The sequence below is a fragment of the Dermacentor albipictus genome, chromosome 1 (assembly GCF_038994185.2).
Source record: "Dermacentor albipictus isolate Rhodes 1998 colony chromosome 1, USDA_Dalb.pri_finalv2, whole genome shotgun sequence".
In the NCBI taxonomy this organism is placed as follows: domain Eukaryota; kingdom Metazoa; phylum Arthropoda; class Arachnida; order Ixodida; family Ixodidae; genus Dermacentor; species Dermacentor albipictus.
Window position 1 is genome coordinate 122275374 of NC_091821.1, and position 519927 is coordinate 122795300.

The 519927-nt window shown below is 45.6% G+C and overlaps 6 protein-coding genes, 2 long non-coding RNA genes and 2 pseudogenes across 14 annotated transcripts; 3 read left to right on the forward strand and 7 right to left on the reverse strand.

Moving 5' to 3' along the window:
• The first annotated feature begins 1639 nt into the window (after window positions 1–1639).
• Window positions 1640–92990, forward strand: LOC135904818 (calcium-activated chloride channel regulator 1-like). 3 transcript variants are annotated; one of them, XM_065435799.1, is made up of 14 exons: window positions 1640–1928; window positions 5825–6264; window positions 12106–12373; window positions 14958–15108; window positions 19199–19319; window positions 20448–20575; window positions 21422–21539; window positions 26093–26332; window positions 27070–27357; window positions 74936–75142; window positions 75710–75844; window positions 88830–88980; window positions 90563–90865; window positions 91657–92990. In XM_065435799.1, exons 2-14 carry the CDS (start codon window positions 6070–6072, stop codon window positions 92784–92786), a joined length of 3435 nt encoding a protein of 1144 aa, XP_065291871.1. In that variant the 5' UTR covers window positions 1640–1928; window positions 5825–6069; the 3' UTR covers window positions 92787–92990. The 3 variants fall into 3 exon arrangements, with proteins under 3 accessions (XP_065291871.1, XP_065291872.1, XP_070381416.1); XM_065435800.2 differs by lacking the exon at window positions 91657–92990 and having other exon boundaries at window positions 88830–88994; window positions 90563–90710; XM_070525315.1 differs by lacking the exons at window positions 26093–26332; window positions 27070–27357.
• On the reverse strand, window positions 55022–56585 carry LOC135904817 (speckle-type POZ protein pseudogene; annotated as a pseudogene).
• Window positions 69778–73810, reverse strand: LOC135904844 (uncharacterized). Of its 2 annotated transcripts, none has more exons than XR_010565233.2 (3): window positions 73607–73810; window positions 72290–72455; window positions 69778–69906 (listed from the first exon to the last, which is right to left on the reverse strand). It is a non-coding gene; the product is annotated as an uncharacterized lncRNA (long non-coding RNA). The 2 variants fall into 2 exon arrangements; XR_010565234.2 differs by having other exon boundaries at window positions 69780–69903.
• Window positions 92991–114919: 21929 nt separating the features above from the next.
• Window positions 114920–184377, reverse strand: NELF-B (negative elongation factor B). Of its 2 annotated transcripts, XR_010565219.2 has the most exons (13): window positions 183930–184377; window positions 182352–182468; window positions 179309–179647; window positions 173180–173328; window positions 156309–156411; window positions 156152–156247; window positions 152337–152396; window positions 151040–151193; window positions 145316–145551; window positions 136433–136543; window positions 124357–124519; window positions 116884–116922; window positions 114920–115215 (listed from the first exon to the last, which is right to left on the reverse strand). XR_010565219.2 is itself a non-coding variant. In XM_065435797.2 (12 exons), the coding sequence occupies exons 1-11, from the start codon at window positions 184236–184238 to the stop codon at window positions 124391–124393; spliced, it is 1803 nt and encodes a 600-aa protein (XP_065291869.1). In that variant the 5' UTR covers window positions 184239–184377; the 3' UTR covers window positions 114920–115215; window positions 124357–124390. The 2 variants fall into 2 exon arrangements, 1 of the variants encoding a protein (XP_065291869.1); XM_065435797.2 differs by lacking the exon at window positions 116884–116922.
• Window positions 133776–135377, reverse strand: LOC135904855 (uncharacterized; annotated as a pseudogene).
• Window positions 184378–185683: 1306 nt separating the features above from the next.
• LOC135904815 (uncharacterized) lies at window positions 185684–366408 on the reverse strand. The gene is made up of 3 exons (XR_010565218.1): window positions 365374–366408; window positions 202957–203193; window positions 185684–185758 (listed from the first exon to the last, which is right to left on the reverse strand). It is a non-coding gene; the product is annotated as an uncharacterized lncRNA (long non-coding RNA).
• LOC135904813 (neprilysin-like) lies at window positions 221681–301533 on the forward strand. Of its 2 annotated transcripts, XM_065435793.1 has the most exons (10): window positions 221681–221849; window positions 222199–222309; window positions 226355–226522; window positions 227433–227756; window positions 252294–252462; window positions 261065–261175; window positions 268275–268550; window positions 280159–280589; window positions 285279–285428; window positions 300860–301533. In XM_065435793.1, the coding sequence occupies exons 1-10, from the start codon at window positions 221745–221747 to the stop codon at window positions 301211–301213; spliced, it is 2199 nt and encodes a 732-aa protein (XP_065291865.1). In that variant the 5' UTR covers window positions 221681–221744; the 3' UTR covers window positions 301214–301533. The 2 variants fall into 2 exon arrangements, with proteins under 2 accessions (XP_065291865.1, XP_065291866.1); XM_065435794.1 differs by lacking the exons at window positions 261065–261175; window positions 268275–268550.
• Window positions 302766–338065, forward strand: LOC135904814 (uncharacterized). The gene is made up of 5 exons (XM_065435795.1): window positions 302766–302923; window positions 335431–335492; window positions 336430–336519; window positions 337004–337039; window positions 337855–338065. The coding sequence occupies exons 1-5, from the start codon at window positions 302851–302853 to the stop codon at window positions 337924–337926; spliced, it is 333 nt and encodes a 110-aa protein (XP_065291867.1). The 5' UTR covers window positions 302766–302850; the 3' UTR covers window positions 337927–338065.
• Window positions 366409–417445: 51037 nt separating the features above from the next.
• Window positions 417446–423811, reverse strand: LOC135904841 (uncharacterized). 2 transcript variants are annotated; one of them, XM_065435826.2, is made up of 3 exons: window positions 423743–423811; window positions 420501–420579; window positions 417446–418474 (listed from the first exon to the last, which is right to left on the reverse strand). In XM_065435826.2, the coding sequence occupies exon 3, from the start codon at window positions 418373–418375 to the stop codon at window positions 417854–417856; it is 522 nt and encodes a 173-aa protein (XP_065291898.1). In that variant the 5' UTR covers window positions 418376–418474; window positions 420501–420579; window positions 423743–423811; the 3' UTR covers window positions 417446–417853. The 2 variants fall into 2 exon arrangements, with proteins under 2 accessions (XP_065291898.1, XP_065291899.1); XM_065435827.2 differs by having other exon boundaries at window positions 420489–420579; window positions 423743–423808.
• A 43733-nt stretch (window positions 423812–467544) lies between these two features.
• LOC135904861 (ornithine decarboxylase 1-like) lies at window positions 467545–504984 on the reverse strand. Its single transcript, XM_065435844.2, has 10 exons — window positions 504913–504984; window positions 504733–504822; window positions 500320–500419; window positions 498239–498315; window positions 496301–496467; window positions 492409–492543; window positions 486411–486576; window positions 470665–470818; window positions 470306–470409; window positions 467545–469583 (listed from the first exon to the last, which is right to left on the reverse strand). The coding sequence occupies exons 1-10, from the start codon at window positions 504982–504984 to the stop codon at window positions 469269–469271; spliced, it is 1380 nt and encodes a 459-aa protein (XP_065291916.1). The 3' UTR covers window positions 467545–469268.
• Between the last annotated feature and the right edge of the window lie 14943 nt (window positions 504985–519927).

A 519927-nucleotide genomic window follows, 5' to 3' on the forward strand; every position in this document is an offset into this window, starting at 1 on the left:
CTGAAATCATGGGTTTGCGACACTGAAATATTTCTATCTCCGCTATCAAGGAGCCGATTTGAAAAATTATTGCGGCAGAATGCTGCCTAGAGGACACGTAACAACCTCCAGCGTCTAACCAAAATTGGCTATGGGGCCTGGGAAGGAGCCCTTTAAAGCTCGTTTATTTTTCGTGTACACACTCACTTCTCGTTCATTATATATATATATATATATATATATATATATATATATATATATATATATATATATATATATATATATATATATATATATGAACGTGCACAAATTCGTGAGTATATGTTGGAGTCCCGCCGCGATTTCCCACTGGCTATGGCGTTGCGGTGTGCTGAACTCGAGGTCGAGGGTTCAATCCCGGCCTTGGCGCTGCATTTGAATGGGGACGAAATGTAAAAACGCTCGTGTACTTAGGTTCAAGTGCACGTTACAAATTAAATTATGGGGTTTTACGTGCCAGAACCACTTTCTGATTATGAGGCACGCCGTAGTGGAGGACTCTGGAAATTTCGACCACCTGGGGTTCTTTAACGTGCACCTAAATCTAAGTACACGGGTGTTTTCGCATTTCGCCCCCATCGAAATGCGGCCGCCGTGACCGGGATTCGACACCGCGACCTCATGCTTAGCAGCCCAACACCATAGCCACTAAGCAACCACGGCGGATAAACATGATTTGAATGCCCTCTATATGTGCTCTGATGGGACTGCACATAAAAAGGCCGCCTGCAACGTGATCTAGAAATGTGAGATGATTCGGTTTTCTACTCGTGGGCGCCCTACAACGCGTCACGATATCTAAGGAGGACAACTGTCTCCACTGTACGGCTTGAAATCAACCCCGTACCAGTAAGTCTCTCCTGTCGTAAACGTTATTCGCCATGCATTTCAATGCGAGAGCGACGCGACTGCTCCACCACGCAAAAATCGGTGAAGGAAAGGACGAAGTTTCATCGGCATTGAGCTACTGATAAAGAAGTGATAGAAAGCCTCGCCAATTCACAAAATTCACATCTCATCTTCGCGTTGTGACGGAATCTCTCGAAAGATAAATTATTATTTTTTGTCTCTTTGACACGTCAGCAGTTCAACTTTCTACAAAAATGACGTAAGTTGTGTTAAAGATTTTAACAGAAAGTTAGTGATAAAGCTACCCATACAATGCTTATGCTTTAAAAAAAGAATAAGCGCACATGTAGACGCCTTTACCATATGTCGCTATGAATGGGTACAGCATTTAATCAATTTGAATTTGAACCAGAACTCATCTGTAAGAGATCCTTTGTACTCGTGCCTAACATTAAGTCTGATCTGCTGCAGTTGCCTAACTCAATTGAGCCAGTGTCTTTTCCTTCGCTGCCGTCGGTGTTGCTAACGAAACTCGTTTGATCGTGGCCGTACCCATGTTGCACAAGCTGTCGGACGAGCCTTCAATGCTAAAAACTTCTTCACGGGGTCGCAACGATATCGTGTAGTGCGAGAACGCGAAAAAAGTACAGCTGCCGTCAGCACGGTTTACCGGATGAAGCGCTCTGAGTGAGCAGCTTTCTTTTTTTTTCGCAAGGCGCTGCTTCGCCTAAATCTGATATGCAAAACGACTTCGGAAGCGTGTGCCAGCAGACTGCATTTTATACTCGCCGCATGCAGCAACTACGGAAAGCCGTCGAGTACTGTGCTCATGGAGTGTAGCCGGTTACCCGCTACCCTGTGATTTGAATTTACTTCAACGCTTCAAGATATCCTACAAACTTTTGTGCCGGCGAAATTTTGTATAAAAGCCCGCATATGTCGTCTTCGTACATTTGTATAACGTAAGATCACCTACATCAGTGTTGTCTACCGAAGTGGTGCCAGTGAGTGCACATATTCGACATACTCATGTGACACTTCTGTGACAGTCGGCAGAGCAGGTGAGATTGATTTGAAACTTCCTCCTTTCAGCCCTAGCATTCGGCATCTGGAAATTTGGTGAACTTGGTGCCACTGTTCCTCTGGACATTTACAGTCCGTGGACTGCAAATGTTTACGATTCAATTTTTTTCTCGTTATTTTTCATGGTGTGGCCTATACACTGTTTCATAGTTCTATGTAATTTCTTATAGTAAATATATGCCTTGAACGGTCCCTAAAAGCATGCACCTTTTTGTGTGCGCAACAAAAACAAAAATCAACCGAATTTACGGCTTTTTAGCGTCCCTAATCACACCGAGAAATCAACTATACACAGGGTGCGCCCTAAAATTCGGAAAATGCGATACTTACCAATATATAGATAGGTACAAGGTAGCGACACAGCGAAATAGTCCACAGGCATTTTCAAATGCGAAGTCCAACTTTAAACAATAACGAAGTTACGCGTTCGCCACTAGAAGCTGACTGCCCGCCGTTTTCGGTTTCGATAAAGCGGGTTCTCACTGCACACTAGCTCCTCTTTTCTCTGGGAAGCGTATTGTACTGGGCCATTTGTTTTCTTCTTTTTTTGCACGTTATTGCAGTGTGAAGGGAATAAGTAAACGAACGGGATAAAATCTAGAGACGACACAGCGTTGTGTTTGACCCGCCGTGGTTGGTGTTGGGTTGTTAAGCGCGAGTTCGCGTGATGGAATCCCGGACGTGGCGGCCGCATTTCGATGGAGGCGAAATGCGAAAACACCCGTGTACTTAGATTTAGGTGCACGTAAAAGAACCCCAGGTGGTCCATATTATTGCGGAGTCCCCCACTACGACGTGCCTGATAATCAGATGGTGATTTTGGCACGTAAAACCCCATAATTAAAGCAAAATAATTCTCCACAAGAAAAACGGGAAAATACTGTTCAAGAAAGGGGTCAGGTAGGGAGACGCAATCTCTCCAATGCTATCCAGCGCACGCATAGAAGAACTATGTAAACTAGCTATTACTCTGGGAAGGATTACGGGTGAGGATGAACGGCAGATATCTCAGCAAGCTATACTTTGCAGATGACATTGTCCTGTTTAGCAATGCTGATGGTGACTTGTAACAAATGATTGATGATATTATGGGACAAAATGTAATACGTACAGGGTTGAAGATTAATCTGCAGATGACAAAGGTGCTGCTCAATAGCCTCGCCAGAGTACGAGAGCTCGTGATAAGCAGTCACTCTCTAAAATCTGTGCAAGAGTACATTTATCAAGGCAAATTATTCACAGGCATTCACGATCACAGGAAGAAAATTTGCAAAACAATAAAAAATGGTTGGAGCGCATACGCCAGCCATTGCCAAATCATGACAGGTAGCTTACCGCTATCCAAGAAAAGAAAGTGTACAACACTTGCATTCTACTCGTGCTAACATATGGACAAAAACTTCGAGGTTAACAAAGAAGCTTGAGAAGTTAACGATAGTGCAAAGAGCGGTGGAACGAAAAATGTTAGACGTAACGTTAAGAGAACATAGCATCTTCAATTTAAAGCAAACGGGGGTAGCCAATATAAATTGACAATAAAATTTTTAAAAAATGGAGATGGACAGGCCATGCAATGCGTAACGCACATGACCAGTGGTCTATTAGAGATACAGAATGCGTGTCAAGGGAAGGGAAGCACAATCGAGGATGGCGTATAATTAGATTGTGGGATGAAATTAGGAACTTTACAGGCATAAGATGGAATCAGCCGGCGCAAGACAGGGGTGATTGGAGATCGGTGGAAGAGGTCTTTGTCCTGCAGCGGACATAAATATCATGATGTTGATTATTATAATGAGGATGACCTAGAATCTGCTGTCGGTCTACGGTAGTTTCAAAGTTTGCATACCTCGAGAATTTGCGAACTTCGATTCCGCATTTGTAACATATAGCCCAAATTAATTGAAAAAACTTCTCCACCTCCACTAAAGATGTTACGTTGAAGTAGGCAGGAAGCTGTTTACATGATATATTTAGAAGTATAGCAAGCGTTGATCAAGATGGAAGCCAGTCCACGTAACGCATGGCACGCCGATGTCTTCGGTTCAAGCTGCGGCCGCTATCTTCTTCGGGTGTCATTTGGCAAGATTGATTTGCTTAATAGTTACATAGTAAATAGGTAATTGTCGCACAATTTTTTATGGCTGGCGGCGCGAACGTTTTGCTACTGCAAATCTCATAAGGGTGGAGGAAGCATTATCGAGAAAATTGGGGATCGGGCAGCATTCAGTCTTGCGGTAACCTGGAAGCTTATTTTATACAGAGGTCCCTGCACCTGCCCCAACTCTAGAAACTTGGCACAACCTGAACCTGCAGGCGGGTATTCACTGCGTAATGTGGAGTTACCCTGGCCTCGCAACATATCTACGCGAGGCCTTGCTGAGGGGTCCTGTCCGCAGCCACATGATCAGCATGCTATTACAAGTGGAATAAGCAACAATACTGAATAGCCTTCATTGTGCCCGGTTGACTCAATTTCTGTATCCTTTATATATATATATATATATATATATATATATATATATATATATATATATATATATATATATATATATATATATATATATATATATATATATATATATATATATATATATATATATATGGATCAATTCGAATGAAATTTGTTGCATTTCAGAAAGAAAGGTAAATTCTACTGACTGTTGGAAGCGAAATTTAGATTTAGGGCCTGCATTTTGTTGCAACAAATTTCAAAACTGCTAAAGTTTGAAAAAATAAGAAGCACGAAGTTTACAAATTAATAGCTCTCCGCCAAGAACAGATATCGCGGTTCTGTAAACGGCATCCATTAGATAATTCAAAGCGGACAAATTCGATATGTCGATTTATATTTTACGTGAATTCGTTACCTTTTGTAGAAGGGTTCTGCAAAAGCTGTATTTCCATATTACAAATTTTTTTGAGATTCATGTGTAACATATCAATTTTGCCCGCTTTAAATGTACTATTAGATGCAATTCATAGAATTGTGGTATCATCTTCATTGCTGCGTTGCAGAGCTGTAAACTTGATCATTTCGTTTACTGAAAATTTTAGATTTTTGCCTATATTTATTAAAAGTTCGACCACCTAAATCAAATAATTCCAAACCAACAGTCATTACATTTGAAGTTTTTCTTTTAAATGTAACAAACCTCGCCAAATTTGGTGCAGTGGTTGCCGAGAAAAACGAATTTCTATTTGCATGTACTTAGATATCAGCACCCGAGCTAAAGCTCCTTAATCTTCGCTGAGGCACCGGAAGCCGTTTGCATGAAGCATTTAACCCCTGGGTACTTGCATACACTTAAGAATACACTTAAGCGCAAGTGGCAGGAAACTTCAGTGCAGGATTTCACCGATTGAAGAGAAAGGCAACGAAGATTTGCGTAATTATTACTCATTTGTCACTCGACAACTTATTGTCCGGCAACTTACCGTTATTTTCGCGATGTTGTTTAACTCTGGCAAAAATAACCCCGTGGGAATTGCTTCGCGCGAGCATTCTCTGGGTGGAGACTATCCTGTACGCGCGCCTCTATTTTGCCCATTTGAAACTAGGAGAAGTGAAGGAGGAATGGTGTTCTGCAAGGAATGTCTTCCTGTATATTGTTTCATTCCTGCTTCCTTCTCCCTTTTGTTTACAAGCAGCTCGTTTGGGCTTCAGGGTGGACTCAAGGTGCTCCTTTCTGTTCGCTTCTTATTTCCAAGGTGTGCACCACAACCGTTTATTCCGTTTCTCTCGCACCGACGCGCCTGCAATCTCGTACTCACAAATACGGCGACAAACGTAGCCGGCCGCAGATAAAGGCGGAAGCGCACGTCGTACACATACGCCATCGGGTGAAGAGCGAGAAAGTGACATGCTTCGCAGGTTGCGCGACACGAGACGACTGTCCCGGCTCTCGGTTACCCCGGCAACCGAAGTACGCCCGATAAGGCGATAAGCGCATCGTTATGCGTGGAGCCAAGTGAGGGGAGCACACGTACGGCGGACGTGCACGGTGGCTAGGAAGACCGCAGCATCATGCAGCGCAGTCGGTCCTCGCCCGGAGCGCCCATGCACGTCCTCTCGCCGGAGTTTTGACCAAACCTACGCACGTGCCGTATGGGTGCAATATGTGGGACATGAACGCAAGGGCAGCTATCGGCGTCGTGGTGTTTGCCACGCTGTGTTTTCCACGGGGAAGCGGCGTTGGTGCCTTTCGGGACCAGGTGCCTCGCCTGGAGGGGCACGGGTACACGGATATCATTGTGCGCCTGCCCCACGGCCTGAAGCAGCGGGATCCAGGAGAATTCATCGGTCAGCTCGAGGTAAGTTTAGTATTCAACTTTGCAGTGGGGCGTTCCTCTCGCACACATCCGCTTTGTGTCTGTTTTGTGCCTGCAAATTACCTGCTCCTCCTCCTCCTACAACAACAACTACTACTAAAGCTACTATAATAATAATAATAATAATAATAATAATAATAATAATAATAATAATAATAATAATAATAATAATTAACGTTGTAGCAAATTTATAGTGGTCTGCTTTCTCGCTCGTTAAAATTCATATATTACGCATCATCATTTCTAGTTTAAGTTCGTATAAGAGAGCGCTGCCAGAGTAATTACAATATCTTGCTTGGCTATATAAGCCGCTAAGACTGCTTACATGAAGTTTTTCTCCCGTGATTGTCGTTTGTCTAAGTTCTAAAGAGCGCACTAACGCATTCTATATATTTCGCTTCTGAAGAGTTGTGGACTAGCCGTTAGGACCTTCAACTGCTTCAAAACAAATGGCTTCAGACAAAAGCGAATGCCGGCTGAAATCTTTCTGTCGACTAAATAAGACAAAAGATGAAGATGTTCGAGTTCCAGAAATATTTCAGAAGAATGGTCATGCTATCTGGTCGGCTTCTTGACAGATTGCTGTCGGTTTTTTCAATGCTTCTGCCGTCTTGTTAGGCCGGCATGCCAGCAACGTTCGCTAGACACTTATCAATACACCGATTAATCAAATACGCGTCGTACATTGCAAATTATGCATGAATTGATTGTGTCCATTTTACTGCGATAGCAGTTAAAAAGTCATAACACGGTTTGCTCTGTCTGTCCAACGAGCCCGTTCTGTGGCGCAGCGGCAACCATCGCTGTGCCGTGATCCATTCATCATTTATTTGCTACACGATGCAAATACCACATAGAAAATTTTACTGCTATAGCATTTCAAGTCGTCTGGCCGCTGTCGTCGTGCCGTCATGCCATACGGGCTACAATAAGTTGGGTCACAGATTTGTGTTGTTGAGTAGTTTCCTGAGAAAAGCGCCGATCAACATTCCCGGCATCCAGAGCAGTTGCTTACATCGCCACGTACAGTCAATGCTTGTGATTCGTTTCACATTTAGTGTAAACCACGCAGTATTCGGACATAAAAGAATGCTGAAAACTAGTTAAGTGGCACTCATTTTTCCATACTTATTGTGCGACGTCCCACGCTGAGCAGCGTAGGTATAAATGCTTGGACCTTTCGACAACGGAGACAGGAAGGTCCTCGCACAGGGAGTTGCAACTAGCGGTTTTGTTAGCCGGTGTTGGCGCTTCGCCAAGCAAGTGTTCTCTAACACTCTGAGCACATCAGCAATAATTTCAATAGTGGTTTTTTTTTTAAAGCGCCGATGCTGTCACTGGCACTTGAGCAGAGCAGTTGTTTACATTGGACCGATAGAACACTCACACACTCACCGCTGGTTGTTTGCTTGACAAAATTACGCAAGCAATGTTTCTCTGAAGTTAATCAGTATAGGTCAGCTTAGCAATGCGTTAAAAATTCAGATTTCAACAAAATTCAAAACAATTCCCTCATCTGTGCGATCTCATATACAACGCAGAGAAGCAGCGGTGAATGCGACTGGCCTTTCACAATGGTGGCAGACCACTCTCCCGCTTACGTCTTAACCTGCCCTTAGAGACACGCCCGCAGCGTGTACACAAATTGGGCGGCTTAGGCCGTATACTATACATATCTGACCTTCGCTAAACGACACCGGTGACGACTGCAGCGTGGTATGAGCGTGCTACAGCTTGTATGTATACATCTGAACTATGGCAGCTCGCTGCGAATAATTTTTGGGCTTTCTATTACATACACATGCAGTGTCCCAGTAGTGGCGCAGTCAGTGCGAAAATTTTTGCCCAGCGGCCGATCTTCCGGGTACTGTTTGAATGACGGCGCCAAGGGGCGTCGCTCCATAAGGGACCGTTTACAATACAGACCCATTAAAGGCCGACTACAATATCATCCGTAGTGTGCATGCTAGCAGTGCAGACCATTAAGTTGAAGTTTCAAACCTAGATAGAATAGAATGAAATACTGGAAGAACTGCAGAATGGTTTTGCAATCGTCAGATGATCGGTGATACTCTCTTTGTAATCGCCCAGTGTGGAGGAACAGCCAAGGACGAGAACATGAAAATATGTAGCCTTTTTAGATGTTAGTGGTGCACATGACAACGTAAACAGGAAGACCTTGTGGAGCATCCTTAGACAGGAAGGCATTGTGGCAGGTACTATAGTGTTTCTAAAGAAAATAGCCCGGAACAGTACTGCTAAGCTAACGTGCGAAGGGGGAATTAATAACGTGACATAGACAACCGGAAGGGTCTGCGCCAGGGCTCCCATTGTCATCACTGTCCTAAATTTACGATATATACATGATAAGCATGGGAAAGAAAATAAATGCAGGTAAATTATAGATTATGTACAACACATTCTATAAGTCGCTGTTGCAGTATGTCTACGAAACGGGCCTGCATGCTTACATTTAGCTCCATTATGACGTTACGGCACGTGGCAACCCAACCGAGAAAAAAAATTACGAGTAGGTTATAATTTTTCGTGTAACGAGCTGCTATGGTGATTGAGCAGTGTATTTCGGGTTTGATGCACGCGGGTGAGATTGCTTGCGAGCCGGTAGTCGGAGAGACGGGGTGCTGATCGAGCCGGGCTACTTAAAGGGCCGCAGAAATTAGTACCCCTTCATCTCTGCAATTACTCTATCTCTCTCTCAGTCCGAGAGATATAGAACTTCCTGCAGATATCTGGGGAAATGAGGGCAACGTAATCAAAGCAAGAAGGCAAGAGAAAGAGCGTTATGGCAGAACAACAAATATTAATCATAGTACGAGGTAATGGTTCCCGAGATTATGTTTGCTAACTCCGTGCTGTGCTTAAAATCTAATGTGCAAGGGAAACTGAAGATTAATCAGAGGGCTATCAGAAGGCTAGTACTGCGAGTGCGTGGAGGAAAATACACACACACACACCCGCGCACAAAGCAGTATGAAGCAGCACATTAAGACATGGGGCGGGCGTCGTTCGAAGTGCGGGAGGGCTCAGAGACAAATCTGCTTCGAAAGACGACTGCAAGAAATGAAGAAATGCGAGTATAAACGGGCAGCTAGATTAGGCACCTGTATAGGAAAAATGCTCACTCAAAGTGGAGAAATATGACCAGGAAACTAAACAGGAAGTATTAAATCGGTGGGACAGCGTCAGAGGAAAGGCTGTTAAATGTAAATGCAGAGATGCAGAAATAATGTACCGGATGGGAGCAACGAAAAGAAAGCTAGCCGTGGAACAATGTCGAACAGCACAAAATTACATCAGAAAATATTTATGGTTATTCAAGGGACAGTGCCCTGGTGCTCGAAACGAGATCGGCATGTCGGAGAATGCGTAGTTATAGGGATAATTTTAAAAAAGAAAGACTACTTGTGCATAGCGTGTGGAAATGGTGCTGAAACTATTGAGCACAATCAGTTAGAATGTCTGGGTATCCACCCAGTGATCAGTGTTTGCTTTTATAAGGACAGTAAGGGAAACGTAAATCAAACTGCTAGGGAGACTAGTAAAAGACAAATGGCAGTCTGGCGGCGCAGGGGAACACGTCAGGATGGGAAATAAAGTTGTATTGTGACTAATGTAGCTCACTGACTACAAATATATTCAAATATTTCATTGTACCAGAGCCTTTTAAAGAACGCACTTGGCGCCATGCAGCACTTTCCCATTTCAATAAGCATGATGATATTATCATGATCAGAAACCATCATCATCATCATGATCATCATCATCATCATCATAAGGCGCGAAAGACTGACCCATTTAAACGGCTTTCGGTCGCCGCTTGTGCCGTCAGCGTTGTCACAACGAGCTTCCAGCGGCGACGCGTTCGCTCATCGGTCGATCGCGTCGGCGTTGTCACCGTGTGTGGCTGCGAATGAGCCAGGATTATATGTCGTTGGCACAGAAATTTATGGCTCACTGTGGAAGTGGAACGGCGATCCAGCGCTAAATATGCGGTGATCCGTGGTGATCGCTGCGGCTGCCACACCGGTGGGGAACCATAAGAAACGCAGGCTGCACGCTTACTTATGGGTGACGCAATTATAACTACTAGCGTTATTTTTTTTAACATCTACACGACACAAAATCATTCTGCGCAATGACGTCATGGTGATATCAATATTATTAGGTTCAGTATTTAGAAACCAAAGTTGATCTCGAATTAAAATGCCGTATGCTTTCCAACCTTTCTACTTACTGAGTGCCACCTTTTTAGACCGGGATACTTGCGGCAGAGTTTACGCAATTCCGAAACTATGAGTTTAATAAACGCGCTTATAGACACTGCTGCGTCCCGCTATATGCCTCGACATTCCAGCTAAGATCGTTCTAAACTGGTAGAAGCACGCTCTTGGGAAACTTTTAACTGGAACGCCACTGTATTTCGTAACAAATTTTAAGGTCGCATATCTCGGAAGTGGTGCTAGTCTTGGGATTTCTGCCAAGCCGACATAACTTCACTACTTCTCCGCTTGAATTTCTCAATTACAACATGTGCCCTACAGTTAGGAATTGAAAAGTTCATTAGCATTAGTTAATTCAAAACATTATCGGTAACGTCCTCTCTTTTTATTTTATTTTTTTGCTGCTACTATCCGCCTAGCCACGTAGTCTATGAGCAAGTGGCAGGGGCCTAGATATGACATTTTTTTAGTGTTCCACATAAAAAGAAACATCTAGTAGATACAGTTCTCTTACGAACAATTCCAGTGTAAGACGTTTTTGTGATAAGAACGCAGACCTCCATAACTTTCAAATGAAATTCAACATTACTCGAAATTAACGGAAAGAGAATGAAAATGAAATGAAAGGAAGAAGAAAAGAGAACTTGAGCTACCAGTTTCTTGGCTAAATAGGTATGTGCCACCTGTTGCTTCGGATTTTATAGCACGGACTTTGGACCGACAATTAAAGTGGCGCCAGCGAGCGCACCCCTGTTCTGCCTAATCGAACGACATATCACGACATAAGACCTCTTCATGTGTGGGCTCATTAGTATCGCTAAAGCGCACAGACATCTTAATTCAAGAGGTCACGATATTCAACGACTTCTTTTATTTTTTTTTATCTCTCTTAATTGGTCGACCCCGTTTTTTGCCTATTGAGTGTCTTACCATGGTGTACGTGGCCAATCCCACAGAATCGGCATGTGACATTGTGACACACGAGGTATAAGATGCTTAAATGTATTTGTATATCTGTCGCACTTCGCTGTGCCATACACCTGTCATCAACATTATTCCCTCGGCAAACATCATACATCGCCTTTGTCCTCGTGACAGCAGTTACGGGCTACGACACCGTGCGCGTGTGAACGGATTCTGCTGCTACCACGCTAACTCAAACAAGCTTTGCTTCATTAATATTACAACACTGCGCGTGAGCTGTGCGTCTTTTTTTTTGTATAATAAAGAACTATTGGAGCATTACTTTAAATAAAGACTAGTTGTTTTTCAGTGCTTTGATGTTGCAGTTAGTCTTTCTGACTGTGTCCGCTGCTTGTAAGGCTTTCAAGTCGTTGATGGTGATGAAACGGTCACATGCGAACGAACCAACTTTAACTTCAAACGAATTCAAGAGGGCAAGTCAAAAAATGAAGCGCGCTATTTTCTTATACAAACAAAAAACAGCTTTTATATTGACATGATTCGCAATATGGGGATATGACTCTTGACACAAATTGCTTGGATTTACCATCCTCACTTTCTCTGCCTCTCTCGTTCTAAACATTTCTTTTCTTCCCCTTTTGTGCCGTGGATTCCGCAGAGGCTGCTACGCCGTGCGTCAGGCAAGCTTCTGCAAGCATCTGACGGCCTATGGTACTTCAAAGGCATACGCGTGGTCGTGCCTCCCGAGATGGAGACTCCTCGGAACCTGTTGCTGCAGGACGCCACCTGGGAGCTTTTCAACGACGCCCACATCGTTCTCACCAAGCAAGGCAGCAAGTGCAAGGCTCGACAAAGTAGGGGCTGCGGTGAACGGGGAGACCTCGTGGCGCTGCCCGTGAGCACGCTTGACGCGTCCGTGGACATTGGTGAGAAAACGCACTAACGAGCATGGCGCTTCGAGGATTCGCCAGTAGCACTCCACACATACATGATAGCGCCCGACGTGGATTGTCCTGCAACATGTACACCATTGCTAGCAATAACTTGGAGAGTGCGGCATCAGCAAATTTTGCTTTTCTTTTTTCTGGCCGGGCCGAGCCAGACTGTGACATGCAGTCATTGCTCGACCACGTGTACGTGTGTAATTTTACCACTCGGTTTTATGTTTGACGACTGGGCTGAAAAAAAAAACTGTTTTGGTGGCACCTGTGGTCTTTAAGCTATTTTAAAGCTCACCTTTGTACATGTTACAGAAACAAAATTACATGCAGTATTTTGTGGAAATTCTTTTCCTTTTCCATTCTTTTGGCTTTCATCATTGTGTCGCATGAAGCAGCGCCCCAGCTGGTACCGGGATGTGCTAACGAGCGGGACCGATAGAAAATGAATAGAAGTGGAGGAAGAGAATTTTAGCAAAATATTGCCCAAGGACCGGAACAGTGCAGCGATTCTATTGCAACTCTGAGGCGTAATTCATGAAGTCTTTGGTTTTCAAATGCTGTTTGCCGTTGAATTAGTATATCCAACATAATCATTATCTGGCACGTGCTCTTACAAACAGCCTCTATCGTGAGAACTTTTGCGAATACGGACACCTTCGTGCGTCTTCAGAGGCCTGAGAGATGCAGCGCCTACACAATGTCACCATAACAGGCAGGTCCAGGGTGGTGCATATGAGTGGACCCGAATCTGCCGAAGATAATTCTTGCGTCTGACCTAGTTGAGCGAATTGTATATATAGTTACAAAAGTCAGTACGGCAGGCTCGCTATAACGTAAAACTATTCCAAACTTTTCTATTCCAATTCAGCAATCAGCTCTCTGCGATTGGTCAAATATATTTTGGACCACCCCCACTTCACCTGTCTGTCACGCGACGTCACGAAAACCGCGATGGTTCCCCATCTGATACGGCGTGTACACACTGATTATGCATGGTTTGACCGAACAAAAGAAAAATTCTTATTTGTGATTCGACGCCTTTTCGCCATTACCCCTCGGGTACTGGTCAAACGTTTTCGGGCTGCACCCGCAACGGATAGAGGTGCCCTTTACACTTTAGCCGAGAAAATCCACTAACTCGTCATTATATAGTTACGGGCCAGTTCGTGTAAGTTATAGCCGAGGGAAAGCAGTGGTGGTAAGAATTTGTAGAGGTGAGAGAAACTACTCAATGTTTGTTTCAAAGGCTCACCAAGAGCCACACTTTGTCCACTGAAGTGGATAACCCTTGAATGACACTGTGCAGCCGGGTTCCTAACATTTAGTTGAATATCAATTTGGCATTTGTTTTCCATTAGGCGTCATCTCGCGTAAGACGAATAAATACTATATCGTTCCATATATCTCCAGATTATGCAAGGACAACATCGTACTTCCTCTCCCCTGAATTAAGTATAAAGGCTTACAACTATAAATAATGTAACTGCACACCATTTTCGATTCATACATATCTATAGAGTGTCACTCACTGGCACACCGGACTATGTGGTTGAAGTCATTGTGATGCCTGCGGTTCAATTTCTTACAGCTTAATTCACATTTAGCTGTGGGAGAGATGGCGAATTTCCCAGGGCTGAGCTTCTGGTGCACCCTAAAGGAAGAACAAAAAAGTCAAAATCAATCGGGAATGCTCCACAGTCACCTACGGCCTATCCCCGTTGTTAGTTTGGGTCACTCCGTCCTGCGACGACGGCGGCAACAACAAGGACAAGACCGACGACAGGAACACTACGGCATCCCCCATGATTAGCTTTGAAACGGCATAAGTTATCATCATCCTTCTGCACATCTTGCACAGTAACCGGCTAACCACCACGCTACACGTGACTATATGGACCATGGGTCCAATGTTCTGTGCTACATGTGGTTAAGGGAGTATAGGCTGATGAAATATTAAAATAGCAAAGCACAAGGAAGTGAACATTGCGTTCATTTGTTTATGCACTCATGTGGCGAGGAACGATGGGAGTATGTGATACAAAATACATTTCATAGGAACCGTTTGCATTAGTTAAAGGGAATAAAAATAGTCAAATATTCTTCGGCAACCAGTTTTTACTTAAGATCAGTCTAACTTCCCAACTTGGCCGGTCATTATTGAGTGTGGTGTGGATTTACAGTGCCAATTCAGTGTCATGCGTCACAGAAATGCTTGCCGCCTCTCATTCATTTCCGAAAGCTGTTTCCCTGCGTAATAAAAGTCAACATGTTTGTGCTGCACTCGGTATGCAAATACCTGTGTAAGAGTGCCAGTACCGCCAATGACATATTCAAGTTTGCTTGCTACGCTTCTTGAGCCCTTGAAAGTGTGTGCACGTTTCAGGGACAACAGCAAAATGGAGTCAAAAAAGATTAAAATGTCTGTTCCTCAATTTATTCGCATATTACTTTGTAGCCTTCGTACAAATTGGTATGGCAACAGGCCTTGAGAATAGACGCAGCTGCAGCCTTAAACATGCGCATGCATGTTTGACGCCAAAGTTTTCTTTCTGTTTGAAACTTTCTCTAGATGCAGCAGCGTCCTCAGTCGTTCGTAGCTGGGCCCAGTTTCGCTACGGGGTGTTTGAAGAGACGGCGTTCGGTTCCAGGCCGCAGTGGTGCTTCTACGACGGACATTTCTGGCGTCCCACCGGCTGCTACACGACGAATGTCACTGCACGGTAATTAATTCGCGGGAAGAGTAGCAGCAAATGGGGTTGTCGTTAAACTACGAAAGAGGTCATCAGTCACTGAAACGAAGAATAAATACGAGAACTCCCCCATAGTATCTCTCGCTTGCAGTGGTTGTTGACCCACCTCGCAGCTCCTTTCACAGTGCTAAACAGGTCATTGGTCCATGCATTATTTCGCATTATTGTCATTATTTCCAGTCGCCCATCTTGCACTCATGCAACGAATGATTGCAGTTCATTGCAGTGATTGCAGTGATTGATTGAGTGGTCTAGTTACGTACCCCGCGGCTCACTGTGTCGAGGATGACGCAATGTGCTGCAAATACCACAATGACCTGTTGCAGTTACCTAATTGGTGAACCTAATTAGCAGGAATTATTCTTATTAGGGGCATAAATGTAATTTTAATTAACCTGAATTAGAGTTAAGTAATGTAAGATCAAGGAATTTTCATTATACTTATTATTGTTTATTAGAGAAACAATATAATAGTAATTATTCTTGATTAGGCCTAAGGAAGCCTAATGACCTTTAATTAATCCTGATTAGACTCAATATAATTTTAATCAAAACGATGTTTAATTAATCTTAAGTACGTTTATCAATCTTGAGTAGGTTTAATTATGTAACCATATTTACTACTGAATAGGTTAATTAGGTTAACCTGGACTAATTCAATTAACCCCACCATTCGTAATTACCCTAAATTAATCATCGTTACGTTCAAGTAATTGCATAATAATTAATCTACATTATGTCTCCTTACGTTTCATTAGTCTTAAGGAGCTTCATTTAGGCTTAATTAATTTCATCATACTTATCTTATTAGTATTTTATTAGGTAGTGACTACAGTGATGGGGCCCGGTACTTTAACATCTGCACTACAGTGACGGGGCCTTGTACATTAACATCTACACTCCAGTGATGGGGCCCGGTACTTTGACATCTGCAGTACAGTGACAGGGCCCGGCACTTTAACATCTACACTACAGAGACGGGGTCCGGCTCTTTAACCACATTGACATATGAGAAAAATACGAACATATATATGGACATGTTGATATAAGGACGGTAATCGAGGTCCCATGACCATGATCGTATACGACAAAAGGTGGAGAATAGCGTTTTTGTGATTTCGCTAAGTTCCATGTTTGGGGCCCTCCTGCATACACGATACATTTTTGTTGCGCATGAATATTTTCTCAGCGATCAGTGATCAAATCTCGATACATCTTGCATGAAGGTTAGGCTGAAAAGTGGCTTCTTCGTAGCACGTAGCTCGTGGAGAAATGTTTAGGAATTTTTCCCAGAATAAGAAAACAACGAAAAAAATATTACTTAGTGTTTGAAAGAATACAAATTGTTAGGCTTACATGAGAAAATACTCAAGCATGACAAAATAAATTGTGCATGCAGGAGGGCCCCAGACTTGGAACTTAGAGAAATCGCAAAAATAGCATGCTCCATTTCTTGTCATATAAAACGTTTTCCTAAGAAAACTAGATTGTTTTTTTGCAGAGCTAAGGGTTATTCCTTTGTATCAACATATTCGCCCCATCACACATAAAATTCTATAGAAAACAACAAAATAGCAATGGCACTTTCATTAGCGTAATCTGAACACGCCCATATTGAGAAAACCTTGCATAATTTCGAAAATTTCACACAATTCCGACAAAACCACATTTTACTTTTTGGCGTAGATGTGACAGACACACATTAAAGTGCAGCCACTTCAGGCACGCGTCACATCCAATGGCGTTATCATGAATCCTTTGCCCACATGCACTAGATGTTCACAAACTATGATTACGCTTCTGAGTAATTGTTGCAGTGAGCGCGGCCCACCCATCGTCGGTGAAATAGTTCTGGATTTCACCTATCTCAACTCTGTCATCCAGAACTGCTGAAGGAACTTTCTCAGGGACGACTTAATTTCTTTTTCACCAATCTTGTGTCCCCTTATAGCTTTTGGAAACATGAAACAACATACCCTCAAAAAAAAAGCACACAATTTCGGCAAAGCACAGTCCAATTATATTTATTAGCTATAAACCACTGATTTGGTGCCTGTATTCTTGCTTGGCGTTCTTTTCTTTTCAGTTTGATAATTTATGTAACTGGTGATAATTTTTATGCATGCTGTAAAAAAATGATTTTTTTCTGTTTTTAATGTGCTAACGTGTTGCATTCATCCTCTGCATTGATCCCCCTACGCTTGTACCGAATGTGCATTATATTTCGCATCCGGATCCATCCACTAGCCTGCGGCTATTGGGTCCAACAGTCTTTTGCGTATGCACTGTAACACCTATGATGATGATAATAAAAAAAGAAAGTTTACTGGAATGGAAAGGGAACGGTACAAAGCGCATTAAATAAAAGGCATGGCATATGTTGATGCTTGTGTAGCACCAGACAATGAATACTGTACTGGATTAAGAAAAAGAAGCAGCGGGTAATTGCTCGCTTAGAAGACCAATAAGCATCCAGTGTGATGCTACTTGAGAAATAATGATATTGAAGCTTCGAAGACTTTAGAAGAAAAGAAAAAGAAAACACTGAATCATCGCGACGGCACAGCACAGGTCGCCGTATACACGTCGAAGTCCCTAGCTATAACGAAATTATTTTTGAACAGCTCTGATAGTGTATATGCAATAATGGTTACTTGCGTACGGTCAAATGCTCATATACTGCGGCATAAAGCTCACGGCACGGTGGGAAAACGCTCTCGCAGCGAAAGCGAAACATTGTGCGCGGACATGCATGCAGACGCGCAGTCGGTCACCGCGAACCCGTGCGATCGCTGCATTGAAGCTTCATTCTGTGATGCTCCATTTGGTTACACAGATGGGCCACTATAAGAACATATTTCACATAGTTTTTTCTCAGCGATTGCCTACCTTTAACGCAAGAAACCGGTTCGGGGGAATCGATCGCGGTGACCTCGCGCAGTGTCCCAGCTTACCGTACGTAGTAGGTAAAGAGATAGCGTCTGTAAACCATTCTGTGCCTTCTGTTTGTCCAAGGTTAGTATGTTAAAGGTAAGATGCTTCTGTCATTTCGAGAGTACTTGCAAAAATGTCCAGGAGAGCTCCCGCGTAGTATGTTTATTTAGCGCCGATAGCCAAACCTATGCAGAGCGCGCCGCGTTATCCCTCAGACTACACACAAGTGAGGCGCTTCCAACAGATGGCAACTCCGCAAGTCCTCGCCCCCAATACCGACATCGTTATAGGGACTGCCCCGTAACTACAGTGACGGGGCCGTCACTGTAGCTTCGTTCCGAAAGGAATAAAATATGGCTGCCGCTGATTGCTCAGGCACTGGCTACTCGCACCTGCCGGAGAGCATGGTTTATTTGCGTATGATAAAACTTTTTGCGTGGCCGTGTAACATTTTCGAGCACTTTTGGTAGGTTTACGACCTCGCTCTGCCAACTCTTGTTTGCTGAGGATCCGTTTTAGCGACATTCTTAACCTTCCTTGCACGCCACCGCGATTTTCTACCAGCCACCGCAAGCTAAGTTAGGGAAAGCGGACCAATCGCACACGTCGGCATGCCACCCTCTTCATCCGGTTATCTATTTTCAGCGCGCTGGCTCGTTCCCATCGAAACCCTGTCCACTTGAGCTTGCTCCTCGCCTCCTGGTTGCCATTTACAAACGAAAAATCGTGCAATGTAGGTGATGTTATTTATTATGAAAGCAAGGAAAAGTGACCTCATATATATAGCAGAGCGTTTGATTGGGCTGTTCAGGCAGCGCTGCAGGTCACCGCCCAATGCTTGCGTCCATGGTTACGCAAATTTGACGTCAGGAGATTGGAATAAAAACATATTTGAATAGTTTTACGCTATAGGACCCAAAGTCGAGGAATCAATACCCAGCCGGGCCGCTGCATTATAACATAAACGGAACGCAGCAACGACCGTGTGCCGGCATGTTGGTGCAGGTTAAATTACGTCACGTGTTCGAAGTTATGGCGCCATCCACTGTAGTGTACTTCACAGTCAGAATACGGCTCTGAAACGTAAAGGCTAATCTAACTAAACAGCATCTTCTCCATCTTCCAGACCTTATATGAATACGGAGGGGACTTGGGAATGTTCGAGAAAGGACGTGGGCGTCAAGCAAATTTTTCAGTCTGCAAGTGAGCCGGCGTCATCGTTGATGTTCACGTCGAGCATACAAAAGGTACGTGCCTCTCCATTTTGCTGCTTTTCATCACTTAAGGCTTGAAAAGTTATTATAAGGGCGTACTGACACCGGGCATATGACATTATAAGATAACCCTTTCGGTAGCACTTTCATGGGAATTGTCACATCCCTGAGATTGCTTGGTTTGCTCGCAAGTAAACACCTTATTGATTTTATAAATGCAATTGCGTCGAGTGCACGTGGGACGCCAGGTGTCCAGTATTGAAGCAGTACTAGGTGGAAAGGTTGTTATTCTGTTCAAGTGATGAATACTGCACTCCATTATTTATTAAGCTACCATAGCTATTTGCCACAAGCAGCACGCAACCACTAAACAATCTCTCCTCGCAGAAAGCGATGCGGGATCACATATCTTGTTCTCGCTCTACAGCATGATACCTATAAAGGTGTACATGGTCATGTTACGCAGTGCATGGGTATGAAATAAGAACTAAATGATTTCACGCCTATTTCCGTACGGTCAGCCAGTTATGCCACGTAAATAAAATGACCCCCCATAAAACGCACTTTCGAAGTACAACTCACTAAGGAAGAGTGGTGGCGACAATAAGCCTAAACGTTAAACCAAAAGCAAGTGGGCCGCAATGATGGACCGAAAGGACTTGATATTGTGGGGCATCTACAAAATAGTGATCATACGTGGTGGCAGCAATGTGCTTACATTTGTCAGTAACATCAGTGATGCAACAGTCGAGGTGAGTGAGTGAGTGAAAAACTTTAGTAGCTCTACGTTGGTCTCCTGCGGTCTCCAGATGGCTTCGTCCATCTTCTAGCACAACAGTCGGTTGGCCTTAGTCCAGGGCTCCGCTGGATGCTGCTGCCAGTTGTGCTCGCCGAATCAGACCTTCCTGGTGGACCCGGCGATCGCTGGAGAGCACTCCCTCCTATTGCTCCGCACACGGGTTTGGTATAACGGGCACCACGTCTATCTTCTGGCATGCCCACGTTATGTGACACAGCGTGGGTGTTTCGCGGCACCAGGGGCATTTGTCATTGTATTGTGTCGGATCTGTGCGCTGCGTGCGTGGAGTTCTACGCTCACCAGGAGACTGGCCGGACCGTGCACTTAACCAGCTTTTGTTTTGTGCGTGCTCTGTATTGCAGGTGCAGAAGTTCTGCGATACCCGTGGCAACCACAGCCACCTGCATTGGGCGCCCACAAAGCATAACGCGTTGTGCAAGGCACGCAGCGTATGGGAAGTTATCAGGGATTCTCCCGACTATTCACCAAGGTACGCGTAAGATTTTAACGCAGCTGCATGTGCTGATTTATAACAATGCGATTAGCAATTTTAGCCTACTGTAACCCCATTTTGTTGAGCTACTGTCTGACCGCTATCGCATGACTCTCTTCAAAGAACATAACCGTTGGTTGGTTTCGCATCCGCATCCTTCACAGCAGCCCAATGCCCCAATTCTACAGTGCCAGTAGGACAAAAGTGGCTGCGGTTGGGAGGCCACATTTATCGAAGCTTACTTTATGGGCGTCCAAAGGCCGCACAAGGTCACCCGATACCAACTGCAACAGCGACACCTTGCCCGCGCTATGACTGTCAACACGACTATATATATATATATATATATATATATACATATAACCAGGCACAGAGCCTCCCCTTCAGTTATGACATGCCACCCATGAAGGCCTTTTCAGCTGCCGACCTAGAAAAACAAACCCCTCATATGTGTAATTCATAACGAACCCGAAGCAATGGAAGTCTCAGAATGACCACTACAGGTTGAAAATAAAGGCGCCTTCAGCAAGACGGTGTGTCCTTACACTGATTGAATGCTATTCGCATTAACATCGACAATCATCATGAGATAAATTCTACCGGAACTTCTTTTGTCAAGCCATCATCTTCGTAATCATTTCAAAAACAAAAACTGGTTTATTTGAATGAACTATATAACCCGAGAGGCCACAAGCTGCTCACGCTCGGCAGCTTCCGAATGGCTTAAGTGGGATGACGAAGATTACTATTATTATCATGGCTGCGACTATGTAAGATCAAGTGCGTGATAAACCGCTAAGCTAAATAAGGCAGCGGTAAATGAAAAATCGTTTTTTTTTGCAGCATTCAGCCTTTATCCATGCAACCGGCTACTCTATTCGACTACGTCAAGCCACGGACACACCGCTACTTCTACGTAGTGCAGGCGTGTGCACCTGATCCAGCGGATGCAGTGTACAGTGTAAGTGGAAGCACCCAACGTAAAAAGTTCTGGAAGGTTTTGCTTAGTTACGACAATGTACTGGTGCAGAATGATGCTTACTTGTTAGCTGGCAGGCTGATTTGAATGAATTTTCAAATTCTCACAACTATATTTCGCCGGTGTCCCAAGGCTATCAATGGTTGACCCATTTAAAGAATGATTTAGTGAAATGAAAGGATTGCAGCAATAATCCACTTTCACTTGTATGAGCGCGGCAACACAATTGCATACGGCGTGAGGACGCTTCGTTGGGCTAGCCCACGAAAGGCTCCATATCCGACTTCGGAGTAAAGATGGAAAATTTCCGGAAACCTTCCTATAATTCGAAGGGAAAAAAAGGAAGGTTTTTGTTTCGTTTCCACAAAGAATTATAAATAAACTAGGTGTCACACTCTTCGCTACAAATATTTGCAGTAGAGCGATTCTGTACGCTATACACGTAAAAAAATATAAACAGACTGTCAATATATATTTATTCGCTTGACTACAAATAGAAGATCAAGCGGATATTCCCACATTAAACGTGCCATAAAAACATCAATTTCCTGAAAAGATAGTGTATGGGTTTCGAAACTCGAAAGCATAAAAAAAAAGCTAAGCCACTATATATTCGGTGTTGGTATCACTGGTCTTGCTTGGTAAATTCCCGTGCAGAAAGAGTGCCAAAAGGGTCCCCAATTTCCACACAATATGCTTGTTAAATTTTACATTGTTATTTTTGGGGACTGAAAATTTGCCCAATTTTTCAGGTCCTCGGAGAAAGAAAAATACAGAAAATAATTTTTTTGCGGTAGCTGTTTTTTTTTTACCCAATTATTCACATCTTCCGAGCGCGGCACCGGCATGGGCGAACACGATCGCTCGGATGCGTCTCCATTCGCAGCACTAACCCGCGAACGACATACATAGGCGTTGGTGTCCGGCGTGTGCTGTCGTTGTTACCTTTGCGTGGTGAGTCGAACTTTCTCAATACCTCAGCGTGTTCCCATCATCATATTCCACTCCTTGCATGTATTTTGGTGCGCTGGTTTATGGTATAGAAGGTGCCCTTCTGTGTTTACAATTCTGTGTTGTCCTTTTCTTTGTTAGCAAAAGCATTTTAAACCAGGGTGTCGAACCGAAACTTTATCGGGTTCAGTTCGGGTTCGGGTTCATGCTTTTTGGTTCGATGCAGGTTCAGCTCCGCAGCGAACATTACAACGATTCCAGTCAGTTTGGAGCTTTCTGAACCGCTTAATTTGGGTTCAACCGGGTTCGAATAAAAAAAAAGTATTGGCGTGCCGCCGGTTTTTGTGAGAACACGCGGTATGCCTGAAGAGACAAGTTCGTTTGGGTATTATACACAACTACTGCGAACCGTTTTTTTTTTCATGGTAATTAATTTGATGAGAAAAATAACTCAGAAACTTTGGGGCACCCTGTGCGGCTATCCAGTGCGTTACCACTCCACCCTCCCCCAAATTTCATGCTTGATTATTTTCGCAAACGGGCACTAACGAGAAACACAAAATCAAGTTAGGCTGACAAAGTATTCTTTCTTAATTATTTTCGCAAATTCCGCGGTAAACGGTTGAATAGAATCATAAAAGAAGCAATGAAGATTAAAGTTTCACTGATAGAATTTCGCGCGGTGACTCCAGCGCACGCAAATCAGCATGACGTCATGTATTTCAAAAACCTTTTGCGCATTTGTGACGTTGTGCCTCTGTAAAAGAATTTTGAAGCTTGCCAAGTTCACTGTTTGGTTCTTTCAGTACGCATTGTATTCCATCTCTACCGATAAAAAAGTTGACTAGGCTCAAGCAGACGCCATTAAAATCAATGACGTCCCAGCGAGCTGGTGCGGTAACTTCAAGACGGCGTCGCCAACCGCCTTTTGTTTTTGCGTGTTTTCTACATAAGCAAATCCCTCCTATGGTCATAGTGGGTTGTTTTTGGTATTGTAAAATGATGTTTGACTAATGCAGCCTAAATCTCTGTAGGGCACATTTAAAGGAGTAACTGACAAAAAATTTTTGTACCACTATCCATGTTTACTCTTTTTTCTTTGTTAGCTGCCGGCTCCGTAATCACGGTATGAGATTTCAATTCCTCGTATGTTGAAGCAATCATAGAATTTCAAAATGCGCCAAATGGAGTGCGGCTTCTTTACCCTACGGTTTGCCGGCAAGGTTCCTCCAGACGTCAGGAAAATCTGGGTATGGCGGTCACGTCGTACCACTGATGCACGGGTTGGTGTGGCCGAAGCCGCACTGAAAGCTTTAGATGACATCATATAGGGGACAAAAGGTGCGAAGGGCGCTGCGCGTTCTGAAAGAACGGAGTGAAACAGGAAGCAATTGCCTATGCGGCATGCGTCCAGCCTTCGGCGATACATTCATTATATGGCTTGCAGCCACGACACCAAGATTACGGATGCATGTTCCAGTGGTTTCTAATACCACGTGACCACTGCCTGCGATTTCCGTGGTGTGTAGAGAAGCCCTTGTAAAAGTCCCTACACTAAGATGCCACGCACCATTTGTCGCGAGTTTTGAACAGGTCGCGTTAAAAGAGGATATAATGAGTGATTTCTTGCGCGTTCGAGGAATTCTGGCACCTTACTGTAGTTGCGGAGTTGACAGATATCTAATGGAGCAAAATAAGCCAGACACAAAAATTTTGTGTCAATACTCAGCTAAAGTTGCTCGCGCTCGTTGGCCACACTGCCCTGCAGGAAATGAAGTAATCTACCTCATCAATGCTTAACTTCCCATGAATTCCTTGTTCTTTTCATAAAAATGAAACAAGGCGCCTGGTTCTAAGAGAACACGTTAGATCATTTCGTAAAAGTGAGCACTCGTAACACAACTTTAAGATACTTCCTGTTTCATTATCATATTTACCGTAGGTACACAGCGATCGCATAAATGCAAACAATAGACAACGATTTGTGCAAAAATCACTTCCAGTTCTTAGTATCGACTAAAAACAGTACGTAGTACAGACACTGAGCAAATCACGGTAGATGTCGTGTGACATTTGTTTTAGCGCCCGTGAGTGGAGATCTCAGACTAATACAGCTATTTTTCGGCATTCCATAAGGAGTCATGTTCTATCCTGGCTTTCTTCAAAACGCTTGCACAAGTGCTGCCTCATAGACAGACAGGAATATCACCTAAACCCTATACAAAGCGCCTACAATTACACAAATTCGAGAAATCTCCTGTTAATAGCTGAGCACATAAAAACAAAGCCCACACTCCCTCTTACTTCACTGAGCTGTCGCCGTCTGCCCTTTTGGCTGGAAAACTTTCGCGAAGCCCCAATCGAGCTGCAGGAGCAACAGCAGTCACTGAAAGTACAGTGGAGTTAAACTGAATTAAACTGCAGCACGCATGTGGGACAGCGCAACCAGTACGCCGCTGTGCCTGAGCTATGCCTGAGCTGCACCTCGAGCGGCCACTCGCGCCGCAGTTTTGCGCGTATTCGCGGGCACTCTCAGAAAAACACTTTTATGTAGCACGTATTAAGCAACGGAAAGCAGTATCGGGAGTTTTAATCTAACTATAATATTTGGGAAGTTTATAATTAATTAAGACTAATTATGCAATTTGGCGGAATGAAATAATATAATCTGAGTATCTCCAAGCGACGGCAAACAACATTACCTTGATCTGCCCAGATAAGTGGCATTTGCATATTTTAATATCTTGGTGCATGATAGTTGGAACACCGTGTATGTGTGTTCATACCTAGACACGTTATCTTCATTTAGGTAACAAGAGCTGCCACGATTCAGAGCAGATCGCGAGGTTGGAGTGCTAGTCCATAGTTAAAGCCTTTCTTCCTCTTGTTTTCTTTCGCTTTTCTTTTCTTCACAGGAAAAGGGCAGTCATCATGTCTATTAACCGCTGACCTCAAAGCTGTTTCACACGGCGGACAGCTTTGAGGAGATTTTCCTATGAATGGCCTGCGCAATGTACGCTATGAAAGATGCGCGATGTACGCTATGACAGACCTGCCAGCATATGGACCACTTCCTATCAAAGACGATGGCTCAGGCAGTCCATGTTATCGCCACCACCGGTGACTATGATCGTCAAGTATTACGCTATGATCGTCAAGTATTACGACTGAAACAGCATTACTAATCGCACGGTGTTTGTAGAGGTTCCACTAAAGGTGCTGCGGACCGCTTTCTTATACGGGACATTTTCTGATCCTCGTCGAATGTTGCTTTCGATAAGCGTAAAAAGCTTAAACGGGTAATGGTTTCAGTAGAACTGACAAGAGATATATAGAAAGCTGGCGAACGTATGGCGATCACAGAAAGAAGTCACACCGAGTATACTTACGACAGAAGAAAGGACGTAGCTATATGAATCCACGTGTAATGTTGCCATGGTACTGCTTTCTTTATACAGTCCCTGGGCTGTATAGCATATCGCTCTACGAAAAATATCAGCTTCTAGCATACTGCATAAATGAGCTCAACGCTGCTATCAAACACTTTCCGTGCTTGCGTTTTACTTGCGTGTTTCCCAACGCAGAAAATCATGGCATCTATGAACGAGGGGTTGCGGCGGTTTCTTTACGCGGCACCGCGTGGTTCACACTGGAACGTAGTGCTTCTGGACGGTGGTAACATCACCGCGCCCACCGAAACCGACTTTGACAGCGGGAACACTACGTGGCAAGCAAGGTGGGAGTACCTAAGGAAGTTGGACCGAAGTGTCAAGTACAACTGCACGAGCCCGGACGTTGACAGCTTTGTTAAAATCATTCCGAAGGTATGTAGCCGACCATCGGCTATATTATTTAGCGTATCATTCATCAGAGAGTTGCATGTGCACACCACTTGCATTTTCTATCGTTATGTTATGTTATCGTTATTGCGCATTTGCAGACGGATTTCTGGAAGAGGGGAAATGACATGCATAAGAAATCGTAATGTTCACCTAGTTAATAAAAAAAATCACAAGATGCCTTTTTAATTATTAACATTAGGGCGCATGTTGCAATTACGAAATTGAAGCCGAGCCGTAGGGAAGTCATGTCTTTGAAAGAGAAATCCTAAATCTAACGCCAAATGTTTAACACAAGTTATAATGCCCAAAAATAGCACCCTTATTTCGTGTAATATTTTTTTTAATACCTTGCTATCGCTATCAATGTTTCGCCCTTCAAGCGAAGATGCGAACTTTCTTAAAACAAAACGCGATTGTTGCACAATGTAACCGTCATTAGTTGCAATGGTTCCTCCTACTTGCATCGACACCTGCCCTCCCTCCCCCCTTCGTTCCTTCACCTCGAATGCTTAAAATGAGTTAACACATATACATTCATTTGAAACTTTTCTGCAACAAACAGACCTATCTCGCTTTGGGCGTCTCTTGCGGGTCAGGCAGCCAGCGACTGGAAAGCGACAAGCTTAGTCCGTTAGACTATGTGCCCAGCGTGCACGCGCATTAGGTGGCCGTCGACGTCTAACGAGATCACTGCAATAATATTCTCTCGTGGAACACAGGTGGCGCAAAACGAGGCTACGACGGTTATCGCGCTGCTGCACAGCAACTCGGTCACGGCAGCAGTCGTCGAGGCGCTAGCCGCGATCGACACGGTGCGGCTCGTCCTTATCCTGTTCGACACGGCTGCGACGCCCCAGCAGTCGGCCTGGAGATCAACTGTGCTGCGGGCCAATCTTCTCTTCATGGTGCCGGCAGCTGCCAGTCAGGAGTCCATGGCGGCACTGGTCGACCTGGCCCTACACACGACGCACCACGCGACGGCAGATCTTGACGGAGACGTGGTCAAGGCAAGAATATGGGCTGCCCGCGTGTTGTTCACACTGTCGTGCTCTCTCTTAAAACCGCAGGATAGCATAGCACCTCTTATAAACAGTACAGTACTAAAGTACCGTGTACTGTTCCGTCCTTTGTCAGTGTTGAGCTTGTCTGGTAAAAAACAAAGCCCCAAGCCAGATATTATGAAGTTTGGTATATATCTGATTTTGTAAAATGGTCAGTTAAGCATTCATTGCAATAGCAATAATACAGACGCTCGAGGCATGTCTTCGCCGTCGCCGTCACCACTACCGTGCCGTCCCAAGTGCGAGGCACGGCCCGCGCGGCCTGCAGCCTGTCGAGCCCTATTGGCCCGCGCGCCGCGTGTTAGGGTCACGTGATCTGCGGAGGATGCCAGGGCAAGCATGCGAGGGCAAGCCTAGAAGACCGATGGTTTAATGTGCGGCGTCTTCCTGCGCGCCATATGTTGGATGCCCCGTAATCAAGCACGCGCACCGTGTGCCTGGATACATTTATTCGTATTTGCCTGAGCGTCGTGCGCATGCGTGAGCTGCGACAAAGACATCTGGGGACTTTCGATTCTCGGAATCTGCGTTTCTCTAGGTACTACAGCACTACAGAGGAGAACGCGCTTTGCTCCGTTTGCCCCTAGCTAAGTTTTAGTACGCGAAAGCGCATAAGTACTCCGTACTAAGCCTGCTCTCCGTCCGTATTTCGTGGCGTAGCTATCACCTAGATAGTTTTTTTTATGCATTATTCTATCATTTTCCCCACTGACTACTGCAGTAGTTGTTCTTTACTTATGCTTCACCATCAGGCCCGACACGGAGAGTACCTGTCAAGGGGAACGAAGCGACCCGGCGTGAAGCGCGCCAGAGTTGGTGGTCAGGTAGAAGCCGCTTTAGCGGCCGCAGACCAATGCATAATGACACGTTGTTAGTGCACATTCATTTTATCGTAAAATAATTCTTTGCAAGTTGCACTGAACTTCTTGTTCATGGCTGGCTGGTGCATAGGCAGAGCATGCCCATGTGGCACGTATTCCTCCCGTCGCCGACGACCGTGGCACTAGCAAAGCGCCGAACACGCATTGCGAAGTGGCAAACCTGATGTTACGTACGCCCCAGTGACACGGTCAACCTCTGACGACAAAAAAAAAACGGATGCTTCGCCATTACAGACTATGTATCGGCCACTGTGATCCCGCTTGGACGGAAGTTTAGGCTGCCGACGAAGCAAAGCGCGTCGTCCTCCTCTGAATATACGCAAAGCCACATTTTGAGGCGCAAAGGAGCAAGATTTCCCAGCAAGAAGTCCCCACAGAGGCAAGGTTCCCCAGCAAAAAGTCCCCACATTTGTGTCTGGGAACTATTTGGGTCGTGCAAATACGATAAAAAAACACCCGTCCGTGTGCTATGAGGTCACATGATTTGCTGCGAGTGCCAGGCGAGTATGCAAGGACGGGCCGAGAAGGCTGACGGCTTCATGCTCGCTGTCTTCCCGCGCCCCCAGTATTGGAGATGACGTAATCTGCCGAGTTTTGGAGACACGGCACAGTTGGAAGACTGACGGGAGCGAGCGGCAACGCGGAACGCTTACTTTGGAACAAGCACGCACGCTCCCCGCTGCATGCCCTGATCACGCCCGTGTGTGACGGCGAGTTCTCGCGGTCATCGAGTGAACTCTGTACAATCTGTGTCTTTGGGCGCGTTATTTCAAGCTTGTTTAATTATGTGAATATTGACTACAGCTTACACTGCCCGTGTTACTGTACGAGTTTTACTTTGTGTAATAGACTGATACTTTGCTATCGCTATAAATATTTCGGGTGAAACTGCGAATTTGTTCATATATACTTAAAGAAAGCGATGCTTATTCAAGGACCCCGACCGCCACGTTGAGTGTTTATGCCACGCCGATACTCAAACGCTTAACTTCAGCTTTGAGTTTGCATTTATTGAGTTCTTCCTTTTTCTCAAGAGAAACAGCCACGCTATGTAGCTGCAACGTTTTCACTGCCAATTATCCATTTTCCTCTCCCAGAATGTCTCCTATACTACTACGAAGGCACAAGAAAAACAGAAATTGTGTTCTTCTTTTTCTTTGCCGTAGTCGGGCTTGGCTCGCGTTTTTCTTCGCCAGAAAAGTAAGGCGTACCAAATCGCCAAAGTTTCTGTCCTTAAGCGCTAACCACACGTACACGCCGCCATCAGCATCAGATCGCGTTTGATTTGGGAGAAGTGACAAGTATTTGTGGACAAAAAGCTTCTGGAAGCGAACGAGTTCGTAAAATAAAGTTTTCCCCACTGTCGTCTGCCTGCAGGCCCCGCGAGGGGAGACGCGCAGAGGCGCCCATGTCTGTCCCTGCCAGATATCAGCGTACGCGACTGGGTGGTTGGGAAAGGCGATGTGAAGTTGTGTATCCATTTCAACAACGCCTCTACACTGGCCCTTGATCAAGTTTCTAGTATCTCACGCTATGCACGATGGCTCGCGGGCCCTTCTTTATTTTTATACCTGCAATTTGCATTCCCTTTTAGTCGCACGCCCCTTCAAGCCCTTCTTCACCTGTAAGCCGTCCCGGGTACAGCCAGCAGAATAATCCCCTTTCCTTTCTTTCTTAAAACAATCATAAAAATAGCCACACTTTACTTAATCAGTCACGAACTGACGCCGATGCCGGCATGTACGTCTGGTGAGCGCTTAATGTAAATGTCTCTCAACTTAACCATCAGTCGTCTACCACAGTGCTCGCGATTAAGAAAGCATGAAACTCGCTGCTGTGTCGTTCCGCTTCTGACCACAATCTGATCGCGACGGTCGCATCTAGTAGCAGGCCGAATGCAAAAGAAGCTTACAGCGAAAAAATAGTTGCGAGTTAAAAAAATAGGCCGATCGTGTTCGTTCGTCACGCTTTTCGTCCCAGTACGCCACGACGTTAAGCACATATGTTTTCAACGAGTGTATATCACCAGTATATATGAAGAAGTATACGGAGTGATTATTTTTAAGTTTTTCGAATTTTTACAAATCTCCTGTAGCAGGTAGCATAATCCTTGTCCTTGGGCGTGATTATTCAGAGGCGGACACTACTAGCACGAGAAATCAAAATTCAAGATTCAAGATTTTTATTATCGAAGTACATATAGTACATTGCATATGGCATAAATACAGAAGAAGATCTCAAAGTCGCAAGACTCAGAGTGAGACCTCCTATAAGACCATACATCAGGCAGCAACATTCGGGTAAACAGTGGTATCCCTAGATACGAAACACATATTCGAAACACATATTCAAGTAATTAACAAAAATTAAACAATTTCCTTCTCAATCGTTTATTTAATTTGCAATTGCATTTCGCAATTGCATTTTGCAATTGCAATTTGCATTTTGCAATTTACGAATTGTAGCCGGTGAGCTTGCAAGACGAATGCATTTGAATTGAAATTAATTTCAGGGATGACACCAGTTTTGAGATATTATTTCCCAAAGTGTGCGACGAAATACATGGGCGTTCCAATTACTTTTGTGCTTCAATGCATAAAAGAGCATTGTGTTAAAAAAAGTAAGTGGAACAATACTGCATTTTCACAGCGAATTTGATGGAGCATATCTCAAACCTGGTATGGTATGGTATGAATAAGTTTATTTAGGTCCTGAGGGATTAGTCTGGGACTGATGCGGGCCCCTCCCACGTCGGCACAGACAGGCCGAGCCCCTCTGCCCTCACACGGGCCCTCTGGACAGCCCTGAGTTTGTCCGCCAGCACTTCACTGTGCAGCATCCGCTGCCACCACTGTTCACCTCGAGAACCATCACCGGACAACGCCAAGCAGCGCCAAAGCATGTGTTCTAAATTGAACAAACCGCCACACTTACTACAATACAATGGAACCCCGCAGTTCGGATTAATTTTATTCATGATGACCGGGTTAGGGAACGTTCGTGTCTGCAGAAGCCTTAATGTAACCGCTTGTGTCCTATTTAATTTAGAATGTGGCAGGGGGAATGCCCTGCGCCATAAGTAATAGTGCTTGGTGATCTCGTTGTAGGTTAACAGTTGGTCCATGTACTCAGGAGCGGGAGATCCAGCCCCTTTAGGAAGTACACGGCACACTAATCCTCGTGCCTCCCTGTGCGCCACCTCGTTGAGGTTATGCGGGGCTCCCTCCACTGTCCCCATGAGCACCGGGAGCAAAGTAACTGTATGCGAAGTGATATCCCTACCCTGCAGTATAGTCTAGCTGTTAGCCGGTTCCGCAACAAGTCCACTCGAGAAGGCTTTAATCGCAGATCGTGAGTCACTAAACACCTAAACTCTTATTGAATCAATTAGTGCTAGAGCAACAGCCACCTGTTCGGCGACCCCCGGACCTTTGGTATAAATGGAAGCGGCATTTTAACGCTCCCTTTTCCATCTGCTACCACCGTATAAGCCTTTTTCTCATTAATCCATGCGGCGTCAACAAACGCAGACTCGTCCTCCTGATCCTTTGCCTCTCGCAACAAAGCCCTAGCTCTTGCGACCCGCCTCCCTACATTGTGCACGGGGTGCACATTCCGCTGAAACGGACGAACCATGATATTTGCCCTAAGGTTCACGTTCAACTCGTGTAGGGGCGCCCTATCGTGCGACACAGCCACTGATTCTTCAATTGACTCTAAAATATACCTACCCGCTGGTGCACCTAGCAACCGTTCCCTCTGTGCCGTACCCTGAGCCTCAGCAATTTCATCGAAATTATTATTCAAACCCAGTCGTAACAACATATCGTTTGACGTAGTCACAGGCAGATCAAGCGCAGCCTTGACGGCTTTTCTAATTAATGCTTCCAATTTATTTTTAATTAATTAATGCTTCCAATTTATATAAAACTATATATCGAGGCCTCCTTTCGTGCGCTCCCGGCGCGCTCGGTTGCCTGGATGGAGCTTTGAAAGTTCGTTATGAATATCTCAAATAAGATACGATTTTTAACATTAAAAAATAGCTTTACATAAAATATGACTGCCTCTAAATCTGCAATATACATAACTGCCCTGAAGATTAGTAAAGGAACCTCTCGAATATTATTAAATTAGTCTCGTGAAACTCACGTTATTAGTGCCCAAGTATGCCCGCCTCGCCATACAACTCCATAGCAATAACGCCACGTTCGCTACGCTCATAGCCGTTATATTAAAAAATCTGAACAGACAAAAAAACACCATGTATACAGGCTGTCCCAGCCAACTTTAGCCAGAAGAACTTCAGTTTGGCCTAGTTGGTATTTACTGCTGTCAGGATTGGGGGCTCAATCCCATCGTCCGTGGTCCTTTGCCAAGATTGGAGTACGGCATGAATTCGGAGGTAGCTGGCCCATGCCGTCGTCCAACTTATTTACGCTGAGATCGTTGATGAAGTGAAGAACTGTTTCTCATCGAGAACGAGGAAAAGGGGTTTATTTACAGAAATTAAATCAGTCTAACATGACTGCTTGAGAAAAAAAGTATTAGTCCAACAGGACTGCATGAGAGAAGTGACTCAGTCTAACATGACTGCTCAAGAGAAGTGACTCAGTCTAGCATGACTGCTCAAGAGAAGTGTCCTCAGCATTCGCACAACCACAGTTTTTATACACTCGATCCGCCGGTCCTACGACGCGGCGACTGTTCGTTTACTCATCACCAACGCGCCGCTGCTCTGCAGAACAGTTTACGTACACAAAGGCAACCGCGCTCTGATGCCCGACGACGGCGTTGGCGGGTGCCGTTCCGGGAACTATCGTTGCCGATCGAGGATCGCTCGTTGTTCCGTGCCACTCCGAACCGTGAGAAGCACAAAAATACGTCGTTCCCGCGGCAGCTTGTCCATGCGTGTCAAATCAGCTCCGCGTTGGGGAACTCCGGAATCATTGTTCACGCACCGAACTAGTTCCGTCACAATGTCGAAGGGGCTGGAGGAAGGCGGCGGATTCCAGCGCAAAGGTCGCTTCTTTGAACGCCTCCCAGCTGCAGCGACGGAGAGGGAGAGGTGCGCGTCGTGTCGCCCTGTCGTAACTGTGTGGCAATCTTGTTTCACAGCCCGCCATTCTTGACAGCGCCTCCATGGCCCGGAAAGTCTCGACTGTCTAGCGCTGACAACCGCTAGGCAGGAAGAGAACGGCTGCTGGTCAGGGGGGGATTGATGTCTTGGCTCGCAGCGACCACTTGTGCATTGATGTCACCGCCCCAAAACATCCAACAAGGACAGGCAACTGCAAAATGAACCCCACAACACGGCTCTGCGCCGAGATGACGTGCATTGGCTCTCACTTTAGACTCGCTAGGCTTCAAAAAAAAAACAACAACAACATAAGTGCAGAAACAAAAAAAATGCTACGTTTCACTATGCCAATTTCTGAAGCAAATTCCTGCTGACAAATTCAGCAATTAATGGAGGGACTTCTGCTGAATGAGAGGGGATTTTCTTCGCCTAAAGAAAAGCTAACACTAATAACCCTAAAATTTAGGCGGGACCCTCAAACGCAGAATTCAAATAAGCCTGCTCAAACCATCCGCATTGCTATGCAACTTTCCCTTCTTATATCTAACGGAGAAGTTGTACTCTTGGAGAGTGAGGCTCCATCGGAGCAAGCGGCCGTTTTTGTGTGACATTTGATTGAGCCACGTCAGAGGACAGTGGTCGGTCTCGAAGATGAACTTCGCTCCGTACAAGTAACACGACAACTTCTGGGCGGCCCAAACCAAACAAGCGCATTCCTTCTCTGAAGCGCTGTAGGCTTCCTCTCTTACATTTAGTTTACGGCTGGCGTAGAGGATAGGATGCTCCTCCTCGTTATCGTCGCCGACCTGACTAAGTACCACGCCCATACCTCTGTCGCTTGCGTCGCATTGAACTATGAATTCCTTTGTGTAGTCTGGCGCGCGAAGCACAGGGCGAGAAACCAATAGCGTTTTCAAACTTTGAAAAGCGTTCTCTTTGTCCTTATCCCAGTGTACGTTACTCGGTGCTCCCTTTCGGAGGGCGTCTGTTAATGGACTTGCCAATTGCGAGTAATTCGGAATGTACCGTTGATAGTACCCCACAAGTCCCAAAAATGAACGAAGGTCCGTTTTCGTGCGCGGCTGAGAAAAATCTCCAATCGTCGCTATTTTCAGCTCAGCCGGCCGTCTCATGCCCTGACCGACAACATGGCCCAGATAAGTAACCTGCGAACAACCAAACCTACACTTTTCCGCTTTCATCGTTAAGCCGGCTTCCCTCAACCGTGAGAACACCTGTTTGAGGTGCGATACGTGTTGTTCCCAGCTGTCGGAAAAAATGGCCACATCATCAAGATAAGGTAAGGCGAACTCCTGCAAGTCCTTTAGGACAATATCCATTAACTTAGAGAAGCTAAACGGCGCGTTCTTCAGCCCGAAGCTGAGTGCGAGAGGGCGAAAAGTGCCTACAGGCGAGATGAATGCGGCATAGCGGCTGGCACTTTCTGAAAGGGGAACTTGCCAGTACCCCCGCACGAGATCTATAGTTGAAATGTATTTAGCAGCGCTAACTATTTCAATTCGTTCCTCAATGTTGGGTATCGGGTACAGCTGATCCCTAGTGATGCCATTTAACTTCCTGTAGTCAACACACGGACGAGGGTCCTTGTTAGGGGTTTCTACGAGTATTAGCGGTGACGTGTAGTCACTCTCAGTGGGCTCAATAACTCCCAACTCTAGCATGCGCTGTATCTCTGCCTCCATAATCTCTCTCTGTCTTGGAGACACCCTGTAAGGTTTTGATCTTACTGGTTCGGTAGAGGTCAGCTCAATTTCATGCGTTATCAGTTCGGTTCTACCCGGCCGATCGCTGAATCTGTCGAGATATTCCCCTAACACCCCTTTTAGCTCATCTAGCTGCTCGGGTTTTAGAGCGTGCGAGCTTACCGAGTGCTCTACTACTTCTTCTAGGCCGATTTCAGAGTTGGAGGTCGCCCTATATTCGTCAAACTTGGTACTAGTGCCATCCGGCTCTTTGACGGTATAGTTAACGACTCCGCTCCGCTCTACATACGGCTTCATCAAATTACAGTGATATATCCTCACTTCCTTCCTGCGACCGGGCATTCTCAAAGCATAGTTAGTATCTGAAAGTTTGTGCAACACTCCAACGGGCCCGTCCCAGTGAACTTCAAGCTTGTTCTTTCTTGAAGGTTTGAGGATCATTACCTGGTCTCCGGCGTTAAACGTACGAAGCCTCGCATTCTTGTCATAATAGAATTTGGCGTTCTTTTGAGCTAGTGCCATGTTCTTTCCGACTAGTTCTTGGGTTGCGCTTAGCCGCTCCAGTAAATTTAGCACGTATTCAACCACGGTTGGACTCTCCCCTCTTTCCTCCCACATCTCTCTTAACATTCTCAGTGGAGACCGGAGTGTCCTCCCATACACTAGTTCTGCTGGTGAGAACCCTGTCGCCTCATGTGGAACCGTTCGCAAAGCAAACAAAGTTGCCGGCAGACAGTTCTCCCAGTCCTCCTTGTGCTCGTAACAGAGCGCACGCAAAACTCGCTTAAGCACCGAATGCCACCTCTCTACACTGTTTGACTGAGGGTGATAGACAGAACTGTGTATTAACTTTACCCCGCACTTTTGCAAGAATGTGGAAGTCAGTGCGCTCGTGAATACTGACCCTTGATCTGCCTGAATTTCGGCTGGAAACCCAACTCGTGCAAACACTGTCAAAAGCGCGTCTACTACTTCGGTGGAGCTGAGCTCTTTCAAAGGGATTGCTTCTGGAAACTTGGTAGCCGGACACAGCATGGTAAACAAGTACTTGTAGCCTGATTTTGTTTTTGGAAGAGGCCCTACCGTGTCTATTACAAGCCGTCTGAAAGGCTCTGTTATTAAGGGCACTACCTTCAGTGGAGCTTTCCAAGTCTCTCCTGGTTTACCAGAACGCTGGCAGGCGTCGCATGATCTTACAAAGTTTTCTACGTCTTTGAAACAGCCAGGCCAGTAGTATTCCATAAGCAATCTTTCCTTTGATTTGTTTATGCCTAGGTGGCCGGACCACCCATTTCCATGACAAAGACTCAAAAGGTCTTGCCTATACTTAGTAGGTATGACTAACTGATCTAAAATCCTACCCTTTCGATCTCTGTAATGCCGATACAACAATCCTCCTCTCTCATGTATCGTTACGTTGCGCCTAGCAATGCCTTCTTTAGCTGTGTCATGTAATTTTGCTAAGCTCTCATCATTATTTTGCTCAGCTGCCAGTGACTCTCTATCCACGCGTAAGAGTTGATCAAAGTTCTTTGAGGCCGGTGATAATAACGACCCTGTCTCGCTTGTGAGCGCGTCTGCTTGCTCTTCCTGCAGGCTAGAACTCTGACACTCTAGTGCTACGCTCTCATTGAGCTGGTCAGCTGGCAGGCTCTCCTCAACTGTTCTTTTGTCCCTCGGGCCTAGCTCGGATTCGGGTATTGAAGTTATCCCCTTTTCTGCTTCCGCTGGAGGAGCTTGAGCATTTTCAGCCGAAAGCGCCGCGATCTTACGAGCTTGGCCTCGGGTCAATGCCTGTACTATGCCCTCTCCCAGTTTGAGCCCTCTGTCACGCAGTAACTGATTCGAGCGATTTGAAAAGATGTAGGGATACTGCAGTGACAAAAATTTGGAAACTGCAGCCTCAGTCTCTAGCTCCCCGAATGGTCCACTGATTTTGACTTTGGCCATGGGCAGACACACGCTGTGTTCTTCTACAACCTGTTTTATCCATGCTACTTCTCCGGTGAAGTCATCTACCATCACGTAAGACGGATGGACAATGTCCAGCGTGGCGGCACTGTCTCTTAGCACTCGGCATGGTTTTCCATTAACTTGCAGGTCGTGGAGATATGGACTTAAAAGTTCCATATTCTCATCTTTTTCCTCCACGTAGGAAAAAACTACGCTAGACTTCTCGCAGTTTACAGCTATATGTCCCAGTTTGTGGCATTTGTAACAGCGAATTGGTCTAACAGATTCGAATTTTCTTTTCTGTTCTTTTTGTGCGGTTTCTCCGTTAAGTTTCTCCTCGCTCTTTTCTGCGGGCTTTTCCGCCATGTCTACAGGCTCTGATCGTCTAGTTTGCGCACCCTTTTTGAACGGAAATGGTTTCCGCGGTCCATTTCGACCGTCCCAGTTTCCCTCCTCGGCGTTCAACTTTCTACGGGTTGCGTACTCTTCGGCTAATTCAGCCGCCCTTTCCACAGTGTTTACATTACCTCTGTCTTGCACCCACAGTTTCACAGCTTGGGGGATGGTTTTGTAAAACTGCTCTAGACACATGCATTCAATGATCATGTCTCTGCTGTCGTACGCTTCCGCGCTTTTAAGCCACTCGACTAGGTTGGCCTTTAAGCTATACGCAAACTCCGGATAGCCCTCGCTATCTTTCTTGCCTGTGCTCCTAAACCTTTGCTGAAAAGCTTCGGCTGAAAGGCGGTATTTCTTCAGGAGACTAGCCTTAACTTTTGCATAATCATATGCATCCTGCACACTCAGTCTGGCGATTACTTCCGCCGCCTCACACGGCAACATAGACAGCAACCGCTGTGGCCATGTACTCGGGCCGAAGTTCATCTTCTCGCAAGTCCTTTCAAAATTGCTTAGGAACAAGCCTATGTCGGTCCCGACCTCAAATGGCTTTAATAGCCTGTCCATGCGGTACGATTCTGCCTCACTTGATCGACCCAGAGCGCCTTCACTTCCTTGAGGCAACTCCAAACGTTTGCTTTCAAGTTCAAGTTGCATTTTCCTTAACTGAAACTCGCGATCTTTATCGCGTTCCTCTCTCTCTCGCTTTTCTCTTTCTCTTTCCCGTTCTTCTCTTTCTCTTTCCCGTTTCTCTCTCTTTTTGAGAAGTTCCATTCCCATTTCAATATCTTCCTCACTGGCCTGATTGGAAATTAGCTCCAATAATTCCGATTTGAGCATTTCCTTGCGTACATCTAGGCCCAGTTCCTCACCAACAATCAACAACTCGTCTCTCAGCAGTGTCCTTAACTCCATGACTGCTGCTTTACTGCCTTGATTCTGCTCTGTAAATCTAGCTAGGAAAACACAACCTAGCTAACACACAACAATCTAGCTTCCCTACTGTTCTAAACAGAACAACCACAAAATGAAGCCTAGAGAGTCAAAGCAAAAACCAAGCACTCACCGCAGATACAGCACCATGTCGCAAAGTCCATCTCACCGCTGTCAGCCAGTTGTCAGGATTGGGGGCTCAATCCCATCGTCCGTGGTCCTTTGCCAAGATTGGAGTACGGCATGAATTCGGAGGTAGCTGGCCCATGCCGTCGTCCAACTTATTTACGCTGAGATCGTTGATGAAGTGAAGAACTGTTTCTCATCGAGAACGAGGAAAAGGGGTTTATTTACAGAAATTAAATCAGTCTAACATGACTGCTTGAGAAAAAAAGTATTAGTCCAACAGGACTGCATGAGAGAAGTGACTCAGTCTAACATGACTGCTCAAGAGAAGTGACTCAGTCTAACATGACTGCTCAAGAGAAGTGTCCTCAGCATTCGCACAACCACAGTTTTTATACACTCGATCCGCCGGTCCTACGACGCGGCGACTGTTCGTTTACTCATCACCAACGCGCCGCTGCTCTGCAGAACAGTTTACGTACACAAAGGCAACCGCGCTCTGATGCCCGACGACGGCGTTGGCGGGTGCCGTTCCGGGAACTATCGTTGCCGATCGAGGGTCGCTCGTTGTTCCGTGCCACTCCGAACCGTGAGAAGCACAAAAATACGCCGTTCCCGCGGCAGCTTGTCCATGCGTGTCAAATCAGCTCCGCGTTGGGGAACTCCGGAATCATTGTTCACGCACCGAACTAGTTCCGTCACAATGTCGAAGGGGCTGGAGGAAGGCGGCGGATTCCAGCGCAAAGGTCGCTTCTTTGAACGCCTCCCAGCTGCAGCGACGGAGAGGGAGAGGTGCGCGTCGTGTCGCCCTGTCGTAACTGTGTGGCAATCTTGTTTCACAGCCCGCCATTCTTGACACTGCAAATCATATTGACCGCAAAAAAGACGGGGACATAGGAAGAAAACACATAAACAGCACGGGCGGTAACCTTAAGATTCTGGGCAGAAGCCATGACCAGACTGCACGTGAACTGATGGAGGCTTACCATATAAATAAGAAAGGCGAAGATTGTGTTAGCGATACCTCCATTAGGTTGTTTCAAGCGGAAATAGATTTCTTTGATAATTGGTTGCCACGATAAGCTGATGTGCATTCTTGTTTGCCATGATCTGCGCATGTTCCTTTTGCCTATATATGCCCACTGGCTGCTATGAATAAATCAGTTGAAAGTTACCGCCCGTGCTGTTTATGTGTTTTCTTCCTATGTCCCCGTCTTTTTCGCGGTCAATATGATTTGCAACTTTAGCCAGAGCTTTAAAATATGCTGATGCACTCTAAGACGACGTGACAAAAGGCATGTTGCTTACTATTGTATGGAGTAAGTCACCCTATCTTTTGTATTCTGTTTTATTGCATAATTAGTCGACTAATTAACCAACTTCTGAAGCAACGAAGTTAGGCAAGAAATTCCAATTAGAAAGTTATAGAGTGGTTTGCAAAACGTCCGATTAAACAGTTTATAACATTCGATCTACGCATTAGTTTTTTTTCCGCTTACTGCAGATGCCGGCGAAATAAAAAAAAAGCATACCACGTGACATGCCCGCTTGCATGCAAAATACAAAAAAAAACATACCACGTCACATGCCCGCTTGCACGCCGTGGTTGCAGTGCTCCCAAACGTTCCGCGCACAAACAACCATAGCATTTAGCAGGGTGTGCTCCCGCTTGAAAGGCGACAGTGCAACCGTTATCAAAAATCAATCATATATTGATTTGTGTTTTGTCTGCCATGGAATTGTGCATGACGAATATGTACCTGAAGGGTCAAAGTGTCAATGCAGCTTTCCACGTGGAGGTCCTGAAGCGTCTGTAAGATCGTGGGCGCCGTGGGCGACCGAATTTGTCGAAAGAGGGGCACTGTATTCTGCACCACGGTAATGCCGCTGCGCACTCTGCATCAATAGTGCGTGAGTCTTTGGCACGCAGTTTCATCACTTTGCCAGAACATCTTCCCTACTCGCCGGATTTAGCGCCATGCGACTTGTTTAAAGACAATGTATTCTTAGCGGATTTCAAATGGATTTGGCGTATCTGTGATCTAGGTACCTGGTAAACACTTCTAGAACGTAGAGGTCGGTTAGATTTCCTGTAGTTGTATGAACATGGCCATGGTATTAAATGATACCTCGTTATGCCGAGAATACGTAGCAATAGTCAGCAACTGGTGATATAATAAGAAAAAGTATGCAAGTAGCCGTAAACGGGGTGGAATGTGAGTCTCTGTATCGCTATAGCCTTATGCCATGCCACCGCCAAGTGCCATCTAACTTCCGTGTCCTCCGCCAGATGGCATGGAGGGCTTGAGTTCGATTATGTTTCGATGAGTTCCACGACGTTTGGGGATGTTTGTGGCGGACGGACGTGCTTTTTCAGGGCTTCGTAGCGGCAACGAAAACAAGTTTTTTGCGCATGATTTGAGCGTGCTTCTGTGTTTGATTTGCTGATTTTTAGCCTTTAAATAGTAATTGGATAGTTTTGTTTTTCGTGTGCGTGGGTGTGTTTCGTGTATATTTGGTTTTGCAGGATAGTCAGAGCGTCCTCTCGCGCCACGTGTTTCAGCGCGTGCAACCGTGCGGGTCGTTAAGTCTTTATAGCCTTTAAATAGTTGTTTCGAAATCGCAAGACTATTCGCTATGAGTGCGTGTAGTGTGTGTGCATTAGTATTAGGAATATTGCGTTGGTAGGACAGTGAGAGCGGGGCCGCGTGTTTGAACACGTGTGAACACGTGTCATATACCTTAAGTCTGTGCGGCATTTATTGCTTCTAAAACATTGGTAATAATTACTTTCCAGCATTTTAAGGATTTAGATTCTGTGCGTATCAGCCTTTGCTAGAAGGCACGTGCTCAGAAAGGTGCGGTGTTTGTATTAGAAAAAGCCAATTGCAACACATCGTAAGAAACACGGTAAAGCGTGCAGTGTGCGGGGGTCCCTCAAGGCAGACGAGGGAACGGATGAGGATGGAGAGGAAATGGAGTCAATCAGCAGACACTGTGACGTTGATGCTAAGCTTTCCGGGATGAGCTCGTCAAACAGGTCGAAGAGCTCAAAAATGTGCTAGATATGGAGCGTGATGAACGGAAGGCGGCGGAAAAAATACTTCAAGCAGCCGAGGAAAAGCTGAACAGGGACTCCATCGTGAACGAGAATGGTCGTGACAATGGAACGCAGTCTCCCGACGTGACAGGCCAGGGAGTGTCAGCAAAGTTCGTGGAAAGCGTGCAACGTGGGGAGGATGTAGTTGGAAAGAGCTGCACCTACCTTGAGGCTGCCACAAAGGAAACGCAGGGTTCAATGCCCCTTGTCAAGTCTAAATCACACAGAAAAGGATCGATGACAAAGGGAACCAGTGAGAGACTTCGGCAGTAGGAGAGAATGAAAAGGTGATTATCGCCGGCTACTCAAACTTGATTAGGTGCTCAGACGCAATTGTGGAGAGGGTGAAAGGTGACAAAAGAATGGCGGTAGGGATATTTCCAGGATAGACATTGGCCGATGTCATGGAGCGAGCAAAAGCAACGCTCGCGGAAAACGCCCACGGATGCAGCCTTGTCATAGTAGCAGGTGGGCTAAATGACGTCCTAAGCAGAAACGGGACAGGACTAGCCCAGCGCTTCACGAAGGGGGTAGATGACTTGCGCGACCTGTTTCCACAGGTGCAGATCGTGGTGTGCACGGTGCCTGTACGTGGCAGTAACGTACAAATAGCCGTAGCGGCTGCTAATGAGGCTATACGGACAATACGGACGGCTATACGGAAGTGAGAAGGTGGGGTGTTTTCCAACGAGACGGCATCCACTTCAATCACAGGCTTGAACGAAAAGTGGGCTGGCGACTGGTTGATCTCGTGGTTGCTTCTTTTGGGGGGCCCACGGGCAATCAGGAGGCCAGTATAGGTAGTAATGAAGAAGGTCTTCTAGGGGAACCTCGGTATAGCACCGCCATCAATAAGAGAAAAAGGAGGAAAATAAGAAAGAGAGCTCGCCATGCAATAGGCTACATAAATATGCAGCGCGGCAGAAGAAAGAAAAAGTGGGTGGAGATTGGAGGAGCAGTTAAATAGAGAATGAATAGGGGCGTATGCAGTTACAGAAACGCACCTTAGAGGCACGGAAGAGCCGCGAGTGATTGAGAATTTTCTTTGGGAAAGGTGCAACAGAACTAAATCGGAAAGAAAGGGAGGGGGAGTTGGAATGCTCATCGATCAGGGAGCCAAATGGAAAAGAGTAAATTTAAAATGTCAAAAGCACCTTTCGTTATAATGTAAAATGAGTGGAAAGAAAACTTGGCTGGGCGTAGCGTATTTGTGGACTGGAACTAATTGCAAATAATCAACAGTTATTGGACTGTCTAAGTGCCGATGTTAAGGGTCTGAAATTCTGCCAAAATTATCCTGTTATGTGACATGAATGCCCACATACAGGATCTAGGAGGCTATACCAACAACAAAGGGTAGTCATTGCTAGATCTTTGTGAGCAACATAATCTCGTTATCGTGAATACAGTGCACAAGTGGGACGGGCAGACCACGTGGGAAGTGGGGAACCGGCAATCGACCATTGATTACTGTCTGATGACAAAAGCAATTCATGATAAGTTGAGAAATGGTGATTGACGAGGAAGGGTATCATCATTTCGCATCATTTCATCATCATCATCATCAACGCATCATTTCCAAAATGGGATATGCAGTTGGGAAAGACAGCAAGGAGCACTAAATGGCCAGTCCAAATTTGAACGCTGAGCAAATAACAAATATAGTCACAAGATTCGAGGAAGAACTTGGTAAATGGCCGAGCAATGAGTAGGAATATACTGAGCTTCTAAGCGTAACAACGGCAGAAATACCGAAAGAGAAGCAACATTCTCGTTGGAAAAGAAAAAAGAAGCCGAAAAGCTGGTAGAACAGGGAGGTATGAGAAGTGACTGCCGAACGACAGAACGCATCCCGAGAGCACAGGCAGGCAGAAAAGTGCAGTTACCGCAGGATGAAGTAGCCAGAAAATGGGAAATATACCGGGAGAAAAATCTATGGTACAAATACTGGTTCATGCAAAGACAAAAGGTGAAAGTGAACGTTGGTGGTCAGAAATACGTGAGAAGAAGAAGGACGCACCTAGAATATTCTGGAACCACATAAACTCAAGAAGGAAGCCTGGAACAATACAACAACATATCTTAGACAAAGACGGAAGCGAACTGGAGGAGTCGCGGCATTAAATTACGTCCGAAGCATAACAGCCGAATTTTTCGAAGGCAATGACGAGGTTGTACTTCAGGGGAAAAAAAAGAGCATGAAAGAGAACCAGATGGAAAAGGAGCTGGTGCTGACAAACTTCAAGTGGAAGAAATCCGAAGAGAAAATTCCGAAGCGCACAGCCACAAGGCTAGACGAGGTTCCTTTTAGGCTAGGTCCAAAAAGTAAGGAAGCACTGTTGAAAGCAGTAGAAAAAAAGCTTAAAAGGTAGTCGAACACCAGACATTTGGCGACAAAGTAGAAAGAATATAATTTATAAAGGTAAGGCGCAGAAAGACAGAATTCACTCATATAGACCACTGACCATTACATGGGTAATATACAGGTTAGCAATGCAGGCAATTAAATTAAAGCTGCAAGCATGTGCGGAGAAGAATGGCATTTTGGGAGAACTTCAGAATGGTTTCAGAATAGGTAGGTGTCTGGACGATAACTTATATGTCCTTACTCAGTGTATTGAAATATCCAGAGTAGAAATGAGGCCGTTATATGTGGCCTTTTTGGACATTAGAGGAGCGTATTACAACGTAGACCGCAACATATTGTGGGATATTCTGCAAGGGGAAGGCTTTGACGACGACTGTATGCAGCTTTTGATAGAGATTTACCTAGAAAATACCGTTTCCGTTGAATGGTAAGGGATGAGGAGCGAGGAGAAAGTTGATATCAACAAGCAACTGAGGCAGGTATGCACTTTATCCCCACTGCTGTTTATGATGTACATGGTGAGGATGGAGAGGGCGCTGGAAGGAAGTAAGAGCGGGTTTAATTTTTCATACAAACATGCGGGTACAGTAGTAGAGCAGCAGCTTCCTGGTTTATCTTATGCGGACGATATTGTGTCGCTAGCTAATAAGCAAAGTGATTTGAAACGTCTGGCGAATATCTGTGGACAGGAAGGCAACAATATAGATTTGAAATTTATTGTTCGAAAATCAGGTGTTATGGTATTCAGTGAAAAGAGTGAACAGACAGTGCCACTACAAGGCCAGGAAATACCTCGGGTAAAATAATATAAATACCTTCGTATAAGGGTAAACAAAGGCAATAGATATATGGAAACGCAGGAAAACACAATAACATTAAAGGGGAAGAGAAATGCAGCCATAATGAATCACAGAGTGCTATGGGGATACAATAGGTACGAGGTGCTCCGGGGTATGTGGGAAGGTGTAATGGTTCCAGGACTTACTTTTGGAAATACGGTTGTTTGCTTGAAGTCAGGGGTACAATCAGGACTCCATGGAAACCAAAGGTCAGTGGAACACCTCGCATTGGGCGCTCACGGGAAGACTACAAATAAAGCTTTGCACGGTGATATGGGCTGGACTAGTTTTGAAGTGAGTGAAGCGCACAGTAAGATTGATTATGAAGAACGACTGAGGAATATAGAAGAAAGTAAATGGGCTGGGAGAGTGTTGAGGTATCTGTACAGGAAAAAACATTAATTCACAGTGGAGGAAAAGAACTAGGAAGCTACCAGCAGGTACGCGGCATGTAGGGTGAGCAACACAGCAACAAAGAACGTCGAGCGGAAAGTCAGAGAGGCTGAAATAATATCATGGGTGGCGGCAATGGAAAGGAAACCTGCCATGAGTAACTACTTAAGAAGAAAGAACGAAATCAGGAAAGAAACAATTTATGATAACTTGAAGGGAAGCTCATTACTTTTCGAAGCGAGATCAGGATGCCTTAGAACACGCACCTATAAGGCGAGATATAAGAAGGAAGAAGAAGAATGTACTTGGTGCGACAAAGCTAGGGAAATGATGTAGCATGTCTTGATGGAACGGTCGATTGAGGCGCCACTGGCCTCCTTGAAGCCCTTGGGTTCAGCGAGAGCAGGGGGAAAGTAAACATGTCCGCAATGGAGATTATTAAGAGGCGATTGGAAGACTGGTGGGAAAAAAGTAGGGAAACGACAAACGAAGGCGTGCAAAAACGAAGTTCCCAATAGGGGTTCAGGAAGTTCGGTTATGGGAATTCATCGTGGTTTTTTTTTTCTTCCTTTCCTTTTCTTTTCTTTTTAACATGGGTTTTTTCTTTTAACATAGGTTTTTCTTTTAACATAGATTTTAACCTATGTTTCGACATTGGGCAATATAACAGCAAGAGCTTGGTGGGGCAACCACCCGCCCGGTTCCGAAGGACGCTCATAGCACCCATCCATCGATAGGGCGCTTCGCTGCGCACGTGCCACCGCGCACGGCGGGTGGGTAGGCGCGCACATCGAGGCACCCTAGAATTCGAGAGGAAAGAGAACTGGGTCGGAGAAGCGCGTCTAATTTAATATGCAGGCTTTCATTCGTGAACGCGTGCAGAGGCGGAAGCGGCTTGCCCGCCTCCCGGATCTCGACTTAGTGGCCGGCTTTGACGAAGCCCTGCGCGGTGTGGTATCTCGGAGTGTGTGAACGGCTGCGGCAACAGCTGAATGTCAACGCGCCAAACTGTAAAGGGGGCAAATCTTCGGCGGTTCTGCCGTTACTGGCGTGACTTATGAAAACGCGAAAGTGTGTTTGATTTGGCTGCATCTTCTGCACTGGTTCATTTGCAGCACCGTGCGAGTGCAACAGAGTGCAGTGCCTGTTCAGACAGCTTAAGTGGGAGTCTTCTAGAATATGGTTCTAGTACACTCTAGTTTAAGTGTAGTACCTGCACTAGCGCTGCACGTTTATTTCGAAAAGTATTACAAAATTGCAAGCCTAGCTGTCTGCTCGGCGCATTCCGCGTGTTTTGTGCATTGTGTTGTAGCGTCTTGTCTTGTGAGGATGGGGAAGACATGCAAAAACGCCCATGTCCCGTGCATTGGGGGCACGTTAAAAATCCCCTGGCGGTCAAAATTAATCCTAAGTGCCCCACTACGGCGTGTCTCATAATCAAATCGTGTTTTTGGCACGTAAAACCCCAGAATACAATTCAATTATCTTGTGAGGTGCCAGAGCGTGCATCGAGGAGTTGCTGCTGTTGTCGCGACATCGTTTGACGGGTGCTTGCTGACTTGGTGCTGCTCCCCGTTGTTCGCGAAATGCTTTGGTCTCAAGTGTGCTGTGCTCAACGTTTGGCTCCTGTGCGTACTTGCTTCTCCGATCTGGCGGAACCTCCCATCAACTGAATGCCGGTCTGTTTTGAAGCTTTTCGACAATTGTGGGCGTCGTAAAAGGTTGGGTAGTTTCTTTTCGTTATCGCAACAATCGCTATCGTGATATAATACGTCAGGGGAACGGAATGGGAGGCGTATAGTTGCTGTTCTATCTTTCTTTTTTGCGAACACAGCTCTAAATATTCACCGATGATTACGATACTACTTAACACGAAATTTGAGCACAGCTCTGTACGTGTTCCCATTTCGCGATATATTAAGGCAAATAATTTGGGAGAGACGTGTAGCAGAGTCGGAAATCGTCAAAAATTTGATCTGTGGATCAAGCGCGCGTCGGCTTTTATACGTGACTCGTCGAAAGTTGCAGTGTATTCGCTCGTGCCGCGTGGCTTCCAGAGAGTACTACGCAATTCGCGTCGTGCATACAATCAGCTTACAAAACAATCGAAAACCATGGCAATCGAAACAAGCGCGAACGAGACCAAACCAAGCAAACCAAACAAGCGAGAGAGACACGTACACACAGAGGGAGAGCTGACGCGAACAGACGATAGCACAAAGCGAGCGGTCTGGCTCAGACCAGATACGAGTGCGCATCGAGCGGTCGGGCGGATCTGCATGACACCAGTTTCCGACGTGCACGTTACTGAAGGGGCCACTCTCATTGTTCTCTGCCGATCGTCGCTCACGGCTTTCATCGCAGGCTCCGCGTTCACTCTTTCATCTTTCGCTGTGCTCGTTGGCTTGGTTACGCCACCGACGCTCGCCGCAGGAACGGGCGCCTAGGATTTGCGCTCTAAAAAAACTCTAAAAAAGATTCCTGCGTCGAGCGTCGGTGGTGTCCCTCGACATAACCGAGCGAACGAGCACAGCGAAGGATGAAAGAGCGAACGCGGAGAGCAGCGGGGGATGAAAGACGGCGATAGCGAAGACGGTGCGAGGAGGAAAGCGGAGGAGGAGAGTATGGCTAAATGGTCAGGAAGAAAGCGAAGTGCCGCAGGAGACGTGCTTCACGGCGACAACCAGGCATGCGGCGAGCGCGTCTACCGATACCGTATATGGAAACAAAGCGATGGCGTGGGCTTCGGACCCACTGTGCATGCGCTACTTCGCCTGCGCCGCCGCCGCCGCCGCTAAAGAATGCACTCCACGCAAACCACGCGTTCCTGTGTTCACGCTTTCTTACTGATCAATGAACGACGCAACCGGTGGAAATGCTTCGTGTGCCGCTGCTGCTAAGCGTGCCGCCCGAGCAGAGGCTCAGCGACGTCACTGAGAGGATCCTGTCGTTCAGAATCAAATTCTTCGCCACAATGTATCACGAATTCAAAACAGCTAAACTACTGCCCTGAAAACTAGCATTGGGGAGTATCGTAATCGCAGGTGATTTTTTTTTTTGTCAGAGAACGCATTTCAACAGATACGCCTACGATCCACACCAATTTAACGCGCCACAGGACTTTACTAACTGCCCTCACCACTCAAGCATCGAACTTCTGCTTCGCATTCTTATACCAGCTATTGGATCTTTGGTTATTTATGTGCGCGTACCTGCATACGCGAAATTTTGCCATATAGAGAGGTTCGTTGTACTCCGCAGATTTCTCCGTTATCTGATTTTGTGGCATGTATTTGATCCATAATGTTGAATACCTCTTTGAAACCAATCTGTTCTCTGGGTTGACTGAACTCGAGTGTTGCTCTGATTCTATTGTTCATTAGCTTGGTAAAGATTTTGTACAATACCAGAACCAAATTAATGGTCGTATAATTATGCAATTCTTCAGTGCCTGTCTTGTTATAGATTAATATGATGTCGGAATACTTCAAAGTCCCTCGCACATTTGAAGTCATGAGGCTTTGCAGATAAAAGGTCGCAAGCTTTTCAGTATAATATCCCATCAGTTTTTATCAAATCCACGGTTATTACATCTTCTCCTACCGTTTTTCTACTAGATATATCTTACAGTCATTCTAACTTCATCGCTAGTTATACATGGAACTTCTGTGTCCTGTTGGTCACAACTTCCAATGAAGGTTGTTTGGCTGCTCTAGTTACTGTAAAGTTCAGTATAGCATACGTTGCTGCCTATACTATATCGTCGAAATTGGGGATGACATTGCCCTGCTTATCTTCACTGCTTACATCTTGTTATTCCCAATGCAATTTTTCCCTCTTATTCCTTTCATGCTGCCCTAATTTGTTACTGTCCCTCAACCTTTTCAATGTTATAATGTCGAATATTACTTCCTTCCTTCGTATTCAACCAGTTCTATCTGATCTCTCGATTTACATACTTTCTTGTTTTGTCGTTTCTTTATTGGGTCTTTTGCTGCTTCGGAGAGCTTTTCTATTTGCTGTCTCGGTGCCTTACCTCCAACTTCAGTTGCGGCTTCTGAAATTCTTTTGTGAAGGTTCCATTCAGTAGAGATACCAGCCGTCAGAAAGACACTGCATAGTCAAAGAGTAAAGAAATCAAAGGTGAATATTTTAGCCAATATCTATAAAGATTTCACCACTACCTTATTTACTTCACGAGCAGGAAAATATCAATCAAGAAAGAAGTCAGGCAAGGAGGCGATCTCTCTAATGCTGTTCATTACATGCCTAGAATAAGTATTCAAGTTATTAGAGTGGGAAGGATTAGGAGTGATGATCATCGGCGAATATTTCAGGAACCTGCGGTTCGAAGATGGCATTGGCCTACTTAACAACGCTGGAGATGAAACTAAACCCGCCGCGGTGGCTTAGCGGCTATGGTGCCGCACTGCTAAGCACGAGGTCTCCGGGATCAGATCCCGACCGCGGCGGCTGCATTTCGATGGGGGTGAAATGCAAGAACGCCCGTGTCTCGTGCTTGAGGGGCACGTTAAGGACTCCTGGAGGCCGAAATTAATCCGCAGTCCCTCACTACGGAGCGCCTCATAAAAAATGTGGTTTTGGCACGTAAAACCCCAGAATTCATTCATTGAAAACAAAAAAAAAAACATTTGAGAACCTCAGCCGACAAATTCTAAGAGTAGGGTTGAATATTATTCAATTATGCAGAAGACAAAGCTAATGTTTTGACAAAGGTACTTTCATGATTGGCAGTCAGCCTCATGAATATGTGCTACAGTATGTTTATCCAGGGCCAATTACTCACAGGGCATCCTGATCATGAAAAGGAAATTTGCAAAAGAGTAAAAATGGGTTTGAGATCATAGGGCAGGGATTGCTAAAATACGGCTGGCAGCTTATCGCTATCCTTAACAAAAAGTGTACAATCATTGCCTCCTATTAATACTAAAAAAAATGGAACAGAAACTTTGAGGTTAACAAAGAATCTTGATAAGAAGTTGAGCATCGTACTGTGAGCGATGGAAAGAAAAATTATTAGGCGTAACCGTAAGAGACAAGAAGACGGCGGTGTGGATTATAGAACAAAAACAAAAGCGGGGTAGCCGGTGCTCTAGTTGAAATTAAATTGAAAAAAAAAATGGAGCTGGGCAGGATGCCTAATGCGTAGGGCAGATAAGTGGGGGTCTTTTTTAGAGTTACAGAATAGGTGCCAGGGGAAGGGAATCTCTGTCTAGGATCACAGAAAATTAGGTGGTGGGATGAAATGAGAAAATTCGCAGACATAAGATAGGGGCAAAAAATATTATTATTATTATTATTATTATTATTATTATTATTATTATTATTATTATTATTATTATTATTATTATTATTATTATTATTATTATTATTATTATTATTATTATTATTATTATTATTACGACAACGACGACGACGACAATGTTGTGATGATGACGGGAATATGTTGATTCACAGTGGTAGAAAAGAACCAGAGAACTAGCCAGAAATGTTTCGCGAGTGGTGGTATAAAGGCGGTATAGAAATGAGAGACGCAGAAACAGTGTACAGCACAGAAACAATGGATAGCATGCGAGCTGTAGCGCAATATCAAACTGCAATAAAATGAAATCAGAAGGAAAATTTTATATGATAATTCGAAGGGCACTGCCCTATTGTTCGAAACCAGATCAGGGTGTCTGAAACGCGTAGCTATAGTAGAAAGTAATGTGGTTGTTCGGGCATGCTGATAAGACATGCCTAAATTTTGAAGCACATAACCAGACAAGAACAGTGAAAGAAGACGGGAGACACACAAGCGCTCATGTGTCTCCCGTCTTCTTTCACCATCCTCATCGGGTTGTGCGCTTTAAGTTTTTAGCTATAGTAGAAAACTTTCAGATAAAGACGACTCGTGCATAGCGTATGGGAATGGTGTAGAAGTCATTGAACATATTCTGTTAAAATGACAGAGTATCTATCCAACGACAAACACGGGAGCATTCGGCTCGACCGAGGACAGAGTCGTTAGGATTTAAAATCACTAGGGAAGACGTAATTTATACTCGAGCTAGGGAGACTGGTAAAAGATAGATGGAAGGATGGTGGTGCAAAAGAAGGGATAATACGCAACAAAGAAAACGTTGGACTGCGAATAATTTAGCTTAGAGTGTAATGATAGCGTAAGATTTAAATGCACCAGAAAGTTTTAACGAACGAGATTGGCCGCATGGGCCACCATCCCGTTTCAAATGAGATGTTAATATCATCATCATTACATCAGAAGATGGCACTAGCTCACATAGACTAGGTGACTATTTGTCGCCACCACGGATTCAAAGTGAATGCTCAATTCATCGTCACATTGGAGATGACACTGGCACCCAAAGGTTAGATGACTATTTGTCGCCACACAGCTGAGTCATAGCAGATCTTATATCATCATCATCACACGGGGAGCTGGCACTGGCTCATAAAGGCTAGGCCAACCTCGATTCGCCAACCTCGATTCAAAGAGGATACCCTTAACGATCGTGATCATCAGGATCAGGATCGGGCGCTGGGTATCTAGAAATTTGCAGACATAGGATAGAACTAGCTGACGCAAGATAGGTGTAGTTGGAGATCGCCAGAAGAGTCCATCCTGCAGTACTCATAGACTGGTGAGGTTCATGAGAAAAACTCACGGTGGAGAAAAAGAACCAAGTGAACAGTACGCTCACGACGCGGACAGGGGCAAAGAAAATTATGTTCAACGTAAAGTCAGAGATGCAGATACAAAATACCGAATACGCACGATTGAGGGGAAGCCACATAAGAAAACATATATCGAAAACCGAAGAATGCAATCAAAAGATAAATTTGCCATGACAATTCATGACCTATACTGTTCGGTTCCGTATGAGGGTGTCTAAAATGCTGGAGTTATAGGAGCAAATTTAGAGATCATGAGTATAATGTCTGTCCACTGCCATGCTTGCTTGCTATTGTCTTTGTGCCCATGGGGTGAATTCAGAAAGCGGCTAAGCGTTCGTAAGCGTTGTCATTGGCCGGCTGCCTTCTCTAATATGTCCGATACAATTGACTGACATCTGCTTTTAAGAACAGTTATAGCGCAAGAGCGTATATGTGAATATGGGTTCATATGTCCAACGATTACAAAACTCCCTAACGCGAAATTTCAGCGCAGCTCGATACGTGTTTTCCTTTCGCGATATATTGAGGCAAATAATTTGAGACTGAAATCACTACTACGACTGGCGATGGGCCAGTGCTGTCAGCGCGTGTGCAAAGGGAATGGCAGTATTGGAACGCTGGCATGACGAGCGACATCGGAGTCAGCTGTGGTAGAAGATGGCGACGAACGCATGAGCAGTGGCACGAGCGCGAGGGGCAGTATGGGAACGCTGGCATGACGAGCGACATCGGAGTCAGCTGTGGTAGAAGATGGCGACGAACGCACGAGCAGTGGCACGAGCGCGAGGGGCAGTATGGGAATGCTGGCATGACCAGCGGCATCAGAGTCAGCTGTGGTAGAAGATGACGACGAACGCACGAGCAGTGGCACGAGCGCGAGGGGCAGTATGGGAATGCTGGCATGACCAGCGGCATCAGAGTCAGCTGTGGTAGAAGATGACGACGAACGCACGAGCAGTGGCACGAGCGCGAGGGGCAGTATGGGAACGGTGGCATGACGAGCGGCATCGGAGTCAGCTGTGGTAGAAGACGACGACGAAGGCGCGAGCACTGGCACGAGCGCGAGGGGCAGTATGGGAATGCTGGCATGACGAGCGGCATCGGAGTCAGCTGTGGTAGAAGACGACGACGAAGGCGCGAGCACTGGCACGAGCTCGAGGGGCAGTATGGGAATGCTGGCAAGTCGATCGGCATCGGAGTCAGCTGTAGTATAGAAGACGACGACGAAGGCGCGAGCAGTGCCACGAGCGCGAGGGGCAGTATGGGAATGCTGGCATGACGAGCGGCATCGGAGTCAGCTGTGGTAGAAGACGACGACGAAGGCGCGAGCACTGGCACGAGCGCGAGGGGCAGTATGGGAATGCTGGCATGACGAGCGGCATCGGAGTCAGCTGTGGTAGAAGACGACGACGAAGGCGCGAGCAGTGGCACGAGCGCGAGGGGCAGTATGGGAACGCTGGCAAGTCGATCGGCATCGGAGTCAGCTGTAGTATAGAAGACGACGACGAAGGCGCGAGCAGTGCCACGAGCGCGAGGGGCAGTATGGGAATGCTGGCATGACCAGCGGCATCAGAGTCAGCTGTGGTAGAAGATGACGACGAACGCACGAGCAGTGGCACGAGCGCGAGGGGCAGTATGGGAACGGTGGCATGACGAGCGGCATCGGAGTCAGCTGTGGTAGAAGACGACGACGAAGGCGCGAGCACTGGCACGAGCGCGAGGGGCAGTATGGGAATGCTGGCATGACGAGCGGCATCGGAGTCAGCTGTGGTAGAAGACGACGACGAAGGCGCGAGCAGTGGCACGAGCGCGAGGGGCAGTATGGGAACGCTGGCATGACGAGCGGCATTGGAGTCAGCTGGGGTATTGAAGACGACGACGAAGGCGCGAGCAATTTTATCGCTTCGGAAACTCCTTTCGAACTCAAAAAGTGCGGTTATTATAACAGATTCCCTTTCGGTCTGTACTTCGCTTACAGCTTCATGCAATTCGCCACCTCTAAAGACATTTCTAAGATTAGTTCCTCCACAGTTGAATTCTCTAAAAGTATTATGGGTACCTGGTCACTGTGGCTTACATTCAAATGAAATGGCAGACTCATTAGCGCGAGCATCCCTGAGTGCATGGACCTATAATGCCGGTTCTTCCATTAGTGGTGCACATAACAGCAATTAGATATAGGAAATATTCAATTCATAGAAGTGTCAATGGATCAATAACAACATGGACAGAATATCAACACCTCAAATTTCCGTGGAAAATCCAGTGGTGTCCATCAAGACATTCAGAAGTAGCGATCACGAGATTACACTGCCGCGTCCCTCCATTAAATCTATATTTACACAGGATTGGTCTGACGCTATCGCCTCTGTGTCCATACTGCGAAGAAACAGAATCACTAGATCACTATATTTTGGTATGTCGACGATACAAATTGTTAAGAAAAAGACATCTAGAACTTCCGCTTGCTAAATTAGGATTAATGTTATCATCAGAAATCATACTATCTTTCAGTGCGTCAGTTATAGGGGTCAGCCACAGGGACGTGTTTGATGCCTTTTGAGGTTACATACAGTCAGCAAAACGAATAACTTTCTTGATTTTTGCCTTGTAATTTGTTTCTTTTGTATGTTTCCCTTTCTTTCTTTTTTCTCATCGAATTTGCAACACTTCAAAAGAAAAGGTAATCGTTTCAGCACGCAATTCTTGGCCAATTCCCCTGTGTGGGTATGAGTCATGACCTGAGGCCTACATCATCATCATCATCATCAGTGGCACGAGCGCGAGGCGCAGTATGGGAACGCTTGCATGACGAGCCGCATCGGAGTCAGCTGTGGTAGAAGACGACGACGTACGCGGCAGCAATGGCACAAGCGCGTTCGTGCGGTTACGAGGAGGGACGCCGACGCTCAACCCAGGAACGGGTGCCTAAGAGCTGCGCTCTTAAATGTAATTGCCAAGTAATCAGGCTAACCACTCGGCGCCCACTCAGTCCGCTATTTGTGTGGCGCAGCCCCTCGCGCCTGCACTCGGGGCAACCTTAACAAGGTTTCAAGCCGAGCATTCTAACTGCTGTGCCACAGCTTTTTTTGTTTATGCGAAATGATATATGACAGCGTTGAGAAGAAGAAGAATTTTATATCACCCCCACCCCCCTTCCAAGACAGTTTACAAGGTGACCATGTGGGTCCTTACGACGACCAGGCTATCAAATGGGCCTGTGCGAAAAAAAAAAGTCAGTAAGAATGCTAAATAGCATTTTGCTCCAGCACACGCAACAGTTTCTGTAGTTTGTGCCTAGGACTGCTTGAAGCGCTTGTGGGGTGGCTCTATGGGCGGGACCTGCTGGGTGGCCAGCGCCTGGAAGGCCTCTGCGACCAAGTGCGGCTGCCGGTGGATAATGTTCTTCCAGCCCATAGTCTCTGCAACACGCGTGGCATGTCTGGCGTTGATGAAATCAATGGCACGTGCTTTGAGCTTGTCCGCACAGTGCATGTCAGCCAGACTGAGCACGTGCGCAGCTGTATCAACAGACAGATTCGACCATAGGGCCTCCTCACACATGACCTTTAACCGTTCTAGGGCGTACTTGTCAGCGGCAACCAGGAGGTCATCAGCCATGCTGTCAAGGTTGGGTGCTTGGCCAGTGTAAATGAACCGCAGCATTTCACGTAGCACCTCATGGTCCATGTCTGTGATCTCCACTCGACCCTGCTTCTTCTCTTCCATCTCGTGCTCAAACATGGCCGCAAATACCGGAGAGCGAGCCGCGAGGATGGCTTTGTGTGCATAGAATTCCCGGCCATTGACGCTCATGATGACATCGCTAAACTTGCGGCTCTCAAAGAGGTGCCCAAAGTCGTTGGACAATCGGCATTCTGGGACCTTGAACTGGATGGCGCTGTTCTGTCCGGAGATGTTCACAGAATTAGCAAGAACGCATACCTCGCAGGAGATGGTAAGCTTGTCGTTTGGAAGGAGTCCAGTGGCCTCGTTGAGCAATTCTCTTCGAACAAATTCCTTGAAGCCCCAGTCCTTGCCAGGAACAAAGGCGAACGCCTTTTTACTCTCCACAGCCTCGGCCTCTTCCTGCTTTGCGTTCACGATGGAAAACTTGAACTTGGCACGAACTTCACTCTTGTTACTAGATACAAGCAACAGGAACAGGGACAGGTAGTCCTTGCTCGCCTCGTCCAGGCCTTTGGGATTCAGCTTTAGGCACCACTTCAGCTTGTCGTTGGCTTCCGCAGAAAATGTCGAGCTCTTCAGCACTTCCCCTGTCTCTTCCCGGCAAAAACTGAAGTTCTTGATGGTCCACATGTAGGAAAACTTAATCACTCTCACGTGAGTGTAGCACCAGCTCTCGGCCACGGGTGCGTCGACCTCGATCTGCGGAGGCGGATTCGGCAGGTGGGGAAGTGCCATGGGGCTGGATAACTCCGGCCGTACCTCATCGGACGCGGCAGCGGCAAGGCGGCCCCTTCCTCTGTCCATGGCTGCGGCCGGTAGGTGCTTGCAGGGAGTAGCCTTGCTGACGGCAACACTGCTGAAGGCGGTGACAACGCTGCGGCTGCGGCTCAGCGTCCACCACGGGTCGACTGACCGAACGGCCACATCAGCGGCGGGATCGCTGTCACCAGACGTTCGCTCTGTTCACGTGCAGCACGAGCGAGCTTCTGCTTTTTTTTTTCAACCATGGATGTTACCCACTGTAGAGGACTGGCCAAGAAGCAGGTGGTTTTACAATTGTTTTAATAAGATTATTAGATTATAAAAATAATAATAACATAATAAGGATAAGATTATAATAAGAGTATTAGAGCGTGTGCTCGTGGTCGTGACACTGTCGTGGCCGTTCCGTGGTTGTGATTCCAGCTTCGTTGTCCGACTTTCGTCATGCCGTCGTCCTCACACAGTCGTCATGTATTCGTTGTCATATCTTCGTCATGAGGCCGTCGTGGTCGTTAAGTCGTCCTCACTCCAGCCTCGTTATTAGACTCTCATCATGCTGTCATCGCCACGCCATCGTCGTCGTGCAGACTTCGTGATACAGTTGTCGGCACATCGTACTCGCAATACACTCGTCGTCCTCGCGCTATCCTCATACCGTCGTCATGTCATCGTCATACAGTCTTCTTGCCGTCGTGGTCATTCCATCGTCGTTATTCTATCTTCGTCATCCAATTCTCGCCATGCCGTCGACGCACAGTTGTCGTTTACCAGTGTCAGCATGTCGTCGTCGTCACGCTGCCATTTTAACATAGTCACCATTTCAGAAACGTAATCCCATTGTCGTCATGCCGTTGTCACACCGCCTTCAGCCTGTTTCGCATGATGCGATTTCCGTCGTTTGCGACGAAAATCGCAGTCGCAGTACGGACCCCCGATTTTCGGCCGCCACCAACCGGTTGGTCGCACAGTCGCAGCGATCGCTGCGCTTTTCCGTCGAAACTGCGCGGAGAGCTATCGTAGAGCTATTTCGCCGGTTTATTTTGGAAAATGTCGTCTCGCACTACAAGTGCAATGTGCGGATACGTGGATTGCCGAATTCGGTACGTACGCGAAGGGAGAATAAAAAAAAAACTTGTACTGCAGATTCCATTCTCCGATTTCTATGCGTTTGTTGACACGCTACACAGCAAATCAAGTGCATTTTCACGTTTGCTTCCTACTCTTTGCGAGTTGTCAGTACTAGGAGGTGCTCGATCCCCACCTGACGACGAGGTCGTCACAATTTTCTTTTGTTGAGTAGCATGCGAAAATCGCGCTTACGGAGCAGTTTGAGTTATTTCAGCCTCGGCAAGGGCAAATCACAACACAGCAAAGTACCCGAAGTTTCAACGTCGTGCTGAACGCGGTACCGTTCAGTTGCATTTTCTTGTCGGTTTTCAAGTGTGAATTTCCCGATGCATCTTGAAAGGTTATCTTACCTCACTTTTAAATTTGACAGAACAAAAGTGTAGGCTATCGTAATGAACTTTCTACGATAGCATTAAATCCGTGGCTTGAATTAACAGCGTCGTTAATTTGTTTTCGAATATTACATGCACGTTAAGTTGCACCTGTTCTCTGGAGAATTTTTTCTTGCACAGAAATAAATAAACATTGACTATGTTGCGGACTTCGTATCCTTACTCCACCTGTATTAAAATTTGCTTTGAAAGATAATTAACTCCACAGCTAGTAAATTAAATAAATTATTCGCTTGCTGTAGTGGCACTGTGACAACGTACCCTCCTGCACCGTCATGTAAAACTCGCGCAACAATGCGAAAACCAGGCAAACAGCCTGTTCTTGTGGGAATAAAACAGTAGAAAATGACACGTTAATGAAAAGTAAATCGAAATTGTGCAGTGAAGTCAGCCATTTGCATCCCTTCCTGTGAAACTTTGAATCTTTTAAGTACAAGCAGTTCTTGCACGTTCACAGCTGATCAAGTGTGCAGAAACACTCATGCCTTACATGTTTTTAATAAGTTTGTAATCACATATATTAGTGTTTAAACCCATATAACGATATCCTCTTTGATTACTATATAAGTAATGAAATACCATGCTACTTGCAAGAACATATCACCCGAGGATTTCGGAACAAATTTCTGCATTTCAACTATACACAATATGTGGTTTATTCAATAAAGGACCACAAACTGCTTTTTTGCAATGACAAAATTATTCAAAATTTTACTTACATATAGGAAATAAAAGAATCTGTAGACAAAAATATTGTTCAATTTATTCACCTGACCAGCAGCGACTCCCGGCGTCTCCGCACGATTATGAAACTTCAACAACCTTTCCGAACCGCCGGAACTGTACGTGCGGCCCACGTGACGTCGGTGCACAAGCTGCCACTTCCGTCGCGTACGCTCAAAATGACGCCCAAGATCAAGACCTCCTTGACGCACGCGTTTTCTGCGCGTCTGCCCTCTCTAGACGCGTAGGACAGGCGCGTATACGGCCTCGCAGACGCGTGACGCGTAGCCAGGCGCGCACGATTCACCGCGTGTGGTTGGGCCTTGATTGTGTTCGATGCGGCAACATTATTTCCAAGAGCGCACTATGTCCATAGTGCGCTCTGCTGCTAGAGAGAAACAACGTTACTATCGGTCTTAATGTCCCTTACGCCTTTGCTGCGAGTTAATTATTACATCATGATCTTGTCTTAACCCGATGCCCCTCTGTGTCCCTTCCTTGCAATAATACGTAGATAAATGTATTGGCGGTGAGGAGTTACGGAGTCGCCATCTGCCGGAAGCGCCTCGCTGGCGTATACTATGAGGGATCACGCGGCGCGCTCTTCATAGGTTTCGCTGTCAGCGCTCACTGAAAACACCCCGCGCGAGCTCTCCAGGACATTTCTGTAAGTAGTTCCGAAACAAGAGAAGTTCTTTACTGTCTAAATAATAATCTTGGGTAAACTGAAAGCACGCAAACGTTTACAGACGCTATCTCTTTACCGAAAACGTACAGTGAACGCCACTACGCGCGGTCGCCACGATGGAGTCTCCCGAACCGGCTTCTTGCGTGAAAGGTAGGTAAACGCCGAGAGCAAACTATGTGAAATATGTTTTTATAGTGTTTGTAATACTAAATGGAGCTTTATAGAACGAAGCCTCGATGCAGCGATCGCACAGATTCGCAGCGACCGACTGCGCGTCTGCATGCTTGTCCGCGCACTGTTTCGCTTTCGCCGCGTGCGCGTTTTCGCACCGTGCCATGAGCTTTAGCCCGCAGACTATGGACATCTGACAGTATACAAGCAACCATTGTTGCGTGGGTGCTGTCAGAGCTGTTCAAAAATAATTTCATTTTAGAGACTTCGACGCCTACGGGGACTGTGATGTGCCGTCGCGTCGATTCAATCTTTTCTTTTTCTTCTAAATTCTTTGATCTTTCAATATTATTTGTCAGTTGCGTCGCACTGTATGTTTATCGGTGTTCTCAACGTGCGATTTCCCGCTGCTCCTTTCTTGTAATCCAGTGCATTAATTCATAACATAAACATGACCATATGTTGTATTTATATAATGTGCCTCTTACCGCTCCCTTTCCACTCCAGTGAACTTTCCAGTATCTATAGCATCGACAAGTTCATAGACCAAACCGTCATGACATTAGTCGGGCAGCGGACTCGGGCGAGCGTCTCAGTGCGCGTTTTCCTAAGATCGCAGACCTGGCGCCGTCGCAGACCTGGCGCCGTCGCAGACATCTTCCTCGCGTCTGTGCTTGCTGCATACCCGAGTTGTAGCCGATGTTTGCCGGTTTTATGTTTCGCGAGCCAAGCTTCACGCAGCTTGTCCTGCGGCTACGTGTGAATAAGGCTGACTCCGGGCTCCGTTGCGTACATCCGGCATTGCGGCACCGAGCAGTAGCCTACCATGTTGCGCGCCTTCAAAGGCAGCCACTACCTATTGTAGTGCTTTGGAGCGTTGTAAAGGAGACACTCGAAGGGGGAAAATTTCGCCACCAAATGAGGACCGCAGCGTACGAGGGAATTGAAACTCACGTTTTCAGCTCGCTTCGGCGCTCCCAAAGCAGCCGACGCGGCCGCTATGTCCACGTGATCCCTCCTAGCACGTCACGCCGACGGTGGCGCCAGCTTTTCCAGTGTTGGAGCTCGAGGCCAATATGTTTTAAATCCATAAGAGAGAGAGAGAGGGCTCTTTATTGGAACAACAGAGAATTTTGCCGGCGCGTATACAACCGCTGGCATGCTACTCTGTATAGGGATGGGGAATGGGATTAAAAGATTCCAGAAGAGAGTGGGAGAAAAAAAAAAGATAAAAATAAATATGAAATGTCCGAGTGGACCTGATACTAATTTTTACACGTGACATGGCGGGTTAATTTAGGCTTTTGTTTAGGAAGGATGCAATTTTTAAAGTTTTCCTATTTGACCAATTTCTCTCAGGTATTTGAACAATAAATCCAAAACCCGTCGCTGTTTTGAAGGGCCGGGCATTGGACCTAAGATGCTCGGTAACGTTAACGGTTCGTGGCGAATCATGTCCATTTGGTGCTCAAAAAATTGTCTCTCGTCGCGGTACGCGGGGCATTCTAGTAATATGTGCTCAATTGTCTCTAAGTTGCGACAGTTATCACAGTATGGGTTAGTGGTAAGTCCTATGCGGTACAGATAATTGTTCGTATATGCCACGTTCAGTCGAAGACGATGGTACAATGTCTCTAAGTGTCGAGGAAGTGGTCGTGGAATTTTCGGTCTCATTTCTGGGTCAATGTAACGTAGGAAGTTATCTTGGTGAAGCGGCAGATTCAAGATGCGGTTTTTTTCTTGATAGGCATATTTTTTTGCCATGGTTGAAGCGTCGGCTTTTGTAAAATATGTTCTTCTGAACTTGCGGTATTGGAGTCCATTTCTGGCAGCTTCGTCCGCTCTTTCATTTCCCGAAATGCCGGCATGGCCAGGTATCCACTGGAACTTTATGCAATGCCCAGCAATCTTAGCCCTGTGGTGAAGATAAGCAATGTCAAATTCTGCTGGTTGATTATTGCAACGCTTGTGCCTGTTCCATATACTTTGTAGGGCTGCTTTTGAGTCTGTGAATATCACCCATGTCTTTGGCGGCTGCTGTCGAAGTATATACACAAGGGCCTCCTTAATGCCATATAGCTCCGCTGAGGTAGATGATGTCGCTCGCTCAAGACGAAACGAGAATCGTTGTCCTGTAGAGGGAACAAAAAGTCCGCATGATGAACGATGTGGAGTTGTAGAGCCATCTGTGAAAATGTGCGCTGCGGCTGCGTATTCGTTGTGCATATATTCTAAAGCTATCTGATAAGTCGCTGCTTGAGGCATTTTCTTTTTCGCACTGATTCCAGGTATGTATGGCACGATTTCCAGTGGGGACAGTGTCCATGGTGAAATGTTTCGCGGCATAATTTGTGACGCCTGAGCAGGAATCGAAGTAGGTATGCTTCCGACGGCCTGCCCAAAGCTAGATGTAGCACGGGTTCTGGAAATATCCTTTAAAAAGTGAGTCTTCGTATGAATGACGTGGCGGAGGTGTATCCGAAGTGTCTCCTGCGAACATAGCACTTCCAGAGGCAGGCATCCAGCTTCTGCTACAGTCCCTGAGCGGGACGACCCCTTCGGAAGGCCAAGACATACGCGAAGGCAGTTGTTTCGTGCTGCCTCGAGTTTTCTCTTGCTTGTGGGAGATATTTTGTGCAGGACCGGGAGGTAATATCGGAGTGTTCCATCGACGTAGGCCTTATGGAGGAGCACCATTGATCGACAGGTGCTGCCCCACTGTGATCCGGCTAGAAATCGGAATACGTGCGACGCCGAGGAAATCTTCTCACTCAGTTTTTTCACTTGTGGCGACCATGTGAGGTTCCTGTCGATCGTCACTCCAAGAAACCTTTGCGTCTTGACGTATGGAAGGGCGCGACCACCCAACACTAGTGGGTATTTTTCCATACACCTCCGCGTGAAAGCCATGGCAACACTTTTGTCGGGGGACAATTTCAGACCCCTTGGATTTAGGTAGGCCGATATATTTGCTAGCGCTCTCTGGAGGCGTTGTTGGGTGGTACTGCGGGAACGCGCCGCACTCCAAATGCAGATGTTGTCCGCATACAGTGTGATTTTGACGCCAGGGGGCAGGTTTCTTTTCAGATGGATGAGGACTAAATTAAATAATACCGGGCTTAACACAGCTCCTTGTGGCACTCCCTTCTCGACGGCATAAAGCGTCGTGGGGCCATCCGGGGTACACATGAAAAGTTGGCGTCCTTGAAGATAGTCTGCAATCCATGCGTAGAGCCGTCCTCCAAGACCAAGGGTTTCCAAAGCGTCAAGTATTGCTGTATGATAGACCGAATCATATGCTGCCTTAATGTCTAAAAATAATGCAGTAGGTATGTTGCCAGAGACCAATTCCTCTTCAATTGATGAGACCAAGGCAATGACATTATCAACTGCGGATCTATTTTGCCGGAAGCCATTCATTTCCTCCGGGTAAACTTTTGCAGTTTCCAGGAACCAATTTAGTCGTTTGTAGATCATTTTTTCGAATAGCTTCCCTACGCAGCTAAGCAGAGATATGGGTCTGAAGGAGGCGTAATTTGTTGGCTGCTTCGATGGTTTCAATATAGGAATGACTTTCGCAAGCTTCCATTCCGTAGGAACCTCCCCAGTTATCCATGAGGCGTTGTAGTACTCCAGAAGGCGTAGGCGAGATGTGTGACATAAATTTGCGAGTGCTTCATAACTCACGCCGTCATGGCCAGGTGATGATCGCTTGTTTACGTCGCTGATTGCTGCCTTGAGCTCTTCGATGGTGAATGGTAATTCTAAGTCAGGAAGGGTAGCTCGAGGTGGACTAGGCTGACGACTTGCAATTTGCCGCAAAGGTTGTGCCCCGTTGGAAAGGAGCCTGCAGTACTGCCCTGCCACCTCGTTTAGGGATGCGCGCTCATGTAATGAGAGGGCGATAAAAGGATAAAGCTGTTGCGGCTCTTTGCGAATGCCTCTGACGACTCTCCAGATTTTGCTCAGCGGTTGTCGTATGTCCAGTGTCCCACAAAAGTCCCTCCACCTTTTTCGGTCCAGTTTGGTGAGGTAACGTCGTATATGTCTTTGTGCCCGTCGACAAGTTCTGAGGTCTTCGATATTCTTAGTACGTAGAGCCTTCCTTTCGGCACGCCTTCGAACTGCTCATAACCTTTCAAATTCCTCGTCGTTTGTTGGTACATTACAATGCTTAGTGGCAGAGCGGGTACTCTGTTTGAGGCAATAAGCTATTGTCGGTATTATTTCTGTATTCGTAGTCGAGGCTGTGATTCCTTTGTCTACGGCTGCTGTGTAAGCTTCCCAGTCTACCGACTTCAGTTTCACTTTTCTGGGCGACGTCCGAAAATGAAGGGCAGAGATTAGGATCGGGTAGTGATCACTACCTCGAGTCTCGAAATCTGTACACCATCCGAACATAGGGGCCACTTGACTTGATACGAATGTGACGTCAATGCAGCTAACAGTCGTCGGATTTTTCAGGTATGTTATGCTGCCATCGTTCAAGGGCTCTATATTGTATTTTGCAAAAAGCTTCGCCAGCTTGGCACCCCGAGCACATGTGTGTGAACTGCCCCAGATCTCGTTATGTGCGTTGAAATCGCCACAAATAATATGTGGAGACTGAGTGTTTGTCAATAAGTTTTCCAATCTGGTCACGTCGAAAGGTGATCCTGGTTCCAAGTAGACGCCGATCAGGGTAAACACTTTGGATGCAATCACTGTGGTTGCGCAAATATATTCGTTCTTGTCATGTGGAGTTACGTCAATCGCAGAGGCAGGTATGTCGTTGCGAAATCCAACGAGCAGTCGGCTAATTCCATTTTGTCGCCTTGAATGATGAAAATAATACCCCTTTATCCTGAAGTGCTCGTCGACGCGAGACTCGGAAATGACTAAAAAGGGGAATCGGTACACTCGCGTAAGATGCTTAAAGTCTGCTAACTTCGAGCGCAATCCGCGAGCGTTCCACTGGAATATAGTACTTGTGCGGAAGTGTCTGTTGGTGGACACCGCTTGTGAGATGATTGTTGGCGAAGCCATCGTTGCTACTGCGAAGAATCACGGCTTTGCGCCGTGAAAGAAGACGACACTAGCGGTTCCAAAGCCAGGACGGCCTCTACTTCAGGGATGCTCTTAAACGATGGGCTGGCACGGAGAATAGCCTTGATTGCGGCGAACATCATGGGAATCAGCATACTTGATATCTCATTTGCAGTGCTACCATCTAACAACCTTTCTTGGTTCTTCCTGTTCTTCTGCTGCGACCTTGAGGACACTTGTTGCTGTCGTAGGGTTGAGGTTATATCACTTGAGGGCTTTGATGGATTCGTTGCAGTTGAAGGCCTTTGCTGGTTTTCTGTCACGACTGAGGCGTAGGTCTTTTTCAAAGCCGTGTCGCTGCGCTGCACCGTGTCGTGTTGATTTTGGTTTGTAGATGTATACATCACATCCGGATTCGGTGGTGGTTCTCGGCGTTTCCGTACTTTTCCTTGGATTTGCTCCATCGTCCGTGCAAGAGTGGCTGATTTCTTTTTAGGACACCCTCCGTATGACGCAGCATGCTCAGCTCCACAGTTGGCACACCGAGGCTGGGAACGTGACGTACACTCCTTATGCGTATGTGGACCAGCGCATATCTTGCAGCGGATGGGGCCTTTACAATATTTCGCTATATGTCCGTGTGTTTGACATCTGAAACATTGAGTAGCAGACCCCATGTATTCCGTCACGGGATAACTGCAGAATCCAAGCGACACTCGGTTTGGTAAAGGGGCGTCCTTAGAGAATTCCAGGATGACCGAGCGTCTTCGGATTTCCGTTACTACGCCATCTTCGTTAGGGACGTAGAAAACTTGCCTTTTAGCAGATATGACTCCTTGTTCGCTCAAATACTCCTTGAGGTCGTCATCTGAGTATTCGACAGGAACGTCCTGTATCCTCCCGTACGTGGCAGAGTAGGAGTATGGAACTCGAGCTTCTACAGGAATACCCGATAGATCTGTCACTGTGAGGAGACGATTGGCTGCGGGAAGTGTAGACACTGTCACCAAGAGGCTTCCATCCTTGTTGAGACGATGGCTGAGTATCTTTTCTTGGGCTGTTGTCACGACCGCTGAAGCCAGAAGATTTGGGTTTACTCTCCATAAGCTGCTGTCAGGCTGAGTTGGCTTGAATATAACAGGAACACCTGCGGCTCTTTTCTTTTTGTAAGAGACAACAGTGAAGGCTGTCTGATCCATCTCTTCGTTGTCTCCTGCAGACTCTCTTGTGTCGATGTCATCTTCACGTAGCCTTTTCCTTGCTTGCTCTTCTTCTCCGTGGTCTACAGAAGCAACGTGCTGACCTGATTGCTGATTGCTTGCGACGGACGCCATCAGAGAATCACGAAGGGCGGCCGACGGCGGAGGCTCGCCTCGCTGCTTCGGTCCGGGGCGCTTCGGGAGCCGCTTGCTGTGCTTCTCTCGCAGGACGGTGATCCCCAGACCGGCATTCGGTGACAGAGAGGCACAAAGAGTAAAAATGAGCTCTACACTGGCTAAAAAAGACTTAAAATTACAGACGGGCGTTCGGAAGCGAGCCTATCACTCGTCGTCTTCCTTAAATCCATAAGCATTTCTATGTCTACCCAACAAGGAATTTATCCATCAATCTTGCAAGATGATTGCAATGGCTCACACCCCCCTAAACAATGGCTCATACCCCTACACTAGGATTTTTGGAATCGGACCATGAGTGTTTTGCCTAGGCATATACAGCTTCACTGTAAAAAGAATGAACACCTTTCTGCTAGAGACCAAGACGATCATGAGGTGTGCTAACAAATGAAAGATTACTGAACATGCTGAGTAAACGCTGGTTAACAAGCAATAAATCGAAGTTACACAAAAAACAGAAGCAAAAAGTGATGTGTGTCCATACAGATCCGAACAGAAAATGCATCCGTCTCTGAAAATTTAACAGAGGCCATGCTGATAAGATTCTCCCAGTGTCTTTGCATCTACAGCTTCCATAATTTCTCTGGGCAGCTGATCTTCACAGAATGCTAGCTTCTTCCTCTATAATGTACTCTCGACATCTGAGCCTACATTGTAGACGAAGAAGCTTGCATTCTGTGCAGATCGGCTGCCTAGAGAAATTACGGAAGCTGTAGATCTAAAAATGCTGGGAGAATCTTGTCAGCACGGCCTCCATTAGAAATGGATGCAAAGGTTGTCTTTGTGCTATATGTGCGACGTGCGTAGTATGAGCATTGATGTCTCGACATTTATACATCTGTTGAACCAGTTTCCTGACAGAGTACTTGCTATACCTGATTATGCTTATTTGTGCAGCGCTGTTGAACAATACATATTGATGCAATGAATGTTTACACACTCGAATTATCACGAAAGATGGTTGTTTTACAATTGTGCCCTTTGCTTTCGATTGGTGTCAGATTTTGCATAAACATGCCTCCCTATGCAATAGTATTGGAAGTTTAAGGGTTCAATAAAATGTGATGAACTAAATATAAGTGCAAGAGCTTTTTTTTTTTTACCTGTGACTCCCATCGAAATGCAACTTACATGGCTTACAAATCAACCCCTTGCCTTGTGCTAAACAACGAAGCGCTGATCGCCTGCGTTTAGGCTCGACCTGCGCTTTGGTAGCAGGCGAAACACAAGCGCCACAAGAACAAGCACATGACGAGGTGGTCGTGGATCGTCATGCCCAACGCTGCCGAACAGGTGAGTGCTCGGAATTTTATACGAGTGTCATACCGGAGCAGTTTCAATCGCGATCGAGCCCAATCGGGATCGGATTTTGTGATCACGATTGCCTGTACTGCGCAATCTGCGTAGAACCGATCGTGATCGAGAAATTTGATCGCGCTCGATCGCGATCGAAAGCCTGTGTGGCACTGGTATAAGCTGCCTCTCTCATCAGCCGACTCGCAGATGTCGAAAACGCGTTTCATCTGTGCAGATGACGTTATCACAGCGCTGCAGAAGTGATAGAAGACCCTGGGGAATAAATTTCGGCGCCTGGGAAGACGTTTCAGAAAGAAAAGAGCCGCGCCGTGCCAGACGACGTTCAGGACGACGTCATCTGGCTGTTTTTCGACCAGATGATGTTCCTGCGCTACATAATGGAGTGTAGACCGTAAGTGATCTTGAAGTTTCCATCTTAACCGGTGTGTTAAAAATGAAACACGGGATTCTAGTGCTTTCCCTTTACTACGTTGACCGGCGATGCCGTATGTTTGTATTATAGCTGGAAATGCACCGCACTTATGGGAATCGACTCAAAATTGTGCTTACACAAGTAAATCGATGCACAGTATGCATTATATTCAGCTTAGTCTAATTGGCGATAAAATATTTGTGCGGAATCGCTGCTCCGATTGTCGCATATTTCGTTAAATGTGATCCGGTAAGGGGGCATACAAGCAGTACAAGGATAACTTTGTATATTTATTTATTTAGGTACCCACAAATCCACTTTGGCTTTGCAGTGGGGAGCAGAGAAAGCAGAAATACAGGTACAAAATAACAAGTAAAATAGCACATAAATACCTAACAATAAAGCATAAGACAGAAATACAGAGAATATCAGACACAAATTAGCAGGACGAATAAAAAGAAAAGGGCTTGCATGATGCACACACAAAAACAAAACGCAAAAGATGCAAGTAGTTTCTTTTGATTCTGTGCACTGATCCTAGAAGGTAGCATGCAAGTCAATGGCCAGTATTTAACCGAGTATTGAATGTTGCTATATTCACGTGTGTCTTGGTCACTGCAATGAACAGCTTTAATTTTGCATTTTGTTGCTTGCCAGCAGTGTGCAAATCGGTGCTTCATCACAGACCCTCAAATATTACCTAGCTTGCTTAGGGATTCATTCAGTGTCATCACACTGTAGGAATAAATGCACCATAGTACTGACGACATTGTCAGCTGTGTAATTGATAATTCTTTTTGTGTCTACTCAGCACTGTCCTTACCTAATTATCAGCCTGTGGTTATTCTGCAGATCCCAGGTGCTGTAGTTACTGGTTTAAGCGAAGCTTTCACAATGTTTGTGGAGAACGCTGTTCCTGCTTAGCAAAATTTCCAAGGAAAGATTAGATGATCCAGTTAAACACATTCACACTGTGCACAAAATTATTATTGAAATTTTACATGCCAAAACCACGATCTGGTTACATTATTATAATTGGTATTTGCATTACGTCCGGTACTGGTCACTCGTGCAAGACAGTAGCCAGTAGTCAGCTGGGATGACAATGGTTCAATGACTACATTAACATCAGTATGAGGCATTCAATAAGAGCTATTTGGCAAGACAGTGGGAGCAGCGGTGGGAAAGTCCAGAGAAGAGGCAAAAAAAGCTTGGCTTTAGGAAACCTTCTGGAAGGGTTTGCTAGCTAAGATCACCTTTACTGGGCCAAAACACCTTTAACAAGCCAGATGGCAAGATGACAAACATTATTTTATGTAACTTCCTAAATACAAACAACAAATGCGCTGACTGCTACGTACACAGCTTCACAGAGTGTTTAGACGTACATTCAGTTAAAAAAACAGTTTAGAATGAGAATAAGTTCACAAACAAGTGAAAGGAAAACAAAGTTACTAGCCAAGAATGTTTCAAGTAGAAAAACTAGAACAGGAGAGAGCCTTGTGCTATAGCAAGACCTAACAATGGTACTACTCTATGTTTAGAAAGTGCAAGCGTAGGTCGTTCAACATGAAATTTATTAGGTGGTTCAACTGATTAAATGTAGTAGAATGCTTGCTGCTAATTATTTCAAAACTGAAACATTCCAAATATCATGCACTGTATTGAGTAGAAGTTATCACTAGGCTTTAGGCATGCAGATCTCATAAGAACTACTTAAATGCATCACAAGCAAAAACAGAAAAAGATACAAAAGCTACACTTTAGCGCATGCAGAACCTGTTCATTCTGGTTGTGTAGGCAAGCCACTTTTGTCCCTACAAAACTCACTCAGAGCTTCGGTGTTCTCTAATAAAATCACACATTAAAACAAATGTGGACGGATTTGAGCCTTCATATATTTTTGCATTCAGACTGGCACATTATTTATACATTGGCAATGTGTGCAAACTTTATTACGCTCACATGCAGGGTGTCCACCAACCTTCCACCAGTGCCCCCATCGAGTGAGGAGGGAAGTGCTGCAGACATCTTAACGAAAAATGTGCCAGTTTTTCGATCTGGCAACACTTGAAGTGCCATCACCGTCAAGTGAAGAGTCAGAAGCGCCAGCATCGACTGTGTCTTCGGCGTCGCATGAGTCTGTGGAGTCTCAGGACATTTTGGAATCTCTTGAATCACCGATATTTCAAGAAGTTCTGGTTCCTGAGACTTCTGAGGCACACCACAGCAGGCTGCAGTCACAAGCATCGCTGGCTTCAGCAGGCAGTCGCAGGCTGGATACGTTGGGAAGCATTGCTTCTGAAGCAACGTCAAGAGGGAGGAAAAGGAAAAAGAAAGATGAGAGTCAGTTAATATTAGAGGAGTTAGGCAATGTTTCAAGTGCAATCAAAAGATGCAAACCACAGGACGACCTCAAACTTTTGCCGTCTCTCTGCTCAAACACATGAGAAAGGTCAGTGAGGATAAGCATCTTGATATGAAAATGAGATTGATGCAAGTAGTAAAGTAATTCAAAGATTAATGTTTTTAATGTATACTTTTGTATAATAAAGCCAAGAGATAGCGAAACAAAAGGAAATCATTGATGAATTTAATTACATTATATCGAAATGGAGAAATAAGGAGGAAAATGAAAGTATATGAAAAGGTAACTTCCCATTGATGGGAGACGAACCCACAACCTTTGAATTCTGCTTGCATTGCTTTACCAGTAGAGCTGCAGCAATGGCTACCCTCTGCAAACCTTTTTGAGCATGTATGGGCTAGATCTCACCCTGGTAGTGTTAAGCCAGTGTTACTCGTGCGAGAACACTCCAAGAGCCTAATCTAATACACATAAACATTCTAAGAAATTGATGGCAGAATAGCCTCCAGCCCAATTGGTTTGGGTTTTAGCTCACCAGTGGCAAGTTATATTTTGTCCACTTTCATTTCCCTTCTCCTTGTGATGTCGACATTACAAATAAAACGAAAGTTATTTTCCTTTATGCTTTCTCTACGTTTCCTTGTCTGTTGTCCTATCAAAGCCCCTCAGCTCTTCTCTTTTGTTCATTTTACATTGTGTTGTATCCATATTTTTGTGCGGTATTTTTCAAGAATTTCATAAAGTTGATATCTGTGGGCCTGGTTGGTTGGCCATTGCTGCTGTAGAGATGTGTGAACATGTTCTAGCAACACACCTACGATAGAGAAAGAAGCACTGACTTGCAACTACAGGTTTGTTGTTGCAAGACAGGTGTTTATCGATTCCATCTGTCTTTACTCATTCAGCCTGTCTTGCACCAATTAACCTTTTTGAGTTCAGCACCTGTGCATGTAGAGTTTGTGCATGCATCTAGAGTTGCCTGTACATGCCTATAAATAAAAAGAAATGTAATGAACCTTCAACCAGTGCCCATTGAAAATTCTGGTTATATGCTGCAAGTTGTAAAGCCTGTCGGGGCGTTCTAGCAGCGTAAGTATTTTTCAAATTGTTTTATTATTATAAGAAGAGGTAGCAGAAAGGGAAAAGTCTTGCCACCACATAGCCAGGAGGCAAGGTTCACTACCAACATAGACAACCTCTACCTCTCCCACAATTATCATCCACAAGCCACATTCCTTGAATTTTTTTTTTTGGGTGTTCCATGGCTCAGTTCCAGAGTTGGTTTTGCATGTTCTGCATTGGATGTTTGGCCAAAGTCTTTGTACGTAATCAGTGACATTGAAGGCAGTGTGTAAATGAGACATGTATACGTATGACCCTGCTTCTCTGGCAGGAAGCAGGGCTACCTGACGGGTGCCATGAACAGCATGTGAGCTTTAAAAACATTCTTAAGGTGAAAAAATTGTAAGGAATTTCAGCGGCTGTCGGGCTGTTCTGCAGTTGTTTATTACTTTGTAGGCACGATCGCCACTATACGACTTACACACCACTGCAGAGTCTAGCCGCCTCAATCCCCACACAGTAAGCCAAGACAACGTCTTTTGTGTCTTGCCCGTATGCCAAGTAGCTTGAATGCAAGTTGAAAAAAAAATTAGTACCCGTTTCAATTGTTTGCATACTAATTATGATGACATGACCATTCTTGACAATGATCTCTACGACTGTGGGGGCCCTTTTTGGGTGTCATACAATCAAAATTCATTTGTGTAGGTTAGCTACTACCTTTGTTTAATACTACATCTACAAGCATTCCTCAGTGCATGTTTCACAGGTTGCGCAAGGTCAAAAGCACTGAGGTAGCTTTTGTGCGATGCCATTCGATGGCAGTTTTTAAAGTTAGCCATAACTGCTACAGTGGTGATGCACTAACTTGAATTTGTCTCTGTGATCATGTGACCATTTTTTTTTCTGGTATTTCTTTTCACGCACACTGTCAGTACCTTCATTACTATTTTTTTGTTTGTATCAACATCTTGTGTCCCATTTTTGATTTGTTTATGAGTTAATAAATATTTAGTTGTGTATAATGAACTAGATTATGTATTAGTATTTTTTATGCACGCTCATTATCAGTCGTTTCATTCTTTCTTTTGTTTTGCTTCAATGTTTTGTGACCCCTTCCTGATTTGGCTACTAAAAGGCGGTGGGCAGTATTATGTAAATAAAATAAATAATACATTAAATGACAAAGAAACAGTGTTTTGTATTCCTTATTCTAGCACATTATTACTCTAGGGGCAACTATCCTTTACAAACCTCAATGCTGCAGCAAGTCGTTCTCCAGGCTCCAGGGGTTTCTCGAATGTGGTGCTGCCATGTGAGGCCCTCTGCGACAAAGCTCAATAGCTTGGTCAAAGAGCTGTGGCGTCTTGCGAAAGAACTTGTAGAAAAATCTGTGGTCATCCTGACGTATCCGTTGCATCTGTAAAAATTTGTGCATTATTACCTGGCAGAAGGACCGTGCCCTGCCCGCATACACGCGCAGGTACCGGGAGCTGTACACTTTTCACTGACACACGCATAGCCACTAGCCATGATTAACTTTACCCCCTGCTTTGTTTATATGCTTGAATACAAACAGTGTGTCGGCAAAACAGTAGAGCCAGTCAACGGTATATTAAAGAAATATCGTGCGGCCACTGCCAAGAAACTTCCGAAATCAGTTGCACAGCATTTTAACCTGCCAGGTCAAAATTTAGTTACATTACACTTCATATACTACAGTCACACTTCTGAGAGACGGAAAATATAGAAAATTGTATCTCATCAACAAGCTTCATATAAGACAACCAACACGTGTAAAAAGGTGTTCTTGAATCTATGTGCTATAATAATGACACAAATATAACTAGCAGTCCTTAACTTTTTGTAGGGGTGTGCTAATACCGAAAAGTAGATTTAGAATAGAATATCAAATGAAATGAAGAAAAAATAAGCTGGATATCAAATAAAATATCGAATAGCAGGAAATGTATTACAAAACTTAATCCTTAGAAATTCTGTGCAAGAGGGTGCTACCCAAGATCTGTATAAACAATATGGTCTACTGTTGATGATAGGAAGCTCCTAATTAGTATTACAGATCGTCTGTTAAATAGAATCAAGTGCTTCTTCCCCTCTGAAGCTGAATAATTAGTGACGGTATATTGTACTGCATACACGGGTTGGACAGACGGCTGTTGAAACGTCGTGAGGTGTCGTCACCACGTATCCAATATACAATCTGTGTACTTCCGGCGGCTAATCAGCCAGATCTTCGCCTATGCTTTGGCGCTTTCCGAACTACACCCTGCTCATGCCGTTCCCTCTGTTCGCGTACGTCACGTTATCGTTTCGATCGGTGCTGTCAACCTGGACGAACCTTGCACCGACGACGCGATGCTGTTCTGCGAATTGGGCGTTCGCGCGCTGCGAGTACGATCCCCACGTTATTACTTTAACCATTTCACTTATGCGCGCACTTAAAAACGCTGATAAGTGATTGCTGTCCCGACGAAGTTAAGTCCCCATGTCCAAACACTGGCTCCTATAGTTCTACCACTGTGGATCATCGAAAGGAAAGAAGTTACTCACAGCCGTAAAGTCCTTCTTCTTTACGCAGTTGAAAGACTGGCCAGACCCTCCAACGTCGCCGCAGACGCTTTCTGCGCTCCCGCCACCTTTGCAAGAGCAGCCGCAGCAAAAGCTTCTTTCCCATGTGGTACATTGCGGGACGAGAACGCTGATACCGGCGAAGCAAGCTGCTAAGCAAAAGGTCGACAGCAACGTTGTGTGTGGTCGCGCGCAATGTCAGCTACAGTCGTGGGCAAGCAGACGCTATCGCGCGTGATGTTGATCATTGATGTAGTTTTTCTTGTCATAAGGATGTGTAGATAAAAACGGCTTGCATTTATCAACTTAAAACCAATGTACTAGCTCTAACATTGATAAATTAAATAAAAATGGCTGGCCATAATGAAATTAAGGATAAACTTTTCTCAAGGCCAAAGACGAACGTTTCCGCCATCACTGGTCTGTCAGCCCTGTGCTACGCGCAGCGAAGCGCGCAATGGCGCGCACGTGTGCGCGTATCGTGTGGCTGGCCGCCCTTCAAATTCGTACTGAGTAAACACGGCAAAGGGCCTTCCAGGTTCCTACAATATTATAATGATGATCATGCTTTTTTCTCACCTCATGAAGAAGGCAGAAGTGCCAGAGGAGGATTATTTTGTCACGTGATAAACTAAACATATGTCAAAAGTGCTCCCCAATGTGTGAATGTGAGACTCATAACAAACAACAACAAAAACACATGCGGCGGCGTGTGTCGGCAGCGGCATGCGGCGGCAACGAGATAGCTTTCTGCAGGACACATGTAGGGCCTGTGAAAAGCGCTAATTGTATATACTATTTGCTCAGTCGGTGATTGTACTTCTGGCAACAATCGTCATTATTCTTGCAGAACATTCTTTTCCCGCGGGCCGGACTACTTCCGATATGCGACTGCCAGCTCAATGAGTAATTTGCTCTGAGGCAAAATTTGCGACTGAACATCCGTACACGTGCTTATCAAGTGGATCAGCCATGTGTGCACGCAGGTAACTTATCCTGGGCTTTGTTAATGTGTAAATTGCGAACTTCCACTCCGTATATAATGTCTCCGTGGGGTCTTGGTTAAAGCGTCCAGCGTGCCTTGCAGACCTGGGCAGTGGTCTTGCAGGTCACTTCAATGCACAGGACACTTCTAAATATAGGGTTTATTTATTTATTTATTTATTTATTTATTTATTTATTTATTTATTTATTTATTTATTCATTTATTTATTCATTCATTCATTTATTTATTTATACCACCATTTAGCTCATGTGTGTATTCCATAAAGAAATATGTGCACTACATTACTCTCTGTAAACCAAATGCAGGTCTACCAGAATACAGACGTGACTCTAGGAGATGGCGTCAATGGAAATTTTAGCTTCAAGTCGTTTGATTCCAACGTGCTCTCATTCATCGTCGCCTGCCCAGACGTGTACAACATTGAAGAAGGTGACGTCACGTTCAACGGGACGCTGGTACCATCTCACCGGGTCAAGATGTCTATGTTCGCCACGGAACAGAAGCTCACTGAGGTTCGAGACACTGCCACAGCATAACGGCTTTCCCTTCTGAGCCCCGCAATTTAGAACTGTTCGTAGAGACGCTCTCGTCAACGCTTTCTCCAGTTTCAATCATTCAGTCCCTGCTCGGTATTGTTGCGCCTGGATGGTTTCTGATACGTCGCTGGTGCTGAAGTGCCTCCGTCGAACGGCTGTCTCGTGTGGGATTAACAGAGCGCGTTTGCATTAGTGCAAAAACGGAAATGAAAAAAAAAAGGCGCGCGACACCGTTATTTAACAGTGAACACGCAACGCGGACGTTGCATGTATATACTACGCTGTTTGCGTCTCTGCCACACCCAGAACGCGTGTGATGCCGCAGGCGGGAAAGCCTACAACACAGGGAAACTACGGCTAAGACCAGAGGCTCCTAGACTTTTTAGCGTTCGCAGCCCACTAATACTCCAACGAATTCGCATGTCGGAGATAACCTGCCTAATCTACTCCGACTTGTCATTTGAGGCAATGCATGTGCAACTTTCCTTCGCCGTTGTGGAAATAATAATGTTTCATTTTTTCTTTTTTCTGGCCAATCTGCAGGACCCAGACATCGTGAACGTTGATTATGCGGTTAGGGCACGGAAAAGCAGCCAGCGCTGCTCATTCATGGCGAGCATTCGCGGTTCAGTGCAAGAACCAAGAGTTCGCCTACGTGGATGGTTCCGCAGGAAGAAAGTACGTGATCGTTCTCTTTCCTTTTGTCTTTTCTTTTCTCTATCAGCTTGTATAGAGAGAAAAAACTTTGAACACACTGGAACACTTCGTCATCATCATGCATTTCATGGCATATGGTCGGTCTGGCAAAAGCAAGCCTTTCGCGCCTTTGTTGAATCGACCCAGAATACGATGAAAATGTACTTAAAACTTGCTATATGACCCTTCCGAATATAGAACGAACCTACGTATTTGCTCTTACCATGGTCGAACATATAAAGCTTTTCGATTTATCGCAGAACCTTCATGTGAGCTCCTCAAAAATAAAGCAAGTCTACCTCTGAGCAGCGCTTGAACAGAAACGACATGCAACAAACCTAAATATCATTTCAATTTGTCGCTATCCAACGTTTTTCCACGCACACTGCATTGATTCTCAAATTTCCACAAACTACGGCGTTGTTTGGTGGTATATTTGGGTGGCCTGATGAGCCAGCCATATACAAGGTGTCCCAGCTAACTTTAGCCAGAGCTTAAATATATGCAAATACCACATAGCTGGACAGAACCAAGATAATGTTATTTGCCATCGTTTGGAGATACGCAAATTTTGTTTCATTCCGCCTAATTAGATTATTAGTCTTAATTAATTAATCAACTTCTTAAGTGTTATAATTCGATTAAAAGTGTCAATGGGAAATTGTAGAGCGACATAAAAAACTCCCGATACAGCTTTCTGTTGCTCAGTACGTGCTACATAAAAGTGTTTTTCCGAGCGTGAAAAAACCTCTCGAATGCACGCAAAATTGCTGTGCGACTGCCCGCTCGAGGCACTTTGTGTATATTCGCGTGCTACTTTTACGCTTGGAAAAACACTTTTATGTAGCACGTATTCAGCAAGGAAGTGCAGCGGAAGTGCAGCGGTGGCGTAGAGGTAGAATACCCGCCTCGCATGCAAGAGGTCCGTGGTTCGAATCCCGGTACCGGCAATTTTCCACCGGATTAAAAAAAAATAATCCGCGTGTTGATAAAGTTGCACAAACAGGCCTGGAGTGTGGCCTGATCCCGGTGACCAGAATCGGCAACGCACTCCCTCACCAGAGCAGGATTGGCCACCCTGGTGCAGTACTTGGCCACAACCTCCTATATGAACACAACAATCAAACCCCGGCCCTGTCCCCAGCAGCTGCGCAGCAACTGACCACGGCGGCGGTCAGACCTGCGACGCATCAGAGGGTGCTAAGAATCACTGGCTCCGGACAGGCCGCCATTGGAATATGAACCTGGCAAAGTTTAACGCTAGAACGTTATCTAGTGAAGCGAGTCTAGCAGTGCTATTGGAGGAATTAGAGGGCAGTAAATGGGATATAATAGGGCTCAGTGAAGTTAGGAGGCCAAAAGAAGCATAGACAGTGCTAAAAAGCGGGCACGTCCTGTGCTACCGGGGCTTAGCGGAGAGAAGAGAACTAGGAGTCGGATTCCTGATTAATAAGAATATGAAGACGTGGAATCGGCGATGGGTAGAGTGAAAACCAAATACACTATACCAATGGGCGACTTTAATGCCAAGGTAGGCAAGAAGCAGGCTGGAGACAAAGCGGTGGGGGAATATGGCATAGGCACTAGGAATAGCAGGGGAGAGTTATTAGTAGAGTTTGCGGAACAGAACAATATGAGGATAATGAATACCTTCTTTCGCAAGCGGGATAGCCGAAAGTGGACGTGGAGGAGCCCGAACGGCGAGACTAGAAATGAAATAGACTTCATACTCTGCGCTAACCCTGGCATCATACAAGATGTGGACGTGCTCGGCAAGGTGCGCTGCAGTGACCACAGGATGGTAAGAACTCGAATTAGCCTAGACTTGACGAGGGAACGGAAGAAACTGGTACACAAGAAGCCAATCAATGAGTTAGCGGTAAGAGGGAAACTAGAGGAATTCCGGATCAAGCTACAGAACAGGTATTCGGCTTTAACTCAGTAAGAGGACCTTAGTGTTGAAGCAATGAACGACAATCTTGTGCGCATCATTAAGGAGTGTGCAGTGGAAGTCGGTGGGAACTCCGTTAGGCAGGATACCAGTAAACTATCACAGGAGACGAAAGATCTGATCAAGAAACGCCAATGTATGAAAGCCTCTAAACCTACAGCTAGAATAGAACTGGCAGAACTTTCGAAGTTAATCAACAAGCGTAAGACAGCTGACATCAGGAAGTATAATATGGATAGAATTGAACATGCTCTCAGGAACGGAGGAAGCCTAAAAACAGTGAACGAGAAGCTAGGAATTGGCAAGAATCAGATGTATGCGCTAAGAGACAAAGCCGGCAATATCATAACTAATATGGATGAGATAGTTCAAGTGGCTGAGGAGTTCTATAGAGATTTGTACAGTACCAGTGGCACCCACAACGATAATGGAAGAGAAAATAGTCTAGAAGAATTCGAAATCCCAAAGGTAACTCCGGAAGAAGTAAAGAAAGCCTTAGGAGATATGCAAAGGGGGAAGGCAGCTGGGGAGGATCAGGTAGCATCAGATTTGTTGAAGGATGGTGGGCAGATTGTTCTAGACAAACTGGCCACCCTGTATACGCAATGCCTCATGACCTCGAGCGTACCGGAATCTTGGAAGAACGCTAACATAATCCTAATCCATAAGAAAGGGGACGCCAAAGACTTGAAAAATTATAGACCGATCAGCTTACTGTCCGTTGCCTACAAACTATTCACCAAGGTAATCGCAAATAGAATCAGGAACACCTTGGACTTCTGTCAAGCAAAGGACCAGGCAGGATTCCGTAAAGGCTACTCAACAATAGATCATATTCACACTATCAATCAGGTGATAGAGAAATGTGCGGAATATAACCAACCCTTATATATAGCTTTCATTGATTACGAGAAAGCGTTTGATTCTGTCGAAACCTCAGCAGTCATGGAGGCATTACGGAATCAGGGTGTAGACGAGCCTTATGTAAAAATACTGAAAGATATCTATAGCGCCTCCACAGCCACCGTAGTCCTCCATAAAGAAAGCAACAAAATCCCAATAAAGAAAGGCGTCAGACAGGGAGATACGATCTCTCCAATGCTATTCACAGCGTGTTTACAGGAGGTATTCAGAGACCTGGATTGGGAAGAATTGGGGATAAAAGTTAATGGAGAATACCTTAGTAACTTGCGATTCGCTGATGATATTGCCTTGCTTAGTAACTCAGGGGACTAATTGCAATGCATGCTCACTGACCTGGAGAGGCAAAACAGAAGAGTGGGTTTAAAAATTAATCTGCAGAAAACTAAAGTAATGTTTAACAGTCTCGGAAGAGAACAGCAATTTACAATAGGCAGCGAGGCACTGGAAGTAGTAACGGAATACATCTACTTAGGGCAGGTAGTGACGGCAGATCCGGATCATGAGACAGAAATAATCAGAAGAATAAGAATGGGCTGGGGTGCGTTTGGCAGGCATTCTCAGATCATGAACAGCAGGTTGCCATTATCCCTCAAGAGGAAAGTGTATAATAGCTGTGTCTTACCAGTACTCACGTACGGGGCAGAAACTTGGAGGCTTACGAAAAGGGTTCTACTTAAATTGAGGACGACGCAACGAGCTATGGAAAGAAGAATGGTAGGTGTAACGTTAAGGGATAAGAAAAGAGCGGATTGGGTGAGGGAACAAACGCGAGTTAATGATATCTTAGTTGAAATCAAGAAAAAGAAATGGGCATGGGCAGGACACGTAATAAGGAGGGAGGATAACCGATGGTCATTAAGGGTTACGGACTGGATCCCAAGGGAAGGGAAGCGTAGCAGGGGGCGGCAGAAAGTTAGGTGGGCGGATGAGATTAAGAAGTTTGCAGGGACAGCATGGCCACAATTAGTACATGACCGGGGTTGTTGGAGAAGTATGGGAGAGGCCTTTGCCCTGCAGTGGGCGTAACCAGGCTGATGATGATGATGATGATGATGATTCAGCAACAGAAAGCTGTATCGGGAGTTTTTCGTGTCGCTCTACAATTTTCCCATTCACACTTTTCATCGAATTATAATACTTAAGAATTTGATTATATTAATTAAGACTAATTATATAATTAGGCGAAATGAAAGAAAGCTACTCTGAGTATCCCCAAGCAACGGCAAACAACATTAATTTTGTTCCATCCAGCTACGCGGCGTTTGCACATTTTTAATCTACGGCTAAAGTTAGCTGGGATATATATATATATATATATATATATATATATATATATATATATATATATATATATATATATATATATATATATATGTTCCCAGAGCCTTTCCGGTGCAGCGTCGGCTCCGCCGCGCCGCAGCATTCTCGTGCCGTACAAAGGATGGATCTCGCCCTCCTTTTTTTTTTTTTGTTATCTCTGTCTCTCTCTCTCACTATTTTTTTTTTTTTTTGCAGCGTGCCGCGCGCCGCAGATTGAGAACAGCGATGAGAGGCAGCCTATTCATTAACACGGGCTAGCCGTATATCGAGGAATTAGCGCTAATAAGAGACGGACGGCTAAGAGAGCACTCGACACATGCGCTTACTTCCACAAATTGTTTTGTTCGAAATAGATGGCGCAGTGTTAAACACACACACACACAAACACAGATGACGCTCGAGCAAATGGCACATGTACAGAGTGATCATCTTTAACTTGTACGGAATTTTGAAAAATCACCTGTGACAGATAGCTTAATTGTTGTCCCTGAGCTGGATTATTCAGAGAGGCGGATATACTCACACGAAAGAACGAAAGACATATCCAAGTAATTAACAAAAAACCCACTAATATATATATATATATATATATATATATATATATATATATATATATACATATATATTGAATTAATTACTTTATGCCACATATTGCAATTTACTAATTGTAGCCGGTGAGTTTGCAAGGCGTATCAACTAGTAATGAACTTCCAGAATGAATGACGCCAGTTTGGAGTTATGCGCCATCAAACGTGCCCTAAAAATGCACTGTTCCTCCACTTACTTTTTTAACAAAACGCTCTTTCATGCACTGAGCCACAAAAGTAACTGGAACGCCCATGTATTTCGTCCCACACTTTGGGAAATAATATCTCGAAACCGGTGTCATCCTGGAAATTAATTACAAAAATCTGCGACGCAATAGCCAATTAGCCCAATCTCTTACCAGAGAATCGCCGATGGAGGGCCTGGGACGTTTCGCGTGGAGTGACCCTGCACTGAATGTCGCGGCGGGGATATTTTTATTGTAGAGCCCCTCTCCACAGTACCTGACTATACGACCTGTTTTTGCCTTTTCTTTAGTTGGAATATACTTTTTCAAAAAATCCTGTGAGAGATAGCGTTGTTCCGCTTTTCAGACTGATATCTGGAAAATGCGGAAACTGGGTGCATGTTCAGGTACAGGTAACAAAAAAATTGGTGCATGGTGCAATTGCAGAATTGAATTGAAGCAAATGAAGCAGAAATATCTTTCGTAGCTCATTCGGGGGACGGATACCACGAAAGTTGTGCTAGTGCTATACAATTTCTGTTAAGCAGGCATGACTTCACTGCTATACTCGACTTCAATTTGGCAGTTTTATATGTGCCCTAGAGTTGATAATTAAACATTTAATCATTTTGTAGCTTGGCAATGTGCATGGCCGCTGAAAAAAACAAGTTTATGTAGAACTGCTCAATATTTATTGTCTCAGAGGTTCCCCCGTGCACTAAACGAACACACAGCGTTATAGGAATACTGGAGACTGCAGCCGCACCTGCTGTGATAGCTACGGATACCGGACGACATGAACAAGTATACGCGCCGCTGTGTTGCGGGTGTGACTTATAGATAATGGCTGATTCAGTGATTATTCGAATAAAAAAGATGAGTTACGCAAGGTGACTGCGCACGATAGAGTATCAAGGGAGTACTGATATGACATTTTCGACTTTCCTTTTTTTTTGCGTTGAATAAAGGTCCTAGAATTCGAAGTCCTAGAAAAAATGCTGCCCAAGCCTCGGAACGCCCTAAATAATTTACCGCAGTATTTCTATGGACCACTTTCCGTTTCGTTCCCCATGAGGTGTATATGTCATGACGCCGTGACGTGGAAGGTGATCGCTACGCTGCTACATCAGGCCGTACAACCAGCATGCATAGCGGACGACCGAAGTTTCAGGACGGGTATTTCGAAACTTGTGCGAGTATTAAATTCCTACTATAGGTGCGCACGGCTGGAACGCCTTCTATTCACCAATTGCGCTAATGTATTCAATAAATAGTTGATTCATGAAATTACATTATTAGTGATTTATGCCGCACAAATTGTGATGTCAGCTCTCTTGGCCAGAAAAAAAAGAAGATCACTTGACTGGAAATCCCCTGTTTTTAGACACATGCAAAAATAGTTGCTGAAACAACCTGCATACCTTGCACCGCCTGGCCTACTTGCTGAATTGCGACCTCCGCCTCTTATGAGCCAGAATCTGTTGGCAACGAAGTGAGGCGAGTACGCGAGTTGAACTTGGCCGCAATGGCGGGCGCATGCAAGTTGTAGCATATTTATATCCATAAAACATCAGCAGCCGAGTAGCTAGGCATTCCTTATTCGGCAGGGTGTTTGGCCTTGCTGGCGCCGGCTATAGAGAAAAGAAAAAGAGAAATATGACGTACCGACCGGATCTGGTTATTTCTACACACATATGAAGGCAGATACACAGTTTATTTGCAATATGTTAAGTGAGAGAAAAAAACGTGACACAAGAGCCATAGTCAACTCCGGAACAAAGTTCACGTGAACTGTTCGAGACCACCATCGCCATGGCGCTCAGTCCACCACTGGTCTCGCTCTTGCATGCTGCTGCCGATCTTCAAAGTATGGTAAATGGATGGGAAGAAAGGCACAGGAACCCGTGAGGAAGTGTTCGCTGTGATCCACGGAAGCAGCAATAAAAACGGTACGTTGAACGTGCGACACAAAGTTCAGACGCAACGTTTGGCAGCACGGCGCGGTCTGTAAATGATCTGCAGAAATAGGCACGGATCTTCTAGGTCGTTTGCTGGGCGCAACATGAAGGCGCGGCCGACGGCGTCAAACTGCGCGGAGGCCGTATGAAATTCTGGCCCTGGCACAGCACCAGCCGAAGCCCCCGCGTAAATTTCGTATCAAGTTGTCACTCGTCACACTGGTGGCGTCTGAGGAAGCCAGCTGTTCACCCGGCGCTCGTCGCCCACTCATATTGCGGCAGCTGGAGTCACAGCGTCGTCTGTTCGTCGTGTCTGGCAGTGTAGGTATCCAGTCTCGCTTTGCAGCCGCAGTATGGTTCGTGAGAATGGAACGTGCAGTGTACGGAAGCAACGTGGCTGCGCGTGGCGCAGAGAGCGTGCTTTCCGTGCCAGCTCCGGATTCCCTGTGCCACCTGGTGCTGCGTGTATACGATTCTCTTTCGCCGCTCAACGTGGATGCTATGGTTTCTGAACGTACATCGATTTCCTTTATGTTCTCGCCACTCTCTAGGGCCTGCCATGCTCTGGGACGCTCTATACCCTCAAGTATCTCACGTATACATAGGTCGGAAAAATAAACCGAACTTAATCAGACTTACTCACAATATATATATATTTTTTCTTAAGGCCCCTCACTCGAACTCAGTCTCACCAAAATTCTATTTAGCCGGACTCTCCGACTTACTGACGGGCCAGTCCGAGCCTGAGTGAGTCGACTCGTGAGCGAGCTTGCCGAGACAACATGCTCTTGAAGCCGGATGATCGCATATCGATTAATAGTGTCCCGTGCAGGCGCGTAGCCAGGATTTTTTTTTTTTTTCGGGAAGGGTGGGGGGCTAAGGTGCCGTGAATATCTGTCAAGTTTCCCATGCTTGGTGCATAATAAAACTAGTACCTTGAGCAGGCTCTTGGTCTGACTGAAGGCGTGTGCCACCCTGTCCTTGTCTGGGGCGGGCGTTCGCAGGATATGTGCCTTTGTTCACAGGCGACGTGCCTGGCATAAAGTGGAGCAGGGCGCCGGCCGGGACAATTCTGGGGGGGGGGGGGGGGGGGGGTGCTGAATCTCGGTGAGCACCTTCCTCCCCCCTGGCTACGCTAGTGGACTTCCGTCATGTGCTCTCCAACGTCTGCGCTCTTTTCACATTGGCCCCCAAAGAAGCTCATGCCAGAGTATTGAAGACGCATATTACAATACGCCAGCGTTTCTATAGGCGTGAAATATACAGCGCAGTAGGCAAAGTACATTCACACATGCGTCACAAGGGAAAGCTCCTCCTCAACGCGCGGCCGCCATGTTTCGTCATGCACTTTACAGCACGTCTTTTAGCCTCCATCGGCGTAGAACTTCAAGGCACGCTTACGTGCTCTGTATCTATAGAGCCTATAGGCCGCCGCTATAGCGTTGACGTCCGTATACTCGATATGCTGACACTTCTTCCCCAACAACAGAGCACACGAAATTGTTTTCAGATCAGCACAGTGAATTTCGACAATTATTCAATGTCGTGTCACTCATGTCACTTTGAAGCCTATAGGCATATAGCCTCGATATGAATACTACTTCGAGCGTGACCGTGAAGTGCACTCGTCAACTTTGATGGCTGTGGTGCTGGTTAAGGTACGAAGAGATTCAGTTCTTTCACAGGCGTCCCATATGATACACGGGTTTGATGTAACAGTTCTGCGGAAACCTGCAAGGTGGAGAGAAGTAATTAATGAAGGAAAAATTAATATCGACCTATTCGTATCGACCCATTCGTAAAACACAAGTGTTTCATTTTTGTTTTTCCGCTCCCCAAAGCAACGTTTGCAAGACTTTCACAGAAGTAGCTCGTCATGCTCTCTCCTTGAAACAGGTATACTCGAATGGCGTATGCAGGGGCGCCTAGTTTTCGGGTAAAACAATTTTTAATACTTCCGCAGCCCGCGCAGTTATTCAATAAATGGGGCTAAACCCCATATATCTCTAGTAAACCGCTTTACAGAAAACGTAAACGCCATTTTTAACAGCGTCACACAAAGACGCACGCGCGTGCGCGCACGCACATATACAAAGAAGCTTTAAAACAGACAGTTAGGAAATGCGCGTCACATTTTCAGATGTGCGGTCGACAATGAATTGGTAAAGCTATAGTGCTACATTTCCATCTCGTTGTTGTTACTGAGCCCCTAAAAACTATCCACAATCTTTCGAGAAAGCGATGCGTTATCACAGCTGTCGAAGAGCGCACCGAGATCGGCAAAGGTTGCTTTTGAGTTTTGATCGAATGTGTACTTCGAACTAGGGAGTACGGTGACATTGTACATATTTAACCAAATGAAATCAGCTTGCTTCGAAAATTAGCGTCTATCCTTTATGTACTCCAGAAATGCCCAGTAGGCCTTGTATGATTTATTTATTTGTTTTTCTTACTGGTTTGCCTACTTATACGAAATACTTCTGTCATTTTCTGACCAGCGAACACGTGTGTATACGACAGCAAAATTAGTAGAGAATCAGAAACAATTCCACTATTATTATGAGTTATTTATTTGATTCTTCATATAATGTAAATTTGAAAGCACTCTCCATGGCATAACCTTTTACCAATTGTTCATAAAAATCAAGCCCTTACACCGCGCAAAAAGCGAGGGCCCGTATTCGAAAAAAGCTCTTACGCTAGAATTTTTCGTAAGAGCAAATTCCAGCCAATCCTGATGCTGCACATTTCATCAGCGAAGATCGGCCGGCCAACGACAAGTATCCTTTGCAAACAAAAGGCTTTGTGAATTTGACGCGAGTTTCCTACATTGGTAATTATGTCATCTTTCTTTTTTTCCCCAGTTTTTCTCACAGGAATTATTATACGTCAATAAATGCGTGCAGACATTGGTGAAGAAACTACAGAAGGGCCTTGTGGAACTTACTGTCGGTGATTAAGCACTGCATAGGCTGGTCTATCCATATCCCGACACCTCTCACCAATTTCTAAAAAAAAAGAAAAAAGAATTAAATTATGGGGTTTTACGTGCCAAAACCACTTTCTGATTATGAGGCACGCCGTAGTGGGGGACTCCGGAAATTTCGACCACCCCCATCGAAATGCGGCCGCCGTGGCCCGGATTCGATCCCGCGACCTCGCGCTCAGCAGCCTAACACCATAGCCACTGAGCAACCACGGCGGGTCACCAATTTCTAGAGGCAAGTGAAAGTGATATGCAGAGTGCTGGACCAATTGGACAATCATCCACTGTCGGAACAGAACGGTCTAGTCCGGTGCTCCCAAAGAAACTCCGCGCAGAAGGCTTTACTCGCGCTAATGAGGTTCCTGTATATAGCCTATGATCCTTCATGATAGACTTTAAGAGCCACTCGCTGCCTAATTCGCGTACTATAATGTCATACATTAGAAACACAATTGACAGAACGCCGACTAAAATAGTGTTGTTGAAGGGGTCAGGCGTTTCGGCTTCCACACGGGAGCCTTGTTCACTGAAGTGAATGGTTGTTCACTCGAGTAATCTGTTCAGGCATCTTGCGTAGACCGGCGGCAGATTACTGTCGTTCCGTTCTAGCTCGTTTACCGTTGTCTGGGTGGACAGGGATTCCAGCTATTGCCTCTGTGTCCGGTTCCTCCCCCTGACGACAACCGAAGCATGCTCCCAGATAATATTGTGTTGTGTGGCATGTGCGTGCTCGGCGAGGGCATTAGAAGCAACCGTTTTGCGTTTTGACGTCATACCATCGAGGGCGCATCAGAAAGTCTTTGCCCTTATTTTTTTTATTAGCCAAAACAAGGTACATACACGTAATAACAAATATACGCACCTTACACTATTTTTACACATAGTCCCCACACCGGTTCAGATATTTGTCCCATCGCAGCACTAAACTTGAGATGCTGCTTTGGTAGGATTCTTCCGGCTCACAGTGGACTGCTGTCTTGGCTTCATCGTTGCACGTGAATCGCTGTCCTGCTGGGAGTTTCGACAAGCTTCTCAAAAAGAGACACCTTTCTCCGTACGTGGGCTGCATTTTCCTGTGCAATTCGATGGGCGTCCGTCCCTTGCTCCATAGAAAACGAATCACACTTCGTTGCTCGTACGCCGTGGACGTGTGAAGCACAACCGCCGTCTTCAACAGCTGACAGCAGCGCCGTGCCGCGGAGCTACCGGTAGATAAGGCCGGGCCCGTCCAGGAAAAGTCCACCGCTGGGAATGAATATGTTGACTTCGCATTTACAGCCGTAACTCGGCTAAAAAAATAGGGGCAAAGACTTTCTTGTTCGCCCTCGTACATGTGCTCTTTTAAGCGCCTCTCGAAATTTCCGCTCTCAGCAATGAAATGCAATCCCAGTCCATGCAGAGTATCTTGTATACCACGCCCGGGATTTTTTTTTTTCAGTTTGTCCTGGACGTTCATCAGCTCGTGGCGCAACTTGTTTGAAGAAACATGGACCTTCAACAACACAATTTTAGTCGGCGTTCTGTTTATTGTATTTCTAATACGCATCTACTTAACTACCTGACGAGATGTCGGCCAATTATTGATTTCGTACTCTAATGTACGCGATTTGCTTGTGCTCGTCTGTCTCTTTTTTTCTCTCTCCTCCTCCACTGTCTTTCTCTTTTTCTCCCCCTGCCTGTTACCCCGTGCAAGGTAGCCAAACGGAACAAACTTGGGCTAACCTCCCTGCCTTTCTATGCGTACTCTCTCTCTCTCTCTCCCCCTCTATCTCCTGTATGGATTTGGGCCTTGGACACAGCCACAGCCGTTGGCGAGCATCCGCTGCAGACAGAATGCAGAGCTGTTTAGGCAATTTTCATACGTAAATAAGACCCAAAAAAAAAAGATATGGCAAACCTCACTGAACAGACCTAGAACCTAATTCACAAAGTTTTTCGTTCTTAAGAGTTGCTTGGCATTGGCCGGCCGCTTCGCAATAATCTGTCCAACACCATGCCCAGAAATGCAAGACATGTAGTCCCGACACGTGCGGACATGTGGACATGTTATTGATGTCACAATGGAATAATAAAAATGGCTGTGGCTTGGGTAAGGTTAAGCCCAGGATGCGAAGCATACTAGCCTTTATTTTAGTTGTTGAACCACTGTTTAGCCTGGTGAACTGCTGTTGCTTGGCTATATTTGGTTCGGCTAGACGAAGAAACAACTCATGCATTACTGCTTCGCCTTCAAGAGTGGAACGCGACAGCGTTCCCGTCGACCCGCCAAGTGGTGTAAGACAATGGGCTACAGGGCAGCGACTACGCGCCCCGCATTGGACGCGGTGAGCGTCGAGCAAAGCAGCGTTCGGCGCGGCAACGAAATGTGCGCCTGAGCAAGAGACGCACGCCTTAGAAACAGCTCGTTTCTAAGGCAACACCGCATTCACTAGAGGCGCTTTTGTACCGCTTTGAAGCATCGTACTCGTGGCTCAGTGGTAGCGTCTCCGTCCCACACTCCGGAGACCCTGGTTCGATTCCCACCCAGCCCGTCTTGCAAGAGTTGAGCCAAAGCCACTTCTCCTCTGTCGTGACGTCACGGTGTCACGTGGTTTCAAGGCGACACCGCCGCGCCTGAGGAGCTGGGTTGAGCTCTCGTAATATGCTTCGCATAAAAACTGCGCAGGAAGGTGGAGCTTTATTAACGCAGTGCTCAATATTTCCGAATGTGCTTCCAAATTAGTCTTTTTCAGTCAAACCCTAATTGATACCTGCATTTTTTCGTGAGCTTCAATTTTTTAATTGCTATGTCCATTCAGTAACGAACCGCCTAGCGGAATGCCCACCGAGAGAAAATGCTAGGCGTCTCACACGCCTGATGTCCCGCATTTCTCGACATATGCACGTTTGACTTGCACCTACTCTTACGACCAGTTCTACAGTAAGAATAATTTGCGCGGGCTCTGATTTCTCCACGGTTACTAACTTCAAAGATATCGTCTTATTATTGCTCACCGAAAACTGAGCAATATAAAAACTTGATTAAATATATGTCATTCCACGCATTCTCTACGCAGGTAGACACGCCGTTTCCGCAAGTGCTGTACGCCGAACTCCTGTACGGCGAGCAAGCTGTTAAGGGAGCCACTATCGAAGCAGTCGTCTACTACGTAGCGCAGAACATTGTCACCACTACAATCATCCAGCTTCGGGACAATGGACTGCTGGGTACGTCGCATGGGGTACGTCATTTCGTAGCCACATTTAGAACACCGTGGCACCAAGTTCGTTGCTTTACTGGATCCTAGATTTGTGTTCTGGTGCGCAAGGGATACTGAGGCCAAAGTGCACCATGGAAGGGCAGGTAGAAGGAAAAGAGTGAAGAGCACATACGCACATGCACGGCCTTCAAAAGGAGTTAACATCGTTAAATGTTAAAACAGTGTGATTGCCATCAAAAGCCCCTATTTTCTGCTCGCGATTTCGACACATTGACTACTCTCTACTCTCGGAAACGCTTCGAGTACGGCTGGCATGGCCCCGCAATTAGCTGTGTAGAAGATGCCATCTTTTTGTGTCGACCTGCACAGGTAATGTATACATAGGCGCCCAATGTACATAGGCATCTAAGCATATAATCTATATAGGCGGTACTGCAAAATATTAACATCATCTAACACATTACGTATTAAACAGCCAAATATTCTGCTGGTCTGCACTCGAACTAATTCACATGCGAATTCCTCATACATGCTCCCACGTACATGACTGTAACATAGAATGGGTTTCATATCTGGTCTTTTCGGAGGGCTCTAGTGAGCCTACCAAGGCGAGAACTGTCGCATACTTTTTTGCAAGCACAAAAGTATGCGACACTTCCCGCCTTGATAAAATGCTTGCACTAGGGTCAGAGGCACACGGGCGGCCAATGGTCAGCACCCATCAGCAGAGCTAGGTTGACCCATAAAGTAAAAACTCTTTTGCTGCCGGTGCAGAAGCCGCATATGTGTATACGCGTTTTCGTAGCGTTCTTTTCTTCAAGTATGCAAAACCAACTCGCCCACATCAAGATTCTACTGCATCTAACTATACCATTTGAGAAGCTGATTAGTTAATTAAGACTAATTATCGAATTAGATGGAATGTGTGTGTGTGGCATCACTGCGGTGAGCAGTACCTTTCGAAACACTCATCCAGTCCAATTCTTTCTACGAGATCTTAAAAGTGCCTTTCTACGAAATTGCTACCGAAGAGCGCTCTAGAACCACATTTATCGCTACAGTCTAGACGCAACGCTGTCTTTCAGGCGGTGGAGCACATGAGGAGCTTCGAGGATAGGTGGGCAACACTAAAGAGATATGTAAGAGTCTGGGGAGTGCGGAACACTCGTCTTCCGCTTCCACAGGTTTATAGCGCCAACTGTGCAGCAGGAGCCCGACCACATGTCCCTGCAGCAGCTCTAGTCACTTGTGCAGGTACCACGAAACCACTGGCAAAGATCGTGCACCAAACTGTATAATGTGCTGGACGAATGATCCCCACACGGGAAAATTCATGGCGAAATCCGAAGGCTGTGCTTGAGGTAGCTATAAGGTGTAAGCGTGGTTGTTTTCAACTTTGCCGTGGGATACGCCACACTTTTCTGCGGAAAACAAGCAGCATCTTTGTCTGGAACACTCGACTGAAACTCTTGTAGTTTTTTTTTTATTTCACTGGGCCATATTGGAGCTTTATTTGCCCATGGCTGTACCTGTATAAGGCACGTATATACGACCTTACATAGAAAGCGTACTTTTGCTTGGCGACGCAGAGCCGGACGTGAGCAAGGGCGACGGCGTGTACAGCGGCTACTTTTTGGCTGCGTCGCGGCGAGGTGGCTGGTACAGCGTCTTGTTGAGGGCCACAGGCAACCATGCGACGTCCGTCGGTTCCGACGCACGCCCCGGCGCCTTCTTTCAGAGGGAGGAGTTCATCGGCTCCTTCTGGGCCTCTGGGCAGAACAAGGCTCAATTCCCACCTGGCACGGTGCGCGACCTGAGCATCAAACGCACCGAGCTGCCAAACGTCACCTTGGAATGGTCAGCGCCCGGAAGCGAGTACGACAGCGGAGACGGTGAGAGGCGAATGGCCGGAAACTATATTGGCGGTTTATCAGGGACCGTTTTCGAAAAAGGTATACTTCGTATTAGCGCAGTGCCGCCGCGCTTCAGTATATATAGTTTGGTCATATGCTCGTTAGCTATCTTCTCTGGCTGACGCTTCTTGCACCGATAAATCACATAGCGCTCTAAATAGTACAAGTTGTGTTAATCTTAACTTATGACATGGTAGCGCAGGAGCCTTCTGTATTGCCGGTCCAATACGATATTACTCATTTCTTCGACAGTCGTGCGGGAGTTTATTAGCTTTAGAGCACGCAGACATGGGGTTGCCGTGAAAATATACCGGACAGGGAATCACATCAAGCAGAAGAATATCAGCAGTAATTTCATAAAATGTTTAGTTAAGGCAACTTTCGATTCAAAGATCATGAACTTTATCGGAATTAAGTGCGCAAAGGGCTTATCTTTCTGCGTCATATATGAAGCACACTGCTAAGTTACAGCTTTCAAATAGTTATGCGCCCTATGTCACAAATGTTGTTTACACTTTCGTCTATTCCTCAATAATACAGGCTTAAAGAGTATATATGACGACTCGGCGTAACTGACTGAAGTAACTGACGACTCGGCGCGGCCTAAGCCATTCGCATGAGACGAAACTGAACGCAAACTGAACGCGCGTTTCTAACATCGATCTCCGATCGCGTCCCTGCAGAATGAATGCTTGCCTTTCTTAGTTCGTATATTACGCACAGTTGAGCATAAGAAGCTTCGCCAACATGTTTATCTGGTTTTCCTGCAGGCGTGGGCTCCACCTACGAACTCCGTTACTCCTTGGACCAACGACGTCTGCTGAACGATTTCGCTAATCAACCGAGCGTTGAATTCGAGCAACAGCAACAACCCGGAGACTATGAGTCGGCCACCTTGTCACTTCCAGAGATGAAAGACGATAACACGGTGGTTTATTATATCGGTCTGCGAACGAAGAACAAGGAACGCCGTCACAGCGACATCTCGAACATTGTGGCTGTTGTTGTAGAAGGCCGCTTTGGAATGAACATAGTGAATCCCGACAGTAACAATACCCGCGAGAATACCTCCGCCATCATCAACGCCACCGCAACAGACGCTGTAAGCCATGCTGTGCCAAATAGCACAGCAAGGACTATGTTGATGACGACTCCTGATGATATCACGTCATCTTCAGACCTTTTGTACTTGAACCACTTCACTGAGCATCAGTTCTACTATTTAGTTGCCGGCGTAGCTGGCGGGTTTGTTCTGCTCGTTCTCCTCGTCAACTGTCTGATATGCTTGATCTGCCTGCGGCATCGAAGGTCTGATGGCAAATGCCGGGACACCGAGTGCGTCGTTATTGAGAACGCAGTTGGTCCTGATAAGCCTATCAATGCATACGAAGAGCGCACTAGATTCGATGCACCAGGGACCGTTGGGGCACTGCGCCAAAAACTATCCAACTTATCCCAGCGTCGGGATCGCGCCAACAATACCACGCTCGAAAACTCTCCAGGCGAGGCTGTGAGTGCGGCTCCTTCGTCGACTAAGCATTTCGATCCCGATCCTCCCATCGCTCTCGCATCCTTCAAAGGACAGGCGCAGCCTGATTCCGGTGGTCCCAGCGCCATGGCTCGGAGCGCAACGAAGGAAAAGCCGCGAAGCGTTGACACGGTGGCCGCCAAGTCAAGGGCGAACAACATCGGAGAGAAGGCACCAGCCACGTCAGGGCCTGAGCCCATGCTGCAGCGCCGGGCATCCGGTTCAATACGCTCTTCCAAGAGGTCGAACGCCTCTTCGCGTGTAACAAGGGTGTCGGACAGGTCGAGACGTACGGACAGAAGCAGAGCACCGGTAATCGGCGACCATGCGAGAAAGCGCAGTGGCGACTATTACGACCTAGGAATTGTCTAACACGCGCCATTCCTTATAATGCAAATAACATATAGTGCAGTAAGGACGAGGGACAAGTCGAGACAGGACAGACGCTAACTTTCAACAAAGATTTTATTGTAGATCCTGAGAATATAGATATACACGTCCGAATCGTCAGAGAAGACGAAGGTATACTGCCACGTGCAGACTACGTGAAGAATTCAAGCTCTTTTTTTTGATAAAGCCACTGGCGGTCAACTGACGCAATCATCACTTGCCCATGCGATCTCGGTAGCTTCCACGATTTTCCTGGTTAAGCTATCAGTGCAGGTGCAGCGGTGGCGTAGAGGTAGAACACCCGCCTCGCGTGCAAGAGGTCCGTGGTTCGAATCCCGGTGCCGCGCAATTTTCCACCAGATTGAAATAAAAATCCGCGTGTTCATAAACAGGCCTGGAGTGTGGCCTGATCCCGGTGACCCGAACCGGTCAGGGTTTCTGGCATGGTGAATGGGAAAGTGTGCCAGTCACGTACGCCAACATTCAGTGGACGACTACTCCAAGTAAATACCTAGGAGTAACACTACAAGGATACACAAGAAAACACAAAAATGGGGAGGACGAGACATATCAATTTTTTCCCGTGCCACAGTGTGTAACATTTTTATTATTGCTCGAGTATTGTATGTTTTGCAAGCGTTACACATGTCGCGCATGAGTATTCAACGACTGCACAGAGTGATGGCTGTTTTTGTATGGAACTCATCATGGGAAGGGGTGAGCCGCACAAATTTGTTCCTTCCAGTGCGATCGGGAGGACTGGGTTTGATTCATTTGTTCGTGAGACAAATTGTCTCTAGGTTCGTATATTATCGCAATCAAAGAAATCCTCTTTTAAGAAGTGTTATGCAAGTGAGATTGGCGAACGCATTGCCAGATGTCATTGTGTCATCACGCGCCCATATGCAACGCAATGTCCGCGGATATATGCATGAAATTGTTGCGGCTGTCCAGTTTCTAAAAGTAAGATTTTCAATGGAATACCTCAGCGAGGTCAAGAGAAAACGCCTCTACAAAGACCTAATTGATGTGATGATGCCTGTTCCCTTGTATCGAAGGATGTTCAATCCTGGGCCAGGCAGCAATGTGTTAAAAAGGGTTAAAAGTATGACTATCCGATCGTCAGTCAAAACTTTCTTTTTCATGCTCCATAGTGGCACACTTTCTACAATACCGTGGCTAAAGGAAAAAGGGTTGTTGGTACCATGGTCGGTTGACTGTGTAATATGCAAAAGGCTTGAAACAATCGAGCACATGTTTCTCGATTGTTGGGATGCCGTATTCTTATGGGACATCTTGCAAAGAACCCTGAAAAAGGAACTGCCGCTTACACCATACGGCATTCGATTTCTTCCCGTCGAAAGCGAAGGTGTGCCGTACGATATGCTAATGATTCTAGTAATGCACAGTGTTTGGAAAACCAGAATGTCAGTGCGTAATGCGGACGTCAACGCGAGGTCAGCCCGGGACAACTTCAACGAAAGCATCGCATATTTACGAGATGTGTACAAACAGAAGGAAGAAAAGCCAGATTGGTGTGTTTATCTGGACGAACTCCTGACCGTAAAGCGTTTTTTACCCACTTATGCTAGCCAGACAGAAGCTAGCATTCTTAATGTGATGTTATAATGGTGTTTTTCACTGTATTGTGCCAAGTTGGCAATAAAGAAAAAAAAAGCGGCGTGGTGAAGTGGTTAGAGTACCTGACTTGTGAGCGCGAGGACGTGAGTTCGAATCCTGCCCTCGGCACGTACTTTTTTTTCAGCTCGTTAATTTTTTTATTAGGATATAAATGCCTAATTTAATTAATTCCACCTTTGCGGAGCATCGGAACGAATTACCGTTACTCCCTTGAGGACCATCGGGCAGGGGCAACTGTTAGTCCCCGAAGGAGTAAGCGCATGGGGAGTAACAGTTCATCCCATGTCAGTTCATCCCCAAAAGGGCTAATGGTTGTGGCGAATCAGTTAGTCCCCAAAAAGACTAAACTCGTTACCCCTTTTAGTCCTTTTTTTCTTAGAGTGTACTTCTACTTAAGACAGGTAGTGACTGCGGATCCGGATCATGAGACTGAAATAATCAGAAGAATAAGAATGGGCTGGGGTGCGTTTGGCAGGCACTCTCAGATCATGAACAGCAGGTTGCCATTATCCCGCAAGAGAAAAGTTTACAACAGCTGTGTCTTACCAGTACTCACGTACGGGGCAGAAACTTGGAGGCTTACGAAAAGGGTTCTACTTAAATTGAGGACGACGCAACGAGCTATGGAAAGAAGAATGGTAGGTGTAACGTTAAGGGATAAGAAAAGAGCGGATTGGGTGAGGGAACAAACGCGAGTGAATGATATCTTAGTTGAAATCAAGAAAAAGAAATGGGCATGGGCAGGACACGTAATAAGGAGGGAAGATAACCGATGGTCATCAAGAGTTACGGAATGGATTCCAATGGAAATGAACACTGTGGTATAAACTTTTTTAAACAGGGTTGAAGTACCTCAGACAGGCTGGCCAACGTTTCGATAGGTGGACCTATCTTCGTCAAAGGCGGCCTCGTCATCCTCGGCGTGTTAGTTTTAAAGGGTTAGTGCAGTGACGTCACGTGCGGGTGTTGTCGCTGGCGGCTGGTTTTAAAGAGAGAGATTACAAGAGGGAACAGGCGCTGTCGTCCGACGTCTGTGAGCCTCATTCTCAAGACGAAGGGACAAGAGCGTGAGAGTGGGCACGCGGGGAGGAAAGAAAAGAAATAGAAGCAGAAAAAAGGGGAAAAGAAGGAAAAAAAAAGCAGGGGGGTGCCAGGGCCGTACCAAGACACAACAAAGGGGGGGGGTGAAAGAAAAAGAAAGAGAAAAATGAAATCTTTAAGAAATACGGGGGCTTGGGAGCGTGTTGGGGATGCGAAAGGTTAGGAGGTAATCCGGGGGAGTCGTTGGCGGCATGTTTTTGAGGCATTAGAACGGCCGGTCAAGCAATAGGTCGAGTAATTTTGAAATAGTTAAGGTGGCGACGGGGAGTCTGCGGTGCAATGTGTGGGGTGACTAAAAGGCAGCGGCATGGTCTTTCAAGGGGCACTGCCCCACGCGCTTAACGTAGGTGTCGTTACGGCGGCATCCAGAAGGCGATGGTTGAGGCGCCGAAAAAGGCATATTGACTTCGGAATGTGTTGTCGAGGGGGTTTCAAAAAAAAAAGACTAAAAAAGGGGTAAGGGGGAAGGGGGGGGCGAAATCGGTATAGCAAACAGGAGGGCGACGCGTGCAGAAGCGGGCGCGGGCAAGTGTACATGGAAGAAGGGGATCGTACACTTGGTATAGACGTAAAATCCTGAAAGAGTACATTAAATTAAGTAGTAGGTCAGTCAGTCAGTCAAGAACTTTATTGAGGTCCTGAGGGGTCTAAGCCGTTGGAGATCGCACGCGGCGAGCTCCTTGGGCCGAAACCGTAGGCGACGCCCAAGTCGGGACGGGAACGTGGTGACGCTCCGCCAGTTCTTGGGCCCTCTGGACGGCCTTGAATTGCAGTTTGAGGTCCGGGCTTTTGAGGGCTTCTTCCCATTCGGGCTCACTGGAGAGAGGGCCCTCTGGTAACGCGGTACATTGCCAAAGCATGTGCGAGAGTGAGCAGTAGGGTTCTGGGCAGTCTGGGCAATTTGCCGGGATTTCTGAATTGTAGTGGCTTAATAGGCCTCGTGACGGATACGAGTCCGTTTGCAGCATTCGAAACGCGGCCGCCTGCGCGCGCTCGAGTTTGGCGTGCGGGAGCGGGTATTTCATTCTGCCTTTCCGATAGTGTGAGGTGATTTCTTGGTATGTGAGTAGCGGGTCATTAAACTGAATGTCCAGCCCCTCGGAGGCCGTGGGACCGTCGCGGCGGGCAAGTTCTCGCGCACGGTCATGGGCCGTTTCATTGAGGTTGGGTTTTTGCGGGTGGATGTCTTTCCCCATGTGAGCGGGGAACCAGGAGAGGCACCGTTTGCACTCGTTTGAGCTCGCTAGTAATATATGCGCTACCTCTTTCGGTACATTGCCGCTTTCGTAAGCCCGAATTGCAGCACGCGAATCCGTGAGGACATGGGTAAATGTGGGGTCTGCCATGGCGATGGCTACGGCTATCTGTTCGGCTTTAGCGCTGGTGGTCGATTTAACCGATGCCGATGACCGTAACGTTCCGTTGCCGTCCACAACTGCTATCGCGAAAGTTGATGTATTGCCGTACTGGGCCGCGTCAACAAATGCGGTGGCTTCACGATCCGCGTCTGTGCGGTCGAGAATCGCGCGGGCGCGGGCCCGACGCCTACCCACGTTGTATAGTGGGTGGACGTTTCTGGGAAACGGTGAGACTCTGTAGTTGTCTCTAATTTCACTCGGTAGGGTAACAGCGTGCCCGAGATAGGGAGATGGGGAGACATTAGCTTCGCTTAGAATTAGTCTACAGGCTTTGGACGAGGATAGGCGGAGTATTTGCGCCATAGTCTGAGCCTCGATCACTTCGTCGATGTTGTTGTGCATACCTAGCTGATCAACCTTTTCTGTACTTGCTCTTTGTGGAATGCCCAAGACCTGTTTGATGCTCTTGCGCATGAGTGTGTTTAGTTTCGTCTTTTCTGTTTTCGTCCAGTTGTGGGCAGAGGCGACGTAATTAATATGGCTCATAAGGAATGCGTGGTATACGCGCAGAAGGTTATCTTCGCAGAGACCCTTCCTGCGCCCTGAGACTCTGTGGATGAGTCTGATCATATTTTCGGTTTTGGCGGTTAAGTGTTTGATCGAGTGTGCGTGGCATCCGGTGGCTTCGATTAGGAGCCCAAGAATGCGTATGTGGTCGACTTGTGGAATCTGTTGGCCGTCTCTTGTATGTAGTGCGATCGGAAGTTCGTCTAGAGGAGTTAGGTATCGGACTCCTTGGCAAGACTTGCGATATAGTAAGAGTTCCGATTTCTTGGAAGATAGCTTCATTCCTGTCTCTAGTAGGTACTCCTCCGTGGCATCTAGGGCAGACTGTAATGCCTGCTCCATGTCTGCCAGGGAGCCTCCCGGGCTCCAGATGGTGATGTCATCTGCATATAGAGCGCAATTTACGTTCGGGATGTCTCGTAGTTTGTCTGCGAGTCCCTTCATCACTATGTTAAAGAGTAATGGAGAGATGACTGAGCCTTGCGGTGTTCCGACGGAACCCAGCGTGTAGCAGTCCGACTTAAGTTGTGAGACTCGCAGTCGGGCTTCTCTGTCCTTAAGGAAGGAGCGCACGTACTCCTGAAATCTCTGGCCGAGGCCGAGGCCTGCCACAGACTCCAATATGAAGCGGTGCGAGACGGTGTCGAATGCTCTCGTGATATCGAGGGCGAGGATGCCTCGAACGTCTCTTGTTTTAACGTCAAAGACCTGTCTTTTTAGGAGCAACATGACATCTTGCGTGGAAAGGTGGGGTCGAAACCCTACCATGTTGTGTGGGAGGAGTTCGTGTTCCTCAATGTAGCGTGACACTCGGTTTTGAATGACGTGCTCGGCTACTTTACCCACGCATGAGGTAAGAGAGATAGGGCGTAAATTGTCGAGGTTAAGTGGTTTGCCGGGTTTTGGGATAAGGACCACCGTGGCCGTGCGCCATTGCGTTGGTACCTCTCCTGTTTCCCACACGTGGTTGATGTCTTTATTGAGTAGTGTAATGGCCTGGTCGTCTAAGTTACGTAACATTCGGTTGGTTACCCCGTCGGGTCCTGAGGCCGACCTGCTGTTGAGGTTGTGTAGCGCCTCTCGAACTTCTGCTTCCGTGAAGGCAGCGTCTAGTTCGGGAGTGGTGTCGCACTTTATGCTCGGGTAATCGTTGGGGTGAGCGTCGCCTAATGGAAGGTAACGTTTGGCGATTTCTGCCAGGAAGGACTCTTCCGTTCCCCCTTTCGCTTTATGTAAGTGTAAAAGTCGGTCTAGCGCGTGGCTGTGATTGTCCTTTGTTTGGGTGTCGTCTAACATGCGTTTCAGGAGGTTCCACTTACCTCCGGTTCGCATGCGGCCGTCGACCGCCGAACATAGTTCCTGCCATTGGAGTCTTGTGAGCTCCGTACAGTATTGTTCGATATCTCGGTTGAGTATCGCGATGCGTTTGCGCAGACGTCTGTTGAGACGTTGTTTTCTCCATCGCGCAAGTATCGAGGCTTTGGCCTCGAGTAAGTGTGCGAGGTGAGGGTCAACCCTTGGGACCTCCAATTCCGTTTGTATGGTTTTCGTGGCTCTAGCTACGTCGCCCTTTATCGCAGAGAGGAGCTCTGCGAAGGAATCGTACGTGTTCGTGTCTTCCTTCCGTAACTGGCGGAAGCTATCCCAGTCTGTAAGGGTGAAAGACCGGGGTGGGGCCGCCGTGTTTGGTATTTCTGTAAGTAAGTAGTAGGCAGGAAATTTTTTTTTCTTTTTTTTTTCTTCCCCTCTCCCCCTCTCCCCTTTTTTTTCCTCCGAAATGAAAGAGTAGGTGAGGTTAAGAATTAAAGTTGGCTGGTGGCCTAATCTGTTTTGTGTATTGGTTGATGATATGAGAGTTTCAGATTTAAGTTACAGCTTTTAAAGATTCTAAGTTGCCGCGTGCCAAATTAATTCCTGTCGGGTGTAGGCAATTAAACTTGTGTATGAGGTATGATTCCGTGTACTTCCTTTCGCGAGGGGAACGGAAATTTGTTTGTAGTATATAGAGCCTTGCTTTGTCAAACATATGTCCTTGTTCATTAAAGTGGCTGGCTACTGCTTTGGGTAAATTGTGTTTTGTGTCCGCGCGGTGACCATTGAGTCTTGTATTGATTTGTTGTCCGGTCTCACCTATGTATTGTTTGCTACAAGCGGCGCATTCTAGACAGTAGACTACATTGCTTGATGTGCAGGTGAAAGCCGAAGTTACTTTGTGTGTGTAATTCGACGCTGTACTTTTTACTGTAGTAGTGGATTGAATGTGTTTGCATGTAGAGCACCTGGGGCGACCACAGGGATTGGTTCCCAACTTCTTCTTTTTCTGTAGTTTGGCGTGCACAAGAACATCTTTAAAATTAGTGTTGCGTCTGTAGGCTACTCTGGGAGGGTCGGGAAAAATCTTCTTAAGTTTCTGGTTGCTGGTGAGAATCGGGTAGTATTTACTTAGGATGTTATTCACGTTTGGGAGTGCGTTTGAGAATTTAGTAGTAAGAAGAGGCGTTGTTGTTGTGATCTTCGGGCGGGGTTTGAGGACCTCGGCTCGATCAAGTTTGGTTGCAGCGATGTAAGCTGTTTGAAGGTCACTGTTTGGGTGGTTCCTGTTTGATAGCGTTTCTTTAAGGTGATCGAGTCTATCTATGTAGTCTTGGTTTTCAACGCAAATGCGACGTAGTCGTGTGGCTTGGCCTTTAAAGATGCCTTGTTTGCAATGTCTGGGATGGTGGCTGGTATATTCTAGGTACTGTTGTTTGTCGAAAGGTTTCCTATACAGCGTTGTCTTTAGTTCACCATTGTCAATGTATATTGTTGTGTCCAGAAAGTTTATGCGCTCAGTTGAGGATTCTGATGTGAATTTTATTGTTGGGTGAACAGAATTTAGAAAGGATACATATTTATCTAGACTGTCTTGGCCCTGTCCCCAGATTATGAGTATGTCGTCTATGTATCGTAGGTATGTGTGGGGCTTGGTAGTGCAGCGCGATAGGAAATCTGTTTCTAGAATCCCCATAAATATGTTCGCGTAGGTTGGTGCAAAAGGCGTACCCATGCTTGTACCATGTATCTGTAGGTAGTAACTCTCTTCAAATTCGAAGTAGTTATGGGCCGCCTTTGACGAAGATAGGTCCACCTATCGAAACGTTGGCCAGCCTGTCTGAGGTACTTCAACCCTGTTTAAAAAAGTTTATACCACAGTGTGCCATTCCATCTGCCAGCCCCTTTCTTGTTTATGGAAAGGAAGTGTAGCAGAGGGCGGCAGAAAGTTAGGTGGTCGGATGAGATTAAGAAGTTTGCAGGGACAACATGGCCACAGTTAGTACATGACCGGGGTAGTTGGAGAAGTATGGGAGAGGCCTTTGCGCTGCAGTGGGCGTAACCAGGCTGATGATGATGATGATGAAGCTGTCGTGATGGCGATACACAACAGTCAAAAAGAGGACGGCAAGGTGACTGCGCGTCACTTTTTTTTTTTTTTTTACAAAGGACTGCCAGTTGGCCGTCTAGCAACATTGCTGACTTTTTGTTGTAGTCTTGCAGACGCACATTCAAGCGCCTGCCGGTCTGACCAATGTAGTGTCATTCACAAGAGAGTGGAATTCTGTAAACAACTCCCTTTTTGCAGGTGACGTAGGTATCGTTGTGCTTGATGGCAGTCTGGTTTGCGCATTCTCGTACAACAGCTCAACTTGCTCAAACACAAAAGCTTATTTGGCACCGTGAACAACACTTTGACGCAGGAACGTTGCCCTACCTTTTTAAGATTGTGGGAAACTTTATGCAGGTAGGGAATCACTGCTACCTTTGTATCTTTCTTCTTTTTTATCTCTGCTGTCTTCCGCTCTCTGTTCGTCACTCATGCGCGATTCAACCTTTCTTCTGCGATGCAGGCCTTCAGCAACTGAGACTATATAACGTGCCTCCGATACTCCGACGTCTCCAAACGTGCCATTTGCCTTTGAAGGCTTGCTGCTATGGAATGATTGCATGACTTACAGAGAGCGCCAGACAAGAAAGAAAGCACTATTTTTCTTTTTACAAGCTTAGAGTGTGCTGTTCGAGCTGTACGGTAAAGGGGCTTATTGGCTCGTGGGGCCCATACATATAGCACTTGTCCTGTCTCGACTCGTCCCTCGTCCTTAGTGCGCTATGTTACTTGCATTACGATGAATAACCAGCAAGCCCAAACCTATTCCCTTCGGCGGCCATTCCTTAGCAGCGCCTTTAGGTAAGGGTCATTTCAATATGTTCACACAGCCGTTGATCGCTGTCAGCGCTCTATTGCATCTACCGGCGTGACGCTATCGCAATTGACTAAGAGAGATCACGTGCTTTCCACGCCGCTAAAAAGGGAATAGCTGAAAAGCTGAAGATATACAAAATTACCGCCCGCGATTTGCTCAAGACATTGAGAAAAAGCATAGTATGGCGTTTAGTTACGTTCGTCGCGTTTATTATATTGTGGTCGATTAAGCCATGGAAATTAAGTCATGGTCGATTAAGCACAGGAAATAACTTTGTTTGCGCAAAGAGAGACCGCGAGGGATAGAAGCCGAAGCTTATGACCAAAGAACTATACCACCCTGCCCATCGCACACCGGGGATTCGTTTTCGGAGGAAAGCGATTGCTGCGGCTACGACAGCGCGGGCGCGCTCAAAGCTGGTTCGCAATTGGAACATCTTTCTGATATATGAAAGAGGCGACGTTAACATTTCACTGACTACTTTTCATTGCTCGGTACAGTTACAGTATCATGAATTTCTTTCTTTCAATAAAGTGACGTGACATGTAGTACCATGAAGTTCTCCGGTCACCCAATCCAGGCGGAATTTTAAGAAAAGCTATGTACCATCCATTTGGCGGTTCACAAATTTAATCCAGAATTTAGTTAGTTTTCTTTCTTGGTAATGAAACGCAACAAACTTCGGAAAAAAAAAGATGTATAGGCTGCGAGAAACCTAAAAGAAGCGCGGTACAGATGTTGTGTAGAAATGTGCAGACAGATAATTGTTAACGGAACACAATGGAGGAGATTGCGTCTAGATTGCTTCTTGAATTATATTTTTCGCCGCTCTTGTGAAGGAACATGGTATCCAGTGCCAACAATATTAATATTTTCTAACGTATTTACGCACCTCAGGAATATTAGTCGCATATTCGCGCCCTCGATATCAGAAACCGATGCCTTAAGGCTGTTTCACATGACGCGATTGGGGTGAAAAAAATCGTTCTGCCGCGCATGTCGCAGAGCGATTATCGCTGACAGGTTTCACATCCGTTTGCGGCAGCGCGATTTCCGTCGCAGCGATGCGCAAGGTTGCTGCCTGCATCGTTAAATAAAAACAACATGGAAACAAGTGAAATATTTGAATTTTCCTATTATTATTCGATAATAGAATAAGTACACCATTTTTTAACGTTTAAAAGCGTGGAGACTTTACGACAGCTTGCAGATGCGGTGAGTGAGACGCTGCAGAACGCCGCAAGTATAAGCGTGCAGCTTCTGCGGCGTCGGTGGGGTGGTTCCGTTTAGTACACTCTAGTTTCCTTGTTACTATGGAAGCCACAACTTTTTCCTAGATGAGTATTTGCTTTTGCAGAAGAACAAGCTACTGTCGAGTGTACATGTATAAGCAGCTGGCACAATTTGTAGCGATAAAGAGATTGACGACGGTGGCGATCGAGTGGGTACGTGCCTTATGTCGAAGCGGCGTCCTTCTCCCGACCTGGATAGCGTGCAGCTTTTTTTAAACGAATGGTGTAAGCGGAAGAAAAACAAAATGTTTATGAAGCTCCTAAGCCGCAGGCACTGGTGGGTACGCCCTATTAAAACATTACTAAAACTGGCGCGCGACAATGCTCTACAGAGCTACCAACGCGCGGTAAAACAGGAAAGCGTCTATTTTCACAGCGCTTTGTTTCGTCACACATTGCCCCTCCCACATCGCGCCGATCACTGCGACTTAGTGACGGCGCGACCAACTAGTTGGAATGCAGTCGCGGTGGTCGCTGAGCGACGGAATTCGCTGTGTCGCTGACTAAAAATCGCGCCATGTGAAACAGGCTTTAGCGTTGTTGCTCCCGACCACACGATAATAATAATCTTCATCATCATTGTCCACTGACGATTTGACAATGTCTCTTTCGCGTGTTTTCATTTCGTAAGCATGCAACCAGTTTCACGGATAACAGTGCTGTAATGTTTAAAGCTAAAAAACAACTTGATGAAATGTAAGCTCTCTAAACAAGAGGCTAATCGCTCCTCGCGTCCATCAGTGTCGTCTGTTCGCATGCCATGGACGAAACTTTCGACATTGATGGCGCTGTTCACTGCGCCGTCCGGCGCCATCACCAGCGGTAGACGCAAGAAAGCGCGAGTTGTGCGAACTTGGCAGATTATTTACAACGAGGGAAATCATAGATATCCTGAAAAAAAGAAAAGATCTGGCGTATACTGTTTCTGCATCTGCATGCTCGTATGGCTTGTATTAATTCCTTGACACATAAGCAATTACTAACTTGTGTGGTAGAGTACATTGACGATCGACTACGATCAGCGCAGTTGCGTTTCAGAAATCAGCTGGTTTATCCGTAGACTTCTTATATTTGCTCCGCTTTTCTATGAACTTTTATACAACTTACATGTCCAGAATGGAATAATGATATATTCAAAAACGAGGAATGCGTATTAGCTCAAGCTTAATGGATATATTTTCAGTGCCCCATGATATTCTTGTCAGACGCATTGATAGGGTTTAGTGGTTTTAAAGAGTTCAGATATGTCGATGACCTTTTGTTTTTTAATCTGGACGTACCCACTACAGCGGATAATTTGTTAAAAAATTCTACTGAAGCTCTGAACTTTTTCGCTTAGAAATCGATGAGTTTTATCGATAGTTTTTCTACGCGTTGTTAAAGGGCCGTTCACCGGACCCCATAGCAAATTTTGGTTATACGCTGGAAGTTGTTACGTGTGTCCTCTAGGGAGCATTCTGCCGCAAAATATAAGTCAGATCGGCTCATTAATAGCCGAGATAAATATTTGAGTGCCGCGAACCCATGATTTCAGGAGCTAGACGAGCTCCACCGCAAACATAGACCCTCTCTCCGCTTGCCCTGTCTAGACTCCGCAAGCGAAATTCCTTCCCTGCGTTATGGTCCCTAGAATATTATATTCTAGGGACCACACCAGCTCTATTCAAGGATCGCGTGACGCATACGTCACAGACCCCGCCTTCATTTTTTTTCTCCTCGCCTTTTTTGCGGCACGGCGCATTTCCGCTGACGGTGTCGCGCGCGATCTGTTGTGATTGTCTCGTTTCGCGCAGCGCACGATTTCGTGCGCTGTGAACGAGGACACCTGACTAGCGGTATAAAATTAGTGCTACGTGAATACTGAGGCAGACACAAACGGATCAAAAAGCATGATCCCGTGCTGGAGCACAGTAGAAAATGACGCAGTTTCGGTGTCTGCGCGCGCAACTGCAAGACGTGGGAACAAGCAGACGAAACGGAAATACATCTCTTGCTGCGGTGGGAAGTAAAACAAAAAACAAGCAAACATTCGGTTTGTGTGTTTTATTATTTCTCTAAGCTTTGTCTATTCAAGCAACCTATTACACAAATAACTGATGTTGCCTTGAATAATTCGCGAAGTCACGTGCACCCACGAGCGACGTCACAGCACGAACACGTGCACGTCATCCTCCGGCTTGGAGCGCGGCGGGAGCGATGAGAAGGGAAAGCGGCGTTCGGTTTGAAATGTCAGACCTTTCCGCGGCGCGTAGCGATGTAACACTTTGCAGACACTATCGTTATCGCGCGTTGTATGTTCTGCGCCTGTCAGCTCAAAATGGCCGGACCTGGTGAGGGGCACTTTAAGTGGCGTGGACCGTTCGGGCATGCAGGAAGGAAAACAAAAACAAGGAGGGGGCGTTACTTGACAATCTTGAAGCCTAGTCATAAAAAATTCTGAGGAGTGGGATGATGGGAAATAGGCGCTCACGTGATAGGCAAGCGATAGATTTAGTTGGCTCGCTTTGGCTGCGTCAGCTGCGGGGGTTTCACAATATGCGCACATAGTAGCCGTGGCAAACGCACGCCGATGTTAGTGAAGGAATTCAAGCGTGTGAAGCGGTCGAGTCTGTGCTATGTAAGTCAGGTAACGCACCGAACCATCCCACATTACGTTGACGCGGCTCGCCGCAGACAGGCGCCAAGGCTGTAGCGAACGAAGGCGTCGGGTAACCGGCATTATGCCTAATAAACCACGAGGACCACCTCAAGGACGACTGGTCGCGTTTCGGGGCGGTTTCAGGGAAACCAGGAAACCTTTCGCACTGAGAACGTGTGCAGGCAACCAAGCCAACCTTTTGACGGTGATTCGTCGCGTTTGGGGACGTACTCTGGGAGACAATGACGCCTTTCGCCCCCGCAAACATGTACGGGAAATCAAGCGAACGTCCACGGTCCGCAGGGACTGCCTTCCCGTGGGGAAAAAAATCCGTCCTTTCCTGCGTCCAAGGATGGATTAGCGAGCTGGGGACCCCAAACATATTTACGGTCGTGCCGGCCCATTTTTAAGGCAGACGGTCCCAGTCAACGCTGTCGTTCTGCTCAAGGTGTTCGGCCTCTCAGCAGACCGGCGAGAACTCAATATGCGCGTAACGACGCCGCACCGCACAATATTCCAAGATATTGGCCATTGTCCGTGCAGGTGATACATGAAAACCGTCCCTATCGCTCGTCAGCCCACAAAGCTGTGAAGGCATTTTTGTCTTTCTTGAGGGCGACTGGCCTATCTGAACGCCTCTAACTTGCTCAGGCCCTCCGCGTGCGTGCGTGGGCTCACCCAACACCCTCTAGAGAACTTAAGGCCTTCTGGCTTACCCTCTCCCCTTGAGCGACGTCACGCACAAGAGGCCAACATAGAAGTTCCGTGCAGCGTGCTACGAAGCTACGAGCGGCGCACCAGTTTTGAAAATGAAGCGCGGAAGATATACAATGGTGAACGCCGGCTATTCGGAGAAGACAGAGGGTACGAAAGCGGCGACAACAATTCAATTAGTTCCAGGAGCCCTGCCGCTCCTTGAATAGCTTCGGGGTTAAACAAGTCCCGGCATGCTCGGCCATGCTATTGCATGCTTCCGAACGCACATTTTTTTCGAGACGTGACCAGTGCATGTAGTCTCAACACTTGTGCTGTGCTTGCGATTGTGTGTACCGCGAGTCTTCATTGCCCCGGAATGTGGAGTGCCATGCCAAGATATGCCTATTAAGTGCTGCGTGCCCAATTGCCGGAGCAATTACATGTACAAATCAAGGCAGAAAAATAATGTCTTCAAGTTTCCGCAAGATGAAGAAGCCCAGAGTGCCTGGATTAGGGCGCTACCACGTGCAGAGTTCATTGTATTAGCGCACTCAAGGGTAAGATGTTCAGAACATCTTTAAATAGTTACTTTTGAAAAATACGGGAAGGTTAATTGCTCAATTACAGCAAGTGCATTTACAGAAAGTGATGATTCCTCAGAGTTCGACGCCTTCGAGGATAGACATAAATCTGAATTTGTGTTAAGGCACCTTTTGTGGTGTAGGACGAATATTTTATTGAAGAACTACTGCTGCAAAATGAATGACAAAATATTGTATGCCAATGCTAAGGCAAGGAAGAGAAAAGCTGAAACTCTGCCCAATAAGGCAGCTGTTTTCGTGTAAATAGCTGCACAAATGTTTATATCCCATTTCTAAACTCATTTGAGTTGTTGTAAATTAGTGGACTGCGGTAATTAGTGCGTCGAAAGCGAAATTATTCGTTTGACCATAATATAGATTGTAATAAATACATGTGTCCCCAATAAGATTGTTCACACGCAATTGTGAAGCTAATCGAGTGCATTACATTCGTCATTGCCGTGCCGTAAAAACCACAAGTACAAAATACGGAAGGAGAGGTTTTTGTGGATTCAATTTACTTGAAGTAATGGGTATGAAGTTTGGGGTACGATAAATAATAATAATAATTCACAAAAAACGTACATTACAAAGACGACAAAGCGTGATGCTATAAAAGCTTCTGGCATCAACACATGCACAAGCTTTACAAAGCTGTTTTGTATCTGTGCCTCTAAATAAATGCTTTGTAAGGTGCCTGCTGCTCATCCCGCAGTTTCGACTGAAGAAAACGTGTGGAGTGGTCAATAAAAGCATACGGCTGCTAGGTGAACCAAGCCGCGATCCCTTCACTGAACCCGTATCCCCGAGCGTGCCGATGGCCTCTTGCCCGTGACGTCACTCACCGAGCACTCCGGCCTTCTAGTCTAGGAGGTGTTGGCTCACCGCGGCCTTTCCTCCTCCTCCTCCGCTACCTCTCTCATCTATTCCCTCTTTCCCGTCCCCCATAGTAGGGTAGCCAAGCAGACGCATTTCTGGTTAACGTCCCTGCCTTCTCTCTTTATTTCCTCCTCCTTTTACACCTGATATTGGCAAGCGTGATTATGCGAGCTGCGGCACCGCCACAAGGTTGGGAACGGTACAGGGCACGCTTGGCGTCGATTCCTGGCGTCATCACGCGAAAAAAGAGAAGGCCGCGATGAAGCCCATGCCAGCGAAAGCTTGCGCTGCTGTTGGCCTGCACTTGCAATGGAGGGGATAGAGATATTCACTATTGCACTTTTCCATATTTATTTGGGTGCTGCCATACTGGGCCGCCCGCAGTGCCAAAGTACTGCAGTCCGTTCGCGTCTGTCGACGGCCGCACCTGTGAACTTTGCACCGTCGGTTTCTAGGCACGCTTCGTCGTAAACGCGAATGCTGGGCGCGCTCGTTCACCGCCAACAGGAGAGGATCTTCTATTGCTGCTGTTTTTGTTCTTCACAGCGCGGACTGAACAGAATATATGGACTTACAGGCCACATCGCCGGACTGTATGTTTAACCAATGGTTTAGCCACGCCCGATCCGAGCATTGGAGCACCACACAAGCGGACCGCTCATGGAACATTCCGCTGAGGCAAGTATACTTTAGCGACCACTTGGTGAATAATTTTTTCTAGCCCGCACATTCGTGCAATTACATAGGATGTTGATAAGCTACAGCCGACAATCCTACGGCACTACACGTAGGGTACACACACACACACACACACACACACACACACACAATATATATATATATATATATATATATATATGGCGCCCCTGTGGCTGCAGCGTCGCCTCACTCAGGGGGTGTTGCGCTGCTTCACTATAACTAAGCCGATTCCCCGGCGGCGAGCCGACGACAGATTGTTCTGCCTCCCTGCCTCCCACTTCGCCTGTAGGGTCTACTCTACTTTCTGGGCTTTTGTCACTGGCTTGATGTCCCGACCCGCCATCCTCCGCTGCCCCCGTCTCAAGCGCATCGAGCCGCCTTTCCAGGTCGGCGCTCCTTTCCCTCTCTTCCCTAAGCTCGGCCACGGTCCTTACTAATTGCGCGACCTGGACCACTTCCACATTGACCAAATCGTCGACTTTCGCCTGCAGTGCTACCCGCTTCTCCCTCAGGTCTGCTTTAAGCTCTTCGAACTTGGCTGCCCAAGTTCCTTCTAGTTTTTGGACTGCTTCCCTGACACCCTCGCACAGCCTGCACGTGAAGCTAGGCCCCTCCGCGTCTGCTAAACTCTGGAAACTAGTCTCGTCGAGGAAGTACCAGCGCAGGCACTCGTCGCACTGCACTTGCTCCCCGTCCCCTGCGGCCTTCTCTTTCTTCGGTTTCATCGCTAGGCCTACGTCTCTAGGCTCAACGAGCAAGTCCGCCAAATCACTCGAGCAAAGCCGACCTCGACCGCTACCTCAAACAAAAATAAAAAATTTGCACTCTCTACCCCATGTAAGAATCACTTCGAAGAGCTAGCTGAGAGCATAAGCCTATCAAATAGGTCCCGCCTACCACCTAGGCCTAACGGGGGAGCCGTCAGACCTACACAAAGCCGGTACGTTTACTACTCTTACGAAGAATTCAAAATACACGCCCCTACTCAATGCAAAAGAAAACTTCGAAAACACTAGCTAATAAAAATTTCCTGGGGCTTAGTTCTGGTTAACCCTAGTTGAATTGCGAAAGCGAGCTGCATGGCTACGCTTGTGGTTAAGCGTGTGGTTTAGCTCTATTGTATAGAAACGACAAGACACACTGTTCAGGTAACGACTAGGCTAGGTAACGTCTATGCAACGTCTACGCAGCATCTCATTCCGATGCTCTCGAGAACTCAACGCGCTCTCTTCCGCAGTTGAAGAGTCACTCCGGGACGTGGCACGACTTCTAGCCACATCTTCGTTACACTTCTCGAGTCGTGCGGCGCCTTCTTCTGGCGTCTCTTGAGCGCGTTGTCTCTTTCTCACTTCGTTCTGTCGCGTCTCTTTCGCGCTCTCCTTAACGACTACATAGACGACAATACACCGAGGCGAAGCGCATGTATATATACCACCCGCGAGGCGACACCTCCTCTCCCTCTACCACAGCGGAGCACATCTTCTGGTGAAGCGAGCGGCGTTTAGAGCGGCGACAGCAGCGGCGGCATCTGTTGGAGCGCGGCTGCGGCGTTGCTAGGCAACGGCGGATCAAGGTCGTTCGTCATATGGCCTCGAGCTCCACCACTGGAAAAGCTGGCGCCACCGTCGGCGTGACGTGCTATTAGGGATCACGTGGACATACCGGCCGCGTCGGCTGCTTCGGGAGCGCCGAAGCGAGCTGAAAACGAGAGTTCAAATTCCCTCGTACGCTGCGGTCCTCATTTAATGGCGAGATTTTCCCGCTTCGAGTGTCTCCTTCACAACGCTTGAAAGCACTACAATAGGTTGTGGATGACTTTGAAGGCGCGCAACATGGTAGGCTACTGTTCGGTGCCGCAGTGCCGGACGTACGCAACGGAGCCCGGTGTCAGCCTTATTCACACGTAGCCGCAAGACAAGCTGCGTGAACCTTGGCTCGCGAAACATAAAACCGGCAAACAGTCATTGGCTACAACTCGGGTATGCAGCAAGCACGGACGCGAGGAAGATTTCTGTTACGGCGCCGGGTCTGCGATGTTCGGAAAACGCGCACTGAGACGCTCGCCCGAGTCCGCTACCCGACTAATGTCATGACGGTTTGGTCTATGAACTTGTCGATGCTATAGATACTGGAAAGCTCACTGGAGTGGAAAGGGAGCGGTAAGAAGCACATTAAAGAAAGCATGGCATATGGTCATGTTTGTGTTATGAATTAATGCACTGGATTGCAAAAAACATAAGCAGCGGGAAATCGCACACTGAGAACACCGATAAACACACAGCGCGACGCAACTCGAGGAATAATATTGAAACGTCTAAGAATTTAGAAGACAAAAAAGATTGAATCGTCGTGACGGCACATCACAGTCCCCGTAGGCGTCGAAGTCTCTACAATGAAATTATTTTTTGAACAGCTCTGTTAGCGCCCACGCAACAATGGTTGCTTGTATACTGTAAAATGCTCATATTCTGCGGCCTAAAGCTCATGGCACGGCGCGAAAACGCGCACGCGGCGAAAGCTAAACAGTGCGCGGACAAGCATGCAGACGCGCAGTCCGTCGCTGCGAATCTGTGCGATCGCTGCATTGAGGCTTCATTATATTACGCTCCGTTTAGTTATACAAACACTATAAGAACATATTTCACATAGTTTGCTCTCAGCGTTTTTTACCTACCTTTCACGCAAGAAGCCGGTTCGGGAGACTCCATCGCGGCGACCGCGCGCAGCAGCGTTCACTGTACGTATTCGGTAAAGAGATAGCGTCTGTAAACGATTCTGTGCTTTCAGTTTGCCCAAGATTTTTATTTAGACAGTAAAAAAACTTCTCGTTTCGAAAGTACTGACAGAAATGTCCGGGAGAGCTCGCACGTGGCGTTTTCAGTGAGCGCCGACAGCAAAACCTATGAGGTGCGCGCCGCGTGATCCCTCATACTACGCCAGTGAGTCGCTTCCGATAGATGGCGACTCCGTAACTCCTCGCCGCCAATATGACATACGGCGCAACGAGCCGAAATGGCTCGCTGGCTGGCGTAGTTCTCTACTCTGGCCTCCTGAGCGCCCGCGGGCACCCTAAAAATGCTACAGCGCGACCACCAAGTCGCCAGCCCACTTCTCGTGCCAGCCTGTAATTGAAGTGGATCCCGTCTTGTTTAAAACCAACACATATATAAAGTGAGATATAAGAAGGAAGAAGAAGCATGTGCTTGCTGCGGTAAAGCTAGGGAAACGACGGAGCATGTTTTATTAGAATGTGAACACATCTACCCAGCGGTCGATTTAGGCAGCACTGGCCTCCTTGAAGCCCTTGGGTTCAGCAGGAGCAGTGGTAAAGCAAACATGTCCGCAATAGGCATTAGTAAGAGGCGATTGGAGGATTGGTGGAAGAAAAGTAGGGAAATGACAAAAGACGGAGACGTACAAAAGCACAGTTCGCAATAGTGGATCAGAAAATTTGGCTGTGGTAGTTTATAGTGTTTTTTTTTCTTTTTTCATTGTTTAACCTAGGTAGGACATTAGGCAGTATAATAGCAAGAGCTTGGTGGTGCAACCCACCACCCTGTTCCGAAGGGGACGCTCATAACATCCATTCATCCATCCATCCATCTGCAGTGCCGCCTGGGCAGAGTCTGAGGTCTATGGCTATCCGCGTGCCGCATCTTGGAGGTAATCAGCGGCGTGTGCAAAGATTTGAGCGAGCCGAGATGGCTTCATGTGCGGTCTTCCCGGGCACCTATACTCCTGTTGATACATAGCGGACAACGCTGTGGAAGCTACGCAAGAAGCTCGGTAATCAAAAATGTATCGCTACACGCGTTTCATTGTTGCACAGGTTCGTGTGAAACTGCCGCAACAGGCAGGAAAAGAAAAACCCAAGAACGAAAACGATGAAAAGCACAATGCTCATAACAATGCACCACAGCCTTATAACAGTGTATTAAACAGAAACTGAATGCAATTTTCATATTTTTGTTTACATAGAGAAAGAACTATATATATTATCACTTTTTTCCCCCATATTTGTCCTACACAGCAATGCACTTTTGGTATTATGCAATCAGCTTTTGTATCCTGTCCACGAAGAAATGTTTGGTTGCTCACGAAGTCATGTCTGCTCTACTTGCTGGACCTCATTAACTGACCCGAAGACCACACAGTGCCTCTTTTGAAAGGCCGAACATGTGGCAATTTGACGGTGCCACATCAGAGCTATATGGAGTACGGGCAAGTGCTAACAGCCTTCGCTGCATACCTGCCGATTGGACTTCATCTGAACACAGAAAGTGTGCAATGGCACAATGTTCCTCGATGGTGCAATCTGGGAGTGGTGCATTCATACATTTGACCGCTTTTCTGAATGAGTAGGGCAAGGATGGATAATCCTACTTCGTCACTCCAAGTATGCATGTGGCGACTTAAGACATGCACCCTTCGTCTATTTCCGCCAAAACACAAAATTGTCTTTACTTCTTTATTTACCCTGGTATTTAGCATTAAAAGCATCTGTTCATTCATTACCAAGTCTAAATAAATAACAATTTCATATAATTGCTGGTAAAAAATACGAAACTTTCTTGGTGTACTTGCAGCAACTGCATGAAGTGCTGCTAGCCCTCAGAGCATAACACTACATATGAAATGGAGTATATTGTTGGAGGTCACATAATAAAAATTTCGGAGACATGGTGAAGTGAACAGCAAAATGACGCATTGACCCCTGGCTATGGCGCGGCGCTATGGCAGCTTTGCGGTCATCAAGTGGTCTGTTCGTGTCTGAGTGTACAGCACCAGGTTTACTGCAACTTGCATGGCCGATAAAAGAAATCACCTTAATTAGTGTAATTGTTGCTACGGCTGCCACCAGTTGGTATGGGGATAGGGTTTCAGTGACCTTCAACAGCGTGCTTGGAGCTCTAACCAGATTGACCATTGGAAAGAGTTTGGCGTGAAGACGAGATGATGTAAAAACAAATAAAAAAGTTTAATACATCGTTATGGGTCAGCAGCGCGCTCCAAGACAAGAAGTACAGAAATGTTCAGTGTGCATGCTTCTGCACCAGGGCAGAGATGTGTCCACGTGGCGTCCCACTGGCCCTTCTTATACGCTATACGATCCGGGCAACCTCACTCTCTCTTGCTCCCTGGTAGAGGGCCTTGTCAGCACACTGGTCAGCTCACACAGAGGAATACGGAGAAAAAACACACCCTGGCAAGCCACACTGAAGAATTTGGAGAGAAACCACTCCCTGGCGTAGAGGTGAACGGAAGACCGAGGAGAGTAGGATTTGCAGTGGCACTTAATCCCATTGCATACACCCGACAGACAAGTCTTTTCACGTTGACGAGTGTGACGATTAGGCACATCGTGTCTTAGGCATTAGGCATCCGTTCCATTCATGGCTGCACAAAGTGAACCGTAACATTGCCATCGCTGTCACTGCTTTGCTTTTTGGGTGAAACTGCGACTATTTTGCATACCGTTATCACATATCATGCTGGAACGCAGAAGTAAATCAATGATGCATTGAATAATTGCTTTCTTAGAGCACTCCACATCGCCAATGCCAAATTGTGTGGCACCACCACCTGGTATTGATCTCAACAATAAAGACAAACATAACTTTCTTGCCATCGCAACAGCAAGTAGCGAGGGTGAATTTGGATCGAAGAAAACAGCCTTGGCGTTGCCCTCCTCTTACATAATCACAATAGCCACTCTACAAGTTGACGTCACACGACCTTCCCTTGACCAGATCTCCAAGCCAATCAAGTGGTAACAGCCTTAAACGCCTCCAATCACTCTCGAGGTCACGCAGGTGGAATCTGCCAAAACAATCGCGAGTGCTTTTTCAATCAGCCCAAGATGGGACCACCTTTCAGTGCGCTCTGGACTGCTTGAAAATGACCAGCCGAAAGACAAAATTCAAAAGTTATTCAGCTTTCTACACAAACGCCGTCAAATGTGCCTAAATTCTGTTGTTAAGCCACCAATGCACACACCAGGTGTGCTGCAGCAATTTTTACCATTTTCTCAATTTCTGGCACATGTAATCACTTCCTATCAGTTATGCTGTCAATGGCACCACATTGCATTCACATGTAAAAAAAGAAATGCTACTTCTTTTTTTGCATTCCTCCAGGGGATGGCGAGTTATTGTCATCTTTCTCACCTAGTTAAAGCCATCACCCACTTAAAAATAAAATTGCATTTCCTATCATAGGTTTTAAACCTGGATTCCCTACCACAGCAGCCCAAAGCTATATTTTATCTGCCTGGACTTAAAAATTTTTAGATGAGAGACACAGCCGTCATATACTACACAGTTAGGCAAGCAGGCACCAAGAAAAAGCAAGAATACATAAAATTAGGGCATAAAAAAATGCACACAATGGAATGTCATGTGCAACTGATGGAGGTGGGCAGCAAGTCAGGTGAGATAGAAAAACTGTTTATTGGATGAATTCGTGCTGGTGAAAGAAGCATGAACTGCTGTGGAAATGGCGATGCTGTCAGAATGGCCGGCATTTAAAGGTTGAATGCATTGTGAGAAAATAGAGTTGAAGTAACTTGTGCATTTATTTAGCTGCATGCAAGAGTAAAAAAAAGGACATGTATGATCTGACGTGCACGATAAATGTCATAACAGTCTCAAACTTATCCGTCCAGTGCAAAATGGAAAACAAAGCTGCATCCCCCAACAGTCAACAAATGGCATGAAGCAACCTGCAAAAGATAAGGTTAAAATATCATTTGTACTCAACCAGTGACAATACAAAATATGGTGCAACACTATACCTTGCAATAAAACACAGTGCAGTAGAACCTAGTTAATTTGGATTTCACATGGCAAAAAAAACAAAAAAAAACATGAATTTGCTGAATATCGAATTATTGAGGGTATCAAGAAAGCACTAAACAAATGCTGGCTATCTGAACGAGCTCTTAGTTACTGAATGAATCGGAAAAACCTGTTTCTATTTTGCACAAATGTAGTGAGAAATCTGCAATATTTTGTCATCTTGTAACTAATTAGCGCTCGCAGTTACAAAAGCGTTGCAACTTCCTTTGCAGCGTATCTCTTCATCCGAGACATGCTTCTCACTACCACGCACATATGCCAATTATTTTTTCGCCAGTGATCTAACAGACAGTTCGTCTATTGCTATGTAGCCAGCGGTCTTCATCCTCGATTGTTTCCGCCATGTTTGACATTGCATCTCCAGCCATTGCTCTCAGTCAAGATGAAACTGTTTGTTGCAACCGATGTGGACGAAACCGTGGTTACTATCAAAATGATCATGAATGACGACTATGCAGTTATGAAGTAACACGAGCGACGCGGGCACCGAGCCACAACTACACTACTGTTTTCCGCAAGCGCTGTAGGCAAAACAGCGGTCACTTTCAATGTGATCATAGATTGCGACTAAGCGGTTCTGCAGCACGCTGTCGATGCGTGCACCAAGTCAAAACAAGACTACTGTTTGCTGCAAACGAAACCGTGGCCACTATTGATGCTATCATGGATGATGACTATGCAGTTATGAAACATGCGGCCAATGAGATGTTATGTGTGGCGGTAAACACAAGACTAAAGGCCTATAAAGACACAAATTGGCACGAAGAGCTTCGACATTCCTGTCATTCAGATACGATTTCCACTGATCACTATGGCGATGCAGATTCCACTGCTTCATTTTGGTTGGAAGCTACCGCCACTTTCATTATTTTGCCTCACACATTAGTGGTGCTCTGCACTCACCGAGTTCAGTGAGTTGTCCGAATTAGTCAATGTGTGGCCAAATACGTCTGAATTAATGAGAATTTCATTCATTAAATAATGCATGCACATGGCGAGACCAGAGGACGAGTCCAATACTCCGAATCAATGAGGTTCAAATTAACAAGGTTTCATTGTATATGCTATTTCCCGTACCCAAATGAAAATCTCTCCATCCATATGTACTCGCAAGCCTAAAGACAACTTACATTGCCACTACATAGGCGCCGCCATCTTAGAGCACGTGACCACGTTGCCATAATTCGTCTCTGTTCCTGATAGTAGAAGAAAGGCTAAGTTACTTTTGAAAAGTGCTGTTCTCGTTTCCTCGGCAAATTGTGGGACCGCCAGTGACCTAACTGTTTTCAATTAAAGCTTAAAAGAAATATGCCACTGTTTGATGTTGCTCACAATGAAGAATCCCATTTGAAATACACAAGAAATTTCAATGCTTTTCCTTTTCACAATGGAAATTTCAAGGCTTTTTATTTTCACAATGGCAAGAGAGAGAGTCAAAGAATACAGTAAGGCATTGAGGTTAACCAAGGCCGTGCCTGGCTGGCTACCCTACACTTAGGAAAGGGGTAATGTGACCACATGGGAGCACTCACGATGGTAAGCATAGTCTACGTCTTGTACGCAGATATCCTCTGACAGGAAAATACATATGAAAAAGAAAGAAAGAGAGAATAACTGTATAGTATTGATCTGCAACACAAGAGGTCCATGGCAGCACGTAAAAGCTGTTCCCCTTTATAATTATATATATATATATTGAAATACCACGGTTGAGACGACGCTTTATTCCAAGAGGGAAAAATGGCGCCGACGCAAAAACGAACACGAGCCGATGATTGATGATGACTTTGTACAGATGAAGATGAAGTCCGCATAAATGCTTACACTAATTTCCCCCGTGGACGGAAGCGGCCAGCCTGGCCGCACATTATACAGTGGAACGGATATGAAAGGGCTTCAGGCGAGAAACGTGCACGATCTCTGTTCCGCGGCAGCGTCGGTCGGTTGGGGACTCAACAGGTGTAACGCGATAGTTCACCGGCGAGGTCTGCTCGATAACTTTGTAGGGGCCAAGATATCGAGACTCAAGCTTCTCACATAAACCGGGTGTTCGCGCAGGGGTCCATAGGAGCACATCGTCACCAGGACGGTAGGAAACGGCGCGATGAGAGGCATCGTACCGATGTTTGCGATCGTCTTGGCTGGCTGCAGTGTTCATACGGGCGCGACGACGACATTGGGCAAGACGAGACACAAACTGGTCGCAAATGAATGGTGAAGCGTTGACGGGGCCAGAGAAGAAAGAAACGTCGAGTGATGAGGTTGGGTGGCGGCCGTATACTAAGAAAAACGGAGAGTATCCGGTGGTCCGTTGAACAGACGTGTTGTACGCAAATGTTACAAATGGGAGAATCGCATCCCAGTTACGATGATCAGGTTGAATATACATGGATAGCATGTCACACAGCGTGCGATGAAATCGCTCTGTTAGGCCGTTGGTTTGAGGGTGGTAGCTAGACGTTGTCTTGTGCACGGTGTTGGACGCGTGCAGAACTTGATTAAGAGTGCTTGAAAGGAATGCCTTGCCTCGGTCGCTCAAAAGAACGTGAGGCGCCCCGTGACGTAAGTAGACAGCCTGCAAGAAGAAGGCCGCTACTTCTGAGGCAGCTCCTGAGCGTATTGAGGCTGTTTCAGCGTACCGGGTCAAATGGTCAACAGCAGTGACGATCCATCGGTTGCCGTCTGGAGTAGGTGGGAGTGGCCCGAAAAGGTCAATGCCGACGACAGAGAAGGGTTGTGCTGGACAAGGAAGTGGTTGTAGGGTCCCCACCGGAGCAGTAGTAGGTCGCTTACGGTGTTGGCAAAGCGTGCACGAGGCAACATATCTAGCTATGCTCGTGGAAAGGCCTGGCCAATAGAATCGGCTGCGTATGCGCTCGTGTGTTTTGTTGTAACCCAAGTGGCCTGACGTCGGGTCATCGTGCGAGGCCTGCAGAACTGCAGCGCGAAGAGAGCGCGGTAGAACGGGAACCCATCGATGGCCTTCTGGGTGAAAAATGTACCGGTAGAGCACGTCGTCTTCAAACTTGAACAGTTTGAGTTGTTTCCGTAGCCTGGCATTGGGAGGAGATGAAACACCGCTAAGGCGATTGATGATACTATGGCAATAGGAATCGGCGCGCTGGTGAGTGGAAAGCACTGAAAGGCGGTTTGGTGAAGTCAAGGAAGAAATCGGTGTAAGAGACGAAGCGTCCTCCGTGCGGCCAATTTGACAAGGTGATGTGATGTGCCCCGATGATGGTGGTAATGGGCATCGTGAAAGAGCATCGGCATCTTGGTGCTTCCGTCCGGACTTATATATGACATTGAAATCATATGCTTGCAATCGGAGTATCCAGCGGCCAAGGCGCCCGGACAAGTTTTTGATCGTCGACAACCAACATAGGGCATGGTGGTCGGTCACAACCGTGAAATGTCGACCGTGGAGGTATGGACGAAATTTCTGAATGGACCAGACAACAGCCAAACACTCTTGTTCGGTTATCGAGTACTTCTTTTCCGCGGAAGTGAGAGTGCGGCTTGCATATGCAACAACCTTTTCGCAAAATTCGTGGTCGCGCTGCAGCAGTACGGCACCAATTCCGTGACCACTGGCGTCAGTATGCACTAATGTGGGCGCCTTGTCATCAAAATGACAAAGAACAGGTGGGGATGTTAGTGCGCGCTTGAGTTCTTGGAACGCGGCTTCACACTGATCGTTCCAATCGAAGGAACTGGAACTAGCAAGGAGCTTGTGGAGGGGCGAGGCAATGCAGGCAAAGTTCCGGATAAAACGTCGAAAGTATGAGGCGAGTCCAATGAAGCTGCGCAGTTCTTTTGCACGAAGTGGACGTGGAAAGTTGAGCACCGCGGAAATTTTATCCGGATCGGGCTGGATGCCGTCTTTGCTAACGAGATGACCCAGGACTTTAATCGTTGTGCTAGCGAAACGGCACTTCCTCGTGTTTAGTTGAAGTCCGGCATTAGAAAGGCATGTGAGCACTTCATCTAAGCGTTGCAGATGGTCAGTGAAAGTCGAGGAAAACACGACGATGTCGTCGAGGTAACATAGACAAGTTTTCCACTTGAGGCCGCGAAGGACCGTGTCGATCATTCTTTCAAATGTGGCGGGAGCATTGCATAGACCGAAAGGCATTACATTAAACTCACAAAGACCATCCGGAGTAGAAAAGGCGGTCTTTTCTTTGTCCGCTTCGTGCATTGGGATTTGCCAATATCCGGAGCGAAGATCAAGGCTGGAGAAATATTGCGCGCCTTGCAACGAATCAAGGGCGTCATCGATACGGGGCATCGGATATACATCCTTACGGGTGATCTTGTTTAGCGCACGGTAGTCAACACAAAATCGTACCGATCCATCCTTCTTCTGCACCAAAACGACGGGTGATGACCAAGCACTGGCGGAGGGACGTATGACGTTTCTTTTCAGCATATCGGCGACGTTCTCCTCGATGATTTTGCGTTCGGCCAAAGAGACTCGGTAGGGACGACGGCGTACAATAGTCTGGCCATCGGTGTCGATACGATACGATATATATATATATATATATATATATATATATATATATATATATATATATATATATATATATATATATATATATATATATATATATATATATATATTAGGGGTGTGTGGATATTCAAAAATGTCAAATATTATCAAATATCATATCTTTAATATTCGTATTCGATTAGAAAAGTAGGTATTAGAAAATTTTCAGATATTCGATTGGATACGAATATTCAATACAAATAGAATATATTACTGGCTGTGCAGGAGTAGACATGGCTCTAAGTGTTTATTTCTATCTAATTTAGGAAGTGTGTCTGCTTTCGTGCTGAATTTTACAATAATTTCATGCTACTGGCGAAATTGGCATGCTTCACCGCAATACACTGCGCATGGTTGTGCGTGTAACATCGCTGTATTTCCGGGAAGTCTACTTTCGGAAGCCAGCATTTTGCAACACATGCCCCCTGCCGTACTTTGCGCACTTCGAAGCTGTTGGTGAGGACAACAATAGCAAAGTCGCCACAATTTGCTGACAGTGGCAAATTCTTTCAACGAAAAACATGGCACTGACCAGCACATAGCTTGGTAGCGAACATAGAAACAGCTAGGCCTAGTGTTGCTGCTGTGGCTGCAGCTGCTAGCCGGTCAGCATACGAGAGCGCTGCTTCAATGCTGTGAGACAATCAAAATGGCGGAAGTGGTGGCTTTGATTATTGCTGTTTCGGACCTGGAGTCACGGCAAGAAGTCCAGAAAACTAGAGGGCATAGGGTTTTCTTCATCCAAAATTTCATATGTCCCAATGCATTGGCTATAAGGGTACGTGGCGGTACCACAAAAGCGTCCAAAAAATCGGTTGACTGCAATTTGGTCAAAGGGGCCTTCCAACAGAGTTCTGTCTTGAAGGTAGCGTACTATACATAAGATATGACAATCAGGCAGTGTAAATTCCACATAATGCCTTTGTTCGTGCATTCATTATAATTTGAGTACAGTGAAACCTTATTAAACCGTAGTTGGCCGGAGCTCGGAAAAAGTATGTACTAAAGGGTAGTACTGCCTAACCGGAATAGCGTGAGATCGCCCATTTAGTACCTGTCAAAAATGGGACTCAGAGAGGGAGATGAAAGGGGAAAAAGAAATGCAGTATTTATTCACTTCACACAGCAAATGTTATTTTCGTTTGATGCTGTGGCGGCCTAGCAGCGATGACAGTGGCCTCAAACTTACTGAAGCTGCGAGCCAGCTTTTCAGCCAGCCCCCTCTTCTCGGCAAACACTTGCATGGCAGATTCCTCGTTGGCGTTGCATGCTCTCCATGCACGTGGCCGGTAGCGCTGCAGAAGTCGCGGGGTGCCTTTTTCATTGTGGGGTGCTACTCTCGTCGCGACGATTGCATTCATGAGGCTGACGTAATGTGCAGCTTCTGCCACCGTCGGGCCTGAATCGCCTGTGCTGTCGATTTCCGTGCCGTCATTATCACTGTCGCTAGTCGACACTTCGGCAACAACAGAGGCAACGATGGCGAAAAGTCGAACCTCGTAGCCAACATCTCTTCACGGTTGCAGTGGCGCTGCCAAGCAACTTCTTCGCATTTCAAATGCCACACACCGTAGTCAACAGTAGATCCCTGTCGCATGCCAACGCCGACTCCTTCGTGTCACGTTCGATAGCACGAACGATGTCTAATTTTTCTTCTATGCTGAGCACCCGGTGTCTTTTTTTTATCTGAGCTTCAGCATGACGCGAGTCTTTGTTTGCACGACGCCACACTGCTCTCTGGCACGGCTCCGAAATGATGTTGATATGGCTTCACGCGCAAATGCACAGGGCACTTGGATGCCATTGTTCTGACCTTTGAGGCTTGTTGTTCTGCTGGGCCGCCCGATGGAGACGACACACCGCCGTGTTTGCACGACGAAAAGTGAAAACACTACGTGTTAACCGATACCTATGCAATAAACTGGTATGGTTTATGTGGATACAAAACACATTATCTTCAATGGCCACTGAGTTGGGGATCTGACTTTACTACTTTTAAAACAAAACTATAGTTTAAGCGGGTACGGTTTAACAAGGTTTTACTGTACTCTGAATTTCGTTTTTCCTTTGTAACTGCTTGTGGTGGTGGTCTGGCCAGTTTAGGATTTGGAGCAATTTTTGGAGCAGGAAAAATGTCGTTCTGAAGCAGTTTAGAAGCAGCCACACCAGCATTTTGGTGCAGTTTTGGAGCAGAAAAATTTTTCTTTTTGGAACACTTGGAGTAGTACAGCAGTAATCTAGCGATTTGGCGAAGCTTGTTATTATTGTGCAATCAGCAAGTGCTGCTCAAGAGTGAGGCAAGAAACAAAGTTAACAGCGACCAATTAAGCTTACCTTCCTACGGATCCTATACCATGCACAACATGTTGCACAATTTTTTATATGGGTAGGACAGGAACTTGACTTTGTAAACAATGAAATAAAATTTTGCAGCCTAACGAGAACAAAAATATGTGCCTGGGTGCAGGACAGACATAAAATTTCAAATGAGCTAGAACAATTTGCACTCTCTGACACAAAACAAAAAGTGATGGCAAATGCCTTATGTGCCTTCCAAATGACAGATGTGCTTTGATATACTTTACACACTTGATCACACTCAGTAACCATGCTAGAAGCTTGACAAGAAACTGCGTTTATGCACGGTGCCAAGATGAGATGCCTCTGTACGGTGTGCCATAAAGATGATGATGGCGTCGGAGAAGAATGTTTTTAATAGCATCTCATACACTTGCTTTCATTCTGAGGCGGTTTGTCGGCTTCCCGTGTGTCGTGTGGCCTCCGTGAATAGATATGAGCCAATTCAGCGTAAAACTAACTTTTGCTGCCGATACCTGACCAACCTTTCGAAGCGTTACTGATCAGGTCTAACGGCCATGGCAGTGTGCCACTGTGAAAATCGGCTATTGGCTGATGTGACCGGGCAAACTTTCCACAATCCGTCGCAGAAAGCTTGCCGCTAATATGTTCGTATGGGTGGATAACCAGTGATCAGTTCTGAGATCATACATGTTTTTGACAACTGTCGAACTAGGCAACTACTGCAATTGTGCATAGAAGTTCGCAGATTGACTGCACATGCAAACGCATGAATCTATGTGTATGAACGCGTGCACGTGAAATGATCTGCATGCCTTCCAGTGGCTAATCAGTCCTATATTTTCATATATAAGTGCAGCTTTCATTGCTGCTCCCTTTGTTGGCGCCGAGCGTAGGAATTGTTTCAAATGGAGTTGATGACCGGGATGACCCTTGTACCAAGACAGGCATGCCTCATATTTAGATTGGTTTCGCCATGTAGAAACTCCAGAATTAAATTTTCTTTTGTCCCGAAACTAATTGAGCGTCTTGGTAAGGCTGCGTGCAATGCAGCCTCACCAATTGACCTCAGCCGAGTATTTCACCAAACATACAGAAAATAGAGCAGTACTACATAATCAAGTTGTGAACTGAATTATTTGTATGTTTACAAATTGATTCGTATAGTTTAGTAAAGTCAACATCTGATTATTCGGACTCCCTAGGGACCTCGAAAACAACTGAAAAAACGAATGCATGCCTTTTACTGCCCTCAAGGGTTCAAATCACTACAGGCATGTTTGAAATGCCTCTGAAAGCCTGCCCCTGCACTTATTAGGCGTATTGGTGCTCTTACTGTGACAGGAGATGGCAGGTGCACGTGTATAATTAAGGAATACATACTACGTCCAGTGACAATTGCATCTGCCCAATCCTGGTATGCTTCACCGCAATACTTTGCATAAACTTCACTGCGTAACAGAGCTGTGTTGAGGCGAAGTTGACTTTCACGAACTGGCATTATGCAACGCGTCGTGCTTCCCGAGCTCCGAAGCCATTATTGAGGATTATGAAGATGGAGTCGGTGCCATTGTTAACAGTGGCCAATTGTTTTAATGAAAAATACGGCACTGAACAGCAAGAAGCTTGGTAATGAACGTCGAAGCAGCTAGGCCTAGTGTTGCCATGAGGTGGCTATGGCTGCCAGAGGATCTGTGTACGAGAGCACCTGTTCGAGGCGGCGAGATAACCAAAATGGCGGCGATGGTGGCTTCGATCAATGCAGTTTTGGAACTGCAGTCATGGTAAAAAGTTCAGAAAATTGGACGGTGAAGGGTTTTTGAGCCCAAAATTTCACACGGTTTTATACATTGACTATATGGGGTACTGTGGCGGTGCCGCGAAGGAGTCCAAATTATCGGGCATCCAGAAAATTGGTCGACTGTAGCTGCATAACCCCACTGAAAACATTGCACTGCTGTAAAAAAGCGAAAATACTGCAATTTTGCACAGTTGGCGCATCTTGAGTGGGTGGAGCCAGGGGCAGGCAAGTGGAATTGTAGCAAAACGGCACAAATGGTGCAATTTGACCACCACTGTGCTTGTAGGTGTTAGGAGAGATAAACAGTATATGACAAATTGTGTTACTCACCAACCAATGCGCTATATTTCTGATTTAGGCTTTGTCACATGGGTGTGGGCACAGGTACACTTAGTAGAGGAGAATCTGACGACTCCGGTTCTGCTGCTGGTGGAGTCAAATCTTTCACTTTGTCTTGTAAGGCTTGTACTGCTGGTTTCAAACCTTCATTGGCCTGTAACAATCCACCAAAAGGCCATTAGTGGAGGCACACAAACACATATTCCAGATTTGGAACATGAACAGGATATCTCTTGATATGTAAATTGCACGATTTAAAGTGTAGTAAGACTTTGTTTGCTCCAAAATACTACTGATTTTCTGATTTTGTGTTCCTTTGACAGTGCATTACTTTAGCTTAAAAAGAAAATATAGAACACTTGGCTATAACAGACTTCTAAAATACCTATTTAAATCATTTTAGTTGTCACGTCAACCGTAAAGAGGCCATGCTCAGTCATCGAGTCTCGATTTCATACTAAGTTTTCATAAAATAAACAACTTGTATTCGACAGAAGTTTTCGTTTTGGTTTTGCATTCTTATATTTGTATGTAGCACATCTTAGTGATTAGGGACGTCTTTGTAGCTCTTGTGCACTCCTCTTTTATTTCTTTATGGTGGCGCGGACTTTTTGTAGAGCAGGTCACATTTGTAAAGGATCTACTTCGTGACTTTTTGGTGTAGATGATGAAGCGAATGCACACTGACAAAAAAACACAAATTTTATGGCAACCCTACAGTGCAAGCAAGCTAAAGCACTTGGACATTTGCGTATTCCATGTGCACGTAACTGATGGACCCGCTGCAGGCAGGAAAAAAAAAAAGAAGCAACACCAAACTAAAAGCAGAAGCAAAACAGCAATTTTCATTACAAAAGAAGACTGTAATCCTGGGATGTCTTGATAAATCGAGCAGTTTGTCCCCAATTTGTATTTGCATTTTTTTCAGAAGGCGATTTTAGGCCAATTTTATACCCTTAAAGAAAAAAGAACACTGGGCATATGTGCATTAAATTTTGTGAATATGTCAGTTAGTGCCTCGTACAACATTGAAATTAGAATGAATATCCCCACACTAATGGCAGTTCAGTAAACAAATAAAAAGCATGTCATAGTGGCAGATGCACTATGTAAATAGAGAAAAAAAATTTCCACCCCAATTATTTTTTCACTTATCTACATAGTTCTAGTTCCACTTGTGTAGCATGCCATTTACCTGCCTTCTGCAAAATTCCAAAGCTCTGTGTCTAATAGCTATGAGAAGATACATTCGTGAAAAATCAAGCATAAAAATAATCAGTAATTAACTACATATTTTTAAAGATAATGCTCAGAAGTAAATATTCTTGTGGTTTATACACTAGAAATAAAGTAGATATTTGCTAATTGACTTTGGTTAATCCAATTCTTCAATTAATTCGATCCCAACATAAGGTGCCCATACATTTCTGTAGACCAAAGCTTTCGTTACTTCGATCTCAAAATTGGCCTTCACGGAATAATTTGAACTTGACTTGTCAGCACCGACACAATACAGTGATATTATGAGGTAAAGCATATGCAATTTAGTGCAGTGAAGCCTACCAAGAATGAAAAGCGGCCACTGTCACAGGACATAGTACACATTCCTTAATTATACAGGCGTGCATGTGTTCTCTTGTCACAGTACAAAGCACCAAGACGCCTAATAAGCATACTGGCAGCCAGAGCAGTTTCTGACGCTGCAGTGGCGATTCGAACCCTCGTTTCACCCGCCATGTGCGGGTTGTATATGAGATGGTCAACGGGGCCTAGTACACATTCTTCAATTATACGCATGTGCACACGCCGTGCACTGAGAAGCGAAGAAAAACCATTCATGTTTTGGGAAAGCTAGCAAAAAGGAACGCAGTAAGATGAAAAAGATCTTAATGTCTAGAGTAAGTTTAAAGCTAACAAAAGAGCAGGGGTCTATCTAAAGCTTTGAAGCCCTGCCAATAAACTTATTAGTCGTCTCGGTGCTCGTACTGCAAACGGAGATGGCGTATGTGCGAGTGCAAATTAGGGGTCCTGAACACTACCCCTAGGGCTTGGTGAAAAACACAATCCGTGAATAGCATACACTGCTGTGAAACAGAGAAATATTGCAGTTGTGCGTGGGGTGTGCAGCTTGCAAGTGGAGTGCAAAGTCACCTTTTTTCCTAACGTTTTCTTTTCAACAGAAGCATTCTCCTCATTCTTTTCTGGACTCTTCATTTCGCAATATACTAGTAGATTCCCATACATGGCTGCTATTGGTAAATAGCTGACGTCTCCCAAAAAGGGTGTTTGCATCAGTGCACTTCTTCCTATTGTTACTGTGTATATATTAAGATGCTGTTTTATAAACAGGCTGAAGATCGCAAAAATATACTTGCGAATTTCGATAAGAATTACATATTTCTGAAGAAATTAAATATCGTCCGCTCATGCTCGGCCACGGCCGCCTGCGTACGAAGTGAACTGTGGCCATCCTGCTTATCAAGGTCATAGCTGTTGGATCTTGCTAATTCCGACTAGTCTTGAGCGAAGCAAAGTCAGACTATACGCAAGCTTGCCAGTGCATGCTCACTCCTGGCTGGTTCTACACAGACACCTTGGCAGACTTAACTTTGTATTGAGCTATTGATAGCGCATCAAAATGCACACGTTAGATGTGGCTACTATCTGTCGGTCAAGCTGGTGCAGGACAAAGCCGGTTTGCACCACATAGCATGCCTAGACCAGAGCATATGATCACGAGCATGCACTCAAGCGCTGTTGTAGATAGTGCAAATGTTGCGCATATACACTACAGCTGGATGTAGCTGCGGTCTGCTACGGAGCATAGATACTGCGGCCACCAAGGGGTACTGCATTGAGTCGGCTGGCTAAGCGCGCGGCGAATCGCTGAGCACAACCGCTTTTGGCTACGTTTGGCACATCGTAGGGACCAAAATTCTAAGTAGTGGCATCTATGTGAATGCCCAAAATCAAACTTGAACAATGCCCCACAGTGATGTTCAGTATGCAGAGCGTTGTATGCACACCCCGTTCTGCCGTAGCCTTCGCAGTGCAAGCCATTGAAGAAGGAAGGAACAGCAGCACGGCGAACAGGATCATATGCTACCTTTGATTTCCAGTAGCTCCTCTTGTTCTGAACGCACTGAAGTACTTTTAGCGGCAAAGTATTTCTGAAATGGTCTATTTCAACTTCAAATGCATTTCTTGACTTCGATAAAAAGTGGTTCAAGGCCCCTTCAAAGGGCCCCCCCACCAGGCCACTTGCAAATTCTGGTTATACAGTCAAACCCACTTATAACAATATTCAAATGCCATGAAAATTCCATTGTTATAACCGACAATTGTTAAAACCGGGTTGCGTGAAAAAATCAAAACAGGGGGATGGCAGAGCTGATCTTAGCAAACTATAATGGTGGGGAGGCCAGTGCTCCTCCCCACCCCCTTTCTCCATCTGGCTGCTAATTGCGCTCACTCGTTTAACTGCTTCCTGGGCGCTCTGATCACGTGGCGCAGCTGTCGTGTTAAAGAATGGCACTGCTATGGCACTGCTAAGGCACTCCTATGGCACTGTTAAAGAATGGCACTGCTATAACTAAAGAGGGGTAACAGGTGGCAAGTGATATGCGAGCACCGCCGAGCAACGCTGTAGTGGGCCCAAAAGGGGCCTTTTAAAAAAATGCGAGGAGGTTGCCGCGACAGCCTGTCAGCTTGAGAAACCCAGAAGAAATGCTGAGGCGAGATCGCCACAAGCGTCTTGCCACGTACGTCACACTGAATTGCATGAGAAAACCCTATGTCCGTCAGCCTTGCCGACATCCTTCTCCAAGGTATCCAGGTGCTCCACGTAGTACAGCGGGAGGTTCCTCGCGAAAACAAAGCCCCGGAGGGACTGAATCATCTACCGGGCCTCCTGTGAGGACAATGTTGAGGCAGCCTGCCCTACCGCGTCATTGCTGCTGTCGCCGCCGTTGCTATCTGATGCAAGCATGTTCGTGACGATCGTCTCATCGGTTAGAAGCACTTAAGTTTCCAAATCTATAGCCGTGCACTTTCTTTTCACCGGCAACGCCGTGTATTGCCGATTATCAGCGGGCAGGTCAGTCATCTTCCGTTTCGGCCGCAAGTCAAAAGAGGCTGAGAAACCACATGGCCAAGAATAATTTCGACGCAATCAACAAAGACGAACACCGGCGATTACGCTGTTTGCAGAACTGCGCTGAATGAGAAGCCAGCGAGCAAGATGCAAGCATGCGAGGAGCGCAGTTGGTGCGGTCCATTCGTGTTTTGGAGAGTGGCGCGGCATAGAGGCATGGGTGCAGCCCATTCGTGTTCAGAGGGGTGGAAGGGCGATGGGAGAGAGGCGCGCGGCTGGAAAATGAGTGTGCGGCGGCCGTTGGAGCAGCGGGCCATTGTGCTGTGGCTCGAATTTCTCGTTTTCTTTATTTCTTCTCGGACACCGAGCTGCCAGACTTCATCATTATAACCGATAATGCAGCACCGAGTTATTTCACCATGCAAAACATACAAAAGTTGAAGGTACAGCAGCTTTTCATTGTTATAATCGGTATCATTATAAGTGGGTTCGACTGTACGCTGGAAGTTGTTACGTGTCCTCTAGGGAGCGTTCTACCACAATAATTTTTCAAAGTGGTTCCTAATTAGCTGAGATGGAAATATTTCAGTGCCACAATTTGAACCCATGATTTCAGGAGGCGAGCAACACTGCCAACATAGATACTCTCTCCACTTGCCTCTATCTAGCCTCTGCAAGCGAAATTATTTGCCTGCGTTCTCATATACCAGAGCTGGAGGATCGCGTGATGCATTTGTCACATGCCCTGCCTTCTCTTTTCTTTTCCCTATGGCTACCTTGCTGCGTGGCGCACTTCCTATGACACTCTCGCACATGAGCTGTAGCGTGGTGCTTGAGAACAACTGACTACTGTAATATTCCGAGCAAGCGCTTCCACCCATGCAAGCCACCCCCAACTTCACTGCTAATTTTAAGTTTCCGCTCCATTTTCGTAGCTTTTTTATTTAATCTTCTTTTTCTTTTTTCTGAAGGCACGTCCCTGTTAGCGACACGGCAACTTGCTGCACGTCATTTGGAGTTCGCCGACCGCCGGCCGACAGCGGCCTTGCTGGCAAAAGGCAATCTCTGCCTGTCACACAGTACAGAGGATCTGCCTGCGGCACAGCGACGTGGGCACTCAGCGACAGAGGAGTGGTCGAGGCTACGCCATCAATATCGTCGCTAGGCCTTTTCCGGCTCACTTTGAATCTGTAGCAAACGGCACTTCAGAACAAACCCCCGGCGCTCCCAAGCAGCAATGTTTTGTTACTGTTGTTGCCGCTTTACCCTCTCCTTGCAGCAACTTCACACGAAAAAGAAAACAGGTTGATATTTGTGGCGCTGCCAGCTGCGATGCAAGCATGGCCAAGCCGCGATTCGCTGTCCGCCATCGGTAGCCATGCACTGCTGCTGAGTTTGACTTGTTTTGAGTGATGAACAGCACTAACAAATCTTTCGCTTAATAAAGTTCATGTTAAATAAAATATTAAATCCATGCCCACTGCATTTTTTTTCTTGCGGGAAAATTTGGCTGTTGTCATCTTGAAGTTTGGTGCCGTTCCGAGATAGCCCCCCACATACTTTGCCGGTAATTTTGACTTGTTTGAGGGGGGGGGGGGGGGGGGGTTTGCTCGGAAGTGGCGGTAGTGGTATAAGTCAGTGCTACATGAACTTGTTTGAATTGCTTTCCTCCAAGCAGATGCCCTTCATGTGTCCTTTCGCCATTGGAAGACTTCTAATGGAAGGTTTGAAGACCAATGAGCAAACCGTTTTAGCGAACAAAATTATTTTTTCGGAAAGCTTGGTGCAACATTAGTAAAATGAAAAATGAGCCCAAATTCGTAAATTTTATGGGAAATTTGGGATCATTGGCTGGGATGCCATGGTGACCTCACCATCTTTTCTTTTAAGTAAATTTCAGAACTAGAACAGTATTCAGTATCAGATTTGATATTAAAGCCAGTTATCAGATTTGATATTAAAGCCAGTAAGCTCCCAAGAATTTAATTCAACCTGAGATTTAGCTATTCATACAGCCCTAGTAAGAGAATTGCATGACAGATTTCAGTTGTCTCGTACTGTAAATGCCACACTTCCATTTATGAGCACTACGTTTTTAACAAAATGTAGCAAATCAAGCAGCATGGTTACAACCTGTATCCAGGGTGTCTACCAAGTTGACATTTCCAAATTCCCTGAGTTTTCCAGGTTTTCCCTGATTGGTTTTGCTAAATTCCCTGAGTGACACTGAACTTTGTTTTATGTCGAGACGGGCTGACACCACGTCGCCCGATGCAGTCACTCTCTAATAAGCATGTTACAAAAAAGTTGCAGCTTCGCCCGAAAGGCGAAGCATCGATCGCGATAGCAAACTAGTAGACAGCTATACGAAGTAAGGCTAGTAGTTTTATTGGCCATATAAGTTTGTAACATTTAGTTACTAACTAAATTAACAAGCATGGTGTCACGCATGCAGAAGCAACTGTGAGCACATCTCACTTGATGACCACGGAAAATCGCTGTCACAACGGTGGAGTGAGGAAGCGCGGCAGCAGCAATGAGCGAATTGACTTTCGTGCTGCCTCTCGCTTCAACGTGAACTAAGCGTGGCAAACAGCGCACGGCGGACCCTGTCCCCGTCGCAGATGGCTTTCAAGATACAGCGGCCCGGTCATGCGCGCGCGGCCGCCCGAAGTAGAACGCCCCCTTCCCCTCACCGCCACCACCGTTACCCACGAGACTGAGGGGATCGCCATCCGTTTGTGCGCAGGCGCGAGTAACAGCGGGCGTGAGAGAGACAATCTGGGGGTTTTTGCTCCTTGAAAAATACGACTCTGCCCAGGCACTACGGATGAGGTTTCTTGGCGCGTGTTGTATTCGTTTGTCCCCAGACATGCCGGCTTTGCAGAGTGCGGAGTCCGCGGGCTGCCCGCGCGGTGAAGCAGTGGGCACGGACGCCCCATACCAATGGTGATCGCTGTTTCTGAAGGGGCAAGGTTGTATAAGTCGCGGGTCGCTTTTTTCGTCGCGACGATAGATGGGATTTTTTGACAAGCACTTCTCCAGGAGCGCACATGTAACCGGCAAACGGAGGACTCAGGAGAGCTCCTTAGGTGATAATAAAGCAGACAGCGCAGGATCTCCAGGGCACCCAACGGGTAACTGGGGGATCCAAGCTGGAAGCAAGGCGCCCCGTGGGTTGGTGCCGCGGAGGCCGAAGCGTACCAAGGGGTGTTCGCATAAAAAAGTGGCTGTCCGCGATAGCGGACATCCCATGTTATACACCCCAGGTACGCGCAGGCCTCAGCGAGCCCCAACCCACGGACCAGTCCGGGTTCTAGCTTTGGTGTCCTGGAAGTGCCGCCAATAATGTGAAATAATGACACGCTGTTACAATTAGTAAAGCAGACGATTGAATAAACATAATTACGTCCAGCCGTCAACTTGCGACGCTAAGCCCGAGCACACCCGCGCCCCACGTACGACTTTTGCAACACCAGTCAGAACTTTGCCTCTGAAGGTACATCGGACAGACATTCTTGCGCCTGCGGCGCTGGTGCTGAGTCAGTCATCGTCACCGGCGGCCTTTCAGCCACTTGCGCTCAACTGACTGAGCACGAGCGCCGCAGCCGCGAGACAGCATGCCCGAGACAGCGGTCGCCACATCATGCGTCAGTGCCTGCTGCTACACCTATTTTACCGCGCCGGCAGCCAGCGTACGTGCGTAAACAAACTCGACTCCACTCCGCAATGCCGGCACGCCTAGGGACAAACACCTACACATATGCGCTAAGAAACCTCCTCCGTAGTGCCTAGGCAGAGTCATATATTCAAGGAGCAGAAGCACCCAGACCTTCTCTCTCGCGCCCGCTCTTACTGGCACCTGAACACAAACGGAAGTCGATCCCTCAAATGAGCGTCTCGTCCGTTCCCCTGGTGCCTTGCCCGTGACAGTGCACTTCCTCGCCGCTTTCCTCCGTCGAGTGCGCGAGATTGAACCGCTGTCGACGGCTCACCCGCGTAGGCTTTCACCCGCACATACAGCATGCGGGGCACGCCGACGATTTTATCGCCCTTGGACTTTATACGGAGACTCACGGCGATGGCGACGGTAAAAGCGCACCTGGAGTGTCCATATAATTGCTACTGCAATTATAAAAACACTTAATCTAGTTTGAATAGTAAGGTGTAATGTTTACTTCATTCAAAAAGAAAAGAGAAGGGTTAGTAAAATGCAGAGCAAGTAAAATATTCTTGATAAAAAAATGGTAAAGCCCTTTGCAAATTGAGTCGAATATTGTCAAATACGAATAAAAAGGAGGCGCACACAGAAGCAAATATTTTTCAAAGTGAGCTATTTTTATTAAGTGATAGCAACCATCTTGGTTGGAGGCCCGAACTTTCTCACAAGTGATTCTCTCTCACCAGCTACAAAGTCAACGTCAACCGTCCTGATATACGCTCAGCTCGCGCACAACGCTCCAGTGTTGTGTTTCACTGATTTAGAGAGTTTATTTCAGTTTGAATGAGGGACACCTGCATCTCGGCGTCAGCCAACACTTTCTGTTTTTTTAGCTCGAGCTGCTTCAAAGATGCGGCGACACGCTTCGTTTCTCGTTCGTTCTTGAGTGCGTCGGCCCTTTCTGTTTTCGTCCTTCCTAGCTCCTCCTTCCACCGTGTGTTCGCCCCATGGACCATTTGACGCATTCTCTTAGTCACTTCTACGCTGGCAACTCCTCCAGCTGATGACACGGAGTCAAAGACGATTCGTTGGGCGACCAGAGATTGTTCCTTCTGATTTTCGACAAGACAGCCCTTGTTAACATTGTTAACAGAAAATCCCCGCTCCACAGACGCATTTCCGTGCGAAAGAGATAGAATCATCTTGGCAAAAGTGAGTAGTTCCTTGTGTGAACCACAGATGCCTGCCCAAAGGGTATCCAGCCGATCCGTGCTCCTGTTAAAATTTTTCAACGCTGCTTGCGCCGAGGCTAAGGAGCACACATGCTTGTAGGACCGCATTGCCCGATCAGCTTCTGCTCCGGTCATCCATTGGTGTTCCGTCGCAACTTTGAGTGCATCAGTGAAACGCCTTTCCCCAAGCTCCGGAATCAGGGCGCACGCGGGATTCAGAGAGGACGATCCCCTCGTCAGCTTAAATTTCAACGGCGACCTTTCCGCAATTTTTTTGGCGCAGTTCTTTATGAAAGCGGTGCAGTCCCTTCTGAACTCAAAAATAGTACCATCTGAAAGTTTTGGGGCCTTTCGGAGCGCATTCTTCGTAGCAAAGCCAAGGTGGATCTTGGGCGTCGCAAGAACATTCGCATGCTGGTCCATGTCAACCTTTATCAACTTCAACGGACTGTCCGCTGCCATCATCACTTCTTTCTTCACTATTCATTAGTGATCGCAGAAGATTTTCCAATGCTGTACCAAGAAATGGAAGCATAGGCGAATCCGTCTGAAACTGAGCCAGGAACGGCTGCAATTCTTCCGCGATACAAAGCATAAAAGTTAGCTTTGCAGACAACAGAGGATCTTGGATGGATGTTTCGACGACGCCGTAACTGGCGCTGGTCGGTCGCTTGTTCTCGTTTCGACACGACTCAACGTACACCTTTAGGTAAGGCAGGACCTCAAGAGCCCTCGAAATTACTCGAACATTTTCAAGCCATCGCACAGAGCAAAACTTCAAAGGGTAAATGTTGCTCCCGGTAATGCGTGCGTATTCAGCACGTCGGGCAGGTACGCATTTAAATAAATTGTACATAGCCCGGAGAAATCCCACAAGTTGCCATCCTGTTGCCGCGTGTCCGGTTTTGAACGCGCCGTTCACCACATGAAGGCCACAGCTTCCAACATCGAGAATTTGGCGGCCGTCATTGGATTCACATAGTTCTTGCTTGATCTCACGGAGAAACTTCATGTTGACGTTTGGCCCGTCCATTGATATCTGAAGAATTTTCGAACGTGAGAGTCCATCAGTGGCACTTTTAAATGCGGACACCAATTCTTCAGCTCGCGTGCGCCCAAGAAAGCATGACGTCAGGTAGCGTGTTTTCACACTTCCCTATGCATCCGGCCAAAAGCGAACCAACACGTCCATTTGCTCCTTCTGTGCAACTTTGTTTAACGATTCGTCAAACGCTAAGACGAGGTAGGAGGCTTGGTTCAATTCCGACACGAGGCTCTCTCTAAAGAAAGGTGCGAGGCCATAGACAATAGTATATCCCACCTTATCTTTGCCAAGCTGCACTTTCTTGGCAGTAGCTGATGATAGGAACATCAACGGGAACTAAGAAGCCGATGCCGCGGCAGCACGGAATGATGTGTGCGTCATGACAGCATTGAGACACCACATCACCTCAGCATTTATCACTTCTGTGTCACGTTGAAAAATATCCTTTGCCGCACGCTCGGGTTGAATGTCCGTAGCTGTGGTTGAAGAAGATGAAGGCGGCGCAGAACCTGACGCCACTGGCCCAGCTTTGGTCACAACAGCGCCCGACGGTTCACTAGCTGGCGGCGTAAGAAACGAAGCTACAGAAGGTGTCCTGGCTCCGTTTGCAGCAAGTCGGTGCTTCTTACTTACAGCGTGACTTGTCAGCGCTCTTCTTCCCATGTTGCTCAGCGAAAGCTGCTTTCTGCATAGCGTACAGTACGCCGCGTTCGCGTTATTTTCAACGGGCCTAACCCAGGTGGCAAACTCACAATGTTTCGGATTCGTCCAGTCCTGGACGAAAGTACACTTGGACGCGCTCATACTTGACACCGAACAAAGCTTGCCTGCTGCACCACTGCTGTAACTAAACCAAGTCGGATCAGAACGGGGTCACTAAAACTTAAAAAATGCGACACGATTCCATAGTTTGTATCTCTGCCAGCGTCGGCAGCTCGCGGCAGCGTTATGGCAGGGCGCGAAGCTATAGTCGCCCTCTGCTTTGCCGCCTGCGTCCCGCGCGTGCCACCCCTCAAGGTAGAAATGGACGCTTCCATCGAAGCATTGCGCAGGAAAAGTTCGTTTAAGACTCGTACTGGAAAGCGGAAGCGTAGCGACAACTTTCTGTGGCTCTGCAGGGGAAGCTACGGAGGCAAAGCGCGCGCAAGTGAGCCCTTCTGAAGAGTCCCGCGTTTTCATCCACGTTAGTTTAAGCTGGGGAAGAGAAAACACACATCTTATTAGAAACAGTTAAATAAAACAAAACACACCACTGAACGTAAAAGGTTACTTATTTTGCGGCTTTTCCCTTCCCCGTCTGGACAAAAGGGAACCGCCGCTCGTGGAAGCAGCGTCGATTCAGCGTCTTCTCCGAGCAACCGAAAGCACTGTCAAGCGCTGACGGACTAGTTGGCGCGGTAACACATGGGCAGAAGCTCCGCCCCCGTAGAAAGTTGTCCGCGAGTTTATAGTCTCGCTCGCAACGCTTTCTGCCGCCTCGCTGGAGCTTTCTCGGCTGGGAAACAACAAGTGGGGGGGGGGGGGGGGGGGACGCCGGCGACCGTAGAAAAACTTGACTGCGAGCCTTACGAAGCCCGTTCTCTGCAGTACGTGGCGCCGGGAAGTGTCCGCATAATTTCGACTCGCTTAGAACTTTGAAGCGCTGCGCTTTTTGCCGCTTTCCTGGCACGTTCTCTAGAAGTACAGTGCGGGAGCCCGGCGATGGCTGTGGAGAAAACGCGCTTCGTACGAATCGTATAAAATGCATCCTGTCTGTTACTCGAGCCAGCATTACTGCGACTTTTCCCTGAGAAAGGCACAAATTCCCTGAGTTTTTCCAGACTATACAAATTCCCTGAGAATTCCCGGTTTTCCCGGTTGGTAGACACCCTGTGTATCACAAACTTTTGTAAATGATACACAGTATCTGATTGAGGCCTACAAGAGCTAACGGATTCGTGCACACAAAACCTAAGACTGGCACAAAGTTCTAAGACCAGTCACAAGCTTTTCAACACTTCTCTATATGTTTCCATCATCTGTGCATCTCAACTTACCTGGACAAGTGGCTGGAGTGTCTTCATGAGGCCTTGAAGTCTGGCAGGAGGAAGCTTTGCATGCACATGCCACAACAGGCGCAGCAAATGCCTTGCAGCACTGCTGGCACCCTGCACAGAGCAACATATAAGCCACAATGAAACTGCTGTGCGAAGAGCTGGAGCACATTCCATTTCAAAGAAGAAAAAAAGGGGGGACGAAGAAGAAAAAAAAAATATGAGGACACCTAAGCACCCCTTTGAGTTGTGAATGCAAAAGCATTAACGTCCAATTGAAAGCTGCTGAGCGGTGCTTCGAGTTATGAACTCCTCATGGGCAAGCGAGTGCATTTTGATTTGGCCTTCCCGAGGCACAGTAAGAACGCAGGCGAGAGCTTGCACGGACAAGGAAAGCGCAAATAATATGGGCTTTTCAAAATGAGAGTGAAGGTGATTTGGTGTCAAGGTGATGCCCTCTCCCCTCAAGCAACACCTGACACGCTACTGTGGAAACAGGTGCCTCCTTTCATGCGCTCTGCTCTGTTAAGGCACGCTCATGCTGTGGCATCGCTGCCAATGGGGCTTTTCAAAATGAGAGCGAAGGTGATCTGGCGTCAAGGTGATGCCCTCTCCCCTCAAGCAACACCTGACATGCTACTGCGGAAACAGGTGTTCCCTTTCATGCGCTCTGCTCTGTTAGGGCACGCTCATGCTGTGGCATCGCTGCCAATGGGGCTTTTCAAAATGAGAGCGAAGGTGATTTGGCGTCAAGGTGATGCCCTCTCCCCTCAAGCAACACCTGACACGCTACTGCGGAAACAGGTGTCCCCTTTCATGTGCTCTGCTCTGTTGAGGCATCGCTGCCAATGGGAGCTCCATCGAGGCATGCTTGTGACGTGGTGTCGCAGTCAATGGGAATTTAGGTGCTGCAACAGATGTGGGACACCGGCTTTTTCTCTCAATGAGCCATTTGACACTTTTGTATCAAAAAGACTGGAGCAAAGCCTCCAGCAATCTATGTACTGAAAACCTTCCCTCTCATAACTGCACAGTAATACCCCGCACAAAAAGAGATTGCTTCAAACAAAAGCTGCACACAAGTCTCTGAAGTAGGGGTGTGTGAATATAACATCAATTTTTCTAAAAATACGAAATCAAATCTGAATACTACCCATCTTCAAATATTGATTATTCATGCAAGTAAATACATTTATTCATCCCATTTTCTTTCTTTGACATGCTGAAACATCACAATTATTTAGGGAAACCTAAAAGAGCCTAGGCTATTACTGTTAATGCTCACTCAACTCACTCTCGTGAATTCGAGAAGTAATATTCACTATCGCTATCTGGTCTCGCTGACAGGCACCATATTGCTTCACCACGAGCTGCAACGCATGAACCATGGCGTTCTCCCGGTTGAGCTTGTGGTACAACAAGCGATGCTTTCGAGAAAAATGTGGTAAGGGTTTCCTCATTCTACACATGTGCATAGCTCCATGCTTTCCATTGTGTGCTTTCTTCACGGAGTGACAATACACTGAACCACCGAACAGTACGATGTCATCTGCTCTTAGCGCACCATGCTTCATCATAGCACATCACTATGGCTTTGCAACCATTCTTTTTTTGTTTGTAATGAATATTGTTCAGCCTGCCACTAAAGTGCCACCAGTCGGGACAGTGCTCCCGCTCTCACATGTGCGCACTAGCACCACACGATGGGCTACACCCCGTGCGTTTTGATCGAGCAGCTTTGCATACGTTACAATGCTACTCAGACAAATGAAGTGCTAAAAACAGTACTTCACAGTGAAAACTGATACAGTAAAACCTCGTTACCTTGACACTCGTTAATTTGAAAAAGTGGATAATTCAGACTCGTCCTTTGATCCTGCCAGACATATGCATTAATTAATGCAATCAAACTCTCGTTAATTCGGATGTATTTGGCTGCACATTGGTTAATTCGGACAATTCTCGGTGCTTGGAATGCGTAGAGCACCACAAATGTGCGACACAAAAGAGCAGAAACGGCACTAGCGTCCAACTGAAACGAAGTGGCGGAGTCCGCATTGCCAGTCATCAGCGGAAATCGTATGTGAACGACAGCGATGCCGGAATGCTTAGTGCCTATTTGTAAAGCCTTTCTTCCTGCATTTATCGCTGCGCACCTTCATAACTATGTAGTCGTCATCCATGATCCTGTCGACAGCCACAACTGTTTCGTCCACAGAGGTCGCGGCAAACAGTACCCTAGTTTAATTTTGAATTGGTGCGTGCATCAGCCGTGTGGGCTTTCAGAACTGCAAGATTGCCGCCCATGATCGTGACGATAGCGGCCGTGATTTCTTCGAAAACAGTTGCGGCAAACAGTTGTTTCATTTTGACTTGGTGCACGTGTTGGCCACAGGCCTTCATAACTGCGTAGTCACCATTCAAGATCGTGTCATTAGCATCCGCGGTTTTGTCCGCAGCGGTTGCTATTTGTTTATTGTTTTTTTGAAAGCCTCAATAACTGCACATTCAGTTAATTTAGATTTTTTTTTTTGGTCCCGTGAAATCCGAACTAACAAGGTTTTACTTTAATACAGAACCATGTTGATATATTTTTAATTGCTTTTACGTTGTGTTTGGTGTCTTGACTGAAAGCCGTTTGACGCTCATATCCCCATTTGGCATGCCTTCATTCTGTCATGTTCCTGCATCTTAGGTTGCATTGAAACAAAGCAGTCACGATTTAGACATGCAGAGGAAACGTGAAATGCTTTGTAATAGTATTTACCAGCAAAGAGGTCTCATGTCTAGAAACACACAAGCCTAACAGCAGGGTGCATACTTCCACTGCTGGCAGTTGGCCACTAGCAGCAAGGTATCATCATCATCACAGTTAAGCCAGAACAGCTGATAGGTCTGAAACTAGGCAATGCATCAGTCCCGATAAATGCGTCTCTCTGTGCAATTGCTGTGATTGTAGTTTTTGTGCATTTCGAGTAACTTCTTGCACTTTTTATTCAAGAAAAACTCAATGTACTGTGCACAACAGACAATTTAGAGAAAAAAAAGTCCTTTTTTTTTTTGCAAAGAAGCTGAACTATCACTTCCAATGCTGAACAATGTTGTTTAAAAATGGGACGTGATTGAAGTAAATGCCATGCTCTTTAGCACAAAAGGTACTTTTGTGGCACTAAATATGTATTCCACAAATGTAAGTTGACCCTCAAGGAAAGAAACATGGCTCTTCCAATCGCTTGAGAAACATGTGGCACTGACCAACGATGAAAAAAATTCTTGACTTTCAAGGCTTGGAGGGTAAGTTCAAGGAAATAAACATTTTCAAGTAAAACAGCACTTCCTCATTTATTTTGGTGGTATCCTCACTGTTAGATTTTCCTAGCTTGCTTAGGACTGAATTACACAAAGTTCACCACAAGCCATTTATTTAATGATTGATTTTGGTATGTAAAACTGTTACTGATAGATTACAATGAACTGTGCAATATAAGTATGCCAACTTACAGTCAAATCTTGTTACTATGAAGCCCACATTAACAAATTTCTCAAATTTACGATCATTTTAAATATCCCCGCCAGACTGCCTACATTTTCAACGTGAAAATATTTCAGAACTACGAATTTCAATACAGCGCATATTTCAGTGTAACGCATAGTTTATTTTCATCTTTATAACTGAGGAACATCAGTATTACGAATTTGGCTAAAAGTAACAGCGCCGCAACTCTCACGTGAAACAGAAACCGAGTGCAGTAGTTATCATCATCCCCATGTCACAGTAACTATCATCATCACCATGTCAAGTGCCAACTGCTTAACCACAAACTTTACCAAGAACTTCACGACAAAGGTTTGGTGATGTTCGCACGAGATCTTACGATGAATGTAGCTAGCGACGACGCAAAGGAACGAAAGCAGTTTTCACTGCAGGACAAATTGGACGTATTGCAGGAAATCGACACAGGGAAAAAGCAAATCGATGTATGCAGACAGCGTGGCATTGCCCCATCAACCGTCGCGACCATTTTGAAAGAGCAAGATTGAGATTGTCAAGCTTCACCGGGAATCGCAACTCGCTCCTATGAGGAATAGGCTGCGACTGGGAAACTTTCAAAATGTGGACCAAGCTGTTCTCATGTGGTTCAAAGATGCCAGACTGCAAAATGTTCCCGTGTCTGGCCCAATGCTCCAAGAAAAAGCTTGCGAATTCGCCGATGCACTTGAAATAAGCAGTTTCGATGCCAGTGCGGGTTGGCATTTTTGTTTCCGCCAAAGGAACGGATTAACTTGGCAGGTAGCCTCGGGCGAGGAAAAGGCTGCTGACAAAGAAGGCGCGGATTCGTGGCGCATTGATTGTTTTCTAGAGGTGGCTGAGTCATACTCTGAAGACAATATTTTCAACGCGGATGAGATTTCATGTTTTTATCAGCTCCTGCCAGACCGGACGATGCGCTTCAAAGGGCAGCAGTGCAAAGGAGGGAAGAAATTGTATCTTTGCATGAAAGTCCTGCTCTGCTGCAATGCAACAGGCACAAAGAAAACTAAACCACTCGTGATTAGCAAGTACCCGAAGCCTCACTGCATGAAAAACATCATGTTGTTACCATACGACTACCGCGACAACAAACGAACCTGTATGACCAGAGAACTCTTTTCCAAGTGGCTCATCAAACTCGACAACCAAATAAGGAGGGATGACCGAAGAATTCTACTGGTTGTCGACAACTGCTCTGCTCACATTGTGAATATTCGCTTCATGCACGTTCACTTGGAGTTTCTGCAGCCAAATAATACATCCCTGCTGCAATCCCTAGGCCAGGGAATTATAAAGAGAGTGAAAGCGAATTTCGTAAGCGCCTTGTGCAGAGGTTTATTAACAACCTCCCCCTAAAGCAGCCAACTGCAATCAATATTCGTTAGGCAGTGGAAATGCTCACAAGAGCTTGGTGGAAATTGAAGGCGTCCAGCATTAGCAACTGCTGGTGAAAATCAGGGCTTGTCAAAGCACCTGTGCAGCTTGAAGATGACCTATAGGTGACTGACAACAACCCATGAGAACTGTGGACTGAGGTTTTGGAACCCACCGTCTCTTTCTTCGATGACTACGTGGAGAGCGACAGCACAGCACTAACAGCGGTGGACCTGACAACCGAAGAGATTGTTAACTGTGTTCGCGACATCTCCAGTGACGATGACGGCCCGAAGGAAGAAGACTGTGGGACACCGAACACAGAAGATGTGATCATGTCGAGCACTCATGTTTTAGTGCACATGAACAAAGTCTGCACTTTCATTACTCGGTGGAATGACATACCTGATGAGGTATTGCGCAAAGTGGAAGATGTAGACGCATTCCTAATTGGTTGTGCGTGCTGCATGCGCCAGAAGAAAATAGCCGATTTCTTCAAATAAAGCAGCTTTGAAGTGAGAGGAACATTTTTATTTGAGAGTACGCTTGTTTGCAAATGTGTCTACTGGCAAGGTATGTCATTTTCATTCCTAGGTTTGTCCACTGGCTTACAACTGTGAGTTTTTCATTACAACAATATTTCAAAATAATGAACAATTTTTGGCGGTCCCGCGTGATTCATTATATCAAGATTTGACTGTATACAGTTCTTACATTCTTTTTTCTTACTCCCACAATTGGAGACTGAAGAGGTCACCAACACATAGTGGCAGCAAACACAATTGTGTCCGCAAGCGTTGGGCACTAAAGCTGCACAGTGACCAAGCTCAGTGTGAAACATTTGTGCACATGCTTCAAATGGACTACTAATGCCATCTTGTTCTTTGGTCTGCCTATATTATTAATGCAATAAATTCAGCTTTTAATGGACCCGGCTATAACAAACTATCGGGTACAACGGACAAATTTTTGTTAATCTGTTAACTCTATGCAGCGGTGAAGCTATCTCGTATCATGGGATCTGAAGGGTGCGAAGGCAGAAGTCTCGGAATTGTCATCGGGCGCTGAAGGCAAGGGAAGGTGTGGAATACAATATAAAGCTACCCATGGAAGCAAATATTGCCACTCTTGCTAATGCAGCAGGAGTGGGTCACATCTGATTGCTGGCTCCTGATAAGTTACAAGGTGTTTGAAAATGGCCGACAAGTTGCCCAATACGCACAAAGCCAAAGCTTTTTGCTTTTTTCTTAACGAGGCCATGATGTATTTGTCCAACAGTTCTCTGTTGAGAGTAGAGGGTCCGATATGGTTATACACACAAGAAAATTGGGCTCCCAGTGCATATTTTAACCATAAATTTCAATTTGAAATCACTGCCTCTTAACTCCTCCCACTGACACCAACTGCCATTTTTGCAAGGCTGTGTGACGTCACGAACTGCAGGGGCCACCTCTGTGTCGTGTGCTTTGAAACAGTTCGAGACCACATTGGACGTCTTTCTCCACATGCTCTAGGACCCAGCAGGGTAGAAACGGCGTTGCCGCTGTATTGTGCACACAATTTCTTCACTTGGACAATAAAATATCAGTAGGAAACCACAGAGATGCGCCAAAATGCACATGCAAGAACTAAGTGATGCATGGTGGCCATGGCGTATTTTGAGCTCCTGCAGTCGCTTCCGGTTTGTGCAGTACACAAAAGTATGGCTTTTTGAGAGCGGCTTCTGTTACCCGAGGGAGCCATTTCTGGGGGTGCCCATTTATTTAGTCACTATTCAGTGTCACCAGAATGCTTTACGGTTCGACTGCGACATTTAAAATTCAAATACAAATTATTTACGGCACTGAATGCACTCAAATTTTGCCAGCTTGCTGTGGGACCCATAAGGTTTGACATATGTACATGCATTAATTCAAGCTAGAAAATTTGGTGTCATGGTCCCTTTAGAGAGGGGGGGGCGTGCATGGAATCATGGTGGAGTTACATAAGTCACCCTGGAAACAAGAATGTGAACAGCACCAGACAACACCCAGTGTCTCGATCACTACCAGTGTGCCGGCTCTGCCAAGGATTGCGTGGCTGCTCCATTGTTCGCATCATTTATCAAGGTGTGAAAAGCAGCTCGTAACGTTCTAAATTTAGCACATTATAAGCTAATGAACTTGGGCAAAGACTTTTGAAAAATGTGTATCATCCAGAAATTCGTATCAGGTGTGATCGTATCCCCGAGATTCTACTGCAGCATAACAAGCCTGAGCCACCCAGATTGGGGCATCCTAGCTCTACCGCTCCATTACTTGTGCGGCAGGTGCACAGCTCAAAGCTGATGCCAACCAACTCTACAAGGCATGGGGGTAACACATGGACATAAGTTTTCACTGGCGTCCAAGTTGCATCCACTGCATCCTGAAGTCGCATCTGGGTTTTTGGCACCCTTAGAGATGCAAAAAACCCAGATGCAACTTCAGGATGCAGATTAATTGGAAAGGACACTGGCCTCAGTTCAGCAAGATATTTCTATTTCCATTTCCATCATGATAGCAGCACACTGCAGCTCTAGGCATGTGAAATCATACCTTCAGAACCTAAAAAGTACAAAAGCAATGTATAAGAAGCTGTTTGCTACCACAACAAGCTCCCATTACACATGCTGAAATTAAAGTGCTTCATGCACATCTGTGTATGCAACCAAACATTTCTTACAAATAATAAACATGTTTTTTAAAAAGCGCTTTACTTTAGGCTGAATTTTACATCATTATCAAGATACAATAGACTTTCATTAACTTGACTTCAGTTAATTATAGTTTTCAGATAATTCAATCCTGATTTAAGCCCGGACTGGCACTTATGGGCCAAGACTTTCGTTATTTCAATCCTGAAATTGGCCCTTGCAGCATAATTAAAACTTGATTTGTCAGCAAGCATATGCCTGACTTCAGTGTTGACTTCAATGTGTATAGCATCTGCCTTGGCAGCGTTAGATGGCAGTGAACGAGTCAGACACAATATTTGATCCCAAAAATAGTGATTTTCGGTCTGCCTTTTCAAGTGATAACGGCAGCCCACAATGAGTGGTTACTGTATGTACCTGATTTTATTGCACACCTTTTTTCCAAAGAAAAGGGGTCGGTAAAATGTCTCCATCACAATCGGATATGAAACACATACAACATTCACAGTGTCGGTAACAGGCTATTGTCGGAGCAAGTATCACTGCCATTGTGGTCACAAGATGGTGACAGAACGAGTTTTCGCATAGGTCGGCAACAACATGCTGGTTTCATTACAAGAACCAATTTAAAAGAGAAACTATCTACGTGTAAAAGTTGGCAGCAACAGAGCTGCGTAACATGTTTTCGGTGTGTTGGGAGTTTTGTATGCATCGCAGGGCAAACAGGTGAAGTGGTTACTTTGGGCATAGGCCTTGTGGAGGTCCTCATCTCATTTGTGATCATTGTGCAGTTGCTCAAGATTAAATGCAGTGGAATGCATGGAGGATGACCAATGTGACACATGGCAACAGAGTTGTCAGAGAGTGACGATGATGGACATAAGGCGTAAATAAATTTAAATCCTGCAAAGGTATACTTTGTTGGTTTTATAGTTTTCTGATTGCCAGAATGAAAGGCATGCTACATTTTCTTCGTCAAGAAAACTGTGTGTGCATTAGACATGGATGCGCAAATTTCTAGTTTCAACCCATAAAACAGGATGTGTTTAGTATACAGGGCAAGTTAAAATCGACTAAATGTGGCCAAATAAATTAATGGCGTCCTTGGATTTCATTACTGCCCCCTCTTTTAATTAGATCCACCAAATCGTTTGATCACGGTCAAGCTAGTGAAATTTGACAGTATTGAAATTTTCTCTGCTGTTTTTCTTAATTCATGCCTGACAAGGATGCAGACTACAAATTTAGCCAAAGTTCACAGTCATGGCAGCTTGGCAATCAGCAGGCAGAGAGAGGGTGACCTTACTTCTGTGGTGGGAAGTGCAGCAGGCGTGCTGCCTCCAGAAGCGTTGCCACTCAGGCCACTGAGGAAGAACTCGTCAAAAACAACGGTGCAGAAATCCTCTTGGGCAAAATCATCAGCCATGAGAGCCAAGTGGCCAACCAGAGTGTGCAGGAATGGATCCTGGTAGGCGCGTTGGCCCTCCGCTCCCGCCAAGGTGCCCAGAACTCTCATTACGCCAGTTCGATCACGTTGGCGAGCTGTACATGAACAAAAAGAAGAGAAAGATATTTCACCAAACCCAACACCCAGTTCAGTCGAACTTCTGTGCTTCGGCACTTCACATGTGCTGTCCTTTTGCAGCAACCGAGTTTGAGTGAATTGTTCACTATAAATGTATGGCGCTTATGAAAATGTTAAATGTAATTGGAAGCAGTTTCAATAGGCAGGGTCCGAAAATTGCAAATGCCGTGAAATGTGGTCGTTACAACCAACAGATCGTTATAGCTGGGGTCATTAGAAGTGGGTTCAACTGTAGGAAACTTTGTTGCAGTTAGGTGTGCAATATTACGAATACCACAGAAGCTATTGGTAAATTGGTAAATTATGACTAAAGGCGCTTCAAGTGTGGCCACAAGCTATCCTCCAATTAATACATAGCAGACAACGCTACGAAGGCAGAGAGACTTTTCTCACTGCCTACATATGCGACCAAGAAATAATGCCCCACATATGAAACATAGTTATGGAGATACGTGCCATGTAATTTGATGTAAAATGAAGTACCATACTTTTATGTTGCAAAATTTTAAGTATTTGCTACTTGAAAGGCGTCAGAGATACGAACTTATCTACCACCAAATGGGAGTCACACATTTCTGTGACCAGCAGCCACAGCACATCACCTGCACTCACAACCAAAATATAGCATGTCACCAATATTGGAAGCACAAATGTGCAGAAGTAGAGTAGACCAATGTTGATAAGTTTTTCATGGGACAGTGGAAAAAAATGTAACAGCCAGGAAATCTTTACAGTGACAAGGAAGGTCCCACATCGCCACAGCTTCATCAGAAGCAACTCTGGATGGCTGCCAGTACACGACTGGATTTGGTACATGTATAATTAAGGGACACATACTATGCTCAGTGACAGTGGGCCCTTTCCACTTTTAACATGCTTCACCACCATGGAGGAAGAAAAAACTGAAGAGACCCACTACCCAGTCTGCGCACTAGGAGAAAAGTGTGGAGGAAGTCACGCACTATTTTTCACTGTGGCAGCCATGTTGCCAGGGCACAATGGTGGTTTTGTTATGGTGGTGTGCACTTGTGTGTGCTGCTCCATAGATGTTGTAATGTGGTAAAGGTATCCTAGGTATAGGTGTGCGCTAGCCTCAACGTTTTGTGCCGCCATGTTAGCTAAACTGTGCACTTCCAGCTGTTGTTGTGGCCAGGTGGGACTACAATAAGTAAAAGCATAAAACGAGCACACATACATCGCTGTAGACCATGTACTGCACCACAGTTGTAAGATGACCTGGGAGCATTGTTGTCATCTTCAAGGGATTCATGCTAATGTGCCATTACAGATTGAAACTGCTGTGCTTCAGTATGCACAATGAACGCCATACAGGCCAGTGAGTTTTGCAGTGCTCCTGCTTTTGACAGCGGACGATGCATTGGTGGCACACAAAATAGCCATGTGGAAGGAGGAGAAAGAAGCAGCTGCTGTGAGTAATAAAGGGACGAAGCCTGCTTACCGCAGACATCCTATCTGTGCGCCCGTGAGGCGCAGGGAAGTGAAGGTTGGCAGATGCAGTGATAGAGTGAACAAGGCTCGACATAATAATGTACGTCTGCGTGCACATCAAATGGCTGATTGTCGCACGTAGTGAGCCCAGTCAACATGCTAGCCGCATGCATCCGTGCATACTGTTTTGCACCACATGGCAGCTACCACAGAACTTTGTTTCCATGAAGCTTCACATACCATGAGAAGAATACACCTCAATACACTGTCAGGTATATAAACATGTTCTCTTCTGCTGGCTTCAGCGTTGGTGCACTGTGGCTCTTCCCATTGTCGCAGTGTGCAGCCACTTGAAACTTGTTCAATAAAGCAAAATGATGCCTCAAACCACGACTGGCATACATGTTTGTTCTCCTAAACTGCAGATGGGCTAGCCATGGGTCGATGCGTCAGGATGTATGTACTGTGCTGCCAGTCATCGCCTGAGTATTGTTGCAGTACTGTGAGAATGAGCAGATTTATTTTCACACAGTGAAAATAATGAAATATTAATAGTGTGAAATTTACACAAAGAGGCTTCACAAAGCGACGTCAGAGCCTCTCCTCAGTTGTTCCTTCCTTCATGTTTACCGCAATACAGTGAAAGCTCGTTAATTCGAACTTCAATAATTCGAATTTATGGATAATTCGAACTGTACGATTTGGTCCGGCCAAGCTCCACAGAAGTCTATGTATAAAAAAGTCCGTTAATTCGAACGCGAGAAGGTTCCCTCACGGATAATTCGAACTACGCTCGCCTGGCACACGGCCAGAGAAACACGCCTACTGCCTACACTCAAGGCTGTATTGCCTCCGAAACGGAGAGAACGGCGAGAAAAGGCGAAATCGGAAAAAAATCTAACCTGCGCGGGATCAGCCAGAAGCCAGCGGCGGCTGCCGCCTTTCCGTTCTACGTAACCTCCGAGACTTCTTGCCCGTTGCGAATCTCGGAGGCTTTACTAATCTTGTACAGCTGCTAATGTTGTGTGGATATGGCACGGCAAGCGCCAAAACACAGCGAATCAAGTACGTCGCAGCTGCGCTTGCAATCAAGAACCAACGAATCAGGCCCTTCGCCACCTTCACATGTTCAGCGTCTTTGTCTCGACAGTCTTCATCGGTTGTGCACCTCTGTTTTCAGATTAGGAGGCATCGGCCATCGCGATTCATTGTGATGGTGTTAAGCCTTGGCTAACGTTCGTTTCGGTGGACATCGGTGGTGGGGCACAGTCGGACCCAGAGCTTCAACTTGAAGATGGCGTGTGCCCGCGGCAAACGCCATCACTTTCTGACATGCCCTACTGCTTCCAAATCGCAGTGTACTGTTGCTCTCCTTCACTTTCGTTAGTTCGAACTTTCGTTAACTCGAACTGAAGCGGATTCCCCTTGCGGTTCGAATTAACGAGCTTTTACTGTATATAGCAATGCTTCACCCCATAACACGGCTGTATGGCGGCGCAGCTAACTTTACGGAACCAACAGAAACCACAACTGTGCCGAGACACTCTTACTGGAACTAACGAAAGTGTACTTCCGGAATTTCAGGGTGAAGCTTGACAGGCTTGACCATGAGTAACCCTTTATCATATTCGTAGCAACGTGCGAGAGCGAATTTGCCTCTGCACTGCTAAATTTGCTTGACCGCCGCATTCGAACGCAACACAAGATACAAGAACATTACAGAATGGCGGTGTATCAAATGGGAACATAACACATAAAAGTCAATTGGCTTTAGGTTGAGACCACAAAAACGCGTGAGACAATTTTGCATTATGGCCAGCACGAAGAAGCAGAATCTGCCATTCACAGTGAAGTTTGAAATTATTGAGTCAAGTGTGGATAGAAACGAAACCTGACATCACCACAACATCTGGACTCACATTACAAAGAAAACGATGCAAAACTGCTCCAGTCCTGGCAGTTTCTTCGGACCCAGTGATTTCTTAAAAAGTGCTCTGACGAGTGCAACAAAGCCATCGCCGGCTTCCACGAAGTTTGGAGTGAGTTGTCAGCATTTCCAGAAGCCATTGCTGGGTCAATGGTAAACAATTGTATGCTCGTGGACAAAGAACAAGGACTTCATCGCTGACATTGTGAATCAAGACACGAGTGAAAGGACAAATCTAAGACAATCTAAGGCTAAGACAAATCAGATCTTGCGCTTCTGCACACACACATGATAGGCCTCATCTGCTCTGTCCTTGGAAAATGTGCAAAAATGCACTCTTCCATGCAACGAAGTTATTTAAGCAGAAAATTCAGGTTGTTTGGTGCTACATCAATACAGGTGTTACACAGTGCACATTTGATTGCTATTAAGCCCGATCCAGATCAACTTTCTATGCTGCGATTGGCTCCTTTGCCCAAGCAGCAGAAGGGAGCCAATCGCGGTTGAGAATTTTGATCCGGATTGGTCTTGATCGCGATCGAAGGCGGCTGTGTGACCCCGGTAGTAGCCCGTTTCGTCAATAAAGTGCCATTACAAATTGTATGTGCTTTCATGTTGTCCAATTCTTTAGAAAGTTTATATCGAATTATGCCCTATATTGAGCTGGTACATGTTTTTTTGCAAAACCTATATAGCCGGGTTTGAAGGTATATTAAATATTAAACAGACTGTAAGGTCTGCTACATATTCGCTTATCTCGGCCATGCCTAAAAGAGGGAATGCTGGATAGGTTCACACGAGGCCTATGGTGAATAGCCTCAGGAATCAGATGCCTTTTGTGTGCCCAACCCAAGTGAGCATGGAGCGTCATTACAAAGCGCCTTTTCTGGAACTTGTACAGAAAGGTTGCTAGACCTCTGGTGGCTTCTCCAACCAGATGGGTTTGCTTCAGTATGTTTTTTTGAGTTGAGGGTTGGCTTGACCAAGAGAGAGGGATGCAGACGCACCATGCAGTAGGGGTCGGGCAGACGCCAGGCGTCGTGTCGTCGAAACAAGCTGGCCCCCACATAATGGCTACATTTTCCCCCCTGATGTCTTGCAGTTACTTGTTCTAAATAATGTTGCAAATATATTTTACAAAGAAGAAGTGCTCATTACTTTGGCACTGGCAAAGATCCGCCATCTGCGAAGAGCAGCAACCACCAGAAGCAACCTGAGAATATTAAATAAGATTGTCTGTTGAAAACGTATAAAGTTAACTGCCCTGTGAAAGGCGTGGAGTGAGGCCTCTATAACCATTGCCTGCCATGCATGAAACGGAGTATAATCGAAGTTGCCGTCCAGTACCTCGTGATGAACAATAAGCTGCTGGCCATCTCATTAGTAATGAAATAGTCAGGAGATACACTCAATAGTAAAAAGTGCACCCATGTGGGTGTGGATGTGCTTGTCGTGTTATTGCTGCTGCCAAAGTGCAAAGGAAGTGGTCAGGATCACAGTGTTCTACAGAAATTCAGTGAGCTCTTCAGACAAGTTGTGAGAACACATAATTTGCACAAGATTATGAAAATTGCCCTTTTTGTGGAGATTTCTTGCAACATAGAAACAAGGTTAACCGATAAATAATAATAATATTTGGGATTTTACGTGCCAAAACCACTTTCTGATTATGAGGCACGCCGTAGTGGAGGACTCCGGAAATTTTGACCACCTGGGGTTCTTTAACGTGCACCTAAATCTAAGTACACGGGTGTTTTCGCATTTCGCCCCCATCGAAATGCGGCCGCCGTGGCCGGGATTCGATCCCGCGACCTCGTGCTCAGCAGCCCAACACCATAGCCACTGAGCAACCACGGCGGGTCGAGGTTAACCGAGTTCTTCACTGAATAAAGACATTCTGATGCAGCAACCATGTATTTATTGTTCTGATGATTCAACATTCAAATTAATGTTTTTCAGGCCAATGAAGTCTAAACTAACGGAAATTTCCTATACTTTTGGCAAAATGTGACAGGGAAGATCAAGCGCACAAAGCAGACACAGAGTAACGAGACACAAATAATGCTGACCAGTGTGAAAAGTGTAATAGAGTGCCAGCACGCTGGCCACTGCATTCTCCTGAACATAAGCCTGATATGCATCGGGAGGTGGTCCTGAGTGCTCAATAGTTGTGATGGCTGACTCTCGGTCGTCCTGGGGCAGTCGGGAACTCAGGCTTCGTACCTAGAAAATAGAATAAGTAAGGCAATGAATAAAATGAAAGTTCAGCAAGAGTTCATGAAGTTTTAAATGAGGTACCTGTACAGCTTAGCAGGGGCGCAGGAAAGGGCATATATCTCCTTAGAAATTTCTGGCATAAAACATGCACCAGCACATGCCCCCCCCCCCCCCTCCAAATTCCTGGCTACACCACTGCAGCCAAGTTACAAACATAAAAAAAAGCAAACATTGATTGACATTTTGACTCTATACATCAGGTTTCAAATGCAAAAGTAGGTGCAACATGGCACTCCCACATCCTTGAGCACATTCACAGTCAAGAGAGAAACAGGCTACCTGTTTATCAGTGATAATCTGGTTAGTCAGAATTCTGAAGCAATTACTGCATCAGAAAAAGCCAGTTTAGGAGTACATTGCATAAGAGCCAGGAGCATTTTAGAACAACATGGCGTACCACAAAGGCAATCTTGCAGCAATTAATTGACAATGATCTTCCTGCTGGGCCAGTCTATGCTTAAAGAAATGATATGGTACATTATGAGCTGCTAACATTAAACATGCTATCACACACAGGTGTGAAAATGTGCACGCTCTACAGCTTGTTACAGAAGCACCACTTTCATCTGGCACTCGAGTGCCTCCTGACCCACATCATGCAAGCAGAATTTTTTTCCACAGCGGCATGTGAATAAAGCCACCATAGTCGGCAACCACTTGTTTATTTCTGCATCTTTTGGAATGAAAGGTGCCCTGACTCAAAACATATTAATTTGTAAAACTTGTTACATTACTTTAATGCTTTCTATGCACTTGGTGTTTCCAGGCTCAAGTTCCATAAGAATTAAATTCTGGGGTTATACATGCCAAATTCACAACCTGATAATAAGGCACACAACAGTGGGGAACTCTAAATAAATTTTGACCTCATGGCGTTCTTAAACATGCCCCTGATGCATAGTATACGAGCATTTTTGCATTCCCCCTCATTGGAATGTGGCCAGTGCGGCCAGGACTAAACCCACTTTTAGGAGATTATGGGCACCTTGCCAATCAGTGAAAGAAAGAGGTTTCATAAATGCTAAAGATGCATTGTATATCAGATTTCTTTGTGTAACGAGAAAGTTCAAAGCTCGCAGCATTTCTTACCTGGTCATCAACCATGAGAGACATAAGAGCTGGTAAAAACTTGGTGATAAGCTGCACATCCTGCACAAAAACAACATGATTGAAATGTATATGCATTATTGTGTACTACTAATGCAATTTTTTCAGCACAGCTGCTATGATGTATATATTTAAGATAAGATTTCCTTTGTGCCATGGGCAGGCAGATTTAGGCTGTGATTTTTGAATACAGTGGGAATGAAAACACAAGAATGGATTTCGACATTCATACACCATAACTGTTAGGATGTGAATGTGCAATGAAGTGGTAGCAACGATGTGACTGGTACAAGCCATCTTGGAGCATATTCTGGAGCAGCGAAACAGCTTTTGGAGCAGACAAGTAGCTTTTGTAGGAGACAGCTGGCACATGCTTTGGATGTAGCCACCACAAAAGTACCATGCTCTTATGAGGAAGCTATAACTTGGGCTCAACTCCAATGCAGTCTATTGAAATGCATATAAAATGCAGTAATGCTTTTCTGAGATAACCTATGGGCCAATAGTAATGAAATTTGTTGCATTTGAAAGAGAAAGTTGAATTCTAGTGACTGTAGGAAGCAAAATTTGGATTAAGGTCTGAATTTTTTAACAAAAGCTGCTGAAAATCGGCAAGTTCCAAAAAAGTAGAAGCACGAAGTTTACAAATTCGTAACCTCTACACAAAAAACATATATCGCAGTTCCGTCAATAGCAATTAGGACATCCAATGTGGACAAATTAGATGTATTAATTGATACCTTACATGAATTTGTTACAATGCTTACAAGGGTCTTGCAAAAGTCCTACTCACATATTAGTGGTGTACTAGTTGAGAGACATGTATAATACATCAATTTTGTCTGCTTTAGATGTACTATTATATGTAATTTACAGAATTGTGATACCATTTTTGCATTGCTGAGTTATGGTTAACTTGATAGTTTTATTTTCTGGAAAATAATGATTTCCAACAATTATTTATTGAAATGTCGATGGTCTAAATAAAAAGTCCGCTTTCAATAGCCACTACATTTGAACTTTTTCTGTTAAATGCAACAAACATCAAATTTAGTGCAGTGGTTGCTGAGAAAAACGATTTCTCCTTTCCCATGTATTTAGACAGGAGCCCTCGCACTTGAAGCTGACAATGTGCAGTTGCCTTACTCAGCGCACAGCTGTGTGCCTGGCTGCACGAGTGTATGCTTAGAAAGCCGGTAAGTTCGAGCATAGGATAGGAGTGTAGTAATTTAAATGAGAAGGCTATAAAACATCCTTTACACCAAAATGTCATGGAGAAAGTAGGACCTCTCTACCCGCAAGCAATTTGGAAAGCTCAAGATCGGGAGTGAAAATGCCTAGCCCGCACAACAGCTAATGTTTAAAACATTCATTTTGCACACTCATAACCATCTTCTGAGTTTTTTTAATTGATGCTATTCATGCATCTTCAAAGAGGATGGGCCAGTCCTTATCAAATTGTGTACACATGACAATGATTGCAGCATGTTTATGTATTGTCGTCATCCCTGCAAGACAATATATTCACGCTTTATGATAAAGGATGTAGTAGTACAAGTCTTTATTGCTTCACAAGGTGGTCGCAAGTTTTGACAGATATGAAATATAGAAGGAAGTGCAATAGTAAAAGACTGTGCAAGTTGTGCAATTTGATACTACGAACAAAGCCCACTAAAATAGCTTCCAGTCGGCAAATCCCGCTATTGTTTTAAAGGAAAGTACACAACAGTACAGGCATTTACTGTAGGGAGATAATATGGCTATATATAAAATTTCAACAAGTACCTAGACACTAGAGAAAGGTACAATATGTACTGAACAAAAACATTTTATAACTATCGCCAAGATAGCAAATTAAATTAATATATTTTACGAGTATTATGCTATAGCCTTTCAACCCTTTGGGGCTCAAAGACAAATATACCGCAGCGCGGAAAAGCCTCAAATATATTTACAGTGCCATCTGTATGTTTTAAAAACGCGCCAATTTTTAAACTGTTGCACAGCAAGTGCTGCCACCCTGTGTGGATACAAGAATTTTTTTTTTCTTTTTTCGCTCCATAGTCTCTTGATTTCAATTTCACGGCTTCTTTATGCTGGTGTTACAGCGACCACTTGCGCATCTGCACTTGCGTGGGTGTGCAAGTGTGGATGTGCAAGCGGTCGCTGTGCATGCATCGAATCTATGGGCGTTCACTGGGGATATGAAAATATTTCGTTGTCGTTGGACTTCAATATCGCGAGTTGCGACTGTACGTACGATACTTCAAGTGCAAAATGATGACAGAGCAATTGAAATAGGAATGTCACCCAGTAAGCTTGAAAAGAAGAGAAGAATCTCCAACAGGTGAGCTGGAGCAACCTTGATTTTTACCTGCATCTCGGCTTCTGAATTGCTACTGTTCGCAGAGTTGCCATGGGAACAACTGAACTGTTGGTCACCTGTATAATCTTCGCACCAAACTGAAAGAGATGCTATGCTTTTCTTGTATTTAAAATGACCTTACAACAGGCCATTTACTTTTCTTTGGGGTTCTCGTGAAGTATGCAGCTAGGGAAATGGGTTGGTGTGAAATGCTTTGACAAAATCACCTGGCATGGACATCTCATTTGAAACTGTTTAGGTACTGTGCCGTCTATCTTTGTGCACTCATTAGGGCTCAAAATGACTTTCACAAACATAATCTGTCGACTGAAGAGCACAACCACTTTTGGGTATTACACACCTCCACCCTTTCAGGTAATCCTTGTCTTTCGGCACAGAAAACAGTGAGAACTTCATGCAAGACTTGTACCCTGTATTACAAAGATGGACAAAATATTTTTTGATCATTACTTTTACTTTACTTCTATTCAAGACACCAATGATCGGACATGTGAATGTCAGACTTGCGAAGCGCTATGTGTATACGCGCGTTGAAATCTTAGATACAGTTGAAGCTCTGTTTAATAAAGTGATGATACGGGTAAAATTATTTCGTTAAATCGGGAAGTTCACAAAATTGAGAAAGAAATTTTTCAGACCTTCGAAATATAATATTGTAACGTAGCGACCTGCAAAGGCCACTGCAGCACTGTATTTGCCACTAATCCAGCCATCTGTCACATAAACCATGAAATAATGAAAGCAACCACAGTCGCCCTTCTTAGGTAGTGTTAAGTCGGCTGTTTCGTGCATCGGCGCGGTGTGCAGCCTCGCCAAAATAAAAGCTAGGGAAATGACCATGGCGCCAAGATGTTTTAATGCGATAGCTTTAGAGCCCACGCTCGAAGAACCAGTCTTTATCAAAATTAGAAAGAAATCACTGCCTTTTTTACTCATTTATTTCAGGAAAAACTTCGTTAAATTGAGTTCGACCAAGTTTCTTTCATTAATTTGGGTTGATGGTAACACTGAACCCTATGGGTACCTGTCGGGGAATGCAAATTTTTTCGTTAGATCAGGAACTTCGTGAAGTCGGGTTTCGTTAGAGATTTAACTGTACTACATCTTGAAATAAGATGTTAAAACATACATGCAACGAAAATGAGCATGTTTCTAGCGGTAACGAAAGAGTTAATACACCTTTCATATTCTTCCACTCTGGTTCGCATGTACTAACATGTGCAACTAGAACTGTAAGAGACACCAGTTTGTCAGAACGTGTACCACTGCTACGTAACAATTTCATTACACATGTTCAAGAACCGCATAGTTCTGTAATGTGTCTATATGCAAAGCAAAATACTGGTCTCTCTTATCCTAACAATGCGTATATATCATGGATGTTGGGACAGCAAATTGTACCTCAACTTACCAGCTTTGGCTCCTTGTACTGCTGGGTACTTATCATGTCCCATGCCTGAAGCCCAAGAGCCAACATACGCAACAGCAACACCAGTACCTGGTTGTCCTGCAAGTGCCAAAATGTCTGTTACCTCTGCACTTTATGAGTGGCAATATAAATGCCTCACCCTTGGAAGTCCTTCGATGTTAATAAGATGGTTGATGATCTTCAAAGCTGACTGTGCAAGGAAGTTGATGGCATATGGATCACAAAGTGTCATGGATAGGTCACTGCAATGAGAAATAGTTCCATGAAGCGAAACTACCTACAGCAGCAGTGTGATGCCACATTTGTGAAGCTTATACTTGAACTTTATACACTGAACAATAGAAACAGGTGACAGTTTTTCAACAGAGCACAGCAGATTCTATTTAAGGGGCTCCTGAACCGATTCTTGTCATACCTAAAAGAATGATTTAGACACCGAGGGTACCTGCCAACCAAAGCTTTCTCACAGAAATAAACTGCTTTTCCCAGTGATCTCCTGTTCCCCGTCTTGTCCCCGCTGATTAAATCCTGCACTTTCAAATTTCCCTAACACAATTTCACCCAACCCTCTGTCACCCTTGATTATGTTTCCTTCCCTTGGTCCCTCCATTCGGTTACTATAACATGCCCAAAATTACCTGCTCTATACATCACCTGCCCAATTCTACTCTGGATCAGTTACCCACGCCTGCTCTCTAATCCCCAACTGCCGCCTTCCAGTCTCTTAACATTGCACCTCCGATTTCACTTCTTCAGTGTTTTCCCTGCATCGGATGCATGACAAGTGCATTCGTGGCATTGCACCAAAGCAGCCAACCAATTCTTTTTCGACTCATTCTCAATTATTCACACTTTATTGCAGCATCACTTTGGGCTCCACAGAACCAACGCGAGTACAATGAGTGAGCTAAAATTTGGGTGCCAGGCTATTGTTTGTTGAATTTTCCAGACAAATCATATCATACATATCATATCACAAAATTTGCTGCTTTAACTAATGAGACTACCTTCATTAATTTCTCCTTGTACAGTGATTTGTCAGCTTTCCTAGTGCCATATGGCCACTAAGCCCAATGGGCATCAACTTTCATCTTCAGGATCAAAATACAGTAGACTTCCCTTAATTGAACTCCGGCTAATTCTACTTTTCAGTTAACTTGAAACCAAACGACGGCCACAGCCAGTGCCCATACATTTCTATGGGCCTAAACTTTTGTTACTGTGGTCACGAAATTGGCTTTTGCTGGTCAGTGCGCACATGCCTGACCCCAATGATGACCCCGATAGCACCTGTGTCTGTCTTGCTGAAGCTTAAGGAAAAATGAATGTGTCCAGTACACATCATCTCCCAGTGAAAACGCTTATTTTCGGCCTGTCTCAGGAAGACGTCCAAGTGGAAACGGTATCACACAATGAGTGATTACTGTACTCGCCTGATTCTAACATGTGTCCTTTTTTTCCAATAAAATTAGTTTGAAAATTGCCTGTGCAGTGCAATCAGATACAGAACCAAAACCATATTCCCAAAAGCCTACACATCATAGCTAGCATAGTCAGTGTCATCACAAGATGGTCACCGTGGATGGCGGCAGAATACGTTCTCATGTAGCACGACAATGATGCACTGCTTGTAGTCTTTGATTACGAAAGCTCATTCAAAAGATAAGTTACTTTACGTGCTAAGCAGGTAGCAACAAGTCGTGTGCAGTAAAACCTTGTTAATTCAGATTACATGGGACCTGAAAAAAACATCTGAATTGACCGAATGTCGAATTATTGAGGGTATCAAGAAAACAAACAAGTGCGTACTATGTCAACAAACTTTGAATTAAATGCTGTTAAATTAAATTTTTAATTAAATCATGTTTCTATTTTGCAAAAAAGCACTGCGGAAGCTGCAACTCTCATCATCTCGTGACTGATTGGCTCTCGCAGCGGCAAATGCCTCGCGACTTCCTTTGTAGCGCGGCCGCGGCACACACCTTCCATGTGAGACACACTTTTCATTGTTGCGTGCACATCCCGATTGTTTTTTTGCCAGTGAGCTGGTCGCCAACAGATCATCTATCCATCGCGATGTAGCTGGTTCTCTTCATCCTTGCTTTGCAACAGGCTTTGCACCGAGTTTTGACAGATATGCACTAAGTCAATATGATAACTGTTTGCTGCATCTGCTACGAACAAAACCGCGGCTGCTGTCAACGCAACCATGGACGGCGACCTTGCACTTTCGAAGACACATGGCTGATGCACACACGAGTCAAAACAATACTAACGTCTGCTGCAACAACAGCAGATGAAACCGCGACTGCTATCGGCACAATCATGGACGGCAATCTTGCAGTTCTGAAGGCGGTCTACGCGTGCACAGAGCCAAAATGAAACTACTGCTGCTGTTGCCACTACGGATGAAACAGCAGTAGCTATCAACACAATCACAGATGGTGACTACACAGTTATGAAGGCATGTGGCAGACATGTGTATTGAGTAAAAACGAAACTACTGTTTGCTGCAATCACCACTGGAGACTACGCAGTTATGAAGGCACGCGGCCAACGGAGTGTTATGTGCGGCGGTAAATGCAAGAATAAAGGCTTTAAAGGCATAAAGCTTTCCAGCGTTGATGTCATCCTTAAGCGATTTCCTGTGATGACTACGGCGATGCAGACTCCAGCACTCAATTTTGGTTGGACGCTAGAATTGTTTTTGCTCTTTTGCGTCGCTAACACTTCGCTCCTTTCTGTTTGTGTCTTGACATTAAACGTGTTAATTTTATGGCTTAATAACAGATCTCGTGGCCACCAGTGACCAAAAAGTTTGCTGTGATGCCTCCTATATTTGCGGATAACTTTCTGTAGCAAAGATAGGAAAGGTATGGGGGCACAGCTCCTGTACAGGTGTTACCGCGTCAAGTAGTCTAGCAGTGTTTCACAACGCTTTTGGTTTAGTGGAGTAGATATTTAATCGGCGTAGCTTCTGCGTGTGACAGCTTCGCATTTGCCTAGACACGGAAGAGAAAAATAGAAACCTAAGTCAAGCATGACACTTCATGTAGTGTTTTGTCTTGTTTTGCTTTCGTAAATAAGCAAGAAGCATGGAAGAATGCAGAAGGAAATGTGAGACTTTCTTCATAAGTGCACTCATTTGTGCCTGCATTGCCTCTGTAGCTTTCCCTTCATTGACACAGAACACATGTCCACTTGTCGAAACGTTGGCTACTGCTTTCACCTTGTTCTCATTTTGCTCATCATGAATTTCCATCTCCTGCCCTCCCCATGTTTTCCATTAGTATAGCGCGTGTTAAGCGTTTAACGCAGTTGGCTTGCAGTAACTTGCAGACAGCAGTGCAGCTTTGTATGAGAGAGACTGCCATTATTTAAACCCATGCAAGGTGACTTTGAACACTTAGAGCACCGGGCAAGAAAATATTAGATTGAGCAAGAGACGTAAAATTCTTAAAACATGGGCACTTCTAATTAATTTAAACCAAATGTATTTAGACTTGAATATGACTTGCGCACTGCTGCAGTGTTCCTGGCAAGCAATGCACGGCCCATTCGAAGCCTTTCGCATGTACATTTTAAGCGTACTTCTGTCACTGTAAACGAAGCAACCATACATAAATACAATAAGGACATTGAATAGGTATTAACAGTAGGGGCATGCAAATACCTAATAGTAGATTTCGAATCGAATCAAGAAAAAAAATATAGCTGAATATCGAATATCAGAAAATTTAACACAAACTTTCACGCTTCCAAACTTTTGGCGAAAATCACAGTGCTGCACATGCTTAGGAGGCTAGTCCCATTACTTAAGAATCGAGATGTATATACGAGGCACGTTCTGAAAGTAAGTTTTGTCATTTTTTCTTAAGACACTACACCCAGGTGAAACAAACAATCACCATAAGAATCCACGGCCCTTGCTGGTTCAACAACAGAAGGAGCGCCAGCGGAGAAGGAATGATGCATGCACAGAGTGCCGAAGAAGAGAGAGTAGCAGCAGACCGGCATGTCCGAGGTTATTCGAGTACAAATCACGATGGCAGACAGACGTGTGCTGACAATGTGGTCGCCAATGGAACTGCATGCTGGTATGAATGAGCACCTGTTCCCTGCATTGAAAGCTGCACTCTCTGATCATAACTTCCAAAACAATGCTGAGGTGCAGCAGGCTGTGTGACAATTCCTTGTATCACCGGGTACTGAGTTTTACCAGAGTGCTCTGTTCAAACTGATTGCACGCAACGACAAATGTCTCAATGTCGGTGGCGACTATATGGCAAAATAGTGCAAGGTGTATAATTCATCATGTCATGGCGTATTTTTTTTGCAAAAAAGCTTCCGTGTGAAAATAAATGACGAAACTTTCTTTTGGAACTTCCCTCGTAGTATGCTCTACTCTTTTTACAGGGAGCACCAAATTAGTATGCCAGCACCGATAAGAACTCAGTTCGTAAATGAATGTCTGAAAAACATTTTCATCAATATAATGTTTGTCACAAGATTTGCAACAAATGCCTGCCCCACTCTCCCCATAGAAAAAAATTCCTGGCTACACCACTGCAGCTAAGCTACAAAAAAAAAAAAGAAAAAGAAAAAAGCAGACAATGTCATTATGACCCTATACTTCAGGTTTCAAATGCAAAAGTAGGTGTAAGCAATGTGGCACTCGCATGTCCTTGTGCACATTCATGGTCAAGAGAGAAACAAGCTATCTGCTTATCAGTGATAACCCAGCCAGTAAGAACTTTGAAGCAATTACTGCATCAGAAAAAGCTAGTTTAGCAGTACATTACATAAGAGCCAGGAACATTTTAGAACAACATGATGCACCACAAAGGCGATCTTGCAGCAATTCATTGACAATGAATGACCTTGCTGCAGGGCCAGTCTCTGCTTAAAGAAATGATATGGTACATTGTGAGCTGCTAACATTAAACATGCTTTTCATCTGGCACTTGAGTGCATGCTGACTCACATCATGCAAGCAGAATTTTTTATACAGCGGCATGTGAATAAAGGCAACATAGTTGGCAACCACTTGTTTATTCCTGCATCTTTTGGAATGAAAGGTGCCCCGATTCAAAACACATTAATTTGTAAAACTTGTTGCATTCCTTTAAAGGGGCCTTGAACCACCCATCAGGCTTGGTTGAAGTAACATAGTCCGCGGGTAGCATACGCTGCTGTGAACATTTCAGCCAAGTTTTGTTGTCGTACATGGTGCGTGAAGCTCGCAAGCGGATTCCAAAGTCACCTTTCTCTCAAATGCTCTCTTTTCAACAGAAAGCCCTGTCCTCGCTCTCTTCTAGACGCACTATTTTGCCATCGAATGCACTATTTTGTCACTCCCTTAGACTGCTGCTATTGGCCGATAGCTGACATAAAGTTGCAGTCATCTACACGGTATAGATACCGTGGCTGCCGCAGGGTTCCACCACGAGTCCAGTGGCTGAGCGCACTGCGGCTCACTGAGGACCCCCGTGTTTGGCTTATGTTTAGCGTGTCATAGGCACCAAAGGTGAAAGTCAGGGCGTCTATGTTAACATCCAAAATGAAACTTGAACTGCGCACCATGGCGAGATTTAGAAGGTGGAGCACCGTGGGCATGCCCCACTATGCCGTAGCCTTTGCAGTGCAAGGCATTGAAGAAGGAACGGGAGGACAGTGGAGGCTGTGTTTGATTGCCAATAGCGCCGCTTCTGCTGAACACATTGAAGTACTTTTTGTGGCAAAGTATTTCTGAAATAGCCTATTTTCACTTCAAATGCCTTTCTCCACTTCGATAAACAGTGGTTCGGGGCCCCTATAATGCTTTTTATGCACTTACTGTTTCCAGGCTGACGTTCCATAAAAAATTAAATTCTGGGGATATACATGCCAAGACCACAATCTGATAATGAGGGACACCATAGTGGGGGACTCAGAATTAATTTTGACCGCATGAGGTCCCTAAACGTGCCCCAATAGATACTATATGAGCATTTTTGCATTCCCCCTCAAAGAAATGTGGCCAGTGCAGCCGGGATCAAACCCACGACCTTATGCCCAGCAAGGCAACACCATAACAATTTATCTACTAATGGTGAGTCAAACTGCAACTTTCACAAGTTCAGCCTTTCAATGCATTTCAAATGTACAGAGTATACTGCGAGTACACAGAACAAAACCACTCATCTTTAGGAGATTATAAGCACCTTGCCAATCAGTGAAAGAAGCAGGAAAATATTTTTATCGATGGAATGTCCCTCACACAATGTTTTTTTCTAAATTAAGTTTACTGCTACTACCACTGTCAGAGATTTAAGTGCTTTTTTCCCTCTGAAGCTAAATAAATAGCAAAGTTGTCCTAAATACCAATGGGGTTTTCAGTTCAACAGTGGGTCATACTGTGTATAACGGCAATCTCCTATTGCTTAGAAAGTATTGCTTTCCTGTTTTCTTCCAGAAAGCACGAGTGTTTTTCTATTTTATGGCTGGTGATTTTTATGGGTTGTCATCAGCTAGTCGAGACCAATTTGCGCGACAGACAAAAGTGGGAGATGTGTATCATGACACTCGGCAGCACTCCATGCAGTCATCAGTGTCGTATGCATCGACCACAGCCGGTATCGATAGAAAAGACCGCTCAAATCAGGAGGCCCATGGCACGCTTACGTGACGTCCCCCCCCCCCCTCTTTTTCAGTCTGCATCCATATGCTGTCCGTGTAAATGTGTCTGCAGCCAGGGGACAGTGCACTGTAACGTAAAATTTTATAGCCCAACAAGCTAGTCTCGCAATGGGTTGCTCGAATGTACGAAAAAAGACCGTTGTGTGCCTGTGAACAGTGTTCAGTACGAGGGGCCACCATACGATATTTTGCAAGAATGGCGGCCGTGAACATGCAACGATCATCCCATGCACTCGCTTTCATTAGTCCGATCTTCACACAGCTTCCATGCTTTCCACACCCTCTACTTTTGTTGTTCCCTCTGTTCACGTAGTATTGATTGCTTCAATTGGTATCATCGACCTGGTTAAACCTTGTACTGATAGAGATTGCGTGCCATGGGAACACTGTGCCTGTCAAGGCACCGATCATGGCCGGGTCATACACTGAAGGTACTGATATTCAACGATTTGCACATGCCTAATTAATAGGCATCTCCTGCCCGGTGACTCAGCCAGCAAAGCATATTTGGTTTACCAGTCCCGTTGGTAGGTATGATTGTGTGATAAGTGAAGATACGCAACTCCAGAGTCCCCAACAAAATAAAAGCTTGCATTTATGGAAGTGCTAATCTACGCTCACACATTATTAGATGTGAATACAGCAGAACACAGGCTGGAACAGCTAGAATGGCGTGACACTTGATGACTGCGGTGACACATGATATCCTGAAGATTAAGTTAACAAAACACTGGCTAAATACGTAGCTGCAACCACCCTCTAAAACTAGCCTGAATACTTACCATTTGCAGTGTTATGAAGCAGCTTGGGTAAAAACGGGACACCTTTATGGTTTCGCCACAGCAAGTCACAAAGTTGCACTTCAGAGCAATTGGTACAGCTGTACCACCCTTGTATGCTGTACACAATGTGTGTGTTTATTAAGAAGTGTAAAAAAAAATGTCAGAAGTGGTTTACGGGCCCATTAACTTCTATAGAGTAGAACCCCATAGATGTGTTCTTCAAGGGAATGTAGGGTGAAAATGTAACAGCGAGCAAGGCCGCAAATCACCACAGTAATGTCAGAAACAGCTCTGAATGGCTGCCAGCACAGTTATTAGACGTCTCAGCACTTGTGAAGTAACAGGAGATGGTGCGTGCACATGTACATATAGCGAAGGAATGCATACATTGTTCGACGACAGTAGCCCCGTTCTACTCTTGATATGCTTCACTGCATAACACAGCTATATTGCGGCAAAGCTGACTAAAGAGAACCCGCGATTATGCAACACATTTAAAGGGTCCCTGAAACAGTTTAGACAAATTTTGTAGATGTGCAAGGTACAGCTATAGTAAAACGTGGGCGCCACAATTTAAGTAAATCGTCTCATATCAAGAGAGTTACCGAGGATTACAAGTTTGACATGCTTTTTCTCCTCAACTAGTTTACAAATGATCGCGGATAAGTTCCACCTTTACTGGCTCTGTGTCATGATGTGATGTCATGTCTTCTAGTTCTCGATTGTTTCAGAGCCAGCGTGCGAAGCCTCTTCGACCTCTCCACTAGCCGCCTGGCTGCTATATGTGAGAGCTCTCCAAGCAGCGTGCATTGTGAGCGTTCTGTTGCAGTGCTCAGCATCTCCGGTATTCCAGTAGCTGCAGGCGAGTTGGGCGTTCTGACGGAGGCATAAACCAAAGCCCCTCCATAATACTATTGTTGCGATGAAGGGGCTTTAGCGTAAATGTGAACGGCCTTTGCAGCTTGCATGGCGCAGCCACCTGGCGGCGCAGAGCTTGACCAGCCAAACACACAGCTGTAACCAATGTTACGATAGGCCAGCGGGGTAGTGACCTTCTAGCCTCTCCTGCACCCCTGTGACAAATCACTTCGTGAAGCTAACAATGCGTCCCCCTCAGACAAACCTGCAGCGACAGCAAGGCGAGACACGATTGGCGGATTGAGTGTTGTTTATTGGTTCACTGTTGTCTACACAGACCAATGGATCAAGAAAACTTCTTGAAAAGGGTTTTATAAGGCATTCCCTCACGGACTCCGGTAACCGCCACGGTCGTTTGACAGACACTTCAGCTAACTGCTGGTTCATCCCAGGAGCCAAGATGCGCCAGCTTGAGCCAAGCGTGACCTTCCCCGTCTACGAAGCTCCCCTCCTTTCTGTGTGTTCAGTGAACAAAAGTGTGGGAGTGACTATGTGAACCCTCACCCTCAATGTGGGTCCTTTGACAAATTTGGATGCTCCGAACGTACAAAGGTTGGAAGGCAGATTTCCTAGGGATCAAGGAAGCACAGAAGGTTTTTAAGCGAACTTTTTCCGCTCCTCAGTGTGCTTCAATTCAGCCATGCTGAATTAGCCAAATTAACCAGCCAGCCAAATTAACCAATATTCCAACTAGTATGAACAACATTTGTTCACCATAAAGTTGGAAAATTTATTGATGACACAACGTTGGTAGTCAATCGGATAGCTCGCCGAACTGACATAAATTGGGTGGGGGAAGCTGAAAACTCAGGGTAGTGGCGTGGCTGCGATTGGTAGCAATGCAATTTTCTAAACCTTATAATAAATTACCGTAAGTATTCGATCTAGGCAGATAGTTCTTTTCAAATAATCATATACCAAACTTTAGGGTCGGCTTAGATTCGCGGATTTTAAAAAATGCACCAGTTTGTAATTGAAAATTATAATATGGTGCATAGCTAGCGCCATCTAGAAAAGTCAGTATTGCAGCTGCTACTAGCCGCTCCAGTAGCCAACCGAAGTACACAAATGACGTGGCTCTTTTGACGTGTGTCCTACAAGTATAGTGGCTAAGTATTGACCGTGCAGCATGGCATTATCGTAATGGCACCAAACAGGCGATGCCACAAACGATAAGTTGTGCTAGCCACAGAGGCATCGTCAAACATTCAAGCCGGGCAGGACTTCAGCATTGACAAGAAAAATGTCCATCGTTGGAGGGGGCAACAGGAGACACCTTTTGCATGTTCCGCAACGAGGAGATGACGGCGGTAAGGAAAATAAGCATGCAATAATAGAGAGGAGCTGTTCATCGAGATCGCGCTGCGTTTCGACGCATCCACAAGCTTACGAGGTTAGTAGCGATGATGGCTTAGAGTGAGCTTGGCATGTTCATATTAAATAGATGCGTTTTCCATTTTGTGAACGCTGTCCTCACTTTTTCGTTTGGCTTACATTCGAGGCAAGTTTTTTTATTTATTCTGGCTTCGGACACGCAGGGGTCAGCTCAGAATTGGCGCAGACCTAGATTCGAGTAAATACGATACACACTTTACGCAGAGCGCGTAAATGCATACCCCAACAACTCAATGTTTGTACGAAATTGTCAAAATAGTTTCAGGGTCACTTTAAGACCCTTGTAGGCCACAGAATAAATGTAGATTTGGCCTAGCATGCACGTTGGTTCCCGGTAGGTTTTAACCAATGCAAACTTTTTCAGGTGCTTCGCCAACTGCTCTGTGCCCATTTTCTCATGACAGTTGTGCAGCGCTAGGCTCGTGCGAATTCAGTCACTTATACCAATGTCTCGTTCACTTGTTGCAATGCATGACAGCAAATTTCCCTCTTTAACGCTAAACTTGCATGACCGTCGCGTTCAAACACTACGCAAGATGCGGTAACATTACAGAATGGTGACGCATCAAATGGGAACGTAATACATCGGAGTGAATGGCATCTAAGTCGGGACCGTGAAAACACAATGAAGTAGCCGGGAAAACACAGCTAGAAACATATCAACGGGGTTCTGCTGTATAACAAAATTTAGCTACACTAAAAGTGCGACTTCAGTGTAGCTAACTTCAAAGTACAGCGGCTGACTAACTTTTTTTACACGGAAGGGATGTGACGTGATAATTTATTATGAATCCGGCGATTGGGAGGACCAGGCCTGGGGCCACCTAGATGGCCACTGGGAGCTGCTGCTCCCGTGCGGCTTCCTTGGCTCGCTGGACGGCCCAAAGTTGGTCTTGGGAGTTCTGAGCTGAGCAGCACTGCTGACCACCACATCTGTAGATTTTCTGGGGAGACTGCCATTTTATTTTGGTACATTTCACACCCCCACAACATGTGCTGAAGGGTGGCTCTAACAGACTGGCATAGCTTGCACATATTGCTCTCGTATATATCGGGGAAGGGACTGTAAAAAAATTTATACCGTATTTACTTGAATCTAGGTCGGCCCCAATTCAAAGTCGACTGCCGAATGTTATGTTCAAAGACACACACACACATAAAAAAAAAAAGAAACTTACCTCGAATGTAGGCCGAACAAAAAAGTGAGGACAGCGTTCACAAAATGAAAAGAGCATTTATTTAATATGAACATGCTGAGCTCACTCCACGTTATCATTGTCGCTAGCAAGACCACACCCACGCTTGTGGACGTGGGCAAGCTCGCCCATGCATGCGCAGACAGCGCGGCATGGTTCGCACGCATCGAAACGCGGCGCGATCTTGGTGAACAGCTCCTCTCTGTTATTGCGCGCTTATTTTCCTTAATGCTGTAATCTCCTCATTGCAGCGTATGCAAAAAGCGTCCCCCGTTACCCCTCCTACGATGGACGTTTTTCTCATCGATGTCCAAGTCCCACCTGCCTTAAGGGGGAAAGAGGGGTTTAAAACTTTTTAAAAAAATTTTTAACTAAATTTAATAAAAAGTGTCAGCCAGACAGTTTTTCATGCTGATTTCAAAATATAATTACTTTTTAAACTGACTGAGTGGTACCAGATATAAAAAAAATTAATCACCTATTGTTTGTCTGAACAACTGTAGGACCACTTTTTTTACATTGCAGGTATTACCAATTTTACAGCAATTTGAAGTTCGATCTCCAGACATGGCAATCATGTGGTCCAATAAGTAGCCAGATTTTAAAATTTACAAAAGCCAAATAAAAAAATCTGCTCCTAGCATTGTTTAAAACATTGTGTAGCATTGTGTAGTACACACATGTAGCTACATGCCACTGTTAAAATTATGGTTCTATGTGCCCTGAAGAGCGAGATAGCGCTTCGGCAAGCTTAAAAAACACCAGAAATGAGGTTCTGAGAGAAGAAACAAAATCAGCTTATTCCTTAACAGAACATCACAAAATATTTGAATATAGTATACAAGTGCTATTGCATTAGTAGCCTCCAGGAATGTAGTCTGTCTGGCTAGTGTCACTACGGTGATGCCTTCCGAGCACCGGGCGCAAGTTTTCAGCAGATGCCTGCTCAGCAGACGTAGCTAGCATTTCGTTTGTACCGGCAGCACTGTCGTCAATGCTATCTAGTAGTTCCGATTTTCGGTCAGTAGCACGAGTTGGCGCTAATGCTTAAAGTTTTCCTTGAGCTTCACTGTCACTACGCCTAAAAAATTCCGGCGACAAAATAGTCGCGTCGTGCCAAAATGTCGATGAAATGCAGCCGTTGTCAGGAGCGCTTCGGGGGACTAGGCCTAACACCCCATCAGGATCTCTGGTGTTGCTCGACTGCAGGAGAGGGCGGGCTAAATATAGTCCAACATAGCGTGAGCGTGCGCACACATTACGTCACGTTGCCGAGAACAACAGCGTCCATCGTTAGACCAATGGTTTGACACACTGGTGCAACCAGCGTAACCGGACGTGGCCAACGGACTCCGAAGCGCCCCACGTTGAGCGATGCTCACCTGTACGCCGATAATGTCAGACTATAAGCGCACCTTATCGATGTCATCGGGAAGCGGCGCGGCAGAGTGTTGTTTCTAGACGTTGTACCGGTAGTACACCGTCTTCCTCCTCCCGTTTTTTTTTCTAAATGTGAACTTCGTAGCAAACTTCGTAGTCGAGGTCGGCACTGCTGTCAGCGCGAGAAACCTCGTTCGCATGCACGGCATGTGCGTCGCGGCCACAAAGTGATGCAGACGATGCCAGTCTAGACAATGCGTGGCTAGCTGAGCGTGACATGCCTTTGTCAACCAATTACAGCATGCATTGGGTCTTCTTTTTGAGGAGGAATTTCTTCACTGCCAAAGTGCGGACGGAGCCGGAGGTGGCAGAAAAATGAAGAGATTGTTCTTTCAAATGATATACGGCTTGGCGCGACCGAATGGCTGCGGAGGTCGTCACGTGCCGTGGAAAAAGTACTTCATTACGGAAACTTTCGCTCATATTTAGCCCACACTGGTGCTGAAAATTTATATTACGGCTAAAATATTGATTTAGCAAGTGCAAAATTTGGCGAAGTGGTAAAATAAAAGATGGAAATTCCGAAAATACTGTTTCCAAAATATTGATTTTTTTCGCAATTTTTCGGTGACCCGTGTCCCACCTTAAATGTTTGACAATGCCACTATGGCTAGCACAACTATTCGTTTGAAAGCGGCACTATAGACCGTTTCATCAGCAAGGAGGACCGTAGCCTCGAACCAGCGCGCCGCTCTCCTCCTCGCACTGGTATGTGCGGATTCCATTTTCTCCCAGCGACAGCTTGGAAAGGTAGCGGTTTAATTGCAAATTAGTGATTCTAACGTGTTCTGCCTGGGATTGCTGCGATGTCAGATGACTCAAGCTCGATGGGCTACTATTCTGCTGTATTCCACTGCAAAAATAACTTTAGGAAGCAAGAAGTATCTTTGGCTGCAGTGACTTCGTGGACACTGATGTGATAGAAGAGAACCATCCGCTTTGTAGTGCCAGTATAAACAGAGTGGACTTGATGTCACCGCATGTAAGTTCGGAAGGCTTTGTTCACAGTGGGCACTCGGCAGTGAACTCGGAACTGGGCACCCATGATCAAACTGGGATATGAAAGAAAGGTGTGCATTCGAGTCGGTCAACTATTGCGAATGGATGAAGCTAACTATTTCTTCGTGCACACTCATTAAACTTACTCTGTTCAAACATATTCTAAGATTATCATGCTTGACGAACAACATTCTGGCGGAAGTTGGCCGAGGACATATTATGAAAACAGTACGTGGCGATTAAGAAATGAAGGTGGGTTCTTTTCCATTCTGTAACCAAAGCCATGCCTACCGTGTGGCGGCCAGCGCTAATTTACATTGGCTCTCCGCGCTTCCGAATCTCGCCGGCAAGCTGTCGACACCCCTCATCGCACACTGTATTACTGCAGAAAATAAAGTTGCTGTTGCAAAGAATAGTTCCGTTTTTCAGCTCTCTCGAGTAGGCAAGGTGCCCTTGCACGCACAGGCACCATTTGAGACCTAAGAGTGTGCATACTCTTTCAACGCGTCGCACGTGTCTGGTTGATTGTGGCATATTCGCAGCCATTATCATCAGTTCCTTTTATCCACGTTAACAGCCCTTTCGATCGAGTTATTTTAGAGTTCTTTATTTTGTAAAGCTTGATGCCCGGGTGCCAGATAAACAATGTTTAGAAAATTGTACCGTGAAAATTTTAGGACCACGAAAGCTAGCAAAATGTGCTTCCTCGGAACTTCGCAGTTACCTGGATCGGGATGTAGGTTGGTGCGGCACATCACTTGACACATGGAGGTAACTCTGATTGTTGTCCCCCGAGTGATACTTTAATAGCGTTCAAGGCTAGACATACAATAATAACATGTTCCATGTATACGTTACCTATCGACAATGCTCAGACTTGACTCGTCTCCTATTTCGTTCGTGGGGACAGCTGCGGGAGTGCCTAGGCCCATCGCCGTAGGACATTGAGGCTATATCAAAGCTAAACGGTTAGTGACGAAACGCTAATAAGTTTTCCAATCCAAATAACTTGTTGACAACTCTCGCGAAAGTGCGAAAACATGCCACTCGTCGTCAATAGCACGCTTGCCATGCACCCTCTAGCGCAATCCCACATACCAGCATGGCGCCACACGATAGATGGTGCTGTGATCAGAAAATGGCGGCATCCTCAATAAAACAGTCTATAGTGGTATCACCTGGGGCCGTATTCTGAAATGTTTGCCTTCCGTGATAGTTTTGCTGCCGTGATAGTCACGTTCAATAAACCAAGTGACTGCTTACCCGTGACGTCGGAGTGCACTACCAACACACGACGCTCTTGAACGCTGCACATCACATGAGAGAAGAGCACCGTGCGAGTGCAGAGCGGCTCCGGTATGTTGTTTTTCGAGGGCAGTGGCCACAGTACGGGTTCTGCACACTGCCTACAGATGGTTACAGCTGCTTTAGGTAAAATAAATTGAAAAAGGAAGTCTGGAATGTTTTATTTTAAGTGAATCAACAAATATCGCTGGGAAACAATGCGTGTAAGATGCCACCAAAAAGAATACTATAAAATACCACCTCTCTTATCTCTGCTGCACTCCACCACCAACCGAACACCAAAAGACGTGTTCATTTATTCAATATATGTCAAGAGCATGCATTGACACCATGATGTTAAAATGACGTAGGCCGGAACTACTAGATGGCACTGTTTATTTTCCGGTTTTACTGAAAGAGCCAATCAGCATGCGCTGTTGACGGAGGTGTGGCCAAGGTGATAGTTTTGTGGAAGGCAAACGTTTCAGAACACAGGCGCAGTTTCGTTCCTTTACGGGTACGTCACGCTATGGGCCACACTGCATGCCGATACAGCACAGGTCAAAATAGCGACGTCGCTCGTGTGGCTTGTGTACTTCAGTTGGCTACTGGCACAGCTAATAGCGGCTGCGATACTGACTTTTCTAGATGGCGCTAGCTATGTACCATATTTATCATTTTTAATTAAACACTGGCACGTTTTTTTAATATCCTTGAATCTAAGCCAACCCTGGAGTTTGATATATGATTATTTGAAAAAAAAAAAACTATCAGCCTAGATTCGAATAAATATGGTATATAATCAGGCAGCCCAAAATAAAAGAAATCTATTTCAGTCTACGCTCGTTACAACAGACCTGCATACAATAGACTTTTGGATATAACACACCATATTTCAGCCTTAGTTTGTTCTACCTATTTTATTAATGCAGCAAAGTTCGCTTTTAATAAACTGTGCTACAACAGACTAACGGCTACAGCGGACAAAATTAGCGGCATTTTTTTTTTTCAAAATTGGCCATGTAAAACATGCTTTTGCCATGTTGACATGGGCTGACAAATGACTTGCGGGGGTCAGCCGACAATCGCGGCTCAATATTGTGCGTGCGATGGAGGAAGGAAGGCGGGGTGGAAATGCGCCTTCTTTCACACGCGAGGCATGGGGGAGGTGAGGGAGAGGGGGGTTCTACACCCTTAGCTGCTGCTTATGGTGCGGCCGCCGTATCTCGAAAGCAATCTGTGATGTGGACAGTGCACGCCCGCGTGGGCGCCATACCTTGAAAGCAATCTGCGATGTGAATAAAATGCACGCCCGCCGTATCTATCTATGTGGATGAAGCGCACCCAGTACCGGTAGTTCCGTATGCGCTGTGCTTTCACCATTTAGTTTGCAATGAAGTGAGACAGCATGAAGGCCAATTCGCTTGCTGCTGCTGGCGTGCTTATCTTGCTTAATTTGCTATTGCACTTGATGCTTCGCTTTTCGGACAAAACTGGGACTTTTTTTTTTTACTTTGGACGGTCGTTACTCACTTTTTTAAAGTTGTTAGACATCGCAACGAAAGTTTCTTGTTTCGAATATTATGGACTTTGGATAAAATGGTCATTTTTGTCGGATTATCAGGGACCGTTGTAATGAGAGTCAACTGTATCTTCTGAAATTTCAGAGTATGACCACTATACTCACGCTGGTACTATATTTACCAGCGGTCATGCGGTACGCGGAAAGCCCCCCAAAAATGTAGGGTCCACACACTTTGATGATTGGTGCAAATGAATCTTTTGCGTCCACTCGGCCGCTGTGAGTTGCCAACACAATCTCCATTGTCACCCAAAGTTGGACGACACCGAGTGCTATGTTCGCCTCAGCAAACTGTCCTCTACAGTCTAAACAATGCAGCACCAAAACCCCTCCAATGTCATATTTAACACTTCACTTTTAATCGAATGGGAGTGGGGCAACAACTTCAATGATGACAACTTTGTTCACAGCCACCACACTTGCTGTTTTGCAACATCGCGCGTGCGCATCATGTCTAAAAAATTTAGCAAGATTCAGCTTGGCGCCTGAAACTTCAGTCACCATTATGCATTGCTTCTATGGAGCAGGTGGTGGTGCTGCAGCTTAAGTTCGAGTGTGACTTGCCACAAAGTGTCCAAAAGGTGTCGGAAATTTTGGTCACTATTATGTATTCATTCCACACAACAGCTACAAGTTGGTTCTATGAAATAGGTAAGCAAGGATATAATAATTATCAGTTTATTGACTACCCTGCACTGATAAAACAAAAGAAAAAATGCATGTAGTGAGCACACACCCCAACACTTGTTCTTGGCCTCTCTTGATGCTGTCAAGAAAGCCTTGAAGCTCCCGAGATCGCTTGGTGTCCACGTTTTTCTCCCGGATGCAGGCATCAAGGCACCAGGAGAACTTGTGGCAAGGGTCAACAGCTGTAATGTCCTGGATCTGCATTTCACCACAATGCCATCATCATCACTTGATGTAAAGTAGTTTACCTATAGCTTACTACTCAGTTTTTTTGGCAAATGGCCTTATTCTCCATATTAAGAAGGCACGTGTTCCCTTATGTGCAGTGAAATCACTGGAACCTATATTGGAAGTAAGTAAAATTCCCCTTGAAATCGTCATAAAGATTGATACTGCACTACATGCGATAATGGAATAACGTAGTAATGGATATAACTAAGTAATTCTCACTACTCTATACCTATAACTTTCCTTATAATGAGGAATTACTGTGTTTACTTGATTCTAATGTGTCTAAGGTAGTGATAGGTAGGTTCCATCTAAACCACACGAAGTGGCTTCAGTTCCCTCATGTAATGCAAGTCCATGGCACACAATATGAAAGTGATGAAAAACAAACTTAAAAGTAGCTGTGAGCAGCTTGTTGAGCTCCTGTGAAATAAAGCATGTCAGAAAACGATGCGCAAACATTATACCTGTGGGAAATGTCTCAACTTTGTAGAATTCCATCAACTCACTGCACATGCAACTGTTTTGCATGGACTCCAAAAAACCCATGCGCTGCTGTCTGCACACAGCTGCACATCAGGTTTGGATGGCCAGAAAATTGAGAATGTGAGTGAATTTATCCTAAAGTGTGCCTCCTGATTAGTGTGCACGATACAATGAAATCTCGTTACTAGGACAAACTTTGCATTACCAATTTTTTTCAGATTATCGATGGTTTGAATAAAGCCCAGCCAAAAGCCGATTCTTTAAAGTAAAAACATTTCTGTGCTACGAATCTTAAAACAAGAAATATTTCAAGATAACGAGCGAAATTTTGTTCTTTTTCTCTCTTAGTAGCACCTCCAAGCAACCAATTTGTAACCCGAAATATATGCATGCTTGTTATTTACAATGCTGTGAAAGATTACGCGTGCCACTAGCACATCTTATTGGAAGATTGAGATTCGAAATGGACCAGCCGATTACCATAGAGAAGGAAATTTAACAAGAGGGGACATTCGACGAAAACTGGCAACAGGATACACGTCACGCTTATTGTTAGCCCCATCCGTCAGCCGACGGGAACATCGAAAAAAAAAAGAAAATAATGTGAATATAGAAATTACAGACACTTACACTTAAAACACTCCTGCACCCGCTTCCGTAGTGTCACCTAGACCCTGCGGTATGCTTTAATTAATGCAGCTCTGCTTTTGCACATCCTGTGTATGTTGTCTGCTTGACATATATTTGCATGGTGTTTTTATTTTTCAGAAATAGTAGAAACATACTGTACCGCACCTTGAACTTACCGTAAAAACCGGAATATAGGTCGAACTTTTTTTCAAAAAACCATCGCGAAAAGTCGACCCTCGACTTATATACCGGACATTGGCGGAAAAACTATGGAAGTCTTGCAACAATGGGCGAATGAAGTAAACAGCCGCCATCGCCATCAGCAGCAGCGCGGCGTGGCGACATTGTGGCACCGGCACTTTGCGTTTCCACTGTTGCAAAGTTATATTAATTAAAGGCTGCATTTTCATTTTGTTTCAAAATGAGCGGAAGCCGACGTCAATTCACCGTCGCCTTCAAGAAAAAGGTGATTGAGTACGCGGAAGCCCACGGCAACCTGGCGGCACAGCGCGAACTTGGAGTATCCGAAAAGAGCATTCGGTAGTGGCGGAGGCAAAAGCAACGTATTACAACTTGCAGCAACCAAAAGAAAACGTCATTTCGTGGCCGGATCGCAGCGGACTGCAGAACTGTAAGGCAAGGTTGCGGAGTCCGTCCGAGAGCTGCGTGTAAGATCGCTGCCTGTTGTCGAATGCATTCGTTTGAAAGCGGTAGAGATCACACACGCCTATCGACTGGGCAGCGAGAAGCACTCGTCATCCGACTCTGATCAAAGGTGTTGCTCTGATTCGGAGTAGCACTTGCAGACTTCGTGCCCTTCTGTGTACTGTACACCCGACGAATTTTTAACAGCATCGCGCAACCGTCGACCCGCGTGTTTGTCAGTACCTTATCACGGCACGGAGCGGCGAAATAGCGAATGCGCGTATCTCGTTTGTTTCGCTGCTCAGCGCCGTTAATATGGTGTTGACAAGCACGCGGGTCGATGGTCGCGCGATACCGCTAAAAACTTGGCCAGGTGCACATGCGAGCAGCATTTAAATAAATACTGTCACCATTGTGCAACCCGCTGAGTCGCATTTGTTTCTAGGTAAGGGGGTCATGTTTTTCGGTACTTTTGCCACTGAAAAAGATTTTTTTTTATTTTTAGAATTCGTTAGTTGGGGGATCGACCTATATTCCGGTCCGACCTATAGTCCGGTTTTTACGGTAAATTTATTCTGTTTCCCTGCAACCGCTGTTGTGTCTATAGTAGTAGCGTTTCCTGCCTACTCACGTCACCTCTTCTCTATTCCCCACCCCCTTGTATGAAAACTGAGTGATGAGTGACAAGGCCGTTATTCACTAGTTTCACAACTATGTCAGTTCTACCCATTCTCTGCTTCCTCTTTACCATTCTGTCTAGCTTCCCTCTGGACTTGCACATTAGTTGAAAGGTAAGTGCTGCAATTTCTGCAATGCTTTTGAAGGGAGGGGTCACAGGTAATTACAGCTTTCAAGAGCCTAGTGTGGCAACGCCCAGGGAGTTCCAGAGGGCATTGTGCACATTCGACGCAGTGCAAAGGTCCAAACAAGTTTCTCGCGTCTCCTTTCCTCTCTGCCAAGTTTTCCATGTATATACATGCTCCGAACCATCCCAATACGGCGTGCAAGACGGCCACAGTAGCAGCAGCAGCAGCAGTGGGAAACTTGAAGGAAGAGGCAAAGAAAGCTTTGCTTTAAAAACACTGCAATTGGGTCTATGTGAGAGAAACACAAGCTGAGAGCCTCCTGTGGATTTTGATGACCTGCCGACATCTTGCCGTGCCGATACGAAGCATGGGAACAACAGTTACTGCCAACGACTGAATTTTCAGATGCCCAAATTTTCGGCCATGCCCGATATTTCGGACGCCTTCGTGGCACCGCCACAATCCCCATAGAATCAATGTATAAGGACATCTGAAGTTTCGGACACTCGAACCCCGTGCCGTCCAATTTTCCGGACTTTTTGAAGCGACGGAAGGTCCTTTGGCTCCTCGCACAGCGCCCTTGCGAATGAAATCGACTTGCAGCCGAAGCATATCGCTGCTTTGAACCCCAACTAGCCGAATCTAGCCGTCACACACCGATTTGGTCTGGCCACGCTGGCTATGTTCATCGCCGCAAATGGCCGCACTTCCGCCTCCGGCAGAGTTTCCGGAGCGGCGCTATTTGGTTTGCTCCTTTCTCCGTGGTTTGTTCATATTTTTTTTCTTTCTCTATGATTTCTTTGCGCAGGCCACGTTTTGGCTAGCGTGGTGTGTGCTTGTGCTGTTGTGTCAAGTGTGCTATGCGATGCTAGGCCTAGGTGCTTCGACGCTCGTCAGCGAACTCCACTGTTCGCAACTTGAGGATTTCGCTTGCCTTCGATGGCCCCCACTCCGTCTTCGTCGTCTTCGCCGATGGCATCGAAGCGCGGAAAGCAGTACCGTGCCCACGGAAATAACTTCTGAACAGTTTGTTGACGCTGACGAGCTCAACTTCTGCGTAGAACTGACTGACGAGGGAATAGTCCATCAGGTTGTGGGGGATTCAGAAGACTCTGATGTTGAAAATGAGGAGCCAATGCCTGCGCCGCCTACAAGCGCCGAGTTGACGCGAGCATGGTTGACTCTTTCATCGGTGTACAGTGCTGACATGACCCTTGCTCAGATCGAGGTGAATATGATTGCATGCAACCGGAACGCCGTCCAAACAACAATCAACAAGTTCTTCAAGCCACTGCAGCAATAACACTGGCTGCCCGACGATGCACATGTACATAATAAACCGGCAGTCGGCTGCATACAGAGTTTTTGAACGCCTCTTTTTATAGCACCTTCATTGATGCTTTGGCAGAGTTTCGGAAGCCTGGTACTTCGCTCTTTACCTCTAGATCCGAGAAAAAAAGAAAAAAGGTGCGTTTTTTGCATGCATTCATTTTTTTGGACTGCCTGAATTTTCGGACGTTTTTATGTTCCCTAGAGGGTCCGAAAAATCGGTCGTTGAATGTACATACACGTGCTCTGCACCGCCATGAACATGCAACCGCGCAATTGGTGTTATCGCGCGGGATCGGTATGTTGGCTTGGCAACTGGGGTCTAATCAAGCCCCAATCCACTGACCAAAACGTGCACACTGCCGACAGCCTTTTCGAACATGGAGGGGACCACATGTGAATCTGTACTCTGCTACTACAGCCATCAGTCTAGCCTGTGCGTCTGACCTCACGCTTGATCGCTGGTAAGGTCTATGAGTGCGAACATACTGGCAGTCAGCTTCCCTCAGTGGTTTGTCACCAGCCACTCCACTGGCCACACTGCTTAGGTTGCTTCATTGAGAGTCATCAACCCATGTAGCAGTTTTGTGCTATTCACGTGGCAGCAACTTTGTTCATGGTCACCACACTTGTGTTATTGCATGCAAAGTTCATGTCCGAAACATGGTACAGCATCAAAAATTTCAGTTATTGGCGTTGTGCATAGGTGCTAGGGGCAGACGGCAGTGCCACAGGAATCGTGCAAATCAGAAAAAATCAGCTGGCACCTGCATTCGACCTTTTTGCAACCAGAATATACATTTTGAGGCACATGCAAACAAGCATTTGATTTCCTATAAGTGATGGCACGTTAGATCCCACATTTACAATTTCATTATAGCAGGAGAATACTTCATTGAAATAAAGCACAGATAACTAAACTTTATATTTACTTTGTTATACAATTAAACCTCAATATAACAAAATGATCGATATAAAGAATCTTTTACCTTGTTATAACTTCTTGTCCATAGAACACCACCTATCTGAACATCTACGTAATGAAATTTCAGTACCAACGCGAAGGAATATCGTGGCAATAAATGGAAACTACTGCGGATGCAGATGGTCAAATGGTTGAATTACATGTGGCTGCTTGTGAGCGCACCTTTTAAACTGCACACCGCCTGACAGAGAGCAGCCACGGAAGCACAGCAGCATAACAGCAAGACCCTCTTCGCTACCATGTTTCTTGTAAAGTCCAAGTGCGATAAGATTTTATTGCGCCCAACAGACGAGTCGCGAGGGAAAAGGTGTGAAGGCGAATTAAGAAGCATGGTGGCTGGATGCGCACTGTCTTCTCGCTTGAGAAGGGAGGGGGTAGCACATACAGCGCTAGAGAGGGGGGGGGGGGGGTACAGGTGAGCGCCTGGCTGTGGCTGCACATGGCTGTCAGCATACTCGGCCCACATGCCCTATCTACATGTGCACTGTCTTCCCGTGTGTTCAGTGCAAGAGGTCGCATTATTGCGAGTTTTGGAGACATGTTGACAAAAGAGGCAGAGGAAGCACTCCCCCCCCCTCACCCCCCCTCTGCCTGCGTTTTTCATGATAGCATCGCCCCACTACGGGTGGCGACACTATCGGCTGCAGCAAAGCAGACAAGAAGGTTTTGCAGGCTTCACTTCATACCGCTGATGTGAAGATATTGTTGACACAGTCCGTACTGGGAAAGTATTGTTGGTCACATATTCTCAAATTCGACAAAACATATTTTGTTCACATTGAAATTTGTTTTTTTCTGATAGCCTGATAATATGGAAAGTATTACGGCCCTTTCCGCATAAGAATCCATCGGCGACTGTACTTAATTGCCTAAAAGGTCCAATTTCAATACAATGAAATTTCGTCGTAACAAAGTAAAGTGCCGATTTTACCGACTTTGTTATATTGAAGTTCGACTGTATTACCATAAGTTTGGTAAGTGAAGTCCAAAGGCATTATTATTTCGCAGTACATGCATCCTGAAAAAAAAATAATAATAAATAAATAAAAAGAGAAAAAAAAATGCGCACCTCCAAGTCATGCAGGGCCATGAGGAGCTCCACACGCAAAGTGCAGTAGTGGACGTTGCGTGTTCGAAGAAAGAGTGTGCGCACAAATTGGAGCACCATGTCATAGAGGACCACGTTGCGGCCCACCATTACAAGCAGGCGCTGCAAAACGGCCCCCTGCCTACGCTGCTTGGGTGACGGTCCAAAGAAAGATGATGCCTCGGCTGAGGCACCACCAGCTGTTGGTGGTGGTGACAAGCTCCACAGTGCTTCTTCCTTTTCCCGGATGTACTGTGAAAGCAGTGGCAGCACCTCATCGCCAAAGAGGCTCTGGTGCTCTTGCCAAATCTGACGCTTCACCTGCAACAAATGAATGTGTGAATGACTTTGACCTGCAAATCGTACTGCAGGTGGGCACACGACTAAGGGCCATATTATAGTTTCCTGGCTCTTGAAAACAGCTTGTGCCGCACAAATACACAAGACATGTAGGATTGCAAACGGCATATATGGGCCCCGATTTCCAACTGTTTACTTTGGAATCATTGAACAAGCTTTTATACACGCAGACATGTTATCAAACCACTAATTCAAATCTAGAGATGGCAGTCCAGAAACTGTGATTCTCTGTCACTTGCTAGGGATGCATGCCCTCCTAGCATAAATATATGTAATAAAAGAATTGCACTCTCTGGATGGCCATCTCTAGATGTGAATTTGTTTGATCACATGTCTGCATGTATAAAAGTTAATTTCATGATTCCAAAGTACACAGATGGAAGTCAGGGACTGTGTGCACTGTTGAATGAATTCTGGGGTTTTACATGCCAAAACCATGAATTGATTATGAGGCGAGCCGTAGTGGGAGATTCTAGATTAATTTTGACTACCAGGGGATCTCTAACGTGCCCCCAAAGCACGGGACATAGCTTTTTTGCATTTCACCCTCATTGCCTACGCTTCAAACGTTACTGTACATTCCAATAACAGGCACAGTAGAAAAGCTAAACATCGTTTTTGGGTTCAAAAAGAGACATACAAAGGAAGGACACATACAAGGACAAAGCACCAACTACCAAATGATTTAATGATTCAAACAATAGAATATAAGGTGAAATTTTTATGTAAATGCAACACAGGATGCAGATGTGATAGTGATAGTTAATCTATAAAGCTACAAATTGGCTTCAAACAAGTGCATTCCTGTGGAATATAAAATAACCAAAGTGCCACCTACACAAGCTCGACCTTCTTTTCTCTGACAAGATATGCCTTCCCAGGCTCACATGCTGTTTTATTGCCACCCTTGCACAGAATCTTAACATGTGAAAAGCATGGCTCACAAGAGTGGCAATCAAACAGCACATGAGCTCATGGAGGCATATTTCATCTGAAAAAACACTAGATGAACCCATCTACAATGATTGTCTAACTTACACAAGAACATTCGCACTGATAGCATACTTTATTTAACTGCCATTACAGGTGAATGGGTGGAGCATGACATTGCGTCTGTCTGGCTTCGTCTCTTTTGCAGCCAAATCAACTGCACATCTCTGGAGACCTCCTAACCCTCCACATCGCACATGCCATTACAGTCGATTGAGTGGACCATCACAATGCATCCATTTTGCTTCGTCATTCTTTCTGGCGCTTGGGTGCTTTCTGTGCAGCCAAATGCCCTGCACATTTATGGAGGCCTTCCAACTCCTCGCATGAAGACTATGCACAAGCTGTACATGCGTGTCGATATTGCGACAGCACGACGGTAGTGCTGCTGCACGACACAATGTTTAGCAGTCCCTACCAATTTGCCCAAGTCCTTTTGTGTAGAAAAGTCTGTCTGCTGTCCTTGGCTCAGCTACAGTTACACTACACAGAAATACTAAGTTTATATTGATAGCTTACTCTTTCCAGACATTCGCTCAGTGGAAGAGCATTAGGCAATCTTTTGCAGACAAAATGCATGCCGAGCTCTGCATTCAGGATTTTGCACCTAAGCTGCGTAGCTGATGATGCTGTTGTGCCACCAGGAACTTGGAGTATTTTTGCGCACCTGAACGCTTTCTGTGCAGGTAAATACCAGAGAACCTGCTAGGTTAGATTTTTGTCAGTGCAATGCAACTTTTGCAAATGAACATTAACCTAGCTGTAGGAATTTACTGCCAATATCTATGACATCATAGGGAGGTGGTGCAAGAATATCATGGTGGTGTTGCAACCTGCCCTTATTTTGTGAAGTGATGTCCAAAGAAAAAAAAAAAATGCATGCACTTGTTTGCTTAACACCACCAAGTGATAAATATGTAGAAATTGCATCAAATAATGCCACAATGGCAATGAAACATGGAGCCTGAGATCCTGCCATGTGCTATGTTTACTACAGACCTCCTACCACAATTTTCACTTTTCAGCAACAGCTGTTTAAAAAACTTCCAGCAAATATGCCTATCCTATCCTGTCCAACTCTGTCACATGTGCCACTGTTATGCAGCAATGTCAGCTGTTAATATCTCATTCTGACTGCTGGAGCAACAACCTGCAGAGAATTTTCAACCGACCGTCACAGGCAGGAAAGATCTATTGAGGTTAAACTTTGCAGCAACCGAGTAGACTTTGTATACATGGTGGTGAGGCACGGAAGGGCACGTGGCAAACTCCTAAAGCCCATAATTACCAAAGTTGTAACGAACTTTGGTTGAGTGGGCAAGCACCAATAAAGGTGGTGAAAAGCCATTTCACAGTCAGTAATAGTCTTCATCAAGACATCTGCAAACTCTTTCAGTTACTTGCTGCTCGTGCCTCATAAATGTTTTAACGTATGGTACATGTGCTCATGAATTTCTGCCAAATGTAAAATTGACAAAGGACAAATACTTCTAGGCATAAGCCTCAAAGCTTGCAACTGAAGGATGTATTCTATACTTGAGTGTGGAGCTTATGCAGCACACCTCTGAATTCCAGTCTGCTTACTTATACTGCCAAGTATTCTAGTTCCCCCCTGTTTGTCCATTCTGAACTTTTCTGGATGCATGCACATGAGTTAAACATACACAATGCTTACCTGAACATCACATTCTTTGTAAAGGGTTTTATCGCTGACCAATTGCTTCAGGTATTTCTCTTCCACGTGCTCCATATTTTTCAGTATGCACATAACCACTGGACGAAGCGCTGGGACCTGCCAGCACATGAGATTCAGTTATAAAGAAAAAGAAACAGTGTTTTCAGAGGACAAATACTCACAAGAGACATACTGGCATTCCTTTGTCACGCATAAGTGTTAGCAAATGCCAATGAGTCTGAACCAATAATCATGAATTTAAAATTACGCCGCAACTAAGCACAACATATTAATTTTTTAATCACATTTTAAGACATAAGTTCTAGCATTTACAACTTCTTCCCCCTTGCAGGTTACAGCTCAAGTGATTTACCATCTGCATGAATGCATAGCATTACACTTTCTCTGTATATCTTACTGTCCATACCGGTGTAATATGGCAATTATAAGTTTGCATGGTTTTCTTAATGCAAACAAGGCAACAACAAAAATGGGCAAAACAAAAACTTTTGACACCTGCTTTATACAGTCAGCTATGTGACAGGTTCACAAGATGCAGAGCTAAACTTTGCAAGTATTGCAAAATTTGTGTGTAACATCAGGCAAAAAAGGAGAAAATGCACTATGGAAACCTTGGAAACTACGCTGTGTATGCAGACCAAATTTTCAACAGTTGTCGCACTATGTGCACTGGCCCTTTGGGAGGCAGGCTCAACTGTATGGAAAGGCCGAACATACAAGGGAGCTTAAGCCCTAGTTCACGAGACACATGCAACAGATTTCTAGCAGCTATACAGTAATATGGGTCAATGCTGCACACAACTTACATCAGAAATGTTGCCATGAACATTCAGATGCATGGGATCTTACAGCCTGTTATTTCAAATGTGTGGGATTTTTTTGGTGCAAGGGCCAGGTATGGGCAGAGTGCCAGGTCATTGGAGGATTTATGGCATAATGCTCACATTAGGCGTCAATCCAACCCTCTGTTACTTACACTAATGTAGAGATAACAGCAGTTACCATTATTACAAGTGATGCATGACGTAGACAAGCGTGAAAAATAAAAAGTAAACAATAGAGCATTATCTTCCTCTTGAAATATTAAAAGCGTGCAGTGTTTTCTATACGTCAACTTAAACGCGTCATTGACAGTCAGTCTGGTATTCGAACAGTGGCACATGTTAGAATAGCTTTTGCTAAAATTAGGACAATATTTAGGCTCACTAGAAATTTTCTTGGTTACTTTAAGTATGGACTGCTCGTTCATTTAGTAATCCACGAGAAAGCAACAAGCAGCACAGAACTGGATGATATGACAGCAGGCTTAACGAAGCTTCACTTGATGCTGCCGCCACACTGCGAACACAAAACTCAAACCTTTGCATTTGCATATGCGGGAGGCCGGAGCAACTTACGAGCGCGGTACTCCGTTCTGTGTTCACAAACTTATAATCTATTTAAATAAAGTGTTTTCACTCCCTTAGAAGTGGCTCTATGAATGCAAGTAAAATCTCTACGCACTCATTTGCGCCCACGTGCTTACTCATGCGTTTACAAAGCAAACTAGACTCGTACCTTGATTACTGGAAAGCTTTTCTGCAACATCTCTTTGAGCTTTTTCTCTTTCTCGCGTCCTTCTTGCCTGCCGAGGTTTTCAATTTGCTGTAGAAGGCGCTCCTTTAGCTCTTCCAACACAGATGTATGGAACTCAAGCCTGCACACACCATGCAAATCAAGCAGCGGCAACATAGGACGTAAAGACGGCAACAGAATTCCATTTTCTTCTTGAAACTCTTCAATTGCGCGCAGTGGGTCTGAACAGTTGGTCAAAGCCTCGCGAAGAAACTCCCGACCCGGAATGCCCACCTCTTCGAGACCTGCCATTAGAAATAAATTCAACAACCTTTTGTATCTAATCAAACAAGAAAAACAGTCATGAAATTAAAGTTTTTCCTTCCCAGCCCTGTCACCCCAACCCTCTTCGTGCTTGCTGTCTAGAAGGTTTGCTTCGGCTGCTGCGTTGGTAGCAGGTTGAAGCGGCGCTTGATCAGGATTCTGTACTTGGAGTACTTGTCGTCAGGCGTAAAACGTGACGGATGCGCCGAGATTGTCGGCTTTCCGTCCGGGGAGACGTGCTTCAGTGTGTACACTCGATTGCCGCTTTCATCCAGGTAGTACATTAACATCATTTTTTAGGCTGGTAAAGGGGAGGCGCTGCGAGAAGGCCGCACAAAAATATTTACACCACGAAAGAACGCCTGGAACGCTACCACAGACGCCACCAAACACGAGGATAACATCCGGGACCTTCGAGATTGAGATACTCAATGTTGCTAGCCTGATCGTCTCATTTCTCTAAAACTAAATTTGTCATGAAACAAATGTACCACAACAATACTTAAAATTATAATTAAGAAATTAAATACAATTGAGAGCGTTATCTTGAAAGAACTATGAAATATAGATTTTGTACTGAGATTGCATTTCATGGTAGGCCGCCAATGCTGCGACCATAGAGTTGCGACCCGGTCTACGGAGAGGAAAGGGGTGGGGTTAAGCGTTATTTTGCCCGCTTCGTTCTACAACGGTTTACACCCTTTGGCTTGCTCCTTCTGCCACACAAAAATAATCGTCATCTGCCTTGATGCGTTTCCTTTCTTTATCGCTGCAAGCCCGGAACTTTCCAGTGACGAAAGGCACGCGCGTTATCAGAAGGGGCACTCCAAAGGGTGTAAACTGTTCTGTGCTGATAACGCGCGTGCCGTTCGTTATTGGACAGTTCCGGGCTCGCAGCGATAAAGAAAGGAAACGTATCAAGGCAGATGACGATTATTTTTGTGTGGCAGAAGGGGCAAGCCAAAGGGTGTAAACTGTTCTTAGAGTGTAGCGCTTAGGCCCCGAAAGCATAGTGTATGGAATGAAGCAGTATGTCGTCTGTACGGAAAAAGAATGGGGGAACTGCAGACGCTTCTGCGATGACGCGACCAGGAAAGGCTGCGATCGACCGGTGTGTCCAGCGCGCGAAATTTAAGCATGCTGTGCAAAACTTTCTGCATTTATAAACTAAAACGCTCACAAAACACAACTGAAATTCTTATAATTTGCAAAAAATTAATAATGCAAACTGTTAAGATACATCAATAACGCCGTCTATGCTTGCACGTTTCCGACGACAGATCATGCAGTATTCCTGATCGTCTGCTAAGCCAATGGCTCAGCGTTTCGGTTGCAGAAGACAAACAAACACTCGTCAGCTCGTTCCGTTCGGTAAGCACGCATATGTTTTTAGTAGTTCGAAAGACATGAGGATGAAAAGCCAAGAAAGAGCACCTGCACTGTGCCTGGTCGGTTGCACGGGATTCCATTCACTTTGCATCAGCCAGAAAAGCGGTCGCCAGGATTCACTGAAGAAAAAAAAAAAGATACTGCTCTGTCCCGAATGCAGCCGCTAACGTTTAGATATTTCGCTCCGTAAAGGGCGCCGAAGGGCATGAATACAGCCAATGTTCTCAATGTGCCCGATCAGAAGTAGCCCGGAGTTGTGATCGTTATGCAAGAACCTAAATGCACGCGCGCGCGCACGCACGCACACACACACACACACACACACACACACACACACACACACACACACACACACACACACGCGCGCGCACACGCGCACACACACACACACACACACACACACACGCGCACACACACACACACACACAGTACATTTGCAAACCCAGCGCTTGCCGTGCACATCAAGGATGTGCGAACGCGTCAGGAAAAACCACAGCAAGCAATCGGCGAGCTCCAAACGTGCATGTACATGCGTCAATGCCTTCGTCATGACTGTATGCATGCCTATGTTCCTTTCTTTCTTTATCTCTGCTTTCTTATCACTCCCCCTCCCCCTCCCTTCTCTCCCCAGCGCAGGGTAGCAAACCGAATCTTCCCCTCTGGTTAACCTCCATGATTTTCCCCTTCCCTCTGTCTCTCTTTCTCCGCGGCAACCATAACTGCCAATGCCGGGGGCCCTGTGTTGCACCATCATTTTGCCTCTTGCCAGGAATGACTCCAGGCTGCAGCGACAGATGGCGCTGCAGTAGACCGGCGTGCTTCAGCACTCCCGGCCGTCAATGCAAAAAGAGGCACGTTTTCGCCGGCAGACGACACACTACCCTATTCCAGTACGCATACCGAAAATGGGCCCGATAGTCCCAACTACTACTACAATACGGTTGAGTACGGGTGGCCCATGCATTGCATGAGGCGCGCGACCACGGTGGTAAGAAAAATAGGAAAACGACAAAAAACGGAGATGTACAAAAGCAAAGTTCACAATAGGCGGTCAGAGAATTTGGTTATGAGAGTTCATCGTGTTTTTTTTTCTTTTTTAACCTATGTAGGACATTACAGTACACTGTACACTCTTAAGCAAAACTACACCCATTGGTCGTACACTCTTACACACTACACTCTAAGAACAGTTTACAACCTTTGGCTTGCCCCTTCTGGCACACAAAAATAATCGTCATCTGCCTTGATGCGTTTCCTTTCTTTATCGCTGCGAGCGCGGAACTTTCCAGTAACGAACGGCACGCGCGTTATCAGCATAGAACAGTTTACACCCTTTGGAGTGCCTCTTCTGATAACGCGCGTGCCGTTCGTCACTGGAAAGTTCCGGGCTTGCAGCGATAAAGAAAGGAAACGCATCAAGGCAGATGACGATTATTTTTGTGTGGCAGAAGGGGCAAGCCTGTAGCGGCAGCAGCATCGGCGTCGCACGAGAGTTGACGCGGACGCTCGCGTCTACACGAGGCTCGAGCGGCTGGCGCGTTCCGGCGCGGGCTAGCGTTCCGAAGATCATTAAAAAGAATGCTACGCTAAGCGACGGAGTGTCGGTTCTTCCTCTCCTGCGAGAGCCTGATACTTTGACGGTCTACGTGGTCGCACGTCGCCACAGATTGGTGAACCCGGACGTGATATTGCCATACGCTCCTGTGGTAGAGACGACCATGGACCAGACCGACGCTACGAGAGCTCAAGGCCAGAACCATTCCGAGGAACGCGGTGAGCCCTCCTGTTCCGCCATCGCTGTCCGCCTCCCACAGTACTGGGACCAGCATCCTTCGGCGTGGTTTCTTCAGGCCGAAGCGCAATTTCAAGTCGCTGGTATCCGCTCTCAAGCCTCGAAGTTCCATTACGCCGTCGCAGCGCTCTCGCCCGCCGCCATTGACGAGGTAGCAGATTTGTTGAACTCCCCATTGTCTGCCACCGCCTATGACGATCTCAAGGCAGCACTGCTACAGCGCACAGCAGCTTCACAGCGTTCTCGCATCCAGCAGCTTCTGTCCGCTGAAGAACTCGGCGACCGACGCCCTAGTCAACTTCTTCGCCGAATGAGCCAGCTGCTCGGAAACAACGCGAGATCCATCGACGACACGCTGTTGCGCGAACTGTTTTTGCAACGACTCCCGGCTAACGTGCAGATGGTCCTGGCGACAGCCTCTACCATGGACCTTACCGGACTTGCCGCTTTGGCCGACAAAGTCATGGAAGTAGCCACCCCAACCATCGCAGCCACGTCACCGTCTCCGGGTGACAATACAACCGCTCTGCAAACTCTTCCCTGCTCTTCCGCAGTGCACTCTCCGCTCGACTCCTTGTGTGAGCGCCTGGAACGCATCATCAGTGGAGCGGAGCATCGCCGCACGTCTCGTCGCCCTCGCAGCCGTAGTTCCAGCAGATCAAGACGCACGGGCACTCGCAATGAAGCCTCAACTACAACGCCTGGCGTTTGCTACTACCACCGCCGTTTTGGAAACGACGCTCGTCACTGTCGGCGTCCCTGCGCTTGGCAGGGAAACAGGCCGGCCGACCTCTAACGGCGACGAGTGGTCCGGCCCAGCACACAAGTCGCCTTTTCTACGTGACGGACAGAGTTACGGGACAACGATTCTTGGTCGACACAGGTGCTGACGTCAGCATTCTACCCGCCCAGCGCTCCGACCGAAAAGCGACTCCTGTGTCGTTTTTGCAAGCCGTCAACGGCACCAGGATTCCAGTTTTCTCGTCACGCTCCGTCATGCTAAACCTTGGCCTTCGACGAGCGTTCCGCTGGATTTTCCTGGTTGCAGACGTCCGTCATGCAGTCATTGGAGCAGACTTCTTGCATAACTACGGACTCCTTGTCGACATCCAACGACGCCGTCTCATCGACTCCGTGACACAGCTATCCGTTCCCGGCGTCCCATCATCAGGCACATCGCCCATAGCGCCTATTTCTGCCATGTTGGACGAACCTTTCGCCGCACTCCTACGCGAGTTTCCCACTTTGACGCGCCTACCGGACTGGACGCAACCGGTGCAACATGACGTGTGCCATCACATCGTCACCTCCGGCCCACCGGTCTACTTCCGACCCCGGCGTTTGTCCCCGGAGAAACTCAAGATCGCTCGCGCGGAGTTCGAACACATGCTGCAACTTGGCATCATCCGCCCTTCTTCCAGTAACTGGGCATCACCACTTCACATGGTGCCTAAGAAGACGGGCGACTGGCGCCCCTGCGGCGATTACCGGGCACTAAACAACGTCACAGTTCCTGATCGCTACCCTCTACCGAACATTCAGGACTTCACGGTAGCGTTGCACGGTGCGACGATCTTTTCTAAGATCGATCTCGTTCGCGCCTACCATCAACTACCGGTCGCTGAAGAAGACATTCCCAAGACCGCCATCACCACGCCCTTCGGCCTTTTCGAATTTCTCCGCATGCCTTTCGGTTTACGGAACGCGGGCCAATCCTTTCAGCGTTTCATCGATTCCGTCACCCGAGGTCTGCCTTTCGTTTTTGCATACATTGACGACCTCCTCGTGGCAAGCTCTTCGGCCGAAGAACATCTTCACCACTTGCGGTTGTTGTTTTCACGCCTTGCCAGTAAAGGAATTGTCATCAACGCCGCCAAGAGTGAATTCGGTCAAACCGAACTCGAGTTCCTCGGTCATATCGTCGACGCTAACGGCATTCGACCTCTGCCGTCCAAGATTCGCGTCATCGAAAACTTTCCCCGACCGACCACACTCACCAAGCTTCGCCAATTTCTCGGATTCGTCAATTTCTACCGCCGATTCATTCCCGAGTGCGCACGACTTATGGCTCCGCTAGACGCTCTCCTGGTAAACAAGCGCAAACAAGTGCTTCAGTGGACTGAAGAGGCCGCAGACGCTTTCGCAAAAGTCAAGTCTGCCCTCGCCGACGCCACGCTGCTTAGACACCCAAAGCCAGACGCACCCACTACCATCATGACCGACGCTTCAAATACCGCCGTTGGTGCCGTTCTGCAGCAATTCATCGAGAATGAGTGGCATCCACTCGCTTTTTTCTCCAAGAAACTGAAGCCTGCGCAGTCCCGCTACAGCGTTTTCGGCCGTGAATTACTCGCTGTTTACCTGGCTATCAAGCATTTTCGCCATTTCCTCGAAGGCCGTGCATTCACTGTCTTGACTGACCACAAGCCCCTTGTGCACGCAACGAATCGTTCGGCGTCCTGTTACTCGCCCCGCGAGATTCGACAGCTTTCCTACATCTCCGAGTTTACAACAACGTTCCGCCACATCAAGGGCACCGACAACATTCCAGCTGACGTTCTGAGTCGTGTCAATGTCGTTTCCACGTTGACATCGGAACCTTTCATCATCGAGGCTGACTTACTCGCCAGTCAACAGCGTGATGACACTGAACTTCGTACACTCCGGAACTCGTCAACGTCCCTCAAATTGGAAGACGTCGTTGTGACCCCAGATGGTACGTCCATCGTCTGCGACACTTCTAACGACACACCTAGACCATACATTCCGGCATCCCTTCGCAGACGTCTATTCGAAACCGTGCACAACCTGTCGCACCCTGGCATACGCGCGACACAGAAGCTTCTTTCCAGTCGTTTCGTTTGGCCTCGGCTAAAGGCGCAAGTTCGCGATTGGGTTCGCTGCTGTTTGTCGTGTCAACGTTCGAAGATCCAGCGTCACCCCATTCCGCCTGCCAAGTCTTTTCTTCCACCGGATGCTCGTTTTGACACCGTACACCTGGACCTCGTCGGCCCTCTTCCACCTTCGAAAGGATACTGCTACATACTGACATGCATCGACCGTTACACACGGTGGCCAGAAGCTACACCTATATCTGATATCTCAGCGCCCACTGTTGCAGCAGCGTTCGTGTCTACGTGGATAGCAAGGTTCGGCTGCCCATCCACAATAATCACAGATCGCGGTCGACAGTTTGACTCAGCGCTCTTCAACGAGCTACTCAAACTACTCGGAACGACACGTTTTCGCACAACTGCTTACCACCCGCAGTCCAACGGACTAGTTGAACGTTTTCACCGGCATCTCAAGGCCTCCCTTATGGCACATGAATCGCCGGAGAAGTGGGTCCTGCATTTGCCTCTCGTGTTACTTGGCATCAGAGCCGCACTCAAGAGCGACCTAGGTTGCTCCTGTGCTGAGCTAGTCTACGGCACCCACCTACGCCTTCCGTGCGATTTCTTTGTCGCCACCCCCCAAACGCCTATGCCATCCCCTGCCGACTACGTAGCCGAACTGCAAGCTTTCTTCAGCCAGATGCGCCCCGTGCCTACACGTTCACAAGAAGCAAGGTCCCCGTACGTTTCTCCCACACTCAGCTCTGCTACCCACGTTTTCGTGCGTAACTGTGCCGTGCGGAAGCCTCTACAACCACACTACTCCGGGCCATATTGTGTTCTAGAGCGTCGTCCGACGACGTTTGTTGTGAATGTCAACGGCCGATCAGACACAATTGCCCTGGAACGTCTCAAACCCGCCTACATCGAAGCACCCGCGCCATCAGCTCCACCTGTATGCGACGCGACCCTGCTGCATCCTTCGTCGCCGCCTGCGCACGTGACACCGAAGACCAACGCCAAGACACGCCGCGTCACGTGGACTTTCCATCGTTCGTCGAACTTTCCTCCTCTCTAGGGGGGGAGCCCTCTGTATACCGGCAGCAGCATCGGCGTCGCACGAGAGTTGACGCGGACGCTCGCGTCTACACGAGGCTCGAGCGGCTGGCGCGTTCCGGCGCGGGCTAGCGTTCCGAAGATCATTAAAAAGAATGCTACGCTAAGCGACGGAGTGTCGGTTCTTCCTCTCCTGCGAGAGCCTGATACTTTGACGGTCTACGTGGTCGCACGTCGCCACAAGCCAAAGGGTGTAAACTGTTCTTAGAGTGTAATACCCCTAGACCTGTGGCATTCTACTCATCGAATGCCATTCGGTCTCTTGCGGTGCTACACAGTAAAATATAATGGCATTCGCAAATTATAGCAATGACGATCTGGAACAAAATTTGTGAAATTCAAAGAAATTTTGTGCTTATTAAACGCATTTAAGAACTTTTTCGAGTATTTTTAAAACGGACGAAAATATTTTGACGCCAATGATTCACAACTAAAAGCACATCGATCAACACATCAGTATGGCCGACGACCGCGACAAACTCCTGATGCAAAGAGTAATAGCGCTTGAGCACAGCCCGTGGTGAAAATATCATCGCGGCAAGAATAATTATTCTTTTTTATGTCTAAAAAATATCTTCTGACTTTGCTGATGCACGCATTATTTTTTCGCGTTACGTGTCGCTGTTGTCTACCTGGGGTAAAGAGTATACATTCGGTTCGAAATCGAATGCGAATGAGTTCCCGCTGCGCTCGCTCTTCCAGGAAAGTAACGCGGCGCTCGTTACTTTCCTGTCGGGAATGCTATGTTATGTTGATAACGCGCATGCCGTTGTTACTGGAAAGTACCGGGCTCGCAGCGTTAAAGAAAGAAAACGCATCAAGGCAGATGACGATTATTGTTGTGTGGCAGAAGGGGCACTCCAAAGGGTGTAACTTTGCCTACACTCTAAGAAAGGTTTACACCCTTTGGAGTGCCCCTTCTGCCACACAACGATAATCGTCATCTGCCTTGATGCGTTTCCTTTCTTTAACGCTGCGAGCCCGGTACTTTCCACTAACGAACGGCATGCGCGTTATCAGCATGATAGCATTCCCGACAGGAAAGTAGCGGGCGCGGCGTTTCCAAGAAAGGAAACGCATCAAGGCAAATGACGATTATCGTTGCGTGGCAGAACACTCTTAGAAATATTTACACCCTTGGGGGCCTATCTTGTCCCACAACAATAATCGTCATCTGCCTTGCTTGCGTTTCCTTTCTTGAAACTCGGCGCTCGCTACTTTCCTGTCGAGAATGCTGCGTCACACTGATAACGCGCATGCCGTTCGTGACTGGGAAGTACCGGGCTCGCAGCGTTAAAGAAAGGAAACGCGGGCAAGACAGATGACGATTATTGTTGTGGGACAAGATACGCCCCAAAGGGTGTAAATTTTTCTAGCACTCCTAGAAAAATTTACACCCTTTGGGGCGTATCTTGTCCCACAACGATAATCGTCATCTGTCTTGCCCGCGTTTCCTTTCTCTAACGCTGCGAGCCCGGTACTTCCCAGTCACGAACGGCATGCGCGTTATCAGTGTGACGCAGCATTCTCGACAGGAAAGTAGCGAGAGCCGAGTTTCAAGAAAGGAAACGCAAGCAAGGCAGATGACGATTATTGTTGTGGGACAAATATACACCCCAAAGGGTGCAACCGTTTTAAGAGTGAAGAGTGAAGGGGCACTCCGAAGGGTGTAAACTTTTCTTAGAGTGTAATCGTCATCTGTCTTGCCCGCGTTTCCTTTCTCTAACGCTGCGAGCCCGGTAGTTCCCAGTCACGAACGGCATGCGCGTTATCAGTGTGACGCAGCATTCTCGACAGGAAAGTAGCGAGCGCCGAGTTTTCAAGAAAGGAAACGCAAGCAAGGCAGATGACGATTATTGTTGTGGGACAAATATACACTGCAAAGGGTGCAACCGTTTTAAGAGTGTAACCATCATCTGCCTTGCTTTCGTTTCCTTTCTTGAAAACTCGGCGCTCGCTACTTTCCTGTCGAGAATGCTGCGTCACACTGATAACGCGCATGCCGTTCGTGACTGGGAAGTGCCGGGCTCGCAGCGTTAGAGAGAGGAAACGCGGGCAAGACAGATGACGATTACACTCTAAGAAAAGTTTACACCCTTTGGAGTGCCCCTTCTGCCACGCAACGATAATCGTCATCTGCCTTGATGCGTTTCCTTTCTTGGAAACGCCGCGCCCGCTACTTTCCTGTCGGAAATGCTATCATGCTGATAACGCGCATGCCGTTCGTTACTGGAAAGTACCGGGCTCGCAGCGTTAAAGAAAGGAAACGCATCAAGGCAGATGATTATGTCTTGAAACAAGTATCTTGGAAGGAGGTTTTTCAACAAAATGAGGCTCCGCTAGCATACAAAAGTTTCTTAAAGAAATGTTCAGCTGTTTATGCACAACATCTCATACACAACAAAAGAAACCACAACGCTTATCGGAAAGCTTGGATCACCAAAGAGCTTCTAAAAAAAATAAAGAAAAGAGATAAGCTTTATGCCAGCTTTATAAAATCTCGGAATGGCGAGGATCTAAAATGCTTCAAAATTTTTAGAAATAAGGTAAATAAAGAGCTAAGAAGATACAAGAAATCGCTATTATTTACGTACAGTTTCTTCATGCGAGGGACATGCAGAGAAAATGTGGAACAAGTTAAACGAGCTAATGGGACGCAAACAAAACACTCAACCTACAAAGAAAGTTTCTGTAAACGGATGCCTTTTAACCAGAGATCGTTTAGTTAATGCATTTAATGATTACATTACAGACACTGATTCCTATTCATCACATCACCATCATCATCATCATCATCATCATCATCAGCCTGGTTACGCCCACTGCAGGGCAAAGGCCTCTCCCATACTTCTCCAACAACCCCGGTCATGTACTAATTGTGGCCATGTCGTCCCTGCAAACTTCTTAATCTCATCCGCCCACCTAACTTTCTGCCGCCCCCTGCTACGCTTCCCTTGCCTTGGAATCCAGTCCGTAACCCTTAATGACCATCGGTTATCTTCCCTCCTCATTACATGTACTGCCCATGCCCATTTCTTTTTCTTGATTTCAACTAAGATGTCATTAACTCGCGTTTGTTCCCTCACCCAATCTGCTCTTTTCTTATCCCTTAACGTTACACCCATCATTCATCACAAAGCCCACCATATACATTTCACTTCCCTGCCCCTATGGACGCTACTTTTTTTTCAAGCAACAACCCCTACCGAGGTTTGTTCAGTTTTTCTCAAACTGAAAAATTTATGTAGCTGCGATGCTGATGGCCTCCAAATAATACCTATCAAACATGTCATTTGTGACATTGCACCTGTGTTAGTTTATATCTATAACTTATGCATAACATCAGGTACCTTTGCTGAAAAAATGAAAATCGCAAAAGTAATTGTATTATATACGAAAAGTGACAAGCTCGATATAAAAAACTGCCGGCCAATATCTATTCTCCCGCAGTTTCCTGAAGGTCTTGAAAAAATCATTTTAACAATTAACATCTTTCAGCAAGAAACATAAACTAATGACAGACGCTCAATACGGTTTTCAACAAGGTAGATCAACAGAACTAGCACTTGTAGCACAGAAATAATATATGCTGCAAAACCTCCGAAATAAGTTACTTGTAATTGGTCTATTCATAGACTTCACAAAAGCGTTCGACTGCATAAATCATGACCTCCTAATACTTAAGCTTGAAAGATATGGCATCAGGGGCCTTCCTCTTCAGTTACTGACATCCTACCTTAGAAATCGGCAGCAATATGTGTCTATAAACACTAGCATATCATCTACACAACAAATACAAACAGGTGTCCTTCAGGGAAGTATCCTCAGTCCATTTCTGTTTAACATCTACATTAACGACGTAGTTCTTACCCACCGAGAAGCAAAATTCATAAACTACGCAGATGATACAAGTGTTTTTTGTCAATCAACTCTTATATAGGCCTCATGGGTGCAGCGAACAATCGCTTAACCCATCTCTCAATATAGAACCAGGACAACTTTTTAAAAGTAAACTCCAATGAAACACACGCAGTCACATTCAAAACAAGAGGTACGTGTACTGCACTGACCAACAAGATATTTTACAACTCTGAGACTTTAGAGGTTGTTGACGCGGTAGAAGTACTTGGCGTATACTTTACCGACACATTGCAATGGGATGCTCATGTGGATTTTATACTCCAGAAACTGAGCCGCATAACAGGTATACTACATCGAAATCGGTACCTTTTACCAACGCATGCTAAATTGATCATTTCCAATGCACTGTTTGCCTCGCATGTAAATTATTACCATCTTGTATGGGGCACAACAGTCGCTTCCAATCTCTCTAAAATACTACTGATGCAAAAAAAAAAATACGCGCTATTGCAAATGTGCCGTACAACTCACAGACTGAAGGTCTTTTCACCAAGTACAACATAACAAAAAGTCATCATCTCTACAAAGAAACTCTCCTACGCACCTACTACATTCAGGCAAAAGATAGAAGCAACTTAATAACAAATATAGCAAACTTAAAAGAGAATACACCCACATATGACACGCGCAGCCATGAAATATAGCTCATACCTTTTTAGAGAACAAATTACGGCCATCAAATGGTCGCAAGCACCTTGCCACAGCTGCTAAATTCTTATCTAGAAGCCGGCATTGACATCCATGCCTTGAAACCATCGGAGCTCATATGTCTGGCGAAAACTATGATTTAAATCACCATGGTAAAGTGAAACCACATGTATTCACGGTGAAAGACATGTAATTACTCTCTTTAATCGATGTAACCCACTGTTATTTGTTTTCCTTTCTGAAAGTGTTCTTTGCCACCGGTCTACCAATATGTAAAGGGGGCCAGGGCCCACTCAAGCTGCAAATAAGCAGCTTTTACCTTGGCCCCCTCCATTTGCTTGTAAATGGGCCCAAATAAAATGAAATGAAATGAAAAGGAAATGTGCCATCTGAGGCAACAGCAATCCTAAAATTTTCGGAGGTCATGAACAATGGCGCACAACAGCGCCTCAAGCAAACACGTCTCTCTGCGTGTTCTGTGTACAAAGAAGATAGACAGCAGTGGTGCATGCAAGGTAACATTTACCATCAACTCACCACTCTTATATTGCACTAAACGCTGAAGAAATGAAACATTCGCCGTCAACATCACCGATAATTATCGTCAATCAGAGCAAACAGCCCAGAAAGCCACGCTTATGTCGATTCCGACAATTTGTGGCATCCGCATAATTTTTTACGTACGCAAACTTGTCTGGGGACGTTATTTCTGAAACTCACGGATGACATAATTGACCACCGCACAATGACAGCCACTGTATGTTGGCAGACGGTGCGACATTCAAACGTCTGAAAAACAGAAGGCCGTGCCAGTTCCGACCTACCAAGCGCTTGAATACTCCGCATGCTTGGCAGAAGTACGATGTGTTACGACGCCGGATATACTCGTTCCTTGTTGCTTGCCATCCAGCGTTACACAAATAGTAGTGGTCCGAGCTAGACATGCAATGGGCACCAGGAGGCCAGGTCACCGGGCAGTTATGATGACGATGCGTTGTAAAAATTTCAAGGATTTATTTAGAACATGGTGAAGGATCGAGATTGGAAGAGAGTGTAAAATACATGGCGGGAGTGGTTAAATAGCCCCGATGTGACAATAGATGCAGTCAGGTAGGTGACCTCGGGGGTCTTGGCGAAAAGAGGTGCAGTCTTTCCTTTGATTGGTCGTCGATTCACGTGGCATCCGCAATTGTCGTTGGATTGGCCATCTAGTTACTGGGCTAAGTTGCCGCCTTTTCCGACGAGGAAGTGCATGCATTCCCTTGCCACAGGTGCCTAGAAACCTTCCTTTTCCGCGGTGATGACTTCAGGCCCCAACCAAGAGCGCTTGACGCCAGGAGCGCTTCACATGACCACTGCATGCTACGACGCTTGAAAGAGGGCTGCATTCTTGTGTCTTCCAGAGGCTTCCTGGCCATTCTTTGTGGGCCGAAAGCGGTGAACCCCATCGCCTTCCTGTAATTGTCCCGCCATCGATGTTCTCTTCGGCGGGAGAGGAGGACATCGATGCGCCCAAGCAAGCATCCTGCCACTCCCAAAACACTCTATTAACTGGACTAACGATTTCCTAAATTATTAATTGACAACAATTTGTACATGCGAAAATTCCCGCAGAGCCCATCTCACGATGAATGTTGACGTTAATTTGATTAGCACTGAAGCAATGTAGCGACAAAACGTGTTGCCAAAGTCGAAACGTGTCTGCAGACGGACTCCTGTCTCGCGCTTCACAGGCTGCGCCATTTAGTGGCGCCAGTGTAACGACCACACTTGTAGCAGGTTCGATTCCGCTGAGAATCAGATAAATATTAAAATATAATTTTTGTAATCGTGGAGCGGTACATACGCAGTGGCAAACGCCTAAGCTACCCAAGTTCGTGTCAAAGATGTTCATTGAAGAGCAGCACACACCCACACTGGAATATACCCAGTGACCCAAGTGGCTATCGAAGAGGTTGTTTGAAAAGCAGCCCAGACCGAGTGGCACTTACCCAGTGCTCCAAGACCGCATCAGAGGGGCTTATTGAAGAGTAGTACATACCCAGTGGCAGATGCCTATATTTAGCTAAGTACGTTTCAAAGATGTTCATTGAAGAGCAGCGCACACTCATACTAGATTATACCCAGTGACCCAAGTTGCTATCAAAGAGGTTGATTGAAGAGCAGCCCAGACCGAGTGGCACGAACCCTGTGCCATAAGTCCACGTTAGGGGGGTTCATTGAAGAGCAGTACATAACCAGTGCCACATACCAAGCAGTGCCGCATCCTCAGTGACCCATGTCGGCATTAAATAGGTTCGTTGAAGAGCGGCACATAGACACACAGTGCCACATACTCAGCAACCCAAATTGGTCCGACAGTTCGTTTCGAACCCTTCACTCAGCACAGCAGCCCGCTGCGCTACCCATTCGACAATGGACTCTCCGTGACCCAGGTTGACAGGAAAACGGCTAGAGAAGTAGCCAGTCCCCGAAAACTGCGTGAAGTGCTGAAAGAATACTAATCGCATTAATAACTATTCTAGTTCCCTTTACTTCAGGTGTCCCAGGGCACGATTCTTGGGTCTCCTTTATTTTTAATATACGTTAACGAACCACCATCTAACGTTTCCTCTAATAGCCGGCTGTTTTCAGATGATTGTGCAATTTAACGCTCAATTATTAACCTCGTCGATGCTAACACGCTTCAATGCGGTGTTAACGAAGTGGAAAACTGGCGTGACTAGGTATGAGAGAGCTCAGAAAAAGAGAGAACTTAAAGAAAAAACTTTTTCTCGTTTTTTCCCAGGGTATAAAAAGCGGAAAAAAGCTAATGGTCCGTATTTACCCAATAAAATAGAGTACAATGATATAAGTTACACCCAAGTTATGTTTGTGTCAGGTTGTTAGTATAAGTATTGAGGCGATATGTTGTTTCGTCCAGTTCGTATGACCTTTTAATGGTGATGGTTTGCTAAATCTTCATCGTTTCTTGCTCAGAAAGGCAACCTCGATATGCTTCACGTATTGCAGGACATAGGATCCAAATTTTTCGAATGAAAGATGACAGGGAGGGCAACCAGGCCTCGTAACGCTTTCATTCATAATGATCAATAAAAACCTGCTTTGAAAGCCACGTCAGATGCCTTGCCTACTCTCTCAATGGACGCTTAAGTCGGTATCCAGAACGGAATTTGGTTTGTCTTAAACTAATGGCTAAAGTGCACGTGAGCCGAGAACATGGCATTTCAGTACACAATTTTTGAGTATCTGTTCTGCGCTTGCGTTTCTTGGTTTCAAAGCAAGCACGCCACCCTGTAGTAGTTCCATCTGTCGTTAACTGTATTCAGTGACATAAAAGTCCACCCATCCTTTACCTCCGTTCTACAGACCGAAATTTATTCCGCCGGCAGGCTTCCTCTGCGAAATAATAGCTTGAATTGGTTTTCTGTTGCTTATTCTTAGAAAGAAAGCCTCCAAAAAAGTTCCTGCTTTCCTTTGACTCTCAATTTTGATGCAAGATTTTGTGCTCTCACATTCTACGATATAACAGACCTTGTGGCTGCACAACTAGAACGCACTTCGAGAACAAGAATTTAGAGGTGTTGCTTCCGACAAATAAATTGATTCACTATATTTTATGTAGGGTGCATAATTTCGCTGTAGGTACACCGAAGAAAAGCTTTAGGTACCACAACTACATTATGTTTCGCCATTGGCAAAAAGCCCGTTTTTACCATGAGGGGAGGTAAAGCAGAAAAAAGGAAATCTAAATGCACCGCTGCCATGAAGTACTGGCAGCAGCGCACTGGCTCGCAAAGACGTCATGGATTGCTACAGTATTTACATTGATCTATTTGTGACTGTTTTTCATTAACGAAGAACTACATTGCGTTTTGAATGAACCAACGGCTCCACATAGCAATTTTTGAGGACCTTCCTGGCGTCAAACTGGTCTAAAAACGAGAAGAAAGCTCGAAAGCCGAAATGTCACATTTATGTGTTGGCTCTGAGGACGCCAACATAAATTTTAGAGAAGGCAGTTCGGTCTTCATTTCTTCAATAGAGTGAACAAAAATAGTTTCGTAAAAATTCTTCACCTTTGGTTTACTCGTTTCAAGAGAGTCGCAGAATAAAATCTACTTATGGCTGCTCCTTCCCCAACGTTCTGTGCATCCAAAGACACCCACAAGTTCGACCTATAGTTTATGCCATGGCGAATCAGCAACATGTAACAGACCACAAGGCATCCACAATACGAAAAACTAAATTTGCGAATATGTGCGGCAGACAGTTCTCCATCCTTCCCTCCATGATATAATAAAAGAGCGCAGCTTTTATGGACGGTCGACGAGAATCGCTAAAGCTAGCAAGAATCTATGAGGGAATGAAAAAGGGGGTTATTTATTACATGAGGCTTGCACTAACGTCATCGCAGCCGCCATGCTGGTGCTTGGGCATGGTGAGGAGCTGGGTCCGGTACGTCACGTGAAAGCTATCAATAGAATGTGGACATCTTGCCATAGCTTAAAGATGCGTCTTTGTATGCACCCTCGACAGCTGTTATTTTTAACTTCCGTATGCTGAGAATGGTTAGAATATTTTCCCAGTCTTTCTAAACTTTCCTAAAAAAATTTCAATTTTTTTCAGGTTGACGAAATTTCCAAAATTTTTAAATGAGTAGGCTCAACACGAGCCCCACGTCATTAAATGTTAAGAAAATATTGTTAGTTTCCTATCATAGGAGTAATTTTTACTCATAATCACAGTACTTCTTTCATGATTGTCAGATCTTCCACGCATGCTCTCACAAAAATTTAGGCATCAGCTTCTCTCTCCTCAAATGTTACGTGGTCCATCCACACAACATACGTCACTAACGATATAAGCTAACCGCGTCTTCCGTTGCCTACAATGTAGCCTTCATTTAGCCCCTTCCTCAGTGAGACTACTGGAGCGTCAAACTTTCATACGACCTGAACTGGGAGACGCATGCGCACTATTGGCCCTGACCAAACTAACTTCGTAAAAACCTTAGAATTAGTTCAAAACCGCGCCGTTCGCTTCATTTTTTTCTGATTATTCTTATTATTCAAGCGTTACCGCCATCAAATCTCGTGCTAACCTTCCCGATCTTTCATCATGTCGCAAAGTGCCTCGTCTTTTATTTTTTCATGAATTTTATCACGCAGCACCTCGAACCCCTGGGATAACACCAGCCCCCTCATCCTATAGTCCCTTCAACAAAACACCAGGTGCTTTCGGGCACCTGCAAGACCTTGGGCGACTCGAACACAGCTTGCCCGCCGTGGTTGCTCAGTGGCTATGGTGTTGGGCTGCTGAGCACAAGGTCGCGAGATTGAATCCCGGCCGGCCACGGCGGCCGCATTTCGATGGAGGCGAAATGCGAAAACACCCGTGTACTTAGATTTAGGTGCACGTTAAAGAACCCCAGGTAGTCAAAATTTCCGGAGTCTTCCACTACGGCGTGCCTCATAATCAGAAAGTGGTTTTGGCACATAAAACCCCATAATTTAATTTTCGAACACAGCTTGTTCTGCCATATCCATGTCCGGTAGAACAGCAAGCGAGGCTTTTCCTGGCGGGGTGACTAACTCCACTGGGTTTCATCGCTGGCCAGTGCCATCTTGGAGCGAGGGGCAATAGGGGCAGGAGGGGGGACTTAAATCAGTAGTACACCTTCCTTCAGTGCATTATTCCGCACATGAGTCATCATTATTCGACAGATTCAACGGATTGGATTGGTCTTCCCAGCGACGCTGGGAACCGCTACATCACTGTCCGGTGCAAAGAAGTCATTGACAGCATCTTCTACAATTAACTACGCCCACTCCTCACGCAATAGCCCTTTACTGGGGCGCTTTAACGTAAAAATATTCCAAACTTTTCTATTCCATTTCTGCTGTCAGCCCTCCGCGATGGGTGAAAAACTTTTTTGGAACACCCCCCCCCCTTCATTTGTCTGTCACGCGACGTCAGGAAAACCACGATACATCCCCATTTGATATGATGTGTTCCCACTGATTATGCATGATTTGAACGAAAAAAGAAAAACAGTTATTTCTGATTCGACGCCTTTTCACAATTAGCTCCCGGCTATTGGTCAAAAGTTTTCGGGCTGCACCCACTTCACCTGCCTGTCACGCGACGTCACAAAACCGCGAAAACGCACCGCGTCAAAGTGACGTGTACGTATTAACGATGCATTAATACGCCGAACAAAATTGAATTTTCTTCTGAATAGGCGCAGGCTGCCCCGTTCCGAAACGAATAAAAGATGGCTGCCGCCGATCGCTTAGGCGCTGGCTACTCGCATCTGCCGGAGAGCATGGGTTTATTTGCGTATAATAAAACTTCTTGCGTGGCCGTATAACGTTTTCGAGCATTTTCGGCACGTTTACGACCTCATTCGGCCAACTCTTCTTTGCTGAGGATCCTTTTTAGCGTCATTGTTAAGCTTCCGTTGCATGCCGCCGCGATTTTCGGCCAGCCACCGCAACCTAAGTAAGCGAAAGCGGACCAATCGCAGACGCCGGCACCACCCTCTTCGTCCGGTTATCTATTTTCAGTGCACTGGCTCTGCCCCATCGAATCCCTCTCCACTTGAGCGTTCTCCTCGCCTATTGTCAACCAATTAGACACGAAAAGCCACTCAGTGTGGGCAATGTTATTCGTTTTTCAAGCAAAGAAAAGTGACCACCAATGAACGAGGAGAGCGTTTGATTGGTCTGTTCAGACAACCCTGCGGGTGACCGCCGGGTGCTTGCGTCGGTGGTTACGCAAATGTGACGTCAAGAGATTGGAATAAGAACATATTGGAATAGTTTTACGTTATAGGGCCCCTGGGGTCTTTCAGGTACTTAAACAAACAAACAAACAAACAAACAAACAAACAAACAAACAAACAAACAAACAAACAAACAAACAAACAAATAAATAAATATCACCCCAGCTTTATCTCTTGGGCCAAAGTGAAGCTTCGAAAAAGAGTGACCCGGCGACTCACTCTGTCATTTCTGTGCTATGCTGGGCCAGCCGAGCTCGTCGGGCAAAGTCGAGGAAAGAAGTGCCTGTGGATCGGACTGAAGTCGGGCAGACTCAGTGGTGCGTTCTTGGAAGGCCACCGTACCGCGTGCAAACATGTGCACTCCTTGTCTTTGGGCCAGAAAACATCTAGAGGAGGCAGGGTGACGTCATGGCGTCGCCGTGAGGGTAGTGAGCACCAGTTACGTGATTGCGTCACCTGGAAAGAAGAAAACGCCGGTCACATGATGGCGTCACCGGTTAAGAACAGCTATAAAACAATGAGACGAGTAGCGAGAGAAAACACACTCTCTAACATTACATATACAACTGGAACTTCTGCTTTGTGGTATATTTATTTATTTATTTATTTATGGATACCGCGATCTCGGATAGAGATCATTGCAGGTGTGATGCATAAAAAGTGTTTGCATAAAAATGAACAAATACGATCAAATATAACTACGTATATAGTACTGAATGAACATAAGACTTTGTTAAATATCAAAAGCATAGACTTGATGAATAACAAAAATAATTTAGTGACAAAACAGCAAACCACAAATAACACCGAAAATGCCGAACAAGACCAAATAACACTGCACGCCTAACAAGCCCTAAATACTACAAGAAAAAGGCACACGGGGACATAAGTAACACTGCTCAAAGTATTGTTGTAAATATTTCTCAAATGAAGACACTGAATCCTGGGTTACAACATCATCGGCAAGGCTATTCCATTCTACAATGGTTCAGGGAATAAAAGAGTATTTAAAGTAGTTATTACATGGAACTAAAGGTATTATTTTAAAAAAATGTCGTTGTCTTGTAGCATAGCCTTCGGAGTAGTGATATGTGTTGTGTCTATGTAATAATATCCTTTTACGAGCTGGTAGAAGAACTTTAGTCGACAAATTCGAATTCTGTTGAAAACTGAAGGTACACCATTTCGCTTGATGAGTTCAGTACCTGACGTACGTACGACACACACACACACACACACACACACACACACACACACACACACACACACACACACACACACACACACACACACACACACGCACACGCACACACACACACACACACACGCACACACACACACACACACGCACACACACACACACACACACACACGCACGCACACGCACACACACCAGAAAGCTCCAGTCGTGAAGTAAAGTGTGAAAATTTGAGCAGCGTTATCTGCATATGTGACAGGAATGAAGTTATGCAATACTGGAGGGTTGGTTAGTTGGGGTTTAATGGCACAAAGGCAACTACGGCCATGCTGCGCCAGTCACAAGACAAAAGGAAACGCAAGGTTAGAGCAGCTAAACCTGCATTGCATTATAGTTCGTGTGAATAACCAGTTGTCTCTAAAAAGCGGAACAGGTTAGTAAATGGCACTAGCGGGTCCTCTGCCAGTAATAGGGCAGGGTGTAAAGGTATATGTAAATTATATAGGTTGTGTAAAAGCTTCCGTCGCTGTGTTTCAAACTGTGGACATGTTATAAGGATATGTACTACTGTATGAGGTTGATTGCATTTTTCGCAAGTCGGCGGGGTTTCTTTTCAGAGGAGAAAATTGTGTGTTAAATGTGTGTGTCCAATCCGAAATCGACTCAGGATCACCTCATAGAACCGTTGCTGGTGAGTGCACGACTTTCACTCCCCAATTACGGGTTTAGTAAGATGTAGCTTGTTGCTTATACAATGGTCCCATTCTTGTTGCCATATTGACATCAAGGCCTTCCTAATCGCCGTGATACTATCCCGATATGGAAGAGCCGTGTTTGTTATGTATTTGCGTGCTGCCATTGATGCACACCTATCCGCTGCTTCATTATCCGGTATACCAACATGGCTTAGTACCCAGCAAAACCTAATCGACCGGCCGTATTTGTTTAATGTTACCATGTTTAAAATATCCCCTATCAGGGTTTCACATACGGATTTCGCATGTAGAGCCTTCAGTGTGCTTAATGAATCAGAGTATATTACTGTGTTTTCGTGTTTGTCAGCGATGCTCTTTTTAACTACAGCCCATATTGAGTAGACTTCGGCTGTGTAGACAGAGGCATGTTGTGGTAATCGAATACTTATTTCCCCATGTTCCGCTACGGCCCTCACACCCATGTGTTTTTTTGTTTTAGAGCCATCGGTGTAAAATTCAAAGTAATTTTCGTATTTGTCCTGAACAGCGCGGAATTCTTGTATAATGTGTTCGTGTGGGGTGTCTTTCTTCTTCAAATGTGTCAATGTCCAGTCACATAACGGTTCAAAATCATAACACAGGGCCAAACGCTGTGCCTTTCTGGCAACCTGGAGGACTTCGCGAGGAGTGTCATAATCCCGAACATATTCCTCATATCGCAGGGCAAGCGGCTTAATCATGTTCGGTTCTTTTGTATAGTGTAAGCGTGAGTTGCACTGTGTGACAATGTTGAAACATGTGTGCTGTGGTGAGGACTGAATTCTGAGTACATAAGAAAACGTTAGTAGCACTCGGCGCTGCTGTAAAGGAGGTTCATTACAGACAACATATAAACTCTGGACAGGCGATATTCTGTAAGCACCACTTGCCAGTCGCAGTCCAAGGTTATGAATTGGATCAAGTCGTCGGACGTAAGATAGTCTGGCTGAACCATATATGATGCTACCGTAGTCTAATATACTACGCACCGAAGTGCGGTAGATGCGTAGCAGGCATTTACGGTCAGAGCCCCAGCGCTTCCGGGACAGGACTTTGAGGATGGTAAGTGCATTGTTCGCTTTAATTTTAAGGCTAGTTATGTGCGCGACAAAGTTTAACTTTTTATGAAGCAGAACACCCAGAAACTTGTGTTCTTGTTTTACCGGTAGTGTGGCTTCCTGTAGTTTAAGGATGGGATCTGGTTGTAGGCCTCTTTTTTGTATAGAGACAACAGTAATAGTCTTTTCGCTTGAGAAGTGAAAAACGTTTTCAGATGCCCACTGCGTTAGTTTATTTAATGTAATTCGAATTTGCCGTTCCTAGGCTGCCACGTTCGATGCACGACACGCAATTTGTAGATCATCCCCATATAATGAATGCATCACAGAGGATGGAATTACATTATGGACCGAGTTCATTTTCACCACAAACAATGTTGTGCTTAATACGCATTCCTGAGGCACATCGTTTTCCTGAATAAATACGCGGGACAGCACCGTTCCTAAACGCACTTGGAATGTTCGGTCGGACATGAAATCGGCTAGACATTTACGCGTTCTACCGCGGATCCGTAAATCCGCTAAGTCCCTTAAAATACCAAACCTCCATGTTGTGTCGTACGCCTGCTATAAATCAAAGAAAACAGTGAGACAATATTGTTTGTGTAGAAAGGCCACACGTATCTCGTGTTCTAGCCTAACTAGGTGATCTGTTGTACAGCAACCTTTCTTGTACCCACACTGATGATTATCTAGCAGGTTCCCTGTTTCAAGGACGTATGTCAATCTTATGTTGATGATGGCTTCATAGGACTTAGCAAGACAACTTATGAGTGCTATGGGTCTATAACTAGTTGCTGTTGTGGGAGGTTTTCCAGCTTTCAAGAAAGGGATTAGAATGGCTTTCTTCCACTCTTTGGGCATTTTTCACGTTTCCCAGATTATGTTGAAGAAATGAAGCAAGGTCTCAAGTGCTTTAGGGGATAGGTGAGCTAGCATTGAGTAATGTATCTGTCCGGACCGGGTGCTGTTTTTTTGCCAGTAGTAAGTATTCTGTTGATTTCTGGAAGTGTTAAAGCGGCATTATACAGTCATTCTGAACTTCCTGTGGTCGGAAGCTTTAGTTTTTCTGCTAATTGCTTATGTTTTACAAATGCAGCAGAGTAGTTTTCTGAGCTTGATATACCATGGAAATGTTGCCCTAATATGCCTGGTTGTTCTTCTGTATTTGTTTGCGTACCTGGAGGTGAGAGTATGGGGATAGTGTATAAAGCGTAGTCGCCTCTAAACTTACGAACCTGATCCCACATTCGTTTGGATGTTATTGAGATATTTATAGAAGAGGCATAATTTTTCCAGGACTGTCTTTCGGCTTGCCTGCGTGTGTACCTGGCTTTCGCTTTTGATTTTTTAAAGAGTAGATTTTCTTGTGTTGGGGTATCGCCGAAAGATACCCCACGCTTTGTTTTGTAGTTTTTTTGTTTGTGTACATTCCTTCGTCCACCAGGGTTTCAGGTTTTTTCTTAAGAACCCAGAGGATTGGGGGATTGTTTCTGCTGCTGCAACAAGTATACAGGTGGTAATCTTCTCATTCATTTCGTCTATTGTTAGCTCATCTGATATGTTATCCAGAGTGGCCTTTTCAGTAAAGAGAGGCCAGTCTGCTAGATGGAGTTTCCAACGGGGTGGTCTTAATGGTATGGTAGGAGAAGGAGGTGTTCTTTTAGTAATAGCAGGCATATGGTCACTACCATAGGGGTTGTCAATAACACTCCATTGAAAATCGCTCAAGAGAGATGGAGAGCACAGTGCCAGATCTAGGCAACTCATAGCTCCTGTGCTTGGGGAGTAGTAAGTTGCCGCACCGGTGTTTAAAAGGGTAAAATCTTCAAGGGTTTGACCCGTGGTGTCAATACTTTTACTTCCCCATCACGTGTTATGTGAATTAAAATCACCACCTATTAAATATGGTTCAGGTAGCTGGTTTAAAATTAACTCTAGATCTCTTACGCTAAAATGTGAATGCGGCGGAATGTATACTGAACCAATGGTGATGGTTTTGTGAGCTAAAACGGTGACAACAACGCCTTCTATGTGAGTGTTAATGGGAACTTCTCTGGCTGCTATACCACCTGACAGAACAATGGCTACACCACATGACAGCCGGTTCGCCTGAGTACGGTCGCGCCGTACAACAGCGAAACCTTTTAAAATGTTTTTGTGTTTTTCGCCTAGGTTTGTTTCCTGTAAGACAGGGCCACAGGAGAGAAGTTTATTAACATGTCTTTGATGTCACCCAAGTTGTGTAAGATACCTCTGGATTCCATTGGATAATAAAAGCCATTATGAAACTGAAAGATAAAAAATGGCATTAGCGAGTGAATAGGAGATAAGAAAGATGTTATGCGACATAGATCTAAAGAAGTCTGATACAAAGGAGCAATAACCTTTAGGTTATCGCTTTCTTAGTTAAGGTGGTTATTGGGACTTTGTCCCTCCTTTCGCGCTCGAGGGAGCGCTTGTCCTTCGGCGTCGATGACACTGGAGTTCTTGGGTCGACCTCCATCGCTCTCTCTGAAGCGCTGGAGGACCGCGAGCTGGGCGCCGAAACACGTGTCTCGGGCCTTGCGGTTCGTTTGATCTTAGGGACCTGCGGGACTGGTGTCTGCAGGGCCTTCGAAGAAGGTGGAGCAGTACTGGCTGCTTCGACCACGGTGGCGGGAGGCGTCACTACGAGACCACTGTGCGTGGGCTCGCAGGACTCCTCAGGCCTCTGTGACGATGCCCCCACCTTCGTCACATCGGCATAACTACGTCGCGAAAGGTATGGCAGTCGCTTTCTGGCTTCAAAGAACGATATTTTTTCTTTCACGGTTAGCGCAATTACTTCTTTTTCTTTTTTCCAGCAAGGGCAAGACCACGAGTAAGAGGGATGATTTCCTTTGCAGTTAACACAATGTGCGGAAGAGGCAATTCTCAGATTGGTGTTCATTGGAGCTGCAATTAGCCCAAGTTGTTTGTCCTCGGCATGCATGTGAAGCATGTCCGAACCTTTGGCACTTGAAACATCGTCTGGGGTTTGGGATATATGGTCTCACATTGACTTTAACATAACCTGCATCGAGTGAAGTAGGCATTACGCTTGTTCCGAAGGAGAGTATAACATGTTTGGTGGGGATTTCTTGGTCGTTTCTGTGGATAACTATTTTTTGTACTTTAGTAACATTTTGTTCCTGGAAACCTTCCAGCAGTTCCTCATCGCTTGAGCCAATAAAGTCTTCTTCAGACATTACTCCCCTGCTTGTATTAAGTGTTCTGTGGGCTGAAACAGTCATTGTCGCGTCGCCAATACTGGTAAGTTCAGAGAGCTTATCTGCTTGATCTTTATCATTCAATTCTAGGAGGAGGTCCCCGCTAGACAATTTCGAGGCTTTGTATGTCGGTCCGATTTTATCTTTCAGGCATTTGGCTACCAGGAATGGAGGGGGCTTTCTAACAGGCATGCTGCTTTCACTGTGGACTACATAGTACTTGGGGAAAGACGGAGCGTTGCTCCGAAAGGAAAATTGGAACGGTACTTCGGTGCGGCATCTTTTCAGACGCCGATCATAGCCAACAGAGGCTTGCGCTGCCATAGGAAAATGTGTATGTTCGGCAACAGCGCCGACCGCCCATCACGGAACCCAACGAGGGGACGTGGCAGAGCTTGTATACAAGCCTGCCCGACGCCAGTCGTACGTCATCACTATAACCAAATATGGTGTACCCAAGGTAGGATAGCCACACAAGGTTAACCCTTGCTGCTAAGGAGAAAGGAAGTAAACAGAAGAGAGAAGATAGGAAAGGCCAGAAAGTGAGAGAGAAAGACGAAGATTCGAGGAGAAAGAGACAGGAATAGGCGACTGCCGATTTCCCCCGGGTGGGTCAACCCGAGGGTGCCGTCTGCGTGAAGCAGAGGCCAAAGAGCTGTGCTGCCTCCGCCGAGGGGCCTTAAAGGTCCAAACACCCGGCATCGGCTGAACCCCCAGGATCCCCCTTTCCCTGGGCACGGCTAAGCCACGCACGGCTACACGTAGGAGGGTCCAACCCTCGTGTGCTCGGGTACGTGATGTCGCAACACTCCAAACACCTGCTCACGCAGACGCCCCTGCGGGGGGAATATTAATCGAGGTGATTACTGTGTAATCAAAATGAAATGGGTACCAACACCGATCCTCGGGAGACTCCGGCAGGGACTGCAGAAGTCCCTGCGTTAAATTTGTTAAAAAACCTACCATTTGTTGTTTATTAAAATACCTTCGAAAACGTTCTAGACACACTTCATGAAGAGATAGCATTCTAATGCGTTGAGTAGCATACAATTATGAGCAGTGTGGAATTTTTTTTTCACCGCAATGAACCCGCCTATTACAGTGCTTGTTCCGGTATGCTTAAAATATTTAAAATAGATAACACAGCGATTGACCTCTTGTTTAAAAAAGTGCTGGCTGGGTTTTAGACTTATTTTCGTTCGACAAAAATCATAACCTGTTTGCCCTGAGTTTTTAAAACTGTGTTAATAGCGCTAAGAGAAGCTACTAGGCGACAATTTTCGGGAAGGTTACGGTTTCTGTTTTGTATATGGGAACAACTTGAGTAAGTTTTCGTAGATCTGGGTACGTATATAAATGTGTAAAATACGTGACTGAAAGATGTCTCCAATGAAGAGAAAATAATTTATAAGCAATATTTCAGTTAAATGGTGATACATTATTATATACGATGCTGTGTTTGCGTAACATCGTATTAACTACCGGGACAATTTAATTTATTTCGGCGTATTTACATATAATTGTTGACCTTATTAGGACGAGTAACTAGCGTAACATCACGACACGAGTTCATAATTTCCTAGCGGATTCTACAAAAGTAGTAATTGAAAGGCGCAACTATTAAATCGGTCGATATTTCCATCACTTGAACATCGGATATAGTGTTATGATTAGTGGTGGGTTTCATTATTATGGAGTTCATAATCTGCCACGTCAGTTTAGAGTTTTTTAATTACTAACAATGAGTTGAGAATAGAACTCTTTCTTACAGGCACACGCGAATCATGCCATATGATTTGGAGCTGGCCCTATTTTTTTAGTAAAAGGTACCTCGATTTTGTTAAATCTTTGTGTGCCAGTAGTCTTTTTGTTTTATGTTCTAAAATAGCACAGACAATCTGAGCATGAACAGACTGATGGTGAAACCTTTTTCCCGAACACAGTAAACTGCACTAGGTTCTTTTAACTCATTACTGTGTAACTCGATCATACCTTTCGTTTTCATTTATGTTGTTTTGTGCAATATGATTAATTACTGAGAAACGTTGCTTTAAAGTGCGAAAATTGATTTTCTTGCAGCCGTTTGCTGTTCGTTGGGAAGTGTTGTCTGTACGGAGAAATGAACTAAATGTCGAAAGAATAAATGAAAATTACTGTGTCATATACAATACAACTGCTAGCTGTTATGTTGAAATCGCAAGGTACATGGTCATGTGATGATGGCAATCAAATAGTGACTCCGGTAGGGCTCACAATAACATTATGAAAAGCCGTAAGAGCTAATGAGTAAAGTATGCACTGCTTTCATCTTTTATAGAGTCAACGTTGAAGTACCCACATATCATTATTTTTGTTGAAGCTACCGACATGCACAAGCACTGCTTGAAGATAACGCAAGAAAGTAAGCATGTTTTGGTTCGAACTACGATAGGTGACAACAATGGTTACGGTGGTAGATTTTGCTGCAAGGTCCAATTAATGCGAAATAGCATTGGAAATCAACGAAATTACAGTTGATGTCGTCATTTGGGAATAGCGTTGTACCACTGCCTCGACAACGAGGAACTGAAAAAAAAAACAGGCAATGTTTGTTACTGCATAAGTGAATGAAGAAATGCCATAGCCTGGGATATTCTGAACTTTACATTTCAGCCATGCTTGAAATCTAAGTATAAAGTATAACTGAAAAGAATTAGCTGCTGGAATGGATCAAAGAGTGCCGACGTTTTTGTACGAACAGCGCACGTTGCACTTGCCAAGGCGAAATATAACGAAAAAAAAGAAAAGCCGGCAGAACTCATTTACGATGATTGCCTAAGTTCTGGCGCCCAGTTTCCACCCAGGAAAGTTTCTACTTCTTTTCCCTTTTATGCGCAGTATCTGTAAAATGTTTTTTCTCAACATACAGGCTCATTAATGTACACTGTTCCAGTGCCGTCAAAGCGAAATTTTGTGATACCAAAATCTTGATTTCTTCAGCACCGCTTGGATATCATCGTGGACCAGGCGAAACGCGAACTTGACAACGTTTGGCTTTTCCTTGTCTTTGCTGAGAACGCGACGAGTTGCGTCCACGTCTGCTCATATACTCTTTAGTTGCGGTGAGTAGGTTTGTGTTCGCGACTTGGTTTTGCGAGTGTAGTCCGATACAGCGGCAAGGAAGAAATAAAAACATGCCCATTGAGGTTCGGGTTAAATGAACCATCTGCTTACTCAATGTGGCTCCATTTCACTAAAGTATGCTAAATATTTCTGCACACGACGACTTTACTGAATGCAGTGCCATGCTTGACGGGATGTTCATGGTGTGGTATTCCGTCAGCGGGAGTAATGGAATCGCTTTTTTTCTTCCGTCTCGTAATGGGAGTCGAGGAGGGGGGCATGCCGCCAATAAATAACTCGTGCACTTGCTTAGAGTCGGTGAGTTAGCTCTTTTCATCAATATACGCTGGATGACTGAATAAATCAAGATTCAATTACTCCGTAATTACGAAGGCTCACTTGCAATTGCGCAAAGGATCATTCTATACCACCTCGTACTTCAATGGAGTCCGCAGCACGTTGGAATAAAATTATGGAACTTCGACACATTTATTGACAGTCCGTCATAATTTGTCGCTGAAAGGGATCTGGCTAGAACACAAAATTTTTTTAAGGACATCTACGAGTGTGTCGACTAACTTTTCATTAGGCTTCGTGGGAACGTCCTTGATATGTAGATGCTGTTGACTGCTCTGCGTTTAAGTTATGTAACCTCTTTTAGTGTTTTATCTAGTTGATCGTGCAGCTGCCTATTTCAGTTCTTGCTCAGTACTACTTGTTCCTGCTTCCCACCTTTCCAAGTCATTGTTATATTATTTATATGTTTGATACTTCACTACAGATTTCTTGCGTTTTATGCGCACACTATTGAGCTGAAGGTTTCGCATTTAACGCCAAGATCCATCAAAGTTTTAGCAATTTCCTTGACTGTCCTAGGTGACTTTTCCCTTTATATACGACACATCGCAGGGCAGCCCGGGCACTGAAATAATAATTCACATGCACCTATAATATGACACGTATCTGTTGTAATCTGCGTGGTCGAAGCCAACTGCAATATAATAAAATCATTTCCGGTTATCTTAGAGTTTTTGAACATTAACAACATAATATGTTAAGTTGTCTTAGTTGTTATATATTTCGAAAGTAGAATAATGAGTGCTGAAATCTGACTGCTTTTCACGCCGGATGTGAGTACATAAATCGTTAGGAGCTAACCACTGATTAAGAGTGTTGATGCAAACTGACCTCCTGGAACGGAATACTGTCGAAGAAAAAAATATCAGGCGATATAAGCGAGTTAGGTTAACCATTTTGACAAACCGGACGTAATAGACTCTCCTTTTCTTGCATAGGACGCAGCTCTTTGCTTTTCGATGCCGGAAGCCTAACATTATGTTTTTTCCGGAGGCGGAAATTTAAGCGTTTCACAAACAGCATCAATGCAACCGTTCACAATCCGTTTCACAATGGACCAGAAATATGCGCTATAGCTAATAACGGTACTGGTACGCTCAATATATATATATATATATATATATATATATATATATATATATATATATATATATATATATATATATATATATATATATATATATATATATATATATATAAATATATATATATATATATATATATATATATATATATATATATATATATATATATATATACATATATATATATATATATATATATATATATATATATATATATATATATATATATATATATATATATATATATATATATATATATATATATATATATATATATATATAGAGCGATGGCTGGCAAAATAAGCAGACCTTACTCAGACTGCAAAGTATCTTTAGCATAATTTAAAAAGCATATTTAGCGCCAGCGAACAAGGACAGAGGGGAGACGACACGACAATGCGCTAACTTCAACAACTTGATTTTCCGGAAACCATTTAACCCATGCACAGTGGCGCCACCTCATCCAAATTTTAACCACCCAAAACAGCTGTCCCCTCATTTTACAAGTCGACCGAATGGGCACTAACACGCGTATCATTATTTCGACAGATAGCCTGAGCCTCAATATTCTCTCGCACAGTTTTATCTTTGTGCTTCGCAAGAACCCGGCAGGGTCAATACTCAGGCGCAGAGCCGCATTGCTGACAGTGATTTGACAGATGACCGTGTTGCTTATTTCTTACGTTTAGAGTATGTTCTCGTAGCCAGTCATTAGGACACCTTCCTGTCTGTCCGATGTATTTTTTCCCACAGGACAGCGGGAGCTCGTAAACAACAGCTTCTACGGGACCCACTGGTGCTTCACGATGATTCGCAGAGCCTCCGACAGCTGGCTTACGGTACTGGTCCGTTAACCGACATATTTTCGCGAGTTTTTCTGGCACTGGAAAGACCCCTGTTGTGTCCACCCGGCTAGCCATTTTCTTAAGACTATGTAATGCTCTATGCAAATAGGGCTCTACCGCTACCTTCGCTCTGCGTTCCGTCCGTTGATTTGCCACGTCCCGGGTTGTGCTGCCTGACGAGCATCTTTTTAACAGCCCTTATACGACCCTCTACGAGCACAATGCTCACTTGAACTGAGACTCGCCAACACCAGAACCAACCTGGCTCACTGAGGCTCACTTTGTAGTGCAGGTACCAATATAGCAAACATGTAGGTGTTATTGCACTTCGCGGTGTAGTATGAAGACGCTAAGCAAGTTGACAACAGAAAACGTCATGCGGTTGTAGTTTTGCTTGACGGACGCTGCTCGTATAGCGCTGAAGAAAAGAACTTTTTTTTTTTTACCCAACGGTGAAGAAATAAACTTTAAGAAGCTGCGGGCTCTATATAGTGTTCTTTTTGGGCATGCGAACGCTCGCATTCACAGATGTTATATTTGCTGTGAAGAGGGTTTGCGCTTAAGACGAACCTGATGCAAATTTCGAGAACCTGTAGAAGGCAACTTCAAAATATTGTTCTTGCTTGAAACAAAGAAGTAATCAAATGAAGCCTTCTCAGTTTGGAAAAAAATACAATACCCCATCGGCAGCGTTACTGAGCATATTTTTCCTAAGACCGCATCAGTGCTCAATTGCCGGCTAAACTTAGGCCAAAAATGATTTCTTTTTGCATATTTATCGCCACCTGTGCGCACTTCTGCGCAATATTTCTGCCCAAAAACATTTTTCGCGCAAAGTAAATATCCTAGGCATTTAGCATTTACAAAATTTGCGTTTCTGCATGAAGCGATCTTTTGAAATATAAGGAGACAAATATACGAGGTGTCCCAACTATCATGCACCAAGATTTAAAATTATGCAAATGCCACGTAGCTGGACATAACTCAAGTAATGTTGTTTGCCGCCGCTTGGAGATACTCAGATTATTTGTTACATTCTGCCTAATTACATAAGTAGTTCGAATTATTTAATTAACTTCTAAAATATTATAATTAGATGAAAAGTGTCAATGTGAAGGTTGTAGAGCAGCATAAAAGCTCCCGATACAGCTTTCGGTTGCTGAATACGTGCTACATGAAGTTGTTTTCGCGAGCGTTAAAGAAGCTCGCGAATACACGCAAAATTGCCGCGCGACTGACCGTTCGATGCACTTTAACGCTCACACTTCGCGGTGAAGCGTTAATCATGGAGAATTTTCTCCTTTATTGTCTCCAAGTTCTCTCGGTTCAGGAAAAGGAACTCATACGCTCTCTGCGTCAGAAAACTGGCCTTCCTTTCTGTACTCCTCTCCTTGAGACCGTTGGTTCTTGGGCGCAGACAAAGGAATGTTTGTTCAATGATCCAGAACTTCCAGTTGGCTTCCGAGCGGTTAGGTTGCTGAATTTCGCGTAAGCGTACTGCGAACAGTTGTTATAAGCTAGGGAATAATCTGAACCTGTTTGTCCGTCCACCGTTCGCCAGAATATTGAATCATTAGCAATCCAATCCCCCCCCCCCCCCCCCCAAAAAAAAGAAAAGAAACGTGCGGTGGTGTGAGGAATGGAGTGAGTGCTTATTTGGCTTCAAGTCGAGCGCTCTAATCTATACTCTACGTTCGTTTTTTTTATCTTTGTTGCACGTTGATGACGTATGGGGTAGTTTATGGGCAAGGGCCAATGATAGATAAAGAGCGTCAATTTGTTGCATGGTAAGCGTACTACCCTTTTAGAAAGTGAGCGAGCACGCTATCTGTATGCAAGATGTAGTTTTTACACTGAACTGGCTTAAAATTCACGAAGTCATCCAGAAAAGCCACTTAGTCGGTTGGCTAGGCGTGGTTCTGTTCTCTCACACCCACTTCTCTCACTTACTACACACTGTGGTTGAAATTTTCTCTTGTTGACCTTACATGTACATCCGCATTTCGAGCACTCATTATATTTCTTATTCAGTCTTTACAGACTATGGAGCATTAGCATATGGAGAAATCGGATATCATCGGATATGATTGGTAGCTCCTTCTTTTTTTTATTGTTCTCTGTATGGTATATCCCAATGAAACATGGTGTCCAAATAGTCCACATAAACACGTTCTACAGCCCCGGTTCTTTTTCACAATTAGCAGTTATTTTCCCTTGTCGCAAAATGCCCTTTTCACTGAGCCATTTGCTTTTTTTTTTTACTTACGCTGAGAAACTAGCCCACATTACGGCTTGCCTTTGTGGCCGCTCACATCTGCGAAGAATATTTGTGTCACGCGGCCCAAAACAAAGCCAAGTCTTAAGCTATCGCTCAGGCTTCCAGCGAGCGTGAAGGGGCGCTCGCTCGCGAATCGGCGTCTGTGTGTGCGTTTGTGCCCAGATGCAAAGCTTTCGCCTCCTCTCAGATTCACGCTGACGGCAGCGGCAGAACGCCAACGCGGCTGGACAAGTCGACCCTCTTCTAGGCCAGAGTGTGTCCTGCTTCTGGCCTTAGCCTAAACCTACACCCTCTGTTACGAGCATCTTGTGGCGCTGATGGCTCTTTACGTATCGACGTCACTAAACGTTTTGTTGGTCGTTACGTCGCTTCGTCTCTGTCTGGGCCCTCTCCGCTGAGCGTTCTGGTCAGTGGTAGCCCATCAACTCTGCAATATCATCTACTGCGATCAATCATTATAAGTTAGAATGTTAGCTGAACATGCATGTCCGTCCCCGGCTGAGCAGATTCCTAGGGCGGCACAATACGACGCGCAGTATGTAAGAAAGGGCTTTAGTATGGTGGGCGTGAGGCAAGAGAAAAGCATAATTAAAAAAAAAGAAAGCTACGGCCCAGCTCTCGCTACCAATGCAACCTTGGAAAAATATGCGAATCGATATGCGGATTACGTCGATTCCCACGCACCTTGGGAATTGATGTAAGCGAAGCTTTGTATGCTATTTGCTTTGATTTACAATAATTAGCAGTAATGTTGGCGGTGAAGGTGTAATTTCTTCAGCGTTCATTGCAATACGAGAGTAGTGAGTTAATGTTAAACGTTACCTTGCGGGGACCACTGCTCTTTGTCTGCGTAGTTATAGAACACACAGGAAGACGTGTTTGCCTGAGGCGTCATTGTTGGTAATATCATTGCCTCACATGGCTCATAGAATTTTCACAGAAGTGTACAGAAGAATATTTCTTCAACAACGGCTAGTCAGCAAGGGGACTGCTCTTGCCCGTTCGGCAGCTGGAAAGCAGCGTTTAGACGTTTCATATACGGACGCAGCAGCGCTGCGTGCTTCACCACCACGGCTACCGGCAGAGACGCCAGCTCCAAGCGCTCTCTTTAGGCTATGGACGATTGTAATGTTTACACTATCAGAGCCCAGCACGCGAACTCCACAGCCCAGCACCTGCATTTTTATCGAATAGGAAAGGAAGCACAGCACATACCATACGCACAAACTGTGAAATGATGCCGTGGCGTCACCGGCCCGGATGTATGGATGGATGGATGGATGTTATGATCGTCCCCTTTGCAACGGGGTGGTGCGTTGCGCCACCAAGCTCTTGCTATTATACTGCCTAATGTACTACCCAGGTTAAAAAAAGAAAAAGAAGAAAGAAAAACCCTATGAACTCCCACAAACAAATTTTCTGATCCCCTATTGCGAACCTAACTTTTGTACGTCTCCGTTTTTTGTCGTTTCTCTACTTTTCTTTCGACAATCTTCCAATCGCCTCTTACTGATCTCTATTGCGGACATGTTTACCTTTCCACTGCTTACGCTGAACCCCAGGGCTTCAAGGAGGCCAGTGGTACCTAAATCGACCGCTGGGCAGACGTGTTCACATTCTAATAAAACATGCTCCATCGTTTCCTTAGCTTTACCACAGCAAGACATGCTTCTTCTTCCATCTTATATATCGCTTTAAAGGTGCTTGTTCTATGGCATCCCGATCTCGCTTCGGAAAGTAATGAGCTTCCCTTTGAGTTATCATAAATTGTTTCTTTCCTGATTTCGTTTTTTTTTCTTAAATAGTTACTCATGGCAGGTTTATTTTCCATTGCCGCTAGCCATGAGATTATTTCAGCCTCTCCGTCTTTCTGCTTGACGTTCTTTGTTGCTGTGTTGCCAACCCTACAGGCCGCATACTTGTTGGTAAGCTTCCTAGTTCTTTTCCTCCACTGTGAATCAATGTTTTTCCTGTACAGATACCTGAACACTCTCCCAGCCCATTTACTTTCTTTCATATTCCTCAGTCGTTCTTCACAATCAATTTTACTGCGAGCTTCCCCGGGATGCGCGGAGGCGAGCGCCATCTGGTAGTGTCGCAAGAAACCCAGCGACGCGCGCTAGCAAGATCACAGCAGCGCCCGGAAAGTCGGGAAAAGAAGCAAAGGAAGTTTCGCTTTAAAAGGCCCTGTTGAGGTTTCTCCGCTCTCGCAAGGCCATTATAATGCCCATAAATATTGACTCAGTTGTTCTGTCACCAAAATAATTGTTAGAATCATGAAATAAAATTGCTAAAGGCTTGGAGCAATGCTTACAAGGCTTACAACTAAGCTGCCAGTAAACTTCGTAGACGTTCAATCCAGCTGTGATGTTATAGACCTAACAATGGAAGATCTTCAACGCGTTGTTCGCCTGCTCCCTGGCACAGATACGGTTCCAGATACCATTACATCATGCATGTTCAAAATATTGTTTGACCTCTCCCCACAAGACCTCTACGATATAATTACCTACTCCCTCATGAACGCATGGATTCCTCCTGACTGGAAACTTGCAAAAGCAATCACCCAGCTTAAAAAACAAGGAGCGGAACGAATGTAGATAATATAAGGCCAACCACACTAATTTCGAATGTTATGAAATTCATAGGAATAGTACTGCACATTCGTATCATGAATTTTTTAACGAATAATACATTATTGAACCCATGCCAGATTGGATTTAGACCCGGATGTTCGATATGGTGAGCACATGTCTATTTAGGGAGACGCATTAAACTTGCTCGACACAGGCGGCAGTATGTAACTTTAGTAGCCCTTGATTTAGCTAAAGCGTACGACCATGTAGAACATGTCATACTTCTTAGCGTTTTAAATGACATGAGCTTTCCTTGGTATATTATAAATTCTATACATGAATTTTTAAAGGATAGGAAATTTTATTGATCTCAACGTGGCTTGTTGCCACCAAAATATAATCAATCAAGAGAAGTTTCTGAGGGATCTGTCTTTTCTCCTGCTTTGTTTAAGGTTTTATTAAGCTCAATTCCTTCGTGTGATACCGTACAAGTATATGTCTATGCGGACGACAAAGCATTATTTGCGCCTGCTAGTGATATTCACTCATTACAAAGAATGCTGCATTCATACTGAGGAACGCTTGAAGCTTGGTTTTCAAATATTCGAATGTCGCTTAATGTTAACAAAAGCTCCTTGATTGTGTTTACATTGAATGTACCGGTTAATACTTTTCTCCAATACCGTGAGAAAATAATTGCGCAAGTGGACTATTTAAAATATCTAGGTGTAATATACGACGCAAAACTGAGCTGGCGAAATCCCATTGATCACGTCAAATCTAGGGCAGCACACGCTGTTGGCATGATAAGCAAACTTGGCAGACGTCGCGCTGGGCTACGCATGGAAACTATGATAATGATTTATCACATGCATGTTCGACTCATACTGGAATTAGGGTGCGGGCTGTTATCTGGTGGGCCAACATATAAAATTAACCGCTCGGTTCTTCTAGACCAGGAGGCCCTTCGGAATTGTCTTGGTTTACCAAAATTTGTTGCAAACAATGTTGTATATCAAGAAGTACGACTGCCTAAACTTCACTGCAGATTCCGCATTGTAAAATAAAAAAAACATATTTAAACATTTTTGAATCTTTGAGACGATCACAATTTATATTTATTGATGAAATAGAGCATTTTTCGATAACACCAGGTTTCATTTGTACGCACAAGCTGAGTCTAATGTACGTGTACGTTAATGTACACGAGATCATTTGCTGAGAAAAGCCCTTGCCTAACATAAAGATTGCATTTGATGATATATTTTCATCGAATGCCAAACTCCTGCCCACTCGATATATAAATGGCATGCTACAACATCATTTACAGCAGTTGCGAATAGATAATGTGATCGCGACCGACGCGTTTATGCGTGAGGAGAGCGAGGGTGTGGGTATCTTCTTTCACAATTCTGGTCATATGTATTACGCCTTGCCAATTTCACAACCATATTTCTGGCTGAACTATCGTCATTATCTGAGCTCTTCAAAAACTTTCTTCAAATTATTCAACCATGTTTATAGTGACTGATTTACTGTCAGTATGCGCATCACTCACTTCATCTTCAGACAATACTGCTTAAATCATTAACCTCTCCAAACTTAAGTGTGGTGCGATTGGTATGGATTCCAGGCCATCGTGGCATATTCTCAAATGAAATGGCTGACACACTTACGCGGATGTCTCTTGATAGAGCAGTTATGTCCATTATGCCAACTTCGGCTTGTTTCCCTACTGCTAGGCTTAGAAAATTTTCTCTTTTCCATGATTATACAAAACTCCAGACGTCCAAAACAAAGTCCAGACGTCGGAATTTAATCATTTGTCATTTGCATGGGACAATAAATGGCGTCGAACGCGTAAATTAGAAATCTCCAAAACAAAATTATGCTGCCGCATCCCACCATCGAATTCTTACCTATACAGATTCGGTCTGGCACCCTCCTCTCTGTGTCCTGCCTGCCACGAACTTGAAAACACTGACCACTTTCTACTAGCATACCGTTGATTTAGAAATCAAGAAAGAAATTCAGATTTTATTTCCGAAAATTGGGCATTTCTTTAACTACTCAATATATCCTCTCCTTCGGGGCTTCTTCATTGGGCTTTTGCAACAAGAACGTCGGTGTGGCCATTTGCGACCATCTCTGTCAAAAAAAGGCTGCCATGTTAGTTCCCGAAATCAATAATTGGGTAGCTCATTAAACTGCTGATTGCGTGTTAGAGACTATTCTAACACTCCAAAAGAAGTTTTGCTGTTTACATATCGTTATAATTATTTTTATTTCTGTATCTGCCAGGTAAATGTATTTTTTAATTATCATAAACATTATATACCTCTCCCTGATTTATTTTTTCGTTTAGGTTTTTCTCTCTCCCCATGCCCTTTAACCTTTAAACGCTGGCTTCTTGGCCAATCCCCCGCAGTGGGTAAGCTCCACATGTGAGGAATAAGCAAGTAAGCAAGCAATTCGCGTCAAGCACGGAGAAGAAGAAAAAGCAGAGAGCGTGACGGGTACTGAATGGCGAAGAATCGCAGTCAAGTTGCAAACAGGAATATGAGAAACGCCGAAGATATTCAGCATCTCCGTGAGAACGACGAAGACCTTCCCACTCCTCAAACAGCTGTAAGTGTTCTTCGCGACCCATTTAGGCGGCTTCAATACAGCTCTTGTTAAGCCGCATGTTCCATCATGATTTCTTCGCCTATGCTCTCGTGGCTAATTGCATGTGGTTCACGTGCAACCTATCCAAAAGCCTAAGCTTCTGAAAGTGAACAAAAGTCGATAAAGGAACCGTTCATAAAGTAACGTCCCGCTAAACAGTTTAAATAGTACGCGCTCAATGGCGTAGAAACTATTGTTTTCATTGCTTCGACATTTCGGCGAATGAGTTGTTGTTATGGGTAACAGAATTTACCCTTCAGCCTTAGTTCTCTTTACGAAATAAACCCAAGCTTTCTTTGTTCTTTTCCAGGAAAGACAGCACCAGAAATACCGGATAAGCCCTCTACTGCTGCTCATTCCGACTGTGCTGCTCGCGTCTCTTGTGATTGCTGTCGTTACGATCATCAAAGCTATTCCAGAGGTGCGTTTTCGGCAAAACTTAATTCCGCCCCCCCCCCGCGCACGCACGCACACACGCACACACGCACGCACATATATGTATGCACACACACACACGCACACACACGCACGCACGCATGCGCATATATATATATATATATATATATATATATATATATATATATATATATATATATATATATATATAAAGGGAGAGAGAGAAAGAAAAAGTAACCGCATGCGAAGCGTAAATGCGGTTGCTGCAAATCGTTATATAAAGTTTCTGTAAAGATTGTGCAAGAAAGTCAGGGTCAAGGCTTACAAATGACCGATATTTCGTCCTCTTGACCTCGAGAAGCTTTCATACATACACTTCCAACAAATTTTCTTGGCTTTTCATTCGGCTATTCGTTCGAGACACAGAGCACGTATTTTCATCGATGGGCGAATGCCTGTTGGGTAATGGTGGCTTGTAACTTTTGTGGTAGAAGCAGGCAAGCAGCTTTTCGTGTATGTATATGGATCGTTGCCGAATGTTTATAGTAGTTTTTTTCTTTTTCATTGAAAGGTAAGAGCGGTAACAGAGCAGAACATGAAGGAGCTCGCGGACCAGACCCTTCGTTATGATTTGGTTATGGACTGTAACAGAACGTTTCTTGTACTATTATTCTCGTGTGTTCTATCTTTTCACTTTCCAGCTGTAAAATGCCCAAGCTTTCTATAGATTAGGCTGCCACCCAGCCCCGCTGGAGGTGTGTTTCTTTTCGTCCCGTTTGCTAGCGCTTTACGTCTGCTGCCACAAATTACATCGCAAGTCTATTTTCTTGCCAGAAATTTAGGCATATGTCATAGATTATATAATGACTTCACATACTCAACAGCTTTCAGCACCAGAGGCATTGTAACACAATCCGCTGACGGTGCAAAAAAATGATAAGAAGTAACTCACTAAAAGAAAAAGACTGAACGTTGCTATTAAGAAATAAACTGTTCCTCACCATACTGCTTTGATGATGTGGTCATTATGGCCGGTTATGTTTGAAATAGGTACTACGCGCTCACTGGGTGTGAAGCTGACAATATATACTTAGGCGACATACAATAAAAATCCTCTTGTCAAGGGGCTTACGTAAAGGCGCAAACGGGCGTAAGCAGTCAGGCGCAAGCAGCGGGCGTAATAGGGCGTATAAGCAGCACGTATAGCTGTCTCGAGATTTGGGCAGTCGCTCACAAAAATATCTTTTTTCTGTGGACAAAAAATTCGAGCTATAGAATGGGCTGAACTTGATCGTCCGTCCTTCCGCCCGTTTACAAAAACATTTGAACAATTCTAATTAAATAAAAACGGCAGAGAAAGAAAAATAACTAGTGGCGTAGGGAACCGAACAAGCAGGTATGGGGCTTCAAGCGGAGCACTCTGACTACTCTTGCACGTCGGCCTTCTGCTGCGATGAACCGTTATAGAGGTGAGGAAATGGGCTGAACGTGTTCGTCGGAGACTCCCCGGGCTGCGCTGCACGATGCGCAGTGGGAAGGAACTTCGGCTTAGTGCGTCTTTCTCTGAGCAAAGTAAGCAAAGTTCAGAGCGCCGGGAAACTTTTTTTTGTTTGTATACTCGTGCGAAGAGAACAGAGTGTCTGGGAGACGAAGCATTCTGCTCTGCTATAGCGAATATCTACGATGGATTTAACGATTGTTGGAAATCTTACACGCCTAACAAAGGGGAAATGATATAGGAAGGTTCTGGGTGGTGATATAAGTGCTTGATGGTTACCAAGGCTATTATTCTCAAAAAAGGGCTTAAGCTAGAATTGCTCGTGAGAGCAGACACCAGCCAATCGTGACGTTGGACATATTATTAGCGAATACGGCTGTCCGATGTGAAATATCACTCAAGCAAAAAAAAAAAAAGCTTTGGGAATTCGGACCCATCCGAGGGGTGCAACGAGATGCGCGTGTATAGGGTAAACCAGCTAACGTTAGCCAAGCTGTTCAGAAAAAAAAAGAAAGAAAAAAAAGAAAAGAAAAAGAAAAGATAGAAGAAAGATTGAAGAAAAAGGCCCCACTGCCAGAATCCGAGAGTCTTACCCACAGGGCTTAACACTAACGCTTGCAGAAGGGGAATATATCGGAACCATATGGGTGTGTTGTACCAGCGGCACGAAACGAAGGTCAAAGGAGAACGGTTTCTATAAAGGCTTCGCTGAAATATTTGGTAATAGTGGAATAAAAGCCATCTCTAGGGCCACATGTAGAGTGGACTTTGACAATTGTAGACATGAGCAAAATTCAGATTTAGCGAAAGTTTAATGCCAAACATGCCACATCACCGATGAGTTTTAGTGGTCGCGTATGTGTCTTCCGTTGGGGCGTTCTCTCACTGACCAAAATTCCATCATCTCTGAGGGCTTATGTGCTTCACGTCGCGCAGCACAGACAGATAAGCAGGCAATAAGTTGATAAGGAGGGATGAGGGATTATATGGGTCTCATCACGGTTGATAATGGTTCGACGCGGGTGGATAAGGTACTAAAGAGCGATAAGGACGAAAGATAAGTACTAAGGATAAGTACTAAAGGACGATAAGGACGATAAGTACTAAAGACGATAAGGATAAGGTTAATAACCGTACCGATAAGGGTCGGATCAAGTCCGATAAGGTTGATAAGGACCGATAAAAGTTGATAAGGATGAGATCATGTCTGATAAGGTTGATAACAACCGATAACGGCTGATTAGTGTCGGGTCTAGTACGATAAGGTTGATAACAACCGATGTGGGTTGATAAGGGTCTATATTAGTTGGATAAAGTGTCATAGCATTGATAATTGCACCGGGCTGTTTGGAGATGGGCAAGTGGCACAACGCTCACGCGTACTGAAACAACTCCCATAGGAGTTTCTGCGTGACTTTTTTTTTTTTTGGTTCGTCGCGATGCTGGCCACCCTGACCACCCTACTCTCCGTGCTGCCGTGACGTTCGAAGCGGCTTGAAATTATCGCTTGCCCATCACGTGGTGCAGGTGCATTTCCTACGAGCTTTGCTTGATATTGCTTATGAATGGACTGCAATAGCGTATTTTCTTGTATCACTTCATTCTACGCTTTTTCTCCCTCTATGGTGTTCTATAGATCACGCAAGAGTGTCTGAACGTATATATTATTACGATATCATTGAGCGATGCTCAATGATATCGTAATAATGACATCGGCTCCATTGTAAATAGTATGTAAATAGCATCTTTCGTCTGTGTCTTTCCACACGTAACAATATTGAGGAGTCGGGGGACACGTAACTGCTGTTCACAGCAATAGAATTAAGAAAATGAAATATATATATATATATATATATATATATATATATATATATATATATATATATATATATATATATATATATATATATATATATATATATATATATATATATATATATATATATATATATATATATATATATATATATATATATATATATATATATATATATATACATAAGTTTGTAAGCTCTTTATTTATTATTTTTCTCGCAAATCTACCTGTAAACGAGCTTTATCGTTTCTTCCAAACAAATATGCCATTATTGACTTTTATTTTACATTACGCACTTGTGCGCACGGTGACACATTTCTGTCAGCGAAAAATTACTGAGAACAGAAATGGAGAAAAAAGCCAGAAGGTGTGTCCCCATTCTAGAAAAACAACAACACTGCGAGCACTAAGAGACTATTAATTATTCTTTTGTGGGATATATTCCATGCTGTGCTGCAAAAGTTGGGAGTCATGTCCGTCAATCTGGAACAATAACTGCCTGAACTTCTTTCAGGCGAAGTGCTCACCATGCACTTCGTCAATGCTTCTGTGATCCTTGCATACAGCCGCCGTCACGCAGTGGATGAACACTACACGCGCGCTTCTTCTGGTTCTCCCTGCCGACTGCTTACGCTACCCGCAGTTTTTACCGCACTGCGTACAGTATCTGGGAGGACAAATGTGCACTTATGGAGGATGTAGGCGGTATGGAGCCAAAAACGCAGTACAAATGCATTGTGTGTCTTGCTTTTTCAGGAGTCCGTCACTACAACGACGATGGCTGTCAAGTGCATGTCAGACGAATGTATTCGCAACTTGCAATTTTTAGATCAGATCATGCATTTCGGCATAGATCCATGCACTGCTTTCCACTCCTACACCTGCGGGCGCTTTATGTCCCCTACGAAGTACATGCTCGCGAAGGTAAGCATAAAGTCGTAATGGTGCAGGCGCACGTGCTGACGTTGTTGAAGACGTGAATGGAAAATACAGTTGCCGTCAAATAAATACCAATGATGAATTACCATTGTACCCGTACCAAGAAGCACAAATTACGTTTTGCCCCCTTCCTTGACAGCTGCAGAAATATTCTCAAGAGGGCATGGAATAATAAATGCCGTAAACTGAAGACGAACTCACTACATTTACAAGTGCTAGCGTTGAAATGTCTAAAAGAAGTCTACGAAGCTAAGTCACTTGGCGTCCTGGTACCGTGAAATGGGGGAAAAAAAAACATCGCATGCATGGCCTCTGTGTGTGCACACATTTCACTTGGCTGTGCCTTCGGTAAGATGGTCACGTGCAGCGTATACGTGCTGACCGTACCCCATAACGACGCTCGCAGTCTGCGAAAAAGACAACAACAGCAATTTTCCTCCGGGAAGTTATAAGAGCTAGGCCTGAGCTTTGCACATACAGACACTACCACGCCGCTTTTATGCCGTCACGTAGCGCAGTGAAGAATGGGAGCAGCTTAATTTCGCTTATTGCGTTACGCAGTAGCGCTGGCACAACGTATAGCGGCACGGCACACACACGAACGCGGCCGCTACTGAAACGGCTAGAGCGAAATTGTTTTTTCGACTGGCCTTCGCGACGGACCAACGTTTCGTTGAACGACAATTCGTTTCATTTCATTTTCAGCTCTCAGAACTCAGCGGTAGCGAATTACTGATACTGTATTCCTGAAAACTGCTGTACAGAAAGACACGTAGCTGCCGTGAGCGCTTTAATTTTGCTTGGTTTTAATTATTCCCGCACCGGTAACTCTCTCAGCGCCAAGCGCAGGCCTGGGAAAGTAAGCGCCACGTGTCGTTGTTTATGCTGTCCGCAGATGAACCACAATCTGGCGACTAGGGCATACGAGCTGGCCCTGGGGGAAAAGGTGCAAGCTTACCCGCAGGCGTTGAACGCTGAGCAGAAGGCATACAAGCTGTTCCACATGTGCCTTGACCTCCACAATGCCAAACGCAAGGAACCAGAGGCCCTGGTCACGGTACTAGACAAACTGAAGCTGAATCCCGCCTCGATTGGAGACGAGGATAATGAGGACCCCCTGGACCGCATGATGGAGACGTCATTCGCCTATGGAGTGCACGGCTTAATTGAGTTCGTCGTAGACAGTGTTGTCATCGTCAAGAAGAAGCGACTCCTGAAGGTAGAACATTGACGCGATATTTAGGAATGGCATTGACATGTGCAGCTTGCTCAGTAAATAATACAGTAGATATTTATGCAAATAAGAGCGTCAGTTAAACATTGTCGCGCGCACGGTGCAGAAATGCAAAGGGAGGGGGGAGGGTTAAAGGAGGGACGAACGTAGCCACTTTAGCGGACCAGCAAAGCTAAACAATCCTCCATCCCTCATTTCCAGTTACACGCGCCTGTGATTTTTAAGTGCCTTCTATAGGCCCCATTTCCCACTAGATCCTTACTGGCCAGCAAGGAGAGTGTCCGTCTACTGTCTAATAGTTTATCAGATCATTTCCGCGCTTGTTTCATATTTACACTAGTGTCATACAGTCTCGACGAGGAGGTGAGCCGTACTCCTGGTCATTGTGACTTTTAAGGAAAACATCTAAAACAGCTCGCAGCTAAGAGAAGCGAAAAAAAAAAACGATGCTGATGATGGTTGAACGTGAAATATTCTAATTTTATGGGCAATCTTAAATCACCGAAAGCTGCGAAATCACGGCCAAAGCCTATTTTCTTAGCCATGCAGAACAGCACTTAGAGGGTGAGAACGTTATTACACTTAGAGTCCGAGAATGGTTCTTAACATAGAGAGAGAAGTCACTTTTAGCGTGTTCAGAGGTGCACATATGAAGTGCGATAAATCCTATCAGTTAATATAAGAGTTCCGGTGGCCCACTTAGGACAACCCAAATCTAATTAAATCAGAAGCGAATTTGATGTTTGGCTCGCTGTCTAAGAGAATAACCTGTCTCCAAACTTCGATGTCGGCAGCAACTATTGGGAAACCTGAGCCGCTACGCACCCGAACAGCGGAATCACGTCTTTGCATTCATTTAAGAGCTGTGTTTGTTCAAGGGTTTAATTAGCTTTGTGCATAGTCAACGCTATGTGGAAAAGCACCCGAGGTTGCATGCTAATGGCCGTCAGGACCTACAGCTGCATTTTGAAGACATGGCTATCGTATCTGTACGGCTGTTCTGCAAAAGAGGTATCCTCAGGCAGAAATTCTGCCGCCAATGGCTTCTCGCTTTCTTTTGTTTTTTTTAATGGGGTGGGAGGGAGGGCTTTGTCTGCAAAAGGTAACACATGGTCGAAAGAGCCGATTTTAATCGCACCAATGTATTTGCTGTTACGTGAATCAGGTGGTCCGTTGATTAGAAGTGCCTCTGAGCAATCGTCTTTAGCATATTCCAGGGACGCCGGAGGTGCTCGGCAGCAGGGCTTATAATGTGTCCCTCTTTCCAGGGATGTGACTGTTTCTTTCCTCTCCACACCGTCATTTCTCTGAAAGCTTCACTGTTCTAATCGTCTCCGTCACAATCACGTGTTAAGGCTCTACTGTGGAACTCAGCCAAGCTGTAAAATACGCAAGAACTAGTTTTGCGAGTGACGTGGAAATATTCAGAATAGTGTGGGACGTGTATGTGAATATATGTGCGCACGCATACGCACGCACATGAACGCACGTACGCACATACAGTAATAGCAATCGAAGTGGTGACAAGAAAACAAACTATATTTATAGGCAGCGAAAAACTGAGGAATGCATGAGGGATAAACACGAGTTCTAGTTTCCAAATGATTGCAATGCGAAAAGGCGCTTTTATGATGATGTGACAACTATCCCGTGCCAAGTAGAAAGAAAAATGTCTTCTGTGCGAAAGAAACTGACCATATATTGTTGAAGGTCACCTGAAAAAAAAAGGAATGTTATTTCGTGTTCTACTTAATTAACAAATTAGTATTAATTAATTAACTAGCCTCTTCATAATTAAAATTTCGCCGAATATGATAATGCGAGGTCATACGAGCACATCTGCAAACTTGAGTTTCAGCTTACAATGCTCTGTTTTAGCAAAGTTCTTTTTTTTTGCTTCTAAAAAAAGCACAAAATTAGTAATAATAATAATAAGCGAAAATGCCGCGGCCTTTTCTCGTCTAAAGCACGCTGCGAACGAATGAATTCAGCCGTGTAATTGCCATTCTCGCTCGTAAATATGACGTAGGTGCCGCTGTTTGGGTTGGTCTGACGCGGCAAAGAGACAGCCTGAGCCGCGGTCCAGAGAGAGAGAGAGAGAGAAACAACTTTACTGGTGCATTATGAACTGAAACGCGTTAAGCGTCTGATGGGGTGGCTCCCTCTTCGCGGGCTCCATATGCTTCCAGGGCCGCCTGGCCCCTGTGGATCAGTCGGAGCTGGTCTTCCAGGGCGGAGCTGGACAGCATGATCTCCCATCGCTCGGAAAGAGTGGGGATAGCAGGGGGGTTAGTTATGGGTATAGGTGGGGGGTGGTCTATGGAAAAATTGCACTCTCCTATGACGTGCCGAAGGGTGCCTAATGCATTGCAGTGAGGACATGTGTTCTTATATCTCTCTGGGTACATTTTGTTCTGGAGGCAGGGGTGGGGAAAGGATCCTGCCTGGATTTGCCTGTATATTGTTTGTTCGGCTCTGGTCAAGGAGTGGTGGGGGTGCGGGAATGTCTTCCTGCCGTCCCTGTAATATCTGACTATATCTCTGTAATTTGTGATGGGTTGCCATCCCCTTGCCTCCTCCTCGTTGGCCCGGGAGTTTAGCGCTCGGGCCTGTTGATGAGCATATTCATTGCCCTCAACTAAGGAGTGAGCTGGGACCCAAACTAATTCGATTGCTTGTTTAGGAGGCGTAGCTTTACCAAGAATTTTTAGTGCCCCAAGGGACACCCAGCCAGATCTGTAGTTCTTGTATGCAGCTTGTGAGTCCGTGACGATCTTGGTGACGTTTGGTTGCAGGAGTGCAAGAGCTATCGCTGCTTCTTCTGCTTCCTCCGAAGACGGAGTGTAGATTGATGCGCAGGTGACCAGCTTTTCTAGCCCGGTGACCACGACTGTTGCCCTCGTGGAGCGTTTCGATAGAGAGGCGTCTGTATATAAAACAGTGTCGTCTTCCTCCAGGGTCCTGGAGATGGCTCTTGCGCGGGCGTCGCGTCGTCCGGCATGCCTTGTGGGGTTCATGTTGCGTGGTAGTGGTTTGCATTCCAACTTCTCACTCAACTTTTCGGGTAATTGGTCGTGGCGGGTGTAGTGCGATTCTTGCCATCCTAGCTTGCGGAGGACGCTTCTGCCCGCCTTGGTCTGGCTAAGGCGTACCCTTTGATTGGATAGGTGGGCTTCTACGAGCTCGGCTACTGTGTTGTGGACTCCCATTTGAAGTAATTTTGTCGTGGATGAATTTATGGGAATACCCAGGGCCTGCTTCGTGGCTTTCCTGATTATTGCGTCAAGTAGTGAGACGTCCTTCTTGAGGAGCTGCAGGTACGGCGCCGCGTAGACGATTCGTGATATAACAAAGGCCTCAACGAGGCGCAAGGTGTCCGATTCCTTCAGACCCCTCCACCTGTTGGCCACTCGTCTGATCATGTTCAAGATTTGGTCTGACGTGAGCTTCATTTTTCTAATCATGGCTGTTGCCTTGCCGTCTGCCTGGATCAGGAGGCCCAGGATCCTGAGTTGTGGTACCGGGAGGATCCGGTTCCCTTCCAAAGTGATTTCTATATTTTCTGCTTGTGTACGTGATGCACGTGGTCTGACAATGGTCAGCTCCGATTTTTGAGGCGAACAGCAAAGGCCACATGTCTTCACATAGCTGTTGATCGTGTCAGCCGCTTTTTGGAGCGTGTTTTCTATCCAGCCATCCGACCCTGCCCTCGCAGTCCAGAGGGTGATGTCGTCGGCATATAATGCATGGCCCAGACCATCTATTGATTCGAGAAGCTTGGGCAACGGCAGGAGAGCCATGTTAAATAAGAGGGGGGAAAGGACCGAACCTTGAGGCGTTCCTCGATCCCCCAGGTAGATCGGTTGGGATGTCTCCTCTCCTATTCTGATCCTTGCCGTTCGGTTACGAAGAAAGTCTCGGATGTAGTTGTAAGTTTTCACTCCACAACCCGTGTTGCGCAGGTTGCGGAGGACACTTTCATGTGTGACGTTATCAAAGGCCCCTGTGAGGTCTAGCGCTAGTATCGCTCGCGGCGCCTGCTTCGTTGCTCGCTTAATTACCAGTTCGTTGAGTTGTACGAGAACATCCTGGGTGCCCAGGTGTTGCCTAAAGCCATACATTGTCTCTGGCATCTGATCGGTGGCATCAAGATGTCGCTGCAACCTCTTGAGTACCATACGTTCCATGACCTTCCCCACGCAGGACGTGAGGGATATCGGTCGCATGTTGTCGATGTGAGGTGTCTTCCCAGGCTTGGGTATGAAGCGGACTTCTGCCTCTTTCCATTCGTGTGGAAGATTGCCAGACTCCCAGACCCGGTTCATATACTCGAGCAGCTGTCTGCGGGCTTTGTGCTCGAGGTTGTTAAGTAACTTGTAGGTAATGGAATCGGGTCCCGGCGCGCTGCCCCTGTTGCTCTCGGAGATTGCCGAGATCAACTCGGTGTCAGTGAATGGCTTATCTAACGCTTCATTGGTAGGTCCTGCGTAGTCGGGAGGTGCGATATCACCTTTCTCCGTTTTCAGGTACTTGGCCTTCAGGTCGTTGATGAGTTTGTCGGCACCCCCAGTATAGTTGTTGAGGGTGCGTGTGAGGCTTCGATTAGTGGCGCTCTTGCTGCCGAGAGGATCGATCAGGTGACGAAGGAGGCACCACGTCTTCCTGGTAGAAAGGGTGCCCTGTAGTCCATCACACACGCTCAGCCAGTTCTCTCTGCACAGCTTGGACGCGTATTCAGCTGCTTGCTTGTTGAGATCATGGATGCGTTTGCGAAGTTTCTTGTTGTGTCGTTGTTTCTTCCAGCGTCTGGTGAGGCTGTGTCGTGCTTCCCAAAGGTGGGCAAGCATTGCGTCCACACAGGGTGTCTGCAGTGTGGTCGCAATTTTCTGGGTGTATTTGTCTACCAGCTCGAGTTGTTCCTTAGCCCATTCCCCATACGATTTGGTGCTGTTCGTGTCCTCGTCTTCATCGGCTGCTTGCCTTTTTCGAAGTTTGTCCCAGTCAGTTATCTTTGTTGTTCCCATTCGGGCCTTGAAGGCAGGCCCCCTGATCGTAATACTGAGGATATCGTGGTCCGACCCCAGGTTCGCGCCTGTGTTCTGCCACGACACGTCCAAGGTTCCACTCAGCAGGGTAAGGTCTGGAGTGGTGTCCCGGGTTGTACTTGTGCCCATGCGGGTGGGAGTGTCTGGTTCGTTAAGTAGGGCTAATGTGTGCTGATCTATGAGGTTCGCCAGCACCCTGCCTCTCTTGGAGCAAAATTTGTAACCCCATATTGTATGAGGCGCATTGAAATCTCCTAATATCAATAGGGGTCGGCTGCCCGCCTCTCTCTTGCTGTCTAGTAATGTGCCCTCTATGTCGAGGTTCTTCTTGGAGGGCCGACAGTATGCGTTGAGTATAAAGATGTTGTTTTTGCTTCCTATGCCTCTGCTTTGAATTTCCAAGAGAACGTGTTCACACCCTCTCTGAATGGTAATGTGCTGCGTTGCAGCTATGTTGTTTCGGACTAGGATGGCTGTGCTTTTCTCACTGGGATCGGTGTATGTGACGTACCCCGCGAGTTTTGGTCGCGAGTTCGTTTCTTGAATTGCAAGGATATCCGGTTTGTGTTCCGCATTATCTATATATTGCTGTAATTCGCCTATTTTGTCTTTAATTCCTCGGCAGTTCCATTGGGCTAAGATCGTTGTATCTTCCTTCCTATTTTTACGCCTGGCCGCCATCTTGGCTCAGGTTGGTAGTCGTGAGACTACTCGCCATGCACGGTTTCCCATACGGGGCTCCCTTTTTAGCTTTTTGAGTGGTTAGTATAAGCTGGTTGACATTAGCTTCTAGCGCGTCGAACTTGGCCATCTTGGAAGTTATCAGGCCGATTTGGCTGGCAAGCTGTGTGACCATCTCGGTGAGGGCTTCAATGGGCTTGGCCCACGCCGGTTCCTCAGACGGACTCGATTCAATTTTCTCTGCCTCCATTGCTGTTACCGGGGGCTCCGGTTGAGCGTCCCTCTTGGCAATTTTGCGTTTTGTGACATCCTCGCTGTTTTTCGATTTTTCTAATGCCTCCATGCGTGCAAGAAGCGCGCTGATTTGCTCATTTTGCTTAACTACAAGCGCTTTGAGTTGCATGCATTCCTCACAATCTTTCTTGGGAGTCTGGGGAAGGGAAGGGAAATCTTTGTTGCTAAGAGCGATAGGAGATCTAACTGCCCAGCCCACCTGTTTAGCGGCGTTCCTCGACGGTGTCTGGCTCCGGGTCTTCGACCTTGAGCGCGACTCCCGGCGGCGCCCGCTGCAGCTGCTGCCGGCCACGTCACCCGGCGACGACGCTCTCGAGCCCGGCTTTGAGGCGCAGCTGCTGCTCCGCCCTCGTCCGCCTTCACAGGAAAGAGAGTGATTCCGGTACCCTGACGGAGCTGCTCCCTCCCGACGTGGCGGTTTGGAGGATTCTGCGGGCGTGTAGTTGGTATCTTTCCGCTCCCACCGGCGTTTCCGTACCACGTACGGGATCTTGAAGCGAGCTCTGCACACCTTGTCTGCGGTCAAATGTTCTCCTCCACAGAGGTCACACTTGGGGGTACACTTGTGCTGTTCATCGGGATTTCGAGCACCACATCCCCGGCAGATCCGGTCTGTTGGATCAGGGCAAACATCCATGCGGTGGCCCAGGCGACCGCACTGATAGCAGATATCTATCTGTTTTCTGTATAACGAGCATTTGGCGAGCAGGCCCCCGTAACGAACGTAGTTCGGCACTTTGGGTCCATTGAAGGCGATCACCACAGACGTCGTGTTAGCGATGCGGTTGGCCTCTACAGCAGTGGGATTATATTCGTTGACGATGTTCTCATTGATTTCTTGAACCGTGTCTCCGAGGGGGACGCCTCGTATGACTCCCTTGGTCATGCCATGGGGGGCCGATTCGTAGGCGCTGACCTCGTGCTCATTTCCTTGGACGACAATCTTGGTGACTGCAACATACCGGTTAGCATTTTCTCTTTTTGAAGTACTGATGACAACGATGTTTTGCTGGTAATTTGGGCATATCACGTCCCGGATCCATTCTTCTTTGGTGACTCCCGCCGCAGCGTAAATTGCGCGGCCAACTTCCATATGGCCGACCTTGCTGATATTCAGACCACCGCGTGGTCTCACCACGATCTTGGTATCGTCTCGGGGCAGTGCAGGCATGCGCGCTCTCTTGATTAACGTATCTTTGGCGTTCGCGGGTCTACGACCGGCACCGGAGGGTTTTGATTGAAGTGCATTGGGTAGACCTAGGTCTCGCTGACGTGGTCGGGACTTGCGTTCACCGGCGATGCGCCAGCCCAGGGTCCTGGTTACTTCTTCGGGGTGAATATCCTCCCCCTCTATTTCAACACTCATGGGAGTGGCCATGATGCAGGTAGAGTTCGGAATAATGTGCGTTCCACGCCCGTCGGCCGCGGTGGCTAGGCCAAGCGGTCGGCGGAGCAAGCCTAGGCTTAGCGACGACTCGCCTTGGGTGGGCACACAATCGTCCTTAAAGCCCAAAAAAATGGTCCCCTACCTTAAAGGCAGGTATCCTCGTGGTCCTGATGACGACACGGAACACGTGGTGCAAGAATTCTTGTAGCACAAGGTGATGATCCGGCACAGTCATCGAAAAACTGCGAAGCCGATGCGAAGCGCGTCCCACCGGTTATGCGCCTTCTTCTTCTTCCATCCCGCGGTCCACGATAACATGGCTTTTGTAGATTGGTTATTGTTGTCAAAAGCTGTCCCGTGCTCGGGGTATAGACGCGAGGCTCGCCGTTAGCAGGAATTTGTCACAGGAACATAAACGCCCCGTCAGATCGATGCAACCGCAGGGTTGGGCCCGTTCGATTCGTCCGCAGTGAGTTATTAGAGAGCGGCACTTCGTGGCTGTGGTGCGCGAGCGTGGAGGCCATTCCTCGAAATCGGTGGGCCTTCTTTTAAAATAGCAGAAAAAAGATCTTCGGTAAAAAGGCGCCTCGCAAACGACTGGAACTGATCATTTCTTAGCGCTCTCTATTAACATATCGGCCGTAATTGTAAACAATTGTGCTGATCATTTAGGGGGAACACACAAAAGAAATACTTAAAGCTTCTTTTGATGACTGGAAATAACGCATAGACAATTACGACTTAAATAAAAAAGGAAACACATATGGCGCGTGATAGCTTGGAAATGTAAGTATACCAAACAAGTAATAAAACAAATTACGCGAAAAAGTCGAAAGCCATACATTAGGGAGAATTCCAAGGACCTCAGGGTATACTGTTGAAGGAGTTAGTAAGTATGATCTAAGGGATAAAGTGACTATTCAAACACACTTCGAACGTGAAAACCGTCATATTGAAAAGGCAAGTCAGTGTTAAGCAGAGCAAATACAGTCGCTAGCAAATCGCTAGATTTTCATTACTTCCCGCCCACTCGACTTCACGTTTAGCAGGGAGTCAAGTTGCGCTATAAAAATAAATAGAGAAGGTGCTATAGATGATCCTATAGATGCTCCTTGTTTTTGGACGAAACCGTTGTCGTTCCATTTCACTTTCCCAATCGATGTAAGGTACAGACAATTCCAGAAATTCCTGTACCGACATCCCGCAAGAGATCTGATAGGCTTCCACTCTCCGCCCCACGTGGAAATCAAAAGCAGTCCCCTAAAAAAAGTGGGAAAGCTCGGTCGCAGGACAACCTTTAATGCCAGTCTTTCACATCCATAGCAAACGCTCTAAAAGCGACTTAGAAGCGCATGGTCACAAACTCAAGAGCTTGCTTCGCTATCTCTTGTTGTGAATAGTGGCTATATGCTTCTGAGCGCGAGGTCGTGGGCTTGATTCCGGACAGTGGTGGCCGCATTACGATGGAGGCGTATTACAAGAACGCTCAGTGGTTAGATTGATGCATGTTAAAGAACCCAGGTGGGCAAAACTAAAGCCCTCCACTACGGCGTCTATACCATAGCCCCAGTGTTGTTTTTGGATGTTCAACTCTACGAACCAATCGTTTCTTTTTGTAAAAAGAGAGCAACACACTTGTGGCGCGTTTGACGTTCCGATTCGTATGATGAACCTGAATGACATGTCTGCTCTACGCATCTTATACATACGAGAGGCATGTCATTGCAGGCAAGAAGATGAGCGCTATTGCATCAGACTGTTTCTTAAAGAACAAGGGCCGAATTCGTAAAGATGTTGCTTCGTAAGAGCTGCTTCTCATAGATAGATAGATAGATAGATAGATAGATAGATAGATAGATAGATAGATAGATAGATAGATAGATAGATAGATAGATAGATAGATATATAGATAGATAGATAGATAGATAGATAAACTTTATTAAAAGAGTAATCAGTAAAAAATGCTAATGGTCGGGGCCCTTAGTCCAGGGCTCCGCTGGCTCTTGCCATCTTCTCAGCTCTCTTTATCAGCTTGAGCTGGTCGTCCAGGGCCGAGCTGGACAGCAGTGCCTCCCATTGCTCCCTCGTGGTCTTCGTGTCTGGGTGTCCTATGTTGTGTAGTGTGCACTCCCACGTAATGTGGTATAGGGTTGGTGTGGCCCCACACCATGGGCATTCGTCCCTGTAGGCTGTGGGGTGTATCCTATGTAATATGTGTAAGTTCGTGTAAGTGCCTGTCTGGAGCCTACGCCAGGCAGCGGCATCTTCTGTCTTTAGATTTTGATGGGGTGGTGGATATCGCAAGCGACGCCCTCTGTGGTAGTTCACGATGGCTGAATACTCGAGGTCAACAGGGTCCAAGTCTTCTGCAGCCGGCGTGATGAGTGCTCGGTTATGTACGAATCCTCGAGCTGCTCTGTCGGCCTGCAGGTTGCCCATGATGCCAGTGTGGCCCGGTATCCAACTGCCCTCGCTAATATTACGTTCGCTGTCCCGTCGGAACGCTTTTTTACGAATTGCTTTAGGGTACGAACTGAGGTGCTATGCGAGATGCGCCGAATTTCTCGTTCGCACGAGTTTTGCCCGAGTATGCTCGATCGCAGTCAGTGAACGGAGATAGCACGCAACGCGCATAAACAGCCGGTAAAAAGACAATGTCGGGAAAAAGCCGCGTATGACAACATGCGCGCAGCCTGCTTCCGCGTTTCAAGCACAGAAGGCTACGCAACGAAACCCGCCAGCACCGCACATTGTTATCAGCGGATTATCTGAATTTAGCAATAGCGTGACAGTCCTGCTGTCTGCCTGCACACTTGCCGTGACCCGCTTGCCACGCCTTCCGCGGGCGCATCAAGGGCGTGCCTCCTCTTTCAGGCGTTATCGTTCGTTCTATTTTCCTTCGAATCCTAACAGGGCACATGCGGCGCTTTCTGGCACCTACACTTTGCCTCAATCGGATACGCTGAAATAAAACAAATAAAATAACAAACAGTTTCTTTCTTGAGGTACCTATTTTTCGCTTTGAATGCTATAAATTTCTGATGACAAACGGAGATCGGGTGAATTATTAAATTTTGGATTTTTTGCCGTGAGTCGCGGCAGTGAGGTGAAAGCCTTGAAGCGGATACATTCCGCAGAGTTGCACGCACAAGGGACTTCATACGCTGAGCAGTCGCCAGGGGCGCTGCAGTGCTATTCTCCATAAAGTCAGTCACGACAGTAATAAGACCATTACTTGTCCGATAAGGGAATGGCAACGCAGCGTCGTGGCATGACTGTTAACCTAAGGGATTTCACTGAGGCTAATAAAGCCGCCACTTTACCAATAAAAAACGATACTCCAGCCATGGAGATGGGAGCGACGGCTGTCGCTGCAAAATGGCGGTACGGCAGGTGTTCTAGGGTGCGTATAGTGACGCAGCACAGTGAAAACGTAAAAGTTTATCTGTGAGCGAGTAGCCTCCGCGATCAGGGTCGCCAGATTGGCTATTAATGACCAAATTGGGCTACCTTTTATGCGTGTTGGCGTCGAAAATTCTGAATTGGCCACATGGCTATATTTGGGCTATCTTTGTCTTAAGGACTTCCGAGTTCCAGGGACACGTCAACATTGACGAAATTCGGCAACGCCGGTTTATGAAAATCAAAAGCTCATTGCTGCTACAAAGTGTGCTACAAGTGTCGATATAATGCCGCCTACTGAGCTCTCGTCGACAATCGGCAGATTGTGAGAGAAGAATTGCTTCGATGTCAGGAAATCTCTCATTGCCCCGGTGGCTTTCAGGAGGGCTATGCAACAGAGAGAGAACGCACGCGAACGCCGGCTACTCCCGCCCCATGGCAGCCATCAGTTAATGCAGCAGATGTCGTTGATGAATACCAAGGAACACTGAGATCTGGGCACTCATATCCACCCCCTCCATTTACAACCGCCGTTTTCGCTCATCGCGGCTCTCTCAACGAACGTCGGCTGGCTACCATCCCCATGAAGAGCGATACTACCATTCAATACCTTCTGACAGGCCTGGTTACTCCGAGCTGCCGCAGGTGTCTCGACCCCTTCCGGTGTGCTACAGCTGTGGCGTCCCAGGTCACATCTCGCACTTTCGCAACTACCGCCCTTCGTACCAGCGAGAGCCCTTGCACATGTCTTCCCAGTCTTCCGACCGCCCGTTCCCTACGCCATGGCCACCACGCACACCTCCCGGTTAACGCTACCCCTCTCGGTTTACGCTACCCCTCGCGAGCCTCTGATCGAAGGTTAACGCCGGCACGAGCTCCGTGCTCCACGATCCCCATCGACGCGGCGACGCACGCAGTCACCGCCACCGGAAAACTAGTTGGTGCGGCCAATGGGGGTGAGGCCGCAAGATACCACGCACTATCGACAGATATACCCCCGTCAGTGTTGATGCTCAAGAAGTTCATGTACATGTTGATGACAAACCTACAGTGGCACTTGTGGATACAGGCGCGACAATATCTGTAATAAGTGTCAATTTTAAGAGGCTTCAAGGACTGAAAGTGAGGGTTTCTTTAAGCCGTGGTGCGACATTCCGCGGTGTGAGCGGTGATGCGTTGTGTCCTGTGGGAGTCTGTACTGTGGACGTGTCTTTGTGTGGTAAAGTGTTTCCCACAGGATTCGCGGTTATTACACCATCCACGCATGACGTTATTTTGGGAATCGATTTTTTTGCGGGTGCGTGGGGCAGCTGTTGACTGTAAAAGTGGGCACCCATCTGTCCGCGGTAGTTTCCCAGCTGCACTCTTGGAGAATTCCTCACGTGATGAGTGCATCTTTGTCGTCTCCTAGGACACGGTCGCTCCTGCATTTTGTGCTGTGTGCGTTCCAGTAACCTCCTCTAGTAACGACCTTGCGATGTTCGATGCCGCGCCGGAACCGATTCAATTGACTTCTGTGAAAAAAAAACAAAAAAACGCATTTTAGTTCCCTATTGCGTGGTGTCTGTAGTCGAAGGACGCGCAAGTGTGTGGACCATTAACAGTTCAATGGAGCCTGCAATGTTGCCTCGTAGCACGAAACTCGCTGTATTTAAAGGGCTTCTGAAACGGTTCCGACAAATTTTGTAGACGCGTAGGGTACAGCTAAAGTTAATCATTCGCACCACATTTTGTGTGAAACGTCTCATATTAAGAGAGCTACAGATGATTAAAAGCTACCCTCCTCCATAGTCATAGTCCTCCATAGTCCTCCATAGTCATAGTCCTCCATAGTCCTCCTCTCCAAACTCTCCGCCAGCTGCTTGACAGTCGACTCCGAGCGATATATGGAAGCAGCGTGCGTTGCGAGCATTCTGTCGTAGCGCCGAACGTGTCTGGCATTCCGGTGACCACAGGCGACCTGGGTGTTCCAATGGATGGCTGGAGGCATAAACTCAAGCTTTTGAAGGAACTTTGGCATAGACCTACGTGAGCGGCCTGATCGGTCTGCACGGTCCAGCGACCTGTTAGTGCAGTGCTTAACCAGCCAATCAAAGCGGTAATATTGCTCTAATCAAGTGTAAAACATTTGAAAGCTTTACAAAAACATGTTAACGACTACGCTCCTGCGAAAAATTTACACCACCAGCAAAGAAGAATACATTTCGTTACTGCTACTGTGTATACGGTTGAGCTTTGTGCCACCAAGTGGCTGCACTGTGCAGACCGTTCACATTTGCGCTTCTGCTCATCCCGTGAAAGGACACGGTCAAACCGCCAGGCTCTGCCCCCTTGCGCTTGCGTTTACCCTAATACCGGACTCAACCCTAAAGTGACGGCCACAAACGCGCAATTCTTGGCGCCGATCGGATAGCGGCCGTCCGATCCGCTTCAGCCAGTCCGCTCGTCTGCTGCCTTGCAGAGGGACATGATGTCGCAGCTTGACATAATGCCAGTCACTACGTTTGCAGTCCACAACGCAACAAAGTTGAATCGTAGTGCTCGCGAAAAGACTGCGACCGACTCTGATCGCGGAGCTCTCGTCAAAATGGGGAACGTTGTAACGCAAGCAGACGACACTTGCTGTGTGCCAGAAGTGCTTAAGTGTAGTGAGAAATTTTTCTTGTGCATTCTCTTTCTGTTACTTTCTTTTTATAGAAACAAATTAACTAACGTTGTAACTATTACGAACATTTGTTCACCATAAAGGTGGAACAATTATCGATGACGCGCCCTGAGCAGCCAATCGGATAGCTCACCCTACTGACGTCAATTGGGTGATTTACGTCATATGGGTAGGGGCGGCTGATAGTTCCGCCGAGCAGTGTGCTGCGATCGGCAGCGATGTACATTTTTAAAACCTTATAATAAATTACACGCTTTACGCGGAGCACTTAGATGCGTCAAAAAATGATCAGAAGGACCTACTCTAACGACTGAGTACGTTTGTAGAAAATCGTCAAAATAGTTTCAGGGTCACTTTAAGCCCGAATCCTCTACGACGCTGGTTGCACTTGTTGCTTCTAGAGGGGAGAATGAACACTCTCAAAGTTCAGAAGATTCACAACTTCTACAAATGATCAGCAAGTCACTTAGTCAAAGTGAACGTCATACACTCCTGGGCGTTCTCTCCAAGCACTCGAAAGTGTTCGACTATTTGAAAAGCAGCAAAATTCCTCTAATTCCAGCATCTCGAATGCGTCATCGGATCAACACCGCTTCGGTGCATCCCATACGGCGGAAACCTTACAGACTCGCTCCGTCAGAGCGCAGCATCACCAACGAGCAAGTGCAAGAGACGCTAGGAAAAGGAGTAATTCAAGAATCGGCAAGTCCCTGGGCCACTCCCGCCATTCTTGTGAAGAAGAAAGACGGTACGTAGAGATTCTGCGTTGATTACCGCAGACTGAATTCTGTTACCAGGAAAGACGTCTATTCGCTGTCCCGTATTGATGACGCCATCCACTGTCTGCATTCCGCTTCCTACTTTTCTCCCATGGACCTGAGAGCAGGTTATTGGCAAATTCCGATGCACCCAGCTGACAAAGATAAGACGGCATTCGTTACGCCTGATGGTTTATCGAATTCAACATCATGCCGTTGGAATTGTGCAGTGCGCCGGCGACATTCGAAAGCTTCATGGATACTATTCTGCGCCGTTTGAAATGGCAGATTTGGGGCCCTATAACGTAAAACTATTCCAATATGTTTTTATTGCAATCTTTTGACGTCAAATTTGCGTAACTGCTGACGGATGCATCGCGCGGTGACCCGCAGGGTTGTCTGAATAGACCAATAAACGATCTCCTTGTTCATAGGAGGTCACTTTTCTTTGCTTAAAAAATGAATAACATTTCCTACACTGAGCGGCTTGTCTTACCTAATTGGCTGACAATAAGCGAGAAGCACGCTCAAGTGGAGAGGGAATTTGTGGGGCCGAGCCAGTGCACTGAAAATCGATAACCGCATGAAGAGGGTGGTGCCGGCGTCTGCGATTGGTCCGCTTTCCCTTACTTAGCTTGAGGTGGCTGGCCGAAAATCGCGGTGGCATACAAGCTTGAAAATGGCGGTAAAACGGATCCTCTGCAAAGAAGAGTTCGAAAAACAAGGTCGTAAACGTGCCGAAAGTGCTCGAAAACGTTACATGGCCACGCAATAAGTTTCATAATACGCAAATAAACCCATGCTTTCCGTCAAGTGCGAGTAGCCAGTGCCTGAGCGATCGGCGGCAGCCATATTTTATTCCTTTCGGAACGGGGCAGCCTGAGGCTATTTAGAAGAAAATTCAGTTTTGTTCGGCATAATAAAGCATCTTTAACAAGTGCACGTCACTCTGACGCGGTGAGTTTTTGCGGTTTTGTGACTTATCGTGACAGGCAGGAGGAGTGAGTGCAGCCCGAAAACTTTTGACCAATAGCCGGGGGCTAATCGCGAAAAGGCGTCGAATCAGAAATAACTATATTTTTTTTTGTTTGGTCAAATCATGCATAATTGATGTATATATACACCTCATATCAGATGGAGAGCTATCGCGGTTTTCGCGACGTCGCGTGACAGACAGGGGAAGTGGGAGTGGTCCAAAAAAGTTTTTGACCAATCGCGGAGGGCTGATTGCCGAATTGGAATAGAAAAGTTTGGAATGGTTTTACGTTATAGCGCCCTTGTATGTGCTACCTTGATGATGTCATAACTTTTGGACGCACATTTCAGGAGCACAACACTCGTCTTGCTATTGTAGTCGACTGCATCAAAAAGGCTGGCCTCGAGCTTAAATCCAAAAAATACCATTTTGGCGAGCGCCAAACTGTGGTGTTAGGACGTCTCGTCGATAAAGATGCCATTAGACCCGACCCACAGAAGACGGAACCCATTGAATCCTTCGAGCAACCTAAATCTGTCAAACAACTTCGTAGCTTCGTAGGCCTCTGCTCATATTTCCGGCGGTTCATACATGTCGGAAATATGTCGTGTCGCTGACCCGTCGACGAATCTTCTGCGTACGAACACTCCGTTTCAGTAGACCCCGGAGCGTGAAGCCGCTTTTCGCCAGTTGAAGTTTTTGTTAACTTCACGGCCAATACTCCGGAACTTCGATCCTTCGTCACTAACAGAGATTCACACAGACGCAAGTGGAGTCGGCATCGGTGCCGTCCTCGTTCAGCACTCTAGGAACAACGAACATGTCGCGTATGCAAGCCGTTCATTAAGCAAGCCAGAACGAAATTACAGTGGGATGGAACAAGAATGTCTAGCAGTAGTATTCGCCGTGCATCGATTTTGCTCGTACGTCTACGGTCGCTCGTTCCCCATCGTCACAGATCACCATTCTCTGCACTGGCTGCTCAATCTTCGTGATCCGTCCGGTCGCCTCGCTCGATGGGCCCTTCGTCTACAGGAATATGCGTTCACTACTTCGTACAAGAGTGGCCGTCGACACGCTGACGCGGATTGCCTTTCTAGGATGCCATTACGTATGACGGATTGTGAAGCCGGTAACTTTGAACACCTTATCGCTTCCCTTTCGCCTGGATTTCCCGATGCCTTGACATTCGCCGCAGAGCAGCGCAAAGACCCAAGCTTAAGTGCTCTTTTCTCTGTAACACAAGCGCCTATACCCACAGGTCGATTTTGCGTCCGAGATGGTCTTCTTTACAAGAGGAACTTCTCAACGACGGGCGCCCGCTTTCTACTGGTGGTTCCGGAATCTCTGTACACATCTGTTCTGCGCGTTACGCATGATGACTCGACCTAAGGCCACTTAGGGACCTCGCGAACACTTAGTCGTACCAAAGAAAGATTCTACTGGCCACAAATGCGCAAAACAATTGACACTTATGTCGCCAGTTGCACACAGTGCTAGAGCCACAAGCGACCTAGCTACCTCAGCTTCAGTCGGTCACCTGCAGCCAGTAAAGCCCTCCAGTTCCCCTTTTGAAAAAGTCGGCATAGACCTGATGGGACAGTTTCCGCGTTCTTCAAGAGGCAACCGATGGATCATTGTGTTTGCTGGCTACCTGACGTGGTATTGTGAGACAGCAGCTCTGTCCTCCGCCACTGCAGCCCAGGTTTCCCAGTTTTTGCTGCTTTCACTCATAGGCAGACACGGGCCGCCTCGCGTAATCATAAGTGACTGTGGTCGCCAGTTTATTGCCGATATTGTGGAAGAATTACTGCGTTCATGTGCCTCCACATTCCGACATTCAACAGTTTATCATCCACAAACTGATGGGCTCACCGAGTGCACAAGCCGAACATTGATAAACATGCTATCAATGTACGTCACTTCGGACCACAAGAACTGGGATGAAGTATTACTGTTCGTGACGTACGCTTTCAACTCTGCGAAACACGAAACGACCGGTTTCAACTCTTTGTTCCTTCTTTACGCACGCCCACCTCGTCATACGCTGGACACTACCCTTTCTTTTGTCATCCATGAGGATTTGTCTATGGCGGAGACTTTGTGTCGTGCAGAAGAGGCTCGTCGAATTGCTCACTTACGCAGTACATTGGCAGCGCAAGACCACTCTAAAACACGCTACGACAGTCACCACCAATATGTTACCTATGTTCCTGGCGACCTCGTGTGGCTGTGGACTCTAATACGCAGTCATGGCTTGAGCCAAAAGCTGCTTGTCGACTATGCGGGGCCGTTCGTTATCCTCGATCGTCTAAGTGAAGTGAACTAAATGATTGCACGGCTCATTTCCAATGGCCGCTGTTCACGCAAAACTGAGGTGACGCATGTAGCCCGCCTGAGGCCGTTCACACGCAGGACGCAGGAGTGACTCGCCCGGAGAGCTTTGTCTGGGAGAGGAGGAATGTTACAAAGGGTCACTGAAGGAAAATACACGGGAAGCTAGAGTGGAGAAAGAGGAGGACGATGTTGCTCCTACGATTTCCATAATTGTTGTGGCTTGTTGATCATTAAAGCATCCACTTAACCCTCTCAGGAGACCGTAACAATATGTAGGCAATCTCGAAGGCTGTGCCTTTAAGCAATGTCGGCGCTGGGAGCATGGCGTTAAGTCATGGCTGCCATGTCTATACGTATTCCAGCGCTAAGCTCTCTTCTTTTTTTTGTTTCGGCGCCATCTGCTGCCGGTTCACGCGTAGTTCAGTAAGAAGAACGGTGGGGCTGAGAGCTGTCGACTGCGTGTTCCGTGCCGGCTGCTATACAGCAAATCATTATGTGGACTTGCACAACAGCTCAAGTATTCGCACACATGTCGTGGCGAGTCATTTTCGCCCGTGGTCCTTCAATGTTTAACAAGGGTTCCTCGAAGCCTATTGCTTGGTTCTCTTGCAAATCACCGCGTTAATTATTTACCCAGTGACTTTATGAAAAAAAATCCGCAAGTAGCTCTAAACGAGAAACGCGATAGTTCGAGTCTTTATGTACATGCTCTGCGAAGCGCAGTAGTCTGAACTGTCGATCAAAACTAAGTATTTTGCTCTAGTATCAACAAGCATCATCGAACATCAGCAAGCACCAGGAATGCAAAAACAGTGCCGGAAATGCAATGTTCTCTCTGCTATCTGAGCTTACTTTGCCCCTACTTGCGCCGCCTGTTTCGAACGCACCCGCCCAACGCGTGTTCAACCAGGTTTCCTTGACAAAAAAAATATTTGAGAAAACCTATCTCGAATGACACACTGCAATCTCTCCTTCACCTGAAGCTTGGTCTGGCAGAGAGTGGGGACTGCTGCAAAGATTTTCAGCCAGATGAACACTTCTACCCCGTTGCAACTCTGCATTTCAATATGGTCCCTGTGACAGCGGAAGTTAATTCAAATGGGGCTAGATTGCATATTTAATCCATTTGCGTAACTCCCCAGTGTGAGAAGTATCAACTGGTACTCTACACAATGTTGTTTTTTCCCCGTTCTTTGTTTTAGTCAAGCAGCTACCTATTACATGAAAGTTGCGATTGTTTCATGGTACTTCTTGAACGTTGCATATTATTACAATGATAAGCTCTGTAAATATATGAAAAAAAATTGGAGGACGCTTAAGCTTCGCCTTCAAGAGTGGAACGCGACAGCGTTCCCGTCGACCCACCAAGTGGTGTAAGACAATGGGCTACTGCGCAGTGACTACGCGCCCCGCATCGGACGCGGTGAGCGTCGAGCAACGCAGCGTTCGGCGCGGCAACGAAATGTGTGCCTGTGCAAGCGACGCACGCCTGAGCCTTAGAAACAGCTTGTTTCTAAGGCAACACCGCGTTCACTAGAGGCGCTTTTGTAGCGCTTTGAAGCATCGAGCTCATGGCTCAGTGGTAGCGCCTCCGTCTCACACTCCGGAGACCCTGGTTCAATTCCCACCCAGCCCATCTTGCAAGTTGTTTTTTATTCATGAAGTGCCTGCTGGGATTTATCGCTCACGGCCAACGCCGCTGACGCCGACGCTGACACCGACGCCGACGACACCAGCTTTTCTGCGACACGAGCTCCTTAACGCTATCGCGTTAAAACGATGTTCGTCCAGCGTGAAGATGGCAAGACGATTGCTCACCAAAGGTCGTGATTGCTTTGCCAACGTCAGGATGATAGCTCGTCGGTTTTCATATACCTGCTTCTGCGACAATTTTCGCCCCTTTAAACATTGTGCGTACGAGTAATTGCAATTATGGTTTACTTTCTATATGCTTTTTATATGCACGTACTTTATCATCATTGTAATTCCTCTTTCTTCGTCTTACTAGTCAGTACACTGTACTTTGCTCATGCGTATTTTCCAGCTGTGATGAGAAAAAAAAAACTGCGTTCGATATACGTAATAGGTGCTTGCGGTACTGTTAGGTCCATATTTTGCTATTTTTGCACACATCGCAGTGGCGGTTGGGCAAAGAGTTCTTGCCAGTCTGTAAAGGTACATAAGAGTTCTACTGACTTCCTATTTTGATGCATAGTGCTTGAATTTCTTAGAGAAAGGGCTTTACTTTGTACTTAACCTCTTGACAGCCGTGCGCGACCCATATGAATCGATTTTGTGTGTTCCCTAGTGAAATTACATTTCTTTATTTTTTTTCAAGTCGCACTGAAAGTAAGGCGCGTTAAACAATTTTCGATACTAATACTACTTGGATTATTGTCAGCACCGCCATCTAGGCGGTAATTAAAACTACGAACTTTAATTCACTCTAATGTTATGGGTGAGCAGGTCGTTCTGTTTGTTCCCATTCAAAGGGGACTTGCAGCCACAACTGCCACTTATTTTCACGAGAAAGGCGCGAGGTTTCAAGTTTTTGCAGAGTCCATTGTGCCTCTAAGCGGCAGCATTTGCTAACTCAACGTCGAGCGGCTTTCGAGTAAATTGAAGAAGAGAGCGGGAGAGAAATGTTTATTTTATGAATCAAGCTTCGGAAACGCATCCCTATTTTAATTCCTTGACCTCGGGCTACCTCTTGTGCACACGATCAGGAACAGTCAGTCTGATCCTAGAGCTTGGAGCTGGCAATAGTTTGCTTGACTCTTAAAGAAAAATGCCTCGGGTACAGCGAAGCGTGAAATAACGTTAACTCAGAACGTGGTAAATACCAATAACGTCATGAGTAAATCGGAAAAGAAATCCTTCGGTTCATTGTAATAATGAGTGATGTACAAATCCACGTCTGAGTGGCAGCTCTCACTAGAATTTTTTACGTAGATCTTGAGGCCAGTGTTGTGCTGGTTGTATGCGGCAGAAGTAAAGAAGTAATTTTGGCGCCGAAAATACGCGGGGAGATTTCGACTCCCTTTAAACCATAGATAAGACACCTGTAGAACGTCATCAAACGTTTAGGCTATGTTCTTGGCTACTTCTCGCTCCCGAAAAATTTGAGTCTGGCTATTTTTGGGCTAAATTTTGAGATAGTTTGGCTATTTTTCTGGGGGGCCATCTGGCGACCCTGTCCGCGATGCACTGCGAAGATGCGTGTGCTGCCCAGCGACACAATTCATCGCTTGTCGTCGCTTGCCCAGCGAAGGTACCTCTGTGCTCACGTACGCAGCATATGAGCGTGTTGTCCACTCCAAGGTAATTGCGGATTGCCTTTGCTGGAGCTAACAGCGATCGCAGATAGATATCGTAACGACACTGCAGCAATGACTATTTGGCAGGTGAGGGCTCTTGCGTGCAGTTATAAAATGATACTTCGAGCGGAGGAAGGTGTTGCAACTCTTTAGTGTGAAGTGCTTGTGATGAAGAAATGCCACCGTACTGGGTCTATAAAAGCGAGCGATTCTTGACGCTGCCGTGTTTGCGACACTGCGGCACCGATGCATAACCGACAACAGAGCAGTCGTCGCAAACGACAGCTGTAATACGTTGCCATTGGAGAACACTACGCACTCCTCAGCATCGTCGTCCACCACGGCGCATCGATGCCTTGGAATCAGCTAGAGTGACGTGCCGATAAATATTTGCTATGCACTACGTCGCCACAATGCAGGCAATGAAACCGTGTTGTGGGGCAATCACAGCCCGAGAAGATATATGCATAAGCCAGCTAAAATTGACGCTTTGTTTTTGATAATAAGGCTCAGTACACCACCGATGACAGTGCGTTGTGCTTGTTTTATTTTGGCAGTCAAGATTGTTGATGCCTCTCAGCTGAGCACCATGTCGCTGTTGCCGAAAATAAGTTGGGCATGGCCCAACCATGGTGGGCACGCGCACAAGAGTTACATGCCTCGCGCGGGGCGTGACCTATGGTTTTGATTGACAGGTGAACTCGTGCCAAACTCATAACATCGCGACCCCCCCGAGTTGCACTCTGGAACATAGCCGGCGGCAGCTGCAGCAACCTGTGTCATTGCACCCAGCGGCAGCAAGCGTCAATATGACTGTCTGGAGCCGTTCAGCTATATGACCGATGTAGAGTTTCAGTGTCATTTTCGCCTTTCCAAAGCGTCAGTTCACTGTCTGTGTGACGAGTTAGGTGTAGACTCTTGTGTGCGGATACAGCGTGGCGGGCAAATTATGCTTTGCGAGCACAGATGGGTGTGACTGGGCTGTGGAGCAAGAGTTCATGCGATCGCTTCGTTTCCCTCCAGCTTCAAGTGCTGTGCGTCCATCGCGACCCAGCGCCAGGCTAGGTACGATGGTGTCATCGGAGAACTGGGGCACCTGCGAAAACCTGGGGTTCAAGCCGGACTGACCAACCTGCGAAGGCGAAGTGGTCACATTACATAGGAAGACTGAAAATGGACGCCGCGGGCTGCCTTGCGGCGCAACAGGTGCCGAAAGCAGTTGTCGCAGTTACACGGTACCGCTGCACTGCATGGGTAGAGATTCAAAGGAAATTACTTCCCCAACACGCACCGCCTCGGTCGTCCGAACGCCCACCTCTCCAGGAGGCAAGTGATTTGGCTCACTTGCTGCGTGAGCAAAAGCGTAGATTGGAGGAGATGACCGGTGACTTGTTCTATCTGTCGGAGCGCGCCATCGTCGACTGGAGGAACAACGCCCGTGGGGTCGTGAGGGACGAGCTGCTGGCGCGGCCTCACCTCGGTGGCTTCGGGGAGATAGTGCAAATTCACAAGTGCCTTCTTCGTGGCAAGCGAAAGTAAAATCGAGGCTGCCTGATGGCAGGCCACAACGTTCCGCGGAGCCGCCAAAATTACGGTGGCGGTGCAGATCGTGGACCATGGGTCTTCGGCATGGTTTGCGCGACCACAGTGAAGCTGCGATTTTTCAAGCTTGACCTACGAGACGCGGCGACCCTGGGCCCCATTATTGCCCCCGATGTTCAACCGGGGACCATTATTCACAGTGAAGAATGAGGCGCATACAACTGTATCCCAAATTTTGTAGATGCTAACCGGCCGAGACTCAACCTGCATTGGGAGACAGTCAACCACAACGTGAACTTTGTGGACTCCCTCACGGGCGCCCACACGCAAGAAATAGAAAGGTATCATCAAAAACTGAAGCGCCACCTCGTCAGCGGCGGGTACAGGGTACGTGTACCGCTGCGAGATTCCCACTTAACATGGATGTGGTGGCAGGCAATTAACAGCCACGTGCGCAGCAAAGGCCCTTTCATTCGTTTCATGTAACTCTTTCCTGCGGTTGTTAGAAGCCATCGCTCGGCGTTACCGACTATGAAGGTGAATCACAAAAGAAAACTAAGCGTACTTTTCTGACCCTTTGCTTCTATGAGTGTTTTCCGACATTCCTGCGTGTTTACACGGTAAGCGCGTGGCAAACCACTTATGCGCTAGCCGACGCTCACTGCGTCTCGCAGCCTTACTTAAGCGCGAGCAGCGAGCGATCTGTTGAAAGCCTAGTGCGAAAACCAGGCACACACCAATTTGAGCTCGTAAATGAGAATGCAAGCACATATTGAGCCGCGCCAATCTAATCCAGAAGAAAGGAGGGGGAGCGTTCCGTCGTGTTACATAACGCGAAACGTAATAAATTACAAATTAGTCTAATATACATTCAGTGTACATGTTGTAAACTTTAAAATGCTTACTAACCACATTAAAGTGACTAATAATATTGGACTAAACGCATTTATTGTATAACTTGCTTGCGCATGTAATGCACTCGGGGGAACGACAAACAAGTGAAAGAAGGCACCGATGATGCGCCGAAGGTATGATCACATGAGCCTCAGTTTGTCGACCACCCACAAGGCAACGCCCAAGGGATGATAGCCACCCAGGGCGAATCTTGATAAACCACTGAAACTGGAGGCGTGCCGAGGGACAAACTTTGTCTTGGTACCATTAGTTCTTTCATCTTGGGGCATCGCCAGACCTCGTGAAGATCTCGAGTTTCGCCAAACTCGGCGCATCCTGCATAGCACCCCTGATCGGTGAATACGGGCACAAGTCGATCGGTAGCATCGAAAATTGTTCAAAAGCATAATTCACCTTTTCTAAGGCATAAGAGGTTTCTTCATCAGCAGGCAACTTTGCAATACTCGATTTAAAACGCGGAAGCGCACCGATATCCTCCGACACACATCTTACCATCTGGATAGAGACTGAAAACGCACTTCGAAAGCATAATAAAGTTCGGGGTGGTGAGTCTTGGTTCAACCCGTCACTTCAGAATGAATCGAAATGTGTGGCTTACGTAGTTGGGAAACACGATGCCGCTGGGAACCGCCACTGTACGTCGCCATTTTTAAAAATGTAGAGGCTAAAGGACAGTCTATGAAGAAAGTTTACGCCGTACGGTACACGAAATGATGACGATATGTCTTGTTTGTCCCTCGTGTATTTGTCAGTATTGCGGTGCTGAGGATCAGTACGAACTAGAGCGATAGCAGTGAATTTAAGAAATTTCTATTTGAGGATATAGTTGGGTTTTGTGGAAGCTAGGCACGGGTATAACGAGTGTTTTCAACGCAAGCATTTTCATTGTAAGTCTTAAAGAGAACGTGAGTTGTTCAAGGCTCTATAGCTCAAGATGTTGGTATGGTTCGTCTTAGTATCGGTAATCGCCGTCTGCTTCGTCCGGATGCTTTCGGTTCACAAAGCGAAAAAACGTTGTCAACGAGCGGCATCTTCTCGAGTTCAGTAATATGAAAGTTAGTACTCATTAGAAAACGTTCTTGTTAGCAGAGAATAAGCGACCGGGACGTACTTTTATATTTTTTAGGATTTACCGCTTGTACGATTTTGACTGGTGTTGCCTGTCTAAAAAGAGAAGGATGATGACCTCTAACCAACTCTCAGGTTTCAGTCGCTTCAGAAGAAATTCTCTGGCACAAGGAAAGGAAAACCCTTGTCGAAGAAAACAGCCTGGTGGAATACTACATGAGCCGGCTTGAAGCAATCGGGGTCTTCAGCTCCAAACAAGATGCTGAGGTATACATTCCTAAACTGGCAGAACTGGAGAATTCTGGTAGGTGCTGCATCATTATTTCTCAATGTTTAAAGCTTTTCTATGTGGGCTATGTCTTTTATGCATTCTAAATGAGCAGGGTTCTGATTCTTCTGAATTTGGAGCAAAATTTGCAAGTGCTCTTCAGTGTGTGCGTTTACTAACCGAGCACCCTCGTCGTAGATGGGTTTTAGGGTTCTTGAACTGCTTGTGACATTTTTTTTACAGATTAAAATTAAACACGCGCATCGTGTATAGAATGCCACGATGGTCATCTTTCGCGAACGTGGCAGCGCTATGCGCCTGGGGGCACCAGAAATTAAAAAAAAATAGTGGCGGTTTAGCGGTAAGTGCGAGACAAGTGGGCAAGCATTGAGGTCCCGGATTCATTAGTTAAACTACGTTCATCACATTGCAAATTGTTGTTCAGGAGCTCACTCTGCATACGTCCTGCTCATTTGAAGAGCGAAGTTCAACTGACGGTAGCCCGGAGCAGACCACCGCTAGTATATAGCACTGCATACAAGCACATATACATACATACATACATACATACATACATACATACATACATACATACATACATACATACATACATACATACATACATACATACATACATACATACATACATACATACATACAAAAATAAATAAATTAAATTATTGGGTTTTACGTGCCAAAACCACGATCTGATTATGAGGCACGCCGTAGTGGGGGACTCCGGAAATTTCGACCACCTGGGGTTCTTTAACGTGCACCTAAATCCCAGTACACGGGTGTTTTCGCATTTCGCCCTCATCGAAATGCGGCCGCCTTGGCCGGGAATCTATCTCCCGCGACCTCGTGCTTAGCAGCCCAACACCATAGCCACTGAGCAACCACGGCGGGTACCCGCCTCGGTTGCTTAGTGGCTATGGTGTTGGGCTGCTAAGCACGAGGTCGCGGGATCGAATCCCTGCCACGGCGGCCGCATTTCGATGGGGGCGAAATGCGAAAACACCCGTGTACTGAGATTTAGGTGCACGTTAAAGAACCCCAGGTGGTCGAAATTTCCGGAGTCCCCCACTACGGCGTGCCTCATAATCAGATCGTGGTTTTGGCACGTAAAACCCCATAATAAAAAAAAAACCGAGGCGGGTTTACACACACACGTCATCTTCAGCAGCAGCCTTTTTTTAATGTACACTACAGGACGAAGGCCTCTCCCTGCAACCTCCAATTATTCCTGTCTTGCGCTAGGTGATTCCAACTAGCGCCTGCAAATTTCCTACTATCATCACCTCACCTAGTTTTCGGCCGTCCTCGACTGCGCTTCTCTTTCCTTGGCACCCATTGTGCAACTCTAATGATCCACCCGTTGTCTACCCTAACCATTACATGGCCTGCCCAGATCCATTTTTCAAAGCGAAGCTTTCTTTGCCTCTTTCTTCAACTTTCCGCTGCTGCTGCTTCTGGGGTCCTGCATGCCACAAACGGCGGCCACGTAGGGACGTAGTAGAGACGCACGCCACTAACGCCGGCCGCGTCCGAACTTGGTTGAGACGTGGACATGTCACAAAAACATAAAAGACATGCGCCGTCGGTGTTTTTTTTCATGACATTTGTTTATGAGCTGTCATTCTCAATATTCCGAGGAATAACTTTGTAAAGAATCTAAAACAACGCATGCGCCACGTAGAGGGCCTGCACGGTTGTTCAGAATGATTATTCGCCAAGCTACGCCCGTGGCGTTGACAATGAATTTTCTGCGACACGGGGGGCCCTTAACGCTATTGCGTTAGTACATGACAGGAGTGTGGCACAAACTATAGACAAGCCGAGAAGCTCCTGTCAACATTTACGCCGCGTAGCATGTGCCAATACCCTCTTGACGCCGTAACTAGGCGTGACCTCCCCCCCCCCCCTTTCCCCAATGCAGTCCAGGCGCCGCCGCGCTTGTCTGCGTGCTCATCCGCAACAGCAACATCAGTAGAGGGAGGAGGTGGGGAGAATTTTAACGAGGGAATATAGAGACAGAGAGGAGGCTTCGCTTGCATCGATTCCCACAGTGTGTGTAGCTGCACACACACACACACACACACACACACACACACACACACACACACACACACACACACACACACACACACACACACACACACGCACACGCACACGCACACGCACACGCGCACACGCACACGCACACACACACACACACACACACACACACACACGTTCGTCCACATGGTCATTGTAGACTAGTACACATCAGGTCACTACATAGCTAATTACTTGAGCTGACGGGGGTTCAGGGGCCGCCAGGAGATAAATCAGTTATATACTTACTGCCTCTTAAGTTCTTTTAACAGTTTGTGCGTACAGGCAGGAATCCTGAAATTTCGAATTTTGATGATAAACATGGATTTGACAATTTTCCGACAGAGTAGTTTCAATTGAATTATACTGAATTTTTCTGAGAACACAGAGATGTACGTATTAATAAGATAATGCGGTGAGAGGTTCTGATCAGGAAAGGAAGGTTGTAACGGTAAATTTTGGATAGGGAGCCCACTGGGCGTTGTTCCTCGTAAGTTCTTATTAATTTCTTGTTTACAAAGAAAGGAACGAGTGTGGGAGCCGCTCGTACAAACGAGCCTGCCTCTAGGAAGCTGTTGTTATGTGATAAGCGGCTCACACACTTTGCTGAGGCAACGCCAAGCAGCAGGGAGGTCAGCAGTCCAAGGGCGTTTCGGACGGAACGTAGGACGTACGTGCACGGAACTAAGGGCGCTATAACGTAAAGCTATGCCAAACTGTTTCTATTCCACTGCTACAATCAGTCCTCCACCATGGGTTAAAAATAATTCGGGCTACCCTCACTTCGCTGTCTGTCAGGCGACGTCACGAAAACAACAAACACTCCCCATCTAATATAACGTGTACACACTGATTATGCATGATTGGACGGAACAAAAGTAAAATTATTTTACCCGATTCCATATCTCTTTCGCCATCAGCCTATCGCTATTGGTCAAAAGTTTTCGGGCTGCGCCGACTTCGACCTTCTGTTACGCGACGTCACAAAACCGCGAGAACTCGCTGCGTTAAAGTGGGATTTATACATTAACATGCATTAATACGCCGAACAAAACTGAATTTCTTCCGGGATAGCCCCGTTACAAAATGAATAAAAGGTGTCTGCCCACCGATTGGTCTGGAACTGGCTAGTCAGAGCTGCAGGGAAGGACGAATTTATTTGCGTATAATAAAAATACGTGGCAGTATAACGTTGTGGAGGCCTTTCGACACAAATACGACATTGCTCCCCCAACTCTTGTTCGCTGAGGTTTGGTTTTAGTGGCATATTTAAGCTTCCGTTGAACGCCACTGGGATTTTCGACCAGCCACGGCAACGTAAGCAAGCGGAAGCGGGCTAATCGCAGTCGCCGGCACCACCCTCCCCATCCGGTTTTATACCTTCAAGCGTTAGCGCGGCCCAAACGAAATTCTCTCCACTTGTGCGTTCTTCTCGCCTCTTGTCAGCCAATGAGATAAAAAAAAACCTGTCAAAGTAGGCAATGCTATTCGCTTTGAAATGGAACAAAAGTGGTCTCCTATAAAAGAGGAGAGCGTACGACTGGGCTGTTAAACAACGTTGCTAGTCACTGCCCAATGCTTGCGTCGGCGGTTACGTTAATTTGACGTGAGGGCATTCGAATAAAAATATATCGCAATAGCTTTACGTTATAGCACCCTAGGCAAGCGCAGACAGACCATGGTCAAAATAGTGCTGTGCAGCAGGAAAGAAGCAGGAAGGGGCCAGTGTTTGACGAGCTGCAGTGGCGCAGAAGGTTCGAGGACGCCATGTCTACAGCACAGAGGGAGCAGTGGAGTAATGAAGACGGGTAGGCCTGGTTGGAATTCAATGTTCGAGAGCCCAACAATGGCCTATAGCATAAGGGAACTTCGCCACGACACGTGTTCTGTTTCCGTTGCAAAGCAGACACGTAAAACACTGCGAGAGCATGCCTTCCACTGCCGTTGAGTAATGTTCGGAGCAACAGAGGCACGACGGCTTCACTGGAGCGCCGCCGAGCCGTGAGCGAGCTGCGATAGAAATGTGAACCTTTGCTAGAGGCGCTACGATAGTGACTGTTTTTGTAGCTTTTTGTGGAGCTTTGCTACGTTCCTTTGAGTGTTTGAATATCGAATTTTATTTGACGTCTGTATTTGTTTTTCCTTGTTGCCCTCACGGGCATCCCTGAGAAGACCGCGAAGCCTATTGTTTAAGCAAAAATTTTAGGTTAGATTAGGCAACAATGAGTGCGTGACGGAAGCATTCTATCTGTTACCTTAAGAATGCCAAAAGAATAGCGTACCTGAGGTTGGTACGAGAAATGGAGTTAGAGATTTTAATATAATTGCCTGCGCGCAGCTCGCGTTGCAAGGTACGGAGCTCAATGCATGAACAGAAGACATAGTAAACTCGCGGGCATACACCGCAGGCGCGTTAAGCCGAACGCAAGGCGCGTGAAACTGCGATACGTAGGTTGAAGGTTGAACGTGAAATTCATTTGAAAGAGGTGCACGTAAGGAGACTGGTTGCAGGTGGAGGTATCGAGGCGTCTGCAGGTACAATAACCCAGCGTCGGTGGTATGCTACTTGCATTTGGAGGAAACGCCTAGGTCTTGCTCTGAACCTAACGATTTCCCACCACTGATATTTCGGACCCACCCGCCGTGTTTGTTCAGTAGCTATGGTGTTAGGCTGCTGAGCACGAGGTCGCGGGATCGAATCCCGGCCACGGCGGCCGCATTTCGATGGGGGCGAAACGCGAAAACACCCGTGTACTTAGATTTAGGTACACGTTAAAGAACCCCAGGTGGTCGAAATTTCCGGAGTCCCCCACTACGGCGTGCCTCATAATCAGAAAGTGGTTTTGGCACGTAAATTTTTTTTTATTTCGGACCCCCAAACTTTCGCGTTATGTGCATTGGAAGTAGTACCTTAATATTCATGAACATCCCAGGACATTTGCCCGGAGATGCCCTTCAATGAGCAAAAGAATGCTCGAGGCAGCGTTTAGGCGAAGGCTCAGAAAGTTGAGCTTAAGGTCAAAGATCATTTCGAGTAAGTGGGGCTCTTTATAAAGACATACATGTGGGCGACCAGCACTGTTATGTGGACGAACGCGTCTAGTTTCTAAAAGAAGGTGATTTTGTTGGTTTTGGACTAAACGAACAAGGGTCACTCTACAAGCTAGTCTGACGCATTAGTTGAGAGTATCAAGTCAACATAACTACCAATAAACATCTGGAGAGATATTAGGTTAAAATCAAACTGGCCACTCCCTATATTGTATGCTAGAGGAAATTTTGAGTTATCTTCAAGGTGACATAGGTAAATTTCACGCGAAGTGGTACAAGTGAGAGAGACATGGATGACGACAGGACATGTGAAGTTTTAGTGAGAACCTTAGATCAGAATTCTCACCAGTCACTGAATAGACGTTTTCCTTGCAATAACCACAATCTGATCGATTATGAGGCACGCCGTAATGGGGGACTCCCGAATAATTCGGACCACCTGGGGCTCTTTGACGCGCACCTCAATTTAAGTACACGGATGTTTTCGCATTTCGCCATCATCGAAATGCGGCCGCCGTTACCGGGATTTGATCCCGCGACCTCGTGCTTAGCAGCCCAACACCATATCCACTAAGTAACCACGGCGGATGTCTATGGCAAGGCTACAGAAATAACGCCTTGACACCCAACTTGATATCTGGTGAGATGGATTGATACTGTACTGGTAACTCGCGTTAAAAACACAATGAAGGCACACAAAGCCATCGCTGAATGTGGAAAACGCATAGACCGGCCCCTACTTACAGCGTCCGCCGCGACAGGGAAAACAGAGCATGACGCGGAAACAAAAAATGAACTCTAGTCAAATACCACGCTATTACACGAAAGAAAAACACTACAGGCCGACGTCTTGCCGTAGGCATGAACGCTAGAGTTTATCCTTTGAATACCTAGACACAAACGTATGACGCAAAGGAGGGCTAGTCTTGATTCGACTAAGTTTACAGAAAACTAGATAGGTGTATAGGCGACGCTCCTGAAACACGCGGCTGCTTTGAAAATTCGAGTAGGCGTTTAGTGTATGTTGGCAGCCAGAAGGAGCTTCACAGCACGATGCAAGACTGCATCGAGTAAGATACGTTAGTTAGACTTTGCCATAGAGTGGAAGTTCCAAGCTGTGTTGCGTGCCGGAAAAAAAAAATCACATGTTATACTGCGGTCAAACTTTCATTTACAGATCAACTATACTGTTGGCGCTGACTATCGAAGTCGCAGGTCACACGCACGCACGATGCGGTGCATCCGTGTGACATGTGCAAGTTAAGCTGACCCCGGTGGCACGCGTACAGCGCTGTATGAGGCACCAAAAATCCAACCGATGTTCCGTTTATCGGACCTCTTGGAGAACTTACCTAGAAGTGTAAGATCTAAACCTGATGCTGTTCTAGTCATGATGCACGTTTATTCTGCTGGGAAAATTAATTACCACTGAAACGTGCGACAATGAAGTGACATTCTCTGATAGTGTATTATTGGATCTGCAGCATTTCGTTGCCTAACGTAAAGGCGTCCAGCACTGCGTCCACAAGAACAATAAGTATTGCTGTCACTTCTTTCCGTTGCAATTCCTCTAGAAATCATCATCATCATCATCACAACAACAACAACAACAACAACAACACAACAACAACAACAACAACAACAATAATAATAATAATAATAATAATAATAATAATAATAATAATAGTAATAAGAACCAGCCTGTTTTTGTCCACTGCAGTAAGAAGGCCTCTCCCCGTGATCTCTAATTACCCTTGTCCTGCGCCAACCGATTCCAACTAGCGCCCGCGAATTACCTAATTTCATCGCTCTAGAAATGCTACCCTTAAAAATACATTTAGATGGAACAACCTGTATTAGTGCTGTGTGACATAGCTCACTGGACAGTAGTTCCGATATTTCACTTGGTTTTCGATTATCTGACAAAACTTCCAAAATGATGCACTTCTCCAATAAATCAATATTTATACTTGCATAAGACCAATTATCACAACTATCGAAATTGTCGACGCCGATGGCAGAAATGCTCCTGGAGTGTCCGTATAATTGCTATCGCAATAAAAGAAAGAGGGGATAGGAGTAGGCATGCTGTTTACAGTTTCAAGAAGTGTGGCTGAAAAAAACAAGATGTGCCAGCTGCAATTCTAGGAACTGCCAACCGATCCCCTCCCATTTTTGAGCATTATATACACGCCTTTTTATTCTTCTCCCCCATTGCGGGTTAAGAGGGAGCCGTATAAACGCTCTTAAAAAATTCAGTTAGTGCCCTGACGAAGACAAGTGTCAAGAGGAATCTCTTGCTCGACTTGAACGAACAAATCGAACAGCAGTGTCTGGGAAGATCGACCTTCATACACATTATGGTTAATCTAAATATTAATGACTTTTAGATGACCCGCATGGCTTTAGGCATAAAAATCATGTTCATCGTAACTGTTTGAATTGGGTACCGATCAATTCATGAAGCCATGCAAACGCGCATTTTCAGTGGTGCAGTTTACATGCACAGTCTCTCCGATTTGTAAGGCGCGTAATATTGCGCGGGTGTTGACCGCACGGCATGCCAGAGCCTCATGAAAGCGGGAAGCGGCGATATCGCCGATAATAGGCGCAAAGCACACTCAAATGCGAGCGTCGTCTGTTTCACTGTTGGCTTCAGCTACACAAACAAGTTACGCAAGGGAGTAGGCGCGTAGGGGGACTGCTGAAGCGTCTCTTCAAAGTTTCATTTTTCTTCTCTGTATGTTGAGAATGAAGGCAAGGATGATAAGGTGACACGAGGAAACGACGATGATGCAATAGGATGTACAGACACAGCAAAGCCAGTTTTGAGCTCCTGGAGGCTGTCGCAGAACGATGGACAGAACTGTTTTTCAGGTGATTTCGTCCTCAAATTATAAATAAACACAAAAGAAAGAACACATAGCGTTCGTGGTTTTGGGAAGCCGACCATCGGCTTCTGAAAACTATGCTGATCGTAGGCTTTCTATGACTTTCTTTTCTCTGTTGTCAACCTTGGTACCGAGGTGCTTAGCTGTCCGGCTTTCCTAATCAAACCCAAGCGAAGTGCTTGAAGAAGACTGGAGCAGTTTTTTAGCGAGAACAAGAAACGGCATACTACGACTGAAAAGTGATAAGACAAGACTATGGACTATTGTTCCCGATAGTCCAGACGCACACCGTTGGCAGAACGCCGGGCAGATGCAAATATATGCCATATATGCCGCAACATTGGCTTAAAGTTAACGGCAAATGGCCCCAAAATCACTTGTTTGGCGTAGGTGGTCGTATGTTCCACCGACCATTCGTTTTACAAACACCCCTTTGATTACTAAAATGGCCGTGTGTCACTTGGCAAGTCAAATCAATACTTCTGCAGTCAAGACACCGCCATAGTAGAGAATGTGGCTGTCTACTAAAATTTTGTGTGCACTAACATACCGACTCCTGCGCGCTTCAGGATAAAATGTTACTCTTTATTTCTTCGCCACAGCTATTATGCACATGGCAGAATCTGTTGGGTTAGACTACAGGAGCCTTCTTCAATCTGAAACGGTTGTGGCAAAGAATATATCAGCGTACACCAAGGGACAAGTGAATACAGGTGAGTTTCTCGTAATGAAGAAAAACAGCGGCAATTAATGACTCAGCTTCGCTGAATCCTACGATGTGAAAGTCTCCGCTTGCCATCTTACGAGGCATACACTGTGGTAAAACTGGATCCATATTTAAAAAAGAAATTTCTTTAGCGTGAAAATGTTTCCTCACTGACGGTGTGTGTGTGGGTGTGAAAACTTTTATTGAAATGGGGTCCGGAGGATCGACTTTTTAAGACAAGGCTCCCACGTTGGCACTGTCAGGCCAAACCCTTCAGCGACATCATGAGCCCTCTGGACAGCCCCTAGTTGGTCTTCAAACAATGGGCTTTGAATCCTTTTTTCCCACTGTGTCCGTTCTTCAACGAGGTTGGGGAGAGTCCCGGGACACCCCGCCAGCACATGTCTGATTCCAATGATATCATTGCAATCGTTGCAGTCCATCTTAATCTCCCTCTCTGGATACATTTTATTATTGTGGTACGGCGTGGGATATGTACATGTTTGCAGAAAGCGCAGTGACACTGCCTGAGCCCCGTTCAATTTTGAATGTGGCTATGGAAATTGACTGCGTCCCAAATAGTAATATTTGGTAATGTCATTGTAAATTATTAAGTGATCTCTATATTTCCTGGCTTGATGGTGAACGGCTCGGTTGTTACTGTCATGGTTAGCAAGTCCTCACGCCAAGTCATGAGCAACCTCATTGAGGTTTACCCGAGTCTCGTCCACTTAACCCATATGCGAAAGAAACCATCGGATTTCAGTTCTCATAATCCCAATGTTTTCGAAAAGTTTAGCAGTAAATCCAACTACGTAGCGTTGATCAAAATATTTTATAGCAGATTTTGAAGCACTGTAAATGCAGGCTCACTTATTACTCCTGATGACTAGAGCAATTGCTACTTGTTCCGCCGCCATGGGGTCCTTGGTAAAAATAGTGATAGCGTCTTGCCCCTTCCGTAATGGCCGTATATGCTTCTTTACTTTTTACCCACGCAGCATCAACTATAGCTGCCAGTTGGTTCAGCTCCTCTATTTCCCGCAAGAGTGCTGAGCTCTTGCCTTTCTCCTTTTGATAGTATATTCTGGATGCATGCTCCTGGGGACAGGGTTGGTTTTGATTTTATTCCTAACTTCAGTACTTAATTCTACTTCAGCCTCCATTGGGCTCCTTGATCTATTCAATTATACACCTATTGTCTGTAATATGTTCCTGCCAGCTCGTGTTTTTGTCAATCTGTCATGTTGCGCTAGCTGTTGGGCCTCCTTGATTTCTTCCAGTGTGTTGTGCGCCCCCTAGGCACATTAAAATTAAATTATGGGGTTTAACGTGCCAAAACCACTTTCTGATTATGAGGCGCACCGTAGTGGGGGACTCCGGAAATTTCGACCACCTGAGGTTCTTTGACGTGCCCCTAAATCTAAGTACACGGTTGTTTTCACATTTCGCCCCCATCTAAATATGGCCGCCGTGACCGGGATTCGATCCCGCGACCTCGTGCTGAGCAGCCCAACCCCATAGCCACTAAGCAACCATGGCGGGTCCTAAACTCATGAGTTTGTCGGTTGCAGCGTTACTCGGTATCCCTAGGGCAATTTTAACAAGCTTTCTGAGCATCACATTAAGTTCGTTAGGTTCTGCCTGCTTACATTTGAATAATCTAGCCACATAACTGAAGTGACAGAGAGCAAAGGCGTGTACAGCCTCAAAGCGCTATCTTCTCCTAAGCCTCTGCGTCTATTGGTAATCCTCTTTAGTAACCTAATGACTTCACTGTATCATTCGAGATATGTTCTATTTTTCTATAGTTAGCATTGTTTCCTTCTATGTGATACCCAAGAACCTTTCTTGAGCTAGCCATAGTGCGCATCCTTCATGAGTGTAAAGCACACTCTTGGCTCATCTTCCGGAATGTAACCTCTCGGTTTACGACCTTTTCTGCAATGTTTAATGACCAAGAGTTCTGATTTGGCTGCCGAAAATTTCAACCCCATGTCTTTCAGCGTGTTCGCTACAACATATAAACTTTCCTGTAATCTGGTCTCTGTCTGTCCTCTCTGTCTGTGCCTTGGCACTACATATGGTTATGTCGTCGGCGTATACCACACAATGTATTCCCTCAATTTTCTCCATTTTTTTGCAACCTTCAACATTGCTAAATTGAATAGCATAGGTGAGAGCACAGCCCCTTGTGGAGTGACCCTATTTCCCAAATTGTTAGCTTCTGATTTAAGCTCTCCCAGCACGAGTTGTGCAGTTCTCTTTTTAAGAAAGTGCTTAATCGTGTTAAAAAGTCTCTTACCTAATGCCATCTCCAAAGAATGCCAAGTATTACCTTATGCTTTATACGATCAAAAGCTTTTCCCACATACAATCCCAAAAGAGCTTTCGTATGCGCTGGGCTGGCCTGCATAAGTTCGCGTTTTATCAGTAGTATAGCATCCTGAGTTGACAGCCAGGGACGAAAGCCGATCAAGTTGTATGGGAGGATGTCGTTCAGCTCAATATATTTTGTGAGCCAATTTAGGATGACATGTTTGATAGCTTTGCCTAGACATTACGTTGAAAAAATAGGACGGAGATTGTTCAGAGTGAGTTGTTTGCCTGGTTTTGGTATGAGGATAGTATTGGCCACCCTCCATTCTTCTGAGTATACCCCTTTTCTCCAACATTCATTAAAATGTTCAGTTAGATAAGAAATTGATTCATCATCTAGATTTCTTAATATCTTGTTCGTTATTCCGTCAGGTCCGGCCGCCGATCTACCATTATTAGACTGTGAAGAGCCGCCCTGACTTCACTATCAGTGAAGTCCTGGTCAAGTTCTTCACATATGCCTCCCGTATATTAGGGGCTCTCGTCTCCTTCGTTTGGTTGTTTAAGTGGGAGATATATCCTGGCTTTCCTGATGAACCAACTTAGCTGTAGCTGTTCTTTTCCTTGTCCTTGTTTCATTCTCGTTGAGCAAGTGCTTGAGGAGGTTCCAGTTACCTCCATGTTTGAGTCTACCATCAGCCGAGTTACAGATCTCATCCCACTGTTGCTTCACGAATGTTTTCGAATGATCATCAATTTCTCTGTTTAATTGCGCAAATTTTTTCCTTAGCCTTCTGTTAAGTCTTTGCGTTTTCCATCTCTGTACTATAGCCTGTTTGGCCTCAATCAGATGCGCTAGCCTGCTGTCCATAGCCTCAATATCTTCCTCTGTCCCGATTCCTTTAGTGTCCTCTGACGTCCTCTCTGAGTTGGATGACCCATGTCTGAAAGGGCTCCTGCTCGGCATCTAAAGGCACCTCTTCTGTTCACCCTGATTTTCCTGAACTGATCCCAATCAGTGAATTTGAAGACTCTAGTTTCCTGTTTCGGTATGTGTATGGCTATGTGTACGATATAATGATCGCTGCCGAGATCCATGTTTGAATTTTCGCAATTAGCTCCTCTTGAGTTGTTTACAAAACTGAGATCTGGTGTGGAGTCCCTGCTTGTGGACGTGCCACAACGGGTGGGATACTCCGGATCAGTAATTAAGCATAGATCCATAGATCCATAGACCCAGATCCATAGTGAGACTCCATGGCTCCTTTTCTTTCTTTGTGTTCCAAGTGTATCCCCATGTGTGTGATATCCCCATGTGGAGCATTAAAGTCCCCTCCAATAATGAGCGGGGAATTTCTGGCAACAGAAAGCACGTTGTTGAAGAGTGCTCTAAACCTCTGTCTCCTGTCGTTAGGACTGCTTGAAATATTCAAGCAGAAAATGCTTTGCGTCTTGCCTCTGTTCCTTTTAAGTATTATCTCAGCTAGAATAAATTCAAACCAGGAATGTATAAGATGAATATCACGCTCAATGTACGGAAACTTTTTGTCGATGAGGGTCGCCAACCCCCTCCCCATTTATTTATCTCTACATATCACCTTGCACCCAGTAGGCATAATTTCGTCCGCTAAGGTTTCCCCAAGGATTACCTTTGGCCTGGCCTCAGATGACCTGATCACCTGTCGCAGTGCTGCTTTCTTGTGGTGGAACACGCGACAATTCCATTGCCACACGTTAAATCCATGATTACTGTCCATTGTTATTAGGTGACGCTGCCTTTCTATTACTCGCTATTTTCCTCTTTGTGATGGCCCCCGACATTCCAGGAATCAATTTTACACTATCAGCCTCCGACGGCAGATACTTATCGTCGTCAACCCCTTGCGCCTCAATCTTGCTAAGTCCTTTCTCCGCAGTTAACCTCCATTTCCACAATTTGACCAGTTTAATGTTAGTCGCTTACACTGTATCTCCTATCGCTTTAATTTCCTCTTTTATTTGACTGAGGGCTGAGAAGACTGAATCATCCTCGGAGCACTTTTTAGGGACAGGGTAGCTGTATTCCCCTGGATCACTGTTTTTGCTTACAGGTATATCTATCTGTACACTAGCATGGCTCGACTGCTCTTTTTTACGAAGTTCTACTACTTGCCTGGTCAATTCTTCATTAGTTTTTCTTTGAAAAGTTACTTCTTTAAATAGTTGCTCTATTCTGGCCATCATTGTCACCAGCCACAGCCGCCGAGACGCCCCCAGCAACCCTCACCGTACCTTTCACTGGATCGTGTCAACCCACGTGGTTCCTGGCGTCTTTTACTCGCCAGGTGTTGAGCCCCTTTCCACGAAGCGCATATGCGCTTCCCTTCTCTTGGAGCCGCTTCTCTCCATCGATAGTGAACGATGCCGGCATCTGGTGTGACTCCTGGAGCGTGAGCGCTTCCTGTGCTCGGGGCGATGGTTGGGTGCCAGCTGTTGCGCTTCCGACTGCGCTCTTATTGACGACTGAGTCTTGTTGCACCTTCTTCGACGGAGTCGTAGGACGTAAGGGATTTGAAATCTTTGCTTGCGAAACTTGTCGCCGGTAGGGTGATCGCCTTCACAATATTTACACTTAGGCACACACATATGTTCATCTCCTGGGTTGCGAGTTCCACATCCCCTGCATTGAACAAAGTCAGGTGCTGGACACACATCAGAGCGGTACCCGACCCTTTTGCAGTTGAAACAGACATCGAATTGCTTTCTGTAAAGGTAGCATCTCACTACTGTGGATTCATATCTGGCAAAATTGGGCACATTGAGTCCATCGAAAAGTACAATGACCGATCCCGACGTCTTGATGCGCTTGGCCGCCAGCGCAAGAAGGTTCAAGCCATGCACGATATTTCTTGTAGTCATAGCTTGCGAGTCTCTAATGTCCAGTTTTCGGATGACACCTTTGCACGCGGTATGTTTTGTATGCATTGACCTCGTATACCGCTTCCATAATCTTGAAGGACTTGATTCTAACGTACTTCGTGGTATTTTCGAGCTTAGGTGTGCTGACTACGATGATGTTTTGAGTGAAGTTTGGGCAGACATCTCCACGGGCCTCCTCTTCCGTTAGGCTTGACGCCTCAATGACTGTGGTACCAATCGCGGGGGTGATAACCTTGTTCAAATTAAGTTCTCCTCGAGGTCATGTAATGATCTTTCCGTGCTCCTCAGGCAGTTGAGGCATCCTTGAAGCTTTGTTAACCCGATTCTTAACCGTTTTACTGACGGTGGTTCCCTTGACGCCATGCTTTCGTTGATTACTTGGCTATGTGCTCTCCTCATCCACAGCCTTTGTGGTAGTTCATGGTTCTCGGCCAGCCACTACTTGCCAACCAAAGTCGTCTTGAGCATTGTTTCCTTCATTTCCAGTAAAATCTTCATCTTCCATGTTTGTATACGCCATGCCTGCGGGCATGTGGGCTTACTAGGCCCAACAAAGGCCCTTCTCCTCACTAAGCTTAGCTTGGCTAAGCCTAACTCGTCGTGTAGGAGCAGCAAAAGTCCCGTGAAATTGTGAAAATGTAAACCCCTCCTCGAAGCTTGGTGTCAGTCGATTCGCCGTCGCTGCGCGGATCCACTTATATGCTTTTTTTCGTTGTACTCTCAAAATTGGCCAGCGGAACATAAAAAAAAACTGGAGCCGATGCGTCCAAGTTTGCACTGCTCGGCGCTTCTTCCTTTCTCACCGGGGGTGCCCAGTCTATCTTTATCGTTATTACTGCAGAGAGTTATCTTTTCGTCCACTTTCATTTCCCCCATTACATCATTATTTTCACATTTCAATTAAAGATAACAATTATCTTCCCTTATTATTTTATCTGGCTTAATTGTCTATCAATTCGTATGATTGTGATAACCAAGAAATTGAGACCCTCGGATCCCCTTATTCATATATCCACCATTATGGCTAATTCTGTTCGCTTTGCACATGTGTACGACAGCTCTAACTTTTTATCCTATATAGCCTCTTCGAAATGTAGGCAGAAAATGAATTCGCGTTTGTGGGCTAGTGGCTGAGGCAGATACTGGCAACAGGTTTGAGGAATTACAGCTATAATTATGTAATGACTCGTCGCAGAGGCTCGTGGATATGACATTCTGCTGCGAAGCACGAAGTCACGGCTTTGACTCTTGGTCCCAGCGGGCGCTTTGCGATTGAGGTGGAATCCAAAGCGTTCCTGCACTGCATTTTTCGTGCCCATTAAATAATCCCAGGTTGTCGTAATGAGTCCAGAGCACCTTGCTACGGCATCTTGAATAGCCTATGTATTGCTTTGGGAGATTAAACCGCACAATTTTCTCATGGGCAGGTACAGCCTGTGCCATTGCAGAGCAAATAGCCCGGTAGTATGGCAGTCACATCAACAACGCGTGCACTCGCCCTGTCGGTTAATTAAACTCTAATACAAAAGCAAACGCAACATCTTTACTCCATTTCCGATGCTATGTTCGCGTGCCCTTCTCATTGCGTGCAAATACCACGCTGTGGTCGTAGTTAAATGTTTGCCCTGCATGTGCATGCTGTGCGTTTTAAGACAAATTCTTTTGTCGAAATGTTGGCTGCAGTCAGAAGCTTCGTATGGTAACCAATTGTTAGTCATATGGACCGCATTTTACGCTGGGAATGTAGCGCGGGATTCGCGCGCTACTAGGCGCGCGGACGCCACGTCTAAATTACGCTCAAAACACGCTGCATGCAATCGCAGGCTTAGCGCTAAGTATGGCCGCGAGAGCACATATGCGTTTTGTAGACAGGTGGCTGCGACTGCTTGCCAAGTACGGATCGTACGGCGGAGATGACCGCGTCGTGGTGCAAGCGGCCGGGCTCAAGTTCCTGACACGGTTGCTCAGAGAGTCCGGCACGGAAGGCGTCCGCCGACTGCTCTCCTGGAGCCTGGTTCGCCAGTGGGCGCCCTTGGCCGATGGCAGCCTCGATTCAGAGGGTCCCTGGGCGCGCAACGTGAGCTGCGTCGAGACGGTGATGGCGGTGCTTAAGCTGCCGTTCCTGGCGCGCGTCCTTTTCCACAGTAAGCAGTGAAATATTGACATTTTCAGTTTTTTACTCCTGCGACCTTGAGTGCTGCAGACGTTGGTGGTTGGTACAGATACGTACATTCCAACCTCTCGGTCAACCGTTCAAAATGGCCTATGTGGGCATGATTTGTCTCTTTCGTTAAGCGTGAATCTATTTCATTTAGCAGGGTCGCAGACGGAAATAACAGTGGTCAAAGCGGCTTGGAAAGAAATCCGATTATTTCCATGCTCACAATGTAAGCAACATGATTTTGGCGGGAACGTGATAATAATGCAGCGCTTTATGTTACGATACATTTAAACACACACACTCACACAATGCAGAAAATTTTCTTCCAGACTGGAAGTATGTGTTAATGATGTAGTCAGTGGCGTAGCAACAGGGGGGGCCGGGGGCCCCGGGTGCAAGGGGCCAGTGGGGGGGGCGTGTCATATACGCCTGAAGACACCCCTCTTTCCGCCGGCTTGACTGGGCGCAAATGACAAAGAATGCTTCGGTATCCAGTAGCCTGAGCTCATGCACCCGATGCGCTGCGCCGCAGAATTGTCGGCTGCAGCTCTATCCACACCCCACGAAATAATTGCACGAATGTGCGGGCTGAAAAAATTTAATTCGCGAAATGGTCTCTAAACTCGCCTTAGCGGAACGTTTCATGTGGGGTGCGCTCGCGCTGTGCGTTCATGCTGGGAGCAGGAGTCGCTAAGCATACAGTGAGGCATTGTAAGGCGTTGGGGCTCTTGGGTTCCTCTTCCGTTCAGAACGCACACTGAAGACGAACAAAGACAGCAGCAAAAGGGCGTTCAACCAGCTCGCCCGGCGCTCGCGTTTACGGCGAAGCGTTCGTTGAGAGCGACGTTGCATAAGTGGGGCCGTCAAAAGTCGCGAATGGGATTCTCTGGATCGTCTACAGACTCGGTTCGGCCGAAGACTTTGGCGGCGCATGACTCGACAGGCTGTAGTCGCGGGCCAGCCATGATGTCCGGCTCGCTTTCACTTCCCCTCTCCCGCTCGCTCTGAGAAGCCGCTGCAAAACCTGCCGCTATGTTTCACGCTTTCCTTCTTACCCTCGAAAGTTTCAGAAATCTGTTGTTGTGGGACTTCATGTCACAAGTACAGCGTCTGTATCAGCTGCACAGAATTTTATCAAAAAGAAAGGCGAATTTTGTAAGGATATTTCCCGATCGAGATTCTATGAAGTTGTTTTTTTTGTGATTACTAGGAACTCGGTAGCGCGAAAAATATGCCAGATAAGTAATAACCATATCCTTAATAATCCCTTAATTAGTACTTATAGAGGAAGCACTTCAATTCGAGATTTGAGGACTCAAAGTCGTATTATTAACTCAACAAAAACTTCTTAAACAAAATCGTTTTGGGTGCTACAACCTAGAGTACTTTGGCACTGCGGACGACGCCCAGTATATGGCAGCAGCGAAAGAAATATGACATGGTGAACCAGTGAGGTTGATCCCTTAATCCTCTCCATTGCGGGTGCAGACCAACAGTAGTGCAAGCTTTCGCTGGCACGGGCTTCATCGCGGCCTTTTCTTTATTTTTTTTTTGTGGTGGCGCCAAGAATCGACGCGAAGCGGGCTCTATTTTGTTCCCAATCTTGCGGTGGTACCGCAGCTCGGATAATCACGCTTGTCCGTATAGCAGCAAATGAGAACAAGGCTTTATTGATCAGAATGAAGAGAACTCGTCATTGTCATAGCATTCGCGCCCGCGCAGCGGAGAGGCAGGTTGCGTTTTCTAATAGGGTGGGGAGATCAGCGTCACTGACAAACAATTTAATTTTCGTTTTCGTTCAGGGCTGCCCACAGACAAAATACTGCGTGCCATAGTTCCCTACGATGATTTTTGTGAAGTTGTTGTAGGGTAAGATATGAATGTCGGGCTTCAATTTTGGTAATTAAAATTGTCGGGCTTCAAATTGGTAATTAAAACTTTATTATAAAGATATTTTTTGTTACTTGTTGCGTGAGTCATATTTTCCACGATGCCGCATTTGTATTGGCTGCCAAGCCTTACAGTCCGACAGAAGATGTGCACATGGGCTTATCACACGTTATCAGTGCAGCACCCTGTGTTATTTGGTGCAGGAAAAACAGCGTGTATATTTCCTGCATTTGCAATCTGTGGGAAAGAAATCGAAGGAGAGGGGGACCCGGGGAACGTGCGCGGTATCCAAGGTGGTTGTACTGGAGCTAAACTCGGAAATTGTCGATATCCTCGCCTTCCTCGACTACATCAGGGTGGGGGGGGGGGGAAGGGGGCGACAAAAGACCTATGGGCCCCGGGTGCAAGACGACCTAGCTACGCCACTGGATGTAGTACCCCTAGATATATGAACTGAAAATTTACTGCACGGTCTGTTCAGAAATAAGGAGCATTTAAAAAGGTTGTGACTAAAGGTACGTCTGATGCATCCGATCAACTTTTTTGAGGTACGTTAGACAGATCCAGCAGTTTGTTTTATCAGAGTGCGTTCGATATATTCTGTTTGTTTTTATATGTTTCACGTTATGATACATCAAGCATAAGCACACGGAATCGTTAATTACGCGCCTCCCTCGCGTCAACCTTCCAGCTGTGTGTGCTGCAGTGTTGCGCTCCTGAGTGAACGCAGCCGGCCATATGGCGTGCTCACCCCTGCTGCAACAACTGCCGCATCTTGTTTCGCAGCTTTGACGCGCGCTTTCACACAAAGAAAAACGCATTCCATTCCCGGCCTCTCGATGCGCTACTTTTTTATTATACATAAACGATTTGCCCCTTCACTGCTCTTCTAACATCCGTCTCTATGCTGATGACTGCGTTCTATATGAAGTGATTAAATCTTCTAATGATCAAAATCGCCTTCAAGAGTCGTTTTCTAGGTTTTGCGATTGGTGTAACACTTGGCAAATGAACATTAATTTCAATAAAACAATTCTGGTGTCTTTCTGCAACAAATCTTACCCCTCCCTTTTCAGTTACTCGTCCAATGGCCGTACAGTAGATAAGGTTTCTGAGTATAAGTATCTTGGTGTCATTTTTACGCATAACATGTCATGGTCCAAACACATTGACTACATATGCAGTAAAGCACTAAAAAAATTAGGTTACTTGAGGCGAACGCTAACCCGATCTCCTAAAGACACAAAGTTATTAATGTATAAATCTCTAATCCACCCTGTTCTTGATTATGCATCTGTAGTTTGGAGCCCGCATAAGCAGGTAGAGATTAATAAACTAGAGGCTTTACAGAAAAAAGCTGTGCGATTTATATGTCATCGTTACGATCGCGACTTTTCGCCCTCTTCAACACTTTCTTCCTTGAACCTAAACACGCTCTCTTCTCGTCGCCGTGTCGAATCATTAAAATTCTTGCATTCCATTGTCAATTCTTTAGTTAGGCTCTCAAATGATAATTACATTAACTTCGCGCCGGGATCATCAACGAGAAGACATCATGACCTAAACTTAATACCCTACTACGCACGTACTAACATGTTCAAATTCAGCTTTTTTCCCCGCTCAATCGAAGACTGGAATTCATTACCTGGGTCCATTCGCTCATGCTCATCCCAAATTTTTGCAACCGCCATCCCAGATGCATAATCATGGGTATGGGCATAATCAGGCATGGGTATGCCTGGCAGCATTTGTATAACTTCTTGTGTATTCTTTCATCAGTGCTTTTTTGTAAAAGTGTTCACTTGTATTTTTGTGTATTTTCCTTTCATCTGTGCTCTTTAAAAGTCTTCACTTGTGTTTACCGCTGTATTCTCCAATGAATTTTCTGTACATTTTTTTAACCCACTCCTGCTATAGCGCTAATTGCGCTGCAGTATGTATTAATAAAATAAATAAAAAATATAACAACGTGTGCTGCTTCAAAATGGAAGACTAATGCAATTACGGTCCGCAACCGATCCACTTGAGTGATTAGTGGAAATACCTCCGTGTTTCAGCTGTTGTTCGCGTATTTCGCGATGACCAACATCTTGAAGGCGAAACGGCGATGTACAAATTACCAGAAACTTCAACTAACCCGAAGCAGCCAAGCGCCACTCTTCACCCCACATTTAGCTCCGCTGATTGCCTCTTCAAGTCGCCTCCTGCATTTTTCATTCGCGAATAGGCGCGACTGCCGTTTCGCTTTGTCGCTCGCAAGCAGTTCCTTTTTGACGCTTCCGCGGAAGATTGTGCTTTACTCATACTGCCACGCACACCACTGACAAAAACAGAAATCACTAGCGCGTGTAGGCGGCGTCATTTGAGACGTCGTACTTCGGCATCCGTTCAAAAGCATACTTGGCTCTGTCGATGCACATTTATAGTTTGATGTTGCTCAGTCTACTTAAAGTACTGAATGCTGCAGGTCCTGCGCAAACACGAGGAAGAGTCTGCGTGCAGTCGCATCACTTTGATGCCAAGCAGTGCTAGCGTGGCTGAGGGCTCGCTTTTCTAGCGAAACACGTTTAGAAGTGGCTGTAGGCGTTCAGTTAGTTAGAGATTAGAATACTTCAAGTGCACACGAATTGGCCTTCGGAAAAGGCGAAATCAACACAAACGATGCGTCACATACCTCAACAGTTTGCAGTAAGTGTTTAATATTACGAGCACAGAAGGGATTCGAAGTTGCCCTTTCCTAGCTTTGCGGTAACATCTCCGATTGCTATATACGCTGGGTACTCGGGTTCAATACCAGATAAATATAATTTTTCTTCAATTTTTTTTTATTCTCCTACGCCAGATTGCTTCACGTGGCAAAAAACATTTTTGCTTCTTACATCTGACAAAGGCAACATCACGGCAAGCAGTTCGCGACCTCACCACTGCCCGACAGCCGCATCCCTCGGACCGTCGGGACATATGCTTAAACGTATGTTCCGACATATATTGCACTGTTCTCCCATGTGCACTACTGTACACTATTGCACACTATTGTACAGTGCCATTCGAGTGCAAATGCAAAAACAACGAAATAAATGCATTTGAACACATGACCCGACAGTCGAATAGATGTGGCTGCCGAGAGGTAGTGAGGACTGCTTGCTGTCATCTTGCCATTGTCAGATGTAGTAACCATTGTCAAATGCAAGTCAGATGGATAAAGTTAAAGAGCGTGCCTCAATTGCGGGCTTTGCTGAAAAAATACTAATACACACGCTCGAAAGTGCGTGCTTTTGACCTCTTGTTTACATCTGATGTTTTGATTTATTTATGCGCTAACACTTCAACAATCCAAGTGAGTGGCAAGTGGCATGATGCTGAACGATAGAATGACAACACTGCTGATTAAAGTATTGACGCAAGCAGGATATATTCTACACGATGATAACGAGAAAAATGTATATATAGAGTCGAGCAGGTCAGGTAGCATATAAGAAAGACGACCAGTGGTTTGTCGGAGTAATACAATGGATACCAAGAGAAGGAAAATAAGGATCCCAGAGAACGATAATTATATTAAACTAAAGAATTAAGAAATTTGGCTTATATGGTGAGCTCTCAATATAAAAGACAGATCTATGGGGGAAGGCTTCATCCTGCGGTAGCTGCTGGTGATGACTTTAGGGAATTGAGTTCTTATCTCGGCTTTTAGCGGCTTTCAGACAACCTTTCGCAACGTCGTTAGTTTCGTAGAGGTGCGGATAGCCTATGGTGGTCTCGTAGAGTGTTGCTGTTTTCGTACGGCCTCGAGTAACTCTCCAAGTGCCGTGTGTCTGGGCGAATTTCGGTGAAAGCTTTCTTCGCCACTCAATAAATAGGAAAGGGAAAGAAATGAAACGATAAAAAATTCGAATTGCGTTAACATTTTGTATTTCGGCACAAGATCCTTTTATCCCCAACCGGGCACTCTACACAATGGGTTATCGGCGCCTAAGCCCACCGACAGCGCACGTTTCCACAGGCGGCGGCTACTTTAGAACCGCCTGGCGAGTCTCAGAGGAAAATGGAGCGTGTCGGTCTCATCGGCAATGAGCAGCAAAAGAGAAGTGTTAATAAACGTAGTGGCTCGTCCATGTTTTTCATGTGCTACTTATATCTAATCAGTAATAGCAATGACCAACGGAACAGGATTTCGTCCCACCAGAACACATCTCTGTGGTTGAAATTTGTACCCTGCTATGAAAGCGATATGAAGTATGGTGAGGTAGTTTCTGGTGTTGATTTTTGTAGGACAAGGATGTGCGAATACTTGTGTTCTCGGCACATGGCCAAGCCGATATCCTATGTTTATAACTGCAATTGACAGTTGTGCGGGCTTAGCTACACGAAGCTGTACGACTGCATGGTCCGCTTTGAGTGCATATACAGCCGTGGTGGCTCAGTAGCTATGGAATTGTGCTGCAGAGCACGAGGTCGCGGGTTTGGCTCCCAGGTGTGGGGGTCGAATTCCAAGGAGGGGGCGGTGGAACTCAAAGACGCTTGTGTACTGTGCCGTGGATGCGCGTCATAAAACCCCACGTGCTGAAAGTTTATCCGAAGCCCCCACGACGGGCGCGCCTCATATCCCAATTGTGCAGCTTTGGAACATAACATTCCACAATTTCAGTTAACTTAAATGCGTACAGCGGGGCGAACAGTCAGGCATTGGTTTTGACTCCACTTAATGAATTAAATGAGTCACGGAGCCCTTGGTGGCTACTGTCTCGTGAGTTCTCGTTCGGCACGTATATGGCGAGATAGAGTGCGACTTCTATCTATGCTCACGACTCTCGACTGTGGTCCCGCAAGCGTGGTGATCAAACCTCAACAGATTTCGTGATAGGACAGGCAGTAGTAATCGCCGCATAACCCACTTAGTGTTTCGGGTATACGTTGAATGTACCCTGTACGGTGCCAGATACCTCATAATGTAGTGGATGAAGTGTTTTCTGACTATTCAGTGATTTTTCTTACGCATCGAGCCCTCCGCCGCAAGTCTTAAGCTTAGGATTATGAGGACGATAGACAAGACCAGAATGCAGAGAAAGCAGTAAACTATTCTGTCTGATTGATAACGACGGCGTCATGTCATCACCATCCTCATCAGCCTGGCGGCACCCACAGCAGGGCAAAGGCCTCTCCCATACTTATCCAACTACACCGGTCATGTGCTAATTCCGGCCATGTTGTCCCTGCAAACTTCTTGATCTCATCCGTCCACCTAACCTTCTGCGGCCCCCTGGTACGCTTCCATTCTCTTGGAATCCAGTCTGTAACCCTTAATGACCACCGGTTATCTTCCCTCCTCATTACATGCCCTGCCCATGGCCATTTCTTTTTCTTGATTTCCACTAAGATGTCACTAACCCGCGTTTGTTCCCTCACCTAATCTGCTCTTTTATTACCCCTTAACGTTACACCCATCATTCTTCTTTCCATAGCTCGTTGCGTCGTCCTCAATTTAAGCAGAACCCTTTTCGTAAGCTTCCAGGTTTCTGCCCCGTACGTGAGAACTGGTAAGACACAGCTGTTATACACTTTTCTCTTGAGGGATAATGGCAACCTGTTGTTCATGATCTGAGAATGCCTGCCAAACACACTTCAGCCCATTCTTATTCTTCTGATTATTTCTGTCTCATGATCCGGATCTGCCGTCACTACCTGCCCTAAGTAGATGTATTCCCTTACTACTTCCAGTGCCTCGCTGCCTATTGTAAATTGCTGTTCTCTTCCGAGACTGTTAAACATTACTTTAGTTTTCTGCAGATTAATTTTTAAACCCACTCTTCTGCCTTGCCTCTCCAGGTCAGTGAGCATGCATTGCAGTTGATCCCCTGAGTTACTAAGCAAGGCAATATCATCAGCGAATCTCAAGTTGCTAAGGTATTCTCCATCAACTTTTATCCCCAATTCTTCCCACTCCAGGTCTCTGAATACTTCCTGTAAACATGTTGTGAATAGCATTGGAGAGATTGTATCTCCCTGTCTGACGCCTTTCTTTATTGGGATTTTGTTGCTTTCTTCGTAGAGGACTACGGTGGCTGTGGAGCCGCTATAGATATCTTCCAGTATTTTTACATATGGCTCATCTACACCCTGATTCCGTAATGCCTTCATGACTGCGGAGGTTTCGACTGAATCAAACGCTTTTTCGTAATCAATGAGGCTATATATTAGGGTTGGTTATATCCGCGCATTTCTGTATCACCTGACTGATAGCGTGAATATGGTCTATTGTTGAGTAGCCTTTACGAAATCCTGCCTGGTCCTTTGGTTGACAGAAGTCTAAGGTGTTCTTGATTCTATTTACGAATTCCTTAGTAAATAATTTGTGGACAACGGACAGTAAACTGATCAATCTATAATTTTTCAAGTTATTTGCGTCCCCTTTCTTATGGATTAATATTATGTAGGCGTTCTTCCAAGATTCCGGTAAGCTCGAGGTCATGAGGCATTGCGTATACAGGGTGGCCAGTTTTTCTAGCACGATATGGCGACCATCCTTCAACAAATCTGCTGTAACCTGATACTCCCCAGCTGCCATCCCCGTTTGCATAGTTCCCAAGGCTTTCTTTACTTCTCCCGGCGTTACTTGTGGGATGTCAAATTCCTCTAGACTATTCCCTCTTCCATTATCTCCGTGGGTGCCAATGGTGCTGTATAAAACTCTATAGAACTCCTCAGCCACGTGAACTACCTTATCCATATTAGTAATGATATTGCTGGCTTTGTCTCTTAACGCATACATTTGATTCTTGCCTATTCCTAGTTTCTTCTTCACAGCTTTTAGGCTTCCTCCGTTCCTGAGAGGATGCTCAATTCTATGCATATTATACTTCCTTATGTCAGCTTTCTTACGCTTGTTGATTAACTTGGAAAGTTCTGCCAGTTCTATTCTAGCTGTAGGGTTAGAGGCTTTCATACATTGGCGTTTCTTAATCAGATCTTTCGTTTCCTGCGATAGCTTACCGGTATCCTGTCTAACGAAGTTGCCACCGACTTCTATTGCACAGTTTTTAATGATGTCCATAAGACTGTCGTTCACTGCTTCAACACTAAGGTCCTTTTCCTGAGTTAAAGCCGAATACCTGTTTTGTAGCTTGATCCGGAATTCCTCTATTTTCCCTCTTACCGCTAACTAATTGATCGGCTTCTTATGTACCAGTTTCTTCCGTTCCGTCCTCAAGTCTAGGCTAATTCAAGATCTTACCATCCTTTGGTTACTGCAACGCACCTTGCCGAGCACGTCCACATGTTGTTTAATGTTAAGTTTATCGCAGAGTATGAGGTCTACTTCATTTCTAGTCTCGCCATTCGGACTTCTCCACGTCTACTTTCTGTTATCCCGCTTGCAGAAGAAAGTATTCATTATCCGCAAATTACTCCGGTCTGCCAACTCTACCTATAGCTCTCCGCTGCTATTCCTGTAACATATGCCACATTCCCCCACTGACTTGTCTCCAGCCTGCTGCTTGCCTACCCTGGCACTGAAGTCGCCCATCAGTATAGTGTGTTTGGTTTTAACTTTAACCATCGGCGATTCCACGTCTTCATAGAAGCTTTCGACTCGTTGGTCTTCATGTATGCAAGGGCGTAGACTTGTACGACGTTCAATTTATATCTTTTATTAAGTTTCAGAACAAGACCTGCTACCCTATCGTTAATGCTACAGAATTCCTGTATGTTACCAGCTATATCCTTATGAATCAGGAATCCGACTCCTAGTTCTCGTCTCTCTGCTCAGCCCCAGGAGCACAGGACGTGCTCGCTTTTAAGCACTGTATTTGCTTCTTTTGTCCTCCTAACCTCACTGAGCCCTATTATATCCCATTTACTGCCCGCTAATTCCTCCAATAGCGCTGCTAGACTCGCCTCACTAGATAACGTTCTAGCGTTAAACGTTGCCACGTTCAGATTCCAATGGCGGCCTCTCCGGACCCAAACATTCTTAGCACCCTCTGCTGCGTCACAGGTCTGATCGCCGCCGTGATCAGTTGCTTCGCAGCTGCTGGGGACTGAGAGCCGGGGTTTGATTGTTGTATTCATATAGGAGGCTGTGGACAAGTGCTACACCAGGGTGGCCAATCCTGCTCTGGTGTGGGAGTGCGTTACGGGTTCTGGTCACCGGGATCAGGCCGCACTCCAGGCCTGTATATGCAATTTTATGAACAGGCGGATTTTTTTTATCCGGTAGGAAATTGCGCGGCGTCGGGATTCGAACCACCGTCCTCTTGCACGCGAGGCGGATGCTGTACCTCTACGCCATCGCTGCATCCCGATGTGGGATAGAGCATGATTTGTTGAATATTTTTTATGTATTACACAGATTAAGTGCACCGAATGCTGGCTGCTTATTTTACATTCAACATCTACTCTACTGTTTACAGGCGCTTCAAGTCATCTGTAAAAAAATAAAAATAACGTACGTGCTTTGTATTATTAAACTGTTAATGACAAAGGCGCCTACGCATTCTGGTGTCTGCCAGCAGTTTCAATACCTCATGTATTATACGGGCGTCTTCATGATAAACTTTTTAAGCAACGTTCTTTTTACGAAGCGCTCCTTTTACACTTCAATGGAGCACGTCTTTCCACAGACAAATCTTCGAACGCTTCGGCGTTTCCCGGGTTGTTGGCGCATCATCGCACGCAATTATATCTGTTGCTATTTGCTTCATAGTTACTGTATAGCTCCTGACTGTAACTCACTCACTCACTCACTCACTCACTCACTCACTCACTCACTCACTCACTCACTCACTCACTCACTCACTCACTCACTCACTCACTCACTCACTCACTCACTCACTCACTCACTCACTCACTCACTCACTCACTCACTCACTCACTCACTCACTCACTCACTCACTCACTCACTCACTCACTCACTCACTCACTCACTCACTCACTCACTCACTCACTCACTCACTCACTCACTCACTCACTCACTCACTCACTCACTCACTCACTCACTCACTCACTCACTCACTCACTCACTCACTCACTCACTCACTCACTCACTCACTCACTCACTCACTCACTCACTCACTCACTCACTCACTCACTCACTCACTCACTCACTCACTCACTCACTCACTCACTCACTCACTCTAAAGCTCCTGACTGGAAGGTTAGCATTATCATTGAAAATGAATGTGTATAATAAGTGCAATTTACCGGTGCTGACATATGGGGCAGAGACTCGGAGAATGACAAAAAAACTTGAGACCGTGCAAAGAGCGATGGAACGAAGAATGCGCGGCATGACGTAAGAGACAGAAAGAGAGCGGTTTGGATAAGAGAGCAAACGCGTATAGCCGATATTCTAATGGAAATTAAGAGAAAAAAATCAAGCTGGGCAAGTCATGTAATGCGCAGGTTTGATAACCGTTGGACCATTAGGGTTACAGAATGCGTACCAAGAGAAGGGAAATGCAGTCGAGGGCGGCAAAAGACTAAGTGAAGCGATGAAATAAATAAATTCGCGGGCGCTAGTTGGAATCGGTTGGTGCAGGACAGGGGTAATTGGAGATCGTAGGGAGAGGCCTTCGTCCTGCAGTGGGCATAAAATAGCCTGGTGATGATGATGATAATTATTCTAATTATGGGAGTACATTACTATATACCTTAAAAAATTCCCTCATTTCATTTGCTGATGTATTGCCTTTGTTTTCCCACAGGTGTATCAAAAGACCGACTAAGGGACGCTAGCTCATTGGCGAGAAAGATGCACAGCACGTTCTCCAAAATGCTTGAAAACTCATCGACGTTCCAAGGAGAGCCGAAGCAGAAAATTATGGACAAATTGGCCAAGCTGAAAGTAGTCATCGGCTATCCTGAAGCAGTCAACACAACCAAGAAAGTGGACGCTCTCTATGCCGGACTCACCTTGTCGGGAGCAACTCTATTCGAGAATTGGCTTGAGGCCTCCAAGTACAAACAGAAGATTATTTCCAAGGATCGCGAGACTATGCTGTTCGACGCAACGTCGGCCATGGTGTTTTATGACGCAATGACAAACCAGGTGATCGTCCCAGCTGGGGCACTGCTGCCACCGCTCTTGTACAGCCCAGAGGGGGCTCCTGCTTACAATTACGGCAGCTTGGGACAAGTGAGTTTCCTGTGCAACTTGATTTTAAGTGTCCTAGGGACAGGCTTCCTCGCACTAAGGTGAGGAATCCTTTAGCCATTGATATTAGCGAAGAGGAAATATCGGGGACTTTTATGCAAGGCTTGAAGGAGAAATCTGATGACTGGCTGGCCATACCACTCAACATTATCAATGACATTACGAATAATACCACAGCGACAAGTGCGAATGGAGCATAAAAAATAATATTTGAATATGACATGTACACGCTCACGCGGTCAGTTGTAAACCAAGGAACACGCGCTTCCACTCTGCGAGCCGCGCGGCAAAGTAATCGACGCGGAAGCACACGGGTACCAGTGATGTCGTGTAACAACAACAACAACAACAACAACAACAACAACAACAACAACAACAACAACAACAACAACAACAACAACAACAACAACAACAACAACAACAACAACAACAACAACAACAACAACAACAACAACAACAACAACAACAACAACAACGACAACGACAACAACAACAACGACAACGACAACAACAACAACAACACAATAATAATAATAATAATATTAACAATAATAATTAAACGTTCACTATTATAATGCTTTGGAAGAGCTATGAAGCCTTTGGACATGTGCTCTTAAAAACTAAGAGAACACGATACCTAGAAAAGAGAAGTTGAGCAGACAATACAATATGAGGTCGGGGAAGAAATATGAGGAAAGAAAACTAGGAGGCGGGCGTGAAAACGAGTTCATCATACAGCATGATTATCTACACTTGTGCACAACACAGGCGATGAACTTGAAAATATGTGGATATAGGCAGAATACTTTCTGCATGTTTTTTTTTAAGTGAACGCATAGGACAGTGACTGCTGCAACAAGGTTTCGCATAAAAAGTGAAATGCTACCTCGTATTTTTTGTGGTACGCGGAGTTGTACACGAATAAGGAGGGGTAATGTATTGCATGATGCACAACCCTTAAAGAGGAATAAACTTTCTGACTTGATACATCTCGACCTTTAAGTTGTAAGTTGAGACATACTCGTATATGAAAAGGCTGAGCTATGGTGCAAAAAAGGTAAAAGCAGTGCTTAAAATTCATATAACTTCATTTTTTGGGACAAATTCAATGAGATCAATATTGGATCTATATGTTTTTTCGCAAACACAACACCATACTGTAGTGGCGTAATGGAGACAGACACTAGTACACAGCTTCAGAAAGGCTGCAGGAGAGTGGAAGTATTCCGATATTTGACATAGATGCCAAGGCCCGAAGAGCGCGTTGTCACATAATAACGTGTACAAAGAAGTGCGGCGTCTTGTTGAAACACACAGGGTCCTTAATTTCATCCGCTCTAGTTAATTGGTCATCAAGAAGAGTGCAAGAAAGTCGCAAATAATGTGTAAAACACACCATCTGCCACTTATTATCATAGCTCTGCCTGCCGCTGCACACGAAGCAACGCTTATTGCTTAGGTAATTAGATAACAGGGCAGTGATAGAAGAAAATGTGTCCATTTGCGTACACTTTGTAATAAGGAACTCATCACAGACATCAAATACTTTCCTCAGGTCAAAATGAGTGACATTCAAGTTGTCCCGACTCTGCACCACTTTAGAAGCATGTAGGTCATGACAACAACCAAGTGACCCCACCCTCCCCCTCCAGTTGTGGCCTTAATCTATTTCAGTGTTTATCTATATATTCCAGCACGTGACGCCATTTAGTAGCATCAAACCTACCATAACCCTCCCCCCCCCCCCCCCGCCTTACTTTCGCGCTTCTGTACCTTTTAAGCAACCTTAAATTTTACTTTATTCAATGACGCATAAGATGATGCGTCCTAAGTTTACATTTTAATTATTTAAAAGACATTTTTCAATTCTCCAGATAAGTGAGAGCTACGAAAGTACGCGTCAATGTTTTTTTTAACTAGGATTGATTCAATCATGCATTTTAACGAGCAGGATGTATTTGCTTTCTTGATACAACCGTATCTGCTCAACTCCAATTCTACAGTTCCGGTGAGACAACACTGGCTACGGATGGGAGGCCATGTTCAGTGAAGTTTCTTTTTTTTGTGGTGACGGGGCAGGTTTAGATCGCCGTTTGTCTTGCTATTTCGTCTCCGTCGTGTCGCCACACACACACACACACACACACACACACACACACACACACACACACACACACACACACACACACAGTTATATATATATATATATATATATATATATATATATATATATAACCATATATTCACCGATGATTACGATACTCCCTAATGCGAAACTTGAGCGCAGCTGTATACGTGGTTACATTTCATTTATTTATTTATTTATTTCGTGTGCTCTCAGGGCCAGGGGCATTAAAGAGGGGACTGGTTACTTCAAATACAGAAGAAAAGTATAGTGCAGCAAAATGGTTAGTAGTACAGAAATAGAAGGCTTTCGGTTATACAATGTTATCTAAGTGTTCTGGTAGTGCTGGTTAACGAAAATGAAATATGGTGCATACAGTGCAGTAATACAATGTTAAGGTATTACAAGACAGTGATACAATTGGTAGTACAGAAAAATGCTCCTGTTTATACAACGTTACCTAATACTGCCATGAAGTGCTGATGCTCAACAATGGTAGTGGTTGAGGCGGGTAAGCGATTACACTCAGCAGATGTACGCGGAAGGAATGAATGAGACATGACATTGGTTTGGCATAATGAAATTCCAACTTTGTTATTGTGATCTAACCTTTATCAAATGTATTGGCGAGGGGAGATAAGGTCATCACGACGGGAAGGATGATGAAATATCTTATCAAAAAGTAAAAGTCTAAGGCCTTTACGGCGAGAGGCTAAAGGTGGCAAATCAAGGTTTAATTTCATTACAGAAGTGCTGGCAGTTCGGTTATAATTAGAAAAAAACGAAACGAGCAGAGTTATATTGTACCATTTTTAATGAGTGAATTAGGTTTTGCTCAGAGGGATCCCAAACTTGTGCGGCGTACTGAAGCTTTGAACGGACTAGTGACATCTATAGCATTAATTTTAGGGAAGACGGTGCCTTAGTGAAATTGCTTTTAGGTATCGCAACTTGCGGTTAGCGTTTTTAATTACGTAAGAAGCGTGCATGGACTACGAGAGGTTGCTAGTAATATGGGTGCTAAGATATTTGTAGGATGAAACAGGGTCTAAGGGGAGATCATTAACGTAGTAAGAAGGAAGCTGGTTAGAAGTTCTGGACACGCACATAAATTTACATTTTTTGATGTTAAATTCCATTGACCATGATTGGCACCACGTAGAAATAGCGTTAAGGTCGGATTGAAGAGAAGATATATCAGTGTCGCATATTATTTTCCTGAAGATTACGCAATCATCAGCGAATAAATGGATATTAGAGGAAACACAAGAGGGTAGATCATTTATGTAAATTAAGGAAAGGAGGGGACTAACTGCCGACACTTGAGGTACGCTGGACTGTACTCTGCTTGGCTGTGAGTTTAAGTCAGTAGCGAAGACAAACTGTGAACGGTTAGAAAGAACTGAAGCCATGCAATCAGCGAAATGGTGAAAAGAATGAATTAGTTTTAAGAAAGCTAGCAAGATTAAAGGCAAGCATATGTTCTAACATCTTACATGAAATGGAAGTGAGCGAGATAGGGCGATAGTTATATGGAGAAGGCTTGTCACCCGACTTATGTAGTGGGATCACCATCCCGACCTTCCATTCAGCAGGCAAAGAACCCTTGTCTAGCGACTGTCGGAATATCATTGCTAGAAGAATGGAAGAGTAACAGCTAGTGCTTTTAAAAAAATTCGCGTTTATTAAATCATGTCCTGGAGCTGACGACTGTTTTAAAGATGAGGTAATTGATACGACGCCTGCGGATTCGCGATATATTGGCTGGCGCGAAAAATCTGTATCGTGCGGCACGTCCCAAACAGAGCAAAGTGTGGTGCGACTGCATCGCTAATCTGGAGATCGCAAGAGTGACGTGTGGTCGCGATTCACAGCAGCCGCCGCCGACACAGACCACCCAGACGACGCGCGCTACTCTGGCGCCTTCTGGTAGCCATTGTCGCCGCACTACGCTTCTCACGCTTTCGCTATACCCTCCTCTGCTTTTTTCCTCACGCCTCTTCGTTCTCGCTGCTTTTAACTTTTTCATCTTTCGCTGCGCTCCTTCACTCGGTTACGCCGCCGCCACCGCCGCCGACACGGACGCTCACCGCAGGAACGGGAGCCTAAGAGCTGCGCGCTAAACGGCGTTAAAAAAGTATAGGCCCCGAGGCTGAAAATTCATCTCTTTTTCGGCACGCAGAATATGCATACAGTTGGACCCCCCGTGACCCCTGCACAAAGGCTCGTAACCCATTTGATGGTTATGACCCGCAGCTTGAGAGACACTGATCTATTACAATATTCTTACCCCTAACTGAAAGCATGGAATTCCCTTCAGATTCGAGCACTTTAGATGGAGCGAACAGAATAAATATAGACCCGTAGTTTATAACTGCGTTAACAGAGCCAGATTTATATACTACCACCGTCACTGCCTTCGTTTTGAGCAGTTATCAGTTTGTGAACGAACTATTGCAACTCTTACTTTTGCGCTAGCTGCAGCGGGGTGTGCCCATTTGCCCACAGAAGCAGCATGATTAATAAGACAGTCGTTTCCTTTTCAGTACGTAGCTGTGGAAATGGCCCGTGGCTTCGGACCGATGGGTAAAAATTCCAACTACGAGAACGAGCTAAACCCTTGGGTAACTGCAGAAGTGCAGAGATTCTACGACAGCGTCAAGAACTGCCTGACTGAAAGCTGGGATATTGTCAAGGTAAGGCTGTGCTTTGATTAACAAGGCCAAGAGCTGCGAGCGTGCAGCTACATGTAGTCGGCAGATTATGACAGCAAAAAGCAACCTTATCTCTACCCCTCCCTCCCCAAGGAAAAAAGAAACATCTAGCGAGCAACCAAAGAGTAAAATCAACGTAGAAAAAATAAACATCCAGCACCTTGCACCAATAAATCCGAGTATAGAGTGAGCTCGCTTGCGTTTTCGCCAGTCTATAGCCCGTCTTCATAAACAAGGTCCTCCATAAGGTGTGTAACGAAGTTGTGGCTCGTGGACTGTAATACCAAGGCTCGATGCACGCCTCAAACTGCGCAAAGAACACGTTTAGCGTTTATTGAGTCAGTAGCATCCAGTTGATGGAACATGGTTAGAACGGCGCGTTTTGAGGACGCGTCTGTTCTCCGTGCGTCATCGGAGACTGTCCTGTGTGCATTCTTTCTGTGTCCCGTCCTCAAAATCCGCCGTTATAACTGTTATAACGATGTTCAATCAAGCCAGCAACCAACTAGCTCATCTAATCTCTTAAGAACATCCAGTTGCCTAATTAGATGCCCATTCCATTAGCTGTACTGGACAAATCTACCCGAGACGCTGCTATATATTCAGTTTGCCCTACCAGCGGTGTCGAACAGTCCGTGAGAAGCTGTATTTCATTTGCATTAACGCTCAGACCGAAGAAGTCCAACTCCTCCCTAATCTGCACTGGCCTGTTCGATCTGCCTATAAAGCGGACGACAGAGTGCTACACATTACTTTGCGCAATCTTTATGAGAACTAGAGGACTGTTACTTCACTCCTGTCATAACACGTGTTGTAAATTTACGTTTTTTTTGCAAGTGCCATAAAAATACGGAATGGTTCAGAGTAGCTTGCTCGCGTGAGAAATAATAATTTTCTGGTAAGATATCTGCTCGTGGATTACCCGGGAACTATTCAAACCTTGGCAACTCTAATGTGCGCCACTGATGAAATGCATTCCGATAATGCAAGTTGATATTTATTTTCTTGTGTCGAATCCGCATTTCCCTAACATGACTCAGCGTGTGACATGGGTTGCGGCGAAGGGTTTTCGACACCTTACCTAAGGAGACGTATACGCAGGAAACTCAGCGGTACTTCGGCACACATCCTTATACAGTGTGTCGCAGCTAGCGTTAACCAAGCTAATAAAATATAGAATATACGAGACGCAACTAATGGTATTTTTTCAGCAGTGATGTACCCGTACATGGAGGATTTTTTCCATAATGGAACTATCAATAATTAAATGAGATTAATGAAAGAACTTCTTAATTACTGAATTGAGACCACTAACCGTAATAGAAAAGTAATAATTTTGTTTTAAAATATCCGATTTAGTTGTTTTCCTTTCGCTGTCTCCTGTAATTATTTTTCCAGTGTTAAAAATGAGCGAAATATGAAAATATCGGCATTATTACGCATCCGGTGAAGAAGATGATGATTTATTGGCATCCCTTTTGAAACAGGGTAGTGAGAAATAGTCACCTAGCCTGCTTGAGTCACTCAGGTATGCATACATGCTTTTCATTTTAGCATTCTTGTGTTACTATCTAACCTCTTTTCTCTTCCTCAAGGCTTCTCTACTTGCACTGCTGCTTATATGTGCAACGAATCCTGTCGTATCAATCTCTTCCCTACTTTTCTTCCAACAATACTCTAAACGTTTCTTGCTCATCTCCAACTGCTGACCGCTTGATGCTTCCGTCCACTTTAAATCCAAGCGTTTCTGGAAGGTGTACGTTACCTGCGGGTCTCAACGGGTGAATCGTTTCGCATTCCATTAGGGTGTGCTGAGTGGTCTCCGAATGTTTGCTGCAGCATACACATGCCTCATCTAGTTGCGAATATTTGCTACCGAATGGTTTTGTCCTTAGGCAACCAGCTGGAACCTGAAATAGATTTCCCTTCTAATTTATTTCTTCTCAGTCTTGTAGACCTCCATGACTTTATTGTTCCATTCTATGCATCCTGTCTCTGTTTCTCTCACTTCCTCTCTGATGACTCCTCCTTGTCTATTTACACTTTCGATTACGCTGTACTTGGTTGCCAACTTTCTTGACTTCTTCCTCCATTCTGTGTCCACGCTTGTCAGGTGCATATACTAGTGCACTTTAGGCGTCCATTTATTTTGATACATGTTCCTGAGCCTTTCTTCAAAATCAAGTTTGCTCTGCGCTTCCTTGACTTAAAAAGAGACCCAACACGTGCCACCGTGCAATGCCTCATTAGTGGTTTTGCCGTGGGCTCCCAAAGCCAACCGGCCTGACGATGTTTAGTTAACTTCCAGCTCCCACAAGATACCTGATTTTGAGCACAGAATGGCATTCGCGAACGCTGACGCAGACTCCATTACTCGATTCCAGATTCCACACATGACCTCATATTTATTGTGGCCCCGAAGTGATCTATGTTTCATTACTGCTGTATTCCGCTTCGCCTTTACTTTCAGATTATCTTAGTGGGTGGTTGAGGAAAACTTTCTTTCGTTTACGTACACGCCCAGGTATATATATCGCTTTACTATGGGTATGATTTTCTGTTCAATTGACACCCCGTAATTACTCGTCTCTTCATTAAAGATCATAATGCCCAATTTTCTGTGCGAAACTGAAGTCACAGATTTGGGCCTGCGTTGGCACGCATATTCGCAAGTGCCTGTAAATCTCTTGCATTGTCCGATAGTAGCACTCTGTCGTCCGCACACATCCATCTGGGGACTTTCTGTTGCACCATTTGTCCATTATGCATGTACGATAAATCAAGCCAGTCGTCCTTCTGTACTTTTAACGTGTCCGCGTGCCACCACACCAGCGGTCCCAGGCGTTACTCGGAAGGATAACCCCTGCCCAATGCCTTTGTCCTCCACCTCAATGACGCTGCGAACTGCACTGGCATCGCGCTTCACGCGACGAAGGCAGCTCGCAGTTCGCGGTGACCAACGCCAATACAGATCCGTCGCCCCTTTCACGTGACCACCTAGCCAGGCATTAAACTAGCAGGGCTATTATTTCGAGTAACGTCTCGGACTGCCAGTGTCGGGGCGCGCTGACGCGTAATCTAGCTACTATTTTCATATTTCGCGCGTTGTCTTTGTCTTTATAATGCTGAATAAATAATTATGTGAAACGCAGCACACTGAAAATAACTGAATCATGTTTTCTTAAACACAATTATTAATTTACTATCAAAATTCGCACCGTCAAGTCACTAATTAAACAGTTATTTAATTAACCTCCTACAACCATCCACAGTTTGATCATGAAACAAAAAAAATCCTCCTGGCCCGGTACGTCACTGCTGAAAGAATACCATTGGCTGCGTCCTTGTATATTGTTATAATTTATTTTTAAGAGGTTGGCTAACGTTAGGTGGGACATCCTGTATAGGCGCGCGTTAGATGGATAAAGTCTAAATTTGCAGTTTATTAAAGAACTAATAAATTAAAACCTTTGCGTTACCCTATTCCGTAATACATTCATCGTGCGCCAAATACAGTTTTGTTAAACCTTCTGTCTAGTCTTTAAAGTTTTAATTAAATTCTGGGGCTTGAGGTGTCAAACAACGATATGATTATGTGGCACGCGGTAGATTAATTTTGACCACGTGGGGTTGCTTCACGTGCACCTAATTCACCACCTCGCGCTTAGCAGCGCAGCGCCATAACCGCCAAGCCACTGGAGCGGGTCCTGCCTAGTCTTTTTCAAGCGAAGCTTGCGTTGGGTCACAAGTTTCGGCGGCGATATGGTTACGCCAAAACCAAGTTGCTCCCAGAGCAGAGCAGCTGCGGGAAAGGGTGGTTTGATGAGTTGACAGCGTGAGTCATTAGCAAGGATTCCAGCTCCCTAGGCACGCGCCTATGCCACGCGCGCAACCAGTTCGAGCTGTTTCGCTTCAGCCGTGGAGGGAAAGGGCAGGAAAAGGTTTTGCGCCTTTCTTTTTCGTTCAGTTCAGTCTCGGAAAACGGTAGAAATGGCCACGCGTTTTGCGGTCCCCCGAGGAATGGGCAGCGTTCGACGAGTAGCGGCGACAACAAGTCCGTGAAAGGGCTTGACGTCGGTGCGCCGATCAAGCTGTTAGAGCCGCCCGAGCACAAGCAATGCGACAGCAACGAGTTGAGGGAGCGGGGGGCTGAAGCAATCCGGCGCCGTTACCTGTCGGTTAACCATGACGAAGGTCAGGTGCACACAGGACAAGCTTCGCTTACCCCAATTTTCCGGTAGGGGAAGGGTTGGTCTTTTTTTTATATGCTTATTTTTTATGATTTTGACATGCCTATGTGACATGCTTAATTCTATGTCTTGCGTTGCGTACACATGCGTGGTGTTGTGGTGAAGGGCATATATTTTCAGAGGCAAGGGCTAACGTTACCCTGCTACCACGGAAAACGGTATATGAGATATTTCTCTCATCGAATAAAATTACTGATTCTTTGCTATGATAACTACTTGTTGAGGTGTCCTGAACGTTCCGTTAAAATGTGTCATCCTATTTGATCTTGTTGTGCAAAGAAAAATCCCCCATATGACTTAAGTGTTGGGATTATTTTGACTGCCTTTTATTGTGCTTAGCAAACGCCATTTATGTTTGTCTGTTCCTCATGATGTGAACGGTTGTCTTGTGTATACTTTGGTTCTTTGATATGCAGTGTGTTCTTGCTAATATAGAGGCCGTCGCCTCGTCAAGCTCCTTGTAAAACTAGCTTTTAGCGGTTGTCGCATCCTTTCTGTAACGGAAGGAAAAATAATTTATTGGTACTTGTATGTATATGCGTTGTCGTAAGAGGAATAAAGTAGTTTTGTCAGAGCCAGTGCTTGTCTCGTCTCTTGTTTGTGGATTGTCCTGGGTGCTCGCGCTGAATTTTTCACCTTAAAAATATTATGTACCAACTAGCCTAGTATTTCAGCATAAGCAAAAACATGACCTTGATGCTGATCGAAAATCAGCTGATAAGACACTTCATTTCCAGGCTTTGTAAATTGCGTATACTTTTGTCTATGAATTGAAAAAGGCGTACAGGACACTTACGTAAATATCTTGGAAAAAATCTGTACTCCTACTTAATGCCTCGATGACTACTGGTATCTTTAATGAATCAAATGCCTTTTCGTAACCTACGAACGCCATATAGAGAGGCTGATTGTACTTTGCAGATTTCTCGATTACCTAATTAATGACATGGATGTGATTCATTGTAGAGTATCCCTTTCTGAAACCAGCCTGTTCCCTTGGTTGACTAAAGCCCAGTGTCGCCCTTATTCTGTTCCAAATGATCTTCGTGAATATTTTATATAATGCTGGGAGTAAGGTACTGGACCTATAATTTTAGTGACACCAAATTAACTAAAGGCTAAGCCGGCCTTCAATCTAGGCCGACATCTAGAGATATGATAGTCCAGTAACCCGAGCCGAATATCAACAAGAGTAAAATCAGACTCCTGCTCGTAAAAATTTTGGTGGACCAAAACGCGATAGACCAGGTGTCTTAAATGGCTGGGCACAACACATCAAAAGCTAGTTCTCATGAAACAACCTCGCTTGTCATGGTCGTCATATAAATAGACACGACGTTACTAGATTGCTTGCCGCTTTGTTTCTTTCACAACGTACTGTCAGTGAAATGCGTCACCTTAGACAACGTTGGCAGAGGAATCTAGCAGAAATGTCTTTCCACGTTCCTGTTATCCAGTTCACAACCTATTTAGCAATTTGAGGTTGTTGCAACCGGTTGGTTTTAGCTGGTGCATTTGCCAGTGAGTTATTAGGTTTATGGGGGCAGACAGATGGGTCTTCGAATGATTTGTTAAATGAAATTGTGTAGAGTAATCGAATGACGTCCTAACGGCGACTAATTGACTGCTGAGTTTGGCTCTGACGTACGAAATGGTAGGCTTAGCTTGTATAAATCCAGTATTTCGACGACAAGCTTCTGCTTTCTGTATTGCAGCGGCTTCGTACTGCCCATACTAGCCATTTCCTCATAACGCATGCACTTCTGTATCTGAGAGTCGGCTGTAGCATAGCCCTCAAAAGGAACTTTGCTTTTATGCGGACCCCTCAATTGTTCACGTCAAATGCGCGGTTCGAAGTCTCTTTATTACGTATCATTACTCTCCTTTTCAGTGCTCACCGAAACGACAGTAGTGTTTGCGCAGACAATATCTCTTTTTTTGCTGATGACACTTAGCTGTTGTTAAAGCCGCACTTCACCAAACAACTGCTAACATTTCAGCATATTCTAGCGGATAGGATGTGTCGTGCGTATTGTTTCGCAATATCATCAGAATGTGCTTCACAAATAGTCTTCTGTACCCCTTCCTTGCGTTTTTTTGATTATTGCAATATGAAAGGGCTGCGAGAAGCTAGGATATTACGGCGGATAAAAATTATGTGCATATATTGCGGAGGTGCATACAGACTACATTGGCTGAACCATTCTGGGCTGAACCAGTGGATCTATTCGGTCGCCTTAATTTGATTGTGCACGATTCGTAATGTCATGAATCCACCAATTCAGCAGCCAGCAAGAGATGGCGGTATGCGTTCAAAGCATCGTGCAGCGAGGATAACGAACTTCGACAAAATGCCTCATCTGGCATGTGCCCAGCGCAGCTCAACAAAATATGGTAGATACTCGCATCTAGTAGGGCAGTACACCCCAGCAAACATCGATCGATTTGCAGAAGATTACTTTGCACGGAATAAATTGATGGAAAACACCCACCTTGCTCGAATTGCATACGCCTGTTAATGACATGTGGTCTAGAATCCTGATTCAGATCCAATTATTCAGGAGAAACTAGTTACATTTCCAGCGCATTTATATCTATACCTGGTTTTGATACAAGCACAGGCAAACTGCCTTGTTCCCAAATATATCCAGTCACCTGGAGGCAAATTTGTGTACACTCCTGCTTCTGTGAACGCATGGAGATATCAGTGAAGTTTGGACTATAGCCCGAACTACGGTCACGGACCATGTCGCTCAGTTTCGTCTTTCTTCATGCGTTCGCAGCAGCAGGAGCAGAGTGTTCACAAACTTGCTTCCAAGCCACTCGATAAATTTGGAAACAAGGCAGTTTGCCTCTACATGCATCAAAACCAGGTATACATATGATTGCACGATAAATGCAGCCAGCTTCTCCTGCACAATCGGACCTGACGCAGAATTCTATACAGCCTATTCTTAACATGTAGAAATGACATAATCTATTTGCCGGAAGTGTGCGGTGCAAGACCTCTTACAGTTGTATCGGGGATGCTCAGTTTCCCATGCGCTGTGATCGTTTCTCACTGGAAACTACGGTAGCACGGGGATATGAAATGTTTTGACGACGTCTGCTTTCCAGAAGTGTAGCTCCTGAAATATTGCTTTTCACCTAAGAACTTGTAGCAGTCTGCAATTGTTTACCGATTGATAGCCGTAAACATATAAGCACCTCCCTTGCATGTATAGACGCTTCGTGGTTGCATGTATGAGGCTAGGGTACATACCTATGCGGGTAGTTAAATTGGCCTATGCATGGTGTTGCACTCCAAATAAAGCAGGTGCGCGCTGCGCCAACGCAAACGCAATGATGTTCACTCTTCTGTCAAAGAACTCAAGACTATATTTCGCGATGAGCCTGACTTAGATTAGACTAAAGATTAATTGGCTATTTTTCAATTATATCGATATAAAGGCTCTAACTGCAAAATTAAGAGCGTGTTGACAAATATACTAAACATTGGTTTGCGTAATGGCATTTGTGGTCGGTAAAATTTTTTCCAGTTCCAAAGAACGCGCGAGATCAAAAAGGGACTATGCGACTAGGCACTTGCGCGCTACTATATTAGCGCTCTCAAATAGGCTTCTTAAGAATGATCGCTATTGCACGCAGACAGGATGTGTTCAAATTTCCTGTAAGCTGCGCTGCTGTAACGAAGGCAATAATCTCGGCCTCCGTCAAAATTTTCCAAAATTGCCTCTCGGAGAAACGATCGCGGTAAAGTGCGCATGGCAACGCTTGATACTCTTTCATTCTTCTTGCTATTGAAAGATTGCGCGAAGGGCGAGGACGCTGTCACAGCTGATTATCACAGTATAAGTCGCGCACTTAGGGAGAGAGTATGTGGGAGAACTAATCCGAAAAATCACCATCCCTTCCAGTCCGGAAAGATAGTCGAACAGCGAAGCTGCGTTAGTTACAGCGAGTGTTGCACCATGCAAGTCAAACTTCACAAGCAGTTACCGAGCAACCAAGAGTGGCGCCAGTCAGAAGACGATTTGACGTGAAGAGTTGGAATCGGTCTCAACAGCCATCTTGTTTCTACATCGTTGTCTCTCTAGTAAATATTGTATATCTTTATGTGTGACTTCCACAATGTAACAAATTGGTGAGAGCTGTGGGGCACCCGCGAGAAACAACAACGGAGCTCCGGAGTAGTCGTCACCTCGGACTGGACAACATGATGGACGAAACAGGATCCGACATGGAGCGGCCCAGATCAATGTCTACAGCCCCGACAGTTGTGCTGGTTCACGCGGGATCCAGGAACGTTTTGCGGCACCAACTACCTCAACGTGGAAGACTGGATCGCCACGTATGAGCGTGTAAGTGCCCACAACAAATGGGATCCGATGATTATGTTAGCTAACTTGGTCGTATACATACAAGGCACGGCGAAGGTGTGGTATTACAACCACGAGGAAGAGCTTAACGACTGGGACACGTGAAAACAGAAGCTGAAGGACTTGTTGGGCCGTCTTTCCGGGCGGAAGAGCACTGCTAAGAAAGAACTAGCGACCTGCGGCCAGACGTCCATGGTATCATAAGGCTCTTACATTCAAGACGTGCTAGCTCTGTGCTGTAAGGCCGACAGCCATATGGCTGAGTCAGACAAGGTTGGGCATGTACAGCAGGGGATCGCTGGCGATGCTTTCAACATGCTCATGAGCACAAATTGCGAAACAGTACAGGATATCATAAAAAGTGTCAGCGCTTTGAGCGGTCCAAGAGCCGCCCCAGTGCAACGCCGTTCGCACATTTGCCGAACGCAGCTGTGACATCCTCTTGTGACGACAGGCTAGGACTGCCGCGACGATCATCATCAGATGACCTGATGCCAATAGTGCGGCGAGAACTTGGCTCCGGCAGCCCTTTTTTCCCGCCCCAGTGAGCCGAACTTGACTACAGCACCATTGTGCAGGCAATAGTCCGCGAAGAACTCGCTAATCTTGAAGTTCATTCTGTATGTGCCATTGCCGCTTCACAGCTGTCTCATGCTCCAGGTCCATCGACTGGTCCAAGTATCCTGTACGCTACCGAAATCCAGCGGAGTGCCGAACCGCAGACGATCAGCTAATATGTCTTGCCTGCCGCCGTATCAGTCACGTTGCGCGCCATTGAAACTACCGTACTGTCTCCTCCCCTCTGCGACCGCCATTTACCGGCTGTGATCGTCCCAAACAGAGCGAGCGTCGTTACCAGCCTCCATTGGCCCCATAACAGCCAAACAATGATGCTCGTGCTGCTTGGAACAGTCCCTCGTCGTCATTCCGCCACCAGTCCCGTTCACCACCAGCTCGTCGACCATTATCGCCGCAGGTTCGTAGCCCACCGTCCCCTTTGCGTCCCCGATGCCCATCTCCGGAAAACTAAGTGATGCAGCACCGGAGGTGACGCTGCATTGACGACTCAACCGCCAAACCCTCTGATCACTTCGCCGACCAAACAGAACTTGATAGACGTTTTAATCTATGGCGTCAGTGTCCCAGCACTCATTGACACTGGCGCGCACGTATACGTCATGAGTGCCCAATTGCGCCGCCGCCTGAACAAAGTTCTCACACCCGCTGCATCACGCACCCTCCGCATCACCGACAAAGGAACGCCTACCGTGCTTGGTATGTGCACCACTCGAATTGGCATCGCGAGGCGCCTAACGACTGTTTTGTTTGCCGTTTTGGAACAATGCCATTATGACGTTATACTCGACTTAGAATATGTATAGTCTTATTCAGCCGTCTTTGATTGCGCGTCTAGTGACGTGTCATTCAGCTTGAACTGCCCCACGGCTGCTATATTACAGCAGTCACACAACCACGGTTATGCTCTCTCGAAGACATGCGCCTGTCGCCTCAAGCCACTACCTACGTCATTCTACTGTCGTTCTCAATCGTTCCTGGTGCGTCTATGTACTATGTCCCACAGCTGACATACCACTTGAAAGAAATTTGGCCGTTCCCCATATCAGGCTCACATGCGCTGGGGTTGCCCCCTGGCGCAAGGGGCTAGGACCACCAAGGAATTGTGGGACCGAACTCTACGCAGTTCGGACCTTGAAACACAGCTCTGAGCTGTTAATCGGGCCCGCGACGCGGCGGAGGGGCAAGGCCTCACTGTTCCGACGTGGGAGCGGCCCGCTGTGCGCTAATCGCGCGCACCGAGGGACCTCAATAAAGTTATGCATCCATCCATCCCATATCGGGCTCACTGTTACAGGCAATCAGACATGCGCTCCCCCTCCTTAATTTAAACTACTCGACTCAGATTTCTCCCAGAGCCATTTCTTTGGGTGACATCTCTCCTGTGAACGATTGCGAGATATCGGCTCTTGACATCGAAATTCCGTCGCCTTCTACAGGAACCTCCAATGCACCGATTCTCATAGACGGACTTATTAAGATGATTGCACCTGATATTTCCCGGAAAAAGCTGCTGATCTCCGCCGTCTCTTGGAAACTTACTGCGATATTTTTTACCTTGACGGCCGCCCTTTAGCCAAGACATCTTTGGTCACCCATGGTATTTGTACCGGAGACGTTAATACTATACGCAGACGGCCGTACTGTTTTTCACATGCTGAACGACAAGTGATACAACGAGAAGTCGAGAAGATGTTGACTAAAGGCACTATCAAGCCATCTTGCCGTCCGTAGGCGTCACCTGTTGTTGTCAAGAAGAAGGAAGGCAGTTGGCGCTTTTGTGCGGATTACAGACACTCTAACAAAATCACACACCAGGCTGTCTACCCCTTGCCGCGTATTGATGACGCCTTGGACTGCTTGCACAGAGCCAAGTACTTTTCGTCGATAGACCTCCGAACAGGCTATTGCCAAATCTCGGTAGATGAAATGGACCATGAGAGAACTGCTTTCGTAACACCTGACGGTCTCTACAAATTCAACATTATGCCGTTCGGCCTTTGTAATGCCCCGGCAACCTTCGAAAGAATGATGGACTCCTTACTTCGCTGCTACAAATGGTCGACAGGTATGTGTTTCTAGACATCTAGACGATGTCACAATCTTATCACCAACTTTCACGAGTCATCGAACGCGTCTATCGGCTATTCTTGCTGTTTTCCGACGTATCGGCCTGCAATTGAACTCATCCAAGTGGTACTTTAGAGGTCGTCAAATTACAGTTCTTGGCCATCTCGTCAGTGTCGCTGGCGTGCAACCCAACACTGACAAGATTCGCGCTGTCCAGAACTTTTCTGTTCCGTCTTCCGCCGCAGGCGTAACAAGCTTTGTTGCTATGCTCGTATTTACATCGTTTTATCAAGAATTTCGCGGAAACCGCTCGCCCACTCACCGACGTACTTAAGAAGGAGTTGCTTTCACATGGGGCCTTGCTCAAACCAAAGCCTTCTCCTCATACGCTTGCTCACGGCTCCCCCATTACTGGCTCATTATGATCTATTTGGCACCACTGAACTTCACATGGATGCCAGTGACCATGGAATTGGGGCTGTACTTGTTGAAATACAGCGTAATGCAGAGTGCGTAATTGCATACGCCAGCCACCTCCTGTCACCCGCCGAGAGAAATTTTTCAATCACAGAACGGGAGTGCCTGGCGTTGCAGTTTGGGCAGTTGCCAAATTCCGCCCCTACTTGTACGGCCGCTTATTTTCCGTGGTTATGGATCACCACGCCTTGTGCTGGCTCTCGTCGCCTAAAGACCCAACTCGACAATTGAGTAGATGGGTGATAAGGCTCCAAGAATATTCATTTGCTGTTTTATAGAAGTCAAACCGTTCGCACAAGGACGCCGACCGTCTCTCTCCCGTCTTCCTGTCGACCGCCCTGAATATGATGCGCATGACATCGACTCTTGCGTCCCGGCCATTTATGATCTGTACGACATCTACACGGAACAATGGCGTGATGACCGCTTACGGGTGATTCACAGAATGATGACCGATCACTCTGTGCACCGCTACGTTGCAGCCTATGTGCTCTGTCAACGCCACAAAAAACCTGTTGTGCTGCCCGCTGGATGCCTTCGCCCCATCGATGTGCCCTCAGCACCATTCTCTCGCGTTGGTCTCGATCTTCTCGGCTCTTTTCCGACGTCGAAATCTGGCAATAAGTGATTACGCGACCCGGTACGTGATCACGCGAGCTTTGCGCACAAGTTGTGCAACTGAGGTGGCAGAGCCCCTCGGCAGCTCCTCATTGATCGTGGCCGCACCTTCTTGTCGCAAGTAGTTGAAGACTTACTTCGCTCCTGTTCTGCTCAGCACAAACTTTCCACCGTCTGCCATCCACAGAAAAACGAACTGATGGAGGGGCTCAATCGCACGTAGATAGAAATGCTGTTTATGTTTATTTCTGATGACAACAGTTATTGGGACAGCACGTTGCCTTTCGTGACCTTCGCGTATAATTCGTCCCGTCACGGGACTGCTGGCTTTTCACCCTTTTATCTTCTGTTTGGCCGGCACCCTTCTTTGCCCTTTGACATACGACTTCCTTCTTCGACGAACTCTCTCACTGAATACGCCCAAGACGTATTCGCCCGGGCTCACACGGCACGCCAGATTGCCGGCTTTCGACTCACTGAGTCTCAGGCCACGCAGAATATCTGGTACGACAGCAGACATCGGTACGTTCGCTCTCTTTCTGGCTTCGTTGTCCTCCTATAGATACCATGTCGCCGCATCGGCTTGTCATAGTAGCAAGCCCGGGATAGTTCCTACACGATATTGCGTCAACTTGGCGATGTGAGCTACGAGATCGCTCCGCTGGACTCGAGTGTCCCCATAGACGTTGTGCATGGGTCGCGGCTCAAGCCTAACTTTGCCATAAGTTCACCTCCTTTATAGTTAGCTCCGAGACGGTGCCCTTACAGGCGGGGGTTGTGTTACGGAGCAACCAAGAGTTGCGCCAGTCAGAACACGACAATTCGACGTGTAGAGGTGGAATCGGTCTCGAAAGCCATCTTGTTTATGCATCGTTTTCTCTGTTGTCTCTGTTGTAAATATTGTATATACATATTTGTATGTGACTTCTGCAACGTAACAATATTATAAATGTCTTGTTGCACCATTATTTCACCTCATTTTCGCTTTTGTGTGCTTCGCGTAGTGAGCATGCTTTATGAGTGCCATTTTTTTTACGGTAAACCCAGTATTTTTTTGGGGGGGCGTGAAGCAGGCCCTACGACGACGAGCCCGTTCACGAGCGAACTCTCGCTGACGCAATATACACTACTCGTTCTCTTCCCATAGTTGTAGGTAGGATGAAATGTGCGGAAGCACTAATCCAAAGTTCGGTATATTGGACGCAAGGCCCACCACTGGAGATGCGGGCACTGCGATCATTTTGACGATTGGTTGGATTCGTTTGACGATTGACGTGACTGCCGGTACCATTGGGGATTGGGTGCCAGGTTGAGCGGAGCAAGGAGAGACTGGCACGGCGCGCACAAAGTTTTAAAATGTTTCGAGCAAACGACGTAGTGGTGGCCCTATACTTCTCAACATCAAACAAGTCATGCCAAAATGGCGGTCACTGCGAGAGGTGATTACAAATTAAAAGTTTGTGTTAAACGTATGGTGAGACCTCAGTTATTTCGTGCGTATAAACATAGCCTCTTTACCCTCAGTTGCCATAATAAACTGAGAATAGTTGGACGACGATGCTTTGGTAGCCTTTAAGATTTCTGCCGCTTTAAGGCATTTTCTACACATATAACTGAGGCTATTGCGCAGTATATTCACTAGAGATAGGTCAATCATGCATGGCACCGAATGTCCATATATGCTTGATTTCGTATTTAAGAGTATGCCTTTTTTTTAATTACGCTATTCCTCCACCAGGGGATTTTCACCACTAATCATTACATGCATTCAAAATAAAACAAGTTATGGGATTAACGTCTCAAAGCAAAGCACACTATGTCATAGACATTGGTGGTCGAGACAGTGGTGGAGTGGTTGGGATTAATTTTGATCCCCTCTGTAAAGAACCTGCGGCTCTTTAATGGCGCCCAAATCTAAGAACACGAGCGTTTTAAAATTGCGCCCCGATCAGAATATAGTCTCTGCGGGCGGGAATTGAACCCTCGACCTCGTGCTCGGTAGCGGAGCGCTATCGCCACTGTGCTGCCACTACATCAAAAGTGAGGTAGATGAAATACTCAAAGCTGGGGCCTTATATTTCCTACGATTCTTTTCTCTCTACGCTATCAGGTTCTATTCAATCGTACCATCCGTCGCAACGAGTAGGTGATTCATCCCCACGGTAACGGGGCCGCTTCGCCTTACCAGTCAGTGTCGATAGATGAAAAGAATGAAAAGGAAAGAAAAAGTTAGAAAATCTGGCTTCTGTAGCTTTCGCGCGCAAGGCAGTCTTAAGGAAAACAGATACTGTTCATTATTGCTATGGCAATTATATGGCCACTCCAAGCGAATGTTTCGCCGTCGGTGTCGCCATGAGGTTCCGCACATATTTAGGTATACGTGTGCTGTATGCCACGCCCTGCTATATGATATGCGGCATAGGTGGGTTATATTGCCACATCATTCTATCACTAAAGTTGCCCATCCCAGGTGTCACATTCTTGACAACATTATTTCCCGGAATTTTAACAATGGCAGCCCCCAAACAAATGTCATGAAACAAAACGCCGACATCACATGCATTTAATCTTAAATATTCTTAGACTTTAATAGTAAAACGGCGCAACAATAACCGAGCTCAAACCTTAAAATGATGTAATTCGATTGGCGCGGCTGTGCACAACCTCTGGGATCGGCCAACTAAAGAGGTTTGAAACATTCTCGATATGAAAGAGTGGTGGTAAATTCGCTAAGAAAGACGTTGGCATTTATTTTATTAATAAACATAGACGACATTGTCCGATGGCATGATCAAACAGAAGACTCCTAGCACAACCGCTCGTTGTAACTTAGCTAACGTTTACTGCAATTCATATTGCCACTACAGTTACGGGTCGTACACTTCATGTAATATTCTAACGTGTTGCTATCGTCATTCATTGCTTCGCCCGTATGGGGAAACTTTGCATTTTTATTTGCAAACTTCAAGACTGCATTTGTTGAACGAAATCTATAAACAACAGAGGTCTAATTGTTTTGTACCATACTAATCAAATCGTGCAGAACGACCATCTACCTTTTCACAACCCGCCGGAAGTAGACAGTTCCTTTGTGATGGACACAGACACGGCGTTCTCCGACCTTGTGGGTGCAAGAGTAGCTTACGAAGCGTACACGTCGGTTGAGTCTGGACTGCAGAAGCTCTCCGTAGACCCGGAGAGGCTCAGACCCGCCGTGAAGCAATTCTTCGTAGGCAACTGCGTCAAGTGGTGCCTGGATGCAAATTCCAAGTTGGTGAACTACGCCGGGCCCTTTCGTTGTGTGCTTCCCCTGGTTAATATCGGAGGCTTCAGTGAAGCGTTGCGCTGCAAGCGTAGCAGTGGTTACGCCTCCATGCTCAAGTGCCCCTTGCTTTGAAGGAGCGAATCTGTGGGCTGCTGCTCTGGCTAGTGTCTTTGGACGTGCACTTGAGAGCGGCGAGGACGTTAAAAGAATCAGATGTGCCTTTGAAACAGCGTATAGGGGGTCAAATGAAATAGACGTCGTGCCAAACATTTGTTTCATGCCAAAGTGAGGGGAAAAAAGAACGGTTGTATACGAAATAGCTCTCACGAAAATCACGTCATGACTGCCTCAAGGGTTGCCGTGAGCTTGGATATTGTAGAACCCATGGTTACAAAGTTCTTTTTATCTCTCTACTCAGTGTAATTTGCGCAAACAATAAATGCATCTACTGATGTTGCGCTTTGTATACTTATAACAGTAATAGCAAGATATGACTTTTTACTGCTGATTAAATATCTTGCGACATATTCTATAAAATAGCAAGGTAACATAATTGTGTACTTTAACAGGCACTTTGGTATCAAAAGAGTAAACATTATGGCACAGATGGAAATAAGTGAACTGAAGCATTCAAAGCAAGCAAATTTCCTTCTGTCACCGTTGCGTTGAGTGCTTAAAAAAAAAACATTTCTGTCTTGATTGAACTGATATCGTAGACGGCAGTACGGTTTAAAGGAAACTATCCTGCCCCGAACGTCCGTCTATTCCGGGCGTCACCGTGAAAAAAACTTAGCATCTTGTATATAGAAATGTCATATCACAAAGAAAGAAAATGCGCTACAAGAAATCGCAAAATTGCGAGCGTTCACTAAAGGGTACAGCAGCTGTGAAGCCTGAGGGGTAAGAACGACTGGAAGTATTGAGGACTGTGAACAATCGTTTTTATGTGGTTTCATGGTGACAAGAGTCATCTAAATAAATGATGGTGATGATTAATGAGTTTTCATGGTTCAAGGGCCAGTTCTGGCCAACAGCTTATTCCGTACTTGGTCAGGCAACGCCAAGTTTGTGTGCTAAGCCTTCTTTCTTTCGTACACTGCGCTCAGTAGTTCACCTGATGTTGATGTTACTCACACGAAGTATGCAGAGGAGCGGTATATCATTGGAAATAGTGCGTTTATCAAAACTACTGCGCTCGCACAATCACCTACCGCTGATGGCACAGTAGTGTCTACAGCTTACGCTAGCACAGACGCCTAGCTTTAGGAATATGGGCGCTATAGGATCAACCCTTATAACATTATTTTGTTATAACGTGAACTGCACTTTTAGCTAGCCCTTGGGGAAAGCGAGAGGTTAAATAATGTCACATTTGTATCATAAAAATGCCGCAAAAAACATAATTGGTACGCAGGCGTACGTAAAGTATCCACCGGTGCGAGGCCAACTTACCATCCGCAGGCTACTTTACCGACCGCCGCTACGTCAGCACACATCCGTTGTATCAGGTGGCTGTCTTCCTTTCGCACAAATACGGCTAGTACTCACGGGCGACAGGATAAGGGAAGACAATCGTGCAAAGAGATAATGGGCTCGTGTTACATCTACCGATGGCTCGGAAGCCCAACCGGAGATGCGGCGTCACGCGCCTTTGTCCTCTAGTAACCCGACCACGGAGTTGTATAAAAGGGTGGCCCTGAGTAGCCCACACTACTCGTCGATCGTTGTCCGCCGCTCGTCTTCCTGCTTGCAGAGCGAAGAACATAGCCATGAAGGCGCTGCTGTGCTTGATCTTTGTGGGCCTGCTGGTCGCCACCGCCAGGAGCAGTGACGAACTCTGCGGTAAGCCACGGCATGTTGCCTCCACTCTCTATAGACCGCGCAGCCGTCAAGATGTCAATGCAATGTTTGCATACCGCCACAGTTTCTCGCCAGGCCCAGTCCTAGTAAAAAAAAGTACAGCTAGACGCTGCTCAAGCAGTGGCACTGGATGTGAGGATTAACCTTTGTGTATTCTTTTTTATACGCGACTCCAATTTTCTGTTCGAGCGAAAGCCGCAATTACAAGAGTGTTTTATCTTTCTTGCCTCATTACAGCCGTTCTATCTAGAACAAGACTTCTCATACTGTTCTGCTTTTGCTCGAGCCGTGTCATTTTTCTCTTCGTAAAGATGACCTCAATTCGTTGTGCGGCGTTATGCGAATGTAATCCGGTCGATGCGAGTCACGTTATTACGGCCGCTTCCAATCAGACCGACGTATGCGCTTAGAGGGAACGAAGATTCCTATTGGACCACAGCTATGAACATGGGCGTGCACAGAGCACACGAAACGGCGCTCATATCTGCACGGAGGCTTAACATCTTAAGTTACAGAACTCAGAATCTGGGAGTGCGTTTCCTTCCCGCTAAAAAAGAAAACGACTTTTCGGAATAGTGCTCACGTGTTTGTCCTATAAAGGAATATTTTCATGTAGAATGATATAGGACATACATGATATTTTCCGTCCCAGTGCTCAAAGTTGTTTTAGGTAATGTGCTAATTGAGATAGTCACTCTTTATCTGTGTTTTAGCGCTGGGATTTTAGCGATGCGCTTTTGAATACCACTACAGCATTATTTTAAACAGAGGGTGCTTGTGAGTACACTTTCGTTTGGACTGAGCTCGACAAAGTCTTGCTGATTGATTCGAATGTACACAGACATCGAAACCTCTGTGCGGGCAATTACAGTAAAATATAAATAAATAAATAAATAAATAAATAAATAAATAAATAAATAAATAAATAAATAAATAAATAAACAAATAAATAAATAAATAAATAAATAAATAAATAAATAAGTCTTTATTTCATGTGCCCAGGAACAACCGTATGCTTAAATACTGCTGCACAGGGGAAACAAGATAAGAAAGCTAGAAAGTATTAAGGCTGTCACCAGTCGTTACGCGGATAGGGTTTTGCTACCTTCAACAACGTCTGCTTGAAGCTCGAACCAGATTGATCATTGGAGAGGATCCGGTAGGGAAGACGAGATGATGTAAAAACAAATAACAGAAGTTTAATACATGACTGTGGGTGAGCGGTGCGCTTGAACACAATAAATACCGAAACGTGCGTGCACCTGCACGCAAGGGCAGAAAAGAAGCTTCTCCACGTGGCGGCTCAATGGTTTTCTTATACCCTCCACCATCCGGGCAACCTCCTTCTCTCTTGCTCCCCGGTAGAGGACCTTGTCAGGACACGTCGGGTCAACCCACACAGAGGAACACGGAGGGAAACCACTCCTTGGCGTAGAGAGGTTGAACGTAGAACAGAGGAAAGTCGGATTTGCACATTCCGCGCATAATTCCGTCGCACACACCCGACAGACCAGTCTTTTCATGTTGACGAGCTGGACAATTAGGCACGTCGTGCCTCAGGCGTTGGGCAGCCGTTTCATTCAATGCCGCACAAAGTGAACCTTAACAGACTGCCCCGGCGCCAAAGGAGATCCCTATGGGCAGGGGATGACATCCGCTGGACAGAGAGATGACGCAGGTTGGTGCTTGTAGTTGTCGTCGGTTGTCGCACGGCTCTCTTGAGCACAAAACACTGTGCGTGTTTTTCTACGCCGATCAACGTCTCGGTCCGAGTCTAGACGCTTCAGAAGGGTCTGCAACAGTTTCCCGCTGATAGCACGTGTCGGCAGTACTACACAACAAGCGGGAGTCATATTCTCGCTGAGCTCCGCTACACTTATTTCCCACTCAAAAGTGACAGTTTTACAGAACACACAGTAGCACTAAATACATACATGAATTTGTTATACGCTTCACAAGACATGACATCCCTAATGCGTAAACCAAAATAAGACCCTTCCAATCCCTACGTCAGGAAGAAAAAAAAACGAGTTTCATGAAACGTTTGAGGCTGATTCTCGATCTAGGGGCTTCGTTTCAAGCCATCGCCATTGCCATTGCCATTGAGAGTCCCCTTTTTATAGCCTATCTAAAAAAAATATTGGTGCAAAGCGAGACTCCAGCGCAGGAGATGGCCATTTTCGGAAGACGTTGTCTGAAACCATCTGACAAGACAATGATCCGTTTCGACGACGAACCTCGAGCCCACAAGATATCAAGACAATTTTTGAACAGCCCATAAGAGACATGCGCATTCTTTCTGAGTAGCACTGTATGCCTGTTCTCGACTAGTGAGTTTCCGAGTGGCGTAAAGGACAGCGTGTTTCTATTCGCTCTCTCCCTCTTGGCACAGTACGACGCCCATGCTTCGCTCGATCACATCGCATTGAACGAGAAATCTCTTCGTGTAGTCCGGCGAACATAGCACATGCTGACTCGTCAGTGCGCTCTTTAGGGCGTTGAAAGAGGATTCCTTTTTTTCGTCCCAGAGGACACTGTGTGGCTTCGTTTTTCGCAGAGCATCAGTTAGAGCGCTAGGTAGTTCTGAATACCTAGGGATGTACCCAGGCACGTACCCAGGATTTTTTTTTCGGGAGGGGGGGGGGGGGAGGCCCGACCCAAGGTAAATTTTCTATGCAAATGAGGAGAGGAGGAGGTACCTTTACTAGCACAAGTGTGAATAATACCCACCATTCGCCATAAAGACGCGTAAACCCTCAAAAAAGAATTGAAATGAGGTGTATCTCACAGGTACGCCTGTGAGATACACCTCTTCTTTACTTGGCAAACAAGGAACCACATCAAATGGACTCCCGCATGAAAGAAGCGCAGGAAGGACACTGCCAAGAACAAGTAAACAAGCGAAAGTGTAAAAGAAAAACTTCTAGTAGCGCTTTTTAATTAGCTCTGGAAGAATTATAGATAAATATATATTTGTGGAACAATCACAGTTCTTTTGCATCCCTCGTTTACGGCTCTACCAAGTGGCAAAACCGACTCGCATTATTATTTGTGAAGTTGCGTAATCATGCTTGGTCAGCAGTCCCGTACAACTGCGTAAAGCGCAGGACGCTGCAGTTCTTAACGTACTGCGCCCGCCGCGGAAGGTTAGAAAAACACCCACATTAGCAAAGCAGAGAAGTGACTACATCAGGCGGCTCGATTGATAACTGTAGAAGCGTCATTCAAAACACACGGAATCATCCTCCACTTCCGGCGGCGTTGTCTCTACTTCCTTTTTAAATAAAAAAATGTTGCTCGATAAATATTTTCACAAACAACGGTTAAATTTGTTAATTTTCGCTTTTCCTTCCTGTTTAGCTGTTGCCTTGGCTCTCTCCTTTAGTAGATCGCTTAATTTCTCAACTCAGTGCGGCTCTTGTTTCCAGTTGTTAATTTTAAAACTGCTGTACAATTAGGGAAATGCCAGACGAGGTACGTAACGGGTGACAGACATATTGTTTATGGGTTTAACGTTATTGCAGGGTCTGATGAAGGGCGCTGTTTCGCATTATCTTATTTTCCACCTTATGTAACCCATATCGCGGGTATATGGTTCCGAGGATCTGCCATGGAGCGTCGCGGCAAGCCGTCACTCGAGAAAATAATAAATCAAAAGGAAAAGCTAGACGTATCTGGCGTTTTCTCCGGCCGCAACTCGTTCCACGAGCATACAGTCCAGCTGACTACGAACCGAATCCCTTTCCTGGTCCCTGGGTCAGTCTAAACAAAGAAGATTGAACTAATCAAGCAACAGTGATGCGCGTGATTGTTGAATAGATGGTGACAATTGAACTCATCTTGAGTTAATCGCGCGGGCACCGAATCAATGAGAAAACTGGCCGTCACACCCCAGAAGATGCCGGTAACTACCGCCATCTAAAAGGAGTGAAAAAATTGACAAACATTCCACTCTGTGAAGACGGAATGACAGCGAAAACTGACGAAAGTCAAAGCTCTCAAGCGAAAAGTAAAGTGCTTCCCCTCCGCCGCGGGTCGGCCCGAAGATAGTGCAACACCAGGCCGACCCCCGGTGGTGGTGAAGCAGGCGTTAAGCGCTCCCCATGCGTGGGTCCAACCCGAAGGTAGTACAATGCCGGGCCTACACGCGGTGGAGGGGAAGCAGGCGTTAAGCACTCCCCATACGTGGGCCCATCCCAAAGATTCCGAAGGACGCGCTGCAGGTTCCCGACCCCACAAGTGTATGTGGCATTGAGCTTGGACCCTTAATGCACTATCACCAGGATCGGCTCACATGATAATTTTTTCTGTTGACGGGCGCAGAGAAAACTACGGAAGCTTAGTCATACACAGCTTTCGTTGTAAAATAGCAGCAAAATGGTGACCGCCGAATAGATTGATTTGTCGGCGTTTTAGGAATGTGTGTGAGCAGTGGTGGCGTGACGAGGAGGTGGGGGGGGGGGGGGTATGCCGCTTAATTTCGGGGGGGGGGGGCGCTGGGAGGCCCGGGCTCCCTCTGGGTACGTGCCTGGGTGTACCCCTCATATTACCCTGCTGCTTCTAAGAAAGATGGGATATCGGTCTGCGTGCGAGGCTGCGGGAAATCTCGTATCGCAGCCGCCTTTAGGACGGTGACGGCCCTGTCTGATTGCGTGGCCGAGATAGATCATTTCCACTTCAGCCATTTGACATTTGGATGCCTTGATGGTTAAGCCTGTTTCACGCAAGCAGGCCAACACTGCTCTCAGATGCTGCATATGCTCTGACAAGGATGTAGAATATATCGCGACATCATCTAATTAAGACAAGTTGAACTCCTCCTGTCCTCGCAGCACTTTACCCATAAGGCTTGAAGAACAGTGCGGTGTATTTTTCAAACCGAAGCTTAGGACGTTAGGGCGGAACGTTCCCAACGGAGACAGGAAGGCGGGATATCTGCTAGCCAGTTCTGTGAGGGGAACCTGCCAGTAGCCTTCAACTACATCCAGGGTCGAAATCAGCTTGGTTACGCCCACTGCAGGGCAAAGGCCTCTCCCATACTTCTCCAACTACCCGGGTCATGTACTAATTATGGCCATGTTGTCCCTGCAAACTTCTTAATCTCATCTGCCCACTTCCCGCCGCCCCCTGCTACGCTCCCCTTCTTTTGGAATCCAGTCAGTAACCCTTAATGACCATCGGTTATCTTCCCTGCTCATTACATGTCTTGCCCATGCCCATTTCTTTTTCTTGATTTCAACTAAGATGTCAATAACTCGCGTTTGTTCGCTCACCCAATCTGCTCTTTTCTTATCCCTTAACATTACACCCATCATTCTTCTTTCCATAGCTCGTTGCGTCATCCTCAATTTAAGTAGAACCCTTTTCGTAAGCCTCCAGGTTTCTGTCCCGTACGTGAGTACTGGTAAGACACAGCTGTTATACACTTTTCTTTTGAGGTATAATAACAACCTGCTGTTCGTGATCTGAGAATGCCTGCCAAACACACCCCAGCCCATTCTTATTCTTCTGATTATTTCAGCCTCATGAACCGGATCTGCGGTCACTAGCTGTCCTAAGTAGATGTATTCCCTTACCACTTCCAGTACCACGAAACCTATCGTAAACTGCTGTTTTCTTCCGAGACTGTTAAACATTACTTTAGTTTTCTGCAGATTAATTTTTAGACCCACCCTTCTGCTTGGCCTCTCCTGATCCGTGAGCATACATTGCAATGGGTTCCCTGAGTTACTAAGCAAGGCAATATGATCAGGGAATCGCAAGTTACTAAGGTATTCTCCATTACCTTTTATCCCCAATCCTTCCCTATCTAGGTCTCTGAATATTCCCTGTAAACACGCTGTGAATGGCATTAGAGAGATCGTATCTCCCTGCCTGACGCCTTTCTTTATTGGGATTTTGTTGCTTGCTTTGTGGAGGACTACGGCGGCTGTGGAGCAGCTATAGATATATTTCAGTATTTTTGCATACGGCTCGTCTGCACCCTGATTCGATGCTTGATATAGGATAAATTTTATGTTTAGTGACCGCGTTTAGCCTGCGTTTAGTGACCGCCTTTAGTGACCGCGTTTAGTGACCGCGTTTAGCCACCTCAACTAAGATCAACGGCGAGGTGTTATCGCTCTTGAAACACTCGATCACACCTAGATTCAATATTTTTTCCATCTCCGCATCCATAATCTCACGTTGGCGTGGTGACACTCGATAAACCTTTAAACGTATCGGCTCATAAGAAGTGAGCTCGATGTCGTTTGTAAGAACCGATGTCCTTCCTGGCCTATTTATAAATAAGCCCTGAAATTCTTGCAGGATTTCCTGTAACTCCATCATTTGTTCAGGCTCCAGCTGCGCTTTAGAGACTACTGCTTTTCCCACTCAAACTAATCCAAGCGCCAGTCAGTTTAATCCACCTGCCACACATTAAATCCCAGCTCCAAAAAAATTTATGTACATGCCCCGTACTTTAATCCCAACGCCAGTGAATTTATTCCAGAGTAAAGATGTATTTGCGGGGGTGTTCTAGGAAGTTGAAAATAACGACGAAATGTTATAATTTTGCGTCGACCAAACATAACTAAAGAGTCTTCTGGAAGACCATTGTCATGTCACAAAAAAATTGCCTTTCCTGCGCAATACATCATCGAAATAATGCGCTGTTATGGAAATTATATTACTGCCATGATGAAGTCATGCAAAACGTAGCTATTTGATGGATTTGATAACAGGCTTTGAAACAAAGGGGGATCCAACAACAAACCGTTGATTTATAAAGCTGATAAAAACAGGCTGAAAAGAGCGTCACTTGACATCTGATCATTTTAGTTTCTACAAGCCCCGTTGACGTAGATTAATAAATGAACGAGCTTCGAACAAGCTATGCTATGGTACGCAGGTCGCGCACGTCAGACCACGAGGTGTTACGCGACTTCATGTAACTTTCGCCAGGCCAATGGGTAATTCCCGACCATACTGACATGGATATCAATGAATGGGAATCGCAAAAGCCATGCGATGGTACCCACGTAGCGAATGGCAAAACACGTGGGAAGGATGTCACGTGACCTCACGTATCTTTCGCTAGCCCATGTGTTATTCCCAACCATAGCGACATGGATATCTAACGATCGGGTTTCGAACAAGCTGACCACATGAAATAGATTCAAGTGAAACCATGTAACCTTCGCAAGCCCATGGGCAATTACAAACCATGCCGACATGGATACCAAACGAACGGGAAACTCAAAAGCTGAGCGATGCTAGCCATGTAACGAACGACAAATCACATGGGAAAGGTTGTCACGTGACCTCACGTATCTTTCGTTCGCTCATGCCTGATTCTCGACCATACAAACATGGATCTAAAACGAATGGGAATAAAAGCTTTGCGATGGCACGCACGCCACGTACTTCAGACCAGATGAAAAAGAGTCGTGTAACAACTTTCGCAAGCCCATGGGTAATTCCCAACCATGCCGACATGAATATCATATGAACTGGCTTCGAAAAAACACTGCGAAGGCACCTACGAAGAGCACGTCAGACCGTCTGAAAAGGAGTGTCACGCGCCGTGGTTGCTCAGTGGCTATGGTGTTGGGCTGCTGAGCACGAGGTCGCGGGATCGAATCCCGGCCCCGGCGGCCGCATTTCGATGGGGGCGAAATGCGAAAACACCCGCGTACTTAGATTTAGGTACACGTTAAAGAACCCCAGGTGGTCGAAATTTCCGGAGTCCTCCACACCGGCGTGCCTCATAATCAGAAAGTGGTTTTGGCACGTAAAATCCCATAATTTTACAAGGAGTGTCACGTGAGCTCATTGTCAGTTAGACTGTTGGCTGGAATTGGACTGCTGCCACGCAAAGCAAAGAGAATGGAGGAGGAAAGCGCGTCATGTGGCTTCACGTGACTCTGCATTGAACGGGACTGATTGCTGAACCGCTTGACGTGGATATCATGGCGAGAGGAATTTACCTTGAAAGCGATGTGGTTTGATAGAACTGAATTGGTAAAACTTCCCAGAATTTTTTTCTTTCCACGCACGCGAACATGAAGACTGATATATTTGCAAATTTTGGCTTTAGTAGCTGCTCTTCACACATTAACGATGCTATCGAATTGTTGTAATGACCTAGTTTCTCGGGATGATCTGCTGATTTGTGCGTAATTATTGCACAACATTGCTTTCTATGTGAAAAGAGGTAAGTGGTTTCCGAACCCTGGGTGAGCAGTAACATGACTAGGTGTAAGATATAATAACTGTCATTTCTACTTTGTTAAAAATATTCGCCGTGTGACTTTGGCTCGAACAAGTCAGCGGTCGCTTTCATGGGAATTGCCCACTTGACAGAACGTAAGATGTGAACAGAATAAAATTCGGTTAGAATAATCTTGGTGCGATTTCTTTGCTTCAAACACCGCAATGCTTGAACTCTTGCAGTGTTCTAATACGCATTTCCTAATTTGATCTAGTACTTCAACTCGCTATTTTCATCTACATGAGCGCTACGCGATAGACTCGAGGCGCAGAAATAGCAAGATTCTGTCATACCATAGTGTACTGTGCTGTGCAAAGGATACAAGCCACAGAACCTTCTCCTCCGCATCGTTGGCTTTCTCGTGACAAACTTCTTTCGAAGTTTCTCTACAGTACGTGCGGCTCATTTGGGGCAGCTTGCCCTGTTAACCTACATGCGCACAAGAAAAACAAACAGAGTGCCATTTCTGCAACGATCCACCTGGCCGACATCACCAAAATTTAAGAAACATGTTTACCTAATATGTCTATATCAAGTTATTATCCCTTACCACGTCTGTCTAAGCTTCCTAGCAGCTTCATTTATTACCAATTAAATGGTGTTTCTGGGGTGCGGGTGTTGTTTCTGAGTGGAAGTGAAAGGAAAGACTTTCATAAATTTTGCTAACACGCAGTGCTTCCGCGATCATTGCAAACATTGTCCCCGGGAATCCTGACTCGGTTACAAAAAAAAAAGTGAAACTTTTTCTAGTTTAGGCAGTGTGCAGTAATTATGCACAAAGCAGCACAGCATCCCGAGCAACGAGAGCAATACAATTCAATAGCACCGTTAATGCTTGACGAACAACTACCGAACCCAGAATTTGCAAGTATTTTAGCCGTCTTATGCATGCGCGAGCAAAGAAAAAAATTATGGCAAGTTTTTCCATTTCTTCTCTTCTATCAGTACCACATCGCTTTCAAGGTAAATTCCTCTCGCTGCAATATACACGTCAATAGGTTCAGCAGTCATTCCTGTTGAATTCAGAGTTACATGAAGTCACGTGACGCGCTTTTCTTCTCCGCTTCCGTCGTATTGCGTGGCAACAGTCGCACTGGCTGTTCGACTACCGTTAGTTTACTAGGCACCTCAGTATGTTCGTGAATCACCCAATGCTTGCAAATCGTCCCGTGATGTCACATGACACTCATTTTCACGTGGTCTGACGTGCTTTTCGTGGGTGCCATGGCAGAGCTTCTTCGAAGCCAGTTCGTATGCTATCCATGACAATATGGTTGGGAAGCACCCATGGGAATGCGGAAGTTACGTGAGGTCACGTGACACCCTTTGCCACGTAGTCTGATGTTAGCTAGCTTGCTCGGTGCCAACACATAGCTTCTTCGATTCCCGTTAGTTAAATATCCATGTCGGCATGGTAGGTAATTACCCATGGGTATCCGAAAGTATCTAATGTAACGTGACTCTTTTGCACGTGGTTTGAAGTACGCGACGTGCATACCATAGCAGAGCTTGTTCGCAGCCCTATCGTTTGATATCCATGTAAGTAAGGCGTGGAATCCCAAACAGGCTAGCGAAACATACGGGAAGTCACGTGACAGCCTCTCTCACGTGGTTCGACGTTCGCTGTGTCTACCATCGCGCAGTTTTTGCGATTCCCGTTAGTTTAACACTTATGTCAGTGCGTTTCGGAATCACATGTGGGCTTCTGAAAGTTACGCCAGGTCACGGGACATCATTTACCACGTGGTCTAATGTGCCCTGCGTGAGCACTATCACAGAGCTCCTTCGAAGCCCGATCGTTTCTTTTTTTTTATTATTCACAAATTCTCCACTTTGCTTGCAGGGGATATGCATGTCAGTATCTTTGGGAAGAAAGCATAAAGAAAGCAACAAAATCCAAAATAAAGAAGGGTGTCAGGCAGGGAGATACGATCTCTCCAATGCTATTCACAGCATGTTTACAGGAAATATTCAGAGAACTGGATTGGGAAGAAATGGGGATAAGAGTTAATGGAAAATACTTTAGTAACTTACGATTCGCTGATGATAGTGCCTTGCTTAGTAACTTAGGGGACCAATTGCAGTGCATGCTCACTGACCTGGACAGGCAAAGCAGAAGGGTGGGTCTAAAAATCAATCTCCAGAAAACTCAAGTAATGTTTAACAGTCTCGGAAGAGAACAGCAGTTTACGATAGGTAGCGAGGAACTGGAAGCGGTAAGGGAATACATCTACTTAGTGCAGGTAGTGACCACGGATCCGGTTCATGAGACTGAAATAATCAGAAGAATAAGAATGGGCAGGGGTGCGTTTGGCAGGCATTCTCAGATCATGAACAGCAGGTTGCCATTATCCCTCAAGAGGAAAGTGTATAATAACTGCGTCTTACCAGTACTCACCTACGGGGCAGAAACCTGGATGCTTACGAAAAGGGTTCCACCTAAATTGAGGACGACACAACGAGCTATGTAAAGAAGAATGATGGGTGTAATGTTAAGGGATAAGAAGAGAGCAGATTGGGTGAGGGAACAAACGAGAGTTAATGACATCTTAGTTGAAATCAAGAAAAATAAATGGGCATGTGCAGGGCATCTAATGAGGAGGGAAGATAACCGATGGTCATTAAGGGTTACTGACGATTCCAAAATAAGGTAAGCGTAGCAGGGGGTGGCAGAAAGTTTGGTGGGCAGATGAGATTAAGAAGTTTGCAGGGACAACATCGCCACAATTAGCACATGATCGGAGTAGTTGGAGAAGTTTGGGAGAGGCCTTAGCCTTGCAGTGGGCGTAGCCAGGCTGATGATGAAGATGAGGATCGTTGGGAATCAGGAATAGGCCGATGAATATTACGGAAGATTCCGTGACGCCCTTTTCCACGTGATCTGAGATGCGCTACGTGGTTGTAATGGCAGAGATTGTTTGAAGCTCGTTCATTCGATAGATAGGCATGTCAACGGGGCTTGAAGGAAAGGGTATGATGAGGTGTCACGTGACACTGTAATGGCCTATTTTTATCAGCTTTAGAAATGTATGATTTGTTGCTGGATGCCCCTTTGTTTCAATCCATATCAGCCAAGCCATCAAATAGCTGCGTTTTACATGACATGTTCATGGAAATAACATAATGTCTGTAACAATGCATTATTTCGATAATGTGCGGCACAGGGAAGGCGTTTTTTTGCTTGCACATGACAACGCTCTTCAAAAATTCTCTTCAGGCATGTTTCGTCGGCGCAGAATTATAACATTTCGTCATTATTTTGAACTTCCCCGAACACCTCCACAGATGCATCTTTTCTTTGGATTAAATTCACTGGCGTTAGGATTAAAATACGTGGCGCGTAGATTAAACTATTTCGCACTGGGATTAAATATGTGGTAGCTGGATTAAACTGTCTGGCACTTGGACTAATCTAGCTGGTGCGTGGATTCATTTGAGCGGGAAAACCTGTGGTTCCCTTATTAGTAGTTCTCTAGCCTCTCGCTTAATGACTGACACGAGCCGCGGAAGTCCTACCGGAATCTGTTCGGGAACGTTTACCATCACGTATACAACTGCTTTCCGTTCCCTGTAAGGCTTGAGCAGATTGCAATGATAAATCTGCTGTATCTTCCACTTTCCTCACAAGCTCATAACGTAGTTCGTGTGAGACAGTTTCTGAACGACGTTTGTGGGAGCTTCATACTGCACCTCGACCTTGGTTTTCTGTGATGGGCGCAGAATCATTACTTTATCGCCGACTTCAAATCGATGGTTCCTGGCTGTGCGGTCGTAATACTCCTTGGACATGTGCTGGGCTTCAGACACGGCCTCTTCTGACAACCTCTGCGCCTGCCTTAAGCGTTCTGTAGTTTAAGTATGCACTCGAGCACAACTGGGTCTTCCCCGCGTCCTTCTCGTGATTCGCGCAGCATGCACAGCAGTGATCGCAGCGAGCGGCCGTATGGCGAAAAACCTGTTGCTTTATGCGGTGCAGTCCTTAATGCAAACATAGTAGCAGGCAAGCACCTCTCCCAGTCTGTCTTCCTTTCGAAGCATAACGCCCTTAACGCGCGCTTCATAATAGAGTGCAGCTTCTATACGAAATTGGACTGCGGATGGTACACTGAGCTGTGAATGAACCTTACCCCACATCGTTCTAGAAAGGTCTTGGTTAGGGCAGTAGTAAACACGGTGCCTTGGTCGGACTATACTTCAGTGGCAAAACCAACTCGCGCGAATATCCAGAAGAGCGCAATAACTATTTATACCGAACTAAGTTCTTTAAATGGGACCGCTTCAGAGAATTTAGTAGCGGGGCAAATCGCTGCCAAAATGTGAAAGTATTCCGAAGTAGTTACTGGAAGTAGGCCTTTTGTGTTCACTACGAGCCGACGACGGGGCTCATTCATGGTCGGCACTAGCTTCATCAGCGCTCTTGCCTTTTCACCCGGCTTCGCCACGCGCTGACATGTGTCGCAAGTCTTTACAAATTGATCTGCGTCGCGGAAGCAACCTGGCGAAAAATACTCTTGTAATCGTCGATGTTTAGTTTTCTTGTCACCGAAGTGACTAGCCCAAGGGATTCCGTGCCACCTCTCACCGTGCCACGGATTCCGTGCCACACCTTCGTTTGGATTGCTTCAATGTTTCGCAGGCTGGGGCCCTTCTTTTGCTCGAGCGTCAAGGCTGAACTAACAGCCGTTGTAGGTCTTCCGACGTAGGCGCTACAGACAAATCTGGTGACTGCTCTTCTAAATCGGCTGATGTCACTACCGGGACCTCTGCCTGCGCCGATCCAAACTCCTGCAGTTCCAACGGGGGGCATTCTCGATCTCCGCTTTCTGAAATTCCGAATAGCCATCCACCTCACTTAGTCCCGTTTCCGCGACTGCTTTTGCAGTTAACTCACGAGCTTTCGATCTCGTTAGTACCATCATGCTAGCCTCCCCGAACATTAGCCCTTTCTCGCTCAGAATCTGATCCGACCTATTTGAGAACAGGTAAGGGTACTGCCGAGGACGTTTGGGCGATACGGCAGCTTCCGTCTCAAGTGTGCCGAAAGGACCTTTAATAGACACCTTTGCGACTGGAAGACATGCATTGTGAGCTTCTACAGATTGCTTAATTCAGGCGAATTCACCCATGAGCATCTAAGGTTCCACATAAGAGCTGTAAACCACGTCCATAGTTGCCGCGGCATCGCGCAGTACGCGACGTGGTTTCCCCACAGAACACATGTTTCCCGTTTAGCTCATGGTCGCGCATGTGCGGTTCGAGCAGCTTCATGTTTTCGTCATTGCAACCGACCCATAAAAACACTACCTTTGCCTTGTTACATTGCGCAGCAATGCGCGCTGGTTTGTGACAGTTGTAGGAAAGAAAAGGTTTCCTCACTTCCAGTTCGTTTTGTTGCTCTGCCTTAAAGGGCCCCTCACCAAGCCCCATAGAAAATCTTGGTTATACGCTGAAACTTGTTACGTGCCCTCTAGGAAGCGTTCTGCCGCAAAAATTTTCAAATCGGCTCATTAATAGACGAGATAGAAATATTTCAGTGCCGGGAACCCATGATTTCAGCAGGCGGGCTCCACTGCCAAGCAAGACGCTCTCTCCACTCGCCCCGTCTAGCCTACGCAAGCGCAATTGCTTCCCTGCGTTCTCCCATACCAGACCTCGAAAATCCCGTGACGCATACGTCACAGGCCCCGCGTTCATTTTTTTCTCCTAGCTTCTTTTTTTCGGCACTGCGCACTTCCGCTGACAGCGTCGCGCGCGAGCCGTTGTTTCGTTCGCGCAGCGCACGATTTTGTGCGCTGTGTACAAGGAAACATGACTAGCTGTATAATTTTGTACTACACGAATACTGAGGCAGAACAAGCGGATCGCAGTGCATGATCACGGCGCTGGAGCACGGTAGAAAATGGCATAGCTTCGGTACCTACGCACGTGACCACACCACCGTGGGAACAAGCAGACGAAGTTGAAGTACATCTCTTTTGCTTCGATGTGAAGTAAAACACACAAAAAAACCACACAGACATTCCGTTTGTGTTTTATTATTTCTTTAAACTTCAATTCGTTAATTCAAGCAACAAATCGCACAGATAACGGATGTTCTCTTGAATAATTCTAGAAGCCCCGTGTCGACACGAGCGACGTCACACTGCGGACACCAGTACGTAAGCGCAGGCACACGAGTACGTAATCCTCGGGCTTGGAGCGCGGCGGCCGCGAGGAGAAAGAAAAACGGCGTTCGGTTTCAAATTTCAGACCTTTCCGTGCTGCGTAGCGGTATAATACTTTGCAGACACGATCGTTATCGCTCAATGTTTGCTCTGCGCTTGCCAGCTCAATATGGTCAGATCTGGTGAGTGGCCCTTTAAGCGGAAGCATTAGCTCGGCTCAACTCCGACGCGGCCTATTAAAATACATGTAAAACGCAAAAACCTTTTTGTGAGATAACGCCTGGACCGATTTTAATTAAATCTGTTGCATTTGAAAGAGCAAACTATCGATTTAGAGCCCGAATTTTTTAAGAAGAATTTTCAAAAATATGAAAGTTTGAAAACAATAGAAGCACGAAGTTTACAAATTAATAGCTCCGCATCAAAAACAGATATCATGCTTCGGTAAACGGAATCCATTAGATCGCTGAAAGCGGACAAATTCGATGTGTCATTTGATATCTTGTGTGAATTTGTTACGTTCTGTACAAAGCTCCTGCAAAAGTTGTATTTCCATAGTAGTGGATTTTTCGAGATTCATGTGTAACATATCAATGTTGTCTGCTTTGAATGTGCTATTAGATGCAGTTCACAGAATTATGGTATAGTTCTTCATTGCTGAGTTACAGAGTTGTAAACTTGATAGTTTCGTTTTCTGAAAATGTTTGATTTTTGCCAATTTTTTTTAAAAAATGACAATTTAAATAAAAAATTCGAGACCAACAGGCACTAGATTTTAGGGTTTTCTTTTAAATGCAACCAACCTCGCCAAATATGGTGCAGTGGGTACCTAGAAAAACGAATTTTCCTTCTACATGTACTTAGATAGGAACACCCGCGCTAAAGCTTCCTCTTAGGGGTCCTTTCCGACCAAGAAGTTATTACATTTTCAGGTACCCTCAATCATAGGCTAGCCTTTGATTTTTTGGGGCCTTAGCTTCGGCCTGCCGAGCCTGAAATTGGGATCGCCTTTTCTACCGTCACTGACTTCGCGAGCCCGACGCATCAAAAATTGCTCGTCTAGTTCAGCGACTCCGGTTATCGTGCTAATTTCTGGCTTATCTTGAACCCAGTACTTCACGTTCTCAGGTAACCGGCTATAAAATTGTCCAAGTGCAACACACTGAGCAACCTGCGCATGATCACCTTAGGCTTTCAAATGCGAAGCATTTCTTGGCGAACATTCGCTACATCGACAGTATCTACTCATATATCCAGCCGCCTACGTCTCGCTGCTGTCATGGTCGTTTCGTTAACTTGGTATGCACTAAAATTGACATAGTATGACAAGAGTGTATGACAAACATAATGATCGGTCATGACATGAATGTCATGACACGCGTGTCATGTACGTCACGAAACAGCCACCTACGTCTTGGGAGAGAGAGAGATAGCAAAGAGAGGAAAGGCAGGGAGGTCAACCAGACGAGCGTCCGGTTTGCTACCATACACTGGGTGTAAGGGAAAGAGGGAATAGAAAGAAGAAAAGAGGAAGGAAGTAATCACTGTATGTGCAGTGAAACGCTGTAACACTAAAGTCGCATTCCATAGCTGCTAATCTGCGTTGACATCTGGGACGACCAAAGGGTCAGTGGTCGTTGAGCGAATACGAGGCTGCGGGTCAGCCATGAGGCTTACTCGAGACTTGCAAGCACTGTATTTAGAACATCCAGCACTTGCATTGCACTTCGCGCGGACGGAGTATGAAACTTGCTGAAAAGTACAGGAAGGGAATTTATGAGGGACAGAAGCATCACAACCACCTGCAGGTCTTCTTCGGACACTTTATTGGGAGTAGGCACTGTGGACTCGACCTCGGTGCACTGTATCCTTTTATGTGACTGTGGCTCTAGCTGTGGCATCGGCTGTGGCATGGGCTGTGGTATCGGTTGTGGCTCCAGCTGTGGCTTCGGCTGTGGCCCCGGGTGTTGCTTCAGCTGTGACTTCCTTCAGCTGTGGTGACGGCTGTAGCTTTGGTAGCGTGGGCCAAACTTAAGTATTAGCATTGTCTGGTACGACGTTATTGTTAATGTTAGACTCGACTACGCCAGTCCTAAGGGGCAGAGGAGGAGGAGTTATCGGATGTGCTGAGCTCTTCATGGAGGCATCTGCGTTCGTTGAAGTCCGACGGAGTCGGGAGCGTCGCTTTCTAAGGGTCGCAACAGCTTCTCAACGAAACGAACTGTCTCTCGCCATCTGCTTCAAGACCTTCCTTTCCTTCTTCATTTTGGGCAGTCCTTTGAGGTAGTGTCATGGGAACCAATACAACTCAGGCATTTGAAAACTGTGGCTACACCGGACTCTGCAGCGTGGGTCTCTGCGAAGCGCGAGCAAACTCTCGTGTTCTTGCACATATAGCGTGTAATTGGGGCATTGGAGTGGCCCTCGGATAAATGGATGTACGGGATGTATAAAGTGGCCCACCTTGACGTGTGAGGGAAGACATTCTCCATTGCAAATTAACTTCACACAGCGGGATGTGCCGAGTCGAGACACGTGAGTTCTGGCAAAGTCATCAACGGCTGGCTTCGCTAGTATAGGCTGGTCAGTGCTGGAGATGGAGTCATCCACGACGCAGGTGGCACCACTTGTGGTGTCACGGCCCCGAGGAATATACTAGCGGACATTCATGCCGCCAAGTTCCGTATGTTTACTCAAAGTACTCAGCGCAGTTTCATGTACAACGTCAATAGCCAAGACATTTTTTCGTGTTTTGGCTCTGATGTCCGTGACTTGATTTGGCGTCCCCGCTTCAAGGAGCACCGAAATAGGCTCTGTGTTGAATTGCCTCAGGTTGTCGGTAGCGAGTTCTGGTACAAATATAATCGTACTGACTGCAGTATTCCGAGTTGGCCCTACAGGCGATGTGCTTAAATACAGGTAGGCCCCGGTGTTTCTTCGTTTCGCCTTGCGGCTTCTCACAAGCTGAAAGTCGCCATTGGAGAAGCCCTCACTGATGAGCGAATAGACACTATTATCCTCGCAGTCGGTGTCGCTCTGGAGGCCAGTCCGCTTCCTAGACGCCGACACCACTGAAGTCGCCATCCCCAGCAGTGGTGCAGGGACGTTAACTTGCATCCATGCCACAACCCATGATACACAGAAATCAGGCGAAAATAGCTGAGCTAGAGAAATAGCCTTCTGGTTAGCAGTCGCTTCGTCTTTTTAAATGCGTCTTGGTATGTACCAAAATTGGCATAGTATGACAAGATTGAATGATGAACATAAATGATACGTCATGGCATGAATGTCATGATATTCGTGTCATGTATGTGATGAAACAGCTGCATATGTCTTGGTGCTCTCATAGTCGTTTCGTTAGCTTGGTGTGTACCAAAATGGGCATAGTATGACAAGAGTGTATGACGAACATAAATGATAGGTCATGAGATGAATGTCATGACACGCGTGTCATGTAGGTTATTAAACAGCCGCCTCCGTTTTGGTGCTCTCATGGTCATTTCGTTAGCTCGGTAGGCTCCGCGCATACTGCTTCGCATAACATCGATTCCCACAGGGCATGAGATCTGCCGGCTTTTAACAGCGAAGTTGTTTACCCGACGGATCTGTGTACGAACAAGGTCCAATGTGTGTAAGAACAAGGTCCAATGTTAGTGACAAGGTCCAACAGTGTAAGAACAAGTGCAATGTTAGTGATTGCAGAGCGGTGATTATATACGCTTATAAACTTTTTCTGGACCCGATCTATAATGTCAATGTTGGATCTGGAAAAGCCATTCCAGATCACCGACGCCTATTCAAGTTGAGGAAGACAGATAGCTGTGTACAACTTGCGGAACGGTGTAGGAGATTTGAATTTCCTCGATAGTATGCAAACAGAGCCAAGAGAGTGTATACCGCGTATAACGCGTTTAGTGCGAGCACAAAAGTGTAAGGTTGCATAAAAAAGTACACCAAGATCATCGATCTCACAGACCTTACACATGGAGTAGAATGAACAGAATAAGAAAAAGAAATCCTTGACGTTTTGTGCGTGAAAGTCATGACTTTACTGTTAGGTACGTCCAAGGCGAGGTTATTATCTTTCCAGCATTTAGAAAACGAAAGCAGGTCCGACTTCAGGGTGCGACAGTCATCAACGGTGTGAACTTTCTTAAATATTCTGATGTCATCAGCATATAGAAGGAAAGAAGAGTTCCGAATAACGGAATGAATGTCATCAATAACTAGTAAAAGAGGGGTGGTCCTAATACTGATCCTTGATGGACACTGCTAGTTGGCATGTAAAAAGACGTTTGGCCATTGATGTTGACATAACATGATCAGTCAAGAAGGTAGCTGCGCAAGAGATTGAGAACTGACGAGCCAACATCACAATGTGTAAGCTTGATCAGGAGCAGTGAGTGGCAGACTACATCGAAGGCTTTGCTCAGGTCACAGTAAACGGTGTCAACTTGCCCCTTTTGAAGTACCGGCGCGATGATCCGTGTGTGAAACTTGCGAGTTTTCTGATAGTGGAGCGGCTGGTGAGAAATGCAGTCTGATTCGGAATGAGTGAGTTCATCATAGTAATATACAACATGTTGTGAAAATCAAGCTCAATAATCTTAGACGAGGCACAGAGAGCATAAATTGTGGTATAATTCGAGACATCAGTTTTACAACTTAAATACAAAAAACGCGAGTAGTTTTCCACATGTGAGGGAACGTGGAAGTAGTCAAAGAGTTGTTAAATATAGATGTCAATACTGGAGCAAATATACTGCCGCAAGCTTTTAGAATTGCTGAGGGGATGCCATCAGGGCCACAGGATAGGGAAGGCTCCAAGCGCGTAAGGCTTTCGAGGATGAGCTTTTCATCAAACAACACAGCACTAGATGTAGGAACCGTCGTGTGCTGCTGACTCTAGCATTCAGACCTGCAGCTTTATATAATGGTGATAAATGGGCAGCAAAACAACCCGCGACTGCTTGCACTTTCACTCCTCTAGAGTCAAGCAGGCGAAAACACTCTCCCTGTATATTAGAGCACTTACGGATGTACTTCCAAAATTCTGCCGGCCGGTCGGAGGCGCTCTTTTCCAAGAATGCAACATATGAGTGTTGGGGCGCTATAACGTAAAGTTACTCCAAACTTTTCTATTCCAATTCTGCAATAACCCCTCCGCGATCGGTCACAAACTTTTTTGAACCACCCCCACTTCACCTGTTTGTCACGCGACGTCACGAAAACCGCGATAGCTCCCCATCTGATATGACGCGTACACACTGATTATTCACGATTGGACCGAACAAAAGAAAAATATGTATTTCTGATTCGACGCCTTTTCGCCATTAGCCCTCGGCTATTGGTGAAAAGTTTTGGGGCTGCACCCGCTTCACCCCCCTGTCACGCGACGTCACAAAAGCGCGAAAACTCACCGCGTCAAAGTGACGTGTACGTGTTAGAGATGCATTAATATGCCGAATAAAACTGAATTTTTTTTTCTGAATAGCCGCAGGCTGCCCCGTTTCGAAAAGAATAAAAGGTGGCTGCCACCGATCACCCAGGCACTGGCTACTCACGCATGCCGGAGAGCATGGGTTTATTTGCGTACAATAAAACTTTTTGCGTAGCCTTGTACCGTTTTCGAATACTTTCGGCACGTTTACGACCTCACTCTGCTAACTATTCTTTGCTGAGGATTCGTTTTAGCGGCATTCTTAACGTTCCGTTGCATGCCTATGAGATTTTCGAGTCACCTCAAGTTAAGTAAGGGAAAGGGGACCAATCACAGGCGCCAGCGCCAGCTTCTTCATCCGGTTATCAATTTTCAATCCACTGGCTCGGCCCCATCGAATCCCTTTCCACTTTTGCGTGCTGCTCACCTAATGACAAACAATTAGATAAGGCAATCCCGCTCACTGTAGGCAATGTTATTCGTTCTTAAAGCAAACAAAAGTGACCGCCTATAAACGAGGAGAGCGTTTGATTGGTTTGTTCAGACAACCCTGCGGGACACCACCCGATGCTTGCGTCGGCGATTACGCAAGTTTGACGTCAGGAGATTGGAATAAAAACATATTGGAATAGTTTTACGTTATACGGCCCTTGACTCCGCTTATAGAGACGTTTACAGAGAGCCCGAAAAAAGTGGAATTTTTCTCGCCGCTGTTTAGTCAAGGAATGCCGGATTTTTGGTGCACGTGGTCTTTATGTTTTAGGGTAATTATGAGTCTAGACGAAAACCAGTGGGGATATTTAGAGCCTTTGGCTGTGTACTGAGAAATGTATTTGCGCATACTGCGCAAAATAAGCTCCGTAAACTGATCCACTTGGTCATCAACATTGGTTCTGTCTGTAACCAATGACCAATCTGTGGTGGACAAGAAATATTATAAACGAAAATAATCACCACGCTTGAAAGCAAAGCGAGAGGATTCATTTATGCCGCAGGAGGAACTTTGCCTCAGGGCTGACACAGAGGCAGTTATCTTAATAGACGGATGAAACTTGTCCGGACGCACAAGCGACATGCCAGAAGGAGAGACATGTAAAGCTTTAGAGATGCAAAGGTCTAAAACGTTGCCACGTAAATTGCCTTTAAAGTTATGCCACTGAAGGGAACCGAAGGACAGAAACTCCAACAACAGGCTGCATTTCTTCTCTATGTAGTGATTGTAATTATAATATCTAAGCGTGTTTCAATCAATTCCAGATGTTTAAATCAGCAAGAAGGATTACTCTGTGCTTACTACGGGAAGATATTACTTTTTCAATAGAAGAGATTACCTCATAAAACAAAACAGGTGAAATATTTTACTGTACTTTGAAAGATCCGATCAACAATTTTTCACAGCGCGCTAGGCTGATTTCTAACCAAATCGACTCCTGTACACATTCAATGTCGTTGCGCCGAACCCATCTGAGTAAGTTTTCAACGACTACAAGTACGCCACCACCTTTTTATTGAGATCCACTGAAGTCCCGGTCACTGCGGAAGACATTGTAGTGCGGCGGAAAGAAGTCTCAAAAGGAAATTTCACTGCAGTGCCTAGTTTCAAAATTAAGTAAAATAGGAAGACGAAATGACATTGCAGAAAAAATCACCCCCTTTGGTGCGAAGTGCACCAGCGTTTTGGTAAAAGGTGTTCATATTACACGTCACTTTGATCCTTGGGGGTTATCTCGGAAGCATGAAGCATGTCGTTGTGTAGCACCCCACGGAACGGCTTGAACAGGCATCCCATTTGCCACATTGTCGGGCCGGTCCGGCGCTTAAGAGCTTCCTCATCGACGGCTGCATAAAAATAGGAATACGACTGATATCATCTCTTAAGACGGCGGTATGAGAGGGTAGAAATATCGAAGGCCTTCAAGTGCTTCGCCAGGTCGGAAGAGATTGTTTCCTTAACTTATAAACAAAAATAGCCTTAGGTCGTTGTGGCTGTTGAGCTACAGACAATGTCGAACTCTTTAGGGCTCCAACTGAGACAACGCACTTGTTCTTTTTTGTTTAGTCTCGGGGGGAATTTTCATTGGTAGAAGCGGAACTACGGGGGGAAACGGCTGCTCGTTGTTCTGCAGTGCGTAGGAACACAGGTAGATAATGTTGCATCGAGGCAGGAGTAGTAGTAGAAGACCGTCTGAAGTCGGACAAGTGACTTCCAAGGCGTGGCAGTGGCACGACGCAAGAGGTTGTCGCCCAGGCAACGAACCTCTGCTCGAAGGGAGGCGACGACCTGGCTATGTTGCTCCACGCCACGGGAGTTGTCCTTACGAAGACGTTCACTCTCTCGCAGTTGGGAAACTTCGCCGCTCAGGAATGAGATTCCCTCTAGCGCGTCGAGAAGGAGGCGACGAAGACCGGCCATGCCACCGTCAAGGTCACACAGTGGTGTACTAGATGGGGAAATGGCTTGGGAAAGGGAAAGCTGCAGGGAGCACGCCGTCCGGTCGTTGTCGAGACACACAAATTGCAGCAAAAGGAGCGCCATCCAGACTTTGAAAGCTCCAGTTCATCGTCTGGCCAGGTCACACACTTCGCATGCACCCATTTTTCACTTTTCACAGCAATAAAAAAAGGGCACGAGCAGAGCAAGCATGCGTCCTGACTACTACCACTACAACTACTACTCTTACTACTACTCTTACTACTACTACTACTACTACTACTACTACTACTACTACTACTACTACTACTACTACTACTACTACTACTACTACTATTAATAATAATAATAATAGCCTTTGTTGCGAGTTCTTATATAAATGCATTCTTTGTTAGGTCTGTGGAAACCTTCCGAGGGTTTGTATGGCAGAGACCTGGCAGTCGCGGCAAGATCACATTGACAGGGTCTCGAGCATAACTAATGCTCTAAAATATTGCCACATCCAATATGCGGCACGTAGAGAAAGACGAAGATCTCGCGCACTGCAGAAGAGAAGACGAGGTCCCTGCGCGATCGTTTTTCAGTTTTGCGCCACTGTTTAGGAGACAGGACAATACAAGACAAGACAGGTTGCCTGCAATTAAAGTGTCCTGCCCTGTTTTATCAATTCCGGCTGTTTGTGAATCGTGACACTGGTGGAGGCGCTGGGTAAACGTTTAGGACGCCTGTGAACAGCCCCACATCAAGCCTAGGACGTTTTCCGCGTGTCGAAACACCCGTTCACCGCGCCAGCCGTCCCCTATTAGGCCTAAGCCCAGAATTTAGTCCCGTGTTATGAAGTCTGCCTGTTACCACGAATTCCCAAGCCCTGGCAGACTCAGGCCCTGCACAGGGGACTCTTTTGACTCCTTGATCTCCCGTGAGCTTCAACGGCAATGCTTACGAGGATGCAGAAGACTGGCTTGAGGAGTACGATCGCGTAGCCAAGTATAATGAGCGGCATGCTGGTTCGGCATGCCACTCGGCATGCCATGTTGGCATGGAGACGTCATAGTTTTTCAGAAACTTTCGAGGAACACTTGAGACGGCTTCTGGCGATTCTACAAACGATACGGTCCGCCGGCTTAACACTGAGAGAAGAAAAAATGTCACTTTGGTTTTGAGGAACTCCTGTTCTTAGGTCATGTTTTGAGTCATCAAGGCGTACGCCCTGACCTCGACAAGATCACGGCCGTCGCAATGTTTCCAACGCCAACGGACAAGATGACAGTGAGGCGTTTCCTAGGACTCTGCTCGTATTACCGAAGATTTATTGTCAATTTTTCACATATAGCTTAACCGTTAAGGCTCCTTACAAGAGAAGAAGTAGACTTCGTATGGGGCGAAGAAGAAAAAGCAGCGTTTAATGATCTCCGACATCACCTCTAAACACCTCCTGTACTGGCTCCCTTTGACGGGCGCGCCCATACCATGATTCATACGGACGCTAGCAACGTAGGTCTTGGCGCTGTGCTCGTGCAGCGGCAAGACTCAGCCGAGAAAGTCATTGCATACGCAAGCAGGACACTCCTATGTGCTAAGTCTAATTAGTCAACCACAGAAAAGGAATTCCTTGCCGTGGTATGGGCAGTTATGAAGTTACGCCCATATCTCTATGGCCATTCCTTCAGTGTTGTCAGCGATCATCACTCACTTTGCTGGCTGACAAAGGATCCGTCCGGTCAACTAGCGCGTTGGAGTCTAAGGCTTCAAGAATTCGATGTGACAGTCCGGACGAAAGCATTCCGACGCCGACTGCCTTTCAAGGTCACGTATTGAGCAGGAAGTCACAGAGGACGACGAACACATGGCTTTTATAGGTGTTCTAGACACTGCCACCATTGCTCGTCAGCAGCGGGAAGACAGCGAACTGATTCCGCTTATTGATGTTTTAGAAGGCCGAGTTACAAGCGCGCCCAAAATATTTGCAAGAAGCTTGCCATCATTGTGGTTCCGTAATGATTTCCTGTACAAGAACTTCTATGCAAGCGGAAGCAGCCGCCTACTTGTCTTCCCAACGTCACTCCGCCATGAGGTCTTGCAAGCCTGCCCCGATGAACCGACATCTGCCACCCCGGCTACACGCCAACACTGGCCCGAGTCAAAGAGAAATATTACCGGCCAAGGATTGCCACTTTTGTGAAACATTACATGCGCATGTGCCTCGATTGTCAACGACGCAAACTACCACACGTGAAACCCGCTGGGCTACTTCAACCAGTCCAAGTGCCCATGATCCCATTTGCCCAAATCGGGATGGACCTTGCCGGACCATTCTCGACTTCCAATACTGGCAATAAGTGGGTAATAGTTGCCACCGATTACCTGACACGCTATGCAGAAATCAAGGCTCTTCCAAGCGGCATCGCAGTCGAAGCAATGCGATTCTTTATTGAAAACGTGCTTCTGAGGCACGGTGGGCCAACGGGGATAATAATGGACAGAGGGACTGCCTTTACGGCTACACTCCTAAAGACAGTGCTGAGCCTCAGCGGCACGGCTCACCGAAAGACCACAGCCTATCACCCGCAAACGAACGGCCTAACAGAACGCTTGAACAAGAATATCGCCGACATGCTGAGTATGTACGTAGACGTGGAACAGAAAAATTGGGATGACATTTTACTGTACATCACATTCGCTTACAACTCTGCTCAACAGGAAACAACGCGAAAGACCCCATTCAGCCTTCTTCATGGCCGTGAAGCGACGACGATGCTCGATGCGATGTTGCCACGTGACTGCGGTCATACAGGCATGGACGCTGAAGCTTTCGCTCAACGGGCTGAAGAAGCCAGACAACCCGCCCGCGTCACTATCACCCGAAAATAGGACTACGACGCTCGACGCTACAATCTATGGCACCGATACATCACCTATCAGCCAGGCGACAAAGTCTGGGTTTGGAGTCCCATCCGTCGGCGAGGGCGTTCAGAAAGCTCCTCAGGCGGTACTTCGGTCCGTATAAGATTGTACGGCGCCTCAGTGACCTGAACTATGAGGTTATCCCTGACAGTCGTGCTTCCTCCAGGGCGAGGCAGCGTCCAAAAGAAGTCGTGCACATTGTGCGCATGAAGCCCTATTGTTCGGAATGAAGTGCCCACACCTCGTCCGACAAACCTTCCTGCCGCTAGGTGAGCATCGGGACGATGCTCTCTCTGGAGGGAGGCAAATGCCACATCCAATATGCGGCACCAAGAGAAAGACGAATATCTCGCGCATTGCAGAAGAGAAGACGAGGTTCCTGCGCGATTATTTTTCAGTTCGCCTGCAATTAAAGTGTCCTGCCCTGTTTTATGCTTGTGAATCACGACAATATAATCTAAACTCTTCATATTCAATTAGGCGCTCAAAACAAATTAACAAGAAAGACACAAACTAGACCAACAAAGGTGCCACAAGTCATCATCAAAGAAAATGGCTCACACAATTTCATGAATATCCCTGAGATTTTTTTTATAGAGATTTTTTTTATAGCGTGCAGCTAGCGCTTCTGTTGAAAAGTAACCCGCATAAATTCTGGGGATCCATTTTTCCTCGTGACAGCTCTTGTACATCCTTATGTGTGAAGAACGAAATGAGTAGTGATTCACTATTAATCTCCAACGCCTTCAATGCATACTTTAAGTCCGTTTTTACTTGCGATAACCATATTGTTCCTCCTTTTCCAAACATTCATCCGACTTGCCCCATTAATGATATCTTAGCACAGAAGGTGTCTTAAACCTCATACTAAATCTTGATACAAAGAAAAGTGAAGGGCCTGATGGAATCCTGAATTTGCTTCTCGTTCGGTATGCCTTTGGACTTCACAATACCTTACTCTTACCTTCAATAAATCACTAACTTCCGGCATGGTACCTTCATCATGGAAGATGGCTAAGGTGCTTCCGTTACATAAGTCCGGTAGTAAGCAGCATCTTTCTAACTACCGGCCAATATCTTTAACACCATATTCTTGCAAAATACTAGAGCATATAATAAACACACACATTATGGAATTTCTTGAATCAAATAACATTCTAATGTACAACATGGATTTAGACGCGGTTTTTGCACCATAACACAACTTGTCGAGTTCACGCATGACATAGCTTCTAACCTGGATAAGGGATTTCAAATTGACGCTATATTCATAGATTTTTCCAAAGCTTTCGATACCGTACTTCACTCAAAACTACTAAATGCCATTCTTAACAACCCTCAATTAGTGAACCGGATAGAAAGTTTTTTGTCTCACCGCACTCAATTCGTAAGCTTTAACTCGATCAATTCTTCGGTGGTGGATGTGTCATCAGGCGTCCCTCAAGGCTCAGTCCTCGGACCTCTACTTTTCTTACTATATATTAATGATTTGCCACGCGAGATATCATCTAAAATTCGATTCTATGCGGATGACTGCGTATTGTATGACATCATTTCATCTCCCTCTGAGCATGTTCGCCTTAGTGAATCATTCGTCAGATTTTCTAAATGATGTGAAACATGGCAAAGGAATATTAACTTCCGTAAGACTGTCGTTATGTCCTTCTCTAATAAAGCTAACCCGTTCCTTTTCAGCTACGGATTTAATGATAATTTAATTCAACGCGTTTCTGAATATAAATATTTTGGTCTCACGTTCACCACTCACCTGTCCTGGTCAAAGCACATTGATTATCTTATGACTAAAGCACTACGAAAACTCGGTTATTTACGTCGTGCTTTGTCTAATTCTCCGCGCGACACTAAATTACTGTTATATAAAACTATTGTTCGCCCTATACTTGAGTATGTTAGTATCGTTTGGAATCCCTACAAGCAGTACGAAATAGACAGAGTTGAGGCCATACAAAGGAAAGCCATTAGATTTGTCTGCCGACGTTATGACCACCAGTTCTCACCATCGTCAGTCGTGTCCTCACTCAACCTGACATCTCTCGCCGAACAGCGACACGTTAATTCTTCAAAACTTTTTTATGGCATTATTCACTCATCTTGTCGCCTCTCCAGTAATGAATATATCACCTCTGCAAAAATTTCTTCAAGTAGGAGACATCACGCGCTTAACATTACACCATTTCTCGCACACACTAATAGATTTAAGTATAGCTTTTTCCATAAAACAATTGAAACACGGAATTCGCTACCAGGAACCAACCATTCTCTCCCATTAAATGAATTCTTGTCTGTACTCCCTCAACACTGCGCCTAAACTTTTTTGTTGCCTATTGTATTTCTTTCTTGTATTATAGTGTATCATCCACTCCTGCTATAGCCCCAGCAGGGGCTGCAGCATGTGTAAATAAATAAATAAATAAATAAATAAATAAATAAATAAATATGCACTGAATTAGCAAATGTAAAAGAGGAAAGCCGGTAAATGGATATAAGTACCACGTTCAATGCAATTTCAATGCTCACATACACAAAAATAAAGGTTAGCGTCGTACGAGTGACATTTTCTTAATTATCCCTTCCTTTAAGGCACCCGTTAAGAGGAAGCTTTAGCTTCGGCCCAACTCCAACGCGGCCTATTCAAATACATGTAAAACGCAACAATGTTTTTACGAGATAACCCTTGACAATTTTTAATGAAATTTGTTGCGTTTGAGAGAGGAAGCTAAATTCTAGCGACTGCTGGCAACGAAATTTCGATATAGGGCCTGAATTTTGTTAAACGAATTTTGAAAAATGAGAAAGCTCGAAAAAAATAGAAGCACAAAGTTTACAAATGAATAGCTTTGCATCAAGAGCAGGTATTGCGGTTCTGTAAACGGCATCCATTAGATCATTCAAACGAACAAATTCTACATGTCAATTTATATCTCACGTGAATTTGTTACGTTGCACACAGGGGTTCTACAAAAGTTTCATTTACATATTACTAAAAGTTTTGAAATTCATGTGTAACATATCAATTTTGTCCGCTTTAGATGTACTATTAGATGCAATTAACATAATTGTGATATTGTTATTGCCGAGTTACAGAGTTGTAAACTAGAGAGTTTCGTATTTTAAAAATTTGCGATTTTTCCAAATTTTAATAAAATATTGACTATCTAAATAAAAAATTTGAAACCAACAGTCACTATGTTTTCACTTTTCTTTTGAATGCAACAAACCTCGTCAATTTTGGTGCAGTGGTTGCCGAGAAAAACGAATTCTCATTTTACATGTATTTAGATAGGAGCACCCGAGCTAAAGCTTCCCCTTAAGCCGGATAATCTTTTTTGCTCCACTAGTGAGGTGGGGAGTTCATTATGCAAATTCAGAATATAATATTATATTTGCCCTATGCCATAATTAGTTTTTGGGCGAGGAACAGCATTTCTGGAGAGATTGTGTAGATTCACGTGCTTTGTAGCGAGTACGCGAAAATCTTCGTTCCAAAAATATCTCGGCAAAACAACAGAGCCAAACAATGAATCAAAGTTTGGCATTCTCAGAGATCTGAATGAGTTCTCCATATCAATGTTTGTGTTGTAGGGTACACTTTTAAAAATATTTTGTAATAAACTGTTCACTTTGGAATTCCATAAGCTCCTGCAATTAAAAAAAGAGAGCAGTGCCATGCAGATGAAAAACAGCAGTGAGTATTGCATGATAAATTACTGTCAAAATGAACGCCTGGATATTTAACGCTGTGTACATACTCAGTCGGTGTACAGTCACAATTCAAACAATCAGAGCCATGCAAAAGGCCAGGCATAGTGGCATCAATAACTTTTAAGGGATTTCTGAAACAGACTAATTGCGTTTTTTGCGCATTAACCTTTCCTGACGTTTACTGTATCGATTTAAAGCAGAGCAACAACCCTATCATATTCCATGTGTCCTGAAGCAAGCAACTTGTTGTCCACACATTAAAATCAGTGCTTGCATCAATTAGCTGTCCCAAGTCACACACGTTGAAGTTAAATAAAAGCGGTGACAGCACTGAACCCGGCGGCACTCCTGTTGTGAGGTACCGCAGTGTGCTGTTTACCTCATTCAAAGAAACATTTTGAGACCTATTTAAAAGATAACTATTACGAAAATCTAGAAAATATCCTCGAATGCCATAGTTGTAAAGTTTTCTGCATAGTATACTGTGGTTAACTGAGTCAAACGCCTTTGATATATCCAAAAATTGTCCATAGGAAACTTGATATCATTGCAAAGTTTCATGTAAAAATCTGACCAAGTTTAAAGAAAGCTTCTGCGTGCCGCTGCCTTGAACAAGGCCGTACTCCGAAAGTGATAAAATGTGCTTACGAACAAACCTTTTGAGCTCCAAGAAGAAGCCTTTCCAGCAGTTGTGCTAAGCAAGGAAGTACGGACATGGGGCGGTAGTTTTGTGGTTCTGACTCATCTCCACCGTTAAATATCGGAATGACACGTTCTCTATTCAAGTCATGGGGTACAGCACACGTGTCTAGAATACCATTCAAACTCTAAAGAATCGGCCCAGCAGCTAGCGGCTGATCTAGCAAACCACTCTGCTTTACGAGCAGTAGGAAAAGTACAAGAGTTCAGAGAACTATTAACGACGAGCGCAACAAAAAAGACAAGTATGTTCCCGTACGTCTTAAGCAATGCGGGATGTGTATCATCAGCGCAACAAGAAAGTGAAGCTTTGAGGTGCTCAGTACACGTGAAAATGAGTTCTTCATGGACTGATAGTGTATACACCGTACCAGCCTGACTGAGAAAGTTTACTTGAGGGTGAATACATTTTTTATACCAAATACAGAACAAGAACGTTCTGCGAAGGCATCAGCAGCGTTGGAAATAGGATCGCAGTTTTCAGCAACAAGACAATAAAATTTTGAAATACATGTGATGACGGCGTCAAGACGTTCAGTATGGTTTTAGTGATTATGGTTTTGAGAGAACCTGAAAGAGAATGATCGTGCTTAAATTGAACTTTCCCCTTAAGTTTCTACTGCTTTTCTGTGTGCCCAGTCAATTTTATGGCTGTTTTGTACTCTTTAGAAAACCTAGGAAGAAAATGTGATCATTTTACTGTTTTCGTAAGATGATTATGTGCATACAATGTTCAATGACTTTCTTATGTAAATTAACCTGTCCGTCAACTTCAGCTGTCGCGTCCACGAACGACGATTCCGCGCTTTCACATTTCAATTTTCGAGGCACTGATAGAAGCCTACGTAGTCTCCACGGGAAAAGTTCAAAGTGTCCGCTTCGTGCTATCATCGGAACCGATGCAGCGGTTTTGTGCTGCCAAAGCTAAGGAAAGCGTAGAGGGAGTGTGTAACTGGTCGGGTGCAAAGAGATGAACATTTCCACGAGATATAGAAACATTATGAAAAATTTGTAAAACAGAGATATAAAACATTAAAATTAAAATTCTTGGGTTTTATGGGCTCAAACCACGGTACGATTATTAAGCACGCCATAGTGGGGCACACGTGCAGCTAAACCAAAGCACACGAGGTTTTCTTGCATTTCGTTCCCATCGAAGTGCGGCTGCCACGGCCTGAAATCGAACCCGTGATCTCGTGCTTAGCAGCGTAGCGCCAGCGTCACCTCGGCGAGTGTAATGAACGTCGCCGCAGCAGTTCTCAGTAAAGTTTAGCTGCTGCAAGTAAGTAAAGTCAAGCAAGGAGTGGCATTTCTGAGAAATCTAAATTTAGAGGACCTACAGGTTGGACCCAAAAATTTCAGGCACAATAAGGTCACCAATAATTCGTGCTTTGTTGTTACTCTGAGAAATCGTGGAGGTTTCAAAAGACTGCAGAACCTAACCAAATGCTGCAGGACTTACGTTCAGTGATACATACCGTGTATCACAGCCAACTAGAAGCAAACATTAAAAATAGCTAGGTACACGTTGCGGAAGTGAGACCAATGGCGTATTGTTTGTAGTCGTTCCGAGCTACTCAGTCTGTTAGTTGAAGTGCGACTAGTTACGTTTAATTACTCGAAATAAAAAAAAATGCTGTTTCCCAGGCGAAGCATTAACAGCGATAGGAAGGTTTAGAGTGGCACTTGGACTCCTCCAATGGTGTTTTGACTGTATGTGGGCGCAGAACGTCGGCGCGAAGCAGCGCGTGAGGGCAACTGCTGCTGGGCAGAAGGATCAACGCCCTGGCAACTGTGGCAGGCGTCTAAGAACGCTAGCTTCATGAGCGCTGCCAGAGGAGTTGCAGGCGCGTCGCCCCTCGACGCAGCACGAGATGAGGTCAAAGCTCCTTGGATGAGACCGACGGGAAACGATCGCTGTTAGTTAGTGCCCAGTGAAATATTGCATCCGCAAAGAGCACTGGTGCCGGTACTAGTGAAATTACATCGCCTTTATATTGCGAGCCCTAATGTTGTTTTGTAATCTTTAATAATACAAGGTAAAAGGCGTACGTTGTCAACGAGATGTTTTGTGGCTGTTCGTTGCGCGCTGCAATCGCCAGCATTCTGATGTCTGTCGAGGCCATAGAACGAGGTCAGAGTAAATTTAGTGTTTTAATAATGTGGGAGTCTATCTAGCACACTCAAGCATCCATAAGCACCGCCACACTGACATAGATGGAAAAAATTCGCTTGGAGTGTCCATATAAATGCTATCGCCATCACATTTATTTTAGGGCAAAAGTCGCATTTGAGAAGTCGTGAAAATTTGCCGCAATGCGCAAACACAAAGGGAATAAACGGCGCTTCCCCACGCCCTTGTAGATGCGCGCATTCTACTAATTCCGAGAATGTATCGGGCAGTCTTTCTGCCATCATTCCAGCGTTCGGTTGATGAAAATGCGACATACTTTGCGGGACACATAGTTTAACTCGATATATGGGTGTATCAACGAACACAGTTTTATGTACGGGAAATCGAGCACACTAATAAGCTGGTGCCCTATGACGTATTCCTAAGTGCATCTCAGTTATGAAAAGAAAACGAACTCCTGCATTGTAACGACACCAAGAACAGTTAATCATACGGCCGCCACTACAGTTTATTCTTTCTTCTTCTTTCTAGGCTTTTCAAAGCCCTCCTCTCGCGTCATCTTTCTATTCCACCTTACTTATATTTCACGTACCTTGAGGACAATAGTAATGCACGGCATGGTTAAAAAAAGAACAGAAATGTTCATACCAACCAAATAAAAAAAAGCGGAGCCAACTATTATATTTATTTTAATAGCTACTACAGTGACCAGGGCTTTGACTATTTTCTTATTATTGCAGACCTGGCTGACAACATGAAAGTACAGGCGGTGCAATGTATAACAAGCCACGTTTCAGCACAGGTAAGCAAAATAGTGGCCAGGCGCGTGGCCTTAGACCACAAAATCCAAAAATTCATCGTCATTATTATTATTATTATTATTATTATTATTATTATTATTATTATTATTATTATTATTATTATTATTACTATTATTATTATTATACAAACATAAATACAATGGAGAGAGGGAAATGAGGGAGGGACCAGGCTGGGCCACTGTCACTGAATTAATGGAGCACACGGTGCCACTTGGCGGCGTCATTTGCCCATCCTGCAAGCTAAATTGCATCGTTGCCGAGTAAAGGACGACCTACTGTTTAAGGACTTTCCATTCTTGCATTTGGTCACCAAGGAACATGAAGAAATGAGAATGGATTTTTTTTTTCGCTGCCTAAACGCTCGCCTGAGAGGATATTTGCTGTAGACTGATAAATCAGGCGCGATGTCACTGCAAATATTGCACTGCAGTGCCCGAATGCTTAAGATTGCTTGGTGCCCCCACGAAAACTACAAATGCACTCTTTCTTCCTCTGTCTGAGCTGGCGAACTATAACTTTCAATAATATCGTACCACTGCAGGGATGAAATTCTACATGTCATTCTTTGCATTGTGATAAATGGTTTAACTTTATCTCTTATATAACAGGATAACACTGAGTTTAAATGCAACACGATACATTACTTTGTTTTTTTTTAATCCTCGAGTTTAGACGTATTCTGTTGAGCATGGCTCTGACCGTAAGCGACACTTCAGAAACTACGGCATAACGTACCATAAAACAAGACACCCACTTAAGAAAAAAAAATCGAGCGAGCTAAAGTCTTTTCACGTTGTTTTCGTTATGTGCATGGTGCCGGAAGGAAGCATACTGCTCTGCGTTACCGGGAAGCCAGTAATCGTTGAAGTCGTTCATCTTTGAAATAATTACGCCACGGAACGCTTTTTTGGTGCGCAGATGAAAAGCAAGTGGGAGGCCCTGAAGCAGACATTTGGCAGCCAGGATGACCTGCTCGCAACGAACAAGCTGTGCGAACTTCGCAAGGGGGTGAGCCAGGGCATGAACGCCAAGAAGTGCATTTTTCTTCCATTTAACTTTCTCTTTCTTATTTTTCATTAGTGAGCAATCGTCGCATTAAAGCGTTCTATTGCCATTTTATGTTTTCGTCACAATTAGGTTTTCTCGTTATTCCTAAGCGTGCAGAAGCGCGCACATCGATGCATCTGTCAACGCTGAGGTTTCAATGCTTAATGCGCCAAATGAACTACAAGTGTGCGGACGTCCGACAGGACCACGTTGTCTTCCTCATAATTATGTGTCTTTCCCGACATCGTATGCCTACATCAGCTGGCGAACGCTTTCACAATCTTTTTGAGCACGCAGACTGCAGAGTATGCGCAAAATACAAACACTTGGAATATATAATACAAATAAACTGCGTTGTTCTTAGACAACGTCAGCCATTTTGCGTATATATTTCTTTCGTAGAATTGCACTGTATTGCATTGATCAGTTTGGTACTTTCTTCCAGGCCGCGGAATCGGGTGCAAAGACGGCCATTTTCACGGTAAGCTAAAATACTTTAGTCTGAGCTAACCAAGAGCGTCAAAATACAAACAAGGACACCATATACTTAACCCAAACTTAGACTTCCCTTTCTGCATTTTTTTTCCTTGGCTTCATCAAGCATGTCAGCATTTATAACTATGGTGATTTAGCCCGATTAAGCATCTACTGTGCATAGCTCGAGCTAGCCCATTCGAAGTCGAGCAAAATTTCAGCGAGGTCTCAAGCAATCGCAAGCTACGATGACCAAACAGAATTGAAGCTACCCCGGTGAACTACAATATTTTAATCTACCTGTCATAAAGCTAACGTAAAACTTGTTCAGAGAGTTCGTCATTGTTCTTTAGATAAAGTCCAGGCACATGTGTTCTTGCGCCATGCGTTCACGTCACCGTTATAGACGGCATCAAAACAAAGAATCTTGACTGTGATCAAGGTGCGATTTGTTCATTCTTTAACTTGTTCGTCCGAAAAGGCATGGATAGTTTCTGTGGAACCTCTAATTGGCACCTTTAATGCACCTCTAATTTATATCAGTAGTTTCTATGCGACACTCCCACAGCGTAAAAGCCGCAATGAAATTCACGCATTAAAACAGAAACACACAACACACACATGCACACACACACACATGCACACATACAAGCGCGCACACATACATAAACACATATAGATGTCATCACTGTGCCAAAAATTTACGCTGTAAAATTTTCTTGTGCCTCGTCTGCAGAGTTTTGAGAAAACACGGGAGAAATCTAGCCACCGGTATATATAAGTACGTGCCTACAACGGTTTGCTTCTGTGATTCTCCTACAGAAAGCCGAGGAGGACGAAATCAAGTCTGCTTTCGAGGCTTGCAAAGCACAGGCTCAGCCCAAGACCAACTAAAGTGGTCACTGCGGGTCAAGAAACCCCCTTCGCTGAGGGTCAGCGACACCTGAACGTGACCATCGTGGCTCGGTACCGTTCAGCCTGTCGGCTGGCTCGTCATCTTTCATAAAAGCAATAAAATGTTTACATGAGCGTTTGTACGGCTCAGCGTTCACTTGTGTTCATACCTAGGGTCAAAATGCCAAAAGATGAAAACAGGGGAGTGGAAAGGGCCAACTAACACTCACTGGCACAGTGTGATGGCGATGAATATTATTATTATTTTCGGCAAGCTTTTTCAGCATCTGGAACTAGGCGGCATTTTCTCCTGCTCCGTGAGCACGACCATGGCCATGAACGCTCCTCTGGGATTCGCGGCTGCAGCATTCTATTTCTTAGCACGCTGTCTTTCATCATCTTGGCTGCGGCGGCCATACCCTGATGTGGGCGGAATTCCCACACGGACTGTGATCTCGTCACGCACTTTTACGGGCTCTGATATATCGTCGCATGCTGCTTCAGGTAATCCAAATTACATTGGAGCACTCCCCTGCCGTGCCCCTCACAACCCGATCATGCCACGGGGACATAAAGTTCTGACTATTGACCACTCCTTCAGCACTATGAAAAATGCAGTTAAAATTTCGTAATTAATGATAGTGGTTAAAACAGAAATAACTTCTAATGGGTCTGTGGTACGAAAAGCAGGCGTGCATTCGCCAATATGGCTTTTTTTTGTTCTTTCCGTGCACGTTGGCGGCGCATGTCTTTCTTAACTTATTACCAGCCGCAATCAAAACGTTGGCTCCGCATCCACGCTCCACAAACCTGTCTGTATGACAAACACTAAATGTAAGGAATACAAACAACTCTTCTTTTTTTCTGATCCTAAATACTTTCTGCAAACACGTGTCAACTGGAGGACAGGAGATATCTTTTCAAGCTTTCAATTTAAAAATTATGTGTTTTCACGTGCCAAAACCATATTCTCATTGTGAGGCACGCCGTAGTGAGGGACTCCGGAAATTTGGACCAGCTGGGGTTCTTTAACGTGTACCTTAATCTAAGTACATGGGTGTTTTCGCATTTTGCCCCCATCGAAATGCAGCCGCCATGGCCGGGATTCGATCCCGCGACCTCGTGCTTAGCAGCCCAACACCATAGCCACTAAGCAACCACAGCGGGTTTTTCAAGCCTTCAGTGACAGCAATACGGCAACACGACAAAGCCTCCAATAAAGCCGTAATCCGTATAGAAAAGCTGATTCTCATCTTTTGCACACATGACCTGGCCCCCGAGGGAGGACTTAAGGCACGACATATATATTCCGTGTATTAAAATGCCAGAACGCTTGGAAAAAAGTTCAGCAAAGGCTTCGGTGATCTCTGACAGCATTGCCAACACACACGATCGTCCAGTAAAGTGAAGGAAATATATAAATTAGATGCTTTTTTGGTAGCAAGCAATTTTTTTAGTGAACGTTAACCTCGCTGCTTTTACTTTAAGTTATACAGCAGTCAGAGAGGCAATGACACTGTCAAAATGATCACTAGAACATAAAAACACACAATTGTCCACGTAGCGAAAGATTTTGAGGACATGGTCACCTAGGGAATGGCCTAACTCATGGTCAACGTTGCTTAAGTATACATCACTAAAGATAGGGGCAATCTTGCAACCGATGAAAATTCCCGACCAGTGTGGAAACACGCCGCTCTCTCCCCCGACTAGCGTCGACTTCAACTACACGGACAAGAAAGATTTCCATAAAACTTGCGATAGACACACCAAATTTGCCATTAACATTATTTCCGGAACTTGTTTATTAATAGAAGTTTTAGCAGAGTTTAGTATCTCTTCATGCGCAGAAAGAAATCAGATCTTGAATATCTATACTGAAAGCGAAGCAATTACATTGCTTATCTTTCTGCAAAAAACTGGGAGTTTGGCATTCGGAATGGATGTTGAAAGCTTAGCTAAATTCCGAGGTCTTATGTGCCAAAACCATGATATCATTATGAGGCACGCAGTAGTGGGGGATTCCGGATTAATTTTGACTACTTGGCTTTCTGTAGCGTGCACTTCAATCTATGTACACGAGCGTTTTTTTATTTTTTTGCATTCAGCCACCATAGAAATGCGGCCGCCACTGCCGGTATCGAACTCGCAACCCTCGAGCTCAGCAGCGCAACTCCATAGAGCCACTAAGCTACCCCGGTGGGTCATAGCAAGTCTAGTGACACCGAACAATTCTATAGGCAACTAGCTGCAACATACTGTCAAGTGCATTCGTTGATAGCTGGTGTTTGCGCCTCTCTCCTTGTAATAGTGTTGCTGTCTGCAAGCCGGCCTTTCCATACCATGCATTCCTAAACAAGCTTGTTTAAATTTCAGTGATTTTAATGGATGGATGGATACAACTTTCTTGCAGTGATTTTAATGGACCTGATAACTCAGTGTGAGATGGGATGGCTTCCAACGATAAAATGATGGTTTCATTCATTGGTCCGGTTCACCAGTTTGTGTCGCTGACTGAAAATTAGACAAATGCAATGCAGAAAACGAAAATACATAGCTTCTTTGCGGCTGTGTCATAACAGTGTATAATAAAAAAAGCAAGTGAAACGTGGAATACAGAATACAAGTGCACTCGTGCGAAGTAAATGAAGAAAGTAGAATCGACGCCAGGGGCACTAAAATTGAATATTTTTTTAAATTAGACACCAACACGCCTTTCCGCGCTCTTTCATTTTTTCGTGTGTCTATTAATGACCTTCTGGGCAAGTCCTTCCAAATACTTTTTGAAACAACATCGCGTAACGTAAATACACATGCTTCGTAATGCCTAAAGTAACATGAAGCGAGCAGATAATGCAGCCAACGAAAGGATAGGGGAAATTATGTGTGGGTTTAACTAGGCAACGTAGCTACGTACCACAACTGGTACATCGGGGAAAAGAACAAGATTAACACGCTCTCCAGGAAAACGTACAAGATAGCCCTGGGACTCCCGGAATCGACGAGCACCGAGCACCGACGAGCACACAACACCCTGGAAGAAACAGCCAAAGTACAACGCATCTCGCAGCTCGAACGCCTGTCGACCGCCACGGCGGGAAGGCACATTATAAACAAGCTCGGCATAACCTACCAAAACTAGCACAGGCAGAGAATGCAAATCCCCAACGAAATCAGGGGCACCATTACGGTGGCAAACATCCCAAGGAACGTGCACCCCTATTACAACTGAGGCAAAAGAAAGGCATGAGCTGAGGCTCTGCTCCGTTCACTCGGCAAGGAGAGAAACGTGCGCTTTGTCGACGCAGCCGAATATCCGAACGGCCATAAATACACCACCTTAGTCATAGAAATAGACTCCAAAATCAGAATCGCATGCAGTGTATCTCTCGGAAATAGCGGAGGAAGTTGCGATCGCGCTGGCCCTCATAGATCAGGAATGCGAAGTCATACTAAGCGACCCGCAAACGGCAGTAAGAAAGTACGCCAAAGGCAAAATTTCCAAGGAAGGCCTGGCCATTCTGGCCAAAATGGGCAGATCCGAAACCGCGAACTCGAGGATCGTATGGTTGCCCGCACACGTCACCACGGAAGGCGACGCGCTCCCGAACCTAAACGAGACGGCGCACCGGAAGGCGCGAGACATGACCCGCCACGCCAAACAGGGCAACGCCTCTCGCGCGATAGCGAACACTCCTCGCGCAGAACAGGACAGGCTCGCTAGATAAGATGACATTACCAGTGCATATCTAAACACCTGAAGAATAAACCCCCCGCCGAGTCCTAAATTGAACAGGAGGTAGGGCGTCACCTGGAGACAGCTCCAGGCGAACCCCTTCCCTAACCCATTCCATCTGAAACGTATCTTCCCAGATAAGCATCAAGACAAGTGAAAATTGTGCCACGAAGGACCAGCAACACTTAACATGTTGTGGGAGTGCAATGTAATTACAGGAAGGATGACAGTTGCTCCAGAGAACCTGTCGTCGAGGTGGGCCACCACTCTGCGCAGCTCAGACCTCGGAATCCAGACGTGGGCAGTCCAGCAAGCCGTGAGGCGGCCGTGGGGCAGGGCCTTGACGTTACCCCATGGGAGACCTAAGCATGGGTCGCGTTAAACCTTGCCGGACGTTCACTAAAATTGTATCCGTCCCCTTATCCATCCATTAACTGGAATGTAGAAATGATACGACAAGGCGAAATGAAAGTGAACTGAAAAACAAGTTTCCGCCAATGGGAGCCGAGCCCACATTTTCCACATCTTCGCAACAAGAGGATGCACGTGTCTGCTGCAGCTTAAATCTGGAAACAACTCTGCACATCTTAATAGAATGCCAAAATGGTGCTCCTGCAAGACCAGTAGTGAACGTCCACTTTCAAGAGCAACGGGGTTACAAAGCGCATGGAATTGTTAACTGGTCAGCAGTCGAAATAAGCAGAGGACGTTTAGAGCATTGGTGGAAAACAAGCAGGGAAGGTATTGATAGAGTCGTTAGAGGGATCGGTAACTAACATATAGAGATAGAGGTTTGAACGAAGAGCGCGAAGGTCAAGGAGAGACATGCAAATTGCTGGACAGCAATTATATTGTATAATGTATATATAATGTATAAAATACCTGAATAGCTCAAGCAGGCTAGGGGACTATTTGTGGCCGCCCTGCTTTGAAGAAGATGCCAATAAAAATGATGGTGATCATCATCATCACTGCATTACATAAGCAGGCGTTATGCGGAGTTATCTTTTAGTCCTTTTTCATTTTACTTTACCTATGGTATTTACACTTCAATTCAAACTACAGGTAATATTCCCCCTGCTGTCTTTCGCGTGCTGTGGTTGCTTCTGAAAAAGCAAGCTGCTAGGCTCCCCCTCTTTTCAATCAATCAATCAATCAATCAATCAATCAATCAATCAATCAATCAATCAATCAATCAATCAATCAATCAATCAATCAATCAATCAATCAATCAATCAATCAATCAATCAATCAATCAATCAATCACAAACGCACGCACACACACACAAACAGGCACACACACAAAATTTAGACGATAGGCTAGCCCTCCCAAACCTGCAGAGTCCAATGAAATGGGATCGTGACATAACGTATGTATAAGCAGGACATATTAGCAGTTTCGTCATACTCGACATCGCATTAAGTTAATCGAAAATGGCGGCAGTCTTGTTCGAACGTCATCGCTCCACGCTTACAGTACAGTAAAAGCTCGTTAATTCGAACCGCAAGGGGAAGCCGCTTCAGTTCGAACTAACGAAAGTGAAGGAGAGCAACAGTACACTGCGATTTGGAAGCAGTAGGGCATGTCAGAAATTTGGCGTGTCAGAAAGTGATGGCGTGTGCCGCGGGCACACGCCATCTTCAAGTCGAAGCTCTGGGTCCGACTGTGCCACACCACCGATGTCCACCGAAACGAACGTTAGCCGAGGCTTAACACCATCACAATGAATCGCGACGGCCGATACCTCCTAAGCTGAAAACAGAGGTGCACAACCGATGAAGACTGCCGAGACAAAGACGCTGAACATGTGAAGGTGGCGAAGGCCCTGATTCGTTGGTTCTTGATTGCAAGCGCAACTGCGACGTACTCGATTCGCTGTGTTTTGGCGCTTGCCGTGCCATCTCCGCACAACATTAGCAGCTGTAGAAGATTTGCAAAGCCTCTGAGATTCGCAACGGGTAAGAAGTCTCGGAGGTTACGTAGAACGGAGAGGCGGCAGCCACCGCTGCCTTCTGGCTGACCCTGCGTCGGTTAGATTTTTTTCCAATTTTGCCTTCTCTCGCCGTTCCCGCCGTTTTGGAGGCAATACAGCCTTGTGTGTAGGCAGTAGGCGCGTTTCTCTGGCCGTGTGCCAGGCGAGCGTAGTTCGAATTATCCGTGAGGGAACCTTCTCGCGTTCGAATTAACGGACTTTTTTATACATAGACTTCTGTGGAGCTTGGCCGGACCGAATCGTACAGTTCGAATTATCCATAAATTCGAATTATTGAAGTTCGAATTAACGAGCTTTCACTGTACAACCATGCAAGATTTAACAAGTTCCATTCTGCACACCTTTTTGCGCAATTTCGCAGCTACATGCGTTGCTCATTGCATTTTAGGACAGTCGGCTTACTGAACGAAATCACACACGACCGCTCACATTAGAGCTGTAGCATGTGCTCGAAATAGGAAAGCGCCAAGCTAAAAAAGTTGATCGCTGTATCAAGCCCTCCAAATACCGGACGCCTACAATGCCAGCGGAATTATTCTGACCAAACTTCATTGTTTGCTTATCCACACTTGCATTTGGCCCTCGCACCGAAAAGATGGTGATAAGTTAAATGCGCCACATATCCCCTTGGCACGAGAAAGTAGTAGCTAAGAATTACAGTAGGATAGAGAAAGTTTCATGAATACGGCCCCTACTTCCTCCTCCTTCAGCTTGCCTTAGAACCACCATATGTATGGGCTTGCTACTTATCCTTGTTCCGAAGAAGACCGTGGTACTATGTCCTGCTGTAGCTCGCCCCCGCCCCCCCCCCCCCAACTCCCTCGTTTTCCCCCCACCCCCTCCGCGTAGAATAAACGCTGACGCCTGCGGAACAACAGCAAGAACGACGGGCTCAACATCGTGAAAACGTTTGGTGGTGAGCGTCTCGAATTCGATTTTCTACTTGTTCAGCTGAAACGAGTGATACATGCGGCAAGCTCTCTTTTCTGGTTAGGGAAGAGCTCTCAGCGAGCTCATTTAGGGGTGCACTGCAGAAAGCCACGCCACCGACTAGAAATAATGCGCCAGCCCGCGGCTCCTATCACGCGGGCTAAGAAAAAGAACAAGCTTTGCGCCGGATCAGAATGGCTTACCGTCACTCTCGCCACTTTTGGTACGACGGGGCGCCGTTTCGTAGCAGGTCGGGCACGCAAATAAATGCGGTGGAAGCCGTGAACCGGGAACGTGCAGTCGGAGTTGGCACGGATGTGGCGAGCACCACCGGCTTAGTACCACAGCGTCTGAACCACAGGTGCCACGGGTGATGCTCTTCGAGTTCAGTTTATTCCAATAAACTAAGGGTAGATGCTGGGGCTTGCTGGTATGGCATAATTCGCTGTGTAGTCCTATGAAACAGTTCAAGCTTATCATGCCGAGCCGACCAAACACGTGTAGAGAAGAGAATGAGAGAAAAAGCACAAGGATAAATCTGTTGAGTCTGAGAAGAATACTGATAACTGATTTGTGGGAAATCTTATACCGGGCAGGCTAGCCGCTGTCTTAAGTGCATATTAAGGTAAAAATGACTAGAATGTCAAACGTACGTAGGAAGGTGGCTGTCAGCTGATTTCAGCACGCGTGAGTTCCCGCGTTTTTAAATCGACACAGTTCTGTGCATACTCTGGGATCACCCAACGCGAAAAATTAGAAAGATTGCGTGCTAAGGACGTTTGCATATCAGCTAGCCCTTAGATTGCTTTATCACTGAATGATAACTGATAGAACTACGGTTTCTTAGGCATGGTGTAGACATAGCCCGCATCTTGGCTTCGGTACAGAAGTTTATTACGTGTAGCGGTTCGATGGTAGCTATTGTGTTCCCGTACATATATTTGGCGCGTTTTGATGAATAAAACTTGTTAATTTAGCCCTGTGTGTCATCCCTTTGTCAATTTGTCCACTGTTTCCGGTGCTGTATAGTGAGTGAATTACTGCTTGAATATGTACATACACACATGTAATTAAGAAATATCAGGAATGAAAGTGTTCGGGGCAACTCTTAACGAAAATAGAGAGTTAACGGGCAGGAAATGAAGGATTGCAAGTTACAGCAGACACACATAAAACACGCATATAGAAACTGGGAAGATCTGCGCAACAGCAGTCATCCGTACCGATATTTCAACATGTCCAACATTGGACCGACCCGTGCTACCTCCTAAAGGTGCTCGTCGTGTCCTTCCTTTCAGGATGTCGGAATAGGACGCTGCACTTGCTGCTTCGAGAAGATCTTCTGCACCTGGACCTGACGGTATTTCATATACTGCTCCGTGCCACCTTGGTGTGGAAGGTCGGAAAGTCCTGCTGTCGTACTATAACGCCACGTAGTCATCCAGTACAGTCCTAAAGTAGTGGAAAACCAGCCGTTTGGGGGCCCTCTTACAGCCAGAAAAATCGCCTTACGAAATGTCATCTTACCGGCCAGCAGCTTTAGCTAGCTGTGTCGGTAAGGTGATGGAACGGATGGTGCTCACTAGATTAGAATGGTTCATGGAAAAGAATGAGCCTTATCCTAAAATTATGACCGGATTTAGCCGGGGATGGTCTGCAATAGAGGAGGTCATTGATCTCGTGTCCACGATCGAGCACGAAAAAAGGCGACACCGACTTGTAGGAACAGTTTTCTTAGACATAGAAGGAGCCTATGATAATGTACTGCACGAAGCCATTCTTGACACCCTCAGTAATTCGGGTATCGGCGGCCGTGTCTACTTGTGGATCGAAAATTACCTAGATGATCGCACAGTCTTCATATTCACGAATGATGGCGAAACGAGAAGATACGTTGTGGTTCGTAGAGTGCCTCAAGGAGGAGTGCTCAGCCCGACTCTTTTCAATGTTGCCCTTATTGGCCTTGAGGAAATAATCCCTGATGCAGTACGCATCAGTACTTACGCAGACGACATAGGCATATGGGCGTCCGCAGTCAAGCGACCGCAAATTCGTGCATGATTGCAGCGAGCTGTTTCTTTAACGTCTCAGTACCTTTAGTGCCATGGACTGCAACTGGCCCCATATAAGTGCGCTGCGATAGCGTTCACACAGAAGCTTATGTGTTGGTATCCAATTACGATCAATGGCAATGTCATCCCATATGTGACCCACCAAAGATACCTCGGCGTTGTCATTGACCGCGGTGTTTCATGATCGAATCCTGTGGCAATGTTAAAGAAAAAAAATGAACTGGGCTTGCTCAAGTTTTTCGCTTTCTGGCCGGTATAAAGTGGGGTCCATCTGAGCATTCGCTACTCCGGCTGTACTAAGCTCTCTACGTGGGTTACATTTGGTATAGCCGGCCAATTTCATCAAGTATGAGCCGGTCATGTTTGCGAACGCTGAAAAGTGCCCAGGCTCAGATGCTCAAAACATGTCTCGGCGTTCCACGTAGCACCTCAGCCTACGGAACAATTGAGGAAGCTCACATCACCCCTTTACCTGTCTATCTACGATGCGAACCCCTTCGAGTATTCCTGCGACTGCTGTGCCGTCATGGACGCCACCCCTTATCGGCACTTCCCGACATACTGCCGGATTTCACTTTTTCAAGAGCCATTAAATTCCAAGAATCTGCCATACCATCATAATTTGCCCCTGCTAAGCTTCCACGTATGCCCCCATGGGTAATGTCCGAAATACGGGAACGTCTATCTATTCCCAGAATTTCCAGAAAATCGCGAATACCTACCGTCGGCCTCAGAGATTTAGCACTTGAATATATGTCGAAAGAATATGACTCCTTGGTGAATGTGTACACAGACGGATCGGACTCGTCGTATGCGTCTGGTGCGGCTTTCGTCGTGCCTGCGCATCAAGTCATTCGACGGTTTCGTCTGTGTAACAAGACGACTACATCTACGTCTGTGTCTGCCCTAAGTACGTGGAAGAGCGTCAAAAGTTGAACAATGACCTTACGCGTCTCGACAGCCCACCGTTGTCGGAGGACGTTATTTTAGGTCCTTGGCCAGACGCTCAATAGAGTTTCAAAGCCATCAAGGCGTTACTGAACTTTTTAAAAAGAACGGGCTTGGACTGTAGGCTTTGAGCATGCCAAATTGCTTGCCATATGTTTTACATCATCCTTCTCTCGTCATCGCCACCCATCATGCGCCTTTTTCTTCCCTCTTTCTTCCCCTCTTCCCCTTCCCCCAACGCCGGGTAGCCGGGGTACCTCAGGCCAATCTCGCTGCATTTCGTATCATTAAACTTCTCTCTCTCTCTCTCTCTCTCTCTGTGCAACAGCAGCTACGCGTCATAGCGAACAGCTGTCACGCCGATTACCCGCCGTGGTTGCTCAGTGGCTATGGTGTTGGGCTGCTGAGCATGAGGTCGCGGGATCGAATCCCGGCTGCGGCGGCCGCATTTCGATGGGGGTGAAAACACCCGTGTACTTAGATTTAGGCGCACGTTAAAGAACCCCAGGTGGTCGAAATTTCCGGAGTCCTCCACTACTGCGTGCCTCATAATCAGAAAGTGGTTTTGGCACGTTAAACCCCGTAATATTTTTGGCACGTCGTTCTCAGCACGGGTTTTGCAAGGGCTTGTCCTGCGAAACGCAATTAGCCATTTTCATTCACGATCTGCGTAAGAATCTTGATTCTAACGTTCAAAGTGACGTAATCTTTGTGGGCTTAGCTCAGACTTGTGACAAAGCACCTCACAAACGCTTACTGCTAAAACTTTCCCAGTTAAATTTACACCGTAATGTACTACTATGGATAAAATAATTTTTAACACACCGCTCTCAGTTACACTATGTTAATAACCAAACTTCTAGACGCCGCAACTGACGTAGAAGAGAATATGCGCACTTACAGACTTACCTTCCCCCCTCTGTTCTAGCACGCGCGCGAGAAGACGCCGCCGCACCAAGCCACCCTTCTCGGCCCACCCTCGCATGCCTTCCCTCGCACCTGCAGCATACGGCGCGTGGTCGTGATCTTATCGCACCTAGACTTTATACGAAACCTCACGGTGACGCCCGCGCTAATGCCAACGGCGATAGCGTAAATTCGCCGGGAATATCCATATAATATGAATTTTGCGACGCCGAACTGCGCATGCGCAGCGCCCTAGCGGCTGAGGGCCGAAGCGATTTCGCAGGCGCACTGCTAGACTCGACTCTCTCCCAGGGGCGAATCTCCGCTTTATATAACGCCCTAAAGACCAAAGTGTAGAAGAGCTTCTGATATGCGCACTTAGAGCTTCTGATATACTCGTACTTGCCGAGATATTGCACAAAGCTGAATGACGTGTATAACATAGTCATGACAACTAAGGAAATGGAAAATTCACTGGTAATGGCAAAAACAGTGACACGCAAAATACCGAAAAAATAAAATAAAATGCTAAGATTTTTTGATTGAAAGCCATACCAAAAAAAAAAGAGCTAACATATAAACCTGCACAAAAGTGTATGAAATGAGTGACATGTTCATTACTACTGAAGAAAATGAAAAACACATGGCAGAACAAAAATAACATTCTAGTTAAAAAAATTAAATTAAATTATGGGGTTTTACGTGCCAAAACCACTTTCTGATTATGAGGCATGCCGTAGTGGAGGACTCCGGAAATTTCGACCACCTGTGGTTCTTTAACGTGCACCTAAATCTAAGTACACGAGTGTTTTCGCATTTCGCCCCCATCGAAATGCGGCCGCCGTGGCCGGGATTCGATCCCGCTACCTCGTGCTCAGCAGCCTAACACCATAGCCACTGAGCAACCGCGGCGGGTAACATTCTATTTAAAACGCAAATACACATTATCACATTAATTTGCACTTGGCCACAACTTGAGTAACGGTGGTAAGAGAAAACGGAAATGTAATAAGCTTTTGCAGCAGCACATAGAAAACATTCACAGAAAGGCCTATTCTTCAATCAAAGACCAAGTAAAATAAGTTAACAACAAGACTTTTTTTTCGCGACGAATGCAATGCTTAGTAGTAAAATTACGTCACTTAAGGCACTAAGTCGTACCTACTAGGCACTCCTTTGTGTAATAAATACGAACTGCAAGTATGCAAATGGAGGACGGCCAGTACTATCTTAATACCAAAGCCGGGCAAGCAACTCAACTTAGATAATCTGAGGCCTATTTCTTTAACAAAATGTCTAGAGAAGACAATGGAGCATGTCATATTGAACAGGTTACCGAAATATGTGGAGGACAATGACATCCTACCGTACAATCTGATTGGTTTCAGATCAGGCTTGTCCACACAAGATGCCATGTTGTTAATCAAACAGCAACTGTTATTAGCTAAACCAAAAAACACTCGAGCCCTCTTGGGGTTGGATGTCGAAAAAGCTTTTGACAGAATTAAGCATAGAGCAATACTTGAAGTGATTTCCGAACTGGGATTGGAGAGGAAACTTTATGAAGTGGTCAAAACCTTTCTTGGCAATCGTTCAGCTCACCTTAGATTCGGAGATATTAAATCAAAGAAGATGGATCTCAGTGACAGAGGGACGCCACGAGGGTCGGTCTTGTCACCTATGCTTTTCAACCTGGCCATGTCAAAAGTGGCAAAGGGACTAAAAGGGATAGAGGGCATTCACTTTACCATTTATGCAGACGATGTGACTATATGGACCGCTGAAGGAAGTATGGGACATGCGGAAAGCAGACTTCAGGAGAGCATTTATGAGGTAGAGTCTATTTTAAAAGGCATGGGACTCAAATGCTCTGCTAATAAGTCTGAAATCCTTGTACTCAAGAACAGAAGAAGGGGTAGAAAACCGAGGGGATACGTTCCCGAGGAAGAACCCAGGTTAGTACTAACCACGAAGGCAGGCGAATCTATTAAGCAAGTAGAATCCATTAGAGTCTTAGGGTTATTCCTGGAGGCAAACGGAGCAAATGGAAGAACGATACGACACATCACAAGCAAGACTGTGGAGGTAATAAGACTGCTAAGGAGAATCACTAACCGACACAGAGGACTGGGAGAGGAGAGCGCCATGAGACTGGTCCACGCTTTCGCCTTGTGTCACTTCTCATATGTAGCTGGGATGCTCACTTGGACACAGACAGAGATAAACAAGTTGAACAGATAATCAAAAGGCTAGTCAAAACAACAGTGGGGTTACCGATTAACACTCCGGATAACAAATGAATGAAACTGGGGCTCCACAACACAATAGCCGAGATAATTGAAGCTCAGCAAATTGCCCACAGAGAGAGGCTCTCTGGAACAAGGCCAGGTAGAGCAATACTAGAAGAGGTAGGATGGTGCCCAACCGAATCCAAAATTTCAGGTGAAGGCACAGTAGAACTAAAATATAGCATAAGAGAGGTAATCAAGACGACTCCTTTCACCAGAAATATGCACCCGGTGCACAACCTGGAAAGACGAAAGGCAAGGGCCAAAGCTCTCCTGCAAGAGATATAACACGACAGAGAACATACGGCATTTGTAGATGCTGCGTGGGTCAGAGGAAAGAAAGCCTTTATGGCAGTAGTAGTAGATGCAGATGGTCTCACTCGGGATGCTATTACAATCATGACTAAAGACACGACAGTCGCGGAACAAGTAGCGATAGCATTGGCTTTAAGGAATAATAAGTGGACGAAGATTTACAGTGACTCTAAGATGGCTATTAGACACTTTACCAATGGCTTTGTGACCAAAAGGGCTGCCCAGCTGATCGGTGAGTTGGACAGCCAAGAGATCGAAATCCGCTGGTTTCCTGCGCACATGGGGTCTGTCGATCCATCTCGGAAGAATTTAAACGAGGTGGCTAACGTAGCTGCACGAGGACTTACTATCCGTGTACTACGCGACCAGGACCTTAATATTATACAGGAGGAGAACAGGGACCAATTACTAACATATAATGAAATCACGAGGCATTATTACATGAACAGAAGGGAATTCCCAGTGCCACACGCTAAGCTCAATAGAGCTCAAGCGGTGACTCTGAGATTGTTGCAAACAAGAACTTATCCAAGTTCAAACTTTATTAACAAGATATATCCTGAAAGAGAGATACCCATCAATTGCTAGAAGTGTAATGGCATCATTACTCTGGATCACATGCTTTGGCAGTGTCCTGTGACTTTCACAGACTGTGACAAGGAGAGAGACTGGTGGCAGCGAGTCCTACACAGTGGATGTCCTTTCGATCAAGTAAAGGCCGTCCAGAAGGCCCATGATACGGCGGTAAGGTTAAACCTTACTGTCCCGACGTGGGAGCCACCTGCGTCAACCTAAGGGTTGATCTTCAGGACATTAAATAAAGTTCATCATACATGCAAGAATCTGCATTTAAGACACTTGCAATGCTCATGCTTTCCAGAAGAAAAAAAAAGCGTATCATGCCTACACATGAAGGTTTCTCGCGCGGTTTCCCCATCTGCGATTACTGAGACAATACACAACACGAACAGTAATTTTTCAGTTGTTAGTACGTTTGTAGAACGTGACACAGAAAAAGCACTGCGGGTGGAATGGAAAGCGGCGCAAGTTACTGAAGTTGCAGAATGAAACTTGGCACAGAAAAACACAAGTCATAGACCCGGTGACAATGAGGAGGAACATCTATTTGTCAGCTTTCTCTAGCGGTAAGAGGGAAGTGTAGCACAATCAGGGCACAACGACGTCCGGAGACTCATGGAGCACACATATGCACAGGGCCATGTTCATGTGTCGTTGGGTCTGCCCGCTCACTTGTTGTCTTTAGGCACCCAGAACAACCTTGCAGGGCTTGTTTTCGAGGTATTCGTGTACCACTGCACGATGTACGAGCGGTGCGAGTCGTGAAACGGGTGAAACATCGCGGAGCGCAAGTACACAGCTATCGAGGACCGCGAAACTACCCAGGCCGGTCAACGCACAGCAGCACAGGCTTCCAGATAACAACAGATAACGAAACATGAAACGTCATGGAGCGGGCTAAGCTGGCGCTGGGCCGGCTGGCGCGCGCGGAGACAGTCGAAGGTGAGGGAGTTGCGAGAGAGGGTAAGGGAAGAGGAGTTGAGAGGAGGGGCGAAAGAGCACAGCTTCCTGAATCGGCGCGCGCGGGCGCGCGCCGATCTAGGAGGTCGTAGAAGCGAAACGGATTTGCTTGCCCGCCCTCCTGATGGATGGCGCCAACCGGAGCGGCCGAGTTTCCGAGGCCGGGCTCCCTCCTCCGACTGAGTGGAGTACGGCCGTGGCAGTCGCTGCACGTGTCAGTGGAATAGGGCGCCAGCCGTTTCTTTTATGCCCCAACCACTGGCACGCGCTGGAAAGCTTCGGCGCGCGCCGAAGGGTCAAATGCGTCAACGCGTCGGTCGCAAACGCGCTGAAGCGGAACGTCGCGCAGCGATTATGCCTTCTGCCGATGCTTGAAGTTTGCCGACGCGCGGCGAAGCTGCGCCGGCGTGCACCAATGAGAGGCTGCGACGAGTCGCAGGCGTCAACCAATCGGAGGCTGCGGAGACTCCGCTACTAGGCCTGACATGGCCGCCCGTACCTGCCCGTACGAAGGCGACGGCACCAACGATCGTCCGAGTTCCTTGGGCGTACGACGCGCGCGACAGTGTTCCTGAAAAACAGTGTTGTAATAGTATGCCGACGACGACACTACCGACGACCGTGGGTTGTGGCAGTGCGACGTGGATCCGAAGCGACTTCGAACGACGCCGACTAATCCAACCTGCCCACTGGGTGCCGCCGGGCTCAGTGCGATCGTCTGCTAAAACAGCCAACCGAATCACGATTACCGCAACGTCCGTGCTTGTTGTGTGTGCATTTTGTTGTGCTCAAAACGAATGGAAACATGTTTACGACTTCCGAAGTCTGGATAATCAGCGCTCGCCTATCACCGATGTTGTTTACGTTACGCGTAGGCCTAGCGGGTCCATCGAGTTCGTAACTGGCGAGTGAACGAACTCACCTGAGAAACTCTGTCGAAGGAAATGAATTTTCAGGTCTGTTTGGTGCTGCAGTGATTTAAAATATGGCACTCTTGACTTCGTGTGACCTGTGATGTGGTGAATGAACCGTGTGGAAGTTGGGTTGGTCAACCGCGGCGTGTTTCGTGTGGTGTCGGTTGACTCAAGTTTAACGGGCAAGCTCTGCGCTGTTTCCAGTGGTAAAGATAACTTCCGCCGAACTATTGGAAGTACTTACATAATCAGCCGTGCCGCCTGTTTCAGCTGACACTGCGCTCTTCTATTCGGCATGTGAATCCAGTTCAGTACAAGTCCACTGTACTCATTCACTAACTTCTTTCTAGTGCGTCCGTCTTTTGGGCTAGTTGGGCATAAATCGCTCGTGTAGCAATCAAGAAGACTGACGCACTGAAGCATACGTGACAACACAGTCATGTTTGAGTCAGTGTGTCGTTATAGTTGAGCACTGCAAAAAGAAATTATCTGTTTGCAACATGTGCCCTGTGTGCAGTGCATAGCAGGACCTGCATCATGCAAGACCTATGCATGTAGCAGCGTATATCACGATTGCTTCGATGCCCGCTTCAGAATCAGCAAGTACTGAGTCAATGAAACTGTAATTGATTTTTTATCTCACTTTTTGCTTATGGAAAGTGTAGATGGTGTGAGTGCATTGTGGGGAAGGTGAAAAGGTGTCATCAGTGTTTTGTGCAGTCAGTATGCTTAAACTGCTGGAATCCCTTCAGCCTCTACTAAAATGTTTCTTGCTGCGATACTATAGATTGTAGTCAGGACAAAGATCTACTCAAAACCAAGTTACTAATGCATCTGCGCAGAATGTGTTTGATTAACAAGTTAACGCTTCCACAACAACAATATGCCGATGCACAGCATGTGTGCTTACAATAAATACATTCCGTAAAGGTGAACGACTGGGCCTACAATATCAAACTTTGTAGTAGCACCGTAAAAAGTGCTGCCATGCATATCAGCCACAACGAAACTGCTGCACGTCCAACCTTCTTCCTTGGAGGCACTTCTATAAAGACTGTTCGGGCCCTTCCCATTCTGGGTGTAGCATTTAGCTGTTCTCTCAACTTTTCCGCATATGTCACCAGCACTGTATGTAAGCACCGGCCCTTTCTTGGGTTTGTGTCCCGTGTCTCCCTTCCCTGATGACCTAAGGTTTTCCGAGCACTCTACACTTCTATCATTCTGTCACGACTTGAGTACTGCTCATCAGTATAGTTCCCGTACCAAACTCGCGACGCTAACAAACTTAAGCTTGTTCAGCGCCGGACAATAGGCACCCTTTACTCCCGTCTTTTCGGTTGTCACAAGCTCATGCCAGCCTTCGAGGATTGCCTCAAACCCCTCAAGTAGCACACCCTGCAATACCAACGCAACATTGCACTAGTCTATACTGCAGGGTGTTTGATGTCTCTCTGGACAGCACTAATCTTTCTTCAGTTCGTCTGAACAAGTGGTCAGCACAGCCCGAGCCCTCATCACGCCTCTATGGCCCGACACCACAACTCCATGATTATATCTGGCATGCAGAGCTTTCTCTCCACCCCCCTGGCGATTTGGATTCTCCTTCCTTGGAACCAGACTTCATTGGCACTCCTGTGTGTTGTGCACCTGTCAAATGTGTGCGTGTGTGCCGTGCTGTGTTATTGTGCAAGTGTGTGTGCACATGGAGGGGAAGGAAGTCTCTTCTGCATCCTGCAAATTCCTGCTTTAGATGGCTGGTTATCAGATGCTCTAACATACAGGCATCAGCCTTCTTTTTAGTCTGGTGTGCCAAGTTACCACTAAGATTATTATTATTATTATTATTATTATTATTAGAATCATCACTTTGACCAGATTGATTGTGTTGAAGCCAGCGTGACACATAATTCAAAATATTTCTGGGGCTTTGTGGGCTCTCTTCTAAAAGGAGTGCCAAAGATGTACGTCTTCTTCATGAAAATAGTGGTGTTGTCTCGAACACTGCTGATGCCTATGCAGAACATTTCTGTTTGCTATATGGTGTGAAATATGCTTCAAGTAACCTTCCTTTTCAGTCTGGCGCAGTGTATGCTAACAGTCAATGAAAACCTCGTTTCCAAGTATATGAAGTGCCTTAAACTTTGCCTTAAACTTTCCCTTTCTTGTGATGTTGATGGTATTTCCTCCACAGAGCTTAACCCTTTGAGACACCGTCTACACAATTGGGCACAGCAGGAGCGTGCATCAATAGCAAAAGCACTGATGAAAGTAATGGTATTTAAAATGTGTTTCATACATTTGAAACACTTATTATTCGAACTGTACTGCAATTTTGAATAATGTGCAGAATGTTTTAAGAAAATGAGTGGGAAGGTAGACGGCTGGGTGTTGTTACTCTGTGTCAGTAAGTTGTATGTAGCGGGTTCACTTCTTTCATTGTTTTTTACAATGTCGTGCACCAGGCACGACATTGTAGTGGCTGGATAAGTGCTTTTCAAGCTTTTCAAAACACGAAATAGTACATGTTTTCATATTTTGTGTTCCTGTAGTGAGTTTTCGCATGGAGTCGAAATTTTGTAAACTTGACAAAACTCGCTAAACAATTGAAAATTCTTAACATTTGCTGCAGCTGTACACTTTCTACGATTCTGAGGATGCAAGAGATGTGGTGAAAGCAACTTTTCAATCAATGGGATAAAGTGGTGTCTGAAAGGGTTAAGACGCATGGAAGCATACTTGTTCCTCGTTCTCACAAGCATCTTCAATAGTTCCCTAAAGTCTAGTACCTTTTCTAGCACTCGAAAGGTAGCATGAACATTGCCCATGCAAAAATCAGGTGCTAGATGTGCAGTTACTAACTGCCGACCTATGTCTATCCTCTTCAGTGCGTCAGGTGTTTGAATCTATATGGGATTCCTCGCTTTCTGTTAGTGCTAAGAGCATTTTAATAAATGAACAGCATGACTTTGTGTGCCCACATTTCAGACTGTCAACAGTGTTCACCACTGCATCGACTTCCAAAAAGACATTTTTTCACTCCCAAACTGGTGCAGAAGCAATAAGTACTCTTAAATGCTTCCAACACTATGGCATTAAGTTATATGCACAAAACGCACCATGTGAAATTTTGATACACCCTACGTGATGCTCCACTTCTTAGGGTCGATGAAATGAAAGATCTTGGTGTGTACTTCGACAAAATGCTAAGCTTCTCTTCACATAGATAATTACACAAGATGCCCTTCACGCTCTTGGAATTGCATGATTTCCACTCACCTGTTGTGTTTCTGAAATTCTGCTGTGTGCCTCCAACTACTAGAGTATGCTTCTGTAGGAGGGGGGTGCAATGAGCAAATCTAATTCTGACCTCATTGAACGCATCCAGAATAAATTGATATCTATCCGAAAGCACCACTTTTGCCATTCTGGCGACCATAGTTGAGCCTTCTCAAGTATACTTCAACTCGCACCTCTAGATTCCAGTCTTAATAAATCACACCTTTTGTTCCTGTATAAGGTGGTCCATGACATTATACATTCCTTAAAGCTTCTTGATCATATGCATTTGTTTGTGCCGCAATAGTATACCAGGTAGCATTCCACATTCGTTGCCTGGGCTTGTTACAAGATTGTGCTTATAAGACTCGATTCCAAAACATACTTCAGAGTTCATTTCCTATGTTTTGTGTATCTGTAGATAATCATGTAGGATTAACTCCATTTTACTTTTCCGCGTTTCCTTTTTTTCCTATTTGTTTCTCTATCTTCCATTTTTTTGTCTACTACATTCATGTTTTCTGTACATTTTGTCTCACATAGTGCTCGTTAAGTGCACCTGTACAAAGGCTCTCTAGCTCTTCCTGGGCACTACAATAAAAATTTGAATGATTTATTATTATCGTAGTATAAAATTGTGCTGTTTAAGTATGTACTACTATACTATTTCAGTGCAGTAGCTTTTGTGCAATTAAATAAAGGGCATGAATTAAGAAGAGAAACAGAAAATGATAAATGAAAGGTAGGGAGGTTAACCAGGACTGAGCCCGGTTGGCTACCCTATACTGGGGAAAGGGAAAGGAGGACGGAAAGATTAAAAGAAGAAATAGTCCACTGGGGATATCATTCGGTCACTCAGTTTGGATCACAGACGCTGACTCAATCCGATATCTTGCAAATATCGCAGCAGCGCTTTTGAGGCCTTTTGTAGCTGCGACATGCGAGGCCATGGTCCCAAGATCTAGTTCAAGGTGAATGGCTTTCCATCTAGCTGATTGAGAGCTGTGCAGAGGTCTTGCCTTTCATCTTCAAAAGATGGGCAGTAGCACAGTAGGTGTTCTATGGTTTCCTCGACACCGCAGGCATTGCACTCGGCGCTATCAGCCATTCCAATCAAAAATGCATATGCATTGGTGAATGCGACGCCCAAACGTAAGCGGCACAGCACTGTTTCCTCATTTTGCGGAAGACCTGGTAACAGCCGCAGTTGCATAGAGGGATCGAGGGAATGCAATCGATGTTGAGTAAATTCAGGTGTGTGCCACTTTTCCAGTGCCAAAAGAGTGCGCTAGCTTGCCTAAGTGTTGGGCTGCGTCGGTCTACGATAAAGGTATAGAAATAAGGGTTGCTCCTTCGTGGGCTTTCCTAGCAGCTTCATCAGCGAGGTCGTTGCCGGAGATACCGCAATGACCAGGCAGCCACTGAAACACGACGTCGTGTCCTTTCATGATCATGTGATGGTGCATTTCTCGTATCTTCGACACGAGTTGTTCACATGACCCGCGACGAAGAGATGACAGAAGACATTGTAAGGCCACCTTTGAATCGCAGAATATTGCCCACCGATTAGCCGGTTGATTATTAATATAATCAACGGCACCTCGGAGGGCAACAAGCTCCGAACCGGTCGATGTTGTCAAGTAAGAAATCTTGTATTGGATGCTTAGTGATCGTGATGGTATAACCACTGCGCTGGTGGAGCTGGTCTGAGTAGAAGAACCATCCGTATATATGTGGACTCGATCAAAGTAGAAAGTGTGCAAACAATCCAGAGCTGCTTGCTTCAAGGCCAAGTTAGGCAGGACGGTCTTCTTTCTTATCCCTGGAACCGTAAGACGCACTTGAGGTTGTTTTAAACACCGCAAAGCTGAGGTTGAACATGCTGAGGGTGTGAAGCTCGATGGTAAGGAGGCACGATGGATGCTGAGCTTGTTGGAGAAGGACGCCTGTGGTCGTCGTTCTGGCATGAATTAAGAAAGTGCAATAATATGCTATGTGCCTGATCATATGCATTGTGCTATTAATTTCTTCTGAGTTTTAATAATGGCTGGCTACTGTATGTAGTGTTGTGCAATAAAATAATATGCCACAGCAATTATTGCGTGCCTTGCAGAACAAATTGAATATATCTTTCTCAGTCAAAACATCATGGCAGGCTGAAAACAATAAACTGCAATTTTTCTTTTTGTGGTGACGAAGGGTGTAAATTGTGAAAATAACCTGTTTATATATTTCTGATACTATGCATATGAGCTGCTCCCATACATTCGAATAAGTGCTTCAATAGTATGACTTGGCAAAGGGCAACGAAAGACTCCTATTAAAACCCTCTAATTCTCAAGCTTGTATTGTCTGACGGTATGTCATTTCATTAATGTAAAGAAAGGCAAACTTGATATGTGGAAACCAGTTACAATATAACATGGCCCTTGCATTGTGAAAATGTTTTGTAGCAATACACTCAACGTGAAGGCCTCCGGATGCGGTGTTGATGCATCAAAACAACCTAGAATAATGGAGGTGCTCCATGGGCTAGATTTGGCAGAATCAAGAATTGGGGGGAGACAAGATACGAATTACATACATTTTAGCTATTCTAGTTTTTCTTTTTTTTGTGAGTGCTACAGGTGTTTCAATTCCGCTTTGCTGATTTTCTCAGAACCCACTTTTTCACGTTTCTCTCATGCACCAACAAGCATAATTATATGGACACGGATGCTTTATCTGTATCCGGTTACCGTATTTCACCGGCTAAAAAATGTTAAACGTTATCGCTCGGTGCAGGATGCGCCTGAACGTATCGCAAGTTTCGCGAATGCTATCGATGGTTCTGTCTGTTGTCGACGAACATTGCAAATCTAATTGCATACGCGACACGAATTGTGTTGTAGTTTCTGGAAGGCGCGGGCACCAGCGAATAGGCTGTAACTTTCGACGACTGACGTATGCAAACCGACGCGCTTGACCCGCAGATGAGATTTTCTACGATTGCCGACATTGCTCGCCGCTATCGTTGCGATTGAGCCGGCACTATTTATTTACCGTCACTACTACGTGGCAATATTTCCAACACAGATTTTTTTCAGTTATACATTGCACGCCTAATTCTTACATGGTTGGCTGTGCAATAAGCTACCAAAAATGAAATGGTACAACAGTTTTTGATATATGGCATCGTCGTGCAGGTGTTTGCAAAGCGATCTTGCAGACAGACGACGCGCGTGCGCTGATGTCGATATTTTGTACACTATTGTTACTTCAAAAATAAAAACAAACTTGCGGCAGGTGTATATTCATTATTCAAACGTGTTTTTTATATCTAAAAGCACATACAGATCACTAACTTATTGTTTCAAGCTTAGTTTACAGCAGGCTGTTTTAGGCCGAACTTTGACGGATGAAGACGGAATAGTCCAGCAACAATGCGCCGCAGCCGAGGAGCGAGCTTCGGCGCGCGTCTCCAGTGGTTGCGCGCCCTTTCCCTCCAGCCGAAGCGAAGCGACGCGTTCGCTTGCCAGCGCGCGCCGAAGCTTTCGGCGCGTGCCAGTGGTTGGGGCATTAGACTCTTACAGACCAGCGCATATCCGTGTCTTGCCGTTCTACACGATTTACCGCGATAATGCCTGCCCGTCCAGCGGGCAGACCTCCACCCCCGCACACATGCTGCGGGAGGGCGGGTCGAGGCATCCCAAGTTCAGCAAGGAGGAGTGGGACTAGCGTCTGCGTGGCCCCGCTCTAGACAAGCAAATCCTGGCTGTCCGGAATGCCCGTGACCGGGCCGGTGGGCTAGACCTGCCAGTCCCGACGTAGGACTAGCCGGGTGCGCGACGAGTTCGCGTCCTCGCCGGAACTCTAATAAAGCTCTTTCACTCACTTGGTAGCCTTGCCATTCTCGCTGCCGCGCGCACGGAACGCCTTTCGAATATTATTGCCATCGAAATTTTGTGCGATGCCAATGTCGTGTCTCGTTTACGGCTACGCCTCCCGTGACCATCCCAGCAGGGCAATGCGAATTTTCCGATTTCCGTCGGTAAAACGCGATCGACAGCTCCGTGAAGCCTAGATTAGGGCTGCACTTTGTGACAGGTATGTATTGGCATATGCAGCTTACGTCTCTGTTTTTGTCATTACTGACTCATATGAATAATCTCGACGAAGACGCAAATGTATGTTTCAGCTAGCGAAACAAACAATCTCTGAGCTCGCGCGACCTCTGTGGTTGAGTGAAACGAGAAGGTTCTTTTTTTCCATGGTCTCGCGTGCATCCGTCGCTAGAACGCCGTAATTTTGCAACTTCACACCATGCACACTTGCAGCTTTACAAATGCTCAGTGAATGCTCGTGATGGTCGGCGTAGTTATCTGTCGGAGCCAAGCTCACCTGCACTGCCGGGCTGACTTGGGAAACAGCGTGCACTGTGGAAGTAGCTGATAGTGCTAGTTAGCAATCGTTGTTAGTTGTCGTTTCGTCATTCTTTTCTTCACCAAGTAAAGTAATAGTTACTTGCAGAAGGCTTTTACGTCCGTTTAGCGAATCGGGATGTAGTATGGTATGTACTGAGACTCTTCCTGTGTGGCATTTCTGGACGTGTGGTGCGCCTTATTGTGGAACTGACACATTTCAGGGGCACCTTCGCTGTCGCCCAGACATCTGGACTTCAGACTGACACGTTTACCTGTTTAATTTTTCGGGTGACCTCTTCTCACCGTCAAACAGATGTCATCGCTCAGCGCGGGACGCGCCCGCTTATATCGGAAATTTCTCGAATGTTATCGATCGTTCTATCCGTTGTCTGTTGTCACCGAATCTTCTGTAATTTGATTGCGTGTATGCGCGATGCGAACGTTGTAGAACTTTCTGGAAGACACGCGGGCACCAGCGATTACTCTGGAACCTTCTATGGCTCGTGTATAAAAGCTGACGCGCTTGATTGACACGCTGATCAGATTTCGACGACCGCCCATTGTGTTCGCCGCTGTCGTCGTGCTTTAAGCGTAGCCTGTTTTTGTGAGCACAAGTTGTGGATTTGGGGAATGCGACGTGCCATTGCGCGGGCGCATTACACCTGTGTCTGCGATCCCTACGCGTCACTGCCTTCTCGCTCCGAACCAGTTGTCAGCGGTGGCGCTCCATTCGTGATGGTTCGCTGTGAGGGCGTAGCTACGACGTCACGAGGCTACCCCTGGTGGCTACTGTCGTGACGGTAGTGTGTCTCTTTCTCCTTGGGTCTGCTCCGGGTACGTTCATGCTTCCTCTCGTCCACCGACACCTTTGTGACTAGGACTGAGCTCACGCACGTTGCCTTCGCCCGTGCGGGGAGCGCGTACCACGTGTTGATCCTGTTGAGCCGAGGAAAGGGTGCCTAGGGCTCGCGCGAGGTCGTACCACGCCGAGCCGCACTGCCCAAGCCGAAGGAGATTGCCCGAGCTCTCGCAAGTTGGCCCATCGGTTATCGCGAGAGCAAGTAGCATAGCCGCCGGGACCTTTTCTAGCGGCGTGTCCCAGCTTGAGCCTGTGCTCTCGCAGAGACGTGCTACAGGCGCCCCTGACTGTATTTTCCGCCCTCCGTGCGGGACCCCTTTGGTTCCCCGCCGCCCCGGGACCGTGCGTTGGTGCAGTGTCGGCTGCCGCCGGATACAATAAACGGTTTCCGTCAACTTAGGGCAATACTGTGTTTTTGTATGCATCGCTCGGTAGTCCCTTGTGGCCTGAGCTCGCGCGCAGCAGCGCTAGAGGCTGACGGCTGGCGCGGCCCTGTGGCTCACTAAGCTGGAACCCGCGGTGGTCGGTACTCCTATGAGACCTCAAGACCACACAAGGTTCGGCCAATAAAAGTTAGTTTCATCATTCACAGTATTGGTACTGTGTTCGTTTCCGTCACTACTACGTGACCATACCGACACTCTTTGTGTACAGGCACCAGTTCAAAAAAAGGACGCGGTCGATGCCTATGTTCGTACCGCGGCGCGTTCTAAGATGGAGACAAGAGTCCCACGAACAGGAGGTATCACCGATTTTAGTCATTTCAACCATTGTTTGGCATTTTTGTAGATGTACAAACACTTTGTGGGTAAATAACGTATGCAACTTGACATTCTGTTGGCCTCCCCCCTGCGTGTGTATGTATGTACGCCTAGCACTATATGGCATACCATAAAGCAAGACATGCAGTGATGAAATGTGACATTCGCCCGAAGAACTACACGTCATGCCCTATTCGATTCGTGCATACTTGTGCGCACTCATACTGTTTTATTACTTATTCACCTTACGCCACAGGTGCAGCGATTTACGGCCAAGGAGGAGCTTGCAAAGCGTTGCCGAAGCTCTTCCAGCCGTACGTCACGCTGAAGAAACATCCGGGTACAAAGCATTCACCAGCGGGCTCTATGGCCAGCTGACGATGACAAAATATGACGGCGCGTACACGTTGTTTCGGTCTTGTCTCACACGCTACTTGTTTGGCCGCGAGTTTCGCGTGGGGCGGCTGTCGGCGGTGTGCAGCGGCGCCTGCCAAGTTGTTTCTCGTGGCCACCACACGTTGGCGCCACAATGCTTTGAAAACGGACGGGATCCATAAAGGCGGATGATAGAGGAGGGAATCGAGTCATTCGGCACACACTGTGATGTCGATGCTAGGCTGAAGAAAATGGAGGCTTTCCAGGAAGAGCTTGTCAAACAGGTTGAAGAGCTAAAAAATCAGCTAATAGGGAGCGTGATGCACGGAAGGTAGCGGAAAAGACTTGAAGCAGCCGAGGAAAAGCTGAACAGGGCCGCCATTGTGAACGAGAATGGTCATGACAATGGAACGCAGTCCCCCGATGTGAAAGGAGAGGGAGTGCCAGCAAAGTAAGTGGAATGCGTTAGGGGTTAGCTGATAAGAGCAGCACCTACCTCGAGGCCACCACGCGGAAAAAGCAGGAGCACAGGTGTCAAAGAAATAGCAAAGAGAAGCAACGTTCTCATTGGAAAGAAAAAAAAAGAAACCGAAAAGCTGGTTGAACAGGGAGATATGAGAAGTGATTGCCGAACGACAGAACGCATCCCGAGAGCACAGGAGGCAAAAAAAGTGCAGCTGCCGCAGGAAGAAGTGGCCAGTAAACGGGAAATAAACCAGGAGAAAAACTCTTTGGTTCAAAAACTGGCGCAAGCAAAGATAAAAGGTGAAAGTGAACCTTGCTTGTCAGAAATACGTGAGAGAAACAAGGCTGCACCTAGAATATTTTGGAACCACATAAAATTATTAGCCAGGAAGTCAACAACAGTACAACAACATATCCTAGACGAAGATGGAAACAAACTAGAAGGGGAAGTGGCAATAAATTACATCCGAAAAGTAACAGCCGAATCATTCCAAAGCAATGACGAGGTTGTATTTGAAGAAAAAAAGAGCACGAAAGAGAACCAGGTGGAAAAGGAGCTGTTGCTTACAAATTTCACCTGGAACAAAGCCGAAGAGAAGATTCCTAAGCGCACAGCCACATCCCTAGACGAGGTTCGCGTTAGGCTGATTAATGAACTAGGGCCAAAAAGTAAGGAAGCTCTGGTGAAAGCAGTGGAAAAAACTTTAAAAGATAGACGAATACCAGTCAGTTGGCGACAAAGTAGAATGAATTTAATTTATAAAGGTAAGGGGGAGAAAGATAGAATTCATTCGTATAGACCATTGACCATTACATAGGTAATATACACGCTAGCAATGCAGGCAATCAAAATAAAGCTGCAAGCATGGGCAGAGAATGACATATTGAAAGAACTTCACAATGGCTTCACAATAGGTAGGCGTTTGGATGATAACTTAGTTCTTACTCAGTGTACTGAAATATCAAGAGTAGAAAGCAAACCGTTATATGTGGCCTTTTTAGACATTAGAGGAGCCTATGACAACGTAGAGCGCTGGAAGGGGTATGTTTAGGTGACGATTGTCTACAGCTTTTGAGAGAGATTTACCTAGAAAATACCGTTTGCCTTCAATGGCAATGGATGAGGAGCGGGGAGAAAGTTCAACAAGAGACTGAGGCAAGGGTGCCCTTCATCCCCATTGCTGTTTATGATGTACATGGTGATGATGGAGAGGGCACTAGAAGGAAGTAATATCGGGTATAATCTCTCATACAAACAGGCGGGTACAGTAGTTAAGTAGCAGCTTCCAGGTTTATTTGATGCGGACGACATTGTGTTGCTAGCTAACAAGCAAAGTGATTTGCAACGTCTGACTAATATCTGTGGACAGGAAGGCAAGAATTTAGGTTACAACATTAGTGTTAGAAAAACAGGTGTCATGGTATTCAATGAAAACAGTGAACATACAGTGGCAATGGAGGGCCAGGAAATACCTCAGGTAAAAGAATATAAATATCTTGGTATATGGATGAACGAAAGCAATAGATACATGGAAACACAGGAAAAAACAATAACAGTGAAGCGGAAGAGAAATACAGCCATAATGAAGCACAGAGCGCTATAGGGATACAATAGGTACGAGGTGCTCTGGGGTATGTGGAAAGCTGAAATGATTCCAGGACTTACTTTTGGAAATTCGGTTGTTTGCTTTGGTTGTTCGCAGGCATTTGCGTTCTGCAAGTTGAATCGCATCGCTGCCACGTGCATTGACTACCTTCGCGGTGACTTCGGTTGGACGGCGCTATCTACTGACGTGCCGTACGTACCTGATGTGAAGTGCATTGCCTGCCTGCGGAGCAGCTGCCGCCTGGGAACCAGTATATGAAGCCACGTCCACGGAAGATCGACCGCATTTGCACTCTGCGGCAGCAGCGGCGCGGCGCTAGTCCTGTGGCTACATTCCTAACCGGGGAATTCTTCCTGTAAACGCAGGTCCCTACGTCTGCGCTTCTCTGCCAGGCATACAGCTTTTGGCCTTCTGCAAGTTGAATCGCATCACTTCCACGTGCCTTGACTGCCTTCGCGGTGACTTCGGTTGGACGGCACTATCTACTGATGCGCCGTACGTACCTGCTGTGAAGTGCATTGCCTGTCTGCGCAACAGCTGGCACCCGGGAACCAGTATATGAAGCCACGTCAACTGAAGATAGACTGCATTTGCACTCTGCGGCAGCAGCGGCGCGGCGCTAGTCCTGTGGCTGCATTCCTAACCGGGGAATTCTTCCTGTAAACGCAGGTCAGTATACACCACAACTTGAGCCTCCTACGCTGCTACTTGATATTGCCGCCTGCTGCTGCTGCTGCCGCGAGTGTCCTTGCTGCATGTGTACAAATTTTCTGCAATGGCCGATACTGCTCAGTGTGCTTCATGTAGCCTATCATTTCCCGACGATGCACCTTCCATTTTATGCGTGAGCTGTGGTTGCAGGTATCACTTAGGAAGTTGTTCGGGGGAGGACGAAATAACCATGACTCGAAAAATGAAAAAAAAAAATGAAACTGTGAAGCCTGCAAACCTAAAGCAACTATTGATCCTGACAGCTCAGCAGATGCACGTACTGTCACAGACGTATTCAATGAGCTAGCTGCCATAAATAAAAAGCTGCTTGAAGTAAACTTAATAAAGAAAAATGTAGAGTTGTTACTGAATGTGAAGGCCACTGTGGGCGGCATCGAGTCCTTGGTGACACTTGTTTCCGAGAAGTATGATACGCTACTGGATAAAATGATAGCTCACGAAAACAAAATGGGCACATTAGAGAAAAGAGTTGCCGCCATTGAAGCGTCAGTGGACTGTGAAGAAACAAAAAAGCTCAGAAATGGCGTTCATCAACTTGAGCAATGTGGACGACGACACAATATGTAAATACACGGCATAAGGTTCACCGAGAATGAGGACTTGCTCAGCAAGGTTAACATCCTTGCTAGTGAACTCGGTCTGCAGCCTGTCACTACAAGGGAACTCGATGCTGTTCATAGACTTCCAGCGAAACAAGGAAAGACACAGCCGATACTAGTGAAGTTTCAGTCTCGAACTACTCAGGGAAGAATGGCTCAAAAAGAGGGCTGTCTTGAGGGAGAATAAATCAACTGTGGGTTTGCATGAGAACCTTACAGCTACGAACAAGAGACTATTTTGGCTTATGAAAGCAAAGGTAACTGAGAAGGATTACTTGTTTATATGGATAAAGGAAGGAAAGCTGTTCATCAGGAAACGTCATGGGGATCGCGCGATTAGAATCCAATCAGAGGATGACTTGTCCAAGATAGAATAGAAGCTGACAATGTCAGTGACACTGATGTAAAATGGCTCAACTACTTAGCCAAAGAGAGAACCAATACTACAGTCAAGCAACGTTCCGAGTAGATGTGGGCAGCTATGTTCATAACAAGCAATGCTTCTCAGTTTTTCACATGAATGCTAGAAGCCTTAGGAACAAATTTGACGAAGTTAACATGCTTCTTGACTCTCTGCACTATAGTTTCTATGTCTTGGCCTTTACAGAAACCTGGTTCAGTTCTAATGATTTTATTCCCGAACTTGAAGGTTACAGCTGTGTGTCTATTTCGCGATGTAAACGAAGAGGTGGTGGCGTTGCATTCTATTTTCGCAATGACGTATTGTACAACGAGTTAAAAGAGTACAGTATGGTTAACGATGATTGCGAATCACTTGTGGTTGAGTGTGACGGCCTGCTTCTTGCTGTCCTGTACCGTCCATCTGCAGGTAGTGTGAATATCTTTTTGCAAACTGCTTAAAAGATCCTGGAGCACAGCTTGTTGTTGAAAGTGCCAGTGTTACTCATTGGTGACTTTAATATTGACCTCCTTCTTTGAACTCTCATAAATATGATCTACTAGATGTTATTCACTCCTATGGCTGTCAGAAGTTAATCGAGGGGCCAACAAGAATTAATGTCGAAACAAGTACACTGTTAGACTTGTGTATAACGAACTATTTAAGTGATGAAATGGTCTAAGGCATATTATCTAGCGGCATCAGTGACCACTTGCCAATCTTGAATACAGCGCTCTAACCATCGTAGTGTTTCGCAGAATGAAAAAGAAGCTAGAGCAAGTACAAAAATAAGTCACAATAACATCACGAAGTTCCAGGAGCTTGTAACTAACACCGATTGGAGTGTAATAGAGAGAGAACAAATTGTTGACGAGGCTTACAGTGTGTTTTAGCACTCTTTAAAGAAATTTACGACACTTGTTTCCCACTAGAAACGCGCAAAACGCACCGAAAAATTAGAAAGCCTTGGGTCTTCTACGAACTATATAAAGAAATTGAACGCCGTAAAAAGTTATTTGAAACATTCACAAAATCGAAAAATCCACAAGTCCTGCAAGCCTACAAGCAGCTTCGAAATAAAACAAACTCTACAATGAAGAAGGCTAAACGCGAGTACTATCATAATAAGTTTACTGCGGCTGCAAACAATCCTTCACTGCTTTGGAAAACATTTCGAGAATTGACCACTTGCAGAAGCCGGAGCGCCACCTAGCACGAAAAACAGGAAGCTTGCGCCTCGCCGCTTGGTTGGAAAACATCCCGGCTCCAGCCTTGCTTTTGTACGGCGGCATCGAGTGGCGACGTTGTGTTTGCAGAGCTTCTTTCACGTTTTGTGAGAGCGTCGACGTTCTTTGGTAGTTGCCATATATGACCTGCCTTAAATATGATTGAAGAGGACTTTATTCTCTTGCCGTTTTTGCAAATGGGACGGACAACTGACTTCTCAGAGCGCTGGATAACGAGATACAATACGCGGGGTTATCTTTATGCGAACACTGCGTCCGTTTGTCAGGCACACCGCCGATGGGCTTTAAAAAAAGAGGGTTAAGTTAGGCACATTAAACTTAATGTAAACACCGTGGACCCTCCACTTGGCCTCATAGGAGCTACGTACACGCCATCCATGAAGTCGGGCATCTACGTGGTTACAGCATAGTTCACAAAAGCCATTGGCGACATTGCCAGAGAGCACTGTGAATGTGTGGCCGGATGAGTGCTTTATGCCTGTCGCATTCCCCGAACTCTTAGTTGTTGCATGCAACAATAGATGTACACGTTCTAGTTTGCAAATTTGATATTCATCTCGTGCTGTTTCGCCAAACTGCTGTGTTGCATGCTTGTGGTTTACAAAGCCGTACCCCAAATTTCGCGTGCGCTATATGTACGCGGTAGGTTATTCAGGCTGTTTTTGCGAGCGCTAAGGCCTCAAAGCTTACGCCAACCTATTTTATTATACGTTACAGTAGCTTAAATATGGGCAGCGCGTGCATCCGCAGGCGAGTACGCTCCCGCTCACTCGCGAATACTCATCAACGCAGATAGTTTGACGAATTGGTTCGAAGTCATGGTGGAAGAGAGCGCAACACTACTGACATGTACGGAAAAAAGAAGACGAGCGCAGACTCACACATGACATGAAGTACATAGACTGACCGCATCTGTTTGCGCCATTTTTCACAAATCGCTTAATCGTACTCGCATATACTCAGGGTCACTCAGTGACGAGCGCGAAGGAAAACTGCATTCTTTATATTTTACAGCCTCAGAGAGCCCTGCCAGCACGTCGCTGGCCTTCTGTTCAGCGTTGCAGAACTGGCAGGAGATGACAAGGGTATAGAAGTCGCCTGCATAAGCCACATATCCTAGAATGCACTGTTAGCTGCCACGGCGTGCCGTCCGGGTTCGACCGCTTCACCGCTGCCGTCCACAAACTTCTCCACATTAACCTTCGCGGGCGGAAATCTAAAGAAATTACTATTTCCATTTCCACAATAATAGCTCGTGCAGCCGAAAGCGACTCAGTTGGCCGGCATGTCACGCCCGAGCTGCGCAGTTTGCTTTCCAACCACGGAGACGGCGCTCACGAAGCGCCGAGCCGCGACCGGTTTTGGCGCATGCGCAGTCGTACTTCTGCAAGTGGTCAATTAATGACGGGCAACAAAGCGAACTGTCCTCAGTCAATAGTTATCGACGGGATAACATTATCAGGGGAATGCCTAGCCCAACAAATTTAACTCGCGCTTCCAGGTTTCTGCTGCGCAGTGTAGCGATGCTCCTGTAGGCCGATGTGAAGCATAGAATAGATGTTCTGATATGCCCACTATATTCCTGTACCCAACAAGCCCAGCCGAGATAGCAGACGTCATATCTACACTAAAGAATAACTGCGCATGCGGAGCGGACGAAATAAGTACAAAACCTATAAAGAGTGTAGCGCAAGTAATATGTCACCCGCATTCGCATATCTGCAACCTCGTCTTATCGACTGGTGAATTTCCCGTGCTCACAAAAATTGCGAGAGTAGTGGCACTGCATAAGGGGGGTGCGTTAGATAACCTCAATAATTTCAGACCCGTCTCAGTCCTTCCTATCTCCTAAAATTCCTGAACGCATTTTAAATAAAAGAATAGTTGGGCGCTTGACAAAAAACAAAGCAATAGTACCAGCACAATTCGGGTTTCAGAAACAAAAGTCTACTGAGCAAGCGCTTTTGCATGCGAAAAACCACTTAATTAGGAACTTTGAAAAACGGACTTACACTATTAGAGTGTTCTTGGATTTCCGAAAGGCTTTTGACTCCATTAATCACGATATTTTGCTCCGAAAATTACCCTGGTATGGCATAAGAGGTGCAGCTTATGCTGCACCTCTTAATTAATTAATTAAGAACTATCTCAGCTCCCGTAAGCAGTTTGTTTGCGTAAAAGATTCTAAGTCCCAACTTCTTGATTTTGTTAGATGTGGCGCCGTTTCCTGAGGCTACTTCGAGTTCCCCCGGACCACATCGAATCGCAGCACATTCCAGAGGAGCACTCGAGCCAACAAGTTCACGTGCAAACAAGTTCGTACGCCGCCGGTGGAGCTATTCAATGCTTGAGTTTTCCAGAAAACGAAGGGATAGCCCGGCATTGTTGCAAGGAAAGTGGGTCCCGAAACAAGACGGCTGCGATGTACCGGGAAGGCCTGGCAGCGTCGCCCCCACCTGGCTTTTGTGACGGCGATCAAGCAAGGGAGACCAAGCGGCGACTCTCTCCGCCTGGTGTGGCACCGCGGCACGGGCTCCAACCATTGGCCGAAAATGGCGTCATCTGAGCGGACTCTCCCATTGGCCAAACATGACGCGACTTCCAGTCCTCGAAGGGTTTAAAAGAAGCATTCCAGAGAGACCAGAGAATTCCCTGATTGACCTCTCTCGAACTTCTTGCCGCGGGCCGCAGCGTCCGAGTTGCTGCCAGCCCGTAATGACTGTACGACTGTTACTTGACTCTCACCTCACTGTAGATAATGTAAAATAAATCCTCCAAGTTTGTTTTTTCATCCCGAAGTCCGTCCTCAACCCCTACAATTTAAACTGCGGTGTTCCTCAGGGCTCAATCCTAGGCCCAACTTTGTTTCTTCTCTATATTAGTGATATTGTTAACCTCCCAAACACACCGTGCATAACTTTGTATGCAGATGACACCAGCATTTTCTTTTCTGATCACAACATTGAAGAAGCATTTAACGCTGCCAATAGATGAATGGGGGACCTCAAATGTTGGCGAAATTCAAATAGAATACAACGAACTGCGAAAAAACAAAGTATGTTATATTTAGACCTAAAGGAAAGCAGCTGATGGGTAAACACGAGTTAAAGTTTGGGGGGCGCATTATTGAAAATACGAAGAGCGTAAAATTTTTAGGTGTATGGTTTAAAGAAAAGCTGTATTGGTCCATTCATGTAGAGACCGTCAGAGCCGACATTCGTAGAGCGACGGGAATGATTAACATGTTAAAGCATCTTATTCTAATAAATTTAAAGAAACTACTACTACCAAAACTAACCTTATGTCACTATATAGGCTGCAAAAAAGAGCCGTAAGGGTAATTTGTAACCTACCTGTTCTTGCACATACTAAACCGTTTTTTGATAAGCTTGGCATACTCCATATAGACCACCTGTTTTTGCATAAACTATCGCTCGAGGCGTTCCGTCTCCGTCAAGCTGATCACATACAGTTTAATCAGACCTTCGCCTCCAAAGAAACTCCGTATAATCTCAGACATGACCCAATCTCTATACCGCTTACTCGCACGAACTACGGGAAACAGGCATTACACTTTCAAATATCGACGTTACTAAACAATAATCCCAAAATCCTGGAACAATTACAAACCTCTAAATTAAGCTTGAGGTTCAAGAAATCTGTTAAGACATGTTTTCTTCACTGCTTTATTGTATAACCTCCTCATGTACCTCAACGTTATTATTTTGTTTTCCTTTTTTAACATGTTCTGATTAAGATTCGAATTCTTTATTGTTTTAATATGTTATAATATTTTGAAAATTGTAACACTTGTTGTGCTGTTGTTTGCTAGAGTGTCAACACGTTTTGGGTGCTGCAACCTTTGTCAGGCAAGAATACTGCCTTTTGCTGCATCACCTGAGACAGCTGTATGTCTCAAACAACAATTAAATGAAATGAATCAGAGGTACTATCCCGACTCGATGAGAACCTAAGGTCCGTGGGACGCCTCGCATTGGGCGCTCACGGGAACACTACAAATGAAGCTGTGCAGGGTGATATGGGCTGGACTAGTTTTGAAGTGAGGGAATCTCGCCGTAAAATTGATTATGAGAAACGACTGAGGAATATGGAAGAAAGTAAATGGGCTGGGAGAGTGTTGAGGTATCTGTACAGCAAAAACATTGATTCACAGTGGAGGAAAAGAACTAGAAAGCTTACCAGCAAGTATACGGCCTGTAGGGTGGGCAACAAAGTAACAGAGAACGTCAAGCGGAAAGACATAGAGGCTGAAATAATCTCATGGCTTGCGTCAATGGAAAAGAAACCTGCCATGAGTAACTACTTAAGAGGAAAAAACGAAAACAGGAAAGAAACAATTTATGATAACTCAAAGGGAAGCTCATTACTTTTCAAAGCCGAAATCGGGATGCATTAGAATACGCACCTATAAAGCGAGATATAAGAAAGAAGCATGTGCTTGCTGCGATAAAGCTAGGGAAATTATGGAGTATGTCTTACTGGAATGTGAAGATATCTGCCCAGTGGTCGATTTAGGCACCACTGGCCTCCTTGAAGCCCCTGGGTTCAGCGAGAGCAGTGGAAAAATAAACATGTCCGCAATACAAATTAGTAAGAGGCGATTGGAAGACTGGTGGAAGAAAAGTAGGTTGCTCCTCGTTTTTGTAGCTCCCTCTCCAGCTTATCGTACTGAGGAGGCACCGCGTCCAACCATCCAAAGTGGGCGATGTAGACAAAGAAATATATCGCTTTATAAGAAAAACTAATGCAATAACTCAGTAAATCAGCGAGTCGAACATCGTTATAACAAAAGGGGATTCCCCTTAGAATCCCCTTAGAAATCAATGTATTTAAGACCTCGTTTTAAGAAAGTAAAATATTCCTGCTAATGGATATAATGAAGTAGCTTTGCCTCAGAAACAACAACAACAACAACAACAACATACTTGACCCTTGCAGACCGAATAATATGGCTTTCGGTGGGGTTCAGCCTACATCCGATTCCTGCAGCACGGACGGATTCATACAGGGCGTGGGACCTACAAATTTTTTCTTGTGTTTACGGGGGTGTTGAAAGCGCCCTGCCGAATGCAAATGTTGGTTTGAAGGCAGCATTGCCATAGGGGGGGGTAACGCCTCATTAGGTGCGGAATTGTACGAAAAAGAAGGAAAACAGGAAATAAGATAATAAATTCAAGGGTAGTGTTGAGAATAGCACATCCGAAACGCTCGCGCCCTTATTCGTATCCAGGCATGGGAGTGTGCACTCAATTCCGAAGAAAGGATCAATCAGCATCGCACTCGGCATGAATTATTCATGTCCGAACGACAGGATACGACCCCCCCCCCCCTCCCCCCCATTTAGTATTCTTGTTCTCTTCCACCCTTTTCTTTTACAGTTTAACTTTAACTTTTAACAAAATTATTACGTGCAGATCTTAAATGAACAAGTTCAGATTTAATTATAGCTCTGACATGTCGAGATTACCCGGCGAACTCAGGATTCAGCCTTCGCGGCTGATGCATGCGGCGTTCTTTCCGACCTCGAGTTGACGTAAACATTGACCACACAGAATCGGATCTGCAAGAGGAACGATGAAGTTAAGAAAGAGAAAAAGGCAGGCAGTGTAATTTGATCTGTTGCGCCGAAGAAAACTCGCACCTTAGTTGATATAGCCTAATAGAATTTAATAGGGTGGACGCAGGCACACAAGGGCAAATTGTATTTGTCCCCGCGTCGTTGTAAAGGACGAGGAATACACACTAGGCTCTAAAAGGCTGCCGAGCAGTTAACGTTCTCCGATGAAAAAAAAAAAGCCTAAGGCAACATTTTTTTCCCCAAGGCCCAAGAGACAAAACTGCAGGGCGTGGTGAGGCTCTGATAAGTACTCAGAAGAATGCGGCATCCTGTCTGAATTGTCTCTGGCCAAGCAACCATGCCCGTGTAAATCGTGTCAGACGGTATCGCTTCGTCCCGGGTGTCGGTAAACAAGCTGCATGTGTGTTGATCTGGCGAGCAGAGATTGCCGGACACTTAGTGGAAACGCGACGCTGTCATCTGACGTTTCTCGTGCATTGTGTTCTATTTGGTCATTTACTTTAAATACCCGCACGGGCATCACATAGGGGTGGGATGGATCACAAGTCAAACGTGATTACATAATAAACATCGCTAAATGCCTTAAACAAAGATATATATACATAAACGAGAGAAAAAGGGAAACTAGAGGAATCGATATTTCTTAATCATGAACATATAAAGCCAAGAGACAACGAAATTGCAGAAAGCATCAGGAAAATTAGCTGTGGTTGAAATTGAAATGTATAAAGTAAGAAAGAAAATGAAAATGAAAGTGCACGAAAAGATAACTTGCCGCCGGTGGTAGCTGAACCCGCCATAGCTTTAAGTGTCGCTGGTGAACACTCCGAGGGCTAGATCTTGTAAACACAAATACCCAAGCTAGTGGACGGTCTGATAGCTGTCGTGGTATCACAACTGGTAGTGCCACACACGCGCAATGCGGAAGTTGTGGGTTCGGCTCCGACCGGCGGCAAGTTGTCTTTTCGTCCACTTTAAATCTGGACTATTTGGAGCCTCGCACACACAAGTACGGGCAGCAATCAAACTGAGGACAGAACATGGAATCTTCAGTACTCCACCAAACAAGAAGCTTCTCCCAATCAGCGAACTCGTGAACACTTCGATAAATTACTTTTACGACGATGATAGTGTTTTATATTGTTTCCCGGGGATGAAATATGTAATAGCAGGCCTACAAAAGCGACTGTTTCTTTGAATTTAAAGAAGCTGTACGCAGAGTGGAAAAGAAATCATAACATAAAATGTGGAATTTTTATGTTTACAAGTTTGCGACCCCCAAACTGCATGGTAACAGGGAAAAGGGGCACACACTCCATTTGCGTCTTCATAGATCACCAAAATTTTAAGTTGGTGATCCACAGTTCTGGATTAAACAAGGTCTTGGAAGAAATCTTTTCATCAACTGCATATAACCCAAAAAGTGAAGATTGGATGTAAAGGAGGTGTCAGACTTTCCGCGGTGAAGATAGCGCTGAAACGGCGTTCTGTTACAGCCCAGTACGTAACAATGAAGTAGTGGGCCACATATATGTACCGCAATGTGTAGGTTGCCTACGATGCAAACTCGAAACTCTTCTGCTAACGCCGGATTATTTTCTCGAGAAAGTTTTGGAGATGCCATGGAAAGTTAAACTTCATCATTTTATCAGCAAAAACAAGCATTCTACCTTCATGGTGCATAGTCAAAGCCGGGGGCGCATTATTCAACGTTCAAAGCGTTCAAATGAACCGGGTCTTCCGGGCTTAGGGGGCCCCCGCGGGCTGGACTGCCGACGAGAACATGATGCTTCTCCGAGCCGGCCGGATGCGCGCAGTCTGTCCTAGAGCTCCTAGCACCTAGCACCTCTGCCACGTTCTGCGATCCTGCCGTTCAGCAATTTAGCGAGCCTGCCCATACCGCCTCTGCTTCAACTGCTTGTGACGCTGCGATTTTACGGCGCAGGAACGTTTCAAGTGATCACCGGCAATCTTGTTAACGTTTCACAACCAACAGTATGCCAGTATCCCGCATAATAAGCCGTGTATCACATATAATCGCTGCACCGTGGTTCCGCTAGCTCGTAAAGATTCTAAATGCTGTTGAGGTGGATGAGCTGACTACGCTCCTCTTTGGAGAAGTTCACCTTCTTAATGTCCACAGCCAACAAAATGCTAGAAACATATGAACTGCAACATGGTTGACGCACGCAGGGCGCACAAAACCAGTAGAAAAAAAGCGCGAACCAAGCCACACACAAGGTGCACAGCCAACAAACAGGTGTAGACGTCAAAATATCCACAGAACAGTTTAACGGGTGCTACTTGTGGCCAGACAGACAAAAAACGATAAGCCGACAACCATTTGCAATATTGATTTAGCTTATTGGACAAAGCTACTTTGCAAACCTTTAGACATTTACGTTAACATTAACATCACGATCATTTATTTTTGCTTCAGTTAACAAAACAAGAATGAAAACTTTTCTAGCCTCGTCCCCATGCGCGTCACTTAACCAGAAAAGTGACACTTTTGTAAGTGCGCCTTAAGTGCAGCTTCTGAAACTCATCTCGAACTTGTACTTTTTCTGTACATTCATAAGAGAACGTTTCGTCAAGTTTAATTTACGTTTAAGGCTCGTTCTTGAATACGGCGGTTAAAGAAACGGCAGCGCAATGGGTGCAACTCACGCACTGTCCGTAGCTACGCAGGAGAATAAAATAGCAACACGCCAAACCTTACAGAAGGCTCTTTGTTCTTTGACCATAGCAACCGTTCGTTCGCCATGGTCACGGAGTATGCATCGTACAGCGAGTTTCGACCACTTAATGCAGCTTTTGAACCGAGTAGACTTTGTGTGCTATATACATACCGGTGATAAGTGCCCTGTCGAACCAATATGAACGAGACTCCGTGTGCGCTGCACACGGAGTCTCTGGTGGAGAGGCCAGACCACTATTGCATCAGGATTTCAAGCAGCTTTCTGCAGATTGAAGTGGCTTTTGTCGGGTCTCCAGGCATCGCATTCTCTGTTTTCAAAAGTGTGGGGGCAAGTGCCTCCCCCCTGCCCCCCCCCCGGTAGATACACTTATCGGTGCAGATCTATTTTAACGGCTATAATGATACCACCATCACGTGATGTCATCCTACCTTTCTTATGTATACAAAAATCGATAGCTAATGACAACTCACGCTCACTTACACAAGGTGAAAGCCACGTTTCCGTTCCAAGCATGATATCTTCTGCAGATGACTAAGCGAACGAACAAAGTTGGTCTTGTAGGTAAATAAGCTACGGACGTTTGTTGGAATGACTGACAAGTTTGAAGATAAACAATCTCTAAGTAACTGGTTATTGCAGGCGTGCTGCTCTGCTCCTCTGGAGTCACGTCATTTTGTTGCATAGCATATATCCTGCGTATTGGCAAAGGTACGGAATTAGTAGATCCGGGGTCAAAGCAATAAAGTTGCTCATTAGGGAGAAGCTTATCAAACAGGAGCCTGTATTTTTCTCCAGGCTTTTTAGTTACACGAGGAAAGTCTCTTAGCCTTTTTCTGAATAATTGCAGCGTGGACGAAATATCTTCGATCCATACTCGTGGTGATTGTACTACATTTTTGAGGTTCTTTGCATGTTTTAGGATGTTATGTTTCTCTTTCAAGCTAAGAAATTTAACAATGATTGGTCGAGTAGTTACGGCTTTGCATTCTCTTATTCTGTGTGCACATTCAATTTCACCTACTTCGACGTCCATCTTTTAATTTACAAATTTAGTAAGTGTTCTTTCTATTTTTGCCCATTTTTCCAGTGAACTTTCAGGAATACATTTAAAAATTTAGTTGCTTCGTCACATACGGCTGTTAGGTCGTCTACAACAAAGCCAGATGGCTTCATTTGTTTTAATTTGATGTTTTTAAACTGGTCGCCATATTCTTTTAGCACGGAGCTCACATTGCTAACGCTGATAAACATCGCTGACAGTTTGGAAACGCTTTTCTGGTTCAGAAAGGCGTCAATTAATGTTCGTCATATTTAATTAAATGTCTTTTAGTTTGCTACATACATACTTCTGAAACTTTTCACTCGATGTTGCGAGTTCCTTAACAATAGTCATTAGTTGATCTACCTTGTCTTGGTCGGGGTTTGTTTCCCCATCGCCGGCATAGACAATAATTTGAGCAAGGCGAAACAAAACTAATGAGCACCGTCCCACAGACCTCGAATGACGTATAACACACTCTACTTGAAGCCACACAAGATGCTTATTTTGGGCGAAACTAGCCGTACCAACAAAACAAGCAATTCCAATACGGTATGTAGAGAGGTCAACATCTATGTCAGAATGCTCAGTTGGAATTTGCAGTCAATACAAATTACAAACCTTTCATAATGGGTTTGATACATACTCACCTAGATAGCAGGTACATGGAGTGGGGTTAGCTCAAGAATTTGGCCGCAAATCCCCTGAGAGGCTGTTAATGATAGAGGTGCCTCCTACGTCCCTGTTCAGCCAAGCAGGGCTGGATTCGTACACTCTCGATAGGTAGTGTGCATGTCCATGTTTGCTTTAGTATGCTAGCGTTTGAGTGCAAAGTGCTATCCAAATGAGAGGTGGGGACACAGTGAAAACAGTCTGATGAAGGTGCATGAAAGTTTCACCGAAATGTGTGCTTGAGAATAAAAAAAGACATACAGCGTCAGCACCAAGTAATCCCTTTAGGAGAGCATAATGAATCAGCTGAGCTCCTCTGATGCTTTTTATACTTTACAAAGATGTTGACACGTTGGTGTGGAGCTATTCAGTGGCAAATGATTGTCTGGCAGGTAAGTTGTACTCTTAAGGAAAAAAAAATATTCGGCCCCTGTGTGTTTACCTTTATGTGCAACCTGTGGTTCGTTTCGATGCTGTGGTCAGGATTAATGGCGTAGCGTTCATGATGAATCTCGACGCCGTGTTTCGAAGGCCGCTTGCAGCTGCGCAGCGGGTGCTCTGTCATTGATTCGACCACGCACTGTTCTGTTCCTCCCAAAGTGCGTGGCGTGGTCAGTCTCAAGGACTGTGCTCAGCCTGGGCGTGATCAATGAACGAGAAAAGATGAAGTAAAAGCAAAATGACGAAGGCAGAAACTGTAAACAAAGGACATGAAGAATGAATGCCGCGAAACACGAGGAGACAGGAGGAAGCTGTAACGAAAGGAGAGAAGACACGCCTGAAAAGCAAGTGTTCCATCAGTATGGAGCCCGTAAATTACTTCGCACGTGTCGCTTTAACAATAGCCGCTGCGCACGTTCGTGCGAGTGTGCGGAAGAACTTTGCCTCAACCATGCATCAAGCTGGAAGTTGAAAAAGAGAATTAATGTGAATGTCTTTCGCCATAGTCGCTGAAACTGGGTATCAGGGCAACTATCCTTGAGTACAAAAACCGTGGCACTCAAAAATTCAAAATAAGTAAAAGGGGGTTTTGAGAACCTGGGCCCTACACAGTAAATGGACATAAGGGGTATACGTGGCAGCCAATTTTCGCTGCTACGAAGACAACAAAACATTGTACTCTGAAGACACGGGTCTGTGGAAGTCACATTGTTGCGTAGCAAACAGGTTCCCAAAGGCATTATTAAGAGTCTAGTATAAGGCGCGTGTATTGCGCCGTTTGTCTTAATACCACGAATTCTATGGTGCACAAGCTGTATGCAGGACGTCAACTGGATTGAAGCCATATTTTTCAGAACTTTCCACTGCCCTTTATACTCGGAGTCATGGGCACACAAGGTGCGATAACAAACTCTATAGAGCTTCGTATGGCGAGCGTTCCACATTCACCGGCATACTCAGACAAGCTGCTTTGTGTGAAAAGGCTGCAGCCCTTTGTTGTAAGTCGCAATAAATTGCGGAATATTCCTTCGGTGTAATGCCTTGGTGGCAAGCATGCACCATCCCCATTTATCCCCAATATTGAGCCACACATAACACGATTAGCTGTAAGCCCCGAATGTGGCATTTTACATATAGGATGCTATCTTTAAAAGAGAAGTTTGATGAGATTAAATAATAAAAATAAGAATCTCATTGCACATATGGCATAATTTAGTCTGTTCTGTTTAGGCGGTCACATGAAGAGGTGGACATTACTTGAAATGTGCAGGTAGCTGATTAAAATATTCACTAATAACATTTCTAAAGCATAATTTTAGGGCTCATACATCAATTGCGAAATTAAAAGAACGCAAGAAGGAATTCATGCCTTAGCACAAATACGAAAACTGGCACCTCTGTCGAAATATTTTTCCCAAAATGCGCTAAAAAATACATTGCACTCTTAGATAATATATGTCCAAACTGCTGGAGGGACGTTCTCGGGCAACAGTTAATTGGAACGCCACTATATTTCGGAGCATACTTTACATATATCTAAAAAATGATGTCAGTGCTAGAATTTCTGTTAAGGAGACGTGTATTCACTACTGCTCGGCTATAATTTTGCTGTTTGGAACACGTGACCTGAAGTGAATAATTAAAATAGGTACTTATTGAACATATTTGATTAGTTACTTGGGCACTGCAATTTGACAGGCAGGCAGTTTGTCTTTTCCACTAATTCACCTGTAAAAGTAGCACAGCGTTGTCACTGACAATGAAGAAGAAAAAAAGAAGGCCCGTTTGCGCCAAACTAACAAAGAAACAAACAAGCAGACAAAAAGAATGTCGTATTGTTGAGCTTTGAACACAGTTCAGCAAACTGGCTGGCAAATGGAGGGATCTACTAGATCAGTGATCTCCAAACGTTGTGGATGGAGTGCCGGATTGACGACCAGTGGTGGTGCTGAGAGGCGGAGAATAAATAATCAAATAAATATTGGTGAACATAAATTCACAAACTAAATAAGTGCATTGGGCACAGACTTAAAATTTCATTCGAAGTAATCAACGATCTTTCTTAAAATAATTTCTTATTTTATTAGTTGCATTGACGTGCTTGCATAAGATCCAGAAAAGGAGTGAAGTAACTGGTTTTCGATTATGATTTCGCTTCTACCGCGAGGTTTCAGTTGGTATATAGATTTGAAATAATAATTAACAGTTATCGTGGCAGGCTGGTCACATTTCCCGGTCGCACGCAATCGTTTTTTTTTGTTTTTGCTCACACTTAGTCGGGCCTGCACTAAGTAGACATCTACAAGATGTTGAGGTGGTCTGAGCAGCATCGCCATTTTTTACAAAGGGTCTTTTGTTTTGCTGGCGTGTCGTAACCGCAACACTCGTATTCCTACGAATTCTAGTAGATTTTTGTGCACATTGTTTACGTTTCAGTAACGTTGAAGCGCAGGCCAGTTGGTGTAGCATTGTCAAGAATAAAGTAGCGCAATACGCTGGACACTGAGCACGCATGTTTTCCTATTGCATCTGTCTTGTGCGGTGCGGTATTTTATTCTTGACAATGTTTACGTTGTAAGAATTGCCAGAAAATACATATCGTGTAAGCTGTAGTATGGGCTTATTTTAATAAAATGAGGCTTAGAATTGTTACGCAACTACACATCTGAAAAGCCGCCCCATTTTTTTCTTTCTGTTATCTATGATCGCAGGAGCGCAGCTTTAATAGCTATGCTTGGTGGTACGCTATTTATGAACAATAATTATTGGCGCCCTAGAAAAATTACCCCTCAAACGGACGTGTTACTTCAACAGATATATTTAAGTGGGCACAAGAATTTTCGGATGACATGCTAAGCAGCCTTTTCAGCACGGTTGAGCCAATTACTGTTGCGTCTTACCACCTTGCTGATTGAATGATAAATGATATTTGTTGCGACATAAACTTAAAAATTCCTCACCTAACGTAAGACTGCTTGCTTATTATTCATTAATTAGACCGAAACTTGAATAGGCATGTGTTGTTTGGGACCCGTTTACTAAACGAAATGTTAAATGTCTCGAAAGGGTACAGAAGAAAGCAGTGCGATTAATGTATTCGAAATTCTCTCTATATGGCTCCCTATCACAAATAATTCGTGATAATGGCATCGAAGTCCTTGAGCAGCGAAGGGAAAACTTAAGAATTCGATTCAGTTCCATGCTTTTTAATATAGATTTATTAATTAATCCTGCATCCTATCTGTCTAGTTCAATGTCTAGGCTACTCGACACCATCATCCGGATTCACGAACACCTTATTTTGCATGGACGGATATATTCGAATATTATTTTTTCCCCGAACTATAACAGACCAGAATAACTCGTTGTTGACCGTTTCAATTGATTGATGCATTGTATTACTGTTGTGTCTTACCACCCTGCATGATTGATTGATGCATTGTATTATTGTTGGGTTTTACCACTCTGCTTGGACCTGAACTAGGTCTGCAGTGTGAAATAAATAAAATAAATAAAATACAAATTAACCTGGTTCAAGAATAGACAGGGTCGGAGCTAATAAAAACTTGATTATTGATCGACCAGATCCTCGCACCCTAAATAATAAGCCTTTCATCACAGGTTTTGAAGTGGGGTTATGGAATATCATTTAAGGCAGCTAGTTGTAAGTGATTTAGGTAGGAACTCCTTATTTACATGACCACATTATATATTTGCGATACAGCACAAATCGCGCATAATTGAAGGCCTTGTAGAGTGCATAGAAACCTCACAGTAATTACAGAGAACAGGAGATCAATCTAAATGTCACATATGGCAATGACAATGCGTGACAGAACTGAAAGAAGGCACTACGCCTAATATGCATGAGATCAGAAAACAAACTTAGCGTAATTACGAAGGTTTTAAATTTATGCTAAGAACGATGGGGGACGGCTCGCAACAACGCAGATTATCTAAGACACTGTGCTATCAGAATGACAGTAATCGGAATGGATACGAATTTCAACATATTAAAGCAAAAGTAATTAATTAAGAAAACCATGAAAGGTGATAACCACGCCAATAAACCAATGTGGGCTAGTATATTCGCAAAAAAAGTGAACAAGATCACGCGGGTAGAAAACATTGACATGTTTACATAATTATAATATTATATCTGTGACAGTAACATATGCACAAATGGAGAAGCACGTGACGGCAACAAAATGGTGAGCAGGGTACTATGCACTATATTATATGCGTGGCAATGGGGGTCTCTTTGCCGTGATGTAGAACAGGGCTACGTGAGGATGAACCTGATGCTTTATCATTTGAGTCTCTATTATTTCAGAGACCTGCGGTGGCAAGCGTCCAGAGCTAATAATATGCCAAGAACTCAGGTGTATGTTAGATAGCCCTCAACCTCGCATATTTCATTCAGTTTCATTCTGGAGAGAGTTCGGTAACGCAGATAGGTAGCGACAAAAATTGCCTTATACCCGGGGGTAATTCGCTTTGTGTTTGGCAATTGTGCAGACTCTAGCAAGTTATAGAAATTGACCAGAGTTTTTTCTTTCCACTTGCACTTCAATATGTCATTGGACTACAGTTCAATTACTTCTAATTGAAAGGAACTTGGTAGTGCATAAACATCGCAAATTCATTTTCCAACTTTTGTAGTTCCGTTTTTCTGTCATCAAGACCAAATAATCGCTCGCCAAATAATGCCTGCAGACCACCGAGGATTCTTGTCACAAATAGGGAAGGAAATGACCTATTATTGTCTGCACTAATCCTTGAACAGCAGCGAAAATGGTCCTGCTTTCGATATTGCACCTGCGTCTAAAAAAATTACACTTTCGTCCTGAAGCATTATATATTCGTGTACAGATCATGAATGAGATGTGGCTCTCCTTGCAGCTTCATATCGAGCTTAATAATCTGGACCATTAAGTCGATGCAAAAGGCCAATTTGCAGAGCCACTCGAAACTGAACAGTAAAGCCTTGGGGTGATCCATCTGTGCAAGGAACTCTGTATTTCTTCTATAAGGTTGAAGGAACGCCACAGAATTTTCACACAGATCAGCCATCGAACTGACGGGTGATACTTCCCGTATACGAACTCGAATTCGGTCGCCTTTAGAAATTTATGGAACTGGCGGACATTGAAACCATACGACCTCATAACATCCGGAACTGAAACAACAAGTATCAGAGCACAAGACATGCCCTCGTATTTTCTACGCAGGGCCTGCTCGTGAATCATGCACTGCAATAACATTAGTCCTGAGAATATGGCAACTTGAGCAGCTTTGATTACCTACCATACGAGTTATTTTTTCATTAACTCCAGGCACGTATTTCCCCCACCAATTGCGACAGATCTCAGATTGCCGCACAACAAGCTGTATGAAGACGGACTCATCGAAGTTTTTAAAGAGGCCTTCACCTGATAGCGCACCATGCATGCTGCGGGCAGAAGCTTGCTGTATACTGTGGACGGAATAAAGGAGCTTTACAGATTTTACAGCTGTTTACATGCCGTCGTTTTACGGGCTAAAAACCGGCGAAATATCACTCGGCCCAGCACTCGTTGCTGCGTCTTCTGACGTGGTGGCTGCAACTAGCCTCCTGCGACCCCCACGTGATGAGCGTCATGTGCTCCTCATGGGATGGTTGCATGATGCTCCTGGTTCACAGGCGCTGCCTCGAACAAGGTGGCGTCGTGGCGTGATCATTTAACTGCAGTGAAGCCGGCTTCCAAGAAGAGGCAAAATAGCACAAGGTTTTGTGGAAAATCCCCACCTGCAGGCGCAGTGAAGGCTTTTGAAGAAAAAGAGAAAAGCGGTCCACCAGTAAACCGGCCGACACCATATGGAACCCCGCAGGCCATGGGCGGGCCCGACCCGGCCCGCGTGCTGTAGTTCGGTGACCCTTGAACTAGTTGATAACTTGTTTCGTATAACAATACAGAAGTAATATTGAGTAGGTGACTAAATATTTAGTAATCAACTCATCTAACCAAAGAAGGTCCTTTACCGTGGTAGTAACATCACCGTGTTATGCTGTTTTTCTTGCTTTCTTATGGGTTTCTAGCCTTCGTTCATGGCTTGCACTGTTAGAATTTATCAAACAGCAAAGGTGAAATGAAAACATAACAGAAAGAAGGCTTATGCATTAAGAAGATTATCTCTCTACTACACATATATTTCCATGGCAGTGGACATTTAACAGCGAGTAGCTGGCGCAATCATCATCATCATCATCAGCAGCAGCAGCATCATCAGCATCATCATCATCATCATCCAATTGTATGCCCACGGCAGGACGAAGAACTGAATTCTTGTTTTCTTGCCCGGCTATTCATCATTATCTCTATCTTCTGCATATTAATCTTCAACCCTACTCTTACGCTCTCTAGCTCTGTTAAGGTCCTCTATCATTTGTTGCAACTCGTCTGCAGTGTTGCTGAATAGAACAATGTCATCGACAAATCGAAGGTTGTTGAGATATTCACCGTCGATCCTTACTCCTAAGCCTTCCCAGTTTATTAGCTTGAATAATTCTTCAAAACACGCAGTGAATAGCAATGGAGAGATGATGTCTCCTTTGTCTCCTTGCCTGACCCCATTCTTTATAGGTATCTTCCTACTTTTCTTGTGTAGAATTAAAGTGGCTGTGGAATCTCTGTAGATATTTTCCAAGGTATTTATGCAACTGGTCTGTACTCCTTGACTACGTAATGACTCTATGACTGCTGGTATCTCTACTGAATCAAATGCCTTTTCGCAATGTATGAAAGCCATATAGAGAGGTTTATTGTACTCTGCGAATTTCTCCATTACCTGAGAAATGGCATGGATGTGATCCATTGTAGAATATCCCTTCGTGAAGCCAGCCTTTTCCCTTGGTTGACTAAAGTCCAGTGTAGCCCTTAGTCTATTCGAGATTATTTTGGTGAATATTTTATATCATACTGGGGAGTAAGCTAATGGGTCTATAGTTTTTGAATTCTTTAACGTCTCCCTTTTTGTGGATTAGTATAATGTTTGCATTCTTCCAGTTTTCTGGGGGCTTTGCAGTCGATAAACACTTCGTATAGAGAGCTGTCAGTTTTGCAAGCACTATGTCTCCTCCATCTTTGATTAAATGTACTGTTATTCTATCTTCGCTTGCCAATTTTGCCCGTTTCATGTCATGCAAGGCCTTTCTGACTCCATCGCTAGTTATAAGAGGAGTCTCTGCAACCTGTTCATTACTGCTTCGAATGGAGGTATCGCTGCGCCTCTGGGTACTGTACAGGTCAGTATAGAATTCTTCCGCTGTTTTTAATATTTCTTCGAGATTGCTGATGATATTAGCCTGCTTATCTTTATGTGCATACATCTTTGTTTGTCCTACGCCAAGTTTCCTTCTCACTGATTTCAGGCTGCGTCCATTTTTTATGGCTTCTTCAGTCTTCCTCGAGTTATAGTTTCGAATATCTATAGTTTCAGATCACTAGTTAACCTAAGAAGGCTAATAATTATAGAGTTACTAAGTTCAACGCAACTGTTATAATGACGCTATTGCAAGGTGCCGCCACTGACATTTATATTTACGTTAGATTTAGTGAAACTAAAAGAGCCAACCGTTGTTGAGATGCTTAGTGAAAATTTCAAGCTTTGTTCGCTTCGATTCTAAAGCTGGATGCATAAAATGCGCAGAAGCTCCACTCACTTGATGCTTGACGCTGTCAGGACGCAGAGCTCGTTTCGATGGCCTTCAGTTGCTACAGTGCAGGTGCGTGGAATATGTCTTCGCAGTCTGTCCTAGCGGAAGTGATGGTTTGGCACCGAGAGATGCGCCTCGCGAGAAAAACACACGCATGGGTACGAAAACACCTTCATAAGTACACCAAATTATAGGTGTGAAACATCACGCGAAACCGTTTCCGGCACATGATGCAATCATTTTCACGATCGGAATGCAAAAGATGATTTTCTGTCTACCAATTTGTAAAATGGTTGACGATCTCAAATATTGCGTTAGAGGCTTTGGATTCCTGTGGCGACGCTTTGGAAGACGTTCGTTGTAACATGGAGATTGAAGGTACTAATAAATACTTCGTTACCCGTTATATATATATTAGTATATAAATTAACTATGGTTGAAATTGAAGTGTACAAAGTAATAAAGAAAAGGGAAGAGAAATGAAAGTGGACAAAAAGATAATGATTTGGCGGTGGGAGCCGAACGAACAACCTCCGCATTACGCACGCGTTGCATACCAATTGTGCTACAATGACGGCTGTATCGACGGCTGTGTGTACAATGACGGCCCATCAATCTGTCCACGAACTTGGGCATTGATGCTTACTAGATCGAGCCCTGGGAGGAGTAGCTAACGCCACTCAGAGCCATGGCGGACGGATGCCATCCTTTTCTACCCGATGGCGCCACTTAACATGCAAACTAATGTGAGCAGGCACGTGGCTAAAAATACCCTGGTATGCTACCTAATGACATCAAGGTTGCCAGACTCGAGGCCCACACTTTCAATGAACGACAGAAGGCAAAATGAGGGGTGCGATTTTCGTTAATCATGATGATATAGGGACAAAAGACAGTGAAACCAAGGGAAGCATCGGGGAAACTAACTGTGGTTAAAATTCAAATCCAGAAAATAACAAAAGGGAAATGAAAGTGGACGGAAAGATCACGTGTCAGCGGTGGTCCTATATTTCAATTTCAACCGCAGTTCCCTTCCTCAAGGTGTTCATTGGCTTCATTACTGAGTGACTAAATATTTGGATATTGTAAAGTCAGCCATGCTACCGTTCTTAAAAAAAAAAGATTGAACCACTCGCTCGAATTACATGCCCAAGTTATTTATTGGCCGCAGGCACTCCCACAAAGAAAAAAAAAATATTTCGGGGTTGCTACCGACATGCCCCACGTCAAACATAACGTAAAACACGGTAGTGCCTTCAGCAAAGGGGCACTCTATAACGATACATATCACTCAGAAGTAAAGTGGAAGTACTTTAGGTTATCAGAATGTTCAATTTAACCTAAGCTTAATGTTTTTGTTCTAATTCTTCCTATCACAGTACAGAAACGGCAAAAAAAAGCTGACATCAGCAAATGTGGACGCCGCGGCGGAAGGGAAATATAGGGAGAAGACTGCCATGCCTACTAGCCCTCAAATATGAGGGCACGAGTAGTGAGTGCAGCCATCGAGGTCCCTATACCACCACTCTTTATTTACAGGGGAACTAAAGGGAAACACTGAACCACCTTAGACTTTATATATCTGTAAACTCAATTTTTTTTGCTACTTTCGCGATAAAAGGTTGGTTACTAGGAATGAATTGAGTGTCGAAGCCCTTTATTTTTCTAAACGTCGCACCCAAACCTCATCGCCAGTACGTGAGTGTGACTTCACGAATTTCAAAGTGTCTTTTAGATGTTTACGAACATTAACTTTCTCTCATACGTTTATTCAGTTGCCCTAAACGTCCGGTGGGGGCACCATGCAGAGGAGGGAAACAATAATAAAAAGAAAATACTTGGTAAACTATTCAAAATAACTAGATAATGCGAATATAAAGAAATAGAAGCGCGATACGAGGGAAGCAGTACATGAAGTAAATAGTAGTTAAAAAAAAAGAAAATAAAGCCGGTGAAGGCACAAGGATGCAAACATAGCAAAATAAGTTCTCATACAAGGTACGGATAATGTTAAACAGTGAAACGAGAGTTACAGTACCCAAATAACCTGCTAAAGAACACTGTAGTGCGTAGGTAAAGGATTAAACACACTGAAGCAAAGAGTGGCACTGCGTCTTAAAACTACAGGAATACGAATGGAATACAAACAGTAACTATTGAATATCTAATTGAATATCGAATGGTGAAAAACAAACGCATATACTTACAGCCGGAATATTGATTTCGGTAAAATTAGGTACCACGCCTTTACTGATTACTGCAAAAGAAAAAGACAGCTAACTATCAAGGACAAAGCATCAGACTTTAATAAATATCACCAGTTATCACTAAAAGAGTGCACGAATAGTATGTCAACTTAAGCACCCCCTTACAAAAATTTTTATAGAAAGTCTATAGACGTCTATAGACCATCTATAGACTTTCATAAAAAATTTTGTAAGGGCCTACTTGCAAACTAGCGCTCCAAGAAAGACTGCCAGAAATTCAGGAAAAAGAAAAACAAAAGTTGGGCCCTATAATGTAAAACTATTCCAATGTTTTTATTCTAATCACCTGAAGTCAAATTTGCGTAACCGCTGATGCAAGCATCGGGTGGTGACCCGTAGGTGAGGCTTATAGCGCGTTAAAAAGACAAGGACGAAAGTGAGACGTGACACATACAGGCGCTAACTTGCAACAATCTTTATTTCAAGCAAGGGACCCATACATATATCCAACTTTTTCGCGTACATCATACATGCGCTGTTTACAAAAAAAACCTTTACACACTATTGCGCAGATACGATAACTCTTTGCGGGAAAGGTCAATTGATGGTTTAGACACACAGTTATCGCCAAGCCTATCAATCATCTCTGCTTCTATAATTTCGCGAGTTATCCTACCTCGGGCTTTTACCCCAATGGAGCAGTCTCTGTATGCTGGAGCACACGTCGAGTGGTCACCATCGTCCACCCCGGCAACAGTGTAGCTGCAATGCCTGCAGTGGGCGTCAAGGAACCCGCCCAGCTTTTCTGCTACATTATACCGGTGTTCCTTTAAACGCTCGTTAAGGCACCTTCCGCTTTGCCCGACGTAGTTCTTCCCACACTTTAAGGTAGGTTATAAACAACTTCTTCCACACATTCAACAAACGGTTCCTGGTGTTTCTTTTTGCACGTGCGCTTAAAAGAGAGGCCTGGTCTGGTTAGTCTGCACAGGCATTGCAATTTTGTAGCAGCTGAAAACACAACCCTAACATTCGCACGTTGGCCTATTTTCTTTAAACGGTGCAATGAGCCGTGGATATATGGGATGACAGCAACTCTCCTCTTATCTACACAAGGCACGCTGGTGGAATCATTTGATAGCTTAGACTTGAGCAGACCCTCAGCAACGCTAATAAGTACATGTGTAGGGTAACCTGCCAATCGAAGACGGAGGATCTGATCCTTGATGCTTTCGGTCATCAGCTCCGGGCATGACTTACATAATGCGTTTGACGAGCATGTCTTTGCGATTCCCCTCTTAACCAACTTAGAGTGCGCCGACTGATATGGGAGCAGTGGCTTGTTCGCGCGAGGCTCGTACTTCCAGCGTACATGGTTAGTGAAAAATAAAATCTTAATGTCGAGAAATCGGATACTTCCGTCAATCGGTAGTTCATGCGTTATTTTTAGAGGAGATGAACCCTCGCGTATAAACGAAAGTGCTTTAGTGGTTAAAAAATCGAAACAGTTAGAGCTGCAGTCAAGTAGAATTAAAAAGTCATCGACGTATCTAAAAACTTTGAGAATCTTAAAATCTGGAAGCCGACCGCTTATGTTCTTGTCTAGTTCAGCTAAAAATATATCCCTAAGAATGGGAGCTGTACACGATCCGATGCAAATTCCATCCTTCTGTATAAAAGGCTGCCCTTCCCACTGAATGAAAATAGACTGAAGATAAAAGCTAAGAAGTCCTAAGAAATCGTCATTCGACATCCCGGTGGTGTTCGCGAAGGCAACGTTTCCAAAGGCGTCAATAGAACTCTGAACACTGGAGAGCAGACCTTAATGAAGTAAAGAATAAAACTGGTCTGTTATGTCTACAGAGAAGGCCTTAATATTCTTATGGGTTGACGACCTGAAATAATCGAGTACCACATCAAAGTTCGTTTGATTGGTTTCTTGAGACAACTCTACGGGTTGTCTCAAGAAACCAATCAAACGTTCTCTTAGTTTATAGGAGGTCACTTTTGTTTGCTTTCAAAACGAATAACATTGCCTACATTGACTGGTTTTTCGTTCGTAATTGGCTACCAGGAGGCGAGGAGCACGCTCAAGTGGATATGGACTGTATGAGGCCGAGCCAGCACGCTGAAAATAGATAACTGGATGAAGAGGGTGGTGCCGACGTCTGCGATTGATCGGCTTTTTCTTACTTAGCTTGCGGTGGCTAGTCGAGAATCGCAGCGGTGTGCAAGGGAAGGTTAAGAATGTTAGTAAAAGAGATCCTCAGCAAACAAGAGTTCGCAGAGCGGGGTCGTAAACGTGCAGAAAGTACTTGAAAACGTTACACGGCCACGCGAAGTTTTATTGTACGCAAATAAACGCACGCTCTCTGGCAGATGGGAGTAGCCAGTGCCTGAGCTACTCGGTGGCAGCTAATCGGTGGCAGCCATCTTTTATTCCTTTCGGAACAAGGCAGCCTGCGGCTATTCAGAAAAAATTGTTTTGTTCGGCATATTAGATAGATTAAATTATGGGGCTTTACGTGCCAAAACAACTTTCTGATTATGAAGCACGCCGTAGTGGAGGACTCCGGAAAGTTTGACCACCTGGGGTTCTTTACCGTGCACCTAAATCTAAGTACACGGGTGTTTTCGCATTTCACCCCCATCGAAATGCGGCCGCCGTGACCGGGATTCCATCCCGCGACCTCAGCAGCCGTGGTTGCTCAGCAGCCTAAAACCATAGCCACTGAGCAACCACGATGGGGTTTCTTCGGAATATTACTGCACCTTTAATGCGTACACGTCACTTCGGCATGATAAGTTTTCGCGGTTTTGTGAAGTCGCATGACAGGCAAGCGAAGTGGGTGCAGCCCAAAAACTTTTCACCAATGCCCGAGGGCTAATGGCGAAAAGGTGTCGAATCAGAAATGACGATTTTTGTTTTGTTCGATCCAATGATGCATAATCAGTGTGTGCGCATCATATCACATGGGGAGCTATCGCGGTTTTCATAACGTCGCGTGACAGACAGGCGAAGCGGGGGTGGTTCAAAAAGTTTTTCACCAATCGCGTAGGGCTAATTGCAAAATTTTAATTTAGAAGTATGGAATTGCTTTACGTTATAGTGCCCCTGCTGGGAAGGACGTGTGTGCCATAGACACACGCAAAAGGGCCCATTTCAAGGAAAGCATCGCAAGTTGTAGCGTGAAATATAACACTGGTACATGATTAGACTTCCAGAAACACTAAATAACAGACTACGAGCAATAGAATAACTCGCGATCCCAGTGCCGGGGAAATTGGATGTGTGGCGAAGCTGTTGAAAACCATCACAACTGTTGAGGGTGTATGCAATATTTTATTGCTTTAGTGTAATGGTACTAAAGCTAATTTGGAGTAATGGCAGAAATGGGTGTAATGGTAATTTTGACAGGACGCTGCATCGATACCGGCGCTGGTGCTGCAACATAATGAAAATCTGTAGCTAGGCTGGTTCTTTTATATACGAAAGGCTAAGGAAGCTGCTGTTGCCGCAGCTGCTTCTGCAACAGTAATGTTTACAAGGAAAAACAAAGCCTGCTGGCCAATTTGTTTCTGCATTGCTTCGAACATTTTAGTGATTGTTTCATTTGTAATAATTTGCGATACTTTGTGTGGCAGACGGAGAACAGCAATAAGAGTTTGTTGAAAAATACTAGGCCAGTTTCAAGCGTTTGAAAGGGCCTAATAAGTATCTGTAGAATGCGAATAGCTTGTGTCTAGTAGTCGATTTGTATTCAAAACTTGGAATATTTGTTCACCCTTAGTATTTTTTCGCGTTTGAATTGTTCCAGCACAGTAAAAAGTTCTCTGAATTTCTTATGTTCAGTCACAGGTATTTTTTTCAGAATACAGTGTAGTCCATCTTTACCGAAATAAGAATAACTAGGCCTTAGCAGAGGTCGACAAAATCTATGACGTCACGTTGAGCAGGTGCGGGAATTTCAAGGTTACGTCGCCATCAGTCTTTCGTTGTTACGTCATTTATATCGCTTATCCGGCCATCTCTTACGGTAAGCGGGGCTTTTTTGTATTGTGGAAGCGTAATTTACTAATGCAACTCAACTTATTTTTTTCTTAGTGCCCCTTTAAATCAATGTCCTCTAAAAAGCAAAACAAACAAACAAGCATCATTTGGAGTAGTGGCTTGTACAATGGCTTTCCGCACCGCTCCTGATGGCACATTGCACGGTAGGTTGTAGTGTAGTGACTCACGATCTGTTGCTCGTCTTGAATTTTGTCTTGGCGTGTGTCGTCGCATGCCCTCTTGCAGGTAGCAGCAATGCTTTTCTCTACCTGTGCTCCATCCTGCCAAACAAAAAGTGATCGCTTTGTTAATAAACTCGCTCCCGGTCCTTCTTCAACTTAAACCTCATTTTATCAACTTCTGGCAACATCTATACAACAAATAATAAAGAAAAATAAAGCAAGACGCCATGCCCGGCAAGGAGAGTGATGTCGATTTTATTCTTCTGGGCCCAAATGTTTTCATTTCTTGAATGTCGGGCATTTTTTACCACTACGCGAAGCTTTATTTTTCTTAAGCTTGCAGATCGCCTCGGCTTACAGACATTCGCTTTTTTAAGCCTGCTTCTGAACGCTGCTTAAGAATGTGAAGGAGTTGGAGCAGAATTAATGACAGTGCCAGGGAAGTGTCAAAAGCTAGTTCACTTTTATTCGCCTAGAAATCCCCACCAAATCTATATAGATAATCACACCAAATAGCTATGTTTGAATGGAAGAAGAGCATAGTGTGGCCATCAAACTGTGACAATATAACAATCGATGCGAAACCTATTAAAAAATCTTGAAACATTCACAATTCTGTACAACAGCCAGTACAATACCAAGGATTATCTGGGAAGACAGCTTTGCCTCATTTTATAATTCGAAGACTCTTTTAACCTACCAGTTTTGCTGACTGTAGGGTGCTCAGAGCTTATGCTAGGGAGGGTGATTTCTGAGCAGCGTGTCTTCGGATAGCGGTTTGCTTTCATTGCACAGCGGGATATATTAAATTGGATGCAGCATTGTCGAGACGCACGGTAACGAACAGTCTGAGCAGTTTGCCCATAAGGGCTGAGCGCTAGCTCAGGCGCAATTTAAGGTGAAGTGCTTACCATGCCTTGAACAAACATGCAAAAAAATAACAAAACTCTGGTCCCAACCACTGCACTCAACTGAGCTAAAAAGCTGTTCTCAAGTGAGAAACTTGCTCAAGAAAGCTTTTACTATGAGCAAAGCCATTGTGCACGGCATCCACAAGTCTGCTATTTATTGTCAATTAAGCATTGGACTGTAAAGGCCGCTATGAAAAATTAAACAAAAATTAAAGAAAAAAATTTAATTATCGCATTTTACATGCCAAAGCCAACGATGAGTATGAGCCACGCCGTAGTGGACGGCTCCGGATTAATTTTGGACACCCTGGGTTTTTCAACGTGTGCTGCAATTTAAGTATAAGTGACCGTTTTCGCATTTCGCCCTCCTCGAGATGCGGCCATTACTGCAGGTGTCGAATCAGCGACCTCGAGCTTAGCAGCGCAATGCCATAGCCACTGGGCTACCACGTCGCATGGTGATATGGAAAAAAATCACCACCCAGGCTTTCCGTACAGATGGCTAACCACCAAATCTGAAACATGCAGACTCGTTATTTATCACTGGGTTAATCTCGACGGTTCTTCTAACGACGGCTTGGTAGGCTGCCGGATCCTCGGTACGCAGTTGCTGCTAGCGCTCGGCTGCACGAGGCTGTTCTTGTGCCCAGACTGAAGCATCGGCACGGCGTAGACGAGCTCGTTCCCGGTTCTGCTCGCGGCGTTGCTGATCGAAAGCTGCCTCATCCTAAGGAGTACGTATGACACGTGGCCTACCAATTTAGGAGCCGGGGGAGAAACTGCTGATCCAACACCACCTAGGTAGCGCAAGGCCTTTTCACTCCGATCCATGACGTCATGTTACCTGGCCCTACTGCCATAGAATCTAATGGGGATGTTCCCGAGTAGGTAAAAGTGATTTTGACGTCACCGCTTTCATCACGCCAGCCTTGTCGATGGAAATTTCGGGCCAGTTAGCGTTACGTCATGGATCGGAGTAAACAGCCTTTGTGCTATCTAGGCTGTGTTTGCTAGTCGCGCACCCCTCTTTCTCGTTTTTTTTTTCGGGCGTGACCATGGGGTTCGTGCATGGCCATGGCCAGGCGCGCAGGCGACCGACAAACGGACGGACGGACGAATGGGCTAGTCATATACAGATTCGCTGTAAAAGGCACATTCACGTTTTTTAAGATGCCAAATTCACTCAAAGGGAATCAGATCTCCAGAGAAAAAAAATCGAAACAGTTCTTTGCAGATAGCTAGAGCGGCTTTCTTTTTTCACTGCGCTTGCAAAGCTTTTCCATCGGCATTCCTGCAATGGCTCCAGGCTACCATAAGCGGCAAGGACAACAGACCCATTCACATGAAAAAAAAAACGTTCTTGTAACTATGGTTATAGAATTCCTAAATGCATAAAAGTTATCTTTATGCGTGTGCGGGAATTCAGTGGTGACATGTATATCACCGGAAGGAGTGTGCGCGCTGGCAGTACAACGGCCCTTGGCCGCAAGGGCAGACACTCAAAATCACAAATTGCGAAAAACGTCGGTCATTACTGTTAAGTTGACAAGCATAGAGGTAATTTCTGTTCTGGAATGTTTGGAAAATACTTTATTTTATCGTTAGCAACGCGTCATGATAATGTTCGTTATCGGGGAGCTACAAGAGCAGCCTACGGTGAGGTTGCGAATTATCATTGTGAGTTATCGATGCGGTATTTGAGGCACTCAAAAGATTAAGCTTACACGAAGTGTCTACAGCCACGGAGGCTTGGTGACGGTTCATTACATGGAAGTTAAAATCGCATAATGTGAAAGTAAAGAAAAGCTTCGGGACACAAATGCGAATGAAACTAGCGATTTAAAGTCAGAGAGCAAGTTGGCAGTTTTCTTTAGCGCTCGTGTATAGTGAAAATATTTGTGTGTGTTCACAATTTCCTCGCTCCCTACAACACTGTGCAATGCAACTACATTTTCATTGCATTCTAGCACTACATGACAGGGTCTTCTGCAAAAAGGCTGCCTCAATGCCGCTAATGATGGATACATGCCTTTTGACATTTTTAGAGGTTGTATATAGAGCTCTCAAAAGTCTTTCAACAATTGCCGTTACTAGTTTGTCCATGACTATTACATCCACCGCCAGGAGAATTTGTTTTAGATCAGCAGTAGATATGATGCATTATGCAAAAAAAAAAACATTTTTACGTCACTGTAATTATCGGAGACAACTAAGCAACAAACCTCCTCCCTTGTCTTTGAGGCATCAGTATGTATTAAAAAGGATATGTATTTGGTAATATTGCTATATTGATAGAAATTCTTGTTTTATAAGCCCGCTGTAAGCTCGTTCTTGTTTATTGCTCATATAGATTCAGGTTCACTATGTTATATAATTTATATATGCCACGTACTGAGTCTCAGTGGGGCGGCGGAAGGCCGGATATAGAAATTCAAGACGATGAGCAAAACGAGAACAAGGTGAAAGCAGGAGCCAACATTTCGAAAAGTGGACTTGAAGAAGACAAGTCCCTTTGTAGAAACGTTGGCCCCTGCTTTCACCTTGTTCTCGTTTTGCTCATCGTTTCGTAATAGGTAAGCAATTTCTTGACTCTCACAGGAAAAGGGGGAATAGTTTGCAGTTTATGTTTATTTATGAAGTGCTGCAGGGACCGGCATTTTTGCGCTCTCTATTGGGTCGAGAGTGCATATTTGACCAACAGCTGATTGCGCGGCAAATCTTTCTTTTTTATGGAGCCATTTGGGGCGCTCTAACGTAGAGCTATTCCAAGATTTTCTATTCCAATTGTGCAATCAGTCCTTCAAGATTGGTCAAAAGCTTTTCTGGCTACTCCCACTTTGCCTGTTTGTCCTGCGACGTCACGAAAACCGCGAAAACGCCCCATTTGATATTGCCACGCGCTAGTAATGCTGGAAGCGTAGGATGAAGTGAGTGTGGTAGCGGCTGCAAAAAACGAAATGTAAACGACCGCTCGCTTGGAATGAACTGCTTGCCTTTTTCTCTCACGTCAAACTGGTGGAGGTGCGGGGTACACATTTGCCTTATGCCTGCTGGTCCTGAACCTGAAGTTACCGACGCCATTACCTCGGGGACCGCAGAAATCAATCGAAGCAGCCATCGCCTCTAAGGCCTTCCACCGCAATACAGTCCTCTGGCAAGCTCTGCAAGGAAGATGTCAACAACAACCGCAAGCTAAACCGAGGGGATCACAAATGCTGCTGTACCATGCACTGTCAACGCGTCTCGCACGCTAACGCGTAACCGGTACCACGGCGACGCCTTTGAAGACGCCGAAGACTGGTTTGAGTATTTCGACCGGGTCACCGCCTGTAATGACTGGGACGATCGCCGTAAGTTGGAGAACGTCTAGTTTTACCTTTCAGACGCGGTAAGAGTGTGGCACGAGAACCATGAAGGCTCATTTACCAGCTGGCCGAAGTTTTACCGACTGCTTCGCGACGCTCTCAGCACCCCCGAAAGGAAAGAGCCGAAGAGGCACTATCTTCGAGGTTCCAAATGCCGTACGAAACCGTCGCTATATTCGTTGAAGACATGATGCGATTGTCCCGTCGGGCCAACCCACTAATGCCAGAAGGCAAGAATCTCTTATCAATCTCTTAATGCAAGGCGTAAACGAATAACGTTTTGTGGACCTCGCGCGTAATCCTCCGACCACAGTGTCTCAGTTCGTCCGTGAGGCAGCAGTCATGGAACGCTTGCTTCGGCAGCAGCAGCTCTCGCAGTATGAACGTCAAACCTCCACGACTGCTGCATGCTCGCTTGTCCCTGCAAGGGATGACAGGGAGACCCTTACCAAACTAATACGGCAGGTTGTTCCAGAACTCCAGAAGTGTTATGCATCGGCTCCGGCACCTCCAAGAGCCGCGGCTCTTAGGAGGTCATTTAGGAGGAAATCAGGCAGGTGGTTCATCCCTCGCCATCAACACGAATCGAACGTCCCACGTTCTCGTACGCGGATGCTCTTCAGGTTTCTATGCCGTCGATAGCCTGTTTCTCCGCAGCCGCCTGCTGGGATTCCTCAACGCGTCCCAAGTCCAATACTCGCACGAGTCTGCAAGCAGCCTATAGGCCTCGTCTGCGGATGTCCACGGTATATGGCGTGCTCCCGACATCAGTCCGTTGTGCTACCACTGTGGGGACGCCGCACACTTGTTTTTTGACTGCCAGTACCGATGGATTGGTATGTGGGGATACCACCCGGACGCCCGTTGCCCGCGCTATGGCGAACACCCGCACTACATCAAGGAATAATTGGAAAGAAACCGTATTCCTCCTGCCCCGCAACGAAGACAGTCGCAATCGCCATCACCTCATCGGCACACGTCATCAAACCGCGCTCGACCAGCCTTTGATTTCACTGGAGTCAACGGCGGCAGCACGTGCCGGGGAAACTGGAAACGGTGATCTCTCGGGGTGAGGCCGCTGTCACGCGAATCGTCAAATATCTTCGGCTGACACCCCCCCCCCTCCCCCTCACAACGTACTACTGACGCCTTCTTTCAAAACCACCAAAAGAACTTCCGCTGCTATTAATGTTGTCATCAACTGTTATCCGGTAACTGCACTTGTCGATACGGGAGCTGGGCCGCTATTTTGTAGCGATGCCTTATGCCTTATTCGATGCTATTCTTATCATCCACCACACACGGCCGCCTGATCCCGTTGATAATGGGGGCAGACCGTCGCTCTGACCACTGGCCAAGCGCGAAAAGCCTGAAAAAGCATAGAATCGGAAAAGGCATCGCTACAAAATACCGGCCCTGGGGCCCTATAACGTAAAACTATTCCAATATGTTTTTATTCCAATCTCCTGACGTCGAGTTTGCGTAATCGCCAACGCAAGCTTCGGGCAGTCACTCGCAGGGTTGTCTGAAAAGACCAATCAAGCGCTCTCCTCCTTCATAGGAGGCCACTTTTGTTTCCTTGAAAAACGAATTACATTGCCTACACTGAGCAGCTTGTCTTATCTAATTCGCTCACAAGAGGCGGCGCGGAGCATGCTCAAGTGGAGAGGGTTTCAATAGGGCCGAGCCACTGCACTGAAAATCGACAACAGGATGAAGAGGTGGTGCTGGCGTTTGCGATTGGTCCACTTTCCCTTACTTAGCTTGCAGTGGCTGGTCGAAAATCCCGGTGGCATGCAACGGAAGCTTAATGATGACGCTAAAACGGATCCTCAGCAAAGAAGAATTGGCAGAACGAGGCCGTAAACGTGCTGAAAGTGCTCGAAAACGTTACACGGCCATGCAAAATGTTTATTATACGCAAATAAACCCATGCTCTCCGACAGGTGCGAGTAGCCAGTGCCTGAGCGATCGGCGGCAGCCATCTTTTATTCCCTTCGGAACGGGGCAGCCTGCGGCTATTCAGAAGAAATTCAGTTTTGTTCGGAATGTTAATGCATCTTTAACGCGTACACGTCTCTTTGACGCGGTGAGTTTTTGCGGTTTTGTGACGTCGTGTGACAGGCAGGTGAAATGGGTGCAGCCTGAAAACTTTTGACCAATAGTCGAAGGCTAATGGCGAAAAGGCGTCAAATCAGAAATAAATATGTTTCTTTTGTTCGGTTAAACCATGCATAATCCGTGAGTACACGCCATATCACATGGGGAGCTATCGCGGTTTTCGTGATGTCGCGTGACAGGCAAGTGAAGCGGGGGCGGTCCAAAAACGTTTTTGACCAATCGCGGAGGGCTGACTGCTGAAATGGAATAGAAAAGTTTGGAATAGGTTCACGTTATAGCGCCCCTGATTACTCAGTTATGAGTGCCTCTCTGGCCATTCGGTACACAAGGTGCTGGCAGTGTGGGACAACCCACATCTTATTGCGGGGTGAGGACATCTCGTCTCCCCCATTGGACGATGCCCTGCCAGACTTGGAATTTGTACGTTCACCTTCGCAGCATCTTTCCTCGTGCTTCCCCAGTGTTCTCCGCTGGTTATATTGGGTATGAATTTTATTCTGGAATGTGGGGCGATCAATAATCAGCATGACTTGAAACAACGACAAAACAACAACAACAACAACGGAACAATACGCAGGCACTTTTTTTTACCATACACTGTAAACACAAATGAGCCCATATGGGCGTTTTAACAGTTGATATGCCATTTTTCCCCTCTAGCATAAATTGAGTACTCCCACGAGAAGAAGTAAAATAAGCTAGAACCATTAGAATACCCCCGGCCCCATTTGAAGGGCCATTGCGGTTGTAAAATGGGGGCTTTCAAGGAATAACGGTGGCGTACGGGAAAGTGAGAGTGTTGAAATACACCCATATCTGAGACGAGCCAAATAGAGAAAAGAATAACTCAGCCGTGACCAACAAGGCAGGCAGCCGCAGCGACAATTTCAGTAGGATTATTTCTGCAGTCAGATTCGAAATATCCCGCGCAATGTGTGTCGGCGCTGTTTTTCTGTTCGGAGTGGGCGCGCCTTGGTGCTGCAGAGGACGCCGAAAGTCAGAACTACGCGCGGAGGAACACAAGCCTTCGGAGAGCGCGCGCGCGCTCGTTGAAAGCTGCGATCGAGCAGCCATTTGTCAGCGTCTGCACATTCTTCTACCGTGGTTGATGTTTCACACTGCTTTGAACCCTCAAGAGTCCACGGTGAGTGACTTTGAACGATTATTACACGTTCTATGAGTGTGCATATGTTCTAAGTGAGGAGACGCGCTGATATGACTTATTGAAGGTCTCAGTACAACATGGCGCGACAGTTGGCCGTCTAGAACGATTTTGCACGATCACTGTGTTTCTTCGAGCTTTGTCGTAATCGAGGTGACTTGAGTGTTTAGGGTCAAGCGAGTGTACTTAAACATTAGAATTTTACATGATGAGGGACTGTGCCGCGTCTTTAATAGGGTGGATGTGAGCATTCGACATGTTCCCCGAAGCGCAAGCCACTACCATAATAGTTATGTGCAATGCGAGGTGAGCTAAGGTTCGCCGCCTAACCGCGGCCTGAAAATGTGGCGGCTCGTTAAGGGTTTACTGCGGTGCGCGTGTGCGAGTGTTTGTACAGCGATCATTTGAGCGAGAACCGGCGACGCTTCTTTGTGCGCGGTATCTGCTAGCTGGCGCGTACGCGGCGCCAGTCCCCTAGCTCGTGCGATTGTGCGCAGTAGGTCGCTCACTAAGCGCGCATTTTGCAGATTTGCCAGTACGCTCCGTGCTATCGTCTGTGTCTTTTCGCGCCCACACCGCTGATTGTGCAGGGAGTGTGCGACTGCGGCGTGTAGCATGTAGAGCCTGCGCCCGTCGACTTTGATCTACGGGCGTGAAATGTCGGCGGCGCGTTTGTGGTATTAAAAGCGTGTGGTGAGCTTCCAACGGCACTACGGGTCAACGCCGCATGAACTGCCGGTCAGAGTATAAGAAACGCTTTATAGTTTATAGTTAGCGTACTGCTTGGCGGTAACAGTGTCCTTCTTTGATTCAGATTACTGGATACGCCTTCACTTGAACCTCGGCGGCCGGAGCAGGTGAGTACCAGTGGAGCCGGCACCTCGGCGGCCAGAAAACGATGCCTGTGCCGTGACGGGATATATCAATTTACGCGATAGAATTGCCGGCGATGGCTCATACGGGCGCGTCGCTCCATGGCTGTGTTCTTTGCTGGAGGCCGCCACTACGCCTGCCGTGCACATACTACGCTGCATCTATACAGTCGATGCTTGTGCAATGTTGTTATTCAACAGCTGGCGCTGTGCACTGGATACCTGGACTTGTTTAATGTTTAATTACTTTGCTGCTTTGCCGTTGCGTATTGGGTACAGATATTGAGTTTTGAATTCTAGGTGCCAAATTCACACAAAAAAGTGGCGCTTTTCAACTCAGGATCATATCACACATCATAGCATCATCCTATATTGCACGAATATTAATAACAAAATTTCTACTGCTGGTGAAAAAAGAAAGGCAGACCGATCAACCTGTATCTGTGAGAAAAATGTGCTTGAAGTCTGCCATCGTCTATTATAAAAAGGTAATACCTTGGTATTCAATGTCAGTAACACTCATAAGTTATGCATCCTTTTGTGTGAAATAAGTTGTCTTAGATGCCATTCATTGTAAGGGATCAGTAAACATCTCATAGCTTAAGTAGTGCATAAGTGTATGAGTTAGGCAAAGGTATTAGTTTGTAAAGAACAAAGCCATTAAGGTATAAAATTTTGGCAAGCTTAGTTTAACAATAAGCTGACATATATACAAAACCTAATGTAGCAGCAGATGCTCTCCAAGATAAACTGGCGACCAGCTTTTTCGTGTTCCATGTGATCATTGTAGTGTCAACGTTTTCTCTTTTATTTCAGGACTGTGGTTGCGGCCGTTTCGTTGCCAGCTGTGGGGATGAAGCAGCTTCATAACCGGAGATCAGTCGCCTCCCATCAGTTTCCCTTTTCAGCAATAGAGGTCTTGGTATGCTCTTACCTAGAGTTTACTTTTATTACCCTATATGTTTTAAGTGCAATGGCTAGTTTAGCGGCATCACTTAGAGTGATTGGTGTGACACCTGTTCCATGGGACGTATGCAGGTTATCCCACGTAACTTTAGCAAACTTTAAAAAATTGCATGTGCCACCTAGCTGCACAGAACCTAGGTAATGTTGTTTCCTGTCTCTTGGAAATACTTAGATTTTCTGCATTTTGCCTAATTACCTAGTTATTCTTAATCAAATAATCAACTCAGATATTATAGTTAGATAAAAAGTCTATTATAAAATTGTAGTGCAACGTGAACATTTTCCAGTACAGCTTTCTGTGGCTCAATATGTGCTACATAACGTGTTTGTAGGAGCATGAAAGAAGCCTGAGAATCCCGCAGAGTGCCTTGAGTGTGTGTGTGACAGCACCTGTGTTGTGTTCTTCCTTCAGTCCTCGTCTTTTGCGCTGTACAAACATGTCGACCTCAAATGGCCAGTCCCGTGGCAGCTTTGCATGTATTTGAGTGTGTGCCCTGTATAGGCATGTGTGTTCCAGTAAGAAAAAAAAATACGGAAGGAGCCTAACGTGATGTATTTCAGGACAAGTGTATGATGTAAATTACTATGTGAAAATAAAATAGGAAACCGAAACAAGACTTCACAGTAGAGATATGCAGGTGTGTGCATCAGCATAATGACGAAACCCTCGTGCAAGTTTAGAAAAATATTCATTAGGTTAGTTTCTGTCATTCTTCTCTGTCACATTATTATTGCAAAAATGTGCTCTCTAGTATTGCACCATTAAAAACACAGTTCAAATACATCATTTGCTGGCACCTTCACATTCATAGCAACATAGAGAGGAATGGTTAAAAATTTGCTTTGCTTCTCTGACCTTCATTTTAGGTCATTCTCATGTTTGCTGAGCTTCTTAATGTATCATAGACACCCTCCAGTGTTTACAGGCAGCTTGAGCACATTATGCCAGATTGTGACGAAACTGCAGAGGTCGCAGTGTCTATAGTGGTGCCCGGTATATGCAAGTTTCTTGCATGATGCATTATGCTCAGTACCAATTAGATTAAGTTATCATTTTAGCAAAAATCTTTGTTTTCCAGATATATATCAATGTGTGTCCAAAGAACTGCACTTTTTAAAAGAGTTTCTCATTCTCTAAGTCTACTGTTCGGTGTTGTAAAATGCATGTATGTTGGACAGCATAGTGTTTGGCCTTCACCTGAAGGTAGTAGTGGCCCATTTGCATGTGCATAAAGCTGCAGTATGCCAAATGTGAAAAGATAAGGGCTAATACGAGACAGTCATGTAGCAAAATTTACACATCCGCAAACTGTTTGATACAATCCCTAGGAAAGTAAGCAAAAATATAAGAATGTGCTTATATGATAAAGAGTACCTATGTTTCAGGTGCATGGCCTTCTACTGCCATATTTCATAACAGTTCATTATTTAACACCTTAAAACTGTTGGCCCTGTTTATGTCTAACTGCTTTAACTTCGAAAATTTTCATTGATTGCACTATGAAGGTTTTGGCCGTGACTTAAGTCACTGCCAGAAATAAATTTATAGTTGTGGCCGTCCTATGTGTGATAAGAAAGAAACATTTTGGAACCAGGTGACTGCTATGCAGTATGCTAAGTGTGCGTATTAGAACAGTCATTTATATTTTTATTGTAACCATCTATAAAATATGTATGTGCACATCTCGAAGCCATAGACTGTGTAATTTTAATTGAAGGTGTTATTTTGTGGAGTAGGTTTTTTTGTAAGCATTCTCTATAATTTGCACTACATTAAGGTGTAGTGAAGCCAAGCGAAAAATATTGTCAAGACAAAATGGCTAAAGTATATCCTTAAGAGTCTTAAGCGCATTTGGATGACTCTACAGCATGTAGCAAAACAAGAATGGGAACTGAGGTGCTTAATTTTTGTTCATTATTACCATATGGCATCAGCATGCAATGAAGACAAAAGAGGAAGAGAAATGAAGTGCACCAAAGGGCAACTCAATCCTGATGGGTGCTGCATTCACATCAGCATGGTGCATGTAATCTTTGAGGTATAGCAGCAGCTGTCCACCTGTTCACTTTGTTGCACATTTGTATTGTTTATGTACTAAGTCTGGCCCTGGAAGTGTTAGGCAGTGCCACTTGTGGCGTTGGTGCGGCATGCAACACATCCTTCTAACCACAGGTGTCATGTATTATGTGAACCTAAGTTCAATTCATGTAATGCACAAAAGTTCCATTTGAAAGGATGTGCCATATTTGTCACCATTGCCATGAGTAGCACTGGCTGACAGTCACAGGGCGAGACGTTAACCTTGCTCAGCTATTATGCAAAACTATTTTACATACAAATGTAGTAATTAGTATACATGCCAAAAGCCTCACAGAATAAAATTTTTGATCCGCATCTTACAATTGTTATTTTGCTTTACCTCAGGATGCCTTTCTACCGGTGTTGCATCCTGTGACTGACCACTCCAACGATCTCGGCAGAATCGTTACGCAGGTGTGTTCTTTTTTGATTCTCAGTACTGATATTTTGTAGTTTACGTTCGATGTAAATGCACAGATCGAATGAAAAACAGGTTAAAAGATGAGCTCACAGGCACTGTGTCCAAACGTTTGTGAGGAAGGAAAATCTTTGTTACAAGTTGTAATTATAGCAACACAAGAGAGTGTGCACATCAAACCACTAGTACCTAGCAAGCCTTATACACAGCATTATACCGTAGAAGCCAAAACATCGGGCGAAAACCTGTACTAAACTAGGCACTGTATTAAAACGTTTTGGAGGCTTGAAGTATTTCTTGGGTTACTCGGTCTAATTGCTTGAACTGAACTGACGTGTCTTGCAAAACAGTTTGCATTCACATTTGATACAATCTGCAGCAAGATCTGAACAAAGGGCTGCAATACTGTAAGGGCTTCCTATTGAAGTAGCAACCAGTCTTCCCAGTGTACTGCAGCCTCAGGAAAATGAAATGTGGTACACTGCACCACATGCACACACAACAAATTTTAATCCATAACCATCTTCACACTGTGCTTGTGCAGGACTGGGCAACTGGCTGTTTGTTCGTGACCGAAACAACTACGTACATCAAGACTGTACTGGGAAGCCACTATCTTTTCAGTTAGTGTAACAGTCCATAAACATATGGATTTATATGAACATTTTGTCTGCCACACTTTTCATTGTCCTTTTTTTGCGCTCTTGCTTTGATGGCTAGGGGACATTTCAGGCTCGCTGAAGAGACAGGTAGCCCAGTAGCTGCCCTCACAAAGTTGTTATTTTGATTTTTAAGAGCCAACTTGCTTTGGACAATGCTGAATAACACATCAAAAGGCCCGGGATTATTGACGAGGTTAGAATGACTTTGAAAGAAGTTTATGAGTGTTCTTTTTTAACTCTGATCTGTCTGCTGAGATCCAATCATGTCAGCTTTTAATGAAGCAACGTTCAGGTTGGAAAACTGCAAGGCTGTGTGGGTACTCAAACAACACCAATGCTTCAGCTAGCTGAAGTTGCTCCATGACATCAAGGCAGAAGCAAATGACATGGCAAAGGAAAGGTTGCTGGACAAAGGACTCTTGGTGGCAATTATGTAGGTTCAAGGGCTATTGCACGGAGTAAGAAAATGTGTTCCCGATACAGCGTGAACATAGTGTTAATGCTGAAGAACAAACTGGCACCATCTGCCTAGTCCTACACAAGCACGTGCACAGAAAGGGATGTCTGTTGGCCTTGAGGGCCACCACTAGAGAGATCAGCTGCTATTGCTATTACATAGAATGTGACATTATATGACTATAGTTCACACCTTTGCTGCATCTCGCTGGCTGGGCAATTGAAGCCTTGATTGTAAGGCTGAAAAGTTTCAATCTCAAGGTGGCAATTTAGTTGCGAACTCTTACAGCACGGTTCACTACTCAGTGATGCAGTGCTGGACGTATTCGACCAAGCCTGGTGCGAGTTCTCATGAGTGCCTATGTTCAAGCTGCCGCTAGATACTTGGTTGATAAAGTCACTGAAAACGAAATATGGTCATCGAAAGAGTCATGAAAACGATGCACGCAAGGTTTGTAGTGTGCTCACTTGGTATGACATTAGTCAAAACACCTTGTGTAGATGTTCCAAAAGGACTTCCTCTTGGGCAAGTTGGTGCTTAGATTTCCTAGGTATACTTTGTGGCGCAAAATACATTTCTTAAAAAGGGACAGAAGAAAGGAAGACAGTGAAGTGCCAAACTACCAACTGTTTAATGATAGCCTGAACAAACGTATAGAAGAAAATACAACTTCCGCTCAAGCGCAGGGAGCCTAGGTGCGACAGAGCAGCATGGTCGCGATAACATACTTTGGATGAAGCACATTTCTGCGGAAAAAAGCACATTTCTGCACATTTCTGCAGAACTGCAAGGGAGTTGTCGGAAGCATTTTATATTAAAAAGAAAGGGTCTGATTGTGTCAGCGATACATCTATCGTACTATATATTCCGCAGAAATGTGCTTCATCCAAAGTATGTTATCATGACCATCTCACTTCAAGCTTTAAAATAAGGAAACGCAATATTTAATAACAGGTGGAAACATTATGTGATGATATCTGTTAAAAGAAATTCTTTATGCAGTGCAACTAATGGATCACTGATACATTTATCATTCTTTTTAAATGTTGTAAACCACAATTACCTTGCGTGTTGTCAGGTCATAATACCTCGCTACAACGCAAGTTTTGTGGAACACAGGACCGCAGTCACATTCTTTGCAGCATTTACCATTGTGTGAGGGAGGGTTGTTTCACACAGATGACTCATACTGCCTCAATCTCCCTGATTTCGCATTAATAGAGCATCCCATCTACAGCAGACTACGCAACGCTTGCGGCCTAGCTCACTAGATGCATATTGTGCTTCAAGCCACAACCAACCTCTTTCTTTTTTTGGCTTCTGCCTTTTGTTGTAGCACAAAACTCTCCGAACAAGGGCCTGAGAAAAAGGATTTGCGCAACTAAATCAGGCATGACTAGTGAATATAATGAATAAGATGACGAAGTAAAGAAGTGGTTGCAGTTCTTTCGTATGCATTTGGGATTTTCGTGAGTAATTGTGTAGCTGGTCCCTACGGGCAAACATTTTTTTTGTATGAAACATGTGAAGAGAGATTTGCTCTGATGAGAAAAAAAGAATGAAGCCAGGAAAACAAACTAATTTGTTTGTTGCGTGCAGCACAATTTGCAGGCGCTGCTCTGTGCAACGGAGGTTATGTACAGTCTGCCATTCCTATCCAGTCATGCTTGCATTGCATAGACACGCATTGTAATAATTTGAGATTGAGGCTAATGAAGTTTGTGTGGAACAACTCTCATCCGCACATTGTGATGCACTGCAAAATAGAGTGGTTCGTTCCAGTGTTCTTCGAAACTCGTTGCCAGAAATTATGAGCAAATGTACATAAGATAATTAAGCTTTGGCAGATTAGCGTGAAAAGGAAAAATGCATCGGTCATTCTCCATTAAATTGCACGAAGAATTTGTTTTTGAATTAATAACGTCACTACGTGTTGTATATGTCTGTTTTCATATTAAAGCCAGAGTTGAGGTTAAGCACTTGTGTCCTGCATGTCTTTGTCTTCGTTTGTTCTGTGGTGCCATTACACCAGAGTAAATCCATGACAGGAGCTGCCAGTCCATGCAGTTATACTACATTGGGCTCAGTACGGCTGGCAGCCTGAATGTGACGAGTGCGAAGTAGCAGTAGGAACTTCAGAAGGGTAGAATTTTGTGTCAGTTGGTAGCGCATATTATAGTATGGTGAAGCGCTATAGATGAAACAGTGTGAGGCGAGACAGATGGGAAAGTACTACAGAGAACTGTGAAAGTTTACTGGAAAGTTTTGCTGCAGCAGGACAATGCGTGCATTATCCTGGTGCAGCAAAATTTGCCAATGTTCGTAGTTGTCAGTAGCACTTCCCCATCTACATTACACTTCACTATACACTAATAGCAGTAACAACAGCAACCAACTGACCCAAGCAATAATCAATGCCTCGCGGGATCGAATCCCGGCCACGGCGGCCGCATTTCGATGGGGGCGAAATGCGAAAACACCCGTGTGCTTAGATTTAGGTGCACGTTAAAGAACCCCAGGTGGTCAAAATTTCCGGAGTCCTCCACTACGGCGTGCCTCATAATCAGAAAGTGGTTTTGGCACGTAAAACCCCCCAAAAAAAAAAAAAAAAAATAATCAATGCCCACAGAATTTCCAAATTGTAGGAGAAATGTTTCAGTGTAACACATGTTTTGTTAACTGACAAGTAAATGGCACACATATCTGCAAACCGATGATCAGGTGGATTTTTCATGCACATACATTATTTCATACAACTGCTTCCTGCTTTGGTTTTTTATGGCTTTTAGGAAGCATTCCAAAGTACTTAACTGTTTGTCTGTTCCAATATTAAATCTGTAGTCAGCCAGCACTATGTGTCATTACTGTATACGCCCTTACTTCGTCAGTGTTCTTCGCGCTGTTCCCAACTAAATATGAATAACCAAAGAACCATTTTTTTTAATTTTTAGGTTATGAAGAGAATACTCTTAATATGTAATTAATTAGAAAAATTTTCTCAATTTTAGAAAGAAGTCCGGCTGGCCCCAAGCCTGGTGTGAAATGAAGAAATGGCACTCCACATCAATTCATATTTACTTGTCGTCTTAACCAGTCTGTTAGGTTAATTTTTGGTTCTTCCTATTGAATTCTCAAGAAAGGTACCAACTCTGTCATTCATTGAAAACGAATTTTTGCACTTGGGGACGCAGCCATGCGCAAAGCCTTTTAGCTCATTAATATTTTTATTCTTAAAGAAAGTGCAGCTCCTGCGTGGAGCAATGGGTTGAATAAGACAAGGGTAAATGAAAAGATGGCGACATTAATTGTCAACAGTTGTCCAACAAAAAAAGTCTCAAGCTGGAGCCAACATCATTGCAAGGGAACCAAATGGCTCCAGCCTGAGACATTCGTTGTTCAACCTGGCAAGTCTCCTTGTCGAAATATTTCCTCTAGCCTGAGACCTATATCCACCCTCGACCAACAATAGACCCATACATTTGGCAACCCATGGCAAGGTAACAAATTCACATTCAAAGAAAGAGAATGTAGTGTGCACCCTGGAAGGTAGCATGAACAGTACTTTATTTACTTAATGAAATGCAGGTTTGCTATCCAAGTACTTTATTTCGATCCCCATTTTATAACTGGACAGCATGGTTCCTCAGAGAGAATATTTATTCGAAGCTCACACAATTTTGCTCCTGTATGTCCGTTAAATCTGTCCTGGTTGCACTACCAGCCCTGTCTGCAATTGCATAGCACTGTTTTGAGTATGCATCCCAATTCAAAAGAATAGTTAGGCATCTACCTCAGAATGTCTGCTACTGCGTTGCAGCTCGAATTCTATATCTGGGTGGTGACTGTGATGCCATGTGCTTTTTAAATAAGACCAATATGCTATCTGAAGTGCAATTAAATGCAATCTCAAATGACCTCGGCGCGGGGAATGACACGATTGAAAATCAGTGTGATCAGGAGGATTTGATTTCTGAAAACAAGGCACTTAAACATGAGAAACCAGTACTAATCTCGTCTAAAGATGCTGTTATTGGGTATGATAGGGGAGTTACTTGTTCGTGGCTGCATTTGCAGCATGTTACATTGCTGGCTTTATATATTGCACTGGGTACAGTGAAATGTTGCTGCTTGCACAATATTCAACTAAACATGGTAGCCCTGCTAAAGTGTCCATGCAGAACACAACTCATCCACTATTAAGGACTGCAGTGGAACCTTCATAAATGAAAATCGCTTAAGCGAAACTGCCGCTTAAACAGGACACCATCCTGATGGTTGGTTGGCTCTCTGCAATGTCTCGCACTAAACAGAATGCCTGGTAAATGGAACCAATTTCCCTGGCCCCTTGAGGCTCCATTTAAATAGTGCCCACTGTAAAAATATAGGGGGGGATCCTGTTCGGAACTTTCGCAAATCTAGTCGTAAACAAAACTGCATTTCAGTGGGAGTGAAATACAAAAGCACCCGTGTACTTAGATTTAGGTGCATGTTAAAGAACCCCAGGTTGTCCAAATTAATCCGGGGTTACTCGCTATGGCACGTCTGATAATCAGCACGTGGGTTCTGGTTTGTAAAATACGGTTTATTTTTAATAGCCTGCTCGAAAATACAGCCCAATAACTACACTAAATTATGTAGCTTGTTTGTGTGTTGAGTCCCAATTTCTTAATTTAGTACTTTGACATTTATCATATTTGTGTGCTAGTCCATGCAATATACCACTGATCAGCGTCATTATACAAGCCACTGTTAATTTAGAATGGCTTAGTCAAGCAACTTAAACTTACAGCACAAACACCTAAGACGGACCACAAGAGGAACATACGACACATCGAGGCTAACAACTTCTTTATTTCTTCGTCGTCGATGCAATATAAACCCTAGACCACACAACCGTGCAGGCACTCAGATTACATTACAGAGATCTGCCAAATTATCACATAAGCAAACGTAGGAAGTCAAATTCAGATGGGTGCAGGGACAAAAATATCTCACTGATGCAATTATCGCCTTGCCTTTTTATGTGGTAGGCCTCTGTGGTAAGCCGCGCATGCTCATTCTTGCTTTTGCCCAGAATCGACGTCCCATCAAGTTGTGCCTCACAATTGTTGCAAGAGTTTATATGCGCACCAAGGTGCGCTGCTCTATCTACATTGTTGTTTACTTTTTGCGCATGTTCCCTGAGTAGCTCATTGACGCAATGCCCTATCTAGCCAAGCTATATCTTACCACATGAGAGTGGAATGGTGTAAACCACGCCGACAGCGCGCGACACAACACGTATGAAGCACTATGCCGAATTTGGCCTCCTCCTCTGCTCTCTCCGCAGGTGCGTGAGCATAGCTTTAAAAGCTTGTTCGGCGAAGAAAAAGCCAAAGGAACACTATGCCTGCAAGCTACTCCCTTGAGTTGATAGATGACCTTATGTATTTAAGGGACCACGCAGGGAACATGCGCAAAAAAGTAAACAAGAATGTAGGTAGAGGAGTGCACCTTGTTGCGCATGCAAACCCTTACAACAGTTGTGAGACACGATTTGATAGGACGTCGATTCTTGGCGAAAGCAATAATGAGCATGCGCAGCTTGCCTTAGAGGCCTACCACATAAAAAGGCAAGGCGATAATTGCATCACTGACATATCTTTGTCCCTGCACCCATCTGAATTTGACTTCCTACGTTTGCTTATGCGGTAATTTGGTAGATCTCTGTAATGTAGTATGTGCGGTTGTGTGGCCTAGGGTTTATATATGCATCGATGACAAAGAAATAAAGAAGTCAGTTAGCGCCAGTGTGTGCCGTATCTGCCTTTTGTGGTCCGTCTTAGGTGTTTGCGCTGTAAGTTTAAGTTCAGAATTATGTACCAACTAGGCCCAAATGGAGTTTTACTGTTAGTCAAGCAAGCTCAATATATAGTCTGTGAAAAAGTGTGGAGTGTCAGGGCAAAGTAACAGTTCAAACACATGGCTATGTAGTTACAGTTCAGTATGAAACGAGATAAGATTTCTTAGCATTTCTTTCATTTGCTAATTTCATTGTGTTAGGACATGTAGAATACTAGTAACTGGCATGCATGCCTACAATGTACAGTATTCTTTTTTAAAATCCAGACAATAATTTTACTGGGGCAGAAATTTGCTTTCTTTTGGGCCCGAAAGTGAACATATATTTCTTACATTTGGTGTTCAATAAATTTTCTTTGCTGTCAGTGTGTGTCTCGTGCATTTTTCCTTTCAGCAAGTAGCAACTGCTCTCGAAGGCGTTTGCTGGCCTCGGAGGCACTTCCGGTAACTAGCATTTTCGATAGGACGATTGTATAAAAGCTTTGCAACGAGGGGCTCTGTGATCAGCGAAAGGAAAAAAAATGGCTGTGGCTTAGGTAAGGTTAAGCCCAGGATGCGAAGCATACTAGCCTTTATTTTAGTTGTTGAACCACTGTTTAGCCAGGTGAACTGCTGTTGCTTGGCTATATTTGGTTCGGCTAGACGAAGAAACAACTCGTGTGTTACTCTGCTTCGCCTTGGACGCCCCGCATTGGACGCGGTGAGCGTCGAGCAACGCAGCGTTCGGCGCGGCAACGAAATGTGCGCCTGAGCAAGCGACGCACGCCTGAGCCTTAGAAACAGCTCGTTTCTAAGGCAACACCGCATTCACTAGAGGCGCTTTTGTACCGCTTTGAAGCATCGTACTCGTGGCTCAGTGGTAGCGTCTCCGTCTCACACTCCGGAGACCCTGGTTCGATTCCCACCCAGCCCATCTTGCAAGAGTTGAGCCAAAGCCACTTCTCCTCTGTCGTGACGTCACGGTGTCACGTGGTATTCAAGGCGACACCGCTGCGCCTGAGGAGCTGGGTTGAGCTCTCGTAATATGCTTCGCATAAAAATGAAGACGGGCGGTGACGGGTTCATTCACCATTGGACCACGTGTGCGCGTGACTTGGTCGATTCAGTGGTGGCCGTGTGCCGTCGATTGGACCACGTGTGGCGATCTCGCGGCGAAATGCTTCGTGGCGGTACGCCGCGCCTATGCAGCAGCAGACGGAATACCGGAGGCCACAGTGTCGGACGCCGGCGTTCGCTCCGAGCAGGTGCGACGCCTGCTCGGGTGGCAGCTCACAGACGGACGAGTTCCCTTGAGCCTTGATCGCCGGCGTTCGACATTTTGGCCTGCGGCGTTCCGTCTGGTGCTGCGGAAGCGCGGGACCCGCGCCACCAAGCATTTCGCTACGTGCTTGCCGCACCTAAACTAAAATGCCTTTAATTCCTTCACAAAACTCCCATCGTACCTCCCCGTCAAATGGGGGTGAAGGGGGTGAAGTGGGCGTATTACGGTACCCCCGTTTTGTGCCCAATTAATGCCCATGTCAATGGGAGTTTTATCGTAGGCCCATTCAATGGGAGGAAAAAGATGTACAAAAGGGAATGCGCTAGAGGACAAGCAAGAAACGCCCATCTGGGTGTCTTTTTGTTTACAGTGTACAGACGGACAGACATGTACACGTTCAACGCGAACAAAGATAATCGAGGTCTGAAATGAAATAATAATGATAAGAATAATGAAATGGAAGGCTTATGACGCATGTGTCAACCAATGTTGATGTGTCTAGCTTCTATAATCAAGCGCGTCATCTCACACCTGCTTCTACTCATGAAAACTGCTTCTTTAAATCTGGGTTTGCATTTGTATCTTCGGCAATGGGTGGCAAAAAAGCCGTCAGCAGCCACATTGTTTACTTTGTTATTGTATTCTCGTAGGCTGACATTTATGCATCTACCAGTTCGACCAATCGTCCACACGCGAGAAAAAAATGCGGTATACCACACCCGCGATACAATCAACTAATTTGTTTGTATGGTCGTTTTCGTAAGCACATGGCTCGGGTAACCAGTATGTGTCAGTCGCAGAAGGATTGCTTAACAAGAAAAAGGAAAGCGGCTCGGAGCAGGGAGATGGTACAACCATTGACATAAACAAAAGAAAGGTTGCTGTGATCCCGTATACACATAGATTCTCCCACAGATTAAAGAGATTGCTAGAAGGAGCGGCTTTTACTTTGTTTTTGTCGGTGCCTAATAAATTGGCGAGCCTGTGCAGAAACACAAGGCCATAAAAAATCACAGGTACCGCATGCGAAAAGGAGCATAAAAACAAATTCATTGATTGTATCGCGGGTGTGGTATACCGCATTCCTCTCGCGTGTGGAGAATCCTACATAGGTCAAACTGGTAGATGCATAAATGATAGGCTAAGAGAACACAATAACAAAGTAAACAACGTGGCTGCCAACAGCTTTCATGCCATTCATTGCAAAGATGCAAATGTAAACCCAGTATTAAAAAAACAGTTATCATGAGTAGAAGCAGGTGTGAGATGACATGCTTGATAATAGAAGCTAGACACAAATGGTGACATATGCGCCGTAAACTTTCCATTTCATTATCCAGAAAAGAGTTCCATTATCTTTGTTCGCGATGAACGTGTACGTGCCCGTCAGTCTGAATGGTATAAAAGTGCCTTCGTGTGGTTCAGTTTTTTGTTTGTTCCTTTTTCTGTGTTCGTTTCGTTTTTTTAGGGGGGCATGTTTACCGAGCTTTTACACGTGGTATATGAGGTTTCAAGGGTATATATAGTGACGGGGACTCTAAATCAATCTATTGTTAAAAGTTAGCGCTGTGTGTGTCAGATGTGCCTTTCTGTTGCCCTTGTCGTTCATCTTGCGCTACGACAAAATAAGATATGCTTTACTAACAAGCCCCTATATCTACTCATCGACTGCTGTACTAGTTAAGAAAAAAGACGGTTCACTACGATTCTGTGTCGATTATCGCAAACTGAACAAGATCACGAAAAAGGATGTATTTCCCCTTTCTCAGATCGATGACTTTTTGGATCGCCTGCGACATTCCCATTACTTCTCTTCTATGGAACTACGTAGCGGGTACTGGAAGATTGAAGTTGACTTACGGGACCGAGAAAAAACGGCGTATAATTTAAGTTCCCCCTTTTTTGACTGTGTTCCGCTCCGGCTACATTTCAACGCATGATGGACGCAGTTTTACCTGACATGAAGTGGCAGACGTGTTTATTCTATTTAGACGATGAAGTGGTTTTCTCCATCACGTTTGAGCAACACATCGAGCCGCTTCAGGCCATTCGCACCTCCGGCGTGTCTCTGAGGCCTGAAAAATGTGCAGCTGAGTGGAACAACGCACCATACGGCAACTGCGTATTAACTGCTGACCAACGGGTTAACTTGGCGTCTCAACAAAACGATTGAAGATATGCTGTCCATGTATGTTGCTACGGATCACGAAAATTGGGGCGAACTGCTCCCGTATGTGACATTTGCGTATAATACTGGGCTTCAAGAAACCACCGGGTTTCGTTCGTTTCGTCTGGTCAACGGACGCAACGTCACCACTGTCGTGATGCTCCTACCCACTTCGTCTGATACGACCACACCTGATACAGACGCTTTCGTTCAGCGTGCCGAAGAAGCACGGAGCCTTGTGGGCAACGAATTATATTTCGACAAAGTGGAGGTACTCGTCGATGCGACATGCACCACCGAAACGTGACATGGAAGCCGGGAGGTTTCGTATGGATTTGGTCCCCTATACGTCAATAAGGCCACTCAGAAAAATGATTGCGCCGTTACTTTCGACCCTACATAGTTTTGCATCGCCGAAGTCAACTATGAAGTTGTCCCAGTTGAAACATGGCACCACTCTCGTAGAACACGTTCCTCTGATATTATCCACGTCATTAGGATGAAGCCCTACCACTCACGCTGACTCCCATTCACAAACATTGTGGTGCGGACCCTGTCCTCACGCCCGTTGTCTTTCTCATTTCTTTTATCTTCTCTCGGTGACATTTAGCCCGTCCCAGACTTTTTTGGCAAAACTTTCGTATAGTCGGATCTAGACGAAGTCTCTTTTCTTTCGGGGGAGTGGGGAGGGTAATGAAACGCACTAGTAACGCTGGAAGCCGAGGACGGAACAGTGTGCGCGGTAGCGGCTGCGAAAACGAACAGTAAACGACTGTTCACTTGGAACTGACTGCTACTCGCTACAATATATGTGCACACTGATTGTGCATGATTAGACCGAACAAAAGATAAATAATTATTTATAATTCGATGCCTTCATTAGCCCTCTGCTATTCGTCAAAAGATTTCGGGCTGCGCCAACTTCGCCTGCCTTTCATGCGACGTTACAAAACCGCGAAAGCTTACCGCGTCAAGGTGACGTTTGCGCGTTAAAGATGCATCGAACAAAACTGAATTTTTACACCGAAGCTGTATGTGGCTAGTTGATTCGTCCGTCCGTCTGTCGTCTGTACACCGAAACTCCTCAGGCACAACCCTATGCGCATGCGCGAAAAAAAAAGAAAGGCGCGCGATTGGCTGCCCTCGTAGTGACATCGTTGCTCTCCGTCGTAAACTCGCTCCACAACTCTGGGCCGTCCAGCAGGTTCACGACGCCGCCAGGAAACTCAACGTCCCGGTTCCGTCGTGGGAGACGCCCACCCCATGAGAGCCCAAAGCTCTCGTGGCCTGCAGGACCTGAATAAAGTTGATTTTCTTCCTTCCTAACCGAGCGTGCGCGCAGAAGTTTCTCTCCGGCTCCGAAATGGGTAGACCACGCGTCATACCAACTCCTAAGGAGCAGGCTGTTTTCGATCAGCAACGCCGCCAGCAGAACAGAGAACGAGCTCGTCTACGTCATGCCCATGCTGCAGCCAGGGCACAAGAAGCCCTTGCATCCGAGCGCAAGCGGCAACTGCGTACCGAGCATCCGGCAGCCTACCAAGCCGTGGTTTAATGAACCATCGGGTTTAACCCAGTCATAAACACCGCGGCCCCACGTTTCAGCTCCTCTGGTTAACCATCTGCACCGAGTGTTTGGGCAGTGATCTTTTTTTCTGAGTATCCGGAGACTGGCCCGTGAAGAAAGGAATAGAAGATGGCTGCCCGCCGATCACTCTGGCACTGGCTACGTGGAGCTGCCGGGTAGCATGGCTTTTTTGCGCATAATAAAACCTTTTGTGTGGCAGTATAACGTTACCGAGCCCTTTCGGCATGTATAGGATATCGCTCGGCCAGCTTTTCTTTGCTGAGGATCTGTGTTTGTGGCATTTTAACTTACCGTTGCATGCTGCCGTGATTTTCGACCAGCCACCGCAAGCTAAGTAATGGGAAGTGGACCAATCGCAGACGCGGGCAGCACCTTCCTCATCCGGATATCTACTTTCACTGCACTGGTTCGGCCCTATCGAAACCCCCCTCCACTTGAGCGTGCTCCTCTTGTCAGCCAAGCAGATAAGAAAAACCACTCAATGTAGGCAATGTTATTCGCTTATAAAACAACAAAAGTGACCTCCTAAATCGAAGCGAGCGTTTGATTGGGATTTTCAAACGCTGCGCGTTACCACCCGATCCTTGTGTCGGTGGTTATGTAAATTTGACGTCAGGTGACTGGAGTAAAAACAGATTGGAATAGTTTTTCGTTACAAGGTCCTTGATTTGTTTATGTGTATAGGTTTTCTATTTTAGATGTCCTGTAGGCCCATGTGTGTAGTTTAGGCCGAAGCTGTTCACTAGGTCGATGAAGTATCAAATTACTGCAGTTGAGCCTTTTCATACAAACGGTGCACAGTCATAAGGGCAGAATCGTTATGGAAATATCTAGTTCCATTAAAAGCTTATAACCTTATTAGAGGAATACATCACACGCCAGTAGTCGCTCTTCTCGTGTTGTAACATACGCGACCTTGGCAAAACATGTAAAATTGGAGTGCTAGTACCGAGCTGACGATACTTGATGAGCTGATGATCTTGATGGTCTGTGAATGCCACTCATATACGATGTTGTCTGACCAAGCGCGACGCAAACGACACATGTAGACAAGCAAGTCACTAAGCGCCTTTTTATCTACTGAACGAGGGCATTGTCTGACTAGACCACTTCGTCTAAGTTTTTCGCGTCTATCCCATCCGACAAGATGAAGTTCTCAGGGTCACCTTCCATTTCGTCGATCATAGACATATTGAACGATGTAACATCGCTGTCATTGTCCTCGCTGTAGTCACTGGCAAAAGGACCGGGCCATGGTGACCAAGCCTCCGGCTCCAGCGTGGCTCCACGGGCCACCAGTGTCTCCCACGTCTCACCCTGTTCGTCTGGGCCGACGATTCCGGATCCTGGCGCCGCTTTCATGCCGGAAGTCATAGCAATAGGCGGCTGTGACGGCTTGAGCACGAAGACAAACACGAGCCCAGTGACCACGGCGGCCGACAGTACCGTGAAAAAGGCCGTGGCTATCGCATTGCACGCTGATCCAAGCCGGAGCGTGGTGGCACTGGCGGCGTGAGACTCGTCTGTGTCCGACGGGTCTTCTATCTCATCTACGTGAATCTCCACCTCGGAATCACCCAATGGCTGCTCACCCTCCGCTATGGACTGGAAGGTGTCGTCCATGGCGTTGGCTTTGTTTGCGTGTTCCCCAAATAATGGCACTTACCCTCTACTTGAGATTCTTCGAGAAGCCGACGGTTAGCGGAAGTGGAGAGCAAGAAGCTTGAAAGAAAAAGTAAAAAAGGACAATTTTTACAATCATTACAATCACAATCATTACAATCATTACAATCACTACAATCATTACAAATAATAAAAGAGACTGGTGTTATAATTAAGAAAAAAGCATGGTGTACCAGATAGCAGAAAAAATGGGGGTACTGAAGTGATTTTGAATATATTCAGTAAAGTTATGAAAAATTGAAAGGTTATTTCATGAAATAAAGAAAAGTATCTCGTTTTACATGCCAAACCGATATCTCATTATGAGGCACGCCATTCACGGGGACTCCGAAATAATTTTAACAACCTAGGATTCCTTAACGGGCACCTAATGCTCGGTATACGGCGTTTTCTGCGTTTCGGAAACATCAAAATGCGGCCACCGTGGGCAGCATTCCCACACAAAAATTTTTGTAGAAGGTCTATAGACATGTTTCCATGAAGTATGTAGAATTCCGGTAGACTTATGGCCTTACACATTTTATAGAGTAGTCTATGAAATATCTGAGTCTATAGATTGATGGAAATCCACGTTTGTAGGCAATTCTCTGCAGAATGTCTAAACACATAAGTGTATATATAAATATAAGTGTATAGGCTTATACAGTTCTACTTTTGTAGACTGAAGTCTATGAAGTCTCTACAAGCTATCTATAGACAATTTCTATAGACCAGTCTATAGACAGTCTATGGACTTATGACCTTACACTTTTTGTAGACCAGTGTGTGTGTCTGAGTCTATGGACACTATAGGATGTCTATAGAATAATGAAAATTCACCTTTGTAGACAAATATCTGCAGAATGTCTATAGACAACATTGCATATGGTTATACAGTTCTATATTTGTAGACTGACGTCTATGGAATATCTATAAACAAATGCCTATAGATATTCTATAGACATTTGCCTATAGATATTTTGTAGTCATTCCATAGACTTCAGTCTACAAAAAGAGTACTGTATCACCCTATACTTTTGTCTATAGACATAATGCAGACATTTGTCTACAAACGTGAACTTTCATTAATCTATAGACAGTCTATAGAGCGTCTACAGACTCAGAGATATTATAGAGTAGTCTACAAAAAGTGTAAGGCTATATCTCCAAAGACTGTCTATAGGCAATTCCTGAATACCATAGACTAGATCTATAGAGTTTAGCCTTAAACAATTAGTCAACTATTGTCGATATAGGGTGTCCCCAGCTAACATAAATTTAGTGAAGCTGTTCAATAAAGAATAATGTAAAAAAAGTCGGCGCAGTAAGATTCGAATTTAAGACCGATAGTGTTCAGCTACGAGAGATCTGACCTGTAGGTCTTTTTATGATAGTATAAATTGCATCGTGTTTTTTATATTTTCATCGACCAGCTTGGCTAAAATAGCCGGGATGGACACCCTATATACTAGCTAGGTAAACCACATTTTGCCAACTATGTTTCGATTATATATAAACACTCGTTGCTGGTGGTTGTTATTAAGCAGTCTGTTGGAAATGTCTATACAAATCTATTGCATTCAGCATGCATATGGGAACATACCTAGGGAAGTGTACAAGAAAATCGTGCATGCGGACGAAAGCAGGCGAAAAATTTTTAATGCATGTAGCTGTGAATATTTCTGTAAGGCTACATGAGCATTTCAGCACAAGCACATTTAAGAAATATTACAGTTGCGTGTAATGCATCCGCTTGAATGAAACCTGCTAGCAATTTGTTATTTACAAGTTAGTTAAAGTTATTGTTTACATAGGGTGGCAAAACATTTAAATGTATATTATGCATGTGCACCTGTTCCCTCTCATCTGCACTTATGCACTGATGTCAATAGCTCAATAATGCTCCTGAACCAGCTGCACTCAGAAAAAAATTGAAGCAGTTGTACTGGTGCTGAATTATGCAGTGCAAAAAAGAAAACTAGTGCACCGATATTGAATTAACTCTTTTTATTGCGCGATATAATAATTTTCTTATAATGCAAGTATTACGCCATGATCGAAAGAGATTATTTACAAATATACAGACTACTTCTCCTTGGCAAGCAAGGTCGCCAGGCCGGCCTTGACCTTCGTGTCATATCTTCCATAGGTGCTGCAAGTGTATGCTGCAAATAGTACGTGCAACAATGTGCAGCAAAATAACCATTGTGTATGCTTTCTATGTTCATGAAGCAGCTTAATATATTCACTCAAACCACTTAAGTCAATACTCAATGCGGTTTAATTGTGACTAATGACTGTTTGTGAATACAAATCAGTGCTATTATACAATGTTTCATTTATGGCCACGATGAACAATTAAACATTCACAACTGCTGCTGGTGCTGCAGCAACAGTATGTAGCTTTTATGACAAGTTCATATGTGACACATTATTGTAATTATCCCAAATGATCTCTATATCAATTGCAGAGACAGGGTTACCGAGTTGGACGGTCTGTACACTTTTTGGCTGGTGATCAAGTATGCCCGCTCAGAGTGATGTGCTCAGAAGAGTGACTGGAGTACTGACATCCAGGGAACACATGGGGAAGGCGGGAGATGGAAATTCAAGATGGTGAGCAAAGCGTGAACAAGGTGAAAGCAGGAGCCAACGTTTCGACTAGTAGACTTGTCTTCTTCAAGTCCACTTGTCGAAACGTTGGCTCCTGCTTTCACCTTGTTCTCGTTTTGTTCATCGTCCGGAGTATTGACGGTATCATGCCAAAGATAGTAATTAATTTTCCTTAAGACACATTTAAATGCATTTCTCATACTCTTAAATAAATGCATTATCGGCCATAACTTCAATACAAGGCAGATGGATTAATTGTATTGATATGGTCACTTAGTTTCTTATATATAATGAGGCCTCTTTGGGATGGTGGCACGGTTGCAAGTTAGGTATGCCACATCAGCACCAGAAATACCAAGGGAAGCACTTTCTGTGTCATGGCCTGACAGATATGCACTTCCTGGGAAACAAAACTGAAATTATAGTTCCAATGAATGCGATCACAGTAAATTATTTAAGGGGGCTCTCAGACATGAGTACTTTTTTCTAGAGTTTCGAGGTTCAGGATATTTAGTTAACTTAAAAAAAATTAGTAAGAAACGCCATGTCAGCAAGCTTCCCTTTAATTTTTTTTCAATAAATGGTACCGATTTGTCTAAACTTCTTATGAGGTCAAACGTTTTAAAATATATTTAACAGAGAGCGTCTCTGGAAACCTTGTGCGACATATAACAAGACAGCCTACCTGTGTGGTCATTTTCAATTTCCCTGATCTTTTTCCAAGCCTTCGCTGACTGTTTTCATGAAAATTCCCTGGCAAGCTATGACACCCGCAGCTTAAGTGCAATAAAAAATTGTGGTTTAATGCCTGCCAAGTACTGTCCGTCCATAATAGTTATATAAATCGAATAACACGTCCCGTCACTTAACATGCAGTGTTAGATTCAACTGAATGGAACCCCTTGTTTAATAAATCTGACAAGGGCTTGGGCAAGTTCATGGCAACACGAGCACAGTGCGAAAGACAAGGACATAGATAGACACACACGCAAAGCAGATGCAACAATGTGAGAGAAAACTATTCAACGAGTTATTTATACGGTTAATTAGTAGCTTTATATATAATTTGCTTTCATCCCTTATGTCTCTAGTCAACTTGGTTTAAATAAGACTAAAGACTACATGCCAATACGAATCAGTACCATTAAAATGTTTCATATTACAGTATGATGAGCTGTTAGAAAACCGTAATGGTCGCTGGTGCCCGTAACGGTGCGTTTCGTTTCAAGACAGGCTCATATGACACATAGCGTACTTATCAAAATAAGAAACAAACGCGAGAATCCCAAACGATTCCTAAAGAAACAATTGCTGAAACAAAGATACCCGGCTGGACTGTGCACAGCTTTCTGGTGTTAATGCAATATGCCTGTGCTGAAGCAACATGCTCAAAATAGTGACTGCAGTTTTGAATAATAACGTTAGGAATTGCAGTTTATTTCCGCTTAGAACAGTCTGCAATGCCTCTTTTCTCATATTCCGAGATGAATATATTATTTGCCACACTTTCAGTAGAATGCACACGAATGGGGTGTATTGATAAGATTACTTATCAGCTAAAACATGTTACAATATTTTAGCTGTGTTGATAAGGGTAGAACAAGTGCAATGTCCACTAAATTATTTGAATAATCTGTGTGTTATCTATTAAAATTACCACCAAATGGATAAGCTGGCTCTTTTTTTCTTTTGTACAACGCATGTAGTGTACAGTCTGTCTGAGACGACGGCACTACATGCAATAGTAATGAAAACCGGAACACTTATTACGCATGACAAGGGATTCATACCATGCACGAGTGGCAAAATGCGAATCTGCGCCAGCAGCTGCCTAGTGAATAACAGCACGTAAACTGCATAACGCCGAAGCATCCAAAGACGATTACCGCTTTTGAAAAAGCCAGGAAAATAGCTCCTCCTGCTAAACTGTTCATAAAGAAGACCCCCCCCCCCCAAAAAAAAAAAAGAAAGAAAGAAACCTTCCAGCTTCCATCTATCATCAAACCGAATGCCTTCAGTTTGAAACTTGTAGAGGTGTTTCCCCGAGCAGCTAATTTATTGTTCTCTAATTTTGTCGGCTAAGATGCAAAGCTGCGAGTGACTGAGCTTATCGCAGGTTTTGTGCTCCGAAAGCTTTTGCGATTGCACATATTTAGATTTGTTGCCAGGAGCCTTAAAAATGCTGCTATGTGTACTCTATACGAATACGGTTGCGCATCTACAGCTCATTCACGATCCGCAAACACGGCCTTTCATCCGAATACGTTAGCATTTATTCAACCATACGTCTCTGTTCGAAAATTCCCCATGCTAACAGAATTTCGAGATATATACGTAAAGCGTGTCACGACAATTTCACTTCACAGGCGGCGCAGCGTTCATGGCAGCCCGATCGAGCGCCACGAAATGAGATCTACCGGCACTGGCTGCTCAACACACACAACTCGCTTAATGACTGCTTAGTATCAAGGTAAAACATGGTGTATTTTCTTTTTCACGCACATCAACTGTGACGTTATAATCAACAAGCGTGAGCGATTGCTTGCCGTAAAACATTCCATGCAGCAGAAGCGAGAACACGAGCGCGCTTTCAAATCATGTAAGCGATACATCGACACTGTGCCCGAGTGTCCTATACAGGCAGCCGGTTCGCGCTACCAAATGCGCTGACCTAATAATGGGCTCTTGACGGAAAACATCTTTGCTAAAACTTGCCGTTTAGTGTAGTTGACGTGTGATGCCACAAAGAAGACACGAATAGACCGACACCAAGGTACAGGCAGACACTGCATATCGCTGCGACAAGCGTTTACGTGCCTGGCGCAGTCGTTGAGAATTCAAATTGACGCGAACAGGTGGCGCGCCGCCGCTGCTGCCATTGCGCATGCCCAGGAGCTCAGGGCGCCGAGGGTATGCGCGCTCCGAGAAGTCAGAGCGCCTTTTCCACTTTCATTTTTTGTCTCTTTCTCTCTCTCTCTGCGCACCGTAGAGTTTCTCACTATAAGACCTAGAGGGTAATCTGGCGCCACCGTCTATGGGAGTTTCTTAAGGGGGCACCGTGCCGTCATGGGAATGACGGTATATGTGTCTGCGAGGCTCGTGTTGGCTGGTGTTGTAAGAGGCTTCGTCTAAAACGTGGATATGGCTACGCAAATAACGCGTTCTCAAAGTAGAATCTTCATAAAATGTTTCCATTCACGCATATTGCATCTTTACTCACCCACGATGCATGACCAAGCGAAGAAAAGCAAGAACAGACGACCAACTGTTTCAAAGTGAGCGCGAACCTTGTCGTCTGTCCTCCAACTTTAGCGGCCCGCTGGTACTTTTTACGTAACATGCAGACGTACCAAGGTAAATGTACCTGGTAGCGAAGCTTCCATAGAAGTGCATACGTTCAAAACATGGCTGTCCATCGGCGGTCCATGGGGCTTAGCGCCATCTGTATGTGGTGGGAACACTTCCGGCGGAAGAAAAAATAATGTGACGTCATGTCCGTCAAAAGCAGTGACGTCATTTTGTTTTCGAAGGCGCGAAATTTGTTTTGTTGTTCTTCCTTTGGAGCTATATATTCAAATGCCCCGCCATTCGACTTGATGGGCGTTTCGAGCTTTCAGCGTAGAAAGCGATGCAGGAAAACGCCAGCCGTACGGTTGTCGAAATCGCATCCCTGCACAGAACATACTTTCTTTGGAGGCCGACGAAAGCTTTAGGTGTAGAGTGCTGATCCTATGGGGAACCAGCGCTGGCCAGGAGGCGCTACGACATTTTTCATGCGTTACTAAAATATGCTGAAACCGTCCGATAGGGAGGCTACGAAGATGGCACGACATATTTAGCGATAAGAAACGTGCGCCTGTATCAATGTTTGTCTAGCCCGATGCGGCCAGCCAAGTTCTGTCCATGGCCATGCGCGCTGCGTAGAGCGCATGCGCTGCTACGTCCTAGCACGTCGGTTCCCTGCCGTTTGAGGAGCCGTGAAAAGTGTGACTCAAGACAATCGGTGAATTTGCTGACACGAAATCACTGCGTGTGCTACTGGAAACTGTGTCTACCGCTCGCTAGGCTGTGTGTTACGGCGCTGCTGTCGGCACGCGAAGCTTCAGCGCTGGTTGCCCATTGTTGGATGCCAAACCCGTCGGCCAGCGCAGTCGCACGAAAACAACTGCACAACTATCTGGCGGTCGTAACTCACTACTTTTGACTGAAAAGATTAAGAAGAAATGGAGCTACCCGCGTCACCAAATTCAGACAAACTTCGACAAGCAAGAAAGCACAAACTGTGAGGGGGGCGTATTTCAACAGGTGATACGAGTGCGCCTTTCTGCCCATTTCAAGCGTGCATTGCATTGCGAGTGATAGTGGCGTCAACGCCCCCTGTAGCGATGGGCGCTAAAAAGAAATGCATTTATTAATAATAATGAAATAAAACTTGTATTTTCTTAACCCGTCACGAATATATAAAATTGACTAGGAATTTTATTTTCGTTGAATGAATCTAACTGTGTCTCGTTTGAATAAAAAAACGCGTTTTTCTTTCCCAATGTTTGTTCCCTCCAAACATAGTCGCGCTTCAATCGCTGCTCCCATAACCCCCCATGCTGATGTCGGTGACAATCTGTACTGAACCGCTTTTCGCCCGAAGCTTCGCGACCTATTTGGATCGACCTTGGACGTACACCCAATAACAAGTTCTCATAGTTAAACAAAACATGTTTTCGCGTAATAATAAAGCTAAAACAGCTTTCCACGTGCTGTTCTAGTAGAAAATGAATCATTGTGACAGACGGAATGGTACTTGCCAAGCTCGTCTTCAAGGTGTCCTGTGTCTACGAGAATGATGCCAATCCGAATCCACAATATACCGGCATTCCCATGCATACCACAGTGCAACAGCGCCAGATTTCCCTCTAGGTAATGTAGTGACAAACTCTATGCTGCGCACCATGCGCGCGAAACGGTTTGATTTTCTTTTCCATTTTCCTTTTTTTTTTTCACGGATAAAGGAATTGCGTTGGTGCGTTGTATTGCAAACGCTGTGGGCTATAGTATGGAAGTGGAACGCACACTCAGATGAATGCGCTGTTTGTAAAAGCCGTTACAAGGCCCGCCAGGCGCTTGCATTATCGGCAAGCACGATGAGTAATACAGTGCATTTCCGGCATATCTTCCCACGTACAGCCGAATAGGATAACTGCCCACATGTTAGTGCACATTTTCTGTTCAGATGATAAGTCACATCAATCAATACAGTGCTTACGTACGCATATGCTAGGCCGCACAGGCATACCGCCTGCGAAGGACTGGGTGGGCTCAGAGGATTTGGCACGTATTTTAAGAGAATGAGAAACTTTGATGAGCCCATAGTCCAAAATATCAGTCAACGAAAAACAAGCCGATGTTAGTGATGTTGCCGAGATAAGAGGACAACGTGAAAAGTGTCTGGGGATCGGACGACACAAATTCACCTAAGATATAAATTTACACATTGAATTTGCCCGCTTTAAATTATCTAATGAGTGCCATTTACAGAACCTCGATATCTCTTCTTGATGCAGCGCTATGAATTTGTAAACTTCGTGCTTCTATTTTTACGCACTTCAAATTTTTGAAAATTATTTTAACATAATTCAACCCTTAAATAGAAATCCCGCTTGCAACAGTCACTTGAATTTACCTTTTTTTCTCAAATCCAACAATTTTTTTAAAAATCGGTCCTCGGTTTATCTCAGAAAAGCGTTTCTGCGTTTTACATCTATTTGAATAGGCATCGTCGGAGTTGGGCCCGAGCTAAAGCTTCCTCTTAACGGCTTCGCTGTAAAAAATGAATAAAATAAAAGAAAAAAACACCCCAGCCGTCAATATCGCCGCCCCAGCTTTCGTCACGATGGCACCGTCACCATCAGCATGGCTCCGGGAGCAGCTACCTAGCTGTTCACTTTCGTTATCTTCCTTCCCTCGGCGGCAGCCCATTGTCTTGATGCCAGCGACGCGCTAAATCTGCGCCGTCATTGCGTCATGCGCCGCGTCTGCGACCAAGCAAGCTTTCGGCTGCACGCGTTCAGTGCTATATTGACACTAAAACTTTAAACTGCTTGCGTTCGAAAAAAAAAAACAGCGTGAATAAATATCGAAAGCCGACTGGCCACAAGGAACAGGCTCACGGCGTCATACTATCGATGACAGCATCACAAAAGGCTAGGTTCGGTCAGGTTGACTTGACAGGTTTGCAACATATAGTTTCATATTAGTATAACTAGAGGGAAATCTGGCGCTGCGATCTTTCAACATTCATGGGAACGATGGGGAGTACAGGTGGCTACGGATTGGCATTCTCTTGACTGGCGAACAGGTCTACAAGTATTTTTTTTTGGCAGTTTTGGTTTCACCCCAAGCGCATTTGCTATAACCTGCAGTGAGAAAGTGCAACGCAAAGCTCTCTGCCTTTGTTCTGTTGCTCGAAGTGGTGATAGCGCACTTGGCCAGCGGCTGGGACGATGTTTGTGCCACGGTGTGGTGTCGAAGCCCTGACGACAAAGCGATGGCATCGTAAACGTTGAAAGAACGTGTTTTGATCGTTTGGAACTTGGTTTGTTAAGTGTGTTAGGTTGGCGCTGTAGTGATACATGGTTTATGAAACTTTATGAAGCAGAAGGTACTACTGATACATGACATAGACAGTTTTACTTCTAGTGGCTTAACTATCAGATTCTATTGAGGGCTTCATTATGCTTTGCTCATTTATGCGCTTATTGAAATGAGTGTTTTAGGACTTTGAGAACGCAACTTACTTGGGGCAGGAAAGGTTGCTGCTTCCTGGCTGTAGCCTAGTGCCGCAAAATGGGTAAGTGCAAAGCCACGTCATAGCGCTTCCGAAGGGGTACGTCAATATAAAATATAATGAAGCATACTCGTAGGCCACAAGCGTCCTAGCTATAGCACTGCAGAAGATGTGCTTAAATATACTTGAAGACGTTCAGCAATCGCGACAGCCGACGCAGCCTTTCGGAAGAGCGAGAGACTTCGCAAGTGTCTGTCTACTGCGAGAAAACTATCGCGTTTGTAGCGAGCAGGCGTCGCAGCAGATGACACCTGTAGCATTACTCTCAAGGACGCAACACTTTCTAACGAAACAACAAGTTTATTTCCATAAACACTTGATGAGTATTTTATATAAGTAGATGCTCGGTTGTTATTGCTGTTGAAAAACAAAGAAATAATTTTGCTCTTGCGTTAAGAGGAAGCTTTAGCTCGGGTGCTCCTATCTAAATACGTGTAAAAGGAGAATTCGTTTTTCTAGGCAACCACTGCACCAAATTTGACGGAGTTTACTGCATTTAAAAGAAAAACTTAAAATCTAGTGACTGTTGGTTTCGAATTTTCGATTTAGGTCGTAAATGTTTTATAAAAATTTGGCAAAAATTGCAAATTTTCAGAAAATGAAACTATCAAGTCTATAACTCCGGAACTCAGCAAGAAAAAATGATATCGCAATTCTGTGAATTGTACCTGATAGCACATCTAAAGCGGACAAAATTGATATGTTACACATGAACCTCAAAAAATGGGAAAATGTGTAATTACAACTTTTGCAGAACCCTCGTAAACAACGTAACAAATTCACGTAAGATGTACACTGACATAACAAATTTGTCCGCTTTGAATGGTCTAATGGATGCCGTTTACAGAATCGCGATATCTGTTCTTGATGCAGAGCTATTAGTTTGTTAACTTCGTGCTTCTATTTTTTTCAAACGTCTGAATTTTTGAAAATTCTTTTAACAAAATTCAAGCCCTAAATCAAAATTCCACTTCCAACAGTCACTAGAATTTAACTTTTTCTCTCAAATGCAACAAATTTCATTAAAATCGGTCCAGGGGTTATCTCAGAAAAACGTTTTTGCGTTTTTACATGTATTTGAATAGGCCGCGTCGGAGTTGGGCCCGAGCTAAAGCTTCCTCTTAAATCGCGAACAGAATTGCACAAAAATGCATACCTTGGTGTGCCCTGTTGATAAACCATAGTAAACCGTGCTTCAATCTGAAAGTCACACAAAGTTTATGTAACGTGTTGTACATTATATAAGAGACTGCAGAAATAAAAGGAGCTTCTAAGCGATAATATTTGAGTGTAGCTTCGTTTACTGCGCCGCAAGCAAATGCCGCTACTCTAAAGATCGAAGTCAATCCGAAGCCTGTACTTCCCATCATTCCCGTGTAGGTTGGGGCAACGCTCATGAGAGCCCCCCCCCCCCCGCCCCCCCCGGGGGGGGCAGACACTAGCGCCACATTTCCCTTTCGGATATTTATTTAGAAACTCTATGGGTTTGCAAGGATTCACTAACGGGCTAGTTGGTTCATTATCACAGAAATAACAGCGCTTCAAGTTAGCGCAGTGTGTGCGTGGTTTCTCCGTTGTGTCCCGTCTTGAAGCACTGTTCATTATGCGAGTTTAGAGACCGTCTTTTTCTGCGTTAGTTACGCTTTCCAAGAGCATTTACTTGGAAAATTTTTCTTCGCATGGCTCTTACAGCAGGAGGTTTAATCATAATGTCTTCGCTCGGCAGTATAATCTCGAAGACGGGCTCAAAACTGCTCATTTTCTTTAGCCATCTAAGATGAATTGCCGAAAATTTAATTAACCTAGCTTTGTTAATTACGCACACAACTTCTCAACTTCCACCACATCCAGAGGTTACAAATCTGAACACTCGATTGATAAAATGATGTCACCAATACTTTATTGGTTTATTAGTTTTGTTTGGTGCAGTTAAAGGTTGCCGGCATGTTGATGGTGCTATAGGCTTCTTATAAAACAAGTGTGAAAGCTCGGACAGGTTATCTTGGCGCAAATCAACTTCATGAGGATAAGCACGTGTGCCTAACCATACACTTCTTCCTGTATAAGCGATTCTCCTACATTATACAAGAACCTCAGCGCTACGGTACATCACCCAAGGTTTGCGAGAAGATTGTGCGCGCTGCCTATTAGATTTCTGAGCATTGGTGGCATCAGGCTCGGTCAAAAACAACTTCCTGGGGGAAAGCACAGAATACATTTTCAGTCGTTTTTAACATATGAATCAGCGCGGATATGTACTTTAGAACGAAAAGTATGGAAATAATAAAATGAGAGTTTTGCTGCATATATTTCGGCTGTCTAATGTTAAGATCTAAAGAAAGAATACTGTGATTTTGTAACTATGCTGAGATGAAATATGAGTTCTGACACAGTACTCGTGGCTCCTGGACTCAAGGGCTACATTAAACCACGACATGCTGGTTTGATAAATACGAGTAATTGGGAAGTGTTTAGCTCTTGAAGTTTTGGTATGTCGGCATCGCTGTGCAGTCTTGGGGCCCCCTTTTACCACGAGCACTATGTTTCAGCTAATATTCAAAGCAACTGTATACAACTTCTTTTTTTTGGAGGGGGGGTGAGCTTTCTTTAGAGTCTAACCCTTGTACTAATGTTATAGGTTAGTTCAAGACGCGCCTGCATGCGTTTATAATATCCAGTATGTTGTCACGGTCTCAACAGCGAATGAGCGTTATCTTATCAGATTGCGCGCGTGAAGCGAATACTGGCGTACATTCTCCATCACACTTGAGGACCCGCGATTACGCTGCAACGTACGAGCGTTCCAATCTGATGAACCGATGCCTTGATCTGTAGATTAGATTCAAAGGAAGCACTACTTTGCGCGCAGCCATCGCTGTGCTTTGAGTGCTACTTTCTTTGCCAGCGCAAGGTCACCTTATAATGAGTTATATTCGTCACTAACTCTTTTGTAACCACCTTGTTCTTCACATCAGTACAATGTGACTTTATAGACGTGCTACATCTTCATTGAGTGAATACCGGGAAATGGACTACGACTTTTGTTGCCGTTTGCGTTTAGACATTTACAGCAACAACTTATTTTTTATAACCTACTTTATAATTTAGGAGGCTGTAAAAGACAGCAACCTTATTCTAACAGGAAGTCCTAATAATACTGATAATATACATGCTCATTAGTCGGATTTAACTTCAGGGTAAGGAATTTCAACATATATATCTTTTAGGATAATTGAAAGCCTCTCCGCTTGACAACGCTTCATCTGAGTTCCCCTTTGCAAGCTGATAACCGACTTGCAGGTGGTTCATATCGGGGGCCCTTGACATATGTCCAACCGTTAAAAAAAGAGTTATTCCGAATGTTTCATTTCAGGAAGGCGTGTTACCCTCCTGCCTTTCATTCCCGTTCGAAAACAAGCGTAAGACAAAAGAGCTGCATGAAGAGCGTCGTTATTCCAAACCAACGAGCTACCGTAACTCGCATCACCTATATCGCTGTCTTTTAGGTTTAGAGAAGAAATATATATTTTAAACCGACGCATCACGAATCCGAAATGAGCTGCCCCCGACCAGCCCAGTTAGGTTGGTTTCATTTCGTACGGTGTGCTAGCAGCCAATAGTAGCTCACGGAGTAGAGCGCTAAGTGTGGATGTAGCAGAGAAGGCGCTTTATATACTGTCTCGACACCCACCGAAAATTGCACGCCGCGCTGCTGGCCATTCCGAGAAAATTGTGTATGCGACACCCAGCCATTCGCAACACAGCAACATTGTTGTGCGATGAGAGAGTCCAGGTGTGATACAGGGTGGTTATGGAGAGGAAGACTATTTTCTGCAGCAATTTAGGAATTAATTAATCAATGCCTTCATTTATTGAGAAAAAGGGGGAGCAAGCATTCAAGCACGACTCAGCATATTGGGAAAGTGCGGGGGACAAAGAGAGGAAAAGCTGGAGTACGGGTGGCAGGCGAAGTCGCAGCTTAGGGTCGAGAGAATATAAGTGAGAGTTGGTGAAACCAGTTGAATTCCAGTGTAGATGTGTGATGTGGCGAGTAAATGATTGGAGTCACCGCCCAGCATCCGCCCTTTGCGGTAGTATGAGCACCTGCTGTTCTTGGTAACAAACGTTTACTGAAAATCAATCTTGGCAATTACTCATTCATCAGTCATGCCGCACCGCTCATTCCTTACTGGCAGAGTCTGTTGATTACAACTACGCTGTCGCTTCAAGTGACGACTATAACTTGACGCGTGCGGTTACGCTTGCTATATTCGGGACTCTTGCTATTGCGGGAATACTATAAACATTGGTTTGCTGCACAAGTTAGAGATACAGACATCTTAGAACAGCGTTTGTCACCTTACATACGCTCAACAGAAGCACCATTGCAACATGTTACGGTGCGCGTCCCTTCAAGACAGAGACGCGAACGCAAACATAAGAACGCGTTAGAAAACAGGGTGCCGTCCTGGGCAAAAATATATCAGCAACCATGCTGTCGTTTCTATGCAAGGATGTTACGTACTTAAATTTCTCGAGTGCCAGTCCCAGCCGCCGCCTACGTAAGCGCGTGAAGCCGCCGGCGGCCATATTGTTAGAGGAAAAGGAGGGTGGCTAGAGTACATGGCAATGGTATACGGCGCGGCGCTCCCTGTCCTTGCGGTTCTGCAATGAAAAATAAAATTAAATCCGTTTAAGAAGTATATCAGTCCGCCGTTGTGTGTCGCTGTTATCGAAAAAAAAAATGTCATGGTGGCAGGTGCCTTGTGTGCTATCTACAAGTTGCGAGAACTGAAAAAGAGTCGTATTTTCTGTTTTCATCATTCAGCGACCTGCCACGTGCATCGGCAGTGTGATACTCTTTCATGAAAACGGGGTGTCGGTCCGTATTGGCAGCGACATGAACTCGAAATATAGCAACCTCATGCTATTTCTTTAAAAATCCCCATTTGCTTAAATGAGTGTTCAAGTTGCTGATGATGAAGCTGTTGCGGCTTTAAAGTTAGGAATGCGCGTTCTTGGTTTAAACCTAGAAAACGAGAAAAAAATACAACGGTAGGTCTAATTTTTGTCCGGCGTTTCAGTTTTAACCGGAAGGAGTCGGTGAAAGCAAATTTACAGTAAAGCTAAGGCAACGATCTGCTCGCAGCCGCAAGCCCCTACATGCACTCCAATGAGAATAGCCTGTCAAAGTTGAGGTCATGTGTCAGCTAGCGGCTCAAGCAATCTTTATGCTTTTTTTTTGTTTCTGCGTCTGTTCTGCCTGCGTCTACGACAGATAAACGGAAAGTGCTGGGGGTAGGTGGTAGCGTAATGGTTAGTGTGCCCAGCTCCAAAATGCAGACTGCTGCGAATACGCAAGCTAGAATCGCGGTGGCTTCTTTGTGAAGACAGCTTTTTGTGTTCTCTGGTGACGGCGAAGCTCAGAATGAGGTGGCAGCCTGACGACAATGGTCGCCGTGAGCGTAACAGAATAAGCATGCGTGCAAGGTCATACCTTAAGCCAAAAGTATATTCAGACGAAATGCAGTATGCTCCTGTCGACAAAAAAAGGTGATGAGTAACGAGCAGTGTTATTGAGCGAGGCAGTAGATCGATAACGTGACTAAAGACAGGACCACGCTCCTATCCCAGTGATTAGCGGAAATGTACAGTGACAGCAAGCCAACTAGCATGTAATGACGCTTCATTAAGGACGTTGCGTGTTTGTGTTGAGTCTATCAGAAGCGAACAGCGTAAGAGATGACATTGGAGAAAAAGCGCTGAGCGAAGACCGCGAAAAGTACTTCAGGATAGCCATAATGAACGTCAACGCCGTGTTAAAGGAAGCCTGGGACTTCAGTTGGTCAGATCACCAGAAAGGCTTGAGTGGAGGAGTACCATTGGGCGTATTTGGTAACCACAGCGATAGACACACACTTTGCGGAAATAAATAGAGGAAAGGGGCCCAGGGAGTTGGACGGCCTTTTCGAGCTCTAGCATAGTTTGAAAAATGAATGTGGCGGTGTATGACGCACAAAATAGTATTTGCCAACCCAAATGAATCAATGTGGTCATACTTGCGCGACACGCCAAGGTGGCCTGCCACCAGGACATTATGGAGTTGCGGCGATGACAGTTTACATGACAAGCTTACAAAAGTAAGCTTGCGAATAGCGGCATCATAAGATCGACTACTACAGCGCTAGTTGATCTTGTTGAGGATGACGTCAGCGTTTCATTCAGAGTTTATTGTTGAGACAATGAGTTCAAGTTGCATTTATTTGCATCACAATGGCGGGAGTAATCAGGCAAAAATTGTGAGCATTTCGTTAGAAGGTGCCTGAGTACTCTATGTAGATTACGTACGACAACGATAGCAAGAATACAACGTTATTAGAGAATAATATTCGGAAGCAAGTTTGCTTATTAATGCAGTGTAGTAAGAAGGAAGTACCTCCACAGTATAGCTGTGGACGGCGCAAATAATGAACAGGCTAAAAGAAACTGTCATTTAGGTGTGTAGTAAACTGGATAAACCATTCCCGCCTTGGCAGCAGGATAAGATTGCTCCTGAAAGGAGCAAGCCTAGTGGGCAATTAAGTCGACCAGGTAGGTCTCACCACCTAGAAATCCCGCAAAGGACTCGATGGCACCACAACTTTTCAAAAGTGAAGCTTTCTTTGCTTCTTCCTGCGAGTTTTCCACTGGTGCTGTTGCTGTTTTGCACACCGTGTCGGAGGGGGGTTCAGATCGTGCACATACATGGAAGGAGCGTGGAAAAGAGGAAAGGTGGCGCAAGAAACTCGTTTGGAACTTTCCATCGCGTCACATGTGCACAGTGCCCTTGGACCTCCCTTGGCGTCGTTACATTAGCCTCTTGACAGCTGTAATTATCCATGACCCCTGGCAAAAGACACTCCAGAAACTGCAGCGCTTACCCTTATTATGACAAGCAAGCCCTGAAGAGAGTCAGAATGGTAAAGAGGGGGCACGGAGAAGAGGCGGAGACTGGGTAGAACAGAGGTATTCGCGAAACGAGTGAATAACACCCTTGCCATTTTTCGCTCGCAGTTCTCATACAGGGGGAAGGACGGGACAGGAAAAAGAAGACGTGAGAAGATAACGAAACTTTCTGTTATAGACACGACAGCGGTTGCGGGCAAACTGAAGGCACGGTACTGTACGTTTCTGATATTTCTAAAAATTAAACACCATGCCAATTTGTCAAGTGGACAACTAACGTAGGGCATTCAGACGCAAAGCCGCAATTAATTACCGTAGGGTATAGGCGACACTACTGAAGTGGTCGCACGTCAAATCAACACTTACGGACCCTCCCGGGTAGCTTGATGGCTATGGCATTGCTCGAGGAGTCGCGGTGGTTCAATTCCCACCGCGGGAGCCGAATTTATACGGGAGCGAAATGCAAAAACGATCGTGCACTTCAATTTAGGAGCACGGTAAAGAACGCCAGAAAATCAGAGTTAATCCGGAGTACGCCACTACGGCGTGCCTGATAATCCGATAGTGTTTTGGCACGTGGAGCACCATAACTCTGCCAACACTTCTGCCTCGATGCGATGTGCCATGTGAAGCAATGACAATGCTCAACAGTCTCACAGGTTATAAACAATGGCGCACAAGAACGCCTCAAGCAACCACGGCTCGCTGTATGTTGCGCACTACGCTGACAAAGTGCAGTATTTCACGCCAGGGTAATATTCACCATCAACTCACTACTCTCGTATGGCACGTTTACGCTGAAGAAATCATAAATTCGCAATCATCATTACGGCTAATTAACGTCAATCAAAACAAATAACATAGGAAGCATTACACCGATTCTCACAGTGCCTGAGATCCGCATAATTTTTTAGGCTCTGAATTTATATGCTTAAGAATGGCGCTCAATAATGCAATATTTTCATTCGCAGTGTGCAAAAGCAGCTGTCGTGAACACGGTCATCATCATCATCATCATCATCATAATCATCATCATCATCGTCAGCCTGGTTACGCCCACTGCAGGGCAAAGGCCTCTCCCATACTTCTCCAACAACCCCGGTCATGTACTAATTGTGGCCATGTCATCCCTGCAAACTTCTTAATCTCATCCGCCCACCTAACTTGTCTAGTTAGGTGGGCGGATGTTCGGAATCTAGTCCGTAACCCTTAATGACCATCGGTTATCTTCCCTCCTCATTACATGTCCTGCCCATGCCCATTTCGTTTTCTTGATTTCAACAAAGATGTCATTACCTGGCGCTTGTTCCCTCACCCAACTGCTCTTTCCTTATCCCTTAACGTTACACCCATCATTCGTCTTTCCATAGCTCGTTGCGTCGTCCTCAATTTAAGTAGAACCCTTTTCGTAAGCCTCCAGGTTTCTGCCCCGTAGGTGAGTACCGGTAAGACACAGCTATAATACACTTTTCTCTTGAGGGATAATGGCAATCTCCTGTTCATGATCTGAGAATGCCTGCAAAACGCACCCCAGCCCATTCTTATTCTTCTGATTATTTCCGTCTCATGATCCGAATCCGCCGTCACTAACTGCCCTAAGTAGGTGCATTCCCTTACCACTTCCAGTGCTTCGCTACATATTGTAAATTGCTGTTCTTTTCCGAGATTGTTGAACATTACTTTCTTTTCTGCAGAATAATTTTTACACCCACTCTTCTGCTTTGCCTCTCCAGGTCAGTGAGCATGCATTGCAATTGGTCCCCTGAGTTACTAAGCAAGGCAATATCATCAACGAATCGCAAGTTACTAAGGTAGTCTCAATTAACTCTTATCCCCAGTTCTTCTCACTCCAGGTCTCTGAATAGCTCCTGTAAACACGCTGTGAATAAAATTGGAGAGATCGTATCTACCTGCCTGACGCCTTTCTTTATTGGGATTTTGTTGCTTTCTTTATGGAGGACTACGGTGGCTGTGGAGCCGCTATAGATATCTCTCAGTATTTTTACATACGGCTCGTCTACATCCTGATTCCGTAATGCCTCCATGACTGCTGAGGTTTGGACAGAATCAAACGCTTTCTCGTAATCAACGAAAGCTATATGTAAATGTTGGTTATATTCCGCACATTTCTCTATCACCTGATTGACAGTGTGAATATGGTCTATTGTTGAGTAGCCTTTACGGAATCCTGCCTGGTCCTTTGCTTGACAGAAGTCTAAGGTGTTCCTGATTCTATTTGCGATTACCTTAGTAAATAGTTTGTAGGCAACTGACAGTAAGCTGATCGGTCTATAATTTTTCAAGTCTTTGGCGTCCCCTTTCTTATGGACTAGGATTATGTTAGCGTTCTTCCAAGATTCCGGTACGCTCGAGGTCACGAGGCATTGCATATACAGGGTGGCCAGTTTCTCTAGAACAATCTGCCCACCATTCTTCAACAAATCTGCTGTTACCTGATCCTCCCCAGCTGCTTCCCCCTTTGCATAGCTCCCAAGGCTTTCTTTACTTCTTCCGGCGTTACCTGTGGGATTTCGAATTCCTGTAGACTATTCTCTCTTCCATTATCGTCGTGGGTGCCACTGGTACTGTATAAATCTCTATAGAACTCCTGAGCCACTTGAACTATTTCATGCATATTAGTAATGATATTGCCAGCTTTGTCTTTAACGCATACATCTGATTCTTGCCAATTCCTAGTTTCTTCTTCACTTCTTTTAGGCTTCCTCCGTTCCTGAGAGCATGTTCAATTTTATCCATATTATACTTCCTTATGTCAGTTGTCTTATGCTTGTTGATTCACTTCGAAAGTTCTGCCAGTTCTATTCTAGCTGTAGGGTTAGAGGTTTTCATACATTGGCGTTTATTGATCAGATCTTTCGTCTCCTGCGATAGCTTACTGGTATCCTGTCTAACGGAGTTACCACCGACTTCTATTGCACACTCCTTAATGATGCCCACAAGATTGTCGCTCTTTGCTTCAACACTAAGGTCGTCTTCCTGAGTTAAATCCGAATACCTGTTCTGTAGCTTGATCTGGGATTCCTCTATTTTCCCTCTAACCACTAACTCATTGATCGGCTTCTTATGTACCAGTTTCTTCCGTTCCCTCCTCAGGTCTAGTGTCCACGGTAATATTCATTTAAATGGCTTCAATCCCATGGACATTACATCATTGCCAACATCAGTGCGATCGTACTCGTCGAAATGCGATACAAGTGACAGGGAAATCAGGAGGTTAATGAACGGCAAGAAGGCAGAAGCTTGCACAAGGCCTGAGGAAAATAAAATGACTGTTTTGAGCAGCGTGGTCAAGGGGCCGTGCTATGGTTCCAACATCTATTAAAAATCCTCCAAAATATGAACAGAGGCCCCAAAAAATGCGGGCATTTTGGGAAAGGTGAAACCGCTGGAAAATTCAGGACAACATTTACCTAAATAATGAAGATGACCTAAAAATAAGAAACCATAACCTTGACAGGGTGGGTAAATTTTGGCAGAAATAAATTTGCTTTTGAAGCAGTTCAGCTGAAACTTGCTGGTGCGAAATAAGGCGAGAACGCCGGCAAGTGTTGAAGAGAAGTGAAGTACGTAGGTCCTGTGGCCGACGCCAGCGCTCGGGAGATGTCAGGCGACTGCACGTATTAGCGAGATGTCAGGTCGTCAGTCGTTACAGTGTGATTCGGGTCTGAAATATTAGATGGGGGCTCCATCACATTAAATACAGTGATCTCTACGGTGTCATTCTTCGACGGTTGGTGCCGATTCTAGGGCAATCAGGATGGAAACAAATTGTCTCAAGTCCAGACTCTCACCTTCCTCGAACTGCCAACATTCCTTCCCCGCCGTAGTTGCTTAGTTTTTATCGGATTCGGCTGCTAATCCCGAGGTCGCAGGATGGAATCCCAGCCACGGCAACCGTATTTCGATGGGTGTCAAATAGGGTTAAGCGCACGTTAATGAACCCTAAGTGGTCCAACTTATTCCGGAATCCCCCACTACGGTGTGCCCTTTATTAGTTCGTGGTTTTGGTACGTAACATTCTTAACATTCGTAACATTTATTATGCAACATTCGTTAAGGATGTCCTTGGCAGTCGCACACCTCTTGAATATAAGTAAGTGTCAGGAGTTGTGCGCGAGGTCTTTGAGTATGTGGTAGCTTTTATGGCGTTCCATACCTGGTAGTCTACATTGTGGCTATATTATAAAGGTGGAACGGCAACTTTTATTTATTTCACAATACTGCCGGCTCCCATTTGGAAGCCCTAACAGGAGTGGTACAAGTATCACGTGATTTCAAACTCTTTTTCCTCAGGGGAACAAAAAATAGTAATGAAAAGACAGCCTAATAGGCAAGGCCAACCTATCTAATACACAAGTACAAAGAAATACGATGATGTCATCACATTGATGCCAATAGGAAAGGCGTAATAAAAGAGACATGAGAATATATAACACAAGTAAAAAGAAACAATGAACGCATGACATTACAAGTACGTCTGTACTGCAGATAAGAAGGAATCGGAAGTGGTTGTGCTGACCACGCTTTGTGGAAGGGCGTTCCATTCGCGAATTGTTTTGCAGAAAGCAACAAAGATATGCGTTTATTCTAGCATGCGGCAATTATAATGTTTGATTGTGCTTACCTCTGGTCAGTCGCGATTTATTAAATTGCATGTAGTTGTCAAATCTAATTTTATTGTGGTTGGTAACTATGTTATACATTGTTTGTGGACTGAATTTTTGAGGAGTTTCTAGTGCCTGGAGCCCAGATCGAAATCTTAAATCGGTGGCTGAAATGCGGCAATCATAAGCATTGTTGGTAAATCTAATAGCTTTTTTTGTACTCTTTCAATAATGTCTATACTAGCCTTTGTGTGAGGGTCCCAGATAATATCTGCATACTCGAGTATTGGCCTAATAACTGTCTTGTATGCGGTTAAGTTGGTAGCACTAGTGCAGTTTCTTAAACGGAGCTTTAATAACCATAACTTTTTCGTTGCTGCCGAGCAAACATACCGAACATAAGCGTTATAGCTCATCTTAGAATCAATAGTAATTCCAAGACATGCAAATTCCTCTACTTGTTCAATATCCATATTATTGATCTTGTAGGTGTAACTTAGCGGATTTCTTTTTAGGTGTAATAACCATGTGCTCGCATTTCGATACGTTTCGAGCCATCCGCCACTGGATATATCAGTCGTGTATGCTATTAGACAGTCGGTTAAGCTAGATTGGCCATCCATAGATAGAATGCTCGAATAAACAATACAGTCGTCCGCAAAAAAGCGGCATCGCACGGAAAATTTGCAACCCAGGTCATTTAGGTAAATGAGGAAAAGAAGTGGCCCTATAACCTAGCCCTGTGGAACCCCGAAAGTACAGAGGCGAGCGATCAATTCGAAGCACCGATGCTGACAAATTCTTTTCGATGCGTCAAGTACGAATCAAGCCAACGGAAAATTTGTTCGCTGCGTATGATGTTGTTTAGCTTTATATTTTTTGTATGAAACCAGATCGTAGGCTTTCTCGAAGTCTAAAAGAAGAACATCTATCTGCCCACCTCGGTCCAAGATTTCCAGTATTTCATTAGTCATATGAAGTAACTGCGTAGTGGTCGAGAAGCCATGCCTGAATCTGTGCTGACTCTCACTAAAGAAGTCATTATTTTCTAAAAAGGAACTTAAATGCTCAAAAATAAAATGTTCCATTACCTTAGAAGAGGTGAAGAGTAGAGAGATAGGTCTGCAATTTTCTACAGTAAGCTTGTCTCCCTTTTTGTCGACTGGGACTACTTGGTGACTTTCCAGTCATTAGGCAGATCCTCATCGTTTAAACTTGCGTTAAATGTTATGAACAGGTATTTCGTGGACCATTCGGCGAACCGATTAAGAAGAGCATCAGGTATGTGATCAGGACCTGCAAATTGTTTTTTGATCTAAGTTTAGGAGTGACGAAAATATGCCTTCCTCAGATATGGCAAGATCTGCAAGCTCGAGACCAACGCAGTGACTATCGTCTTCCTCGGTGGGCTCACGTAAAAATACCGACGAAAAAAAACGCGTTAAAAGCTTCCGCAATGCGCTGAGTGTCGGTAACTTCGACATCATTCAGTTTTATCTTGTCTACAAGACTGTTCCGCTTCGATATATGCATCCAAAACTTCCTTGGGTTGTTTTTTAAAAAGTTGTGCATTCTGACATTAAAAAAATGGTATTTACTTAATTTTAATTCGGATCTAAGATCTACTCGGAGGGACGCCAGAACAGAGTGGCTTGACCGATAGCATGATAAACGTTTTAATCGACGCTTTAAGTGCAGGATATTACGAGTAATCCACGGGTTTTTTCGGTTGACCTTCTTCCGCTTTTTAGGAACGTACTTTTTGATGCATTCGTGCACGGCGCTCTTAAAGTGCAGCCACAGCTCATTGACGCCTAGGAAACCTTGTCTTTGTTTTTGGCAAAAAAAAGTCAAAAGCTTGTGCTAAGTAGTCGAGAATGCTTTCGTCTTCGGCGTTAATGAAATCTAAGAATTCTTTTATAGGTTCGCGTGATCTTTCTATCGCAAAGTTACATTTGAAGAGAATAATCTTGTGATCGGATATTCCGGGTAAAACATCCGCCGAAGGGCCCTTTTCATGAATGGCTTGAGAAACAAAAGCAAGGTCAAGTGTGGGGCTGGAACTGGAAGGACACGTGTCGGTGTCTGCACAGGCTGTGCGAGATTAAAGCAGTAAGCAATTTCAAGCAACATTTCAAACTGCGCGCAAGGCGGTAGTGAGCTCAGTTGTTCCCAGTTTATTGTGGGCAGATTGAAGTCGCCGCACACGATAATCTTGTAGTAGCGTTTGATGCTTATTTGGATAAATTTATGCAGTGACTGAAGCATCAAAATGGCAGCGCTGGGAGGCCTGTAGTCCCTGACTAGTAGGCTGCATTCACACAAATGAGCAAGAATCCAGACCATTTCAACACTCGTCTAATGAGCAATAATAGTGAAGTCTATTCCCTTTCTTAAGAGAAGTGCTACGCCACCCCCTCTAGAGCGACGATCCCTCCTGACCATTATGTGAGAGCTTGGTACTATGTATGCATCCGAGATGTTGTCGCTTAGCCACGTTTCAGTTAGGAATGCTAGATCCGGATGAAAGGCCAAGAGTAAACTTCCTAGTTCTACAGTTTTATTTGTTATACGCCTAGCATTAGCACATAGCATGTTGAGCTCTCGCCGAGGCCGGAGCATACCCAATGATTTATTGTTCTGTTGGCGCTTTGATATGTTGCTCGTGGTGTTTGCGGCGCCTGGTTACTTGCCATTCAAGGGGACTGCCTTGTTGAGTGTTTCATCCCACCTGAGTAGCTTGCCGTTAATTCTTACCTTGTCGTAAGTTAACACCACTTTCTCGTGATTGTTCTGTCTTGCTTTCTGCATACCCAAAACTTTTTTCTCAATAACTGAAGACGAGGCAAGAAATCCTCGGAAATACTGAAAGGTCCCTTTCAGGCTGCCACAGTTATTGAGAATCTTTATCTTGTCCCTCCCATCAGCTAGTTTAAATATGAGTGGGCGGCACTTGTTTTCGCAAGGCTTCCCAAGCCTATGAATACGCTCTATATTAACATTCGGAACGTTTAGTACATCCTCAAGGATTTTCTTAGAAACTTCCTGTTCTAACGCCTGGTGTTGTTCACCCGTTTCTTGTAGCCCATAAAAAATTAAATTGTTTCGTCTGCTTCTGTTTTACAAGTCGTCCACTTTAAGACTCAGCTGATCGACGGTTGTATTGTAGTTTATGAACTTTACACGTGTATTCGGCGACAGTGACTGCGATATGCTCCACTTTCATATCAGTAGAATTCAAGTCATCTTCAAGCCTCTGGCTTGAAGAGCTCCTGGTTACCTTGATCTTGCGTATTTCCTGCATTATGTCTTTAAGCATTTGATCCGTAGACGGTCCCGGATTAGATTCAATATCCCAGCAACATGAGATAAGATCTACAAAGCATAAATACATATTTTTTCAACACTGCGAGCAGCGGCCGTGGGCACGGCAAAATTAACAGACATGGGTTATTACTACGGCAGCTGTGAATCTGGTGATAGTCGGTCGCCTGGATGAAAAGATAGATAGAATAAACATTATTTTCCAACGGATAAGGTTGTGTACCCACCCCCCGACACGCAGGTCAGGGGGCGAGTGCCGGCGCCTCAGATGCAGGCTGGGAGGTCTTGGGTCCCAGCAGCCTCTTCAGCCAGTTGGATGAGCCGAAGCTGGAGCTCAGAGTCCGAGCTGCGCAGCAGGTTCTCCCAGGTGTCTCCACTACCTATTTTGTACGTTCCCCCGGGAGAGTACGGACATTCTTATATTATGTGGTCGAGGGTCCCTTTCACCCCACAAAGATTGCACCTATCGCTCCTGTCCTCGGGGAACATGTGGTTCACCATAACCGGGTGCGGATACGTATAAGTTTGTAGTCGTCTCCACGCGACTGCTTGTCTGTTGTTTAATTTTGGGTCTGGCGGGGATACCAGTCTACGAGCCAATCTATAATGCTGCGTAATCTCCCCATACTTTAGCATGCGCTCGTCGGTCCCGCTGTCATCGAGGGGCCCCGTAGCGGCTCGGCGGTATAGATCTCGAGCCAGCTCGAGGGCGATCTCGTTGCCGGGGACGGCTTCGTGCGGCGAAGTGCAAATTATTTGAACTATTTTATCTAACTTTCTCTGGCCTAGAATTCTGGCCGCTAAGGGCGAGATCCTTCCCATGCTAAAATTTTGTATGGCAGTTTTGCTGTTACAAAACAGAAATTTCGCCCCGTTCCAGCGCAAGCTAATGCGATCGCAATTTCCTCGGCAACTTCTAGGCTGCGCTCGCGCAGAGTGACAGCGGTCACGGGAATACCCCAGCCGCTGACGGCCGTTGCCACCGTAAAACTGCCGCTACCTCCCGCCGCGTCTACATAGGCCACCTCATGTTCCAAAATTTTACCGAATATAATTTTTCATGCATCGGCTCGTTTATGCCTCCTGTCTTTGCTATATTCCGGGTGCATGTTGTTTGGCAGCGGGGGGGGGGGGGGGGGGGGGTGATCAGATGTTTTCTCACTTTCCTATCTACTTCCACGTTTTGGGTGGGGCCTCTGTCCGGATTAATTGGCCAACTTTGGCCAATATGGCTCTTCCTGCGCTCGTGGTGCTAAGTCTTTCAATTTGAGAGGTTTGCACCGCTTCCGCCAGTTCTGCCCATTAGTTGTGCACTCCTAGAGCCATCAGCCTCTCTGTCGATGTGCGCATGGGCAGTCCCAGCGCTCCTTTTACGCATTTTCTCATTAAAGCATCAATCTTTTCTCTTTCCACCACTTTCAAATCGATATATGGCGTTACATAGCTCACCCGGCTGAATATGTACGCCTGTATTAGTTCAATCAAATTTTTCTCCTTTAACCCTCGGCCGTTGCTGGCTACCCACCTAATTAGGCTCAGGGTCTGCATTGGGTGATTCTGCAGCCTCTTGGCGGTCTCGCCATTGTGGCCGTGTGACTGCAGAATCAGGCCCAAGATTCTAATTTGCTGGACTATTGGTACCTGCTTACCCGACACTTTAATTTTGATCTCCGACGGTGCCTTGCACCTTAAGTGTTTCGGATTGTATATAAACAATTCTGATTTCTGCGGCGAGCATGCTAGGCCTCTCTCGGCCGCGTAATCGACTATGATGTCCGTGGCGGTCTGGATCAGGCTTTCGATGGCTGAATCACTTCCCCGGTTGACCCAGAGGGTGATATCATCCGCATATATACTAAACTTTAATCCCTCGAGCTTTGCCAATTGCTCCGGGAGTTCCCTCATAGCCACGTTGAATAGTAGGGGAGACAGCACTGATTCCTAGGGCGTACCCTCACTCCCTAGCTCAATTGTGGGGGATTCCAGCGTTTGAAACCTCATGCAGGCAGTTCTTCCCATCAGGAAGTTCTTGATGTATCGATATGTCCTGATACCTGCATTAATCTTGTTCAGCCCTTCCAGGACGGCCTCATGCTTTCCGTTGTCAAAATCCTTCGTGAGGTCCAGTCTCAGAATTTCTTTTGCATCTTTAGACCTTGAGTCTATTATATCATGTTTGATTTGGAGCATGACGTCATGCGTACACAAGTGAGGTCAGAACCCGACCATCTCATGTGGCCACAGATCGCCCTGTTCCATGAAGCCCATCAGTCTGGTCTGGACGACGTGCTCCATCAATTTCCCACGCATGAAGTTAAGGAGATTGGCCATAAGTTTTCCAATTGCGGAGGCTTCCCGGGTTTCGGTATTAAAATAATGCTTGCCGTCTTCCACTGTTGTGGAGCTCGCCTTGATCCCAACATTCCTGCATGTACTTCATTAGAGAACTAATGGAATCATCGTCTAAGTTCCCGAGCATTTTGTTCGTTACCCCGTCAGGGCCCTGAGCCGACTTCGTTCTGAGTATTACAATCTCTGCCCTGACTTCCGCTTCTGTGATGGGGGAGTCCAACGCCTCGTTACGCGCTCCACTATAGTCGGGAAGTGGAGTTCGCGATGTTTCCCCCACGAACGTCTCAATTAATTTCTTCATGAAATAATCATCGTTCCCTACGAACGCGTGCCTAGCTTTTGCCAATCTTATACTGGATTGAGTCTTCGAGCTTGCGGGGTCCAACAAGTGCCGGAGGATGTTCCACGTCTTGGAGAGGTTCATGTTCGCCTCCATTTCGTCACACTTGTTGGCCCAATTTCGTTCGCATAATGTAAAAGTATAATCTTCGATTTCCTTATTATGCCTAGCAATCCTTGTTCTGAGGTTGCGGTTCCATTTCTGATTTTTGAGACTACGCTCCATGCTTTGCTTAGCTTCCCACATATGCAGAAGACGGCTGTCCGCTATCTCCGGGGCGTTATCCCCTTCGAGAATTTTTGTCGTCTCTCTAACGTCCGATTTGAGCGCTGTCACCCATTCCTCGATGTTTCTGATGGGCCCCAGTTCCTGCGCTCTCTTGCTATCTCTAAACTTATCCCACTCAACGACGGCCGGCGCGTGAGCCCTGCGCGTTTGAAGGCACTCTTTCAGTATGGAAACAATTATGGAGTGGTCGCTGCCAAAATTTTGATCCGAATCATGCCATTCTAGATCTTTTATGTTTTTCGAGAATGCCATATCTGGATATGTACCCTTACTAACGCTATTGCCCACCCTCGTTGGACTCTCAGACAGCTGTGGGAAGATACGCATGGCATAGGGCTCACTCTCCACATGGATGAAAAACAAGAGCGGATTGTTCAGATGCATTGTCCTCATGCTTTCGCCATGCCCACTGAACGGTTGCTGCCCCTTGGCTGCTTTTATGTAGCCCAGTAGAGGTGATGTAGACGATAGGGGTGCTTCCTGCCTTTCGAACCACGTCGTCGTTGTGCGCAGGCCTGAAGTGTCGATAGCCAGAGATTGTACCGAGACGTTGCGACGGTGCCCATGCTGCAGTGTCGTCCCTTGAAGAGCAAGTGGATCGTAAGCCACGGACAATTCGTGACCGGCACTCATCAGAAGCACGGCCTGGCTGAAAAACAAGAGCGGATTGTTCAGGTGCATTGTCCTGATTCTTTCGCCATGCCCACTGAACGGTTGCTGCCCCTTGGCTGCTTTTATGCAGCCCAGCAGAGGAATCCGATATAAAAAAGTTAGAATCAGTCCAAAAGAAATCAGTGCGCTTCATTTTTCGCAACTAAAGCCGAGATTTTTCCCCTTCTTCCCATTATACAGCTACAGGTCTTACAGTTCTTTCATCTCGCCGCCGCTTAGAATGCATGAAATTTTTACACACGCTGATTCATTCTGAGTGCCTTGATACACTAAATAATTATTTGAACTTTAGTCCACCTTCTATCACTAGGAGTTCTCATAATCTCAACCTTATCCCTTTCTTTTGCCGAACGGAGATGTTCAAGCACAGCTTCTTTCCATTGGCCATTGAACTCTGGAGTTCACTGCCTGGAAGCATCCGCTCTTTACCTATTCAAAAATTTTTGAAAGCAATTACATATACTTAATATTGATATCTATTCTGCCTGTATCTCGTTTTCTTGCTTTCCTTTCTTTCACTACCCACTCCTGCAATAACCTCACCGAGGCTGCAGTATGTATAAATAAATAAATAAATAAATAAATAAATAAATAGGGGCGCCTCCGGTCTTTCGAACCACGTCGTCGTTGTGCGCAGGCCCGAAGTGTCTATAGCCAGAGAGTGTACCGAGACGTTGCGATGGTGCCCATACTGCAGTGTCCTGCCTTGAAGAGCAGCAAGTTGATAGTAAGCCATGGACAATTCTTGACCGGCACTTATCAGAAGCACGGCCTGGATGAAAAACAACAGCCGATTGTTCAGATGCATTGTCCTGATGCTTTCGCCATGCCCACTGTAGACAATGGTAGACAATATGGAGAACAGACCACTCCCGCATATACTACTGCACCATAATTTTATATAGCGGTCTTCCTTCACGCACGTGGATAACCGTGACGGGAGACTGCTTTGGGAACTAACTGCAAGTACTGTATATGTCATACCCAAGGGTGTGCCTGGCCTCGTGGCGAGTAAATGTGACGTAATATTGCGAGCAGCTTCGGCCATAGCATGCTGAACACAGAGACAGTTTGCTCAGTTCATGTGTCGTGACCTTTTGCGTTAAGGTGCAAAACCAACATATACATGTTTATGTTTTAATAGTTAAGGACACCGCGATTTGGAGCTGCCGCAGTAGCCCATGAGTGCGGATAGCAAAGCCGCTAGGGAAATAATTGGGGGCACCGTAACGAAATGAATAGGTCAAAATCCAAACCCATCCACGACGGCGCGTCTCGTAGACGCTGTGCGATGTTCGGACGTTAACAATGTGTGCCAACTGAAGAAAGGCGGCCACTGACGGTTACCCTAGCTTCTTTACTCCGTAACATTAGGAAGAAAAAAATGAAAGGAGAAAGAAAAGAAAAAAAATAAGAACTGTATCAAAAGCCCGGAATCAATCATGGCTCTTTGCGACTAACGCTCTTAGGATGATAAGTCATTTCCATTCGACGAGCGGCTACGCTTTATCAAAAACAGTGTTAACGCCGGCGGGACAAGGATTGTGGCAAAGTTCGATGCGCAGGGATAGCTTTTAATTATTTTATTTTGGTTTTGTTAACGTCATCACCGCGTCACCGCGGGAAGTTTGAAGAGAGAGAGAGAGACAAACGAAATGGGAAAGGGGAAAGGCCTGTCTTCCATAAGGGAGGTTAACTAGAGGGGAAGATCCGGTTTTCTACCCTACGCTGGGGAGAGAGGCGAGGGCGAGGTAAAGTGATAACAAAGTAGAGATAAAGAAAGAAAGGAGCGTAGACATACAATAACAGTCGCTCACTGTCGCCGCATACTGTCGCAGTAGCACTTGCAGCACTGTAAACATCCGTTCAGGCTACAGCCGCTTGACAATTCTGTCGCCCTCTAAAACCGCAACAGTGCCCTCGCCGCCCTCTGCTGCGATGGCCTTGTGATGGCGGCATTTTAAACTAAGTTCCTCTGTGGGAGGTCTTTGGTCAAAGCGTGCTATCGCGATTTCGAGTGATCGTCTCTGTAAATAACAGCGAGGACAGTCACAAAGAAGGTGTTGAAGTCTTCTCGTTACCACAGTCATCACACGAGGCGTCGTCGGTTCATCCGATTTGGAAAGCAAAAGACTTGGTGAAAGCCACACCTAGCCATATTCGACAAAGCAGGGTAGCTTCGTGACGGTCGAGTCCAGCTGGAATGCAAAGGTGTAGAGAGTAGTCGAGAGTGTGGAGTCGGTTGTTTTGAAAACTTCCTGTGTTCCACAAGGAGAACGTGATACCACGGCTGAGCATTCGAAGTTTTCTAGCGGCATCTGTCCTTGATAACGGTATCGGCTGCTCTTCATCCCCTTGGAGAGCCGACCGAGCAGCGTTATCGGCGTGTTCTTTCCCTATGACTCCGCAGTGACTTGGAAGCCACTGAAATGTCACGTGGTGTCCTTTCTATGTCAAAGTATGGATTAGTTCTTTAATCTCATATACCACTTGCTCGTGTGGTCCGCGCCGCAGAGCTGATAGCAAAGAATGCAGTGCTGCCTTCGAGTCACTGAATATCGAGGTTGTTCTTGGCTGACAAGACGAAGTGCAGCGCGAAGAGCTGCAAGTTCCTCAGCCGTCGGTGTCGTTGGGTAACACGTCTTGAAACTGAGGGTGCTTGCTTTCGCTGGGAAGGCCACGGCTCCAGAACAACACTCACTGGAGAGTTACCGATCCATCAGTATAAATATGTACGTGTTTGGCGTACCTCTCGTGCAAACGGAGCAGAGTTAGTTGTTTAAGAGCAGGTTATGACAGCTCAGATTTTTTCCTGATTCCTGGTACGGTGAGGTACACTGCGGGTCGAGCCAAACACCATGGAGGAATCGATGGCTCAGTTGCGGGGCTGAAGCCTGATGGAAGGCAGGTGTAATACTCCGAAATCGTAGTACAAAATGATGCCTGCCGTCTTTCTGACGGTAGTGTTGCCTGGTGGTGGGATCGGGCACGGGCAACATGCCTAATGTGCCTCAACACTGCCTCAACAACGTGCCTCAACACTTCCACCGCAATGTTTGTTTGTATGGGTTGGTCCCAGGCAATCGCAATAGTCACTGCTGTCGATGGGCATTTTGGCAAGCCAAGACAAACTCTGCGAGCCCGAGCTTGAATAGCCCATAGAGCACGAATATTTGTCAGGCAAGTGTTGGTCAGTACGGGCAAACTGCATCTCAAGACGCCGAAAAAAGAGCCCTGTACAATTCCAACAATGCATGCACTGACATTGCCCAGGTCTTTCCGACCCGAAACTTGAAAAGTTGGGAGATCGCTGTCAGACGCTGTCAGATGCTGTTTCAAGTAGGTCACGTGCGGGCTCCAGAGAGATCTCTATCAATGACTATGCCAAGAAATTTGTGAGTCTTCTCATAAGAAATTATCTGGTCAGTTAGTGAGATGGCGTAGGGTGTCATTGGTTTGCAAGTGAACGCCACCAGTGCACATTTGTCTGACAAGATTTCAAGACCTTGGTTGCGGAGGTATATAGCTGTTAGAGTAGCAGCTTTTTGAAGTCTTGCACGTATCTGAGGACGTGTCACACCTGAGGTCCATATACATATGTCGTCTGCGTACATTGATATCTTGATCGCTGCTGGCAGATGATCAACGAGACCAATGAGCGTGAGGTTGAATAGGGTAGGGCTTAGTACACCGCCTTGAGGAACACCTCGGTACATGTAGTGTCGTGCGGTGTTACCATCACCCGTACACACAAAGAACGATCTCATAAAATGTAATGAGACATTCATTGGAAAACTCGACCACTTAGGCCAACCATCTCAAGAGCATCGATGATAGCCTCGTGAGATACGTTATCGTATGCCCCCTTGACATCCAAGAATAAAGCTGCAGATAATCTTTAGCGTGACTTTTGATGCTGGACATACGCAGCGAGATCAACAACACTGTCTACTGAAGAGCGATCGCAACGAAAACCTGCCATGGAATTTGGTAACATGTTGCAGTGTTCCAGGTACCACTCCAAGCAGGCAAGGATCATCTTTTCCATTATCTTTCTCACACAGCTGGCTAGCGCTATTGGGCGGTATGAGGTGAGTTCAAGTGGGGACTTGCCTTGCTTCAGGAGAGGGACCAAGCGGCTTGTCTTCCATTCTTCGGCAACCATGCCATCCTGCCAAGATAAGTTGTCAAGATGCAACAGTTCTCTCCGTGCGCCATCACTCAGGTTGTTCAAGGCGTTGTAGGATATTCCATCTGGTCCCGCGGATGAATAACGCCTGCATAGAGCAAGAGCCGCTTTTATTTCCTCCATTAGGAAAGGAAGATCCATGCGACAGTCACGTGAATCAGGGATGTGACAGGGGGCTCGAAAGCTTGGACCGGTTGCTTGGACAGCGATCCTTGCACAAAAGTCTTCTGCAACATCAGCCTCTAGCCGCGCCTGAAAGAGCGCCAGCGCTTTGAATGGGAAGCGTTGTTCAGGGAGGGAACGTAGACCGCGTATGGTTCTCCAGAAGTGGGAAAGTGGCTTTCGGAAGTCTAGTGACCGGCAAAACTTTGTCCAACGTCAAGATGCCAATCTATCCATGCGAAGTTGAAGTGTCTTTTGTAGTCGTCTGGCTGCCCTAAGGTCTTGGATGGATTTTGTACGCTGGTAACGCCGCTCCGCACGACGACGTAGTGCACGAAGTCGCTCCAACTCTATATCCAATTCCGTGTGCTTCGACGAAACCGTGACCGTGCGCGCGGCGTGTCGCATTGCAGACTTGATTGTTTCTTCTAATCCAGAGGACAAGCTCTCTCGACAAGCATCTTCCATGGTATAAGTAAAATTGGTTCAATCAATTAATCGAATGGTGTTCCCTGGGATAGACCTGGACATCCCTTTGATGACAAGGTACGTAGGAATGTGATCACTCCCATGTGTCTCGATATCCGAAAACTATTTAACGCATCTTGTGAAAGAGCTGGAGACGAAAGCTAGGTCAAGACAGCTGCCATAATTCACGCCTCCTATAAACGTTCGGCTGCCGTCATTCAGGAGTGAAAGGCCGTGGTTGCAGGCAAGGTTTGCAAGTCTTTGCCCTCTTGCATTTGTCCTTGTGCTTCCCCATGCTATATGGTGCGCATTAAAATCATCGGTGACATATGGAGCAGGGCACACCGAGAAGATGTTCGTTATTCGTTTGGGATCAAAAATACTTGAAGGCGATATATAAACGCCTACAAGTGTAAATATGAGCTTGCCCTTTTTAATTGTTAGGCGAACGTATTGAATCTTATCATGAGGTGGAATCGGCTGGCGACCATAGGTCAGTTCTCGACGAATAAAACGATGACTTTGCTGCACGCATCAGTTGTTGCGAATATAACAGCTTCGTATCCCGATAATCTGGCAGGTTTTTTCACCTGATGCTCACATATGACAATTATTGGAGACCGATTGGTATATATATACTGACGAAAGTCTGAAAGGCGTGATTTTAGTACTTTTGCGTTCTACTGGATGATTGACGCTGCCTTGACTTCTCGAAACGATGGGCGATGGTTGGTCATGTCTATATCGAGGGACTCAAGCACCGGGCTTAAGGTATCCAGTACTTTCAGTGCACTTCGAGCAGACGTAGTTCCAAGGTTCGACAGGATCACTCGAATGGCGTCTATGAGGGGACGCAGCATTGAAATGACTTGACGATCTGCTTTGGGCGTGTCATCAGCGGCAGGAGTAGGCTCCCGAGCGGGCTTGACAATCTGTGGTTCTGTGGGAGGTTGCTGGCTCGGAAGCGCAGGCCCTTCTTCCTGAGAGAGATTCCTTTCAGCCGACTTTCTTGTGCTGTTCAGCCCCTTTTTGGCCTGATTGGAGAATGTGGGTGCTACAATGGAAGGGTCCCTCTTCTTTCTTTCCTCTCCCTTTTTTTGAGGAGGTTCGGTGACGCCGATGCCGACGCCAACGTCGGATCATTTCAGAGCCTCCCTGTGTGTCGAATTGTCCCGAACCAGTGGTTTGAGAACAGCGACCTCTTTCTTGATGCGAGGGCAGTCCCTAGACGAGGCAACATGGCAACCATTACAGTTGCCGCACTTTATGACAGCAGCCCGGCACGTGTCCTCTGCGTGAGGTTCAGCACACCGGGGACACAGTAAGGAGTTTCTACAGACCCCCTTAACAAGTCCAAGCCTAAAGCACTGATGGCATTGAAGAGGCTTTTGTACGAAGAGCCGAATAGGATGTTGGAAGTGACCGACTTTGACGTGAGACGGTAGGCAATCTCCTTTGAAAGTAAGATTCAGGCAGCGCGAAGTTCCAACGCTGCTCACACGCGTGATGACAACACTCTCACTTGCTGGTTTGACGAGGATAGTCAAGTCCGCGTTGGGAATGGCGACATCAATGTCATAAATTACACCTGCTGTGGATGCATCATCCATCGGGATTTAGAAACACACTTTGATGTGTCCTAGCTTCGAGATTTGCTTCAGTTTTTCGAGCGCAGTCCCGTTGGAAACATCGCTTGCGAGGACATTTTTGCGTGTATTTATCCGAATGTCCTTAATTTCATTCGGCGCAACCCCTTCCAAGAAAACAGATAGTTCTTGTCTGTTTAGCAGTCGGATGTTGCTTGAGGGTTTCTCGGGTACGCACACGATGGCGTGAGGCCAGCGTTCAGGCCTTGATTTCAGAGTTGCCGGGCTCACTTGCGTTGGTGTATTCGCGTTGACAGTCCTCCTTTTGGCCCTCTTTCTGCGGACAGTGATGAAGCTATCATCTGACGAGTCTTCATCCGACACGGAGTACAGCTCAGTGTCCTCGGTGTCACTGAGCACGCTTCCTCTCTTCCTCGTGCGGGACGGCCTTGATGACCTCTGGCCCGGAGGGCCTCTGAAAGGCTCCGCGTCCATGGCCACAAGACCAGGTGCCGAGGCACCAGGAAATTCCGAAGGTTTCGCCAGAAACCAGAGAACACAGATAGAAGTGTTCTAAGAAAAAGACACTTCGTCGTTGTCCGGGTAGTTTGAAAAGTTTGAGGTCGTACCCCGCGTGGTTGCACTAACGCTAACTATACCTTCGTGTCCAGAAAAGCTGGATACGATTTACTCTGTTATCATGTACCACTCCCCTCTGTAATGCCTCCTGGCCTTGAGATAATAAATAAATAAATAAATAAATAAATAAATAAATAAATAAATAAATAAATAAATAAATAAATAAATAAATAAACTGCTCGGTAACACGGGTCGCTGAGTAAAGTCCTGCACAGGCCCCTGCCGGCCCGGAAGCCCGGCCCGGCACGCAGTTCGGGCCGGGTCATCCGAAGCGTCTTACGGCGCTTCCGCGCCGGGCCCTGGCCTAAAGCCGTGGGTACGGGCCGAGCTCGGGCTTGAAGTCACGGGCCCAGGTAGGACTCGGGCCTACTCATTAAAGGGCCCAAGTGGAGCATACAAGCGCATGTGAACGTTATGCATTTCACGGTAAAGGCATTCTGTGGCAAGCTGAAGTGACAAATACAAAGAGCTGGTTCTTAGTGTACCGTTGTGAAGAAAATAGAAAAACAGGTCAAGTTTTGATTTCTTTTTCCACAAAACGAAGATTTCTTACGCATAAGAAAAAAAAGAAATTATACAAAAGAATCTATTTCCGGACAATTTCCCTGTTACTGCTTTTGCGATTGCACGATTACCAATCTCGGTACTGTTACAGTATTTTAGCGCAAACGCAAGTGGTGTTTATTTCTACTTATGCGTTTATTTTATGCTGTGTGCCCGTAAATTCGACTGTTTGCGTGAATTCATGAATTTGTGAATTCGCATGCTGATTGACCTCATACGATCGAATCGTACAATCAAGGTATATGCAAGCGCCCCAGCGGAAGAATAACCGCTCAGGCAATGGACCAGTACACTAAATGGACCAGAACACTGATAAAGATTTCGGTGTGTATTGCTTGTACACTGTAGCTGATTAGAGGCCGAGTAGGTAACGCTGACACAATGGTCCAATCTGTAAGTAGCGAACGCAATTTTAGTGCAGCTGGCTATGTGCTCCAATACAGGGGGACTTGCTGTTCTTGAACAAGAACATGTCGATTGTTGCCTTTTGCTGGCCTTCGCACAGTCCTATTCTTGTGGCATTGTTCTTGGGGGAAGTCTTTTTGTATGACTGCGTGTTATTTTAGGCGTATTTTTTATCCTTGTTACGTAAAAAAGGAGTAAGCTTTAATCTTGGGTAGCCTGAAGCATGGTGTGTGACTTGATTATATAATTTAAATTGTACGTCGTGATTGCGTTTTCGTGTTGAAGTCAGAATATGAACGATTTATATTTAATCTGATTTTGCTTGCTTTCCCCATTAATAACATCAAGCTTTTTTACCTTGCTGCAACAAACTATTATTCATGAGCCTCTTTTAATAATTTGCATAATCATTATTGTTTCCAACGTGAAGTGTAGACAAGAGCATTAAAGAGAATGTCCTGGGTTTGCTTCTATCCGCTTCTTCATGTTAATTGTCCACTTTGTTTAAAAAAACATTTTGCTGTGTTTTATTGTTGCTATACTTTTATTGTAATGACGTTTCATGTACCGCCCAAGCAACATTTCATTTAGGTTCTGGCGTACTATGTCCCAAAACCACGATATGATTATGAGGCATGCCGTACATAGTGTAGACTGGATTAATTTCGACCACCTAAATGTGAGTACGCCGGGTGTTTTTACATTTTCCCCCCATCGAAATGCGGCTGCCGAGGCCGGTTATAGAACCCGCGACCTAGGGCTTAGCAGCGCGAGAGCTTAACCGCTGATCCATCACCCCGGGTAAAGGAAAATTTCGATGCATGTACACACCGAATTTTCTGTCTGATTGCCCTCTAAAAAGGACAAGGCACCAAGCATCATCATCATCATCATCATTATCATCATAAAATTTTCTCCAGCGTGTCCGGGACGGGCCCGGTCATGACCACGCGGGCCCTGGCTAAGCTTAGCAGTGAACGACCGGGCGCGGGTCGTGCCAGGGCTTAGTATCACGGGCGCGGGCTGGGCTCGGGCTTCATGAAGCGGCCCCGGGCCGGGTCCGGGCCGAAACATCAGGCCCGTGCAGTGCTCTACCGCTGAGTATGTGCCAATTAGTGCGTGGCAAGCGAGAGAACATTTCTCAGCGTTCGTGGTCACCAGCGCGCCGCGCTTTTCATCTAGAAGGCCACGCGCGGTCTTCGAAGCAGTGTCAATAGACAGCACAGCATGTCCAGACAGAAGCACGAGAGGAGCCCGGTGGCCGCATGGTGCCGCACCGGGGCGCCTTACATTTCGGAGGCCACGCGCAGGCTTCGCGGCGGTGGTGCTAGATGGCACCGAATGTTCTTAGGGAAACGCAAAAGCGGAGTCCCGCTGCAGCATACCTGCCTCATACTTAACTCGTTTCTACGGTGGCAATACGTTGTCTTGCTATATTGATTCAATGCTAACACATAAATATCGACAGACACCGTTAGACGGGTGCAGCCGCAAATTCTTTAATATTAAAGAAATCTAATAAAGCTAACGAAAAATAAACAGGACGCACCTGTGACAACACTGGGGCAACAATGAGACATAGTCATTGCCAGATGGAATCTATAATACCTTTAACAATCACTTTTGTTGCCAGCTACATTTAGTCACTACTCCATAAGATGCGATATGAATCATGTATTATATAAACCATTTCTTTAGGGAAATGTACGAAATAACCTTGCATTTTCCTAACACCTATGTTTTAAGTAGCATGCCTACGCAGGCGTTTATTTGTCCCAAGAGACATTTCTAATTTCATTTATTTTATTTTATTTTTTGTACCATCGAGACCGAAGTATTACAAAGGAGAGTGGGTAATATAGGTACAGTTGTAGCTAATATAATCAAGGTAACACTTTAACTGGCGTATATATAGCTAAATAATATATACTAATGTTATACTGTTGCTGAAGTAAAAAGGTAAAGAAAAAAATCACCGTTACAATTTCGATGTTTTCATTTTGCAGTTCTCCAAGCCAGAGAACACATACAATATTTACGGCACGTTGTATAGTGTGCATGGGGATGCGCGACTGGATGCGGGACGTTAGCACTAATGTTGTTTTCCCCGCATGGCTCTTGTAATCCTGCTTCGCCACGTGATTCCTCAACGGCGGTCGGTGGGGTTGCAGAGTAGTACGAGAGATGGCGCGAGTGTTGCGCAGCTGACGCCAACTAACGGCGGGGTTACTTGGGCGCAAAAAGGAGAAGGCTCTTCCTCTTTGGCTCGGGCTAGGGATGCGGCGCGGACAATCCGCGCGTGCCTCGATCCATGCTATGCGAGACCGTCTCGCGAGGCCTAGGAGCAGTACACCGGAATGGACGAACACGATCGTTCGAACGCGCCGCCGTTCGCATGACCGTACATGCGAACAATCAGGCGTTGGCGTCCAGCATGGGGAGAACATATTCGCTCGATATCCAGTCGTGGTGAGTCGGACTTCTCAGATTTGTCGCATGCCCATCGGCACGTTCTGTTGATAATAATTTGGCTAGCAGGTATTAGTGTATGAAATCTGCAATAAATGCCATTGCAATTGGTTCCACTACTGTATTGACATTCCTTTGCCCCAAAGGTACGCGTGAGACCCCCATAATGGTGGGCCATGCACAAGGTGGAGCTAAGGTCAGTATCCATGAAACAAACGTGATCATTTGTACATTAAGCCGCATTCTATTGAGCCAATGTGAGCTTGCCAATATAAGTAATGTATGCAGTCGCAAATGTGTACTACTTTGTCATCGCAATGAGTAAAATTCCCGAATGGGAAGTTTGCGGATCCCAAAAGACGACTGCAAACCTTCTCTGTGAATGTTCTCGTTTTATTGTGCACAGAACAGCGCTTTGTACCACGCTCGACAAACTCCACAACTGTCCCTTCACGTAAAGCGGAACACTTGAACCCTGATCCCACACAGCGTCAGCGCAAGTTGCTTTAGAAACACGGGTAAGTATTCTGAAAGCTTCCAGACTACGTGAAAGACAGCGATGGTTATCAGGTGCCTCATCTTGTTTTGGCCAACGGATCTTTTGCTTGTCTTTGTTTTCTTCTCTTTTCTGCCCTTCCCTGATGTAGAGTGTGCAAGCGCACACTTAATCTGGTTAACCTCCGTGCCTTTCGTTTCCTATACCTCATTTATATGCGTATACTGTCTGGGTTTTAAACGTCGTTCTAGAAAAAAAAATCACATTTGAGATGCGATTAACTGCCAAGAGAAAGAAGATGAGCTAGTCAAGAAGAAGAATTTCGAGTTTGCAAACGGACAACGTCTAGCAGCACATATTTGAATTTTCTATTTAGCGCAATTGTTGCTCGCAGTGCCATTTTGGTAGTGTCTTCACAGGAGTGACCAAGGTTATTCTATTGCTGTGTGGCACGGACGGCACACTACCCTATCAATTAAACCATATAGTAAATGCGAATTGAGTTAAGGCCACCAAGCGGAGTGCTCGCTAACTGGGCTTGTCTGGCCCTTCTTGCCTGTAAATAGGCGCGCTGAGGACAGTGCGCGTCTGCCACACAGCGCAAGCTGGATGCTTCTTCAGAGGGCGCGAAGACCCTTAACGTTGCCTGGAAGTTTCTAAGAGGGCTGCTAGTGACACTGGAGTTCTTTCAGAGGTTTTCGCAAACACCGGAGCTTTCTTCTCAGGATCACGTGGGGACCTCGTAATTTATTGAGGAGGTCGCGGGCCCCATCACTGCTGCTCGCAGTAATTGAATTAAAAGAATCAAAGAGTCCCTAAAGGCTTTTATTTTTTTTCCTCGAAGTTCGCATTTGGCGATAGTGCGATTTCGCCCAACCGGTTGAGTCAAATGATGTGGCCAACGTTGCTTCCGCGTCAAATAACAGGTGCAATTAGCCATTTGCATTGGCGTAGTCAGGAGGGGGGGGGGTTGAGAGGTTGAACTCCTCCTCCCCCGAAATTTTCTGACGAACCGCCCCCCCCACCTTTTCCACGGAACAGAAAGTTTCAGGAGGTGGGCTCCGAAAGAGTGAGATGGATGAAAGGGAAAGTCCGAAGGGGGAGGAGGGGGCTGTCATGTCACCATACCTAGAACTTTAGTTTATCCAGTTTGCCCACAACTGCTGTCGTGTCTATAGTAGTAGCGTTTCCTTGCGTTCTCACGTCAACTTTCCCATATCCCCTTCCCCCCACCTTGTATGGGAACTGTGAATGAAGAGTCGCAAGGCTGTTAAACACTCGTTTCGCGACTGCGTCGGTCCTACCCATTCTCTGCCTCCTCTCCCCTCTCTACTATTCTAGCCAACTTCTCTCTGGACTTGGGTATAGTAGAAAGGTAAGCGCTGTAATTTCTGCAGTGGTTTTGCTGGGGGTCATGGATAATTACTGTTGTCAAGAGGCTAGTGGTGACCGACGCCCAGGGTTCTCCAGATGGAATTGTGCATATTCGATGTTGTGCAAAGATTCAAACGAGTTTCTCGCGTCTTATTTCCTCTCTGCCGCGCCCCTTCCATGTATATACACGGTCTGAACCGTCGACATGGACAAACCTCCGAAAATAAAAGTTTCGCTTTAAAAGAACGCTGATTTGTGCCCGGCAAAATATATCAATGACAGGGGAGGTGGGCCAGGGAAGCTAACAAACCGCCACAACAAACAGGTGGGAAGGCAAGAAGGAGAATGGCCTTGAAGTTCGCGCATAAACAGAAATATAGTAACGTTAGCGGCCGTCGCGCCGTTCAACAAACCGGTGAACATTGAAGAGAGTGACATTGACTAAAGGAAAATAATGTTAAGAAGGCGAGCGGAGGATGCATGCGAGGCGGGGGGACGCGCATAAAAGGCGTCAAGAGCGAAGTTGGCGGATAATTATGGACATAGGGAGAGCATAATGTCAATGCCCGATCGCTCAACCCCAGACATACATTGTCAGTCGCCTAGCTGAGGCTCACCCACCACGCGGTAACACGTGCTGCTTGCTGCGGAGAGCGCATCCTAACTAAACGCATTGGAAACTTTCAGAATAGACTGGTGTCAGGAGACACGACGCTTTCAAATCTCTTGGAGCTACTAGCCCTCATTTTACTACGGACTACGGATGCAGTAATTTTCACAAAGGCTTCTAAAGAGGAAGCAGCCGTGCTTGAGACTCTCTACCTCGTCAGTTCCCGAGTGTGAACAAATAACAACATGCGTCGCGTGATGACTACAATACCAAGATCGCAAGTTACTTCCAAACATTTCTTCAAACAAGTCGGACAGCTGGTTACCAAAAGTGAAGGAAACTTGAATCATATGACACTATCGAAGTTCTAGCGCAAAGATTCGCTCCTTAATTTTTAAATCTAGAATAATATAGCAAGCCCACAACGCCGAAAGCACGATTGAGTGATAGGAAACTTGCCAAATAGTGCCCGCCCACTCCCGTACGTAGCTGTGACCATACCCCTAACTAAAAAATCTGGCTGGTAAACAACGGTGATTTCTACTGTTACCTGGGCGGCAACAAGTCTGGCCTGCAAACCAGAAGACACACGACAGTGCGCTGTCTTGTTTTTATGTGGCACTGTTTTTAGCGTTGTTCATTTTTCCAAGTCCTGTACCAGCTAGGTCATCGACATATATCACATGAATGCATCAATTTATAAACAAAATTTTATATTGTTTAATATCACCAGCTTTGAATATAGCTTAAGAATGATGGAATAATTTGATCCGAAGTTGCTGCAAAACGTGCATACTCGTTGCTAAAGCATCCTTGTCCGAGGAGTGTGTCTTTGCGTGGTCCACAACCTTCACATATATATATATATATATATATATATATATATATATATATATATATATATATATATATATATATATATATATATATATATATAGAGAGAGAGAGAGAGAGAGAGAGAGAGAGAGAGAGAGAAAGGAGAGGAACAAGTGGTGGATGGCGGAAACACCCCAAAATAAATGTTTGTCTACGCCACTGGCCATTGAAAAAGTCCCAAAAATAATCCTCGTGATCTAATTCAGGCCACATATTCAGTTGCAATATTGAAGGCAGCCCAGTTTTAAGGGCTTGCTAATTAGACGCCTTAGCCCTAGAACAGTTTTCTATAAATTGGTTCAAAGTATGTGTGCCGCAATGCACCAGCGTTCCATAAATGATTTTTCCAACAACCCATCTGTAATGCATGCACAATGGGAAAGCGATGCCTGGAACGCATACCTATTTGGCAGCTCTCATTTTGAAGATGGAAATCTGGAAACGCGTGCTGTTTCATCTATATCGAATGGGCACGCCTTGCTCTGTGATTGACTTAAACGGCACACTTGCAATATAGACACTTATATTTTAAAGGCCAAATTGTCTAATTAATCTAATTGCATACTGGAACTTACCGTGCAGAAATTGTCCACTTCCTGGATTATTCCAGCTGAAGAATAAAAGTTTCTCTATCGGCACACGACCTTGTTAAAAATTAAGATCGATTTTTTTATGAAGTGATTTACAGAGCGCTCAGCTAAAAAGGAAAAAGTTAGACAAATGTATGAATAGTGTTACGCCCACAAAACTACGTACATCTTGTAGAGTCAAGTGTAAAAGTCACCGTTCAATTGTTGATGAAATTGTACAATTATATGTAATAGATTATGGAACTCGTTACTTACTTTTCTGATTCACAATCTGTCAGTTAAAAAGTTCTAGGAAGGTATATTAAGCATTGAATTGGGATGTTTTCAACTTAGCGTGCTTAATTTCATGAGCTGAAGAAGGAAACCTGCTGAACATGAAAAATACCACGTTGTTACATACACATGCATGCGCGCTGAAAAGAAGCAGCCTTATGTAGGCTCACTGGGTAAGACGGTCAAATTGGTGCTGATTCCGTACTAACACCAAGGACACGGCCACTCGTGAGAACAAAGCCATCTGGGTCGCGATCTTGTAGCGATGCCTTTTCCGATGCTATAGCTTCTCTCGCTTTTCGGACTTCATCAGTGCTCGGAGTGACGCTCCCCCAACGTTATCAATGATTACGTTTACATGAACTCGGCAGGATTGTAAATCTTCTTAATTGAAGGCCCACGTTGCTGGTGCTGATGGTGCACGTTGTTGCGTAATTGCGTGCTAGTTGTCATGTTTTGCGGGTTTTCTTATTCAGGTGAAAAATGTTAGGCACACTAATTTTACATCACTGAAAACATCCCAGCTTTTTATGTCTACAACTTCTTAATTTACGTACTGTCAATTGGGAAACATTTAACGAATTATCTAATTAACTGCAGTTAACTTCATCGAGAAAAAATTTCTGGTCGCTTGTAAACCTAACTGTGAGCAGTATGTATACATTTATATTGTGCCAAACGATCCACCTTTTTAAGAGCTTGGTTCATATGTGCCGTGATAACATTAGCCTGAACATTAATTCTCGATGTTAGGCGCTTTCAAGTTGTGTGAAGTTGCCCAAAATTTCCCTGTGTAATTTCCTTATTTTCTTTAAGTGTTCTTTCATGAGCACAGCAGTTATTACATGGTAGAGAAATAGAATGTTAACGCCCGCCTCGCAAAATAAATAAATAAATAAACAATGGCGAAAGGGCTTCTCTTTGACGGCACATTGGGAAAAATATGCTCACAATGAGGGATGAAGCTTTAGTTGCTAGCTTCCTTGCGGGAACGTTCTTCTTTTCTTTTTTTTTTCGTGTTGCGTCAAACGGTCATGTTAACATCAAATTTTAGGCACCGATGTTATATAGAATCAACGCAAATGTCATTGTCTTGCATATTCATCGAGTTATAGTCGTTGCGGATATTTCTCGTTCCTTGGATAAGCCGAAGAAATATGCTGTCCCTCGGCGTGTTTGCGCAAAAAGCGATTGAACAGAAATGGGCGTGGGCTGCTGATGGCGTTATATTACTTTACAAAAACACCGGCAATTGTTGCTACATCCATAATTTAATTTCGCTTCCAGTTGTATTCCCTGGCACATTATATGTGAGTTTAACCATGGCACTCGGTTTTCTGAACACCTTTATCTGAAAGCTTCATTTTATTAGAGTTTTCAGAACACGTGTTTATTTTTAATGCAGTTTTCTGAAGGCTGTTGGGTCTGGATCCACCTAACGTGCTTCAATGCTTCTGCTCAGATCACGATAAAAAGCGTTCATGGCTTGTAATAACTTACAACAGACATCGTTCTCATTGTTGCCACCAATTCAAGCACTCTACACGTAGACTCAGAGCCAAGGTTACACTCTCAAGAATGTCAACTTGTGCAATAGTTGGCTCTTGCTATCACCTGAAAGTTCTGCAGCCGGCGACGGACCCCGGTTTGGGTGTTGAAATATCAAGGAAAAAATGGCAAGATTCTCAAGTAGCAGATAGTAGGACTTGCTGCTATTTGGCAGTAAGTACAAAGGAGACAAAGGAGTTGAAGGAAACAAATACCTGCCACGGTAACGAAGTGGCTATGGCATTGCGCTGCTGAGCTCATGGTAGTGGGTACCATCGTGGTCACGGCGACCGCATTGCGATTGGAACGAAATACAAACTCATGCTTAGGAGCACGTTAAAGAACCCCAGGTGGTCAAAATTATTACGTAGTGATTAACTACGTCGTGACTCATAATCGGATCGTGGTTTTGGCATACAAAGCTACAGAAATTCATGTAACGTTTTTCTAACAAAACAACAAAGTAATTCAAACGTAGCGTAGTCCTACCGGGGAAATTATGCCTGCAACGAAAGACAACAGGCGTACACGTCGAAATTTACCAACACATGTTGTTTTGAAATAATTTTAGTATCTCTTTAGTTTTGTGAGACTATACGGTGTAAAGGATTGCAGTTATACTCACAGGGCGAGAGCCCTGTGTATGATGTAACACGGAACTTTACTGCGTGGGCATATGAAAAAGGAATAAGGTGAATAAACCGCCCGCGACCGATGTGGTTATCATGTCGATTGTTCGAAAGAAGACCACGCATTGGTACCATGGGATAAAACGCTTAACCCACGGAGGGCAGGAATCATTCATCGTTCATCCTGCAATAGACAATCGTTGAAAGAAAGAACGGAGACGAATATATATATATATATATATATATATATATATATATATATATATATATATATATGCCCGATTGAAAACTTCGGCAAGGACAACCCCTCTAGAATTGGTTTACATAACTTGATTGGTTTGGAGCAGGTAAGTCCAACTCATCATGATTCATGGTATTTCGCAAGTAATCAAGGCTGCATCCCAAATGAACTTATAGCTCCCATATACAGAGTGTCACATGGCATGGAGTATTCGTCACTCCAGGCAGTTAACGACTAAAATAAAGGTAGGACCCCAAACCTCAGCACTTAGCGCGCTCTCGATATTCCTGCAGTGGCCCACTATTAATTCCTCACCGTTTATTTGATAACACGTTGTAAATACGCGCTCATAGAACGTTACTGCATGCGCATATGTTTATCACGTTTAGCGGCGCTTAAGTTCGATCAAGCAAAGGGGTGCGTAGCCGAATGGAGAACGGAAATCAACAGGCTGCACATCCGGTTCTACGCAGCTACATGGACTCATAAAATGCCATGAATTGCACTGTTTTTTCGTACTTATTGGAGTAACAGATACATTACCGCAGAACTACCAGTTAAATTAAACTTCCAACAATTTCATTAAACAATCTCGTGAGAGAATTTACAGAATAGACGCGTCATGCGCCGATTCGAGTTGTTCACACTGCTGTGTGATGCGCTTCAGCGAGGCGCAGAAAATAATAATTGTACCAGTAGCTGCGAACTTTAAGATACCGGGATGAATGCTATGTGTTTCGCGTGAGCATGCTGGTGTGCTTAGTACCAAACCAAGCAGACATGTAAAAAAAAGGAAATATGAAACGTCATTACACATACCGTTTAAACGCCTCACAGAATTATAGAGTTTGTACAATAAAAGAAAGAAAGAAGGGAAAATTTTGAGAAAGAGCTATAGCCACCAAAATACATTTGGCACCTTTTATCGCCATTGCTTCTGTTATGGCGAAAATAGACGTGCCCAAAGATTTAGTTGTACAGCAAAGCGTGCTCATGGCGCTCCTACACGATCCACTCAACTTTCATATTTTTCTTGGGAAAAAATACCAAGATAACAAAGTCAGTTGAATGGTAATACTAGCGAGAGACGAAAACGAGGGGGAGGGGTCGTATTTTGTTAAGATTCGTTTACACTACTATCCTCTGTGCGTTTTGTCAGTGGCTCGCACAAAGCTGCACCTCTGCTGTCGCCGCGATCGCCCACTAGGTGGAACGCATGCTAAGAATTGTCTGAAATTAGAAGAAAAGATTCCTAACAAATAGAAAGCTGTTGTGTGCCATTCCCGAGTACGGCAGAAAAATTTTCTCCGCAAACAGCGAATACTGTGCTCCATGGCTATATACTGCGCAGGTCAGCACTGTCACGTGGAGAGCCGGTGATGCTCTCAAGAAAATTACGGAGGTTTAACTACTTTATGCTTATGCATCTTTGAATGGTAGTTTTAGAGAACTCTAAAGCCCCTTAAGAAGGTCATGGTCTATTTCGGATGGTTTAAAAATAGTAGCTCCAACTACATTCATATGGTCTGTTCCGATCACCCGACACCATATCATAGCGAAGAAACGCAGTCCTAATATCGCCGCCAGGAGCAGCCAAGAAATCTGGTCGGCTTCCGGTCAGTGGCTCCGCTCGTTCCTGCGGTTGCGCTGGCGAAGAGGGACGCTCGATCCGTTGATATGCCGCCACCAACGCCACCTTTCACATCTAAATTAATTCGGTGCTTCAGGCGGAGCTGGCCTTGTTACCAAAAGTTGACCTCAGCTATCGCTTCTTTCCCTGCCCCTGCTCCAAAAAGCAGCAGGCCGTTCGGCTGATGAATGATTTCTTCTACATGGATTCAAAGTCCCCCCAGAATCGGTCCGCTTGGATTCAGAGGATCACAGCGACTATCCGAAGATGCCACTAGTTTCGTGGTGTGCACGGTGCTGATTGTGGTCGCTAATGTTCTGCGTAAAAGCGAAACGTAAGCGTTTGTGTTGCTTTGGGTACTCTCCAGATAGTATAAACATGGATAACTTTGGTAACTTTTGTTTGGAGGAAGCTGCGACAGCCGTGCGTATTTAGGCAAACAAGCGAAACAAGGGCAAATCCTACAGATTCTACACGGATACCACGGTTCCTACAGCGCTTACCGGACAGCAGACGGATTCTTTCCTTTATGCATTGTGAACTGTCATGTCTAGACTCAGCCATAGTGCAGCATCAACAAGACGTCGGACTTACTACTGCGATGTTTCGTAGGAATGCAGTGGCTTTGGCCCGATACCAGCAAATTGTATGTGCTCTAGCAAAACGTCCATGTGGTACGTGCAAAACAATTTATTTCACAAACTCTCACATGCATCAACGCAGTCACCTTGGTGTAGTCACCAACATCAATGTGGTCACCAACTACTTCCCATTCGACACAGTTGACTGGCTTCGCCTCTTCTTTCATTGCTGGAACCCCCGTCAGCAACGATGTCATTTCTTTTCGAAATGTCATCCCATATACACGAAATGCCGCACCAATGACACCAATTTTGCATTTGGTGAAAGAAAAATAGCAGGGCGCTAACTCCGTCGAATAGGGAGGGTGTTCCAGCCGAGTGATGGAACTGCGTGTGAAGACCTCGCCCATTGTCAATGTAGAGTGCTCACGCAGGGGCATTATTGTGGTGTAGAATGCAGCGCCCTATTTCGTCAAATTTGGTGGCTGCACGCGGCCCACACGATCTTTGAGGCGCTTGAGGACATCCACTTAGAAACTGCATTCAGAGTTTGACCTCACATTTTGTACCGATAAGTCGTGCACGATTCCATGACAGTTAAAACACATGTAAACATGACTGCTTTTTGCTTTGCTCTTCGTCGCTTTTATCTCATTGATCATATTGCACCTCGATGTCGCACACATAGATCCAGGTTTCGTCACCACTGGTGACCCTTTGCAAAAACTACCATTGTAGTCTGACGTTTTCCAATCAATGCAACATTCTTAGCGTCGCAACTTCCGTTCAGCAGTATCGGCACCAACTTGGCACAAACTTTTTTCATTTCCGAATTCTCAGGAAGAAAAAAAATGTACTGACGACTTTCCCAAACCAGGTGCGTCTAATATTATTGTAACAGCCATTGGGTTATCGCTAAGCATAGGAGAATGCACAGCATCGATGTTTTCATCTTCGCATAAGGTGGCGGGGCGTCCTCCATTTGAATTATCTTTGGGGTCTTCCCAGCCTTCCCGAGAACACTGGGCCCACTTAAGCACAGTTATTTCCTTTAGGACATCCTTTCCTTTTGGCATCGAGCCTTTTGCAATATTTGAGAAAATTCTGCACCGTTCTTGCCCAATTTCACAAGAAACGTGATTTGATTCTTTGTTCAACCTGTTAGTCGATCTACGTTTCGACAATGACTAAAAATGCGTTGCTCAAAAGTGCACGGCTGAAATTCTGCCGTGTCATACAGCAGCTTTAGAGTGGAGAGAGGGGCGCCGCTACACGCTGTCCAAGTTTCTTGCTAATTAATTGCATGAATGTTTGGGACAGACCTAATATGTCATTTCTAAAAGCACTGTTTCATGTTGAGCCGCAGAGCGCGCGCCGCTTCAACTGCCATCCGGGACGCTGTGCCAGGCAAGGGCGCTGTAACCTGAAACAGGCTTCGGTTGGGAAGGAAAAAAAACAATCAAACAGGGGCCAATGTCCTGCTGTGAACGGTGCAAATTCTATCGTTTTTTACCTCTTTCTTTCGCCACCCAAAGCCGGGACACGACGCCGACACGGCGAGTGGGGATGGAGTGTCCATAAAAAAGAAAGGAAAGAGAAAGAAAGAAAGAAGGAAATAAATAAAGAAAGACAGAAATAAATAAATAAAGAAAGGATGGAAGGAATAAAAGACCCTTAGAAAACGCCTTTTCTACATAGTACGCACATCACTGGGATGAGAACACGTTTCGAGAGCGAAGCCCTCTGAATGGTGCTTTATGTTGAATGCATGAAGAAAGAGAAGACATTGAACCCCTTACGCATATGCTGAAACACATTTTAATTCCCCGATTCCATCGTGTACATTTCATGTAGGTCGCCCATATCAGGTGGTTTGTACTAAGTGTTTGCGTATCTGGTTCTGTGGAGGGGAGGGGGGTAGTATGATTCTTTCAGATAAACAATAATTTGAACGGGGCTGATTTTTTGTGGAGAACACGCCTCAAAATAATTGTTGGTCATTTACTGAAACATGGCCACCAACAGATGGTTCTGGTGCGGTTGCAGAAAGTGTTCGCCATCTTGTTTCCCACTGCCAATATACTCTCGCGTAATAGGTGGTGTGGAGATGAACTTGTTTCCTCGGTAAAGTTATGAATATCAGTTCTTTCTGACAAATACAGAAAGGAGGCACAGGCAAGAAACTTCAAGCATATGATTATAGGAAACAACGCAAACATTTAAATGACAAGCTTGTCCAGTTAAGTTTGTTTATAGCATATGTCGCCATCACAGCGCAACGTAACACGGCAGAAGTTTTGAAATCATGAGACACTGAATTGATATAATGTTTTTGAACGAACATTCTGACAGTTATCAGCGCTGTTAGATACCGCGAGAAATGGATCACGTTCTTTTGAAATACTGATCGCAAATGAGAAAAGTATTCAATAGCTCGAGAAGACCTATTATATAAAATAATGTAGAGGGCACAACGACTTTATTTCTTAAGATACAAATGAAGCCATTATGTACAGAGTGAGTTCGGCTAATGGAGATAATGTTTTATTAATATCAGCAAACACAACAAACATCTCAGCTACGCTCAAATATTTTCGTGTCCTGTCTCAATAAATATTCATCAGAGTAGCTCGTAAACAATCGCGGTGTTTTAGTTTGGTGTCCTTTGGAAAATGTTGTAGTGGACAAACTTATTCGTGCATTTCTCGAGCTGTGCGGCATGCTGTAGCACAACACAAATCACGACAACATGGTTAAAGTTGGAGATAAGACATTTCTCGATGTGCACTTTCCACCGCAGACGGGAACCAGCGTCTGCTGAGTCTAGTTTTGAAGTGGTAAAACAATGAAGCGTCTACAGAACTCTCAGCACACGAAATTCTATCTTCCACTGTAACACTCATGCAATCATAATTTACCTGCAGAACACGTGTAGGAGTGTGCGTGTGCCCCTCTGGCACATTAATTGCATTCCTGTGTCAGCCGATAAATTTTGCTCCCCCCGACGTCCCCGATAACATCAATTAGACTGCAGGGAAGTGGAACGCCGTCATTTGGTGTTTCATTACTACTCCTTTCACGAAATGTGAATACAGCCTTCGCTTTATGACTGCTTACTGTAAGCCGGGTGAATAGATGGCATGGTCCCAGTAGGTCTATTCAATTCATTGTATTCACGCAAGTCATTAGCCGCTGCTCGGTGCTAAGAGATCAATCCTTTTCAGATGAGCTTGCTTTCATCAGGAAAGTTTATAATGAAGCAAGTCACAACACGCATGGATGAACTTTCGTTCTGCGGAGTGAAATTCTATCCCAAAGCAGCTTCGTGTTATCAGATGTAGTTTTTCGACTGCTATCATACACATTAAATAAAAAAGGGGGATTAGCTCTACTCACGGAGGGTAATTTGTATGGGCTTTCTGGCACAGTATAGCTAACATTCATTCTGCCGTTCACGAGGGGACCTTGACCACTACTGTCGCGCCTTTTAGGAACATCGAAGAGGATAAAGCAACAGATAATATTCAGCAATATGTGCTGCCTCGCACTGACTTGATTGCACGCTCCATTTGAGGATAGCCACTGCTCACAGAAGCCGCCGCTATGCCTTTACTGACGGTATCAGCGTCGTGTGTGGAAGCAACGTAGACTACCGGAGGCATGCCCGAGCCGTTGAAGCTGCAAGCTAGCACTAGCGAGTAGGCACCTATGTTGTTGATCAGGAGCCACTCATTGACCTCCACAGGCCAGAAAAGCTGCTTGTCGAATATTAGGTCTCTCGGGTTGCTGGTGGCGGCCCAGAAGGCGGTCAACACATTGCGCGGCTGGTCATTGCGCTCCTAGGAAGACAGTATAAATAAAACAATATTAATGCCAAATATATCGACTGGAATGATCCGGATACCACGGAAGCAAGATGTAGCCTCAGCGAAGGTCTCCATGTGCACACTATGTATTTGCAAACCACCGTAGTGGCACAACTTACATGGAGCTTGGTCACTTAGCACAACGTGGTGGGGTATGCACGTACGAGATGAATGTGAAATTTTCTCTGTGATGAGGTTTTGCTGCGTGATATATAACAACAGCTGAGGAGACTTAATCCGAAGTCCTCAACTAGCAATCACAAGTGGTATGGTGTGACTTTATCATATAGAGGTGTCTGCAATAATCCAACTAATCATCCCTACAGTGTCATCATCACACATGTCAGCATTATCACAATACGCCTGTGTTCCACTACCATAAAATTTAAACACCTTTTAATTGTCCTCCATCTGGATAAGAGGGGCTCGCATGCTAAACCGCTTCTTCCAGGAGCCAACGCAAAAAGAATACAAGTCGGAGTCTGACAGCAGCGAAATGTCCCGACTACTGCAGGTACTTCCAATTTGTAATAGTAACTGAAATATCCCTACAAGAATAGCACCTCTGTTTGAGCAGCGTAAGAATTGAAGTGAGCATTTACGCTACAATTTAGCTTCGGATTGGACTTCAGTATTCATTATCGCAACTCAACCGTTAACTTCGAAATCTAAAGGTTGATTAGCGTCAAACTCACCAATAACGGCCGAATACTTATTCCTCTTGCTTCGCCTGCGTGTCTGGGGATGCTGTTGTACTTGCTTTCGTTGATAAAAACCTCTTTGTAGAATTTGCATTTACCTGAAATACAATAATGAATCCCGCAATATGTATCGAATTCTCTCCAATAAGTTCTACAATCTTATTGCACTCGACCATCCGGCTATATAGATTTCTAACATCTTCATTGTTACGGTCAGTAATCTCTAAATGACATAATCACCGAACGATGTACACAATGGGCCGGTGCATCTATAGAAGTTATGGCAGTCATGCTCATGCAAACAGCGACCAGAATGATGAGACTAGGATGCAAACGGAGACTAGGGAACATACCATCCAGAAAGCTTTCTTTGGTTCTCTTTCCCACAACCTTGGCCGCAAGAGTGTAGGATGAGGCCACCAGAAATTGTCCTGGCTCAGCAATCACTGTCGTTCCCGATGACGAAGGAAAGTATGTCTTAAGTGCAGAGCTAACCAGGTGGCACACCTTCAAAGATCAAAGGGAATTAGACAAAAAAAATCACCGGAAACACCGCATTGAATTAAGTTGTTTATTACTACAACCCGCCCCGCGGCGGGGCAGCACCCGGAAGTACACGTACCGAGTGGCCAGTGCACAAAGTCAGCGTTTATTGTCCGGCTTGGGCTTTTATCAGAACGAAAGCTAAGTGAGGGGAGAGAGGGAGAGAAGGACGAAGGAGGCGCGCGCATGAGTAGACTGACGGCGCCTGTGCAGCGGCGATCAGCATTTTGTGGCATTCCTCCTTCCTTAGACTCCATAACGCTCCACTGGCTTGATACGTGTGGTATGTTGTAATTCGGGAAGCGGGCGGTCAGGTGAGCTGGTGGCATGACCGCTGGAGTTTCGAGGTCTTGTACTGGCGGGTCCGGGCTTATCTGGGGTCTATCGCGAGTCTCTGAAGCCAAGGTTTCTTCGATGCTCCTCCACCCGAGCAGGTCCGTGTGGCGGTGAACAAGCTCGTTCTCCGGGTCTACAGACACGAGGCGTGCCACCATGGTTGACCGGACCTTGCGAGGGGTCCATTTTTCACCGTGGCGGAATTGCAAAGGTAAAAAGGATCTCCAAAGGCGAAGTTCCAGCTGCCGTTGTCAGCTGACTGGACCTCTCGTGTTGACCGTCTCCTGGGAGGAAAACAGATGTGCGTTGTCTGTATCCCAATAACAGTTCCGATGGTAAGCGTCCTTATGGGAGCGGTGTGTTTCTGTAGCGACACAGGGTCGTGGCCAGCGTCTTCGACAAGTCTGCGTCCGCACACTTCTTTAGTCCGTCTTTGATAGTTCCCGCAGCACGTTCCACCAGTCCATTACTCTGCGGCTGGTAGGGGGGTGCCTGAACGTGAACTAACCAATTTCGCTTTAAGAACTCATGAAACTCCCACCCAGTGAATGGCGTGCCATTATCTGACACTATTGTGTGTGGCAGACTGAACGTACTGAACAGCGTTCGCAGGGTGTCAACTGTGCTGCGGGAGGTCGCGTGAGACAACGGAATGGCCTCAATCCATTTACTGTGAGAGTCCATGACGACAAGCACCATATTGTTTTGGATTGGTTCTGCAAAGTCGACATGCAGTCGCGACCATCCTTCCTGCGTCTCTGGCCAGCTGATAGGTGCTTGCGAGGGTGGCATGGGCAACGCCTGTACGCAATTGTTGCACACAGCGGCTAAGCGCTCAATATCGTGGTCCAAGCCAGGCCACCAAAATTTTCACCATGCAATTGCCTTCATTGCCATTAGTGAGCCCCGTGTATTAACTTCAGTAGCTTATTCCTGACTTCCGCCGGAACCACAACACGATGAAGCAAGTTCTGTTGTACGGACAGCTCGTGTTGCCTTTTTTTGGTACTCTCGACTCTCTGTGCCTTCAGTAGTTCTTCCATTGGCACCGCAGGCTTGTCCAACTGGTCCATGACAAGGACGTACTCAGCCGTATCCTCGGCGTCCTGCAGCCCCTGTGCAGAAGATTGTGGTAACCGCCCCAATGCATCTGCATTGAGCATAAATTTACCGGGATTGTACTGCAATTTATACTTATTTGCACCAAGCAGTAAGGCCCATCTTTGGACCCAGCAGCGGCTGGTGATCCGTAACAAGAATGAACTCTGACCCCGAAAGGTAGTCCCGCAACCGAGTAACACCAAATATTAAGGCCAATGCTTCGCGCTCGATCTGGGAGTACTTTCTTTCGGCCGTTGTCAGTGTTCTCGATCGAAACCCCACCGGGCGCTTCTCGCCTCCAATGTGATGAAAAAGTGCTGTCCCAACTCCATAGGGGGACGCATCACACTCCAAGTAAAGCTCACGGTTCAGATGGAAATGCGTCAGGACTGGTGCCGTGCATAACGCATTCTTCACCTGGATGAAGGCTTTCCTTGGTGCTCCACGTCCACTTAGCACGCTTTTCTAGCAATTTGTACAACGGTGCCAGAATAGTGGACAAGTCGGGCATAAAGTTGTAAAATGTTACCATGCCCAGAAATGGGCTAAACTCGCTGACGTGTGGGGGGAAGCGGCTAGTCTGATACCATCCATATGCTTTTCCATGGGATTCAGTCCGTTCGCGTCGATACGGTGGCTTAGATATGTAACAGACGGCTCGCTGACGGGGCACTTTTCAGCCCGAAGCTTAATGCCATGTTCACGAAAGCACTGGAGCACAGTCATCAGATTTCGATTGTGGCTGTCACCCTCTTCCGCTATGAGTACGTCATCTAGATACGCCTGTACTCCAGGCAAGCCTTGAAGGATTGATTCAATCCGCCTTTGAAATATCGCTGGTGCTAAAGCAATACCAAGTGGGTGGCGGTTGAAGCAAAAGAGTCCTTTGTGGGTGTTTATCACGGCCAATTTGCGAGACTCTTCGTCCAACGAAATCTGGTTGTAGGCGTCGCGCAAATCCAAAATGCTGAACCACTCTCCCCAACCTAACTGTGCAAAAATATCCTCGATAAGAGGCAGCAGGTGTTGTTCCAGCTCGCATACTGCCACGAAGATAACTAAGACGGGCTCGCCGAAGCAGAACAGCCTTCTTTTAATGATGGCCGACACCCAAAAAACCCCGGTGCACAACTACGCCCTTCGTCGTCTTCTCTCTTTCGATCGGTGTCTGTAGTGGGCAGCTGATTTTTGGCGATTGGGACTCGGTAGATGGCAGCTTATTTCGCGTCATTGCTCCCCACGTGAAAAGCGGCCGTCTCGGTCGCTGATCGGAGGGCTACAGAGGGCGCAGGAGAAAGTCTGAGACGTACAAGTCTTCGTGGGCATAGTACGTACTACGCGGACAATCTCGGCTCGTGGCCATAATCGGCTCGAGCTTGTAATAGTATTCTGAGGGACTACCTCGTAGTTAAGGTTGCTGAGTCACCTGATGATCTTGTACGGGCCAAAGTACCTAGGCAGTCATTTTTCCGACAGCCCCTGATGACGAATGGGTGTCCAGACCCAAACGTAATCGCCGGATTCGTACTGGATGTTCCTTCGGCCACTGTTGTAATGGCGGGCGCCTGTACTCTGCTGGAGGCGGATGCGGTTGCGAGCAAGATGTAGAGCTTCTTCGGCCTTCTGGACAATGTCGTCAGCACTGTTGCTTTTTTTCGTTGTTGACCAGGAGTATGGCGTCGAAATGTGTTCTTACGCAGCGCCCATAAACTAGTCAAAGTGGTGTGAATCAGGTGGTTTCCTGAACAGCCGTATTGTGTGCGAATGTCACGTACGGTGAAATTTGGTCCCATTGCTCTACGTCAAAGTACGTCGAGATCGTATCGGCGATAGTTCTATCGAGGCCCTCCGTAAGTCCATTAGTTTGTGGGCAATAGGCCATAGTTTTCTGATAATTGGTGTGGGTCAGTGTGATAATCTCCTGTATTAAGTCAGCAGTAAATGCAGTCCCTCGATCGGTTATTAAGACGGAAAGGGCCGCATGACGTAATACGATGTCATGGACAAAACATGGCGACTTCTGTAGATGTTCCGCGGGGTATAGCTTTTGTTTCTGCGTACCGCGTTAGGTAATCCATTGCGACGACTATCCATTTGTTGCCTGTGGACGACGTAGGGAATGGACCGAGAAGGTTCGTTCCAACCTGTTGAAACGGTGCTGAAGGAGGGTCCAGGGGTTTCAGAAGACCAGCAGGTTTCAAAGGTGGAACCTTGCGCCGTTGACAATCACGGCAGCTCCTCACGTAGCGCTGAACGGATGAGAACAGCGGTGGCCAGTATTACTTCAGGCGTATGCGCGCTAACCTCCTGGCGAAGCCTAAGTGACCGGCACATGGGTCGTCATGACACGCTTGAAACACTTCTTCGCGCAGTGAAACTGGGATGACGAGAAGGAACGTTTCTTGGCTGTTTTCGAAGTTCTTTTTGTAGAGAACGTTGTTGCGGAGGCAGTAAGAAGTCAGCCCTTGTGACATGGGTCGTGGTACAACAAGGTCGAGGTACAGGATGAGGGGAAGCATTGTACTGTCTACACGTTGGAGGTCAGCCATCTCGACAGTGTCTACTACACCAAGAAACTGGATGTCTTGCTTTAAATCACTTGGCTTCAAAGCTATAGGTGCACGTGAGGCAGTCGGCTTCGCAGTGCTTCTGTCCGGATCGATAAACCACTGTGACGTAGTACTACTGAAGGCGGAGGCTCCAACGAGCTAGGCGGCCTGAAGGGTCCCTAAGACTCGCAAGCCAGAACAGTGAGTGGTTGGTCACTTACTACTCGAAAAGGTCTGCCGTACAGGTAGGGTCGGAACTTGCCGATGGCCCAAACGATGGCGAAACACTCCTTTTCAGTCGTGGAATAGTTGACCTCCGCCTTAGTGTGACTACGGCTTGCATAGGCCACTACACGTTCGGCGCCGTCTTTCCACTAGACGAATATGGCACCCAACCCCACGTTGCTGGCCTCTGTGTGGATTTCTGTGTCAGCCTTCTCATCGAAATGCGTGAGTACGGGGGCTGTTTGCAGTCGCTCCCGCAATTCTGTAAATGCTGCTTGTTGCTCGTCCGTCCACTGGAAGGGTACATCTTGGCATGTTAATCTCGTTAATGGTTCAGCGATCCTTGAAATTCCTTCAACAAAACGACGATAGTGAGTACAGAGACCTAAGAAGCGTTGAACTGCCTTCTTGTCAGTTGAACTCTGCGACGGCAGCTAACTTCTTGGGGTGAGGCCGAACACCACGGTGGCTGACTACGTGTCCGAGAAACTTGAGCTCCTGAAATCCAAAATGACATTTCTTAGGCTTGAGTGTCCCATTTGCTTTGCTGATGACGATGAGTAGGTGCTTGAGTGGTTCTAGATGTTCATCAAACGTCCTCGAAAACACCACAACATCGTCTAAGTAGACTAAGCACGTCTGCCATTTCAGTCCAGAAAGAACAGTGTCCATTGTCCACTGAAATGTAGCAGGTGCGGAAGACAGGCCGAATGGAGGACTTTAAGCTCATCAGGCGTCACAAATCAGGCGTCACAAATGCTCTTTTTCGCGGTCGCGCTCATCTACTTCATTCTGCCAGTACCCTGACTTAATATCCAAAGAGGTGAAGAATTGGGCGTGGCGTTGATGGTCCAGAGCGTTATCGATCCGTGGCCGGGGATAAAATTCGAGTTTGGTGACACGGTTAAGACGTCGATAGCCTACACAGAAGCGTAGTGCATTGTCCTTCTTTTTAACCAGCACGACGGGGGACGCCCGTGGACTTACGGACGGCTGAATCACGTCATCATTGATCATCTCTTAAACGTGGCGCTTAATCACGTCCCTTTCCGTAGGCGAAACGCGATACGAATGTTGACGAACGGGGCGTGCTGACTTGTCCATAGGAATATGATGTTTCGCAATGTAGGTGCGCCGTACTTTAGACTCGGTAGAGAAGCAGGCAGAGAAGTCATTGACAAGGTCGAGTAGTTGCTGTTTCTGTCCTTCCGATAAGCCGGAGTAAATCTGAATGCGATCGCTCAGGTTGACCACTTCCAATGAAATAAGCGAAGCAGTGTCGAGCGAGGCGACATCCGCGAGGGCAGCAATTTCATGGAGGAAAGCGACAGCGGTGCCTTGCGGTAAGTGCTGATAGTCATTGCTGAAGTTGGTCAGAAGGACTAATGAGTGTCCGTTCTGAAGCTGGATGAGGCCGTGTACAATGCAGATGTTTTGCTCGAGCATTAACGGAATGTCCACCATCCACTCCTCGGTGGATGGTGGACTGCGACGCCTGAGTGCTACTTTCGTTTGTTCGGTGGGGCGAATGACATTTGAGGGGCCGTACAGCGACGGTCGTCGTATCACGACCGCATAAGTCATTCGGACTGGCCCCCGCCCTTGTGGTACCTCGTAGCGTTCAGGAGCATGTATGACTTGCCTTATCTCGTCGCGCACTATCTCTGCCACAGAAATTCGTTCTGTCGGCGCGTCAGTTATCTGCAGTTTCTGGAACTCTTCTCGTACCACAGCCCTGATCACTTCACGCAGGTCCTCGAAATGCTTTCCCAAAATCATGGTAGGGGGGTTGTTCCAAAGTTCCATCATGTTGCGGTCGTATTGTCTGTCACGCTGTGGAAGGGCGCTTTCCATTGCTGTCGCTTCAGCAAGGAAGTCCGCAAGTGTAGTGGGCGGATTTCGAATAAGCCCAGTAAAAATCTCTTGCTTCACGCCTCGCATCAGATATCGTACCTTCTTGTCTTCGGCGTTTGAGGCATCCGCACGTCTGAAAAGACGAGTCATGTCTTCAGTATAAATGGTGACGCTCTCGTTCGGGGCTTGGAATCTTGCCTGTATTGCCAACTCCACTCTCGCTTTCATGTCCATGTTGGAGCATGTAATGCCCAGCTGTCGTCGAAATTTGTCCCACGAAGACGATGCCGTTTAAAGGTTACGAAACCACGTCCTCGCAGAGTCTTGGAGCGCGAAGTACATGTTGCGCAGCTTGCGGTCTTCGTTCCATCCGCTCGAAATGGTCTAGCCAATCTTCCACATCTTCAGTAGCATCTCCGTGGAATACAGTCGCAGCCTGCGGCTGGTTAAGGATAAACTGCGCTGGCACAACAGCTGCAACAGAAGGTGGGGGGCTCGGGTTCATCGTCCGGATACGCTCGGGCAAAAGACCATGCTCAGGTTGGAGCCCTTGCCGAAGGTGACTGGTGCGTGCGTGCACAGCAGTAATCTCTCCCGGACTACTCACAGAAGACGTGTCAGTGGCATACTGCGTCTCCGGCAATGGAAGCATGAACCCAGCACCTCCACCAGTAACATGCCGCGCAGATAACTAAGACGGGCTCGCCGAAACAGAACAGCCTTCCTTTAATGATGGCCGACACCCTAAAAACCCCGGGGCACAACTGCGCCCTTCGTCGTCTTCTCTGTGGCGATCGGTGCCTGTAGTGGGCAGCTGATTTCTGGTGATCGGGAATCCTTGCGTCAATACCAAGTTCAATGTAATCTTGAACTCACCAGAATTGCGAACTGTACAATCTTTCTTTAAAAGTGGAACAATCGGTGTGGCCCACTCCGAGTGGGTCACTGCGGATATAATCCCGGCTCCCACGTGTCGATTTAATGCCCCTGAAACCTTATCAAGAAGAGCATATGGTATTTTCTTACCTTGAAAAACTTTGGTGTGGCTTCAGGCTTAATGTGAAGGTAGACCGGTGGGCCTTTCATGAGTCCTACGCCATCCGTACACAGGTCGACGTAGTGATCCATCACCGCATGCACTGACGGCTACCCTGGGCTTGACTCTAGTGGTGGCACCGCTACGTGTAGTACCGCTGCGCCCTTCTCTTGTAATTTCAGCAACAAATCACGACAGCACAAGAGAGGACCTTCGCAGTCATCATCAGGTTACAATCAGGTTACAATCAACCTCCACTGACTTATGGCAGACACGCATGGACAGTACTCCGCGCACTGACAGCTTCCCCAAATAGCACGCCAGCTTTATCTTCGGTTCCTGCAGCTTGGGCCATTGATGATGGTGGGCTTTGTAGGTTGCTCTAGGAATGACACATACGGGTGAGCCGGTGTTTACATCCATCTTCAGCTTTACATCGTTCCAAGTGAACGTTTCCTGAATCGGTGCCAGCATTGAATCCCTTGAAGTGACAGACCATAGTTGATGATGATGATGTGTGGTGTTTTATGGCGCAAGGGCCAGGTTTGGCCAAAGAGCGCCATGACAATTGGTAGTGTTAACGATGTATCATGGAAGATGTGACTTGGCTGTAAAGTGGCCTCAAAATAGTTCCTGTAAAGTGCGTAAAATCTACGTGCTATAAAATTATGGCGATCACTAATGACGAATACTATGAACATCAAAATCCATCGTAGAAGAATGATGCATTGTTTAAAATATGCGAGATGTTAAATTGCTTACAGCACTACTGCCTCGCCAGAGCCCTTGAACCACAAGGGCCTGGAGGCATGTGCTATTCAATATAATTATTACAGTGCCATCCTCTGAAGAAAGGAAGCGTTACGAACGTGTGGGGCTAATAACATGCAATACAACATCTTTCAAAAAACCTAGGACGGCGTTGGTGTCAAAGAGTGGTTATGGACCAAGTAACATAACAGGATGAAGGGGGATGTGCTGCCGGTATGCTAAGAGAAAATGTTTCTTTCTTTCAGATTCGGCTTCCCGACACTCCAGTAGGACGTGGAGGACGGTCAGCCTCTCCCCGCATCTACCACAGGTTGGAGGCTCGTTTCCCGTGAGTAAATAGTTATGTGTGCCAAAAGTGTGTCCTATTCTTAGACGGCAGAATAGGACATCTGTCCGGCGGGATTTTGTTACAGGAGGCCAGAAACCTAATTGTGGCTTTATTACATGCAGTTTATTATTTATTTCTTCGTCCCACATGCGTTGCCAGTGGTTTCGTAGTTTCCTTCTTAAGAAAGGCTTCAGGTCTGTGACAGGGACTGAAGCAGTAGGATTAACTGCATGAAATGAAGTTGATGTGGCCATATGGTCGGCTAGAACGTTTCCCTCGATGCCCCTATGTCCAGGCACCCAGCATATAATCACATGTTGATTAGATATGTATGCTTTACACAGTGCGGAGTAGAGTTCATGAAATACTGGATTTTTGTGATTACAGAAAGACATCAAGGCTTTCACAACACTGAGGGAGTCCGTATATATAACTGATTTCTGGAGTTGTGATTTATTTATATGCTTTACGGCCGACAGCAGTGCATAGGCCTCAGCCGTAAAGGTACTAGTTTCCGGATGCAGTACGTCGGATTCCGAGAAGGATGGACCGACGGCTGCATAGGACACCCCGTCGTGTGACTTCGATGCGTCTGTGTAGAACTCCGTGCAGGAGTATTTGTGCTGGAGTTCCCAGAAATGCATTTGGATTTCAATCTCTGGAGCGTGTTATGTAACTTGCATGAAAGATATATCGCATTGTATCAGCTGCCACTCCCAAGGAGGTAGCAGCTTGGCTGGATGCAATAGGCGAAGCTCGAGGAGTGGGACATGCATTTCATGACTAAGCTCCCTCACACATAGCGAGAAAGGCTGTCTTACGGAGGGACGATTATGAAAGAGTGTAGCATATGTCATGTCGTTAACGATAGTATAACACGGATGTTGAGGATTAGAGTGGACTTTCAGAAAGTATGTTTGGCTGATGTGTGCTCTCTGGAGATGAAGTGAGCACCCATTCGATTCTGCATATAAGCTGTGTATGAGACTCGTTCTGAAAGCGCCAGTGGCCAGTCGGATTCCTAGATGGTGGACTGGGTCTAGCATATTTAGCCGGCTCGGGGCGGCAGAGTGATAAATCATGGCACCATAGTCTAGTCGTGAACGAATAAGGCTTTTATAGAGTTTAAATAAACACTTCCTGTCACTACCCCACGTAGTATGGGATAGAAGTTTGATTAGGTTCATTGTTTTTAGACATTTTTCTTTAAATGTTTAATGTGGGTGACGAAAGTGAGTCTGTAGTCAAGTATAACACCTAGAAATTTGTGCTCTTTGTTTACAGGTATTTGTTGTCCACCCAGTTCTAAGCAAGGGCCTGGGATCATTCCTCTCTTTCTTGTAAAAAGAACGCAAGAGCTTTTGTTAGGATTGATCTTAAATCTATTCTTGTCTGCCCATATTGAGACTTTGTTCAGGCCATGCTGTACGTGTCTCTCGCACACTGCGAGGTTACAGGATTTGAAAGCTATCTGAATGTCGTCCACGTAGACAGAGTAAAAGATGGCCGGTGGTAATGAAGCGCGAAGCGTGCTCATCTTCACGATGAAGAGCGTACAACTCAGCACGCCTCCCTGTGGTACACCTGTTTCTTGTGTGAAAGGTCGCGACAATACGTTGCCGATTTTCACTCGGAAGATGTGATTCAACAAATAGCTTTCAATTATTTTCAGCATATTGCCACAGATGCCCATTTCCGACAAGTCTCGCAAGATGCCGTAGTGCCATGTTTTGTCATATGCCTTCTCCATGTCAAGGAATATTGACATGAAAAACTGCTTATGTAGAAATGCGTCCCGAATATATCCTTCAATGCGTACAAGGTGATCTGTTGTCGACCGGCCTTCTCTGAAGCTACACTGATAGGGATCAAGTATATTATTGAGTTCAAGGAACTGTATGAGTCTGCGAATAATCATTTTTTCAAAAACCTTACACAGGCAGCTTGTAATAGCTATCGGGCGATAGCTTGCCGCCATGGATGGGTCTTTCCCCTGCTTCAAAACAGGGACCACAATTGCTTCTTTCCATGCAGTTGGAAAGTATCCTGCAGCCAAAATAGTGTTGAAAATTGTGAGTAGTGTAACTTGGGTGTCATTGTGTAGGTTTTCGATCATTTCATACATGATTCTGTCAGAACCTGGTGCGGAGCTCTTGCATGATCTCAAGGCAGCTCTGAACTCAGCAATACTAAAAGGACAGTTGTATGGTTCATTCTTTCGACATTTTCTTATGAGTGGCTTACATTCTTCTATTTGTTTGTTTTTGAGAAAGGATTTTGAATAATTTATTGGACTTGACACGCTCTCAAAGTGCTCCCCAAGTGAGTCTGCCTGATCTTGCAGTGTATCGCCCTGTGTATTTACCACAGGGAGTGAATATGGTTGTCGCCCTCTAATTCTATTTACCCTGTTCCAGACTTTGGCCTCATCTGTATACGAGTTTATACTCGATCAAAACTTCTCCCAACATTTTCTTCTAGCCTGTCGGCGGGTTCTCCTGCCTTGAGACTTGACTTTCTTGAAGTTAACAAGATTCTCTGCAGTGGGCGAAGCGCGTAGCAACCCCCACGCTTTGTTCTGATTCCTACGTACGATTCTGCATTCATCGTTCCACCACGGGACATGCCGTTTGCATGCCGAGCCACTTACTTCGCGTATGCATTTAGATGCGCCATCTATTATGAAGTCTGTGAAGTACTCCACAGCAGCACCGATTTCTAGAGAAGACATATCAGCCCATGAGATGCTAGATAGAGTTCGAAATTTCTCCCAGTCAGCTGTGTCTATCTTCCACCTAGGAGCTTGTGGGGGACATTCATTTTCTTTAGATGTTCTTAGCAGTACGGGGAAGTGATCGCTCCCGTAAGGATTGCTCGTAACTTCCCATTTGAGTTAGGGCAGTGTAGACGCGGAAACTATACTAAGATCTATTGACGAAAAGGATCTGTTTGCAAAAGAGTAATATGTATGTCTTTCTTATTTAGAAGGCACGCTCCAGAAGAAAAAAGGAGCTGTTCAACGAGACGACCTCGCGCATCAATACGAGAGTCTCCCCACAAGGTGCTGTGTGCATTGAAATCGCCAAGAACAACATAAGGTTCTGGCAATTCATCTATGGAGGACTGAAATTGAGGTTTGTTTAATTTGTAATGTGGGGGTCTGTAAAGCGAACAAATAGTGATGAGTTTCTTTAGCAGGACAACTCGAACCGCCACTGCTTCGAGGGCCGTTCGTAGCTGTAAGCGTTAACACGCTATGCTTTTCTGAATTACAATGGCAACACCACCCGATGATGCGATAGCATCATCGAGATCTTTGCGAAAAGTAACGTGCTGTCAAAGAAAATTTGTGTGTTTTGGTTTTAAGTGTGTTTCCTGTAAACACAGCATTTTTGGATTGTGTTGGTGGATGAGTTCTTGCAAATCATCAAGGTGTCTAAGGAGACCTCTGATGTTCCATTGAATAATTTGTGTATCCATATTTAAAGTAAATTAGTGCTGTGTGTACAAAAACGGAAGTTATGCCTTAGACTACAGAGCCCTTTCGAGGCCCTGCAGTCGGGGTTTTGCCCTTTCTGGAGCATTCGAGGGAGCCTCGCCGCTCCTTAGGCGCTTGGTGTGCCTTGAGGATGGGTGTAGTGTCCATTGCCTCTTGTGAGGTGCCGGACACGTGCTCTTGCGAGCGGGAAGTTACCAGCGAGGGTCCCGCCTTGGAGGGCAAGACCCCTGCGCCCACCAGCCCGGAGGTCGATGGGGCTCCCTGGAGGATTTGGCTGCGCCGGCCGTTGCCAGCGCTGGAAGGGACCTGGGAAGTTGAGGCAGCCTCGGCTACGCCCACCTTCGGGGTCGATGGTCCCTTCTCCTCGGTTGACGGAGCAGCGCTTGCTGCAACCGCCGTGGGGGCAGATGGCGTAACTGCCCACTCACTGTTTGTGGGTCGGACAGCCACCGGAGGCCGTGGTGGCGCTGCCCCCCTACGCGCCACATCGGCAAAGCTGCTCTTAGACAGGTATGACACCCGCCTCCCTGCCTGCTTGAAAGATATCTTTTTTTTACTTTGATTGTCACAATCTCTGTTTCTCTTTTCCAGGACGGGCAGGACCGCGAGTACGCGGCATGCTCACGATCACAGTTGACACAATGTGGAGTGTTCTGGCATGTTTCAGAGGAATGTTCTTTGTGATTGCACTTGGCACAAGTCAGCCGGCCTCGACAGTTCTGTGAACTACGGCCGAAACGTTGGCACTTAAAGCATCTGAGAGGATTGGGAACGTATGGCCGAACACGAAGTTTAATATCACCGGCCTCGATGGACTCGGGAAGGACACTTGAGCCGAAGGTGAGTATCAGGTGTTTCGTTTTGATCTCTTTTCCATCTCGCCTCATCTTAATTCGTTTAACATTGATAACATTCTGGTCACTGAAGCCCTCCAAGAGTTCAGCATCAGTGAGCTCCATCATGTCATCGTCAGAGACAACACCACGGGTGGTGTTCATCGTGTGGTGCGGGGTTATAATTATTTGGGTTTCCCCAAATGACTCTAGTTCTGTTAGATTTTCATACTGTTTTTGATCGCGGAGCTCCAAGAGAAGATCACCGCTTGCCATCCTCGATGGCTTATAACCAGGACCAAAGACTTCACTCAATGACTTGGAAAAAAGAAGGGTGAGATAGTTCTTACTGGTTTATCTGGTTTTGCAGAATGAATAACATGGAAACGCGGGAAGGATTCTTTTTGGCGGTCAAAAAACTGGAACACTTCATCGGTGCGCCCTCTCTTCTGAGGGCGATCAGACAGTGGAGGGAAGGAAGTAGCCATATGTGGACGTGTAGTTTTCGGCAGCAACGCTAGCCACCCACCATGGAGTCCAACAAGGGGACGCTGCAGAGCCTGAAAAACAGGGCCTGCCAACGCCAGCTGTACGTTGCCACTATAACCCAATATGACATAACCAAGTTTGGCTACTCACACAAGGTTAACTCTTGCTGCCAGGAAGGTCGGAAGTAATAAAGACATGAGGAGACAGGAAAGGTGGAAAGTAAGGAAAAGACGAAGGTTGTAGGGAGAGAGAGACAGGAAAAGGCAACTACCGATTTCCCACGGGTGGATCAGTCCGCGGGGGCCGTCTATGTGAAGCAGAGGCCAAAGGGGTGTGTTGCCTCCGCCGGGGGGCCTTAAAGGTCCAAACACCCAGCATCAGCTCAACCCCCACGATCCCCCTTTCCCCAGACACGGCTAAGCCACGCGCGGTTAAATGCGGGAGGGTCCAACCCTCGTGTGCTCGGGTACGTGGTGTCGCAACACACCAAACCCCTGCTGACGCAGACGCCCCTGCGGGTAGACCATAGTTGCGACATGGTTTGTGCTGTCACATTCAGCGCGTTGTCGATCTTTGGGCCCAATCATGCCAAGTGCCCTTGTTTTCCTCAGTTATAACAGTGCCTCCCGCGCATTAAACAGGGCGAGCGTGCATGATTACGCTTCCCACAGCACTCGCATGGCTTTCACCCGTCCTGTTTATTCTGTCGTCGTGTCACCCAACGTTGCTCCTTCACTGCGAATACTTTCGCCTGGCCCTTTTCCTGATTTATGTTCTGCGCATCGAAATGTGCACTTTCTGCTGCCAACGAAAATGCATCAGCTTGTTCTAATGTCAAATAATGTTTTGCCAACACTTGCATTTGCAGCTTTCTTGAACGTACCCCACATGCGACAAGGTCCCTTCACATCCTGTCCAGAATGAACCAGAAATTGCAGTTATGTTCTAAGCGCGTTATTTCCATAATAAATGCGTGCACCGACTCTCCTTTATGCTGGTGTTGGTGGAAAAATTTGAAGCTTCCCGAAATTTCAATTGGCTGTAGATCATAGTACTCGCTTAACACCTTTATGACCGCATTGTAGCCGAGTGCGTTTGGCTTCTGCGGTGCGACTCTGCCGCATAGCTCCTCAGTCGTTCTCCACCCAAGCGCAGTGACCAACAGGGTTTTTTTCCCGAGACCGTCAGTAACCTCTTTCGTTTCAAAATGTGCCTCAACTCTTACGGCGTACGCTTGCAACTTATCTGTTTCGTCGTTGAATTGCGAGAGGCGGTGGCTCATGACTGTGGGTGGGGTGGTTGCTTGCCCGCACTCAGGAAGCAGCTGGCCCTAGTTCTTTGCTGGAATCCTCGTCGCCACTGTTACAACCCACCCGCGGCTGGCCCGCGCCCGGAAGTTCATTTACAGAGTGGCCAGGGCAGAAAGTCAGCGTTTATTATCCGGCTTGGGCTTTTATCACAACGAAAGGTAAGCGAGGAGGGGAGACGGAGAGAAGGACGAAGGAGGCATGCGCATGCGTAGACTGACTGCGCCTATGCAGCGGTGACCAGCAGTTTGCGGCATTTACCATACCATCGATTCTCGGCATTATGTCATTGCCACTACGGATAAAGGCATCACACAAAGTATTTTGCGAGTACAAAGCCAACGTAAAGAAAGCGGCCTTATGTGATCATGCAATGTCACAACTCAAATTCAAGCGAAGCAGAGCTCGTGACGGAGAGCTGCGCTCCTGCTTACATCGTCGGAGCATTTCCTACGAAAAAAAAGGCGTTTATAGTTCCCGTGAAACTTTTTCGCAGGCCTCGTGTGCCTTCCTCACCGTCTAGCCACTACACTTAAGCTGCCGACGGCGGTGTCGAAAGCACGGCCGCGTACCACTGACGCTCTCAACTTTAATATCAGACGCTGGAAATATATCATGATTGGCTGATCCGAAGCATAGAGGGTCTTCCGTATATGGATGCATAGTTTAAAGCAGACGGCTTCAGTAATTTGCTTACCGCGGCAATTGTAACATATAATTCACTGCTTAAATGCGTGTTTTAAAGGCTCTGCTGATTTATTGAAAAGTTACTACGGTGTCTTGCCCCCACCAAGAGCAATTATAAGATATAATGTTGCACGACGCGTTTAATTAACCAACACAAGCTTCTCACTTCGCTTACGCATCACCCTTGACACACTCAAAAATATATACAACGGCTTCATATGACACTGGAGATATCGTTCTGTTGAGCTATAGAAAGTTGTTTTACCGCTCTTGGGAAGTACAATATTCAGTGATGTCATTATTTTGCTTAGTTTCTTTCTCAAGATTTGGAAGTTCTATATGCCGCAAGTAGCAACAGCTCCACTGGCACCTTAATAATATGAACCAGAGTGTGGCACATTATCATATCTAGTAATTAACAGCAATATTAGCATCTCCAATACTATTCGCCATGTTGCCTTGATTTCCTGAGAAATATAGGTCACTGCTCTGTAGCACAATGATGCCCTGCTTGCTAATAAATAAGTGATAACGTTCCTACCTGCTTGAACTCTTGATTGTTTTGGGAAGCTATAGGAAATCCGCCGCCAATGTCGAGTACTGTCATGGGGAAACCCATCCGTAGTCCTAAGTCAAACACTGCGCGAGCATTCCGAAGTGTTAGTAAAAATGCTTCATCGGTGCCGGCAATTACGCCCATGTCAAACCTGTAAGTGACAAGAGTGAATTAATCTTGTTGCCTCCTCCAGAACAGTGCGCAGAGGAAACAGATATTAGGAATTCCAACAAATAGAAGCCCTACCGGCTGCAAGCTGTAAACATGTGTCGTGTCTGTGGGAGAGTGTCACTTTTTGTAATTCACTCCACACTCGGGCAACCAACCTTAACGTCTTCATGAAACATATTTGTTCTACATGCCTGCCTACACATCACGTATTAACCGTACCATTTTTATCAGCCGGAAACATCTTGAAAACTGGCTCCACAGGTAACACGATTAGCAAAGAAACCACGGTGTCAGTTCGGTTGTTCGAGGGTTTTTACACACCGCCTCCAACTCGTGGCTGAAGCGCGCCTCGACACGTCCAAAAGTTGGCCCAAAATTATTTTTAATATCAGTCGCAAAATCGAGGGTAAAAGGAAAGGTATTAAACCTGCTCGTGAACGGACACCCTCTTTCGTGACATGGCCGAGCGGTTTTGAAATCTGCAGCGGATTTCTCTCATAAGGCAAACTTTAGTTTGCTGGTTCAAATCTGGCGTGCGTCGCATTGTTTGTGGCGTAATGCTACTGAGCTCGCTAATTGGTCAGGTATGGGGATCCGCTTGATGTCCATAATTCCTGAGTATGCTGGGCAGCAGATATACATCTCGAGTGTGGGCGTGGTGTGCAGCAAGCGCGTGTCTACACCATCTAGCGTAGGGCTCTGGTTTGGGACAGTTTTCACTTAAACAAGTTAGCCAATGCTGGTTGCGCTACCCTCTGCGCTAGGGAGGCAGACGCTGCAGTGAACGATAGGTCATGTGAGTCGATAAGAAACTCCTTCGCACTGTATCTTGTCAAATGCCGAGTTTCGCCTAGCCTTCTGGGCAATTGTTGATAAAAGGGAGAAGTGAAAGACAGTTTTAGAGCTAGAAGCACGAGTAGCAGGCGACCATGCAGCCTATCGGGTGACTGCTTAAACCGAGTTGTCGCGAACCAGTGGGCTGCGCTAGATGTTGCAAACGTATTTCATAGTACATATTTCCCGCACGCTAGACTTGTGCTGTGGGATGTGCAGTCGGCGTGAAAAGTTTACTAACCGTGGTACCTGAAAAGACGTTCAATTTCTGAGCAGTTTGCGGCCGAAGCCAGTAAAACTCTACAATATTATGCTATTGGCGTTTATAGCACAGACTTTAAATTCGAACACAACTCTGCTTGCTAATTCTGCACTTTCTCCCGTGGTTCGTATACTTTAGACGACGACTCTATATTGAGGGACTAAGTCACAAGCAATGTTTATCTTTACAAAAAGATCTTTATTAAGGCGAAAGCCTTAAGTACCTCATGGGTCGAAAAATCCGTTGTCCGGCATTATCGAAAACTTGACTGTCCGGCGTTATGTCCGGCGTTATGGCGCCAAAATACAATGACACCAACATTGATGGTGCCACCATTGATGGTTGATCCTACGACTACTGGTGGGATCGAACCTACTATGTTTGGTGTTAATTAGGGCGATCTTAATGAATAGACACTTAATTGAGATAGAGTGAGTTAAGACACTGGGACCCACGACATTGGTGTTAATTTAGGCAAAATTAATTAAGGCACAGCTAATTTAGATATATTTAATTAGGGCACTCGAAATCACGTCCTTTGGTGCGACTCGAACACGATGCCTTCGGTGTTAATTAGGCCAAAGTTAATCACGGTACAGTAAATTTATGTAGAATTATTTAGGGAACTCGAATCCACGACCTCCTTCCTCTTGTTTCCACTTCCTCTTGTTTTTCCACGTAGGGAAAAACAAGAGGAAAAAATAACGCATTCAAATGAGAATGTCAAGTAATTTAAAAAAATCATCATGAGCGCGCAGGCTTTTGCCTTCATCCTCTTTAGCGTATGCTAAAGCGACTGCCAATTTTTGTCGTAAAGACTCCTTGCGCCAATTATAAAAGAATCTTTACACTCAGGCGGACGACTTCGTTGCTGCTTTTTGCAAAGGCACTCCCTACGGGGGCTTATTTTCACACAGGAGGAGTGCTTCTCCTCACATCTACTTTGCATCTGTTTATAATGTTCGCTGCTTCTGGCCAAGTGGTCATGCTAGCTTAATCAAAACAAATATGGCGGTGTTTTTTACACTTGTTTGGCGGATCGCTGCTTGGCTGCGCCTACAATATTTCTTCGTTGTTCAATTGTCGAGAGTACGTTGGCTGTAACGAAGAATTGTAGGCTTCGGTACTTGTCTTACGTGAATATATAGTGCGTGATCGCCGTACGGATAGTTGGGTGGGTTTCTGTCGCGATGAAAAAGAGGAAATACCTTGCCGTGCAGACTTCGCGGGTGAAGTGCAATCTTCAGTGTGTGATTCTGTTGCGAAAAGTGCTCAAGCCCTTGGTATACAAGTGCCACCTAGCCTTTCCCGCTACAAAGCAACATTGGGGCATGGCTTCTGGTTGGGAGTGGTATTTACATACAAATGCTTAGTTCTACTGCATTGTAATGACCGATAGCATGACATGCGACTCCTGTATACGTGTGAAGAAGCCTCAGAGCAACTGCTATGTGCCTGTCTTCGTCGGTACGACGTCCAACGCCTCTTTCACCGCACAACCTTATGCTGCCTGGACTCGGCACTACATTGAGTCAAATGTCAGATGTGGGCGAATATCATTTTTCTTTTCAAATACGAATCGAATACGAGTGGTAAGTATCGCATATAGAATCGATTATGAATTAAGCAGAAAATAGATGTGTATATTGTCCGCGCGAATATTAATCTCTAAAATTAGGTATCATGCCTGTACTGACTAGTTCAAAAAGGACAGCTAACTTTCAGAAACAAAGTATAAGTTTTAAACACAAGATCCCCAAATGTCAGTAGAAAAGCCGCATTTGTAGCCTGTAAACCACATTAATGCCTCGCTAAAAACAAGCCTTCCTCCCCCCCCCCCCCCCAAAAAAAATAGCTGTTGTATGTCTAGGTTTCCAAAAAGACTAAATAAACGTTTTTCGAAACGAAAACAAGTGAAATTGCGGAAAAAGAGAACAAGAAGCTACTGAAGTACTTGTCTACCGTAGACAGATGTAAAAAGAACCATTGCAAGGAAAACATCACTGATTGTAGCGCAATCGATAAAACTGCTACAAGGCTAGTCTTCCCAAGAGCCCCAAATGACAGAGCAGAAGCAGAAATTACAGGTTGTCACGTTGCACTCCATCGCGAAACCGTAAACAACGCATGTATTACCCCTTTTATTACTGCATTTTTCCGAAAGTTTTTGTCGTTGTCGCACTTTTGCGCACTATTGATACGTTGTTCAGGAGACGGAGAACAGTAACTAGGCTTGAACAGTTGGCGGTTAGTTAGTATTTGGTCAGTTTTGAGTATTAGAATACACCGAATAAGTCATTTTCAAATGATAATCGAATATTACGCACGTACCATTCGTATTCGAAATTTAAGTTCGCCCACTCCTCCCCAATACGATCAGTTTGGAACCACATCCGTCAATGCTGGAAAGAGCTATTCGTGCACTGTTGCACTGGCCTGAGTAACCCTTCGTAGTCCTCGTATGCATTCTCCTAGGTGCATGCAGTGTTCACACTTTTCCACTTTTCCTCCATACATTCCCGTATAAGGCTATGTACTACATTCCATATACATTCCATGTGCTATCAGCGTCAAATGAAACGTGAACAGCGCAGCGCGTGGCGCAAGCTTAAGTGAAGATATAGTGCACGCCGTCCAGTCATCACCATTTGACAGGCGCGCACATCCGCTTTGGCCGCACTGCGCCATCCCCCTATAGTGAGATATTTTCGCTTCTGTTCTGGTTCTTATATTTCAAAGTGAGAAAATAAAAAAAATGAGCGAATACAGAAGCTAGAATACTGCAGTTTACGGCGGGTATTGTAGCACAGTTCACCGAAACCACAAATGCTATCGGCACGAAGAGCGTTGCGCGTAGTGCAGTTTGCCCCATCATCGTTAGAGACAGATTCGCTCATGTGGTGTGACGCTTGTGCGCCACATTCACTCTTCCAACCGGTCAACTTGCGCAGCGCGGTATTGCTGGTAGCCGGCGTGGGTGTGCCGCACACGTTTGGCCGTTTGACTTCTAAACGACCATCGTGCGGCCAACCCGGACGTGTGCGCCTGTCAATGGTGATGACTGGAGGGCGCGCACTATATCTTCACTTAAGCTTGCGCCACGCGCTCCGCTGTTCACGTTTCATTTGACGCCGATAGTACATTCCCGTAATAATGGTGTAACAGCCACGGCGAGTGCTTTTAGAAGTGACTGGTGTGCGCATTTAGAAACGCTACCAACAAAGTGTGTCAGGACGGCTTCATGACATTAGTCAGTCGATTCAACGCAACCGCTAAATAAAAAAAAATCGCTTTGCATTCTTCATATGGCGCAGCGGTAACACGTTATTTCGATGTGTCCTTAATACGATAGGCGCCATTAAAATGTAACAATTCCTTTCACTAAATTCTTTTCAATTGTTATTTCGAATTTAGAAGAGCGCAACATGGGACAGGAACAGAATGTTACGGACACATCGGGAAAAGGACAGCGGGCCTCCTTCAGTTCTTGTCCCATGTTGGGCTGTTTTAAATTCAAGTTTATGAGCCACACTCTTAGAAAAATTTACACCCTTTGGGGCTTATCTTGTCCCACAACAATAATCGTCATCCGTCTTGCCCCCGTTTCCTTTCTCTAACGCGGCGAGCCTGGTACTTCCCAGTCACGAACGGCATGCGCGTTATCAGTGTGACGCAGCATTCTCGACAGGAAAGTAGCGAGCGCCGAGTTTTCAGGAAAGGAAACGCAAGCAAGGCAGATGACGATTATTGTTGTGGGACAAATTTACACCCCAAAGGGTGCAACTGTTCTAAGAGTGCAACAAACCCAAGCTGTGAGGTCATAATTTCCTATGATAGTTTTAATCTTATTTAATCTTATTTTAGTTTCTTATCGATGACAAACCAGGCGGAGCGCATACGGAGTTTGGACCACTGACAGAGGGCAGAAAGAAAACATAATTGGTATAAAATTCTTACCATATCCTGGTCAGTGCCACCAATTCAAGGAATACACACAGGGTGTCCTAGCTAACTGTAGCCAGAGTTTAAAAATATGCGAATGCCACGTAGTTGGACAGAACCAAGGAGATCTTCTTTGCCGTCGCTTGGAGATTCTCGAATTATTTTTTCATAACACCTAATCAGATAATTAGTCTTAATTGGTTAATCAACTCGACTATTCTAATTAGATAAAGAGTGTCAATGAGAAAATAAACCAACATGGAAAACTGCCTAGACAGCTTTCTGTTGCACAATACGTGCTGCATAAAAGTGTTTTTCCGAGTGTGAAAGAAGCGCGCGAATGCCCGCAAGATTGCCGCGCGACTTGCCGCTCGAGGCACGTTGCGTGTATTTGCGGGCTTCTTTCACGCTCGGAACAACACTTTTATGTAGCACGTATTGGGCAACAGAAAGCTGTCTAGGCAGTTTTCCATGTTGCTCCATAATGTTCTCATTGATACTTTTCATCGAATTAGAATACTTAAGAAGTTGATTAACTAATTAAGACTAATTATCTGATTAGGCGTTATGAAAAAAATATATAATTTGAGTATCTGCAATCGACGGCAAACAACGTTACCTTGGTTGTGCCTAGCTGCGTGGAATTCACATATTTTTAAACTCTAGCTAAAATTAGCTGGGACATTCTGTATAACGTGCGGCCAGTGATAAGTGGAAGTAGTCATAGTACCACTAGCCAAAATAAAAGTTCCTGGAGCATACTGGTATACTCACGAAACGCCGACGATGCTGAGCTGATTTTCCTTCGCAAGATTCATAAGCTGCTCAGCTTCGCCCAAAGAACATCCAAACTGATCATTCAGAAAAGCTTGCTTTGAGGAGTCGTGCACAGCAATGCGTAGTAGCAACCTGGAATTCGTGGCGTAGATTGTCGTCAAACAGTTTAGACACCTATACTCCACCAAACGATACCAAGCTGCTGGAATGCGTACTACCGTCCAAGGTGCATTCAGAGCTTTGCAGTAGCTCAAAACACAGACACAATCATGGCAGAAGCCTGTATAAAATACGCTAGAACACTGCCTGTTCAATGAGCCAAAAACAAACAAAAATGTATTTGCCGCTCTTAGAGGGTTCTGATAGCTACTGGACCATGAAACGGTACAAGAAGAGGGCGGGGTGGTATCGTGAAGGGCTAGGGTGCTGCACTAGAATAGGAATAAAGGAGGCTAGGGTTAGAAGCGGATGCAGTGTTTGTATGCGTGTTCACAAGTAAGAAGTTAATTTTCTGGATTGTTTCAGTCCTGACTTAGGAGCCTAATACTCAATTAGGCGGCGACATACTGGCAGAGTCGACTTTCCGGCTACAGACAGGCTGACATCCATACTCCTTCCATGTCTACAGCCAGACCACACAAATTCTAGTATACACCCTCTGTTGCCATTTAAACGATGGACATCGTCTGTTTCAATAAAGTATTTGGTGCAGCTGCCTCCTTCCTGAGGAACTGAAGCTGTAAGAACGTCTTGCAAATTTCACAGCCTGGCACTGGCAGTGGAAGCGGCAATAGGGGAAAACAGACAGCCTTCTGAGCGCTGAGGCCGAACGGGCAAAAGTGGGATGAGTACTGCTCGAGTAGCTTGTTGACAACATGATTCCCTTCCACCCTTAGTCTTAGAACGAGAGAAAGACAAGGTCTACAAAAGAATGCGTTGGGCCTCGAAAAGCCGCAACACAATAATGGCTAATATACCGTCTGTTTTGTTTTGTGTTTCCTACGACAGCCTGCGGTCGTTTATCGCTGATCTTCCATGTGTCTGTTTTGTCTTCTTCCTTCTTGCTTGCCCTCCTCTCTTGCTCTGCGCCTTGCTCCCGCTGCGGCTTCAGGCCACCCCAAGAGTGTACGTGCCACGAGAACGGTACTACACTGCACTTTGGATAGACGAAACTCTCTTAAACATAAATACCAGATAAACTGAGCAATGGCATCAATTTTGGTTGGCCGCCGATAGGCACAATATCGGCTAACTTGGGTTAGACGGAATCCATCTTTTTGCGAACTCCCCGTTAAACAGAACTGTAACCGAAACTACCGCCAACCTTATTGGCGTATGGAACAGGACGAGTCTGACATACATGCCATATGCTGACGCTATAAATAATGAAAAAAAAAGTCTAATACATTATAAGGTTGCGGTAAAGTTAATGAAACTTAAGAATGCCGAAGTTTCAACGCTGTCTCCACCATGAGGAATTCCATGGGCAAGTACTCATCCTTTAGAAGGAACAGAACACTACGCAGTGCGTGGGATCTTGCAGTCGGGTTGCCACTGCTGCTTCGCTCACACCGCCAGAAATAGGAGACCTATGATGATGTCCTTGTTACCTGCTTTGAGGAGATAATCGAAAATATTATCGGTGAAATTCGGATGAAGGCTATGGTTCTATTGACGAAAACGCAGATATTGCTGTTCGAGTGCGCATTTCTGTTTCACACCAGCCGGCAGGAGATGCAGTTGAAAGTCTACAGTGCTATATTGAACGCGAGGACTGTGCAGAATTATTGGGAATTCTTTCGCCCACGAACGCAGCCCAGTGCACCGAATGTACAATATTATAAGACAAGCGCATATAAAGTCATTTTTTTACCACAGTAAGGTCAGAACATTTGGACGGTTTCCGAATAAATCTATTCTTGATAATTTTGTTTCATTGATTTAAGTAAAACATCGTGTAAACGAAGCAAATTTTTCTGTCGCTTCTAGCTCTGCTTAATCGGAATCTACTGTATATATTGTTTAAAGCTTTATAAGTGACGTTGTTGTTCTGAGAGGTCCAATGGAAATAGCGATCATCCTGGCAGGTCTTAATAAAGCCCGGTAGGACTTACTTTATTCGCGTATCACTTTTGTTAGAGTGCGTGACTTTTTTGCATTTCGTGAATGAGTGCGTTAATGTTGTTCAAATTTTGATTGATTAAATTTTTATTCCATTTCTCTTACTGTTTTCATTCGTCCTTTCATTTCTTCTATTTTTTCTGTTTATTTTATATACCGTCCTAATCACATGGAGAAGCGTGTCGGGCACTTCCCTAAGCTAACGTATCCAGCTCACAGTAAAGTATATTTCTCTTGCTCTTTCTGTCATTCTTTTCGTTCTTTTACTATGACACTTTGATAGGCAGTTTGAGCTGTACAGTGTAAAAATAAACGGACAACTATTATTAAGCATTAGCATTGATCCTTCTTGGGCCCGTAATTTTTTTGGTGTGTAAAAAATGGCATCCCAAAAGCTATGTCAAAAAGAGCGACAGTCTGACAACATATATATGTCTCCCGTAGCGAAGAGCAATTGCTAGTCTGCTTCAGCTGCTGACACGTTCAATTTTTGGCACACATAACACTCAACAACTCAGCACACCCAAATCTGGTAAACTTTCAATAAATCAAAAAATTACAGTGCATGCACATGTAGCCTTTTCGCTCTCTTTCACCCTACCGCAACTCCCAAGTCAGTCGAGTAGGCGCCTGGATTTCCAGTGTTTCAGATATTACTTCCACCCCACAGACTGATTTCATCGAGCTTCTAAACTGTCATCCGCATAAGATGCTTGATGAACTTGACATGATGACATGACTTGACATGGCATGATGAACCGGTGATGACATTGCCAGTGCACAGTGCATATAAAATGCGAAAAATATGGTGTTGTGGCATGTTTATTCACTTCTCAGTCCTGGCTGATTGCGGATGCTTTTCTACAACGAGAGTTACAGGTACGACGCCTGCGTCGCAATATCTTAGCCCTCTTATCTGAAATGTGGCTATAATGTAACACTGAGCAGTTCTAAGAAATTAGTATGCACTAAGACGATTGCCGTATTGAGTACAATCCTCCCCCTGTCCACCGGCACCCGTGTGTCTGTGTGGCGGCGGGGGGGGGGGGGGCACACACACACACACGAACACACACAAACCCGCACTCGTACACGCAAGAACGCATGCATGTGTAAAGGGCAGAAGTTTCTGTCCGTGTTCTTGGATAAACTTTCAAATTACGTCGCTGTACCCTGCGCAAACCAATAGGCAGTGGGGGACGTTAAACAAGCTTTGTTTTCGCTTCAACTATTCTTTTCAGCCTTTTCCGCTACAGGTAACGTTCACAGACTTCAGTTAATGCAAACAATGGAAAATGAGGTGAAGAGCATGCCTCAGTCGCGCAAACAAGTCGCAGTAAATGAAACACGAATCCTTATGCGTATATTTCCTTATCTCTCTGAGGCTTCTTTATTTCGGAGTTGCGTACACGTGAAATGAAGCTAGGAATAATAAAAGCGTTGAGACAAGAGCAAAATGTAAGTCAATTTAAGAGATAAACATTTTCTAGCGATTGAGCAAGGTCAATAAAGGCCATTCTTTGCACAGCACTTCAGCACATGCTGTTCATAACATGTAACAAACGACATTGTAGGTGTTGTGCGAGTGTCATTCTTTCAAATAGAGCGAAATAGGGCGCATTATTTTAGCAGCTAACCTGAGTAAACAGAAAGATATTGTTCATCGCTTGCGCAATTAAGAAATGAGCTTCGTAACATTTTGCTACCCTTGGCCTAGTTTTGAAATACAGCTCGGCCAAATAATTGCGGACCGCCGGGTTGAACTTACCTAGCGGTGTCGCCGTTGATCCTTTTCATATCGGCTGCCGAGTCACAACACATTAGCCGCACTCCACATTCTTCGGCGAACTTCAGATGTGAAGGACATTTTGTCGTACTGTTGTACAGAATGCGGTTTTCGTTGACTCCCATGTCCAGCAAAATTCGCATTTCATGCTATCAGAAAATGAACCAGACAAAGCCAAGTAAATGTGATGCAGATTATTGTGCTGACAAAACTGTGAAACATTCCATCATCAGCTTCCTGAAGGCTTCTCTTCCAGCCGGTGGTTGGACTTTATTCGTTGTGTTCGTTAGCACTCGAGTTTTTAAAAAACAAACTCTAACCAAAAACTATCTCTAGTGAACCGAGTACAAATCTGGAAAAAAAAATTATTTTCTAAGATGAGTACAGCGTCAGGAAAACCATTCTCTATTCGTTTTGAATTTCCTTCGGGTTGGCTAACATGTGCTTAACTTGTAACTGAATCTATCTCCGTGCCACTTACGGTGCTACTGGCAAAATAAGCAACATAATTGCTCCCATGAATGCCACTCCTAAATGCCGCTGCTGTTGTCAATGATAACTACAAAATATCGGCCCTCATGCATTTAGATTGGCACACTCCTTGTATCTCTTATCTTTAATTTCTTTATTTAGGACAGATTTTTTAAAGATCAAGAATAAATTACAGAAACCAATGGAAGTGCTTCGCAACTGCAAGTCCTACTCGCTGCGAGAAGAAGCTATAGGTGACAGCACCGTCGCCGCGTTAGTGTGGATAGGCGGTCAGTGGCGCCTTGCTGTGAGTCATTCGGGCCGATTGTCTGTTAATGAACGCGCTGACTGCAGTAATAAATTATTTACCTCTAAGGTCACATTTTTCGCACGAAATGAGCATAGCACGTTCTTATTACACGTGCGAGAAGCGAGAACAGTCATTCCAAGGAGGACTGGCACTCGACCTCAGTCGATGCCTCGGCAATTATTTGTTGCTTTCTGGGCGTTTTCGGCTTGCGTTCTGCCTTATAAACAAGCTATGTTATTGAGAGTGCTAAGGCGTTGGCAGGATTGCCACGTTGCTTCTCACAGGGTTATTTTTAACGCAGTAGCAGTTAACCACCGTGCATTTTAACACAGCTGTTTTTGCATGGTTATACGCTCCCCAGAGCGATTAAAAGTGGTTGTAATCACTTCTGTGGTCCAAATTGTTACATTATTTTCTTTACGTAAGCAAATAATGACCACTAGTTTACGTCAAACTAGCAACGCCAAAACATATATATATATATATATATATATATATATATATATATATATATATATATATATATATATATATATATATATATATATATATATTGAAGGCTGGTCGCGTAGCCACTACGCGAACGCCACCTCCTTCACGTTTTAACAAGTTTGCGGAATAATAACTTACATCGCGACAAGGATACGCTAAGGCGCTACATTCACGCTTTACGGAAACCACTTGATTTGTTCAATACGATGGCCAATATATTTTCTGATGTGCTTGAAGCACAAAGCGGCAATAAAATTAAAGTGATTGTGGCGAGTGGAGTGTGCGATAGTCACACGTCCCGCATTCGATTCATGCAGTCACATATCTTATTACAGCTCAAAGACTGCAGCGCAAGATGAGATTCTTCTGTATAGTGTCAAAATACATGCTAGCAGTTACGGCACATACTGCAACCACTGGATATGCATGACACGTGCATCTAAGTACGTTGTGACTAGCAGACGAGGTGAGGTGCCATTAACACTATGCGGGGTTCAGACAATGCCCACCAGGCGGCAACTCTGAACAAGTCACTTTTTTTTCGAATTTCGTATCGCTATACTACGTTGTAAACGGAAGTCTAACGCTCAGTGGACAAATTCATGCAATGAATTCAAGAGTATAATGTCAAAATACGCCGTTCATACCTTCGATCCACAAGCAAAATTTACTCCGCTCAAGCTCAGACTTTTCAGGACGACATAATCTGAGCAGCATCTCACACCTGAGAAGCAAGAAGAACGCACCGTTAATATTCTGTTGCACGACACGCATCTCGCTGAAACGGAGAACTTATATAGCGCTTTAAAAAATAAAGTCAACGTTAATTCAACAATTTAGAAATATTCGCGCTTTTAAAATCAATTTGTGCATCGTCCACCTCAAGGACACTTTTGTTGTTTTCCTGTAGGCTTTTCATATGGAGAAGCGAACTGCTTCTCCATATGACTTTCGATTAGGCGATACCGTCCCCAAGTTCTAGAGCGCTTCATGCATGCAGTGAAACATGAAATAGCGGGAGGCTTGTGAAGAACCAAAGTGCTCTTGCCGTAAGTGTTCTTTAAAGGAACATCGAAACTACGGAACGCGAGTGTCAGATACCTGTATAAAGGCGCCCTTTATGCTTGCTTCAAAAGTGTAAATGAAGTTACAGCTACGAAATTTCCTAGTCGATGTTCGGGTTCTAATCTCTGCTCACAATGCATACGGAAACACTGCGATTATTCTATTTTAATAGCCTTGTTCTTCGTGGTTCGTTACTAGTCCGTATTCTGCTCCGGCTTCATAAACCGCAGGATTTACCGGGGTCTAGCGGGGAACGTGAAGAATGGATTATTATTGAAGGACGAGATACTTTGGGCATACGGGTCCTGATGTTCTTCACATCATTGCTTTTAAAGGGTAGATCTTGGCAGAATTTTAAGGGCAACCTATCACACTATTCCTTCTGCGCACACACATTCACGCATTAGTCTGCACACTTTTTTAAAATATGAGGTCACGCAGGATGGCAAACATGCGACAACGCCATAAGGTGCTTTTTTATTTACTGGTTATTGTTTACGCAATTGGGAAAATTATGTCTTTCAACAGTGGCTAAGGTTGCTAGAATGTGGCCTCAGGAAAGATTTACGGAATTTTCACCCCCTTATTTTATCTGCAACACTTCCTTATAGAGGTTGTTATGTTATGGAAATGTGGGTTGCGTTATGCTTGGCATAGGAATTGAAGGTATCAGGATTAATAAGGGTGTTATTAAGCGTTTTACAACAACACAGAGACGTGAACAACACGCAACAACGCACAACAAACGTGAAGCAAATGGTTAGAGTTGCCCTTTGTTTACTGCAACATGCGCTGACAGATTAGGTGCCTTAGCTTGTGAGAACGCTGCGGTTTCTGAAGCCTTACGGATGACAGTAGCAGTCATATCTGGCTTTAGTACAGTTAACTATATTGCAAGGATGTTTTGCTACTGTAACGTTCAATTGGAAGGATTCCTCGCCTTTTATCAGGTACTGTCCCTGATATTCATGATAAATCTATTCTATAGCGTAAGATGCAGATTATGGCGCCAGGTACGTGTCTCGTCACTTTTGTAGATTCTTCAATAAAGATATAGCTGTACCATGGTGAGATTTCCACCAAGGTCGCTCAGTGCAATAACACAATGCTCTAACCATTAGGCCACAAACTCACGTACGGTACAAAATATTAACAACGTTACCACTCTCCTCTCCTCATGCTAGCTAGCTGTTTGAGAGAGTTGGCGCAATCATCACGTCGCATAGCGACAGTCTTGCTTATAAAAGCGAGAGCGCGCCAATATCTCCCACTCTTTCTTCGTGGCAGCTACTGCCCAGTACTACTACACAGCGCACTGCCTTCGGGCATTTACGCATTCATTTCAAAATATTGAAGGGAGCGGGATAATGTACTTTTTTGCGGTAAAGGTTGTCAACCGATGACTAATGTGCTTTAAGTTTCATGGAAATCATGTACGAAGTAGAGTTGTTAATGACGTAAAAACAGGCTAAATATTGTTGGCAATTTAAACGATGCTGCTCAATAAAATGAACACAAAGCATTCTGGCAATATATGACGACGACCGTGACGACGAAGACGACCACGATGACGACACCACCACCACCATCAACAACAACATAATTTTTTTCTCTTCTAAATTCATGACGCATGCATGGTTACAATACAATTTAGTTTACTCACAGTAATATGGCTGTATTTCCGGTAGTTCTTGCTGCCACAGAGAAACGTTGCGCTTAATTTCTCTTACGTCACAAAGGAAGAAAGCTTCATCTTCATATATCTGCAAGAAATTGCAGTCATAATAGTTCAGGGTGTGCGGTACGTGTGCGACTGTATACGTTCAGAATAGATGGACAACAAAGCGAGACGGCAAGCTAGGGGAAATTTTCTTTAGAGGCGAACAAACATACGAACCTTGCGTCGAGACAAAGAAGTCATAGGTCTGAGTTGACTCAGCCTCAGGCTATCTAAAGCAGGCAGAAGTAGGGATGCGAATTTGCATTCAAGTTTGCGGGGAAGGAAAAACGACGCTTTTCTTTCAGGAAATTTTGACCGAATTGAAACTACTGTAAAAATAGTTCATATTTACTATAAATGCAAGAAGCATATTTATCCTCAAATAGACGTAGTAAATACGCAGAGAACAATAGACGATGGAATGAACACCTTTTTCTCTTCTGTGAAGCATTGCAAACTGATACCAGAGAAAAAGGTCACTCCGTGTGGACGTTACTCTCGCTTTTTTATATAATAAAAATCACTGGCAAAACAGAGTAGAGATCGGTGATTAAAATTGATCGTGGCGGCTTCCACAGTCACATTTTATTGTATATAGATGAGTTTTCGGACATGTTTTCTTGTGAGCCTTGCACGTGAGCCGGTTGCGAAGGTCCTTATGAACAATTTCAAACAAAAACTAGTTTCGGTCATGACTGGCACACGGCGATCAAAGGTATTCACAGGTGCCTAAACGCTGCAGGTATCATTGTCTGATTGGTGCAAAGGCCTCGCCACCAGTTTGACGGTTTTACGTGCTTTACGGAGTCTCAGACGTCAGTTCTGGACCAAGACCTATATAGGGCGTCCTGCGTTGCGCTACACTTGAAGGCTGCACTACGTTTTCAAAATGAAACTGAAAGCATATAATGAAGAGACTTCAAAATTCAGCAAAAGCTACAAGCTGGCCTAAGAATGATTAATAATTTTTTGAAAAACAAAGGTATGGTTATTTCACATGAGAAAACTGCTGCGCTCCCTTTTACAAGGTAATGCCTCAAGAGATTCCAGCTCATGCTAGACTCTCAGCGTCTGCGGCTTGTGCGACAACACAAGTTCTTGGGTATTATGATAGACAGACGGCTATCATGGGTTCCACAAATAAAAGCATTAGAGGAGAAAGTCAACTCCCTAATGAACATTCTCCGTCAATTGGCTGGGTTGAGATGGGGTAGTTCAACCTCTTCCTTATTACGCATTCACTCGGCAATAATTAGACAAATAATATCATACACTGCTGCTGTGCTACATGGAATATCCTTTAATCTAGAGTAAACAATTCAAAGATTGCTGGCCAGAAGCCTTCGCGTATGTATTGGTGTTCTGCGTGCATCTGCCAGTGCTTTGGTGCACTTTTCATGCACCAAGACTTACGGAAACTAGCCGTCATTTTTTTCGTTTGGCTACACAACAGGCTAATCATCCACTATGCCAAGACCTTCCGGACAGAACTGCTGCACGCATACATGAAGAAATACGGCGGTGCAAAAACTGAATTCCTGCTCAGGAATACTGGCCTACTTGCGGAACTCATCCACCATGGCGACTAGCAATTCCAGAAATACTCACTTCAATTCATGGAGTAGGTATCAAATTTGATAAGCCCATATTTGCGATAAAGCAATGAACTTTATCACATGTTTACACTAAGTACGTAGATCGCATTCACGTGTATACAGATGGATCATGCCGGAAACAATACATCTGCGCTTTATATACTTGCATATCAAATAGCAAGGGAATAGAGCTTATAAGCTTTGCCACTTTACAACGTCACCAACTGCAGAACTTTACGCAATACTTTCTGCTTTACGTTACATATGTCAGCAGTCAGAACCACTTCGTTGGTTACTTCTGAGTGACTCACAAGCCTCATTGCTGTGGTTAAAAGAAATCAGCTTAAGAAAAGCAAACAGGACACTGACATACGAAATAAAGCGGTTAGGCCCGATTTGCTCCATCGAGCCGCGCTGGTAACCTGGTGACGCGGCCAACGGGAATTTAGGGGCCATTTCGTTGCTACATAAGCGGCCTTTTTCGCTCAATGGGCCATTTGATGCTTTATCATCAATAACTAATGAAAAAATAGCTCTCGTCACTTAAACCGCTATAATTTCTCACATTTGTACTACAATAAAAACCATGCAAATATTTTATTTTTAAGTAAATACGTTTTATTTACGAGTAGTTTTCCCTTCTTCATCACTGGCCGCTTATGAGATTCTTGACAAATTTCTAAAATCCTTTAAATTGCTAACTCTTTCAAGGCGTTTTTTTTTTACTTACGTACATGTAAGAACATTTTCCCACAAGAAACCCACCACTGACCAAAATGAACGCTCCTGTCTACTTCACGTGACAGGACACCCCCCATTTTATTGCTGCGTCAAGAAATATAAAGAAAAGAACATCATCAGACACACGTAAGACTGTTTACGTGTGACAATGCGAAAGCATTATAGTCCCTTTGGTGAAATTTTTGTATTTTATATACTCATTTTATACACTGATGGCGTGACACCACCTCCTCACCATTGGGTGCGTCGTCACGTACCCAATGACACACACACTAGGCCCCAAATTTCGTCAGCCAGATGGCTGCGACGTGACGTGTTCAATGAGGCACGCCCTAGGCATGCCTTCATTCACCCAGAACAGTGGGGCCACCGTGGCGTCGGGGAAGCGTGCTCATCTCGCAACCCCGGATCCCCGGGTTCGATTACCGCCCAGACCACAATGTACGGAATTTCCTATCAAAGCCATCAATTTACTTTGTTTATAGGAACCTCCCTGAGAAATTTGAAGTTAATCCGAGCATTTTTTGACGTGTCGTCTTTGTGCCGTCGGCAATTTTCGGTACCACCGCTCGGCCACACCGCCGACACCGCTGGATTTTCCCTGTGGCATATAATGCTGTCGCATTAAAAACGCAACTGGCTATGGCACTTCGATATATGCAAATTGGCCTTGGGCTGGGGCGCTATAACGTAAAGCTATTCCAAACTTTGCTATTCCAATTCTGCGATCAGCCCTCCGCGATTGGTCAAAACCCCTTTTGGACCAGCCCCACTTCGCCTGTATGTCATCCGACGTCACGAAAACCGCGATAGCTCCCCATCTGAGAAGACGTGTACCCACTGGTTATGCATGATTCAACCGAACAAAAGAAAAATAATTATTGCTGATTTGACGCTTTTAGCCGTTAACCCTTTGCTATTGGCCAAAAGGTTTCAGACTGCACCATTTCACCTGTGTGTCACTAGACGTCGCAAAACCGCAAAAACTCATTGCGTCGAAGTGACGTGTACGCGTTAAAGATGCATTAATACGACGAATAGAACTGCATTTTTTCGTGGTAGCCGGAGACTGTCCCTTTCCGAAACAAATAGAAGATGGCTGCCGCCGATCGCTCAGGCACTGGCCCCTCCCACCTGCCGGAGAGCATGGGTTTAGTTGCGTATAACGAAACTTTTTGCGTGGCCGTATAACATCAGCGAGCCCTTTCGCCATGTATACGACTTCGCTCTGCCAACTCGTCTTTGCTGAGGATCCGCTTTGGCGGCCTTTTTACCTGACCGTTGCACGCTGCCGCGATTTTAGACAAGCCACCGCAAGACAAGTAAGGGCAAGTGGATCAATCATAGGCACCGACACCTCCCTCTTCATCCGGTTATCTATTTTCAATGCGCTAGCTCGGCCCCATCGAAACCCTCTCCGCTTAAGCATGCTCCTCGCCTCTTGTCAGCCAATTAGATAAGACAAGCCGCTCAGTGCAGGGAATGTTATTCGTTTCAAAAGCAAACAAAAGTGACCTCCTATAAACGAGGAGATCATTTGATTGGGCTGTTCAGGCAACGCTGCGGGTGACCGCCCGATTCTTGCGTCGGCGCTTACGTAAATTTGACGTCAGGAGATTGGAATAAAACAGATTGGAATAGTTTTACGTTGTGCAGCCCCAGGTTCAGTCACTGTGGCAGTATACTGACAAGTGATATCAAAATTACAAAATAAGTAGATAAGAATCATGTGAGTAACTGTTGTTTATTTTGCAAGCTCAGTGAGGCTAAAATCCTCCCAATTTGAGCATTAATAAAAAAAAAGATGCATCAAAGGGTGTGCCACCTTGAGGCAGCAGACATATTTTACTTGCACAGGGCACAAGGGAAAAGAAACGATGCGTAGTCTTTTACGTTACTTTGTTCTTTTTGGTCCTTTAGGTTTGACGTGTTTTGGACTTAATGGATAAAATACTGGATATAATACATCGATCCAAATAGCTCCTTTTTAAACAGAAACAAATACCTATTAGAAACGTACCTTCTGTTCGATTACTATTCGCGCAACATCCGCCACATCCTCGTCCACAAACAGCGATGGAATTCCACTTCCTACCTTGCACATCTCCACCTGCAGACAGAAAGAAATTTAGATACAACATTTTTATAGCTGAAAGACTGAAAACGACTAATGACCTTTAAAGTGAAATTGACTACTTACGAGCAACTCAAGACACAGCACTCGTTGGCGAGCTTCGGAAGTTCGAATGGTTCCACGAAAGTTGAAAGCCATCGAGAAGCTCTTATCGATAGACGAACGCCCAAAGGGCAATCGTGCCGTTGCTTATCTTATCAAAGCACTCTTCCTCGAACTGCCTTTCCTGTGAGTTTTTGGGGTCAATCTGGCACTGGTAAATATTTACGCAATGACTGGTTTCCCACTCAGGTGAAGAAGGTAACACTGAAAACCCATTTCCAGAACCTTCAGAGCAACGGCTTGCGTTAGCTAAATAAGGATTTCTTGAGGGCAGCCTGCTCCTATTAGAAAGAAGAGCTCTAATGACCACCCGGAGTATACATCAAAGGCTCTCATCTCTTGAGCTACGACACGTTCTTGGACCATGGACTGGCGTCCGCTGCGCATCCCGCGCCATGAGCGCCCTTTGAACCTTTTTGAGAAACGCAAGGTCTCAATGAGACACTTTAGATTGAGTGAATGTTGAATGTTGTGGTGCATCTTGTGTAGGCTGTGAGTCTGTTACGTGCGTCTTGCGTGTAATTTCATTTTTGTTCATTCTCGAGCAGCATGCTAGGCGTGCCACACGGTAAACCTCTGCATGACTCCCCCCCTCTCTCGTGAGGGCAGTTGGCAGTGCATAAATAATGCAAATAACTCTATTCTCTTCTTCTGTAATGGAGATGGGGCACTGATGATCCATGCGGAGAGTCAGGAATATCGGGCGCCGTTGTTTTCTTCAGCAATTACTAAATTTCACAGCAAAGGGAAGATACTGCGCACACGTGCCGAACCAGAGTTCTCTCAAAAGCGCAGAATAACTAGCCGCAGTAGCTTCGTGTTCACTAGAAATGTTAGTGTTACGGTTGCTGGCCTCTATTAACAGACCTAACGTAAATACAAACCGAGAGCTCTTAAAATAGTTTTTGATCTTTTTTTGGTGGGGGCGGATCTCTTGAAGCACACGTGCTTTCTGTAACATTTCGTCGTATACCGACTCTAGAACAGCCGCGTTACACAAAAGCATGTGAGTAAATTTCCATATACTTCAGAATCAAATACGCCTTCGTTTTCTATTATAAGCTTTTGTTGAATTGTGCTAGACAAGATTTCAAGAATCATTTCAGCTTTTGTTTGCGAAGCGGACCATGCAAAATGCGTCGCTTGCACAGGAGGCTGTCTTAATTATTCAAGGAAGAATGGCGCAGATGAATAGCGACGCGGTAGTAAACACCTGTCACCGCTGTTCGTCCTTGAGTATTGATTGCCAACACGGCCAACAGTCAGTACTTCTACAAAGCGCATAACATTCACCTTTTTATAGACAATGTAAGGAAAGCAATCTCTTGGTACATGCATTTAACGAAGATAGAAGGGGCTGCGGAAGGGTATACTGTTCCGAAGTTTCCGTTCCAGCTCAGCGGAATCAACAGAAGTATTGTAAAAAATCAAGATCCATTCCACTCTGTGAAGGTGGTTGACCAGCAAAGCTGTTTACCAGATGACACGGAGGTGACACATAATTTTGAACAAAGGTACGAACTCATTTATTGTCTTGATGGCTGGTCATCGTGACTAAAGGTACGCACACTCGTCTACTGTCTCGATCGGTGGTCATTATTTCAGTCGCAACTGCAACCACATTCTTTGATAATCGATGCACGTACCCCGCTGGGTGGTCGGTTGGGCCGGATTGGTGTGGCATCGGAAAAGATCTGTCTGCAACACGGAACGCGTAAACCGCTCCCTTTTCGGTTCTGACACATCCACATTGAAATCACCGACAACGACAGCAGGGTAGTGATATCGCACCTATCCACATCGAAATCAGCGACGACGACAACAGGGGTAGTGTCATCGCAGCTAATTCCCGCAAAGTGAGCAGCCATGGACCTTACGGGACTATGAGTTATTGCATTTTTTCCTTGCTTACGGGGATATGAGCCATTTCTCACGGGGGTATGAGCAATTGATGACAGTTTTTGACATGCTGTTCTGTATGTTGTATGCATGATTAGAAAGAATTTAATCACTGTTTGCTTCACTTTGCTGAGTGCTTGTAGCCTCTGCCTTACGGGGGCATGAGCCATTGCATTTTTGCTCGCTTAGGGGAGGGAGTATCAATGCTTACAGGGGTATGAGCCATCGATGGTGATAGTCTTTGTTCACGGAAAACAAAAATGCATGGGACCCTAGCCATATACAGCTTCGTTGTAAAAGCACAGGGACATTTGGTAAAGGTCGTTGTTCATGGCAGCTCAAGTTCCCGCTTCCCGCGGAGTTGACAAACTGCACTGCGTATCTCTACGCTTCAAACCAAAATGACAGTAATCTACCCGGCATGGTGACCAGTACTCCGGCAAAACTGCATGTCTTGATGTATGAGTATATACGTGGAGCTCATCGCCTGTACAGACACCCTGACATCTGGTGACAAACATTACACCTAGCGCAGCTCTGTGACAGACATGCTTTTTACGACTGAGAGGCTGAAGAAATAGAAAAAAATGTTGAAATAATTAGGTGCTTCAGTATATATAACCGTGATATACATGTAAAACTTATTCACAAATGATATTTCACTTTCTGCTGCAATGCTGCTCTTTACCCGGAGAGAGAGTGATTTTATTTATACAGTGATAACTATTATGGACTTTTAGCTGACTTAGATATGTCAAGAGTAGAGCTTTCCATCATCGTTATTTTAGAGCGCAGCTCTTAGGCGTCCGTTCCTGGGTTGAGCGTCGGCGTCCCTCGGCGTAACTACGCGGACGTGGTCGTGCCACCGCTGGCGCGTTCGTCGTCGTCTTCTTCCATAGCTGGCTCCGATGCATCTCAATCTGCGAGCGTTCCCATACTGCCCCTCCCTCTGCGAAGGCGCTGATGGCACTGGCCCACTACCAGTCGGTGTGGTGATTTCGGTCTCAAATTATTTGCTTCATTGTAACACGAAATGAAAACACGTATCGAGCTCCGCTCAAATTTCGTATTAGGAAGTATCGTAATCGTCGGACACTTTTTTCGTACCATTCTGCACAGTTTTCTTTTTTTTTTGAGGTAAAGGCACAGTGCTTCCCACCTCAGTACGTATAAGTTGGCACCGGTACAAAAGTGACTACGGCGAAACCACACCTGTTGATAGGAAAAGCTCGTTGACATACTCTTTACGTGTTATTAACGTTCACTCACTCAGAGGCATTAGAGAGTATGTCTAGGGCTATAGTGTTCTGCACGTTTCCTGTAGTCGAAGTCTTTGATATGCGATGCATGAGGAGAGGAAGCACTAAGCGCCGATAACGTCTATTTTGTCTAGTAGGCGAATATCCGAAGTTTCGAGTACGAATCGAATATTACACACTAACTATTCGCATTCGCAAATGAACAATTTCGCATTTTAGAATACTCAAACTAGTCAAATATTTCATAACAACACCCTGATAAAATCTGATCACTGTTTTCCATCTGCTAAACAAAGCATTGAAAATTGTGAGACGTGGAACAACGACACAATTTATTGAAGCAGTTCGAAAACAATATGGGTAAAGAAATGTTTGTTGGCTGTTTCACGGCGGAAACTTATACCTGACAACTTGTAATTTTTGCTAGCTTGTAATCTATCATTTAGTGTTCCACTCTTATCTTTCACGCTACAACCTGTGATGTTTTCCTTGCAACGGGCCATTTAACATGTGTCTACGGCACGCAAGTCCTTCTGCAGCTTCTTAAGGCGAAAGCCTTTCTAGGCTCATGGTGAAGTTTGTGTCAGCAGACCTGATCGACGGAGCGGCCGCCGAAGCGTCCTCACGCCAATGAAGACCGGTTAAAGACAGATCAAAGAATGAAAAATGATTGATAGTGACAGTTAGTGAATGATAACGCATGAATAGTGATTGGTAAAGGGTAATAAATGACTATTAAGTACTAAGAATGACTAATAATGACTTGTAATGACTAGTAATGACTACGAAATGGGCAATATGTCTCACTATGGCTTGTAATGACCACAATTGATCAGAAATCACTAGAAATGTCTAGTAATGAGTAGCAATGAGTAGTAATGGCTAAAATAACTACTAATGACTACTAATGCCTACGAAATTACCAATATGCCTAACGACGGCTTGTAATGACCTCAATTGATTACAAATGACTAAAATGCTTACTAGTGAGCAGTAGTGACTATTAATGACTGAAATGACTAGTAACGATTATAAAATGAACCATATGTCTAACGACAACTTATAACGGCTGATTAGAAATGACTAAAAATGCTTAGTAATGACCAGTAATGACTAATAATTACTGAAATGACTTGCAATTACTACTAATGACTACGAAAAGACCAATATGTCTAACGACGAATTGTAACGCCTACAATTGATTAAAAATGACTAAAATGCTAAGTAATGACCAGTAATGACTAATAATGAGTGAAATTACTTGTAATGGCTACTGATGACCAGGATATGACCAACGTGTATAACGACGGCTTGTAATGACCACAATTGATTACAAATGACTAAAATGCTTAGTAGTGAGCAGTAATGACTAAAAGAAAGAAGAGAAAGAGAAGAGGCAAAGAGAAAGAGGAAAATGATCAGAGGAGGAAGAGTACGCTTTCGCCGATTACCTATTAAGAGAGATCTTAAAAGACCCTGTAATTTTTCTTTTCTTTTTCCACAACTTCTCATCTTTTCCCGGTAACCACTTAGTTGGTGTCCTTGGAAAGCTACTCACAAAGCTGTCATTCAGACTTCGAAAGCTTGCTTGAAACAAAGCTCAGATTATGTAGAGAGGTTATTATTTCATTTTGAATTAGTAATATTGATTTTATGTGTGAAGCTTTGTCACAGATTGTTAGCCGTATTTGTTTCTTTAGGGAGTATATGTATTGTAGGGATTGGAGTACGGGACTTCGGGATGGAAACAACCCAAAACTTGGGAGGATTTATTCTACATTATGTACAGAGAGGTGAGCGTCAAGTATCAGACGTACTGACATTACGGGCCGGCAGCAACTCGGACGCTGCGGCCCGCGGCAAGAAGTTCGAGAGAGGTGAATCAGGGAATCAGGGAATGTCCCAGAATGCTCAGGTCTCTCTGGAGGGCTTCTTATAAACCCTTCGAGCACTGCAAGTCACGTCATGTTTGACCAATGGGAGAGTCCACTCCGATGACGCCACTTTCAGCCAATGGTAGGCGCCCGTGTCGTGGTGTCACACCTGGCGGCTTGCTGCGGTCTTGCATCGCAGACTGGCAATACACTTCGAACAAGGAGAAGGGGGGGGCTGCACCTGCTCCATTGTCCGACGCCCACCTGCAAATCCCGGCGGTGCACGAACTTGATGCCTTAAACTTGTTTGCTAGGCCGCTTCTCTGGAATGCGCTTCCTGCTTCTGCATTCCTCAATTAGCTGTGCTGCCATCCGATGTGGTCTGGGGAACTCGAAGTAGCCTCAGGAAACGGCGCCATATCTAACAGCTCGTCCTCGCCCCGGTAGTTCTGAATGGCCGGTGAACTCAATTCGCTGGCCATGAGGAACGCTGAAAGAAGCTGCAGGGTACTGGGGTCGAGCCTCGTTTGACAACCCTCGGGATCCTGGACCCTGGAAAACATACGTCAAACAAACCAAACAACACAGCGCTGCCCCACGTGTAAGCGCAGGCTCTTCACCCCTGACTCGCCAGGCTATTACTGAGTCAAAATCAACCCTGATCATTTAGTTCCCCAATTTTGACAAAACAGTTGTAACCACCTTTCCAAACAGCCATGCATTTCTCCTCGATTGCCGACAAGACCAGAGCACTATTGTTGTTGCAAAACAAAAGGATCGTTGAGGATGCAAACAACAAATGAAAACAGCCGAACATAACATAAGTGGCCTAACTACACGAACAGCATGTTTCCAATCTATCGCAGTGGTGTACTTATCACACGTATTGGTGCCACTGAACAATCTGGTCAACCTCACAAGTACGTAATCACAAGCGCACTAGCCTTGTGGTCACTAAACAAAACGCGTACTTGCATTGTAGGCAAACTTTTCACTTACGCTTACTCACGTTTTTTTCCTGAAGGTCCTACAGGACACGTGACGTAAACGAACAATTAAACTTGCGGGACTTACACACTCCGCAGAACTCTTAAAATGATGCGTCTTCTACTAACTCTTTCCACGCACGTTCACTAAAGAAGTCAGAATACACGGCTGTCCTCACGCACACACTAGCAACCCAGTCATAAAGTCTGCTTCCTTCCGTCCACACAGGACACGCGCTAATGGAATTAAGAACGCTTCTCCGTGCAACTCATGCACTCACTGAAAATCTACGCGCTTAACCTTACAAAATTTAAAAACACTTAAAAAGAAAGAAGGTTAAATAACACACGCGCTTTACCATAGGCCTTTCGACGATAACCTTGACCTTCAGGTTACTCACACACACAAAAAAAGCCTATCTGCTTATTAATGAGCATCTCGCGAGACTACATGTTTACTTAAAACGCATCTTTCAAATCTTGAGCTTCTCGAACGAAAACATAAACAAAGCTCAAACCTTACACCTTGAAAGAAACTCTAGTCTCAAATCGCGAAAACTTTCCGATGCTCAAAATAACAAAAACAAGACACTTCATTTCTACGGAAGCGCTCCAGGCCTCCTTTTCCAAACGCTTCCGTCTGACTCATACTTTGAGTCGAACGCGGGGTGGACGTGGTCTGAAAGCTACTCTCGCTGCCGAGAGACAACAAAAGGGCTGATTCACTATCAGCTCCCCCAAGACGTTACGGTCTCCTGCCAATTTGCGTCCTCGCGCCCCGCTTTCAACACAAACTCGATTGACCGCGTCGCTACTCCCCACCTGGTCTCGTCCTGCCACCTTGCGTTTCTTCGAACTGCACGCTGAGCTGTGAAAAGAACTACGGAACGACGAGCAGCTTAACTGCCTCGTGCCCTTTGTCCGCGTCCGTGCAGAACATTCTTCGCGGTCCCCCTTTGACCTGTGGCTCGAACGTTTAGGATGCGTCAACATCGTCAGTGACGACCGCATCTTCTTCCTCGCGCCCTGCCCTTTTGGGTTTCTCGCCATCTTTGGCGGCGCTACATTAATTACCGCGTTCCTATCTTTAGGGCGCTTCTTCCTGCGGCGCTTTCTCTTTGCACTCGCCTTCATGTCGCCTCGTGCCTCGTGCTGGCCGGTACACATTTCGTCGGCCCGGATCGGTCTCTTACCCGCACAGTCTGAGTGATTTACATTTAAATCTACACTCTCTTTGCCTCGACTGGCGGACAGCTCAACCGACTCTGGCACAATGCAGCAGGCTTTACTCGAGTAAGACAACTCGCACTCTTGCGAACTGCCCTCTACTACATTGCCCAGCTCACGCTGTGAATCGGCACACAGCCCGTCGGTATCGATCGCTGTCTCACGCGCACAGTCCGAATGATTAATAACGGAATCATCCCTATCTAGGCTATCTAGACTGGCGGAGAGCCGCACCGATCCCTGAACAATGCAGTTGTTCTCTCGTGAGCTACGGAGCTCGCCACCCCGAGAACTATTCTCAACTGCATCGTCCAGCTCGCACTTCATTTCTGCACGCACATCTGGCTCTACATGGGTGCTCGCTTCTGTCTGGTCAGCAGTACCCTTTTCTTCGCTAGCAACCTCGCTAACATTACCCGCGACGCACACACGCGGTAACTGTGCCAATTTGTTCGCAGCTGGCCTAGCTGTCTCCACAGTCATCTGTTGGCACAGCACCTCGTCGCTCTCACTGCGGCCTTTAACGGCCTCTGTTGCCACTAAGGCATCGTTAGCAGCTAGCCTTTTCCCTTTTCCTATGAATCTGCAGCCAATCTCACAGGCACTACTCTTTTCGTCGGCTTCTGGCGAAAATCTGCTAGATGCTTCCTCATTCTTTCGCTCTGTACTTCCTACAGAATTCTCAGAAAGCCGTTGTCTCTGTGCCAATAACTGATCACAATACTGTATCTCTTTGATCAGTGCTGCCTTCTCTCTCTCATACTTTTGCTCACGCTCAAGCTTACGTTGATTCTCACGTTCGTGAAGCTCACACCTAAGAGTAAGTTCTTGAAGCTCCTGCTTCCGTTCATTCTCGCGTTCTTCACGCTGACGCTCACTCCTAAGCTCACGACGCTCTCGCAAACGTACACGACGCACACGCTCCCGTGGCTCCTGTATCACCTCCCAAGCAAGCTCAATGCTTTTGTCATCATTGCCACTATCGTTAATCGCCTTTATGATAGCTGGCGTTTCCATCCGTTCGTCCGCCTCAACTCCCAAATCGTCGCACACCAACAACAAGTCTAACCTCGTCAACCTTCTAAGATCCATGGCAGCTGCCCCGACAGGTGGTTAAAACTGTTTTCCTTAATTAATTTGTGCAAACACACAATGCAACAAATTCCCGATTCCCAGAACTATCAAAATTGAACACACAACCTTTGAGTCTGGCGAATCATAAGGAAAAAAACCACGCGCTCACTTACGGTTGCAGCACCCTGCCATCCGGTTCGTTCGTCCGCTGTTGCCGGTTCCTTCCGGACTCCCTGGGTCGAAGGCTCGCTCCTTCTTCGATACTCCCAGTCTCTTCGGACCTCTTTCGACGAAGGCTCTCTCTTCTTCGCTCTTCCCGGTTCCTTACGATCTCTCTTGACGAAGGTTGATTCGTAGCGCTGCCACCAGCTGATGTATTCGGAGGCGATCCTACCGCTGCCAACCAGATGTAGGGGTTGGAGGACGAGACGTCGGGATGAAAAACCGCAAAACTTGGGAGGATTTATTCTACATTTTTACAAGGAGGTGAGCGACATGTGACAGTCGTACAGACATTACGGGCCCGCAGCAACTCGGACGCTGCGGCCCGCGGCAAGAAGTTCGAGAGAGGTGAATCAGGGAATCAGGGAATGTCCCAGAATGCTCAGGTCTCTCTGGAGGGCTTCTTATAACCTCCTGAGACCCGGCTATGGAGATTTGTCCAATATATTGGACATTCATGAATGAGCCAGTACTCCTGGGACAAGGCTTTCATCCTCATAAAACCGCGCTGTCCTACTTATTGGACACCTGCTTGCGCCATCTATGCAGTTTTGACGAAAATACATCGTTCGAATTCCCGCCTAAACAGTTTCACAATGGCGGCATTCAGCGGTGCGGCGTTTTACGGCAGCTGCCGGAGAAGTAAACACTGTTTCTCGTATTTCTACCTGCTTTCAGGGCATATCTTTGATTTTATATTAAAGTTAATACAACAGCGTACGCGCAGAATACGGAATTTAAACTGTTAGCGCGCTCACTTTTTTTTACGCTTCCTTTGATTTCGCGTGTCCATTACGTTGGACGCTAGGACTCAACCCGGTTATTTTGACCGCGCTTTTGTGATGCCCTTGTTATGAACAGCAGGCAACTACTGTTGGCATTTAGCGGCTTGTGGACGAAATCACGTCTCTTTTTTTTTCTTTAGGGGACCGGCCTCGCGTGTCTGATGAATTAGGCCGATAACTTATCTTTTTTCAATCCGTGGCTAGGACCCGCAAGACACCTATCGCAGGCGGTCTCGTATGGAAAAAAAACATCGATATCCCTCTACCAGATATTGCGCGCATGTACGTCAACATGGCCGGTGTTGACAACGCAGACCAAATGATAAGTTACTACAGGATAAAAGCACGTGTCAACAAGTGGACAATCAGAGCCATCTTTCACCTCTTCGACATTGCCCTCAGCAATTCCAAGGTGCAGTACACGCGGGACACACGCTCCCTAAAGAAACAGCGGAAAGAAATACTGAAATATATGCAGTTCCGCCAATCTGTTGCTGAGAATCTCGTGGCTCAAGGGAAGCAGCAGGATGATAGTGAGAGTGAGAACGAAACCGAGTAGCATCCGCCATAAAAGCAGGCTCGACTGTCTCTTCGGGAACCCCAAGAAAAGAGCACTACCCACTGCTCAATGCTGGCAGACACTGCAAACGCTGCCCGTTGCAGACTACAAAGGCTGCGACATGAAAACAAAGTTCTTCAGCATCGAATCACGCCATCTATGCAGCTTTGATGAAAATACATTGTTCAAATTCCCGCCGAAACAGTTCCACAATGGCGGCATTCAGCGGTGCGGTGTTTTACGGCAGCTGCCGGAGAAGTAAGCACTGTTTCTCGTATTTCTACCTGCTTTCAGGGCATATCTTTGATTTTATAATAAGGTAATACAACAGCGTACGCGCAGTTCTTCGGCTCTTCTTCTGCATCACCAAGGACAAAAAGGTGTTTTGAAGTTTCCCACAGGATGAACACAAGAGGAAATTTTTTGTTAACAGAGGAATACTCTTTTCATGTAATTTATTCACTACTTTGCCTTTCGAGTTATTAAAATATTTTTGCGCACGAGTTTGAGCACAATATCTGCGGTACGTCATTACGTGTGCGCTGATTGAGAAAAGACCGGGCAGAATCCCAGTGTCCAATATATTGGACATCGCGCTGAGCTGTAACTATCAGGGCTATTCGAAAAATATTTAACACTTTTCACCTTCATAACACTACTGACTTATTCTGAAAGTTTGGGGAAAATCTGTGCACCCAAATGCATCCCGGGTCTCAGGAGGATAAACCCTTCGAGCACTGCAAGTCACGTCATGTTTGACCAATGGGAGAGTCCACTCCGATGACGCCACTTTCAGCCAATGGTAGGCGCCCGTGTCGTGGTGTCACACCTGGCGGCTTGCTGCGGTCTTGCATCGCAGACTGGCAATACACTTCGAACAAGGAGAAGGGGGGGGCTGCACCTGCTCCATTGTCCGACGCCCACCTGCAAATCCCGGCGGTGCACGAACTTGATGCCTTAAACTTGTTTGCTAGGCCGCTTCTCTGGAATGCGCTTCCTGCTTCTGCATTCCTCAATTAGCTGTGCTGCCATCCGATGTGGTCTGGGGAACTCGAAGTAGCCTCAGGAAACGGCGCCATATCTAACAGTATGTATACCTAAATATACGGAAATAAATATTCCTGTGGTAAATATATGCCTCTACCTTTGAGTACTCGATATATTATTCCGATTTAGGTACTTTCTATTCGTATTCATTTGTATTCGAAGAGGTTGATATTCGCCTACCTTTACTATGTTATTGTATTTGTATTTTTTCTGTGACCTTCCCCGTTATGGCGTCAGGTCAATAGTTGGCACCCACACACACACACCCACACACGCGCATATATATATATATATATATATATATATATATATATATATATATATATATATATATATATATATATATATATATATATGTGTGTGTGTGTGTGTGTGTGTGTGCGTAAGCTGCGGTCGACGAAAAAAAACGTTTATATTGCAGGGCCAATCTCGTGCTTCCTTTCGCTTCCTACGGCATCCACATTTTGGTTTAGAGTGCGTCCCATCGACAATATATATGGCGAGAGGGTTTATAGTGGAGGTTTTCTTCAACGTAGTGCAATTTTCGGGATATACTGCCACTGTCGGAATTCACCACGATTCACTTTCATTCGCTTTGGGTCTGTGTGGAAGGTGGTCCCATGCTCTCTAAATTACGGTGAGACCTGACAGTGGCGTAAATAGCACCCCGACTGAGCTCTTTCGCTTTCTAGTTTTACTCTTCTATTATACCTTTGCTTACTCAAGCGCAATGGCAGTGTGCTCAGAAGCACCTGCCTGGGTACCAGCGAGCAAAAGGTCACGAGTAAGGTTGGAAGAAACAGCTCGAGAGCGGTCAGAATTCACCTATCGCAGTTATAATGTGAAGCGATGTACGAAGCACGACACCAAAATTGCGGCACCGGATTGGTATGCAAAAAAAAAAGATCACCGACGATTACGATGTTCCCTAATTGGAAATTTGAGCACATCTCTATACGTGTTTTCATTTGGCGCAGAGAATCTGTCTCGTGCGGCACATTGCACAAGGAGCGAAGTATGGCGCGACTGCCTCACTAATAGGGAGATCGCGAGAGGCAGCGAGCAGGTGACGTGTGGGCGTGATTCACAGCAGCCGCCGTAGATAGACCTCCACTTATGCAGCGTTTTGTTCCCATATATGGTATCGGTCGACGCACTCGGTGAAGAATCGGTGAACAGACAATGGCGCGCTACTCTGGCGTCATCTCGTAGCGGACGTAACCGCAGAGCCCGTTTTGCGCGGCACTACGCTTTTTTTCTCACGCTTTCACAATACCCTCCTCCTCCGCTTTCCTCCTCGCGTTCTCCGCTATCGCCGTCTTTCATTCGCTGCTGCGCTCCGCATTCGCTCTTTCATCCTTCGCTTTGCTCGTTGGGGTTACGCCGATGGAGAACACCGAAGTACGCCGACGCTAAACGTAGGAACGGGCGACTAAGAGGCTGCTCTCTAAAAAGAACAAACAACAAATATTGAACAGGATTGCGAAGTACAACCATTTTTGATCAAATCCATAAAACGGAGCGGCCCATGAAGTACCAGGAAAAAAATTATGCCGATTCTGGGGACATGCTGGAACTATCTGCAGTGAATCTTTAGTGAAGCTATTATTTAAATGCTGTGTTTATGAGGGCGAAGCAGACAATTCTGTTTATTTTCATCCTACAGCGCGTAATATTATGTGATATTTATGTTTATACACCACAGAGGCAGCAATTTTACTTTCAGGTAAAGTTGATGTTCGTGCACAAAACCATTCACGAGCTATTTCAAAATGCAGTCATGCAGTCATCAAATCATGTAGGCGCACATTTTGAGACCTCTGCGCACCAAAATCACGAGGAGGAAAAAATGAATGATACTCACCGAGTGAAGAGTGATGATGACAGGTGCAGGCACAAAGAAGGCAAAGAAATCTTCGTTTTAAATACAAAACAAAGAAACTGTTTTCTACAAATGGACTGGCTGTTTGACTAGCTACTGCTGTACCCATTGACAAGAAGAATGGAAACCGTTGTGCGTTTCTTCTACTTCAGCTTAGAGGGAGCCACTATTCTCTATTGCACCTTAGCAGCTCGAAGTGGCCATGAAATCAAGGACCCACCCTACTCACTCCTCGAGTGTTTTGCATACGCTGCTTGTAGATAGTGTGAGTGCGCCTGACACGTGCAGGCCTACTTAATTTAGAAGGGCACAATATGCGCAAAGTTACTAGAACTAACTGATTCCGTCTGAAGAAGGGGGTGGGGGCAGAAATCAAAACCACTCAGACCAGAACCAAGTTCTTTGGAAGCCACACGGGCCACACATTTTTGGGAAGCGTTGCATCTTTCTCTTGCTGAAAAACAGTCTGCGCTTGGTGCATTTGTTAATGTTCTCAGCATGTCCTGTAATGCCACATGAGTCATAGAAGACTGAAGGCAGGTCTTGTTCAGAGTAATCAAAGAGCATAACTGCTAAGAGACCTAAGTGAGACGCTGGTTTTGGAGCAGCTTTAGCTATGTTGACGTATATATGCTTCATTAAGGTTCTTTTCATTCCTTAACCAGGTTGTAGTCAGCTTGGCCAACGCAGGCAACGAAGCGCGTGCACGTGTTTCAAAGAGTTTGCGGTGGTGGTTTTATTTCACTTCCGACTTTTATGTAAGCGTTCAGTACACGTACCACACGAAATCTTGCTCTCTTTACTCACCTCTCGCATACTAAAATAACTACGGTGAAGAGATCTTCTGTCCCAGCTTATCTTCCTTCATCGTCAGCTTTCAAACCAGCTTGGCGTTTAAAAAACTGGCCGTTCATCTTCTCTGGGCCACATTTTTTTGTGGATCCGGATGTATGCTATTATTGTGGACGTCCTCACACTACGGATCTCTTCTGGCCATTCTACAGCGTAATGTGCATATGTGTGATTTTCAGGGTGACTCTCCATCTGCCTTATCTTCCTGGCGTTTGTGTGCGTGTCGCTATACAATCACAGTTCTTCAGACATTACATCCCAGTTAATTCATTAAAGTGCGTTGCAGTTTTATACATGGGTTCCTACAATGGAAAACTATGCCCATATGTTTTTATTCCCATCTCCTGACGTCAAATTTACGTAATTGCCAACGCAAGCATTGGGCGCTCACGGGCAGCATTGTTTGAACAGCCTAATGAAGCACCCTCCTCGTTTATTGGACGTCAGTTTTGTTTGCTTTCAAAGGCAACAGCAAAGCCTCCCTTGACAGGTTTCAAATGCGTAAGAATTTCTATGCCTACCCAACGAGACAAAACGTCCGTCCGTCGGTCCGTCACGGAAGACGATCGCGTTCAAGATAAGGCCTGCAGCAGCGAGCGAATTGACCTTCATACTGTCTCTCGTTTAAACACGAAATAAGCGGCGAGAACACAGCGTGCACGAATCTATCAGCACTCGCTGCACTCTCTCCCTATAGCAGGCCGCTTTCGAGATAGAGGGGCGCGGGGCCGCACCATACGCCGCCGCCGCCGCCGGAGCACGGTTCGTCGCGGCTGATAAGGGTTCAACGGGGATGGATAATACGCTAAAGAGTGATAACGGCTTATAATGGTGGGAACGTCATCAGCGCACCTGGCGCCGCCATCTGTAGTAGTTTGCTTGCCTCATCAATTCACCTTACGCCGCCGTCCGCAGCAGTTGGTGTCACCGTAGCGCTGTCGTTTATAGTGGTCGCTGAAAGGGATCCCCAGCAAAGAAGAGTTGGCAGAGCGATGTCCTATACGTGCCGAAAGGGCTCGGTAACGTTATGCTTCCACGCAAGAAGTTTTGTGCGCAAACAAATCCATGCTCCCCGGCAGCTCCGAGTAGCGTAGCCAGTGCCAGAGTGAGCGGTGGGCAGCCATCTTTATTTGTTTCGGAATCGGCCAGTCTCCGGTTATTCTTTAAAAAATTAAGTTTTTTTCGGCATACAATGGATCTCTATTACGCAAACTTCACTTTGATGTAGTTAGTTTTGTGGTTTTGTGACGTCGCGTTACAGACAGGGGAAGTGGGTGCAGCGCGAAAACTTTGGGACCATTTCTGAGGGCTAA

Coding starts and splice junctions, on each gene's coding strand:
- LOC135904841 (XM_065435826.2), bottom strand. CDS start 418,375: ATGGACGACACCTTCCAGTCCATAGCGGAGGGTGAGCAGCCATTGGGT.
- LOC135904813 (XM_065435793.1), top strand. CDS start 221,745: ATGGCGAAGAATCGCAGTCAAGTTGCAAACAGGAATATGAGAAACGCC. Junction 221,850..222,198: donor TTCCCACTCCTCAAACAGCT/GTAAGTGTTCTT, acceptor GTTCTTTTCCAG/GAAAGACAGCACCAGAAATA. Junction 252,463..261,064: donor GGCAGAACTGGAGAATTCTG/GTAGGTGCTGCA, acceptor TCTTCGCCACAG/CTATTATGCACATGGCAGAA.
- LOC135904814 (XM_065435795.1), top strand. CDS start 302,851: ATGAAGGCGCTGCTGTGCTTGATCTTTGTGGGCCTGCTGGTCGCCACC. Junction 302,924..335,430: donor GAGCAGTGACGAACTCTGCG/GTAAGCCACGGC, acceptor TTATTATTGCAG/ACCTGGCTGACAACATGAAA. Junction 337,040..337,854: donor CAAAGACGGCCATTTTCACG/GTAAGCTAAAAT, acceptor ATTCTCCTACAG/AAAGCCGAGGAGGACGAAAT.
- LOC135904818 (XM_065435799.1), top strand. CDS start 6,070: ATGTGGGACATGAACGCAAGGGCAGCTATCGGCGTCGTGGTGTTTGCC. Junction 15,109..19,198: donor ACGACGAATGTCACTGCACG/GTAATTAATTCG, acceptor TCCATCTTCCAG/ACCTTATATGAATACGGAGG. Junction 90,866..91,656: donor CGAGTACGACAGCGGAGACG/GTGAGAGGCGAA, acceptor GTTTTCCTGCAG/GCGTGGGCTCCACCTACGAA.
- NELF-B (XM_065435797.2), bottom strand. CDS start 184,238: ATGGCAGGTCTCGAAGAGGTGGGCATTCCGGGTCGGGAGTTTCTTCGC. Junction 156,248..156,308: donor ACATCGAAGGACTTCCAAGG/GTGAGGCATTTA, acceptor TGGCACTTGCAG/GACAACCAGGTACTGGTGTT. Junction 152,397..156,151: donor AGTACAAGGAGCCAAAGCTG/GTAAGTTGAGGT, acceptor GTTTTTGTGCAG/GATGTGCAGCTTATCACCAA.
- LOC135904861 (XM_065435844.2), bottom strand. CDS start 504,984: ATGGCTTTCAACTTTCGTGGAACCATTCGAACTTCCGAAGCTCGCCAA. Junction 498,316..500,319: donor GGAAATACAGCCATATTACT/GTGAGTAAACTA, acceptor CTTGCTTCTCAG/GTGTGAGATGCTGCTCAGAT. Junction 470,819..486,410: donor ACAATCAAGAGTTCAAGCAG/GTAGGAACGTTA, acceptor TGATCTTTGAAG/GTGTGCCACCTGGTTAGCTC.